The sequence below is a fragment of the Equus asinus genome, chromosome 10, assembly GCF_041296235.1.
Source record: "Equus asinus isolate D_3611 breed Donkey chromosome 10, EquAss-T2T_v2, whole genome shotgun sequence".
NCBI classification, from domain to species: domain Eukaryota; kingdom Metazoa; phylum Chordata; class Mammalia; order Perissodactyla; family Equidae; genus Equus; species Equus asinus.
In genome coordinates, this window is record NC_091799.1 from 44,470,718 (window position 1) to 45,047,433 (window position 576,716).

The 576,716-nt window shown below is 45.4% G+C and overlaps 8 protein-coding genes, 3 long non-coding RNA genes and 4 pseudogenes across 24 annotated transcripts; 6 read left to right on the top strand and 9 right to left on the bottom strand.

Moving 5' to 3' along the window:
• Positions 1–13,588: 13,588 nt before the first annotated feature.
• LOC106842921 (large ribosomal subunit protein eL21-like) lies at positions 13,589–14,126 on the bottom strand (annotated as a pseudogene).
• Positions 14,127–31,633: 17,507 nt separating this feature from the next.
• LOC139046367 (uncharacterized) lies at positions 31,634–34,817 on the bottom strand. Its single transcript, XR_011506336.1, has 2 exons — positions 34,698–34,817; positions 31,634–34,567 (listed from the first exon to the last, which is right to left on the bottom strand). It is a non-coding gene; the product is annotated as an uncharacterized lncRNA (long non-coding RNA).
• Positions 34,818–34,909: 92 nt separating this feature from the next.
• On the top strand, positions 34,910–76,073 carry LOC123289377 (uncharacterized). 3 transcript variants are annotated; one of them, XR_011506334.1, is made up of 7 exons: positions 34,910–36,238; positions 50,672–50,776; positions 57,104–61,618; positions 62,089–62,155; positions 63,839–64,261; positions 64,800–64,953; positions 70,423–76,073. It is a non-coding gene; the product is annotated as an uncharacterized lncRNA (long non-coding RNA). The 3 variants fall into 3 exon arrangements; XR_011506333.1 differs by having other exon boundaries at positions 35,394–36,238; positions 50,672–50,769; XR_011506335.1 differs by having other exon boundaries at positions 35,394–36,238; positions 50,672–50,769; positions 64,800–64,948.
• Positions 38,944–50,610, bottom strand: LOC139046481 (small ribosomal subunit protein uS14-like; annotated as a pseudogene).
• Positions 76,074–126,398: 50,325 nt separating the features above from the next.
• XPA (XPA, DNA damage recognition and repair factor) lies at positions 126,399–148,322 on the top strand. Of its 4 annotated transcripts, XR_006533308.2 has the most exons (8): positions 126,409–126,654; positions 131,414–131,524; positions 133,547–133,652; positions 136,499–136,664; positions 137,675–137,792; positions 138,870–138,955; positions 140,584–140,825; positions 147,050–148,322. XR_006533308.2 is itself a non-coding variant. In XM_044779168.2 (7 exons), the coding sequence occupies exons 1-6, from the start codon at positions 126,480–126,482 to the stop codon at positions 140,797–140,799; spliced, it is 738 nt and encodes a 245-aa protein (XP_044635103.1). In that variant the 5' UTR covers positions 126,418–126,479; the 3' UTR covers positions 140,800–140,825; positions 147,050–148,322. The 4 variants fall into 4 exon arrangements, 2 of the variants coding, with proteins under 2 accessions (XP_014715236.1, XP_044635103.1); XR_001401067.3 differs by lacking the exon at positions 138,870–138,955 and having other exon boundaries at positions 126,418–126,654; XM_044779168.2 differs by lacking the exon at positions 138,870–138,955 and having other exon boundaries at positions 126,418–126,654; positions 140,738–140,825.
• Positions 148,323–149,004: 682 nt separating this feature from the next.
• NCBP1 (nuclear cap binding protein subunit 1) lies at positions 149,005–197,379 on the bottom strand. 5 transcript variants are annotated; one of them, XM_070519148.1, is made up of 23 exons: positions 197,204–197,379; positions 180,646–180,734; positions 180,015–180,115; positions 177,997–178,153; positions 175,840–175,947; positions 175,370–175,491; positions 173,728–173,797; positions 173,046–173,169; positions 170,355–170,452; positions 169,551–169,614; positions 167,988–168,098; positions 167,149–167,213; positions 165,953–166,015; positions 165,634–165,708; positions 163,565–163,668; positions 160,933–161,055; positions 159,457–159,559; positions 158,605–158,698; positions 157,539–157,642; positions 155,518–155,632; positions 153,248–153,376; positions 152,509–152,622; positions 149,005–150,915 (listed from the first exon to the last, which is right to left on the bottom strand). In XM_070519148.1, the coding sequence occupies exons 5-23, from the start codon at positions 175,848–175,850 to the stop codon at positions 150,802–150,804; spliced, it is 1,803 nt and encodes a 600-aa protein (XP_070375249.1). In that variant the 5' UTR covers positions 175,851–175,947; positions 177,997–178,153; positions 180,015–180,115; positions 180,646–180,734; positions 197,204–197,379; the 3' UTR covers positions 149,005–150,801. The 5 variants fall into 5 exon arrangements, with proteins under 5 accessions (XP_070375249.1, XP_014715232.2, XP_070375250.1 ...); XM_014859746.3 differs by having other exon boundaries at positions 173,046–173,261; XM_070519149.1 differs by having other exon boundaries at positions 179,986–180,115.
• Positions 197,380–197,697: 318 nt separating this feature from the next.
• TSTD2 (thiosulfate sulfurtransferase like domain containing 2) lies at positions 197,698–221,046 on the top strand. Its single transcript, XM_014859747.3, has 10 exons — positions 197,698–197,835; positions 200,942–201,154; positions 205,084–205,397; positions 207,350–207,470; positions 211,614–211,739; positions 212,589–212,694; positions 215,914–216,032; positions 217,340–217,498; positions 218,082–218,220; positions 220,189–221,046. The coding sequence occupies exons 2-10, from the start codon at positions 200,990–200,992 to the stop codon at positions 220,524–220,526; spliced, it is 1,587 nt and encodes a 528-aa protein (XP_014715233.1). The 5' UTR covers positions 197,698–197,835; positions 200,942–200,989; the 3' UTR covers positions 220,527–221,046.
• A 654-nt stretch (positions 221,047–221,700) lies between these two features.
• TMOD1 (tropomodulin 1) lies at positions 221,701–304,020 on the bottom strand. 4 transcript variants are annotated; one of them, XM_044779166.2, is made up of 11 exons: positions 303,864–304,020; positions 283,559–283,727; positions 264,389–264,545; positions 257,672–257,791; positions 249,156–249,245; positions 248,101–248,231; positions 246,324–246,431; positions 245,606–245,638; positions 241,483–241,626; positions 228,887–229,031; positions 221,701–223,279 (listed from the first exon to the last, which is right to left on the bottom strand). In XM_044779166.2, the coding sequence occupies exons 2-11, from the start codon at positions 283,676–283,678 to the stop codon at positions 223,215–223,217; spliced, it is 1,113 nt and encodes a 370-aa protein (XP_044635101.1). In that variant the 5' UTR covers positions 283,679–283,727; positions 303,864–304,020; the 3' UTR covers positions 221,701–223,214. The 4 variants fall into 4 exon arrangements, with proteins under 4 accessions (XP_044635101.1, XP_014715234.1, XP_070375251.1 ...); XM_014859748.3 differs by lacking the exon at positions 245,606–245,638; XM_044779167.2 differs by lacking the exons at positions 221,701–223,279; positions 228,887–229,031 and adding an exon at positions 235,799–235,978.
• Positions 304,021–307,655: 3,635 nt separating this feature from the next.
• TDRD7 (tudor domain containing 7) lies at positions 307,656–398,259 on the bottom strand. 2 transcript variants are annotated; one of them, XM_044779171.2, is made up of 17 exons: positions 398,109–398,259; positions 382,870–383,082; positions 380,186–380,327; positions 379,033–379,246; positions 369,075–369,148; positions 366,566–366,783; positions 339,268–339,854; positions 335,698–335,884; positions 330,407–330,518; positions 327,888–328,090; positions 326,757–326,891; positions 325,222–325,308; positions 319,320–319,454; positions 317,662–317,772; positions 315,266–315,768; positions 311,070–311,230; positions 307,656–308,118 (listed from the first exon to the last, which is right to left on the bottom strand). In XM_044779171.2, exons 2-17 carry the CDS (start codon positions 383,074–383,076, stop codon positions 307,898–307,900), a joined length of 3,297 nt encoding a protein of 1,098 aa, XP_044635106.1. In that variant the 5' UTR covers positions 383,077–383,082; positions 398,109–398,259; the 3' UTR covers positions 307,656–307,897. The 2 variants fall into 2 exon arrangements, with proteins under 2 accessions (XP_044635106.1, XP_070375246.1); XM_070519145.1 differs by lacking the exons at positions 379,033–379,246; positions 382,870–383,082; positions 398,109–398,259 and having other exon boundaries at positions 380,186–380,313.
• A 25,672-nt stretch (positions 398,260–423,931) lies between these two features.
• On the bottom strand, positions 423,932–465,312 carry LOC106829140 (coiled-coil domain-containing protein 180). The gene is given in 19 exon segments (XM_070519666.1): positions 423,932–424,383; positions 425,554–425,652; positions 426,919–427,035; positions 427,226–427,370; positions 428,015–428,161; positions 429,166–429,194; positions 429,196–429,347; positions 430,874–431,079; positions 434,571–434,800; positions 436,013–436,434; positions 436,564–436,603; positions 438,366–438,492; positions 451,587–451,654; positions 451,780–451,890; positions 451,986–452,114; positions 453,104–453,213; positions 454,698–454,827; positions 463,913–464,002; positions 465,241–465,312. Coding segments are annotated over 19 exon segments (2,631 nt in total). The 3' UTR covers positions 423,932–424,176.
• A 37,687-nt stretch (positions 465,313–502,999) lies between these two features.
• On the top strand, positions 503,000–533,091 carry LOC106833684 (spermatogenesis-associated protein 31A6-like). The gene is made up of 8 exons (XM_070519667.1): positions 503,000–503,185; positions 504,343–504,349; positions 504,575–504,635; positions 504,911–504,977; positions 505,257–505,376; positions 505,959–506,954; positions 532,203–532,452; positions 532,799–533,091. The coding sequence occupies exons 1-8, from the start codon at positions 503,000–503,002 to the stop codon at positions 533,089–533,091; spliced, it is 1,980 nt and encodes a 659-aa protein (XP_070375768.1).
• Positions 533,092–533,144: 53 nt separating this feature from the next.
• On the top strand, positions 533,145–534,889 carry LOC123289161 (uncharacterized). Its single transcript, XR_011506337.1, has 3 exons — positions 533,145–533,300; positions 533,460–533,606; positions 533,951–534,889. It is a non-coding gene; the product is annotated as an uncharacterized lncRNA (long non-coding RNA).
• Positions 534,890–549,283: 14,394 nt separating this feature from the next.
• On the bottom strand, positions 549,284–550,116 carry LOC106833652 (olfactory receptor 13C7-like; annotated as a pseudogene).
• An 11,734-nt stretch (positions 550,117–561,850) lies between these two features.
• LOC106833702 (olfactory receptor 13C7-like) lies at positions 561,851–562,810 on the bottom strand. Its single transcript, XM_014845019.3, has one exon. It carries the CDS (start codon positions 562,808–562,810, stop codon positions 561,851–561,853), a length of 960 nt encoding a protein of 319 aa, XP_014700505.3.
• A 10,009-nt stretch (positions 562,811–572,819) lies between these two features.
• Positions 572,820–573,777, top strand: LOC106833709 (olfactory receptor 13C7-like; annotated as a pseudogene).
• Positions 573,778–576,716: the final 2,939 nt, after the last annotated feature.

The following is a 576,716-nucleotide window of genomic DNA, read 5'->3' on the forward strand; positions in this document are numbered from 1 at the left end:
GCCTCCTCGCCCCGCAGCTCCGTCCCGGCGCCCCCGGCAGGGGCGCAGGGTGGTGATGGGGGAATGGCTAGAGCTTGGCACGGTGCCTCAGCCGGTCCCCTGACGACGACCCTAGCCCAGCTGGCTGGTTGCTCAGCGCCCGATGCCGAGGCCGGTGATGGCGCTGGGAGCTGGAAGACACTTCTCGCCGCCGTCCCCGCCCCGCCGCAGGCGCAGGCGGCCCAGCTCTCCTCTGGCCTTTTTCCTTCGGGCTTTTCTGGGTCTCTTTCTCTGTCTTGGGTCCTAAGAGTGTCTCTCTTGGTCTCACTGACCGTCTTTTGGCCTCTGTGTACCGATAGGACTGCACGTGTCCTCCCTCCCTCTCTGGGACGATCTCCCCAGAGTCCCTCCTGACGATAGCCCGCCGTGGGATGTGAGGGAACGGCACCCTCCAGCTAGGGCCTGGCTGCCCTACCAGCCTATTTCCTCCTGGAGGATGGAGTGGACAGTGGTAAGGCCAGGACAGACAGACCTCGGCACAGGAGGATGCTGGAGCAGGTGGGAGTCGTGATCCTCCGCCTTTCTGCGCAAGCGCCTCTCAGGGCCCTCCGCTCCCTCTGCTCTGCGGAGCCTGGCCCTGGGAGGGGACGCAGGTTCCAGCTGTGCCGGCCTTCGGGACACGTTGAAGGCTCCAAACAGTCCTTGCCAGCAGGGTTTTCCTGCTGTCTGTCTCCGTACAAACGGGGCCACTTTGCTGATCAGACGGCCGCATGGCTCCCCGTCACGCACCGGCGAGGTGGGGCGCACTTTCCCTGGGCGGCAGTTCAGGGCCCTCCCTGCACAGTGCAGACGCCCCCACCCCTCCCTACTGCCCTGGTCTTCCCTGCGCCCGGCTCCGGAGGACTCCCCGCCAAGCCATCTGTTCCAGCGTAAGTTTATGTCCTCAGCCCGGAAAAGCTGCCCCTCCCGGCCCAGCTCAAGTGTCCTCTTCTGGGCTGTCCTCTCTGACCGGCCTGAGGAGGTCACACACTCCATCCTTGGGCCTGCCCCAACATGTTGGGATTTTGGCATTTGTCACACGTTTTGTGGTGTAAATTATTTGGTTATATGACTGTCCCTCTTCTTCTCTGGGAGCTCCTTGGTGGCAGGAAGTGTCGCTTTCTGTCATCAGCACAGGGCCTGGCACAAGGCACAATGTGGCCCTGCTGTGAGAGGCAGCTGCTTAGAGTCACCCACTCCCGGGTCTGTTTCAGTCTCTGCCTCTTCCTAGCTGAGTGACCTTTGGCTGCTTAGCCACCCGGAGCCTCAACTTTTCAATCTATAAAATGGGAATGATACTAATGTCATAAGAGAGTTGAAGGTTAGTAATATTAACTGCAGACACACATGTACCTCTTCTATGTGCATATTCTTCAGTCCTGAAGCTGTCCATGTGCTCACCACTCGGTGGGGTGAGACTCCAGGGGCCATGGGGCTGCTTAGGGCACTGAGCTTGCTCTCCTGATGTGGGTTTGGACATAATTCAGGAGTAGGGAAGAGGTGAGAGACTAGTGCTGGAGTCTCTTCACGGGGCCTCACCCTGGGTGGATGGTATATGTGGCTTTCTGTCTTCTCTGAGCCCTGGCCAGGCCAAACTGGCCCCAGGTGGTAGGACCAAAGGGATTGTGGGAATTTAGTTCTGGGTCGGTGGAATAACGCCATGCCATCACCGTTGTGAAGCCTGGATGTGTGCAAGGGTTGTGGGGATGGAGAGAAGTGAGAGGGAGGAGAGGAAAGAGCTCTCAGGGAATCTGCCTTGAGGGGTGGGTACCTCGGTAGTCCCCAGCTCTCTGACCACAGCTCTCCCTTACTGGCCTAGTTTATGTAAAGCAGGGGCCCAGTAATTAACTATTGAAGGAACCGTATTAACGCCCTCTGATGCCTCTGCAGGCTCCCGGCACTTCCTTTTTCAAAGATCTAACTCTCTCACAGACCACCGACTATTGCCTGTATCTGGTTCGTGGAACTGCCTCTGATTTTGGGGGCATTTGCTGGCCAGAGATGATTGACATCGGCTTTACCTGATGAATGACTAAGACCAAGCTCAGGTAAGCAGCTTCGCCTCCTTCTCCGGGTTCGCTTTGCTGCTCGCCTCTTCCTCCTCCTCCCTTGGGAACTGAGTTTCCAGAATCTGTCATTTATGGTATTGATAGAACCTAACCAGACTAACAGTGATGGAAGATTTCCACCAAGGGTCCTTCACAACCCCCACCCCCCACCCCAGCTCTGTTCAGCACTTTATCAGTGACTTAGAAGAAGACACAGAAGACAGGCTGATTGGGCTTGTGACTGACCACACTGAGGTGCTGATGCTGGTGGCTGACAGACGCAAGACTCAGAATAATCGCCAGCTTGGGAGACTCAGCCAAAACCAACAAGAAGACATTTAAAAAACTGTTATGAAAACATCGTAACATTACAGGAGACAAAACAGGAAAAAAAAAAAGAGTCAGCCATACGCCAATTACCTATCATTCATCTATTGGGCTTTCTGTGTTCTATTTTTTTTCTCCTTTGTGTTCTTACACATTTATATGTCTGTTTACATGGGTCTAACTGTTCTGTCGGCTCCGCACACAGGGCATTTGCATTATTCTGTGTGCATAACTACAGGGTGCTCCTTACTTCCTATTTTTCATCTGTGATTGTGAATGAAATGGTCTGGTATTGGTTTAACTCTTTCATGGTAGCTGGGCAATTAGGTAACTTCTAGTATCTTTGATCTGGGTGATGCTGCTCTGAGTGTGTTTGTATAAAGAGCTTTTTATTTCTTTTGAAATATCCTTAAGACAAAGCCCTAAGAATGAGATTTATGGGGCTGCAAACATTTTTATGGTTCTTTCTTTCTGTTTTTTTTGCAGGGAAAGATTTGCCTTGAGCTAACATCTATTGCCAATCTTCCTGGGGTTTTTGGTTTGTTTTTCTTTTCCTCCCCAAAGCCCCAGTGAATGGTTATATATCCTAGTTGTAAGTTCTTCTAATTCTTTTTATTTATTTATTTACTTATTTTTGAGGAAGATTAGCCTTGAGCTAACATCTACTGCCAATCCTCCTCTTTTTGCTGAGGAAGACTGGCCCTGAGCTAACATCCAGGCCCATCTTCCTCTACTTTATATGTGGGACGCCTACGACAGCATGGCCTTGCCAAGCTGCTCCATGTCCACAGCCGGGATCTGAACCGGCGAACCCTGGGCTGTCAAAGCGGAATGTGTGCACTTAACCACTGCACCATGGGGCGGGCCCCCTTCTAGTTCTTTTCAGTGAGCCACCACCACAGCATGGCAACTGACAGACAGGGGGTGTGGTTCTGTGACCAGAAAACGAACCTGGGCCGCTGAAGCAGTGAGCTCTGAACTTTACCCACTAGGCTGTCAGAGCTGGCCCTATGCTTGTTAATATAGTGCTACCAAATTGTTTCCAAAGACATCTTGCAATGCACCATAATCAAGATAATTAACATATCTATCACCCCTAAAAGTTTCTCATACCTCTTGTGATTGATCCCCCCCACAGTCCATAGGCAATCACTGATCTACTTATGTCAGTATAAACTAGTTTGCATTTTATACAATTTTATATAAATGGAATAATATAGTGTATAGTTTTTCGTCTGACTGCTTTCACTCAGCATAGCTGTTTTGTTGCTCATCCATGTTGTGATAGCAATAGTCAGTTTCTCTTTTTGCTAAGTAGCATTGCGTTATATGGATGCATCGCAGTTGTCCATTCACTTGGTGGACATTCGGGTTGTTTCATTTTGGCTATTTGCAAAGCTGCTATGAAGAGTTGTGGACAAGCCTTTTGTGGACATATGTTTTCCTTTCTCTTAGGTACACACCTAAGAGAGGACTGTCTGGGTCAGATGGTAAGTGTATGTTTAAATTTTTAAGAAACTGCCAAACTGTTTTCACAAGGTAGCTGTATTTCTTTCATTTCCACTAACAGTCCATGAGCGTTCCAATTGCTCTGCCTCCTCACCAACACTTGATGGGTTCAGTCTAATTTTACCCTTTTTAATGAGTGTATAGTGGTCACTCACTGTGGCTTTAATTTGCATTTCCCTCATGACTAATAATATATTTGTTATCACCCCAAAATTAGTGGCTTAAAATAACCAACATTTATTATCCCACAGTCTCTAAGCGTCAGGAATCCGAGTGGAGCTTAGCTGGTGTGGCTGGCAGCATTGGCCCATCCGAGCTTGAGGCCGCTTTGGAGTAGTGCCGGATACGGGAAAACTGGAGAGAAGAAGGAATAAGAGAGCAGAGGGCTGGAAAAGGGGACAGAAGGAAAGACGAGTTAAGGGACTGGAAAGAATCAGTGTTTGGAAGAAGGCGGTTGTTGCTAAACCACTTTTCAGGCTGTACTTCTGCTGGATGGAGGAGCTTCAATCGTCTTGATCAATGAGCCTGTATCAGGCTTTGAACAGGAGCTATAGATATGTTAGTTCATTTACTCAATCCTGCAACAGTCCCACCTCCCAGATTTAGAAACTGAGATCTGAAAAGTTAAGACTTGGCCAAGACCATATACCTGAGATGGCTTTCCTCCCCCAGAGCCTGTGACCTTTCACGATGGTACCCGAGTATATTCCTGTGTTACTCTGCTTCCGACTCTGCCTCACAGCATCCTTTGCCTCCTGGGTCCATGAGACGTCTTCTAGGAAGTTCTAGTGGACAGTAAGAAAGACAAATCCTCTGGTCTCCCTGGTCTCCCTGGTCTCTAGTTATGGCAGCCTGCGTTCTCTTTGAAGACTGAGCTGTGTTACGGAACTCCCTCCTCCCCCGACTCTAACAGGCTTAGTGGCCTCTGTGAGGTCTGCCTCAATCAGTGAAAGGACAGTAGGTCTCTGCTTCTGGCTGCCTCCGTGAATGATTTCTGCCCCGTAGTGGAAGAGTCACTGGTGGCTCGGCCTGAGATGTCCTCTACCTGGTCAGCATCCTCTGATGTAACACCCCTAGACACAGTGAATCTTGGATATGAAGCTGCTTCGAGTTTGAGCTTCACGTAGTGAGTGGTTTGGGCAGGTCCACTGTCCCTCCAGCCTCAGTTCCTTCAGCTGTTGAACTGAGGAGGAAGAGGTGGCTGAATTAGTGGTTCTTTCTCCATGGAAGTGAAGACTGACAAGTATGCTCCAGTCCGTAGGAGCTCTAGGCATTGTCTATGGATTAAATAGTTTGTCCGTCTTGCGTATATACACATGACTACATTTCAAATGTGTGTAAAGCTGTGTGAGAAATAAAATGCAAATTCATTTAAAGATGCTGCTGAAGCTTTGGTCATTTTTTGGACATAAAATTTCTCAATGTTTACTAAAAAGTATATATGTGCCATACATGTATGTGTGCGTATTGCAAGAACTGTGGAATTTATAGCTGTTCAAAAAGTATCCTCACACTCAAAATGATTGACAAGCACTAAGAGATTCCCCACAGCCTCTCTAGCATAATGGAGTAATGGTAAAAATATTTAACAGCCAGTATGTTGTTCAATGAGTATGAAGCGACAGTAATACAAGATGAATGGGTTGTAGTGACCTGCTGGAGGACATAGTGCCTGAGGTTAACAGTACGGTGTTGTGCACTTAAAAATTTGTTGAGAGGGTGGATCTCATGTTAAATGTCCTTACCACACACGCATAGAAAGCAAAGGGGCACAAGGAAACTTTTGCAGGTGTTAGATATGTATATTACCTTGGTTGTGGTGATGGTATCACCAGTGTATGCCTACGTCCAACTCCTCAAATGTATGCAGCTATAAAAACATCTGTTATGCCTCAATAAAGCTTAAAAAAACCCAAACAGTACGGCAGGGGTATGGACCAATCAGAATATATGCACTGGGGGGCTGAGTGGTTAAGTTGTCGTGCTCCGCTTCAGAGGCCCAGCGTTTCACCAGTTCGAATGCTGGGGCGGACATGGCACTGCTCATCAGGCCACGCTGAGGTGGCGTCCCACATGCGACAACTAGAAGGACCCACAACTAAAAAAAAAAAAAAGTATACACTGGAACAGGGACCCAGTCGGAATGGAAACCTGCTAGGACAGCACCCCCTCCCTGCTGTGCCAGGCTTTAACCCTTTAGTTGCAGGATCTTGGGGCCTTCTATGGAGTCCTAGGGGAAGGGTTGAGACCATCGGCACAGCTAGTGGCATGGTGGGGTGGGGGTGGGGACTTAGGCAGTGGCTGTTTATCTACCGGCGTGACAGTGAGTATCTCAGCATCTCAACGTTCAGAGATTGTGGGTGGGTTATCCTCCAGCTGCTGCCCGGAGATGGCATGTGACGCCTGGGTATGGGCGTGGACTCTGGCCTCCTGCACAGCTGACTCTCCATGGCCACAAGCCCACCTGGCCTCAGTGCACTGCACCCTTCTGTCCCAAATTTGACTTTAAAATGCTGCACTTGCCAGGCAGTTTTCCATCCAGGTGGTAAATCTGGTTTTGGTTGAATGAGTTCATCTCCTCCCTGCGTGGGTACCAGGGAGCCGCGTAAAGGAAAGGAGGCCAAATTTGGGGTCAGGAGAAGGTTCCGGGTTCACATCTTAGCTCTGCTGCTTTTCCCCTATAAGCCCCCTGGGCAAGCCACTTCGTCCCTGTGACTTCAGCTTTGTGCTTAGTAAATGGGATAGGGATGGCTGTCTTGTCCCCCTTGCAGGGCCGTACTGAGGCTTAAATGAGGGAAAGGAGGGGAAGTGCTTTGTACGCTGTGAAGTACTGTGCACGCATGAGCGAGTGTCTGTTCCGTAGACTGGAGGGTCTGACTGTTGGGAATGCTGCTTGTCTGCTTCTGATTGAATGGGGAGCAACAGTTCCACTTATTAGAAGTTCCCTGACTGTCCTCCAATGTGACCATAATATAACTTCAGCTTTTTAGAGGGGGAGGGTGGGCTGCAGACAATGTGATCTTTCTTTTCCCTTAGCTCTACAAAACCAGAGCTGACATGGGCTGCTAGAGAGTACCTAATTCACCCCCTCATTTTATAAATGGGGTCCCTGAGGTCCAGAGCGGGCCAGTGAGTGGCCCAAGGCCATAGAGTGAGTGAGTGGGGAGGCCAGAGCCAGGTCTTCTGATGCCCAGCGCTTCTCATCACAACACGTGATGTATCTCTTGGCAGACCATTCATTCATATTTCACTCATTCAGCAGCATTTACTGAGTCCTTAGGGAATGCTGGTCTCTTACTATTTTTGGGGTAGACAAGTCGGGTGCAATTCTGCTCTCAAGTTGCTCATGACACTGAGCAGAAAAATGTTCTTTCAGAGTCCCGAGAGGGGACCAGATAAAGCGTTATCGATCCAGGTCTGGCAACCTCCTTTGGGGGTGGGGGTGGTCTTTGAGAACAGTCCAAAAGTGTGGTGATGGAGCTCAGCGATGCTGACCTAGCGCCAGTGCACAGCCAAGCACCCTCGCCTGCCTGTCTCATTCAGTTGTCACCAGCACCTCATACTGCAGATGGGGACGTTGAGGCCCTGAGAAGGGAAGGGCCGCGACTAGGGTCACAGAGCTGGAAAGCGCCAAAGCCACTTTGATTGAAAACAGGGTGTGATGCCAGGGTGTTGTGAACTGGCTCAGTTTAGGTAGAAAGAGCATGGGTTTAGGTGCTGAGGAGACCTGGGTTCACATCCCAGCTCTGCCGTTTCCCAGTGCTGTGACTTTGGGCAGGTTATCCTTTTGGAGACTATTTTTTCATGAGTGAAATAGAGATAACAGGGTGCTTACTTTCTAGGGCTCCCGTGCAGGTGAAATCAGTGCGTTAGGGTGGAGCCCCTAGCTAGTGCCTGGCATGCTGTGGGCACTCCCTGCATGTTCCTTTGCTGCCCCTACCAGCCCCTGGTGTGGGCAGCTTGGTCAGTAACTGAGGGGCCAAGTACACCTGGCTCTCTGCACCTGCGTTCCGTGCTTTCACGGGAAAGGCCTGGAAGGTTTTCCTCTGTATATAGCCGAACAGTAATAAGCGTAGTGGAAGGTGAAGTTTGCTGAAGGCTCAGGCCTGAGAGTTGGGGCCCGCTTCCCTAAAGCCTTCTCTTGCACTCTCTCTGTCATGGGTGGGGCCTAGTCACAGCTCCTGAAGGCCCAGTTTGGATGCCCAGCATTGCCGCCATGCCTGACTGCACAGGGTGTCAGTTCTGCCTTGTTCCTGCTGCATTCCGGCTTCGTATGTCAGCACCTCATGAAAATCTCCTAGGTACCGGCTTTGAATAGCCCCTTGGCTGCCTGGGAATGAAGAGGCTGGCTCTTTTTTGCCTGTCAAATCATTCGCTTTGTCTGTCTACGGGCAGGTAAGCTGGGTCCCCTTACATAAAACCGACCGGGCCATCACTGTCAGGGCTGATTCTGTCCAGCTTAGGCTGAACAAACACATTCAGACCCACCAGCCAAGGCCGAGGCCATGCAGTGGCAGGAGCTGCCATTCTTAGGGAGCAGTTTGATGACAGGCTCTGAGCAGCTGCCTGGCACTCCAGTGGGGAAGGTGCTGAGCTCTGACTTGCCTCTCCCAGGCACAGCAAATCCTCCTTTCTTAGCTGAGTCACACCTTCCAGAGGACTCCCACTTCCACTCCTGCACCCGCTGGGCATGGAATACAGGGAGTGGGCAAAATGAAAGGAGAGGGAGACCCTGGTGTACGAAGAGGCCTGAGTGTATACAGAGACCCGGGAACCCGCTGGATTTCTTCTTCTGTGTTAACTGCTGGGAGACCGGGGACAAAGTCAGTCAATTATTGGAGGCAGTAATTAACTCGTCCCAATTGCCCAGTAACATCTTCTGTTCCTTTTGATTGGTTCTCATCTTAGCCTTTAATCAATCTTTCTTTAATGTATTTTTTTATTGTGTAGAATACACATAACATACAATTTACCATTAGTGACATCTAGTACATTCACGATGCTGGCAACCATTGCCAGTGTTGAGTTACAGAACCTTTTCCTCACCGCAGAGAAAACTGCTTCCCCGTGATGCAGTCACTCCCCATTCTTTAACTTTTAAGAATCACGGATATCCTTGTGAGGGGAGTAGGGGGTATGGATTCTAAATAAAAATAATAAAAGAATAGACAGCTTGTAAATTTCATTGCATTAGCTACACACATGTACGTTTTATTTTATTTTTCCGCGTTCACTTTTGTTTCGTTCTCTTCTTTGTCAAATTAGGGATTGAGTTATGGCTCGTTTCTGATTTGGCTGTGTCATTCCAACTTCCCTCCTTTTTTCTCCCTCCTTGTTTCCCTCCTCCCTCTTCCTTTCCTTCAGATCTTCAGATCTGCTGTCTATTCTAACCTACTTATCATCTATTTATTTATCAATCATCTATCTATCAAAAATCTATTTATGAATCATCTATCTGTGTATCATCTATCTTTCTACTGTCCATCCCCCTGTCTTTGCTTCTCTCTGTAAATCTAGATCATTGGCTCTTAGCCTTTCCCTTTACAATCACCTGGTAAGGTTCTAGAATCTGCCTAGAGATGCCTGGGCCCCCATCTCACTTATTTAAAGTTCTCCCCGGTGTTCTGATGCATGGTGAAGGTTAAGATACACTTACCTAGATTAATGTCTCTCATACTTAACCTTCTGCAGAAACTTCTTATCTCAGTTCTGGTCTTCATATGGTCTATGTTTTACACAAATGGCCATTTACTACACATAATGCTCTATAATCTGTCTTTTAACAATACGTATAAGCAACTTTCTATGTACTTAAATGTTTTTCAAGAGCATCATCTTAAAGGCTGCCTAGTGTTCTATTAACAAATACGTGTTACAATTATTTAATCAGTCTCCTGTTGGGATTTTGATTAGGATTGTATTGAACCTATAAATGAATTAGGAAAATTTTATGTATATTTGATATATAATCTAAAAAATTGAAATTTTTAACATATACAAAAATAAATAATATGTTGTACCCCCAGCTACCCATTGCCCAGCTCTGACGACCAACAGTGCTACTCGTTTCTGTCCCATCCACGTCCCCATCTTCCCCTAGTATCATATTATTTTGAAACAAATCCCAGACATCATATAAATTCACCTGTAAGTATTTCAGTATATATCTCTAAAAGGTAACAAACTCCAATACCATTGCTATATCCCTCCTGCCAAAATTAACATTAATTCCTTAGTATTGTCAAGCACAACTTGATGGCTTGTTAAAAGTGAAGGTTCAGATTTCCAATTGTCTCATTAATGTGTTTATTTTATTCTTACATTTTGTTTGGGATTAAAATTTTTTTTATTGTGGTAAGAACCCTTGGAATTGGTTTGACTGGTCTTAAGTCTCATTTAATATATAAATTCCGACTCCATCTTTTGTTTTTTTCCTTGGAATTTATTTGTTGAAGAAACTGCATTGGTCTTACAGAGTTTTCCACATTCTGGGTTGTATTTTTTCAGTGTAGTTTAACACATTTCTCTGTTTTCTGTATTTCCCAGACATTGGTGACTAGGGCTAAAAGTTTATAATGATATTAAGCCTTCCAATTCATGAACATGGTCTATTTATCATTTTGATTTGGGTTTTCCTTAATGTCTATCAATAAAGTTTTCTATTTTTCTCCACAAAGGTCTTGCACGTGTTATTAAAATTATTTCTAAAACTTTGCCTTTTTTTGGTAAAACTGGAAATGATAACTGTTCTCCCCCCAACTTTATTGAGATATAATTGACATATAACATTGTGTGAGTTGAAGGTGCACAATGTGATGATTTGATACACATATATATTGCAAAATGTTTACACAATAAAGTTAGGTAACACACCCTTCACCTCACATAATTACTATTTGTTGTGGTGGTGGTGGTGGTGAGAACATTTAAGATCTACTCTTTCGACAGTATAGTATTGTTACCTGTAGTCACCATGCTGTCATTAGATCTCCAGGACTTAGTCCTCTTATAACTGGCAGTTTATACTCTTTGACCAACCTCTCCTCATTTTCCTCACTGTGCAGCCCCTGGAAATCACCAGTCTACTCTCTGTTTCCATGAGTTTGACCTTTTTAGATTCCCCATATGAGTGAGATCATACAGTACTTGTCTTTCTCTGCCTGACTTAAAAAATGTTAGCTGTTCTTAAATTGCATTTTCTGCTTGTTCGTGGCTGATGGATACAAATACAGCTGACTTTTTTTTTTTTACATTGATTTTGTATCCAGCAACTAGTTAAACTCTCTTAAAAATCTAATAATTTATCCTAAACTTCTTTAGCTTTTCAACATAGATAATCATATAATCTTTGAGTAATCACACTTCTGTTTCTTCTTTTCAAATATATATATATATAAATAAATATATATATATAAATAAATATATATATATATATATAACTTTTTTGTCTTTTTAACCCTATTTCTTTCAATATAATGATGAATGGAAGTGATGATACGAGGCATCCTTGTTTTGAACTCTATTTCAAAAGAATGTTTTGCTCTTTCACAATTAAATATTAAATATTATATTTTGCTGCAGTTTTGGGGTATACTTACCAGGTTAAGAAGTTTCCCTCTATACCTGGATTTTAGGAAATGTTGTCATAAGTTGGATGTTGATTTTTCAAATGTCTTTTCTCCATCTATTGAGATAACCAAATTCTTTAATCCGTTAATGTTAATCTGATTTTTAAAAATGTTAAACCACCTTGCATTTTGGGGATAAGCCTTAACTGGAACATAATGTGTTGTCATTTTTATATGTTGCTGGCTTTGATTTGCTAATATTTTGTTTGGAAGTGTTGCATCTAGCTCATCTATAAGGTTGGTCTGAATTATCCTTTCTTTTAATGTTATTTTCAAATTTTCGTATCAAATTATAGTATAATCAAAATAATTGGGGAATAGTTTCTTATTTTCTATTAGAATTATTTTTTTCTTAAATATGTGATAGAATTTGCTATTTAGATCTTCTGGGTTTGTTGTTTCCTTTGTAGAAATATTTTCAACACTTAATTCAATGTATTTGATAATAGGACTACTCGGTTTTATATTTCTTCTTAAGTCAGTTTTTTCAAAATTAATAGATTTTATTTTCTGGAGAAGTGTTAGGCTCACAGCGAAACTGAGTGGAAAGTACAGAGAGTTATACAAACTCCCTGCAGCCCCTCGTCCATCCTCCCCCACCATCTCCATCCCTTGCCGGATGTACATTTGTTACAGTTGTTGAACCAACATTGACACATCATTACCAACCAAGTCTATAGTTTACATTAGGGATCATTCTTCGTGTTTACTTTCTATGGGTTTTGACAAATGTGTAAGGACACGTATTCATCATGATAGTATATAGAATAGTTTCACTGCTCTAAAAATCCCCGGCGCTCTACCTATTTATGCCTCCCCCCCCCCCAAGATCCTGGCAACTATCTTTTTATTGGCACTCATCTTTGTACTGTCTCCATAGTTTGTCTTTTCCAGAATGTCGTATAGTTGGAATCGTACAGTATGGCGTCTTTTCAGATTGGCTTCATTCACTTAGTAATATGAATTTAAGGTTCCTCCATGTCTTTTCATGGCCTAATGGCTCATTTCCTTTTAGCACTGAATGACATTCAATTCTATGGAGATACTACAGTTTATTTATCCATTCACCTATTAAAGGACATCTTGGTTGCTTCCAGGTTTGGTGATTATGAATAAAGTTACTATAAACATTTGTGTGCAGGTTATGTGGACATAAGTTTTCAACTCTTTGGGGTAAATGCCAAGGAGCATGACTGCTAGATCCTATTGTAAGAGCATGGTTAGTTTTATAAGAAACTACCAAACTATCTTCTAAAGCGGGTGTACCATTTTGCATTCCCACCAGCAATGAGTAAAAGTTTCTGTTGCCCTGCATCCTTGCTAGAATTTGGTATTGTCAGTGTCCTGGCTTTTCACCATTCTAATAGTTGTGTAATGGTATCTCACTGTTGTTTTAATTTGCAATTCCCTAATGATGTATCATATCACTTGCCATCTGTATATCTTTTCATGGTGAGGTGTCTGTTTAGATCATTTGCCCATTTTAAAAATTGGATTTTATTATTGTTGAGTTTTCAGAGTTCTTTGTATATTTTGGATAACAGTCTGTTATCAAATATGTCTTTTGCAAATATTTTATCCTAGTCTGTGGCTTGTCTTCTCATTTTCTTGACAGTGTCTTTCACAGAACAGAAGTTTTTAATTTTAATGCAGTCCATCCAATTTATTAATTTTTTCTTTCATGGATCATGTCTTTGATGTTGTATCTAAAAAGTCACTGCCAAACCCCGGGTCGTCTAGATGTTCTGTGTTCTCCTCTGGGATTTTATAATTTTGCATTTTATACTTTGGTCTGTGATGCATTTTGAGTTAACGTTTGTAAAGGGTGTAGAGTCTGTGTCTAAATTCTTTTTTGCATGTGGATAAACAGTTATTTGGGCATCATTTGTTGAAGAGACTATTCTTTCTCCGTTGAATTGCCTTTGCTCCTTCGCCAAAGATCATTTCATTATTTGGATGGGTCTATTTCTGGGCTCTCCATTGTTCCCTTTGTTTTGTTGGTTTGTTTGTTTTGCCAATAACACATTGTCTTGATTACTATGGCTTTATAATGAATCCTTTTTTTTTTTTTTTTTTTTTTTACAGCGCAGAGGTCTTTTATTTTCTTTCACCTATCATGCCATGAATTCATAGGGAATGGGTTCCAGCAGCTCAGGCTCCTTTCCATTGGTTGTCACAAAGTGTGCTTCTCTGGGTGGAGCAGGCTGGCGCTTCAGTTGAAACCAAGTACCCTTCTCTTTGGCTTCCTTCTTTTTCTGATCACTTTCCTTCACACGTTTCAGGAAGCTATCCCGGCTCTTAGAGTGCTTAATATGCTCAATACGTACATTAATTCTTTTGGCAAGAATCTTGCCCTTTACCTGTTTGTTTACAACAATGCCAATAGCATGCTGGGTAACATTGTACATTCTTCCAGTTTTGCCATGGTAACATTTGTGGGGCATTCCTTTTTGAACAGTGCCCATTCCCTTGATGTCTACAATATCACCTTTCTTGTAGATTCACATGTATGTGGCCAAAGGAACAACTCCATGTTTTCTAAACGGCCTAGAGAACATATAGCGGTGCCTCTCCTCTTTCCCTTTGTGTTGGTCATTTTGGCGAATTACTGGAAGATGGCGGCGCTGGCCGAAAAGGCTATAATGAATCTTGAAGTTGAACGCTGTCAGTCCTGTGAATTTGTTCTCCTTCATTCTTGTGTTGGCTAATCTGGATCTTTTGCTTCTCCATATAAACTTTAGAATCAGTTTGTCGATATCCACAAAATAAATTGCTGGGATTTTGATTGGGATTGTGTTGAATCTACAGATCAAGTTGGGAAGAACTGATATCTTAATAATATTGATTCTTCCTAACCATGAAATAGATTATCTCTCCATTTATTTAGCTCTTCTTTCATTTCTTTTGTTTTATAATTTTCCTTATATAGATCTTGTATGTATTTTGTTAGATTTATACCTAAGTATTTTTTTTAGTGTTAATGTAAATGGTATTGTATTTTAATTTCAAATTCCAATTGTCCATTGCTGGTATATAGGCAAACAATTGACTTTTGTATGTTAACCTTGTATCCTGCAACCTTGCTATAATTGCTTATCAGTTCAAGGAGTTTTTTTTGTCAGTTCTTTGGGATTTTATACAGAGGCAATCATGTCATCTGTGAACTAAAGTAGTTTTATTTCTTCCTTCCCAATCTGTATACCTTTATTTCCTTTTCTTGTCTTATAGCATTAGCTGAGCCTTCCTGCTATTGATTTCTAGTTTGAATGCCATTGTGGCCTGAGAGCATACATTATATGATTTTTATTCTTTTAAATTTGTTAAGATGTGTTTTATGGTTCAGAAGGTGGTCTATCTTGGTAATTATTCCATATGAGTTGAGAAAAATATGTATTCTGCTATTGTTGGGTCAACTATTCTATAAATGCTTAGTTATTTTTATGGCCTTGTATTCATATTTTTAAGATTTTTTATTTCTTGATATATAATTATTCTGATAATTCTAATGGCTTAAGTCCACAGGGGTTTTGTTTGTTTGTTTGTTTGTTTGCTGAGGAAGATTCACCCTGAGCTAACATCCATGCCAATATTCCTCTATTTTTTAGTATGTGGGCCTCCAGCACAGCATGGCTGCTGACAGAGTGGTGTAGGTCTGGGAGCTGAACCTGGGCTGCCAAAGTGGAGTGCGCCAAACTCAACAATTAGGCCACTGGGGCTGGCCCAAGTCTGCAGTTTTTGCAGTTCTGATCTGCCATCTTGTTTTTGTGTGCATTACATTTCTGACTGTGAGATATTAATTTTTATTATAACTTTATCTTTGGAAATTCATTGGGCTTTATATCTTTTCCCTGTTTCTTTCTTATACTAAGTAGAACTACTCTCCCAAGGTTCTCTGTTTCCTTCCTATGTGAAAGTCAACTGGGTCTTATGTAAAGTTATAGATTTACCACAGTTTTTACTTTCAAAATTCTGCGTATGTTACTTTACCATCTTTCACATTACTTTTGCAGATAGAAGTTTGAAGCTAGATTGAATTTTGTTCTTTTGTGTTAACTTTTATCTGTCTGTGGAGATTTTTTCTTTTTATTACTTAGGGTTCTGCTTTCCAGAAAATGTTTAAATGGAGCCTCTTTTATTAATTTAACACAGGAAATTATAAGGCGTTTTAATTCTCACGTAGGTCATTTTTTCATCTCTGGAAATTTCTCTTTTATGGCTTTATTATAGCTTATTTTATTTATTCTAATCTCTTAAGGAAGACCAATTAAGTTATATTGGCTTATGCTAGTTTTTCCTCTACATCTATCATTTTGTCTTTCTCTAGTTTAGTCTCTTTTTTCTTTTCAATTGCAGTCTGAGACAGCAGTTTCAATTTTTGGCATCATTAAAAAGCAGTTTGTAAAGGACTACGATAATCCGTCATTCCCCTGTTGTTGGATATTGTCAGTGTCCTGCCTGTGTCACCTCAGCATTTACCTCTGCATGCTGGAGGCTGCTTACTGTGAACATCTGTGACTCCCCTCTTAGCCCACGTGTGGTGCAACATGGAAGTTCCAAGAAGTTAAGGCTCCCAGAAACCACATCAAAGGATGACAGATGGGAGTTGGTGGGTAAATACCTTAGCTTCCTCACTCACTGGGTAGGATGATCTGAGGTGTGGTCTACACTATTGCCCAGAGTTCCCCAGTGGGACTGAGTCCCAGTTGCCTGTGGTGGAAACCTCCTCTATGCCTCACCCTTTATAGAATTTCTCTGCTTCCCTGACCCACTTCCTGACTTCTCGACTGGTGCTTCCTGGGATCACTTCTAAAATAAACTACTTGCATGCACAGCCCTGCCTCAGGGGCTGCTTCTGGGGACATTTCAGTTGTTTCCAATTTTTGTTATTATAAACAATGTGTTGATGAATATATTTGTATATGAGTCTTTGTCTTCGTCTTTCACAATTTCTTCCAGAAGAAAAAAATCTTTTTTTATAGATTCCCAGAAATGGAATTACTAGACCGTAGGGCATAAATATTTTAAGTCTGTAATAGATTTTGCCAAATTTCCGGTAGGTTTTGGACAGGAATTGGATAGCAACCAGTTCATAGCTGAACTCTCTAGACCAGAGTGTTGATGATGGCTCTGTTCTTCCTGCTTGTTCATATCCTTATAATCACAAAGGATATGGGCAAGGTAGTCTTTTGTGGAGTGAGAGGAGTGAATGCTGGCTGTTTGATTTTGTTAGGCTAGCCTCACATACCGGTCTTATTCAAATGCGTCTACTCTTACTTTGAATTTATAAACCCTTAGACTCTGCCATCCTGCCACGGACACTAACCTTACCCGTAGCCCTACTCATGCTCACGCTATTTATTTTATTTATGCAGTTAATCCAAGGTCCTTTCAATGATGCTCAATTTGGTAAGTACTGTTCCCTTCTGGAATCGGATATGAACAGACCTGTTTGATGTACTAGAAAGCATGTTGAGCCAGGACCATGGGTTCAAGGTTTGTAATTTTGGATTCATCTCCTTTCCTCTCTCAGTTTCACATACAGTTGATGAAAAGGAGGCTTGGAGAGAGGCAGTGACTTGCCACGATCAAACAAGAGGTTAATATGGAGCTGGGTTCAGAATCTAGTCCCTTTGAGACCCTACGACTCACAACAAAACAAACAAACAAAAAACCTTTTGGGCGGCCATGATGAATCTTCCTTGCTCTTTGTCCTTGCCCACCTTTGCTAGCTCAAGCAGATGTTTAATCTGCTACAAAGTTCCAGCGCCATCCTTCAAGATCAGGGCTCTTCCCATCTCTCTGGGCTCCTCCTCCACCGTACCTCCTTGCTTGCCCTTTTTTCCAAACATCTCTCTGGCTTTTCTTGTACCTGGTCCTGACCTGCCCTCACTTCTCTCCCCCAGCCTTTAACCGGTTACTCCTCATGTGCCACCTCTTCAGGTAAGCTGTCCCCTTCCTGTAACTGGTGATTGATTTGTCTGTTTTCTGGACTAGATCAGAGGCTCCTTGATGCCAGGAATGGGTCTGGGTGGCCACTGTGCCCCCAGCACTTACGTACGGCAGTGCCTGGCCCAAAGCAGGTGCTGAGTAAATATCTGCTAAATGGACAGAGAACTGAATGAATGAAAACGAATGGAGGGCATTTGTTGATTGCCTTGAATAAGGATTTGTTTGAAGATCAGCAGTCAAGTTATTTTAAAACCCATCCCCACAGAGAGCTAGGGAAATGAAACAAGAATGACAGGCAAAATGGCTTCTAAAAATACCAAAGCCTCAGGATCTTATTTTTCACACCTGGCTTGACCAGTTTTGTTTATTCAGAGTTTTCTTTTTTCCATGTAAATCATGTTTCCTGATATCAATCTGGCTTTGACTCTATGTCTTCCTGTCTTTTGTTAAAATGAAAAAAAAAATGCTGTGGTTAGTGAGCGCCTGGATTTGACACACTGCTATTATTAACAGCTACTGTTTACTAGAGCTTCTTGCGTCCAGGGTTGCGCTGAGGACCTGACATCTGATATCTAATTAAATCCTCGCTGGGCAGTCCTATTCCCCCATTTTGCAGGTGAAGAAACAAGTCCAGAGAGGGTGACTCATTCAGAGTCACCCAGGAAATGAGCAGTGAAGCCAGGATTTGAACCTGCATGGGATCCTTTCGTACTGCAATTCTCGTCTCCTCAGCCTGCAAAGTGGTTCCACATCCATCATCTCCATGGCTCTTTGAAGCCGCTCAATGAGAGAAGAGGGCAGGGGTCACTAATTCTGCTTCACATGTGTGGAAAGTGAGGGAGTTCATGGCAAACTTAGGACTGCAACCCCGTCCAGCAGACTCCTCCCTTAGCCCTTGCCAGGGTTACCCATTCGTTCATTCTTTCACCAAGGCTTTTCCAGGCTTTTTGCACCCTGCACTGAAAGCCTCATCAAACTGAACAAATCACGCTCCCCGGTCTGGTAAAGGAGCTTCGCGTTGACCTCGCCAGCTCTCTGGCATGCTTTCTCGGCTGCGTGCCGTGTCTCCAGAGATTCTTCCACCTGCTGCCCTTCAGAAATTCTGTCATTGGCATCCTGTTTCTTATCCTTACAAACATTTTTAAATGATTATTCAAATAATGTTGAATAATATTGCTAATATTGTACCTATCACCCTACTAGTAGCCTGAACTTTCAGTTTCCGTTCTCCATGAATACTACTTTGCTCGTAGAGTTGATTTTGCTGGAAGATAGTACAACAAAGTGATTAAGAGCTTGGACTTTGGGGTCAGCCATAGACCCCCTGGGTTTGAGTCGTGCGTGTACGTCTTGCCAACTGTGAGACCTTGAGCATGGTACTTAACCTCCTCAAACCTCCATTTCCTTATCTGTAAAAGTGGGATTATAACACCTAACTCAAAGAATTGTAAGAATTAGGTGGGATCATGTTTATAAAGTGCTTAGCATGCAATATATGTCCCTAATTATAGCTGGGTCAGAGTGTATGCACATTTCTGTGACCTACTTTCTCTGCTTAACTGCATTTCATAGAAGTTTTCTATCTTGTTACTCATTGCTCCTATTTTGAATGGCTACAGCATGTTTCATCAAGCATCATTATAATTAACTTAGTCATTTCCTTACTGTGTGATATTTAGGTTATTTCTGGGTTTTCTCTAGTATAAATAATGCTGTGATTAATGTTTTGGAACATAAAATAATTTTTAAAAATAGTAACACAAATTTGGCCCAACATATTTCTGTCTCAACTCTGTGTAAAAGCTTGTGATAAATACTCTGGATACAGAGATGGCTCAGACCTGGTCCCTTCCTTCAGGGAGCTCACGGTCTTGAGTAGAGAGAAGATTTGAACATACCTGTCGCTTATATAAGGCAGGAAGTACTCAGTGCTTTCAGAGAGGGATGGGTTACAAATGCCTGAAGTGAAGGGGAGCAATTAGTGTGGCGGAAGTACCTGTGAACTTGAAAGCTCCATGAAAGTCCCTCATCCATTCAGACTGCATCCAGCAGGCTAGGCACCCCGTGTGCCGCGCTGCATCCTGCCCTCAGGAGCTCACACACTGTTGGCAGGCTAAAGCAGGACTCTAATCCAGGTAGGAAGGCCGCAGAGAGATGGACAGCGATTCTCAGAGGCAGGAGAACCGGTGCCAGCAGCCCACCGGGAGGTGGAGGAAGGCTTCTGAGGGCAGGGCCTTGCCCTGGGCTCTGGTGGATGAGGAAGATGCGGTCTCGCGGCAATTTACAGGTAAAAGGAGCCTCCGACAGGAGCCTTCTGGGATGGAGCATGCCAGGATTGACGCCAGCTCGTTTCATTGCTGGGTTGCAGTTGTTATGAGTTCAAGTCCTGGTAGAGGAGGAGGGCGTTTTGCCTCCAGGGGACCTAAAACGGCTCCTAATGGTGAGCAATGAGCATCTGCGGGCTCCCAGGTCACTTTCACTCACCAAACCATGACAAAACCCGAGAGCCAATGACTGCAGCACTCCCTGGGTACCAGGAATACTGCTTAAAAAACTAGTGTATTTTGGTAAAAACCCATAAACATAAAACTTACCACCTTAACCATTTTTAAGTGTACAATCCAGTAGCGTTAAGTGTGCTCACCTTGCTGTGCGAGGTATCTCCAGAACTTTTTCATCTTGCAATACTGAAACTCCATATCCACTAAACAACAACGCGTCATTTCCCCCTCCTCCTAGCCCCCGGCACCCACCGTGCCACTTTCTGTCTCTATGAGTTTGATTTCTCTAGGTATCTCATAGAAGTAGAATCATATGGGATTTGTCTGTCTGTGCTTGTTTATTTCACTTAACATAATGTCTTCAAGGTTCATCCATGTTGTAACATGTGTCAGGATTCCCTTCCTTTCTACCAGGCATACTTCGCAACTTACGTACATTACTTTATGCGTGTTAAATCATGTCATCCTCACAACAACCCTATGAGGTAGGTACCAGTCTCACCTTCCCAGCGCTGAAGATGGGGATATCGGGGCATAACAAGACTCAAGGACTCCCGGCTGGTGTGGAGCCAGGACTCAAACCCGGTCAGCCTGGCTCTTGAATCCATCCTCTTAACCACTCCACTATGTTGCCTCTCTGACTTGTTGCACCGAGGACCACATGGGTAATCAGAGATCAGTTTATCTCAACAGAAAAGATGCCTGTGTCACCAACGTCTTATTAAAGGGAAAAGAGCCTTGAGTAGGAGTCAGAAGCTTGAGATGTGCCTCAGGTTTCTCCTCTTGATGCTCTGTGACTATGAACAAGCTTCTTCCCCACCTCTGCAGGGGCTCAGTTTCCCCAACTGTAAAATGAGGAGACTGGGCAAGATCATTTGTCCTGTGAGGTGTTCTTAGGCAAATAAATTTGGGAAACCTGCTAAGGTTAAATATGTTTCCCTTTAAAAGAAAAAGAAGTGGTTATGGCGATGGTAAATAAATGAATAATTACTGAGTAGATGCAGTTTTCTTTGAGAAAATCTTCCAGAGCATGAAGCGAGAGGAGAAGAGGAGAGGAATTAAATAAGGCAGTTTTAGGGAGCAGGAAGGCGAAGCCCACACTTTTTCATCATGTGGAAGAGCACCTTGAGGGTAGGGTGCACGGGCGGCTCCCCTCTGAGTCTTCAATAGTCTTGCAACTTCCTTTGTATGGCTGGCACCCAGGAAATATTTGAATGTGCCTGGACAGCTGTGTCCAGCTAATCTGGAGGCATCCCTGATTTATGCACCTTCTTCTCTAGGTGGGGCTGCCGCAGTGGCCCCCTGCCGCAGTATTCACAGGAAGGTGGAGCTGGCGGGAGGGTAACTCATGTGTGTTGAGGACCTTTCATGAGCTAGGTGTGCTGCTACACAGTTATTTATTTGTTTAGAGTAACAGCTTTATTGGGATATTGTTCACATATCACATAATTCACCCATTTAAGGTACACAACTCAATCATTTTTAGTATATTCACAGAGTTGTGCAACCATCACCACAATCAATTTTAGAACATTTTTATCACTCCCCAAAGCTCCGTACCTATTAGTAGTCTCTGCCCACTCCTCCCCAAGCTCATCCTCTTCCTGCCCTGCCCCAGGCTTAAACAACAATTAATCTACTTTCTGTCTCTATAGATTTGCCTGTTCTGGACATTTCATATAAATGGAGTCATACAATAGGTGGCCTTTGTGAATGGTGCCTTTCACTTAGCATAATGTAATGTTTTCAGGGTGAATCCATGTTGTGGCATCAATCAGCACTTAATTCCTTTTTAGGCTAAACAATATCCTTTTGTAGGGATATACCATGTTTTATCGCTCCATTTATCAGTTGATGGCCGTTTGGGTTGTTTCCACTTTTTTTGGCTAATTTGAATAATGCTGCCATGAACATTCGTGTACAAGTTTTCGTGTAGACATGTTTTTTTTTTATCTTGGGTGTACACCTAGGAGTGGAATTGCTGGATCACGTGGTAACTCTTGGTTATCATTTGAGAAAATGCCAGACTGTCTTCCAAAGTGGCTGCGCCATTTTACATTGCCACCAGCAGTGCATGAGGGTCCCAATTCTTCCACATTCTCACCAACAAGTGTGCGGTGGGTTGAAAGGGGTTCCCCAAAAGACATGGCCACGTGCTAATCCCTGAAACTGGCGAATGTGATCTTCTTTGGAAAAAATGTCTGCAGATGGGATTAATTTAAGGATCTTGAGATGAGGTCATCCTGGATTAGCCGGTAGGCCCTAAATCCAATGACAAATGTCCTTGTGAGAAACAAGCAGAGAAGAGGCGAAGGCCACGTGAAGATGAAGGTGGAGACTGGAGTGCGCAGCCACAAGCCAAGGAGTGCAGCAGCTACCAGAAGAGGCAAGGACTGGATTCAAATTCCCCCAAAGCCTCCGGAGGGAGGGCGCCCCTGCCAAGACCTTGACTTTGACTTCTGGCTTCCAGAACTGTGAGACAATAAATTCTTACTGTTCTAAGCCACCCATTTTGTGGCCATTTGTTATGGCAGCCCTAGGAAAGTAATACTTGTTATTATTTGTCTTTTTGATTATAGCTGTATTATAGCCATTCTAGTGGATGTGAGATAGTAAGTACCAGGCATTTTTAACTCATTACCCCATTGGATCCTCACAAAGGCCCCAGGAACTAGGTGGTATAGCCCTTATTTTAACCTTGAGGAAACTAGAGCTCAGAGAGGTAAGTGGATTTGCCCAAGGTCACACAGCTGCTGAGTTGCAGAGCTGGGAGTGGTAGTCTCTCAGTTCAGGGTTTTCTCTGATGGTCTCCCCTTCCTTCTTAACTCTGGCCTCCTAAAGAGCTGACCTTCTCTTGTTTCCTGGACCTTGGGACCATCCAAGGAAGTCGACTGGTTAACATCCACCCCAAAGAACAAAATAGTGGACTCTGGCTTTAGGCAACTTCTCTCTTCTTTATCATTAACTGTCTTATTAGAAATTCTTATTGTATGAAATAGCTTTGAGAATGATTAAGAAACCTCATGGAAATTTAACCACATTTTTAAGGCCTCACAAAAGTACACCTCTTTTTATGTGATGTGCTAACCACCTCTCATGAAACTGAGCGTCCACCTATTAGGTAATCAAATCACCAGGACGGGAAACAAAACACAACATACGAACAATCTAATCATAGGTTAGAATGGGTTAGAGTCCTATGACCTGGGACGTACTTTTCAAACCCTTCACCCCAGCGACAATGACACTCTCCACACCATCCCTGTCAAATGGAATCCCATTTCTACTTATACGCCTGTGGTGATGGGGCGCTCACTTCTTTGGGTAAACTCCAACCTTCCAGCCCCTCTCAGAGTATGGGGCTAGGCCATGACACACGACTCCAGAGGTGACCTAATAGAGGTGGGATGCAAAATCCTGTCATATATATGTCCTCAGTGCTGATGGCCCCAGAATCTTTGTCCCGTATTTTCTTCTCACCTTTGCCTCCACCCCTGAGGAAGTGTTAGTTCCAGGTCTTGGCTCCAGATTTCAGCCAGCAGGCTGAGGCGCTAACATGACATCATGGGTTTGAGCCCATGAGGCTGAGGTTGCCTAACCGTTGTCCTTCAACACTCCTGCAAATCAGTGCTCCTGGTCATCAGAGGCTCTGGTGATAAAATGGGGCTGCTTCTGGCCTAGGGACAGGAGCCACATGGGATTGAGGGTTTGACTTAGGTCCATTATACTTGCCCTGGTGGCCATCTTAAACGGTCGGTGTCCACTCTACCTTCCCGACACACTCTGATCTTGACCCTCCTCTCCATCCCTCCCGTCAGTCACTGGACTATTGCAACCATCTTCTTCCTGGTCTCCTGCCTCCAGCCTCTGCCCGTCCAGCCCACCCCCGACAGCAGCATCAGAGGGACTTTGCTAAAGCATGGCCCTGATTTTGGTACTTCCCTCCTCAAAAACCTGCAATGACTCCTCATTGCCTTCATAACAAAGTTTCAACGGTAAGCCCGGCATTCAAAGCTATCCTTGATCTGGTTCTTTCATCTCTCTCCAAACTCATTTCCTTCTTTCCCCTTCACACATCCTTTACTCCAACCAAACATAACTACTCTGTCTTCCCCAGTGCACCCCTTGCCTTTGCTCTTACTGTTCCTTCTGCCTGGAATGCCCTCTCACAGCGTCTCATGGACTGAAATCTTTCTGCTCTTCACACGTTGGCTCAGATGTCGTCCCTCTGCCCTTTCTTTTTTCTCCCTGCTGGAAGTCATCTCTGTTGCATCCTGTGGCCATCCTAGATTTCCTCACCTGCAGGGCAGGGGCTGCTGCAACACACATCTCGCGGGCTGGGGCTTGGGGGGCGGTCACTTCACAGTCTATGAGATTGCTTTCCCTTAGAGCTGTGCAGTAAAAACAACCTGCGCAGCCCGACACCGTCACTCTGGGCAGGGCCACTTTATCCACTGGGGGCCAGAGGCACAATCTTATGAGCTTTTCAAGAGCTTGCAAAAAATATACACTGTTATTGGCTCCAAAACTTAAAAAGAAAACTGCAAATCTGAAATTAATCAGAAGTTCTAAAGAAAAATTACTAAAATTTTCTACTTTACAATAAAACATTTTTATAGTAAGAATGTTTACACTAAAAATTGTTTTTACGGTAAAAATTTTAAACTTTTAACTGGTGGGATGCAGCTTCCAAAGAAAGAGTGATAAAGGTTGGTGATGATGATGGTGATGGTGATGATGGTGATGATGATGGTGATGATAGGTAGTATTTATTGAGTGCTTACATGTACTAGGCAGTATTCTAAGTGCATTACACATTTTTGACTAATTTAGCCCCTTCAGCAGCCTTATGAGGTTGTGCTATTATCCCCATTTCAGAGATGACGAAACTGAGGTATAGCCTCTGAATGTTTTAAAATGGCCTTGCTTGCCTGCACATCCTCTAATCCTAGAGCCAGGCCATGGATGACTCAGTGTTACGTCCAGCTCAGAGTGCGGGATGGGATAGGTACTCAGGGGCTGTCAGATGGAGAGACGAATGAATAATTGGGCTGAAGGTCCTCCACAGCATCTTAGATGTGCGATGTACATCTTCATGGATGGATTCCCTCCTACCTTAGAGTTTTTTTGTTCTTATCTCCATTGCTAGGCTCTCTGTTAATTCAACCACTTCAGGTGGTAAGAAACGAGTTTACGTTATTGCTTTGCTAATGGACAATTGTAAAGATTCATAGGAAAGGGAAACAGAAGCAGAAAACTTCTTAACAGTCACAGAGCAAGACGCATGGAGACCTGGAGCATCAATTCATATACAGCAGGTCTACTGATTGTCTTGCAGAAGTGGGCACCTGAGGTTTCCAACCTAGATATTGTGTGCAAATAGTGAGTAACAGAGAACTGGGGTGGCTATATTATTATCAGACAAAAGAGATTTTAAAAAATATTTTCATTTATTTATTTTCGACAAAGAAAAATTGTGAATATTTAAGGTGTACAACGTGATGTTTTGATATATGTATACATTATGAAATAATTACCACAATCAAACTAGTTAACATATCCATCATCTTCCGTAGTTACTTTTTTTTTTGTGTGTGTGTGGTGAGAACACTTGGGACCCACTCTCTTAGGAAATTTCAAGTATATAATACAGTATTATTAGCTACAGTCACCATACTGTTCATTAGTTCCAGAACTTTCTCATCTTATAACTGAAAGTTTGTACCCTTTGATCAATATCTCTCTTGCCCCCATTCCCCAGCCTCTGTAACCACCATTCTACTCTCTGTTATTATGAGTTCTACTTTTTTGGTTCTTTTTGTTTTTTAGATTCCACATATAAGCGAGATCATGCCATTTTTGTCTTTCTGTGTCTGACTTATTTCATTTAGCATAATGTTCTTCAGGTTTATCCATGTTGTTGCAAATGGAAGGAGTTCCTTCTTTTTTTACAGGCTGAATAATATTCCTGTGTGTGTGTGTGTGTGTGTGTGTATCTATCTATCACATTTTCTTTACTCATTCATCCATCAATGGACACTAAGTTTCTCTCCATACCTTGGCTGTAGTAAATAATGCTTCAATGAACATGGGGGTGCAAATAATCTCCTCGAGACAGTGATTTTATTTCCTTCAGATATATACTCAGAAGTGGGATTGCTGGATTGTATGATCGTTCTATATTTAATTTTTTGAGGAACCTCCATACTGTTTTCCATAGTGGCTGCACCATTTTACATTCCCACCAACAGTGCATGGGGTTCTCTTTTCTCCACATCCTCGCCAACACTTGTTATCTTTTGACTTTTTGACAGTAAGCATCCTAATGGGTGTGAGGCAATATCTCATTGCGGTTTTGATTTGCATTTCCCTAATGGCTAGTAATGTTGAGCATCTTTTCACATGCCTGTTGGCCATTGATATGTCTCTTTGGAAGAATATCTATTCAGGTCCTTTGCCCATTATTTTTTTTAAAGATTTTATTTTTTCCTTTTCTTTTCTCCCCAAAGCCCCCCAGTACATAGTTGTATATTCTTCGTTGTGGGTCCTTCTAGTTGTGGCATGTGGGACGCTGCCTCAGCGTGGTTTGATGAGCAGTGCCATGTCCGCGCCCAGGATTCGAATCAACGAAACACTGGGCCGCCTGCAGCGGAGTGTGCGAACTCAACCACTCGGCCACGGGGCCAGCCCCACCTTTTTTTTTTTTTTAAAGATTTTCCTTTGCCCATTTTTTAAATTGGGCTATTTGGTTTTTTGCTATTGAGTTCTATGAGTTCTTTATATATCTTGGATATTAATGCCTTATCAGATATATGGTTTGCAAATATTTTCTCCTGTTCGGTAGACAGCCTTTTTATCTTGCTGATGGTTTCCTTTGCTGTACAAAAACCTACTAGTTTGATATATCCCATTTGTTTATTTTTCCTTTTGTTGCCTGTGCTTTTCGAGACAAAATAGATTTCAAGTCCAAAGGGATACAAGAGACAAAGAAGGCCAATATAGATTGATAAAAATTTCAACCCATCAATAAGTATTAAATTATCTAACAATGATAAACACATACACATCTGAAAATAGAGTCCCAAAATATATGAAGCAAAAATGGACTTAAGGGAGAGATTGACAGTTGAACTGTACTGGATGGCGACTAGTTGTATCTGGAGTGTCGTTCTCCAACCAGTTCGGGCAATTCAGGGCTGAAGGAGAGCTAATTGCAGAGCCGTGAGTCACCGAGGCTTTCAGAGCCGGGCTGAAGGCGGAATAAGGGCAAATTGGACATAAATGGGCAGGATGCTGCAGCACACCTCTGGAGTGGAGGGCGTGACAGCTCAACTGGTGTACAATCACAGGTGTAAAAACAGCTTGTCATATTCACAACATGGGCAGTGGGCATGGAGATCCGTGCCTCGTCCGCAGCAGCTTGGGGGTTGACTGGAATTTCTTGGGTGGCGAGCTGCCCTCATATTGGAAGGGCCTCTGGTCTCCGTGTGAGAGTCCTCAGCACCTTACTGAGCACCTACCAGGTGCTGGGCTCCAGTGGGGTGCCAGGGACATGAAATGAATGAGGTAAGGAGTGAAGCAGTGAGGCATGACACAACGTGTTACAACACGAACGAACCTCCAGAAAGAATTATGCTAAGTGAAAGAAGCCAGACACAAAAGACCACATATGATTCCATTTAGATGAACTGTCCAGAAGAAGCAAATCCATGGAAACAGAAGGCAGATTAGTGGTTGTCTCGGGCTGGGGCTGGCAACGGGGAGTGATGGGCATGAGGGATCTTCAAAAAAGCTTTAAGAAAAATCATGAGGTCCCTGCCTCTTCTTTGGGACTGCGGACCTTCTTCAGGAAGAGGAACTTGTAGGACACACGTTTGACCTTGAGGTGGAGCCAGCATGTATCAGACACAGGGCTAGGCACTTGAGGGGAGGTCGGGGGAGGGGAGGGAGATGTGTGGTTGACCCATTTTTACTTTGGGAAGCAGTGTGTCCACTTTGTGCACACAGCTGCACATTCTGTATCCCCCACAAGCAAAAGGTTATGCCTGGCCCAGCAGGGGACCACCGGGACCCTGCAGGTGTCTGCTCTGATCAGTCCGTGCTATCCCAGTGGTTTCTCAATTGTCGGCCATGGTGCTCCCACCACACCCAGTCTTAGCACACTGAGGCCTAGAGGAGGAAAGGGCTGTGACCCTGGTTCAGAAAGCAAATGGGTGGATTTAAAACCAGGTTTCCAGCACTCCAAGCTCCTGCTTCTTCCCCGCAGGTCTCTCGGGGCTCCTGCAGCAGGCTCTTGAGGAGGACGCTGGGAGGACCCACGCTGACCCCGAGGTGTGGTCTTTCTCTTCTTAGATGGCGGAAATCTGGACTTGAGGTCCAGCTCTGACACTGGGGGAAAGATCATGTTCCCTCTCTTGGGGACCAAGGGTCTGTGTTTGCACAAAGGTGGCATGGGACAGGTGAGCTCCTGAGCATCGATCTACTCTGAATAAAGGCCTCACTCTAGGGAGTTCGATAGTTCCAACCTGCCCAGGAGCCTGGGACACCCCAGCCCCTGGGCCAGTGCCTGGAGGTGAGTCACAGGGAAAGAGAAGATAATTCCATTATGGAAGGGGGCCACCCACTGGCCCTTTATTATCCAGCATAATAGTAAAGTAATTGCCTCCACTTATCCTGTGCCTAGTATGAACCAGACACTGTGGTAGGTGCTTCCCATGCTTTATCCCACTTAATCCTCACAGAAGCAGGCAAAAGGTAGGTGGTATTATTTGTATTTTACAAAAGAGGAAACTGAGGCTCAGAGAGGTGAGGCAACCTAGTATGTACTCCCTGCCCACATCGGCCTGTTGAAATCCTACTCCTGGCTCGAGACCCATCTCTGGCACCTGCAGCTCTCCTTGGAGCCATCTCAATGCCTCCATATCTGCCTGCCTCTCACAGCACTTTGGCTGAGGACGGTGGATCTTTGAGTCTGTGTCAGTCGCCCCACTAGGTTGGGAGCCCCTGGAGGGCAGGAAGCTGGCCCGGCTGACTGGGCTCTCTCTCCCCAGGCATGGCCAGGCCTTCTGGGAATGTAGGTTGGATTGGCCCCCCATTTACAAATGGGGTCAAGACCTACAGGTAACAACAAGAAGGAAGAATACAAGGGCGGCAACGGTAAAAGTCAGTCATAATCCTCATGCCCACTCTATGAAGTGGGGATAATGATGCCCATCAACAAACAGGACGGAAGCCGTCTCAGAGAGCTCGAGTAACTTGATCAAGGTCACTCAGCCAGCAAGTGGAGGACCTGGATGCAGCCCCCGGCCCGTCTGATTCCAAAGTCCATGTTCTTTTCAAGGTTCCAGGGAAGTTGCCCATGGTTCAGTCTTTTGATTCCTCCTTTAGAATTTCTGCCATATCCACAAACCACCCATGAGTTTATTTAATCACTATTTTTCCTTTAAATCAACTCACTTTTTAAAAATATAACTTATTCTAAAAAGAAACTTTAGCTGGAGAGCCAGTATCATTTGCCATAATTAATTAAGTTAATTAACTATTATAACAACTCAGTTCCCCCCAGTGCCACCTTTGGTGCTGTGCATATGTGCTCTGGGGAATCCACGTCACACACGCCCCACGTGTTTCACACTGTCCCCGTGAGATTTTCAATCTCTTGTTTACTGTCCATCTTGTCACGTGGTGCTGAGTCCTGGAGATTGAACACTGGAAGGGACGTTGGAGAGGTTCGTCACATCCCTGAGTCTGAGAGAGCTTGGGGCTTGCACGTGTAAATCAGTGCTCATGTGGCCCAGGTCCCACAGGGGCTTTTCACTGCTCACATTTCATTGGCCAGAACTAGTCACGTGGTGCTACCTTACTGCGTGGGGGCAGGAAGTGTAGACCCCCATGGAAGGAAAGATGAGCCAAATAATGGTAAGCATTAGTAACATCTCCTACACATCATTCCTCACACCATTCCTACGGGGGGGGAGGGCTGCTAAATATTCTCTCTCTTCTATATAACGAGGGAACTGAAGCCCAGAGGGGTTAAGTTGACTAAAGTCACACAGATGGAAAATGGAGCCAGGAATTGGACCCAGGACCCTGGCTCCAGAGTTCATGTGTAAAACCCAATTAGAGTGCCTAACATATAGTCAGCAATCTGTTTTAGTTTTTGTGTGTGTGAGGAAGATTGGCCCTAAGCTAACATGTGTTGCCAATCTTCCTCTTTTTCCTCCCCCAAGCCTCAGTCTGTGGTTGTGCATCCTATCTGCATTAGTTTCCTATGGCTGCTGAAAGAAACCACCACAGACTCGGTGGCTTAAAACCACACAAATTTATTCTCTTACAGCTCTCGAGGGCAGAAGTCCCAAATCAGGTCCACTGGGCTCAATTTAAGGAGTTGGCATGGCTGTTCCTTCGGGGGGCTCTACGGGAGAATCCATTTCCTTTCCTCTCCTAGCTTCTGGAGGCGGCCTACACTCCTTGGCTCATGGCCCCTTCCTAGAATGCTTCTAACTTCTTGCTTCCATCACCACTTCTCCTTCTCTGTAGTCAAATCTCCCCCTGCCTCTCTCTTATGAGGATACTTATGATTACATTTAGGTCCTACCCAGATAATCCAGGATCATTTCCCTATCTCAAGATCTTAATTTAATCACACCTGCAAAGACTCTGCCACACAAAGTAATACTCTCAGGGATTAGGACGTGGACATCTATGGGGGCCGTTATTCAGCCTGCCATACTATCCATGGGGCTCCCATCATCTGGATTCTGGTTGTCTTTGCTCCGTCCCTTTCTTGGGGCCTGGAGCACTTTATACCTTGCAGGATGGCAATTCGTCATGGTTTATTTCTTCTACTGGAATTCAGGCTCCCTGAGGGCAGGGATTGGGGCTGATTCACCTTCCTTTCTTCCAAGTTGGGCGCATACAAATAACATATAATTGTGGCAGTGATTGTATTGTGGAAGCTAAAAATTTCCCTTGAGGGCATCAGAAACAGCTGCAGCAAAGGAGGAGCCTGTGAATGGTGGTGCCCCAGTGAACCACCTTTTGCGAGGATGAAGAGGGGTGGCCAGTTGTCCCCCAGGGCTCACCACTGCTTTGGCCTGTGCCACTGCCGAGTGTCCACAGGTTGAGGAGGTGAGAGCCAAGGGAAAGTTGGCTGTCTTCTCACTGACACCTTAACTCACTGACTCTTCAGCAAATGCTTAGTGACTCTCTCTACACATCGGCACCATCTTCGGTGGAGGCAGCCATGGCCGGAGCCTCTTTTTGGTGCCACGTGGAAAGACTTCGGGTCACATGCGTATGTGCCTTGGCAAATTCCCAGTCAATAAGGTGGGACAGAAAGAGGCTCAGGATACCTGGGCTCAAGTCCTAACTTTGCTGCTCCCTTGGACAAGTCACACTCTCAGAGTGTCCACACAAACCTAAGATATTGCGTTGAGCACATTATTCAACTGTAATTATATACGGTTTCTGCACTCGCCGTCCACACCACAAGTTCCCTGAGCAGAGGACAGTGTCTATGTCATCTTTGTTTTCCCATTCACTATCTCACCACCCGGTGCATCATAAATTCTTGGTAATGGTAATAATAGTATAGTAATGATGATGGTAAAGGATCTCTGTTTATGGAGAACTAACCGTGTGCCAAATACTGTTTTATGTACTTTCATGTTGTAACTCATGTAATCCTTGTAACAATTCTATGAATTTACTAGTATTATTACCCACACTCTACAGATGAGAAATCTGAGGCACAGACAGTTAAAGTAACTTGCCCAAAGTCACACAGTTAGTAAGTAGCAGAGTCAGGGTTTAAACTCAGATCCTCTGTCCACAGTTCACAGTGTAAACCACTCTGAACAACATGGTTTGTCTGAAGAATGGAACAAACGTGAAATGAGGACCTCCAAGGTCTCCTTAGCTCTGACTTCCTGTGAGTCTGAAAAATGCCTGTTAGCAGCCTGTAAAAAGGGACAGCTGCTCTGGCGTGGCCATGTAGACCAGGAAAACAGGTCCACCCTGGTACAAGGCGGGGTCTACTGAGAGTGGGAATTTGAATCTTGGCTGTGACACTATAGCTGTGACCTTGAGAAAGTTATTTAACCTCCTTGAATCTCACAGGGCAAAAGGACAGTAATACCTTAATTTCAGGGCTATTGAGAGGATAAAATAAATAGATAAAAATAAAGGAGAATATCTTATAGGAAAGTGCTTGGCAGAGAAAGCTCTCTACAGAAAACACTGGGTTTTGGAATCCAATCGTTAACAGAGTTCAATATTCTTTAGAAGAGAGGCTGGTGGGGCTCTCCTGCAGGTCACCTTCTCAGGGATGGGATGACGGATCCCCTCGGCAAACAGTTAAGTGAACCAGGGCTGTCTGCTTTCTGGATGCATGGACTTTGAATGGAAAACCAGCAGGTTGCCTCTGTGCTTGTGTGTGAGTGTAGGGAGTCTTGGGGTCAACTGCCGGGATGGGGTGGGAACATACACTGGAAGGAGCAGGGAGCAGGGAGTGAGGAAACACGCTCGAATTCCGGCTCTGCCATTACCTTCCTGTGTGATCCGGCAGGTTTGGCAAGTCACCACTCATCTTTGAGTTTCCGGTTCTCCGAATCCAAGATGAGGGGGTGGAATTTGAAGATCTCCAAGGCCTCGCTGAATACTACCAGTCTAGACATTCCCAAGCCAAGTCCTTCAATGAATGAAAATTCCTCCAGTATCCATTTCTACTGAAAGAGCAACTGTTTCTCCCCACCTCCCACTGGCATTGCTGCGTTTTACGAGGGCACAGGTGAGAGGCATCTTGTCCTGGCGTTGAAGACCCTCCCCTCCAAGAGGCCCAACTATCTCAGCCAGGTTAGCTCAGGCCCGTGGATAAAAACGCCCAGTCAACAAACATTTATTTTATTTTTTAAAAACCCACATAATTAGAGAGCAAACACAGGATTATGGGAGAAAACACAATGAACAACCAACCAAAAAATTAAAATCTCCCATAATCCCATCACCTAGAGATGATAACTATTAACGTTTTGGCATATGTCCTATTTTTTCTATGTGAATTTTAATTTAAAAAATTACATTTTCACAGTATATACCTAACATTTTGCAACTTGTTTTTCCCACCTAACATTATATTGTGAATAACTTTCCCTTATATTCCGTATTACCCTGTGTTTTTAATGGCTGCAAAGTATTCCATTGTGTGGGTGCAATATTTACTTCGCCAAACCCTTATTGGACTTTTTGGTTGTTTCCATTTTTCACTCTGATGAATATCAGTGTTCTTAAATATTCAAGTACATCTTTGAGGTTTTCTTAAATTTCTCAAAAGAGGAATTGCTAGGTTGAAGGATATAGACATATTAAAAGATTCTGACACACATTTACTTTTGCTTTCTAGAAAGTTTGCATCAAAACCTTCACCATGAGATAGGAGTTCACGTATTCCCACTTTAAGAGCAAACAGGAGGGGTGCCTAAGTTAGGCAGGGGTTGGGGAGGCCAGGGAAAGCTATGCAAAGGAAGTGTCTAGGTGGAGATCTGTAGGACAAGGCGGAGTGAGCCAAGCAAGAGGGAATGCAAGCGTTCCAGAGGGAACAGCATGTGAGAAGGCCCAGACGCAAGGCACTCTGAGAAGAGAAATGAGTTCCACATGGTTAGAGTTTGGAGGGCTGGGAAGTAACATGAGGAGTGAGGCAAGATTAGTATTTTAGGAAGGTTATTTTGGTTTTAGCACAGAGAACGGATTGGAGGGGGTAAGACCGGAGAGAGAGTGACAAGTTAGGATGCTGTTGCTGTCCCCCAAGTGAGCAATACGGCAATGGCCAAGACTGGGACAGTGACAGAGGGAATGGAAAAGACAGACTGAAGGGACATGAAAGAGGGAAAATGATTTGACTTAGTGGTTGTTTGGATAGCAGGGGGATGGGAGAGAGGGAAGCCTTGAGAAGGCTCTCAGCTTTCTCTCCGACCTGCGGAGGATGGAGAACCGGGATGTAGCCCTAAGGTTTTGTGATAGAAGATGGCATGTTCAGCTTAGGAGGTGTTAAATGTGAGGTTCCTGTGGGACCCATGTGAGTGGAGGTGTCCTGTAAATATTGGGACCCATAGAAGAGAGATCTGGGCTGCACGCGCTCCTGGACCCTGAAGGCTTAGAGAGGACACAGTCGCCGAGTCACCCCTCATTAAGGAACAGAGGGACGCCTAAAAGAGAACCCCAGGGCGCACCAACTCCTAAGGGATGTGTAAGGCTTGCAAAGACTGTGAGGTAGAAGAAAACCCGGAGTCCCTGTTGTCATGGAAGCCAAAAGAAAGGAGTTTTTCAAGGACAGTGGTTGGCAGAGTCTGACACAGGTGGCTCACTCACACTTTCTCAAGCGCCATCTTATTTAAACCTCCCAACAGTTAGTGAGGTGGGGACCTTCATCATCCAATTGCAGAAGACGAAACTGAAGACCAGAGAGGGAAGGCAAATTTCCCACGGTCATTCAGCAAGTCAGTTGCAGACAAAACTTGAACCCGGGTCTTGATTGGCAGCGTGTGGGCCAGGCAGGAGAGCCTAGCACATGGAATTTTAGCGTGAGCTCCTGGGGTGGGTAACAGAGAAACAATTAACGGCTACCAGTCACCGTGTACCTCATGTGTGCCTGGCACCGCTCTAGGCCTCACCTGCATTATTCCTAATCCTCACAACCACCAGGAGAGGGAGTGACTTACTCCAAGCGCAGAGGAGCCTGGGGGCAGAAGCGAAGCGACTTGTCCCACATCACACACTCTGGCAGGTGGCAGGGCCGGGCTGGGAACCCAGGTGCTCCCTATCCCCAGCGACGACGGCGCGGTCACGGGCTGCTCCTTCTCGAAGAGGGGGGCGGCGTCTCCAGCGGGAACACCCGGCGGCGCCCCGGAACCCCCGCCCGCCCCTCGCCCCCGCGCGCATGCCTGGCCGCTGAGGCGTGAGAGCCGCCGCCCGCGGCCTCCCTCCCGCGCGCCTTGCACAACCGCCCAGATAAGTGCTGCGTCTCTGGGCAATTATCGCCCTCTCGCCGCCGCCGGGGCTGGCCGGGCAGGAGGCCAGAGGCCAAGGGACTCGCAGCCACCCAAGGAGAGCGGTACCCGCCGGTGGGGCCAGCCACCAGCGCGGCGCGCGATTGCGTAACGCCGGGACGCGGGGACCGGAAGGCGGGAGGCGGCGCGGCGCGATGACGTCACGCGAGCGGCCCCGCCCCCGCGCCGGGCGGACCTGCGGGAGAAGGCTGGGCGGCCGGCCGTGTGCTGCAGGAGGCTGCTGCTGGGACGTTTGCATGCCCGCTTCTTCCCTTTATTCCCTTCTTCATCTCTTTTATTTCCCTTTCATTCCTCCCATTCTTTCCTTCTCCCTCCTCTTTCCCTTCCTCTTTCCTTCCTTTTCCCTCCCCCTTTCCTTTCTTTCTTCCCTCCCTACATCCTTCTCTTCCTTTCTTTGCTTCTCTCCCTTCCTCCATCTCTTCGTCTTTCCCTCCCTCCTTCTTTCTCCCACTTTCCTTCCTCTCTCCTCTCTTTTCTCCCTCCGTTCTCCTTCTTTCCCTTTTAAATTTTTCCCTTAAAAAATTGTTTTTAAACTGTTTTGAACTGTGGTACAAAACATAAAATTTATCATCTTAACCATTTTTGTTTTTAAAGATTTGCTGTGAGCTAACATCTGTTGCCAGTATTCTTTTTAAATTCTTCCTCTTCTCCGCAAAGCCCCCCAGTACATAGTTGTATCTTCTAGTTGTGAGTGCCTCTGGTTGTGGCATGTGGGACGCCGCCTCAAGCGTTGCCTGATGAGCCGTGCCATGTCCGCGCCCAGGATCCCAACTAGCAAAACCCCCTGGATGGGAAAGCGGAGCACGAACCCAAACACTTGCCCGTAGGCTGGCCCCCCATCTGAACCATTTTTGAGCATATGGTTCCGTGGTGTTGAGTACATTCACATTGTTGTCAGCCATCTCCAGAACTCTTCATCCTGCAGAACAGAAACTCTAGCCCTGTTGAATAAAGACAACCATTTCCCCCTCCTCCCAGCCTCTCTTAACCACGTTCTACTCTTTTTTTCTTCATTCTTCCTTTTGCCTTTTTGTGCCTTTCTCCCTTTTCCTTTATCTCTCCTTTTTCTTCCCCTCCCTCTTTCCGTCTTTCTCTTCTTAAAAGCCTGATGGCCCCGATTCACCCTTGCCAGCCCTCCACAGCCTCTGCCAGGGGCTGGGCCAGAGGCCTGTCAGCCAGGGCTGTGAGCGCGGGTGAGTCACCGTTCCTCCCTGGCTGTCAGGGCTGGTGGGCGGCCCCTGGAAGCCTCGCCAGGCTTGTCGCTGGTAGGCAAACATGTCCAGCAAGGAACTCTGGCCAGGAAGAGTTAATTAGAGAGAGGCCCTGACTCCAGCAGAGTCTCAGGGTCAGGCTGCAAGCCCCTCTCTCCCCGGGGCCTTCCCCAACCCTGGGGCCCCGCTTCTAGACAGTGCAAGGCAGCCGTGATGATGGTGATGATAACTTGGACTGACACAAATCTTTACAGTTTACAAAGCATTTTCAGAGACATGATCTCATTCTTGTTCTCACAACAATCCTGGGAGGTAAGCCTTATTATTCCCGTTTCACAGGTGAGGAAACTGAGCCTCTTTCCTCAGAACAGCGAAGGGATTTGCTGTGGCCAGGGAGCTGGTAAGCGGCAGAGTTGGCAAGGTGGAGACCCAGATTTGTATCGCGAAAGCAGAAAAAGCGGCTAGGTCAGAGTAAAACGTCTCTAAAAAAATTCGATGCTCCCTCTTCTGTGTTATCCCAGCACCTTGTTTAGACTTCTTGAGTTCAGGCCCCACCTGAAGGGTTTCCTCAACCCCTGGGCCTGGGGGGGGCGGGCGGGTACTGGATGAGCGAACGGTGGAGGTGTTTGGTGGTATGCTTAGCAAGGGTGAAAGAGCTGATTTCTGGGCAGCTAAGAGACTTTGAAAAGTCCAATAGAGTAGCCACCCAGCTGTCCCTGGGTTATCTGGAATTTTGGCTTGCCATTCAGGGAACACCTTGAGACAATAGAGGGCTTCTAAGTGTGTGGGTGGAGTTGAGTTCTCCTTTTTCTGGGGAGAACGTCTGGCTCACCGACAGTTCACGTCCTTTGAGTACGTTCTGTTTCAATTCCTTTCTCATGTGTTGGTGTGGAAATAATTTTTAGTGTCATGGGTAATTGTGGTAGATTACTAATGTTCACCAATATCCAATTCTCCACTTCTTGGTGCGTGGAGGCCTATGCTCCTCTGTCCCCTTGAAGCCAAGCTTGCTCACGTGGCTATGTTTGGCTACTACATGTGCTTAGAAGTGGTGTTTGTCACCTGTGGGCTGGAGCATGGACCGGCAGGTGCTTGACTTTTTAGTTCTCTCTTTCCCAGCTGCATTGACCAAGGAGGCCACATTCCAAGATGCTGGAGCTTTCTTGGCCTGGGTCTGGGGAGACTCCCAGGAACATAACCCACTCTCAACTGTTAGAGATGTTTAGAGTGAGCCACCAATAAACCTTGGTGATAGTGAACCACCGGATTTGGGCTCTTGGTTACTGTAGCTTAATCCAGCCTGTTCTGACCAATACAGTAATTAATAGAGCAATCGATACAACACACTGAATGCTTAGTCAACTTTTAAAACATAACTTGCACCTTTTGGAACAAGATTTAAATTTTTTTAAGACAAAACAATTTATAACTGTGTGATCTAGTGGAAAATATACGTTTGATTTACATTTTCTTCTCTAAGCATCTCTTGCCGCATATACTTCAAAAAATGTTTTTAAAAGCTTCATTGAGATCTAATGACACAGAGTAAACTCCACATATTTAAAGCATACGATTTGATAAGTTTTGGCATATATATATATATGTATGTAACTGTGAAATGATTGCCACCATCTTAAGGGATAGTGTAGATATCCGTTACCCACAGAAGTTGCCTTGTGTCCTTTTGAAACTCCTTTCTCCTGTCTCTTCTCGTCAAGCCCTTCCCATCACCTAGTCAACAGGCAACCACCCATCTGCTTTTGTCAGTGTAGCTTAAGTTGCATTTCCTAAGATTTTATATAATGGAATCATAGAGTAGGTACTCATCTTTTTCGGCTTCTTATCACTCGGTATAATTCTTTTGAGATTCTTCCAGATCGTTGCATGTGTTGGTAACTCATTCTTTTTGTATTGTATTCCACTGTTTGGATATACCACAATTCTTTTTAACCATTCCTCTCTTGATAGACTTTGCTTGTTTCCAATGTTTGGCTATTACAGTAAAATGACTATGAACATTTGTGTACAAGTCTTTCTGTGGACATGTACTTTCCTTTCTCTTGGGATACCTAGGAGAGGAATGGCTGGACCGTATGGTAGCTGGTACGTTGAACTTTTTAAGAAACCACCAACTGTTTTCCAAAGTGATTGTAACACGCATTCCTACCAGTGATATGGTGGAGAATTCTAGTTCTTCCACGTCCTTGGCAACACTTGGTATGGTTAGTTCTTTAGCCTTTTTAATTTTAATCATCTTAACGGGCGTGCAGTGTATCTTATTGTGGTTTTTAAAAATTGTGAGAAAATACGCAAAACATGAAATTCGCCATTTTAAAAAGTGTGCAATTCAGCAGCATTTAGTCTATTCTCAATATTATCAACCATCACCACTATAATTGCAGAATATTTTATCACCCCAAAAGGAAACCCTATACCCATTAAGAAGTCACTCCCTATTCCCTGCTCCCATCCTCTGGCAACCCCTAGTCTGTTTTCTGTCTCTATAGATTTGCCTATTCTGGACATTTCATAATGGAATGTGGAGTAGGAAGTGGAATCACACAACATGTAGTCCTTTATGACTGGCTCCTTCCACTTACGTTTTTGAGGTTTATCATGTAGCCTGTATCAATACTTCCTTCCTTTTTGTGTCTGAATCATGTTCCTTTGTGTGTGTACACATTTTGTTTATCCGTTCATCAGTTGATGGACATTTGGGTTGTTTCTGCCTTTTGGGTATTGTGAATAGTGCTGCTATGAGCATCCGCATATAGGTTTTAAAAAGTTATTTTATTATGGTAAGAACACTTAATAGCAGATCTACTCTCTTAGAGTTTTAAGTATACGATACATTATTGTTGACTACACCTACTGTGTCTAGGTTTTTGTTTGAACATTTCTTTTCAGTTATTTTGGGTATATACCTAGGAGTGGAATTACTGGATCATATGGTAATTTTATGTTTAATCTTTTGAGGAACCTCCAAACTGTTTTCTACAGTGGCTACACCATTTTACATTCCCACCAGCAAGGCAGCAGGGTTCCAATTTCTCCATATCCTTGCAAACGTTTGTCAGTGTCCACTTTTTGGATCATAGCCACCCTAATGGATGTGAAGTGGTATATCTCGTTGTGTTGCCTTTGTTTTTGAAAGATAATTTCACTGTGTGGAGAATTCTAGGTTGCTAGTGTTTTCTATGATATGTTAGAGATTTTGCTCTGTCTTCCAGCTTGCATTGCTTTCAGCAACAAACTGCTATCATCTTTATCTTTTTTCCTCTGTATATAATGTGTCTCTTTCTCAGACTGCTTTCAAGGTTTTCTCTTTATCATTTGTTTTGAGCAGTTTGATTATGATGCACCTGGTGTAGTTTTGTTCATGTTTCTTCTATTTGGAATTCATTGGGCTTCTTGGATCTATGCACTTATAGTTTTCAACATAATTGGAAAAATTTTGACCGTTATTTTTAAAAAATTATTTATTGAGAAATAATTTTCATATCATATAGGTAACTCATCTAAAGTGTACAATTAAATGTATATTATTATAGACGTGAACGTGCGCATGCATCCCCGCCATCAATTCTAGAGCATTTTTATCAGGCCAATGAGAAACCCTGCTCTTTTCAGCTTCCAGCTTTCAACCTCACTTCCCTATCACTAATCTACTTTTTGTCTCTATAGATTTGCCTGTTTTAGATATTTCATATAAATGGAATCATACAATATGTGGTCCTTGGCCACTATTTCTTTAAATACTTTTTTCTGTCCCCTCTTCCTTTTCTCTCCTTCAGGAACTCTCATTTGTTTTAAAGTTATTTTGAAAACTGTACTTTACTGTCAGTATAATTGATTTCTTTGTAATCCTTTATATTTGATTTTATGCATTTAAATACATTATTCTAAGATGTCCATGGGCTTCACTAGACTGCTAGGGGGGTCCTTGGTACAAATATCCCTGGAAATATTCTATAAATAGAACATACCTATTCTAGACAGTGTTGTAGATGGGTGTTTTTCAAAGACAGCTATTCCTTAGGATATTAATAGATGCTGCAATAGAGGCAGTCTTTGCTCAAATAAGACTCAGTGTTGGGGAACACTGAACGAAACAGCATTTGACATCTTTTTCTGTTGGGTTTCTCAGAGCCTTTTATTTGCTAAAATGCTTTGTGTATATCTGAGATACGATGTGCAATATTTTTCAAATCCAGTGTAGCACATAGTACACACTTAAAAAATTTGTTATTAAAAAAACCCTCTATGGGCCGGCCCAGTGGCATAGCGGTTAAGTTCTCATGTTCTACTTCGGTGGCCCGGGGTTCGCCGGTTCAGATCCCGGGTGTGGACATGGCACCGCTTGGCAAGCCATGCTGAGGCAGGCATTCCACATATAAAGTAGAGGAAGATGGGCATGGATATTAGCTCAGGGCCAGGCTTCCTCAGCAAAAAGAGGAGGATTGGCAGCAGATGTTAGCTCAGGGCTAATCTTCCTAAAAAAAAAAAACAAAACAACTCTCTAATAATATCTAGTTCAATGAACTCTACAAATTCTCCAAAACATAAATTCCCTAAAAAAGGGCCAAAAATACTTTTAAATTATGTATAAGTGTTTCTCAAACTAAGACTAATAGTCCAATGGACCCATTTAAAGGGACGAAAATCTCTGGACTCCCCAATGATGACTTAAATATATTTTAGCTTAATGCATTTTAAATATCTACAGATATAAAACTAGGTATAACTGCCTCATAAATAATAAAACCAAAACAAATTTACAAACAAATACAATACAACAGAACCCGTCAACGTCCAAGCTAGTGCATTTAGCGTGATGGATCTTTCCTTGATGACACTAAATGGCTATTTGAACGTCACTGCGGGGGGCCTATTAAGGGGAAGGTGCTTTTGAACCCATTACGCCTTTGCTGCTGTGTGCGTGGGATGACTCGGTGCTCCCACAGCGCTCCTCCATCAGAACTTCCAAAAGCTGGCTTCTTGCCGGGTTGTGATAGCTTTTCAGCTTCAGTTCTCGCCTTGAGATTAGGTCTGCCTCTCTTTTCTCATTAACTATTACAATTCAAGTACTACTGCTTGGTCCCATCCCATCACAAAAGTGCAAACATGGGGACCGTGATGGTTAATTTTGTGTGTCAACTTGACTGGACCACAGGGTACCCAGATACTTGGTCAGACATTATTCTGGTGTTTCTGTGAGGGTGTCTTTGGTTGAGATTAACATTTAAGTTGATGGACTGAGTAAAGCAGATTGCCCTCCCTAATATGGGTGGGCCTTATCCAATCAGTTGAAGGCCTGAATAGAATTAAAAAGGAAGATCATTCCGTAAGTAAGAAATTCTTCTTACCTGACTGCCTTCCAACTGGGACATCAGCTTTTTTTCTGAATCTTGAGCCTGTCAGGCTTCAGACTGGAACTACAGCATCGGCTCTCCAGGTTCTCAGGCCTTCGGACTTGGACTGGAGCTAAGCCACCATCTCTGCTCAGTCTCCAGCTTGCTGGCTCACCCTGCAGATTTCTGGAGAACTCTGACTAATACAGGCACTGACATCATGTGGCAATAGGGATAAAGCATAATTTTCTAGTATAAGTATATCCAATGCAGTATCTGGGATATGTTTATACTAGAAAAGTATTTGTTGTTGATCTGAAATTCAGTTTAACTGTGAGTCTTGAATTTTTCTGGTAAGCCTACCTGTAGATGACACAGAATCTGATTTTATTATTTGTTAAGATTCTTATCAAGATGGAAAAACTAAAATCCTCCCTGAAAGCTTGAGGTCGGTCTCTGGACCCCAACTGAGTAGCCACCCTGGTGTTTACGTGAATGGCGCTCGTGGGGAGTGATGTGGGAGCCCGCCCGCCACACTGCTGCACCAGCCAGGGCTAAGTGGCAGGCTCTGTGTAGCTTGTGCTGCAGCCTGCCATAGCACTGTGCCACCAGAGAGGAAAGGTGGCCCTAAGGATCCAGTGTCGGGGCGGATGGCTCCTCCCCAGAAGCCTTCATGGTAAACACCAATGCCGGCAGTTCCTTGAGGGGCTCACTCAGTGGTTTCTGTACTGCTTGCTGGGACAAAAGAGACTTGTTGCCCACCAGCCAGACGCCTTCTGTCTCAAGTCCATCTTTCCCCGGATCCCCTCAGACTAGAGTGCCTTGCACGCCTGTTTACCTCAGTCATCTCCAAAACCCCACGCTCCTCAGGTCGATGGGACTCTAATCCCTGTGCTGCTCTGAACAGTCTCTAATCTGACTCAATTTCCACTCCTTCGGGCACTCCCAAGCTCTTCCTCTGTGGGTTTGGGGACTCGTGGCCATTGATTACACTCTCTCCAGTGTCCTTAGCCTCTTCTCGGAGGGCTCCCTTCCCTTTCTGCACCAAATGAGAGCAGGATGTCTCCCCATGAAGCTGTTTCTTCTGCAGCCCTTTCAAGTGGAGGGCGTCTTTCCTCCTAAACGCTGGAACCTGAGGGCATGGAGGTGCTGTGGTGGGTTTCGTGGGGCAGGTTAAGTAGGACCTCCTTGTTTTCTATTGTTGATTCTAAATCCATTCCTTCTTCCTCTTTCTTCAAAACTCCACTCCTTTGAAGTTCACACTAATGCACTCTTTACCCTCATTCCTTAGTGTCTTTAGCACTGACACACTGTCTGCGTGACTATCCTTTTTCCTGACACCATCCCTGGTGACTTCAACATCCATGTGGATGAGCCATGCAACATGTTGGCCTCTCAATTCCATCTTTTTCTTTGATCTTCTCCTCTTTAATCTCCTCCTTTGATTTATCCCACCCCAGCCACCTATTCCCTTTGTCTTATGCATGACCATATCATTACCAAAAATGTAGGCATCCTGTTCTCTGACTGTCGTCTCCTCTCATTCCGGCACCCTGGGGGCAATATTTCCACACCACCTCATCAAGACGTCCAACACATTGACCCTCCCACTTGTTCACTGTCTGTCACTTCCCTCATATTCTCACTTCCTTCCTTAACCAGCTTATTTCTGTGGTTCATTATGATAGCTACTCTTCTCAAACAGGCCCAATCCCCTTATTCTACTCTACTTCCTTTATATTTGCTCTCTGCAAAAGCCTATATATCTGCCTACTCCATACCTGAACTCAACAGGGAAACATCATGGGAGAAAAACACAAACCTAGACCAACTGGTCTCGCTTTAAATTCATGACCACAGATCTCAAGTGAGCACTCAATCTTGTTAAGCAATCCTACCACCCTTCTCCCGGTGTTCACTTCCTGCTCCCCAACACAATTTTTTCACAGCTTTACCTCCTTCCTCCCCATCTCATTGGGAGGGCCTCTCAGGAGGTGCCGTTCACTCCACGTCCCTCTGCCATCTTCATCCTATGACTTCATTGAAAAGATGGAAGTGGTTAGGCAGGAACACCCTTCTCCTCCCTCCACACCTCCAGTTCGTCTGAATTTCTGCTCCTGTTTCCTGCCTGCCTTCATACTGCCGCAGATGAAGTACCCTGCTTTTACCAAAAGATACCACTTTCACTTGTGAGCTGGATCCTCTGGCCTCTTGTTTTTTCAATTCTCCCATCTCTGCTATACCCCCAGTTTCTTTCTGTTCACTCAGGTCACTCCCAACAAAATGCAGACCTCTTCCATCATCCCACTGCTGCCAGAGCCTTGCCTTTCCCCCAGACCTTCCTGCAGCTGATGTCCTGTTTCCCTACTGTCCTCCACAGCAGCATCTCTGCTTCCTCACCTTCTATTCTCTGCTTGGGCTTCTCTTCCCTCCAGTCCTCTGGGACTGGCTTTCATGAGGTCACCAATGACCTCCAGTGGTCACTTCTCTGTCCTTACTTGATGTCTCAGCAGCATTTGATACAGCTGAGCACTCCCTTCTTGAACTACTTTTTTCACTTGGCTTCTGGAATGTCATATGCTTTTGGCTGCCCATTTGTGGTCTACTTGGCTGGGGGCCTCATTTGCTGCTTGACTTCTGAATGTCAGAGTGCTGGAAGTTTGGCCGTAGATCCTCTTTTCTAGCTACTTCTTCTCTGCTTTTGATCTCCTCTGGCCCAAAGCTTTGAATACACTCTATGCAGCAGTGCCTCCCAAAACTCTATCTCCAGCTCTGTCTTCATCTTGGATCTTGACTCATAAGCATCCAGTCTCGTATTGAGTACTTTCACTTGCATGTCTAATAGGTGTCTCAGACTTAACTTGTCCCAAATCAAACTCTTGGTTTGTCCCATCTTCAAACTCTCCCTCAGCCTTCCCTATTCCAGTTAATAGTCCCCATTCACACAGATTATCAGGCCTAAAATCTTGGCTATATCTTTGATTTCTTGATTTCTCCCACCCCTTATACCCAAGTCCTGTTAAATGTCCCTCTAGAACTAATCAAGGATCTGAAACTTCTCTGCATCATCACTGTTACTACCTTAGTCCCAGCCATCATCGACTCACATGGATTACTGTGGTCTAATGAGGCCTTTTCACATGTGAATTTCTCCCTAACTGGTGTTACCTCCGCAGTCTCATGCCTGTCCCTGTGGCAGACATGACCAGTCAATCAGCACACTTTTTCCTAATGAACATGGTCAGGTTTCCACAATCCTTTGCAACTTCAGGCAGACATAATTAATTCCTCTGAGCTAGCAGAGAGGATGAAATCCATTTGTTATTCCAGCTGGGCTGTGGTCTAATTTGCTTTATAGTAGAATTGTGTCTGTAGCCTGGCTTTGGGAGGTGGGAAGTAGTTGGCTAAGATAAGGTGATGATATGAATTTAGATCTATTTCTTCTGTTCCCTGATCTCAAGTACTGACATCAGTTCTTTGGCAGGACCCCTGAGCTGGTGGCTGGGCTGTGTCAGGAGGAAGCTTCAGTGCTGGGTGTTGCTGGTCAATTGGAGTGGCCTAGAGTGAATCATGGTGTGTGTGTGCAGTCTGGTGGAGGAGCGTTGAACATTTAAACATTTCTTTTGGGCCTTCAAGTGGGTAAGGCCGTGAAAGTCATGATTCCTGACCTCAAGGAGAAGCTTTTGGAGATGGAATTTTTAGAAGCAAGCAAGGGAGTAGACATTGAAAAGGAAACCTGGTGTCTTTGTGTATACAGATTGTGTACACGAGGGAGATTCACTCCCTTGCTGGGGCAGGTTTGGGGTGAAGATGGTGAGCGTGGATTTGGATATGTTGAGATTGAGGTATCTGTTGGGTGTATGCTGGTCTAAAGCCCAGGGAAAGGCTTGGACTGGGATTAGAGATTTGGAGGTCATCAACATCCACCCAGTGGTGGAAGGTGTGGTGGAGGAAGAGATCATTCAGTAGATATGGGCATGATGAAGTCGTGATCCTTGCTGATAGCTTGGAGCTCTGAGCTTCATGAGACTGACATGCGTCTGTGTGGCCAAAACTAAGTCACTGATTGTTATTCCCAGTGGGAATCAATAATCATTGATGTGACCCAAAGTAAGTGAATTCGTAAATGAATGAACGAGCAAATCACTACTATATAGCAGCAAGTCCAAGGTCTTCAGTCTCAGCCAGGGTCTTAGTGTCACTTGCCAATCCTTTTACTCATCCTTCCACTTCTTTTAATGACTCTTCATACCCCATTTTTAGTTTCCCACATCCCTCTCTGTATGTCCTACTTCATGGAGCAATTGAGACCATCACATGTGCCCTTCCCTTGTCTTCCCACTTTCCTACCCTCAAATCCAGCATCACTCCCTTTATCTCATTCTGAGAACAGCCCTCATTCTTTTCAAGGCCAATCTGTCCACCTGTGCTCTGGACCTCATGCATGCCCTCCAGATCTCTCCAGGACCTTGTTATAGCAGTTATCTTTTTTCTTTCCTGTATCCGCCTTTCAAGTGGTTTACCAATCTTATCCAAAGTTCTTCAAAGAATGGTCTATACTCACCATTCCTGCTTCCTCACTGACTATTCACTCCTCAACCCCCGTGCTCTGCCTTCTGCCCCCCACCTTAGATTTCTCTAGGAACACCATGAACCCCTACTAGCCAAACCCATTAGAAGCTTTTCAGGCCTTCTCTGACTCTTTGCTGCATTGACAGTGGAGGAGTCTCTCCTTCTGGTACGATTCCTTTGGTACACACAACACTGAATTTTCCTTATTCTACTCTTGTCTCCTTTGTGGGCTCCTCTTCTGTCCTTTCCTTAAATGGTAGTGTTCTTCAGGATCCATCTTTGTCTTACAGCTCTTGCTACTCTATAGACTTTCTTTGAGCAATCCCAACCACTCCTGTGGTTTGTGCTACTGCCTTTGGGCTGAGGAGGCATATGGGGGTACCATCACAAGAACACCCAGTGGCTTCAGATTGAATTAGGAGAGCAATTCTGAATTCTGTGCTTAAGTGATGAGGGATCTGGATTCAAAGCAACTCTGGTTAATGTTTCTTCCCCATTGCTTTGTGGATTAGATCCTATTGCAGCATTTTGTCATTTGTTTCCACACCTGTTAAAGATATCCACCTAATAATGACCTGTAATCCTTTACAGTCTTGGGATTCCTTTCCCCCTTTTCCCAGTTGATACATAGGATTTTTGTAATTTAGGAGTATTTATCTGCTCTGTTTATTATGGACATGGGGCAGGATACCAAGACACCAGGCTGATTGTTGCACACTCCTGAGGGCTCACAATGTGAAAGTAGAGGATTGCCCAGGACTAATGTCTTTGAATTAGGGATGCAGCTGAGATCTTCTCAGCCTCACCATCTCTTATTCCAGCTGCTGCCACAGTTGCTAGCTTTGTGTGGACACCAACTTCATATAGGCTCAGCCTGACAGTGTCTTATCCAGGCCCATGTTGCATATCTCTCTCCTTCCACCCAGGGGCTTTCTTATCGACTCTCCTGTAAGACCCATATGATGGCCATACATGCATAACTCAGAAATATGGGGAGAATTAACATTCCAGGGGAGAAACTTCCACCACTGAGAAGAGAACTGGTGGATAAATTCTTCCCCTTTGCCCCCTGAAGACAGTCCTGAGACTAGGGTGGACAGACATCCTGGTTTACCTGGGACTCCCTGGTTTTAGCTCTAAAAGCCTCATGTCCTGGGAAATCCCTCAGTCCTGCAAAAACCAGGACAGTTGGTCACCTACCTGAGATGCACATTGCATGGGGACGTGTCCATGAGCTTGAATAACAGGTGCAGCCAGCAGTGCCCATCTCCATAACATATGCCTGTACTGGCCCTCTTTCCTTCCTGCTTCACTGCCCTTGTCCCTCACTCCTGCTCCCTGATAAAAAAGTAGCTCGTAAGTCCCCTGACACTTGCTCTGCTTTCTGAGGAACCCAGGTTAACTCAAAGGAGTAGCCTGCCTCCTACTCTGATGGCACTCTGGAATTATTGCAAGGAGGGAGTTTCTCTGAAATCCACATGAGTTTTATTTGAGCCTACGCAAGTTCTCATCTTCCAACCATGTGAGCTGTGTCCCTGATGGCGCTTTGCTCTCCCCCACCAGCTGCACTTTCTCGCCCAGTAACGCTGCGCCCCGTGTACTTCCCTGTACATGCAGTGCCGCCTCAGACTCTGGACTCTGCTCATGCCTGGAATTGCCCTCCCCACCTTCTTGTGAGCAACTCCTACTCGTTCTTCCTGACCCAGCTCAGACAATGCCTCCCGCAGAGCCTGCCAACCCTCCTGGCCGAGCCTGGGGCGAGCACCCTCCTCCCTACCCAGTGCGTATAGATCTACAGCCTCTTTTCCATATTGTTCCCTATTCTATCTGTTCACTCACTACGTCGTGAGCTCCCGGAAGGCAGGGCTCTTATCCCGTTCAACACCGTACCCCAGCACTTGTCATACTCCCTGCGCATGCAGATTGGTTGAATGAATGAGTGAATTTTCACAGTAACGCTGTGGGGTCAGTTGTGGTGGCATGATTTCCATTTAAAAGATGATACAGTGGAGGATTAGAGAAGGGAAGATGTGGGAGGTTAGAGGCCGAGCCAGGCCATGGGCTTTTTCCATGGTCCCAGTTGTCTCCGTAGACAGAATGTTCCTGGCTTTTCCAAGCACTGTAAGCAGAGGACAGCCAGGGACTCAGAAGTACGCACAGTGAGACTCCCAAGGGGCCTTCTAGCGCGGTCCTTACCCAGCTTCCCCCGTGCTTGGAAGGCAAGCCCCTGGCCCACGGCGACCCTCACAGCTGCTCTGCAGGGCTGCTGGAGCCCTGCCTGCTCTGGTTTTCAGCTCTCCCTTTGTTTTGATCTTGGAAATGCCCTTACTTTCCTGCGACATTTCCTACACATTTAAAATGACTAAAACAATGTTTATCCAGCATTCCTAGGTGCTTTGTTCAGGTTATTAGTCTGTCACTTTGCCAGTTGCCCTTCCTCCTGGTTTAACCTTCATCTCCTCCTCCACTCCCGCTCCATCTTGGTGTGGTATCTCCACAGGTCAAGGGTAATTGTGTAGAGAAACCTAAAGGGGTGCCTCTCTTGGCCCTAGAGTTGCTGCTGAAGCCACTATGGAAAGGATTGATCCTGAGGCTGAAAGATTTATAGCTGGGGCTTTCCAAACCTGGGAGGGTGCTGTGCAGCATCCCACGAGAGAGTGTGGGCAGGTATGGACAGGAAAGCTTCACCCCAGCTGGAGTCCTCTTTCCAAGGCCAGCCCCAGTCCTTTGGCTCTCTGCTGCCTGCACAATGAAGTCCACTCTCCTCGGCCTGACCTTATGGCCTTTTGCCACCTGGCCCCATTGACCTCTCCAGCCTCACCTCCGCCTTCAACCAACCACATGATCCACGTTCTATTACTCGGACACGGCCCATCTTTCATGCCTCCAGACTTTGCCTCATGCTGTCTCTCTATCCCCGGGTACCCTTTTCCCAATGTTGTGCCCCTCAGATCTTGCCTATTCTCCAAGGGTCAGGTCCAGTATCACCTCCCAAGAAGGTGGGGTGAGGGCACTCTTCCTGTCCTCCAGCCCCCATAGCCCATCTGTGGCCCTTCTTGTGGCCCTGCTGACCATCCTTACTGTGGCTGGGGTCCACGTCTGTACCATCCTGGGGGAAGCCCCCTTTGGCTTAACCCACTCCTGCCAATGCTCAGCACAGCACCTTGCCCATGGAAGGTGATCAGTACATTTGTGTAGAATGATGAGAACAGGTCGTGGGGGCCTGGCTGCCACAGGGAGGTGTGGGAGCCTACCAAAGCAGCATTCTCCCAGTCGCTGGGAGATGACCATCTCATGGTGGCCCTGAACTTGATGGAAGGTGACCACTGCAGCTGCTCTCCATTTTCTCATGCAGCACTGGGGCTGAGGGCTCAGAGGCAATGGAGGGAGCACAGCTTTGCTCTGAATGAAGGCGAGGTTAAGGCTTTTACCTTCTGAGTCCTGGGAGGAGACGAGATGCCACCTCCTGAAAGATCGTTAGCCACTGTCACTCCAGGCCCAGACGAGGCAGTTTTCCCCGAGAGGCGCCTCTCATAGCTCCTCTGAATGTGGGAGCAAATGATTGGGAGGTCAGTTGATGGCGGAGGAATTTTCGAGAGTAATTTTGAGTATGCGGAGTTTTTGCCTTATATGCTGTATTTGGCCCCCAACTCCCGTGTCAGGTATGTCTCCACCTTAGCACGAGCTCCTCGTGTACGGCTTGGCAAGAAATGCTTGATGTATAAATGAATGACCCCTCAAACATTAGAGTTAGGGCTCTTAATGAGCATTAGATCCAATCCACATTTTATGGAGAAATAAATAATAGTAATAACCATTTATTGAGAGCTGACTCTTGCTAGGACCCATGCTGAGCACATGACATGTGTTATCTGATTTTATCCTTTCAACAACAACGTGAGCTGGAAGTTATCATCCCTACTTTTTTCTTTTAAGATTAGAAAATATGTCTGTGTACAAAGAGCTTGCCTTGTCTCTTTCATCAGGTAGGTGTCTTGGATAATTCATTCACGGAGGATCACTTAGTCCAACTTGATGAAGCCTGTATCCTTCAAGTACTGACAGAAACTGGCAGCACATACTGAGGCCATATTTCCGGATCAGACAGGGCCAGTTTGAGCAGATGCAGCAAGAGAAGAAGTCTGGCTAAGTTTTTGTGGGTGTCTCCAGTAGAGCTGCTGGTGACCCGTCTTGCTTTCAGGGGTGCAGTGAGGTGAAAGGTCGCAGAACTGGTGCCTTGCAGAACCAGCTGTGTCCTGGGTCCACTGGCTGACCCTATGCTATCCTGCTTCTCATTGCTTCTGGAGGATAGAGACCCACAGAAAGGCAGAACGTGGCCTGGGGCCCCAGCCCCTCAGGCAGGACGGCCACTTTATCCAGAGGCGCCTTCCTTCCTGGGCCTTCCAAGACACCTGGCTGCAAGGACACCATGAAGAGGGGAAAAGAATTTCAAGAGCATTCTAAGAGCCGCCTCCGTTCTCTTGCCGTGCAGGGAAGGAGCATGTACTCAAAGACCCGGCCAGGAAGAAAGATTTGATCTCCCGGCAGGATCCACTTCCCATGGCGACGCCTTCTTGAGTCGAAGCTCTGGTATGAAGTAAGACTTGTTTAAAGCAGTTAAAAGCAGCAATCCCCATTGTGTGGCATGGTGACAGTATAATCCTCCTTAATAATTTCGTTCCCTTTCCAAACCCCCCTCCATTATGCATCCTTAAAATGTGACTTCAGACGCCTCTGTAGGTTTCTAGTCCTGTAAGTGCAGGGGGATTTGGTGAGGTAAAAACTGTCTTTCTTGCACTCAAATCACTCAGAGACGCATCGCTAGAAACAACTCTCCCCAGTTTTTTTTTGGCTAGGGTTTTATGTTTTTTAAAATGAAAATTTGAATTATACACAAAAAGTAAAGATATTAGTATAACAAACCTTCACATCCGCATCACCTAGCTTCAATAGTATCAATATATGGCCAATCTTGCTTCCTCTATACCCTATCCACTCCTACCCCCTTACCACTGGATGATTTTTTTTCTGGTTTTTCTCCCCAAATCCCCCCAATACCTAGTTGTATATTTTAGTTGTGGGTCCTTCTAGTTGTGGCATGTGGGACGCCGCCTCAACGTGGCCTGACGAGCAGTGCCATGTTGGCCCCCAGGATCCAAACCAGTGAAACCCTGGGCCGCCACAGTGGACCGTGGGAACATAACCACTCGGCAACAGGACGGGCCCCATCCACTGGATGATTTTGAAAGAAATCTCAGTTGCTTCTGGGATACGTGTATCTTTTATCTCGAAAAGATAAAGGCTCTTTAAAAAAATTATCTACAATATCCTATCACACCTAAAAATTAACAATAATTTCTTAATATCATCAAATATCCAGTCAGTGTTCAAAAAAATATACATATATATATATCTCAGAATCCAGAGGTAGTCTACACATTGAATTTGGTTGATATATCTCCTAAGTCTCTTTTTAATCAGTAGGTTCCTCTTCTTCCTCTATTTTAAAAAATATATATATTTTGAAGAAACTTGGTTTTTTGGTCCTGTGGTTTTGCATGTTTTGGGTTTTGCTGATTACATTCTGGGGGGGGGGGGCATTTACCGTGCTCCTCTGGTCCCTGGGGTGAAATCTAGAAGTGCTATCAGTTTCAGGTTTGATTTGGGGGCAGGAAGGTTTCCGCGTTGGTGCTCTGTGTCCTTCTTGGTGGCACTTAATGCCAGGCTTTCTCTTGTCTTGGCTTCTTACGAAGATACTAATCAGTGGGCTGAGGTGTTTTCAGCCTGATCTGTCCGTTGTAACGTTCCTCACTGGCCTCGTGCCTGTTGGTTTTAGCAATCATTGATGATCGTTGCCTGACGCTATTATTTTATCAGGGATTTCAAAATGGTGGTGTTCTAGTTCTGATGTTCCCTCTCCATTTATTAGCTGTGATTCTATAAAGAAGAGCTTGATCTCCTCAACTATTTGGTTGCTCTGAAGTATAGTTCACAAAGGAGAGGCAGGATAAATGCTTGATTCTTTACCTTCATTTCCCTGTTTCTGGAATGGTGAGTTTATTCTCAAGCCTCCTCCAAGAGTGGTGCCCTGGTTATGCACTCTGCATATTAGTTACCCCCAAACGTAGTGGCTTCAAACAACAACCATTTTATTATGTCCCGCAGTGGGTCAGGAATTTCAGCTACAATTAGCTGGTTAATTCTTCTGCTCCCTATGGCACTGACTGGGGTCGCTTGGGGGTATTCAGCTTGCAGATGGGCTAGTCTGGAGGACCCGAGACAGTATTGCTCACATGTGTGATGCCTTCGTGGGAATGGCTGTGAGGCTGAGCTTTCCTGGACTGTCGACCAGTGAGCCTACATGTGCCTTCTCCAGGATGGCAGTCACAGGGCTTCTTACGTGGTGGCCCAGGGCTCTCAGAGAGTGTGCCCAGAGGACCAGGTAGAAGTTGGAAAGTTTTTTCTGACCTAGCTTCAGAAGGCAAGCAGCATCGCTTCTGCCATATTCGATAGTTACAAGTGAGTCCCGGGACTGGTCCAGGGGTGAGGAGAGGGTACTACACAAGCACCTGAATACTGGGAGGCACAGTTCACTGAGACTCTCTTACAGTTGCATGGAGCATGGGGTCAAAGGCCCTCCCAGCCTCTTTGAATGCGCTTGACTCCTTCTCCCCAGAGATCTGGCCATCCTCTTAATTTTGTCAGGGAGGTAGCTTTGGAGACACAGCCTTGCTCCAGGCGTCCACAGTCTCCTTCAAGGCCAGCAGAGTGTGGACAGCCCCATCGTGAGCAGAGTCAACAGTGAGTTACCAAGCTCCTGCAATGATAGAGTGCCCCTTGCCACCTCCTGCCAAGCCCCTGCCGCATGGTATGTCGTGGGCTCTGGCTTGTCTGAACACCTTCCTTGGGAACATCTTGGGGAATTTGACCTTGACTTGCTGGAAGACTGGAGCAAGGGTCTGTTCTGAGAGCTTGGCCCTCCCCTGCTCACGAAGAAGCCATTCAGCAGGACTAAGGGTGCCATGGGCGCATGCGCATAACAACTGCTTTTAATGGCTAGGGAATATTCCATATGGTGGATGCAACATGCTTTACCAAACCGTTTCTCCACTGGTGTAGTTGTTTGCACTTTTTGATTATTTATGGGTAATACTGTATGTTTTTGTGCACAAAGCCTTTTTAATTTGTTAAATTCTTCCCTTAAGATAGATTTCCAAGAGTACAATTATTGGTTCTTGATGGATCTTATCAATTTGCTTTCCAAAGAAGTGAACAATTTATATTCCAACAGTAGTGGGTGTGCCTACTGGCTTTTCTGGAACCTCAATAGCATTGGGAGTTATCATTTTAAAATGTTTTTGCTAATTTCGTAGGTGTAAAGCTGAACTTAAGCTTGCTTTGAATTTCTTCTGTTTCATATTCTATTCTGTCAGTTCTTTCCTCTTATACCAAAATTATAAAGGGTTAATTTGTTTAATTTGTACCAACCTGGTATTAGTTACTCAAGTGACAGGTTATTTCTAGTAATGCCTCCAATACAATTTGTATCAAAGATGTTCTCTTAACCATTTTTTAAAATCAAAACATTTAACTTCTAAATCTTCTCAGAGACAAGCAGCAGCAGCACTTTTCTTTTTTCTTCTTTCTTTCTTTCTTTCTTTTTGGTGAGGAAGATTGGCCCTGAGCTAACATCTGTTGCCAATCTTCCTCTTTCGTTTTTCCTCCCCAAAGCCCCAGTACATAGCTGTATATCCTAGTTGTAAGTCCTTCTAGTTCTTCTATGTGGGATGCCACCACAGCATGGCTTGATGAGCAGTGTGTAGGTCTGTGCCCAGGATCTGAACTGGCGAACCCTGGGCTGAAGTGGAGTGTGCGAACTCAGCCACTACGCTACCAGGCTAACCCCAGCAACAGTTTTCTTCTTGAATTCTGTACCTACAGGAAATTCACAAGTAGAAGCAATACCTACTTATATCTGAAATAACCCAGAGGAAATACCCAAAAACAAAAAAAAAAACCCCAAACATTTAGAAATAACCCCTTACATGTATAAAACAACTTAGAGGTTATAGCTTTCACATTTATTATCTCATTTGACTTTTATATTCAACCCTGGAGGTAGACTGGGAGAATTATTATGACCATTTCACAGATGAGAACATTGAGGTTCAGAGAAGTTAGGTACATAGTGACCCAACTAGTTAGGGGCAGATCTGAGTAGAATCCAGGCTTTCTGACTCCAAGTGAGTTTGTTCTTGCATTTACTTAAAAAGTCGTTAGTGGTAACTTATCACATCTCAGGCCATAGGCTAGGGGCTGGGGATGCAGTCCTGAATAAGACCCTGCCGTCTTGGAGTGCATAGCCTAATAGAAGAGAAGAACACTTACCATATAGACTAGCACAGGAGACCTGAACGACCCAGAGAACAGACACTCAGCCCAGCCTGCAGGGGCAGGAATTAAGGCAGGCTTCCTAAAGGGGATCAAGATTAAAGTGAACTCCAAGTATGAGCTACCCAGGCTATGAGGGAGGGGCCAGATTGATCTAGGCCAAGGGAAGTGATCGATTCTTCCAGAGGTGAGGGTGTGTGTGGAGGTAGACCTGACGAGCCTTGGTTGGATGTGAGAGGCGAGAGAGAGGGATCCGTTGAAGGTGATGCTGGGGTTCCTGGCCTGAGCAACTGAGGATGGGGGTGTCACTTAGTGAGAAGAGGAATAGAGGAGCTAAGAGCAGGTTTGAGGTGACGCATGCACACATGTGTGTGTAATGATTGTCAAGCTCTGAAAATCCTAGATAAATAAGCACCTTTCCTTTTCCTAGAGAACTCTATATGTAAATCATCCGAGGAGGTTTCCCAGAGGAGGTGTTGCAAATGTGGAGAAGGCAAGAGGAGAAGGAGAAGGGTGTAAGGGAGCTGGTGAGGTCTGTTTGTGGAGGCGCAGGCTGTGAGTGGGGGTTCTCTTGGAGCTGGAGAGGTTGGCAAGGGGCTGAGAGGTATGGACGTCATCTCGTTGATGATGGGCTAGGATTCTAGAAATCCTTCTTCAGTCACTAGAACGTAGCTGCATCCACTCGAATGTCAGGTACCCAGGGGCAGATCACTGAATAGTGTCTGGCGCATAGTAGGCACTCAGGAAATATTTACTGAATGAATGAGTGGTTGGTGATATTGAAGTTTTTGCCTTATCTTCCATTTTGTTGGGGATTTCTCAACACCATCTATTTCTTTCGATTATATACATTTCACAATAAGGCTTAACATAAAATTTATATACCAAGTTGAAAGCAGATTTTATTCACATATTTGATCTTTTTAAAATTAATCATGAATAATTTATTTTTTAGGAGAAAAAGCAATGTGTAAATGGTTTTTTTGGTCCTACAAATTTTCCCCATAGCTGTGGAATATTATTGAAAGAATTGAAAAGTACGTGGACCATTTTTGAAAATATGAATATATTTTCATATTCATGCTGTTTTCATTATCATTAAAAAGTTGGGAAAGATAAAATAACTAAACTTCAAAAATCTGAAGAAATTTTCGATATTTCTAGACTACATTTTGTCTTGGAACAAGCAATCTAAAAGCTTGGTGGATTTAGCAAGTGTTTTCAAACGTCATCACTGTTGGGGTGACGAATAATACTTAACAACCAGCCAAAAGTTATCAAATGTCAGGGGTGGGAGATTCCTTTGACTTCTGGTCCATCCTTTCATTGTACAGGTGAGAAACTGGGGCCCAGAGAGGAAAAGGGACTTCTTCAAGATCACACAGCAAGTTAGAGGAAGAGCCAAGAATAGCATCCAGATGTTTGACTCTTAGTCTAGCACCTTCTCTGTTGTTCCATGCTGTGGTGGCTGTTGTTTTTATTGATCTAGAACCCCTTCACCCACTTCAGGAAACAGACTTCATTCCTCTGGCCCCAGAGGTGGGCGTGTGGCTCAGGCCAGGCCAATCATTGTGTAGTACTTCACTCTCTCTGGTCTTAGTCACTGGTTCAAGGGATGAGCATGTGACCCAAGCTTGACCAATCAGAATCTTTCTCTGGGATTTGTGATAGTGGGTTTGGGAAAGAAGAGGACCTTTTCTTCTCTGGTTCTGAAGCTGTGTAGATATGAGCTTGGGGTATGATTGGGGTGGCTAGTCCTGTGTTACATGAAAAGAATGAGAACAAAAAGAAGACAGAGAGAAAGGAGAAGTGGTGCAGATGGGAGTCGAATTACTTATTCTAGTCGCCAAGGTGTGTCCATCCTGGAGGTTTTTTAGCTCTTTTTCTTTTTCTTTAAAGCAATGATAATATCCTTCCAATAACCACTTTGTTTTTTCTTTGCTTAAGCAAGTTGGACTTGGGTTTCTGTCCTTTGCAGCCAAAGAGGCTAGCTCAGGATTTCTCAATAGCGGTGGCATTGACATTTTGGACCAGAGAATTCTTTGTTGGGAGGGGCTGTTCTATGCACTGTAGGATGTTTAGCGGCAGCCCTGGCCTCTACCCACTAGATGCTGGTAGCACCCACCCCAAATGTGACAACCAAAAATGTCTCCAGACATTGCCAGATGTCCTCTCGGGGTTGGGGCAAAATTGCCCCTGGTTAAGAACCCCTGGTCTAGTCTAATGCTGGTGACTCTTAGTTTTTAAAAAAGGATAGGAAAAACTGAAATTCGATGAGATAGAGTACTTTTTTCAAGGTGGCAAAGACGAGACTATCAAACCACACAAAAAGGATCCAGGAAGTGATGCTACAAAGAGATGTTGGGGCATGCAGATGTTGGCGCTCGTAGCCGTTGGAATAGTGCCCAACTCCACGGAATGATTTGGGATTTTCCCCATGATACAGGCGGCAGCCCTCTCCCTGAGAATTCTCACGCGTCTCACAAGATGCTGAGACAAAGCAATGCCAATTCGTTTATTTCTGTTGTTTCAGATCTTTTTGGTGAATGCCTTGGAGGTTTGGGTTCAGTGGACTTTGACTGTGTGTCTCCAGAAAGCTCAGCACATGCCTCCTGAAGCAGATATCCAGCCGGCTGAAGCTTGCTGCCGTGGAACCAATCGTGAGACCGTTGCACAGTGGTGTCTGCGTGAGATCAGTGCAATACCGTGAAGAGTCCGCTTGATTTGGGGGAAGTGCTCGCACAGCAGTCAAGAGGTCTAGATGTGAGCCTGACTCTGCCACTAAAGCTGTGTGACATTGTCTAAGTGTCTGCCTCTCTCTGGGGCTCGATTTCTTTCTCTGTGTAGTGAGGGTGGGGTCAGACAAATGCTGAGGAGCTTTCTAGCACTGACCTTCAATGATTCTTGTAGGCAGACACTGTGACACATGTGTCTTGGCTCCCGTATCCCCAACCCAGGACCTGGTGTAGCACCAGAAACAAAATAGGTACTAAGCAAATGCTTATTAGATGCACAGCTAAAGGAATTGCTCAGGAGATAAATGACAATAACACCCCAGCTCCCACAGATGCATAGCATTGAAGGGATCAACACATCATTTAAGGAAAGTTTTTATTTTTATCAGAGTTATAGATAGTTTAAAGAGTCACATAACTCCATAAGATTGACAATGATAAGCCCTTGAGTTTGTGCCACAATCTACATTTCAGAAAACACCTTCACCCAATCATGAACAGCAGATGTGGCTGGAGCATATTATGCTTTGGTAACAGGTTAAGGAATGGAAGCCCGGAGAGGGAAAGTGACCCGCCTCAGGTCACCCAGCAAGTACCTGGAGGAGCAGAGCCTTTAATGCAGCCCAGCATTTTCTCAGCTTGTGTCTGGAAACGTTTTTTTTAGTCCAAACTGGTCAATGGTAGAGTGTGCTCTAAAGGTTAGGGGCTCCTGGGACGTGGCTCGCTTTTAGTAGACTGGAATCCATCGCCTCTGTGCAAAGCAGGGCTCAGCAACTGGCAGGACTGAGTGCGGTTGGCAGCCATCCGAGGCCTCAGTGTGAAAGGCGAGAATGTCTCCACACCCTGTAATCCCACAAATAGGGTCTCTGTTTTTTGAGATTCCTGAACAGTGTTACACAAACCTCCAGGGGCTTAAACTTGACACCCAGGCAGGTGAGCAGGGCAGGCGGGTAATCTCCTCCCGCGGCCTGGTCCCACCTCCCTCGCTGGGAGAGGGCAGGATCGCCCTAATCCCCACGAGGCGGATCTCTTCTTGCTCCTCTTGGGAACCAGAAGAGAAGGAACAACAATTGCCGCAGGCCTGAAGTAAAATCGTTCTTTTTTTGCAGAAGTGAACTCTAGGTGGTAGAAAGGAAGCTGCATTCAGAAACATTCAGAACAGTCCCTGTGCGGTTAGGACTGTGCAGAGGGCCCCTTTGACACATGGCTGAGGGGGTCCATTAAGACTGACCCCATAGCCCCCGGAGGTAGGAGGATGCCTGTGTCCCCAGCTGCTTTTCCCAGAAACAAGGCAGGGAGGGCTTGTCTCCCTGTCCCCTTGGGGCAGCCCTGCCAAGGGAGAGGGGTGTGATGTTCTCTCTGCAGCCCCCACACGTTCCCGACCCTCTTCCTCAGCCCTGACCTCCAGCTTCCCGCAGCGCTGCGAGGCCCGAGGCCTCATACTTTGCGGTCACACACACACCTCCGGAGCAGCACCAGGAGGGCCTCAGTGGTGGCTGTGGGGATGGACAGACTGCCTGCCGTGGGACCCACATCCAGAGCACCCTGGAGCAGGGGTGTGGGGCCTGGGGGCGGGGCAAGCAGCCTGGCCTAGGAAGGCAAACAGGGATGTGAGCGAGGCCCCCAGCTGTTCCCCTACCCTGCAGTCCGTGCTTTCATTTGGCTTGAGAAGAGCTGCTATAGAGGCCACAGAGCCGGGGAGGTAGAAGAAATCTTCCCGGCATCTCATTTGAGAGAGAAGAATGCGAGCCTTAGGGAGGTTGAGGGCGCTGCCCCGGCCGTCCAGCAGATTGGTGCCAGAGTTGCAGATTGGTGCCAGAGTTGCTAGTAGCAACAGTACTAATTGGGTGCTTACTGTATGCCAAGCCAGGAGTAAAATGCTCTGCATCCATGAACTCATTTGATCATCCCAACAGCTTTGTGAGGCGGGTACCAGGGTTTCTCCTGTTTTCAAGATAAGCAAACGGAAGCCGGAGTGGTGAAGTACTTTGCCAAAGCCATGGGGCCAGAAAGAGGCAGCTCCAGGACTGGAACCGGGCCTCCCTGCCACCAAAGCCCGTGCTCGTGAACTCGAGTGAGACGTCAGGGACACGAGGCTTTGGGTAGAAAGTGGAGGACTGCATTTCCCTCTGTTGTGGTGTCCATGCGTCACTCTACATTAATTCAAGGAGGAATTTGGGAGACTCTGGAGGCCTTGGGTCCCGGCCTCCTGCCTGACTTGCCGTGTGACTTGGGACCAGTATGTCCCTTCCTCTCTGCCCCTCAGTTTCTTCATCTTGGGGCAATGTGGCGAAAGTGCTTTCTCTGCCACAAACAGGGATGGTCACGTGTTGTGGACATGTTGCCGTCCAGCCCTTGGTGGCAGAGGGGGGAAGGGGCACCAGAGCAGATTCCGGCAGTCGCACAGGGCCTGGCCCCCAGGAGGCTGGGCCACGTCTGGCCCACCAGCCTGGCAGGCACAAAACCTCAGCTTGTGTTTGACTTGGCTTCTTGCTCCTTGTTTAGTCTGCAGAGCAGGGAGCTTATCCTGCCGCCTTTGTCCCAGGCCATTAGCACACATGTAATCCCTGGGGGCTTACTGCTGGCTGCTGCCTCTAGGAATTTGGGGAGGGCCACGGAGGGAGCCCAGCTCTCCCAGCCCCCATCAGGGCAGCCTCAGCTGAGAGCCCATGGCATTGTGTGCCCTGGTCTGCGATTCTGGCTGTGTGACCTTGGGTCAGCCTCTCCCCCTCTCTGGGCCTCTGTCCACCTGTGCACAGAGAGAGCTGGCTCAGATGCCCTTGAAGGGACTTCAACTCCATGAGGATCAGAAATAACATTCCTATGTGGTGTCTCCCCGTCGAGGCCTCCCCCTTCCCTCTACTGCCCCCTCCCCCAATCCTGAAGCAATTTGTAGTGTGTCTAGATTTTTACTGATCCCATCCCTGCCTTGAGCCTGGAGCCAATCCCGCTCTCATTCACCCTCCTGCTTGTAAAGTGGGGATAATAATCCTGATAACTTGCCCTGCTGCTCTGGGGCTTAACTAACCGGTGGTTATTCAGGCCTGGAGAAACACGGTGCACTGTTCCCTTTTAGGACAGTTTTCCTCCTCTGAGTTCCTGCTGCTGTCTGCACAATCTCAGAGAGTTAGCTGGGACCCCCAAGAGTCTTGACTTCCAACATCCCCACTGTACAGCTGGAGAAACTGAGGCCCGGGGGGGAAGGAGTAGCCTATGACTGTGCACTTGTTTTGCAGCAGAGAGGGGACCAGAACTCAGGGCTCTCGCCTTCTCTCCGGTGCTCCTCCACATGCACAGCGGTCGTGGTCCAGGTCCTGTGCTGGGATGGAAGATGCACCAAAGGCTCCTGCACCCTGGGCCTGGGTCGTGGGCTCCACAGCTTGGTGTCAGGGAACAAAACTGGGCTTCAGCCAGATCTGGGTGCCAGTCTTGGTGTCTTGGCTTACTAGCTGAGTGACCTTGGGCATGTCACCCCTGCTGCCCGCTTAATTGTCAGTTTCTTCATCTGCAAATGGGGATAATGACACCGTCCTCAAAGGTGGCTGTGGGGATTGGCCCAGAGCAGGTATTCAGGAAACAGTAAGTATTATGTGATTATTATGTTGTTTTTATTGACTGCTGCTTGGAAGCCCATCAGGAGAGCTGTTAAGCAACCCATTGGGAGCAGACACTCCCTGAGCACTCCTGTGGCTACCCTGGCAGGGCCCCCATGTTCAGCACTCCCTCATCCCTTCCCGGGTCAGCAGGGAGGTGTCAGTACCCCGTTTCACAGTCACACGTGGAGGCTCAGAGAACTGTGTTTGCCCAGGAGTGAGAGGACTGCATTCTTAGTCTCTTCTCTTTCCTTGCCAGCTCTCACTTCCCCTCACCCTTTATTTCCTGTCCATTCCCCTCTCTCTTTTCTGGAGAGAAGTATGGGTGACGCCTGGCTCCCCACAGGAGCAGCCTGTGCTGTCACAGCTCCTCACGCCCACCCCCATTAGCACATCTGAGCTCACGTGGATGTCAGGCGTTTGCTGGGGGCCACGCAGGGGTGCAGGAAGCTGTTGGTCTGACAAGGCTCAGCGTGGGAGGGCAAGACTATGAAACACAGCTGCCTCAGCCCTGGGTATGGTCTCTCCATAATGCTATTGATGATAATATTGGTATTAGCTTCAGTTGCTGAAAACTTGCCAAGTGCCACGCACAGTGCTAAACATTCATTTCTTCACTGCAGCCTTTGGGCCTCTGCACCCATGCTACTAGCTCCATTTTACACATGAAGAAATGGAGGTTCAGAGAGGCGAAGTGACTTGCTCCAGGTCACACAGCTGGTAAGCGGCTGAGATTTAAGCCCAAGTCTTTGGCCCCTAAGGCCTGTGTACATAACCAGATTCTATATAATCTGAGCTCCACCCTCCCTGGGGCTTGGGAGCCGGGGACTGACCCTGGCCCACACCTGGGTTCTCCCTGATCACATCATCCTCCAGATTCCTCCAATTGTCCTCTCAGCTGGGGTGACAGACATGCATATAGGCAGTCTATTTGTCTGTGAAATGGGAGTAATAATGACCGCCTTGCAGATGGTATTGAAGATGAAATATAAACAGAGCACTTGTCAAGTTGCCTGGCAGATGGTGAACACATACTCACTGGCAGTGGTTATTATTATTGACATGTCCTTGGCCTCCTATGGGGTCCATGGAATAAGGCGGTTCATGTGCTAACAGGAGAGGGAAGACAGAGGGGGTTGTGTGCTCACAGGGCAGAGCATCCTGTGTCTGATGACCTGTTTTGGCTGCAGCCAGGAGAAGAGCAAGCTGAGGTGCCTGGTCCCTGTCTGTGAGCGGCTGCCCCGGCAGAGAGAGCAGGTGCAGTCTGTGGGCCCTGAGGGCAGAGCCGGTGGGTGGGGGGAGAGCTGCAGGAGGGAGGCTGGTTTCCAAATGCCCAGGGAAGGAGAGGGCTCCCTGAGCGGGGCCGAGCTCCCTCAAACCGGAGGTGGATGAGCAGAGGCTGCAAGCTGGCAGACGGCACTGGTGCAGAGGGCATTTGAGTGGCTGTATCCCATGACTTCTAAGGTTTCAGGACAGGGAAGTTACAAGAAGGTTGATCTTTTCTTTTTTTTTTTTTTAAAGATTGGCACCTGAGCTAACATCTGTGCCCATCTTTTTTTTCTTCTCCTCTCCAAAGCCCCCCAGTACCTAGTTGTAGATTCTAGTGGTAGGTCTTTCTGGTTGTGCTATGTGGGACGCCACCTCAGCATGGCCTGATGAGCGGTGCCATGTCTGCCCCTAGGATCCGAACTGGTGAAACCCTGGGCCTGTGAAGCAGAGCATGTGAACATAACCATGCGGCCACAGGGCCGGCCCCAGGAAGGTTGATTTTGACCCAACATAAGCAAGAGTTTTCTAGCAGAGCTCTCTAGAGATGCATTGCACTGCTCCAGAGAATGGTAGTGAGGTTCACATCATAGGGGGCGTTTAAGCAGAAACTGGATAAACACTGGACAGGAATGTTGTTGAAGTGATTAGTGCATCAGATGGGAGTTTGGATTAGATGACCCTTTAGTGAGAGGTGACATGGCCCTGGAAGAAAAGAACGGACCAGCGTCTAACCTGAGATCTGATCCAGGCTCCAACATTTGCCAGCTGGATGACCTCGGCCAAAAGTCTTCCCCTCTCTGAGCTTTGATTTCCTCATCCGTAAAATGGAAATTATAATCTCCATCCTGCTTACCTTCCAGGACTGTAGTGAGGGGGATAGGCAGAGGGGGGTGGACAAAGATTGGTAGAGAGGAAGGAGAAAGGAGGATGTGTCTGTCTCTGTGCTGGGTGCTGGACGGAGAAAGGAGTTTGAAGCAGACGGTTTGCCCCTCTCAGAGCTGCAGCAATAGTTTGAGTCTCTGGAACATTGCTGTCCACTAGAACTTCCTGCAGTGATGGAAATGTTCCATATTTGCACTGTCTGTTCAGTAACCACTAGCTACAAGTGGCTGTTGAACCCTTGAAAAGCGGCTAGTGTAACTGAGGAACTAAACTTTATTGAATTAGTTTACATGTAAGTAGCAGCGTGTGGCTGGGCCTACCATCTTGGACAACTGAGCTCGAGAGAAGGCAGCAGGAGCCTGCCTCTGCCCCACTGTCCCTGGCCTTGTTTCCTAAGCACATGCTGCGGCCCTGCACTGGCTGGACCCTGAGAGCTCACTGAGAGAGACACCACATGGTCCCTGCCCCTGAAGAGCCCGCAGCTCCCTCTGGGAGATGGACAGATGCCATGTGGATAGGAATTACAACCCACGATGAGGCACACAGCTCGACAGCTGTGAGGGAGTGGAAGGAGGGAGCCACTCACCCAGTTGGGGCTCCCGAGGCTGCTCATGAAGGATGAAGTGGGGCCTTCTGGGAAGGAAAAGCCTCCCGGATAAGGGAATAGCGTAGGCAAAGGCTTGAAGGTGAAAAAGAGCTCAGAATGTTTAGAGAGTGAAGATTGGCGTGAGGATGGAGGAGGCCAGTGGCAGGAATCAAATCCCAGCTTCCCTTCTCCATTCATCCAAGGAATGCCACTGAGCTGACTGCAGAGGCCATCAGAGGCGGGCGTGTCCAAGCTGCCCAGCGCCATTCAGGACAAGTGAAGGTGATGGCTTTGGGGGTCCCCTCCCCCCTTACTCACGGAGTCTTGTCTCCCTGCCTTGCCTCACGGAAGGGCTCAGGGCTCTGACCTTGTGCTTTGGCAGAATCCCTGAGAATCCTCCCTCTGAGAGCACACTCTTCTCGTCTTCAGCCTTCCCACTTGCTCCTGACTCAGGCTGCAGTATCTCTGGGCTGGGCTGTCTCCTGTTCCACAGGTCCTGGGCTGATAGCCAGACTGACTTCCTGACTGGCATTCCTGCCTCCAGCCCCAGCTCACTGCAGTCCACCCCCACATCAGCCGGAGAGCCTTCCTCAAAGTGACTAGAAGAGCACACATCGACACTGAAGGTTGGTTCTGGGCAGGGGGTGTGCCTGTCTCACTGACCACCATCATCTTGCAGGAACTTGTGGGAGAAAACATCCTCCTGAGGATCTGGTGTGGCCCACCTTAAGGAAAGCTGCAGCCAGAGTAGGCGTTGGAGGTAGTGTCGCACCTGTTGTTGGCGGCCTGCCCAGTGCCCTCTCCCCTTTTGCTCCCTCCTAACGGAAGCCTAATGTGATTGAGGTAGTCCCATCAAACATGCACATCACAGCCATCTGCTTCTGGGGGACTCTGACCACCCCCAACTTCAGGGATGAGCCTGATTGGTCTAAGGAAAATTCCATTTCACTTGCCATTGGCCCTGCACCAACTCATTGGTTGAGGAAAGGCATGAGATCCCATTTTGGCCAATGAAGCCCAGGAGGTACCTGATGGAGACTTCGGAGAGAGTTTCCTTGCCTTACCCCCAAGAAAGATGCAGTAACAGCTGGTTCCTCGGCTTCCTCGGGCTGATGATGTCCCATGGATGTGATGTCTGAAATCTTGTGGTCGTCTTGTTTCTAGGTAGAGTGGGGAGCTTGGAAGAACCTGGAAGACACCATTGCACCCTGATTCAACACACCCTGAGGGCCGTCCCACTCTAGACTTTCTGCATTGTGAGATAATACACTTCTGTTATTCACAGCTGAAAGCTTCTTGGCCCATACAGAGAGGTGAGGTGCGTTGGTCAGGACTTTTTTGGTTTCAAGTGATAGAAACTCAATTCAACCAGATTGAGCAAAAAAGGGGACACGATTCTGCTTTGTATAGGGATGTAAGGTGGGTCTCCATGCGGGCAGAGGAATCTGCAGATTATGTGGATTTAGAAAAATGTTTTTCTTCTGGTAGTCTAGAGCCTATACTGGCTTTGAGAATTATTGTTTAGCTTTGGAAAATTGTGTGCGTGTGTGTGTTGTGTGTGTGTGTGTGTTTCAAGCATTACCATTTCCAAGGCTGTGGGAGGAATGAGTAGGTGTTTCCGTCTTGCATCGGTGGAGACACGTCGATGAGGACCATCCTTTGAGTCTAGCCCAGGCTGGGCCAGGCTGTTCTGGGAGGCCCACATGGGTATGTAGACTCGTCCTGTGGGGAGATACTGCCAAAGGTTTCCTGTGTCCTGTCGATCGCCTCGACTCTGGGTTAGTCCATCCCTGCAATCAAGGTTGAGCTTTTCCTAACTGGTGGAGGTTCCCCTGGTGAAGGACTGACTAAGGGGTTCCTCTCTCAGAGAAGGAAAAGGCAAGTGGTCTTTCAGACAAGAAACACAAGGGGACCCCCGTGGAGGGTTGACATTTCTTTGTTTTGGCCTCCCGGAAGAGTTCTATTTGGAGTCTGGCTTTATGGCTGCATTTCCATTGTCCTCTCGGACCTTCAATAGAGGCTGGTAGACATATGTAGCCTTGTGGGTGGGTTGTAGGGTGTTGAGGATGGGATGGGGGTGGGAGGGTGCCCTTTACGACAGCTCCCACATGGTGAGGCCCGGCAGTGGTGGCTACATCTATGGCAGATGACGAGAGCAAAGCAAATGGAAGCCCAGCAAGGAACTGAGAGTGCTGGGCAATTGAGACCCTTCGAAATCCATTCCTTAGCCCCCAGTAGGCCTCCAAATATTTTCCTTTTAGATCCTAATGTCAGGGTTAGGGTGGGACTTGAGGGTCGCCCAAGATTTAAGAAGGCACACCTCCCCATCCAATGGCTCCTCTGTCCTCTGGGTCCTTCCAATGCCACCCCCTGGGGATGGGGCCCCACTTGCCCCGTGGGGTTTGAGCTGGGGCCCCAGGTGCCGACAGCCTGAGGTATCTGTCCTCTGCAAGGAGCAGTCACGCCTGTTCCCTCCTCCCTTGTGCTGGAGGCTTAGGGACTTAGTGCAGCTGTTGAGAATAAAGCTATTTAAGTGGTGAGCATTATATTTTGATCCACAAACCTGTCTGTTTCCAAAACTCCCTTGTAGACACCATCAAGCAGAGCCTGGCAGGTTTTTTGCTTTTCCTCCAAAAGGCTGCTAAAATGCTTGGTTATATATGATACAAGAAGCTGTTTTCTTTTGTGCTGTTGGGTTCTGCTCTAACCCTCTCCACTGAGGCCACCAGCTTGCAAGCTTTCTGGATGCAAGAGGAGGGGGCTGTTCCTGGACCCGCTTGCCTTAGCCTGGCATTCAAGGCTGTTTTTCATGAATTAGTCCAAACTGGCCTTCTCAGACTTAGCTCCAGCTACTCCCCAGCACATAACGCTATTTTTTTAAAAAGCCACAATGTCTCTATTTTTAAATCCAGAGACCCGCAATTCCCCTCCCCCTCACTCTTCTCTTCCCTCTGCCTGAAATACCCTTCCTTGCCTTCCTATCCCAATCTTCCCTCTACATGTCCCAAGTATATGTAGCTTTTAAAGCCAAGAGCAGATGCTACTTGCACCACAGAGCCTTGTCAGAGCAGGGCAGGAAGTCATCAGAGAGACCTACATTCAAATCTCAGCTCCGTCACTATTAACCACGTGACTTCAGACAAGTGGCTTCATCCCCTGAACTTCGTTTTTCTTGTCTGAAAAGCAGAGACAATAACTGTCACCTCTCAGAGCTGCTGAGAGGGGAGGACACAATGGAGATAAAGTGCTGGCACATAGTAGGTGGTTACTGACAGGGCTTCTCTCTCTTTGCCTCCTGTGAGAGGGGTTTGCTCGAGGGCATATTGGCCCACAAGCTGCCAGGCTCCCTCCACGCTCTGCCTCAAAGGATTGTGGCCACATATGCCTCGGGCAGCCGGGGGTACTTGGCCTTCTCTTTCCTGGGTGGGAGCCTTAGGACCCACATGCTGGCCCTTCGGCCCCTGAGGGCTGACTCGAGACTCGCTCGGCTTTCCTTCACCACACCCTGTCTCCGGGCCCTGGGTAGAAATAAGGTTGCTGGCCACAGGCTGTGCAGGTTCTTAGGAGGGAGTGATCTCATCCAGCTTGGGAAGGCTTCCTGGAGGACCTCGGTGGTGAAGATGCATCAGCTGGAGTGAACCCTGTAAGCAAAGGCTAGGAAAGCTTGGGGCCTGTTTGGGAAAAGGCAGGGAGTTGACTGTGGCTGGAATGTTGAGCGTGTGATGGGAAATGGTGAGAGATGAGGCTGGCAGGTCAGGGTGGTGCCAGATCATGGGGGAACTGGAGGTATGACTTTACCCTAAAGACAGAGGGAGCCACTGCACGTGTTTGTGCAGTGGAGTGGCGGTGTTCAGAATGTGTTTCGGAGGAGTCCCTGGAGGCAGCATGGAGGGTGGGTCGGAGGAAGTGAGACTCAATGCTGGAGCTTTGTGCACTGGTCAGGAGCCGGAGAAGAGGGGCTTAGCAGATGCAGATTTCAGAAGGCGGGATGGAGCGAGGGTGTCCCCCTAAGGGCACGGATCCTTCTGTGCCTGTCTTTCCCTCTGGGCTTGCCAGTTTCCCAGCCTCTCCTCTGAGAAGAAGGGGTAGGCTTGTTCCTCTCTATTCTGGGCCCCCCTTGGCCCCACTCACAGCTTTGGCAGCTCCTTCACTGGTATTGTTAACCCTTTCTATACTGAACGCAACTTTCCCACTTTAATCCTGTCTGAAGTAGCAGTAGCCTCCTAACAGGTCTGTCTGCCTCCACTCTCACCGCACACTCTAACTCCACGCAGCAGCCAGAGGGATCCTGTGAAAATACATGTCAAATAATGTCACCTCTCTGCTCAGAGCTCCTCATTCACCCGGAGTAAGAGCCGAGTTCTTCCTGTGGCCCTCTGTGCTCTGAGTCCCTCCCTGGCATCTCCCTGGAGTCCTCCACTCCTACTCTCCCACCCCAGCTTCCTGACAGACCTTCCTACACGCCTGGCCTTCTCCTGCCACAGGGACTTTGCACCTGCTGGTCCTGCTGCCTGAAACACTTCCCCATGGATGGCTTTGACTCCTTCGCCTCCTTCATGTATTTGCCCAGATGTCACTTTTGTGGTGAAGCCTTCTCTGACCATCCTGTTTAAAGTTATAACTGGTCCCCTTCTCACTTGCCTCCCGATCCCCCTTCCTTCCCTTATTCTTTCCATACACGTCACCTTCTAATATAATGCACAGTTGTCTAATTCGTTATGTTTATTTTCTGTCTCCCTCTCCTAGAAAGCAATCTCCAGGAGGACAGGGAATTTCGTCTGTTTAGTGTTCTGATGTATCCTCCAGCGCCCAGAACAGTGCCCTCATAGTAGGCACTCAGTAAATATTTGTAGGGTGAATGACTGAACGAATGAGCGTGAGTGATCTCTGACTGCCTCTGAGTCAGGACAGCCACTGAGAGCTGTCCCTGGTGCTGCCCTGGCCCGGTCTCTCGCGGCAGCTCTGCGCTGACCTCAGCTTGCCTGGTCACTCTCGGCTCCTCTGGCCTCTGTTCTTACTCACTCCTCAGCTGCTGAGTCAGCGAGTGAGAGGCCCATGAGGAAGCCACAAGATGTTAAATGAGGGGTTCAAGGCCCTGTGAACTCGGCTCTCAAGGGCCCTCAGGATCAAGTCCAGACTCCTTGGCATGTGTTACAAGCCTCCTGCCTCCCTCTTCAGCCGATCCTTGTACCTCCTTCTCCTGCTGTCTCTGCTCCTGGCCTCTTTCTCTTCCTTGAACAGTGTGTTCTGTTCTGTTCCTTGGCCGCCTGTGGCTCCAGATTCCATGCTGTCCCTTCCCCTGACTTCTGGTCTGCCCAGCTCTCCATCAGCCTTCAGGTTTTATCTCAAAGGTCACTTTTTTCTGAAAGGCCTTGCTTGATTCCCAGATATGCTCCACACTCCCATGGGGCTCTGGCCCCCTCCTTTGGCGACAGTTATTATGTTTGTAATTATTCTTCATTGCTTCCCTCCCCACGAGACTGTGAGGCCGTGAGGGAGGTCTCCAGGTCTGTTTTGCTCCCCTCTCTGTCTTTGGAGCCTAGCACGATGCCTGGCCCATAAAGATGGTTCAGTAAGTTATTGATTAAGGAAAGGCTGAAGAGGAAGAGGGAAGCCATAGGAGGCAGTTCAGAAGGAACATAAGCTCTGAACCCAAATGACCTGGGTTCCAATCCCAGCTCTGTCACTCACAGTGTGTGACCATGGGTAAGTCACCACCCCTTTCTGAGCCTCCATTTCTCATCTCTAAAATATAGATAGTAATATGGCTGCACCAGGGTCGTTGGAATAATTACACGTGATACTGAGCAGACACTTGGTACTTGGAAGGCGCTGAGTAAATGGCATCTACGTTAACGGTGTAATTGTGAACTAGTAATCATCTCCCCCTGTTCACCTTCTGCCTGCTAAGTCCTTCCAAGCCACTCATCTTATTTCATCTTTAGAGTAGCTCTTGGAGATTAGAGAGGTTAGAGAGGTTAAGCAAGTTGCTCGAGGTCACCCAGCATCGTAGGGCTAGGCTGAGCTTGAGCCAGGCAGCACCACTCTGGAGTCCCTCTCCTGGGGCCTTGCCACTCTCTGTTTGCACTTTGGCTACTCGGGTACAAATCTTACTAGATTGCAAAGGGCAAACATCGTGTCCAATTCACTACAGCCTCCCCGGTTCCCAGTGCAGAGGCTGGCGGAGAGCAGGCAGTGGCGAATGTTGAGTAAATAAGCACACAGTTTATCTGTGATTCTCAGCTGGCCCGGCTCCCTCTGGCTGCTCAGTTCAGAGCAGGACCCCCTGACGATCCCTCACTGGCCCCTCTTGGTGGAGATAAAGGCAGCGTGCCCTTGAAGGAAATAGCCATGGGCATCACTGGAGTGTGTCCCTGGCTCCACTAAGAGACAAAGTCAAGTGTCCCCTGGAGCCCTGGCCACCTCTCTTTCTCAGCCCCTGCTTGGGCATCCACTCACCTGTGACTGCTGGGTCAGGAGCTGTGCTGGAGAGGGCGTTGTGTGCAGCCAGGCGCCCTGGGGCCCCATGCTGGCTCTGCCCAGGGGCTCTGGAGCTTGAATGCCATCCCTGAGCCCTCAGGCAGCAGGTGGGCAGCCAGGCCAGCCTCCTGGGAGACACCCCAGCCTCGCCCCTTCGGGCACATGGAATGCTAGGCCTGGAGACTCTTCTCCTAGTCACTCTCTGGCGGAATTGGATTTATCGGGAGTCTGAGGACCTGGGGTATTTCTTTCATTTTGTTAGTCCTGAGTACTCCTTGCCTAATATCTGTTTCCTTTTGAATCTAAGGTACATAGAAGGATGAGAAGAGCTCAAAGGAAAGACTTGGAGAACCCGGATTTTGTCCCAGCTTTGTTCCCACTGTGGTGCACCCCCGGGCAAGATGCTGCCTCTCACTGGCACTTAGCTCCCGAGGTTGAGAGAAATATTGCTGGGAGCCAAGCGCCAGGACCCCCCTTCCTTTCCAATCATAGATAAACTGGTGGCCCAGGAGGACATAAGGACCACTGGAGTCCGTGTCAGCAGACTTCTGTGACCTTTGACAAGCTGCCTAACCTCACTGAGACTTGGTTTTCCCATCCAGGAAATGGGGATAATGTATACCTTCTGGACCATGTCCTAGGCTGTTGGGGCCTCTGGAGATTTCATAAATGTCAAAGTGCCCCTAAGAGTGTCAGGGAGGTGAGGGTGATCCCAGCCTCAACTATCTACATTTTAAATCATGAATCAGCTGGTGTTTCTTGGGCCCCTGCCACGTGCCCACACGGCATCGAAGCTGAGACGCACAGGGATACATCCAAGGACTTCGGGCTTCAGGTTTCTGGGCCTTTTTCTTTCTAAAAATCCCAAATATCACGATTCTTAGATGTCATTGCTGTAACCTCCTGAATGTTTCCCGAGGACCGAGAGAAGTCAAAGAACGGAAGGAGAGGATGTGAAACGAGGCAGAGGGCAGAGTAGGCCGTCACTGGGGGCCCACTGTGTGCCGGGTACTGTGCACGTGTGACGTCCTTCAGTCCTCAAGATGATTCCCAGAAGACTGGAGTCGGTAGCCCAGGCCACAGACAAGGAAACTGAGGCTCAGCGAGGGAAGCAGCACATGGGGCAGACCCTGTGGATCCCGGCTCTGAAGCCTTGGTGGGTTGATTGCCTTGTTCATCCCTCCTTTCCTTTATTCCACAAATGTTTCTCATGCTGACATCCAAGTGGGGAGATTTGGTTTTTGTCTGAGCCGCAGTTTTTGCCTCCTCCTTGCTGAGCCCCTCAAGCTGCCTGGGTCACTCCCCTGGCTCGAGGAGACGCATCAGTGATCGACCTGGGGCCGGCTCGCTGAGCCTGGCAGCACCAGGAAGTGAGGGAGTGGGCTGTTGGCTGGGACCCAGCAAGGAAAGGGAGTGTGGAGGGAGGGCAGACTTTGCCCTCACCCTCCATCACATCGCTCTCCAGTTCTCAAGAGCCTTGCTAACGTAATCAAGGGATTTGTAAGCAGGAAGGGCTTCTACTTAGAAGTGGGGAGATTTTTGTGGTGAGGAAAAGTCTGGGTGTCAGTGTGTCCTCGCCCAGGAGGGGGCAGCGTGTGTAGCGGGAAGCACGCCAGGCTCAGAGCCAAGAGACCTGGGTTTAGTCCCAGTTCAAAGACGTATTGGCTGTGTGACCTTGGACAAGTCAATTCATCTCTCGGAGCCCACTGTCCCGAGTGTAGAGGCCCTGATGTGTGGTGCTGACATAGTTCCACATAGAAAGACTTGGATTGTGTGGCACAGAGAGAGGGCTCCACAAGTGTTAGCGTGAGTGGGGTGGAAGGTCCACGCGGCGGCCGTCGCACGAGGGAAGGCTGGATGTCAAAGCTCTCCACAAAGGGGCAGGCCCCTTGCTTATAAATGGCAAGAGATCATTACAATTTACCTTGTCAGAGCCTCAGCTCCACTTTGGGATCAGATTAAAATGATCTCTGAAGGTTTGTTGGCAGCAACTTTTGTGTCACCCATTCATACTCGTCCAGGGTGTAAGGACCTGTAGAGACCTTGTCGGCCCAGGGTCGTGAATTCGAATGATAACGACGATGATGATAATAATATGAATGAACGTCTATGAGCACTTATTATGCTGGACACTGTGGTAGGCACCATATGAACGTTTTCTCATTTTTTGCCACATCGTCCCCGTGAAGTGGGCATTGACATGATTCCCGTTTTCAGGGGAGGAAGCTGAGAAACAGAGGAAAGAAGCAGCTTGCTGTATTGGGCTCAACAGGAAACAAACAACCTGGTTGCTTCCAATAGAGACTTTACTGAAAGGACTGCTTACAGGGAGCAACAGGGTTAAGGGGATAAATGAGATGTTGAGAGACCCAGAGGCTAGCCACAGTGGGAAGGGGCAAAGGGAGGGCATGGGGTTACCCGTGCCCAGAGAGGGCTGGGACTGTAGGGGAGGGTTGCCCAGCACGAGCCATGGTCTTGGATGGCTACAGCTACTGCCAGACAGTAGGTGCCCAAGCAGTGGGGGAGCACGATGGGAGCACATGGTTGTCCCTCTCTCCTCTCACCCTCTGACCTCACGCCAGTGTCTACTGCAACCAAACCCACCCGGAAGCCAGGCAGCGAGGGAAGCTGGGAAGTGCAGTCTGCGGGGTCAGTGTCTCAGGACGCGGAGCAGGACAGGAAAGGGTGGAGATAGGATGGAGGGAAAGGAAGGGGCACAATGGAAAACAACCAGCACATTTGCCGGGAGTCACTCCACTAATAAGATGCAAAACTTGGTCTGAATGCTCACCAGGACCTGGCAGGTCACCTAAGGAGGTAAGAAGGACGGAGCGGGGGGTTGGGGGGAGGAATGTAGTGAGCAGGTCACCAACGCCCCTTCCAAAGACTCCTGCTGCTACTCAGTCCAGCCCATTGTCGCCATCTGGGAAGACAGACCCATTGTGACCACACCTCCCAGTTTTTAAAGAGAAGCTGAAAACATGGATTTCAGTATAATGCCTTCCATTCTTAACTCTTGGCAAATGCTTCCAGCTTAAAATCATACTGGTGAATGGATAAAGAAGCTGTGGTACATCTATACAATGGAATATTATTCAGCGATGAAGAGGAATGAACTATCAAGCCATGACAAGACATGGGGGAACCTTAAATGTATACAGCTAAGTGAAAGGAGCCAGTCTGAAAAGCCTCCATCCTGTGTGATTCCAAGTATATGACATTCTAGAAAAGGCAAAACTGTAGAAGCAAAGATCAGTGGTTGCCAGGGGTTTAGGGGAGAGGGGAAAGTAGGAATAGGTGAAACAGGATTTTTAGGGCGATGAAACTATTCTTAAGCTGCTATACATGACATGCATCTGTCACAACCCATAGAGTTGTGCAACACAAGGAGTGAGCCCCAACATAAATTGTGGGCTTTAATTAGTAATAACGTATTACGTGGGCTCATCAATTGCAGTGAATGTGCCATACTAATGCAAGATGTTAATATTAAGGGAAACGTTTGGGTTGCACGTAGGAGAGGGAGCATATGGGAACTCTTTCCACTCAATTTTCTGTAAACCTAAAGCTGCTCTACCAATAAGGGCTATTAATTTTCTTAAAAACATACTGAAGTGCCCTGTGGGCCCAATGCAACACATGCCTGCTAGCTCCAGCTCCCAGTGTGTGACTTCTGGTCTGATCCAGCACGTCGTTCCTGCAGGTGGGAAAACTGAAGACCAGAGAAGGGAAGGGGCCCTGCCAGTCTGCAAAGTGAAAGCAAAGCGTCCCCTTTCAGGATGCAGGGGTCTTCCCAAGAAAGGCACAGGCCCTCCGGGTAGGGCTGCTGCCTGTGAGACAGGAGGCAGCTGAGGGCAGGGGCCAGTGGAGTGCTTCGGGTCTGGCCGGGCTGGCTGGGCTGAGATGCCCCAGCAGGTTGTGAGAGCTCAGACGCTCTCAGTGCCCGTGTTTGTTTAGCCAGAGACCAGGCTCCCTCCCGACTTGGCCTGCATCAGACTCACTGAGTTGGATGCAGAAATGAGTGGACACTTGTGACCCTCGTATGTGCCTTCGAGCAGGACAAGACTCAAAGGACAGGAGCTGCCATCTGCAGGGCCCATGCCTGGAGTTCAGGGGCTGTGGTGTTATGACAGCATCAGACATTTGAGGAGTGTGAGACAATTTTTCTGAGCCCCTTAATAACCTTTCTGTCCTCTAACTCTTCCCTTCCCACCAGGGCTCTGAAGCAGTAGGACAGAGGTTGTTATTCTGGTTTTATAGACGAGTAACTGAGATGGAGGGGAAAGTGTGTGCCTTACACTGACACAGCCAGTGAGTGGCAGAGCTGGGGTTTGAATCCAGGCCTTCTTTTAAATATTAAAAATTATGTTTGGCTAAAGACAAAAAGAACTGTTTATAAACACCATACTCCAGTTGGTAAGTGTATTTCTCATAGGAGTAGGGATTAGCATTCTGAAACTATACGTGTGAGAGGGTTGAACAAATAAGTAAATAAACTGTAGATAATGGGAGCCACGTTTCTAAGTCCTGAGAAGGAATTCACATGTGAGCATGAAGGAAAGACTAGAATGACTCTGTGGGGGTGGTTTGGAGTTTCAGGTGTCAGTATGAATTCATGTCTGTTCTAATATATATACAGATAGATACAGAAACAAATATAGAAATGTGTGTATACATGGGTTAGTATTTCCTGTATTTCCTTATTCTGTCTGCTGAGAGAGCCTGGAAGCAGTGACACCCTTGTCACAATGAGCACGCTCAGAGTCCAGACTTTGGTTCCTAAACACCACTTTCCAATGAAAGGAGCCAGGGCTCCCGGAGAAATGACAGGTTCCAGGACTGAGTCAGGGAAAATACAAGATGATGCTAAAGACCAAAGTAGTGCCAGAAAGTAAGGAAGTGTTTAAAAAAAAAGATGGTGTGTGTCAAAAGGACATAAGAGTCAACCTGAAAGAGCTTCCTGTGGCTACAGTAAATCCATATAATACTGGGTTATAACCCAAAGGAAAAAAAATAAATATCCATGAATCCATTTCAATATAAATAAGTAAGTAAGAAGAGCCAAATCTTCCTTATGGAAGAATTCCAAATAATAAATATAGAAAGAATGAGAGACATAGAAACCACTTAGAACACCATTTATTATGATAAAATTGGTGGTCAAAACTTTAAGGAAAAACAAGATATTTGTATAGCCTCAAAGGAACTCTCTCCAAATGTGGTGGTTTTAACATATGTCCACAGGTCTTTGCTATTCCTTCCCTAGGAGGTGGAGCTTAATTCTTCACCCGTTGAACTCTGTGTGTAGTGTAGGCTGAACTCAGTCATTCTCTTCTCTGAGCAGATTATGGAAAAGGAAAAATAGTACCATTATAGTGGAGAAACCTGGCAGACACCACCTTACCCAGTCATCAGATTTAACATCCCCAGTGATAATCATTTCTCTCATGCCCCTGATGTGATGCGATGAGAAAGGAACTTCAGGTCCATGATACTCCTCCTGCAAATTCATTAGTTCTGTCATGTCGTGAGAAGACATCAGACAAATCCGAGCTGAGGACATTCTACAAAATACCTGAGCGGTACTGTTAAAAAATGTCAAGGTCGTGGAAAAAAAGAAAAACAGAAACTGTTACAGATTGGCGGTAGGGCGACATGACTAAATTTAATATGTGACTGTGTATTGGATTTTGGAACACAAAAGGACATGAGTGGAAAAACTGGTGACATCTCAGTGAAGTCTGTAGTTTAGTTAACAGTTTTGTGCCAATGTTGATTTCTTAGTTTTGATAATTGTACAATAGTTACACAAGATGTTAATGTCAAGGGAAGCTGGGTGAAGGATGAATGAGAACTCTCTGTTCTATCTTTTGCAAATCTTCTGTAAATTGAAAAGTTTGCCAAAATAAAAAGTTACAAAATAAAATAAATTATATTTGTTGCACAAAGAAGTTGACAGCCACCACCAAGGACGTCTCAAAGCTAATGAGAATTTGCCCCTGCTTTGTAGTTCTAACACTACAACTGTCAAAATGAAGGCTCAGACCTAGTTTGTGTTACATTATTGCACGCTGATTTTTCTAACAACCAGGAGGGTGATGTCAGATACTTACTGCAATGCCCATTGCGCACACGAGGAAACTGAGACACAGATAACAGCACCCACCTTCTCATTGAACACATGGCGGGGACTCCAGCCCAGAAAAGGGGAAGGGTTTGTCCCTGGTCACATAGCAGGTGAGGGAGCCAGTCCAGGACTAGAACTTCTGGCTCCCCATTCTTAAAACTATCTCGGCTGCTGTTTCAGGGCAGCTGCAGACAAAGCTTCAATTTGGACTACTTGGAGGCAAAGGAAAGCACGGGAGAGTAGTTCTCATCTTGCCCCCACCCCCTTCTCGCCTTTGAGTTAAGTAATAAAGCTGAAAAGATCCTTCAACAAACAAATCCCTCCTCATTATAGAATCCATGGGCTCTTAGGAAACCTGAAAGGCAAGCTCCTTAGGAGGGAGGGCTGTTCGTACACGCCTGTCCAGGTGCCCTCTTCCCTGTTCACTCCCAGGAAGGCAGAATGTCTGCTCCGGGAGCAGCAGCTCAGTGGGCATTCCGGCTCCCAGACCCTCATGGTGGGACAGGCTAGGAGTGGTGGCAGCTGTAGGCTTCCGGGAAGGCGTGTTGGCCAAGGCACGCTCTACGCTTCTCTACTCCAAAGTTGGATTCATTCTCGATGTTGGAAAATGCTCCAGAGTGTTCATCGTTGATGGAAAAGGCATTTGTGGAGTCAGGCCCATGTGGGCCATCAGATGAAGATTGTCCCCAGGCCAGAGGATGAGTCCAGAAAAGATGAGCCCCTGTTGCTTCAAACAAAAAGTGAATCCTCATTGTCCTTTTTAAACTATGAGAAAACTGGATTAGTAAGAAATGATTTTGCTCCTGAAATTGGGGCCAGGAACTCTGGGCAAAGTTTGGCTGTACCAAGAGGTGGAATTGCCTTAGAAAAAGAAAATGTTTGCTTAAGTCGTAGAAAGGCAGAGAAAAGACCCCACTTGGGCATCTTATTTGCGAGATGGAGAATGTTTTCTCCATTTGCATAAACAAAATATTAAAGCTTTTTGTTCAAGAAACCTATATCTCAGGGGAAAGGAATGCAATCATTCCAGTAATTAACAATTCCCCCAAGAAGTGTGGTTTGCATCATGCGTGGTCTTCTCATTTTGATCCTCTTGGTTCCTGGAAAATGCAATGTTTTTTCTCCAGTGCCCCATGGAGGAGAGAAGGTATTGAAAAGAAGACTTCACACACCCATGATGTCAGAGTCCAAAGTTTCAACTTTTAGCTGATCAGCTTTTAAGATTAGAAAATACAGTATGGTTTGGGGGACGGTTCTGCACATTGCTGTCACGTCAACCTGGGCTTGAATCCTGCTCCTGCTTGGTTGCTGTGTCACTGACCTTCGGAGAACTGGTTAACCTCTCTGTGTCTCTGGGTTCTCCTCTTTAACTTGGAAAATAACTCCTATTTCCTGGCGTTGTTGGAAAGCCCCGCAGCGTCCATCACGCAGGAGGCGCTCAGAGGACGAGCTCGCTGAGAACCCCTTAGCGATCCTCTCTCTAATTCACTCTTCTGTAGCCTCGTTTTCCAGGAAGAGGTCTTGATCGATGGTTCCTTTTTATTTCTCTCAGATAAACAAGAACTGCTTTCTTCCTGCTCTTTTTTTTCTGTTTTTTTAAACTGCCACAAGGAGCTATGGGAAAGTTAGTTTTCACGGAAGCTTTCAACACATTCAGCAAATCAACGGGCACTTTCTCCTCAGAGCGCGCTAATCACAGTGCGGCTCTCTCTACCTCTCCTTTGTAGCAGTGGCCACCTTTTTAATTGGCTAGTTAATTGTGAAATAAATTGCTTAATGATGGTGTGTCTTATGAGAATGTAAGCTTTACGAAGGGAGGGTGAGTGGGGGCAGTGTCTGTCATGATTATTGCCATGTCGCTCCTACTAGGTGCTGGCTGGTGTGTGCAAGTGCGTGTGTCTAATAAGTATTTGCATGAATAAATGAATTAGTGGATGACTAAACCTTGGAACCAAACCAGCCAACAGAAGGAAGGTCTTTCTACAGCGGGAGAGAAATAGCTCACATAATATTGTGGAAGGTGACAACGCACTGGCTTTTACTTAAGCTTTGACTCAGTTGTGGACGGCGTTTTAGTCGTAAACCGTGAGGGGTGACCACAGGCGCATCACCAGCACTGACGGCTTCAAATCTCAATTCTGTCACTGTCGAGCTGTGTGACTTTAGACAAGCAACTCCTTTTATACCTCTGAGCCTCCACTTTTCCAGCTGTAAAATGGAAAATAATATTTATCTCAGGGCTTTGCTCTGAGCATTACAGAAGGTGTAAGTCGTGCTTTACCATGGTACCTGGCACGTAGCATGTGTCTGACAAAGACAGCGCCTTCGAGAGGTGCAGGGGAGTGGTTAAGGTCACAGCGTGTGGTCTTGGAGTGCCTGGGTTCAAATCCTGATTCTATTAGTTATTAGCTCTATGATTTTGCACAGTTACTTAACCTCTTTATACCATGTTTTGTCTCATTTATAGAATGGGGATGATAATCATCCTCATAATTATTATCATACGTCATAAATATAAGTAAATTTACAATAATAAAAGTTACTGATTTAATAATAACAAATTTAATAAGAAGAATAAACTTAATGAATAAATAATAATTGTAAATAATAATAACCTACCTTTTATAGTCACTTGAGATTTAAATAAGTTAATATAGGCAAAATGCTTACAGCAGTGTTTGGGAGGGGTGTGTGTGTGTGTACACACACATAAAAATTAAGCATAATATAAGTGTTGCTGTTATTCTTCGAAGGCAAATGTTTATCCTTTGAGGGTATAGTCATTTTCAGAAGCAGCCAAAAATTAATCTCAGCCATGTAAATGATCAAGCTGAGAAATAGAGTTTTTGGTAAAAACCAAATGTCTTATTTATTCATTCACTTAGTATTTCTTTAGCCCTAAATGTCAGGAGCTAGGAAAAGAGGCATGAATTGGACACTCTTTGCTCTCAAGGCATCTCTGGCCAGGCTAAGGAGACAGACACATGTGTCAGCAACTTCAAGAAAACACAGACAGAGCCTGGGAGCAGGAGGCAGGAGGCTTGAATTCTAGTTCCAGCTGTGCTGTGAACTTGCTGTGTGGCCTTGGATGAGTCCCTTTCCCTCTCTGGGCCTTTGTTTTGGAGGAGTTAAATTTGATGTGATCTGTGGAACCGTCCTGCTTTGTGGTCCTCAGATCTTCTGATTTTTTTCAATAAGATGGTGCTTCTTCCAGCAGTTTCCATCTCCCGAAACCTGTGCGGCCTCTACAGGAAGGTGTGTGAATTCCACCTGCTGAGAAGTTTCCCAGCTGCCAGCGCACCCGCCTGCCTTGAATAAAGGCCCTTCTGGGCCCTGAGGAGGGGGTCAGAGACCCGCTGCCTCCCCTCATTGGCGGTGAGAAGGCGGAGCCCTTGCGGCTGTGTGGCCTCGGGAGCCGGAGCCGTGTGTACAGGGCGGAGGCTCCAGGGCCTTCGGCTCCTCCCGCCCGCTCTCAGGTTGTTGGGAAGATAGGAACTGATGTTTTCTAGTCAGCATCTTGCAGACTGCGCTCCGTGTGGCATGTTGATAGGATTCAATAAAACGAAAGTGGTGGTGAGGAGGGGTTGTTCCAGCCTCAGACAAGTGGGAAATATTTAGTTAAATTTAAAGAATCCTCAGGCTGTTGAATATGTGAGTGCATCTTGAATTTCCTCCAGGCGCAGTGTAGTAGACAGACAAAGACAGCTCACGAAGTGGCTAAGAGCAGAGGCTCTGCTCCTTTCTAGCTGTGTGACCATAGGGAAGCTCACTGGCCTCTCTGAGCTGCGGTTTCCCCGTTTGTAGTCCGGAGAAAAGTGGGCGTTACCGTTGTGTTGCCCGGGGCTCTTCTGTGGAGAAAGTCACAGGCATCTCTCAGGCTGCTGGGGTTCCGGGCGCGCAGTGTGAAGCGCTGACTGAGCTGCTGTTCTGAGCGCTGCCCTGCCTTGTCGCCCTGCAGCTGGAAGGCTCCTGAGAGCCTCTGCCCGCCTCTGCGTCCAGCTGCACTGACCGTGGCCTCAAGTGTGCTAGGGGCGGGGGCTGGGCACCACGCACAGGGCCCTGCAAACTCGGGCGAGCCCAGGGAAGGATGAGGGGCAGGCGCAGCAGGAGCAGGGGCGTCTGAGGGGCTGGAGGCGACGAGGCTGGAGAGGTGGCCTCGGGAAGGCTGCGGGAGGCCCCAGGCCAGAGGGAGGGATCTGGGCTTTCCCCGGCGGTGACAGGGAGTTGTGCTGGAGGCGTCTGAGCACAGCACAGCTCCTCCTGCTCTGCGGTGTCACAGCCTCTCTGCGCGGAACCTCTGGGGCGTCTTTCCTGGGGGCAGCAGCGGGAGTAGCGAGCAGCGTGTTGGACCAGGAGGCAGGAGACGTGGGGGAGGGCGTTGGCCCCACTCAGCCCTGGGCGCCTGGGACATGCCGCTTTGCCTCTCTGTGTCAACGTGCACCTCTGTCAAACAGGAGCAGTCGACCTTCCCAACAGCCTGACCCTAGGGCTGCAGTGAGGGTGCAGGGAGATGAAGGTCTCAACGAGCACCTGAGACCCCACTGTGTGCAGGCCCTGCGTCCAGGCCTGGGGAAGACAGATGGACGACACCGATGCCTGCCCTGGAGGGCACAGGGGCTGGTTCCCTACAGCCGGGTAAGCACTGTAGTCAAGTCAGCCCCGTGAGAGGGCCCTTCGCCTAGTGCGGGCGGGAAGGCTGAGAGGAGGGAGGTGTTCAGAAAGTTTCCCCGGCGGGGTGATGCCTCAGCTGAGTCCTGAGGCCCCTGGTAGTTAGTGGATGAAGAAGGAAGAAATGAGGTTCCAGGCAGAGGGAACAGCCTGAGCAAAGGTATGGAGAAATGAAATGCCACAGTCTACATGGGCAACTAAGTAGCAAGTGGTATTATTAAGACATTAAATTTGAGGTATGTAAAGAACTGAATGGGCACTGCTGGTGGGAACAATGCTAGCACTTAAACAGAGAGCATGGTTAAAGCTAAAGAAGTGAAGCTCTAATTGGAGAATTTCAAGGATTAGCCAGAGTAAAGCTTTTTTCGTCTCCCCTGAAATTGTCCCAGGGTCCCGTTGGTGTCTGTGTTTTAGGTTACATCAGTGGTGTTGGGCAGACTGTAGGCCTTGAATGCCAGGCTGAGGGGTTTGCTCTGTAGCCTGCAGACTAATGGAAGAATTAAGCATAAAAGCCAAGGGATTTAGAATGGAATCCTTGGCATTCTCTGCATGTGCGGGGCTGGCTAGGTAAGGAGGTTCCCAGAAGAAAAACAGAGAGACCTTTGCCCTCCTCCTGCACTTAGGCAAAAAGCAGAATTAGGGTGAGGTGGGCTGGGCCATCTGCCTCTTGGGCCTGCCCTTGGGCTTCAGCATCCCCTCTGCCATGGTGTGGGGGGCTTAAGGCCTACTGCTTGGAAGGCTAGGCAGCAAGCCCCCCCCATCCCCGCTCTCCCCCATCCCCCTGGCTTTGGGGGCTGCTGCATGAAAATAAACCTGAGCCGAGGAATTAGTCCTGTTGTTACGCAGAGAAAGGAGCCTGGCTGTACCTCCCAGGAGTTCACCCTGGCCAGCCTGCCGCCAGTTGGGGGGGGTCTCTCGGCCCACCCCTCAGGGCCCGGGAGCCTCTGAGCTCACAGTTGAAACTTCCCATCGTGAGGCCCCTGAGGGGGCAGAGAAGAGAGGGCTGGACCCCTAACTCGCTGTGTGACCTTGGACAAGTGCATCCGCCTCTTTGAGCCTGGTTTCCTCATTTCCAGGATGATGGGAGCATTAAATGAGACAATGTGTGGGGAGGGCCTTTGCGGCAGCAGAAGTATCTTTATTAAAAGAGGCAGAAGGGGAGAGCGCAAGAGCATGGCAACGACTGGAAATGCGAGTGCTGCCTTGTTGTTAGATGATCTTAAACTACTGCAAACTTTTACTGCAGAATCAGGGTATTTTGGTTTTTAACTTTATCTCTTACCAGCACATACTGAAATATTTATGGAAAAAACTACATAATATTTGAGATATGCTTCAAAATAAAGAAAGAGTGGTGTGGGTAGAGATGAAACAAGATTGGCCAAGAGCTGATCAATAAAGCTGGGTGACAGGTGTGTGGGATTTGTGAACTATTCTGTCTACGCTTCTATATGTTTAAGCTTCCCATGGTAAAAAGTTAAATTAAAGAGCAGGGCATTTAGTGTCAGACTGACCTGTCTTCACCACTTAATAGCTGTGTGACCTGGGGAAGTCACTTCACCTCTCTGAATCTCTCTACTCACCTGCTAATGAGTATGCTAATAATGGTGCCCATTTCGTAGGGTTTCCACAGGACCACACGTGATAATGCATGTAAGATGCTTACCCCAGGATATGATTCCCTCCCCCCCGGAGATCTTCGTCAAACAGCATCTGTCACCCCTGCCCTGCTGGCTGCAGCCAGACTCTCTGGGCCAGGGCCTCTCTCCTCAGGTGGAGGATGACGATCAGGCCCCAGATCTTCCTCGAGCGGTTGCTGAGCAGGCAGCATGCTGGGGCTCTTCTGGGGAAATGAAGGCAGCTAATGCCGTGTCCCCAGCCGCCCTCCTTCCCGTCTGGGAGGAAGGGGAATGCACTTGGATTGGACATCTTCTCTACACCAACCACCAGGCTTTACAACCACTCTGGGAGGTCAAGCTTTCACTCAGAGAGCTCAGAGAGGTTAAGAAACTTGCAAGTGGTTGCACAGCTAGTGAGTGAAGAGAAAAGAGGGAGGAGGGAAGAAACAGGGAGAGGGGATAGGGATAGAGGGAGGTGACTCCAGAGGAATGGTGAGGAGGCTGGAATGGGTGAAAGAAGAGGAAGAGGATGAATTAGGGAGAAAGAGGGACCAAAGGGCATGGGGTGGGGAGAAAGCACGAGTGGGGAGCAGCAGCATCCAGTCTTCTCGTCTCCTCCTAGTCCCTCAGGTGACAAAACATCTCCAAGCCCCTCAGCCACTGGTGATAAGGATGAGAGACGGGAAGGTCAAAGCCATTTCCCTGGGGGTCCCGTCCTTTCCCAGCATCCAGAGGCCGGTCAGCACTGAAGGGCGGACAGCGCCCTGGCCACGCCCGGACTGGGCCCCGGCATTGCCCTCTCTCTGCGAGGTGCCGGGTCCGAGCCCCACAACCCCATCCTCAACTCCTCTCCTTTAGGCGACTGTTCGCAGCTACCTCGGGACCTGACCTAAAGGACCAGGAAGGGGGCTGCGGCGGGGCGTGATCTCTCGTGGGGCAGGGCCCGACACGTGGCGGGACATCTTTCACCAGCCAGCCCTGGGCAGGTACCAGGGGCTTCCCGAGACACGTGAGAGGAGGGCCCTCCTGACAAAGGCTCAGTGTGCCTGGAGAGGTAGGACAGACGGGCAGGAAAGCCTCGTAGAACAATGGGAGGCATTTGGCCTAAGAGCCAGCGTGCCTGGAAACCTGTTCTTGGAGCCTCACTGAAACCCAGCCCTGCCACTCACCAGCTGTGTGACCTTGGCACAGTCTCTTCACTTCTCTGGGCCTCAGTTGGTTTCCACATCTGTAAAATGCAGATTACATTGTCTGCCCTGCCTGGCTCTCAGGAACTGTTTGAGTACATACAGGACGATAGCTGTAAAAGCACTTTGTGAACTCTGGCGCCTCGGGTCCATGTGAGCGCTCATTCCCGGGTGCCGGCCGGTGTGGTCAGGATGCTGAACTGTGCGTCTCTGTCAGGCTGTAGTTTTTATCCAGGGATTGCACAAGAAACCTCCACAGGAGGACAGCTCCTTGATCTTCCCTAAGTCACTGTTGACGTTTGATCTCTTGCTTTGTTCAGTGTGTGAAGACACATTTGCTCAGTTATTCTTAGAATAGAACACGAGGGAAAGATGTGTGTTTCTTGAAGAATAGTTGTGGTTTCTTTTGATCAGAAAATGATAATTATGTAATCCATCCTGATTCTCTTTTAGCCTCAGCTACCAGGAAGCTCAGAGTAAAACTTAAGCTCATTAATAACAATGTAAGTGGTTATTATATAATTTTATTCCTCTCCTGTTTACTTGATCTTAATTTTTCTATTGCTGTTATTGGGTGAGTGGATGCCAAGCTGATCCAGAGACAAGAACCAGGCTACATGCCTGAAACGCTCCATTCTGGCCATCGAGACCAACACTGGCCAACCGGGAAGCAGAACATGCTTTACCGTCGTGTTAGTTTCCTGGGCTGCTCTAACAAAGTACCACAAACTCAGAGACTTAAAACTACAGAAATGTTATTCTCTTATAGTTCTGGAGGCCAGAAGTCCCAAATCAAGGTGTCAGCATGGCTGACTCCCTCTGGAGGCCCTGGGGGAGACCTCGCTCCTTGCTTCTTCCAGCTTCTGGTGGCTGCCAGCATTCCTTTGCTTGTGGCTGCATTTCTCCAATCTGTGCCTCTGTCTTCACAGCACCTTTTCCTCTGTGTTTTCTCCTCTTCTGTCTGTGTCAGAGCTCCCTCGGCTTTCTCTTACGAGGATACACGTGATGCCTCCAGGGCCTACCTGGATGATCCAGGATGAGCACCTCCTCTCAAGATCCTTGACTTAGTCACATATTTTGCCATTTAAAGTGATATTCACTAGTTCCAGAAGTTAGGACATGGACATATCTTTGGGGCCACCATGGAGCCCACCACACCACCCGGGAACCCTAGACTCATAGAATTGTCCGCTGTCTCTCATTCATGATATAACCTAGCGGTTAGGGGCAAAAGCACTGGGCTCTGACTCCTGGGTGCCTGTCCCAGCTCTGTCATTTGCTGTGGACCTCGGGAAAATTCCTTAATCTCTTAGCACCTCAGTTTTCTTGCCTGGAAGATCGAGGATAGTATCTCCCTGGTAGGGTTGTAATGAGGATTAAACAAAATACTCTGTAAAAACATGTAATATGGCACCTGGCATGTAGTAAACACTCAATAATGTCAGCTATTATTAGAGATGGTGGCTCTAGGAGGCACCCACAAATTCTTCAATATTCTTCCCTTCAAGAGGTGGGGCTTAATTCTCCTCCTCTTGAATATTGCCTGGACCTAGTGCCTCACTTCTAATGAATGGAATAAAGCAGAAGTGACCAAGTGTGATTTCGAAGACTAGGTCATGAAAGATGCTACGGCTTGCTGCTTGCTCTCTCTCTCATCGCTCACTCTGGGGAGCCAGCTTTCATGTCATAAGGACCACGTGGCAAGGAGCTGAGGTGTCTAGCCACTAGCCAGCAGTGAGGGAATTTGGAAAAGGATCCTCCAGCCCCAGTCAGGCCTTTGAATGCTGCAGCTCTGGCCAAACCTTCACTGCAATCTCATGAGAGACTCTGAGCCAGACTACCCAGCTTAGTTGCACTTGGATCTCTGACCGACAGAAACTGAGATGATGAATGTTGTTTTAAGCCACTAAGCTTTGGGGTAACTTGTCACACAGTATCAGATAACTAATAAATTAGCTATTATTATTTATCTTAAGACATTATCTGTTGCATGCCCAGCAAGGGGGATTGCTGGATGGCAGAGTACCTGCCCTCAAGGAGCGTTCAGTCTAATGGGGATTGGAGGGGGAACGGAATGTGGAACCCCATTTGCAGGAGAGTGTGGGACAGTGCCAATGGAACAGAGCATGGACGAGGTCGACAGCTGCTTTACTAAGACGCCATTCTGTAGAGGGGCTGCTGATCTCGCCGGGACAGTGCAGAGCACCAGAAGACAGGCTGAAGTTCAGGTGATCCAACCAGCCTGGGGGCCTGCGGATAACAGCAGCTGGAGAGACTTTATGAAGGAACAGCCTCAGTCATTCTTTAAAACTACAAACTAGAACTAAATATACACCTATCCTATGATCTAGCAATTTGAATATGAACCCAAGAGAAATGTAGTTCACCAAAAGACAAGCACAAGAACGTTCACAGCAGCATTATTCATAATATCCCGGAACTGGAGACAATCCAATGTCCATAAATTGTGATATAGTCACACAATGGAACACTTCTCAGCAATAGCAAAGCGCAATCTACTATATGTGCAAGAACATGCGTGAGACTCAGAAACATTGTGCTTAACCAAAGAAGCCAGACACAGAGGACTGTCCGTGCATATACCAAGATCAAGATATGGGACCTTTCCAGTACTTTACTGTATGCACTTTATACCGCCATTTAAAAAAATTTAAGATAAACGGGACCACTAAAAAAGGAATGAAGCACACTATTAAATAAGAATTACATATATTTATCTATATTCATTTATGCATGAGTGTCTATTTAGCATACTACGAATCGACGACTCTCACATAAACGTCCCCCTCCTTGTTGGAGGGTCTCATTGGCTTAGCTCTGTGGCTAAGGCAGCAATTCCTGATCGGCACATGCTGGAGTGCCACAAGGGTCTATCAGTTTCAGCTACAGTAATTCCAGATGTGGTTGGAAGATTGAGCTGGAGGGATTTGGGGATTGAGGGCAGCTGGGGTACAACTCACTGTGAGTGAGAAATAAGCACAAGTAGCAAGGGTCACCTTGACAGAGGGTCACACAGGAACTCTGCTCTGTGGGTAGGTGAGGCAACATAGCCCGAGTAGCCGTCAGTTCTATTAAAGGATGTCACCAGCTGAGGGGCAGGCAAGTACATCCTGCATACCTGGGAGTACAGTATAATCACGCCTCCAGAGACCCTACTACTTGAGGGCGTGTCCAATCCCCAAAGATCAAGGACCACTCGATTTAGGAAGGGCCTCCGTTCAGGGGCATCAGGGTCTGTCTTGTCCCAAGTCCACACATCTTCCTCTGGACTCTTGTGCCACCTGCAGGAGGGCGATACTCTCTTGTCTCTTGGCCTTTATTAACATTTGGAGAACATATTTAAGCTTGTCTTGTGACATCACTCAAAGTTTGTGACAAATGCACGCCTTTGTTAATTTGTTCCTGGGGAGGCCTGTCTTCTCTGTTCGCTCTTCGAGACCCCAGCACCCTGCTGTGTCCACCCGGGGACGGCTTTCCTCCTCTGACGTGAGCAGCCTGCTCTGAATGTCTGTTTTCTGCAGCGATGTGACAGTGGTGAGAGTCATCATCTGTTTCTTTGATTGGAAGAATAATTTCCTAGTTGGAATCCAAGCTGAGAAAGAATTCTCCTTTGAACAAAAACATGGAAAAGGTAGTATCTTTTGTACAGCACTGTTGACCATTCTTCCTGGCTGCTGCAGGTCAACACTGGGCCACTTTACCATTTCTTGACTGATGTCACATAGCCAACACTTGACAATGGAACCCCAGGTACAGAGGTGGGACAAAAGGATGTATGGTCCCTTCTGCCTGGGACCAGGGAAGATGAGGTGGTCAGGACTCTTTTGGTTGCCAATGACAGATATTCTAATCAAGTTAGGCCGAGAGGCGGCATCACTCAGTTCACGCAAGCAAACCGTGGGCTGCACAAACCGTTTGGCAGCTTCATGATGGCTTGTAGTCTGGGCTCGTCTTCCCAGCTTTGTCAACAGAAGGGACAGGGTTCTTTACTCCCAGCTCCAATTTAAAAATTCTAGGGAAGAACTCTGGCTCGTGTTGGGTCAGACGCCTGACCTTTGGACCAATCACTGTGACCCAGGAGATGAGGTGCTACGATTGATCCAGCTTACTCACCCCTGTGGCTGCAGGAGGGAGCTTGATTGAGAGAGAGAAAGGACGGTGATGTTACCAGAATAAGGGGGAAATATGTACCAGGAAGACAAAATGAGAGTTTTTCACCACAGAAAACTTCCAAAAGTGTGGTACTTTGCAAAAGAGCCGTAATTACCTGGCATGCTCCTCTGACTGCCTTTGCAGTGTGACTTTGCTGCTCTTCCAGGCTCTGCCCTTGAATCTGGGCTTGGTCACATGCCTTGCTTTGGCCCGTGGACGTCTGCAAATGTGATGTAAGCAGAGGTTTCACAGGCACTTGCACACTGGGACTTGCCCTCTCTCTTGCTGCCGGGAACCTGAGGCCACCATGAAACAAGTTCCAGCTGGCCTCCTGGAGGATGAGATCACGTCAAGAGAGACTCTGGCCACCCCAGCTGTCCCTGGCATCCCAGCTGAGGCCCCGCACATGTGAGTGAGGCCACCCCAGACCATCTGGCCCCAGCCGAGCCAGCCTGGACCCGAAGAACCAGCCAACCAATCCACAGGCTTATGAGAAATAATTGCATTTTTTTATGTTAAGCCACTGTGTTTTGGGGTGTTTATGAAACAACAGCTAACTGATTTAGAGAGGACGTTGTAATTAGTAAGACCCTAACTTGGCTAGACGTCTGAGGAAGAGGTGGTGGTCAGGGCAACCATCCTGGCAGAAGAGACAGAAGCAACAAAGGCACAGAGGCAGGAGCCAGCGTGGCCTCTGGACACACGAAGGTCTGGATTTGCCTGGAGCACAGGGATAGAGTTGGGAAGTGATGGAAAATATAGCTAACGAGGAGGTAGGGGCTAGATCAGAAGAAGCCTTCCATACCAGGTTAAGGAATTTCCATTTATCCTGAGGTCTATGGGGAAGCCATGGGACGCTTGTAATCATGAAGAGACAGGATTAGATTTGTATCCTTAAAAATACCACAGCTCTCATCACTGGGGTGTTTACTGTGATCCAGGCGCTTTAAGAAGGCATGGCAGAAAGAGCACGCTGGCTGCACGGTGGAGAGTGGATCGGAGGCAGCCAGAAGGCAGCAGGCAGACCAGCGAGGGGGCTGCTGCAGGGAACTGGGGGAGAGAGGATGGAAGCCCATCCATGGTGGCGGTGGGCACAGGGATGGCAGGGGAGGGGCGGATGAGAGAGGCTGCAGGAGGCAGCACCGCCTAGTGACTACATCGGGGAGTGAGGAAGGAGGCGGAGTCTGGCACGACTCTTGAGGGTCTGGCTTAGGTGACGGTGGGCATTTTGGAATCCCTGGCACTGAGGATTCCCAGCTCCCAAGAGCTGAAGGGGCTTCGAGACCATCGAACCCCATTCTTCCTACTCCACTTGCCGCTGATGATTCCCAAGCTGATTTTAGGTGGTCCAGGGACAAGCCATTTTTTTATGGTTGGGAAATTATTTTTATTGTATTAAGAACTACTAGCAAATAGACCCATGATTTCACAGACATTATTGCTTAGCAAAGGATTAAATAAAATATTTCAATTTAAAAAGCAAGTTGATTAAAAAAAACAAAACATTGTCAGTAATGGTACAGATGTACACAGCTACGGCTGAAACCATGGATGAGTGAGGGTCAGGGGCCTTCTGCACCACCTGGAGCACAGATCTCCACCGGATCCCAGATAGTGAGCGCCCATCTCTTCAAGTGGCCCAGGTGGGACTGACCTGCTGCGGAGCCTGGCTGTCCAGTCAGATCGGGCCCATGAGCCCTTGGGATCTGACAAGGATATCTCTGTCTTAGGGTCGCCTTCAGCCAGATGTAGCCTGTCCAGCTCGATGATTAGACAGTGGCTGTAACGAGGCAGGGAAAATGGACAAGCCCGGGCCCCGGAGGCCTTCAGGAGCCTGTGGTTCAGGGAGATGAACTTGTCCTCACCCGCCTGCCCGCCCGCCCGCCCGCCCGCCTGCCTGCCTTTTGTGCAGACCTCTGCATTGTCCCAAGAAAAGACTCCTGCACGCAACTTCATGTGTGGATGATAGGGCCCTTGTCATGGGAGGCACCGTAAGGCGCCCCTGGGAGGACTGAGCCACTGTGCAGGTAAATGGCAGGGCTGGGCACCGAGGAGGCTGTCCCCGTGAGGGTGCAGCCTCTGGCTTGGCAGACGGGCGGGTTCGCGCTGCAGCCCAGCAGCCCGCCCCAGCCACGGGGAGACAGATTCCCGCTGGGACACGGCCTTTCCCAACGGGCTGGGCCTCCCTTTGTGTGAGTCCCCAGCTCAATGCGCTAATCCTGCAGACCTGCCCAGCAGAGGGGGCGGGCAGGAGCGTGCTTGGCTTCCTGTCTTGCTGAATGACTTGAATGGGCACAGGGCCTGCTCTTAATCCCCCAGCAGCTGACTGTCCCTGCAGGGGGCAGAGAAACAGGGAGGGGAAGACAGCAGCCCTCTGGTCTCCTCTCCAGGCAGGAGCCTGGTGGGGCCCTGCCCGGCACAGTTCCACCCACCGTTCAAGGGCAGGACGCGGGACCAGCAATGGGACTACTGCCTGGTGCCCTCTTGGAGTCCTCCGCACTCCTCCCAGCACCGTCCTTGTCCAGAGTTGGGTGTGCTGGGGTTACAGGCAGGAAGCCAATGGTGGAGGAGAAGAGCTTCGAGACCCCAGCACCTCAGAACTGGAAGCAGGAGCTGGCCCTGTGGCCGAGTGGTTAAGTCTGCGCACTCGGCTTTGGTGGCTCAGGGTTTCACCGGTTCGGATCCTGGGCATGGACATGGCACTGCTCATCAGGCCATGCTGAGGTGGCACCCCACAAAGCACAGCCAGAAGGACCTACAACTAGAATCTACTACTATGTACTGGGGGGCTTTGGGGAGAAGAAGAAAAAAAAGATGGGCAACAGATGTTACCTCAGGCGCCAATCTTTAAAAAAAGAAAACAAACTGGAAGCAAACTTAGGGATTCCATTCTCCTCTGCCATTTGACAGATGGTGAAACTGAGGCCCACCTGGGTCAGGCCATGTCTAAGGTCACATGAGTAAGTGGCAGGCGTAAAATAACAGAGCCAAAGGCCCCTGACTTCAGTAGGCCGGCACTGTTTCCCGCACTGTTTCCCGGAACACCCCCAACTACTGGGAGACATTTCGTGCTCCTGACAAAACGGGTCATGAGGCTGGGCACACGGGGCAGCACCGCCCGCACACCAGGCAGCAGAGGCCCGAGAAGTCCCGCAGAGCGGAAGCTCGGTCCACGTGGAGGCAGCTCTTCCAGGCTCTCTTGGCAGGGTGGCTCTTCTGCACAGGCCACCTTTTCTCCAGTGGAAGCAGTACTCTGACCACATGGTCTGGAGATCCGCCCTGCTCCCTGCCGTCAGCTTTCCAGAGGTGACTACGAGGATGATGGGGACATCTCTGGTAACCTCCGTGGAGTCCGTCCCACATGGGGCCTGTACAATGGGAGAGATCTCTCTTTAGATTCAGAGCCACTGATGTTTACTGAGCATCTCTCGTTACCAGGTGCTTTCCACCTCAGCTGTCTCTGCCAGCCTCCCAGGGCCCTGACGGATGAGTAATAGAACCTCGACCTTACAGTCGTGGAAACTGACGCAGACGGTACTGAGTAATTCGCTTACAGTCACACAGCCAACAAACAGTGAAACTGGGTTTCAAGCCGTGGTCTGCCTAGCCTTAACCCCAGTGCCCTTGCTCGTCTGCCATGTCCCCTCTCCCCTTCACACAGTCTGATAATAAGAATCAAAAAACATCCAATGGGAAATAAAGGAAAAAGGCCTGGTTCATGCCCCATTCCACTCCTAATGCATGGCGACCTTGGACAAGACCTTGTCCTCCCAGGTCTCACCCCCTCCCCCTTACAATGGGAGGGTTAGACAAGGTGCCCAGTCCCTGTGGGTCTCCTGCTCGGCATTCCATGACTCCATGTCTCTGGTCCTCAGACTCAGACATAGGTCATCCTGGGGGGTCAGTCCAGGAATGGGGTGACATGAGGCTGGGCTCATGTGTGGTGCAGGGAGAGACTAGTACCTGCCTGAGAGGGCAGGGCATGTGCCGACTCACTCCTGGCACATTGTCAGAGCCATGGGAAACTGCCACCCAGGGCTCAGGGATGGAGCCAGCTTTGCATGGTGCTGGCTCTTGGAAGCATGACCTGTGACACCCTCACAGGTGATGACCTCCTTAATGGGTGGTGGAGAAACTTGCAGGACTGGTGAGGGTGGGTGCCAGGGAAGGGAAAGGCAGGCAGTAAGAGGGCACTGAGGCGTTCCAGATTGACTTGGATTTACTTTTTATAGGGTGTTTTTGTCACTATTTAGCTGACTGGCCCACCCTCTTTTTTTAAAAAGAAGATGGTTGTCTTAGTTTGGGTTACCCTAGAAGCAGATTCTAAGACAAAGATTCAAGTGCAAGTAGTTTATTTCGCAGGGGATCCCAGGAAATGCTGCCAGGGAGCGTGCACGTAAAGCAGGGGAGGAAAAGGACGCAACGAAGGGCATATCAAGCACATGGTGCCTGTGGCCAACTGGAGCTTGATCATGCTGGGGCTCCTGGGAGCCCGTGTGGTGCATGTGCACAGCCTGGCGGTAACCTACCTGAGGGGTGAGGCAGCTGGAGCATGCACCCCAACTCGCATCAACCACTGGGTGAGGACCGCTTCCGGGGAGGGGCTGTTAATTCCCTGCGTCTGGCCTGAGCTGGGAATGACCAGCGGGGAGAGCTCCCAGGCAGAGCGGCCGGAGCTGAGGGCTTGTGGCCCGGCCCTGAGTGTCTGCCACAGAGGGCTGGTGAGGCAGAAGCTGAAATCTCTATGCCTGGCAAGGGTCTGAGAGCCTCCAAAGGTTCGGGGGTGTCGGAGGAAGGTTAAGTCCCTGGCTGTTTTGGAGCCTCAGGGTTCTCATCCAGCTGAAGGAGTGGAATCCTTGCCTGCCTGTCGCACACGGGGCCAAACCGTAAATTATAAACAGATGATGAGTGTATACCCACCTCTCGCCAGTCTGTTCCTCTCATCTGCCTGTCCCAAGTACCACATACTGGTTCTCATCCACTTCACCTAGGATCGTGAGCATTTTGGTCATCTCAGCACCTGTAGCCCCCTCCTGACCGTCCTGGCCAGGGGCTCATCCCCCTGAGAAGGGGAAAGGACTTTAGGCTGAGAAATGAAGATTTTTAGATTCAACAGGAAGCAGAATGACGTGGTCCTGGGAATCAAGAGGCCTGGATTAAAATCTCAGCTGATTCATTCATGCACCTATTATTTATTGATGACCGACCATACCCACGGGCTGAGGTGCTTGATGAAGAAGACAGTTCACAAAGGAGCTCTGTGTCCTTGGGTAGGCAGGCCCCTTGCCCTCTCTTGGCTTGAGTCTCCCCACCGGTGAAGTGGGCTATTTTGTTCCTGAGGTCCCTTCCAGCACTGTCCGTTTTTTGCTCTAAGTACGGTGCCCCCAACCTTCTTGAGGTCTGCAGCTTGGAGTCAGTAGAGGAACCGGAGGCCAGGGTCCCGCTACGTCTGGAGATGCCGGGCGGCGCAGGGAAAGATCTGTGCTGGGCCTTCCTGGGAGCCTGCCATCGTGCTTGGGCTTCCTCTGCCGTGAGCTCTGCGTAAGCTGTGCAAACAGTGGCTGAGGATGGCGGATTTGGGCAGCATTAAGCTGTATTAAGTTGAGCTGTTTCTGCAAAGAGTACGTTTTAGGATAAACATGGCACCAAAGGCACGCTAAGAGAATGTAGTACTTGTGAGAAGTGGCTTCATGCCATCCCCAGCACCTAGCACGGAGAACGGTTCCCCTACTCCACCCACTGCTGGACTCTGGGAAGAGAAGATTGTACAGCATCCCGAGGGTTTCTTCTAGGCACACATCCCTGGACGCCCTAGGCACATGACCCTGGCTGAGCCAATCAGAGGACACCGTCCTCCTGGCTGCTGTGATTGGTCCAGGGATGATCATGTGACCCAAGTCAGGCAAATTAGAGTCCTTTCTTGGGATTCTTTTCTGCTGATGGGGAAGACTCTTCTCCTGATGAGTGATGAAGATGTGAACTGAGACCTGTGGGGAGCCGTGTCCTCACCTAAAGAGAAGCCTCTCTGGCAGGACGGAAGGAAGCCAACCTAGAAATGAGAAGCTGAGAAGAAAGTGTCTTGGTACCTGAGTCCCTGGCCCCAGACCTCCCTGAAGCCAGCTCCACCCTTGCCCTTCTTGGCTACTTAAAACAATAAAATGCCTTTTTTTTTTTTTTTTACTTAATCCTTTTTTATTAAGAAATAGAACGTCCTCACTTGAGTTTTATTTCTATCACCCCAAACCAAGAGAATCCTAAATGAGACCAACATCTTCCATTTATTGGGCTTACTCTGGGCCAGGAGCTCCTCACTGCACTGCCCGACATAATCCTGCACGCAGCCACGTGGGCCCTGATCGTTATGCTCACGGTACAGACGAGCAAGCTGAGACGCAGAGCATTGAGGGACTTACCTAAGAAGTGGCCAAGCAGAGATTCAAATACAGCTCTGCCTGACACCAAAAGCTGTGCGCTTAACCCTTTGCTGCAGAGCTCATCCACAGCTTACGCCCGAGGTCTCTCCAGTTCTCTCTCTCCAGGCGGCCACTCAGAACAGACACAGCTCCCGTGACTTGACCTCTTGTGTCTTGTCTTCTCATGCTGCATTCAATGGAAAATAAAATCACTCCCCTAAGTAGTTTTTCAATAATGAAGTCTTAGGATGGCTCTTATCAGCTTAGCAGGTTAGAGTCCGTCTCCATGTTTGAGCTCGCCTCATGCCTTCACCAAGCTGAGCGAATGCTTTTTGTTAACACCTTTTGGTGATCCTATCAAATCCTAGCTTTAAGACCCGCACCCAATGTGGTTCTCTCCAAGGGCTCAGACAGGTCTGATAGATTTCTGGGTCCTTACAGCCCTCAGGGCCTCCAGCTCTCTGCCACAAGCCGCGTGTGTCCAGGCACAGACGGCGGGGACGCTGATGCCGGCACTGGGGGAGAGCCGTGCAGAGAGCCCCCCTGTAGCAGCGAGAGCTTGAGTTTCCCTCACTAAAAGCCCCGGGGGGAGCTGTAGAGATGGCTGTGGGCAGGAAGCCGGGGTAGGTAGCTGCCCTTCCCTCCAACAGCAGAGGGTTCCCCAAAGCCAGGGCAGACTGCAGGGGGCAAGGGAGGGCTCCAGGCTGGCCGGGGCGCTGGCAGTGAATATGTCCCTCCCCGCCTACTCTGCTTCCTAGAGAAAAAGAAGAGGAACCACTCTTATCGAGCATTTCTGTATGTGCAGACGCTCATAATTACTCAGTGGAATAGGCTGTGTGGTCACCCCGCCTGACAGGTGGGGAAGCTGAGGCACAAAGCGAGTAAATGACAAGTCTGAGGCAACGTGATGCAACCAGCAAGTGGCAGAACCGAAATTTGAACCTAGGTGGTCAGGTTCAGAGTCCGTTCTATTAACCACCTCACTGTGTCATCTTCCTTTTGAGTCACGACTCAGGGTATTCTCTGCAGCTAAACCATTCCAGATGCGAGGGGGCCACAGCAGACAGCACGCCTCTGCGGTTCAAATCACCAATTTTGTACTAAGATAAAACTAAAGTAAATTTATCCGATCTTGTTTAAAGTTAGCCCACATAGCTTATTTTATTATTTAAAAAAGGCAAAAGGGGCCAGCCCAGTGGCCGAGTGGTTAAGGTCATGCGCTCTGCTTTGGTGGCCTGGGGTTTTGCCAGTTTGGATCCTGGGCACGGACCTGGCACCGCTCATCAGGCCATGCTGAGGTGGCGTCCCACATGCCACAACAAGAAGGACCCACAACTAAAATATACAACTATGTACTTGGGGGATTTGGGGAGAAGAAGAAAAAAAGAAAAGAAAAAAAAGGAAAAAAAAATCGGCAACAGATGTTAGCGCAGGTGCCAATCTTAAAAAAAAAAAAAAGATTGCTAAAAAAAAGGCAAAAAAGTCCCATTCTCTGTCATTCATGTGGGCAGATTGGATGAGCATTATCTCAGCAGGGTCTTCCCAGTACTTTACAGTTTGCAAAGCCGACTTCAATGTCTCTGAACTCAGAGGATCCTCTGACAAGGCGAAGAGAATTGTCCCCCATTTTACTGATAAGAAAACTGGGGCCAGAGAGGGGAAAACACTTGCTGAGTGTGTGTGTGTGTTAGAGGGTGTGTGTATCCATGCATGTGTATGTTTGTTTCTGTGTGCGTGCGCAAGAGGGCCGTGAGTGCTTGCCCAGGCCCGGATCCCACCTGTGAGAGGAGATGCCGGCTGCGATGCTTGGCGGGGAGCGTTCCGGCCCACTGCCCGTGTATGGAGTCACTCAGACTTAGCTAAGTACACACCAGCCAGGAGTCTGCGGTGCAGCAGCTGAAATCAGTGGGCAGCACAAAAATGTAGGTGTGCTCCTGCCCCACTCCCCACCCCTCCCTCCCCTTCCCACAGGGTGGAACTGCCTGGAACAGGCTCGGCCCAGCCAACGAGTCTGCACACGAAGCATCCAGGAGCAATCACAGGGAAGCTCTGTGGTACGTGTGGAAACATGCAACCTGATACACACACATGCATGTACACACGTGCACGCAGCTGGTTTCTAGGAGGTATACTCAGGAAAGGTGTGGGGCTCTGGTCTGGCTCAGCGTCTGAGTCTTTGGTGACCTCTGCCTCTTCCCTCCTCTGAGCTTCACTCTCATGATGATGTCTCCCTCCCCAGGCTGGTACAAGTACCCAAAGAAGATGGCAGGATCCAAGAACTCTGGATCTGAAGGAGCGCAGCAAGGCAATTAGCCTAATGCGTGCATTTCACAGACAGGGATGCTGAGACCCAGAGAGGACAAGGAATTGCTCAGATCACAGAGCAAGTGAGGCACAGATTGGCTAAAACGCAGGCCTCCTGACTCCCAGGACCTGCCAAGCTCAAGGCTTGGCCTTGAAGAGAGCCAAGAGCTGCCCAAGGTAAGTTCTTACTCTTGCGTCTGAACGTCCACGTGGATGTGATTTTGAGACCAAAATACTTTGTAAACACCTCTTATTAACATAAATTCACATGTACTCTGGTGGGGAGAGGAGTTTGTCCTTTTTGTGAAATATTGGCTCAGGTAGGCATACAAAAGACTTCATGATCTCAGTTTGTTTGACGTATTTGGTTTGCTTTATGCCTAGAAGTTCACACTAAGCTCATGCGTATCTCCTGGGCTCCTCATTGACCCTGTATCAATCCAGCTTTCCCTAAAAGGTAAACTCCAACGTAGATGGAGGGGCAGGGGAGCCAGGTTTCAGGGCCACTTGCGGTGTTTGTCCAATCCCCAACCCTCCTCTTGCCCTTCTGTAAACTGCCGGGCCGGCACCCACCCAGGGCGTCCTCCCTGCCGGTGCCTGCCTCGGCCCTGGGCCCGCCCCAAACTCCACTTGCTCGCCCAGACTCTCCCTTGGCCCTCTCTGTGGTAGCTCTCCGTATAGACCGCCCCCCTGTCTGGCAGATTGGGTGCTCGGCGTGGGCAGGAACCCACACCCCAGTGCTCCTTACAGGACCCAGCCCACAGTCACTGCGCAGGAAATGTGTGTCCAGTGCAACGTTTCCATTGAACTTGGAGTTCAGGCCTGCCGGTCACAGGAGGAAGGAAGAACCTAAAGACAGTAGGTAAAGCATCGGGAAAGCCAACAGTCCTTCCTCCTTGCCTCCGCTTCTGCCGCCCACCCTATGTCACGTTCCAGACAATGTGACGGGACTTCCTGGGTGAGCGAGATTCTCCTAATAATAATCACATCCATTTATTCAGCACATACCACGTCCCAGGCACTTCCTGTATGTTAGCCCTAATCCTAGCATCAGCTCGAACCCCCTTCTCAAGACTGGGACCCGAGGTTCAGAAACCTCCATTTATTCGCTTAAGGAGAGGAGCTAGGATTTGACCTTAGGTCTGTCTGATTCCAAAGGCCACACTCGCTCTCCAGTGATACAGGCCATTTCTGAACACTGACACTCTCAGGAGGCTTGGGACTAGGGTGTCACCCTCTGCAGGGCCTTCTTCTTATTGTCCAGGTCGGGAGAATGGGGTTCTTCCCCGATCTTGCCTCCTTCTGGGCCCTCTCTCCTTCCCTCACCTCAGTTTGCCCGTGAGTCAACGAGGAAAGGGGCCAGATCCGCCCAAACTTGCTGGTAGTTCTGAGAAACCATCCACATTCTTTTCTTGGGGTTTAGGAGTGAGGACAAGGAGGAAGCGGGCAGGGGGAGGACCCTGGGGTTCTCAGTGGGGGGCAGGAGAGGACTCAGGCCGCCTGGGTTGGTGATCATTCAACTCGCTGGTCCACAGCCATGGAAACGTGGAATCCAGGACGGTCTCCTCACCTCACTGAGCAGCAGAGTCACCTGGGGACCCTTGCTCACGTGCAGATTCCTGGGTCCTGCTCCTGGAGGGACCAAGGTGACAGTTTGGGGCAGGGACAGGACTGTGCATTTTAACAAGTTCTCCAGATGATTCTGAGGCAGAAGTTTAGGAGCCTCTGTCTGAGAGATCTGGGGTCTAGGATGCTTCTATGTGCGAACACTAGAGGCCAGAAGAGCTGACGCAGGGGCAATGCTGCTGTGAGGTAGAGCCCCTGGGCCATGTGATAGAGTCATACACGACGAGATACTTTTATATCTTATCTTGATCCAAACAAGATTTAAAGCAGTATAAGAAAAAATACACTCAGAATCCCAAAATTAAAAGTCAATTAGTACTTTCAGATAAACCCCTCACAGAAATGTATATGTGTGTATTAAAAGATGTTTACAAGAATGTTCATAGCAGAATTGTTTATAATAGCCATACACTGGTAACAGCCTGTCTTTCAACAGAAGAATGGATAAATAAATTGCAATATACTTGTGCAATGAGCTACTATGCCTCAGTGAAAATGGAATAAACGATTGCTACACTCAAAAACACAGATTAATCTTACAGATATAATGTAAAGGGAAAGAAGTTAGACATAAAAGAATACATATTGTATGGTTCCATTTATAAGATTTCAAAAATTTACGAATGGAAAAATTAATCATGATACCTCTGAGGGGTATTGATGGGGAGGGGGCAAGAAGAAGTCTTGTGTGGTCTGGTAGTGTTCTATATGTTGATCCATATGGTGGAGATACAGGTATTTATATTTGTGAAAATTCATCAAGCTGTACACTTAATCTGTATGTACTTTACCTTTTTTTTTTTTTTGTGGGGGATGAAGATTAGCCCTGAACTAACATCCACTGCTAACCCTCCTCTTTTTGCTGAGGAAGACTGGCCCTGAGCTAACATCTGTGCCCATTTTCCTCAACTTTATATGTGGGATGCCTGCCACAGCATGGCTTGACAAGCAGTACGAAGATCCACACCCAGGATCTGAACTGGCAAACCCCAGGCTGGTGAAGTGGAACGTGTGAACTTAACCACTGTGCCACTGCACTGGCCCCTGTATGCACTTTACTGAGTGTGTATTATACTTCAATTTGTGAAAAAAAGTAAGCAGTGGAAATCTCCATGAACTTCAAAACACTGCCATTAAGCAAACTGTATTTATCGACCAGAATGCAAAGTATTTAGAATTCAGTTATTGAAAGACAGCTTCCCTTCACAAATCCATACACCTGGAAGCAAAAACACTCGTAAATAATTCTTGGCTTAAAGAGAAATTCAAATGGAAATTACATATTTAGAACTGTATGATTATGAGAGCACCATTTTTTTTTTTTTTGAGGAAGATTAGCCCTGAGCTAACATCTGCTGCCAATCCTCCTCTTTTTGCTGAGGAAGACTGGCCCTCAGCTAACATCCATGCCCATCTTTCTCTGCTGTATACGTGGGATGCCTGCCATAGCATGGCTTTTGCCAAATGGTGCCATGTCTGCACTGGGATCTGAACTGGCGATCCCTGGGCCACCGAGAAGCAGGACTTGCACACTTAAGCGCTGCATCACCGGGCTGGCCTGAGAGCACCATTTCTTAGTTCCTGGTACCTGGGTACTTAATAGTATTTGTTGAATGTGTGGATATCAGATCTATGAGATGTTGCCAAAGCAGTATTCAGAGGGAAATTTATAGCTTTGGCTGTTCTCACTAATAAAGAGAAAAATTTAAAAATAAGGAGTGAGATCACTGAACTTTCAGTCTAAGGGGCTAGAAAAAGAATAAAATAAAGCCAGAGAAAGTAGAAAGATGAAACTGATGAAGTTAAAATTAGAAATTATTGAAATAGAAACAACCAAATTAAGCAAAAAAAAAAAAAAAACAGTACAGATATCAACAGAACAAAAAGTCAGTTCTTTGAAAAACTGATAAAGTAGACTGGCTTTAGGAATAATTAAGAAAAAACAGAAACAACATCAAGAACAAAAATATGGGCAGGGGTTGAAGGAGAAATTTGACTACAGACACAGAGATTTAAAAATATACAAGAAAAGTTAAGTAGTGAGGAAACCATGGCAAAAGGAAAGCAAGGACAGGCATGCACAGTGAAGGGCAGAGGGCTTCTTGGAGTTTGCTTTCTCACCAGGATTCAAAGTAAGGGCAGGATCAGGCAGAGAAACAATTCAATCGAGCTGTGCTGTGTCTTCGAAGGGCAGAAGCACAGGTTCCGCACTGGGTGAGCAGGGCCCTCTGAAGACATCTCGGCCTGCCGGGACCTCCCAGCCCTGCCCCAACCTCACCTTCTCGGGCTTGTCTCCTCTTTGACCTTCAGGGCTGGCACTGTGTGAGGAGATCTCTGGGCTCTCCCAGTTCTGGCTGTCCTCCCTCTGAGATGCTTTGAATGGACAGGGTCCCCTCTCTCCGACAGCCCCAAGCCGTTTCCTCCTGGAGGCGTCAGCTCAGCACAACCTCCAGCCAGGCTCACTCACCGGGTGGTCGGGAGCCGCCCGTGCAGAGCCTCCTCCTTCCTCCTGAAGCTGTTTGAGCCAGGGACTGGGGCCAGAGGAATCCAGGGCAGAGAGGATGCTGGTCGCAGGGAATAGCAGTGTCTCCTACCATGTCACTCTGCTATTGAACCCATTTTATGATCCCTGCTGTACACTCTCTACCCACTGCTGCCCGGTCTCTTCCTGCCTGAGTCCTTACCGGTGGTGTGTTGGTCAGTGTTTAACAAAGGCTCTCCTAAAGAAACATGTGTGCATATATATCTGCATATACGTTTATTATACATTTTCCTGATATAAAGAATGTGTAGAATACAATTTACAAATAACAGTGCACAATACTCTTTATTCTAAATTCCACACGCCTTTAACGTCAGTGCTGCTATTCCTCATAAAATCCACTGTCAGCTTTTATAATCTATCTCCAGCGATAGCGTTACAGAATCAAACTATGAACAAGTGCTTGGTTACTACAGGGTCCAGCAAGGAAATCACTCGTCATGGAGTGAAGTTCTTTCGTGAGTGTGACAGGTACTTTCATTTACACTAGTGAGTAAGACAAATTTGAAATAATGAAGAGATATAATGGAATGTCCCTTATTCATCAGTGACAAAGATAACTTTTTTGCTGAATCACATAATAATTTTCAAGTACTAGAAGAATTTCTTCATATTTTGGTGCTATTCATAATATAAAAAACTGTAGGCATGATGGACTTTTAAATTTAATCTGTATTACTAACATTTTCTCCATCACTTTTTAAAGTCCAGAGTCTAAACTCTAGATAATCAACAAAACATTAAACCGAGTTCCGATTTGTAGCATTTGCCCATTTCCATGGTGTAAATACTTCCACCATTGCCAGTTTCAAGTTACGGACTTGAATGATGTCACTGAACTCGGAGTTGGGAAGAAATGCACGATAGCACATCATTATACAGTATCCCCACCATACAGACACAACAGAGGTAAACAACCTCAAGGGCATAGATAATAGTGAAATAAAGTAAAATAATTAAGATGGGAGATGTTTTGAGTATTATCTTTGTTTCAACTACTATTTATCAATTTGTAAGTTTACATATTTTATTTTTAATAATGGTTATGTCTAAGCACCAGCATGCGAGATTCCTGAAAATTTAGGAGTCAGCTCTCATGAGCTGGCACAAACTGGCTCAAGCATGCCACAGGTCCTGACCGTGCTTCAAGGTACAAATGCCACTTCTTCCTTGATGCCTTCCCTGATCACCTCAGGCAGAGGCCCCTCTCTCTCCCATGTGCTCTGTGAGGGCGGGCCGCGGGTCTGATCTGCAGCTGTCCCTCACGGCCTGTCATGGAGTAGGCTCCATTGCTTAGTAAGCATGTGCCAAAACCACGTATGCAGCCAGCCCTCCCCACCCCGGCCCCGGAGACCTTCTATGGCCCGACTTTCCTGGTGCGTGGGCACCAGCTCCTCCACTCTGCCTCTTCAGGTATCCCTGCAGGACACATGGGAAGTGTAGGGACAGGTTCTCAACAGCAGGGGCAGCCACTTGGCCTCAGTTTCCCTACGTGTAAAGTGCTAAGGAAGTAAGGGAGGGAAAGAAGCCAAGCACAGTGCCGTTCCTTCCAGTCTCTTCTTAGGCACGTAGTCGTGGGCAGTTGTATTCAGTCTGTACATGCAATTTAGTGTCTTCTGGTTTCTCACGTAATATCATAAGCAATTTTCCATTGTCCTGTATGGTTTTCAAATTTTCCACTACGAGTGGATACAGAACGCCGTATTTTATTTAATTAAAATTCACTTTACCTTTCCTTTATTTTGAGACATTTACATAGTTTTGGTTTTCTGGAACCAATTTTATCTCGTCTTCACCAGCATCAAGTGTTTTCCTTTCAGAAAATACATGCTAATTTAAACATCATGGACTTTACTATTGTTGAAGGTGCTTTTGTTTTCATTCCTGGTGCTATTGGACATTTTTCTGTCCACTTTTCTACTAGGTTTCCCTGCTCTCTTAAACAGAGAGCACAGATCATAAAGCAGCTTGATTCTTGGTGTCTTTACCGACACCAGAGTGTCCTGGAATGTGTAGGCATTTGACCCCAGACTATGGTTTTGAGCGAATACGGCCGTCATTTATGCTCTTCTGGACATTTCTCCTGTCAGGCTGGTAGAGATTGCTTTTTGCTGGGGTCAGTGGGCCAACTTCTTGAGTCTTTGCTTCTGCTCCGAGGAGGCAGACACAGTAAGGAAGCTGGTCAGGGCTGCCTAGAAGAAAACGCACTGGCCTCAGAGCCTGGCTGCTCCTCTGCAAGGAAGGTGCGTGGGTTCCCATCACCTGGTCCAGCTGCCCAGAGGCCTTCCGAGGTGATATGCTAACTCTTGGCTGGTGTCTGGGTGTTTGAGGGTGTTGCATCAGTGATCCTGAGAAAGGAGAGCGACTGCATTTGGCTTCGTAAAGATCACGCTGGTAGAAGAGAGGTGGATAAGCAGGCCTTCACGTGTGCGTTGAGCTCGACACTTTACGAAGCCCTCTAGACACGTCACAGACCCTCGCAGTACTGTGATGGGGTAGGATGGCTTTACCACTTTGTGAACAAGGATGCTCAGACCCGACAAGATTGTACATCTTGCCTGAGACCCCTCAGCCAGCGTGTGGCAGGGCCGGCCATGAAGCTGGGGCGCCGGACCGTTGCTCTCTAGCTAGATGCGAGGTCTGCGTGACTCGAGCTCCTGTGTGTCTGGTTCCTTCACATGTTCGCTCATGTTCAGAATACAGGATGTGGGGAAACTGCCTTTAATAAATAGAGGAGAAACAAGTGGATGAGCTCACAAGGCCTTTTGTTTGGGGTGGTGCCTGTTTATCTAACTGACTCTGCCCGAGTCACTAATAACGTCTTTGCAGCCAGGAGACAGGCCACCCTGTATCTGAGACATAGGCGTCTTCTTTGGAGTTCGTAAAGTCATGATTCAATCCATCCTGGTGCCTTGTGTTGGACAAATTCAAGAAGAAAGGGGTGACTATTGGGAGGGGCCACTAATGCCATCCTGAGGACATCCCCGGGGACTCTGGGACTTCCGAAGGCAGGGGTGTCTCTAGGATTCTGTGGCACGTGAAGGATTCCCTACAGGTGGCCATCCATAGAAAAGGCGTTAGACCCAGTGTAGTGAGCAGCCCAGCATGGAAGAGGGTGTATGGGCTTTGGACAGACAAATGGACTTCACCCATGTAGACCAGGGCTGGAAACTTGACTGCCACCTGTGCCACCCTGGGCAAGTCACTCAACCTCTCTGGGCCCCGTCTCCATGTATCTAACTGAGGTGCCTCCCAAAGGCCTGTCCTGTGTGGGACACTGGTTGTCACTCTATTTCTTTTGTGTTGAACGTCTAGCCTTCCTTGGGCTGATGCTGTCAATTGGATCCCTTTACCATTCTGAGCCCACCTACGGCCAGCATCTGCATCTCTTTGTCAGAGGACAGACCTCAGGGCTGCTGGAGTCTGCTTTCTTGCACACAGGAAGCTGGAAGTCCTGGGAGATCGCCCCACTCCCATCTCTCGGGTAACTGATGGGTAGGTGAGGTATAAATACTCCAGCTCTCTTGCCCCTGACCAGGACGACGCTGCGCTGTGACTCTCACCAGAGAGCCCTTGCGGGCTGAGCCATACTTTCCTCAGGGCGGCTTGCTTGATGAGATACCCTTGCGGGCTCCTTCCCTTTCCCACCCTGCTTGCCCACCTCCTCCCCAGTTTGCCTGGGAGCACTCCCAGTAGGTCACTTCCCCACAAATCCTCCTCCCAAGCAGGGTCGCCTCTGGGGAACCCGAGTTAACCCGCAGCCACAGAGATGCTGCTGCCTGGGCTGTTAGATGGAACCGACGCAGGCTCCCAGGCTCCCGGCCCTTCTCTGCCACTCATGTAAAAAGGAAACTGCTAAAAATTTAACCTTGCAATAAAGCATGGAGCAAATATTTTTTTAAAAGTTCTTGAAAGAAACCACTTACCTTTGTAGCATTTTAAAGGTATTTTCATATATATGGTTTCATTTGAGCCGCGTTACATTGCTTAATAATAAGAAATTATGATCTCCTTTCTCAGATGAGGAAATTGAGGCCCAAATTGACAAGGCGATTTGCCTACAGCTACCCAGGCGCACGTGGCAGAACCAGGGCTGGGAGCTCAAGTTTCCTGAGACCTGGGTCAGCGCTGGTCTGTGGCACAGGCCATTGTTTTGATAATATGGTTGATGGCGATGAAGTGTTTTCAGTGCGTTTTTATTAGTGTTTGTTAACATATTTGTTAATCCTTTTGTGATGTTCTAAGAGCTGGCCCACTCCATTATTCTTAAGAAGAAAAAAACTTTAAAGTAATTTTTCCTATTATGAAAATATACATTCTCATCATATAAAATCTAGGATAAACAGAAAAAAGAGCAATATGAAAAACACTCTCATAATCCCAACAGAGTTTCTTCTAGTTTTCCAGCATTTTCCTCTAATCCTTTCTTTTTTCTAGGCATAGTTATTTCTTTGTGTGTTAAATGCTTAAATAATTATTCTTAATTAGTGCCTATAATCATTGATGCGCAATCATCTTTATTGACCTGTAAGTGCCACTTTCTTTTTTTCTAATCTCCATTCTTTTCTTTTACAAGATGAGCTTGGTACATCTTGCAATGCTGGAAAGAAAGGCAGTGCTTAAAAAAATGCTGGGGCATGTCAGAAGGACACGGGCATCAGCTCGGGGAGGCTCGAGCCAAATCTGGGATAATTTGGGCATCAAAATAACTAAGAATATTAAAAAAAAATAAACCGTTGGAAAAATAGGAGCCTATGAACCTGTACTGGTAATAAATAGATCAATAATAAGTGGATGAATACATAGGGAAGAGGAAACGGCTCTTGGTTCCAGGAAAATGCCAACCAAGAAATGCAAAGGGAGTTGAGGGCTAAGTTGAGGAAGGTGATCATTTTCAACCCTCAGGGTGAGGCTTGGTTTGAATAAGGATCCTTGTGCTGAAGGAGCTCTTCAAGCTGAAGTGGAAGGATGCGAACTGGTAACATGAAAACATATGAAAGGATAAAACGCTCTGGCAAAATAAGTGTGTGGTCCCCACGAGAGCTCTCTAGTTATTACTTCATCCTAGACCATCTAATTTGTTTTAAGTGAAAACTGATCGATCCCTTTAGATCCTATGTTTATTTATTGATGTATGTATTTACTTTCCGTGTCTCTAGGTACGAGAGGGGGAAAGCAGTGTTGGGCGTCTTTAGCCGTTGTAGAGTGAGGCCGTCAAATCTCCTTTCTGCCCGTTCCTGCTAATTCGAATACCACTTTCCCCACACAGTGTAAACAGCCTTGTTTCTCCAGATGGTACATTCTGTTGTCTTATTTTTAATGACAGACAAAAAGAAAGAAGACGTTTCGTTTTGGATCGTGGCAAACATGTATTAGAAACCTCCCAAGTTGTTTTTCAGTTTCATACAATTTGGAAAGAATAAAGTCCCAGTCAGGGAGACAAATATTTGAGAGTTATGTGTGGGTTTAAAGAATGTTTACCCAGTCCAGGTAAGAAGCGTTTGCTGCTCAAAGGTCCCCGTGCCCTGTCCCCATCACCATGTCGCCCTGCTGAAGGTCAGCGGCCTATGCAGAAGGCTAATTCTCTGCATTCCTGACCAAGGGGCACAGAGGGGCAAGTGGAGCCGCTCCTGTCACAAGCCGTCGGTGGTCAGCAGGGGAGTAGGACCGGAGGCCCATAGCTGCAGGGGCAGTTCAAGCCCATACCCTTCCTTCAAGGGCCGAAAAGCAGAGGCTTGGGGCCTGCATCCATTTTGGACAGAACTTTAGAAAAAGAAACTCGGGTACACCAAGGTCTAGCCATCGTTAAGATGAGTGAGCTCAGATGACATTTACACGGAATATTATGCTTTGTCTCAGACATCTCATCAGCCTGCTAAAGAGAAAAGAGGTCTCTCCTAAAGGCTGAGCTCCAGCCCCAGCTCCGCCACTCACTCGTTGGGTAATCTTGGGCAGGTGACTGCCTGTGCTGGGTCCCGATTTCCTCAACTGTAAAATGAGGGACAGAGCAGGCAGCGTCAAAGTCGGTCCCTGAGTCTTCCTCCGTAACCCACATGACGACTCTGGGCTAGGTAGGAAAAAGAGCATTATCCCCAGTTTACAGACAAAGAAACTGAGGCTCACGGAGCGGAAGAGTCCCGGTCAAAGCTGCAGCGTAAACAAGTGGGTTTAAATTCCCTAACTCCTGCTTTCTCTCTATTACATTGAAGAACCAATTGCATAGTTGCCATCGGAATTTTTGTACTGGAGACAAAAGGCATTGCAGGTGGAGGAACAGTGTGGCCGAAGGCCGGGAGTCCTGTCCGCCGCCCAGGCACGTCTTCTTCCCCCTCATGCTCACTACATCTCTTTAAAAAATTGGCTTGTTGGGGTGGCCCAGTGGCGCAGTGGTTAAGTGCGCACATCCCACTTCGGTGGCCTGGGGTTCTCTGGTTCGGATCCCAGGAGTGGACATGGCACCGCTTGGCACGCCATGCTGTGGTAGGCATCCCACATATAAAGTAGAGGAAGATGGGCATGGATGTTAGCTTTGGGCCACTCTTCCTCAGCAAAAAGAGGAGCATTGGAAGCAGATGTTAGCTCAGGGCTAATCTTCCTCAAAAAAAAAAAAAATTGGCTTGTTGATGTTATGTAACCTTTGTTTTCCATCAACACCAAAGAAGATACCACAGACAGACAGTGAGAAACAGCTCCAGCATGACAAGAACCAGCCATCTCTCTGGTCAGGTCAGCCAAAGACGCGCTGGCTGCCTCCAGGTGGGGAAATGCTGAGCTGAGAAGTGGCCCTAGGGGGCCGGGTGAGCAGCAGCGTTGGTTCACAAGATGGGAGCTCCCTCTGCAGCCTCATACCTGCCTTTGCTGCGAGCTGCACCCGCGCCGTCTCTGTGAACCCTCACAGCAGGCCAAGGGGTGGGAAACATCATCATCAGCCCCCTCTGCAGACAAGAAACCTCAGAGGTTGGGGAGCTGGCCCAGAGAGACTCCCAGTTCTGGGGCTGGAACGGGGTTGGAATTTGAACCAGGTCTCTCTGTCTGCAAGGATAAGGTCTCTCTTCATTACCCCATGACCGCATGCTACCCTCCACATTATTTGGGGATTATCTGCAAAATTCTGTAGTCACACACACACACACACACACACACACTCACACAAGATTAAATGGCCATTTAAAGCCAGTAACAGTGGATGCCTCAGGGGAGGAAAACTGGTGGCTGTGGGCCTGGAAAGGAGGGGGATTTCCTTTTCAGCGTGGACGCTTTACCCTCTAAAATTGTGACCCACGTGCGTGTATCACCAATTCAAGTGAGTTAACTGCATTTAACAACAGGTGACCTACTATATTCGTTTCCCGTGGCTGTTGTGACAAATTACCACAGCCTTGGTGGCTTAAAACAAAATTTCTTCACAGCTCTGGAGGCCAGAAGTCTGAAATCAAGGTGTTGCAGGGCCGCACTCCTTCCTGAGGCTCTGGGGAGAAGCCGTTGGGGCCTCTTCCAGGTTCTGGGGGCCTCACGCGCTCCCTGACTGTCGCTACATCACTCCAGTTGCTGTGGTCCCATTGCTCCTTCCTTGTCTCCTCTGGGTGTCTCTCAGAAGGATACATGTGATTGCATGCGGGCTACCCGAATGATCCAGGATAAGTTCCTCCTCTCAAGATCCTTAACTTATTCATGTCTTTTGCTATATAAGGTAATATTCGGTCCTTTGCTATACAAGGTCATATTCACAGGTAGCAGAGATCAGGATGTGGACATATCTTTTTGGGGGCCGCCATTCGACCTACTTCCCTAGGAATCAGCAGGTGAATCTCCACCCTTTCCTGTCAGATGTTGTTTCTCCCTGTATCTGTCTAGATAGGACACTGGTGTCTAAACACAGCAGTTGTAGATTTGAAGCTCGTCTAGAGTGTTGGTGCAGCCTTCTTGGAAAGGTGTATGCACAAGCTTGGGAGTTAGCCTGGTGGGTTCTAATCCCAGCTCTTCCCACCTGGGAGGCCTTTAGGAAACCAACATGCCCGTTTTGCCAGATTAATATTCCTAAAGTACAATTCCAATGATGTTACATCTCTTCCTTCAGGCCTTTAGTGGCTCCCCAGTACCCACCAAAAGAACTACACAGCCTTTGCCTTGGCATTCAAGGCCTCCTGATGACTCCCCTGCTCAGGCCTCATGTCAGGCATGTTCATCTCACGATACTATGGAGCGGCCCCGCTCTTTCCTACTTCCTTGCCTCTGTCATGCTCTTACCTTGCCCAGAATTCCTTTCCTCCTCATCTCCACGCTGAAACCCTTCTCATTCTTCAAGACCCAATCAAATGCCACCTCCTCCACACGTCTTTCCTTGTCTCTTCATCTGGACAGAACCTCCCTTTCCGTTGCTCCTTTGGCCCGGTGCATCTCCCGCACTGTCCAGACGCTGGCTTGGCGTGTGGTACACGCCTCTGCACTGGCCTCGTCCCCCTAGTGAACAGCGGCTCCTTGTGGGCAGGAAAGTTGCATCCGACACGCGGTCAGAGCTGGGAACCAGCCCTGCCATAGGACAGCCTTCAAGGCCGCTGGTTAGGTTGAATTTATGTAAAAATAATAGAAACTATACTAGAAAGACCCTCAGTGGTTGTGTGTTTAAAATCCTTCATTTTACAGATGAGGAAACTGAGGCCCAGACTGGGGAACTACACGTCTTCCAGCCAGTGTTTCTGGGAAACTTGAGGGATTAGCATGAAAGATTGCGAGGCTTCATCTGGGGCCCCTCAGCCTCCGGCTCAGGAAACTACGCTTATTTGTAACGATGTCAGATGACAAAGGGCATGCATTTCACGGTGGAGTTTATCTGTTTTAAAGAACAAATACGAACCGTTTGGCTCCCTTGTCATTGTTTTCTGGCTGTCACCAGCAAATTCCCAAGACCCCGGTCTACACATGGCCTGGTGAGAATGCTCCTTTATCTTCACTCTAGTCTTTAAAAAAAACCTTTCCTTATTCGGATTGAAACCTAAACTCCCCTCCAGCTTCGATGTTTGGGAGCTATTTTTGAGAGTCCTGCTTTCCCGGGGAAAATGCAGGTGCGCGAAGGGAAGCTGCCTGCACAGTGCATCCGCCCGGTTCTGCAAAACCTCAGAGAGGCACACCAGTCTTCGTTGTCACGTCTTTGTCGTCAGGCGGGGTGTGTGAGAAGGGTGAAGCCGAACGGCAGCCCAGAACACCTGTGGCCATTATGCGGCCTGCAGCCACCTCCCAGCGCCGCGTGCTTTTCATTCTGAACGGGCGGCGTCCGGCAGCCACAGATGAAAGCCCAGCAACCGCGGACCAAGAACGAGGGCTCAGACGAGCCGGCTGAGGAATTAGAAGGATTTTGTCATAAGCCCTTTCACTCTGTGGGATTGAAATATCTTCCACTTCCACACGGCCAAGGACGGCTGGACTTTTGTTTGACATTTTAACCGGCGTTTTGTGCCTCTCTGAAAGCAGGGGTGCAGGTCTGCCCAGAGAGGTGGAGGCCGGAGGCGTGGGCCCGGAGATGGGGCTGGGCTTCCGCAGCACCGGGTACCAGCTGAAACGGCTCTTGGCCAAATCACTTGAGCCTCCTGAGTCTCGACGCCTCATCTGCACGAGGCTCTCAGCAGGACCACATTCTACGACGTACCTTACCATGAGTTTAAACTGCAAGGCGCCGTGCAATTGTCCAGATTATCGCGCCTGGGAGAAAAGGAGACGCAAATGTGGTGGTGGAGGGAAGATCATTTATCTCGATTTTCTCCATAACATAAAGGGAGACTGCACCATCCCTCCTAACCTTGGTCCTTTGACTTAAGTCTGACGACGGAAGGGATGGTCTCAGCACCTAGGGTTGGAGGAGCTTGCAGGAGGACCCAAGCGGACTTAGCTATGGGACAGGGTGCCGCTGGGGCCAACACGCTACCTCCCTGGGCTCAGGGTCATTCTCTGAGACAGCCCTGTGTCTCTCTGTCCTCCACTAGGAGCATCTCAGCCACTCCTCCTGGACCCCAGATAACGAAACCACCACCATCTCAGTCACTCCTTCCGGACCCCCACCTCTTGGAAGGCAGAGTCTTATCTTAACCCGTTTTCTTGTTTATACATTCATCGAATGTGAAAACAAGTGCTAACACTCTTGCTATCATGTTGAATCAATAAAGCGAGAGAGAACATTACAAAGGGGGATTTCAGTTGTGAAAAAACTATATGTATAGAAGAAAGGACTTGATGAAAATGTCAATAGTGGTTGTATTTGAGAGAACAGATAATGGACTTTTTTCTGCTTTTCTATATTTTCTAAAGTGCTCATAAATTATTCTTGTACTAAAAAAAGATTGTATTCAGAAATATTTTCATGCCCCAGAGGGAAAATCTATTTATATATTTTCATAAAAACTACATAGGCAACTGCAATAAATATTGATGATGATATAATACTGAAAATTTTGAGAATAAGATATTTTATGAATATTAACAGAGATACCAAATCCGAGTCACTCAATAAATGCAATACAGATGAAAATATATTACAGCAAAATTTTTAAAACTCTTACTTACAGTACTATTTACAATAAATTTCTTAAAAATTAAATACAATAAAAATATGTGTGATCAAAAAAGCATTCAGTCTCTGAAATAGTACACTTATAACAAGGAATGTTTGATGAACTTAAAAGCACAGCACAAATGCAAAAGAATTTGGGCAGCCTCTTGGGGTTTGCTGTAATAGAATTTAACTTGCATTTATTTAGGCTCAAAAACATTGTCAGCCTTGCTCAAAGTCATAAATTGGAATTCACGGAGGAATGTCTTAGTGTTTTCAAATATTGCAGTTGTTACTGGTAAACACATGTCTGGAAATGTGTGTTCTATAGCAGCAGTATGCAAGTGAGGTTCCCTGGAACCATCGTTTGGCAAGAGTCTTGGATGTTACCTGAGAACAGGGTTCAGTAGTTGGAGACCTTAGGTGAACCCTAGAGTAAAAGTATTCAACAGGAAACTGATCCTTGCACAACTTCTTGGAGCCTCAAACATACTAATTTTCATTGTGACTCTCTGAGAGGGGTGTGCAATATGTAGCATTTGCTTAAAGCATTTGACCAGAAAATCTTTTTTCATCCTCCACAAAGGACACTTCACATCAGGGTATACTGTGTCACAGGCATGCAAAGCCTTTATCTTTTCAATTTTTATTTTTGAGTGCACGAAGCAGAGAGTTTGTCCGTGTCTCTTGTCACAAAAGCGCACATATAATTCACAATAAACCATTTGACAAGTCGTGTTACATCTAACCGAAGCCCTGTTCCCACCGTCAGGTTGAGCCTCATTCCGAGTCGTTCCCTTGCAGAAGCTCGGCTCTGATGAGACGCTGGAAGAGCAGAAGGGACCCGTGAGCTTCATCACAGGCTCCCTGCTTTCACCTCCTTTATAAAACAGCTTAGGAACGACACGCAACCCTGCAGCTCATCCCTCCCGCCCCCCAGCACCCAGACACACACCCTGTGCTGGCATGCGAAGCGTGCTTAGAAAGGGGAAGAAAAACCCAAACCACAAAACCCCACATTCCTTTTGAGGGCTGTATGTGTACACACCCTGGACCTTTGACCCTCTTTCCTTGCTGAACAGGGGTTTTCGAGGCTTTGAGTCAGGAGTCCTAGCTGTTGTGATGCGGCTTTATCGTGTCTCAGCCTTATGATTTCAGCGTTTACCCTCCTGGGGTCTCTGCTTCTTCATCTGTAACATGGAGCTAATAAGCCTGGGTCCTGTCTAACCTCCCAGGATAAAGGAGAGTAAAAATGCTATCAAGAGTTGGAAATGTGAGGCTTGGTTACACCATTACAAGAGGAAACAGTCCACTTTCCATTTCTGAGGCAGTGGGGAGAGTGAGAAAATCAGGGGACAGGCCAGAAAACCTCATAAACGTTCCCCAGAGACGCCCAAACTTGCCTCAGCCTCCGCCAGGCCATTCACCACCCATCCAGCCAATCCTTGTCTTCTCACCAAACACAGGGCTGCCACACACTCTAAAGACAACGAAAGACAGGATGCATGAAGCACATGCGTGCAGAATACCATCCACAGCCTTCTTATTCCAATTCTGATAAAATGTTCATACCATGGTAGAATGCATTCAAATGAGCACTTTTTAAAAAAATCACATGCCAAAAAGAAAAAAGGTATTTGGTTAGAAGTATCTGAAATGGCCATAAAAACTTCTGAAGAAAAGTTTCCAATAGCAACTCGCCACACCTCTGAAGACTGACAACAGAGGCCAGAATCTGCGAAAAATTGCCATTCATTATAAGGCAGACAGAACTGGATTAAAAGGTCCACCAAACGGCAGAAAGAGTAGGAAGACTTGGCCTTGAATAATGTAGATTCCAAGTGGCTGTTTACAGTTTTTAATTGCAAAAAGAAAAAACATAAAGGTACTAAAAGAAAGCAAGCAAAATATATGATTATTTCTATAATTTAGAATGGTGAAAGCCTTTCTAAGAGTGACTCAAAGACAGAAACCATAAAGAAAAACATTGCTTTATTTTACAAGGTAAAGTTTTCAAATCTTATGTATTAAAAAACCATAAACACCTCATATATTGCTAGTGGGATTTTAAACGGTGCAGCCACTTTGGTCAACAGTCCAGCAGTTCCTCAAAATGTTAAACATGGAGTTACCATATGATCCAGAAATTCCTCTCCTGGGTCTATACCCGGAGAAATGAAAATATATATCTGCACAAAGACTTGTACGCGAAGGTTCATAGCAGCATTAGTCCTAACAGCCAAAAAGTAGAAACAACCCACATGTCTACCAACTGATGAGCGGGTTAAAAAATTCTGGTATATCCATACAATGGAATATTATTTAGTCATAAAATGGAATGAAGTAGTGACACATGCTACAACAGGAATAAGCCCTGAAAACATCATGCTGAGTGAAAAAAGCGAGTCACGAGAGACCACACATTATACGGGTATTTCTTGTATGTTCATGCATTTATATGCCATGTTCAGAATAGGCGACTCTTATTGGTCTGTCCAGAATAGAAATAGAAACAGATTAGTGGTACCCAGAGATAGGGTCTGGGGGAATGAGGAATGACTACTAATGAGTTCAAGGTTTCTTTCTGGGGTGACGGAAATGTTCTGTAATTAGATGATGGCGATGGTTTCATAACACTGTGAATAGACTGAAAACCACTAAATTGTGTACTCTAAAAGAGCGAATTTTATAGTAGTGAATTATTTCCCAGTAAAGCTATTATTTAAGAAACCGTAATAGCTGTTATTAAAAAAAGTAAGTTAAATGGCAAAGCTAATGACAAATGAAAACAATAGTAACATTTCACAGAGATGGTTAATATCTGTAATACCCAGGAGTTCTTATATAAAAATTTGAAAATAAACAGGCCATTTAAAAAATTGGCAAAAGCCAAGATATGCATTTCATAGGAAAAACAGCACAAATGTTTATGCTCATTTGGAAAATTTGAACTTACTGTGATTAACAGACCTGCTGCTTGATATTATCATTGAGTGTGTTAATAACGAGGCTCGTATTTCACTGTGTCATATTCTGAGAAAGTATCCTCAAGCTTTATCAGAGCACCAGTGTGTCTATGGCACAAAAAGAGCTAGGAATGCCTGAACTACAGGAAACAGGTGAAATAAAGACGGAATATCCGTATAATGAGATGCTATGTAGCCATTAACATTGACTTTGTAGGTTAGAATGTAGAGCAATTGGAACTCTCATACACCGCAGGAGAGAGAGAAAATCGGTGCAACCATTTTGGAGACTATTTGCTTTTCTCTGCTAATGCTGAACATATGCACAGCCTCTGACCTAGCGACTCCGCTCCTAAGCATACATGCGCAGAAATGTAAACATTCGTCTGCCAAAAGACATCTAAAGAATGTTCATAGCCGTGATAATAGCCAAAACCTGGAAACAACCCACATGTCTATCAACTGTAGAATGGATAAATAAATTGTGATATATTTATACAGAGGAATACTAAAGGCAAAAAGTATGAATGAATTGTTGCTATATGCAACAACGTGAAGTAATCTCATTCATGTGCTGTTGAATGACAGAATATAGACATAAGAATAAATACAGTATAAATGTTTCAAAAACCAGGCAAAACTCATTTGAAATTAGAAAGTAGAAATCAGGATAGTGGTTATTTTTTGGGGAGAGGAGACAGTCACGAAGAGAGGGTCCAAAATGTTTTTTGGGACGCTGGTAACGATCTCTTATTTATAGTGATACTGGATATAAAAGTAGATTCAATTTGTGAAAACACTTTGACCTTTATACTCACAAGTTTTGCAAGGTTCTGTTTTTATGTTCTACTTCAATCAAAAGTCTGCTTAAAAATTACATTGTAGAAAAATTTTAATGACATGGAAAGACATTCGTGTTGTCACATTATATTAAAAAGACACGTTGATACAGGTGCAAATTGTGTGATACAGGTGCAAATTGTGTGTGGAGCGCGCTACTATTTTTTCCCTTAAGGGTCACCACACATATATGCTTGTAAATGCAGAAGACATCTCTGGGAAATATACAAGTAAGTGATGGAGTGATTGCTTCTGGAAAGGGGGACAGGCAGAAAGATTTATTTTTTGCTTAATGCCCTTTTGTACCTTTTGAAGTTTTAACTATGTACCTATATTGCCAATTCGATGGATAAATGAATTAATGATAATGCAGATTACAAATATGAAATATAATTTCATATATAATTTCATATTTGTGAAAACAAAGGTCTGGCACTACCAATATCAAAATGATAACCAGATTTACCTCTGGGTAATGGGATTATGGACGATTTTTATTTGTTTTTCTAAAACACATCTGTATTTTCTTAGTCTTCTAGTGTGAACACGTAATTCTTCTGAGAATGAGAAGAATCATTAAACTTTTTAATGCAATTCATTTTTGACCAATGTCACTGGAGTATAATCTGCATGTGGTAAAGTGCACTGATTTTTTAAGAGCGGAATGCAGAGTTTTACAAATGTACGTTCCTACACCCCTGTCATCCCACTCAATCAAGAAGTGGAATGTCTTCATCCCCCGGAAAGTCCCTCCTTGGTCCTTTGCAGGCAACCTCTTCCTCTCCTAAGAAAGCAGCTATTGATCTAATTCCCATCACCATAGCGTGGTTTTGTCCGCTCTAGGAGTTAATAGAAATGAGATTATATAGCATGTACTCTGTGTCTGTCCTCTTTCCCTAACGTAATCCTCTTGAGATTGATTTATGTTTTGTGTGTATCAGTAATTCATTATAATTTTTTTTTTTTTTTAATGACGGGTAACATCTTAAGCGCTTGAGGCTTTCAGATCCGTACAGCGGGACACCGTCCGCGAGGAAATCAGGTCTCTCCCCGCATGTCGGCTGCAGGCGGAGGGAGCTCCCAGCCTCACATCCTGGAAGGAGAAACAACAGCACCTCCCCTCTCCCCCGCTGGATCCCGGCCTGCCCCCACCCCCGCGCGTTGGCGGCAGCGCCAGTCTCAGGGGAGAGCCACCCTGCTCGTTGCCATTGTTCTGCGAGTGACAGCCTCCGGGGCAAATGGAAAGCCGTCAACCTGAGGGCTGTCAACTGCAGACAAGAATTCCTTTCTTTGTCAGACTGGGTGGTCTCCGTGGCTTCGGCATCAACCTGCACAAAAGATGATAAGCATCGTGTGCGCTGGCAGAAAAACATCGCCGCCACCCAGCGACTCTCAGCGCGCTCCTTTGTAAGGCTGGGATTAGCCCGTACGTGGCTTCCCTTGACTGTGTGTAAATCCTCAAATCGCAGCCCCAGCGAGGGCATCCAGAGGTCGTTTAGTCCATTTCCCCGATCCCGACCCCCACAGCCTGCATGTTTCACAAAATGTATTATTTGTCCCAGAATCTTCATAACAAGCAGCTGGAAGGTCCTTTTGAGGTCACCTAGTGAGAGCCTCTCGGGCTTCAAGGGCGGGTGGGGGGCGGTGGAGGGGCGGCTCCAGACACAGGTAGGGACTTCTCTAAGGTCACACAGCACAAGGACAAGAACCCGAGTCCTGGATAGCCTTCCTCTTTGGGGTGCTCTTTCCATTACTCCAAGCGGCTTCTGTTAGTAAGTGACCCCTCCCCCAAGAATACAATGTAAAGTAACTTCTAACTTTCCAATAAAAAAGGAGCGTGTGTGAGCAGACCTCCGTCCTTGGTGAGTCTCCCGCAGCCCTCGTCTAAAGGCTTTCTCGCGCCCGCGGCCGGGACGCTGGGCTGTTTCCTTTTTCGGGGTAGTTTGGCGCCCTCTACCGGTTACCAGTTACAGCAACGTCCCCCGCCCCTTCCCTGGCGCCTGCTGTGCTGGACCTCCGACCGCGCCGTTTCTAATTTCGCATCCAAGGAACGTGCCTGTAGAGCGAGCAGTTTTATTCCTACTTTATAGATGAGGAAATCGAGGCTTATACAGATTAGATAATCTGCCCAAAGTGGCTGAGCCTGGATTCAAACCCAGCCCTATGGAAGTTTCTTCCACGCACGCCTCTGCGTCCACGCCGCTTGTCCCACTCCTGACGCTATGCAGCATTTTTTCCCTTAAAACGACTTATCCATTCAAAATACACCGTGGAGCGGATGTTAATGGCCGTGTTTAACACTATAGGGAGGCCGAGGCTGGGACATCAGTGACTTGCCCAGGGCCACAGGTCCAGTAAACCCCGTGCTCCTGCTCGTCGCGCCAGGCTGCTGCCCAGAAGGACAGCCGCACACGAGGCCGGGTATGGCCTTCTTCCCGGGGCAGCCTTCATCCGGGAAAGGAGTTGGGAGGCTGCAGTGTTCCCAGCCAGGAGACCTCCGTCTATGTTAGGCTCTTTGTGGGAAGGAGGCCGCAAGGGACTCAGAGATAAAGAAAACACATTTTCTGCTCATGGGGCACTCACATCATGATCACGTCTGGATTCAACAGATGCTGTGCAACTGAGCCTGGTCTGTGTGTGTGTGTGTGAAGGAGTGAATGAGTGAATGCATGCATGAATGAATGGAGTGGCCTAGAGACTAGGGTTAGGACTAATGGCAGAGGCCGTGCGGGTCAGGGGTGGTTGGGCCGGCTACTACGCAGAGATTGACTTCGTTCTAATTTGAAGAGTCCGTTCCATCGATGAGAGCAGCCCACAGAGGGAGCCGACTGCTTCCTGGGCGTGAGCTCCAATCCTGGGAATATGCGGGCAGAGTTAAGAAGACCACAGCAGAGATGGTGCAGAGCGATTCCAAGCCTGCATGATGTCTTCTAAACACCAGCAACAACATTTCGAAATTGGAAGATTTCACAGAAGGACCCAGAGTTTTAGCTCCTCTTTAACAAAGTGGGAGGCTTGGCCTCCCGGGCCTGCTGCAGCCCTGTAACAGTGGCCCCCTCAGTTCACGATTGTTGCCCCAGCAGCGAGGATGACCAACAATGTCATTTCTCATTGCACGTGTGCTGTTGTGTTTCTTGTTGTAAAAACGAAAACAAAACCAATTTTCTTATCAGGTCTTTGTCAAAAAAGGAAAAACAGAAGACTAGTAATTTGTTTTAAGAAAAATAGGGCACAAGATATTTATCTGAGGAACTGAAGAAATTTCTATGCATTTAAAAGGCAACCACCCAACTTGCTTCACGTTCATTACCAGTTTGGACCCCACGACAACCTGAATTCGCTACCTTATAGAGTCTTTCATGCCGTTTTGTCCCTGCGGTGTGGACCTTGGATCAGACTCTCACCCAGCTGCCACTTTTGTCTTCAACTCCCAAGAGGTGAGGGGCCACTGGAGCAGGCCGTGAGTGTAGTCCTGGGTCTGGTGGTCCGAGGTGAGGAGAAGTCTTGCCCAGTGAGACCACCATGAGTCTCCAGCCAAGAGACATCGTCAAGGCCGGGTGGGCCACATCTATGCCCTCTGCTCAGGGAAGCCCTTTGGAGATGTGGCGCCTTGACGATGAACCTTCTGACTTGGCCTCCCCTCCAGCACTTTCTTCCTATAATAGGGTTTCTTGCCCTTCCCTTCCCATCCTAGCCACAGGAATGACTCTATGATTCCCTGGGTGTTGTCCAAAAGTGGGCACAAGCTCCAGCTGAGTTTTGAGTAGCTCAAAACAGTGGGACAAACATCTCTCTCAGTTCAGACTCTGCTTTTGTCCCTGTCACCTCAGATCACATATCTCTTTTCATCAGTGATGTTACATGTTGGTTCTTACTGAGTCTTTGAGACATCAAGGCCTTCAGATTGTTTTCTCATGAACCTTTCTCAAGACAGTTTTACTCCTACCTAAACTGAGAATCATAGACATTGAAGGTTGAACACAGTCCTGGAGGTCATCTAATGTCACCTCACACATGCAGAAAGAGACCACTTCATCAAACCCCAGACAGAATTTTTGAGCTGAAATGGGGAAGTCCACATTGATCACACTTAATTTTATATTTGACCCATAGCTCCATTCCTCCAAGAATGGATCTTGATTTTGTAAAAAAAGAAAACCCAAAACGCATTAATCATCCTTTCCAGTTTAATGTCATTCATAAGTTTTATTAGGGCAATTTCTATATTTTCAGGTATGTTGGTATCACATATTAGATATTCTGTTTATCAAGGTAATTCATGATCATTGTAGAACACTTAGAAAATACAGTAGGCATAAAGAAAACAATTAAAAACCCTGGAATATCCAGCATATGTAAAGAACACTTAAAACTCAATAATAAAAAGGCAAATAATCCAATTTAAAAATGGGCAAAGGACTTGAACAGACATTCCTCCAAAGGAGATGTACAAATGGCCAATATGCATATAAAAACATACTCAGTATCATTAATCTTTAAGGAAATGCAAATCAAAACCACAATGAGATACCACTCACATCCACTAGGATGGCCATGATAAAAAAGAAGGTAGTAAGTAGTGGCAAAAATGTGGAGAAATTGAAATCCTCCTATATTGCTGGTAGGAATATGAAATAGTGCAGTCACTTGCAAAACAGTCGGCAGTTCCTCAGCATATTGAATACAGACTCATATGTGACTCAGAATTCCACTCCTAGGTATATAGTCAAGAGAAATGATAACATATATCTACACAAAAACTTGTACATGGATGTTCATAGTATCATTATTCGTAATAGTCAAAAAGTGGAAACAAGTCAATGTTTACCTATTGATGAATGGACAAATAAAATGTGATATATTCATACATGGACTGTTATTTGGCAATTAAAAAAATTAAATATTGATACATGTATCAACATAGATAAACCTTGAAAACATTATGCTAAGTAAAAGAAGCCAGACACAAGAGGCCACATATTGTATGATTTCATTTATATGAAATGTCTAGAACAGTCATATCCATGGAGACAGAAAGCAGGTTAATGGTTGCCTAGGGCTGAGAGAATTTGAGCGGATGTGGGGAGTGAATGCTAATGGGTATGGGGTTTGTTTCTGGGGTGATGAGAATGTTCCACAGTAGATTGTGGTGATGGTTGCACAAGTCTGTGAATATACTGAAAGTGACTGAATTGTACACTTTAAATGGGTGAACTACATGGTATGTGAATGAAATCTCCAGAAAGCTGGGAGACACTGCCTTTCACGAGTGCTTTGTAGAACCTCTCTGAGCTGTCCTCTCCACGACTAACGGTGGAGGCAGTGTCTACCAGCAGCATTGGCTGCATAGGTGTCCACTCTGGGCCAGCTCCTCGGATGGTCCCTGGATGCAAAGGGGTTCTGCCTCAAGAAGTTGAAGTGTGTCTTGTATCAGCCAGGGGAAAGAAGGCAGGTGCATGATTATAATGCAAGACAGAAGGCTGGAAGATGGGGGTGGGGGAAGGTGGGGGTGGAGGGTAAGGGAGAGGCTTCAGAGGAGGCAAGAGGTTACTTCCAGCTGAAGCCTTCCAGCTGAAAAGGCTTCAAGGAGAGGAGAATAGTAGCCTTTCAGGTAAGATTGTGACAGATGGTGATGGATGCGGGCCAGGAAGAGTCTAGATTAGGCTTTACCCTCCTTGAGAGGAGGACCATGACGAATTCATTGCTATATTCCTGGTCATCAGCACAGGATCTGGCTTGGAACAGGGGGTCGTAAAGTTGCTGAATGAATGAATATGTAAATGAAAGAATGAGTGAGTGTATGAACAAAAGAATTGCAGGGAGAGAAAACAGCATGAACAGAACCGAGAAGCAGAGAGATGCAGGACTGCTCTAGAAAATGCAAACTTGTCCAGTTTAGCTAAAGCATAAAGTTCAATTCATGGAGGATTCACGGTAAGAAAGTCCCCCCAAAGGGCTACTGGAACCGGGTGATGGGGACTTTGAATTACCTATAGACTTGGAGTCATGTGATTTTTGAGCAGAGGAGTGGCATGGTCAAAGCTGTATTTTAAAAAATGAAGCTGTAAGGCCAAGAGGAAGGTGGATCAGACAGGGTCAGCCTGGAGGCTGGGAGACCAGTTTAGAGGCTGTTCAGGCAAAAGATGGTAGGAGCTAAACTAGGCCAGTAGTAGCGGGACCAGAGAAGGGACGGGGGCCAGAGAAACTTAGCCAATTTCCAAGCATTATAAAAATTGTAAAAAACAAGTGCCTCTGGTGATAAATAGTTCACATATTCGACAGAACTATAACAATTAGGGGAAGCACTTGCCAATAAAATAAAGTGGTTTGTGGTTTGAAGCTGCAACCATACTTGTCATAAAAATAATTGAAAGGGAAACCCCAGTTGGGGGTAGTAAGAAAACAGGAAACCACAAGCCTCTAACGCCATTATGTGGATTGGAGTTCATCCTCGTAATGGATGAACTCTGGACCACATTCATCCTCCCTCGGCCCAACCCAAGTGGGCAACAGTAAGTCTGGGCCGGGCATCAGGCAGAGAAGGCTCTGTGTGTCTCACGGCACTTGGTCAGCCACGTGGGGTATTGCAAGGACCTGGGGTCTGAGCCCAGCTCAGCACTAACTCGGGCAGGACAAGCAGAAGTGGAGGAAGTAAGAAGAACTGGTCTAATTTAGAGATTTACAGTTTGGTGGTTGAGAATGTTGATACTGGGGCTGGGCTGTGCCTGGCTGAACCCAGCTCTGTCGCTTCTTAGCTTATGACCTTGAACGAGTTACTTAACATCTCTGTGCCTTGGTTGTCTCATCTATGAACTGAGACTAGTGAATATATTTATTGAGTAGTTATGAAAAGTAGATTAATTAATAAATTTAAAATAGTAAGCGCCATAAAAGTGTTTACTGCTGTTATTATTGTTATCATCATTTACTGCAATGCATAATGGCCAAAGCTAGCCAACAAAGGCATGGGCTGTTCTGAAGCAGAGTACTCCCTGTCACCACAGGCGTAAGAGCAGAGCTGAGGTGTTGTAGGGTTTAGCTTGGGACCCTGAGTTTTCAGTGCTAGTGAGACGTCCAACTAGGCTTATTCAATATTATTCATTCTATTTATTTAATTCCACAAACATTTACTGAGCAGTTACTGTGTACCAGATATTGTGCTAGGTTCTGGAGATACTGGGATAAATCCGACGGTCTCAGCTCTCAAGGACCTGATAATCTAGTAAGGACAGCAGGTAGGTATCATCTCTGGTGAGGAAGTGCCACAAAATCAGCACAGATGAGGTTCATAAGCAGCCAGAGGAGGGAGTCAGGGCAGGATTCCTGGAAGAGGCAGTAAGAAGCAAGGTCCCCTGGGCTATATTCAGGGTCTGTGGAATGCAGAGTAGGGAAGCTCTGCTCTTGCTGGTCTGTGAGTGACAGAGGATTTTGGCATCCAGTGCTGTTAGCCATTTTTCCTGGGCCCTGTCCTTGGTTGAATCATTTGGGACCTCCCACTCCCTATTGCTTCTGGAAAGAAACTTCTTGTGAGTCTTTAAGATGTTTTCTAAATCCTTTTGCACACAGATTTTACTGACCAAGAGTCCAATATGTTTTTGCCTCAATCGCTTTATCTTTTGCTTCAGGGAGGTTGAAATCTAAGTTTCTCCCGAAGGAGGGTCAGTCACAGCCAAGAGAGCCTGCATTTCCTGGATTACTAAAGCAATGCGGCTTACGTCAACAGCAGCCGGCTAACTTCTGTGTGCTTGCATCCTAGACAGTTCCCTGTGTGGCATGCTCCTTTCCGCAGATGTTCTCCTGATGGGAATTCATGCCAACGATGCTCCAAGCGGCCACATTCAGGGGTAAAGCCCCAGGGAATCAGGGGAAACATAAAAATAAAAAAGGAAGCCACACACATGTACTGTTTACTCAGTAATAAAGACAAATGTGTTCACATCCTCTCATCGCGGGCAGCAATGCTCTTAGAGAGGAGGCCGTGTCAGGCAACGCTGCCAAGTTCCTCGTTCCCCTTCCTGGCTTCCATTCTTACCTGCCTGCTCTTTCTCAGGCTCTGCTCGGGGCTTCCAATTCTTTCTGTGCTTTGTTAATTACCCTTCTTTCAGCCGGGATCACAGTTGGTCTGAGAGATGAGAGAGGTACAAAGCAAGAGGAGAGATGTGGTCATAGGTTTTTCCCGAGACTGAATCGGGAGAGGCAAGAACGCCTCCACTGGTCTATTCTCCTGGCCTGCTTTCCTTTTGTGCCCCCACCAAGGTGACTCACGCTGCTGCGATCCGGGCAGGTCCTACAGCCTCTGTCGCTGTGTGGGATGTACAGATTGGGGCACGCACTCTTCCTTTCCCTAAAGGAGGAGTCTCTTTTCAGCTTGGTTGAGGCGTCAGCTAACAATTCAGACCCAGTAACTCGAAACTCACTAACAAAGGTCAGGAAGCCAAAAAGAGGGAGTTACCGGTAAAAGGAAACCGGACAGGTTATCAAGAGTTACAAAATACCAGCATCTCAGCTATGGTCCACGGCCTTCAGTATTCAAGCTTGCAGTGCTTTGTTGGGGAGGAGGTTCTAGGGGCGAATTAGGGAGAATTGTTACCTTGTCCTCCAGAAATATTGCAGAGCCTCAGAGACTCTTAGAGGTGCGTAGAGTCTAGAGGGGTCGTGTAGGGTGCTGGCTCTCAGAGTTTGCTGCCCATTAGAACTATGGTGGGGGCGGGGGATGGGTAGGAGGGTGCTCTACAAAATCCTGATGCCCAGATTCCCCCCCTGACCAATGCCGTCAGAATCTCTGGGCGTGGAGTCTAAGCATCAGTGTTATTTAAACTCCCCAGATGCTTCCAATGTGCAGCCAAATTTGAGAACCTGTGAGCTGGACCCTTACTATTCAAAGTGTGGTTGCTGGAGCTGCAGCCCCACCAGGGAGCTTGTTAGAAATGCACCTCCTTTGGTCCCATCATAGACCTCCTGAATCAGAAAGTGCATTTCAACAAGATCACCGGGTGACTCCAATGTGCAGTTTGAGATGCAGTTACTTTTCCGCAACTACCCGGAGGAGTTGTGTAGTGGGTGTCCCCTTTAAAAGGGGCCCCCACACTCTAGTTTGCTGGAGTCCCACACCTGGCCAGGTGTATATTAACTTCCATTACCCGCCTGGGCCCAGTCATAACGTGGATTGTTTTAAAATGTATTATAAAACAAAGTTTGCCATTAGTAACATGTAATATATTCATAATGTTGTGCAGCTATCACCACTATCTAGTTCCAGAACATTTTCACTACCCCGAAAGGAAACCCCACGCTTATTCAACAGTCACTCCCCGGTCCCCTGTCCCCTCAGCTCCTGGCAACCACTATCGGCTGTCACTGTGAGTTTGCTTATTCTGAATGTTTCACGTAGAAAGAATGCATAGCGTTTTCAAGGTTCCCCCCTGTTGTAGCCTGTACAGTGCTTTCTTCCTTTCATGGCTCGTAGTATTCCTTCGCATGGATATACCACATTGTTTATGTGTTCATCATTTGACGGCTATCTGTGTAGTTTCAATCTTTTGGTTATTGTGAATAGTACTGCTATGAACATTTGCCTGCAAGTTTTTGTTTGAACACCTGTTTCCAATTCTTTTGGGTATATACCCAGGAGTGGAATTGCTGACTCATATGGTAATTCTATGCTTAACTTTTTGAAGAATAGACAAACTGTTTTCTAAAGCAGCAGCATTTTACATTCCTATTAGCAACGTATGTGGCTTCCAATTTCTCCACATCCTTGCCAACACTTGTATTTGTTTTTTTTCTTAATTCTAGTCATCCTAAAGGATGTGAACTGGTGTCTCACTGTGATTTTGAAATGCATTTCCCTAACGACAAGTGGCGAATATCTTTTCATGCACTAGCTAGCCATTTGCCTATCTTCTTTAGAAAAATGTCTATTTAACTCCTTTGCTCATTTAAAAACTGGGTTATTTACCTTTTTGTTATTGAGTTATAAGAGCTCTTTATATGTTCTGGATACTAGCCTCTTTTTAGATATATGATTTGCAAGTACTTTCTTCCATTCTGTGAGTTGTCTTTTCACTTTCTTGATAGCGTTCTTTGATGCACAAAAGTTTTAAATTTTGATGAAGTCAAATTTATCTGATTTTTTGTTTTGTTGCTTGTGCTTTTGGTGTTATACGGAATTTGAGATTTTACCACCTAGACAAGATCAATGGATAGGGAGAAAGAAGGATCTGAGGAGAAAGGGAATAGTGATGGCTTGAGGTCTCTATCTCCAGTGCAAACAGAAGATCTGAGCATTTACCTGCTTTACATAAGCTTCTTCAGCTTACATATATACATATATATACACATATATATACACATATATATGTATATATTAGTGGAATATTTCTGAAGATTAGCTGAATATTAGTGGAAAGCTTCAGTGTGCCAGGTTGTTCTAAAAACTAGTCCTAAATGGTATATGTAGTAATTAGAACTTAACGTTTTCTGGTTTCAATTAAATTTTATTTGCAATAAAGAAAAAAACATACATTTTTGGAAAAGCATGCAATGTTTCTTTTCCTCCATTTGCCACTCTTTTGGGAAGTCAGAATTGGACCAAATCCAAATCCATTGTCTATTGGGTGGCAGGTCATCCACACTGAAAGAATATTCCATGGACAAGATAGCCAAGCTCACTCATACCAGCCTTGGTACCAGGTGCTGTATTTGCCTGAGGCCACACAGCAAGACTTGAACCCAGATGTTCTCATTTCAAATCTAAGTCTCTGTCCCCCAGGCCATGCGTCTAAAGTCAAGTTGGATCATCATCTAGTGGTCTCTCTTGATTGGAACTACTATTACTACTAGCTGGCATCATTTTCGGAAGTTTTCTATGTGCCAGGCATTGTGCTGAAAGTCTTTACATCTAACTTTCCCAACGACCCTGGAAGTGATTCCGTAATTATCTTCATTTTACTACTGAACACACTGAACTCAGGTTAAATAACTTGTTCAAGGTCACGCAGATGCTAAGTGTCAGACTAGGACTTAACCCAGGTTGACTCCAAAGCTCATATTCTGAACCACCAAGCGAAACTATTATTTTAAAGATGACCAAGTCCTGAAAAACTATCTCTGCACCGACCCTCGTCCCAAGTGTCAAGCAGGCAGGTATTCCCGGCCCTGACGCGTGCGCAGACTCCACCTACCGCCCCTCCCTTCCTCCTGTCCTCCTCAAATTGCGCAGGCGCGCTCCCCCTCCGAGGCTGCTGGGTGGAGCCGGCGCGGAGGCGGGGCCGGCGTCGGGCGGGGCCGTGGGGAATCGCGTCAGTGCGCCACTGCGCGTGCGCGGGGCCGGAGCCCTGGTCCTCAGAGGAGGCCGGCGATGGCGGCGGCCGGGGGTGCTTCGCCGGAGCCAGCGGCTGCGGAGCAGCCGGCGGAGCTGCCTGCCTCGGTGCGGGCGAGCATCGAGCGGAAGCGGCAGCGGGCGCTGATGCTGCGCCAGGCCCGGCTGGCGGCCCGGCCCTACCCGGGGGCGGCGGCGGCTGCGGCTACCGGAGGTTTGGGCCCTGGGCGGCGCCTGCCGCTTCCCTCTCCTGCGGGCCCGTGCCGCGTCGCGGCTGTGGCATCTGCGCGCGGACCTTCTCGTCGTCCCAGGGGGGAATGTGCTCCGCGGGCCTTGTGGAAGCGGGCTGTCCAAGAGCCCGGGCGATTCCGCGTAGACCCAGGCCTCCCGGCCCCGGGCCGGCCTCCCTCCCCCGGGCGGTCCCTGTGGTCCCCTGCGTGGGGATGCAGCGCCCTCGCCGCCGGGAGGTGCTGGGCAGTGCCGGCCGGCGCCTCAGCCTGCCTTCCGGTTCTTTTCCCGCAGCGCCCCACCAGCCCCAGGGTGGCCCTTGTACACAGCTCGTGGACTTGTGACTCGTTCAGTAGTAATCCTGCCTCTGCTCCCTCGCCGTGCATTCAGCAGGCGGCGATTGAGTGCATATTCCGTGCTGGCACAGTGCTTGCTCGTGCTGGGCGTCCCGAGGAGCAGCCGGACGTTAGCTACGGCCTTCGTGGGCTGACAGTAGCACCTGGTGTGCTTCACATTTTTCAGATTAGCTAGTTTGATTCTCAGAGCTAACGTGGAAAATAATTAGGGCAGAGTTGCATATCCGTGTGTCACTGCGGTGGTAATTGAGGACCGGAAAAGGAAGGGGGTTTGCTCAGGTTCATCCCAGCAAGTGCACAGGCTCATCGTGGCCAGAACTCAGGTCATTGACATTGGGTTCACGGCCTTTCCTTGCCCCCGGCTACCTCTGCTGTACTGGCATCTCTCACCCTTGGGAAGAAAGGCTTTTATTCTTGTGTCTGGATCCTCTTGTCTGAATTTCATCTTTCCCTTCTCTCAGGGCAGCTCTTAGCTGCCTGTCTGTCATGTATTTGTGTACGTACGTATGCGTATATGTATCTACCTATCATGAAATTCTCCGCTGGGGTCAAGCAGTAATCTCCCTGGAGTACCTAAAATATCGTTAGGTTGACACGCAGTTCTTCAGGATTGCCTCTACGACTTGAAGCACATGTGTTCCTAAAGCTGTATCTTATACTGTGTGAATAGTTGAGCACGGTTCAGAGCTGTGCATGCGCTACCCCTTTTCGTCAGCCAGAAGTAGGGCAGCGTGAGAAGAGTCTGAGGCTGGCTGCATGTCTTTATACTCATACTGACACTGATTCTGCAAGTTCCAGCCACCTTTTTTTTTTTAAAGATTGGCCCTGAGCTAACATCTGTTTCCAATCTTTTTATTTTCTTCTCCCAAAGCCCCCCAGTACATAGTTTTATATTCTAGTTCTGAGTGCCTCTGGTTGTGCCATTTGGGACGCCACCTCAGCATGGCCTGATGAGCGGTGCCACGTCTGCGCCCGGGATCCGAACCGATGAAACCCTGGACTGCGGAAGTGGAACATGCAAACTTAACTATGCGGCCACGGGGCAGCCCCTCCAGCCACTTTTACTGGTTCTCATCTTTTCTGCTTTCTAGTGGTTTTCTTTTTGTTCCTGTCTCAATTTGAGGCATTCTGGAGTCAGGACTGAAAATTGTTTGTTTGCATTGATTAATTCATATTCATGCTTCCATAATGGTTTCTAGATCTGTACTAAATGGCTGTGGAACAGGGGTGCAAAGTAGAGCATAAACTGGTATTAAACTTCTGATCATGGAAAGCAAGGTAGATTGAATGTTCTGTAAGATTTCTTAGGCAGTTACCCAAGAACTGAACCGTGTTGTAGCATTGCATATGCCTGCTGTCTTTGAGAGTTAGGTGGGTGCTGAGATTTTTATCTTTGCAGTACTTTTATTTCAATGTACTGTATAATTTTCATGTTCTGTGTGTGCTGTGACATTTGCCGTGCAAAAGACTGAGAAGAACCTGCTTAGAATGTGGTGCTAAGGGCCTGGGGAAACATAGCAGCAGACAGAAATTGGGCTTTGTTTTTGGCATGATTTAGCATTGTTCAGGATCCTGCTCAAGTTATAGCCTTGACTGCACCAGCTTCTCTTTTTTTCTTGCTGAGGAGGATTAGCCCTGAGCTAACATCTGTGCCAACCTTCCTCTACTTTATATGTGGGTCACTGCCACAAGGCAGCTGACGAGTGGTGTAGGTCCACACCTGGGAACCACACCTGGGAACCAAACCTGTGAACTTAGGCTGCCAAAGTGTAGCACGCCAAACTTAACCACTAGGCCACAGGGCCAGCCCCTCCAGCTTCCCTCTTAATTCTCATTGCCCTCACAGTCATTCCGGTCATCTGCTACACTATTCGTGAAGTCAATATTCTGGTAGATTCGTCTCTTTCTATCCATCCAGTGGCTATTCATGGAATGCCTAACTGTTTCTTAGAACTAGAGATAAAATCACTGTCTATTGGCGGGATAGAGAGAGATGAGCAGGCAATAGAGGATAGAGTATGAGAACTGCTGTTGACAGTAGAAACAGGCATCTTATCTAATCCCTTTATTTAACAGAGGAAGAAATTGAGGCCAGAGAATGGGAGTAACTTAAGCAAGATGATACATATTAAATTTCTTATAAATTATAAAATGACTTATAACATGCATTAACATGTAAAATGCACTCGTCTGAATTTTACCTCTGTAAATGCTCATGTGAACACCACTGCGATCAACATAGACACATTTTCAGAACGTTAGAAGGTTCCATAATGGCACTTCCTAGTCAGCTTCCCACACTCAGAAGTTCCTACCGTTCTGACCGTTTGGTTAAGATTATCTCCTTTGAACTTCCTGTCAATGGAATCGTGCAATGTCTGGCTGCTTCTGCTCGACGTGATATATAAGAGATTCATCCACGTTGTTGCACGTGGTGGTAGTTTGTTTATCTGTAATATTCTTTCATATTGTTAGACCACAGTTTTTCCATTTTCTCTTTGATGGCTATTTGAGTTTGCAGTTTGGGGCCATTATGAAGAAGACCTTTGCGAGCATTCTTGTGTATGTCTTTTGGTGGACATGTGCACTCATCTCTATTGTGTATATGCCTAGAGATGGAGTCGCTGGGTCGTAGGGGAGGTGTGTGTTTAGCTTTAGTAGATATTGCCACACAGTGATTGTAGCAGTTTAAAATCTCACCAGCAACGTATGAGAGTTCCGGTACTCCACACCCTCACCATTTGAAATTGTCAGTCTTTTTTATTTTGGGTATTCTGGTAGGAGTGTAGTGATACTTCATTATGGTTGTAAGTTGTATTTTCCCAATGACTAATGATGGTGAGAACTTTTTCATGCCCTTACTGGCTATTTGGATATCCTCATTTGTGAAATCCCTATTCAGATCTTTTGCCTGTTTTTTTTTTTTTTTAATGTTGGGTTGTCTTTCACTGATATATAGGATTTCATTACATATTCTGGGTATAGTCCTTTGTCAGATAGACATGTTGCAAATAGCTTCTCCCAGTTTGCATCCTGTCTTTTCACTTTCATAATGGTGTCTTGTGATGAACAGAAGTTCTTATTTAATCAAGGACAGTTTAGCAATTTTTTCTCTTATGGTTAGTACTTTTTGTGTCCTGTTTAAGAAATTTTTGGCTACCTGAAGTTCTTGAACTTATTCTCCTATGTTTTCTTCTAGAAGCTATATTGTTTTAACTTTCACATTCAAGACTATGATCCATTTAAAATTTTTTTGTCTATATTATATGAAGTAAGGTCAAAGTTCATTTATTGAAAAGACCGTCTTTTTCTCACTGTTTTGTAGTGGCACCTTTGTCATAAATCCCAGCACTATTTATTGAAAAGATTATCTTTTTCCCATTGAATTGCCTTGGAGCCTTTGCTATAAATTAAATGACCAAATATGTGTAGGTCTATTTCAGGACTCTTTCTTCTATTCCATTGGTCTCTTTGTGTCAGTTCCACAGTGTCTTTAATTGCTGAAGCTTTACAGTAAATCTTTAAATCTGGCAGTGTAAATCCTCCAATTTTGTTCTTCAAGGTTATCTTGGCTGTTCTACATTCTTTGTATTTACATATACATGTTAGAATCAGCTTTTCTGCTCCTACCTCACCCCCCTCCCTACCGACCCCCACAACTGTTGGGGTTTTGACTGGGATCACATTGAATCTTTAGATAAATTTGGGAGAATTGACATCTTTACAATATCGAGGCTTCCAGTCTGTACCTGGTGTACTTCTCCATTTATTTAAGTCTTTGATTTCTCTTAGTGGTGTTTTCAGTGTGGAGGTTTTACACCTCTCTTCCTAGGTGTTATTTCTTAATTTTAATTGTAGCTTCTTGTGGCCATCCTACATACGTAATCACATGATCTGTGGCTAAAGACCCTTTTACTTCTTCCCCGCATTTATGCCTGTTGTTTTCTTGCCATGTTACACTAGCTGGGACCTTCAGTGTAACGTTGGATAGAAATGGTAATAGTGCACATCCTTGTCTTGTTTGATATATATGAAATTTGAACAGAGTTCCTGTTTATGCACAAGGGAACATATGGGCTCACCTAGTTCAATTGTTGACCACTTTTTTTTGTTAATGATGCTTTATTTCACCCATTCGTTTTTGTTTGTTTGCTTTTTCCTTCTTCTTCTCTCCTAAGCCCCCCGGTACATAGTTGTATATTTTAGTTGTGAGTGCTTCTGGTTGTGGTATGTGGGATGCCGCTTCATCATGGCCTGATGAGTGGTGCCATGTCCGTGCCCGGATCTGAACTGGCAAAACCCCAGGCTGCTGAAGCGGAGCGCGAGAACTTAACCACTGGGCCATGGGGCCAGCCCCAGTTGTTGACCACTTTTACTTACTTTTTGTAGGTGTGGCTAATGTAAAAGCAGCTCCAAAGATAATTGACACAGGAGGAGGCTTCATTCTGGAAGAGGAAGAAGAAGAAGAACATACAATTGAAAAAGTCGTTCATCAACCAGGTAAAGTGTGTTTTCGGAAAATTAGTATCTAGATTGATCATTTTGAGTGACACGCATAATTCTTTGCAAGGTGATGTTAAATAATGCCACACTTATTTTAGTCAGTGAGCAGATTAGTTTTATAAGAGTGATAAAGTTTGGCAGCTTTGCTAGCAGATTAAAAATTAAACAGATTAGGCAATGATTAATTTAACTTGTGGTTTGTGTACTTAGGTTGACGCTCTCTGTTGTTTTATAATGGCCAGGGACAGCCAATATATTGACTGATAGAATAAACACTCAAAATCATTTTGATAGGTTGAAATGAGGGGCTAGAACCCAAGAGATAAAATTTAGAACATTCTTTTATTTACATTTGGAGGAAAAAGTGGTTTACAAAGTATAAGATAGGGAGACCTGGCATAAAAAGAATATAATATTATTTAAGGTTAAAGTTTTGGTAAATCACTTAGACATATATATTCTCTGGGTGAGGATACTTTCACACTCTTTGAAAAAGATGGTTTTATTTGATTGTAAGTTTTATAGCCAATAGTGTAATATAACAGCTTAAAAAACCCACTCCAGTTTCAGCCGCAGCACCGGAAGTGTTGTGTATTCATCAAGGTTGGCAATAGTCCTGTTCTATTCTGTGTGTGTCTAAACTGTTGTTTTCAGAAGCTGACACTTGAAGGACTAAAATATTTTTCAGTTTGGGTGCCATATTTTAAGAGGAATATGGACATGGACAAGTGTACAGGCCCAAAACAAGGTTGTCAAAATGGACATCTTGAAATTGACATGTGAGGAACAGTTGTCAAAGCCGGTCAGATTTAACTTGAGAACACTTCCAGCTGCCTGCTAATGCAAGAGTCATCGACCTAAACACTGGCTAGGAGAACTTCAGACTTACTGAGAGAGCCAGTTGTGTAGGATCAAGATCTTTAGCGAGGTATTTGAAGTCCTTAAAAAAAATCTAGCTTTGCCCTACCTGGAGTAGTTTCTTTGCTGGTGTTGAGGATGTGTAGCTAAGGACAGTCTCTCCTCTCCAGAAGTTTACAACCCAGTGGCTGAGACAGATGAAGAGGAGGAAGCTATTGGCTCTGTTGGTAGTCGATGGGACAGAGGGAGAGAAAAAGTTTCCCATTTGAAAGTGCATTCTGTCTTTTCTCTCCTCTACTGTTGCCTTGTTCTTTACTGCTTTTTTCTGTGTTATGTGTTAGTGCCTGTCTCCCCTGTCTGTGAACACCTGGGACTAATCTCCCTCATACTCTCAGCAGTGCTGTGGTAGGCCGAATAACGGCCCCCAAACATGTCCACATCCTAATCAGCCTGGAACCCGTGAATATCTTACCTTACATAGTCAAAGGGACTTTGCAGATATGATTAAGCTTAAAGACGTAGAGATGGGGAGATACTCTGGATTATCTAGGCGGGCCCAGTGTAATCACAAGGATCCTTAAAAGTAGAAGAGAGAGGCAGAAGGTGGGGGGGATGTATTATGGAAGAAGCCAGAGTGATGTGAGAAGCTGCTGTTGCTGGCTTTGAAGCTGGAGAAAGGAAGTCATGAGTCAGGGGTTGCAGGCAGCCCCCAGAAGCTGGAAATGGCAAGGTCATAGATTTTCCCCTAGAACCTCCAGAAGGGAGGCGGCCCTGCCGACACTTGACTTTAGCCCCCTGAGACCTGTGTCACACTTACAAAGTGGGACCTGTAAGATAATAAACTTGTGTTATTCTAGCCACTAAACTGGTGGCAATTTGTTACGGCAGCAAAACAAGTCTAACACAAGCACCTTAATGTGGTTTGTGTTCAAGTACTTGATGAGTTGGTAGTTTTTTTCCTTTATATTACTTCCTTTTTCTTTTTTCCTCTTAAAAAATGTTTTTAGATAAATATAAGATTAGTTAATCACAGTTTTGTCTTTTATGTAAGTGTATTTGTGTCAGGCATAAAATACCTGCCAGTAAGCTAATAAAATAGAGAAAACTGTATTGTTCTGGTGCCGAAAAGGAAACGTAAAGACTTGCTCTTCCTTCCTTCAGGACCCGTTATGGAGTTTGATTATACGATATGTGAAGAATGTGGTAAAGAGTTTATGGATTCTTACCTGATGAACCACTTTGATTTGGCAACTTGTGACAACTGCAGGTACTTCTTTTATTTCAGACAATGTTCTCAATTGCTCAAGTTTAATGTTTGCATATAGGTTTAGGGCAAAACAATAATTCGATGCATTTGGGTTTAACATTTTCTTAGTAATTATGATTTTTGTCTTGGGAGTTTCCTAAAATTTCTGTGGTTTTTATTTGCGAAAGAAATAACAGGAAGCCTGTGCATATCAAAGTTATGATAGGCCACATTAATAGGAAGGATGCCCCTGCCTCTGCCATAGTCCTTTCCTTTCTGCTGGCCTGGGTTGGTTGGTTGGTTGGTTGGTTTGTTTTTACCACCTCTCAGTAGCAGGTTCCTAACCCTGCCCTTCCTCCAGCCCCTGAGGATCTCCCTGTTTCTGACTTACTCCTGTGTGTGTTGACACCTTGGTCAGAGGACTGGGGCCTTCAGTGAGAGGAGGGGGTGAAAGCTGTCCAGCTACTCCTCTGGGATTCCCCAAACGCTTCTTTCCCTTCATTTTTCACTCTCCTGAACAGGCAGGGAAGAGAATAAATGAGGGAAAAATCACATTCTTCTGTCATTCTTTTTCTTCTTCACCTAGACTTTATCTTCTTTTTATATCACCCCAGAATAATCCTTCTCACTCCACGTGGTTCTCCTGTCCCTACTGTTTACCTCAGCCAAGTCCTGTGTTGGGGTCTTTCACACCTCAGATCCTCTCTTGGATTCTTACCTAGCCCTCTTATCTGTTCCCTGTTTCCACTTCTTGTACCTCGAGGCCTAGATCAACTCCTCACCTGCCTGGAGGACCTGCCATTTCAGAGTTCCTGCTGCAGACATTGGGGGCATCACCATCGACTTGTTGCTGAGTAGGATCTTTAGAAGATAGAATGGGAGATGTCTCTGGTCTCCTGATCAGATCTGTAACTGGAAATGCTCTGGCACCCATTGGAATTATAAATCATCAACTCTATTCCCATCAACACACAATGTCATTGATGTACACAGTAGTTGAGGTCCACAGTATTCTTGTTCTCCTTAAAGTACAGATAGCTTTTGGGAACTGAATTTCCACATATAATCTTTTTTCCATGAGAAAATGGAAGCAACTGATGTATCAATTTAAAGAAAGTTGTGTAGTGGTCTGGAAAAAATATACTTCTTAAATTTAAACATAATTAGGAACACAGCCCTCCATTCTGTTTCCTTTTGACATCTTCAAAGATTATAATTTAGGTACAGTGTAGTTTACCTGTCCCCTCTTTTAGTTTATACTTCCAAATTATTTAGCTTTCTTAAAGTTATTCCCAATTTTAAGTCTCTTCTCCCTGCACTATACCTCCTCTTCAGTATTCACCATTTCAGTAAAGGCCAAGTTCATTCATTGGCTGTTTCTCTTCTATCCCATGTTTAATTCCAGGTCCGTTTGTCTGTTCAAATCATATCCTAAACCCATCCACTTTTCACGCTGTGTCCCGCTGCTTACCACCTCACACTAGCCCACCATCAGCTCCTGCCTGGACCACCAGAGTAGTAGTCTTCTAACTGGTCTCCTCCCCCTACTTTTGCACCGTTAGTCTCTCCTGCATATAGCATTTTACTCAAAACTCTCTAATAATGGTTTCTAATCCATTTAGAATAAAGTTGTCTTCATCATTGCTTACAAGGCCTCTGCTTGTCTCTGACTTTACTTCCCATCACTCCTCACCATCCCTTAAAGCGTTCTAGTCACACTGGCCCTCTAGCTGTGAGCTCCAGTTCCAAAGCACACTCCTGCCCTCAAGTCTTGGCACTTGCTGTTCTCTCTGCTAGGAATGTTCTTTCTCAGCTATTCAGAATGTGCTCTGGCTTCTTAAGGGCCCCACACAAATGTCCCCTCATCAGTGGCCGTCTCTGATTACCCAGTCTATCTGAGAAATTTTTTTTTTTAAAGCTTTTTTTCTTTTTTTCTTTTAAAGACTGGCACCTGAGCTAACAACCGTTGCCAATCTTTTTTTTTTTTTTTCCTGCTTTATCTCCCCAAACCCCCCCGTACATAGTTGTATATCTTAGTTGTGGGTCCTTCCAGTTGTGGCATGTGGGACGCCGCCTCAGCGTGACCTGACGAGCAGTGCCATGTCCGTGCCCAGGATCCGAACCCTGGGCCGCCGCAGCGGAGCGTGCAAACTTAACCACTCGGCCACGGGGCCGGCCCCTATCTGAGAATTTCTATTCCTTTACCATGCTTTTATTCCTTTATAGCACTTTTATCTGTCATTATGTTTACTTATTGGCTGTCTTCTAACTAGAATGTAAGCTTCATGAAAACAGGCTTTGTTTTATTCTTTGTTGTATTCCTAGTGCCTTGAACAGTAGCTGGCATGTAGATGGAAAACAAATGAATGAGGAGAACTATGTAATTTACTGTGTCTCCATTTTTGCCTTGGGTTCGAAAAAGCTTAGAGCCACCTGGAAATTTGCTGTGTTGGGGCAGTTGGACCTTGCGTATTTATATTCCTTATATCCTGCCCATCCTGATTTTCTGCTTTAATTTATATTTTCTTACTCACTGAGTCTTAGTTCTCATTTATATTTGCTGTACTCTTATAAGTCCTTTCAAATCCTTTATGAAAAGAGGGACTTTAAATAAGTAGAGAAGAAATTCTTCAAATGTGAAATGACGTGGATCTTCTGCTGATATAACTTCTCAGAATAAGTAAAAGAGAAAGTATTTTTTGTTAGAATTTTTGTGCTGCAAATTTGACTAGAATAGGCAGGAAGAGTTGTCAGAAAAGTATTTTATATGTTCCTTTTGGCATGCATGCCCCTAGGTTGTTGGGCTATTTGAAAACTTAGTTTATTTGAAATAACTAACTTATATAATGGGCTTAATTTGTTTTCAGAGATGCTGATGATAAACATAAGCTTATAACTAAAACAGAAGCAAAACAAGAATACCTTCTGAAAGACTGTGATTTAGAAAAAAGAGAACCAGCTCTTAAATTTATTGTGAAGAAGAATCCTCATCATTCACAGTGGGGTGATATGAAACTCTACTTAAAATTACAGGTCTCTAACAAGTTATATTCAGTCATTTTAAACTCTGGGTCAGGTGAAGTTTTAAAAATGAACTCATTATAATTAGTTTTCGCTTACAGAGAGTAAAAAGCTCCCTTTCATTTTGTTGTTTTACATGAGTCATAGTCACACATAATGACATTTAGTAATATGTTTTCTTATTTTGCTTTTTGGTGTGGCACTTTGGAGCAAATATGGCACCATTGGGTGATGTTAGTACAGTTCAGAAACTAAGAGAGCTTGGAGTAAGAGTCGGTCCTCGTTTCCCTGCACATCCATCCACTCTCCAAAGAAAATCTAAAAAACAAGTTGAAGAATTTCACAAATGCCTAAAATCTCACTCCACCTGGGAAATACTCATCTGGAACCCTGTCGAGTGCCCGTGTAACTCTAGTGTGTCTCTGAGCAGATCTCAACCCCTCTTGCTGCAGTTGTGTTATAGGTGTGCTGAGTGTTACCCCCTGAGCGCCTCGGGCGGCCGGAGTGCTCAGGATGCTGCTGAGTCACAAGCAGCCTCCTGTGTCTAGCCCAGAATGGTACACATAATATTCTTTTTGCGCCATTACATAAAAAATATTGGGAGGCATTGCTTTAGAGCACAGTTTGAATTAGAATATATGAGAAAGTACTAGTATCTTCAGATAAAATTAAGAAGCCACATTGTAAAATCAAACACATACTGAATTTCATTAAATATAAGATGCTATCAATTAGAAGATTCATGTGAAAACAATGAATCAGAGAAACAGTTACAGTCAGAGGACAGCTTTCCTCTTTACAATCAAATTCAGCATACATTTCCTGATGGTTTCATAGGTTTGCATAGAGGGATTATTAGAGTTGGTTCTTATCAATATTTAAAATCTTTTAAATTTCAAATATTTATAAAATTGCACTTGAATTAGATCATTCTTTGGTGCCTGTGGAATTAATAATTATAACTTTATAATATTTTACAACTCTGAATCACAACTAATTTAAACATGGATTCTGTGTTGTAGATTGTGAAAAGGTCTCTTGAAGTTTGGGGTAGTCAGGAAGCATTAGAAGAAGCAAAGGAAGTTCGACAGGAAAACCGAGAAAAAATGAAACAGAAGAAGTTTGACAAAAAAGTAAAAGGTAAGAGGCTACATTAATGTGATGGACTGTGTTTTACTGCTGAAAGCCTTTAGCTAAGTTCTTCCTGTTTAAAGATAGGATGTCATCAATAGATTGGAATTTTTTTTTCATAGATTGAGGAAAAAAAGACTTAGGTTTGCTCTCAGTAGGTTGGTGTTTGAGCTGTCAGTGCAAACCTCACGGTACTGCAATTCTAAGAGGCATGTAAGCGCTCATCCTAAAGTGCATCATAGTTTTATATAGGAACAATGGTAGGATCAGGGATGGATCCCTGGTCAAGGATTTGGCATCAGTTCAATCTTAAATAGGACCAATAATGTTATAAAAAGCAAAGATATCCACCAGCAAACCTCTCCAATTGCTTAAAATGAAAAAATCATGCCTAAGTCTTAGTCATCTAATTTAGCAGTTAGAAGAAACCTTCTAGTGTCAGCTAGTCTAATCACTTTTATTTTATATATGAATAAAAGACAAAGAAAGGTAGAGTGACTCGTTACATAGATAGTTATGAGAGAGTTGGCACTGGAACCAGCCTTTCGTGTCTGAAAGTCTGCAAGGTACATTCCTCCTTCTGTCCATACCTCTGTCTATCCACGTGACTATCATTCCTTTGTCCATGTGTCTCTGTATTTATTCGTCTGTGCATCCATCCACGTGCGCCTATGTGCGTAAGTCTGTCCATTCATCCACCCATCCATCAACACATCCACTAATTCCTGAGTGTCAGCTATGTTCCAGGCACTGTGCGAACATCAGTGCTGGAGTCGTAGCTTGTCAGAAGAGAAGGACTGGTACACTTAAAGTCATAATAGCGTGTAGTAAGTATTGTGATAGTGATGGACACAGGGCGCTGCAGGAGCACAAAGAGCACTTTTTCCTATATCACAGAATCCCTAAAAAGAGTCTTAAAAAGTAGGCATGGGTGTTTTTCATAAAGTAACTGTAGAGTGCCAGTGTGGTGTAAAGTCTATGTAGGTAGCACCTATTTTATGCATATACAGGGTTCTACATATACTAAATGGATCCATTTAAAAAGAGTGTCTTAACCATAATAAATACTTTCACTTATGTTTTTAGGATTTAGAAGAGGTTTTGGAGGGTGAAAGAAGATAGCTCAGATGTCTTAACGAATGAAAAACCAAAAAAAAAAAGGAAAATTGAGTGTAAGCCTGCCTTGTTTCTTCTTTGTGAGGGGATTTCCCCCTCTTTTCATTACTAAGAGTAATTCAGGTGCAGTGAAGAAAAGTTAGAAAACTACAAAGAACTTCTACTCTATGATTCTACTGTAGAGACAATCGATAGTAACATTTTAATGTCTGGTTTTTCAGTTCTTTTCTATGGACAGACCCTTTAGAAATATTTTTTATAAAAATGGAAGTACTGTTGGACATTTTTGAAGGTTATCAAGACAAGCCTGTGATAAACATCTTTATAGGCATCCTTATATAAGTTAGAGTTACTTAAGATATCAATGCCTAACTCAGAGGGTAGGCACACTTTATGTGGAGAGGTTTCCTATAGCAAACTATGCCATAGAAGAGCGTTTCATTGAAGAGTCTTTCCAAAGTGAGCCACTGCTGCACTGCTGCCTTCAAAAATTCTTGCAAGAACCACCTGAGAGGATTTGGAAAGACTTCATTGGAATTTGGTCCTTTTCTTTCCTCTTTTTGTTGTTCTACCCCAGCCCTTCCGCTCTTCCAACATCAAGGAGAGCCTTGAAGGATAAAGTAACAAAAAGCATCTTAAGGGTGTGAGAGAAGAGGGCATATTTAGAGGGTCATTCCCTATGAGCCTAGGGTTTCATTAGCCTCAGCTGGCCTGCCCCACCTCAGTACTTCCCCTCTCTGCCGCCGTAAACCACTTTCCTGGTGGTGGTGTGATACACACACAAATACATGGATAAAAGAACTAGAAACTTGTACCTGCAAAGTGAGGAAACATTTCAAGAAGGAAGGCTATCTGTAATTTTTTATTAGATAGTATTTCTGTAGTTTGGTCAAGACGTCATCTGAAGGTGACTAAATTCCTATGACTTGACTAACCATAAAAGATTATGGCATCTGTTTTATGCTTTTTTCTTTAAAAATTCTATTAAGGGAATATAGATGAAATGTTAGTATGAGTAAAATGTTTCTTTTAAGATTTACACAATTTTTATAGGTATTTTAAAAGAAATATAAACTCAGATATAATTGGCTGTTCTCACTCTACTGTCATGCATCACTTAACGACAGGGATACGTTCTGAGAAATGTGTCGTTAGGCAATTTCATTGTTGCGTGAACCTCAAAGCCTGCACTTACACAAACCTAGATGCTATGGCCTACTGCACACCTCAGCTCTGTGCTACTGATCTTACGGGACCACCAGTGTACATGCGCTTGGTTGTTGACCAAAATGTCGTTATGCGGCACGTGACTGCATTAAATTGCTGCTATTAATCACGAGTTAAGCTACTATAGATTTTCCTCATCCTTGAGGAATTCAAATTTACTCTGAATTTTTTTCTCAGAACTTTTTTTGGAATTTTTTCCACAAGACTGGTTTCTTTAAGTTCATTTCTTGTTGGGATGAAGCATGTCTTTTGAGGAAATTTTTCCCGGTGGTTACATGAGTGGTATATTTTCTAAGTCCCTACAAATTTAAGAATGTTTTTCTGTTTCTTCTGCATGTGAAAACCTGAGTTCTCTCTCAGTTGTATAGACATTACTCCATTGTCTTCTGGTGTGTAATGTGCGAGGTCAAAGCGATGCCTTCTTTAATTATGGCTTCTTCTCGTTGATTTACTTTAGAGGTTGGTGGATATGCTCCTGTCCTCCTGAATAGGCCACAAAGGGCTGAGAGTGGAGGAGACACTGTAGAGAGTAGAAACAAGGAGCTTACTATGCAGTTTGCCCAGAAGGCTCAGGACAGAGGGCAGTAAAAGCAAGTCTAAACGTTTTTTAGTTGAAAAGAAATTGGAACCTGGTTCCTCTTGGTCTTCTGATTTTGATCCACAAAGAAGCTGACACAAAGTTTACTTCTTTATGGAAAGGTAAGAGATTACATTTACCTGCTTTTAGAATATGATCTACTTTAGCAATTTGAGAAAGAATTGATCTTACTATAGAAGAAAATTATCAATAGTGTAAGATATAAAAATATAGACAAGGTGAAAGACAAGAAAGAACTTTCTTGTCAGCAAATTCAAATTGTTCTAGAGCTCTTAGATCCCAGAAGGCAGAAGTAGAGATGACGGCATCGCTGCTGCCCGGTTTACCTGGAGTTCAAAAAATGCACTATGTGTTGGCTTTGATATTGGATGGGAACTTTCCATAGTGCAAATACACAGAACGTCTTGGGTTTGCATGCCTCCTTTCCACAAATAAGGTGGAGATAGGGTTTTTCTTTAAAAGTTATAGGGTAGTCCCCCATATCCAGTGGAAGTCTGAAACCAAGGATAGTACTGAACCCTATCTATACGACGTTTTCTTCCTACACATATATACCATGATAAAGTTTAATTTATAAATTAGGCACGGTAAGAAAGTAACAATAACTGATAATACAATAGAACAATTATAACAGTATTCTGTAATAAAATTTACATGAATGTGGTCTCTCTCTCAAAGTATCTTACTGCATTGTACTCACCCTTCTTGTGATGATGTGAGATGATACAGTGCCTAGGTGATGAGATGAAGTGGGCGGAATGATGTAGGCATCGTGACGTAGCTTTAGGCTACTCTTGACCTTCTGAGGAGATGTCAAGGAGGATGATCCAGCTATGATGATGTCGGTGGTTGAATGTCAAGAGCAGACACTGTTGATGGTTGGGGATCCAACAAAGGGTGATTCACGTCCTGGGAGGGATGGAGGGCCACGGTGCATGAGATTGCATCCTGCTACTCAGCAGCACACAATTTAAAACTTAGAGTTTATTTCTGGAATTTTCCATTTAATATTTTTGGACTGCACTTGACCACTGGTAACTGAAACTGCAGAAATTAAAACCCAGATAAGGGGGAACTACCGTACTCAGCTTTCTCTTAGTACTGGTAGAGGTTTAGCCTTCTAAAAAAACGGAAAATTAATCTTCATTGTTTGTTACTCTGCACTTTTCCCACCAAAAGAAGTGGGTAAGAAAATCCTATTTTGGGGGCCCTTCTGAGTTTGTGGACATTTCACGTCCTGGGCCTGTGGTTGTATTTATGACTGTTTTCAGGCTTCTCTCGGAGAGTGTGAAGGACAGCTTCCTGTTGCTCTGCTTCAGTTTATGGAGGACAAAGTCAGAGCAAAGCATCACGTGTTCCTTTGTCATTTCCTTGTGACTTTTCCTGTGTCACACTGCCCGCCCTCCCATCAGGTATTTAGGGGCATCTGGTCTCCCTCAGCTAGTTCTCTGATAAGTTTACCTCATGAGCAGCATTGGGCTTCTGTGAATATAGGCTGCCTCTTTTGCAAAATGAAGATATTAAGCCAAATAAAGTGCAAGTTTTAGAGGGTATAAAATAAATTTTTCACTGAAACACAAGGATTTACGGGAAATTTTTTTTTTTAATTCTTAACTTCTTTGGGTAAAAGGTATAAGCAGTCTCTAAAGATATCGTTAGCAAGACTGGTTGCCATGAACATTGTTACAAATTTCCAGGAGAGGCAGTCCCCAGCTTTCCGGGTTGTGAAATTCTCGGCCAGTGGGGCTCGGAGGATGTAACACGGTGGCCAACTCTTTGGCTCTCTGGCTTCAGTCAGGCTTTCAGGGCCGCTTGGCTCCACCCTCCCAGCCCAGGGCTTCCTCAGCTCTCCAGGGCCTGTCACCCTTTCTTCCACTCCTCTGAAGTCTCTGACCTTTCTGCCTTCCTCTTCTCATTCTTAGCAGTAGGTAGTTGACCTCTACTTTACAGAGTTTTAAGTGCTTAAATGAAGTAATGTGAAAAACTTTTTAATCTTTATTTAAACAAATTTGTGATTTCACCAGATGTTGACATTTTGCCAGTTTGCTTTTCTCTCATTCATACACACGTTTTGCTGAAGCATTTAAAGTTAACATTGCAAACATTGTGATTCTTATCAATACTTCATGGTCTCTCCTAAAAACAATGGCATTCTTTTACATAACTAAAAGACGACGACACTCGATAAATTTAACATTCCTGTAATGCTGTTATCTAGTATATAATCTATATTTATCTTTCCCCACTTGTTCCAGTGTCCTTTATTAGTTGTTGGATCCAGGGGCCAGTCAAGGATGATGCGTATCTTGTCTCTTTTTCTTTAGCCTTTTTATCTTTCATGATGTTGGCATTTTTGAAGAGTCCAGGCCACCTGTTTTGCGGGACATCCTTCCGTTTGGATTTATTAGCAGCTTTTTTCCTCACGATTAGATTCAGGTCAGACATCTGTGGTAGGAATACTTGCTGGTGGCGTGTCCGAGTGCGTCACGTCAGAAGACACAGGTGTCAGTTCTCCTCTGAGAGACAGTCCATTTGACTGCTTCATTAAGGCCGTGTCCGCCACATTTCTCCGTCGTAAAGGAACCCTCTTCCCTTTGTAATAAGATGTCTGTGGGGCGACGCGGACACAACGTGAACATCTCATTTCTTAAGTTTCACCCAGTGGTTTTAGCACACCAGGGTGATTCTTGCCTGAGTCACTTCTTATTGGGGTGGATTAAATGGCGATTTCCTGTTTCTGTTATTCTTTCTACAATTATTTGGCTTCTTTTGGAAAGAAGTTCCTTTTTTAGTACCATCTGGATTCATGGCTTCTACACAAATCACTTACAGTCCATTCCTGTCATTATTCATTTTGATGCTCAAATTGTCCCAAATTTGGCCAGTTGAAGCCCCTTCAAACTTGCTCCTGTCTTTTTTAAGTTTTTATTTGGAAATAATTTCAAATTTACATAAAATTGCAAGGATGAGAATAGTACAAAGGACACTCATATATCCTCTACTCAGATTTACTTAACACTTTCTGCTGTTTGCATTCTTTCTCTCTATATACGCACACACGCATTTTTTTCTGGACTGTTTAAGAGTAGGTTGCATACATCATCACCTTTGCCCCTAAATACTACAGTGTATATTTCCTAAGAATAGGAATATTCTCTTACAAAACCGAAGTAGAGTACTCATCTTTTTATCTAATCTGTCATCCATATTTTAGTTTTGTTAGTTGATTCAGTAATCCCCTGTATAGTTTTTCATTCTAGTACAGGATCCAGTTCAGAATCAGGTATTGGCTCTAGGTACCAAGTCTTTCTGAATTTCTTTCTTCTGGAATATTTTCACAGCCGTTATCTTTTATGACGTAGACATTTTTGAAGAAGTCTCTTTCCTTCCTCTGCCCTGCCTTTTTAGAAGTGTTTTTTCATTTGGGGCTTTTCTGATGTTTCCTGATGGTTGGGTTCAGGTTATGCATTTCAGGCCGGGGATGGTACATAATTGATGTGTCTCAGGGCATCACATCTGGAGGCGTACGATGTCCATCTGCCCTCAATGGTGATGTTATTGTTTTTGATTTGATAAGCGAAAAAAAATTGTAAGACCATGCACATATCTTGCTTCTCGTTAACACTTCTCCCTAGATTTAGCCTCCATCTGTGGGTGGTTCTTGTCTGAACCAGTCTTTAGTATGATGGTTGCAAAACTTGTTTTCTAACTTCAGTGTTCCCTCTGCATTTAACCTTTGGGAAGTCAGCGTTCTTCAATATCCTTTTCCCCCATTTGTTTAGTATTGGTGTGCATGAATTCATTCCTGTTCTTCTCAATGGCTTTTGGTTCATTTCTGTCCTTAATTATTTTGGCACTCAACTTGCCTCATATTTGGGCCAACAGGAATTTCTTCAAGCTACCTCTGACGGCTTTTTGACATGTCATTCATTGAGCACTCCTTTCTGCTTTCTAGCACAAACACACGTTTGTCTATATTTTTGTCTTCATATATATATATATATATATATATATGTAAATTAAAACCTTGAGTTCACACTGATATACCCAGTTCTAACCCCAAATTTTAGGGTTTCTTCTAGTTTTCTCCCTTTCCTTATTTGTAACTCTCTTCCCTGACAGAAACCTGATTCCCATGATGTTTAGTGTAGTTATGTGCTGAGTGCCCCTGGATGCGACTGATTTCCCATCAGGTCGCTGCCTCCTCTGCAGGGACACCCTCTTTACCCTTCTTGGGCTCCCCCTGCCTACCACGGGTGCCTGCTTTATTATGGCTTTAGGACTGGATTGTTCAGGAAGGGAAAGAAGGGCAAGAAAATGACAAACATCAGTGTTTTTAATAATTCCTTTCTAGCACAAGTTTTTCCAGGAGTGTCTAAAATAGTAAAGATTTGGCTTTACTCTTGACTAACTGAAGGATGGGAAGAAAAAGAGATAAAGTCTGTACAAAACCTATGTTCATTTATGACCAGCTATGGCTAGTGAGCTAGATTTTTTAGAGCATTCTTTTAGTGTTAAGAAAATAATTTTCTTCTCTCTCTTGCTAAGTTTGCATAATGCTCACATTCGGCAGCGGTTAGCTTAGCAGTGACTGAGATGCAGTCAGATTTTGAGAGATGTTCTCAGTGGGGCAGTTGTGGTCAGGATACCTTACATCTGAACAAAATTGAAAAGTAGGTATTAGAACTCAAACAGGAGACATCTTCCTGTCATTATCTGAAACCATGAGGCATCTGTGCAGTTCTGGTCAGCATATCATTTATGGCTTATTTAGAACATGTCCTAAGGTAAAATAAAACAATAAAAGGCATTCCAGATATGTCTAGAAAAATTAGAGTTCTTCAGAATACGAGAGGCTATAGGAATAAAGACTAGAGTTTGGATAAACGTCATTTTCCCCCTAGGTTGGAAACTGTCTAGAGGTGTACACATGAAAATAAAAGATAAAGTGCTTTTCGTACTGGAGGGATGAACAGGCAGCACGCTCAGTGACTAAGAACAGGGACCTGAGCTCCACTGTGCCTGTGACACCAACTGCTTGACCTTAGGCACAACTTAAGTAACTTCTGTGCCTTAGCTTTCTCGCCTGTCACTGTACTTATCTCAGAGTTGTGAGGATTAACTGTGTTTATATACAAAGTGCTTAGTACAGTGCCTGACACATACCCTAGTGTGTGTGTTTATCCTCTTGATGTAATACAGGCTGAAAATACAAAGACTCAAGCAGCATTTGGTACTACTTATCATAGATCTAAAATGGATAAAAGAAAACGTGTGATTACTTGGTATACATTGATTTTTATGGTTGAGATTATAGAAGTAATTGTCATACTCTCCCTTAGGTAGTCAAAGACAGTGCTGGGCTCCATGGATCACTGGTCAGAATAGAAAAATGTAAATAATTAGTGTTGCTTTTTACTCAAACTAGAAACTGAGAAGTTATTAGCTTGTTAATTTCCAATTAACACTAAGGATTTGGTTTCTTCAGATAATATGCAATGTGAAGTTTTAAAATGTGATTACTCAGTTGCTTTTCAAAGCATCCAACATAATTCTCTTCTTTGTAAGATGCTATTTTAACATGATGTAGTGGGAAAAGTTCTAAACATTGGAAATGAATGGCCTGGGTTCACATGCTATTTCTGCTCAGTTTCCCTTCCTACAAAATAAAAGGAAGTAAAATAAAACTCTGGTTCTTTCCAGCTCTTAGTAGTAGGTGAGTCTTATATTTAGGTTGTGCCTTGCAATAATCATTAGCACCCCCTCTCCTAGAAGAGTGCTCCCATTTTATAGGATAAGGAATAGACTTAAGGGCAGTTGCACAAGCACTTTTTCTAAGATGAAACATCAGTACAGTAAGAGTTCTTGGCTTTCTAGTTTTCTTGCAAGCAAAGCTTTACTTGCCTCTTGTAGAAGTACTTCCTGACTTATTTGGAACTTAAAAATGCTCCTTGTCCTCAGTCATCCAGCTGACTCCCCTCTCCTCCTGTGGCATCCCGTTTTCCATGGTCAGCTGCTGGAACAAACCCTGTTCTTTTACTCATCTGAACTTGGCTTTTCGCTGTCCCTCTAACTCACATACCCGATATTTCTGAATCCCCCATTTCACACGACTTCAACAATTGGCATGAATGATGTCACAGGCCAAACTGGTAAGGTAAGAAAGTACGCTCGCCAAGTATGTAAAATCAGTTTTGATTTGTTATAAAATTAAGGTATAAACCATATTTGGTTTAAACACACAACACACACAGCTGAAAGGCTGATGGATTTTTGGATTCAGCCGAATAGCACCACTGAAACTGGCTTTTATTTTTTTTCTTAGAATTACGGCGAGCAGTCAGAAGCAGTGTGTGGAAAAGGGAAACAGTTGCTCATCAACATGAGTACGGACCAGAAGAAAACATAGAAGATGACATGTATCGGAAGACTTGTACTGTGTGTGGCCATGAACTGACATATGAGAAAATGTGACTTTTACTTAAGCGATCTGTTTTACAGTGTTTTGTATTTAAATAAGGGAAGTTTAGATTGGTCCTGTTCAAAGTTAACCAAAATGTAACATGTCCATAGATGAATGAAACCCTTGTATAAATAATGCTTCAGTAATATCTATGTGGTGGCTTGGGAGCAAGTTTAAGTCTGGCAGGTCAGGTGTGGATAAAATACTGGGTCTGTGATCGTTTTTTTTCTACAACAGGGATGGGAGCTGAGTGGTAGACTGGGTTCAAAAGTGTTAGGTCAGAGCCAAAGTTGAGAACTAAGAAACCAAGGCAAACCCTACACTGAGGCAGGAGGAAGAGCTTGTAATCAAGGCAAAAGCTGGCTGAACTGGATTCTCACCCCAAGAACCAACAGGGATGGTGGCAGACCACTGCACCCCAGGGGCTGGGCCAGGTCTCCAAGTCAGGGAGCTACTGCTGGGACAAATCCTGACCAACAGTAGGACTAAACAATGAGCTGTGGGAGCCTGACCCTAACATTAATGTCTAGATAGCTCTCTTCAAAGACGGATTCAAGTGGAAACCAGCTATACTGTTTGTGGATCAAAGGTGCTGACGGTAAGTTTATCATAACCTGCTGTCGTTTCCTGAGCACTTACCTTGTGCCAGGCGAGCACTGTGCTGAGTGCCTTCCAGGTATTCTCATTTAATCCTGGGAGGGAGGGCCACTCGCTTCTGTGCTTATTTAGCACTTCTAAAGGAAGTGAGAACCTACAACCTGACATCATCCAGACATCTGGATCAAATTGAGCTAGCCAAATTTTCCCCATCTTGTCAAAAGGATCACAAGGTAGTCACAGCTAGTAAGAGGATTTGATCCCATGAGCTTGATTATAGGGTCTATGCATTTTTTTTGGACAAAAACAAATTCAAGTTAAAGTGGATATTTTCAAGTTGTTCTTTGACATGACTTATCCTACTGCTACAAATAGAAGAAAGAGGAAGTGTACACATTTTTCTTTCTAGATCGATCAGCTCTTGGAGTTTATGCTTGAAGAAAGGTGAACGTCAAAACAAGTCAAACCCAAATAGGCTTGAGACTATAATTACTAATTGTTCTCTGTAGGAGTATTCAATACAGAAATGCTTAATCGATTTATCGTGTGTTGGTTTATTTAATGTGCTATGCTCAATACTGCAGCTCAGTAAAAACTGATCGGAATGGGCAGCAACACCTTCCTGGGACAAAAAAAGCTTCCAGCTTGGTGATAACAGAGTAACTAGGGGTTCAGCTGCTGACAACAGCATTACTGCACTGGGAGATAACAAGCCCTTGAGCCACATAGATCTAGGTTCAAATTCCACTTCCTAGCTGTGGACCTTGGGTGAGTTACTCCATGGGCCTGTTTCATCTGTCAGATGTGCATAATAATCCATTTCTCAAAGGACTGTTGTGAGAATTAAGTACGGTGAATTTGTAGCATCTGGCATGTAACAGCCACTCGATAGCATGTTATCATCCAGATCACTATAGTTACAGACTTGCCTAGCTGACATATGCTTCTCTTCACTCTTCACCGTCATCAATTTGAGACAGTCCTGGTATCCAGATAGCACTGACAGCCAAATCTGCTCTACGCTCTTTCCTCATCCTTCATTTTCAGGTATAATTACAGATTAGTAAGTTATACAAATCACTACTAAATACTTTCCAGGAAAAGCAAGCAAACTTATCTTCATATGAACTGCTGTCTGAAGAATTCCTGGAAGGGAGATTTAGGATCAAGGAAAACAAAGTATATGTTCACTTTGACAAAAGCAAGTTAAATGGCATCAGTACTGTTTAAGAGAATATAGCTTTATTGTAAGGTATGATGTACAGTGACATGCCATTCTTTTGTCTGTGTGAGCTTCATTAGTGGGAACTCAACTGCTGAATGTTTGCTCTTGCACCTCTATTTCTTTGACATTCCACCTCTAGTTCAGTTTTCCCTTATACCTCGCTGTCAGACTGGGACAAGGCAGGGTCACATCTGTGAACAGTCGTTAGAAGCAACCATTTACACATGAAGAGAAGATCCAAGAGAAGGGAAGTGAAAACCTAGAAATTCTTCTAGGATTTGGATCAAGTGTAACTAGCCAAACTTTGCAATACATTGTGAAAGATTACAAAGTTTAGAGTCAAAGTTACTAAAGCCTTAACTGGTTAGCCTTTGGCTTCTTGAGGACAGGAGCCATTTCTAACTAATTACATAGTTTGTGGGAAAGAGACACAATAAACAAAAGAATATTTAGCCAAGAACCTGGGTGACTAGTCCCCTTTCTGCTAGTAACTTGTCATGCAACCTTAACCTTGTGAATAATTACTTCTTGGCTTAAATGGTATGGTATTTAAAAATCTATTCCCATCTATCGAGTAGACTATATTCTGCAGCCACTAAATGTACAGTAAACCAGAGACCACATATCAATATGGGAAATGCTGAATGCATTATAAACTTAGGATGTGTTAAGTTCAAAAAAGATACTTATGTTATACAAATGCACAAAAACACCACCAGTTGTGGGATTACTGGTAAACTTGTTTTCTAAAGTTTAATGGAAAAAGTCTAAAACTGCTAGAAATTTGGAATGTCAGATAATCCCTTATACCTGTATATTATCTTACAATGTACTCTCATTTATTATCTTAGTTATGCCTCAACACCATATAGGAAACAGGCTCAAGAATTAGTAGTTACTTGGACCAGCTTCCAGAGAAACAAAATCCAAACCTACATCCAATTCCAAATGTAGTTTTGGCCAATCTAGCTACTTCTGGTTCCACTTTAACATGTAACTCACTATGTGACCTTGGACAAATGTGTCTCAGAGGCTAGAGGCAATGACCAGGTGCTCTAAGATAATGGTTCCCAAACTCATCTGCACACTGGAATCAACTGGGGAGTCTTAAGAACTACCCATCATGTCTGTCCCCTGCCATCAAGGACTGTAGTTTAATTAGAAAAATAACTTTAAATTTAGATTCCCAGGTGATTTATGTTCAGACAAATTTGGGAACTGCTATTCTAAATAGTAACACTCTTATAATAACAAGTAGTGTTAAAATACTACACTTAAAAATATTTTGAAGAGAAAATTTCAAATGGAGGTAAGTACACCTTCAGTAAGAAATCACCAACTTTAAAGTAGACTGAGATGATAAATCATGAAATACCAAAGTTTACAAAACATATTTTTAGTTTTATTTCAGCCATGTTAGGTTACCCATGAGCTGTGAAGAGCTATGCTACTTGATAAGAAACCCATCAGTTCTATTTACTACTTTGTAAGCTTGACCTCTAGTGTTTCACAAACCTCAAATCAGTTATCTTTTGTGCCTTAAGGAGAAAAAATAGCAATCAGAAAAGTTGTATCTGTCACATATATAGTACATCCTATGGTCACTGTCACATTATTGTCATTAGGGAATATTTGCTAAAGGTAATCAAAGCCATATTCTTTACTGTCCTCCCCGTTTCCTTTGATAAGTGAAAGGATGCTACAAGCAAGCAAGCATTCAAACCATCAAAAATAAGACAAGTTATTTTGAGATTTAAAAAAAAATCTTGACATGAGGGGAAAACAACAACCCTTAGGCCTGCAGGGCACAGAACTGCTGGAACACAGCCAGGATATGAGGGTCTAACTCAGCAGTGAAGAGCAGGTTCTCCAGGGTCACCATGTACTGCTGGATTATCTGGTGATGCTGCGGACACAGAAAACGGGTGTTTAGGTCAGGGAAAATCTCATAAGCAATCCTGCAGAGCACTTCCCTCAGCAGCCCTCCCACGCTGTGGAGTAGGGGAATAGGGCTCTGCTGATAGGGATAATGGGCCCCTGAAAAGCTCCAACGTGAAGACAACGTAGAGGGAAATGAGAAAAAAAGGATGTTTCTTAATATCAATAACTTTTAAAACTCCCATTCTGACCAGCTTCCATGTAAACGCAGTTAGTGCTGTGAGGCAGTGGCCGCAGTGTCTGGTGCTACTACGGTTACAGACTAGGTTCAGCGGGGTCCCCCCCTCATCAGGACAGAGCACAGTATCACTTTTTAAAAGTCGCCTAGATAGGGACTGACCCAGGAGACTGGAAAAAAGACAGGGAAGGTCCCATGTTACAAATAAGAACAGCAAGATTGCTACTGCTCAGGTTAAAACCACAGTCTGTGAAACATAAAAAAAATATTTTGGAATCCTTTCCTTATTTTGGTTAGAACACAGCTCTTAGCAAAAGAAAAAAAATTTTAACAGATCATTGGCTAATTCTCTATTAAGTATTCCACAAAATGAGAAAACCAAACCTCATTTTTGTTTATCTTTTAAAAATAAATAGCTCATCTGTCATGAAAATCAGTGACTTGTTGAGCCTAAATGGAAAAAAAAGTCAGGAAATGAAATAATCTTTGTGTGCCTATATAACTTGAATATACTCAGAGATCCCTATAGGACTAGGGGCTGTTAAAGCTTTTTAATTGGCAATAAGTAAAACATCTAGAGAGAATTTTTATTTGGAGGTTTAAAGAACTTCTTTTCCCCCCCTTTTAGGACTCTGCTTTAATCACTCTTTTCTAGAACAAATGAGGATGGGGTGTTAGTATCTGAAGATACTAGTTCCACTCTTCTACAAATCTTTAACTTCAATCTAGCATAGAGTAGGTATTACATTTTGCTTTCTGGTTTTTTTTTTTTTTTTTTTTTTTGAGGAAGATTAGCCCTGAGCTAACATCCACGACCAATCCTCCTCTTTTGGCTGAGGAAGACTGGCCCTGAGCTGCCATCCATGCCTATCTTCCTCTACTTTATATGTGGGACGCCTGCCACAGCACGGCTTGATGAGTGGTGTGTAGGTCGACGCCCAGGATCCAAACTGGCAAACCCTGGGCCACTGAAGCAGAGCAGGTAAACTTAACCGCTGTGCCACTGGGCTGGTCCCTGCATTTTGCTTTCTATAAAGACCTCGGGGAACTTAACCTTGTTTCTGAGGGCATTTTTTATCATCTGAACGTTAGATTTAAACTGGACCTTTATAAGTTGAATTACTGCTCCCTTAGCATCTTTTTCTCTATATTTTGTATTACAGCTAGGATCTCTAGCAAAGAGAATGGCAATTAGGAGTCTAAGTGATACAGAACCAATTTAAGCCTAAATATTCTGATGAGCAACAGTGGGAGCGAATGGACATGAATTAAAGGGCTTACAGGTACTACACAACTTCCTGACAAACTTGACGATTTTTTAAGAAGGAAAATCCTTATAGCTGAGAACACTGATGTTTACTATCTAATGAGTTTCCCACAAACCTGTAAGAAAATCTGCTGGAGCCTCTCTACACAGTTCTTGTACCACGGTGTTAACACGCTGGTCCCGTCGCTTTCACATCGCACTAAGTGCTCGGTCAAGATCATGATAAAGCGCTGGAAAGGGGGTATGAAGTTAGAGGTGTTAGAGGGAGAATTCTTATATTTCGGAAACAGTCACATTGTTGACGAAGAGACGTCAAAGGTATTGCTTGTTCTACCCTTTCTGTGAGGCATGTATTCCAAACTCTCATAATTCAATAAATATTGTCAGTCTAGAAAGGTAAGCCAGCAATAACAGTACATCCTTTCTGGCAATACATGAAGACCTTTAATGTCTAGATTACTTATGCTGGTAATTTTTCTTGTTAGCATCTATTCTAAGGACATAATCAGAAATGCTAACAAGAATCTCTGCACAAGAATGTTTATCAGGAAGGGAAACAAAGCAGCTAAATGATCAACATTTGGGAATGATGAAATGTGAGAGGCATACTTAACAAAAGCATGCCCAGGATTTTAACGCATGGAGAAACGCTCACGCAAGAATGCTAAGTAAACGACACAGAACGTGGAGGCACATGTGGTTACCTCCAAGTAGCGAACTTTCAGTTCCTTTAAGTTTTTCTATTTTTAAACTTTTATAAGTGAGTATGTATTAACTTTTATGATTAAAAACATTTTTTAAAACTAAAGAAATGTATTGTTTCTTTTTACATATCAACGTCCTAAGCCAAGATACCTGGAATATGACAAGGAAGAGGTTCTTCTGTTCACTCTGAGCAGATTCCACCTTCTCCTGCAGTCTTTCTATTTGTTCCTCAAGAGCCCCATCTTTTCTGTCACTGCTTCTGTCATCATCATCACTTCGCTACGGAATGCCAAGGAACAGAAGAAAAATGCCATGAGAATTCCAGTGCATTATATCCCATCGAGCAAGGAGAGGCTTTCACTGTGTCTGTCCAACGGGACCTGCAGACTTGTGAAAGGGTCCTGCTGCCCCCCGCACACCCAGAAGTCCTGAGGAGTGTGCCCAGGCTGGGCCAATTCAGTGGCACGTGTCCTGGAGAGTGGCAGTGGAGCGTTTGCTATACAGCAGAACTGAGTGAGGGCTTTTACTAGCCTGTTCAGGGAGGAAATGTGTTCCATTTTTCCACCATTCAGACGAAAACAGCTTTAAGCGCCATGGAAAACGTACAGCGGACTCTTGTTATTCCCCATCGTGCTGTCTTGTGACGTGGCCATGAACCCTGAGTGAGGGAACAGTGGACCAGCGCTCCAGGGGAAATACAGGGTCAGGCTCCTGGGAGCCTCCCGTCACAACATTTCTGTCAACTGATGAAACAGAACCTTGTTTACGTGTTTCTGTTTAAAGATATCTAATACATATCTTACAAATAATTAATTATACACAGTGTTTCTCTATCCTGAAGCACTAGCTGAGAAGGATTTAACGTTCTCCCGAGCCTGAGGAACCTGGCTGTAAATTTCTTTGGCTTTCAGCCTCACAAGAATGCTATCCACTGGGCTTAGTTTTAATCGGTCAGCATCTCATGAAGCCACAAGTTTCGCTGCTCTTCCACAGCTTCGTCACATACTACAGATGCTACTTTAGTACTGGATGGAGCAGCCTCCCATTACCTCCCCCTTTTTCTCTGCATGACCTTGTTGATTCGTGAACACTGAACTCGGGGCCACCAGCACTGTAACTCCTGCCTGAACGAAGCGTAGTTAACACGTGTTCTTCCCATCAGGCACAGCATGGTGGTCTTGTGCTTACGAACACTAGACAGCACTTCAGCCCTCCGCCTGGGCGGCCATTTTAAACTGTGAAATCACAACAAAAAGCCCAGCACAAAATATGAAAATGAAAAGCATGAACATGGAACACGTGCCACTGAGCACACCATGAGAAGGATGCTTCTTACAGAATGCGAACTGAAACAGGAAAGCAGAGTGTTGCCTTGTTGGACCTCCACGGGGGACGAGCCCACTGTGCAACTCAAACTCCCACTGTTCTGGGTATATGTGTGAATGACTGGGAAAGCACTATGAGCGGTGATTTTGAGGTTACAAATAAATTTTAGTGAGTAGGTGAGTCTGCAAAAATAGACCCTGCAGGGTGGCCCTGTGGCCTAGTGGTTAAGTTCGGTGCACTCTGCTTTGGCAGCCTGGGTTTGTGGGTTTGGATCCTCGGCTTGGAACTACATCACTCGTCAGCCACACTGTGGCAGTGACCCACATATAAAGTAGAGGAAGAGTGGCAACAGATGTTAGCTCAGGGCCAATGTTCCTCAGCAAACAAAACAAAAATCCTGCAAATAATGAGGTTGGATAGCATATTCTTATAACTCTGCTATTCTTTTTTTTTGTTCTTTTGTGAGTGTGTGTTTATATACATGCATGCATATATGTACGTATACATGGAGACTAGCACTCGAACCTGCTATAGGTTCATTTAAGTCACTGAACTTGTTTTCACCTCCCGCTCTGGTAAATATGCATAACACTGGAATATCCTGACGTGAAGAAAGCAGTATTATCACGTTAAATCACAGAATACATCCAGCTCACTGCTTCCAAAATGGCTAAAATACTACACTTCTTACTCACATGAGAAGTCTTTTGTAAACCTGGGAATGACTGCCCGTCCCGCCCCCAGTACAGGGGAAGTGGTAAACACGGACAGTTTTCTCCCTGTTCCCCTCCTATGCCAGAAACACAAGGGTCTCCTGCCCTTCTCCTTCCTTTCGGGAAGGGCAAACAGGAAGCTGGTCCAGAGATGGTGAGCTATGGAGAAGGAAGTCTGTGGCTTTCTGAACAGGTTCACCACGCAGCATAACAGCAGAGCACCAGACCTCCAGGCCCTTCCTCTTCCTCCGCATCTACAAACAGCTCTGCGTAGTCTGCCCGCAGAAAAAGTAAGTTCCCATCACAGTAATGAACTTCGAATATTCTCAAGAGTTTCTCGTATACTTTCTTTGAGCATTTACCAACTGACACAAGACTTACTCGTTTGTGTTGCCTTGCAAGTTTTTCTTTAGCTTCTTCTAGCTCTTTCTGGATCTTCAGAACGTGTTTGTTCATCTTACGAATTGTGGAGTGCAGGATTTCCCAAACAAACAATCTTAAAGTAATATGGCATTTGGTTACTGTGTGTTAAACTATGTTTACAGAAAAATAAGACCTCTCAACTTTTCTAAGCTACTCATTTTTAAGGTCTGATATAGCCTTCCACTCTTTAGGCAGATTTAGTCACGTTTCTCTAGCAACACTTACAAATTTTCTTGTTTTGTAAATTGTGCATCATCTATCCCCACCATTAGACTCAGATGACCTTCCTGAAGGCAGTACTGGGTCCTTTTCTTATTATTTCCATCCCCTACTAGACACACGTAGAAGGTATGTGTACATATTCATTTAAATGAAATAGCAAACCAGAAAAAACACTAACATTAGGATCAAAAATACGTTTTCTCTCTTCTAAATTTAAACAGTCAGTATTGGAATTTTCCTGAAACAGAAACCTAATCTGAGGCGCATTTCACAAGCTTTACACTGTTTAACCAGCACACAGCCAATTCTCTTGGAATATTTAAGAAACTCATAAGTTGATGATAGCTATCAACTGCTGGGCTTTTAAGAATGAGATAAATATTGTATGTCAGCTGTCTTATTGGCAAATTGCTCAAGTACCACGATCACCTTGCAGGTGCTTTAAAATGTATGTTGCATAAATGGTTTATCTATTTTTCGAAGTGGCTTCTTAACTACTTTTCTGTCTATAAACTGGGACTCCTAACCCCAGGATATAGCACAGAAGAGTATTTCCTTCTACAAATTTTGGCTTGGATGATGACAGTTTAAGTGGAAGATAATAAAACAACGTGTTCATAAAACTCAAAGTCTGGAATGTTAGCAGACAGGATGAAAGAGTGGAGCACTTGAACTCTGGAAGGGGTGGCCAGGGAAGGCTTTGCAGAGCGATGAGTGCTTGAGTGTGGCGTTAAAGAACAGATGGAGCTCTGCGCAACGTATGGACTCAAGAATGCCTGTCTTTGAATCCTGCCTCTGCACTTAGTTGTGTCACTTTATGTAAGCACCCTGCAACACCCTCCTATTTTGTAAAATGTGGACGATAACGTAACCCCCTCCATGGTGTTGTTGTGAGGATTAAATAAGTTGCAAATGAAAATCACTTGAGATAATGAGTAACACATACTTGGATGGTCAGTTTTCTGAGAGTTTGCCAATCTGAGAATGTCTTTCTGTTGCCTTCATGTGTGAATGCCAACCAGGCTGGTACAGTAACCTTAGCTCACACCCTTTCACCCTAAGGATTCAGTTTCAGATCAGTGTCCTCTGCCAATAATAGATACAATGAAGAGGATAAGGGTTGTGATGAATTCTTATGTCTTTGCAAGTAATTTTTCGTTTGTCTCCTGCTTTGTGTCAACTCCTGCTGTCCCAGGCCTGATCAATTACAAAGCCTGTGGACTCAACTTCATGACTAAGAAGGAAGCTTCAGGAAAAATCTTTCCTTTAGGGGGAATGGGTCTAGAATGAATCTTCTGCAGTAAATCTAGGACTTTTATGAGTGAGGTGAGACCTTCCTCCCCAACAGGCACCCAATTGCCTGCCAGGCTTTCCTCAATCCCTCCATAATGTGCACTGAGTCTGCGGTGACTCTGGCTCCTCCCAGTTCCTGGTGTGCATTCCAGGCCCTCGGTGGAGCTGGAACTCTTCCCTGCAGCCCACTGTTTAGCTGAGACCCTGACACACAGCCTGATCTTCTCTCCCAACCTCTCTCCCTTTAGCAGCATTTCTACTTGACTGGTTGAGTCCTGATGCAATTTACATCTGTGTACCGAAGAGACGCTGTGACCTGACTGGCTGTATGTATTTCCATTGCCCAGGAATCTTTGCCAAGTCTAATCCTACCACATTGGACCAGAATTTGGAGCTCATGTATAAGAGACCACATGTAAACCAATTCTTAGAGAATACAAACTTTGTAAAATAATCCATATTACCTAGTAAAGTCACGAGACAGTTCTGAAGAGAAAATCCAAGTTGCTACTGCAGCACAGTCAACAATCTGTGTCCGAATCATCTTATCTACCAGTACAGCAATCATCTACAAGGAGAAAGAAGAATCACTAAGGCAAATTACACTTACACGGAGGCTACAACAATCCCACTGCTACAAAAGTGAAACAGGAGGGCTGTGAAATTCATTCTCAGTGGCTATGGAACTGATCAATGTGACCAGTGGGTCTTAAGATTTATTCTGCCCTCTGCTTGCCTCTGATACTTATTCTAAGAATACTGTAACACCAATAAAGATTGACTGAGCAAAAAGAACTCTGAATGGTAACACGATTTTTTAAAATTTTAGATAGTACATATAAAAACAATTTCCTTTGAATCCTAAAATTTAAAAATACAAGAATGTTTTATCATGAAAAAGTCTCAAATATATTCTGAAATGTATTTTAATTCCTCTTTATAACACGATATGAAAACAGTATATTGAGGTTTGAGAAATCTGGAGCTTGTTTCTAGAAACTGGATAGACTAGATAAATATTTCCTACCCAAGTAATAGAATCTTCCAAGAACAGGCATTCATACTAAGTATTTAAAATGTGTTGAGATATTATAGTCCAAAATCAAATCCTAACACATTTTTTTTTTGAGGAAGATTAGCCCTGAGCTAACATCTGCTGCCAATCCTCCTCTTTTTGCTGAGGAAGACTGGCCCTGAGCTAACAGTCATGCCCATCTTCCTCTACTTTATATGTGGGATGCCTGCCACAGTGTGGCTTGCTAAGTGGTGCCCAGGACCTGAAGCAGCAAATCCCGGGCTGCTGAAGTGGAATGTGCAAACTTAACTGCTGGGCCACCAGGCTGGCCCCAACACTTGCTTTTTAAAGAATGAATCAAACATCATTATTTCCATTGCACTAAAAGAATTATAGATTTTAAAACCATTCTATAGGCAGAGTCAAATTTCATGTTTTACAAACTTAAAACAGTAGTATTAATTGCCTTATTTTTATACCTATACAATCAACAGGTCCAATTAAACAGTTTTTACCTGTGGATGGTTCCTCCAGACCTCAAACATGACTCTCAGAACATGTAACTTTCCTTCATCACTTTCAGCCAGGGTTTTGAAGACTTCATGAAACCTTTTGATGGGGGGGGGGGGGGGGGGAAATACCACAAACTTATTCTTGACACATTTTAATGTTTTCAAACCCTTTTCAATTTACATGCAATATATAAAAGTACAATAACCAAATGTTAACCATTTGATCAGGAATTTTTAGTTTGTGTGGAATTTGTCACAAAATCTTGAGATTTACAATTGACTATTATGAGTCCAGGACTACAGTTTACTGTGTATCTGAGAATAAGTGAGGACTAAGGGACCGCCTCTAAACACACGTGAGGTATTCTGACTGTGGGACCTTCTGTGGGAACCCTGTAGGTGGTGGACAGGAATATCTATTTGCTCGTCCTTCCTTTGGACTATCTGATGAGTCAGAAGGCTCAGTCTTGAGACGCCAACTTTTGGGTGGCTCCCCAAAATGTCAGCTCTTATTTCTGCTTACCTTCCTTTAGGAAGACGCTTAGACAGGCTGGGAGCTTCTTGACTGTATATATGACTGTCCTATGGACCCAGGTTTTTCACTAGTTTCTCTAAAGGTCTATATGAAAAAATGTACATTCCACGTACATATGTAAACTGTACGCACAGACTGACAGGAGCCATAGGAAAGGGATTTTTAGCTACTACAAACCAAAACCCATTGTATCATATTATGTGATGATATTATTAAGATCTTCAGATCCAACAATTTTAGGAAAAAATTACTACACCATTGGTATTCACCAAGCAAAGTTCCAAACCCTCAAGAAAGGGTGTGTGCTCTGTTGTACTTACTTTGCAAGAGCACTGAAGGAGTGGCTGAACGATTTGGCTGCCAAGTGCAGCAGAGTCTGTACAAAGACCTCTATTTTCAACGGGTTAAAGCTGAACCCTTCATCTGAAAAATATTACACAGTAAGATAATTAGAAAAATGTAAGTATAACAATTCCTTGGTCCCTCACTTGGAATGCTAAACAGATGGCATGTTCACATCCAAATACGAAGTCAGACTTTCATGTAACATCTTTGAATACCAATGGACAATAAAAGACCATCACTAATTTCAAATACTCAAAATATAAAAAATCAAGCATAATCTTAATTCTTAGTTTTTTGGGACTGTTTCTCTAATTCTCCAATATAATCCATTTCTTTTACAAATACCACAAACTTCCTTGTTCATATCTCTCTATATGGTGGCAAGATAATGAATATATTAATACAAAAAAATACAGTAAACTCAAGTCTATGTCTAAAATGTCTGACAATGTTTAAATTTAATATCATCATTTTTATTTATGTTTTCTAAATATATTTTCTCTAACAGAATACAAGTTTCTTAGAAAAATCCAAACAAAATCCCAGTAATAAATAATCCAAAGACTATTAAAGTTTTATTTTAAGTCATTTTTCTATGCACATGTCCTTATGTACGAATTTAACAAAAAAAATTCCCCCCCCAAATGATTATCCACTTGTCACAATAGACTTTTCATCTGTTTTACTGATTTTTCTTTTTGTGCCTTGTCTCTTTTGTGTTCACACTGCTGTAGTTACTGTAGTTTTCACAAGATATGTTTTAATATGTGATAAGGCAAGTCCCTCTCATCACCTTTTGCCTTATCCATTTATTGATTACAGAAAACTTATAAAAACTGCCAATTTTCCCACTCTTGCCCAGAAAAGAACCTACAGATTTTGGTTGGAATTACATGATACATACTCAGCGTATGTTAAACATTATGATTTTAATAGCTTAATTTGGAGAAGACATCCAAATTTATAGTACATCAAGGCTTCCCGTTCAGGAGCCTCTCTAAAGGGAAAGCAGGGCACGTTTAAAAATTTTTGACGGCAGCCCCAGTTTGGATCCCAGGTGCAGAGCTACACCACTTGTCTGTCAGAGGCCATGCTGTGGTGCCACATCAAAAAGGAAAAAAAGAGGAAGATTGGCAACAGATGTTGGCTCAGCTCAGGGCGAATCTTCCTCAGCCAAAAAAAAAATCTTTGAATGATAACAGCGTATTTTACTTTGTAGTTAGTTTATATACTTAATGTCAGCTATTTCACAGGGATGTTAGGATCTCTTTTTACATAAGGGAGAAAATACCAGGGTTCTAGAGACAACTGATAGGCTGAACAGGCCAAAAGAATACATTGCTTTATAAGTATCCAATGAGATTTAAGATGAACTCATGTTGCCAGAGTTATGTTTATGCTTTAACCTGGCCTATACATAATTCCACTCAAGAAATATTAAATTGCCTTACCGTCATCATCATCCTGGTTAGGATTTGGCACATCTTTCAGAATGCTGAAGATTTCATCATTGGTTGCTTTACTTTTAAAGGCAACAGCTAAACAGAGAGCAACTGAATGTCCAGGAAGAGAATCTAACCACAGAATGGGGGGGGGGAGATCAAGTTTTAAGACTATTTTTTTTTCAAACAATTCAATAACTGACAACCTTAAAAAGTTCTTTTCTTTCAAAATAGAATACTCTTTATCCAAGATCAATAATTAAGCTGTATAAAGATAGCCACATGTGAAAGTTTAATAAGGCATAAGACATAATTCTCACTTCAATACTTCCTTAAGAACACACAGCTAATTGAAATTCGGGGGGTGGGGGGGGAGCAGGGCAGCAGTGCTGGTCTTCCTCAGGGACGGAGGGGAAATGTGGATACAGTTACAATTGTCCTTCCACAGTCCTCTAATCCCTAGGCCTCCTCTATAAGCTGAAAAGCTGAGAATCAATGTATTTCTCTTTCATTCTTGCCAATGCCCCCTTCTTCTTCCTTTTCCCTGAGACAGTGGAAATTGAATTTCAGCAAGGTGTAGGCTGCCAAGTTAACACAGGTTTTTTTTTTGCTTTTCTCTTTTGCTGAGTTCATATAGTTGAATCTACACAAGCAAGATGCTCATGTGCTGTGAGTCCATGTGTTTACTATTGGTTAATATCTGTCGAGTTCTTAGTGTATAAAATTTGTGCTAGTACATACTGTAAGGCATCACCAGAGCAATCAGAAATCTACTTTTACTGTAAGGGAGCCAAGGAGGTAACAAATAAAAAGGCAATGGTAACAGAGAATATGAGTTACTAAGCACCTGGAATGAATAAAGTCAATTACAACAGGTCACATGTGCTGTGTGCTTTCCCTTGAAAGTGGGAGAAAAGACAAGTGAGGAAAAAAGGAATCCCCTGCCACTGAGGAGTCTACATTCTAGCTGGTGAACCAAGACATTCACATAAGGAGCAGCCAAAGAAAACACAAAACTGGCTTGAAAGGTTAAAAAGTACTGACAGCAGTGGAGCTTGGGCTAGACCTTGGAGAGAGAACAAGAACAGGAGACAGAAAGGGCTTTCCAGACCAGGCTAATGGCACAAACGAAGGTAAACCAAGAACTAGGAGCACGGAAAAAATAAAAAGGAAGTGGGTTTGGCTGGAGTAGAGGTCCACTTGGGAAGAACTGAAAAATAACTAAGCAGGAACAATGTTAGGATGGCTTTCAATGTCAGGCTGAGTTGTTTCTACGGGAAAAAAGAAAGCTCAATGTTCAACAAAAGTCTGAGCTCTTTGCTATCAAAGACTGTATCTTATGATTCTCGGATCCAGTACAAGGCAGAACTCAAACCTTGGCAATTACAAGTGCCACAACAAGCTTTGCTCTTGCAGGAAAGCATGTGGTTAAGAGTGTGGCTGTGGGGCTGGCCTGGTGGCATAGTGGTTAAGTGCGCATGTTCTGCTTTGGCAGCCCGGGGTTTGCCGGTTCGGATCCCAGGCGCGGACACGGCACTGCTTGGCAAAAGCCATGCTGTGCTAGGTGTCCCACATATAAAGTAGAGGAAAACAGGCATGGATGTTAGCTCAAGGCCAATCTTCCTCAGCGAAAAGAGGAGGATTGGCAGCAGTTAGCTCAGGGCTAATCTTCCTCAAAAGTGCTCAGTTAATATGCTTGGATTTGAATCTGGGCTCTACCACTCAGAAGCATCTCACTGTGGCTTTACCTCTTTGAGGCCATTTCCTCATTGTAAAATTAGTGTAAGAAACACTCCTCTCTCAGAGTTGTTTTAAGGATTAAGTGATATAATAATACAGGAAATGGACTTAGCAATGGGACCAACTGAGTTTATTTCAAGGAAAACAGGTGTAGTCTGAGGTGTAGGTGAAGAATTGGGGTGCAATATGAGAATGCAAGAGAGAGGATTGAGTTTCAGCATGCAAAGGACTGCTACACAACATGAAATGGAAGGCTCATGGAGGAGCTGTGTTCAGTGCCATCTGAACAGACCAACTTGGAAAAACTCCACACCTAACCCTCTACCAGTGATCACCAAGGTACAACACCTGAGCTTCATTAAACGTAAAGCACAAAACTGTGTATCAAATTACGGTCCCTCCGATTTATAGTGCAATCTCAGAAATGACATAACCAAAAAGTAAGAAAACCGTAGTTAAGAATTTACCTCTAGAGGCATTCTGCCGGTCAAAATTTAGTCTATGTGCACCCCTTGTTCCCACAACTGAATTGATATCAGGTCAGTTATTAATTCAAGGAATCTCCATCGCCATGACAATTATACATGTTCATTTTAATAAGTTTTGGCTAGAAATTCATCTTGTCATACTTAGCAGCATATTTAAAATAAAGTCATGGATCCAACATTATTAAAAGAGAAAAATTTACAAGCCAGTGATAACTGAATAGATCACAAAGAACCTTCAAAATAACAAAAGGGCAAATAAAACAATAGTGGCTAGTGACAGATCACCTTTCAAAGAGAAAATATAAACCCAAGAAAAGAAAAAGTTCACTTTCTCCACCTCAAATAACTGACTTCAGAGAATACTTGCATGTATTTTTTAAAGACAGAGGGATTTCTTTTATTTTATTACTTACTGCTACTTTCATCTCCATACTTGTAAATGCAGGTTGGGTTTGCAGGACATAGAGCTGAGAAGGTAGGAGGAACAATATCTAATATACGCTGATGGTAAGACAACCTACAATACAAATAAGAGCCTCAGAAAATATTTATCAGTTCCATTCTTTGGTATATCCAACTCACCCAGAAAGTCACAATCTCCAACACCCTAGACTCAGCTGACAACCAAGAAGTAAAAGTTCCGGGGAAACAAGTCCTTTAAGCTTTTGTCTACGCCAGCACACCAAAACTCAGGCCTTCTTCAAAACTTACTGGTTTGCAGTGAGGTGTGGGCCAGTGGGTGGCCTGGTGGCCAAAGATGTGGGGTGACGATGGTGGGGTGGGGTGGAGCGGAGTCTGCATGGTTGAGAGACTGGTTTTACTGTAGCAAATAAATACATGTCGAGGCTAATGGAGTCAAGTCTCTTACTACCTCAAAAGGTATTTATAAATCCTGGCAAAAGGGAAGGCTAAAAAAATGAGATGCTGGCTTGGAATTGGAGGGATACACACACCTAGCTGGATGTACAAATAGTTAGAGATATGTGTGTGTGCACACACAAATATATTCATTACCTTTGTCCATAGCAACAAACATATCAAGTGTCCAGATGTTGGTTCCTAAATACCATACACCACTACTAGAAACTCAGGCTCTTTAATAAATAGATGATTCCAGGGGAGGGGCAAGGAAACACAAGATGAGCCTGGAACATCTTCTTTCAGAAATAAGGAAATGGAAATGTTCAATAAATGGAGGGTGGCATTAAAAAAGAAAAGAAGAAAAAAAAGAAGACACAAGGGGCTCCCAAAGGACAAATCAGGGACAATCTGGCCATCAAAATAAATAATGACAGTAACAGATTATAACCTACTGAACGAAACAGAAATCCATTAGTCCCTACTGATCTATAAACTCAGGAATAAATAAATAAAAGGGTCAAAAAGGAAAGCTCTTTATTACAGTGAAACAGCAACTAATAAACGTAGAAAGAATAATGGAAAAAGAGAAGCATCCTTGGCAGTCAACATAGTGGTGGCAGACAGGAGTAGGAGTTGTCAGTGGAGGTTTGATGAAGAATACAATATGAGTGAAACCTCACAATGTCTCCCACAAAATATTAATCAATTACAAGGGAAAAATGGTGAATTCCAGGGAGGGAAGGTGGCAGACACTGACATGAGCAGGTGATCAAGGGTAACGTCTCCAGTGCTGGGACGCATGTGCCTCCTGATGTGATGCCCTGAGAAGAGCACCAACAAGGCAAGAACTGAGTCTAGTCATGAGGACACGTCAGGGCAACCCAAGAAAGTAAGGCCCAGATTCTTTAAAACTGACAAGGACACGAAAGACAGAGAAAGAATAATAACTGTTCAAGATTGAAGAATCTAAAGAGAATGGGACAATTAAATGCTACACATGTTCCTGAATAGGATTCTGGACCAGAAAGGAAAAAGACATTGTTGGGATGGTTGGCAAAATGTCAGCAGCATGTGTGGACTGCATGGTAGTATTACTATACCAGAGCTGATGTCCTGTTTTGGAGGGTGGTATGCTGGTCATGCAGGAGAGTGTCTTTGTTTTGGGGAAATATACAATGGACTGTTAAAGGATGATGGGATGTCATACCGGAGGCTTGTTTTCAAAGGGTTGAGAAAAAGACCAATGAAATGGGTGTATTCATGCTGAGAGGGAAAAAGGAGTGAGCGTGAGCACAAACATGGTGAAATGCTGACAACCAGGGAATCTAGATGATCAGGATACAGAGTTCTTTGCACTATTTTGGCACCTTTCCTGAAATGTGAAATTATTTCAAAGTATATTTGACAAAAAAACCTTGTTGGTTTAATTCACATGAATTCAGATGGCACAACTGCTTACTTTTTTCAGCCTAAATCTTGACTAAAAACTAAAAGGGTAGAGAGGCAGGTATTTGGATTTTAAAAATGACCTTCTGGACACAAATCACAAATGCAGAGAAGAAAAAAATCCCGCCCTAGAAATTAAGAGAACCAAGCTAAAGAGAAAACACAAAGACCTTACCTCATACATTTTTCTAGAACTTCTCTTACAAACTTTGGTTTGGGACTTTCAGGATCTTGAGTAAGACAATCTGACCTGATGAGGAAATGCGGTTTTAGAAGTTCTTACCCATAATCTGTACTTATACCTAACTTGTACTTAGCTACAAATGGTTTTCCTTCCAACTAAATTATTTCATTTATATATAAAAATATCAAAAATAAACTAAATACTTCAGACCATAAAGAATACTGCTTTTAAGTTATAGTTTTAAATATGAACAGTTTTTAAATTATGGTGGACTACAGAGAAGAGAAAGATAAAACACAACACCACTTACCAATCTTCCCAGCTCCAACGAAACTGGAAGTTACTTAGATGATGGGAAAACCAATTAATAAACCTATACAGAGAATTGGGAGATGGGAACAGAAAAGGACAAACGATTGCAATTTATAATAGGATTTATACAATATAACATATATTAGGATTTATACAATATAATATATAATAGGATTTATACAATCCTTCAGACAAATAAAACCCTATTTTATGGAGTAAATGAAAAGCACATCCCCTTACTCACAGCTGTATCTTTTCCTGTCACTTACCCTTTTCTCTGCAAATCCTCTAACTCATCTTCTACTTCAAAAACTAACAGTCTCCCATCTCATTCCTTCTAATAGCGCTATCCATTTTAAGTGAATAACAGATACAATTTGAGTGCCTGTTTTCTGCTAGGCACCACATAAATGTTTACACAATTTAATTCTCATAATAACTCCTGGGGAATGTATTATTTTCCCCATTTAATTGACAATGAAACAGAAACAAACAAAAAAAGATTAAATTGCAGATACATTTTATAAACGGCAGAGCCAAAGCATAGCCTCTCATCGTCACACCATGCCCTTTTCACCATAAACAATAAGACACCATCGAAGAGGTAGGAAAGAATATCAGCTAACAAAGGTGGGACATAGACCTCACCCAAAAGAAGACAGTGAGCATGCAATTCCCACAGCCATACAAATCCAATAAGGTCTTTTGTACAAACTGAGTCTTGAAACTGTAGTTATGTAGAAGCTAATTATTTTAGAAGCAGATGCTATCTATATATAAATAAAAATACATACATAATATATATTTAAATATATAAATATACAGTTTTAGACTCTGCTTTTACATAGGGGCTAGCCTAAAGCCTATTTTAAAAGGCTTTACAGAGGAAATTACAGAGGATTAAGATTCCAGAGGAAAAGGTATAACTATACCAAAGCACCAAACAAGTAAATAATACAATTAAAGAAAACTTCAGGATGGTATCATTTCATACTAAAAGTTAAGACTAGAAAGCGTAATGTAACATTACAACAAGTATGATTTTATTACTATAACAAAGGATTATTTTGGGGAGGCAAGAAAGAAAGATCAACTTGGAAATTCTTAAGGCAAATGTTTTGCTGATCAAATTCTATTAAGTACAGGGAGTAGAAGCTGCTAACAATCAGTATAGCGATAGGGCAGTTACTATACCTGTCTACGCAGGTAGTATTCATCGTGTCCAAACGCATGTATAACATTTCCGTTGCCTGTGCAAGCTGTGAATTTGAGGATAAGGAAAACTATTCTCCACCTTCCTTCAAAATAAGTTGTGATAGGAAAAGAAAAACATTTCCTAGAAGTCTGCATAATGACTAATAATGTTGAGCATCTTTTCATGTAATCTTTTTTTTAACAGCTTTGAAGTATCAATGATGTACAATAAATCTGACCTGGATACACCCATGAATCAAGATAATGAACATCTGTATCACCTCCAAAATTTCCCCATGCTCTTTTGTAATCCAGTCTCCCTTCTCCCCTTCCTCATCTATGTCTCCAAGCAAATACTGGTCTGCTGTCACTAGATTACTTTGCACTTTCTAGAATTTTTTGTAAATGGAATCATGTAGTATGAATTCTTATTTGTTTGGCACCTTTTACTCAGCATAACTATCTTACAGTTCATTCATGTCGTTGCCTGCATCAAAAACTTGTTCCTTTTTATTACTGAGTCGCATTGTATAGATACAATGAAATTTATTTATCCATTCATGTATTGATGGATATTAAGATTGCTGCCAGTTTTTGGTTATTACAAATAAAGTTTCTATGAACATTAATGCCTAATCTTTGGAGGGACACATGCTTTCATTTCCCTTGGATAAATACCTAAGAGTGGAATGGCTGAACTGTTTGGTACATGTAATGTTTAAATTTTAAAGAAATGTCATCCTGTTTTCATGAAGTGATTTAAACCACAAGCAGAAATATTTAATAATCTTTTAAAGCCAGACCAAAGAGAGTACGTTTAAAAACAAAGGAAAGGATACAACTTGGGGTAGAGAGCCAGGCTGAAGTTTGCACAGTTCAATGAGAAGTGTTGTGTACATCACATCAATGTGAGGGGGTGCTGGAAGTTGAAACAGCTCTGCAAAAATCACCTACAAAGGAATCATGAGTCAGAACACAATTCAACAGCTATCTATGCACTTCTGCTATTAGAAAGACCTCAACATTCTAAAGGTAAACTAACTCCATGGCACTCACAGGGAAAAAAAAATTACTTTTTAATCTTTAAAATTACACTCTGTAAAACATGAAGATCTATAATTGAATACTGCAATGAACATTTCTCCTCTTTATAACTCAATCAAATAAGAATATGCAAAAATCAATGCTTATCCCAGAGAACAGTACAATCAAATTCCAACTTTGGAAGTATCAGAATTGGTTGAGGGAGGGACAGTTTACTGAGGGACTCAAAGATCCATCAGTTTCATTCCCATAAGTAGGAAAAACTCTGATTAGACTCTGAGGATGGGAACAGAGATAATCAAGTCATTCCACATGGCTACTTGAAACTGGTGCCCAGAAATCTTTTTGGTAGCCCAAGACTTCTTTGCCATGCCTCTCGTTTAGAAACCGGTTTCCATTCTCCCTATATAATTTGCGGACCACCTTCCTAGAATTCTAAAGCCTGGTCTGCATTCTTCCTCTCATCCCTATCTCCCACACTTCTGTACTTCATTCTGATGAATTTCCACACATTTTGCACATTTAAAAATATGGCTTATTCTATGCATTTCAACTGACATGTCAATGAATCAAGTTCACAGCCTAAACATACTCTCAAGTTCTGTAAAGACAGGTGAGATGCAGTACTTTTAAGAAAGTACACATTGCAGTATGAATAAAAAGTAAATCTTAAATAATACATCGTAACCCTGCTCACTTACATAAGTGTTTTAACATAAAGGAATAATGTAATTGATAGTTTGACCCACGTGTCAAGTGAAAATACTGTTTCTAGGGACATAAATCTCTACAAGGTGTTCAACAATGATACTAATATCATCCTTTGTATGACTTAATATGGAATTTAAAGCATTATCTATTCTCCCTACTTCCAAAACAACTGGCTCTTCTGATTTCTAAGAATAAATAAGGACTCATATTTATCCCTACCTTGTGATACAGAGAATAATATACTATGTACATATTATGTTAATATTATATATTTGTTAGGTTATCTGCCTAAAGTGTTACAATACTTCAAAGTACTTAAGCCACTTACACATATGTCAAGCGGACAATGTATTGACAGAACTAGAAGTAACCTGCATTATCCATGATAACCATCCATGAGTGAAGACATACTATATAAATAATTTACAAGCAACTCAAAATTCCATTTGGCTATTGATCTCAACCTCCTCTTTTCTCCTTACTAACATGGCTAAAAGAGCACTAAAACTGAGAGCAATCTGTTCAGTCCTCTGTTAATTTTCAGTACCTAACAAGTGGCAAGAAAAAAAAAGCTAAGAGTAGATTACACTTTAAAGTTAACAGAAAGCTTCTGAAACTTAGAAACAAGCTCCATGTGGAATGCTTACCTCAACTATGTGGTAGTTCAATGGGATCTTGTTCTTCCCTGGATAGCTCACTAGCTGTGCAGCACTATAAAAAATGTAATTTAAGTTTAATAAGTATACAAAGATGTACGAAAAATCAAATAAGCAGTTTCGATAGCAGTGCGTTTAGATAGAAGGAAAGGTTCTTTTCTGAAATATTCTAGATTTGTTACTTCACTTAACTATAGCACGAATTATTTTGTCTACCACAAAGAAGCTCTTTAATGCATCCAAAACTCCTGAAAGATCAAACGGAGTGTAAGTAACAATACTCAGAAAGCATGTTTAGATCTATTAACTCAAAACGTTTTAACAGGGTAGACTCTTCCCCCAATACTATATTCCTTTCCACCTTAAAATCTAAACCAAAACTTTCCAAGGTTTAAGAAAATATTAAAAATAAACTTTTCCAAAGCTTGATGTCTAAATGCTAGAAAACAGAACAACATCATTAGTATTCATTTATTCCCATAATATTCATACCAAAAATAGCTTGCCATTCAAGTTAATCTGTCCATAGCATACAGCAAACATTCACACACAAAAAGCTGGCGTCACACGCACATTACCATAAAGCACTATAGTACTATGAACACCCAGAAAAGTACCATTGAGGGTGAAGGGCCTTGAGAAAGCAAAGCAAGTGTTTTCTGAGATTGGTCATAGCAAGACAGGACATCAGGAAGAGAGGAAGATCTCTTACACTCAACATACACTTTGTTCTTACCGCATTTTGAAAATTGCTACTTTTTCTCCTCCCTGAAAGCACCATGGGAAGAAGCTTACCAAGTCTTCCTTTCCTTCCAGTGTGACTTTATGATGCAGTGAAGGTTCTCCTCTATTACGAATCTTTCCACTGAATGACTCCCCGGCATTACAGGACCCTGGGAAGAAACCCAATGCATATACTACACATCTAGAAAAAATATTTCCTTTCATTTATGCAACAAATATTTGAGAGCTTATTACATTCCAAACACTAGACTGGATGCTGGGAATCTAAGTTCAGAAGTTATGAAAGCTCTATATTCAGCAAATTTCATTGTTGTGCCCACTTCTATGTACCACAGCCTGAGTGTCGGCCGCAGTGTTTCCTCCACCACATCTGACGCTATACCACCACCTTCTACCTCCATTCTTCTAGGAAACAAAATCATTTTTGTATATTATTAGCCCTATACAGTTTTTTCTTAAACCATGAGAGTAGATTACTTCCATAACAAACATTAAGAGAGGGAAAACTTTATTTCAAACACCATATATGTTTATCACGTATGCACTGAAAGATATCCATACCATATTGTTTTTAAAAAGGTTAAAAACATTACCTACGTGATATTGTTTAATTTTTTTAAAAGTATATGCATAGCAAACAAGTCCAGAGAGTTATTTTTATGTACTTATTTATTTACTATTGTAGACTCTTAATGGTAACTTTTACTTTAATCTTCTCTATAATTTCTAATTTTTTTAGATAAACATTTTTTTCAAAAGCCAGAACAAAAGAAATCAAATCCCCTTCATTTTGAGGGGAACAGATATTTTGTATATTAATGCTCTTCTGGCCAAGGATGACGGGCACTTTACAGAGGCAACACCAATTAATATAAACAGCCAGGGAGAAACAAATTTTGAGGTCCCCTTCTAGTTCCCCTTATACTAAGAAAAACCTAAACACAAACATTCTAGCAATCTTAAACATAAATTAGGCTTTCAATTAGATATACCTAATTAGACCATTACATAATGACTAAAAGCATTTCATTATATATGGAATATAGGAAAGTGGGCAGCAAGTTGATTATTTTGTATATATAACTGATTATCTAACAACTTTTTACTCTGAGATAGATTACATGCATAGGCTAGCCCTGGTGGCCTAGTGGTTAAGTTCAGTGTACTCTGCTTCGGTGGCTCAGGTTCAGTTCCTGGGCACAGACCTACACTGCTTTGTCAGTGGCCATGCTGTGCTGGTGGCCCACATACTAAAAAAATAAATAAATAAAGATTGTATACTAAATTTTCACAGGTCATAAGCAATTTACAGTAGGACAGAAAACAGAAGATAGGAGGAAAAATACCCTCAAATCTAACCATAAGTGGTAATACTGGTTCTCATGCCAGAGGTTCTCAACTGAGGGCAATTTTGCCTTCAGGGGACATCTGGCAATCTCTGGAGACATTTTTCACTGTCACAACTCACATTTAGCCTCTAGATTCTACTGGCCATTGGCATCTAGAGGGTAGAGGACAAGGATGCTGCTAATAACAACATACAGGACAGTTCCCCACAACAAAGAACTCTCCAGTCCAAAACGTCAGTTATGCTGGGGCTGAGAAACTGTTCTACGCTGACTGGGATGTACTAAGCAACAGGTGTGGTACTTTAGCCAGGCGAGCTTCTATTCAGAACCAAGCCAGTCATCACCATGCTTGCTGCTTGGCTATTAAAGTTAAGACAGTTATTCAAATGCAAAGGTATAAAAAAATTAAAGCATAGTCAAAATGTAAATTTTATACCAGGTGTTAATATCAAAATTATACATTTTCTTAATTGCTAAAATATAACGGCTTCATACAAGTTGACTTCATAATAAAGAATACTTATATTTAAAACTATAAAGCCAGCTTATACTAATCTTAGGTGATATTTTTTTGAAGAAGATTAGCCCTGAGCTAACACCTGCTGCTAATCCTCCTCTTTTTGCTGAGGAAGACTGGTCCTGAGCTGACAACTGTGCCCATCTTCCTCTACTTTATATGTGGGAGGCCTGCCACAGCATGGCTTGACAAATGGTGCGTAGGTCCACACCCGGGATCTGAACCAGCTGCCGAACCGGAAGGTGCAAACTTAACCGCTGTGCCACTGGGCTGGCCCCTAATCTTTGGGGATTTTAAATTAAAAACACTGCGTAATTTTTAAAAAACTAATGATATAATATGAATAAGACAAGCTGTGAGGGTTAGAGAGAGATGGACAATCTCTAAAACTGGGCATTTTTCTTGAAAGATAACCTTATTAAAAATAATCGCTGAAATTATTGAGCACTCATCATGTGTCACATACTGTTCTATGCCTTTTACGTGTATTAACAATTTAATCTCATTATGACTTTATGAAGTACACACTATTATTATCCCCTTAGGAAACTAGGCAGAGAGGTAAATAACTCACCCAAGATCACACACCTAGGATCTGACTAAGCCAGGATTAATACCCAAACCAATCTGGCTCTCAAACCTACACTCTTAAACTGCACACTGTGCTGTCTTAATCTATTTACACATGCTAAATATAATTTCTTGCATAATGAGGTGATACCATTCAGGGAATTAAATTGCTAACTTCACTGCCATTGACCCTCAGATAATAAACAGTAAAAACTAGCATGTATCACAGGCAAAATTCACACAAGATTAAACCAGAGTATAACGGCACAAAGGCCCTCGCACAGGAACTTCCAGTTGGTCTCGTACCTCGGGATCATCCGTGTAATCAAACATTCTGAAGATGACCCTCGGCATCGGGTACACGGAGTCCTCGGTGTGGGGAGGTGGTGTAAACGGGGGCAGATTGTGCTGCAGGGCTTCACACAGGATGCTGTCAAAGGCAAGATAAGGTCTGAGGATGTGCCGCTCCTGCCAGCGATCCTTTTTCAATTTCTGAATCTGGGCCCACAGGCAATCTAAATACTAAAGACAGATTAATTTTTAATAATTAATATATATTTGGAGACTAGAAGAAATAACATTTTGCCTAGACAAAACAAAAAATCAGTACCTTCTAAAATACAGGATACAAAAGTAAGCCAACTTGCAATTAAATGTAGTACAGAGGAATGGTGCTAAGTTGTTGTCTTAATTACTTTATCAAGCCTGTCTGAGGCTGCTACCTCTTACATTTTTCAAATTTGGCATTTAAATAAAAAATGTCAACTCTATGATATCTGGACTCCCACAGAATGGGCGATGTTTCAATTACATTCTAACATTTATTAAAAATCCACTATATGCCCAGGGCTATGAGGAGCTGGACCCTGACATGTAACGTGGAAACCTAGCGAAGGTATACAAATGGAATGATTTGAGTACGTCACAGAGATAAGAATCTACATAGAGCTGGCTGTGCTTGTATCACAAGAGACTGAAATCAATTTACCTCTTCTTGTGGATGTGGTTTCTCAGCAGTCCATACTTGTAACATGGGCACATGAGTCTTTTGGCGTCTTCTAAAGATAATAAAGAAAATCCACATTTAGGTTTTCAAAAACATGAAAAGATATCTGGTTGTTTTCATAATTAATAAAATGCAAATTAAAGCAGTGAAATAACTTTTACCTATCAGATTGGCAGACATCAAAATTTTTGATGATATACTACATTGCCAAAATGTGGGCAAATATGCAGTTTCAAACATTGCTAGCAGAGGGGCTAACTAATATAATTTAGTCTCTTTAGGAGAGATAAGAAGGAGTATAATCTCCTTGGAAGGCAATGTGACTAAATCTATGAAAGTTAAAATTGTTAAAACACTTCAACCCAGCAATGCCATTTCTAAAAATTCATATCCCCTACAAATTTATTTGCATGTGTTCATAAAGAAACATGTACAAGGATATTCACTAAAGCATTGTTTATAATAGCAAAAGAATGGAAACACCTAAATGCCTACCAACAGGGGTCTAGTTAAAGAAACTATGGTATATTAAAGGAGTGGAATACCATAGCTGTCAAAAAGAACAAGGCAGAGCCATATACTCTCATGCAACAAATCCAAGTTATCCTAAGGAAAAAACAAAGTGAAGACCATTGTCCTTACTGTGTACTACCATTTGTATAAAAAAGGGGAAGGACATATACTCAAATGCTGGGATATTCACACTATTATTTTTATTCTTTTGCAAACATCTACCTTTTTTTAACAAACCCAGTACAACTTTCAAAATTATAAAAAAATTTAAAAAATCTGTCATTCAAAGGCAGCTTAACATAAGGAAAAAGATTTTTATCTTTATACCTCTTTTAGCTTTATTTGTAACCAACTAAGTAGATATTAGCAATACCCAAAGAAGTACCTATTAATAGATCTAAAATGAAACTTATAATAAAATTATTCTGATTACCATGCTGCTGGATAATTAAGTGTAAGTTTGCTAACAAGGCCACCATTATCTAATAAACCAAGCTTTTAACATCGGCTTAAAGAAGTGGGTAATGGGAAAATATGGGATTATTTTAACTGAAATGTGTCATATTACTCAAGAAGTGTAAGCTGGGTGGCTGGTTAAGGATCACTGTTTCAAGGACTCAGTTTAGGATTAATTTAGATAAAATAAATATATTGTACGTGCTAGGGCAGTGGTTCTCCACCCACGGAACATATTAATAAGACAGATGTCCAAACCTCTCGCTCAAATATCGGGATTCAATTGGTCCAGGGGTTGGGGTTGGAGCACGTTTAAGTGCCACAGGGGACTCTTATGCACACTAATATTTGACAATCATTGTGTTAAGACGTTTTACGCCTTTGCAAACATACAAAAGCAGCTTAAAACAAGCTATGTTACCAACTCCTTTGTACTGGGAAAGTCAGCAAGTCTATTTGATTACTCCGAGGCCTCAGTAAGTTGCAACAGTAGGGGAATGAGATTACCTAGAGAACGCCTTAGGGAACTCTACAGCTTATTTTTGAGAAATAAAACTCAAATGGTATTACTAATAGATAGAATAGAACACATTTATGATATCAGTAAGATATCCTTTACCTAAACAACAAAGAGAACTACGAGCTGTGCCCTTACTTAAGATAGCTTTCAGTGTTGGCAAAGATGCGGTCCATCTCTGCATCTTTCTTTTCGTACAACTCCTTTCCAACCCAGGGCAAAGATGACAGAAATGCATACACGTACCAATCCCGTCGCACCTAAAGAATTTTTAAAAAGGTAAATTTAAAGTAAATGTTAGTTAATTCTCATTCATATTGTATTTATTCTTGAATGAAATCCTACAGAAGCTACAACAGGACTTAAGCAAGACATCTGGCTCATTCAGAGTATTTCTAGATAAATTATTTTTAATCTTACATACAGAATCATTTGAGTTAACATACAGATGTCACAAGAACCCACCTGTATGCAGCTGACTTAACTTTTAGGTATTAATTTATAGCATGATAATCTGATGTTATCTTTTGTTTTTTATTAGTAAAGAGTTACCAGTGAAAAATTCCTGGTACTCTATGGACAGGGTTCAGTATAAAGGACTTTCTTACCTGAGGCACATCTTCTTCCTGAGTTACACTTACAAAATTTTCAAACATAGCAACCATCGACGGGGCCGCAATGACGTGACAATTCACCAGATCAGATAAGAAGCGGACCTGTTCGGGACAATAATTTCTATTAAATCTAAATCTCCTTGATAATAATTAAAAACACACAATCTTGTTGAAATCACAGGTCTAGCCCACTGGCTGTTTTTTGCATGGCCTGCAAACTAAGAATGTTTTTTAGATATTTAAATGCTTGAAAAAAATCCAAAATATTTTATGATTCATACAAATTATATGAAATTAAATTTCAGTGTTCGCAAATAAACTTTTACTGGAACACAGCCATGCTCCTCTGTTTACATATTGTCTATGGCTGCTTTTGTGCTGCAACAGCAGAACGGAGTAGTTGTGACAGAGACCATATGAAGGCAGGAAGCTGTGGATTTACAGGTTTCCATTCTATGCTACACTAAGAGCCAAGACTGTAATATTCTAGCTACTTCAACCTCTAAGTTTCTTTTCTGTTTGGCTGTGAGAAAATTTTCACTATAGAAACGGAACTATAGAAATGGAAATTTCTGACCAGATATTTATTACGTGTCTTTTGTGTGCCACTGCTAAGCACTACTAAAAATTACCTGTCAAATGGGAGCTCATAGTCTCGTGGGATAAGCATAATCTCAATCCAAAGGGATGAGTCCTATACTAAAAGGCAAATCACAAGTGCTCTAGGAACAGTGACCAAGGGAGTGGGGGAAAGCATCATAACGCAGCTAACGCTTGGGCTAGGTCATAAAGGATGAGTAAAGTGCTCCTCAAGGGGAGAGCAAGGAGAGTATTCTAGGCAGAGGGGTTCAAAGACAAGGTGTGTTCAGGGATCTGCAAATAATTTTGATATAGCTGGAGGGTGTACAGGAGGCAAGGATGGAGAAAGAGACTGGGGAAACCATGAAAGATCAGGTTAAGGAGTCTGGACTTAATCTCATAGCCTGATGAGTGTCCGAACTACTCAGTAAAAAAGAACTGGATCACATACCTCTGAAACATGTACATGTATTTATAATATACACTGGCCCAGTGAAGTCTATGTATTACGTATTATTAAGGCTTAATTCCATTTCCATTTAAGATAAATAAGAGTTCTAATATTTACTTCCTGCAACCTAATGAATCATCTTGTGCACCAGGCTTTTAAGACCATCCACCATAGACAACAGAAAGGAACTGAGGTTTTTACTCTCTAGCCAACAATAGCACAGCCTAGTTATCAAAAGACCACTCTGGTGCCACTGTAGAAGATCAAGTAAAAAGCAGACAATCTGGATGCAAAAGATCAGTTAAGAGGCTGTTAAGACATGAGGAGGAAGGCTATGCTAGAGGCCCTGGAGCCAGAGGAGAAGGGACGGACTGGAGAGAAATGTAGGAGGTAGAAGCGAGAGGGCTTGGGGACTGCTTACAGTTTGAAGGGGCAAAGGGAAGACAAAAATTCATGCTCAGGTTTCTAGATGGATTATCCAGTGGACAGCAGCCACTGTGTGTGGGCTGGGGAGAGGACAGAAGGAAAGAAGGTAAAAATAATGCATTAATTTAGGGACTTTCCGGCAAGATATCTTAGGGCTATCCAGGTAGTATTTGAAACACAGGTCTCGAGCTCAGGAGAAAGGCTGAAGCAGGAGATACAGATTATAGATTTGAAGGGGAGGGGGTCATCAAAATAAAGGTGGTTTATGAAAATAGGAGAGAGAATGAGAAAGCTTCAGGGAGAGTATTTAAAGAAAAGTGAAGCAGTGACAGAATCCTGGGAAATACAAAAATTTAAGGGGCAAAGGAAGATGACCCAGTAAAAGGAGCCTGAGGAATAGAAGGTAGGTGGCAGCAGGAGATCCAGGAAAAAATGGTGCTCCAGAAACCAGGAGCTAAGAAAGGAGTGCACAGAATCACATGCTACAGGAAGGTCAATGAGGATTTAGTGTGAAAAGAAGCCGCTGGACTTGGTAATGAGCTGTGGTACCTTTAATGAGAATGCTTTCAAAACAGCAGCTGTTGTGGTGAATGCAGAACTGTATTTCAAGAGAAAGGATAAATTATTTGGTTGTAGCTCACCTCTCCTCTCCATTCCAACACTGTCATAATATACCAAAAAAAAAAATAACTTACCAAATACACAGCTTCATTATAATTGTTTGCTTTCAATGATTCTTTAAGTTGACGAATCATGGCTTCTACAAATTCTCCACCAAAGTTGTAATTCCTGGCGTTCAGCAGTCCAACTAACGTTGTATAAATGGTCAACTTCTCAGGTAACAGCCGTGCACTGATTTGAGAACCCAGTACAACAAGAAAACCCCAAAACAGCAGCATTATGTTAAGTTGCTGAATTTTAGACTATATAAGCCTATCATTTTATTAACTTCGGAACAGGATTACTTTTAGCTATGTTTTCAAAACAACTTCAGATAAGGCATAAATATTGAGAGGAATTACAGACATGGCCCTGGCAACTTTTCATTTTAATTCTAGTTAGTTAATCCAAGAGTTAAGAAAGTAAAATATTCTAATTGTGTAGTTATCAAATTAACATAAATATAACTAATGCTACACTAGTTTTTCTTCCAATGTGTTTAGTGGAATCAAATGGCAGTTCTAAAGAAAATGGTTTCCAAGGTAAAATATCTGGGAACTGCTGGGTGAAACAAGTTTCATTCCTGCAGGATCATTAAGGGGGAGCTGCAGCATGCAGCAAGTCTAAACATAGCTAACCATTCGTCAAGGGATCAGAATTCCACTTTGAGAAACAGTATTCTAAGTTGCTTAGAAAAAGCTCAGAACCAAAGCCAATTTCAACGAAGTTCCTAACAGTTAAACTGTTGAGTCTTTAACATGGTACTCTGATACAGTAAGGTTTCTTTATATCCCAGTTTGCTTACTACAAGTGTGCTGATTTTCATTAAACTTATTTGAAAAGGAAGAGGATTACAGAAATAAACCTTTGGAAAAAGCAAATGTTACTTCCTAAATTATGCAGCCTTTAGAAATCAGCTCAAAAAGAAAAGCAAATAGGAACTCATCATCATTCAGATTCTCTTACACTGTGTTTTCCCAGGGTACCTAGCAGGGGTGTTAGGAACAATTCAGGTTTTAAAAACTACTTGCAGTAATAGTACCATGCCCCCCACCTCCCAAAAAGCCATGGTGCCCATCAGAGTTGAAGCATAAATCTACTCCATTCTAACAAATGCTTTCACAACAGAAGGCCTCTTATGGATAACTTTAGCAAAATGACTTTTCTTAGTAGTTTCTTAGTCTAAGGACATGTCTTCCTGAATATTAACTGGATTCCTTTGAAAAACTGTAACTCAAATTATTTGTATTTTAGGAGGGGTTAAAGTGAAATCCACAGACAGTTTCAATTTGTATGTACATTTTAAATTTAAAAAATGAGCTGTAAGCATTAAAAACGTAACTGAAATGACAACTTAAGAGTGATCGTCATAATTTAAAAATATCTTACAGTTTATAATTTCATCTAAAGTACAAAGGCCCCTTTATCCAGAAGTCATAGCTACTTCCTTGCAAGGCATACAATTCAGACTGATCAATGTCTATCTGAGAGATGAGAAAGTCTGAATAATTCCACCATCAGAGAGACCCTCATGACTTCACGTGAGACTTTTCCCACTTTAATTTCCTCACAAATTAAATGCTGATACTTGTTCTAGCTAACCTAACTCAGAGAAAGATTACTCCTATTAATAACTTCAAAAGCGTCTTTGGTCTTCCAAGAAGGGCTATTACTCAAGTGACCAGTTCTCAAATTTGTCTGGCACTACTGGTTAAAAATATAAATTAAACTCTATTATATATATTTAAACGACATGCTTAAAAGAAAATCTCTGAATGTGGAAAGTGTCTACTGTCTCACTTAGAAATAGTCAACTCAAATGATTATAAGGTTCCAAGAAACAAAACATAAGGAAAATGCTGTTTTAGTCTTATTTATACTCTAAGAAAAAGAGTTCACCAAAGGGCCAAAGGTCATTTCATTTGTACAAATTTCCTGATAGAAGGAAAGCTAAGAACATTCAGAACATACACGCATCTTTTGAACATTCCCAAAGCATTTAAGAGTAGATAATACATTATCACCTGGATTCATAAATCTTTTGCATACATACACTGTACAAAGAAGCCTTAAGATCTTGCTCTTGTAGTTAGGAAGATCAGCTTCCAGAACACCAGCCAAGCCTTCTAGGTTGCTCTCCAAAGAGCAGGCACTCTGTAGAGGACAGCATGTTAAATATGTGTCAAGTACTCATCCATTATTGAATTAAAATATTCTAGGTGAGCATTAAAAAAGTGCAAGTCTTATATGCATAAATCAATTTGGGTATTGTTCTTCAGAAATCAATGAATGAATGAGATTTTAAAAGTAAGCAGTCTAAGACAGAGTAAGCATTAGAAATGGGAGGATACCACGGGCTCTATTCTCTCTAACTAATGCACTCACCATGACTGGGCAAACTACCTCAAGTATCCAGAATTGGTTTGATCCTTCATTATAAATTGAGAGGACTATTTCCTAAGGTTTCTTCCAAGACTCATACTCTAGGAAAACTACTAAAAACATTTAACTCTCAATTATCTGCATCCCAAGGGTTTTAATACGCATTTACTTTGGGATACAGATGCATGACAACACAAGCTTTGCTTAAAACTTAGATCATCAAGTTTTCAGCTGCAGAAATTCGACAAGCACAGTCAACTACAACCCTAAGCCCATCAGTCTGTACCTATTTTGGTGCATACCTTTTCTCCTACTTTGCATATTAAAGATTCCAAATGATCTTCAGTTTCATTTGCATCAGAAGTTTTTCTCCTTTTGTGAGGCTGTCCCCCTGTTTCAACAATGTAAAAAAATTAACATTACATGATGAATGTGCTATCACAAATTTTATTTAACTTTTTTAATGCTACACTCCCTTTTCTACCAGAAGCCCTACTTTTTACACACAGTAGCTCTCAACTGACCCTCCACTCCTCAGACAAGCCTAGATTAAGCAAGTCTTCATACCTAGGGACACTATAATAACTCCAGAAGGCATTACTGATGTTAAATTTTGTGTGGATAGTGCCCCGGGGAGCTACGCAATGCAGCAGCACTGTCCATCTCTGTGGATAGGCAGGAACGGTGCCCACAATTTGCCAACCACTAGCAGTTAGAACACTGCAATTCTCTTGTACTTCTACTCCCATTCTCTAAACATGAGTTGTTTACTGATCCTCAGTTGCTGTTCTTAAAACCTCAGTGCCAGGAGTACTCATTATTCTAATAATGAAAATTATTTTGTAAACTGATGAAACATGGGTGCAAAACCAAGCTGAATGTTTTGGCAAAACCTTCATTAGGAAAAAGAAAAAGCTTTTGTATTAGGTATAAAGAGGAAAACTTCAAAAGATGGGAAAGGGAGCACAAAACATTAGGATTCCTCACTAGCTTTACAGGTGACCGGGCTCTTAAGTCTTCAGTTAACAGTTTTGGTTCTATAGACCACACAGCACTAGGGTATAGTTCATCCCAAACAATGACAGTTACAATCGGCAGACATATACTCAGAAAAGTCCTGGGCACTACATCAAAATTGGCGGGGAATGATTCCCTGCCTTAACTGGCTCTTGATTCCCTACTTTAACCACTGATCCTATTATGTTAAAAAACCATATCACTCAAACAAGCTTAAAAGAAAGATCTACCATTCTGAAATCATTACTGATCATCTATCCGTCCTTTTGGTTGCTAAAGAATTCAACTTGAATGAGGCTGTGCTACAAATCAACCTTAGGCACTGGACTATCTACTGTTCACTCTTGCTGTTAATGATCTCTTACCATTTTGTTTAAAACCTTAACACATGCACCTTACATCCTTTTGTGGAATAACATAAGGCTTAAAAAATTTTAAATAACAGTGCTAAGTATGGAACGTGATGCTGTTGCTATACACAATGTTGGCTAGTCTCCCAATATAATTCAATTTTTTACTTCTACCAACTAATTATTAGGATGGCATGTGGACAAGGAAACGAAAATCTGCAGTTAGATACAGGGTTACTCAGGAGCCAAGTTATAGATAACTTCAACCTTCTCCAGACTTGTACAGCCAAAGGAACTGAATGATTTTTATAGTTCATAATCACTTACTTGCCACTGGAACATTTGGCTTGAACCGTATGATGATTCTCATAGAACACAGCACTTGGCTATTCTAAGCTTGAGGTGTTAAAAGTCTCCAATGATTGAAATGATCTTCAGGTACCACTTGAACTTAAGCTGAATAAAACCAATCTACTACTATTCAGATAGCACCAGACGGAAGTATTATAAAAGGTCACAGGGCAAAGCACTGTGTGCTTTGATTCTGTACCACTTAGTTATCATTATGATCTGGCTTAACCAATAAATATAGTGTTGAATGCATAATGCCATAAGAAATACAACAGGCACACAGCATGACAGCTGAGATGTATTCCTGGTGCTATCTGCCCACGTAAAGTCGTGGACATGTGTGGCATAGTGGGATGAGTGACCCTGATTCTCAAGTATACATGACATCTGAGTCACAGGATCTATAAAGGTTCCCCCACCTGAAGAGCCAACTTTCACACAGAGGTCTTCTATTTCCAGGACTCATTCACTGAAAAAAGCTGCATATTTGATGCAACGTTTATAGAAGCTGTCAGCCAGGACATTAAAATAGCCTTTCTCCTGGAGGGGTGGTTCTCAACCAGGGGAGATTTTGCCGCCCAGGGGCCAAGTGGCAATCTCTGATGACACTTTAGTTGTCATAACTTGGGGAGTGCTATGGCATATAGTGGGCAGAGGCCAGGGATCCTGCTAAACCTACTACATTGCATAGGGCAACTCCCACAACAAAGAATCACCCAGCCCAAAATGTCAGTGATGCTGACGTCGACAAACTTCTAGAAAGCAGAACATACTAACAGTGTTCTTCAGAACCAGATTCGGGTAAGGTTGGGAGAATGCAGACGCTGGAAAACAAGCTAAATGAGAGCAGTTATCTTTTTTTTTTTTGGTCTTTTTTTAAACCTTAACTAGTTCCCTTCTTTTTGGCCCATCTACTTTGCCAAATCTTTATCCCATATCCCACCTCCACACCCTCCCTAAATTAACTATCCAGCTGGCTTGTTCCCAAATCAGTTCGAAATCATTCTCCAGTCTTCCAAGTAACCCTCCCAGGCTTTCTTGTAAGCTTGAAAAGGATAAAATAATGCCGTGGGAAGAGAAAGTAGCATTTCTGAAGAAAAACTAGAAAATACAAGCACACAGCCCTATCTCTGAACTGTAACACCTCCTTTCTCTCTTCTTTCCGTTTTCACTATATGGCAGGACAAGTTCTGTTTGGAGAATGGGAGGAGGCAAAAAGCATTAAGAAGTAAGAGATGCCCCCACTCTCACCTGATATTCGAGAGAATATGAAGGAGGGGGAAACTACACACCCAGTCTGAATTCATGGATGGTAACAGGATATTGAACCCAAGAGAACTGGGCAAGAGCATGGAGAGGTAAAATAAAATACCTTAATTAAGAATTCTTGGCATAGTCGCGGCAGGATTTCAGAGACACCCACCGGAGGCCACCTGGAATCTACAATGAACCGGCATTCGGTACCAATAAGGGCCCACTGAGCCCCCCGGATCACTGCATTCTTCAGGTGACCTTGGTGAGTTCTCCTGAAACCCGGACCTCCTTATTTTAAGTTGACGGTCCAAGAGTTTATATGAGCTGGGTAAGGTCTTAAGACTAGAGGTTTTGAGGGGTACCGGTACAGTTCCTAGGTGGAGAAAAACCTAGAGAGAATTCCTAAGCCTCAGGGGCTTAGAGGAGCTTGAAGTGAGCTGGGTTGGTTGTCCTTTTAATTTGGCTTTGAATTGGAAAGAGTTGTGTTTATAGAGTCTGAACAAACTGCTTGATAGAGAAATGAGAGACTGAATGTCTTCAGCTCTGAAGAAAAGGGACACTTGCTCTTCCCGGCCTTTACCAAAAGGCACCCTTAGGTGACTAAGGACCTCAGCGGGAGTGTCAGAGGATCAATCCTCGCGACGGGCAGCAGTCCCATAGGGAACTCCACTCTCATTCATGGTAATTAATTACAGGCTCGTCCGGGGACGCGCACATAAGGGCTGGTCACCCGCGCTTCCGAGCCCCATGTTGGTTTTAGACTGCCGGAGGAAAAACCGAGGCACGTAAGAGAGTGTTTACGACCTTTCTATAGGGAGTAACACTCACAAGCAGCACACTTCTGACCCACTACACTGTCCTCAGAAGTTGTTCAGACTTTATTAAAAAAAGAAAAAACAGACAAGCAAAAAGGAAATGGGAAAACCATGCTTTTAAAGCCGGCCAGCTCCCGGTATGGACAACCTCCCAATGGGACTCAAGCTGGTTTCCTGAATGGAAGCAGTACTTGCAAGTATCTAACAAAATGGGAAGGATTAACTAAGAATGACTTAAGTGGCCAAAGTGGGGAACGTTCGATATCTCAAAGCTACTGTATTTGCGCGCACAAATAGAAAGAGCAGGCTCTAAAACTAAAGCAAAAGAATGGGAAGCTTATTATGACTGGCATTTAGAGGCTTCAAAACGTAATAATGATAAAGTGAATTGTTTACAGGAGACTAACCGTAAATTGGCAGAGACTGTATCTGAATTTAAAAAAAGGATAAGAAGTCAGAAACGGTCCCAACCCGCTTATCCCTTCCATCTCCTCTGCAGTTGCCTTTGGAATCTCAGAGCTCATCTCCTTCTTCTTTTCTAAAGAGCTCTATTCCATTGACTTAAAGTAAGCGCTTACAAAAGGTTTTTCTGAATAGAACTAACCCAAATGTCTTCATCTCTCTTAGAGTTACAATGGCCATTTTTGCCTCCTTTTGAGCTTTGCAACCGGGAAACAAAGAAATCTTTAAGGAGTAAAAGGCTCCACCCCTGGGAGCCCCAACTTTGGGTTTCTGGGCCTGATCACCCCAGCAACCCTAAGTGGGGTGCCCTCTCTTGACAGTTGACTCATTGAGTATTTTAGTCACCTACTTAGTCAGTTATAAGGGTAGGAGACCTGTGATTTATTCTGTGAACTGTCCTGCTGGGGTTGTGTGCCCAGCATGGGAACTGTTGTGTGACTCTTATCTTGATAACCCTCTGGAAGAGGCCATGAGCGCGAGGTCTGATCTCTTCTCTTCTTTTCTTTGTCTGTTTTGCTCATCATCTCTTCTGTTGTCACCAAGTTGAGTTTAAGTTCAGGCTGGACCTGACCGGAACCTGGACCTCCTGTAAATCGAAAACTTGGGTTTGTCTGTGCCTTTGTGATGCAGTTGGACAGGTAGATCAACCTGGAATGTAATTTGAGTTAAAACCCAGTTTCTGAGAAATCAAAAGTTTTGGCTTAAAGTAAGTGCTTACATAAATTCTAAATGTAGTAGAAATTAACCCAGTGTCTTTCAAAGTTAACGTGATGTGAATTAACCTTTGGTAAATGAAAGCTTGGTTAAGTTTGTTGGTTTGATTGAAAATAGTCTTGTTGTCAGAGTTGTTGGTATTTGCATACGATGCAGTCATGCAGCCTGGGTTTACTAGTCAAATAAGTTCATGCTGTCTGTTAGAAATTCGTCAGCAAAATAATAGCTTTAAATGAGGACCAGTTTTGTCTCATGTCTCATGAGGTTTTCATAGGTAATCTGAACATAAGTGTTGGAAACAAACGGTTTAAATACATGAAAGTGGGTACAATCACTGTTTTATGGTCTGTATACTTGGAAAAAACACCTCCGAAATTCTTTTGGTAACAATCTTGAGTTTTGCCAAGTTAAGTTAAATGATAAAAATCTGAGTATCTGGGTAATTTTTGGATTGGATAGAACAAACGTTGCTAAACATCTAAGTTTATCTGCTTTTGGTTTTGATTGCAGAGATGCTAAAGTCTATGGGTCTTTTACTGTAAAGTGATGTGTTCCTAGAAATTATGAAGTGTTTAGAATGCTGATATAAAAGACAATTTGTAATTGCTTACCTTTTAGTGTTTACTAGGGTCTGTTAATGGTTAAAAGTTCTAATGAACATATGTAATTAAAGTTATTGGAAATTAAGGAAAACAGCTCTGTATTCAAGGAAAGTTAAAATGTATGTTTTCAGTAAAAAGGGTATAAACAATGGAAATATTTTGTTTGGTTGGTTAAGAAAGATAAATTTGTCCTAATGTACTAGAAGGGAAGAAAGAAAGCATGGGACAAATTCTGAAGGCAAAAAGAAAGTTGTAGAAGGTATGTGAAGGAGAAATTCTGAAAGTAGTTTTATGTCAGGTGAAGTAGACTAAGATTAAAGTAAATCCAATTAAACAAATGAGTTTTAATGTTAAAAAACAAAACTGCTAACAGAGATTAAGATCAAGAACCAGTTATACAGGACTGAATGAACTGAGGATGATTATAATTTTTACGACTTTTGTTTGAAATATTGTTTTTGATGTGTTGTTTTGTTTTCTCAGATTTAAGGAAATCTTTTCTCTTATGCTAACCATGTCTTATAGCAATCAGTGAAATTATACCTTTGTGAGCAAAACTGAAACATTTATCTTTTTCTCCCGACCTGATCCCTCCAGAATTTGGAAACCCTTTGTGAGTGAGTATGGTTATTTCATGGCAATATAGTTATTTGCATAAGTTCACTAAGAATCTGTTCTCCTTGTAACAGGACACATTTGTTATCTTACCAAAACTTTGACTGGAATGTCATGTTTGAGAGAAAGATACAGACTCAGATATGACAATACTGCCTTTGAGGAATAAGGTTGACTTTCTGGAAATAAAGCCACTTGGAAATATGGGCCTGGTACCTTGCTTTACAGAGAGAGATTCCAGCAATCTTACCTGGTAAGTAAGGAAGCTTGCTTATCTGGCAGGTGCGATGAACCTCGAAATATTTTGGAGAATCTCAAGAAAGGAGAGAAATTCACCCAAATCTAAGGTAGTGCAGGCAAGGCCTGATGGCACAAATCCTTGGCTTGGCTTTTCTGGCCTCGAGAAGTCTTTAAAGTTCAATCTGAGATTCCTCATAAAAAAATTCCAGCAAAAGCAGATTTAAGAGCCTATATGATCAATTGCTATTCTTGCTGCACTTATGTAAATAATTGGGCCAAGTTTCTTGAAACTAAACTTATTTTGCAAACCAATTAGTCTTAATTTGACTATCTTTGGTAAAAATGAGGGTGATTTTGGAGAGAATTATGTTTCAGTAAAAAAAAAAACTATAATGCACATTTGTGGATGTTGGAACCTAGTTCTGTTAATTGTCTTTGAGGTTTTTTTTTTTTCCTACCTGTGAACTGAACTGGATCCTGAATTCTTCTACTGAAATATCTGGTTACAAATCTCCAAACTAATGTTTTCAATTTTTCCCTCATTTTTATTTGGAATCATTGAGAATTGATCATGCTCTTTTTCCTGAAACCTTGCAAACTGAAGCTGAACAACTTGATAGAAACTTAAGAGAGATTCCTATCTGTTGCTGTGTAAGCTGTAAGCCACTCAAAAAGATACCTGAATGCCCAATGACATCATCAGACATTTCAAGCTGCAAAAAGATGCTTTGACTCTGACATCTAGAAGTCTTCTTGACTGCCTGCCCCCTGGATGCAGGAACTAATTTATAATTTGCTCCAACCATTAACCTTGTTACCTTGCTTCCAACATCACAAGGGAGAGAAGACCACGACTACATTCTATTGTTTAATTTGGTTTACAAATGAGTCTTACTTAAGTGTAGGTGAGGATGTTACACTGTCTGGCCTCAAGAATGCCTGCTACTTTCTGTTAACTCTGCTAACCCAGTAAGATTTCCTTCTACAGGCTCAAGAAATTGCCACAGAACAACAGAAACAGATGTGGCAGTCAAAAGGGGGAATTTTTGACACCCCTTCGCAGATGTGGTTCGGGCCCAATAAGAAACCCACTCCATGGGTCACAAGGGCACTTTCCCTTCCTAAGGGACCCTTTGAGGTATGACAATAGGACTTTGTCTAAACGCCACCATCTCAAGGATAAACATATCTTGTAATGATCTGTATGTTCTCACATTGTTTTGAGGCCTTTCCTTGCAGAAGAGCAACGGCTTTAACAGTAGGTAATTACTATTAGAATAATTCCTGTTTGAGGAATTCCTCGCGAGTTACGCAGTGACTGGGGAACTCAAATCTGTTTGTAATGTTTGGCCAATGTTGCAGCATTTCCACTGTGCTTACCATCCTCGATCCTCAGGACTGGTAAAACGAACGGCACAACTAGAACTTAATTGGCAAGCTTTCAGAAGCATTTACTCTCTCACGGCCAAAAGCTCTTCTGCTAGTGCTCCTTAATCTTCTATCTACTTTTTGTAAACATCGGCTGTCTCCTTTTTAAATAATACAACAGCCTATGCAATTAAATGAAGAAATATATAAACCAGGTTTGCTTAAGGGATGTATTACATGTTTTCATGGTCTTATTGTGGTGCTTAAAAGAAATGAAAGATTTGTAGCTGATTCTTTCACAGAGAAGTCCCAGAACTTAAGGATCATGGACTGTAACCTGAAGAATTTATTTATTGAGAGAGACATCAAATAAGACTCTCTGCAGCCCTGTTGGAAAGGACAATACCAGGAGGAGAAGAAGACGACATCTGTTGTAGACAGCTGTCCCAAGACTCCGGACCAGGCCTGTATTCCCAACCTTATAGCTCCTCATTTAAACCTTTGTTATGCTTAAACTGTATACCTATTTTATAATTGTTTGGAATGCTATCATACTTAAAGTGATTAATTTGGAACAGACTGGTCTTGAAGGCCAGGAATTTATCGAGTGACTCCTAATGGAACTCAATGGTTATGTGGAACAAATCTTTGGCCTTGGCTACTGCCTGGATGGCTAAAACATTGCACCCCGAGTTTCCTTTAAAAGCAGGGAAGGAGTCAGGCTGAGTTAAAACCTGTCGCCAATCTCCTTCTCTTTAAGGCCGGATGGGCTTGTTCAGTGCTCCACTGGTATGGCTATATTTGCAGCCATATTTGCTCCTTCTTTGGAGCTAACAGATGTCATTATTACATATGGAAGATCTGACTAAATTTACTCAAGAAGCCCTTAACGATAGTCAAGCAGGAATAGTCTCATTAAATACTGAAATGCCTTTAATGAGAAGGGCTGTCCTTCAAAACAGAATGGCTTTAGAGATTCTTACTGCATCCCAAGGTGGTACATAGACAATCATTCAGACTGAATGCTGTGCTTTTATACGTCATGAATCTTCCAATGTGTTATCTCTGCTAAAACATATGAAGAAGCAAGTGGATGCCTTATGCGATCCGACACCCAGTCTTGAGTTGTTTGGTTAGCTCCCTTCCGGTATCAGTTCCCTTTTCCAATCTAGATTGGAATTCCTATTTTTACTACTTCTTGGAATTCTTGTACTAGTCATAATATTCAAACTAATTGTTGTTTTCTTTACTCAGTGTTGTAAGAGTAGCATACAAACTAGAGTAATGATTGCTCGACGGCTTGAGATGGTTGATCTGTCTTATAACCCTAGACAAATTTCCTTTTCTGCTAGAGACTATGACTAAGAATGCATTTCAGACTAATCCTTTCAAAAATGCTGTTATTATCGTTACTGTGCTTGTTCTATAATCATATACAATGTAAATGCAAGGTGTCATAGAAAAGCGCATATGCAATGTTTGTGCAACAATCTAAATTAATTACATAACATATGAAATGCTTCCTCTGTTAATAAATATACTTCCATGCTTGTCCACTATTTCCCCCCAACGTGGACGACTAGGCAAATAAATGAAATAAAAGCCTAGCACCGAGGGACATGATGGACCCAGGGCAGGCAGCAACCACCCTGGCGCCGAGGGACAATATTTTGATCATCAATGCTTTCTATCGAAAGATTAGAGATCAAAAGGGGGAAATGACAAATAAAAATGGCAAGCAATAGGATATATTGGAGTATATGAGGAAGCCATTTGGTAAAACCTAATTCGGCGTGACTTTTTTTTTCAAAAGGGCCTGACTGTGGCTATTGAGCTCGCATTGCATATCTGCTTAGACATTTCCTATGGCCAGAACAAAGGCCCTTGAAATAAAGGTGCAACTTCTCCCACGTTAGCATTTCCTTAGGGATAAGCATTTTTCCTTAGGCTAGGAACTGATTGCTGCACTCACCTCCCAGCTCACCTGTGACCACCCAGCTGGAGACAACAGACTGCCACCCTGCTGTGTTCACTGAGACAGAAGACCTACCTGCTATTTCCATCAATCGCTGTGCCGACAGAGCAGTCTCGAGCAGTCTCGCGACTATTGTAAAAGGGACATTTCAATCCTATGTGAAACATCCTCTTTGAGGGTATATAACCACCCTTATACCCCCACTTCTTTGGAGTGCTCTGTTCCTTTGTGGAAAGACTCTCCCGGGTTATAATCCTCGGATTTAAGCTCAGAATAAACTCACCCAAATTTTCATTTATAGATTGGATATGGATTATTTTCGTCGACAGAATAAAATTTTGGGAATTAGCTGAATATTTTCACATACCCTCCAGAAAACTTATCTATGGTAGCTCCCAAAGCAAGAACAAATTTTATATTAAAATGTAACTACGTAGAAGCTTTACAGTGTAAATTTAAGTTACATATTGCCACTTCATTCTGACACCCTTGGCTAGTACAGAAGAGAGAAGCAGGTCTCTATTAAAACCCATCTGAAAGGATCTCAATACACCAAATTATTTCCCCTGTAGGGTGATCCTAATTTTATATAGATGCACTGTACTACATCTTATAACCTTATTTAGGATTACATGTACTGTAAGCAACTTTAGACCCACAAAATGGAAAACAAAAGCCAACCCTGTGAAAGAGAAAGTAAAGTAACAAAAACCAACAGGGGAAAAAGGGAAAAGTAAATACCTGGATCCAGCAGATTTAAAGGAGAGATAACTATCACCTCCTGAAACAAACTACACTTTTTCTCAGAATAACAAATTTCTTCACTTCTATTCGTTTTATTTTTTCTACAGTTAAGTAAAAAAACCAGGCACAGTCTAAAAGATAAGGACCTAATTCTAAGTCCCTTAAAAGGGGCTAATATGGGTTTTTGGCCAAGATTACAGACAATCTAAATACTTAAAGAACAAAACAATGTATTGAACAGCTATTGTATGCAAATCCCATAACTGAAAAGCTTCAGGGGCGCTTTTAAAGAGAGGCTAAGAAATGAGTTAGATGTGGTGGTGTCCCAGGATCCTTACACTCGGCTATAAATTGCCCTCCAGATGAACTTCACTGGTACAGTCTCCAGCTTGTCTCTCTGGATCCTGGATCCTCTAGTGGCAACAGAGAGATGCAATTTTAAAATGGCCCTCTCTAAGCCGATCCTCTGCTCCCTGTCTGATCTGATCTCCCACAACTCTCCCCCATCTCACTCGGCTCCAGCAACACTAGCCCCTTGCTGTTCTAGGATCACAACAGGAATGCTCCAGCCTCCAGGCCTTTGCACTCTTAGACCACTGCTTTCCCCAGACAGCCATCTGGCTTGCTCCCTTACCTCCTGCAGGCCTCCGATGAGATGCCATTCTCAGTGAGGCCTTCCCTGACCAACCAATAAACAGCAACTCCTCCCCCACAGCAGGCTCTACCTTTTACCTAGTATTATTTTTCTTCATACCATTATCACATTTGACTTGATTTTCTGTCTGTAAAAGGGAGGCTCCATCTTTATACTGTCCACTGCTGTACTGTCAGTAGTCAGGACAGTGCCTGGCATGGTTAAATATTTGTTGTATAAACGATGCTTATCTAGTCAAGCATATGGAAAGTCATGGCAGTCACTGACTCATAAGAGCTGACAATAATTCAGAGATGCTCAGATGTATCTATTTAATTCCGACTACAATAATTCAGCCTATTTTAAAATAGGCTTTTAAAATATTTAAGCTTCTAATATTTCTAAATTTTTTTTTGGTGAGGAAGATTTGCTCTGAGCTAACATCTGTTGCCAATCTTCTCTTTTTTTTTTACTTGAGAAAGATTCACCCTGAGCTAAAATCTGCACCAATCTTCCTCTATTTTGTATGTGGGTTCTGCCACAGCCAGGCTTGACAAGTGGAGTAGGTCCGCTCCCGGGACCCAAACTTGCGGACCCAGGCCACCGAAGTGGAATGCACGAGACTTAACCACTACACCACGGGGCTGGCCCCTAAGCTTCTAATATTTCTAAATTTAAAAAAATTAGTAGATGTTTAACTAAAAGGAAAGTATCTAAAAAATATTTGATTCAGATCACTATTTAGGCTAAACCCTAGTTGATCATTACTAATTATAGCAATTTATAAAAGTTCCAGATTTGGTGTAGTATTCAAGAGGAACTATAAACTTCCACTACTAAATTATTCACCATAGTAAACTTTGATTAATGGACTCTTTATTTTACTTCTTTTTGTCTTATTTATTCTGAGGTTCCTGCAGGAAGACCCAAGTGGACAGTGACTTAGCTGCCAGCTAGTATTAAAAGAAGCTAACTCCCAAGAAAGCTATGCCAGCATCTCAATAACCAAAGCAAAAGTATTCACATCCAATTCTTCAGGCTGTCCTCTGGAAACACTTTTCCCCCTTTAGAGATGCCCTAGAAGGGAGCAGAAGAAGAAAGAGTGGAGAAACGAAAGCATGAGAAAAGCTAAGAAGATGGGAGGAACTTTAAAAGCTCAAGTTCTCTAAACCCCAAGTGATGACTTCAAGCACATGAATGTTTGATTAATCAAATTCAAAGCACATGAAAATTGTGTTTTCTGTGCCCTGTACATAGATTATACAAAAAGCTGCCTGTGTTAAAAAAACCCTAAGCATGCAGCATGGTAACACCTGTGTAGTAAAGAGAACTCTCCCGACCCCCAGCCCCCAGACTCACTTTCCCTGGTGTCTGGGCACTGCTAGCTGTGTCTCCATGTCAATCACAGACACGCTTCGCTTTATAGGGCTTCGCTTTATTGTGCTTCCCAGATATCGTTTTTTAAAAATTTTACAGAACGGAAGGTGTGTGGCAATCAAGCAGGTCTATCAGTGCCTTTTCCCAACAGCATTTGCTCACTTCATGTCTGTGTGTCACATTTTGGTAGTTCTTGCAATACTTCAAAATTTTCATTATTATTATATGTTATGGTGATCTGTGATCAGTGACTTTTGATGTTACTTTGTAATTGTTTTGGGGCGTCATGAACCATGACCACATAAGACGGCGAACTTAATTGACAAATGTGCGTGTTCTGACTGCTCCACTGGCTGGCCATTTCCCATCTCTCTTCCTCTCCTCAGGCTTCCTTATTCTCTGAGACACAACAATGTTGAAATTAGGCCAATTAATAACCCTACAATGACCTCTAAGTGTTCAAGTGAAAGGAAGAGTTGCATGACTCTCTCTTTTTTTTAAGGTTGGCCCTGAGCTAACATCTATTGCCAATCTTTTTTTATTTTCCCTTCTTTTTCTTCCCAAAGCCCCCCAATACATAGCTGTATATTCTAGTTGTAGGTCCTTCTAGTTCTGCTATGTGGGATGCCAGCCTCAGCATGGCTTGATGAGCGGTACCAGGTCCGCACCCAGGATCTGAACGGGCAAAACCCTGGGTTGCTGAAGCGGAGTGTGTGAACCTAACCACTCGGCCACAGGGCCGGCCCCCCAACTCTCACTTTAAATCAAAAGCTAGAAATGGGGCCAGCCCTGTGGCCGAGTGGTTAAGTTCCCAGGCTCCACTTCAGCGGCCCATGGTTTTGCTGGTTCGAATCCTGGGTGAGGACATGGCGCCGCTCATCAAGCCATGCTGAGGCGGCATCTCACATGCCACAACTAGAAGGACCCACAGCTAAAAATACAGCACTATGTACCAGGGGGCTTTGGGGAGAAAAAGAAAAAAATAAAATCTTAAAAAAAAAAAAAGCTAGAAATGATTAAAGCTTAGCGAGGCAGGCATGTCGAAAGCTGAGACAGGTTGAAAGCTAGGCCCCTTGGCACCAGCCAAGTTATGAATGAAAGGAAAAGTTCCTGAGGGAAATTAAAAGTGCTACACGAATGATAAGAAGGCAAAACAGCTTTATTGCTGATATGGATAAAGTTTTAGTGGTGTGGACAGAAGATCAAACCAGCCACAACACTCCCTTAAACCAAAGCCTAATCCAGAGCAAGGCCCTAACTCTCTTCAATTCTGTGAAGGCTGTGAGCGGAGAGGAAGCTGCAGAAGAAAAGCGTGAAGCCAGCAGAGGTTGGTTCACAAGGTTTAAGGGAAGACGCTGTCTGCCAAATACAAAAGTGCACGGTGAAGCAGCACGTGCTGATGTAGAAGCTGTGGCAAGTTATCCAGAGGATCTAGCGAAGATAACTAATGAAGGCAGCTACACTACACAGCAGATTTTCAACGCAGACAAAACAGCCTTATAGTGGAAGATGCCATCTAGGACTTTCATACCTAGAGAGAAGTCAATGCCTGGCTTCAAAGGACAGGCTGACTCTCTCGTTAGGGGCTAATGCAGCTGGTGACTTTTAAGTTGAAACCAATGCTCATTTACTATTGTGAAGATCCTAGGGCCCTGAAGAATGATGCTAAATCTACTCTACTGTGCTCTATAAATGGAACAACAAGGCCCAGATGACAGCACATCTGTTTACGACACGGTTTACTGAATATTTTAAGCCCACTGCTGAGACATACTACTTAGAAAAAAAGATTCCATTCCAAATATTAGTGCTCAATGACATGGCACCTGGTCACCCAAGAGCTCTGATGGAGATGGACAATGAGATTAATGTTGTTTTCATGCCTGCTAATACAACATCCATTCTGTAGTCCATGGATCAAGGAGTAATTTCAACTTGCAAGTCTTATTATTTAAAAAATACATTTTGTAAGGCTATAGCTGCCATAGATAGTGATTCCTCAGATGGATCTGGGAAAAGTAAACTGAAAAATCTCTGGAAAGGATTCATTATTCTAGATGCTATTAAGAACATTCACGATTCATGGGAAGATATCAAAATAGCAACATTAACGGGATCCCAACCCTCACGGATGACTTTGAGGGGTTCAAGACTTCAGTGGAGGAGGTAACTGCAGATGTGGTGGAAAGAGCAACAGAATTAGAGTTAGAAGTGGAGCCTGAAGATGTGACTGAATTGCTGCAATCTCAGGATAAAACTTGAATGGATGAAGAGTTGCTTCTTATGGATGAGCAAAGAAAGTGGTTTCTTGAGATGGAATCTACTCCTGGAGAAGACACTGTGAAAATTGTTGAAATGACAACAAAGGATTTAGAATATTACATCAACTTAATTGCTAAAGCGAGGTTTGAGAAGACTCCAATTTTGAAAGAAGTTCTTCTGTAGGTAAAATGCTATCAAACAGCATCATATCCTACAGAGAAATCATTCGTGAAAGAAAGAGTCAATCGATGTGGCAAACTTCATTGTTGTCCTATTTTAAGGAACTGCCACAGCCACCCTAACCTTCACCAACCAGCACCCTGATCAGTCAGCAGTCGCCAACATTGAGGCAACACCCTCCACCAGCAAAAAGATTATGACCCGTTGAAGGCTCAAATGATGGTTAGCATTTTTTAGCAATAAAGCATTTTTTAATTATGGTATGTACTTTTTAAAAAAGATATAATGCTATTGCACACTTAATGGACTACACTATAGTGTAAATATAACTTTTTATATGCACTTGGAAATAAAAAAGTTCGTGCGACTTGCTTTACTGCAGTGGCCTGGAACTGACCGCACAATATCTCCAAGGTACGCCTGTCCACTAAAACTCTACAACCCTAGGTGTCAGATGAGAAGGCTGGGCTAGAATATCCTACCAAGCCATACCCAAGCAGAAATGTGATGTTTCATTGTTAAAACGAAATACATGTGATTCTGCCTCTACCCACAACTGCCCCAATATTCAAGGAGAGAAAAAGGTTAGTGGAGAAAATTAATTCAATTAAAAATTTTTGTTCCATATTTTTTCTTACATTGTTGACATCTGCTAATGTTTATCACCTCTTAAGCATGAACAGATGATAGAATAAACATCATTACACACTAAGGATTGAAGAGATGCTATAACCTGGGCAAGATAACCAAGTGAATGGTAGAGTCTTGCTTTGAACTTAAACCCTCTGATTCCAAAGTCTGGCTTCTTAACCAGTACACTATACTCTTTTCAAAGAACAATAGACTAAAATATTAATACACAATTACTCCTAGTTTCTTTTTCTTGTGGACGTGTGTTCTTGACTTATTTTTGTAACGTATCTTTTTTATTTTTAACCAGCAAAATTATTCCTGGTTTTTATGACGGCAACACCATGGGGACATGAGATCAACCTTCCAAATGGACATGGGAACCCCTGATCTAAACTAAGAGTTCTCGGGGGTCGGCCTGGCGCAGCGGTTAAGTTTGCACAATCCGCTTTGGCGGCCCGGGGTTCGTCGGTTCGGATCCCAGGTATGGACACGGCACCGCTTGACAAGCTATGCTGTGGCAGGCGTCCCACATATAAAGTAGTGGAAGATGGGCATAGATGTTAACTCAGGGTCAGTCTTCCTCAGCAAAAAGAGGAGGATTGGCGGCAGATGTTAGCTCAGGACTAATCTTCCTCAAAAAAATTAATTAAAAAAAAAAGGAATTGTAAACTAAGAGCTCTCCAGTTAGTTTTCCAGCACTCTTTCTTACACGAGGGAAATACGCTTACGGCCAGTTCAAAATCGAACATAACAACATGCACCTGTCTATTAGTGACCTCTTGGGCGTGGATAAGAGCTTTCTTTCCCTGCAGCTTGAAAGAAGGCAGGTCAGCGAGTGACCGGCACAGGAGCAGAGCGCAGATTACGATTCGTCAGATCTCTCAGTCCCGGCTTTGTTCCTCTCCTCCAGGCAGTTTGAGGGTCAAAACGAGACACCGGTACTAGTGGGTCCCTGTCGCTGTCCCTAAGAGGCGGCCACACAGACACCGGTGTACCTTCCTGCTTGGACCAAATCCTAGTCCTTAGAGACCAGGGAGCCACCAGGCCTCCTTTCGGCCGACGACTAAAGGAGCTGGGGCGGGGGGAAGCAGGGGCTTTCCGGGGGTCGCCGGGCCACTGCCGCTGTGCCACCCTCCTTCCCTCGGCGGCGTCCGAAGGCTCCCGGGGGAAGGGCTTCCCGTCCCTTCGCTAGAGACCCGAAGACCAAGGAAGCCAATTCTCGGCCCCACCTGGGTGCGGCCTTGGCGGGAGGGCCAGGGACACTCACCGTCGTTCTCGTCGCTGTGCCGCCGCCGCGACATGCCGCACGCCGGAGCGCTGCCGAGCCGAGACACCGGGCGGGAAGCGCCGCAGGAACCGTTGGGCCGCCGGCCGGCGCGAGGACACCGGCGAGGTGCGCGGAGTGGCCGGCGCGCAGGCGCACTGGCTCGCGGCGGCTCCCGGAAGCGCAAGGAGCAGAGGCGGCCGGGTGGGCTCGGCGGGCTGGGATCCCGCAGGGCCGGCGTCCGGGGGCTCACCGGGCCAAGGGCGTCTGATGCCCGCACGCAACCACCCCCTCGGGCTTCCTCCGCCTGTCGGCTGCTTCCTTCTCCCGCCTTTCGCTCTAAGTCCTTCCGGGGCCAGGGCCCGCAGGCCGCGAGCCACGCTTGGGGGCGGTGGTCTAGGAGGGACGCTCCAGTCCCCGCCTCAATTTCAGACCCTCCTTCGGGGCCTCGCGGTGCTTTTCCCGGCGGCCCTTTCGCCAGCGTCCTCGAGGACTTCCGGAGCGAGGTGACGTCGGAGCGTCCCTTCTACGTAAACGCCAGGCGGGGCCCGGGGTTCGAGGGCGGAGAGCGGAGACGATTGCTGGGAGGCGACGGTTTGGCGAAGAAAGATCTCACACGGGAGCGGGACTGGCGGGTACGTGCTCATCTTTCTCCCACTTTCGGGCCTTCGCCTTCTCAGGCGAGCGGGGCGGAGAGGTTGGGTCCGCCCGGCGCGCGGGTGGGGCCGGGCCGGGAGGCGGCGCCTCGCGAGGCGCCCCTGGTACGGCGGGACCCGGCCGGCGTGAGCGCGCTGCCCCGGGGTACCCCCTGGCCGTGGTCGTCCCTCTCACCCCTCCGAGCTGTTTGGGAAGGAACAGTGGTGGTTTTAGTAATGTTTTCAGGGGTTGTTGGGTATCTGTGTACGCGTATGTGGGCATCCCCTGCCCCGACGTCTCTGATGAGCCCCACACCTGCCTCTGAAATTTCACAGGTCTAGAGTGGAACGCTTGTTTCACTCCTCTGGCCTAACTATTCCTCCTTCAGTCTTATCCCTTTCAGTCAGTGGCACCATCCATCCGATTGCTTAATCCACAAATGTAGGTAGGAGTCATTCTTGGCTTCTCCTTTTCCTTCATTTCTTACATAACTATCTGTAACCCCTGCCGGCTTTGCTTTCAAAACATATCCAGAATCAGACCACCTTAGTCCGTGCTTACAGCTCCCTAATGACTTTCCATTGCAAATGCCGTACCCTGACATACAGGGTTCTGCTCTCCCATCAGTGTACTCCAACCGCTCTTTCTTCCTTTTCTTCCAGTAAGTCAAGCTTGTTCCCACTTTAGGAATTTATAGTCACTTTCCTTTAGCCTGAAGATCTCTGCTCCTAGATCTGCATGGATGGCTCCTTGGCATTGAGGTCTCAGCTCAAACATCAGGCCCCGTAGTGAGGCATTCCCTGGCTACCCAATCACGGTTTTATTTCATTCAACAAATATTGTATTTATTATCATTTAGCACCTCTTGTGTGTTGGATAGTGTTCTAGATGCTGAGGATGCAGAAGTGAACAGAAGAAAATCCCCTGCTTTCTTGGTGCTGATGACCCATTCAGGAATGGATGTCCACACAGTGCAATCAGAGGGAGTGAGCAAAGGGAGAGTAGTAGAAACTATTGGAGAGGTGCAGGAGGGGCTTTGTAAGGACTTTGGGCTTTATATGAGTAAGTTGAGAAGTTTTTGGAGAGTGATCTGACTTATTTTCTAATAGTTATCTCTCTGGCTGCTACAGGAGGAGGGCAGTTAGGCTGTTGCAGTAATTCAGCCAAGAAATGTTGGTGGCTTGAACCAAGTTGGTAGTGCAAGTGGTGCAAAGTGGTCTGATCTGATTGTATTTCAAAAGCAAAGTTGATAGGACTTTCTGAGGCATTGGGTGATAGTGTGAAAGAACAGGGAGTCAAGAAGAATCCCCACATGTTTTGTCTGAGTAACAGGAAGAATAGAATTGTTGTGTACTGAGGTCAGGAAAACGGGAAGAGCAAGTTAAGCGTTTGGTTTTGAACAGCCTCGCAGCTCTCTGGCTGCAGCTATCCAGTAGACAGTTGGATATGAGAATTTGGAATTCAGGGAGGAGGTCCAGCTGGAGATATAAATTTGGAGTCATTTAGTGTATAGTAAACAAATTTCCCTTTATTTGTCATTGTTTCTCCTTTTTCTTTTTTCATGGACGTTTCAAATATTTACGGAAGTAGAGAAAATTCTATAATTGTATGTATTTTATCAACCAGCTTCAGCAATTACCAACTAATGGCCAGTCTAGTTTCACCTATTTTCTCTCCCCTTGCCCAGTTATTCTGAAGGAAATGGAGTTGTTCAGTCTTTGGGACTAGATGAGAGCACGCAGAGGGTGAGTGCACACGGAGCGATCCACCAGTTAGTGGTTGGGGCAAGGAGGAGGGTGCCCAGCAAAGGGAACCAAGAAGCAGCTCTCATCCCTGGTATCTGCATGGTTTTTGTTTACTTACTTGTGTCTGTGTTCTCTTCCTAGAATATAAGCTTCAAGAGAGCAGAGACCCTAACTGTTTCTTGAAGGCCTGCCTCTGCAGCACTATTCTCTGTGCCAGGCACTTGGCAAAGTTTTTGCAAATAATAGCTAAGAATATATAAATAGAGTGAGAACTGAAAGTGGATTTAGAGTGAGGGGAGGTCATTTTGGGGTGGGGGTAAAGGCACATGTGGAGACCCTGAGGCAGGAGAGAGCATGGCTTGTTTGTGGAACTAGGCGAAGTCCAGTGTGGCCAGAGACGCAGACGTGAGGGAGCATGTCGGCTGAGATGAGCTGAGAGTGGTAGAGGAACTATGTATGTGCCAAACACTGGACCTATTCCTTTCTGTCCTCACTCCCATAAGGTAGGTACTGTCACCCCCATTTTACACATTTGGGCGTTAGAACTCAGAGAAGTTAAGTATCTTGCCCAAGTTCACATACTTGCTCCTAGCTGCACCCCTTCTAAAGCTGGTGCTTTTCCTAAGTGTCAGGTTGCCTCTTTCTGTTTGTCACTGTAACATTTGCTTTATAAAAGAAACAATGCAGTCTGTTGGTTATAGTGTCGATTTGACAAGGTTTGGCCACAGTAGCAATTTGTGTATTTCTTCTGGCTTATTAACCTAGGGCTCTCTTGGTAGTTATTTCTTCTAAGGAAGGCGATTTGCACAGCTCAAAACTTAGGGGACAAAAAAGAACAATGTGTTTATAATTGAAGGTATTGGCACACAGCTTGGTTGATTTGGGTTGGACCTGGTGCTTTTTTGTATCATTTACTGTAAATGTTTGCATGGCTTGCCCCCCATTCAGGTTTCTGTTCAAATGCTACTGCCTTGGAAAGACTTTACCCACCATCTGTGTTTTAAAGAGCCCCTTCATCACTGTCTCCTTACCCTGCTTATTTGTCTTCAAAGCCCTTTTTATCATCTGCCTTTTTTTAGTCTATTTATTTATTTGTTTACCTTCTGTCTCTCCCCACTGGAGTGTGGACTCTAAGAAAGCAGAAGCTTTTTGTTTTTCATTCACTGCTATATCCAATGTCTAGAACAGTGCCTGACATAGAGGTTGGTGCTAAATAAATACTTAGTGAATGAACGAGTGAATGAATGGATCCCTTGGGCTCCTGGGCCCATGCTCGTTTGCATGATTGATTAGCTTCAAGTTTACTTCAAGTCATAATTAAAGACTTGGACATTGTTTTTTCCCCTCACTTACTTCCTAGGAGATATTTAACTGAAAGGAATCCGCCCCACTGCCGCAGCCACACCAGATGCCTTCTTCCAACTCATCAGACCAAGAAGATGACCTGGAGGCCTGTGTTTTAAGATTTTCAGACCTGGATTTAAAAGAGACAGGTCTTATCAATCCCAGTAGCAGTCTCAAAGCAGAGTTAGATGGCAGTACAAAGAAGAAATACTCATTTGCCAAGAAAAAGGTAAAGTTGCTGTTGCTGTTTCAGGATCATGTGTGTATAATTAATGCAGATACATCCAGAAGTAGCTCATCAGGGTTATCCTGCAGGGAGCGGAGGGCTAGTGAGACACTACGCTGCTGCCATGCTCCAGGTAAGGTCTAGTCAGGACCATTAACCAGTGATCTTCATTCAGTGCCAGGCAAAGGAGACTCATAGGCCAGGTGCGGCTCTGGAAGGTGTATGGTGGAGTGCTTGAGGGCAGATCCTGGACAGATGGGCTGGGTCACTCTCCCCGCCTAGGGTTATGGAGGACTCCTAGGAACCCAGGAGACTTAGTCAGAAAGAGAACAGACAGGCAGCAGGACAGCTGCCATCTAAGGACTCCTGATCTGGTCCAGCTGGCTGGGCTCTGTTGGTTGAGAGAGGGGACAGAGCAGCGCAGAATGCTGCAGGCTTGCTGAGGAGAGTCGGGGCGGTGTTGATGCTGCTCTTGCATGCCGTTTATTCCTTTTTCAGAGAACAGTGATTAAACCCCCTCCTCCTGCTCGAGCACAGAGGAAGGAAAATGATTAACTGAGGAGATGCAATTGAGACTTAGTTTTCTTAGTCCAGTCTTTGTCCCTCTTTTCCAAAGTTATATTTTCTTGGCTCCATGTCGGTGAAGATTAGATGTCTCTGCTTATAATTTCCTATCCACCACCCCTCTGCTCTCATCTCGTACAGATTTCCTTGAAAGTGAAACCCAAGGGTACAGAAAGGTTTTGAAAAACAGTATTTTGCAGTAATTTCAAATTTAGAGAAAAGTTGCCGGAATTATACAGAGGACTCCTACATCCCCTTTGCCCAGAGGCGCCATTTGTGTTTCACCAATTGTCCCACATGGCTTTTATAGATCCACTCTAGGGTCACAGATTACATTTAGTTGTCATGTCTGTTATATCTTCTTCAGGGTGGAACACTTTCTCATTTGTGTTCCCTGAAATCATGACCATGACATTTTTGGAGATTACAGTGAGTTATTTTGTAGAATATCCCTTAGTTTGATTTTTACTCACCTTTCCTTATGATTAGATACAGGTTAGTGTTTTATTAACAAGACTGTCCCACAAGGGATGCTGTGTTCATCTGGCTGTATTCTATCAGGTGGTTCACAGTGGCGCTTTGTCCCGTTACTGGTGATGTTAATTTTGGTTACTTGATTGAGGAAGTGTCTATTAGATTTCTCTGCTATAAAATTATTCTTTTTTCTCTTTTAATTAGTATTTTGGGGGAAAATACTTTGAGACTGCATAAATACCCTATTTCCTATCCACCCTTCATCTGCTAGTTTTAGATCCATTGATGTTTCTTTGCTGAATTGATTATTACTGTGATAGTTGCTAAATGGTGATTTTCTGATTGCTTCAGTCCTTCTAGATTTACTACTTGTCATTCTGCTGTAAGGAAGAGCTTTCTTTGCTCCTGATTTATTTGTATCGGTGTGGACTCAAGGATTCTGTTTTTTCGATGGGTTATAATCCATTACTGTCATTATTTGTTTTGATGCTTAGATCATCTCAGATTTGTCTGGGAGCCCCTTCAAACTAGTATCTATGTCCTTTTGACATACCCCCATCAATTCTTTGAGCATTTCCTTACTTTCTGACTCAACAAGATGTTCAAGGAGCCCTGGTTCCTTCTGGTGGAGAATTGTGAAAAACCAAAACCTGGGGGCTAGGTGAGCTTATTGCTATTAAGGTGTTGCTTCTCCCAGGCCCTGTGTTGGACAGAGCTAGGAAAATATATAGATGAATACATATACATCTGTATTACCATACACATACTTCTGTGTCAATAGAAATCAAACCATGAGTTCACACCAGTATCTTCAGTTCCATTCAGCGTCACAAGATTCACTGTAACTCTCCCTTCTCCATATGTATAACTCCCCTATAATGAAGTTTGGTGAAGAGCCTAATTCCCGTTAGTCCCAATATATTTACTTATTCCCCTATATGCAGTCACTTTCCCCACCCTGCCAAGCTGCCTCCCCTACCCGGGGCTGCCTTCCCCACATAGGTTTCACCCACCTCTGAGCTGCCTTCCTGGCTGCGGCCTGCCTCTCTCTCAAACAGACCCCACATGGGCACTAACTGCTGCTGGGTCCTCAGTGCCTTGTTCAGGAGGCCCTAAATTAAGACCAGTGCCAGGCCATGTCTGCACTGGGCCTTCTGTTTTGTTCAGGCTCGCCTGATGGCTTTTTGACAAAGGAAGAAAGGAGGAAGGAAGGAAAGAAATTCAGATTTTAAATAGTATTTCTTTACGGACTGTGAATTTTTAACGCCTCAATGATAATGGGGCCTTGGATGCATAGGCCTTACATTTACATATAAACTAACAATTGTAGTAATTATTCATCACAATAATTGTCAATTGAAATAACCTGTATAATGACCAGCCCGTTACTGGTAAAAGTAAAACTTGTAAAACTCCTGAGTACCAGCAGTTAAAGGACAAGATTTGAAGTTTGAAGTTTAATATAAAGAAGCACTTAAGTTGACATATACATGCCATCTCCTCTTCTTTTTTGTCTATCTGGAAGGATTAATTGCAAGGGATGCTAAAAAATGCCTTCCAGGGTAATTTCAGGCTACCCCATTCTGCTTCTTCAGTCTGAGACAGTTCAGATACTTTTGTGTCCAGACTGAGATAAGTCCAAGAGTAATGCTCTGTAACTTTAATCGTTATTCTTCGGAGTGCCCACTTTTGGATGCTTTACAGTAGTCTTTAGATACATTTAAAAAATTATTTAAAAAAATTATATATGTGAATGTGTGTATGTAAATACCTCCCTTCCTGTTAGACCAGAAGGGGACAATCCTTGAGAGGCTAATAATCATGGATCCCATTTAACTTCTATTTATACTCAAAAAAAGGGATAAACAAAGTTGAAAAACAAATGACAAGCTGGGAAACAAATTGGTGATAACTATGATCAACAAAAGGTCACTAAAACCACTTACAAATCAGTAAGAAGATAAATTAAGTCCGCAGTAGAAAAATAGGCAACAGATGTGAACAAGTAAGTTAGAAAAGAACAAATAGAATCAATATGAAAAAATATTCAACCTTACTACTAATCAAAAACATGCAAATAAAAAAAATATTTCATTTGCCTTTTATTTGGGTTAACATCAAAAATATTGACAGTAAAACATTAAACACTGGTGAAACTCGATGCTGCGTTTAAATGGCAGCCTCATGCGTTGTTGGTGAGCGTATAAATTGGTCCCATTTTTCTGGTAGTCACTATTTATCATAGTTTAAAATTTCATGCTTCTTCACCCCAAAATTTTTCTTCTAGATATTTATACTAAGTAGATGGTTAAAAAAGTATAAAAAGATATATGCGTGGAATGCTCATTCAACATTGCTTATAATTGCAAATGTTGGAAACAACGTCCATTAGTTGGGAATGGTTAAGAGAATTATGATACAACCATAATTTTCTATTTAATTGTTTTTTATAATAAACACAAATCATTTTTATAAAAACAGTAAAATTATTTTCCAAAGAACAAATTAAAACATTTTGGTACGTTTCTTTCCAGAGTTTTTCAATGTATTTTTGATTGTAGTTGAGATTACATTGTATAAGCAAATTTTATCCAATTTTTTTTTCATTTAACATTATATCCTAAATATTTCCCTATGTAATTTATAACTGGCTGCTTAATATTCCATAGTAAGTATACTCCATAATTTCCTTGACCTTTCCTTTTTGGAAATGACTGATAAGGTTGTTTGTTGTGTTTTACTGATATTTGCCCAAAGTTCAAATCCTTTCCTTAAGAACAATCCCTAAGCAAACCAGAAACCCCTAAGGAAAGACAAAGTAAGGAATTTTACTGAGACTCTTAGGCTTAAACCCAAGGTTATTTAACAGTGACATATTTGAAATATAATTGTAGGCGTTTGCCCTGTTTGTCAAAACCAAAGAAGTTCCAGCACCTCTTTTTGAATGTAAAGAAAAATGGTGGAAATGCTGTCAGCAACTCTTTATGGACCAGACCAGCATCCATAGACATGTGGCAACACAACATGCTGATGAGATTTGCCACCAGACTGCTTCTATTTTAAAGCAGCTGGCTATGACATTGAGCACCTCGAAGAGTCTTAAATCTGCAGACGAAAGGAACCCTCTAAAAGAGTACCTTACTCATGACCATGAAGTATCTGCATGGCTCCCTGATGTAAGCTGTTTTAGCCCTGATGAGCTGATAAGGTAAGAATTTCTTTCTGTACTTTTGGTTTAATTTTTTAAATGTTTTTCCAGCCAGAATCTACTACCTATCCACTAAAATGGCAAGATCCTTAAGGCACGGAATTTCTCTAGGGGCCTAAGGTAGGCTGGTAAACATGTACTAGGGATAAGAGAAGACCACAGCCTGTGTCGTAGCATATACCCACGCAGCTGGCAGTGTTCGCCAGGTTTCTTGCAAGCCATCCTACTTCTCACCTTCTCTAGGGAGAGGTAAAGAACAGAAAATTGTATTATTTTCAAAGAGAAATCAGAAACTTTAATGATTCCTCTACCCTGAATAATGTCAGAGCTAAAAAAGGGCTTTTGTCATCAGATGTGGTTTTCTGAGCTGAATGTGTTTTAGAAAGAATGTTAACTTTTAGAATTGAGGGGTAAGATTAAAAATTTAGAGTCTACCTTTGAAAAACTCACCAAGTCATAACAGAATTCTAGAGGAGAGATTACTGATCTTGAGCAATTCCTGAACTAGTTGGTGAAAAGAAAATGTCCAAATTTGATACACTTTTGTCACTAGTATTCAGTGCCAGATTCCCCTTGTTAATCAGAAAGAAGAGGAGGAAGTTAGAGAATTGAACTTGGAGTCAGTCTTGAGCTAGTCACTAAAATTCTTTGTACCTCGTTTCCTCACTTCTAAAATTGGAATAGTAACGCCTCTTCTGCCTCCCTCACGGTGTCGCTGTAGGAATTATGTAAGTGACAATGGGAGGAGCGCTTGTGAACCATAAAGTGCTGTACACAATGTGGCCTCTTCATTTCTCTATGGCCCTGCACCTCAAGGAATGTGCTTTCCGGTTAGAGAAACAGAGAAAAGGATGCATGAAATCATTAGCAGATGATACCAGACAGGCTCTGTAATTATCGGTTAAATTGTATGGTTCAGATAATAATTTGTTACAGGAGTTTAGAGAAAGGAAAATAGGTAGGCTCTAAAATAGACAAGAAGGTTTCAGAGGAGACTAGACCCTGAAATATAATGAGGGTATTGATGAGAGAGTCAGATTCTAGACCGGGATGGGACCGTAATTATCCACCATAGCATTCTCTAACATAAATTCTGTGCATCACTAGTTCTGAAGGATGCTGTCAGGATTGAAAAGAGGCACTAAAGACAAATAAGTTTGGGAAGCACTGTGTTAAAATGTTCTTTATTGCAGGACTTCTCAGAGCCTTCAATAGATAAGGGGCTTTCACTGACTCTCAAGAGGGAGATGTTGTCTGCAGGATTTCTCAAATGTGATTTCATAGAACGGCCTCAGAGCACACTTTGGGAAATGCAGTTTATTTCAGTTCTCCACTTTTACAGATGAGGAGATCAAGGCTCAGAGATAAGAGACCCACCTAGGTCGCCCAACAAGTTAGTATGAGACGACACAGTGCAGTAGAAAGAGCATGGGTTCTGGTGTCAGAAGACTGGTGTTCGAGTCCTGACTGTCACTTTGTAGCTGTGTCACCTGGAGGAATGGGCCTCAGTGTACTTAGCTGTAAAGTAGGGGTAATAATAAGGTGTCTCATAGGTAAGAGGATTACGTGAAAAAATGGAAGTGAAGCCTTTATGTAGGGCTAGAGATTCAAACAGCTACTGGCTTATCTTAGAAGATAAGCCAGAACGGACTCGAATTACCAGGTTTCCTGTAAAATGGGGTTGTTAATACCTGTCTCATGGATATGATTAAATGAGGAAATCGAAGTAAACTCAGTTTTTGTTAAGTAAGAAGTTCAGTGCAGATGTCTTTAGAGCAAATACAGACGGGAGCTGTGTCTCTAAGCAGGAGGAGGACACTGGTAGGAGCAAAGGTAGGCATGAGTTGCTCCATCTCGGCCTTCGCTCCGACACTGCCTGGGTGTGCGTTATGAAGTGTGGCTTCCTTATGCCAGGGCCTTGAATGCGCTCTCCCTCTGGTTTCTGTTTACAGTGGCCAGGGCGGGGAGGAAGGAGAGGTGCTACTGTATTACTGCTACTGTGACCTGGAGGATCCCCGTTGGATCTGTGCCTGGCAGACAGCTCTGTGTCAGCACCTGCACCTCACAGGCAAGGTAACACCTTCTCCCACACCCCATCCTTCACGGGGCTCCGCTTGCCTCCAGCCTGGATTGCAGAGGCTGTGCTCGTCACAAAAGGATTCACTGTTGGGTTCTTAGAAATTAGCAAAATCCCGCCAGGCATTTAAGTAGACTCCTAAACAGCTCTTAATTTGGCGGCATAGACCAGGGGTCAGCAAACTTTTTCTACAAGAGCCAAATAGTGACTATTTTAGGGTTTGCACAAAAAACTACTCAACCTTGCTGTTGTAATATGAAAAAACCCATAGACAATATGTAGGAGAATGGGTATGGTCATGTTTCAGTAAAACTGTATGCAAAAACAGGCATAATCTGCTGACCCCTGGCGTAGGGAAATGTTCTTGGTGTATTAACTGGGAAGACATTTTACACAACTGTATACACAGGTGTGATGCCAAGTTGCTTCTTAAATTTTTCTAGAACATGCCAGGGTCTTTTACCATTTCATGGTATTGACATGTGCTATTTCCTTTCCCTTTAGAATGGTTTTTCCCTGGATCTTTACATAGCTTATTCCTCGCTTCAGATCTCTGCCCAAATGTTATCTCCTCAGAACGCTAATCTGAAGTAGTCCTCTCTCAAAACATTATCGCCTTCTGTCCCCTTTTGCTCAAAGAATTTACTACTACCTGAAAGTATAATCTGTTTGTTATATTTATCTGCCTTGTAGAATGGAAGCTTCATGAGGACAGGAAGTTTGTTTTAATTAATTGATGTATTGTCAATGCTAGGACAGGGCTTAGTACATAACAGACAGTAAATATTTGGAGAGTGTTGAATAAAGGAATGAGTGTATTTTTGTAGCAAAACTGCAAGTGTATGTTTATAAAGATGGAGGATAGTAGATAGCAAAATGTTAATCATGATTATTGCTACATGATAGGATTATCAATGGTTTTTCTTTTCCTGTTTTTATTTCTTTGTAATATCCTCAATAATGTATGTGTATATATATATATATATATACACACACATATATGTGTATATTGTATATTTTTAAAAATTTAAATCAGAAGAAAGTGTGCTAGGTTCCCTCTGTGATCCCCTCTGGTTGTGACACTGTACTATCTTACACCTGTTCTTTCTCACGGTGTCCCAGGTTTTAATGCCCTGAGGCAATGATTTAATCAGTCTGTGATACTCTCCACACCCATGTCTTCTAGCAGACAGTGACTGAAAGCTTCATTTACCTCATTCAGTTCATCACCAGGTTGCCCCATTTCTACCTCCATTCACTCTGTCCTCCACATCCACCACCTGCTACCAAGCCCTCTCCTGCCTAGTCCATTTCAGTAGTTCCAAACTACTCTCCATTCTTCCATCCGTGCCCGCCATTCAGTCCATTCTCCACACAGCAGGCAGAGTGATCTTAAAAGGTAAATAAAATCCTGTCACTCCCCCGTCAGAATCTTTCACTGGCTCTCCAGTGCATTTAGAGTAAATGCAATTCTTTAACATGCCCTTCAGCTCCGGCGCGATTCGGCCCCTTCCTAGCTTTTTCACTTATCTGAGGCCATTCTCCCCTCGTACTCCAGCAACATGGTCTTTCAGTTTCTTGGAGCCCACAAAGTGTTTTTGTGTCTTTGGGCCTTTTTACAAGGAAACTCTCTTCAAGGAACTCCCACACCCACTCGATTTCTCCTGTCTAATTTTACTCAATTTTCAGTTCTCAATTTTAATGACACTTCCTCAAAGAGACCTTTCCTGACCTTCAGTCTAAATTCCTTTTTTCTGATACACTCTCTCATAGCATCTTGTCCTTATTTTTCATAGTACTTGTCAGTATGTAACTTCGATCTTCATATCTGTGACCTTCCTTAGTCTGTAAGCTCCGAGACGTCAAGAACTCTATCTCTTTACAAGCACAATTCCTCGCGCATAGGAAAAAGAAATTAGTAAACATTTGTGGAATGAATACATTTATCATCATCTATATTTAGAGAATACCGAAAGACGGATGTTCTCCAGTAAAGCTGAATGTACAAAATATGAAATCAACCTCTTTCCTTGTTTTAGGGCAGATTTTTATTCTTGGCCCAGCCCAAGAGGTGAGCTAGCAGTGAGGGTCCCTACCCACATGGTGGTAGCACCTGCCTGGATCTTAGGTCTGAATTCTTAGGCTTCAAGGATACATGCCCAGTTTACTGAGGCAGTTTTCTGTTGGTGGGAGATTTGGCAGAATACTGGCATTTAGATAGGGAAGGAAGTGAAGTTGAAAATTCTGGAATTATGGAAAGAAGCTTCTGATTCCTATTGCTATCCATATCCTTATTGCCTCAAGAAATTTGAGAGGACGCATTGGAGGCTTTGGAAAGGAAAAATCACAAGATTCCGAGGCAGTAAGATCTGGTTTTGAATCTCAGATCTACCATCTACCAAATCTGTGCATTGGGCAAGTTACTTGATTTCTCTGAGCTTCTGTTTCCTTTTCTGTCAAATGGGGATTATACATATCACAATATGTACCTTTCAGGACTGGAATGTAAAACTCCCGTGTCACAGTAGGTACTCACTGGATGCTGAGGATTGCTCTTCATCTCTGAGGTGGAAGGCCTTACACCCCACGGAGCCGCTTTGCCGCTTTCTGTTGAAGAATCCTAGGGATTGAAAGTCTAACACATAATTAGAGATTGCTCTGCCCCAGCTATATAGGGGGTAGATGTGCTTGTCTTTTATTTGGGTTTTGAGATTAAAATAACATAGGAAAGAATCTACTAGCCTACCCCAAAGACAGTTACATAGAAGTATGTATGTCTTCATTATATCTGCCACAGTCAGAAACAGTTTTAGGGTCAATATCCTGACCCTTTGACTAGTTCAACTCTATTTTTCTATGTAGTCCCTTAAAAAAACATAAGTTGGTAGTGGGTATGGTAGCCTGTACAGCAGAGATGGCATACACTTCCTACTCCCCTCTCCCGTGCCCAGGACAGACTTCCCTAGCCTGCAGCACTCTTTCTCAAAGAGCCTGGATGTGGTCCAGAGTCATCATGGTGGAGCTCTGGATAGCCACTACTGGGTAGTTGGCATTGGCTTATGAAATGAATCCCATTTATCTCCATGCCCTAAAGAACTGAATCACTGAGGTAAGAAATGAAGTATTTTCTCTGGGTCCTGGAAAACAGCATTCTTTAAAATTTTTCAAATTCTAGTTTATTGGTAGGTACCATTGTTAGATAAACAGTACTAACAATGTAGGACCTCGAATTAAGTTACCTCTCTTTCCAGAGATATTTTACCACAGTGTTGTACCTTCTCTCTAGTACTTTTCTCTAGAGAGCTCAGCTGCCTCTAATGATTATCCATCTTTAAAGCCATCCAGAGGATTTTGTAGTACCGAAGCTACTAACTTTGCAGGGCCCCAGAGCATTGCCTCTTAAGGCAGGGCCTTCACCCAGGCTCTCATGTCCCTTAACCAGTGAAGCATTTCAAAGGGAATACAGGGTTTGAGAAGCCAAGAAGCCTTAGATGTGGATACATGTTCATTTGTTCAACAAATAGATATTGAGTGCCTGCTTTATGGCGGGCACTGTCTGTGCACTGGTGAACAAAACACATACACTTGTCCTGGAACCTGTATTTCAATGGGTGAGTCTGCTTTCCCCCAAACATTGCAGAGATGGACTCACATGCTTTCCTAGCCCTCAGCCTTGCTCAGTGCTTTTGGACTGGCAAGATCTCCTCAGCAGTGTTTTTCATTGTTGGTTCTCTTTTAACCCCGTTTTATCAAGATGAGGAAATTGAGGTTCAGAGAAGTAAATTAATTGTCTCAAGGCCACATGGAAAGTAAGTGGCAAAGCTGAATCTTGATCCTAGATCTGCTGACCTAGACTTAAGCTCAAAATTCATTTCTTTGGCCATTTGACAACTATAATTCCATGGCATTTCATTCATTCCATTCTCTTGTTCAGCACACATTGAGTACCTCGTCTGAACTGTGGGAGGTGCCATTTTAGAAGACTGTGTTTTTGTGTGGTGACACTTGGGGGTCCACAGCAGCATCTCTGCTTTTCTTATTAAACTTGTTGACACACAGGAACCTGTTCTGCCCTGGGAGGATCTAAATGAAGTTAAGAATAGGCTGCATTCCCTTTCTCTCACCATTTTGTGTCTCAGGTTCGAATTGCTACAGAAGGAATAAACGGGACAGTTGGTGGAAGCAAATTGGCCACCAGACTCTATGTGGAAGTCATGCTTTCCTGCCCATGGTTTAAGGATTATCTATGTAAGGATGATTTTAAGGTAAGAGAAATTGAAAATAAAAAGGATTTAAAGCCGTCTCCTTCTGCGCAGTACCTCTTCCCGCTTTAGGTTATGAAGAGGAGATCAACGTAGAGAAATAACCAGTGCCAGAAAACAGCCTCTCCCCAGCGGGCTACGAGGCAGGGCGATAGAAGGAGCATGCTCGTTCCAGTTCTTCCACTAAGTCTCTGTGTGATCTTGGGCAAGGTGGTGCCCTCTCTGGACCTCAGTGTCCCTTCTTATAGAATAAGGATATTACAGCTTACACAAACTAAACTCCAAATCTTAAACATGTTGGCTCATTTGAGAGACCACCTGGCTATTTCAGGGGATCACTACTTTTAGTGAACCTGGAATTACAAGCTGAGTCCTTCACACCACACGGGGAATAAAGGTGTTGCTCTGATAGCTGAGCGGCTTTGTCTGAGTGGCTTTATGCTTTACCATAATAGGTGATCACGGCGGTGGGAAATACCTTGCTAGCATTCGTGCTGGTGATGATAGGAGAAGAGAGGTCACAGAACAAAAGCTGAGATGAATCTTACATGTTGAAATTGCTCAGTGGTATTTCAGTTTTATAGTTAAATGCTTATTGCTATAGAAACATCTTTTCAATTTAACAGTTTTGCACGTGGTAGATACACAATAAATATTTATTAATGTTGAATTATCTGGAACATTCCAGATAATCCCTTTCCCCACTGAAACTCTGGTTTCTAATGTGAGGTTTCTTAAGAATTCAGATATCGTATTATTATTATAAAACAGACATGATTCTTATATTTGGCACTTGTCTTATATCTGGAGATGGGAGAGAAAGACTGTTTTGTTCTGTTTCTCATTGGCCAGACCAGCAAAGGAGGAGCTTGCTGTTTTCCAGAACTGCGTGTTGGTGTATTTGAAGAAATCGTGCCCATGGGCATCAGTCCCAATAAGATCTCCTACAGGACGCCTGGTATGCTTGCTTTCAGAAGAAAAATTTTGCTCTTCTTCACAGGGTTAAAACTTAATATAGAGATAAATGTGAAAGTTGGACACCCTGATCAGCAGGAGCTGTGATGAATCCTCTTTAAAATAGCTGTGGAGTGGCTAATGCTTGGCTCCATTCAGTGCTTAAACTGATTCTTCTCTTTGGTGCCACGGTAATTAAAGACTCATCTCTTTGAATGACTGTCTTCGTTAATCTTCTTGATGATGGTTTGGCAAGAAGTTGTTTTCTCTTTCCAAAGATAGCAATTTGGGAAGAGTAATTATTACTTGTAAATAGTTCATCAACTGAATAGAATACACAGGCTTTTGGCTACAGGAAGCAAGTGGCTTTCAACCCCAAAGCACTTCTTTGCAAGTGCTCTAGAATGTTCTCTTTCCCTCTTCCTCTTGATACCGTAGATGGTTGGAAGACATTTATTTGGTGGGGTTTTTTGTTTTTGTCTTACTTTTACTATGAAAATTTTCAAACATTAAAAAAAGTAGAGAAAATAGTATAGCGAACTCCCATGTACCACTATCGCAGCCTCAGCAGTTACTAATTCATGGCCAGCTTTCATGTGTACCCCGCCCCTTCCCCATCCTGGGGCATTTTGAGGGGAATCACAATGTCATGTCATTTCATTCATAAATATTTTAGTAAATATCTCTAAAAGATAAAGATTTTTAAAAAATAACCATAAAATCATTATCACATCTAAAACATTTTCAGCAATAATTCCTTAATATTATCAAATGTCTAGTCAGTACTTAAAATTCCCAGTTATCTCATAATTTTTTAAGTTTGTTTCCATTAGGATTCAAGTAAGGTCTACTCGTGGTTGATCACTATGTCTCTCTAAGTCTCTTTAATCGATGGATTCGCCTTTTTTTTCCTTTGCAGCATGTTTTTTGAAGGAACTGGGTCATTCTCCCAGTCTGGATAATGCTGATTGCATCTTCATGGGATATTCCTCTTTCCTCTGTGTTTCCTATCAATTGGTAGTTAGGTTTAGAGTAGTGCTGTCTAACAGAAATAGAATTTGAGCCACATATAGAATTTTACATTTTCTAGTAGCCACATTTAAGAAAGTAAAAGGAGGGGCCAGCCCCGTGGCTTAGTGGTTAAGTTTGCATGCTCTGCTTCGCCGGCCCAGGGTTTTGCCGGTTCGAATCCTGGGTGTGGACATGGCATCGCTCATGAGGCCATGCTGAGGCAGCGTCCCACATGCCACAACTAGAAGGACCCACAACTAAAAATAGACAGCTATGTACTGGGGGGCTTTGGGGAGAAAAAGGAAAAATAAAATCTTAAAAAAAGTAAAAGGAAACAAGTGAAATTAATTTTAATAATATGCCTTATTTAATACAATGTAGCCAAAATATTACTTCAACATATAATCAATATAAAAAATTATTGTTATTTATTTTACCTTTTTCTCGCATGCTGTCCTTGAAATCTTGTATCTGTGTCACACTTATAGCACCTCTCAAGCCACATCTCAAGTGCCCATTCACCACATGTGGCGAGTGGTGACCATATAGACATTCAGATCTAGAGACTTGATCAGATTCAGGTTTGGTTTCCTTTTTCCTTTTCTTTCGGTTTTTTTTTTCCCCAAGACTACTTCATAGGTAGTATTGTCCTCTTTCATCAGGAAGCGCAAAGGTCTGGCTGTCTCTGTGTTCACTTTTTAATATGTAAATATTTGAAAGAAGGCTAAAAGTTAAGCCAGAGGGAAATGGGAGGAAGATACTAGCATGTGGGAAGAGAGACTCATGCACTAAGGAGAGGAGCGCCAGAAAGGGCTGTGTCTGCATAGTGTCCGTACCTTCGCAGGAGGCAGGATGACTACAGACAGCTCTTCCTTGGTGCTTCAGGACATAGCTCAGGGCGTTAGGGGAGAGCAGGCTCCAGGCAGTGCTGTGCCGCTTTCCTTTGAGCCAGGTTGTTTGAAGCACCTCTTTTAAACATGTGCATGTGAGTCACTGTCCTGTCGGGCCTTTGCAGGGCCAGTAGAGAGCCGCAGTGATAGCAGCAGCGGGAAGCAGTGGGAACAGGTTTCCCCGCGGCTCCCTGTAGGTAGAAGTCTTAGCAGATTCCCAAGCTTCTCATCATGGTTTTGAACCTCCCTTTCACCCCACTGTTTGGTGACCATGTAATTATGTGACAGTAACATAAAATCTGGCCTGGTCACATTCTCCCTACAATCCTTGGTTAGGCAGGTCAGAATCCTGATTCCTTGGCCATGCTCGGGGCCTCTAGCCCCCTCTAGGAACCCAGCAGTTTCACATGGTTGTGGGATTCATCCTTAAGTGGAAGGAGGCTCCTTTGGTGCCATCAGACTCTCATGAGTGGTGACTGAAGTCACCATAGCCCCCGCCCATGAGGTGTGGTTACTCCAGATTCACTGAAAGTTACTCACAATCTACTGAGATGTCTGGACCCCCAAAGATACAGCATATTTCTGTCCTGGAGAGTTGAGGAGACAAAGGGCCCCACCAGACAGGTTCTCACCTTTTAGTTTCCTTGTATTTTACTTCTTTTCTTCCTCTCCTTTCTCTCCTCTATCTTCTAGCTTTTTCATCCTTTTCTCTCTCTTGCTCTTCTTCCTCATATATCCTTCCTGCTATCAACCTCCCACCCTTTTCTCTTTTACTTGTGCACACAAACTTAGACACATTCTTCTTACCCTTTTGTATTTTTAAAAAACATATTCCAACTTTATTCCACAAATTTGTGCTCACAGCTGCCTGTGCCAAGGTTCTTAGCCTTGAACTTGGCTCAAGCTTTGTATAGAACAGTTTACAAAGCCTTTGGTCAAACACATACACACCCAGGCTTCTTCATGTACGATGAAAATGCGATACTGGCTGTAAAAAGGAGCAGCAAACTCATATGGCAATTTAGATTCCAGCTGTCTGGCTTTTATCACTGGGTTAGACCGAGTATGAGGATGCAAAATTCTTTGACTAATTATTTCTAAACTGCCAGGTCTCCATAATGCTTATCTTTGGAGGAAGGAAAGTGAGGATGTCTGGAATTACTAAATTATTTCATCATGATCATCAGATGTTATTTTCAGACATCATTGCAATTATGAAGAGGAAAGGTTCGGGTGCACAAAATCAAAGCAGCATGTAAGTCATCAGGCTGGGCCAGTCATGATTAGGTTTTGTTTTAACAAATTTTTTGGTTTGGTTTTAGGAACCCATTTATCCCCAGGTGAATTTCATAAAGAAGTAGAGAAGTTTTTATCTCAGGCAAATCCAGAAGAAAGTGATACTATACTACTGGACTGCAGAAACTTCTATGAAAGCAAAATAGTGAGTAAGAACCAGAATTGAGTTCAGCGAAATGGTAGGGCTCCCCCTTCCCACAGCGTGGCATGTCCCCAAGGGGCTGCTGTGTGTGCCCACCTGTGGCCAAAGCACAGGCCTTCCTCCCACTGCCAGGAGCTTCAGAGAGAACCCAAGCCTTTGAACTCAGGATCTGGTGAGAAAGTCTACAAAAATATGCATTAAAGATATCTTGAGGAGATAAATGAATCAACAAGCTTTTAGTATCATCTACATAGATCATCAGATTATTTTGGAATAAACATTAAGTAATATGAAGGCATTTGTTGAAAAGCTAAGTATTTTAAAAGACGTTATTTTGAAGGAAAAAAATACCATTTAGCAATAGACTTCTTTAGATGTGAAAATAAAATTATTTCACAGCAAAATGTACCTGAAAGTATAGAAGACAATCATCACATCATGAACAGTAATAAGAAAAACTGATGTTGATTGATAAATTTCCAGTTAATAATATTGAGACTTTTTTTTATCCATCTATCACATTTATAGAGTTTCTCCTTTGTGTCAAGCAATGTACTGGTCTCTGGGGGAATTCCGTGGTGAACTACAACACCAAAAAAAGGTTTCTTCCTTTACAGAGTCTTGTTCAGTAAGAACAGTCCTCTTTGTAAAATTTGTTGCTTGATAATCCAATCAGGTTTTTCCTCATAACCTGAAATTTAAGGAAGAATAACACTGACAGAAAGTTGTATAGTTATTTCTCAATCCTCTGTAACTCTAGCTTTCTGAGGCTCTTTAATTTTATATATATGAAAATATATTTCATATATTTATATTTATAAATATATAAAACATTTATAAATATTATTTATAAATTTATATATTTTGAATAAAGATATATAAAATGTGTTTTATATAAAATCACATTGCAATACCCAAAGGCAGAGTAAAATTGGCCCAGTGAGAGTCTCTGAGAAAAATGCTATTTTGTGAACTTGTTTATGGTAATTTTCACCTCAATTAAAAAAAAAAGATATCTTGACACATAGTGTGCTTTTGGGCTCCCATGTGTCAAGGGTCTTGTGAAGTGTGCTTTGGGCAGCCTCTCCATTTCCCCTGAGGACTCTGGGAAGGTGTCCCACAGCCCACAAGCCTCGTTCGAAGTTCCACGTCTTGAAGTTGAGGGTCAGAGTGTGGGATGAGAACAGCAACTAGCAAGTGCTTCCTTGCCAAGGGCTTGGGGGGCAGAGTGTTTGACACAGAAAGAACCTTTGTCCTTCCCACGTATGTTTTTCTGACCGTTTTCCTTCTGCTTTCCTTCTATATTGTAGGGACGATTCCAGGGCTGCTTAGCCCCAGACATCAGGAAGTTCAGTTACTTCCCTAGCTACGTTGACAAAAACCTGGAACTTTTCAGAGAGAAGAGAGTGCTGATGTACTGCACTGGGGGCATCCGCTGTGAGCGGGGTTCAGCCTACCTCAAAGCCAAGGTGGGTCCCCCGCTCTGGGGCACTGCAGGCATGGAGGGGAAGGGAGCTCCACCCAGCAGTGTGTGGAGCTTCCCAGCTTCCCCTTCTCCCCTGCTCCCATGCCAGCCAGCCAGGGATTTATTTTCCCCTTGTATGGTTCCAGCACAGAGTTTGTAAGTACAAAATCTGAAGATCTTAAATCTCAAGATGTGCAAAGCACTTAATAGTCTTAGAGACTCATCAAGTAGAAAAGGGAAAGATTAGTTAACATCGCCCTTTTCTTAATCCTTTTGCTTGATCCTGAGAAGAGCAAATTCAGTAACATTGCATGTCTCAACAGGTGTCTTCCTATATTTAGGGGGCAGCAAAAATAGTTGGGCTTTGCAGGATCTAGAGAGTGAAGGCCGGACTGCTGTCATCACCCATCCCCCTAGTAGGCAAGATGTGGCCAGTTGGTTCCTGGGCCCCTTGTTCAGCAATTTCTGAGTCCCGCAGGGGAGCCAGGAGCCCTGCTTCTCATCCCTCACCTCGCACCACTCCTCTGTGGAGCTTCGTACTGGCCTCGCTTGTCTCCTCAAATTTCCTGTCATTTTTCCACACATAGGGAGTGTGCAAGGAAGTGTTCCAGCTCAAGGGTGGCATCCACAAGTACCTGGAAGAGTTTCCTGACGGTTTTTACAAAGGGAAATTGTTTGTTTTTGATGAGCGTTACGCCTTGTCCTACAACAGTGACATCGTGTCAGGTAGGTCAGCACAGGCCCAGAACCTAAACACAGGATCAGGAACACACTCTGCATTAACCATTCTGGAGGCAGGCCAGTACTGATTACCTGAAGGATAAAACAGGGAAAAGAAGTATGTGGTACCACCATTTCCCAGCAGAGCTGGAGATGCAGCCGTGGACCAGAGACAAGCCTGGACCAGGAGTCAGGAGGCATGCACTGGGATCCTGGCTTCTCCATTACTAGTTAGGAAGGGCTTGCTCTGTTTTGATCTCGCTTCCTCTGTCCACCTGCTAGGAGTTGAACTAATAGGTCAAATCAGGGGTCTTAACCTGAAGTCAGTATATAGAATTCAGGGGTTCTGTGAATTTGGATGGGAAAATAATTCTATCTTTGTTTTCATAACCCTTCACTAAATGTAGCACTTCCTTCAATTAATGAGGGTAAGCAACAGATCAGTAGTAGCAGACGTGACTTTATCATCAATAGAAATCACAACGTTCTTACATGTTATGGTTGCTGCGGATCTCACAATAGCGTTTCTGTTCATCGTCGCTTCAAAGTGGAAATGGTTATTAGGCCCACCACTAGGTCTTGTTATTTAATGTGTTAATAAATATCTTACTACATCACAGATTTTTAAAAATGTTTTGATATTTTGTATTCCTATATAATTAGTCTCCTTTGTACTCCTATGTACTTTATTTTGTGCATTTTAAAAATATTTTTCTAAGACAGAGTCCCTGTTCTTCACTAGAATGCCAGATAAATCCATAGCACAAATAAAAGAACCCCTAGTTCAGATGGTTTCTAGATACATGTGGTCTGCACTTTTGAGTGGTAGGTGGGGCATCCCAAGGTGGGAGCTGAACGTAGGGCCAAGGCCGGCGGCAGGGGTGGCCAGGAAGGGGTGAGCACGGGAAGCAGTGGTTGGACTATCGTTTTGAGTCCACACTACCATGGTACCAGATGAGGGCAGTCAGTGAAACATGATGGAAATAATCCTTAAGAAAAATGGCTCCTGCCCCTGGATGGCACAGTTTTGGACAGGAAAGGTCACAGGCAGACAACCATAGTGGCTGTTGTATTTTCTAGAACTCCTGTGACCAGGGACTGAGATAATAAGATTTGAGTTTGATTGTCTTCTCCCGTTTTTTCTTGATCTTATTCATGTTAACAGTCTTGTATTTGTGTCTTTTATTGAAAGCTACTTCACATCTATTTTGGAGCTAGTTGGAGTATAAATTATACATAAGTAGAAAGAGAGGATTTGAGAAATGTTACTGAGGAAATGTTGGCAGGACTTGATGGGTACCTGAATGAGTGAGAGGAGAGAGAAGGCCCAACGGTAGCTTAGATAACTAGGTAAGGAGACTTGAAGACTGCTGAGGTCATCGATGGTTACAGGAAGCCAGCAGGGAAAAACGGGCCGAGTAGGTAAATAAGGTGAGTTGTAGAAACCAGGTGGTCAAGGTCCACCAGCACCAGCAGGAGGAGCTCGGGCCCGGGGAAGAGGGGCGCAGACTGCAGCAGTTATTGTAGCTGCAGGACCGTCTGCACTCAGGTGTGTCGTCTCACTGAAAAAGGCAGTGATCTAAAGGAAAAGACCATTGCAAAGGGGGTAGTTGAAGAGCTCTGGAATAGTTAATGGAAGAGAGAAAGAAACATTACTACCTGTTTTCTAAATGGAAAAAAAGAAAAAAGGGTCAGTGAATGCTGGAATCAGGAAGACAATTTCCAGAAGCAACCTCCCCGCAAAAAAGTGGGGGTGAGAGCATTTTTTGTTAGAAGACAGAAGATTTACTATTTAGAAACCTTCCCGAGGCCCAGTAGAATATATGAGATTCTGGCGAGCTCAGCGTTATATTTAGGAACTGGAGAAGTGCCTGTCTGCACATGCATGTGTGTATATGTGTGTCTGTAACTGGGGTTTTTCTTTATTCCCCAAAATGTGTGTATCTATAACTAGAACTCTTCTTTCTTCCCCAGAATGTTCATACTGTGAAGCCCCATGGGACCAGTATAAACTGTGCTCAACTCCCCAATGCCGCCAGCTCGTCTTGACCTGCCCTGACTGCCAAGGACAAGGATTGACAGCCTGTTGTGTCACATGTCAAGACAAAGGAGGCAGGCTGGCTTCAAGCCCCACCCAGAACAGCTTTAAAGAGGAATGTGAGTGTACAGCCCGACGGCCACGCATACCCAGCGAACTTTCACAGCAGGCGCGACTCCCTCTGAGCCCAGAGCCAAGGCCTGATGTGGGTGAGAGTGGGCCGGGCTTGTGTGAGCGGCACCATCAGCATTTCCCCAGGCCTTCACAAAGCTAGGTATGGGGTGACTGTGTGCTGGAGAACATCAAGGCTGCAGCAACAGAGAAATGGGGAACTTTAATGCTGGCCAGTGCCACCATGGCAAACAGGTCACCATATTGGCCACCTATACTTCACAGGTGGAGGCAAGAAGGAGTTGGGTACTGACCACTGACTTGAGACATTATGACTCAAAAGATGCTAGAGCACAGAAAAAGGTGAGCTGTGTGGGATCCCAAAGCTGCTAAGGGATAGAACCTTGAGCCTGGAGACCATGTCAGTCATGCCCTTTCTGTCCCATGCAGCAGGGCTGGTAGTAGTCATTTTTCTTGTCAGCACACCTGTCCATCCTGGTGGCAAAGGGTGAAAACCATGGCCCTGGAAGCGGTCTCCCCAGACCCAAGCTACTTAGGTCATCTGCCATTCACCTTACCCTCATCTCTTCCCTGCTAGCCGGAGAGCACAGATCAGGATCTGCAGACTAAGGCCTGTGGCTCACCTCCTGCTTTTATAAATAAAGTTTTATTGGAATAGCTACTCATTCATTTACATATGATCTGCAGCAGAATTTAGTAGTTACAACAGGGACTGCAAAGCCTAAAATACTTACTATCTGGCCCTTTATAGAAAAAATTTACCACCCTCTGGTCTAGATCAACAGCTCATCTGATAGAACAGATGGTCTTAAAGATGCAGCCTGCCTTCATTTTTTTGTTGATATGATTTCTGTAAGAGATTTTCCCTTAATAGTCTCTGCTTTCCCCCAACACCTACACTCTGAGCTTTCAAGTACAGTCATGAGCCGCATAATGACATTTCGGTAGTGTTGGACCGCATATATGACGGTGGTCCCATAAGATTAGTACCATATGGCCTAGGTGTGCGGTAGGCTGTACCATCTGGGTCTGTGTAAGGACACTCTATGGTGTTCCCACAACGACAACATTGCCTAACGGTGCATTTCTCAGAATGTATCCTGGTTGTTAAGCAACGCATGACTGTTTTCTCTTGAGAGATTCAAATTAGCTGGAGGACACTGACATTTGGGAATAGTTTTTAGATGAGCATCTCAGAATACAAGACACATTCTGAATGAGGTCATTCAGCACTGCCATAGTGGTTTCCCAGCCTTCTGGCCAACGTCAGGCGCATGTCCCTGTCACACAGGTCCCAAGAAACACATACGCAGCCATTCATAGACCAACAGATTTAATATTAGATTGCAGTTTCCAGTGATGCAGAATACAGCTGCAGTCGTGGTTCAAGGAGAAGCTGAGTCGGGATGGCTGTCCCTGCAGAATGGTGCTGCTCCTGGGCCCATGTGCAGCCTCAGTAGACACTCTTGCATGGTGGTGGGGCCCTGGCTCCACCTCTCGTTACCCTGTACTGCCCAGGTCATTACAGTTCAGTGTGCAAGACTTTCCATTTCATCAAAAGCCTCTGCTCGGTGCTCTGTAGCCTCGTCTGTGCTCATCGGCTCTTTGGCCTGTCCTTTATCATAAGATTTGCCGAGTCACTTATGAAGATAATTCCCCAAGCAACAGAAATACTAGTTTAACTGGCACTGTGGTATATTAAAAGGCACAAGGGCATTGTGGCTTAACGTTTTTGCCAGATCCTAAGAGAACCACATGATGTTAAAGGGATCCAGCAGAAACACCAAAATTACATTTTCAGAATAATTATCTAGGGATGGTTTGGCCAGGGTTTCCTAATGCTTTCATGTCTGGATTTTCTTCACCATGGGCCTTCAGAGGCTTAATTTACAGGCATGAGATCAGCAGTGTCTTGTCTAGTAAGTGATGCAAAAGGTAGTTGAGGTCTATAAGCATAGCCATGGTGGACTAGAAATTTCTCTCTCTAGTGTTTTACCTCACATAAGCCGTTGGCCCACTGTGCAATACAGAAAGGTGTTTTCAAGTATTTGGCCATAGGTTTTCACATCTATCATAAGGTTGGCATTCAATAAAGAAAAAATTCTGACTCCAGTGTGTAAATAAATCCCAGATATTCATAAAGAACACTCAGGGAAATGTTTGTTGCCTGGGATTGGTAAAGAAAGGACGGTTTTTGAAATTTGAAATTTCACCATTGGCTTTTTCTACCATTTTCTCATATCCGGCAAAAGGAACCTCATGTTCCTTGATTCCAGGCAGAGCTCTGTGGCTTCAGTCTGTCTGTCTTTCTTGAGGGAAAAAATTGTGTTCTTGATCCAGTAATCAATTTGGCAGCTTTTATCTTGAGGTTCTTAAAATTTAAAAGAGGGTTAATAAAGAATGATCATCTGTTTGCTGAGTAGCTAAGATCAAATGTGTAATAAAATATTTTATAATCTTCTAAACCATGCGGAAGAGCGTGCTGCTTGCCGTGTGTTACACGCTGTGCGTGCACCTGAAACACCACACAGCGAGGCCACCGACACTGGGCTCCCGGGCTTGAGTCACTGCTGCCACAGCATCGTCCTCAGTGAGATCTGCCGGTTCGGGGCTTCTTAGTTTTTAAATAATAACCAGACTGAACTTCTGTGACTAAAGAAAAACTTCACATTAACCATAGTTTATAAAATTTTCAACTACAACCACTAGTTAACCTAAAACCTTAGTGCATAAAGATTTTGTGCCGGCGTTTTGCCTTCTGGTTCCCACGGCAGAGCACAGATGATGGGTAGAGCGGTCCAGTTCCGAGGCGTGGGCCACTCCGCCACACCTAGACGCCGCTCCGGCACTTGGGAATGATGGGCCCGGTCAGGTCCGCGAGCCGCCTCTTCCTCACTGGAAAGGAACGAGAGAAGGCGTAAGCCACTTGTCCCCGGGCGCGGGGCCACGCTGGCTCTGGGGCAGCGCCGTGAAGCGGCTCGCTCCCTTTCTGGTTAGGAAAGTCTGAAGTCTGTTGTTTTTAAAGGACAGTTGGTCAGTGTTCCTGAGGAGGGTCTGTGACAGCGTGGACTCGTTCATAATTGCTTCTAAGTCGCTGGCCACACAGGTATAAAACCTGCTTCATCCAGCTGCACAGCCTGCCTTTGTGTGCAGAGCCCCTGCACTTGAAGATCCTTCCTCTAGGGTCTTAACCTGCTGGAAGCGTGTCCCCCGCTCTTTCTCAGAGCTCCTGGCCTGCCTCCTGCCTATGTAAACAACTTTCCACCCTGAAGATGACCCTGCGTTGTCTGTCCCCTACAGTTAACCCTGATGCTTTCCCAGGGGCAAGATGATACAAGCTCAAACACTGTTCACAGAACAAAGTAGCTAAAGGCCGTAAAGAGGAAGGCACCAGCTGGGAGGCTGCAGGCTGGAGTCATTCGCTTATGGGATGACTGAGGATGTGGGGAGTCCCTTTGTTATAACAAGCAGGAGTGTTGTGAAACGAATTGTAGCATCTGCAGATGAAGACCAAGCAGCAAGCTAGATGAGCCACAAGAAAAAGAAAGGTCAGAGAAGTCTGTAGAGCCAATAGGTGGCAGTCAAGGAGGCTGCTGGTGTGGCCGAGAGAAGGCTGTTGCCCAGAGGAAGAGTCTGTCTATACCTAGGGATCGTCCAGTTCCCGAGCTGAGCCGGGAGACCTCAGATCAGCGCATAGGAGCTGCAACAAGAACCGAAGTGGCTTGTGCGTGGCCCTGAGCACACAAAGCAGAACCACCAGAAGGTGTGTTACTTGGGATGTGGCTGGGAGCTGGGGGCTAGGAACGTGGGGGCACACAGGTCGCCCAGTCTGGGGCCTAGAGTTGAGCTGTGCAAGCGTTCCCAGCCAGACAGCCCTCATTCTGCCCCTTTTACACTCGACACCTAGTAGACCCCTGCTGTGATTCTGAATGTCAGTGTTGTCATTCCTACGTTGTAGATGACGAAAGAACAGCAGAGGGTGCATTTCCCGCTCAGAGCAATAAAGCCGGTACCAGACAGAGCCAAGGTTTGTGACTCATCTTGAGCCTCAGCCCAGCGCCTCCCTCAGTACAGTCAGCCCCGTCTATGTAGGGTTTACGTAGCCACATCTCTCATCTGATTCTCACAAGGAGGAGTAGCTCCTTTCCCCTGGAGAAGCAAAGAACCAGGGTCCCTGAGAGATAGGGGCAGAACCAGGACTGGAACCTGAGTCACTCAATGGGAGGCACTCAAGCTACTAATATGGCAAGAGGATGGCTTGTGGGGTGTCAAGAGGTGAGTCTGGCAGGGCCTCACTGAGAGGGGAAGCAGAGCGCACAGACTCTGGGGCTGGACTGCAGTTCAAATCCCACTGATGCCGCGGACTGCGGGTGCCTTGACCTGCTCCTCTTGGCCTCGGCTTCCTTACTCTAGAATGGGGGTCATAATAACAGCAGCTGTTAATAATAACCCCGGTGCTGGGAGCCTCACAGGAGTCAGTAGAATGGGAGGTGTTTAGAGCAGGGCCTGGCACACGGTGGGCACCAGGGAAGTGTCAGCTCTGATTAGTAAGGGACTCGTGAGCCACGTCAAGGAGTTTAACCCCAGAGCAGTGAGAGCCCAGAGAAGGTTCTAAGTGAAAGCACTGTGTGAGCCACCCGCCCTGGAGGAGCTGGGCCAAGGCAGTTGCAGGATGCCAGGCGACTGTGATGAGTGCTTGACATGAGGCCGGCAGTGCGCCAGTGAGGAGGCCACTGGCTGGGGTGGGGCCACCAGAGAGAGGCCCAGGTTTCCGGCTTGAGTGGCTGTGAGGAAGGTAGTGCCCTGTCCTGAGATGGTTTTGGGGGAAGATGAAGAAACTGACGGGCTGTGCTGGGTCTGCGGTGCTTGATGGAAAGTGCTTCCTTGACCATACAGTGAAACAGTGACTCCCAGGAAGGGACGTTTTCTGCGTTTAAACACGTTACTCCCCCTCCCCACCCCACCCCTACACATACAGCTGTCTTAACTTGGAGGCTGCAATTCAGATTTCATTAAGTGGGAGAGCTTCAGTGGCAGATTTACAGGACCTGAAAGCCAGGCTTAGCCTGGCTCTCAGCTATAAATAGTGGGGAGATAGGAGTCATGCAAGGTATCACCGTGGGAAAACGTAGATGGCGATACACGGCTCCTCCCTGACACCCACCACGCCTTGGTGCCCTGCTCTCTCCCACAGACCACTGTCCAGAGCCTGGTGCACAGGGTGGGAAGGACCAAAGGCACGCCAGTCAGGATGGGCCCCAGGCAGACACCTGTCTGCAGAGGCACTGGCTGACCCATGGCCTTGGGGACTAAATGTCCCCCAAGGAGGAGCCCACCCGCCTCGCAGTCAGCAAAGCCCAGGCACCGCCGAGGCCTGGCCAGGAGCCAGGACAGAGGCAGGTCACTGGAGAGGCCTGCTCCCTTCTGCTCAGTGCTCCCTGTGCCGGGGCTGCACAGCCGACACCGCTAACAACCACAGCGGATGGCCAGGGCCGGCAGCAGGCTTTATGATGAAAACATTCGGCTGGAAAATAGGGAAGCCTGTCTGCTTCATCGGAGTGTTGAGAGCAGGGTGAAAATACTCTGTCGAAAAGAAAACCGAGATTTCTCTTTTGCAGGAGGAAGCTGAAGCACTATCAGAATCAGAAGGGTTTCTTTTACAAAAATTAGCCGTTGGGCACAAATTTGTTTTTAGAGCCGGAAATCCTACTTCACCAACTAGCACTCTGAATGTTGTGTATAATCACTTAGACAATTCTGCTCTAATTCCTTCTGTGGGATGCCCCAAGGGAGCAGCTGCACACAGTCCCCTGGGTAACCCAGAGGCCCATTTTCATTTCCTGTCATCCTTGTGCAGGAAACTGTCATGGTCCCATTTCCCACCTGCTCTCATCACCAAACTCCTGAGCTTGGTGTTAAAGGCCTTTGGCTCACAGCTTCCCCACATGTACCCAGCCCCAGTCTTGTGAACACCCCGTACAGCTGTCGATTGTCCTGCCTTTGCTCCTGCTGTTCCCTCTGCGTGGCATGCCCTTCCCTCCCTTCTCTGAGAGCTCCTATTTTTCCTTCTAGGTCTAACCCCATATGACAGTTCCTCAGTCCTTTTAGACCTTTCTGTCTCACCTATCCTGCCTCCTGGCTCCTACCGCCCTGCCTTTGCCTGTGCTAGGACCCCAACCTCCTGACCTCCCCCACAACCTTGCTCTTCCTTCCAAGGCTGGCTGAAGGCCCACTCCAGCTTTGCTTAAAGGCCTCTGTCCTCACAGATCGCTTCCTCTGTTCTGATACGTCGGTAGGCATTCTTGAATTTTTCAGCATGTCTTTAAGTCTTTCTTCCCTTAAAAGGTTGTAAAGGTTCTTGAGTCAGGGAATTATCCTTTCTGCTACCCTTTTTGTCACCTAGCACAGTGCTGGGCATGTGAAAGTTGCTTCAGAAGTGCTTGCTGTGATTAACAACTGGAGTGACTTGACAGAGCCGCTGCCTCAAAGGGCAGCCCGGGCTTCAGCTTCTCCGTACGGGGACTGGAGGGATGGGCCTGAAGTTCCTTCCAGCTCGGGCTTCTCAGGGCCTGCCATAACCTCAGCAGGTCATTGGTGATAGGAGTCAGGCCTGGATTTGGGAATCACAGGTTCTCAGGACTGGGAGAGTCCTCAAGAGCCATTTTCTCCAACCTCCAGCTGATTCCATTGTCCCTCCCTGTAGCACCCCTGACCTCTGGTCATCTGGAACCTCTGTTCCCAGAAAAAAGACCTCCAGACCATCTCGCCAATGGAAGGCAAAAGCTGGGTTAGCTCTGAGATAGGCGCTAAGGGGCACACAGAAGCTTAGTCTAAGCTAGGAGAAGAAACCGTGAGGCTGCTGCATAGCAGAGCGGAACTCAAGGCTTGTAAGTGCTGGTGCTGAGGCCAGATCGCAGCTGGACCGGCAGAGCTTCGGTTGCTGGCCTTCAGTGCAGAATCACCTCTGTCACACCATCATAATTAGGATTCTTAGTTACTTGGGTTTGCTCTTATTTTATTTCAAATAAGGGCGCTTCAGATAAATCAGGACACCGGGCATGTTTTTGTTTGTTTGTTTGTTTTATGGACTTTTCTAGACCTGCGGCTCTAGAAAAAAGCAGCATCTGGAGAGAGCAATGAATGAACAGCCTCTGGGCTGTGATATCCCTAAGAGCAGACATCTGTATCTGCAACACAGGCCTTTGACAAATGTTGGTTGAATTGAGTAACTCAATCTAAAGAGTGTGTGTGTGTGTGCACGCGTGTGTGCATATGGCTCCATGGTTACCTACGCACAGGCTCCGTGTATATCTACCTTGTGCATGCACACCACACACTCATCTCCATTCATCCAGGCCTTCCGCGCAGTAACCAGGCCTCTCATCTATCAGCTAGACAGGGACACACCTGCACTTTGAGATGGACTTTAGTATGAAGCTCTTTGCATTTTATTCAGTGTTAGAAGCAAACAAACAAAAAACCCCGTGTAGAACAGGTTTGAATTTGATGAGAAACTCACTGAAGACATTGTCCTTTAGAAAACTGTTATTTCAAAATTCAATCTCAGAAAGCAGCTTTTTTTTTTTTAAACTCATTATGCTTCCTTCTCTTCTGTATGAGAATAATGTAACTTGATTTGTCTTCCTCCTGCCTTTGTTCTAGGAAATTCATGGCTAAATATAATGATCAATTATGTTACCATAGACCTACTCCTTTTCTTGTTTTTGTCCTATTTTCCTATAGCCTTATCAGACATACTCCTTTTTGGACACTCTAGCAAGTTCTTTTAGTAGCCAGCAGGAATACGCATAATCAGTAACCGCACCTAGAGCCTCAGAACCATTGGCGCCTGGAAGTCAGTCTATGACTGATGTCACGTTTCATTCACCTGAACTGTGTACCTGTTCGGAGTATGCTCATGAGAAAGATCGTGACATTTTCTTTCATTTTCTTTCTAGAAAAACATAAAGTACGCCTTTAACTGAGATTAAATTAATGTGACCTGTTTCACTTCACTGTGAAGTTGACATTTTCAACTTTTACCTTAAAAGCCATATGGAGTCTCCCAGACTTGGGGTTTGGGTCCTAGCGCTGGTTGGTGGCTTTGGGATCTGTGGCTAGAGTCAGCTTGTGATCTGGAGAGGACTCAGAGTTCAGAGGAGGGGCTTCAGAAGAGGACAGAGCCGGGGTGAGCTGTGCCCCGCCACATCTCATTTCACTCAGCTAACCCACTGAAGGTGTGCTCCGGGCGGCCCTGTGCTGAGCTGAGCTTTGCTGTGGGTGGGGGAGTGGGCTCAGCCTCAGCTCCTGCAGACAGGGTGCTCACAGCCTGGGGAGGAGATGAGGGGCCAACACGGGCAACAAGGAAATGTGGTCCCTGTGCGAATCAGGAGTCGGCTCGAAGAGCACTCCTGTGGAGCAGGCCTGGTGGAATTTTCCCTGCCACCCCAGGACAGGTGGGAAGGATGGCAGGCAGGTGGGAGGGAGCCCGTTCGCACTCACCAAGGTCGTTGTTGTTCATCATTGCGTTGGACGCCCGCAGCCGGGGCCCCTGCTGGGTGAAGTGGTAGCCGAATTTGAGAAGCGTTGCGTTTTTTTCCAACATACTCACGATCTCCATTTCCACTTTGTTGCCCAGGGGCTGGCTCTTTGATCAAGAAAAGAACAATAATCACCACTCCTTCCACTCGTGCAGGACCTAAACCTCTGTACACCCAGAAACCCTGAGTGGTGGGCGGGATCTTAACGCCCCCTCCCAGAGCAGGGAAATGCAAGTTTGGAGAAGGTGAAGGGTCACACAGACAGGAGTGAATGAGCTGGGATTCAAATCCGGGGCTGCTGGATGCCAAGAACAGATCTTTCCACTGCCCCACAGCAGCCTTCCTAGAATATCTGGACAGGAAGGACCTTCAATCCATCGAGTCTCAAAGAGATTTAAAAATCCTACCACCCAGGCTACACCCCATACTGATCACATCAGACTCGCTGGGAGTGAGACTCAGGTGCCTGCAGTTTTAAAACTCTCCAGGTGATTCCAGTGTACAGCCAGGCTTGATAACCTGTCATGTAAACTAACTCTTCAATTCACCAGTGAAGAAACTGAGGCCCAGAGAGGGCAAAGGACGTGCCCGAGGTCACACAGTAGGTTGGGAATGCCAGACTTAGCTTCCTAAAACTACTCGGATCATGTCAGCTCCTATCCCAAAACTTACAGTGAGTCTCCTGACAAAGATAAAAAGAAAAGGAAAACCCACAGCAGACAGTGTTGGGAAGGATGTGATGAGAATGTTCTCAGTCTCGTTTATAATAGTGAGAAAAAGGGAAACAACCTAAACATTGACCAAAAGGGAGTTGCTCAAAAGAGTGCCAGTTCAGCCTCACAATACAACACAGGTGGCTGCGAAACGATGATGCAGATCTTTGGTTGCAGGCCTGGAAAGACGGCCATGAAATGAGACTGAGTAGAGAAAAAGCCTAGTTACAAAGCAGGTCATGTTTATGTAAAGTTGCCTCCATTTTCCATACACACATATCCGCACTGAAAAGGCCTGGGAGTGTACGGCGGTGGCGGGACCTAGGAACTTTGTTTCCTTCTTTATATCGTATTGTTTGAGTTTTCTGTTGCCATAAGCTAATGAAAGATAGACATAATCTCAAAGAGGTTTGAAAAGACAGAGAAGGCAAGCACCCATCATTCTTAATGGCTAAAGACTTCCCCCCTCAGAACAGGAGCGAGACAAGGATGTTAGTTGTCACCAGCATTGTCCTGGAGGCCCAATTCAGGATAACTGAGCAAGACAAAGAAGTGCAAGCCATCCACATTGGAAAGGAGGAAGCAAAACTATTGCTATTTGCAGATGACACAATACTGAATCTAGAAAATCCTGAGGAATCCACAAAAAACTATTAGAGCTAATAAATGATTTCAGCAAGATTGCAAGGTATAAAAGTCAATATACAAAACTCAGCTGTATTTCTATATACTAGTAACAAACAATCCAAAAATAAGATTAAGAAAATAATTCCATTTACAATAACACAAAAAATACCTAGGAATAAATTTAATAAAGGAAGTAAAGACTTGTACAGTGAAACCTACAAGACAGCATTGTCCATTAAAGAAGACCTAATAAAAGTAAAAACATCCCGTATTCATGGATGAGAAGACAATATTGCTAAGATGGCAATACTCCCGAATGGATCTAAAGAAGACGAAAACAGAAACACGCGCTCCTCCGCGGCCCCCCACGGCCAACAGCTGCCGCTGGATATGAAGAGCTTACTGTGTCTTGTGCCCACCTTGGAGGCTCTCGGATCATTCCCTCAACAACCCCACAGGATAAGCCTGCCTCTTCCCCAGCCTGGCCCTCCAGGCCCTGCACCGTTTAGTCCTCTCCGTCCTTCCCTCTCTCAGTCCTTACTCATCTGTTTACCCCGGGAGTAACATGGTACCTGGTGCAGGCGGAGAGCTCCTTCCAAAGGCTCACGTGCCCTCCTGCCTCCACGTGGAATGCCCCTACCCTCCTGTACCCACTGGTTGATGCACCCCTGATGCTTTAATACCCATTGCAAATGCCCCCTCCTTACCGAGACCCTTCCTCATTCCCCACACCTGGAAACGATCTTTCCCCCTCTCCACCCTCTAGTGGCGCATTGTCTGTTCCTCTCTACTCCTGGCTCGGTCCATCTGCCTTATTGGGTCACCTGCCTCCATATCTGTCTCTCCAACAGACCTGGGTTGTTCCGTGCACCAGCCACTAGCCACACACATGGGGCTCTTTAACTTAAAAAGTTTTTAAATTGAGGTATAATTGACATATAGCATTATATTTCAGGTGTACAACATAATGATTGGATATTTGTATACATTGTGAAATGATCACCACAGTAAGTCTGGTTAACATCCGTCACCATACAGAGTTGCAAAAAAATTGTTTTTCTTGTGATGAAGACTTTTAAGATTTACTCTCTTAGCAACTTTCAAATTGCAATACAGTATTATTAACTATAGTCGCCATGCTGTACCTCACATTCTCATGACTTATTTATTTTATAACTGAAAGTTTGTATCTTTTGACCCCATTTGCTCATTTCACCCACCCCTCACCCCCACCTCTGGCAACGACCAATCTGTTTTCTGTCTTTACAAGCTTGGTTTTTTTTGTTTTGTTTTTTTCAGATTCCACATACAGGTGAGATCATACGGTATTTATCTTTTTCTGTCTGACTTATTTCACTTAGCATAATGCCCTCAAAGGCCATTCACGTTGTCACAAATGGCAAGATTTCATTCTTTTTTTATGGCTGAATAATATTCCTGAATATGGCTGTATAATATAATAATAATTATATATATACACCACATCTTCTTTATCCATTCACCCATCGATGGACACTTAGGTTGCTTCCAGGTCTTGGCTGTTGTAAATAACGTTGCAATGAACAAAGGGGTGCAGATATCTTTTCAAATTAGTGTTTTCGTTTTCTTCAGATAACTACCTAGCAGTGGAATTGCTGGATCATCTGGTATTTCTATTTTTAATTTTTTGAGAAATGTCCATACTGTTTTCCATAGTGGCTGCACCAATTTACATTCCCACCAACTGTGCACGAGGGTTCCCTTTTCTCCACATCCTCACCAATCCTTGTTATTTCTCGTCTTTTTGATAACAGCCATTCTAACAGGTGTGAAGTGATATCTCCTTGTGGCTGATCTGCATTTTCCCGACGATTAGTGATGCTGAGCATCTTTTCATGTGCCTGTTGGCCGTCTGTATGTCTTCTTTGGACAAATGTCTACTTATCCTCTGCCCATTTTTTAATTGAATTGTTTGGGTTTTTTAAACTTTAAATAATTAAAATTAAATAAAACTGAAAATTGAGTTCCTCAGTTGCACTGGCCACATTTCAAGTGTATAATAGCCACTGGCTAGTGGCTACCACATTGGTCAGCGCAGCTATAGACCATTTCCGTCACTGCAGAAAGCTCTGTTGAGCCCTTGGATAGCACATCAGACCCAGTGCCTCTAGGTCAAAGTCAAGGAAAGAACTGAATGGAGGAAACGGGAGCATGTTTGGTGCACAGCAACACGGGAGGGGTGGGAAGACAGCACCCAGCATCCAAAAGGACAAGCCTGGAACTGCAGGTGGGACTGCTGCTGGTGAACTCCTCCCAGGTACTCTTGAGTTCACCAGAGCTCATCTGAGTTCAGACAGGGCTGGGAATGCCCACTGAGGCAGGCAGAGGGACGCTGGTGACACACCACCAGCCCATCTGGCTAGGCTCCTGAAAGTGCTGGGAAGAGCTCAGGCCTGTCCTCAGAGGACTCAGCACAGCCCTGGGCTCTGGCTGACTTGGCTGGGCAGACGGTACAGAGACCATGTGAGGCCCCAAGAAGGATCTGGCAGGTCCCCCATCCACCCCTCTTAGCAAGAAGCTTGACCTCTCCTTGAGGTCACTCGCTGGGAAAGCTCTGCTGGAACTCAGGGCGGATCAGCATCAGAAAGCACCTGTCTCTTCTGAGCGGAGGGGCTGCCAACGACTGCGAGGCTGCTTCTGCAAAGCTGACACTTCACGCTGCTCAGTCAGGGTACAACGACCCCAGGGCAAACTGCCCCCTTTTAACCTCCCTACATCCTGGGAGGGGGCAAGGCAGGCAGAAACTGGCTCCTCCATCTTAGAGATGAATCCTGAGCCCGTGTAGAGATGGAAGCTGGACTATGCTCCCTCCACTAATGACACAGCCAAGGCTTGACCCTGACCTGGGGCCGGAAGACCTTCAGAGGACCCGCTAGGCCCACATTCTCACACGAGCGTCCAGCGTCCCTGAGATACATGCAGATGAGTCCGGGTGTGTGCGAGAGGATACAGGGTTCTATTAGACAATTGTGGCCAGGCTTCCTGGTGTGTTAATCTTGGACCCAAACCATTATTTTTACATTAAAGAGTAAAATAGAAAAAGTGCATACATCTTAAGTTGCTTCATCCTTGCTCATGCTCAGGCCCTGCCTTTCTCTAGGGACTCTGGGACCAGAAGGCCTCAATCACTTCACAGACGGGAGACGAGGCCGTGAGGACAGAGTCAGGACTAAAACTCTGGTCTCTGACTTGTTTTCAAATACTTATTATTTAGTGATTACTGTGTGCCAGGCAATGTCATAAGCAGTTTACGTAAGCGAGCTCATTTTCTCCTCCCCAGAAACCAATGCGATGTGTACTGTTATTACAACTTTCATCTTACAGGCAAGGAAGTGAAGAACAGAAGTATGGAGAACTTTTCCCCAAATCACTGAGCTGGTCAGCTGCAGGCGTCTGCTCTGGAGTCTGTGCTGGCTCTCGCCTCACTTGGCTGCCTCGGGGAGAGCTCAGAGGGCAGGAGGAGGGCTGTGGAGAGCAGTTCCCCGGGCGGACAGAGTTGGGCCCAGCGTGGAGGATCGCGACCTAACCACTGACAGAGTCGCACATGGAGGGACTGCCTGGCGAGGTGGTAGACAGCCCGCCCCTGGAGGCGTGCAAACAGGGCGGACTGTGTCTTGTGAGGGTCTCCTAGATGTCACCACGAATGGGGAAGGCTGGGGCTCCGTGACCTTAAGGCCTGTGGGGCCTGTGTTCGTGAGTCTATGAATAGCTTGCTTGGATGGCATAAAAAATCAGGAGACGACCTCACCAGTGGGTGAAGGCAACTAGGAGCCCCGTGGGGAGAGACCAGGACTGGCAACAACAGACTCTGGGAGACGGGGTCACGGGAGAACTCTTGCCCTCTTCAGATTTGCTTAAGAATTAAATAAATCACTTGTGAATAAATATAATCACATTGTTAAAAATTAGAATAATACTAAAGCAGATTGAGTAAAATGAAGGCAGACCTTCATCTCATTTATCCCCAATCCTACCCCCTTCCCACAGAGGTAACCCCCATGGCCAATGGGGTTTGTTCCTATGGATTTTTTCTATGAAGTACATAACAAAAATATATAGATTTTTCTTATTTTTGATTTTTTTCTTTAAATGGATTCATACTCTACTTATTGTTGTGCAACTTGCCTTTTCATTTACTATTTTCTGGAGGTCTTCCTCACCAGTCCCTGGAGAACCAGCTCCCATAACAGGGCTGCCCTGGTGTAGACGGACATTTAGCTTGCTTCCATCTTTCCTGGTTACAAACACTGCGGCACCGGGATCCGCAGGGGACAGAGGAGTGTTCTTTCAGGTTGGACATGAGCGATAGAATTGCTGGGTTGAAAGACAGGCACATTTTGAATTAAAATCATGACCGTTGTGCTGTCACAAATGATAAAAACGCTGAGGTGCCCTTCAGCAGTGTATGACAGCTCTTGTGTCCTCACCCCTTGACCGTGACCACGTATTATCAATCTGACGAGAAGATGATCAGATCCACTATGTAATGAAGTGGCCAACTAACGACTCGGGTGGAATCGAGCTGTGACCTGGAGCTGGCGGCTCTGAGACCCCCATGCTGGCCAGAGGCACCATGGGCATCAAGCAGCTCACTTTGTACTTCTGATGGGGCCAATCGTGGCCTTTTCTATATAATCCAGAAGATATGGACAACTGGGAATACTTGGAAAAACAACAGAAAGGAGCCCTGGGAATTCTCTAGTCCAACTTGAGCCCCAAACCCTGGCAGGTATTAAAACTCCCTCCATATCACAGCTGCCAAATCATTCTGTTCTCTCACACCCCCTCAGTGTGGGAGTGCACCACCCTCTCAGGCAGCCTGGTCCATCCTTGGGGAGCCCTGCTGGTGAGAAAGGTCTTTCTGGCTAAACTGCAGCAACAGAAAATAATATAGATGGTTGTCACTCTGGTGATTTTAAAATATGTCTGCAAATTGTTTGATACTCCTCCCTTCAAAAGGTAGCGCTAATTCCCCTCCCATGAGTGTGGTTGTGCATAGTGACTCACGTCTAACAGACAGACATGGCAGAAAGGACATAAAAAGCATTTGTGGCTTTCTTCTTTCTCTGCCTTGTGTCACTGGCTCTGGGAGAAGTTAGCCGCCATATAGCAAGGACACTCAAGCAGCCCCATGGAGAGATCCACATGGCAGGGGGCTGAGACCTCTTGCCAACAGCCATGGAGGGAGCCGTCTCAGAAGCAGTTCCTCCAGCCCTGGTCAGCCCTTCAGACTGCGCCTTGACACAGTATCATCCGGGATCTTGGGCTAGAACCACACAGCCAAACTGCTCCCGGACTCCTTACTCTCAGAAACTGGGAGCTAATACATGTTCATTGTTGTTTTAAGCTGCTAAGTGTTGGGGAGTAATTTGTCACACAGCTATAGGTAACTGATACACTCACAATGTTGAGCTAAAAAAGCCAGACACAAAAGAGCAGATGCACGTGACGCCATTTATATGAAGTTTAAGAACAGGCAAGACTCATCTATGGTGATGGAAATCAGGATATGATTGTATTTGGAGGGTATTTATTGGGAGGGGGACGAGGGAGCCTGCTGGGGTGCTGGAAATGTTCTAGATCTTGATCTTGGTGATGATCCAGGTGTATAGATGTGTGTCAGTCCATTGAGCTGTCCCCTTAAGATGGATTTGCTTCACTGCCTGTAAGTTGCACTTCAATAACAGGAAACATAAGGGAGGATTGGAGGGAGGGAAAAAGCTGTTCCGGGTGTGAGCTAGACTCTCAGAGGTCAGCCCTCCCCACCTCACCCTTCCACCACCAAGCAATCGAAACGTCACCTCCCCGTTGAGAGAAGACCAATGCCAGGTACCGATTAAGGGATCAACACATCAAACCCTCCCACAACCCTATCAGGTGAGCATGAGTCTTATTGCCATTTTAGAGGTGAGAAAACTGAGGCCCGGCTCCATGAAGGGCCTTTCCCCCGTTACACAGTGGGAATACGGCGGAGCTGGGGCTTGGCTGGGACTGGATCCCTTGTTTGACTTCAAGGGTCAGAGACTTGAAGACAGGCCATCCCTGAGTTGGTCTGTCTCCTGTCTGGGACGGCCTCCAGGGGACCTGACACCTGTGAGGTGGGTGTGGTCACAAATACTTATTCTGATCCATTCTGATCGGCACAGGAAGAGGCTTAATCTACATCATATCTTTTTCTCTCTCGTCCACTGACTTCACCTCATTTTTCCCTGAGAAGCGAGGTCAGTGGAAGTACACAATTGGCCTTTAGTGGAAGCGACAGTGATGTATGCCTGCCCTCTCACGGAAGCTGACTATTTCCAGGCTGAATTACTTCAATATGCCACAGGGCTACAGACACAAACGTTATGCACGGACCAAGAGCTGCTGCTTAGAAGCTAAATGGATAAGGAACAAAACAGAGAGCATGATTGATCAAAAGTCTTGCTCTCTGGGTTTTCAAGAGTGTGTTTTCCTGATATCTTGCAAAATCAAAAATCATGTTCAGCCTGATTAGAAAACAAACGTTAGGAGCGAGCCCTGATGGCCCAGTGGTAAAGTTCAGTGTGCTCCGCCGCTGCGGCAGCCCGGGTTCGTTTCCTGGGCGCAGAACCACACCACCCATCTGTCAGCAGCCAAGAGGTGGTGCCGGCTCACATACAAGAACTAGAAGGACCTACAACTAGAATGTACAACCATGTGCTGGGGCTTTGGGGAGGGAAAAAAAAGAGGTAGATTGGCAACAGACGTTAGCTCAGGGCAAATCTTTCCCAGCAAAAGAAAAAAAAAGCTAGCCAGCTGCCGTGAGCGTGTAATCTAAAATGAAGGGAGTGTTGCCCTGCGTGAAAGCCTTTGGGATCCTACCCCAGCGTAGCTTTTGTTTTCTTTCTAAACTAATGTCTACTAGGAAAATAATCCCACCTGGAAAAACGAGAAAACATAATTCACTTCCTTTAGCTTCTCTTCAAAATATTAAGCACATCCTCACTGTCAAATACTGGAATGAAACAGAAGAAATCCAGCCAGTGTCCACCAGACCTTGCACCACCACTGGGCTACGGCCTGCTTGGGATGGACGGGGCCTGCAGGCACCCCGTCTGTCTGCCTGCTCCCTGGGGCATCCATTATATCCGTCCATAAATGCAACTCTCTGAAAGCCAGGACGCCTCAGCTCCAACCCAGCTCTGGCGCTTGATCTGTGATCTCGGGCGCGTGCCATCCCTTCTCTGACCCTCAGTTTCCCCACCTGTGAAAGGCGGGGGGACTGGACGTTTTCTCAGCACCCTCAGCTCTCGATCAGGGTCCCCTGCCCCCTCCCACCTTCCCTGCCATCTCGGGGCAACTTCAGGTGACAACAGAACATTGCTTGGAGATAAAGAGAAACTGATTGAGTAAACAAACAGCCCCGAGTCCTGGTTACCAAATTTGTGTCCAGAGCCAGCCTGCGAGGCTCCGAGGCTCTGTGTGGAGCCTGGTAGAGCTCCTCAAGGCCCTTTCTTTGGCCGTATAAGGAAGAAGGAAGACAGACGCCCACTGACACGGGTTCCAGGCGCGAGGGCTGAGGAGAGCGCTGTGGCCTCTGAAGCCCTCGCTGACTAACCAAGAACGAAGAATAAATCAGATGCCACTCACCACCTCCTCTTTGTCACCTTCCCCAGAGCCCAGGGCTGGGCACCCAAAGAGAGGGAGTGGGCTGTGCTCAAGCCTTGGGGACGCACTGTGAGAGGTGCAGGTGGCCGTCCCCTGAGCCTGGGCGGGCAGCCCCCCTCCCCAGCCCTGCCTCAGCCCTGCCCCCTGCCCCCGCCAGGCCCTGTCCAGTCCCCACACCCCAGGCACGCAGGAGCATCCCCACAGCCCCCTGCTCCTGGGGTCATAGCCCCCCGCTGGTCTCCCTGATGCCCTCTCCATGCCACCAATCCTCTCCCAGCCAGCCAGGAGCCATCTTCCCAGAGCACAACTCTGATTGGTGCAGACAACAGCCACAGCCCACCTTCCCTCAGCCTGCCCACTCGGAGCCCTTTGGCCTCCCAATTCCCCTCTCTGGCTTTCCCCTGGGGGTACCATTAGTCCAGTCTGGATGGGCTCCACGGCTTTCTCCTCTCCTTCTTTGTTCACGTGGTTGCCTGCACTTGGGATGCCTCGGCCTCCACTTCACCCTGTGAGACGCTGTCCAGCCTATGGGTTTATCTCAAGCTCCACCACCTCCAAGAAGCCCTCCCTGATGGCTGCTCCCAGCCGAGATAGCTCTCTTCAGTGGATCTCATGGTCGCTGTCTGCGGCTTGCTGGAGCACCTGTTCAATGGTCATTTCTACCCTTGTCTGTCTTCCCATCCAGTGTGGAATTCCTGGAGGGCAGAGCCGGAGCCTCATTCACACACAGCGCCCAGCACGGCCGTGGCTGCAGCCGGCACTTGCCAGACACTGAAACGAACCAAAAGAGGCTCCTGGGCTGGGCAGGGGGTGGCCCGTGCTCTGTCCTCACCCCAAGGGCAGGGAGAGCTGGGAGAAGCCAAGCGAGGCCCACGGGCAGCTCAGGCAGGCTCCGCGTGTGGGCTCGGGCCTTCTTCTGCCACTTGCCCTCTGCGAGAGCTGGGGCAGGGGCCTCAGTTTCCTCAGCCACAGTGCGGCGGGGGGAGGGGTGGGGTGTGTCCCCCACCGATAGAGTCTCTGTGAGCACTGAATGAGACAACAGATACCCGGTCCCGGCTCAGGGAATGAACTCCTGGAGGAAAGCGTGGGTTCCCTCCCCCACCTCGGGTTGGTCATACAAGCAAACAACTTCAGGATTCACGTCTGCTCTCTCCTTGGAAGCAGAGATTCCTATTATCCCCATTTTACAAGTCAGGAACCTGAGGCTCAGGGAAGTGATTGTTCTGACCCCAGGGTGTTCAGCAAGGGTGAGGGTGATAGTCAGCACTGGCTCCATCTCTGGGCTCCGGGGGGACAGTGAGGGGGAGCGGGCAGCTCGCTCCCTGTCAGCTGCCAGCACAATGACCTGGGGCCAGTGCTCTGGGTCGTCCTTGGCCAATATTCTGCCCCGGGAGTCAGGTTTCAGCTGACTATGGGTAGAGCCTCACTCCCTGCCCGGCCAGGCTTGCAGTCACATGACCAGCCAATCCCAGGGCCTCGCCCAGGGCTTCTGCCCAGCCTGCTGTCTGCCTTTGTTCCATTAGCTGTGCCCCTTCTGCCTCCAATAAAGCAGGGTCAGCAATGGCCAATGGACACGGCATAAAGGGTGGGGTGGGGAGGGGCTGGGAATGGGTGATGCGGCAGCAAGGCCACTGGCATGTGAGAGATGCAAGGGGTCCCATGTAGCAAATTCACATGACAGGGCTGCTGCAGGCTAATGTGGCCTCTTTATATGAAATAGAAAAAAGTACCCTCTCTGGGTGAACAAAGCTCCACACCGAGGCTTGGAGAGTGAAATGTGGGTTAGATTTTGCCCCTGCCACCTCATTGTGCAGTGAACAACACGTACAACCATCCAGGGCAGCCCTGCTTACCAAGCAACACTGTAGGGCCAAGTTATGAGCTGGGCACTGGGATATGGAGATGACTCAGACTCAGCACCAGCTTCTGAGAATCTCACAGGGAAGCCAAGGTGCTAGGAGAACAAAGAGAGGGAGCACCTAACTCTCTCTAGGGGAGGCTTAGAGGAGCTATGGCACGCTGATGGGAGAAGGCAGCCGTATGCTGGTTCTCAAAAAAAAAAGGTTGGATTTGTAGTGTTTGCCAATGTCCATAGTGTAGGTACTGCCACTAGGGGAGATTTCAAGGTACCAAGATTCCATCACTGAAGGGGAGCTGGGAAGAGATGGGCACAGTCAGCTGGTTCTAGAACACCACTGGGGAGGGAGAAGCCTCAGCAGAATCCAGAGGAAGAGGAGGCTTTCTCAGGCAGAGAAGGGAGCAGACGCGGGGGGGGGGAGGTTCTGGAAGAGAGAAAAGTAAGAGCAGGGACGTAGAGGCAGGAAAGTAAGTAGGGAGCACGTTGTGAAGAGCTTTGAAGGGGTTGGGATTGGGAAGGGACTGCTGACGTCTTCTGGAGGCTGGTGATGCTTTAGTTCTTGACCTGGACAGGGACCCCACGCCTGGTGTGACGCGTTAAGCTGCACATTTAAGTTTTATGCACTTTGCTGTAGGTTTGTAATCTTTTACAATAAAGATAAAAGGTGCAGATAATCTCAACCAGAGATAACCACTGTTTTACAATTTTGTTATATTTCCTGCCTTTTCCCCCTTGCACATATTTATATAACCATTCAGCAAAAATTCTCATGTAGGGAAAAAAACCAAGTTCCCAACCCACAAACCATAAAGAAGAAGGCATTTTAACCTCGGAAGCAACGTGGTATAGAAGGAGTGTGGGTTTGGGGGTCAGAAAGGCCAGGATTCAAATGCGACCTCCTAAAGTGCTGAATGGTGACCCTGAGAAAGCTGCACGTCTCAGCCTCGCTGAGCCCTTCCCCCTTCTGTAAACTGAGACAGACGACACCCACATCCCGCAGGCCTGTGGGGAAGGTCAGAGAGGATGTGTGTAAGGTGCGCAGCACTGAGCCTGGCCCACAGTACACCCTCAACATGTGTAACACGCAAGATATTTTACACACAGGATGTCATTATTAGCATCATCTTAGAAAGTCAGAACTGAATGAGTTGCCCTGAAAATAAATGGCCGAGCCACAGATGTTCTAGAGAAACGATAACCCCATAAGGATAAAGACAAACTAGAGTTTTCCCAGGGAATCACCTTGATGGTAAAGAGACTCAAAAGCCCAGTGAGGGGTGGAGGGTGAGTGAAGAAAATGGGGATAGTTAGCCTACTTTCTAAGATCTGTGCCCCAGACGTGTCCCAACAAACAGGGCTTATAGGAAGCTGATTTCTACGGGCTATGAGGAAGGCTATTCTCACTAAGAATGGAAGGGGTCATCTTGGTAAGGAGTGAGCTCCCCATCACTAGGGGTGTACAAGCAGAAGCTGGAAGAGCGCTTGGTGGGGATGATGAAGAAGGAAGGAGAGCACGGCGGAAGGCGTGCACGGGATGGTCTTCGAGGTGCCTTAGAGCTGGGCTCCGGAGCTTTGACGTAACCCGCAGCACCTGCTCTGTCCGGCAGCACCCGCTCCGCGCTGCCGCACGCGGGGAAGTGCAGGATGGCGAGCGGCAGGAAGGGAAGGACACGCACAGGCCCCTGCCCTCACCTGGTTATCGATTTTCAGCTCCACCAGAGCAGTGTTGTACGGAAGAGCTTCCACCAGGCGCAGGATCCCGGCTCCGGAAATGAAGTTGGATTCCACGTTCAGCGTCTTCAACACCTTGTTCACCTTGAGCATCTCAGCAAGGGCCTTGAACCACAGGAGAAAAGTGGGGGCACCCATGAGTCACCCTGAACAAGGCGAGGCCCTCTTGGTCAAAGCTAAAACACTAAGGAGCCTTGCCGGGAGCCGGAGGCCCCTGTGCACATGCTGCTTGAGCCAGGGAGCAGGCGAGACAATTGCCGCAGCTTCCTTCACCAGGCACAACTCTGTGTCTCTCCTCCCCTCCAACCTGCCATGGCTCCCGAACCCCAACCGGAGATTCCATGCTTCTCGGCTGGCATCCAAAGCCTCTAGGCCCTGGCTCTCCTCCCTGCTCGACCTCAGCTCTCATGGCTCCTGTACTCTCAGCTTCTGTGCATGCCCGGGGCTCTCCCACAGCTTGCCCTGTGCTCATCCTGTCCCTACCACCTGGAACGCCCTTTCCTGTCTGCTTCACTCGTCCAAACCCTGCCCGTCCTTCAAGGCCATTCTCAAGGGCCTTTACTGATATCCCCAGCTAGCTGTGGCCTGCCCTCTTGAATTTATCCGTAACCTCCCTCGTGGAACTTGTATTCCTCTGTGTAGAGTTGTTTCTATACTGGTGTTGTCTCTGCCATCAGACTGTATGCTCTTGGTGGGATGAAAATGCGCCTTACTCATGCCATGGTGCCCTTAGTGCTCAGCACCTAGTAGGTCCCTGTCGCTGTTCCCTGAGTGACTAGCAGAGCCCAAACTCCCTATGCTCTCTCCACTTGTCTCTTCAGTTTCCCCGCTGGAATTCCGTGGAGTAGTCATTCTCTTTGTCTGAGCAGAAGAGAGCAAAGAGAGAAGCCTGGGACGCCGCTCCCCCGGGGAAGGGGCCAGGGCAAGGGGAGGCGACAAGCTCAGGTGGCCCCCAGCACGTTTTGGAGGAATTCAGCCAAGGGGTGTAGATGACAATCAGAGCCTCTGAAGGAAATGAGGTGATTAGCAGTTGATGGAAACAATGCGTCATGGAGGAAAGGAGACACCAGCAGCTGATGGGCCCCGGAGGTGTAATCCAGGGGTCCTGGTTGTCTGAAACGAGGCTTTGAGCCAGGAACGCCCTTCCTGCCACCCTTCTCTGCTTGCTGAAACCTTTGCGAGGCTCTGCTCCCAGGAAGCCTTGCTTGTTGAAATTGTCACTCCCTCCTCAGCTCCCCGACTTGTGTACCTCCAGGATGGCACGTCAGCCTTCTCTGTGACCCTGCATAGGTGGGACCCTCCTGATGGGAGGGACCCAGTGTGCCCTCTCCACAGCATCCCTCTTGCTCCTCAGGAAAGGCCTGGCCTGGTCTGACAGAATATGTAACAACCAGTCGGCAAGTGCACCAGGCCAATCCAAGTGGACACACCGGTGCCTGGGCAGGTCCTGGAGGCACGGCCGTGCCAGGTGTCAACTTTGTTTGCTGAATCAGAATGGGGGGGGGGGCCGGAAAAGAGCTGGGGCAGGCAGTGGGGCATTTACAGAGCTCTGGCAGCCTTATTTACCAACCGTCCCAGAAGCATTTCAGTATTCGACAAAGGGTATACTGGTGTGAATGGGCTGACATCAGCTGTTAGCCTGGCACAGAGTCAATGCCCCGTAAACATTTGCAGAGCTAAGCTGAGTACCAGCATGGATGTGTTTGGTTTCTGGTTCATGATATAACAGTGTACAGGGCATTGGCTTTGCCAGCCATGTCTCCATGGGCAAACTCAGGATCAACTGGTGATCTCCTGAGTTCCAAAAGTTCCCCACTGGCAGCAATGAGAGACTATGAACTATTTCTATCACTTAAAATACATCAGAGGAAATTGTCCTACCTATTTAAAAAACCAGAAATGAATTGGTTTTTATTAAATAGACTTCAAAACAAGAAAAGTTATCATGGATAAAGAAGGGCATTACATAATGATAAAGATGAAATGATACACAATTCTCCAAGAAGATATAACAATCCTTAATGTGTATGTGCCTAACAACAAAGCGTCAAACTATGTGAGGCAAAAACTGACAGAACTGCAAGGAGAAATAAGTGAATCTACTACAAGAGTTGGGAACTTCAACACCCTCCAGCAGGTTGAAAATCAGTAAGGACATAATTGAACTCAACAGCACCATCAATCAACTGGATATAATTGACATCTGTAGATTATTTAATCCAACAACAGCAGAATACACATTCTTCTTAAGTTCACATGGAACGGTCACCAAGATAGACCACATTCTGGGCCATGAAACACACCTTAACAAATTTAAAAGAAGAGAAATCATACAATGCCTGCTCTCATATCACAATGGACTTAAACTAGAAATCAGTAATGGAATGATAAGTGTGTGCATAAATCCCAAAATATATGGAGATTAAACAACAGACTTCCAAATAACATATGGGGCAAAGAAGAAATCTCAAGAGAAATGAAAAAGTATTTTGAACTAAACGAAGAATGAAAACATAACATCAAAATTTGTGGGATCCAGCAAAAGCAGTGCTTAGAAGGAAATTTATAGCATTTAATGCATATATTAGAAAAGAAGAAAGATCTAAAATCAGTAAGCTAAGATTTTATCGTAGGAAACTAGAAAAAGAAGAGCAAATTAAATTCAAAGTGAGCAGAAGAAAATACATAATAACAATTAGAGCAGAAATCAATGAAATAGAAAATAGGAAATCAATAGAGAAAATCAATGAAATCAAAAGCTAGTTCATTGAAAAGACCAATAAAATCAATAAGCCACTAGTCAGGCTAACTAAAAAAAAGAGAGAGGGCACAAGTTACTAATATCAGAAATGAAAGAGGGGACATCACTACAGATCCCATGGAAATTAAAAGGATAATAAAGGAATACTATGAACAACTCTATGCCAACAAATTTGATAACCTAGATGAAATGGACCAATTTTTTGAGAGATACGATTTGCCAAAGCTCACATAAGAAGAAATAGACAACCTGAATAGGCCTTTATCTATTGAAGAAATTGAATCAACCATTAGTGACCTTCCAAAACAGAAAGCCCCAGGCCCAGATGGGATCACTGGTGAATTCTACAAAACATGTAAGGAGGAAATTACACCAATTCTCTACAATCTCTTCATAGGATAGAAGCAGAAGGAAAATTCCTAACTCATTCTAGGAGGCCAGCATTATCCCAATACCCAAACCAGGCAAAGACATTACAAAAAAAGAAAACTACAGACCAAAATCTTTCATGAACATAGATGCACAAATCCTCAAAAAAATAGCAAATTAAATCCAACACTGTAAAAAAGAATTATACACCATGACCAAGTGGGATTTATCATGGGTATGAAAGGCTGGTTCAACATTTGGAAATCAATTAATGTGATCCATCACATCAACACACTAAAAAAGAAAAATCACATGATCAAACATGTAGATGCAGAAAAAGCATCTGACAAATCCAACATCCACTCATGATGAAAACTCTCAGTAAACTAGGAACAGAGGAGAATTTCCTCAACTGGAAAAAGAATAGCTACAAAAACCTTGCAGTTAACATCATACTTAATGGAAAGAAACTCAAACCTTTATTACCAAGATCAACTACCAGGCAAGGACACCCCCCTCACCACTCCTCAACATCATGACAGGACTTCTAGCTAGTGTGATAAGATAAGAAAAGGAAATAAGGGTACACAGATTAGAAGGGAAGAAATAAAACTGTCTTTGTTTGCAGATGACATAATCGTCTATGTGGAAAATTCAAAAGAATCTACAAAAAACCTTCCTGGAATTAATAAGTGATTATGGCAAGATTGCAAGATACAAAATTAATATACGAAAGTCAATTGTCTTCCTTTATATCATCAATGAACAAGTGGAATTTGAAATTAAAAACACTATCATTGACATTAGCACCCCAAAAATGAAATTATTAGGTATAAAGCTAACAAAATATGTACAAGATCTATATGAGGAAAACTACCAAATTCCGATGAACGAAATCAAAGAAGAACTAAGCAAATGGAGAGATAGTCCATGTTCATGCATAAGAAGACTCACCATTGTCAAGATGTCAGTTCTTCCCATCTTGATCTACAAGATTCAATGTAATCTCAATCAAAACCCCAGTTATTTTATGGATATCAACAAACTGATTGCTACCATCTGGTTACCTAATTCAGTGCTGGGCACAGACAGACTCTTAGTAAATACATGCTGAATGTTTGAAAAAAAAAAAAGAAATGATGGCTACTTTATAATAAGTACAATGTAATTTGATCAGCAATATCTTTAAGACATGGGTAAAAAACAAATAAAATTGCTCTTCGGGACCCACTGATGAAGACAATGATTTTAGATATAGAGAAACAGAGGCCCAGGGAGGGGCAGGTCCTTATCCAAATGTGACGTGCTGTGCGGAGAGAGAGCCAGCTTTAGGGTCAACGTGACTTGCATTTCATTCTCAGCTCCATCTCTTGCTTGCTGTGCAAATTTGGACAAAGCAAGCTGGCTGACCTCCCTGCACCCCAGGTTCTTTAACTGAAAAGTGGGGAGAACTGCACCCCTGGGATCAGGGTGGTGGTGGAGAGTCACTAGGATAATGTACAGAGGGCCCTTCTGTCCACGTCCTCTCCTGGCTCCTAGCCCAGTGCCTTCACTACACCACTCAAGGCTCCTTGTTCATCACTGGGATATGGCCGGTCCTGAGGCCACAAGCACCAACATTTCTGTTGCTACGTCCCCCACTCTCAATGCAGTGGAACAGAAAGGTACATACAAATGCCACAGGGTCATTGCTCCGTGTCCCCACGATGCTGAACTTCTTCACGTACGAGTTGTCCTTCAGAGCTTCTGCGTATGCCTTGAGGGTGGCTATGGGGATATTCTGCAGAGAAAGCAGGCAGGGACGGGGGCAGGTTAGGCGGACGGATGGGGGGAACTGTCTCACACACGCAGCCTGATTCCTGCGAGTCTCTGACCAAAAGCTGAATGGGCAAAGGCTTCCAGCTCTGCCCCAAACGGCTGAGATTTGGGGAGAACTTTCTGGTAAACAGATTGAGAAAATCCCTGACAATTTCAGATAGGACCTGCAAGTCTCTCTTTGTATACGCGGAGGCTGGAGAAGGAAAAAGTCAAGGCAGAGGATGCAGAGGTGTATGGGGGGCTTGGCCTCCGCCCCAGCCACTGGCAACGTTTCTGACTCGCCCTGTTACTCTGGGGAAATCTCTTCCCCTCTCTGGGCATGTTTCTGAAAAACTGAGGTAGGGGGTTGCACTCGATGACCTCTAAGAGACATCTGTCCCAGGGGGGGTCTCAGCTCCACTGCGCGTCAGAGGCCCCTGGGAAACTTTTACAGAATGCTGATGCTTGGCCTGCCCCAGACCCATAAAATCAGCATCTCTGGGGGCAGGTCTGGGCACTGGCATGTATATTTTAATCTTCTCAGGTGAAATCCACCGATCTAGTCCAAGTGTGTCATGTGCCGAGGAGAAACTGAGGCCTGGAGAGGGCTGAGCCCTTGCCTAAAGCCCCAGGGAGAATGCGCAGGGCCGTGGCCAGGTTCCACACCCAGGCCAGTCCAGGCCGGTATGCACTGCTAGCGTGCACGGTGCTGAATTGTGCCCGTGTCCTCCACTGGGCATGCGGCAGACAATGCAGGCCCCGAGAGAGAAGCTGGCTGTGTTTTCACGGCTCTCTCATTTCAGAGCGTCACTTTAGCTCCCCTCGGGAGCAGATCCCCGGGAGGCCAGGGAGGAGAACACTACAGGCACAGGTTTCCAATCTGATTGTGCCCAGGGGCTGGCAGCCATGTAAAAGAAAGCAGAGAAGAGAGGAAAGAGGAGCTGGGGAGCGAGGGGCCCGCTTCTTGTCTTACCCCCACACCCTCCCGGAACTAATCCCGCTGGCCTCTGGGCTGAGCAGGTGGGCAGGCAGCTGGGCCTGCTTCTGAATTGCTCCTGCAGCCTGTCCAGGGTGGGACTGCCTGTCCATCTGTCCCTCTCTGCCCTTGGTGGTCACACAGGAAACATCCAGAGAGATATGGGCCAGTGGCTTGGAACATGTCTTTGGACATTTGGGCCAACATCTCCCTTCCAGGGCCACAGAATGAGGCTGAATACGTGCATGATACAGCAGCAACGCTGGTCTGGGGTGGGCCCCTCCCACGCGCCCGCAAGCCTGGTGGGCACTGGGCTTTTCCAGCCTTGAGACCCCGAGCAGCCATGTGTGTCTGACTCATGATTTTATCTTGGAGAAGCTCTCAGTGTTTTGAATAACATGGCAGGTTTCCAGAGTCGAAGCTGGGTTGGCCCGGGGTGAACATCTGGGCCCGATGTCAGTCCTCCGATAGAAACCAGGACTCTGGGATGCGCTGGTTTACACTGTCCGCCCCTCTTAAAGGTTTTGCCCCTATTCCTGGTCCAGAAGCACCCAGAGCCCGAGCAGGACCCTGTTCTCTCTGCACAGCCAAGCCTGCGCTGTCCGCGTCTGGGTGACACAGGGCCTGGCCTGGCTTTCCCCGCCCCACAGGTGAAGTGAAATAACACGGACTTTACCCGGATGTTGTTGAGGTTAACCTCTTCAAGTTTCGGGTCGTTGTTCTTTACCCGCTCCAGCGTTTCCTCTACGTCTGTTGAATTTGGCTCCTCGTCCGGCACAGGCTTGTACTGTGTAGGTTTGATCACACCTAAAATGGCAGACAAAAGGGAGGTGGCTCACAGAGGGGGACGGCTTTCCCTCAACACAAGAACGCCGGGAGGCAGTGGCGGCAGAGGTCAGGGACCGTGAAGCTGCGCGTGGCAGGGGTTCCCGGGGGGCGATGCTTGGGGAGACCCTGTGCGGGGGCCAGCCCCCTGTGGCTCTGTCTTTGACGTCCTGCGAGACTGGCGAATTACTCAGTGAGCTCTGAACCTCTGTGGCCTCATTTGTAGAGCGTGAGCAGTCCTTTCACCTGTGCTCAGTGGGCTCTTGGAGGATAAAATGGCCCCTGTGAGATGCATACGGCTTCTAGAGGGACAGGCCATGAGTCTTTTGGCACCCTCGTTTCTCTCTGGGGCCAAAACACCAGCTGGGAACAATGCAGTGGAGCAATTAAGACAATGCAATATTGGCACAGGAAAGGACAAGGAGACTCGTGGAACAGAGGAAGGACCCAGAGACAGACCCATGTGGGCACGTGGAAATTATGATCAAGGTGGAGTCCCAAACCAGTGGCTAAAGGATGAACTATGCAGAGGATGGCGTTGGGACAATGGGATAGCCATTAAATCATGAAAGTTCACTCTCATCTCACACCACACATAAACATGAACTCCAGGTGGGTTAACAAGTTGAATCTAAGAAGTAAACCTCAAAAACTTTCAGAATAAAATGTAGGAGGATATTTTTATAATATTGGGGTGGAGGCCTTCGTAAACAAGACACACAACCCAGGAGAGTGACAGAGAAAGGTGGGTAGATTTGGCTACATAATATTTAAAACTTCTGCAATGAGTGAGAGAGCATGGGTGGGTGGGAGAAGCAAGACAGGTGAGGACAGCTCTCCCTTCCAAGGGGCCCCGCTGGGGCAGAGGAGGGGTGCTGAAGCCGGCAGGCCGGGCCGCGTACTCACTGTTGAGTCCCTCCTTGTTCACGATGGAGCTGCTCCCCAGGGCCTGGTAGTACTGCTGGTTGCTCATGAGCGTGTGCATGCCCAGGATAGCTGCGGGCACAGGGGAAGGACAGGGGCTTGCCTCTCAGACGCAAGAGGCTTCTGGGTGCTAATGTGCTGCACCCTAGGAATTTTTGCTCACAGAAATGGCAAGAAACTTGCATGAAAACTTAAACTTTATTTGATTGTTACTCTCATGTCTATTTACATGACTCTCTAATCTCTACACCCAGCCTCGGCTTCTCTAGTCCCCAGCCTCAAGTTCCTAGCTGTCCCCTGATGTCCCACTGGCATGTCCAACCCCATTTGGCCAAAACAGAACTTGTCTTTCCTGGCAACAGCCTGTTCCTTAGGATCACCTTCCATCTTGTCATCCTGCCTGTCCCTCAGGGTAGAACCCCAGTCACATGGCAGCCCCCTGAATCCCCACCCTTCCATATAGTGTCTCTCATCTGTGCCACCTTCCACTCCATCACCTCAGTCCTGGTTGAGGCCCTGTCATTTCTCAGCTGCATTATCACAGCTGTGCAATCACTGGTGTCCTGGTCCCAGTCTCTTCCTACCCTCCCATCCCCCAGCATTCAGCACAGAGCATCCAGAAAGATCTTTCTGGAAATGCAAATCTGACCACATCATCCCCATGCTGTCATCCTTTTGTCCATTCATTTGTTATTTATTGAGTGTTGGCATTACGTGCCCAGCTCCAGGGGGACAGCAGAGAACAGGAAAGACAGAGTCCCTGCCCATGTACCTTACGTAGGGAGAGACGCTAGGCAGGTACCTACGCAATTAAAAACAGAAGCACAGAGTCGGGTCAGTGTTGGAAAGGAAAAGTTCGGTGTGTTCCAGGAGACTAGGACAGAGGGACTCGGGATGGGAGGAATGAGCAAGTGTTGGCCAAGTTAAGAAAAAGGAGGTAGAACGTTCTGGGCAGAGGGAATGGCGGGTGGGAAAGCCCTCGCTCAGAGAGCCGAAGGCCAGGGAGGGAGGGGCGGCGGAGGAGGGACAGAGATGAATTGGACACGCGGTGGACGGCAGCATCCCCACTCTCTGAGCACCTGCTGCAGGCCAGAGGACACTCTGTAATCAGTGATTCCGTCAGGTTGCCCTTTGGAACCACAGGGGAATCTCTGGAACTCTGATGCCCAGGCCGACCCCAGACCAACTAAACCACAACCTCGGCCCAGGCATCTGCCTTTTGTAAAGCTCCCCAGGTAGTTTCAATGGGCCGGTAAGGTTGAGAGGCTGACGCTCACCCCTGAGTCCTCACGACAGACCATTGCAGCAGATTTTATTCAAATGGGAAAGTTGGATCCTGCAGGGACGTCTAGGATGAGGCGGGGAGTTTGGGTGTCTTTTTCTGGGTGCTGCCTGGGAAGCCACTGAGGCCTTAGCAGGGACTGAGATGGTGTCACTCGAGTTCTGTGACTGTTACTCTGGCTGTGTCTGGAGATGTGACCACAGAAGGGAGGGAAGGACATGGGGGCACTGAGGCTGTTTCAGCCATCCAGGTGGGAGGGCGGTGGCTTGTGACCCCAGAGCCTGGCTTCACTGGCCTCCTGGAGCTGGCCCTGCTTCAACAGCCTTGTCCCTCACCCACAGCCTTTCTGTTCCAGTAACACAAACGGCCGCTGCTCAGTACATTCTCCTGCCTCCGCCAATGCCATCCCCATGCTGGCGATGCTCTCTTCATTTGCAGTGCCCGCTGCTGAAGTGCCCCCAGTAGGATTGCTAGAATTAGCAAATAAAAATACAGAACACCCAGCTAAATTGGAATTTCAGATAAACAATGAATAATGTTTTAGTATATAATGTTTTAGTCCCATTCAGTATTTGGGGCCTACTTACATTAAAAACTTATCCACTGTTTACCTGAAATTCAAATCCAACAGACCATCCTGTATTTGACCTAACAACTCTACCTCCCATTCTTCAAGACCTTCTCCCCCAGGGAGTCCTCCTGGATTCCTTCCCATCTCTGCGGGACACTTCCCGCAGCACCTGGTATCCTTTTCGCAGCACATGTCTACACAGCCATAGAGACATCTGAGTGCATGTGTACTTGCTCCGCGGGACTGTAGGCTTCTGGAGGGCAGGGAAGAATGTTCTCTCTCTTCTACCTCTTCTAGCGTATGGCATTTGGTAAATACTCACTGATTTTTTAAAATTCCCCAAGCCATTTCATTAGACATGATTTCTAGTTAGAGAGACAACATGACAGCCCTTAGTGAAGAGTCAGGAGACCCAGCTTCCAGTCCTGACTATGCCCCGGATGCTGTGTGACCTTGGGCAAGTCCCCTCCCCTCTCTGGGCTTCAGCATCCTCTGTACAATAAAGGGTGAGACAAGATCATTGGTTCTCGATCATGGCTGCACATACAAATCCCCTGGGAGCTTTCAGAAATATCCGATCCAAATCTCCGGAGAGATATTTTTAATCTCCTTGGATGATTTTGATGCTCACTGGGGTTTGAGAACCACAAGGCGAGATCATCTCCAAGACCCTTTTGCGTCTCATATTCTCAGAGTCTTCTCCACTAAAATTAGACCCGCCTGCTCACTGCTCAGGGGAACGGGCAGGGAGAGAGCCAGCTGAATTTTTCCAAGCTCTTGGTGACTTTAATTCAGGCTGCTCTAAGCGGGCAGTGGGAGCTGAGGGCTGAGGCAGCGCCAGGTGAATCCGACGGCTGCCAGTCACGTCTGCAGCTGGCTCTTCGAGCTCCCGTGCAGGGAGCAGCTCCTGGTGGTTCTGGGCTGCTGCTGGGGTTCTAGGTTTGGGAAACAGTTTGGAAAGGTTGCTGGGGATCATAGGGAAGATGTAACCTCATACGGCTGGCTGGTGTCACTTAGAGTGTATGAAGAGGTGGAAAACGGAAAATGCATTTTGTGCTCTGATGATAGCTTCCCATCATGGTCCAGAAATGGGGGCAGAGGCAGGAAGCTTACAAGGAAGCGCCAGGGGACAGAGGAAGGAGACCAGGGCCCAGCCTGGGCCTTGGCACTAACTGCTGGTGACCCTGCCCAGGTCATTTCCGCTTTCAGGGCCTCGGTTTTCTCGCCTGTAAACTGGAGTGTGCCTGAAGGCTGGCTCTCGCCGTTACATAGGACTGAGTCACACGACACCTGGTCTGCTGATCCTGTCGGATTCTTACAACTAGCATCCAGGGCAGGTGTTGCCGACCCCGCTTTCCCAGCAGGCTCAAGACTGAATGGTTTCTCAAAGACCCTCGGGCGAGGACCCGCCTGGCTTCTAAATCAGCATTTCCAGCCACTCCTGCACACGCTAGGTCACCAGCAGTTCTAAAGTTCAAAGATTGCCCTCAATGTTGGAATTCTAAGGCCAGATGGCATATATTCTAGGAGGTAATACATGTCAACAGCAGCCCTAAGAAGAAAAAAATCCTTTTGCAGTTCAGAGGAAATTCGGGTTCCAAGAAGGAAAGGAGGAGGGAAGGGAGGGAGGCGGGGTCGGGGGCAAGCTGAACCTCCCCTGCTGAGGAATAGCTTGGGGGCTCGGGAGGCATCCTGCACGGCACCAAGAGTGAGTGATGGAGGAAGACAGCACACCCACAGCGCCTGCTGCTTCATTCTTTGTAGATATTGGCAAGGCTGAATTTAGCACTGAGGAACATGATTTTTTAAAAAAAAACTCTAGATCTTCCTCAAAACTCAAAAAAGAACTATTTTTGAACTCTGCAAAAGAACATCGAGTTCTCCTTCCTGTCTCTGGCTTGGCAGGGCTCACTCAGTTCTTCATTCCACTCAGGATGTAGAGAGAGCGGCCGCATCTGCGGCTTTGCCAGCGGCCAGCCGCCGGCCTCGCTCTGGGCAACGGCCGGCTGGAGGGCGTCATCCTGCAGCTTAGGAATGGGTGGGAGGAGCTGGCTCCAGCCCAGGACTACAGGGCAGTTGATTGGCTCCAAGATAAGCCACACCCTGCCTCTTGTAGAAGGGAACAGGTGCCTAAGGACACAAAAGTGCACCAGAAGCAGTTGGGGGGGGCGGGGAGCAGTCTGGCTAGGCCTGCCTCCGATAGGCACAGAGCTAGGGGTGCCAACTGCCCCTGGGGGTGGCCTGGGGGTTGGCCCTTTTGAAGGGTTTGTCTCCTACCCTGATTCCTTGTTGGGTCCTGCCCCACCGGAAGGGTCCCTAGAGGTGAGCCAGGATCACATCCCTGACTGGGGAGGGGAGGCATTAAGAATGCCAAGTGCTTGCAGTGACTCCCAGTGGCCTCCAGGCTACACCCAAGGCCACATGCCAAGAACTTAGCACTGTCAGGGCCTGTGCATTCTGCTCATCACCCTGCGGTGACGCTTCTCATGGACAAGTTTCTGGTCTGTCCTCCTCATTGCATTCTGGGCCCCCCAAGGGCAAGGGCTGGATCCGGTTCATCCTAGAACATGGCAGGAGTTCAACAATGCACACTGACTCCATGAGCGAATGAATGAACACAGGAATGATGCACAAACAAGAAAACGAATGAACAAATGGGGGTTCATGAGCCTTGCCTTACTCAGGTCACCCCTGAGTCAGTGTGACGCATCTGCTGGGTGTCCTCCTACAGGTTCTGTCATCACCAGACATCAAGCTTGCGGCACGCGCCTGCGAAGCAAGCAGCTCAGAGGGGCACCTGTTCTCCAGCCAGGAGCTGCTCCAGCTGTGTCCCCGCCTGGGGCACTGTCCCCCAAGTTCAACTAACCAGACCCCTCTCTGGCCCCCCGTCCTTGTTTCCTTATGAGACTCTCTGTCACCTGTCATAGGGACCTCAGTCTGTGTTTAATGTCGGCTCCGCGCGGGCAGGAGCAGGGTGCGGGGACTCTTTCCTTCTGATGCCTTCCTTCCCCAGGGCTGGTGTCCACAGCCTGGCACGCAGTTGGGGTGCCCTGGCTGAGTGGTGTTGATGTGTGAATGGGTGAACAAAGAAAGGTGGAGTAATGGCAGCGCTCCGCCTGGGAGTCAAGTCTCAGACTGCAGAGGACCTGCAGACCTCGTGCCCTCCTCTTCCCACCTCTTTCTTTAACGAGTCATCCACACTCCTGGCTCCGGCCACGCCCTCATCCAGAAAGGCTCCGAAGCCCCTCTCCCCACCACTGTGTGGTGGGCTTGTCCCACTCAGTGCTCCAGCAAGATGTCCCACCTCCATCTCTTGCAGCATCTTTGAAATGGACTCAGGGCAGAGCAGCTCTCCTTGCAGCCACCCAGCTCTGTTTTCTGGTGCCTCAGGTTAGAACGCCTGGCACCACCTCGGCATTTGGGCCTCTGACCCAGCACTGGGAACAGCTGGTCTCTCGGAGGAGCCACATCTCAGACGCAGTCCCCCTGCTCCACCTCAGCTCTTGGCCTTACCTGGGGTCTGCCTCCTACGTCCCCCATGCTCCCAGCACTACCACCTCTCTGCCCAAACCCTTGCTTTCACCCATCCTCCCCAAGACTCTCCTAGGCTCAGGTGTCAATGTCTTAATCGAGAGCCTTTCCTAATGTGGCCCAACCCTCCCCAGCCGGCTGGGAGACATGGCCCAGCACCTGCTCTTACCACCCTCTGTGTCCACGTCCCCCACCCAGGATGCTTTACTGAGGCTCCACTGCCAGTGGGCCCTAGAACGAAGCTGCCTGGGTTCAGACCCCGTGGGCAAGACCTTTAACCTCACCGTGCCTACTTTCTCCATCTGTCAAATGGGGACAATAACATTTACTTCTTAGGACTGTTGTGAGCAATAAATGCACCAAGGTATTGGGAGAAACACAGCACCTGGGACATAGTTGGCCAACAAATATTCAGTCTCTCCTTCCCAGAGACACTGTCACCTTTCAAATGGCTGATGTACAGTGGCAGGTGCCCGAGGTCAGCAGTTAACATTGGTGTCGACTTACAGCTCTCCCTGTTCTTTCTGGACATCGGAAGGGTATGGTATCATGAACAGATATTAATAATTAGTCACGCCAACGAAAATAAAGAGAAATGGTTTTAAGAAATCAACACAGAAACGTAGCGCAATATTGCAGTTCTATTTTGGCACGGGAACTGGTGGTTCTGAACAGGGGCGTTATCTGATAATCCCTCTGCGCTGCCCAGTGAGGGGAGTGGCGTCCCGGAGGGGGCTCAGGGAAGGACCAGGATAAAAACAGCTCCAGGGTGAGTCAGTGTGGAGATGCTGGACCACGGGGTCACTCACCGCCTCCTTGCTGCACAGGTTAACCGGAAGTCAAGGGGACCCCAGCAGGGAAGTGGTTGGGTCGAAATATATGAGCATAATGTGGGATCTAGCATGACCTGTGTGGCTTCTGACGAAACAAATCGTGCACTGCAAAGCACACTGATTAAGTTCCCCGGGTTCAGTGTTCACTTTCCAACTGGGTGAAACACTCACTGCCTGTGTGCTTCACAGCGGGAGTGAAAACCTTTCTCTCTCAGCCCTGACACCTCTCAAGCCACTGTCCTTTGTCCTTTCCCCAATTTTCCACTTCCGGAGGAAAGGGTTGTTTGGACTCAGAGTCTACACATCCGCTCTCCCCATTCACTCCTCGGGTCCCTGCGGCCCCGCTTTGACCACCGGCACACAGCGTCACCCCTTGTGCGTCCTTGAGTCTTCTCACTGCCCCTCCCCCACGGTCCCACGACAGCTGACAGCCACTCTCCCCGCCCCCCCACGAAGGCTTCAGGACTCATGTACAACACCCACGAGAAGCAGGAGGATGGGAGGAGGCAGAAGATAGCTGCAGCCGCCGCGTCCCCAGCACTGGTGGCCTCACACACCTCTGAGCGTCCCGGCCAGCCCTGAACCCTCATTCTGTCTCCCTAGCTTTTGCATTAGGTTCTGCCCATCTTGATTTGGCCTTTGATTCCCAGCCCGTTTGCGGCAAACTGACCCCCAGGGTGACCATTGCCCCATTGCCACTCCTCACCTCTCACAGGCTTCTACCCCGGCCAGGGCACTTGCCCCCAGAGCCCCAGGCCCTCACTCCTGTCATGTCCTCTCCCGGAAACTGATATGTTCTAATGCTGACGATGCCCTCGTCTCTATGTTAATGATGCCACAAGGGCTCCAGCGTGGACCCCTCGCAGAACTCAAGACTTTGAGGTACAGCTGTCCCCGCCTGCATGGCCCACAGGCACCTCAAACTCCAAACATCCCAATCTGAACTCAGTATTTTCCTTAACCCTGCTCCTCCCCCACTGTTAGGGGCTGAAGTGCGTCCCTCCAAAATGCATATCTGGAGTCTGAATCAGCAATACCTTAGAACTTATAAGTGTATTTGGAGATGAGGTCTTTAAAGAGGTGATTAAGTTACAATGGGGCTGCTAGGGTGGGCCTCAACCCCCTCTGTCTCTATAAGAAGAGGAGATTACGACACACAAGGGACACTGAGGAGGGGGAGGGCAAAGAGGGACACAGTGAGATGTGGTCACCTCTAAGCCAAGGAGAGAGGGCTCAGAAGAAACCAAATGTGCTGACACCTTGATCTTGGACTTCTACCCTCCAGAACTGTGAGAAAACTTCCGTTGTTTCAGCCCCTAGCCTGTGGTGTTTTGTTATGGCAGCCAGAACAGAAGGATACACCCGCCTTTATCAGTGGCACCAACATCCACTTAGTCTCTGAAGCCAGAAATCTGGAACCTTCCTTGACTCCTGCCCTGACCTCACTGTCATAGCCAGAGAGTCACAGTCGACCCCACCTTTCCTTTCCGGCTCCCACTCTCCCCCTCCCACCTCCTGTCACATCTGGGTGAGGGCTCATAGCCCCCAGGTCTGCAGAATAAAATGGCCCACCCCCCGCACCCCGCCCCCAGCCCTGGTCCTGGGAGCCTGTAGGACGGTGGGCACACAGGGCATCTGCTGTGGCCAGAGCCTGACCCGGGGGGGCGGGAGGGGACAGAACACAGGGCACGTGGGGCAGAGACTAGACTGTAATAAGGAGACGGGGCGGGTGGCGAAGGGCTCCGCGTTTCAGGTCACCTTCTGGAATTTTAGGGGCTGTTTGGGAAGGTCGTATGGAAACACACATGAAGATGGAGAGTGGTGCACAAACATGAGCTATGTGGTGATGGCCTCAAAGCTCGGTTCTCTGAGCTGTGAAAGCTGTGAAATCACATGACTGCCCGAGCCCTTTGTGAGCCTCTCAAGCCCCGGAGGCCGGGCCCTGTCTGTGCCGCTCTCGCTCTCCTCCCGGGCGGCTTGGGCAGGGCTGGGTGCAGTGGCTGCTAAAGGGCCCTGCTGGCCTCCCTGGGATGCTTCTGCATCCCTCTGGATGGGGTCTTGTGGCAACAACAGATGGCTCCTGGGGTGATGGGTGTGGGTGGTTTTATCTCTATTTTCCTCGTTTTAGTTTTTGATAATGGATTTCTATTCCTATATTCTTGGTCTCGTCTAGTCCTTGTTAGAAACAGAGAGGGTGTTTATGTTGAAATAAACAATCCAAGGCTCCCTGCAGATGTGGATCAAACCTTTCTGGAGGACATGAGGAAGCTTCTGGAATTACCTGCGATGTCACAGAGTTCCGCATCTGAGGCGTTTGCCAAGGCCTCCTCCAGCTCCGGCTCCAGCGTCACACTCTCCAGCACCGGATCCATCGGCTTCTGCTTGGGAACCCAGACTTTTCCTGTAAACACACGAGTGTCGTTACAGGGCGGCGGCTGCGCTGGGGCACCTCTGGCGAGGTCCCGAGGGATGGTCCCAGAACCCTGTGCATCCCTTGATGTTCCTCCCCCTGGGGACCCAGTGACGAACTTCCCCAAAGTACAAAGCCTCCAACAAAGCACCTTTCACATTTGAAAACAACGACTTTGTAACTTGGTCAGACTAGACTGCTTGCTATTGGAGACACTGGGCATTAAACAACCTGTCAGTCGAAAAAGATAACGAAAGAAAAATATAATAGAATGCCAGGGCCTGGGAAGCCCTAAACCGATGGTTCTGATATGAGAGAAGAATTTAGAAACATTTCTAAACAAAATAAATAAAATACACTCAGATTATTAAAAGAGAAATAGGAAGCAAAAATATATCCTTGCCTCATGGGACATTTTATTTTTAAAGTGTCAGACTCATAATGGAACAAGGGAGCAAAGAGGCACCTACAAGGTCACCACCATGATCACCAGTGGGGACTGCTGAGGAAATCACGGGGCATCCACACCAAGGGGTTCCAGGAGTTACTATAAAGGATGGCAGAGATCTCCACTTACCAAGAAGGAAAATGCCAAGACAAAACGTTGTATGAAAAAGCAAGTTTACAAAATAGCACAAGCAATTTAATTCCATGTATATGGAATTCCATTTACTTATTTATTTATTCATGCAACAGATATTTATTGAGTGCTTCCTGTGTGCCAGGCATCTTTCTAGAGGCTGAGGAATAGCAGTGACCAATTTACAATTTAGCAAAAGGAGGCAGACAATACGCAAGCCCGCAAGGCTATCAGACGGTATTAAGCAACATGGAGGAAAATAAAGCACAGCAAAAGACTAGGAAGCTCCCAGACTAGGGCGCTGCTATTTTGGGTGGGGTGGTCAGGGAACCTCACTGTGATGATGGCCTATGAGCTGGGACCTGACAGATGAGGACATGAGCCCCTAAGGTCATCAGCTGAGAAGGCCAGCTTTCACTCCTGCCATCAACACCGTACTGAAAGTTCCAGCCAGAGTAAATGGACAAGACAGAGAAATAAACAGCATCCAGACTGGAGAGGAAGAAGTAACATTATCCCTGTGGGCAGAAGACGTGATCTTATATGTAGAAAACCCTAAAAAATTCCACAAAAAACTGTTGGATCTAGTAAGCGAATTCAGCAACGTTGCAGGGTACACATCAACATATAAAAATAAGTGGTGTTTCTGTACCAGCAATAACAATCTGAAAGGAAAATTAGGAAAACAATTTCACCTACAATAGCATCGAAAAGAATAAAATACATAGAAATAAATTTAATCAAGGAAGTGAAAGACTTGTGTATGGAACACTATGAAACATTGTTGAAAGAAACTAAAGGAACCTAAATAGACAGAAAGCATCCCGAGTTCATGGACTGGAAGACAATATCCAGATGGCAAAGCTGCCCAAAGCAGTCTGCGGACTCAGGGCAACCCTCATCCGAGTTCCAGTGGCCATCTTTTGCAGAAATGGAAAAGCCAATCCCCATATTTGCATGGAATTGCAAGGGGCCCTGAATAGCCAAAACAATGCTGATAAAAAAGCAAAGCTGGAGGATTCAGACTTCCTGATTTCAAAAATTACCGCAAAGTGAAACGGTGTGGCACTGACATAAGGGTAGATACATAAACAATGGGATAGAATTGAGAGTCCAGAAATAAACTCAGACATCTCTGGTAAATTGATTTTTGACAAGGGAGCCAAGTCCGTTGAATTGGGAAAGAACAGTTTCTTCAAGAAGTGGTGCTGGGACAACTGGACATCCACATGCAGAAGGGTGGACCCCTATCTCACACCATATACAAAAACGAAATGAAAATGGATCAATGACTTAAATATAATCACAGCTAAAAGTATAAAACTCATAGAAGAAAACATAGGTGTAAATCTTCCTGACCTGCGATTTGGCAATATATTCTTAGATATGACAACAAAAGAACAAGAAACAAAAGAAGAAATAGATCAATTGGACTTCATCAAAATTTAAATCTTTTGTGCATCAAAGGACATAATCAAGAAAGTGAAAAGACAACATACAGAATTAGAGAAGATATTCACAAATCATATATTTGATAGGGTCTACTCTCCAGGATATGTAAAGAACTTTTACAACTCAACAACAAAAAGAAAACAACCCAATTTAAAAATTAACAAGGGCCTCATAGACATTTCTCCAAAGAGGATATACAGCAAGCACCTGAGAAGATGCTCAGCATCATTGGTCGTTAGGGAAATGCAAATCAAAACCACCATGAGACACCACTTCACACCCATGAGGATGGCTATAATCAAGACCAAAAACCAAAATGGAAAACAGCAAGTGCTGACAAGGATGTGGAGAAACTGGAAGTCTTGTATATTGCTGGTGAGAATGTAAAATGGTGCAGCCTCTTTGGAAAACAATTTCACAGTTCCTCAAAAAATTAAACAGAATTACCATATGATCCAACAATGCCACTCCTAGGTATACACCCAAGATAATTGAAAACAGGGACTCAAACGGATAATTGCATATGAATGTTCACAGCAGCACTAATCACAACAGCCAAAAAGTGGAAACAACTGACCATCAGCGGATGAATGGATAACAAATTGCAGAATATTATTCAATCATAAAAGGGAATGAACGAGTCTCGAAAACAATACACTAAGTGAAAGAAGCCAGACACACAAGGTCACATATTATATGATTTAATTTATAGGAAATATCCGGAATAGATAAATCCCGAGAAACAGATTGATAGTTGCCAGGAGCTGGGGGCTGGGAGGAACAGGGAGTGACGGCTTATGGGGTATGGGGTTTTATTTGGGACTGATGCAAATGTTCTGGGTCTAGACAGAAATGGTGGCTGCACAACATTGTAGATGTACTGGATGCCACTGAATTGTTCACTTTAAAATGGTTAAATTTATGTTATGTGAATTTCACCTCCATTAAAAAAAAACCCAGTTCACTTTGTCTATTGCTTGTGAATAGCCTGAAGGGGGTGAGGATGGAAGCTGGGAGGTGGTTAGGAGGCTCCTGCCATGGTCCAGCGAGCGAGGATGGTGACTGGGACCAGGGCTGTAATGGCGAGGCGGGGAGGGCTGGGAAGTGCAGAGGGAAATGTCCGGAAGGATAGTCACTAAGATGGGATCAGTGCCCAGCTCTCAGCGGAGGGAATTGCTTTGAATTACAGTCTTGCACCACATAACATTTCGGTCAACGACGAACCGCATAAATACAGTGGTCCTGTAAGATCGCTACCATGGAGCCTAGGTGGGCAGGAGGCTGTGCCATCTAGGTTTGTAAGTACACTCTATGATGTTCGCACAACAACGAAATCGCCTCAGGACGCATTTCTTAGAACATATCCCATTGTTAAGCAATGCATGAAGGTACTTTTGTTTTATTGTTTAAATTGTTTACAGCAAAGGTCAATTACCTATATGAGCAGAACATACAAGAAAATCACCTAGGGGAAAATGTATCATAACCTCCACCAGAGGTGGATCTGGAAAAGGGCAAAACAAACAAAGACAACAAAATGGGTAAAAGGAAAATCAACTGTGAAGATGACTGCTGCGATGACCGGGATGAACATTCTATAAGCATTTAAGATCTATGGTTGATTACACCCCTGTGGCAGGAGCCTCAGTGAGGTGGTGACTGTAAGTCACTACAAGAGGGATTTGGACTTCTTCTCTTCCTTCATCCTACTAGTTGGAATATGGATGTGATGGCTGAAGCTTCAGCAGCCAGACGGACCATGAGGACAAGGACATATTGCAGGGATGGCAGAATAAAAAACTGGAAAGGATCTTGATTCCTAATGCCAGGGAAGATGCTCTACCAGCCCTGTAATGCCTAACATGCAGTTCTTCTAAAAGAAAGAAAATTAAACTTCCATCTTGATGAAGTCTCTCTTATTTTAATTTTTTTCCCAGCACATGCAGTCAAATCTAATTCTAATAAAAATGTCCTGCATGGAGCTTTATTCTGATCCCCGCCCCACCCACGCACTGAATGAGAATGAATGAAGGTCCAAATTCCTCAGGACTTTGCACCAGTTTATGGCTCCTACCACATTCTGTGGGGTCTTTCGGGGACTGGAGTGCTGCTTCCTCTCGCCCCAGGCTGGCTCTAGGCCCAGTGTGGGGTAGATGCTCAGTGAACGGGCCCGAGTCTGCCTGTTAGAGCAGGAAGCTCTCCTTCTCCACGCTCTCTGCTGAGACCCCACTGACTTGACCTATAAGGACTCCAAGGATCATCACGTAAATACTTCGTGATGAGGATGCTGCTGGTGGTGACGACGACGTTGGTGAACCTGTTAGGCTTGTCCTTAGGTATATGTAGAATAACCTCTGGCTACGCTCCCCGGGTCAGCCCAGTTCTCCAGGAAGGCAGGCAGGCTCTGGGCCAGGCCAGCATTCCGTGGAGGGGCAGCAGGATGGTCTCTGTACCACCCAGATTCCCTTCCCCACCCCCACCCCATCTCCAGCTCTGCCCGCCGTGGTCCAGACCGGGGAGTGGACACCGGCAACGGCTCACCAGCTGTCTACTCAGGTCCGTTGCTGACTCTCTCACAGCCTCGGACCCCCCATTTTTCAAATGTGCAGGTGGGACAATGGGAGTTTCAAGGCCCTATGAAGTCCAGAGATCCTGTTATCTTCATCTGCTGCCGGGAAATTGCTCCCCTTGGCACAAGCGCTTGGCTTCAAAATGCCTCCCACCCACACTCACCACCGGGCGCATCCAGCCCTTATGGTCACCCCCTCCCCTGCCACCCCTCCAAGGCGCCTGGGCCACACCGTCCTTCCCAATTCCTGCCCCCTGGGCTGCCCTGACTTCTGCGTTTTTGGTAAAATCTGGACTGAGCTCCAGTCCCAGGGTCTGGGGTGGCTCCGAGTCCTCCCATCATGTCCACCCCTGCTGGCCTTCCCCTCATTATTTATCAAGCAGCTCCTCTGTGCAGGGCAGTGAGCTAACCCAACATGGAGAGAAAAGCCACAGACATGGACCCCCGGCTCACCACCCTTATGTTCTTGGGGTGGGGAGAACAGAAGAGACCGGAAATAAACAATCACGCAACTAGTTAATTACAATTAATGCTTTCATTCAACAAACATTTATTGGGGGCCTGTCATGGGCTGGGGCTTACTAGGTGCGGGGACATAGTGATGAACAGGACAGACGTGGTCCAGGTGCTCATGGGCCCAAGTTCTAAGGAAGCAGCCACAAGATTCATTACACATTTATTTAGTTTTCATTCATTCATTCATTCAACAACCCTCCACGGAGCCCCACTGTACCCAGGCCGGGTGCTGGGGTGCTGTGTGAGCAACAGCAGCCCGAGTGCCCTCAGGGAGCTCCCAGGCCACTGGGAGAGACAAGGGAAGTAGAGAGAGAGTGATAAGGTGGGGGTCGCTGCGAGGGACACACAGGCTCCGGAGCTAGAGAATGAGGAGGGGCCGTTGCAGGGCCTGCCCGTCCTCACAGAGCAGACACAACACGGGGGCCTCCCTGAAGGAGGAGCCCGCACGGCGGACACGGAGCGGATAAGAACAGCTACCACTCCGCATTCGCTGCGGGCAGCACTGTCCTGAGAGCTTCATATCTATCTCAACTCACTCCTCTGAACCATCTCATGGGGCTGGTAGTATTAGCCTCATCACCCTCCTTTTACAGATGAGGAAATGGAGGCACAGCAGGGTTAAAAATTTACCCAAGAGCACACAGCTGGTAAGTGGTAGGGTCAGGATTGTGACCAAGTACATCCAGCTCCAGGCTGTGTTTCTAGCCATTATCCCACCCACAGGGGAGGAAGAGGCAGCCATGAAGACAGCATGGAGCCAGAGAGCAGGACCAGCATTCCAGGTGGAGGGAATACGTGCAAAGGTCCTGAGGTAGAAAAGAGCTTGGGATGTTTGAGGAACAGAAGGAGGCCTGTGGGGAGCAGTGCCGTGAGCAGGGGTGGGCACAGAGGAGAGGACAGTAGGATGGTCTGGAATGCAGAGGGAAGACCTGGAAGGGTTCGATGGTCAGGGAGTGCCGCTCTGTTCCCTGGAGCGTTCTAGACAGCTCACCCTAGGGCAGGCAGAGTCTTGGAGGGCCAGATGAAGGCTGGGATGCTGCAGGTGGCCGAGAGGAACTTTTGGGAAGAGCAGGCACAGCGAGGGCAGAGATGGGGCACCTCCTGTTCCACGTTCGCACGGACAGGCCTTATTTAGAGCTCGTGTCCCGAGCTCATGACTAATAGCTCCCTCTCCCACTTTCCAAAGTGTCTACATTTGCATGAAAAATAGTCAGGACACTCTGATAAAGGGAATTCAGGGGAAACTCTGGCTGGTCTGGGTGGATATAGCTCCTTCCTTGGTTTACCCAAAAACTCCACCGTATCTACATCATGCGCCGATGCTCATGGAGTTGGGTTTGTGTTTTTGGCCAGGCAGGGATGAGGGCAAGGAGGCCCATTCACATCTGGCCCAACACAGGGCCTGGCATACAGTTGGCACTCAGCGATGCATGGGGAGTGACATATTCAAAAGAGCGACATTGTTCGGTACCTCGCTTTTCCCCTGTGTAGGGGACCAGATCTTCTCGGTCCTTAAACTCCTTTGCTTGCTTTTCCAAGTGATCCAAGAGCTCTTCCCTTTTAAAGGGGCCCGTGGGCGCCTTGGTGGTCTGATCCTTCTGCCTCAGGCCTGCGGGCAGCAGTGCATTCTACAGTGAAGGGTGTGGGGGCCGGTGAGACAGACAGAGAGAGAGAAAGAGAGAGAGAGAGCAGTCAGATGCTGAAGACTCGTATTTCCCCAGAAACTCATCACTGAACACCGGGGACCTCAGAGCTCAATGAATCAATCTAAGTTGATCCTTTAGATGTATGGAGCCTGACACCTACACAAGGGAGGGGCAGGGACCTGCCCAAGGTCACACGGCAGACAGACGAGGGGCAGAGCCAGGCTAGGACTCAGGTCTCTTATTGTCCAGTGTTTCCCAGCCTCTAACCTTCTTCTGAAGGCGAGGGGGCTAGGGGTCAGCTGACACGGGGCCGAGGACAGAGGGGAGCTCCAAGAGCGTCTGTTGAGTGACGGAGAGGATTAAGTTGGCGTTCGGGTGCATGAGGATACTTACAGTGCTGTGTATAAAGAGGCTGGGGAGAGAAGCAGCCCAGGGGGCTCGAGTGAGGCCCCTGGATGCAGAATCTGGCAGGAAGAGGCAGACCCAGAAAACAAGCTGGGCAAGGCTGGGCAGAACGCGAGGCAGGCAAGGTGGGCGCGGCGGGCGAGGAGGGCCTGAATTCAGGCCGTGGCCCCGGACGCCCTACCAGCTGCCTGCTCCTCCTGACAGTCCATGCTCGGGCCAGGCTGGTTGTTAAATATTTTGAACGTTGCCCATGGAGATAAGTCTCTCAAGAAAGATAGCATCAACCAATCGTGTTCTCTTCCTCAAACATGGGCAGGCTTCTGGGTGCGGGCTCATTACTACAGCAGATTCCTAATTCAGGCGGGGCTGAGTTGCATGGGCTTCTCTGTGACTCAGGCCCCGCACCTTAGAGAGCCAAGGAGGGTTATGGTTGCAAGGATGCTTAGAGCTCATCCCCTGCACACACCCTTCCTTCAAGGGGAGAGTGGGGCCCAGAACAAGGGAAGACTTGCCCAAGGAGTTTCAGGGGCAGATCTAGAACAATAACCGGGTCTTTCTTCGGATTTGCGGAAGGAGGGCAACCCTCATTTCTAATGGTTGTTCCTGCCCCCTTGTGCGGAGAGGCAGCGAGGGACACCTGGAAGGCAGGCATGAGCAGAACCTCACCTCGCTTCTTGCTGCACCCCCAAATCGGCCAAGCTACGGAGCCATTCCATCTCTGATCCTTATACTATCGAAACACACATCGTCAGTTATGCGCACACACTCTCCAAACCCGTTCCCGTGAGGCCCGTCTGCAAGGGGTGATATCAGCGTGCGAAGACAGCCTGTGCCTGGCACGGGAGGGAAAGACCACTGCGCAGCCACAGTACGGGTTTTACAGGCTGTCTCACCACGGCTAACGCCACAGTGCTGTTCCAGTAGGAGCAGTGGCTGTGAGGTCTGGAGACCAGAGTGTGACCCCGACTATGAGAGAGCCGAAGGTGAGCTGGGCCTGTGCATAGGACATAAGGGGCTCGGGGAGTGGCACAGGTGGATGTGGAGATGGACTCAGGCAACCAGTGAGCAGGGACATTCAGGAGCTAGAGCATGTTCTGAGAGGAAGGCCAGTAGGCAGAGAATCAAGCTGTGACTGACTTGGGGGTGAGCATCAAGAACAGAAGTGATGCCACAGACATCCCAGTTTTCCTCCAGCAGCAGTCCTCAGACACTGCCCACCGTGACCCGCAGGATGGACGATGCTCCCAGGTGAGCCATGCCTCTGTGGGCATGTCCAGGGTGAGATGGGATGTCCTGTGGCCAGCTGTGGGTGTCCACTCCTCCTCTCCCACGGCAGGGCATTTACTGTGACACAACTGAATGAAAGAACAACCTGACTGTCCCCTAAGCATCCATCCGTGATTACCTATAATGAGCCAGCCAAGACAACTGTTGAGCCCCGTCAGGCTCACTCCCTGACTTGGAGGAGCGAGGAATCCAGCTGCATGGTCTTGTGCAAGGCACCTAATCTCATTGTGTGTCAAGTTTCTACGGCTGTAAAATGTGAATAATGAAAGCCGCTCTCTCAGAATTGTTGCGAAAATTAAATTAGTTAAGGCAGGAAGAGTGCTCAGCATGGGCCAAGCCCTCGCAAATTACATATTATCACTGTTCTATAATCAGATGAAACACATTTCAACAGGAGATTGGCTCCCCAAATATGTCTGTTGAACAGAGATGTCTTGTCCAAATTTATCTCAAAATTCAAAAAGTGAAAACATACAAACACAAAAAATGAGTGAAGGACGAAAGCAAGTGTTTTCCTGATGATCTCCAGCAGCGACGGCCTGATAGGTTTCTGTCTCTGTAAAGGGCTTTGATGGCAGTCAGGCGCTGGCACATTCTGGCCTCGGAGAGGCTCAGCATTGTGACAGGAGAAGCCCACGAGGTGGTAACTGAGAGGAAAAGGGTTTGCAGACTCACGTCTCTTTTCGAATACATCTGACAGAGGCCACTGATTGAGTTGAAGGAGAGTTTTTCAACCTCGGCACCATTGACATCTGGGGCTGCTCTGTGCACTGCAGGCCACGTAGCAGCATCTCTGTCCCCCACCTGACGGTGCCATAGTTCCCCCTCCCCACATTGTGACAACCAAAATTGTCTCCCCATAGTGCCAGGCGTCCCCTGGGGGACAAAACTGGCCCTGATTGAGAACCAGTGTCTTAAAGTGAAGCCCACGTCATTGTAATGGGGGAATACAGATGTTTTCAATGTATTTAAAAAATATTGCTTATACAGCATGTTAAAATATGGTGTCATTTATCTTGACTGAAATCAGTTGACTTTAAAAAACATCAAAGGCCTTTTCTAATAATTCGTAGCTTGTCAGATTTTTTAAGTAAATGTTGAGAATATCAGTCTGATTAGGAGTTAAAGTTTATTTGTTCCATTAAATAGTACCTTTGGTGAAACAATATCATTTTCAATTAAAACCAATGACACTTGCATATTTTTTAAACTTATGATTATTTATCATTTTAACTTGTTTTTCAAAGATGGCATGTGACCTCACATGGTATACAAAAATTAACTCATAATGGAACAAAGACCGACATGTAAGAGCTAGGACTATAAAGCTTTTACAAGAAAACATTAGGCATAAATCTCTTGATCCTGGATGAGGCAATGGTTTCTTAGATATACTACGAAAACAATAAGCAACAAAAGAAAAAAGTAGATAGATTGGACTTTATCAAAATTAAAAATGTTTGTGCTTCAAAGGACACTATCAAGAAAGTGAAAAGACAACCCGCGGAGCGCGAGAAAATTTTTGCAAGTCATATATCTGATAAGGGTCTAGTATGCAGAAGACATAGAGACCTCTTAAAACTCAAAATACAAGACAAATAACCCAATTTAAAAATGGGCAAAGGATCTGAATAGACATTTCTCCAAAGAAGACATGAAAACATCCAATCCACATGTGAAAAGATGCTCAACATCATTAGCCATCAGGGAAACGTAAATCAAACCCTGGAATGAGATGCTGCTGCGCACTCGCTAGGACGGCTACGATAGAAAAGACAGATGATAACAAGCGTCAGCGAGAACGTGGAGAAATTGGAACTTTCATCCACTGCAGATGGGAATGTAAAATGTGCGGCCCCTTTGGAAAACAGTCTGGCAATTTCTCAAAAGCTTAAGCAAAGAGTTATCACACGATGCCGCGATTCCACTCCTAGGTGTATGCTCAAGAGAAATGAAAGCATATGTCCACACAAAAGCGTATGCATGAACGTTCATGTATGCATGAACGTTCATAGTAGAATTATTCATGGTAGCCAAAAAGTGGAAACCACTCAAATATCCATGAAATGATGAATGGATAAATAAAATGTGGTGTATCCATACAACAGAACACTACTTGGCAATAAAAAGAAATGAACTGCTGACGCGTGCTACAACATAGATGAAACCTTGAACACATCACGCTAAGTGAAAGAAGCCAGTCACAAAGGACTACAGTGTCTGATTCCATTTACAGGAAATGTCCAGAATAGTCAAATGCACAGGGACGGAAAGTAGATTAGTGGTTGCCTGGTACTGGGGATGTTGGGGAGTGAGTGACAGCTAATGGATACAGGTTTCTCTTTTGAGATGATGAAAATGTTCCAAAATTGATTGTGATGATGGTTGTATAACTCTGTGAATATACTAAAAAAAACTGTATTATTCACTTTATTTATTTTTTAAAGATTGGCACCTGAGCTAATGACTGTTGCCAATCTTCATTTCTTTTTTCTCCCCAAAGCCCCCAGTACATAGTTGGATATTTTAGTTGTGGGTCCTTCCAGTTGTGGCATGTGGGATGCCGCCTCAGCATGGCCTGATGGGCGGTGCCATGTCCACGCCCAGGATCCGAACCGGTGAAACCCTGGGCCACTGAAGCAGAGCGTGTGAACTAAACCACTTGGCCACAGGGCCGGCCCCATATTATTCACTTTAAATGGGTGAATTTTATGGTACGTGAATTATATCTTTAAAAAGCTGTTATTAAAAAATGGCATATGTTATCTAAGGAAAAATTTTATAAATGGCTAAGGCAATAACTAAACTAAATGATCGTGGACTGCTGAGATCAGAAGACTCTTTGTGTGCCCGTGGCCGACAGTGACACTGAGGTTGGCCAGGCTAGAGCTGGCCAAATTTAAAATGGTGTCCTGTGTTACCATGCGATGTGCCTTACTATGTAAAGTAGGCGTGGAGAGGGCAGGCGGGTAAGAAAATACTGTCTCGGATCTCTCATGACTCTTGGAACCTAAAACGGACTCTCAGAGCCAGGCTGTCCAATAGGCGAGGAAAAGAATTCCCACAACCACTCTGTTGTCGGCTCTGACCAGGGGAGTATTTGGCTAACACATGTGTGGAGAAATGCATCTTTCATTCCTTTACTCCTTATTCACTCAACAAGCATGCATGGAGTGAGTATTACGTGTGCAGGCAGTGTGCTAGGAGGTGGGGCCAGGACCCCACAAAGAGCTCTCTAACTTGGAGCAGCCGGGAGGTGGGAGGTAAATGGGGGAGGCAGGGCACGGTGAGAGGACAGTCTCAACCACAGCGTGCGCACAGTGAGGTATTGTTCCAGCTCGAAGTTTAATCAAGAGCCTGAAGGGGCGTCTACTTTACTGAACAGCAAAGAATAGTCCGCAACTAGCTCTGCTCTGCCCGGAGAGGCTGCGCACTCCACGCGCCTGTGGGTAACGGGGACCATGCAGCCTTTACGGAATTTAAGTCTCACCCTGCTACCCGTAAAGTCGGCACAGGGTAAAGGAGCTGCGCGAGTGCTTTCTTAACCCTTAGCTCCAGGGGAAGCTTCCGTGTGGCTCCTCCCGGACAGACACCAGCTCTGCGTTAGGGGCTCTGCATTCACATGCATGCGTCACACGTCCCTCTTCACTCCAAAGACAGGCTGGCGGTGGGTGAGCGCCGCTTTGGGAGGCAGGCCTCTGAGCGTGTCTTCAGGTCCTCGCTTACCATTGGAAATTTACTCGTGTGAGGAGGGCGCTGACTAAGCCTGGGTGAGCGCCTCGTCCTCTCCCCACAGGAAAGCTAGTGTTGGATTTACGGAGGGGGAATTTCTAGACGCTCTCTGATCTCAGCCTAAAATTACAGCTGTTATTACTCAGGAGTGGCGGGACTGTGGCACGCGGGAGCTTTCCATGCCTCCCTACTCCCCGGCTCCAGCGAATTACTGCCGGCTAAGAATGTGGGCGGCATCATTAGATCTGCTCATCTTCATGAGAAATCTCTTGATTTTTAAATAGTGACACATGATCCAAACATTTTAAAAACAATGTTCAGGCCAAATAATACACATCTGCAGGCCAGGCCCAGCCCTCTGGCTGCCATTTTCCCCTTCTGATCTATAAGGTTCCCGTCAGACTAAAATTCCAGGTAGAGAAAAACAGGACATTCTTTTTTTTGTTCCACAAATATTTTCCGACTGTCTTGCCTATATCAAGCTCTGGGCTGGAGGAAAAAAGAGGTCTCTACGTGGGTTTCTAATTTAGGAGTTTTTTAAATTTTAAAAACACAATTAAAAGTTTAATACATTCTTGGAAATAGTAAGGCAAAAAATGAGGCAATCTCTTTCTGTAGTTCCCAACTTGTGGTTTTTTAAACGGTGACTTCCCTTTAAACGTTGTAAAATTAAAACTTGGGTGTGCAGCTTGACAGGTTAACATCTCAGTCTAATGGTCCACATTCTGGAGTCCAGTTGTCCCAAGGACACTGGAAACTTCGACAGATCCTCAGCAATGCTGCTAGGAACTCTAACACCCTGCAGACAGGTGCCAGCAGAGCCAAATGTCAAGTATCTGCACCACTGGCTGTAGATAGTCAGGGCCACGTCCCGGCCAGAACCATTGCGGCTTGTTCCGATGCGCACAGATACACGACACGTGCACACACAGGCAAAACACATGCACACACGCACACACAGACATGACACACACACACACAATGTATTAAAAGGATCATAGGGCCGGCCCCATGGCCGACTGGTTAAGTTCGTGCGCTCCGCTTTGGCAGCCCAGGGTTTCGCCGGTTTGGATCCTGGGCACAGACATGGCACCGCTCATCAGGCCATGCTGAGGCAGCATCCCACATGCCACAACTATAAGAACCCACAACTAAAATATACAACTATGTACTGGGGGCATTTGGGGAGAAAACAAGCAATTAAAAAAAATTAAAAAAAGGATCGTAGACTCCTGGCAGCTCATAGCTGCAAAGCCCTAAAAGACCCTCTGGACCAATTCTTTCATTTTCAGTTGGGGAAACTGAGGCATAGAAAACTGAAGTCACTTGCCCAAAGTCACACAGCTTGTTAGCCACATGGCCAGGAAGCCTGAGCTCATGTCCGGATGACACTGTGTGTAACTAGCGCGCTCACGGATGGGCAGCACTGTCTCCAGACTGGTGGCTAATCATATCTAAAACGTCCCTTAACCTGATTCTTCACAATGACAAACAGCAAGCAATTTTATCACTTTTCTCAAATAAATCAGCTCTGCCTAAGAGCAAAGGGATGAAACGTGCCCCTAGGCCTGGGCTCCAGGAGTCCTGGTTCCTGTTCTGTGACTGAACCACACACAGCTCCTTAGAAGAGGACAGGCCATGGAGGACAGCCTCTTTGTTGGAAATTGGGGGAGCTGAGGGCCAGGTGGGGGGCCTGGGCTGAGGTCACACGCTGGACCCACAGCCGGGACTCTTGACTTCCAAGCCATGGAAAACTTCCCATCCCCCCGACCGCCTTCCTCCAGGAACAGATGCTGGAAACCAGATGTGGCAGCATCCGAGAGCCGGCTTTCCTCTCCCGGCTTTAGAAGGCTGGAGCCGACCTCCCTCTCAGACTAGCCTCAGTTTAAAGGTGGAGAAACTGAGGCCCAGAGGCGTGGAGTTACCTTCTGGGGTAAGAGTGAAACCCAGGAGGCTTCACTTCTCAGAACTCCGCGGGCTCCTCTCCCTCTCACGCCCCAGACGCCCACCCCCCTCCCTCCTTCCTCCACATCAGCCAGGCCGAACGTTTTATAAGCCAGTCAGTCACCCTTTTACCTTTTACAAGGTATTTGACCCCCCAAAAATGTTTTCCACGTGGCCTTGAGGGTACTTTCGAGTTATCCGCCAGGTCTGTTTCCCCTGTGTAAAGTGCAGCCCCAAGTCCCTTAGGGCCCGTCCATACATAGAGCTCTGCCTCTGCATTCCGGACCACCAGCTTCCGGATCCCACCAGGAATCACCCAGCGGGGCTTCAACAGAGCTTTCTTGTCACCTGGGTGTGGCCTTAACCTGAGAGTGTGGCCGGGGCAGAGGGCGCCACCCCACTCATGCCCGTCACAGAAGGGACAAGCAGGGCCCAAACCTCTAAGAGCCCCTCTCCCTCCAAACCTCCCCCAAGCCCAGCACATGCCCTCTTGGAATCCTCTCTTCTCTCTCTCCAGGAACATCCAGGCCTCTGCTCGGCCGCCCTGGCCTCGCTGTAGGATTGGCAAAACCCGACGGCTGCTACTTCCCTAGTCGGCTTATAGCGCATGAGTGCTGGCATGCGGCCCCTGACAGTAATTGTGGTGGGACCTTCTGCTCACAACGGCACCCTTTCTCTCTGGCGTTCACGGCACGAGGTGGGCCAAGCCTTCCCCTCCTGGAGTCCTAATCCTCCTTTCCCGCCTCACACGCGGGCGAGTGCTCTGTGTTTCCTGCTGTGCCAGGTGCTGGGCATCCTGAGACCATCAATGTGTGATAGTGCTCCCCTGGGGCTCACAGCTGGATGGGAGACGCACGCTCAAGTGTGAGCAGCTTCCTTAGCCCTGGCTTCTTGGAGGAGGTAGGCACCGGGCTGAGTGTGTCCCAGGGGACCAGGCAGGAAACAGCAGGTGAAGGGGGAGGTGAGGGGTGTTCCAGGGGACGGAAGGTGCAGCACAGACAAGGCCACAGCAGAACCAGGGGCACGGCCGGCTGGGGGAGGAGTCTGGGCGAGTCTGAAGCTGCAGGGTTCTGAAACGTCTCCGTCCCATGGGCGCCCCCCTCATTCAAGCCATTGTGCCTCTTGCTGGGATCCTCGGAGCAGCCTCCTGGCTGGCCTGCCTGCCTCGGGCTCTCCACCTCACTCCCTTCTCCTCCCATCAGCCAGAGAGACCTTGCTATCACGCACTGACAACACACTCACAGCAGCATAGCCCTCCACCGACCCACAGCATCAGGACCAAATTCCTCAGACAGGCAGGCAGAGCTCTTCCTGGTTTGACCCCAACCTACTCCAGCCTCCTGATCCTCTTCCCATCTTCAAGTATGCCATGTTCCAGCCACTCCAGGCTACTCACATTCCACACCGGCGCCCTGCCCTCACACTGCCGGGCCGTGCTCGGCCGTGCCCTCCGCCTGGAATGCCCTCCCTCCTCTCTCTGGCATCCATCTTTCAAAGCCCTTCCCCTGGGCACCCCGTCCAGCCTTCTCAGTGCTCCCCCCACTGACCTGGCGGCTCTCTTGCCAAACTCCCCTGGGCACCTTGCCACTTCTTAGATAATGCTCATCCTAATTTGTCTTGGAGCACATTTACGCCATCTCTCTCTCCCCGAGGAGACTGAGTGCCCCTCAGGAGCCAGCTGGGATGTTTCTCAGTTGCCTCTGAGTCCCCAGGGCCAAGGACTGGGCACTAAGAAAATGTGCTCTGAACTGTCCAGAATCCCAGCACTGGTGCTCCAGCTGGGAAAAGGATGGCAAGACTGGCACACCCTTCAGGTCAACGTCACACCTGCTGCCCCAGGCTGTTTGTTGGGCCAGCCAACTGCTGCCCCCAGCAGGTTTGGAGAGGGGACACATTAGGAAAGGTGCCAGAGTTGGGGTGCCCACGATGGGACTGGGGTCCCCTGACAGGGGTTTTGAGAAATGTCCCAGAGTAAGACCTCTGTAATGTTTCCTTTGGGGGCCTGGGCTTGGTAAAATTCCTACCTACTTCTCTCCCTCCCCCTCAGGGCTTTCAGCAGAGCAGAACATCAGGCCATCAAACTGGCAAACCCATGGTGACCAACTTCAAATTGTCCCCACTGTCATGTCTCCCGTTCTGGAGTGTGAAAAGCACTCCACTCTTTCAGCTGAGCACATGGCCACTCAGACAAAAGACGGCATTTCCCAGCCTCCCTTGCAGCTAGTTTGAGCCAGGGTAATTAAGCCCCAGTCAATGACAGGAGAAGCGTCCAGGGGCAACTTCCGGCACTTAAATAAGGCACTTAAATATTCAAGTGCTTAAAGGCACTTGAATAAGGGCTTTTCACCTTTTCTTTTTTTCCCCTCCCTCTATTCTGATGCAGCTATCACGGCCACCACCTTGGACCAGGAAGATGAGGGCTACAGCCCAGGGATGGCAGGAAGATGAACTGCATGGACTCTGGGACTCTGGGAAGGCTGGGGAGCTGAGCTCCACAGCAGCCCTAGATTGCCACCTCGGGACTTTTACTTGAGGGATGAACAAACCACGGCTTAAGGCATGTTGTTTTGAGTTTCTACCATTTGCTGCCAAGGTGCATCCTAACTGATGACCTGGGTTCTCATCCCAGGGCTGTGGGGCCACATGGAGGGCACTGGTGCTTTCTTACTTTGGAGCCCCTTTCTGCAAAATGAAGGTCAAAAGCCCTTTTAGCGTGAAACCTCAGAATAAAGCTATGAACTCCATATAGAAGCACTTTATTGATTTCAGTTTTGTCACCATAGGGCATAATTGTTCACTTCCATTCAACTGAACAGACACTGCATTATGGGGACACTCTGTCAGGGCAGCTGCATCTGATTGTGTAAGTGTGCACTGCACAACTCCAAGGGCATTATTTGCTCTCTGGTTTATGTGAACAGTGGCTCCTGGAGTTGTGCTGTGCACAACTTGTACAATTGTACCTGGCTGCCCTATATCTGTGGCCATACAATGTGGCTCAAGAAGCCTAGATATTAGCGGGCACATCATATATTCAAGTTCAACAAACATTTATTAAGCACCTGCTGTGTGCCAGGCACTGGGCAAGGTGCTTTTCATATATCTAATTATATTTACACATATGTGTGTATACATATATATATACACACACCCAGAAACAAAAGCCTGTCATATGGACAGGCTGGGGTTGCAAACTGGGAGGCCGACAGTCTCATCAAATGTCCAACGTGGTTTGTTTGGTCTGTTGTGTTTGAATGAGCCACCAACGTTTTAAAATAGGGACATAGAAATGCACATAAAAATTCATATTTCCAGGGTCCCGCCTGGTGGTACAGCAGTTAATTTCACACTTTCTGCTTCGGTGGCCTGGGGCTCACCAGTTCAAATCCTGGTGCAGACCTATGCACTGCTTGTCAAGCCATGCTGTGGTAGGAGTCCCACATATAAAGTAGAGGAAGATGGGCATGGATGCTAGCTCAGGGCCAGTCTTCCTCAGCAAAAAGAGAGGAGTGGCAGCAGGTGTTAGCTCAGGGCTAATCTTCCTCAAAAAAAAAAAAATTCAGATTTCCAGCATCTCTTAAAATGTTAGGTGAAGTGGCAGCGTTGGGCCTGCACTTTCACAGTGGCAACAATTGGTAGAGCTGAACAGCAAGTGCCCTTTAGTCAAACAAACACAAACTCTCTTGCTTGCCTCAGTCCCCACCACTCCCTACTGTCACATAGAGGTCAAGAAACAGCCACTATTCATCATTGGCTCTGTGCTTGCTTTTCTTCCTGGAGGGTTAAGTGGTAAATAAGACCTTTCTCATGTGACATCTCTTTCGAGAGTGGGAAAGGAAAAGATGCACCGGGATGGCTCTGGGCCTCGAGAAACCAGCCCACCTCCCTCCTTCATCGAGGTTACCGCCTGACACTGGGTGCACGGCCGCTGCCTCCAGAGTAGAGAGCGAGCTCTAGAAGGGGAGAGACGGGGAAGAAGCTGGGGGGTGGGAAGGCAGGGTTTAAACTTTATCTATAGCGATTTGTTTTTCTTTTTAAGGGCGATCTGGATCAAATAAGGCAAAATTTTTCCCTTTGTTAAATCTGGATGATGGGAACATAGGCATATTCTGACCTCTGCTATATGTTTACCATGTTTCCTATTAAAAATGTCAGAATCGAAAAGGAAACTGCTCAGCGTCCTCAGTGGGGCGGCGCCGAGCGGGGGGCTGGGGGGAGGGTCAGGAAGGCGGCCCACGGAGCGGGGGCGGCTGGGCCTCGAAGACTGGGAGGCTCTGACTCGAGGAGTGGAGGGCGCTGGGTCCAGGTCTCCAGGGAAGCGGCAAGCAGGGGCAGGGAGGAGGGGCCGAGCTGAAAGAGGGCATTCTGGGGAGGCTGGGGAGGGGTGTGGGGAGGGGCTCATGGGGTGGGGTGGGGACACCCTGACACCTGGCCGCCCTCGCCCTCGCCCTCGCCCTCGCCCTCGCCCCCCAGGCCCACCCTCGGCTCTGCGCGGACCGGCAGTGTTTCTAAGGATGCGGGCCTATTTTTAGAGCAGAGATTTATTTCTTTCCATTTCAACTGTTTACTTCTGTCCCGGGCTTGCGAATCTGCCGGTTTGTGTTACAGGAGAACCACGCCCCGTGGACCGAACCTGGCGGCCTCCTGCTTGCAGCACACCATCTGGGGTGTGAGTAGGGAGGGTCTGACGATTCTGTGGAGTCTGGTGGGAAGCCATGCCGTGTGACAGCAAGTCCCAGGTTCTCGTCCTGGGTCTGCGGCTGACTTGCTGTGTGACCCTGAACAAGTCCTTTCCCTTTTCCGGGCTTCAGAGTTTTTGTTGTTTTGATTTTTCACCACTAAAGTGGTGGTAACAATACTTACCTCAAAGCGTTGGAACAACACGCGCGGGGACCCGTCAATCAGGATTTCTCCGCCCACGCCAAGTCTGTACGCACAGGGGCCAGGGGTGGGGGGGGGGGGTTCACCGCGGCTCAGGGTCCTTCCAGCTCTGAGATCCCACAGTTCCAGGTTTTCCCCTCCATCGTTTCTTCCTGCAGGTCATGGCTCCTTGTTGTCAGAACTCTTGACACATTCTGGGCCAAGAGGGGCAGGTCTGCCTGGATTTTGTCCATCACCTACTAGCTGTGGGACTCTGGGGACCCGTCTCCTTTCCTTGGAACAGCTTTAACCCTGGCCTGTGGGGATCGGACCCATAGGGGCCTGTGGAGATTGTATGAGACGCTGCCCACAGAGCACGGCATGGCGCCTGGCATGCAGGAAGACCTGAGGAGGGGGTAAGATGATGATGATGATGATGACGACCGCAGGCCGTGCAGGGGGCCTGTGGTTTCCCATCGTTGTTTCTGTGGTTATAAGGTGACACATTCCCACGATCAGACTTCAAAATCAACTCTTTGGCCCCAATTTCTTTATAAGGTTGGGATTATTTCTACCATCTTCTCTCCCGCAAATATTTTGGTCCTTTTACTGAGACATTTAAAAAAATATTCTTCCTTTTCCCCAAAGCCTCATTAACAAGTGACATTTAGAGGTTCAGTTGTGTTGGTGGCTTCTTTCTTTTTAAGGTTAGTATTTATGGTGAAAATAACATAACTTCAAAGGAAACCAAATTGGAAAGATCAATTTGCTGGGTATTCCCACTCGGTACTCTGACTTCCCTGCCAGGCCCCGTCACACACAGGCTCCCAGGAGGTGACAGCTAACAGCAGGCTCCTGGCTCACGACTGTTTGGCTGGAATCCCGGCACCACCCGGCCTGCGTCCTGGGCTGGTTACTTCTTTTCTCTCAGCCTCAGTTTCCCATTTTTAAAATGAGGCTGAGGGGCTCGCCCGGTGGCGCAGTGGTTAAGTGCACACGTTCCACTTTGGTGGCCTGGGGTTCACCGGTTTGGATCCCAGGTGCAGACATGGCACCGTTTGTCAAGCCATGCTGTGGTAGGCGTCTCACATATAAAGTAGAGGAAGATGGGCATGGATGTTAGCTCAGGGCCAGTCTTCCCCAGCAAAAAGAGGAGGATTGGCAGTAGTTAGCTCAGGGTTCATCTTCCTCAAAAAAAAGTAAAAAAATAAAAAAGAATGAAACAGGGCTGATAACCAACGCTCTCGGAGGACTAAACGAGACACTCCAGCAGGGCTGTGCCCGTGGCCCACCCGGGCAATGTTAACCCTCTACTGATCCTACAAGAACTTGTACACGGTCCCCTGCGCAGGCCGCAGGGGACGCATCATTCTCCGACGTCTCGGATGTTGCCCATTGTCCCCACCGCCTGTACAAAAGCCGTCTGAACGCAGGAATTGGCTCAGCTTCAGAGCAGCATCCACTTAACTCCAGAGACGAGAAGGGCAGCTCCTCTCGGGAGTCAGTCAACAGTGGATACTTTTAGCACAGGGAGCATTCCTCTCCCGCGGGAGGCCAAGGCCAGCAACCTCATGATAAGCTCGAGTTTTCCAGGCCGCAGAGGGAGAGAGAGACAGTTCCGGGGACTTTTCTTTTTAATGCGCACAAGTTTGGACTCTTGTGCTGCAGACAGAGCTGCCTTTCCACTCTCCTGCTGTCCCGGGTCACATGACACGGGGCTCAACAGCTGCCTCACTGGAAAGGTGAGCCCCCGAGAGGGACAGCTGCATTCAGGTGACAAGGCCGCCAGGAACTGCTCCTAAAATCATGGATGCGTAGTGCTGGTGGGGGGTGTCCGAGGGCATCTGGGCTGACTGCGTCCACTTTACAGACAGAAACTGGATTCCAAGGAGGGACAGGCAGCAGCCTCAGTCGGGAGCAGAGCGAGGACCGAACAAGGACTGCTGCGCCACAGCTGTTTCCAGGAGGACAGGAGGATGACTGTGCACAAAGCAGGGCACACCTGTGGCTCCCACCACCTTCCTGAAGACGCCAGTGAAGCCTCAGAGCCACGTGGCTAGGACGGGACCTCTTAGAACCAGGTCCCGGCTCTGCCACTGCCTCGTTGTGGGACCTGGGACAAGTTACTTGACCTCCCGGTTGTCATCTGTATAATGGGGGTGATAACAGGGCCTGCCTCACAGGATTATGATGAGGGGTGAATGAATTAATATTTTCAAAGTGCTTAAAACAGTGTCTACACATAGAAAATGGCGTATGAGAGCTTGTTAAACAAAAATTACAAAAGGAGGCGTGCAGAGTATGACAGAGGGAGCAGGGGACCCGAGTTCTGGCCTGGCTCTGTTTGGACGTGTGACCTAGAGCAAGTGCCTTCCCCACGCTGGGTGCAGTTTGGGCTCTGGAAGGGGGAGAGTTGGACACCGGCGGGTCTCTGTGTCCCCTCCCGGCCACCCTGTCACGGTGTGCATACCTTGGCCTCTCCCTGCGCTGGGATTTCAGAACACGGGCCAAGGGCGGGTGAATTCGAGCTGGAATGTTTGTGCTCTTAGAAAGAAGGGAGGCCCACCAGGCCCTTTCAAAACCTTCGTATGACTTGCAAATCAGGTAACAGAGACATCTCAGTGAAGGGGCCAATTGTGTGGTGGGGACAAAAACCCCACTGGCCTCCGTTATCTCCTATCCTCTCTCTGATTTCTCTTTTCTTTTCCTTGAACTTAGAGAGAAAGGAGTCTTTGAAAATGTCCATTTTGAAACCACAATGGAACAAGAATCCCAGGTCTCGGATTGCCCACCTTGCTCCCCAGTCCAAACGCACGTCCGCCTCGTCCTGCCAGAGTGGGAGGCGCACACACGTTGGAGCCTGTTTGAGATCTGAGTCTCTGCACCTGCTCCCGTGAGGCTGCGCAAGTCAGTCAGCTCCCTGCTTCTCCATCCCTCCGCGGACACAAGCGCACCTTCTCCTTAATCACCTGTGAGCAGGGCCCCGGGGTGCTGCTGGGTGAGAGGTGCAGGGGCCCTGGGAATCTGCTGCTGGGCCAGGTGCCCTGACAGCTGCGGTGGGGGCGCTGTGGGAGCTCTTTGCCCATTTAGAAATGAAACAAGCTCCCACCCTGGGTTCCGACAGGGCTCCGCCATCAGCCCCTCCCCACTCCCGGGTCGGATGCTTGGCTCTGACCTGTCACCACCCACCCAATTTGCAGCCACAGCCTAATTTAAATTCATTCCCACCTGGCAGCTCAGAGCAGCTCAACAGCCCAAAGGCCAGAGGCAGCGGGCCCCGGGGGTCTGCCCTGGGAACGGGAGACTGTGCAGTATGTGCACTATGGCAGAAGGGCTGCGGAGAGGCCCGGGGCCCTCCCTCATCTTCGGGAAGGGCTCTCCCAGCCCTGGCCGGGCAGGATGACGGGCTCCTGTGTGAGCCCCTTCTACCTCTCACTGGCTCCCCGGAACCTCCTCCCGGCCATCTGTCCTCAGTCGGCAAGCCCCCCGAGTCACTGCACGTCGAGGGCCCCTGGACCTACTGAGAAAAGTCCGAACTCTTCAGCCCGCCTTGCCCCCCGCCTGTCCCCATTATCTGCTCCAAACCCCTTTCCAGCTCCTCTAACCCTGCACAGACACCACACGATGTCCCGGCCCCAGTTACCTTCCAGGCACGAGACTTTGCTGATGGCCTCCATTCGGCCAAGAATCCTTTGTTTTTATTCTTGGCTTAGAAAACCTCAGGGCCCAGTTCCACTCTCACCTGCTCTGGGAAGCCTGCCACCAGTAAGGATTCACCCTGTCCCTGCGCTCCTGTCGGCCCCTTTAGGAAGGAGTCGGTCAGGCCTGCTGCCCCTCGGACCGAGCATCTGGCGGGCAGAGTGCCAGCAGGCTGCCCTGTTGGTGGCAGCGCAGGGCCTGTGCTGGCAGGGAACGGAGCATGTCTGTGGGATTGACTAGAAGTAGCTACATGCCCCTGTTGTTCTCACTCTTTAAAGCTGTTTGTTCTTGTAATTCTGCGCGACAGTGATCCAGGATAGAATTAGAACAGGATAATGTTGCAGCGAAAGGCTGGGAGCTTGATCGTTTCTTGCCTATGTCACTTATTTTTACTGAAACCCAGGCTACCGGGGAGCAACCCAAGGTCCTCCCACCAGCGCTGCCTTCTCATCCACCTGAGCAGCCTCATTGCGGGGGCAGGGGGAAGTGGTGAACAGCAAGATGAGGACACACTGCTGGAGGGATTTGTCATTCTATGGGGCCTAGGACCTGGGACCCCAGTCGAGGATTCTGGGTTATCTAGAAAGAAGCCATTTAATTGCATCTGGAGATAAGATCAGGTTATAAGCTCATGGAAGCTCAGCCCTGAAAGGGACCAACCAATGCCATCATTTCATGACCTAGGGAAGGACAGCAACTGGCCCAGGGTCACATGGAGTGGAAGGGACAGGGCCAAGGCTGAACTGGACCTCTGACCTCTAGTCCTGCATTTTTTCCTGCTAACCTCCTCTCCCTCTGCATGAGCTACAATCACTCAAAGGCTAGCGAAATGGTAGAGCTATGTTCCTTTCTTTACGGATGACTGTTAAACTAGAGTTGAGCAACGATAGGTCAAAAAAAAAGTGTGAAATGTTCCATTTTTAATTAAATAATATATCAAATGGAAAATTCACTGAATTCACTGACATTCATTACCTACCTTCTCTGTGCTGGGCATTGACCTGGGTACCTGGGATATAGATATAGGATGAAGGCCCCGTCTAGTAGGACCCAGGAGTCCCGCCCTCAGCCCTGCTAACGGCTCCAGAGTGGCTGGCCAACCACAGACGTGACCAGGGAGCCTCCTGCCTCTTGATGCTGTGGTCCTGACTGCAGAGGCAAATTCTGAGCATTAAACATACTTATTAAACGTGCCAACTAGGAGATGCAATGATAAAAACATCAAACAGGTGAAAGGGATCCTTCTGGTCCTTTATTTCTCAGTTAATTCATTCCATGACACATTGGCCACCCTCTGAAGCAGCTGGCAGGGTGGAGTGGGCGATTCCCTGCAGGGCTGGGGCACGTTCTCGAGGGGGCTGTGTCTGCTCTGAACCAGTGTCCAGTAGACGGTGCTGCTTCCCCCATAGCCAGGACTCACAGTTCCAGGATTCAAAGGTGGAAGTGGGAGTGGCACCACCCACTATTACCCGTCATGACCCACGGGCAAAATGTTCACTTCCTGTTCCTGTTACCTTATGCTCTGCTGGCCTAGAGGTCTTAGTTCCAGAGGAAGGAATGCTTCCACCAGGAGACATAGCAATGATTCCATTGGACTGGAAGTTAAGACTGCCACCCAGCCACTTTGGGCTCCTCATGCCTCTGAATCAATGGGCAGAGAAGGTATTTCTGTCCTGAGTGGGGTGATTGATCCTGATTACCAAGGGGAAACTGGACTGTTGCTGCGCAGTGGAGGTGAGAAGGCGTGTGTCTGCAATATAAGAGAGTCCTCAGGGCTTTCTCAGTGTCACCGTGCCCTGCGATTAATGTCAATGGAAAACTACAAGAACCCAGTCCAGCAGGACTACTGACTCAGTGGCCCAGGCCCTTCCAGAACAAAGGTGTAGCTCGTCCTACCTGGGAAAACACCACAACCAGCTGAGATGCTGCTGGGGGCAAAGGGAATACAGACTGGGTAGATGTAAATATCACTATGGCCATGGGACCAGTCAGAGAAACAAGGACTGTAACTGTCGCAGAGTATTTCCTCCTTATTTTGTTGTGAATATGTTTGTGTGTATGTGTGTATTAAGCAAATATCTTTGTTTTCTTCTCCTATTCTCCTATCATGTAACATAAGATATATTGATTTTATATCATAGTATTTATTGTTAATTTTACCTTGTAGTCCTTAAGTTACGGGATATCAAGGAGAAGAGTGAACATCGCTCAAGGACTCTGCCTCCTCTTCTGGAAGGTGGTACATGGGGTAGTTGTGTCATGTTAGCAGAATTATGACCTTGTTATTGTCTTTACAGGGAGATAAGTGTGGTTTAAGGAGATCTGTATGGGTGCCAAGTTGACAAAGAGTGTTGTGATGGTTAATACCGTATGTTAACTTGACAGGGCCACGGGTGCCTAGACATTTGGTTAAACATCATTCTGGGTGTGTCTGTGAGGGTGTTTCTAGACGAGAACAACATTTGAATTGATAGACTGACTAAAGCAGATTGCCTCCCCTGAGGAGGGTGGGCCCCATCCGATCAGTTGAAGGTCTGAATAGAGCAGAAAAAGCTGACCTCCCACCAGCAGGAGCGAATTTCCTTCTGCCTGACTGCTTGAGCTCGGACATTGGTTTTCCTCCTGCCTTTGGACTCATATTGAAACATCGGCTCTTCCTGGGTCTTGAGGCTGCCAGCCTGGGCGACCGAGACTACACCATTGGCTCTCTTTCTTTGGACTCAGGCTTGAACGACACTACCAGCTCTGCTGGGTCCAGCTTGCCCACTGCAGATCTCGGGGCTTGTTGGCCTCTATGATCATGTGAGCCAACTCCTTATAACAAATCTCTTTTTATATGTATATATATCCTATTGTTTCTCTAGAGAACCCTGACTAATACAACACACACACACATATACACACAGACACACACACACACCCCCCTCCAAAGGCAATGTTATGCCAATGTCATTGCCAAAAAAGGAAAGAGGAAGGGGTAGCTTCCGAAGTCGGCACCTGCCCCTCCCCCAGGTGGCGATGGTGCTGCCTGCACTGTGACAGCGTGCTCGCCTGTAGTGCCTACTCACGTCAGGGTCCAACTCATCCAGCTCATTTTCCAGGGTCCTGAGCTCTTCCTCACTTAGGGCTCCGAGGATCTCGTCTTCATCCAGGTCGCGGTATTTCTCTAGTTCTCGTCGGTACGACATCGTAGAAGAACCTGCCTTTGTCTTCTGAGTTTCTGTACTGATCTCTGACCTACCAGAAAGAGAAAAATCTTAGAAAGACCCTTCTCGGATTTGCTCTCTCAGAGCAAATAGATGCTGCCACTCCCACGGTGGCCCGAGCACGTTTTATAAGTGGTCTGGATACTAATTACTGTAGCGGAACACTGCACTACGTTGGACTAATTCTCTAATAAAACTGCGCAAGGTGAAGTCCCGAGGGCAGGCGAGTTAATGAATGTGATGGGCGGTGTTGGCACGGCCATTAAGCACGAGTAATAGGTGGTTATAAACGGCTTATGAGGGCCTGAACCTATTTTATTCTTGAAGTAGTTTAAATAATTTTCTGTACCACCCTGTGCCCTTCACCCATACCCGGAAGGAAAACACGAATGCTGGAAAGCCTGCCCAGGCTGACCTGAGAAGAGGGGGAGCACCAACGGTTAACGGAGCCTGTGCTGCCTGCAGGCCCCTCCCTACAACGTCGCCTTCCATCCTCACACAAAGCAGCCCCCAGCACTGGCTGACTTTCACCACCCGCTGCCCAGCCCCAGGTGAAGCGCCTCACACGGGTATCCTAATTCAAGCCCTGGGGCAGGTGTTTGCTGTTAGCCCCATTTTGCCAATGAGGACGCTGAGCTTGGGGGGGTTGAGTGACTCCAGCAAACCACACGGCCAGGAAGTGGCCGCTGGCACCCAGGTCTGCTGGCGCTCTGAGTGCACTGGCTCTGGCCGTTGTATCCCAGCGCCTCTTTCACAGGATCAGCTCCTGTCACGGCCAGAGCAGGCTGCCTCGTCCAGACCCTCCTCTCCCGCCTGAGGGAGCCGGCTGGCCCGGGGGGGTCCAGGTCTGCCACCGCCCAGGCTGCTCTCCTTGGCTAGAGAAGGCTACTGCTCATTTCCCACGTCACAGATGACACGGAGGCCCTGTGTTTGGGTCCCGTGTCTGCTACTTCCCATAACCATGACATTCTCACACCTCTGAACTCATCTGATCCTGACACCACACCCTGTAAGTTGAGTCGTTCAACTAAAACTATTTTCTCAATGAAGAAACTGAGGGACGGCCTAGGGCTTGACTCAGGACCCCTGTTCGGACCCCAGCTGCTTCGCCTCACACCTCACTGCCTCTCATGCAGCCTGGGAGACACGACAGGGCCTTACGCCCTTCTGCCTTCCAGCTTGGCCGGATCCATCTGATAACATGACGAGCCCGGCTCATGTCACCTCCTGTGAAGCCTCAGTGTCCCCTCACTCAGCAAAGGTCATCACGACCATAGCACTGGGTCCACACCGCTCCACGCAGCTCACGTGTCTGTCTCCATGGCTTCCCCATGGGCAGGGCCTGGTTTACTTCCTCCTGCTCTCCCCAGGGCCCAACTCAGGACTGTACACACAGCAGGAAGTTTCGTGCTGAAATGAACCCAACTCCAGTCCTCTGCCTGCCTTGGTTGGTCTAGACAGAAAGCCTTGAGGAGAGGCTGGGCCCCTTTCCTCTTAGAAAATGTCAGCTTGCTGCAGAAGCTCCAGCATCTCCGTATTTGAGTCTGTTCCCACCTGTCCTTCAACCTACGTGAGTTAGCCGTCCGCCCTCCTTTCTGAAGCTGGCGGGCTAAAAGGTGAGGCAGCAGTGGAGGGCTTCCTTAGATGGTGCGGATGGAACGTGGCACTGCACACTGAACTGGTGTTACACGTAGAATTCCGTCCCCCCTCCCAAAGTCTTATGTTGAAGTTCTAACCCCCGGCACCACATTGTAAGAGCGAATGTGACATTACTTGGAAATAGGGTCTTTGCAGGCATAATTGGTTAAGTATACGTGAGGTCACACTGGAGGGGGGTGGGCTCCTAATGCAACATGACCGGTGTCCTTAGGAAAAGGGGAAATTTGGACAGACACACCCACAGGAAGTACACCACGTGAAGATGAAGGCAGAGATGGGGGGATGCTTTTACAAGCCAAGGAACCCCAAAGATTGCCAGCAAACCACCAAGAGCCGGGGGAGAGGCCTGGAACAGATCCTCACGGCCTCAGAAGGAAGCAACGCTGCCGACACCTCATCTTGGACTTCCAGCCTCCAGAATGTAGGGGCAACACCTTTCTGCTGTGAAAGCCGTTCTGTTTGTGGCACGTTGTCACGGCGGCCCCTGAATACAATTGGTGTCACCTTCTGCACAGCGTTTTGCCTTTTTAGACCCCCATGCAAACAAACAAAACCATGGTTCATCTGTGAAGTGACAGATGGAATCTTCCAGAATAGAGAAAAATGAAAACTGGGAAGAGATAACCAACTAATCAATCAAAAAGCTGGAATTGGTTGTTAATTAAAAACAACTAAAACAATTAAAAAGAAGCTAAAGCCAAGTTCACTTAGCTAACAGCAAAAGCCTGCATTTCAGAAAACTGAGCTGAGCGTTCTTAATGTAAGTTTGTGCATGTGTGGGCACGTTTGTGGAGAAATCCAGCACGTGACAGCTGGCTTGATAAGAAGGGACTTGCTTTCCAAATACAGAAAGCCGTGGTGCCATCCTTTCCTCTAAGAACAGCTCAGCTTGGCCTCACACCTTCCTCTGACCAGACCCCGAGAATGCAACGTCCAGACCACAAACAGGCCCCTCTTTGATTCATTTCTATTTACTTCCAAAGAAGCACACCAGCTGACAATGCTCCGGGATAGACCAAAAAACTTTCCTGAAGCCCTCAGAGGACAGCCGAATTTGGCTTTTCCTGAGTGGAGCCAGGAGAGGATCTTTGGTCTCATCCTGGGGCCAAGAGGGACCCGATCGAAGGGCTCAGAAGCTTCCAGAAGCAACTCGCAGAGACTCCAGGACCACCTCTGAACCAGCCTCTCTTATGTGGGCTGCAAAACACGCTGTTGGTGCTCACTCGGTTTTGAGTCACAGGCCTCTGGGCTCCAGGCCTCCTCAAAAATGTCGGCATGCTTCCACACACTGAATGTTTCCAAGAGGGGCAGGTTACAAGCAGAAGTTTTCAGTCCTTTTGACCATAAAACCATGTCTCTGAGAAAGTGCTCCTGGAATTGGAACCTCATGAAACAAGTCTGGGACAAACAGCCTCAGATTCACCTCTGGGTCACATGAGGGAGCCGCTCAGAACCACACAGGAAGGGACACAGGGACGGGACCAGCTGGGACAGTCTCAGGCCCCTGGGAGCTTCCCATGCTTGTTGTCTTTGCCACGTAACTTATTTATGGGAGAAAGGATGAGCCAGGATGAGGGAGCCAGGGAGAGAGGCATCCATGTCAGAGCCGGCTTGGGAAAAAGGAGCAAGAAGAGAGAGGCAGGTGGCAGCTATGGGGCCTGCTGCAGCAGGGATGGGGCTGGGGTGGCAGGCCACCTCCAGAGCTGCCACCCTGAGGGGGCAGTCATTAAATTCCCTAAAGAAGTCTCCCTCTTAGCACGCCCAGGAAAGGCACTGTACCAATTACACACTGCAAGGTGCTGTTGAATTAAAAAGTCCTATTTCAGGGATTTAAAAGGCCCTTTTTAATGTCAAGTGTCCTGTGAATATTATGGGGTGATGAGGCATTACATTAAATAAGCTGAGAGGAACGGAGAACTCCTAAGGTAAACTATGAAGCTGTCAGCTCCAAGCCGCACTCAGCCACTTGGCTCCCAGGATGGTTTCCCTCCAGCAAGATTCTCCTCCCATGGGGCGACCTGCGGGGACTGGAGGTGGGGGCACGGGGTGGGAGGAGGATGAAAACCGTGCGTTAACAGGGCCCCTGCAAGCCCGGCCTTCAAGTACCGCGTGGAAGAGATGGTATTGTGTAACTGTTCATAAAAGGCCTCCGTTTCTTAATAAAAGAGGCGTCACACATGGACACAGGCCTGAGAGTCTTAAGACTCCGGTTGGAGCGTGGGCTGTGGCGGTCACTCCCTGGGTGAGGCTTGCCGAGCGCCTCCGCTCCTCCAGGCCTCCATCCTCTCACCTGTGCAACGAGCACAAGTGGGCCAGGGAATTCTGCTGGTGACCCAGCCCTCCTGGAGACATCTGAGAAGTGGATCACAGGGCTGGTCTTTAAACCGTGCCCAGGGGAGATCTCAGGCTCTGGACAGTTCCTGGGGGCCCCTGCAGGGGCTTCAGGACGAGAGGCTAGGTGAGGAGCTCCCCCTGGTTTTGCTGGTTTATTTGAGCTTCCGTGGAAGACTTCCTTTGAAGGAAGGATTCAGCCGCGAAAAGAGAAAGTTGAGAATCACTGGACGGGGTTTCTCCTTCTGTACAGTGAGAGGGTCACGGGACTCGCCCCAAAGGGTGTTTCGAGGATGAAGTGGTGACAAGCAGCTGAGGTGACAGCCTGGGCTGGGGCGTGGTCCACACAGGCTCCACAGACGGGAGCCACGAGCGTGAGGCTGCTGCTGTGGTCGCAGCCTCTCCCCTTGCCGCTCCCCAGACACTGTCGTCAGACTGAACTTCCCTCAGATAAGGACCCATGTCTTATTTGTCTTCATGTCCCCTCTGCCTGCTGAAGCTGCTGGCAGGGAATGGGCACATTCGGGTTTGGGTCTAGTGTCTTTAGAACTTTGGGCAGGCCCCTTTTCTTCTCAGATCCTCTGTTTTCCCATCTTTAAAATGGAAAGATCAGACCAGGTCTGGGAGGGCCGGGACCCCAAGAGGGGAGTGACAGGCAGGGAGGGGTGAGGAAGCTGCCCGGACTCCCAGCATGGCTGCACCTCTGTCACCTGCTTTATAAACTGGGTCCTGAGTAAGAGTTGGTAGAAAAATAAAAGGGCAGCTCAATAAATTTAAAACACGTTTAAAACCCTAAGTCTCCCAAATCTGGTGTGTATATTACACCAAGAGCATGTCCGGCCTCCCTGCTCCTCAGCGGCAGGAGCCTTCAGCCGCGGCTCAATATGAAAAACAGGATTTACAAGCCGTGTCAGGAAGTAAAAGTAGGCAGGTTGGACAGTGGGTCCAAAAATGAAAGGGTCAAGGGCTGAGGCCATCCATCAGGAAACGTCAGAAATGAAAGCTCCGAGCCGGGGAAGCTCCTGGAGGACCAAATGTGCTTTTAAATCTTTCACAGGAAGTGGGTCCCTCCACTTCTGCTAATGGCTTCTCCAGCATCCGCCCCCCGCCCCCGGGGACACTCAGGGAGGAGGGGCCGGGCGGCATCTTAATTTATGACTGTACCCCCCGAGGTCAGGAGGAGGTGAGTCACAGCTCAAAGGAATATTTTCCAGTTCTGCCATCTCCTTATGGCAGCCACAGGGAACGTCTTGATCACGGCGAAGAGATGCTGATTTATGAACAAAGCTGATTCCTCACCCCACCCCGTCTTTGTCCTTCTCTTTGGCTAAAGGGATTTTAGGCCATGATGCCTCATCAGTGAAGCCTGCACCTCTTCCCTTGGCTTTAGGGACACAGAATGCCTGAGATGTCCCCCTTTCCTCCCTAGAGAGCTGTCTCCCCCCTGCCCTCCTTCAAGGGGCACCTCTGGGGACAGCCATGCTTTACATCATGTGACAACCCCTTCAGCTGATTGGACAAAGTGGCTGCCTGGCTCAAGGGCAGCCAACTGATTGGCTATTCGATGACCTATGAGGCGCTTGGGAAAAAACAAAAAGATGATGGGCGAATGAGTTCCTTTATTTCATGGCGTTAGTACTAATTTCCTGGGGCTGCCCTAACAAAGTGCCGCAAACTGAGGGGCTTAAACCACAGGAATTTATTGTCTCAGTTCAGGAGGCTAGAAGCCCAAAGTCTAGTGTCAGCAGGGATGGCTCCTTCCTAGGGCTCTATGGGAAAATCTGTTCCAGGCCCCTGTCTCCACTCTGGGAGCTCAGGGGTTCCAAGTTGGGAGCTGGCAGCCTTCCCATTCTGTACATGTCTGTGTCCAAAGGTCCCCTTTATATAAGGACACCAGTCATACTGGATAGGGCCTGCCCTATGACCTTGTCTTAACTTGATCATCTGCAAAGACCCTCTTTCCAAATAAAGTCACATTCACAGGTACACCTTTTGGGGGGATACAATTCAACCCCTGGCAGCACTGGACTGGGACATAAGGGACAATGAGGCAAGTGGCAGGGGAAGCTGGGGTGAAGAGAGGTGACCATGAGGAGCAGGTGGAAGCTGAGGCCATGAGGGAAGAGATGTTAGGGCGAGCCAGAGTCCTCAGAGGATGGGGACTTCACGGGGCTGGGAGGGAGATGGCGGACACTGTGTCCCCGTCCCCTCAGGCCTGGATGGCTCTGGCTCATGTTGCATTCAATGAGGCCCCTATCCCCCCACAGTCCTTGCGAGGCCCACCCCTCGCCCCACGCTCCCTCACCTTGAATGAGGCCCTGCTCCTTGCAGCTCAACAAGAGTGAGAGCTCAGGCTCTGGCTGCCCTCCTTCCTTTCCGGCCCCTCCTTCTGAGTCTCCTTGATGGCTATTCTTCTGGGCCCACCTCTTCTCCCAGGCTCTGCCCTCTTCTCACGCTCCCCCTGGGGATTCTCCTCTTCTCCCAAGTGGGGTATGTTACAGCTGAGGACTCTCCAATGGTCTCCCTGCAGCCCAGGCTCCCTGTGGGCACATCTCCTGGGGTCCCTCAGGCTGAACACGCCCAACCCCATGCGTGGGCCCCTTCACCACCACTGCCAACTCCTCACTCGGGCGACTGCGCCTCCGCTGCCCGTCAGCACGCAGGCCAGACTCGCGGGGCCATCCTGAGCTCTCCCTCTACCACCCTGCCCAGCTCTGGTCCGTCACACCTGTCAGTCCTCTCTCTCTTTCTCTTTTATTTAATTTTTTGAACGTTATAGTTTTCAAAAAATTTTGGTAAAATACTCATAACATAAAATTTACCATTTTAACCTGTTTAAGTGTCCAGTTCAATGGCATTAAGTACATTCACATTGCTGGGCATCCACCACCACCAGCTATCTCCAGGACTTGCTCGTCTTCCCCAACTGAAACTCCGGACCGGCTGAGCACTAACTCCCATCCCCACGTCCCGCCTCTGGCAGCCGCCCTTCTGCTTTCTGTCTCTGAGTCTCACAGCCCCGGGGACCTCAGCTAGTGGATCATACTGTATTTGTCCTTTTGTGACCAGACTCCCATCTCTTCAACATCCTTTGTGTCTGTCCCTACTCTCCCTTTTCACGGTCTTGCCTTTTTAAAATCTCTTTTCACATCAGCCTCCCAACCCGTCTCCCAGCCTCCGTTCTCCCACCTTCTTGTCCCCACTCAACTCAGACTCCAAATGATCTTTGTGAAAACCACTTCTGACGCTGCTTCTGAGCCGAAGAACCTCCCACAGCCCCATGATGCCAGACAGACAGCAGACTCCGCAGCCTGGGGGGAGGCCCTCGGAGACCTGGTGGCCTCTGTGCCTCCCTAGCTTCTCATTCCACCACAGGCCTTCCCCCTCCAGCAGTTCCAGACCACTCGTCCCCGACCACCCCTGAAATTTCCGTCTCTGGGCTGTGCTCAAGCTGTTTCCTCAGCCTGAAGTGCCTCTCCCACCTCCACACCCTCAGAAGTCCTCCTAAGTCCTCGGAGCACAGCCCCTTCACGGTCCCCCAGCCTCCTTAATGGGGTCCCATGGCCTCTCTCTTCCCCCAGCCTTGGGAGCAGCCCTGTGAGAGTGCGCTTCCCTGCCCGGGGAGGAGTCCGTGGCTCCCACACCCCTTGGCCCCCTGGCTGGGCTGCAGGAGGGCAGCAACCCCGTGGGACCAGCCGCCCACCTCAGTGGCCCTGGCCTGGCTCAGCGTACACGTGTGCCTGAGGTCACAGTGAAGTGTCATCAGGGAAACAGACCCTGGGGGCAGGGTGGACAACCAAATTCTATCCCCGGCCAGGAAAGTCAACCGATCCTTGGCTGGGGCCAGAAGGCGAGGTAGAGTGTGGAAGGGGCAGACAAGTGGGCAGTGGAAGTTTTGGGGGGCTTAACTTCCCTGATGTTAGATTTTAGAACGGGGTCATAAAATGTGACGCAGTAATTATAGCAAGAGCCACTCCATGTGCAGAGACCTTTGCAGTTTATAAACAACGACCACGCTCATGCTCCCTCAGGGCAAGAAGGGAGTGTGCCTTGGCGTGCTGTCCCTGTGATGGGATCCAGACAGATGAGCGCAGAGGAGGAGAGACGGAGAGGGAGAGAGCTGGGGGGGCAGAGGCCTGAATCCCCTGCAGGCTCCTTCCCCAGAGAGCCCCTGCAGACGGCCCAGGCTCTCACCCTGGCCTCCTGGAAGATTCTCCCAGGCAGGACCGGCTACAGAACTTGCCAGGTCCACAAAATAGAACTTTGGAGTCTCTTGTTCAAAAATAAGAAAAAGCACCATTAAAGGTACCAAGATGTAAAGTTTTTTCTTTCTCTCATGGTCTCTTTCTTGATCTGTCGTAGTGTTTTCTTTTTTATTATTTAATGTCGTGATCGCACAGGTGCTTGCAACTCAAAGCATGCACGCCAAGTCTACTGGCTGCCAGCTTCCCTCCCCTGCCAGATGTGGGACAGACGCGACCCCAGATGTCAAGCCAGGCATCTCTCCTTTCAGCAGCAGGCAGGAGACAGGAGATCCCAAGGGCATTGCAACCTCTGTGCCAGGTCCATGGGCACCTGGATCAGCAATGGCTGGGAGGCTTGCCCTGCAGAGTTGCCAGCTGAGCACCAGGGCAGAGAGCTCCAGCGGCAGCTGGGCTGGGGTGGGAGGTGGAGTCTGGTGGCAGCTGGAGGTGCCAGGAGGCGAGGCAGCTGGGGTCTAAGAACCCATCTCAGGAAGCAGAGAGGCAGCAGGAGGTGGGACTTGCGTGGGATGAGGCTCCAAGCCCTGCTGCATGCTCCCCTGTCCATGAGACTTCACTTAAAAATATACACCCTAAGATAAAATTCCGAATTTCTAGAAACTGATTGCAGAGCATTCGGCCAAGCATAGGGTCCTTCTGAGAGAAGAACAACCACACAACCTGCAACCTGTTCCCAGCCTCCTTCCCAGGACACACACTCTGAAGGCCCCGGCCAGATGCAGCCTTGTGGGATGCAAGGATGGTCCTTTTCCTCCCTAGTATCTTCCAACCCATTGGAATCTCTGGTCTCTGGGGTCTACAGGAAGCTGGGGCCAATGGCAGAAGGAGCACTGGGATGGGAGTCAGGGGACCTGGTTACAAATCCTGACTTTGGTGGAGGAATTGCCAGGTGACCTTGAGCAAGTTGCTGTACCTCTCTGGATCTCAGTTTCCATAATCTAATTCACTGGGTGAGTATTTATTGAGCACTCCCTATGTGCAGGGTGTGGTGGGCCTTTGTGGAAGAAACAGAAATTAGTGAGACAGTCCTTAACCTCAGGAAGCTTATAATTAAGTTGGGAGGATCAGACTCACACAGAGGTCCCTGGGGTGGTGTCACACACATGGTCTCTTCCTCCACCATCGGGGGGACAAGCTGGGCCGTTAGCCCCACTTTACACATGAGGTCTTGTCTCAGGTCAGCCTGGTGAGAGGCGAAAGATTGGACTAGGGGTTGCGCGGACCTGGGCAAAACCCCTGCCTGGCTCTAACGGGCTGGGCAGCCTCAGGTACGTCACTTAGTGCCTCTGAGGTGAATGGATTCATCTGGAAAATGAGAGCATAACACATGGCTCTCAGGGGTGCTGTGAAGGGGAATGAGACAAAGGAGGTGCCGTTCAGATTGCTGGGTCCTCCCCTCTCCTCAGTCCCACGACGCTCCAGCCCACAGGCCAACCCTACAAATGCTGGATGGGTGGACACGCTTGAGCAGCCATAAGAAAGATTTGGGGGTTCTCAAGTGGCTGTCCACCCAACGTATGTCAACAGTGTGAGGCGTTGGCCCCAAAAGTTATGATGCGACCTCAGCTGCATTGAGAACAGTGCAGCAGCCAAAGCAAGGGGTTGACAGCCTTGCTCGGCTCTGTACTGGAGCTCAACATGGGCCTCCCCCTTCACTGGGGGTGGGGGGGGGATTTTTCTCTTCTTTAGTAAGACATAGGTTATACACAGTCAAGTGCGCAAGTCTAACGAGTACAGCTCACTGAATTTTCCCATATGTCTACATCTATGTAAATACCACTCAGATGAAGATATAGGACATCTCCAGCCCACCACAAGGCTCTCCTGTACACTGCCCCCGACTCCATCTCCCTCAAAGGTCACTACTACTCTGACTTTTAAAACCACAGATTGGCTTTGACTGGTTTTGAACACCATGCAAATGAAAACATACAGTGAGTGTGTTCTTGCGTCTGGCTTCTTTCACTCAACATTACATCTGTGAGATTCACCCATGTTGTGTGTTAGCAGCAGTCCCTTCTTTTTCACTGATGTGTAATATTCCATTATATGAATTAGACTATAATTCATTTATTTACTCTACTGTTAGTGGACGATTTAAGTTATTTCCAGTATTTGATAATTATAAATAGTGCTATGAATGTCTTTTGGTAGAAATAATCACTTATTTCTCTTGGGCATGTGCCCTGCAGTAGAATTGGTGGTCATAGAGTAGGCATACATTTAGTTTCAGTAGATACTGAAGTTTTCCAAAGTAATTGTACTTTTTACACCCCAGCAGCAATCTGTGAGAGTTCCAGTTGCTCCACATCCTTGTCAACTCTTGGTATCGTCAGTACTTTTCATTTTAGCCATTATGGCATTTGGGTAGTGGTAGCTCATTGTGCATTTCCCTGATCACTAGTGATGCTGAGCACAGTTCTGACGCCCATCGGCCATGTGGGTGGCCTCTTCTGTGAACTGGGCCTCTCTCTCGAGTGGTGCTGAGTCCTGAGAAGGGGAGCACAGTGTCACATGAAGAATAGTTGAAGGACCAGGAACATGTCACACTCTGCAAACCTCTAATGGGCTGACCTGGGGATGAAGAAACAGAAGTGTTTCTGCCAGAGGGCAGAAGACGTCAATATACTGAGACTGTCAGGGTGTAGATTTCCCATAAGCACAAGGAACTTTCTAACAATAAAAAAATGCCCAAGGAGGCACTAGGCTGATTCAGGAGGTGGTGAGCACCTGTCACAGCCGTCATGTGAGCAGATATGACTGAGTCCTAGGTGAGGTCTCCTGGAGAAGGTTGACATCTCAACTGAGAGTGGTTGCTGGGAGTTGACAGATGAGATTTAAGGCCCGTCAAGGATGGATTCTATTATGAAAGACATGTTTGGGGCCACTGAGTACAGAGGATGGGGACTCAGAGACCAGCTATCTTTAAAAGACTTGTTTTCTGGCCTGTTCACGTTTATTTTTCCCTGGCTGACCTCATTGTCTTAGTCATATGGGAAAGCACCTTCTGAGAGAAGCAGGGAAACTGAACACAGCATTCGACTGCATCACTCTCTGCAGTTGCCAAGCACTCCATCCCAGGACACACTGAGCCTCGAAGGTCCACAGGTCAAAGTTGTCAAACGTCTTAAATTAGAAAGGCGCGTGTGCGTGTGCCTGCATGCACCAGGGTGTGTTTTCATTTTGCATCTCCTGAGGTCATCATGGTGTTTGAGTCACCACACAAATCACTGTGAGCAGCAGGGTTCCAGGAAAAGACTATGAAACCATCTTCCCATCCCAGCTGCCCTACAAACCATGCCACACTCCGCTCTGTGGCTCCTTCTCCCTGGCTCTTGGCAACTGCCATGAGCTCTCACCAGCCTCTGCCTCTTCCAGGCCATCTTTCTCCACACCTGAAAAGGGCTGAGAAGGGTTCCAGCCCCCCAAATACCTTAGTGCAAATGGGAGAGGCCTGCAGAGAGGCCTCTGCCAACAGAGGCATCGTCTTATTGCACCCTCCACACCCAAGACTCAAAGCTGCTCGATGGCAGCTCCTCTGTCTCTCACGGTCCAACACGAAGCCCCTCACCTCTCACGTGAGAAGGCAGTTTTGTTGAACGAATGAATGAATGTCTACTATTATTACAGATGGTCCCCAATTTATAATGGTTTGATTTATGATTTTTCAACTTTATGATGGTGCGAAAGTCATGTGCATTCAGTAGAAACTGCACTTCCGGTTTTGAATTTTGATCTTTTCCTGGGCGAGCCACATGTGGTGTGATCCTCTCCAGTGATGCTGGGCAGCGACAGCTCCCAGTCACCACGCGGTCACGAGGGTGAGCAGCCGACACACTGACACCCATTCTGCACCCAGGCAGCCATTCTGTTTGTCACTCTCAGTTCAGTATTCAATAAATTACATGAGATACTCAACACTTCATTATAAACTAGCCTTCGTGTTAGACGATTTGCCCGACTGTGGGCTAATGTCAGTGTTCGGAGCACATTTAAGGGAGGCTGGGTTAAGCCAGGATGTTTAGTAGCTTACACGTATGTAGGAAAAGGAAAGGAACAGGAAATTTACATAAAAATACAAATGGTTAATAAGCCTATGAACAGATAAGGATATTCACTCATAATTATAGAAAAGCAGATTGAGAAATGAGACATGAGTTCTCATCTATCAGAGGAACAGAGATGAAAACGTCTGAGCACTCCTGGGGCTCACAGGTTGTAGAGACCTGCGTCCTCGCTGGGAGCAGAAGGGCGCCTCGGCGCACCCTCTTCCAGGGTCAGTTAAGCCATATCCATCCGAGCGTACACAGCCTTTGATTCAGCAATTCCACTTCTAGGAATTTATCCTACCAGCTTACTCACTCAATTACACAGATATATGTGCAAATTATCTGATTATTATCTATATTAGCAAAAAACTGGAAACCACCTTAAAGTTCCTCAAAAGGGCATTGAGTAAATAAAGTGTAGACATACAATAGAATACTATTAACACCATCCTCGAGGCTGTTATTGCCCATTATATCACTGTACCTTGTTATACTATATATAATTATATAATACGTAATGTATAATAACGCAAGCATTATTCTGTACGCACTGCATACCAGGCACGGCGCTAAGCTCTTTACATGGATTGTTTCATGCAATCTCAATAACTCTGCGAAGTAGGTACTTTCTATTCCCGTTCTACAGATGAAGAAACTGAAGTGCAGGAATCTGACTGTCCGTTCGCAGGGCTGCCGTCACAAATGACCACAAACTGGATGGCTTACAACAACACAAACATATTCGATTGCAGTTCAGAAGGCCAGAAATTGGAAATCAAGGTGTCGGCAGGCTTGGTTCCTCTTGGAGGCCCTGAGGGAGAAAGATGGGCCACGCCTCTCTCCTAGCAAAGCTAGGAATGCTTGGCACTCCTTGGCTTGTATCTGCACCCCTCTGATCTCTGACTCCACCGTCACAAGGTCTTCTTCCCTGTCCATGGCCTCTCTTCTTGTCATAAGGACACCAATCTTTGGATTCAGGGTCCACCCTAATCCAGTGTGACCTCATCTTAATGAATCACAACTTCAAAGATCCTATTTCCAGAGAACATTCACATTCTGAGATTCCAGGCGGACAGGACTTTTGGGGAAACACGATCTAACCTAGTAAGTGTCCAGGGTCACAAAGCTATTAAGCAGTAGAGACGGGATCTGAATCCAGGCAGGCAACCTGAGTGTACTCATTATCACTCCTCCAGGCTGCCTTCCCATAACAGCTCACCCGACTCTACGCTAACAAGGTCCCAGGAACTGTCTAAGCATTTTACATATAATAACTTCTTTAGTCCCCATGACGACCCCACTTTATAGATGTTCCCCATCTACTAAGGCACAAGGGAGTTAAAAGTTACCTGAGCGTACAAGCCAATAACTGGCAGGCCTTAGATTTGAACCCAGGGAGGTGGTCGCCAAAGTCCATGCTCTCAACTGCTACACTAAATGCCTTCCATCCGGTGTCCCATCCTGGCAAAATACTCTGAGAGTAACAGCTAAAAAAACAATTCTATCTCCTGAAAGACTGGTGTTCTTTTTTCTTGGACATGAAGTGTTCTCCAATTCATCTTGTCTCCCTTTCCCCTTGGCTGTCACGATTCCTCCCAGAGCTGACTTGAGTGTCCAAATACAGCTGCCGTCTTCAGCCAGGACGCTGGCATAATTTTCTCCCCTTTTTCTGTGCTGGGCATTCATCTTCTGGGCTCTTGAAGGGCCTCAGGGGGATCCATGCACCCACTGAGACACTATGCAAACTGTCATGTGTATGGATATGCTCATTTTCTTGGAGCAAGGGTCCAGATTCCCAAGGATTTTCAGGATCCTAATTTTCAACTGCTCTGCTCTTTCTTTGTTTCTTTTCTTAGTTAATTGTCTGTGCGGGTTTGTTTTAAGCCATCTCAAACCCCTGTAATGGTGTAAGTGGAACGCAGTATAAAAACCATAAACAAACGCACGGGATGCTGCCATCCAGTCTGACTTTTTACATCTTCCCGGGTTTGTGTGGAGGAAGGCCGTCCTCAGGGCCCCTTTCTCCCTTCTCTTCTGAGCGGTTTTGAGGCAGGCCTCCAGGTTTCCACCCAGCCCGGGCCGGGCACTCATCCTGGGCTCAGATACTGACCTTGTCAGCCACGTGCACTGAAAAAGACAATCAGACACAGGAGCTGGAGCTCCTCAGGGGAGGCTCTAGGCTGGCCAGGAACGGGGCAGTTTGACTTGAAAGCCCTGTCTGGGCTTAAAGTTCTCCAGAACATAAGGGAGAAGGTGGGAAAGCGGAGGAAGGTGGAAATAACCCACTGCCACGAGGCCTGCCCCTTCCAGCACCAGGCAGTTTCTGGGGCCTTGTCCTGTTGTCCACCGTGCTCCGGCCACGTGCCCCACCGCATGCCCCGCCCCCAATCACGTGTCCCATCGCTAGTCTCCATCACCAGTGCATCCTGTTCTTGGAGCCTTGCCCACATGCTGCACCCCAGTATCCTCCATCGTGTTCTTCAAGCCCCTGTCATGTGCCCCATAAAAAGAAGACCAGAAAGAGCCTTTGAGTCAGGGTTTAAATGAATTCATTTGTAGATTTTAATGAAAACACTATTTTTTTAAGCAATGGCCAACAGAAAACTGAGATAACTAGTACTCATCTGGTGCTTAAAGTACGGTGGTCTGTGTATTTAGGATGAGCATCACATTTTTATGTGTTTATTAGAGCTTATTAGGAATTATTAAGCTTATTGGGGCTTATAGAAACAAGGAGCTTATTAGAAATTCAGGCTCTCAGGTCCCTCCCAGGCCTACTGAGCCTGAATCTGCATTTTTAATAAGGTCCCGAGATGCAAATGTTAGAGTAGCGTTGTACGGAATACAAGGACTCCCGCCTCGCAGGTCCACAGAGCCTGGAGAGCACCTTGGTTGTTCGGGAACGCACACTCCAGGGGATGACCTGGACCAATCCCTACTGGGGTTCCCTGTCCTCTCTACAAAAAGGAGGTAATCATACCTGCCCTTCCTCCCTCACAGGCGTACTGTGAGTTTCAAACGAGATCATGGGTTCATTCTGTTTACCGTGATGGGGCTGACAGGGCTGTGGAGTCGCTGGGGAGCAGATCACGTGTGGTCTCTGCCCTTGTGGAGCTGGTGTATGGTGGCATGGGGACACGTTACAGATCTGGTTGATGTGTGACTGTCATGGTTATCACAGGGCTTTCCTCTCCTTAATCTTTTACTCATTCATTCATTCATTCAGTGGTCAGTCGTTTATTAAAATATAAATACTTGCACTACACCAAGAGGTGAGCTCCAAGCTGGACACTGTGGAAGGAGAAATAAATGAGCCATCAACTGTCCTCAAGGAGCTCTCAGCGTAGCCAGAGATAAGGACATGATTCCATTTCGAACACACCATGCCTGGTTCTCTGAGGTCCATGCAGGGGGCTGTGGGAGCTCAGGTGAGGCAGCGAAGAGCTTTGATTTAAAGGATGGTTACAAGTTCGCCACGTTGAGAAGGGAGAGAGGAACAGCAGGGGCAAAGGCAGGGAGGCACAAAGGCACTATGACAGAAGGTAAGGAGAGTTGGGGGGACTGCTAGGAGGTGGTCTTGGAGAAGTGGGTTGGGCCAGATCTTAGGTGGTCTTGGTGTTCCCTGCTAAGGAATCCAGTATGAAATAGGGAATCCTGAAGGGAGGGGAATAACAGGGTCATAGCTACATTTCATAAAGATCTTTTAACAGCAGCATGGAAGAAGAGAAGACTTGAGGCAGAAACACTTTGAAGAGGCTCTGACATGAGCTCAGAGGAGGATGCAAAGTCCTCCATTGGGGTAGTGACTGCGGAATAGAAATGAACAGAAGAGATACGAAGGAAGGTAGAATTGACTGGACTCTTGACCGAATGAACGGGGTGGCAAAGGGAAGGGAGGTTTCTGGCTTGGTGCCCGGGTGGATGGTGTTACTGTTAACCAAGATGGGGACACAGAGGAGGACTGGGTGGTGAGCCTGGGCCTGTCGGGTGTGAAGTGCCTTTGGGATGCCCTGTGGGCTTTGTCCAATTGGCAGGAGTCGTCGATGCCTAGAGCTGAGCAGGGCGGTCCAGGCTGGATGCACGAATTTGGGAGTTGTGAATTTATAAGGGGTGGTTGGAGTCATGGGAGTAAATGGGATTGTAGGAGGGTATGTGGTGAAAAGAGAGTAGGGTTGTTGAGAGTGGCACCAACATTTAAGGATGGGCAGAAGAGATGAGTCCACGAAGGAGGCTGAGTGAGGCCAAGGCACCTCTCCCTCCCTGGGTTCCCAGGGGCATGGAGAGCAAACCTCATCACCCACCAGAATCACCTCCAGGAACGGCCCTGGGGTCACAGCCCTAGAAGTCCCAGAGTGAGTGGTGGCTCAGGCTGGGGACTGAGGAGAACTGAGACAGGGACACGGGCTGAGCTGGCCTCCGGCTCTCTCCCACTTTCCTCTCATGCACAGAGATGTCCAGCCCTTTGACACAGCTGTTTCTCTCGGAGAGAAAAACAAAAGGATTTAAGAAAAGGAGCAACAAAAGAAATGCTTTCGTTCGCTTAGTTTTTCAGATCAGACAGGACCCAGCGCCTCCTTCCGTGAAGCAAGCCTCCCAGCCTGTCCTGGGCTGACTCCAGTGAGCTCACTCTTCCTTATCACGAAGAGCAGAGAGAGTCAGATCCTATCGTGATGAACCGAAGGAGGATTTTACAAAACAAAAGAGAGGAAATGGCCCAGAATTATGCTATGTGATTCATATTTTTCCATAGAGACAAGCCTGTGGCTTTAAACTGATAATGGCTCCTAGCAGCCAAATAATCGATCTATTTGGTGTTCTGCCTTTAAGTGAGAAGGGAACTGGCCTGTTTAGAAATGTTGGCAGCCTGGCTGGTCCATTAGTAAGACTGAAAAATCAAAACATTGACTGGAAAAGGCCATTATGACTGGGCTCAGTGAGAGTCATCAATAGATGATGTCACTTCAGAAACAAGCAAGCCAAGGTCACGAGGCCCTTGGGCAGAGGCAAACTACCCTGCATGGCCCTTCACTACCCCTTTGCAGATGCTGCCAAGGGGACACTCGAGTCTGAGCCAGGATTGGCTTCAGTTTACCCTTTCTTTGCTCGGCCTGATTCTAGAGGAATGTGATTCTAGAGCAGTCAGCAGGTCATCAAGGAGGGCCCTCAGTCCTCCTGTGTGCACCCCCCAGGGGCTCCTGTCATCCTCCTCACCAGCCCTCCCCCCTCTCTTCTCACACTCCTCATCCCAGAAACACCTGCCTCCTTTCTGGGCCCCGCCTCCAGCTCCTACCACCTTCCTTCTCCCTTCCTTTCTCATCCCAGCTTGCAGAAGAGTTGTAGGCTCTGGCTCCATGGCTTCAGCTCCCATCAGCTTCTGCCTCTCCCCCTCACTAAACCTAATGACACCACTGCGGGTACCAAGCGCTGGGCTAAGGGCTTTCCCTGCATCTTCTCACTCAGTCCCCACAGCATCTTCTATGAAACGGGGCTATTTTATCCTCATTGTACAGAGGGGGAAACCGAGGCTCAGTCAGACAGGCTGGGTCACTGGTCCCGGTAAGGCAGTGGCAGATCCCATTTTTGGACCCTCTGCAATACTCTGGTTAAAGTCGCCCGAGACCACCTGCCAAGCCTGGAGTCCGCTTCCCAGTCCTCATGGCCACAGTCTCTCCACAGCAAACAGCACGGCACTGCTGGCCTCTCTCCTCCCTTGGCCCTTGGGAAGCCCCTTTCTCCCACTCTCGCCCTCCCCTACACAGGGGCTTCCCCTGCATGTCGTGCCTTCACTTTTCTCATGCTAGAATGTCTTCCGAGGGAAACTCGGAGCCCTCTGGACTCCAGGTCCACTGGAGACCATCTTGCCCTTCCCCTCACAGCTCAAGGTCACTCTAAGGGGGTGACGGAGCTAGGGCTGGAGGCAGGGGTCCTAACCTCCAGGCCAGTCCACCTCCTGCTACTCAGAGCTCCAGGACACGCTCCCTGTTGTCAGCTGTCGTGCAGGCAGCAGCCCTCCCGGAGGAGGGAGCAGGTGTGAGACTCTGATAAGGTGGGGTGGAGGCTATTTTTAGAGGACACTGGCTTTCCACTCCGGCTGGGAGGAACTCAAGGGCCAAGACCATCTACATGTGTCTTTGCAAGCCTGGCTCATTCAAGAGAGTTAATATACTGAAGTGACAGGGTTCTGTGCTTTCACTCTCTGCATATTTGTGACGTGGCTCGAATTAATGAGAACCTTACTATTTGTCTCCATTTTCCCTTACTTCTATCTATGAGGCCTTGCGATGGCTTTAGAGAAAGCATAGAGTAATAGAAAGTAAAGTAGAAACAAAAATGAAACTTCAGGACGAGGGTGCTATGGTCTGAGCCGCGAAAGTCCTGGACAGCAGCAGATCAGAGAAGCGGGGACATTGGTGGGGTGCCCACAGATCCCCAAGACCTGCCTGAGCAGCAGGAAGTGTCAGGAGAGAGATGAGAAAGCTGGTGGGGACTACAGACCTCCTGGGGTTTCCAACAGCTGTGACCTTGAGCAGGGGGTTCTGGGACCCTTCATGGAGAACAAAATGGCTGTCACCACTGAGAGAAAGATAGAGATTTTCCGGGTACTCCGGCTGAGGGGCCAGAACCTGAGTTAGGGTCTGGTTTTGTAATTTGGATGCGGAAAGGGGTGGGCCAGGTCATCTCTAAGAATCTGGGAGGGCGAAGGTCAAGGCCAAGTGCAGGGTCGGTAATAGCAGGAGGGCTCCGAGGTCGCATCATAGGCACTGTATAGATGGGGAAACTGAGGCCAGGGAGCAGCTGGACTGGAGCCTCTGGCCCAGCCTAGTTCATTGGGTCTAAAGCTGTTTGAGTCACATGCTACTTTACGAAAGCGATGGCTGCTCCGGAGAGAGATGCCCATAATTACCGGGGGTCGCGCCTCCTGGGGGTGCACGGCCTAGGCTATCCCGAGGGGCCTAGTAGGTCCGAGCAGGACCCCTGAGTCAGAGCGCTCGCCAGTCTCGGGTTTCCAGCACGCCTCGCGATGTGCGCGGCTGTGCCCCCAGCGTCCCGGGCCCGGAGCCGGGAACAGGTGAGGGGAGCGCCGGCGGTCAAAGCGCGCCCTGCTGCTCTCTCGGCCGGCTCCTAGCTCCATCGCCAGAACCAAACCCCACCCTACAAACGGGGAAACCGAGGCCTGGAGAAGGAAGGGGGCTTGCCATGTCCATCATGTGAGTTGGGGACAGCGAGAGGGCTCCTGCCTACAGGCTCTTTCTCGCTCCACCTCGGCGCGAAACGCGTGTATGGTGGTGCTTTAAACCTCGCCATCTCCCGTGGTTTGGGAAACTTTTCCTGCTACCAACAGGCGCAGCCCGAACCCGGGTTCCACGTCCACACGAGCGCGTCCGCCCCTACTCCCACCCCGGTCTCTCCGCAGCGGGAGGGAGGCCGCGCCTCCGTGACGGGCTCGGGCGGGCACCTGCACCAGCCGAGCGCCCGGGGGCGCGGAGCCCCGCTGCGCTGGGGTCGAGCAGGCGGCGGGGGCGCCCTCTCCGCCAGGACCCCGGCCCTCGGCGATGCTCTTCGAGGGCCCCCAGGTCCTTCCGTTTACAGACGCGGCGCCGGGGTCCAGAGAGGAGGGCGCCCTGGCCACGGCCACGCGCGCGGGGCGGCACGGACCGGAACGCCGGGCTCCGGACCCCGACACCCGGGCTCCCCAGCCCCGGAGGCAACCCGAGGCGGCGGCTATTTATAGAGGGAGCCACGCTCAGTCCCTCTTGGCGGCGGCGGCGACAGCTGAATATTTTGCCCAGATATGGCTGGGGCCCGGCGCGGGGGCAGGGAGCCCCGAGAGCGCGAGGGGGACCCTTGGCCTGGTGGGGGGCTTACCGGGCCGTGGAGCTGCGGGGCGGGCGCGGGCGGCCGGCGGACGGGCGCGGGCGGCGGCGGGCGAGCGGAGCGCGGGGCTGGATGAGCTCCCGGGCGGCCGCGGGCGGGCGGGCGGGCGCTGTGGGCTCCGGGGGTGGGAGCCAGGGGCGGGTCCGGCTCCGCGCTGTCACCGCGCCCCGCCCCGCCTGCCGCCCGCCGCCCGCGCCCTCCTTACCTCTCCCTCCACTCGGGGGCGCCGGGGCGCAGCGCGCCGTCCCCTGCCGGGGAGCGACACCCACTGGGGGAGCGCCGGGCCGGGGCCGGGCCGCCCCGAAGCCTGGCTCCGCGGCCAAGTGAGCGCGGGTCGCCCGTAGTCTGATTCTCGGTGTCTCCACTTGTACCAGGAGGAGTTTGAGCGACGGTAGAGTTATCTGGGAAAGGGTGGACGGATGTTCATACCTGCGGGGTCTGGGATGTAAGAATCGGTAGGACCTTGGATGCAGCAAAGCCAGCCAACCTGCTGCTGCGCCTTTACTTTCCCTCTCTGATTGAAGCCACGGCCCGTCCGTCGCAGCAGCAGCCCAGCTGGGTCTGGTTTGAGCCGAAGCTTTAACAGCGATCAGCTTGTGAACACGTAGTTGCAAGAGTTGAATGCATTCTCTCTATACTAAGAGAGAAGAGAGTGTCCAAAATAATGACTTAAAATAACCACGAGAAAGTCCCACTTTCTTAAAAGGCTAATATGTTTTCCAGAACAAACGATTTAAACCCAAACAGAAACTTAAGTGTTTTAATTTTAAAAATGGCTCATAAAAAGGACGTTGGACAGAAGGTAAGGTCTCTTTGGATTATTATGGGAAAGATTCTGGTGGGGCAGACTCTAATAATATCAACTCTTCTTAATCCTAGTGTACAGATTACCAACAGGAAACACTCGATTTTGTTTTTGTTGTTTTTTTTAAATTTTGTTTTCCACGAAAATGTATTCTTAGATTACAAAACCCTCCTAGGTGTAAGAGAATGCTCTTTTCAAAGGGTATGTGCCATATATTTTTAAATAAAGCAATGATTTAATATATCAGACTATTTATTTTAAACACTTGGGGAATCAAACATTTAAGAAAAGTACATACAACATAAGTGTGCAGGTTCAAGAATTTTTATCATGAGTACACCTGTTGGAACTACAACTCAGTCAAGAAACAACACTGCCAACAGTTGAGGAGTGACCTTGCCCTCTGGTTATGGCTCCCTCCTAAAGACGGTCATTTTGACTCTCATGGTAATGACCTCTTGCTTGCCTCTCTCCTCCGTAGTTTGTTTTCAATTCTTCAGACAACTCCGTGTCATGAGGCTAGTCCGTGTTGTTTCATGTGGCTGTATTTGGTTTACTCCCATTGGTGTGGAGGTTTCCATTGAATGAATATACCACAGTTTTAAAAAAATCTGTTTTACTCTTAATGGACATTTCGGTTGTTTCTAGGTTTCAGCTACTAGAAATAGTGCTACTGTGAACATTCTTTACCAGTATCCTCCTGCACAAGTGCACACATCTTCAACAACTCTTGGAATTAAAAAAAAAGCAAACCTTTTTGCCCTTCTGGTGCCTGAGTCGTGGTGTCTCATTGAGGTTTGAATCTGCATGTCCCTCTGTCCTAATGGGTTGAGCACCTTTGCGTGGTTATTGGCCAGATGCTTTTGCTCTTTGGTGAAGTGTTTGTTCAGATGTGTTGCCCATTTTGCTTCTGGAGAGTCTTTTGTTTATCAGGTATATTCGGTCTATTTTCCCGCCATATATATATTCCTCCCCTCTGTGCTGTGCCTTTCACCTTCATCATGTCTTCTGACGGGCTGGTGTTCATTTACTCTATCGAGTATATGCATCTTTTTCTTTGTTAGCACTTTGTGTGTCCTGTTTAAGACATCTTTCCTACTCGTGTAGTATACAGGCATTATTGTCCTATGCTATCTTCCTACATCAACCTTTCATGTTTAAGCTTTCAATCCACCTGGACTTGACTTTTGAAAATGTCATGAGGTCGGGGTCAAGTTTCATTTGTCCGTCTGTCAAACTGTCTGAGCACCAAATTAATTTTTCAGTTATATCAACAACACAATTAATTAATTTATTTTAAAAAGTAATGAAAACATTTCTAAAGTCAGTGAAATAGAAACCACCTCTTCCTTATCTGTAGGCAATTTAAGGATTTTTGTTGTTTTTTGCTAGGGAAAGAAAGCATTATAAAAAAATATTTACACTACTTTATTTCACTTAAACATTTATGTGTCAGGATATTTTTATCATAAATGATTATTTAAATCACTGGCATAAGCATTCCTGAATTTTGGATCACTTTAATTATAAATATTAAAATACATTTTAAAAAGCTATAATTTCAATGTTTTACATGAAAAAATTAAAACATCTGGTCTTTACCTTCTTTCTATTCTCACTTTTCCTAGATTTTCTCAAATACAAATAATGACTTTAAGAATTTTTATCTCTAGCCTGGTCTTCTCTCCTGAAATCCACTCCATATTTCAATAGTTTATGCAAATCTTCAGACTCTATTAGTGTAAACTCAGTATGCTTCCCAACCAAAAACTGAGCAAGGGTCATCACGCTAGCTCTCAGACGTTAAGACCTGGCTTTACTTGGACACCTCCTTTTGCCTATCTTCTGTATCTAAGATGTCAGTTATAATAATTCTAATTAAAAACTTCAAAAAGGCTTTATTATTTTTTCTTTGTTCCTACTGCTCCACTCTTAAAGAGTCCAGGGCCTCCCCACCTCATCTTTGGATCCCTGCTAAGGCCCCCAACCTATCCCTCTGTCAATCCATCTTGCCCATCAATTAGCAAACACATAAAGGGTGCCTGATATGTGCAAGATGTCATTCTGTCTGTTGGGGAGGACGCAGACAGTGGGGCGCTGGAGTCCACTGTACAGGCTCACAAGAGCTACTTGGGTGCATCTCTTCCCAACTCGACATTCAGAGATGTCACATTGTTGTAACTCAACAAGAGTCGGAATATTCACATATTGGGAATTGTCAGATACTACAAATCAAGGCTCACTCCCCCACCACACCCACCAGAACCAGTTGTCAAACATTTACCAGTACAACACCAGCTAGAGAGATGACTAAGACCTCTCCCTCCCTCAAGGAGCTCACAATCTAGTTGGGGTGATTGGTGCAGAGGCAACCAGTTATATACTATAAAGCTCAGTGAGATCTGGGCACCAAGAGAGGCATACTCAAAGTACAGAGGAGCAGGACGAGCACCAGGGAAGGCTTCACCATCAGTCCAGGAGGTGAGGGAGGATACTGACAGACAAACATGGTGGGTGGAGAATGATTTGCAGGCTGAGGAAATACAACAAGCAGAGTGTGGAGGGGAGCGAGTCTTGCTTTAGAATATCAGCAGTCCTGGACGCACATGTCTGGGTTTCAAGAACCACATAAGGGTCCAGGGTGGCTGGTGCAGGGAGGGTGGACAGTGAAGTTGGGTAGGGAGACTGTGGAGGGCTGGGTGTTCCGCCTGGACTCTGGGCGACGAGAAGCCACTGAAGATTTGTGGTGAGGGGCATGCTGGTTGCCCGGGCTGCTCCTCCAGCAGCGCCTCTAGCACTGCTGACGTGTTCAAGACTCAGGATAGTCTTCCCATGGTTTGGGACCACCTGCTCTGGGACACACCACACTACCACTCGATCTAACGGGAGAAGAACTCAGCGCCACAAAGAAGGGAACACGAGTAGAAAGGGAAACTTCATCTTAAGATCATAAAGCCTACAAATTATAAGGTAGTCGGTTTTTATATTGATAAACATTTTTATTCTAATATTATAGTAATAATTCAAGTGCAATTTTCTTGAAAAGTCAACTCTGTTAAAACAAAACTTGTTAAATATCTTTCATCAAACATAAGCATTTTCTTTTCAATCCCCCACAGCAGTCAGAGCCATGTAGCAGAGATAAGATTTTTTTAAAGCCTACTACATTTTGTTATTGCTAAACAATCTGAATTAGTTGTTAAGGTCTCAGAAGCCGTGATTAATTAACTTTTGAAAGCTCTGCCAGATACTCCGACATAAAATCATGAATCCAGACATCCGTGTCTGGCAGCGACGTGTCCACCAAGTAGACCACCAGCTTCCGGTCCCAAGGGTTAGCGTTCTCTACAACCGTCTGCACCAGCGCCACCAGAGGCTTCTTCTCCACATGATTTCGAAACACCATCGAAGCCTCCTCGGACCACTGGTTGCACTTCACCCCTGTGAGAAAGAGGAGGAGGAGCGAGGGCTCAGATGAGCTTGTCTTGGATCTATTATAACGGAAAACGATTTAGTCTTTTCCAAAGTAGCTTAAACATACCAGGCTAGACTTGCCTAACGGAAAAACAGTTGCTGAACAATCTTACAACAGTCCAGGTTATAGCTTCTCTATTCTGAACGGGCTTACTTCTGCAACCCTTTACCTACAGACACAGGTTTCATCTGAGATTCAATGCTGTGTTATAAAATGAACTTAGAAAAACCACTGCCCATTTCCCCACATAAAGTATATGCAGATTTAAACTGATAATAGGGATAACTAGGGGGAATAAAATATTACTATATGTCATTGGACATTTATTTTACAGATTTTTTTCCCCTCATGAACCAGATATAGTAAAAAAAAAAAAAAAAAGAATTAATGTACTTACAGCATACTAATTTTTCAAATTTATATACAACATCATGGTAAAAGCACTGGGCTGAAAGTCTGGAGACTCAGTTACTATTCCCAACTCCTCCTCTCTCAAGTGCTGTGAGCTTGGGCACTGCAGTTCTCTCTCAGGGCTTACCGTAAAATAAACTCGTGGGACCAAATGAATTTTAAGTCCTAGTCATTTCTAAATCCCCATGACTTTCAAACTTGAGAACTCGAGTTAAGAATTTAAATTAGATTTTACAACAAAATTGAGACAAAAATAGGTATTTTCCAAGAAATACTACTAAACTAAAATAATTTAAGTCCATATACACTACATTAGATAAACTATAAATTATGCCCCACAGTGACCAAAGTCTGGGAGTTTCGCATATAATTTAAAAGACCTGTTATGTATATAGTGAGTGGGCTAAGTTCTCTGATTATTAAGAATTTCCCACAAGGGGCCGGCCCAGTGGTGTAGTGGTTAAGTTCCTGCATTCTGCTTTGGCAGCCCAGGATTCAGGGGTTCAGCTCCTGGGGGCAGACCTGCACACTGCTCATCAAGCCATGCTGAGATGGTGCCCCACATACAAAATAGAGGAAGACTGGCACAGATGTTAGCTCAGCGACAATCGACCCCAAGCAAAAAGAGGAAGATTGGCATGAGATATTAGCTCAGGGCCAATCTTTCTCACCAAAAAAAAAGAATCTCCCACAAGAGAAGCCTTGCGTAGTCTCTAAGCCGCTGTCTCCTGATCTGTGTCATAGTGATAGTAACAGCAGCTAAACCTCCTAGTGTGGGGTGGTGGAGTCCCTTGCACATAGTGAGCACCAGTGAATGACAGCCATGATGCTGGTGGTGGGGATGATGGTGCCAGGCACCCATTCCTCACAGAGACTCCTCCTCTGGGCAGTTTGATTGTCATGTTTAACAAAATGTGTTGTTACCAAAACCTGAATATTAAAAAATAAAAATTAAAAAATCTAACCATTAAATCTGAAGAAACCATTTAGAGTTTTGAGTTCAAAGCAGATGAATGGAAGCCATGCCATGTGCAAAATGCCATTTTTGGTTCATATCCAAGTACCATGGGAGTTTCCTTTGAATTCTAGTAGGAGGCATAAAGAAACTGGCAAATACTTCAAAATAAGGAAATATCTATCTCTCCAATAAAAGCTAGGCAATAATTAAAAGAAGAATCTAGGGGCCGGCTCTGTGGCCGAGCGGTCAAGTCTACGTGCTCCGCTGTGGTGGCCCAGGTTTTTGCCAGTTCAGATCCTGGGCGTGGACATGGCACTGCTCATCAGGCCACGCTGAGGCAGCGTCCCACATGACACAACTAGAAGGATGTGCAACTAAGATATACAACTATGTACGGGGGGGATTTGGGGAGATAAAACAGAAAAAAAAAAAGGTTGGCAACAGTTGTTAGCTCAGGTGCCAATCTTTAAAAAAAAAAAAAAAACCTACATATATAGTTTCCCTCATTTCTGAGATCAAATCACTTCTGCCACTGTGCTACTGTGCTAAATGTATGGACTGCGCGAGGGTGAGGAATCAGGGAGGCACCACATGGTCCAAACTCCCCACAGCCCAGCGTGGCGGGGCACAGAGAGCCCGGGTGACTGGAGGTGTCTGTGCCCCTCAGCCCTTTTGGCCACCACACCCTCTGCTCATGCTGACAGGCCTCTGGGTGGAGCTGCCTCTAACTGCTGGTGCTCCCTGCTGGTAGAGTGCACACAGAGGAGCCGCCAACGTTTACACCACTTCCACAAAAGATACAACGAAATCTCAACAGACTACACTATGGAAGTGCCACTGCACAGCCGTTAGCTCAGCTCCTCCGACTGTAACCACTGTCGACAGGCTGGTGTGACCGTGGTGACGTGCCGTTGGCTGCAACGCAACTGGAAACTCACTTGGCCACGAAAATGGTCTATGACCCAGGAATGTTTTATAATCGTGAAAATCCATTATGTAAACGTATTATAATTTATGCAGTAAATTATGAAATATTAATTGTGCAATGTTCTCTTGTTGGTTTTTTAGGTTGTTTCACTGTTTGTTTTAGCTAGTATACATAGCTGCAGGTTCTTTTCTTAATACCACAACCAAAGTGTAGACAACCTAAAAGTTCAACAATAGGGAACGTGATTAAACAGAATATTTTGCAGCTATTAAAAATCATTATCAAGACCATCAAACAACCAGCCAAAAAGTAATGAGGGAAAAAAAATGCTTAATGAAGAAAGCAGAATGCGATTTTGTACCAGTACTAAGATCACAGCTTTAGAAATATACTCATACGTGAAACCAAAAAGAGAAATATGGAAAAACAGAAACAGGAGATATAGTGGGAGGGCATGACTGTGAGCGATCATTAAGATTATTTCTAATATGGTTGAGAAGTTGTGCAAAAAAGAAAGAAGCGAACTCAACAGGCCAATGATTTGGTACTCCCTAAGTACCCAGGACAAAATGACAATATAAACTACGTTGTGACATGAGTTCCGATTCCACAGAAGTTACCTGCTAGCTGAGCCGTGACCGCTTGGAAGGGCAGCTTCCGGAACATGTCCACCAGGGGTTGCACTTTTCTTATGTTAACTAATTCGTGCTTTCCGTAGTCCAGCTCATACACGGACACCAGTCCATTGGTCAGGATTCCTTTTAAAAGCACCCTGTGCCACCTAAACGTGCATTGAATTAAAAAGGAAGAAAAAACACACAAGAATCAACACCTGCTTTCAGGGAAACATTTTATCATAAAAAGAAAAGTCAGTCTGAACGATGTTTATCAAAATATAAACCTATACTGTCGTGGAAGTTTTTTAAAGAGATTCCTTCTTTTTTCCCCAAAGGTTACTATCCTCTGCTTTGCCACCAGCTCATTTGATGGAATTTGTTCACTCAACACCCTTTCACAGGCCTTATGGAGCTAGTAAAGGAGAATGACACACGATCTGCCAACCATCACTAAGCAGAATGAAACAAAGGCCACGGAAGATGATCAGGACAAGGCTAGTGGATCCCTTCACTCTGACGGGGAGAGAGTGGATGGCCACTTGTTTGGGACAGGTACATGTGAGGAAGGTGGAAGGAGTGAGACAAGCAGGACCAGGCCAGGCTGAAGACACACATGAGACAAAAAGCAGAGACAACTTTACAGGGTATGGTGGTTGGAGCAGAGCAAGCAAATCTATGTAGCTACGAGTTGGAATGCGTGGAGGAATGGAAGAGAAAGTCAGACTGGGAAGGTAGGAAAAGATTACAGAAAGTTCTGGATGCAAAGTTGACAATGTTAATTATGCCAAGTAAGGAGGTTAAAAAACTAAATAAAACAAAACACAAAATCCAATTCACCAACTAAAATAAAGAACCTGGAAATGGTAGGAGAATACGGGGAAAGAAGAGCATGGTTTCAGATCTGGAGTTCAAGGTGCAAGAAAGAAATTCACACGAATATACTTTCCCTCTCTGAGCCTACATCATGACCATTAAACTGAGGAAAACCTAGACTTCAAAGTTCAGGTGTGAAGGACCACTTTAAAGTCTTGCTTACATGATTAAAGACTATTATTACACTAAGGAAAGGAGGATTGTCATAATGTCTAAAAAGGAAGCGTCTCTGCTCCTAAATGGTGAGCCCTCTGAAACAGGTTTATCAGCCACAAGCCCAGTGGAACAGCAGGCCCTTCGCTGCAACACACTCCTGGGCTGGGGCTGGCCAGATGGGACTAATGCTCCAGCCAAGGCTACTAACAGAGACAGCGTGTAAGAAGCCCACACAGCTGCTACAGGGTGAACCATCACAGGAAAGCTGCAAAGAGGCCAACCTTAAACGCTGTATGTGAGTGGAGGCTCCTGGGGGCACTCCAGAAACCTTCAGATAAGGCCAAAGTGCAGCAAGCAATAACATATGGATCGCAGAGACAAGGGGGACACGAAAAGGTAGCCAAAGTACATGAGCTTTGGGGGCCAAACGGACCTGAGCTGGAGTCCCACCTGGGGCATTTTTCAGTTGTGTCACCCTGGGCTCTTTAACCTCTCTGAGCTGCAGTTATCTCACACGTAATATTTAATTTTAACTTACTTGCAGAAATAATACATACACAGCATGTGTTGCTTAATGATGGGGACACGTTGTGAGAAGTGCGCCATTAGGTGATTTCATCGTTGTGTGAACATCACAGAGCACACTTACACAGACCTAGACAGTATAACCTACTGCACACCTAGGCCCTATGGTGCTGATTTATGGGACCACCGCTGAATATACGGTCTGTCACTGAACAAAACGTCATTATGTGGTGCATGACTGTAAAGCGCCTAGCACATAACTTTGGCATATAATAGGCACTTGGCAAATGGTAGCTATCATCATTATTACTGTAATTATTAAAATGAAGATAAGCTGTGTAAATAAGAACTTCAGATAAACTGAAGAGAAATTTTCATATGTGGAAATGGCAATTTGGTGCAGGTTGCTAATTTGTCTAAGTGCAAAAGGAGATGAAAACATTTGGTTTCCAACGATATCACTGTTTCTAAATTGTACAGGGCAAACGATGGTAGTCTGTACTTTTAGTCTATAAATAAGAGGTACAGAGCAGTGAGGAGAGCCATCAGAAAACTCATGGGTGGTGCTTCTATTTAGCTTTCAATTTTCAAAACTTATAGCTTAAAGACAGGCTTCCATTTTGATTAGATTACCAATTTCAGTGCACATGTGAATCCCCTGGAGAGTTTGTTAAAAACACAGACTCTAGGGTTCTATTCCCAGGGATTCTGATCCAGGATGCCGGGGGTGAGGTAGGAGAATCTGCACTTTTCATAGGTTTTCCAGGTTATTCTGAAGCTGAGATGGATTTGAAAACCACTGTAATCAAAGTGTATCTGAAACTCCAAAGTCTTAACTCACCGCATTTGGGAACAAGGCTTAGTAAATAGTCTGGGTTGTAAACAAGACAGAAGCTCTAAACACTTTACACTGATTCAGTTCATAAAGTTAAAAAAATATCAGATAATCTGTTCTTATACATAAGACATCCCTTGATAATCTGGGGACAAATTAACTGGTTAAAACCCAAGAGTCTTGGGGCAAAACTGTTCCACCCGTGGAGGGGGGTGGACTCTGAAGTCCCACACTACAGGTCTCCTGTTTATGGGTTCTCCAACCCGACACAACCCTTGCCTCTAAGTAGAACCTCCCCATCACTAATCATCATTAATCTGCCCCTCAGATAAGAGTTAACATTAGTTGGATTTTAACTGTGATTAAATTATCCTGCAAAGAATTCTGATGAGGCAAATTTACACAAATAATGTTCCCATATGGACTTAAACCCATTTATGCTTCCAGTTGTAAATGACACAACATAGTAAAAATGTTTTTTTGAAGATGAAAAGCTTACGACTTTTAAAGTTGAATGCTTTTCAGAATGAGAGGTATTATATTTTTCATTTTTAAGAGCTGAAAATTAATTTTTTTCTCCCATGAAAATAACAAAATTTTATAAACGCCTAGGCTTGCTATCTTAAGAAAGAATGAAAGCATTTTATAGAAGAAATAAGCAGTTTGACCTTTTAAACTGAGTTTTGGGGGGTGTGTATGTGTGTTTTGTGTGTGCTGGGCGGGAGTGGGGAGACAGTTCTTTGTGTTCAGCATCATCAAATCAACTTGTCCATTTCTCCTAAGAAAGCTGGCCAAGGGGACAGGACAGGGGCGGCTGTGCCATCTCCTGGGGCTCCCGTGGAAGGAGTGTAGAGTGTAGTGTGTAGTGCTTGGGCTTCACTGGGTGGAACCAGCACATAGTGAGGGGGCTTCAGGAAGGAGGGCGTGGATCCAAATGTGAAACCGTGAGAAAACAGACGGCAGTGCTAAACAAATGTAAGGCATTACGGTTCTCACTGTCCAAAGGCAAAGAGCTGTGAAATACACTCTACTGCCCCTTACGAAAGGTGGCGCAAGCTCTCCAGGAAGCACGTGACAGCACAGAGCAAGAACCCCGCACTCTTTAAACAAGTAATTTCTCCTCTAGGAATCTATCCCGAAAATAAAGAATCAGAGATGCAAACAAAGATTTACGCTCAACTGTATTTATAATAGTGAAAAATCTAGGAGGAGAAAACCTACATGACAAAGGAGCATGATAAGTAAATGATGATTTCTCTATATGATTCAGCCATTAAAAATGTTTATGAAGAAATTTTATCACATGGAAAATTGTTCACAGGATTATGTTAGGTGAAAAAAAGAGGTACAAAATTATAATACTAATACACCAATTGTAATAAGTATGTATAGAAAAAAACTAGAAGAAACACATAAGTAGTTTAACAAGGGTTATGTTGGTTGGCTGATTTTAATTTCTTATACTTTTTTGTATTTTCCAGATTTCCTAAAATAAATATTTTGAAAATTAAAAAGTCATTAAACCTTATTTTCTGCACAAAATAATTTGTTTCTAATAGAAAACCAGAAAAAGCCTTCTTAACCTTCACTTTAGATGTAACCAGGTTTTAGCAGGAATACGGTCCACTAGAGTTCCAGATGAGCGACATCATTGTAAACATTAGGAAACTGCACATTCATTAGTCTCAATCCACATTCGAAATCCCCACTCGCGCAGTTCCCAGTCCCCCTGCAGGGCCTAAGCCCTCTTGGTTATCATTCTACATATTTTTCTTAGGAGTAGAATAAAATGCTTTGTCCAAGGACCTACTTATTTTCCACTTTTGCAGCATACACTTGGTCTTTTTCCACCGCTATGTGGCGCTCCTCAGACACACTGTAATATAGAATCATCTCTTCCATCAGAACTTCCAACTTATGTATCTCTTGCCATGGCTGGATGACAAAGTAGCCTGGGTGACAGGCCACAGGCACGTACACATCCATGTGTTCCCCTGGCTTTGACAAGTGGATAGGAGGTGGCAGGTCCTCCATGGAGAAAGAGCTGGTGTGGTCCATCACAGACTTTTTGAAGACATCTGTGAGGCTCTTTCTGAAATTCTCTCCAGTGTTGCCTGAAATGGGGGTGTTCCCGCTCTTGCTGTTGGGAGAACTACCTCCGCTGGATATGGCACTCAAAAACACATCCTTCTGATGCTTCCACAAGTCTGCATTTGTAATCTGACGGTTAATGCTGCGATGAGGATCAGGGAAGTTCTTAGGAGTAAATAAATAAACATATGCGATCCCTCTGGTTTCATCCACTTTTGTAACCTTCGGAAAACAGACAAAAAACAATTCAAGAAATCCAAGTTCACAGTGAATTCTGAGAGGCAGTTATAATATTAGCCTTAAATATTAAAACACAGTATTTTTCAAAGAAAACCCGACTTGCTAACATGCATTTTATTTAAGGTAAGATGAATTATCTATCACAGCTGTAGCAATGAATGGGCTCTTAAGTCAAAATAGTCTAGAAACCAGCAGCAAGCTTATGGAAATGAAAAATTTACTAACTTATATAGACTCTTGAGAATAACTTATGCTAGAGGTCATTATCATTGAGAGAAAGTGATTCTATATATCATGATTAACACTTTTTTCTATTAATGACATTTTAAAACACTCAAGGTAGAAAGACTAGTATGATGAATCCCCATGTGTTCCTCACTCAGCTTCAACAATAAGAAATAACGACAACGGCAGAAGGTCCTCTAAGCATCTGGCTAAGGCTGCTGCTCTCTCAGACAGGGAGGGAAAGAAGCAGTGTGACATTCACCATACCCTCCTGACCTGTGGTCCAAATTCCTTGTTTGGTCCTAATGTACGCCCTCACCCCTCACCCTCTCCCCGAGTTACATGGGAAGAGAGGGACCGGGGGAGAAAAGGAGGAAGAAAGCTCTACTGAATAGGCCAAAATTACAGTTTTGCACCTTTTGCCTAGGAGACCTGTGACTACCTAGCTACTGCTGCTCTTGCTGCCAGAGGGGTGAGTGTGTGTATGGAGCACCACACGTTGATAACCAGGACTGCACGGCTGTGTGTCCCAAAGGGCTGGTGATTGTTAATTCTTCTCATCAGCTCCTCTGGTTTATCTTAGGAATGCCAAAAAAAAAAAAAAGACGCATCTACCTTTTGTCAAATAGGGCTGGGAATGAAAGGCAGGAGCGCAGGCTTGAAGACAGGGCGACACCAGCGAGGCAAGCCTTCTACAGGAAGTGACTTTTTAAATTTTTTTCTAGCGAGGAGAATCTATTTAAATTCATCCTTTGGAGTGCTAATGAAGTACTGATTGCTAATTCATTTTGATATTTCCTATACAGAAGTACCATTTCAAAAAAAATCAACCATTAAAAAATATTTTTGTTGAGTATCCAATACCCTGGCTTTAGGCGCTTACAAAGTACATGAGAAAACAATATTCATTATCATGTGGCAACTGAGGAATATAAACTGGTATGTAATTGTGTAATTGTGTATTATAAAGCTAGAGGAGGATGAAGATAGGAAAATCAGTGTGAGCCAGAATAATTTAGAGAACTTCATGAAGATATTTCTCAAGGACATTTAATTGTTAAATGTTTATATAAAATAATACTATTTGCATCACTTAAAACAGAAATATCATCTCACATTCCTATTCTTGGAAATATGAGCAATGCTTTTGATATGAAGATGCAAAAGCGCAGAAAAAGAAATGAGCTAGTGAAATAAACAGTTTAAATAAACTTTAGGAAAAGAGGCAAAAATCAAGATTATAAGCAAATGATTTGTTTATAATCAATTCTACTTTAGAAAGAAAAAGAAACAGGGGACTTATTTAAATGGTCTTTAGAAAAATTTATCAAGAGACATATGGTCCCTCTGTTGGAGACTTAATTCCTTATCATGGAGCAAAATAGGAGCAGAGAATCATCTCTGCTACCTTATTAATAATGGAAAAATTACATTTAAAATAATACTGGAGATACAGTATAAATTCTTAAATCAAAACTAAACCAAGAAATATCTTATAGCTACACATATAACCAACCTCTTGACTATAAAAAGGTGTCAGACATTAAAGCATCAGTTTATAGTAAGATAAAACTCCTTCAAAAAACCAAATGAGCCCTTCCGGCTGACAGCTCCCTTTCTAAAGGTATCAAGAGCCATAAGATAACTAACCTTAATGCTACAGTCCGAGCAATTCAAAACAGAATCTCTCAACCAAAGCACAGCATCTGGTGTCCACATGCCAATAGACTGTGGGATATCTGCTAAGCAGCACTTTATAGCCTGAAAAGAAAACATGATGTAAAAACAAACTCACCGTCTTAAAATAGGTACTTATGGAATAATGTTGATATTATTTTCCTACAAGTCAGATGTTGCCAAGATAGAAAGCATGCAACAGCTAATAATGACAATCACAGCTCTCAGCTGGAACATCTGCTATGTTCCTGGCTCTCTTTACATTACTACCATTGTCTCTACTTATCTATTACAAGCCAGGGCTTATACCAGGCACTTCATGTACCTCTCCCCCTACAATACTTCTGCATGACAGGCCAATGTTGTGACCCCATTTTACAGGTGGTGAAAGAGACGCAGAGAGACTTATTTGTGTAAGATTGAAGACAGGATCGGGACTGATATCTGGGTCTTCCCTCGGAGTCCAACTAGACAAAAATGAAGTGTCATTTGGATGAACTCTGAGTCCTGTCCCAAACATCTTTTTGGAGGCTTAGTGCTTCATTCAGCATTTCCTGAGCACCTGTGGCTGCTGGGCACTTGTGCTCACCTTCTGAAGGAGGTTGTAATGAGAATTAAGGAGGGCAAGAAAGCCTGAAATCCATAGGCACCTAAAAGCCTCATTTTCCCTGGTGCTTCTTACCTCCCACCATCACGGCACAACCTTTTGTACAACGGCTACAACAGAGAGTAAAAGTGACCTCAGGGATGCCCTTCAGTCTTATGGAGCCTCTGAATTGACAGAGGCAATTTTGTGAAGGGGAAAAAAACCCACTTCCAGGATTCCTGGATTCCTTCTCCCCTCTGTGCCTGGCTTGAACACAAGTTAAACAGCTTCTCTGTAACAGTCATTTTAGAAAAGGCTGGAGTGAGAGAAATCATAAAAAGCCATGCTAATCACCGTCAAGTACTTTTTATTCACTGAGTTTTGATGGTGTAAGATATCCTCTAGCAAATATAAGTCACATGGCCTTTTGAAATTACAGAATGTTGAACAATTTTATTTTAAAAAAAAAAAACTGATTTCTGTACAAAATCCTTTACGGCTCCTAAAGGTAGGAAATAATTCTTAACAAATTTAATTAAGTCAAAATAATTCAAAATTCTTATCATCTGATTTTTTTTTACCAGTAGAGAAAGGATAGACTGAAGTTAATCTTTTTACTAAAATCTATGGGAAAAGATCACAAAAGAAAATGATTAAATATAAACACATTTCTGAAGACAATAGTTACCTAAATAAACTGAGAACTCTGGGAGAAAATATTTACATAGAATATCCTAAACCTGTGTAGAAGTCAGCACTGGCATCTAAGTACTAAGGCGGAACCTGGACACACAGCCTAATGACCATACACACTTAAATCACACATTTATCAACCAACGTTCTGTAAGTTTGACTGGTCTTGTCTAAGTGGGCCAAATTTTACGTCCGAAAACCAGTGAACAACCACATATGGACCACTTCCAATTCTGTTACAACCTCAGACCTGGGTCATTATCAAGATCACAACTGAGAGGGCGTCTCAACATGACTGTGAGTGCCTGCACGCCTCCTCCAGGAAAGCCCTCCGGCCCGTAGCGCCCAGTACCTGAGGTGGGATCACGATCATCTCTTGCAGAAACCGAGGGGGAATCTCCCTGAGCTCGGATACCTTTACAGATGCCACGGTGCCGGAGTCCAGGAACTGAACGTCAAGAGCCCGGCTGCTGTGAACGTTCGTGATCTGCAATGAGACACGTGTTGGCTAATTTACTGGCACACCCCAAAGGCCCACACGCTTCTGTGCAATTACATTTGTACAACTCCAAATTGCATATAAAAGCAATACAGACTATCAGTGTTAATTTTATCTTATTTTAAAATGTACTTTCTGCCAAATAAGTATTCTTTCAGAATAGAACTGATTTCAACATCTAGTTGTTAATTCATTTAATCAGTAAAAACCACTAAACTAATAATAATCAGTAAAATTAATAAATATAGTAATATCTACTAGGTTCTCAATTCTAGGACACTATTGATATACAACAATTTTACACACTATTATATATTGTTGATTATAAGGTGCAGTGTGTTTTCCAAAATAATAAAATGTGAGGAAAGAAACTATTGTGTCTTAGCAATGAGGAAATGAAGAATAGAGAGAACTCAGAGACAGAATTTTACTAGTAGTAGGTAAATACTACATATTTCTAAGTCATAACATATTTTGGTATTTTATAGTTTCACCAGAAAACCCAATGATAATTTTTATCATTTGTCCTATAACTAAAAAATTGAAACTCAGAAAGTCATAGAGAAGTAAAATAAGCTCAAATTAATAATTCAAAAATTGAGAAATTACACACTGAGTCAAAGCAATTACCTATCTGTGATCAAATGGCAACACTGAAATATAAGATTCCGGGTGCATCTCTAAATGCCCGTAACTTCTCTTACTAAGTCATTACGATATTTGCCATCATTGACTATAGTGACATTGGCCAAATAGAGCCCGCTGGGACAGTCACCTGGGCAGGAACATCATGCCTATAACTGCATGAACTGCCACCTTAAGAATGATTGGTGGGGCTTTCAGTGTGGTGACTGTCAGGGAGAACTTGACCTCTCTTGGCAGAGAAGTCAGATATACCAAAAGTAAGCCTTTTCCTACTGCCCCAGAGAATGCTTTATTAAATTTTATAAATTTTTTAAGTCTCTTAACACATGATAAACACAAACAGTACTATGGGGCAATATTTTAAAATGTATTTATTTATTCAAACATATATATGGAACATATATATTGGTATGGATGGTATATTTTATTATAATTATTTTTGTGTGCGCAAGAGGAAGATTTGCCTTGAGGTAACATCTGTTGCCAATCCTCCTCTTTTTTCTTTTTGTTTGAGGAAGATTAGCCCTGAGCTAACATCTGTGCCAATCTTCCTCTACTTTTATGTGGGACGCCTCCACAGCATGGCTTATGAGTGGAGTAAATCCACACCCAGGATCCGAACCCGAGAATCCGAACTTTCAGCCACTTGGCCACGGGGCTGGCCCCTGGATGGTATATTTTGAATGCTTATTATATCCAGGCATAACTGGGCCACAGGGACATACTTCCCCATCTCAGACAGCTCCTGGTCTCTTGAGAGACAACACAAATCTATAATCATAAGACAATGTAGTAGGGGCAATAATCAAGTTATGCACAGGGCACTATGAGAACATGGAGGATGGGCACCCGACCTAGCCAGGAAGGAGATGTTAGGGCAAGCTTTCAGGAGGAGGGAATGCCTGGAATTGGGACTTTGCTTTAAAATTTACTTTTTTTCCTATTTTAGTAAAATGCCTCTATTATAGAAAATTTAGATACTTAAAAGAATGATATAAACATCACTTGTAATCTACTATAGATTACAATTATCCTTTTAGTCTTTTATCCATGCATTTACAAAAAGTTAGATTTACAAAAATTAGAACATACTTGTATATACTATAACATAATTGACTATTTTTCACTCAGTGTCTCATAAAACTGTTCTATGTCATTAGTCTCTTATGGCACTTTAATGTTACAGCAGTCTATCATATAGCTATATTGTCACTTATCTAACAAACTCTTTGGCTAGATCACTTAAATTGTGTAAATTTGTGTTCCTTTAAGAAATAATCATATTTATTGGACATTTGTATTTATTTTTTCACAAACTGGAATTTCATAAATTTATATTTAGATATAAGATCTTTCAGATCTGGACCGTGAATGATGAATGGGAGCAAAGCAGGCTGGCAGCAGTCTAGTTAGAGGCTAATTGGAACATTCCAAATAGAGGGAGAGGATGGGCAAAGACCACATATTTCTCACACGTGGGGTCTACAAGCATTTTGGTTGTGTTGGAGCATTTTGCTGGTTGGAGAGGCGAGGCAAGAGATGAGGCCAGGAGACGGCCAAAGGCAAGGACTGGGATGGCCAGACAGTATGTCTTAAAGGATTTGGACACTACCTGTAGATAAGAAGAAACGAGCATCAAGTCTTAAGCAGAAGAATGAGATGGTCAGCCTTATAAGAGGCCATGTGTTGTTGGTGGTAAGACTGGGTGAGGGTTTTGGAGTCAGACAGATTTGGTTTTAAACATCAGCTCTCCTACTTTCTAGCTGAATAACTTTCCTCATCAGTAAGATGGGGGATAAGAGGATTTTGTGAAGATTAAATAAGATCAGTCATGTTTAAAAAAACATTTAGTGTCTGGGAAACAGTAAGTCTCAGTAAAATGTGACATATTATTATTTGCATTTTGGCTTGCTCACTCAAGTGGTATGGAGCTCCACTGGAAGAAGACAAGAGTGAAGGCAGGGGAACCCCCTGGCATGGTACTGCAGTGATCTCGGCAAGAAACGACAAAAGACACAAAATAGGCAGGGTTTGGTGACTGGCTGCACCAGGGACTGAAGAAGATGAAGGAGTCAAAGATAACTCTAAAGGAACAGCTTGAATGCTTGAATGGCTGCATGAATGGAGGCACCCAAAATACAGACATAGGAAGAAGACAAGAACGGCAGAAGATGATTCTGGTTTCAGACATGTAGAGCTTGAGTGGTTCATGAGATGGACAATTAGGCTGGCTTTTTGCCCAAATATGAAGCTTTTCAAGGGCTGGAAAATAAATTTGGGGGACATCAAAGGCAAGATGATAACTGAAACTATGAGATGGGATTGCCTAGAAGGATGCAGAGGCTGAGAAGAGTGGTAAGCCGGGATAGGACTCGGGGATGCTGACGTTGACACTTTAGAGGTGGGGGTAGGGGTGAGGTTTGAGTGAAAAATAAGAGAAGAAATCATTAGAACATCATAAGGAAAATTAGGAGGATGTGATAATGTGGTAGCCTAATAAGAAAATTTCCAGTGTCAACACTGTCAGATGCAGCAAGCAGGTCTGGTAAGATAAGACCTAGAAGATAGTAACTGGATCGTGCAGTTAAGGTTCGGTTGCAAGAACAGGCTCTCTGGTGAGTGCAGGCAGAAGCCAACCAGCAGTGGCTGAGGACTGACCAGAAGGTGGTGTAGAAAGAGAATGCAGACCACTCAGGACGTGTTTGGGAGGCAAGAGGGGGTGTGACGGCCACTGAACCGAGTTGGCTGCACGTACGGAATAAGGTCAGGATGTACAGGCAGTAAATAAAGCTTACATAAGTTACAACGTCAAGAACACATGTATCCTTTTTCCTTGCGTAACTTTCTAGGCATCACTAAGAGAATGAACACTTCTGCTACCTCAAAGGTAGACAATACACAATTTGATAGTAATAAAAATAATGCCAGAGGGCCGGCCCGGAGGCACAGTGGTTAAGTGCGCACGTTCCGCTTCGGCGGCCTGGGGTTCGCAGGTTCGGATCCCATGTGCGGACACGGCACCACTTGGCACGCTATGCTGTGGTAGGCGTCCCACATATAAAGTACAGGAAGATGGGCACGGATGTTAGCTCAGGGCCAGCCTTCCTCAGCAAAAAGAGGAGGATTGGCAGATGTTAGCTCAGGGCTAGTCTTCCTCAAAAAAAAAAAAAATGCTAGATATTTATCTAAAGTATTTGTGTATATACTGAAAAGGTATTTTTGCCCAAAAGGCATAACCTGATTCCACACATGAAGAAACTCAAGTTGAGAGATAATCTACAAAATATTGCTACTCTTCAAAAGGCCAAGGATAACAACGACAGACGGAGCAACTGCCAGGTTCAAGGAAACTAAAAAGATATGACAACTACGTACAACTCGGGATCCTAGACCAGAAAAAGGACATTTGCAGGACAATCTGGGAAATGTCAGTAAGTTCTGCAGATTGCTTAACAGTATTGTATCAGTGTTTATTTCCTGGTTTTGATAATGGTTATGCCAGATGTTAACAATTGGAGACAGTGGGTAAAGAGTATATGAGAACTCTTTGAACTATTTTTGCAACTTTCTAAAAGCCTGATATTATTTCAAAAAAGGTCAAAAAAACTAAGTATTTGTGCATTTATATATATAATACACTAAATAGCACAGAGCTTTAAAATTCAAATAATGCTGTGTTCCTTCTTAATGAGTCCTGTTTTTGAAGTTTACAGTTAGCACACAACTCTTGGTCACGTAACCCCAGATCTCAGCCTTCTGACACACATTCACATTAATGACAATAATTACTTCAAAATTGCTGCTTTCATTAAAGTAGACATGACCAAGTTTTCCTTAAAGGAAAATCAGTATAATTAAGTTATTGAAATGTTGCCGGGAAGTATTTAAAAATCAATAAAGCAACGGTTCTTACTTTCTTAGGGTTGGTTTCTTTGAATCTCATGAAAATTATGGATACTTCCCCCCCAAAATACAATACACAAATGCAAATAATATTTGCATATAATTCCAGGGGCTTCAAGAATCCCCCTGAAAGCAGAGGTCCTTGAATCTAAATTAAGTACCTCTGTAACAAAGGAAAAACAGGAAAAGAAAGTCTGGCCCAAATTTGCAATTTTAGCAATTGGGCAAACAAGATACTACAAAAAGGAGGAAAGAAAAACGAAAGAAACATGACCCACAAAAATCCAAAACCCACCTTTGAAAAACATATAGAAATATATGATAACATATAACAAATCTCCTTTCAAATTCATAATCGAGCTTGCAAGAAAATGAGACAAATGTTAGAGAGTGGAAATAGAGGAGTCTGTGAACACTGAAGCCAAAGCCATCCTGGCAGGAGGGAAGGAGGATCCGAGGCCCCCCAGGAAGCTGGAACGCGCACAGGGCCACACCCTCAACAGATGGGGGACTCTGGAGAGCACAAGGGAGTATCTAGGGAAGCTGAGGATATGCATTCCCTATACCCAGAAATTCCACCCCGACATAGGTACTCTGGGAGACTGCACAGGAAGTTCAGGGGAGCACCGTTCCTAACAAAAAAATCAGAGACAATCTAAACATCCATCATGAGGAGAACGGAGGGATATCGTTGGCACAGTCGCACATTGTTACATCTCCCAGCAGTGAAAACAACGAACAAGCTGCACACATCAGCATGATGAACCTCATACACATAAAGAACGAAAAAGGATGCTTCAGAAGCATTAACACAGTTTACTATTTACACACATTTTTAAAATATTTGTCCATTTCGTTATACTTCACTTATTTTTTACTATAAATATTCTATATACATATGCATTTCTATATTTCCACTATCTATATATCAAAATATATAGATAGCAAAAGTGTGTGTGTATAGATACAAATATAGTGAAAGTATAAAGACATGAATAGGAATGAGAAACACCAAACTCAGCTGGCAGCTCCCCGAGGGAGGAGGAGAAAGGGGATGCAGACGGGGAGGGCCAACCAGACTGGTCATGATTTATTTCTCAAACTGGTGAGGAGCATGCGGGTGCTTATTCCATTTTCAAAAAAACTTGTTCGTATGTCTGACGTTTCGTAATAAGTTTAAAAAAAAAGGTCAAGTGACTGACTTTACCTCTACTCGGAGCCATTTTCCTTTGCAATGGAAGAGACAGATTTTCCCACAGAAGGGTAATGAAACGAAGTACTCGGAGGTCATGTGCTACAAAACAGAGATGCAGGACACTTTTATTACTCCTAGCAAAGGGCACATTGCCACACCATTAGCAAAACATCACCAGGGCACGGGCCGACTGCTTCCCTGTCTGTAGTCAGACTTCCCGCAAGGAGTGCGCTGCCGCGGACGCAGCACATGTACAGGGGGCTGTAGAACTTCTGCCTGGTTTCTTACACATTTGTTGGTGGCAGTCATCTACTCTCCTTCCTTGCACATGGCTCATAAATCAGCCTTGTTAAAATGCCTACAAATGTTAGCATGGAGGTCAGTATGATTCATCCAGGCTCTGGCGCCATCAGGTAAACACGAAAAGGGAGGATAAATCTGACAAAGAGGAGAACAGCCTGGATGAAAGTGAGGAGGCTGCCCGGCTGTCCATGAGGTCTCTTCTTTTCATCTTTTAACATTTAGATTCAAAGATAAGATTCTAATTCTAAAACAAAAGAAATGTTATCAACACAAATATGGTCATCAGTGCCAGTGATACTGCAGTAGCTTGAAGCTGGGGACCTGCCATGGTCTCTCTCGTTAGGAGGAATGTTTGTACTCTCCCCAAAGGCAATGTCTCCACTCAGGCACCAGGGCACCAGGGCCTATCAAGAGTGCTTTTCACCACCACAGGTTGTAAGCACATGCATGCATTTGAGTCACCGGAGCCAGCCTCTGATGAATTAGGTACCTGCCCTCCAGAAGCCTACCCTCTGGTGAGGCAAACAAATACCCAAAGAGCTCCAACACAACCCTGCCTGCGAGTGCCCCGAGGCGCTCGGTGTGCTTGCAGGTTAGAGGAAAGGGTTCACTTACAGGGGCAGGGGTCAGGGCTGAAAACCATAGCATATTCTGGATTACGATGATCATGTCCTAATGAAGGTAAGGAAATCACCTCAGAACCTTAAAAAAAAAACCCAAACCTCTACATATCCTGATTCAGAAAAGAATCCTAGAATCAAAGGGCAGGAGCTTATTAATAAATTTAAACTGCAGAACCACATTTGCTGAGGTGGTACGTTTTCAGGCACCATAAGGAGCTCAGGCAGTGGTGCCTTAGAAGTTTATTCTCCTCCTAAATTCCCTGGTTTCATCTGTGCCCAAGGCAGAGGAGCCAGCTGGCTCTAGCAGACAGTGACAGGCAGCTGCCCTGCAGGATCATCAAATGCAGCTTGTAAATAACAAACCTACCAGGTGTTGAGACTTACCACGTGCCAGGCACTGTGCTGGGCAGTCTTGCGCCTAGTCCTCATGACAATGCTATGGGTTCACACTATTATTATCCTCATTTTACAGTGCGGAAACCGGTGTGTGTTTTTTTAATTCTGAGTCTGGGGCTCTTACCCAACTATTCTAGAGATCCTACCGCACACTTACGCAATTTAGTGACCACTCTTGTTTCCAACTTCAGGACTAATCTTAGAGGGGATGACGCTGTGCCATACCTTGCAGTGGAAGTAGTCCTCTATCTTATGCAGAAGGTCGTTAAGCTTGTTCAGACCCTTACATGGCACCTGGCAGTAGAGTGTGCCATCAGAGCAAATGTTTGCCACTCTGACATTCGTGTACATGGCATCAACCTGGAACAAAGGACACACCAAGGATGCTTGAGAATAGAGCACAGCTCTGCCCTACCTCAGGGGGAGCTACCCAAATATCTCATTAAAAGTCTCTGCAATTTAAAATCTTCTAAGTAAGCTGGAAGATAAGACAGAATGAAATTCCTAACTTTAATGTGAAAAACTAATTTGGATACCTCTCCTTCCAAATGGCGTATCTGATATCATTTGTATCACGTACAATGTAGACATTTTGCATACATTAACTTATTACCACTTTCCATTGTCCGAAAGGCTAAGAACATCTTTAACTTTGGTTTATTTTCTTTCCATTAATTTAGAAAAATTATTATTACATAAAACATATTTTTCAACATTAACAGAAATGAAAATAGAAAACTCTCACAAAATTCATCCCATTATCAACCTACTTTCTAATCTATGTCCACAGGCCACATAAATTTTAGTAATGTTTAAAAACTGAAATCAAAGTAAAGGTTTAATTTTAGCCATTTTTTGTCAAATCATAATATAAAGACAACTCACTGCTGTTCTATTTATTAAATATTTTCCCAGTGTTGCTATGAAGGCTTTAAAATGATCATTTTTAACATCTCATCCTATTCTTTAGAGTGGCTGTTCTATAATTTATTTAAAGGTTTCCTTCTTTGCAGACATCTATGTTCTTCACATTTAAAAAATTTTAGAGCTAGTAATTTAATAAACATCTCCATTGATCTATCTTTCCCTTCTTTTGTATTATCCTTCTCTATTATCTTTGCAAAACAATTTCACATAAAATGAAAATAAGCTCACTTATAAATGGAAAATAAAAATCTAAATCCTAGTCGTTACTATTTGTTCTGGCATTTTCCCTCCCTTCCAGTCCCCTTTCTTTTTTCCTCAATAGTATGTAATCTGTCTCTATCTAGTGTTAGCCTAAAACTTATGACATTCTTTTCTAACTTTCTTTCCCATGATATGTGTAACAGATCACGACAGTGGTCACAGTGGCACCTGAAGGTGAGCCTCTAGCGATTTGTCACATATGGCCTTCAAGCAGGTGGCGTTGATATTGATATCATCTTCTCCTGAGGTATCGTACAGAACAACAAGTGGAACGTCAGCTTTTTCAAGTATTTCCACTGCAAAGATCTTTCCACAAGTTAAAGATTCAACCACCTTCACTAAACCAGGATCATCGCTTAGAACTTCCAATCCTGAAAAATAATGAATATTTTAAGTTCAACTTAATTAGCAGAATCATTTCAAGATGGATAGATTGAGTTTGTTTTGGCTACTTATTACAATTATGAATTACTAAAATACTTAAATTTTATAGGGAAGCTTTGTTTTTAAAATCTTCTTTACATTACCCACCCTTAAATTTTAAAATATATATTATACTGTGAATGCCCTTTCAAATGATTTACACTGAGGGAGGCAATCTTAAAACAAGAAGAAAAGTTGATGATCAATCAGAATTTCTACCTTAGGAGAAACAGCGTTCATTTTATATACAACACATACTTAAAACAAAAAGACTAATACGGTGGTCCCCCCTTATCTGTGGGCGATACCTTTCTGTATGTACTATGTTTTTTCCTATACATACATATCTACGATAAAGTTTAAATTATAAATCAGGCACATTAAGAAATTAACAACAATAATAAAACAATTCTAACAATACACTGTAATAAAAATTATTGTAGATCTTAGCAACTTCGGCATTTTTTTCTTTCCTGATTGAGAACTTTCACCTTTTCACTTAAAGGAAGCACTATTACAGCTTCTCTTTGGCATATCCGAATTTCCAGCGTCACTCCTCTTGTGCTTTGGGGCCATTACTAAGTAAACCAAGGGTGACTGGAACACAAGCACTGCGATACTGCGGCAGTCGATCTGATAACGGAGACTGCTACTAAGTGACTAACGGGAGGGCAGCGTATACAGTGTGGATCCGCTGGACAAAGGAGTGATTCACATCTCGGGTGCCAACGGAGCAGGATGATGCAAGATTTCATCACGCTACCCAGGACGGCATGCAATTTAAAGCCTATGAATTATTTCTGGAATTTTCCATTTAATATTTTTGGACTGCAGCTGACTCGGGGTAAGTGAAACTGTGGAAAGTGAAACTGCAGATAACGGGAAACTGCACATATAAGAAGCTATCAATCAATCATGTCTGCCAATAGTGTATTTGTGACGGTCTTCCTAAAAATATATCCTTGACTTTTTTCATTTTCTAATTAAATATACACAATTATTTCTTTCTTATAAAATGAACACACATTTATTGGAAATTTGGACAACCACTTTTTCTTTCTTTTTAAGTAGACTATGATGACCCAGAGGATACTAAAGAACTTTCTGATTTATCAAAGAAAGATTAAATAGTGTTTAACATATAATGGCTATTAGATGAATTTTATTGTAGTCTAATTCCTCTTTAAATTCTCTGAAAGTGATAATTCCATGTATCATATATATGACAACTGTAAGTTAATCTATTAAACTAATTAAAACTGGCTCATAATTTCCCCAATGGTACTATCATGTCTATTCTATATCTTTCCCCTTTAAATCCACAGTCAAAAGTTCACAGACTGCCTCTGAGCTGCCTTTCTCTTGCTCTTGTTCTGTTCTCCAGGCACATAACTTTATAGCTTTTATCAAACCTTTCATTTCAGCAACCTAAATCTTGTCCTATGCTCTTGTTATATTCTTTTCAAAACTAACTCCCACAGGTTTGGCTTTTAAAAATACTTGAGATTTATCTCACAGACAGAGCCAAACCGAGTTCCTCTGACATGAAGACTTCTCCTTGCTGGGCAGGAGGTATTTCTCTGCAGGGTTAATTTTCATGACAGAATTTTGACCGTCTTCTGAACTTAGTTCAGGCTCCCTTGGCATGATGCAGACACACTGCAATGTCTTATCTCATCACTAACATGGCCACTGCATCCTCCATACTTTCAGGTGACCCCTACAATTTCACTCTCACACTGCCCATTCCTCTGTGCTTCCCTGAGGAGGAAACAAAAGAACAGCGATACATTGACTGTGCCAGAGGCTGCACAGGACCTATGGCCAAACTCGTGTTGGGCGCACAAGGGTGTGTTACTTGCAAAGAGCAGCACCCACAGAGTCCATGTCAGGGCGAAAAAGCTGAGAGTCACTTCACAACAGGTCAAACACCATGATTTAAACTGATCAAATCCCACGACACGGGGCCTCTAGCAGTTGTCGCTAGGGCAGTCAGAACAACAAAAAAACCCCTTTAAAATGGCCAATAGACATTTTTGTAATGAAGTATATGTTATTTATAACAAAAAATATAATAAAAACATTGTAACATTTTTATAATGATCACATCTTATAAAGACCACATTAAACATGAATTTATTTACACCTTTCAAGAAATAACACAACGCCTTGAGATACTGAGTACATTTTACAACTTAACCACTCAAAAGTACAATGCTAATAACATATTCAGATGGAGAGAGCTTTAACAAAGTTCCTCTTACCTGCTAGCTTACACTTTGTAGCTTGGAATGGGAGTGAACAGAACTTTGGGTTCAATTTGTATGCTTTGCTCTTTTCAACATTTTCACTAAAACCATAGTCAACATAGCATACCTAATGATAATAAAAACAACAATTTTAGGTTCAAAAAAAATTCTTTATCTTTACTTCTTAAAAAGTCACTTGATGCATTTATTGCCTCCACTTTACTCCATAATCAGCATGTTAAGTGGCACCGCACTGCCTGGAAAATGCCAGGGGAGGTAGCTCTGACTTCGTCCGGAAAAGAATGGCTGGGGCTGCAGCCAGGGAGCCAGGGCTCCAGACCTTCCAGGCCCACTCGTCTGCTGTGCCTCTGCCAGTGGCCTTGCTGTTGCCAGCTTCTCGGCACCACAGCCATCTGGTTCTGCCAGCCCTGGCTGTCCCCACCCTTTCACTGGTATCATAACACCTGCATCACCTTAGTCTTTCTTGATTTACACACTTCCACTAAGCATCTGCATCCCCGGGCAGCAGTACTCGTTTGCAGAGAGGGCACCACTCTGGTGGCATTGGTTAGATTCTAAACCCCCAAAGCAGCTTTTGTAAGGGCCTGCTCTCAGGTATTATGCTTCTAGGGACCGAGATGCTTTCTGTCGATGACAACAATGCCATGGCTGGATAACATGGAACTGTACACTGTAAAAACAGATACTTCTGTTTTTTTTAGGGATATGAAGCTGGATTAGTCTTCGTCTAGCTTAGCCAAAGGCCCCAAATCTGTGGGACAGCGTTCTGTGTTTGCAGAAACCTGCACGACACTTCTTCACCATTAGCACAGAACATTAAGAGCCTGGATAGTATTTTTACAACATTAATAAAAACTTCTGTTGAAAATGACCATATAAACAAAGCCTTTTTTTGGACAAAAATAAAGTCTAGAAACAGTAAACTGCAGTTTAGAGTGATAAGTAGGAATCTGAGGGAGAGTGCTGAAAACCTCCCATGCTTCCCTAACTAAAGCAGATGACGCTTATTACAAAACCAGGGCAAAGACAGACCAAGTAAGAAAGAGTTTTACTTTCTGCAGGAAAATAAAGTCCACGGCTTCTCAGTACCTAGATTGTGGTACTAAACATACAAAACAAAAATTCTCCCCAGCAGGGAGTCTAAGCAATAAGAAGACCAGAGAGACCACTAACGCCTCTCCCTGACCACCTGATAACCGGGCCTGTGGGGCCTGCTTGTCCCACACTGGAAGGACCGTCCCTCAGTCTGTCACTTGACCCAAGGCTCCCCTAGGCCTAGGTCTACAGCAGGTCCCCGCATCAGGCAGCCAGCCATGGAGGGCACAGGCTCGTCTCTCCAGTTCCAAATTAGCACTTGTTCTTCCTTCTCATAGGCCTCAGGATTCAGGCAGCTTTTGTTTCCTTTAATATCTGTCACCATCTACATCTTGGATTCTGCTCTTCCTAGACCTAAAACGGAGATAACACGGTCTGACGACAGGACATAATACGTGAAATCATGATTCCAGGAAATTCAGAATGTATTCCTAGTACCAACAGACTAAAGAATAACTGCTCTAACATCTTCAAAGGGTTTCTGTAATGTTTGGAGCTTGTTTTCTTTTCTTTCCTTCCTTTCTGAGTCATGATACCATATATTAGTATGGCAGCTGCAGTTTATAGAACATTCGCCCACGGACTGCCCACTATGACTCTCACCACACTTTGCCCTGTGTCCTTTGCACTGTGAGGGCTGAGTAGAGTTTCCCTCTCTAATACCCTGGGATCGGCACAAGCAGGCTCATAATCCTGGCAGCGGGCCCCAGTCCATTCCTGGTTCTCTGGCACCATCAAGTGGCCACAGGTCTCAGAGAGCCACCTGAGTGTCCAGCAGCAGACATCCCTGGGATGTGGGTCTGGGTAAAGTCAAACTGCCACCAGCCTCTGGGGGTGACCGCACATTCCTGCTTCTCATCCTCACCAAGGTCCATGGAAAGCAAGGAGGGAAACAGTACTTGCTATCAGGCATAGCAGAGTTCAAGAAAAACAGACTTACTGAGGAGCTGGGGTTTCCCCAGATAAAGAGAGAAATTCCTCTCTGTCTGGTTCACAGAGATGTAGAAAACAAGATCAGGCCAGAATTGCCACAACTACTGCTGTCTTATGAGCTTACTACTGTACAATGTACAAAGCGACCCTTTTTATTCCTCATACCAGCCCACAGCTCTCAGCAGTAAGGACACAGCTGGTTGCTTTATGGTCACTTTCTCGTCCTGGCTTCCATGACACTGCCCTCTTGGTTTTCCTTCTTTGCCCATCCTTACAGTCTTCTTTGCTCCTCTCATGCCCACCACCTGAATGCTGAAGTGTTTCAGAGCCTGGTTCCAGGTCCCCTTCCCTTCTCTGTGGGGGTTCTTTCTCTGGGTGATCTTATCTAGTCCCAAGACTTCAAGTAGCACCAACATGCTGAGGCCCCCCAACCTGATACCTCTCCAGTTCTGACTTCTCCCTGAGCTCCAAGTTCATCCCTGTGAAATCTGATAGTTATTCTCAAACCTAACAGGTCCTACAAAATTCTCCACTCTCCCATATCCTGGTTCTTCTCCCTGACTGCCCAATTTCAACAAATGGCACCACCACCCACCCTGTTGCTCAAGTCCCGCGTCCAGCAGTCATGCTGAACCTTCTCTTCTCTAACCTGCCACATCCAGCGAGTTAGTGTCCTGTCAGTTCTACTTCCAAACACATCCCGAATCTGTCCTATTACCTCTGTCTCCACTACTGCCACCCTAATTTAGGTCACACATTGCTGGCTATTGTAAGAGCCAACTAACCGGTCTTACTTTCTGTTTTGCCCCACTACAATCCACTCCCACAGAGATGCCGGAACAATCTCTGAAGCCAATAAACCAGATCACACCTCCCTGCTTCTCCCTTCCTTCACAATCATTTCCTACCCAAGCACCCTGTTATTTCCTCCACCGCACTTAAACTGTTCTGTTTATTTACTGTACACTTGTTCATTATTGGTCTTTTTTCACTAGAACATAAGCTTCTTGAAAACAAGGACTTGCAGTTTTGTCCCCTGTCCTAGAACAATGAAAAAAAAATGCATGAAAAGCATATTAGGCAGATACTAGAAGGATGACAGTATCTGATTTTATAGGTAAGGACTCAGAGAAGTTGAATAACTTTTCCAAGGCCACACAGCTAGAAATGGCAGAGCTGGTTCTCAAACTAAGGTCTAACTGACTCCAGAGCTTAAACTCCTTTTAAAGCAGAGGTCAGGAAGGAAGGAGGCCCAAGTGATTTTTGCCCTACAGATTTCAGACTGAGAGAGATCCTCATGGAACGTATGCATTATTCATTGCAAACACTGTTGCACTGTTAACGTGTCACTAGGTTTGTGTATGGTTCTTCTCTTCGTAACCAATCTCTACGCCGTCAAATATAGCTAAGTATTTTCGAACTTCCTAAGGGCAGGGAAACGGTCAGTAGACAGAAGTTTCTCTAGGAACACTGGGACAGTTATTCTCTATCAACTAGAGGCCACTCAGGTTTCTCACGGCGTGGAAAGCAGAGATGGGGCCACTCTGACTGGGGTCCTGATCCCTGGGACTTCCCACCCCCTGCTGTGCTAAGGATTCTGAGGTGTGCTAACTCTCCCCACTGCCCCCAGTGCCGTCTCTCTTCCTGGCATCCCGACCTTCCACCGAGGGGCGCTCTGGCTTTGGTTCTGTTACTCTTTCCCAACTAGTCATTCCTACACACACACACCTGTGTCAAAGGCTGACCCCTCTGTGCTTTTCTTTCTCAGAGGAGGTTCCAGTGAGGACGAGGTCTCTCGATTGAAGTGTTTGCACATATGTGATGTCCCCAGGAAAGGGAATTCCGGATACAGATAAAGGAAAACTAAGGAGAGTCTTTGGGGACCAAGATCTCAGATCTCAAATCATTTAGTCCAATGCCTTTGCTCTACTGGCCCAGGGGAACGGAGGGACTTGACCAAAGGCAGACAACCAGTAACAGGCCGAGTCCGACAAGCTGCTAATCACACTGTGCTCTCCACCAGTCTGCTTATCAACTTGGTCCTTAGCTTTTTCCTGACGTTTTTCAAACATTACCCAAGTATAATTTATATTGAACAAAAAAATGCCCATTTAAAGTATAGTTTGATGGGTTTCGACAAATGTGGATACCTACACAATCACCACCATAATCAAGATAACAGACTGTATCTCCCACTCCAAAAAGTTCCTCTTGCCCCTTTAAATTAAGCCCCCTCCACGCCCTGTCCTAGGCAACCACTGATCTGATTTCTGTCAGGACCGATGAATTTTACCTGTTCTTAGGCATCATTTACATGGAATCATTCAGTATAACTCTTTTGAGTCCGTCTTCTTTCACTTGTGTAGTCTGTAAGTTTCATCCATGTGACTGTGTTTTAAGTATCTCTTTCCTTTTTACTGTTGAGTAGTATTCCATTATCTGGATAAACTACAATTTGTTTATACATTCACCTGTTGGTGAACATTTGGGTTGTTTCCAGTTTGGGACTATTAATAATAAAGCTGCTGCAAACACATGTATACAAACCTTTCTGGGGACCTATGTTTTCTCTTATGTAAATACTTAAGGGTCATATTGTAAGTATTTAACTTTTACAAGAAACTGTCAAACTGTTTTCCAATTTTCAGATTTTTAAGGTCAGGTCAAATTGCTTAAAAGATGTGTCTGTAGACTTAGTTAAGGAATTTCCTAAATTTCTCTGTGAATGGCAAAGGGTGCCTGGGTGGTTAGGGTGAGCTTACTTCTAGAGAGGGTCAAGTCCTCTCCTAGAGAACAAACTGGGTAAGAAACAGCAAGCATCCCTTTCTGACCTCCTGACACGGCTTCAGGGCAGGGGCTCTCCCCAGCTGGCCGCTGAAGAAGAGAGAGGAAGGATGTTGTCTCCTCTGAGCTGCAGCGCTTCCCTCACTCTGCAGGGCTGACTTTGCTAAGAAGCCCACAGAGCTCTGATTAGTATTTAGTATGGATCCCCGAATAAAGGGCTCTCCCTGATTATGTCACAGGTTATGGAGACTCCCATGGAGAAGAACTTCTTTTTCTTTTTTTTTAACTAAAACTCTGAGATAATTACCATCGACTTAAAAGTTGACATGGATAATCTTTGATAGATACTATCCTCTCAACTTCTAGAGAAAACTAAATACAGTTAGAAAGGACAAAATATTAGAAGCAATGTTTTCATTTGAAAAATAATGTGCTTGTCTTCATAATGCTATGACAAAGTAAACAGTGCTTGCCTTTATTTTGTTCTCTTCCATTGAGATGATCTGAGCCCGTAACCAAGCATCCTCCTCAGCATTTACGGCCAGCAGCTGCCCAACATGCACAGTCTGGACTGGTGTGACCTTGGGGTTCTTACTGTAATACTCCTTCATTTCATCTTCCATTAATTCCTGAGCAACAGAATAGTCTTTGCCCACATACCTGAAATAGTGCAAGGAAGAGAATACAAATGAAGCAACCTAGCCGGAGGAAGTCTACAGGAAGTCATGAATTCCTCTGTGACTGCTGCCATCTTAGGTCCAGTCTCAGGTTTGCTTACACCAGCAGGGAGGAGAACATGTATTTAGTGAATGCTTCTGTCTCGAAAAAGGGAAATACGATATTGTGGAGCTCATGCAAAAACAAGACCAAGGTCCAACACTACACGCGGCAGAGCAAATGCTCAATAGCAACCAGAGAACGAGAGGATATAACAGCAAGCAGTCAGGGAGCTTTCCAGGAGGAGGAGGCTGAGAAAAGACTCCAGGGAAGGGCAGAACGGAAGATATGCACTGGAAAGTGTAGACACCGATGGAGGCCAGATAAGCAAGAGTCGACTTCAGATTCTGACTAAGGCTGCTGGAGATCTTTGTAGATCAGTGAGAAGAGAAGCTAGCTGGTAGTTTTGCCCTAACTAAGGCTGGGTGTGAACAAGGTTCAAGCTCTAAAAACCAATGAAGTTTTAGTAGAGAAAAACAAAGCGTTAAACACACTAAACACAATCACGTGACAACCCATCCCCCCAACTTACTGAATAAACGTGAAAAAATCACAACAATTGAGTCTGATACCTTTAAAAGAGATGACATGTTCTAGCTGAATACTTCTTAAATTGTTTACTTTCTGAGAAGTATTTTTTTCAGGATATGCTCCCATCCCCTTCTACAATTTTCTGCTATTGACACCTGCAGTCACCTTGTCCCAGTTCATGGTATCAAAACATACTATTTTCCTTTCTGCCACAAATAGGTTGTTGTTTTCTTGTCCTTTAATCCTCAGAGACAATTCCATCGAAGACCTCCTTCCAGGATGTAAAACCTGGCAAGTAAGTTTGGCTCCTGTAACAGCCTATGTCTCAGCCATAGGATGAAGACTTGAAGCTGGAAGGCTATGCCAGAACAGCACCAGAATCACCTGGCAGGGAGATGGGGGATATGCCACAACAACATTGTTCTAGCTGTCACCTGCGGCCCAAGTGGTCCTATATAATGAAACTATTCCTTTAGGAGTGTTTGCATGTATTCTTGGTAACTATCAGCAGGGCAGAAGACACCATGGGCAACCTATTTGTTATTAGAGGAAAAGACGCTTTTAAAAGTCCTACACAAGATGAAGAGAATACCTCTTTTGAGGCAATGGCTATTTTAAAATCAAATATGACATGCCTATTATTCATCCCAGAAACAGCTGTAGAAGCCTTGTCATACTCTATCATTTAAGTTTATTGAACTTTACAAATGTTAAGGTGCTGCCTGGAATGCAGGTGTACTCCTGGCTCTGAAGTCTCCTAGGAGATCTCCCACTCTGCCCAAGTGCCCATCTCCTAGGACGTGGAGTCTGGTGGGGCCTCCTTGCAGCGCTGCTACAGCCCTGGGAGCTCACCTGGCAGAGGCCTGGGCTGCAGCCCATGGTTGGGTAGTCTATGTAGAACAGGCTCCTGCTAGGGAGGAGGAAAGTGGTGGGAAGCAGCATGAAATCTGCAGGCAGCTTCTGCTCTTTGCAGAGAAGGATGGCTACATGGCTTGGGTCAGGTAGGGAGTTTGATGTTTCAGTGGTATGACTGGGTAATGGCAAGAATGAGGTCATACATTGCCCCCAGATCACCTGAGCTAGTGGGCACAGAATGAAATGTAGATCAGTTTAGGTATGCAATAAATACAAAGCTTTACAAAGTTAATTTTTGAGACTAGAGACAACAGATTCCCATACTTGACCTGAGGGTTCTGCCACAGCACCTCTCCAGGCCCTCTATGAGTCACAGGCCTAGCTTCCAGAGCCTACTGCCTGCCTGGGTGAAGACATGGGTTTAGAACAGGGCTCAGCCCAGCTGGGATCTGCTAAGTCTTCAGGGCAGTGGGGGGACGCCAATGACCTAGGGTCAACCTGATGGCAGACATTACCCACCATGCTTGCTGGTTGCCAGCCACTCTGCGGAACATGTAGAATGCTGACTCCAGGATTCAAATTTATTTTATTTTCACTGGAAACAGTGACCTAAATAATCTGAGGACCCTGGACCCAATCATCCTGGAACAGACTTGGAATCCTCCTACTGAAGTCCTGCAACAGACCCAGAGTCCTGCCAATCTTTGGTGAAAACATCAGAAATCACATGATGATCCAGCTCAGGGTTGGGTGATTTTCTCTGACAATGGCACCAACAACTATTGGTAATGGACACCAAAGGATTCAGCCAAGGAGGAAATATAGATTTTCTTTATAATGTCAAATGGTAAAAGTTAGCAATGTGCTCCTCAACATCTTTCCTTTATCTCAATTTATTACTGAACCACAGTGGGACCCCTAACTTTCAGCCACCTAGTTATATTTTCAGGCCATACCACATCCTAGAGTAAAAGCTTTACAAATTTATTACCCCTGTATAAAACAAGACCTCTCTAAAGCTTCTGTGCATTCTTCCAGTTCAAGGATCCCAAGATACTTGAATCTCACTTCATTATCCTCTCAGACTTAGTTTGTTCAGATGGAAGCACTTTGATATTTTTGATCTATTCTTTCAGTGGAGGACTTTGATTATTTTTTGTGGTCTTTCTTTGGGCCTTCTCAGCTCAGCTATGATTCTTGGGAGGAATAATAGCCCACACACCATAGGAACATTTGGGTTCCAGGATGCTGAATTCTGCTTCAGGCTTTTTCTGTTCTGTCCAGCCACAGCCATACCCTGGGCTGGTGCCTCCAGAGATCCAGCTACGCCGGTTCCCATTCTTTATCCTGAGTCAGAAAGTGCAAATTACAGTTTTTCAATATTTTCTGTATATTCTATATTTTCTCCAAAAGTCCATGTCAAGTGCCTGGAGCTGGACTGTTTTTTGGAATCCAGTTATCATTAGCCTCTTAGGCAACGACACTTCCTCTCAGGCAATGATATCAAAAGGCTCAACTAACCAGAGGGCTAATCTGATGCATTATACTAGGAAGGTGGTGCTGAGCTATTTTGATTTTTAAGAAATACTACATAGTCGCAGATTAAATAGTATAACCTACCCAGTGGGCAACTTGCTTTTTCTATGGACTAACTATTGCCTTTGACATATATAGTTACTATTATGCTTTTGACACAGGTTTTTTTTCACATTCAGACCATATTATCATTTCAGTTTTTAAAACTGTTAGTCATCTTTTCTCACATGAACAGTTGTATATTTTGAACATTTAACAAATATTAAGAACTTTATTGCTTTACTTCATCAAAACTCTATAGAACTGAAATATATTATTGTTCCTCAACCCCCAGCCACCATATGAAGAACAGCCAAATGACAACAGTACCCCAGGATCCTAAAGAATTAGAAAATAAAACTTGCCTGATGACCACTTCATTTGTGTTGCTCAGTTCAACCACCAATACAGATGGAGAGGCCTCAGATGGAATGACTAATGGAGGAACTGTTACATTCTCAATAAAGGTATCAACAATTTTGGCAATGTTTTCTTCTATCTGCAAATATTCTTGTTCAATCATAGACTTGATATCACAATTGCCATGCGCTTGCCCTGCATCCTTTTGGATTTCATCAGTGGGTAATGGAAGTTTAGCATAGAGAATGGCCTTCTGGGGATTTCCAGAAATGTAGTCTATGGTGCATACATCAGAAAGTGAGGCAAGATTTTTTAAGGCATCCTCAGGGAATTTCACTTTGTACGTGTCCTCAAATGCTTTTGGGAGTGCACTGGCCCAAAGACCACTTGAGTATTTCATCAGCAGCTCCGCAACTTTCTCTTTAAAGTCTCGTGGCATAGCTGTTGGACAGCCTTTTAATGGTGGTACTTGTTTTGGAGCAGGTAGTGGAGATGGAGGCACTTTTTCAGCATTCAGTTCACTTCTCAAAAGCTGCTTTCTCTTAGCTGGATAAAGAAGTAAATCTTGACCACCACTGCAAGGTTTTTCCACCTGCAATTTTTAAATAAAGCAAATGACAGATATTTCAATGGCTATAAACAACCCGAAAATGCATTAATACATTTTAAATCTGAGAGTAACACTGTTTTCAAATGAATCAAGAGAACACAAAAATGTACATTTTACTTTTCTCGATTACTAAGACTTTAATACATTGCCTTCACCTGCAAATAACATCGTAAGCCACATTTCAGAAATAAACAATGAAATAAAATAGCACTAATCTCCCTTGTGAAGCACCTGGCCTCCAACCACCCTAGGAAATCATGAGTGTTTCTGCCCTGTACACCACACATCTCATTTAGTTCTCTCTGCCAAATCCACAGCAACAGCTTACAAACCTGACTGAATACAAGGTGGAATGAAACTGTGAAAAGGTACAAGAACTGTCAGGAAGAAACCACTGGGAAGAAAGCTAGGAAATATTTAGACAAGACCAAGGTGCCATCTCTCTTCTTCCTGCAATATCCTGAGAAAACTCTCAGCTTTTCATTATTTAGAAAAAGACACTCCAGGGGGCTGGCCCCGTGGCCGAGCGGTTGGGTTCGTGCGCTCCGCTGCAGGCGGCCCAGTGTTTCGTTGGTTCGAATCCTGGGCGCGGACATGACACTGCTCGTCAAACCACGCTGGGGCAGCGTCCCACATGCCACAACTAGATGGACACACAGCGAAGAATATACAGCTATGTACCGGGGGGCTTTGGGGAGAAAAAGGAAAAAATAAAATCTTTAAAAAAAAAAAAAAAGAAAAAGACACTCCAGAGGTAAAGTCTGGTTTTCACAACCACCACAGTGGAAAGTTAGCTGAAAGTGCTGCCCCAACAATGAACAAGGGTTAGAAACATCTGGCATTTGTAAGTCATCCAATCTCTAACTTTATTTGCATAATAGTCCTGAGAGGCACGGCTTGATGGCATCTCTTTATCTAAAAGAAACTGATGCGATGCATGGTACCATTTTTCCCAAGTTCTAAGCCTATCCACTCCTGGGGCAGCTACTAGACCAGAGCTCTGCTGACTAGAGGCTGTAGCCCAACGCAGCTCGCCACCTGCTTTTGCATGAGCTAAAAATGATTTTCATATGGTTGAAAAAATTCAAAAGAATTACTTCATGACATGAAAATTATACGAAATTCGGTGTACATGAAGTTGTACTGGAACACAGCCGTGCTCATTTGCTCACATATTGTGCATGGCTGCTTTCGCACTACAGTGGCAGAGTCAAGTATCTGTGCCAGACTGTGGGTGACAGTCACAAAGCTCTTGGCCCACGAAGCCTAAAATATTTACTATCTGGCCCTTTACAAAAAAAGTTTCTCAACCTCTGATTAGACAGAAATAGTATTCACAGCGCTTTGAAGTGTTTCTATTTTGTCAGATTCCTATTCAGCTATTTCTTAGTTGTGATTTAAGTCCATAGGAGGGTATTCCAGACCACTAAGGTAGTAATACAAGCTTACAAGAAGTACCTCATCCCTCAAGAAAAATGGAATAATAAAGCGTGCTTGATGGGTAGCTTATTAGTAAACAACATTGACTTCATTTACCTCATTTTCTATGCTAAGGAAGAGAGAACATAAATAGGTATATATAAAGAAGGTTTTGTCTTGTTACTACAGAAGAGCTTTAGTAAGTCAAAAGACATAGACAATTTAATATTAAAATAGATTCCTTTGGGCCCGCCTGCTGGCATAGTGGTTAAGTTTGTGCATTCTGCTTGGGTGGCTGGGGTTCACAGGTTCAGATCCCAGGCAAAGACCTACACCTTGCTCATCAAACCAGGCTGTGACGGCGCCCCACGTACAAACAGAGGAAGACTGGCAGAGATGTTAGCTGAGGACCAATCTTCCTCACCAAAAACAAACAAAAGACAAAAGAAAATCAAGTTCCAGTACATCTGTACAATGCCATGCTGTGAGTGTGTGTGTGTTTGAAATGAGGTAAATGTTGATGTTGAACTGTTTCATGAAACTAGAAAAAAATAAAGTTGCAGATCTCCCTTAAAAAAATAACATAAAACAGATTGCTTTCAGCCTGACTATAGATTCTAGATGATACATAAGAGGAGAATGAATATTAACATAAGTATAAAACATTAGGTTTTCCTCCTCATATTCTTCTGCCAATGTGTGTTTACATTTTGAGATGTGGGGAAAATTCCACGCCTGAAACACCTAAAGTACCAATGAAAGTAGAGGCAATCTAGCCCATGGGTAGCATCTGCAGGCATTCCCTGTATAACTGGTGGACTCCTGTTGACACCTTGTGACACTCTGGATGGTATGTTATATGACACTCACAATTCGTGTTCCTAATTTTAAGCTTCAGGGACACAAATATTTGGAATACTCCTCATTCTGCTCTCGACAGTTAGTCCACCTCTCTGGAGACTCATGTTTTTAAATCTGGAATCTTAAAACACCAATCCCCACTGTGCTTTAAGACACTTAATAAGATACAAGAATACAGATTGGATACCCAGAGGTTTGAGAAACATACTTTTGAGCAAATGGAAAAATAAAACAGAATTCTGTTTATATATGAGTTGTTCACCCATCATACAGAATCCCAATTAGTGTAATTTTAGATTTACACATGGCAGTCCTCCATATCCAAAGTCAGCTGAGCCTCCTGGGCCCATCTTAACACTCTTCTTTAGTCTTCATCTAACAACATCTTCTCAACTCTTTGCAAGACCTCCTCTGAAGTGGACGGCAGAGGCTAATTTCAGTGGAATGTAGTCTGTATTATTTACCTAAAATAACTCCCACAAGCTCCATGCCCTAACTGTCCACATGATTTCTTCCGACCCAAAAGAGGATAAGAAGGGATCTCCAGTTTTACAATCCCTTTCTTTCCAACAAGTAAACTGGGAATATGGGATACTTTATGCTTGTTTAACAGTCTCCCCCATTCCCAGTCCCAAAGCTTCCATTCTCATCTGTGCTTTAGATGCAATCGGGACCAACCACCTAACAATGCACTTTATCAAACCTCTGAACATGACTAGCACGTTGTTTCTCTAACTAGGGATTATTATCTTTAATAGGAGTCCTGAACATGAGGTCCACCTAATGTGAATTTGTTCAGGGCAAGTGCAGAATTCCCATTTTTCTGGCCTTAATTCCAGCATAATGCTTAAAGATCATCTGGAAGTAGTAAAGCTTCCAGGGCTGTGTCTGCAGTATTTAAGTCAAGCTTTGCCAGTGGGTTTATAAAGTAGATTTTCGACCAATAAACCTGAGTTTATCAAAAGTCCAAACAATGGCCAAATAATCATCTGAACTAGAAGACAGATTTGTTTTCTCAGCAGCTTTATTTCACTTTTACTGTTAAAGTAGATAACTTCCCCCATTCCCAATTCCCAAATGATTAGTTCCTTGAATTGTAGGCACTTCCCAATTTTTACTGGATTCTTCTTGATGCTAAGAGGTTTGGTTATGTGCCTAAATTCCACTTTGTTCTCTAGTGATTTGGCCTCTTTAAATTCAAATTAGCATTTACTAAGATTAAACATAGGCCTGACTTTAGGAATTGAACCTGACACTAACCAGAGTTGATTCAGATGTCCTTCAACATGTTAGACAAATATTCATGGATAAATTTAGTGATACGGAAAATATACCTGATCCACATACTTTAATCAATTTTTGAAGAATGGCCAAAGGGTTACTCAATTCAAAGGAAAAAATCATGAAACTCATATTGTTTAGAGTTAAAAATATAATTTAAAAGAAATACAATTTTTCAAACAAACTGTTGTAAAATTTTCATATGAGTGAAAATTTTCTTTTCCAAGGCATTCTAATGTGATCACCATCTGTCCTCCACAAAGTGAGTCTTGTCTTTTTAAAATTTTCTGGTAAATGGGCTCAGGAAAGAGACCGACTACTATATCTATCCCCAGCCTATGAGAATCTCCCAAAGGTAAGGAATTGCTGCAGTTTGGGTTACAGCTTGCTGTCTGTTCTTCACTGAGCTCTGGTGCATCCGACCAGTTTTACATGTTGATCTCCTGTAGAACAGCTGTTTTCTGGTGTTCACAAATGAGCAAGGTAGGTCAACGGCTACTTGAAACATGGCTTCTATTATTTCCTTAGTGTGATAATCAGCTGCTCATCATTTCAGTTGGATCTGTCAACCGCTTTTAGAGCTTCTAGTTCCTTTAGTCCACCTGATTCAAGTACATGCCTGACAAGAGGGTCAAAAGGCTTCCTGTTCAATAGGAGAAGACTCAGGATTGTAACCCTGCCCTTTTCCTTCATCTTTTATTTCTTTTGTGGCTCTACCTTTTTTCTTTGGTTTTGGATATCCACCCAAAAAATCACCAGTCCAATGTCTGGGAACTGGCATGACCTGGAACCCATATATTTGCATACGGACCCTCCCCTTCACCTCCCAACTGGAGAGACAGGTAGGTAACATAAAAGATTAACTCCCTACACCATGGAGTTCAAGCTATCTCCTTTGGCGATCATCAGAAGATTCTGGTATCTAATATGCCTTAAACTTTCTATCCCCACAAGCTCATTATGTTTAGCTTGATTTCTGCCTTACGTGGAATCACAACTTGAATGAGAGACTTCTCTCACCCCCTCTAGGGTTCTGTAAATTTGGAGTAGACACATTAGGTTTGGTAGATGTGAGATGCAAGGATTTAAAACATCAACTTCTTCAGGATGCCTGTATTGTTCACACAAATAAAATTCTTCATCCCATATGCCTAGAAACTTTCTTCTCCTTAATTCTAAGAGGTCTTTACTTCTTCCTTTCTAACTTACCTGTGCTGTAAACTTAAAAGTTCTTGAAGGCAAACTCCTTTGAGTATACGAAGGCTACCCTGCTAACTCTGTAGCGTGGGTTACTGAGGTAAACTTACTGTCTCTTACGGAATTAGAATTTTCTTTGGGATTCTATCACAGAATTGGCATTGTCCAATTAAATCAAAGTAGTTATATGGGTCTCAGCCAGCCACAGTTTTGTTTCCACTGCGTAGTGGTTCTTTGTGTTGAAGCTTTAAATTAAGCTCTAAATTTCACTTTATATGGTCACCACCCAATACAAACCTGAGAGAGTACAATAAAATCACATTTACCTGGAGACTTGCTTTCTAGCACTCCAAGCATTAACAAAGGTTTTAAACTAAAAAACAAACCAATTTAGACAGAGGACGTTAACATTATGGCAGAGTGAGTTGTTTGCTTTGTCTCTCCCTCTAATTTTACAACCAGTGGGACAGCCAGTGACCAAAAAATGACTCCCTGCACAGCACACTAGAATGCCTGAGATCCATGCATTTACACATCTGAGGGTATGTGGACTGGACTTTCAGGAGGCAGTGGAACTAGGGGAGTAGTCTCTTCCCTCTCCCCTAGTAGCAGGGATCCAAAATGCAGATCCTCACACCAGTGTGCAAGCCAGAGACCATAGGCTGTAAGGGCAAACATGGCTCTTGTGGCTTGGTCCCTGCCCCGCCACCGAGTGGTGGCAGGTGGTGCACACATCCTGAGGCTTCAGGACACAGAAAAGCAGGTGATCCAGCCCCTTCCTCATCCCCTAGCAGTGGCTGGTCTTTTAAGAAGTAAGGACTACATCCAAGGTGTGAATTTCCCTGGCACGGGTGGGATGCCCTGATCTAAGGTAGACTACCGGCATGCACCACTGCTGGTGACCAGAGGCTGTGGCCCCTACTCTCCCTCAGTGGTGGTGGGTGGTGCACACATCCTGAGGCTTTTGGACACGTAACAGTGCCAGTGACCCAGCCCCCTCCTTCTTCCCTGGCAGTGGCACTGGTCTCTCTGGCAGGAGCAGGGTGCCCTGACCTGAGGTCTCAAAAAGCACACTAGCAGGTGCCAGTGACCAGAGACTGCAGGGCCAGCAAGAACACTTGTGGCTTAGCTTCTATTTCTCCCCTAGCAGTGACAGGAGGCACCTGCAACCTAAGGCTGCAGAACCACAGCAGACTCTGAGACCCAGCCCCAAGGGACAGTGCCCCTGACACTGGCTCTACCAGCAGTGAGGTCTGTATACAAGAACCTGGGCCCTCGACAGCAACAGTGACACCTGTGAATCCAGTGTCCCTGACAGTGGTGCTACCAGCACCCCCAGATAACCCAGGAGGAGCAGCACAGGTGGTGCATGGGGCAGCAGTACCCAAGCCTATGGAGACTCCACAGAGAGCAAGTGGGGGAACACAAAACCAAGGCGACCCTGGAAACATGCAGACTCATGGCAACACCTGAGTCTGCAGTGACAATGAAAGCAGCAAGGCACTAGCAACCTCAGAGGCATAAGCAGTACAAGGAGGGCACTGATGATGCCTCTGGCAGAGGCAATGGAGGGTGGAGAGCACAGGCTCTCAAATACAACCAGAAGCAGCTTAGAACCAAAGTAACCAAAGCCATACCCAAACAAGAAAGGTGGTCACTACTACAAATGTGCCAACAGAGGATCAATTCATGAAGCACCATGACAACTCTCCAGAAACAAAATTTGAAGTCACAGAAGATTACAATCTGACTGACAGAGAATTAAAAATAGCTGTCATAAAGAAACTCAAAACGTCACAAGAAAACTCAGATATGAAGAACACAATTAATGAGATAAAGAAGAATGTAGAAATCATAAAAAATAGAGCAAACTTTATGGAGGAGATAATCAGTGAACTCAAAAATAGAAACCTAGAAATGACTCAGGTCAAGGAGAAGAGAGACAAGATTAAAAAACATGAATGAACTCCTTGAGAAAGATCTGACTCAATTAGGAAACTAACATAAGGATTATAGGTATCCCAGAGGGAGAAAGTTAGATGAAAGGAGCAGAGAGCTGGTTCAAAAAAATAATAGCTGAGAACTTCCCAAACCTGGGGAAAGAACTGGACATGGAAGTACACAAAGCTAACATAACTCCTATTTATCTCAATGAAAAAAATCTTCTTAAAGGGATGTAATATTAAAACTGTCAAAAGTCAATGACAAAGAAAACATATTAAAGGCAGCAAGGCAGAAGAAAATAATCCACAAAGAACCCCCATCAGGCTTTCAATAGATTTCTCAGCAGAAACCTTACAGGCTAGGAGAGAGTGGAATGATAAATTCAAAATACTCAAAGACTATTACCCAAAAATACTTCTCCAGCAAAATTATCCTTCAGATATGACAGAAAAACAAAAGCTTTCCCAGACAAACAAAAGCTGAGGGAGTTCAACACCACTAGATCTGCCTTATGAGAAATGATGAAGGGAGCCCTCCTACCTGAAACAGAAAGGAGAAAGTTTACAAAGCTTTGAGGAAGGAGATAAACAGACAGACAGACAGAAAATGGCAGCTCTATATCAGAACAGGTTAGCAAACAATTATAAAATGAAGGATAAAGGGAAAGAAAAATTCAAAAATAACTATAAACACTTCACTTTGGTCACAAAGACAACACAAAAAAATAATTTGTGACAACAACAACATAGAAGGGGAAGAGGGAAGGGATGAAACCTGCATAGGCTAGTGGAGATAAGAGACTCTCAGAAAAGAGACTATCTCATCCATGAGATTCTTTAAACAAAGCTCACAGTAACCACAAAACAAAAAATCAGAGCAGAGCCACAAATCATAAATAAAGAGAAAACCAAGAAAAACCATCACAGAAAATCACCAAACTGAAATGGCAGACAGAAATATAAGGGAAAAGATACAGTGGAAATATAGAACTAGAAAACAAAAGATAAAATAGCAGTATTAAGCCCTCATATTATCAGTCAACACTCTAAATGTAAATGGATTGAATTCACCAATCAAAAGACACAGTATGGCTGGCTGGATTAAAAAGTAAGACCCAACAATATGCTGCCTCCAGGAAACCCATCACAATTCTAAACACAAACTTAGGCTTAGAGTGAAGGGATGGAAGATGATACTCCAGGCAAATGGCAAACAAAAGAAAGCAGGTCTAGACATACTTATATGAGACAAAGCAGACTTCAAGATAAAAAAGATAATGAGAGACAAAGATGGCCACTATATAATGATAAAAGGGACATTCCACCGAGAAGACATAACACGTTAATATATATGCACTTAACGCAGGAGCAGCAAAGGATATAAAGCAACAATTAACAGACCTAAAGGGAGAAATTGACAGCAACACAATAATAGCAGGGGACCTAAACACCTGACTTATATCAATGGACAAATCATCCAGACAGAAAGTCAACAAGGAAACAGTGGCCGTAAATGAAACACTAGACCAGATGGACTTAACATACATATAAAACATTCCATACAAAAACAGCAGAATACACATCCTTCTCAAGTGCCCATGGAAAATTCACAAAGACAGACCAAATATTGGGAAACAAAGAAAGCCTCAGTAAGTTACAGAAGATTGATACCATATCAAGCATTTTTTCTGACCACAATGCTATGAAAGTAGAAATCAACTACAAGAAAAAAGCTGAGGAAGTCTCAATGATGTGGAGACTAAGCAACATGCTACTGAAAAACTATTGGATCAACGAAGAAATCAAAGGAGAAATAAGAAAATACCTAGAGACAAATGAAAATGAAAACACAACATACCAAAATTATGGCATGCAGCAAAAACAGTACTAAGAGGGAAATTTATAGCAATACAGGCCTACCTAAAGAAACAAGAAAAACTCAAATAAACAAGTTTTCCCTATACCTAAAAGAACTAGAAAAAGAAGAACAAATAGAGCCCAAAGTCAGTAGAAGGAAGGAAATAAAAATCAAAGCAGAAATAAACAGAATAGAGACTGAAAAAACAATAGAAAGGATCAATGAAACTAAGAGCTGGTTCTTTGAGAAGATAAACAAAACTGACAAACCTTTAGCCAGACACACTAAGAAAAAAAGAGAGAAGACTCAAATAAATAAAATCAGAAATGAAAGAGGAGAAATTACAAGTGACACCACAGAAATACAAAGAATAAGAGGATACTATGAAAAGCTATACACCAAAAAACTGGATAACCTAGAAGAAATGAATAAATTCTTATAATCATACAACCTCCCAAAACTGAATCAAAAAGAAATAGAGAATCTGAATAGACCAACCACAAGCAAAGAGATTGAAAAGATTTAAAAATTCATTTGAATTGAAATGAATTTTTTTGAATTTTGTTTTTGAAAAAAACAAAAGTCCAGGACCATGCAGATTCTCTAGTGAACTTTAATAAACATTCAAAGATGATTTAATTCCTATCCTTCTCAAACTATTTTGAAAAATTGAAGAGGACAGGATGCTTCCCAACTCATTTTATGATGCCAAAATCACCCTGATATCAAAATCAGCCAAGGACAACACAAAAAAGGAAAATTACAGGTCAGTGTTGCTTATGAACATAGATGCAAAAATCCTCACCAAAATATTAGCAAATCAAACACAACAATACATTAAAAGGATCATACACCATGATCAAGTAGGATTTATTACAGGAATGCAGGGATGGTTCAAAATCCACAAGTCAATCAACATGATACACCACATTAACAAAATGAGGAATAAAAACCACCCGATCGTCTCAATAGATGGAAAGAAAGCATTTGACAGGATCCAAATCCATTTATGATAAAAACTCTCAGTAAAATGGGTATAGAAGAAAGTACCTCAACATAATCAAGGCCATATATGACAAACTCACTGCCAACATCATACTCAATGAAGAAAAACTGAAAGCCATTCCTTTGAGAACAGGAAAAAGACAGGGATGCCTACTCTCATCACTCTTATTTAACACAATACTGGAAGTTTTAGCAAGAGCAATAGGACATGAAAAAGAAAGAAAAGGTATGCAAATTGGTAAGGAAGAAGTGAAACTCACTATGGCAGATGACATGACTCTATATTTAGAAAACCCTAAAGAATCCACCAAAAAACTACTAGAAATAATAAAAAAATACGGTAAAGTTGCAGGGTACAAAATCAACATACAAAAATCAGTCACATTTCTATATGCTAATAACGAACTAGCAGAAAAAGAAGTCAAGAATACAATCCCATTTACAATCACAACAAAAAGAATAACATATCTAGGAATAAATTTAACCATGGAGGTGAAAGACCTATACACTGAAAACTATAAAACATTACTGAAAGAAACTGAAGAAGAGAAAAAGAAATGGAAAGATATTCCATGTTTATGGATTAGAAGAATAAACATAGTTAAATGGTCCATATGACCTAAAGCAGCCTACAGATTCAATGCAATCCCAATCAGAATCCCAATGACATTCTTCACCAAAATAGTACAAAGATCCTAAAATATATATGGAACAACAAAAGACCCCAAACAGGCAAACAGTCCTGAGAAAAAAGAACAAAGTTGGAGGCATCACACTCCCTGAATTCAAATTATATACAAAGCTATGGTAATCAAAAGAACATGGTACTGGCAGAAAAACAGACAAACAGATCAATGGAACAGAACTGAGAGCCCAGAAATAAAACTACACATCTACTAACAGCTAATCTTTGACAAAGGAGTCAAGAATGTACAAGGGAGAAAGGAAAGTTTCTTCAATAAACGGTGTTGGGAAAACGGGACAGCCACATGTAAAAGAATGAAAGTAGACTATTATCTTATACCATACACAAAAATTAACTCAAAATGGATTAAAGACTTGAACATAAGATCTGAAACCATAAAACTCTTAGAAGAAATTATAGGCAGTACACTCTTTGATATCAGTCTTAGAAGGATCTTTTCCAATACCATGTCTACTCAGGCAAAGGAAACAAAAAAATTAACAAATGGGACTATTATCAGATTAAAAACCTTCGGCAAAGCAAAGGAAATCATCAACAAAACGAAAAGACAACCCACCAACTGGGAGAAAATATTTGCAAATCATATATCTGACAAGGGGTTAATCTCCAATAAAGAACTCATTCAACTCAACAACAAAAAAAGAACAACTCAATAAAAGAATGGGCAGAGGATATAAAGACACATTTTTCCAAAGAAGATATACAGATTGCCAACAGGCACATGAAAAGATCTTCAACATCATTAATTAGGGAAATGCAAATAAAAACTATAATGAGATATCACCTCACACCTGTCAGAATGGCTATAATTAACAAGACAGGAAATAACAAGTATTGGAAAGGATGCAGAGAAAAGGGAACCACATACACTGCTGGTGGGAATGCAAACTGGTGAGGCCAATATGGAAAATAGTGTGGAGATTTCTTTAAAAATTAAAAACAGAAACAACATATGATTCAGCTATCTCACTACTGGGTATTTATCCAAAGAATATAAAAGCAACAATTCAAATAGATTTATAGATCCCTATGTTCACCACAGCATTAAGTTCCCGTCACGGATCAATGGATAAAGAAGATGTGGTATATATATATGCACACACACAATGGAATATGACTCACCTACAAAAAAAGGACAAAATCGTCCTATTTGCAACAACATGGATAAGCCTTGGGGGTGTTATGTTAAGCAGAATAAGTCAGACAGAGAAAGACAAATATTGTTATGATTTCACTCATGTGGAAGATAAACACACAGATAAGGAGAAGATTAGTGGTTACCAGAGGAAAAAGGGGTCAGGGGAGGGCAAAAAGGGGTAAAGGGGCACATGTGTATGGTGATGGATAAAAACTAGACAATTGGTGGTGAATATGATGCAATCTATACAGAAACCGAAATATAATAATGTACACCCGAAATTTACACCATGTTAAAAGCCAATATGATCTCACTAAGATAACAAAAAACAACAACAGACAGAGGCATGGTGTGCCCACTCTGGTATGTAGAATAAAGAAGAAATCTTGAACTTGAAATAAAAGTCACTTTCAGAAAAATAAAAAAAACAGGAAAAAAAATATAAAAACTCCAGCATTGAATAAGGACCCCTGGATAGCAACAATGAAAACATCAAAGAGCTACTGACCAGAAGCTTGCACACTATGATCAGCCAGTTCACAGAAAAAGATTGGTTGATGGCCTCCTTCAGAGCTCACTCTTTTTGTGCTAAAGCTGGGAAGTGCTGGAAAAGTTAAGACAATTGAGAAGGAGATTAGGAAAGGGTCCCCAATGGCATCACTGGGCCTGAGTGAAGACAAACTGATAGCTTCAGATCTGCAGCCTGTAAGGGAAGCAGGTGGGCCATATACTGCACGCAGGAAATACACTGAGAGGAGCTAAGCCTGTTCAACTCAGTGTACCATACCACCTACATCCGCCACTCTCTTTGCAGCAGTTCACTGATGTTAGTGATGCTAAGCCCAAGATATTCAGAAAGGTTATACCTTTTTAGTCATTTCTGTTTAAGAAAGTACAAGTGTTTGTCACACATTCCACAGAGATTTAATCAAAGGTAAAGGTAAAAAGTTCCTTGTAGAGGGGAACCCCTGACTGTTTACAAACTATCTACCCAGAGAAATTCTTTTTCCACCATCTTGGATGAACAGTCTTATAGACTATATATATTTCAAGGCTAATACTCCCTTTTCCTAGTAAGGGCTTTTCACTGATGCTGACTGCAACTATTTATATTAGGTTAAACTTCATTTTCCTTCAGTGTGGCCCAAGGTTAGGCCCATGCTCACAGGTTCCTTCGGGAAGACAATGGAGTCTGTTCCTGGTTAAACAGGTGCAGAGCCTTTGGGGATGTCTTGGCAGGCAGCTGTGGCTTTCACTCTGCATCCTAGGCTGGGTAGGTACTGCAGATATACTCTCATTATCTTTGGCAGGGGATTGTTCCTCTGAGATAGCAGAGACTCACTTCATCTTGGAATTTCAGTTCTTTGACTTTACCCATCCACTGCTCCTTATTTTTTCTCAAGTTAAACCTTGGCTCTTCCCTCTTTAGCTTTCCCTCTGTTTTCACCGAGATAAGTTCCATCATGGAGCTTGCTGGGCATGTCTCTGGTATACCAGTGGGTTTTTTAACTTGCTTTCATCTAAGCTGGGCTGCTTCTCAAAAAATAAGAGCTGCCTTTTCCCAAACACCTCCTTTGCTTCTGATCCTATACTGGCAGCTGCTTTTTATAGTTTGTGTCATTTAATTCTAACAACTCTATTAGATGGGTACAAACAGTCACATTTTAGAGCAGAGTGAAGCCCTGAGAGGATGATTTGTAAGCTGAAAATAATATAGCTGAGAAATGATAAGGCAAAACTCTAACTCCAGGGCCAAAACTCTTCCTACTGCACTACAGGGCCCTATGGGTGGTTTCTGTTTCAGCTTCCAGACAGCAACATCATATTACTCCTCAGCTTCTCTATTCTGATTTCACAGTGTTATTCTCTCTTTCTCCTATTCAGATGTTCACTGAAATTAAATTTAAAAATTGTTCCAATGTGTTCATTGCATATTTCCTGTTGGTGGAAACTTAGAAATGAAATTGGATTCCAATTAGATATCATGGCTATACTTCCAAGTCCTCAGTTTACTTTTCATCACTGCCTCTCCTGGCACTGCCATATACAGAGATTGTATCCATACCACTAAGCCTGAGGATACACCAGTGCTCTTTGATTGATGTTCACTTCCCTAGAAATCCAAATGGTTTGTTTTTAACCCAGAAACATCTGGGCTTTAAAAAAAGGCAATTCATTTTGCATGGGCTGACAGGTGCTTTATTGTCTTATACAACTAATTACCACAATTAAAGTTAAGACAAATTCCTGAACATCCAAAAATATAAAAACATATCTCTAGGTAAGTGGCAGAACTGCTGTTGCTTCCTTTAACAGAAAGTGCTATACTAATGCACTTCAGACCTTTAAGAAGTTTTAAAAGTCTGAGGGGAAGATTGATGTCAGTATCCTGGTGGAGTGAGCTGTTCCCTTAGTCTCTCCCCACTAAGATACAATGAAAACGACATTCACTAAGCAACAGAGGACATCCACACAGCACAACAGGATGTCTGACAGATCCGTGCAGCCACACATTTGAAGGTGGAGGCACTATCCCTAGGAAGCAGTGGAAGGAGGCAAGCGGATCTCCTCCTCCTTGCTAGCAGTACTGATTTATGGCATGGGACCTCACACAGTGGCTGGCGCATGACTCTGAGAGGAGATGGGGTAACAAGCAGCCCTCCATGGGAACACTCTCGCTCTTGGAGTTGCTTCCCAGTCTTCAAGAACACCCCAACTGAGGTGGCTCAGACACCATGTGGGAACACCCACCAAGACAAACAGCCCAGGCAGGTCACCAGTGAGTGCAGAGCAGGATCACGTGTGTGCAAGAAAGCACCCCTCCCTGCCTGGCACACCAACTTGGCTGGTTGGCCAGGGCAGCAGATCTGTACCAGAGTGCCTGTGCCTGCGTGTTTGCAGTGGAAGCCAGTGGGCAAACACAGAGAGCCCAACATGCACAACTTCCAGCGGACACAATGGGTTCAGAAAACACAGCTCTTGCCCACCTGCAAGTGGTGGTAGGTGGCATCTGTGACTACATGCTACCACTATGTGCCAGCACAGGTCCACTCCATCAAACACCATGAAGAAATATATTAACACCCCAGAGTAAAAGGAAAATGACAAGTCACAAGAAACCAATCCTGAAGTTACAGAAATTTACAACCTAAATGACAGAGAATTCAAAATAGTTGTCATAAAGAAACGAGGTACAAGAAAGTTCAGAAAGACAGTTCAATGAGCTCAGGAATAAAATTAATGAGAAGAAGGAATTCTTCACAAAAGAGATTGAAACTAAAAAAGAAACAAACAGAAATGCTTGAGATGAACACAATGAATGAGATAAAAAAAACTAGAATCCTTAAAAAACAGAGCTGACACTATGGAATACAGAATTAGTAATTTAGAGGACAGAAATATAAAATGCTTCAGGTGGAGGAGGACAGAAAACTAACACTAAAAAGAAATGAAGAAATCCTATGAGAAATATCCAACTCAACTATGAATTGCAACATAAGAATTATAGGTATTCAAAAGGGAGAAGAGAGGGAGAAAGGATCAGAGAGCCTGTTCAAAGAAATAACAGTTGGGAACTTCCCAAACCTGGGGGAGGAACTGGAATTACAAGTAAATGAAGCCAATATAAATCCTAATTGCATCAATGCAAAAAGACTTTCCCCAAGGCATATATTAGTAAAACTGGCAAAAGTCAATGACAAAGAAAAAATATTAAGGGAAGCAAGGCAGAAGAAAGTAACCTACAAAGGAACCCCTAGCAGGATCATAGCAGATTTCTCAGCAGAAACCTTATAGGCTAGGAGAGAATGGACTGATATAGTCAAAATTCTGAAAGACAAAAACTTTTAGCCAAGAATATCCATCTAGCAAAACTATCCTTCAGATATGATGGAGAAATAAAAACTTTCCCAGACAAACCAAAGCTGAGGCAGTTCATCACCACAAGATCTCCCCTACAAGAAACAATCAAGAAGGCAGCCATAACTGAAACAAAAAGGAAAAGGTTTACAAAGCTTTGAGCAAGGAGATAAATAGAAAGACAAAATCAGAAAACTGCAGCTGTCTATCAGAACAGGCTAGCAAACACTTAATTATAACATTAAAGATAAAGGGAAGGAAAGCATCAAAATAACTATAATCAACTCATTTTTTTTTTTTAAAGATTTTTTATTTTTTCCTTTTTCTCCCCAAAGCCCCCCGGTACATAGTTGTGCATTCTTCGTTGTGGGTTCCTCTAGTTGTGGCATGTGGGACGCTGCCTCAGCGTGGTCTGACGAGCAGTGCCATGTCCGCGCCCAGGATTCGAACTGACGAAACACTGGGCCGCCTGCAGCGGAGCGCGCGAACTTAACCACTCGGCCACGGGGCCAGCCCTATAATCAACTCATTTTAATCACAAACCCACAACACAAAAGAGAATAATTTGTGATAACAATAACTCAGAAGGGGAAGAGGGAAGGAATGGAACCTGCTTAGGCTAATGGAGATAAGAGGCTATCAGAAAACGGACCATCTCAACTATGAGATCTTTTATAAAACTTCATGGTAGTAGTTAGCCAAAAAATCAGAACAGAGACACAGATGATAAATAAAGAGAAAACTGAGAAGACCATCATAGACTATCACCAAACCGAAATGGCAGTCAGAAATACATGGGAAAAGAAACAAGGGAAATACAGAACAACTGGAAAACAAGAGATAAAATGGCAGTATTAAGCCCCCATATATCAATGATCACTCTAAATGTAAATGGATTGAATTCTCCAATCAAAAGACACAGAGTGGCTGGACAGATTAAAAAACAAAACCCAACAACATGCTGCCTCCAGGAAACACACCTCAGCTCTAAAGACAAACACAGGTTCAGAGTGAAGGGATGGAAGATGATACTCCAAGAAAATGGCAAACAAAAGAAAGCAGGTGTTGCCATACTTGTATCAGACAAAGGAGACTTCAAGATAAAAAAGGCAATGAGTGACAAAGGGGTAGTATATAACGATAAAAGGGATATTCCACCAACAGGACATAACACTTATGAATATACAGGCACCTAACACAGGAGCACCAAAGTACACAGAGCAACTATTAAAAGACCTAATTTGGGACAAATTAACATATAAGAGTAACACAATAATAGTAGGGGACCTCAACACCCCACTTACACCAATGGATAGATCATCCAGACAGAAAGTCAACAAGGAAATAGTAGAGTTAAACAAAAAATTAGACCAGATGGACTTAAGAGCTATATATAGAACATGTCATCCAAAAACAGCAGAATACACATTCTTCTCAAGTGCATATGGAACATTCTCAAAGATAGACCATATGTTGGGAAACAAGGCAAGGCTCAATAAATTTGAGATTGAAATCATATCAAGCATCTTTTCTGACCATAATGCTATGAAACTGCAAATCAACTACAAGAAAAAAAGTGGGGAAAGTCACGAATATATGGAGACTAAACAACCTGCTACGGAACAACCAATGGATCAATGAAGAAATCAAAGGATAAATAAAAAAATATCTGGAGACAAATGAAAATGAAAATACATCATACCAACTCGTATGGCATGCAGCAAAAGGGGTCCTAAGAGGGAAATTCATAGCAATACGAGCCCACCTCAACAAACAAAAAAATCTCAAATAAGTAATCTTAAACTATACCTAACAGAACTAGAAAAGGAAGAACAAACACAGCCTAAAGTCAGCAGAAGGAGGGAAATAACAAAAATTAGAGCAGAAAAAAAAGAAATTGAAACAAACCAAAAAACCCCAAAACAGATGCAGGGATGGTTCAACATGCGCAAATCTATCAACGTGATGCACCACATTAACAAAATGAAGAATAAAAATCACATGATCATCTCAATAGATGCAGAGAAAGCATTTGACAAGATACAGCATCCATTTATGATAAAAACTCTAAATAAAATGGGTATAGAAGGAAAATACCTCAACATAATAAAGGCCATATATGCCAAACCCACAGCAAATATCATTCTCAATGGAGAAAAACTGAAAGCTATCCCTCTAAGAACAGGAACCAGACAAGGATGCCCACTGTCACCACTCTTATTTAACATAGTATTGGAAGTCCTAGCCAGAGCAATCAGGTAAGAAAAAGAAATAAAAGGGATCCACATTGGAAAAGAAGAAGTGAAACTGTCATTCTTTGCAGACGACATGATTTTATATCTAGAAAACCCTAAAGAGTCCACTAAAAAACTTTTAGAAATAATAAAGGAATACAGTCAAGTTGTGGGATACAAAATCAATGTACAAAAATTGGTTGCGTTTCTATACACTAACACCAAAGGAGCAGAAAGAGAAATCAAGAATACCATCCCATTTACAATTGCAACAAAAAGAATAAAATACCTAGGAATAAACTTAACGAAAGAGGTGAAAGATCTGTACACTGAAAACTATAAAGTATTGTTGAAAGAAATTGAAGACGACACAAAGAAATGGAAAGATATTCCGTGCTCTTGGATTGGAAGAATTAACATTGTTAAAATGTCCATACTTCCTAAAGCAATCTATAGATTCAATGCAATCCCTATCAAAGTTCCAACAACAGTTTTTACAGAAATAGAACAAAGAATCCTAAAATTTATATGGAACAACAAAAGACCCCAAATAGCCAAAGGATTCTTGAGAAAAAAGAACAAAGCTGGAGGTATCACACTCCCCAATTTTAAATTATACTACAAAGCCATAGTAACCAAAACAGCATGGTACTGGCACAAAAACAGACAGACAGATCAATGGATCAAAATTGAGAGCCCAGAAGTAAACCCAGACGTTTATGGACAGCTAATATTCAACAAAGGAGCCAAGAGCATACGATGGAGAAAGGAGAGTCTCTTCAATAAATGGTGTTGGGAAAACTGGACAGCCACATGCAAAGAACGAAAGTAGACCATTCCCTTACACCATGCACAAAAATTAACTCAAAATGGATTAAAGACTTGAATGTAAGACCCAAAACCATGAGACTTCTAGAAGAAAACATAGGCAGTACGCTCTATGACATTGGTCTGAGCAGCATATTTTCAAATCCCATGTCTGACTGGGCAAGGGAAATGAAAGAAAAAATGAACAAATGGGACTACATCAAACTAAAAAGCTTCTGCACAGCAAAGGAAACCATCAACAAAACGAAAAGACAACCTAACAACTGGGAGAAGATATTGGCAAACCACATATCAGATAAGGGGTTAATATCCAAAATATACAAAGAACTCATACAGCTCAACAACAATCCAATTAGAAAATGGGCAAAAGATCTGAACAGAGATTTCTCCAAAGAAGATATACAGATGGCCAACAGGCATATGAAAAGATGTTCAACATCCTTAACTATCAGGGAAAGGCAAATCAAAACTACAATGAGTTATCACCTCACTCCAGTCAGAATGGCTATAATTAACAAGACAGGAAACAACAAATGTTGGAGAGGGTGTGGAGAGAAGGGAACCCTTGTTCACTGCTGGTGGCAGTGCAAACTGGTGCAGCCACTGTGGAAAGCAGTATGGAGTATCCTCAGAAAATTAAGCATAGATCTACCATATGATCCAGCTATTCCACTGCTGGGTATTTATCCAAAGAACTTGAAAACACAAAGGCATAAAGATACTTGCACCCCGATGTTCATTGCGGCATTATACACAATAGCCAAGACTTGGAAGCAACCTAGTGCCCATCAAGGGACGAATGGATAGAGAAGATGTGGTATTTATACACGATGGACTACTACTCAGCCATAAGAAATGACGAAATCTGGCCATTTGTGACAACATGGATGGACCTTGAGGGTATTATGCTGAGTGAAATAAGTCAGAGGGAGAAAGTCAAATACCATATGATCTCACTCATAAGTAGAAGATAAAAACGACAAAAAAAACACACAACACATAGCACTGGAGACTGGACTGGTGGTTACCATTGGGGAAGGGGGGAGGGGGAGGGCAAAAGGGGTGATTAGGGTCACATGTGAGGGGATGCACTATAATTAGTGTTTGGGTGGTGAACATGATGTAATGTATACAGAATTCGAAATATGATGTACATATGAAAAAAATAAAAATTAAAAAAAAGAAAAGAAAAAATATATATTATGTCAAATGTAGAAATTAAAGAGATACTTATGAAGATTAAAAAAAAACACCCCAAAACAGTAGAGAGGATCAATGAAACTAAGAGCTGGTTCTTTGAGAAGAAAAAAAAAAAGTGACAAACTCTTAGCCAGACTCACTAAAAAAAAAAAAAAAGGCTCAAATAAAATTAGAAATGGAAGAGGAGAAATTACAACAGATACCAGAGAAATACAAAAGATTATAAGAGAATACTATGAAAAACCATATGCGAACAAATTGGACAACCGAGAAAAAGAGGATAAATTCTTAGATTCATACAACCTCCCAAAACTGAATCAAGAAGAAACAGAGAATCTGAATAGACCAATCACAATCAAAGAGGTTGCAACAATAATCAAAAACCTTCTAAAACATAAAAGTTCAGGACCAGATGCCTTCTCTGGAGAAATTGAACAAACATTCAAAGAAGATTTATTACCTATCTTTTTCAAACTACTCCAGAAAGTTGAAGAAGATGGAATGCTTCCTAACTCATTCTATGAGACCAAAATCACCCTGATCCCAAAGCCAGACAAGGACAACACAAAGAAGGAAAATTACAGGCCAATATTGCTGATGAACATAGATGCAAAAATCCTCAACAAAATATTGGCAAACCTAAAACAGCAACAAATTAAAAGGACCATACACCATGATCAAGTGGGATTTATACCAGGGACACAGGGATGGTTCAGCATCCGCAAATCAGTCGATGTGATACAGCACATTAACAAAATGAGGAACAAAAATCAGATGATTGTCTCAATAGATGCAGAGAAAGTGATCCAACATCCATTTATGATAAAACTCTCAATAAAATGGGTATAGAAGAAAAGTACCTCAACATAATCAAGGCCATATATGACAAACCCACAGCCAACATCATATTCAATGGGGAAAAACTGAAAGCCATCCCTTTGAAAACAGGAACAAGACAAGGGTGTCCACTCTTATTCAACATAGTACTGGAGTTTTTGGCCAGGGCAACTAGGCAAGAAAAAGAAATAAAAGGAATCCAAATAGAAAATGAAGAAGTGAAACTCTTGCTGTTTGCAGATGACATGATTTTATACACAGAAAACCCTAAAGAATCCATTGGAAAACTACTAGAAATAATCAACAACTACAGCAAAGTTACAGGGTACAAAATCAACTTAAAGAAATGAGTTGCATTTCTATACTCTAATAGCGAACTAACAGAAAGAGAACTCAAGAACACAATCCCACTTACAACCACAACAAAAAGAATAAAATAAATAAATTTAACCAAGGAGGTGAAAGACTTAAAAAATGAAAATTATAAGACACTATTGAAAGAAATCAATGACGATATAAAGAAATGGAAAGATATTCCATGCACATGGATTGGAAGAACAAACATAGTTAAAATGTCCATACTACCTAAAGTAATCTATAGATTCAACGCAAACCCAATGACATTCTTCACGGAATTAGAGTAAAAAATCTTAAAATTCATATGGGGCAACCCAAGACCCCGAGTAGCTAAAGCCCAATCCTGAGAAAAAAGAACAAAGCTGGAGGCATCACAATCCCTGACCTCAAAATATATTATAAAGCTACAGTAACCAAAACAGCATGGTATTGGTACAAAAACAGACACACAGATCAATGGAACAGAACTGAAAGCCCAGAAATACAATCACATGTCTACGGACAGCTAATCTTCGACAAAGGTGCCAAGAACATACAACAGAGAAAGGAGAGCCTCTACAATAAACGGTGCTGGGAAAACTGGACAGCCACATGCAAAAGAATGAAAGTAGACCATTATCTTACATCATACAAAAAAACTAACTCAAAATGGATTAAAGACTTGAAGGTAAGCTGTAAAATCATTAAACAGAAGGAAATACAGGCAGTAAACTCTTTGACATCAGTCTTAGAAGGATCTTTTCGAATACCATGTCTACTCAGGCAAGGGAAACAAAAGAAAATATAAACAAGTGGGACTTCATCAGACTAAAGAGCTTTGGCAAAGCAAAGGAAACCAGGAACAAAACAAAGATGGCTCACCAACTGGGAGAAAATATTTGCAAATCATGTATCTGACAAGGGGTTAATCTCCAACATATACAAAGAACTCACACAACTCAACAACAAAAAAACAAACAACTCAATCAAAAAATGGGCAGAGACTATGAACAGACATTTTTACAAAGAAGATATACAGATGCCAATAGGCACAGGAAAAGACGTTCAACATCACTAATCATCAGGGAAATGCAAATCAAAACTACACTTAGGTATCACCTCACACTCGTCATCAGAATGGCTATAATCACCAAGACAAAAAATAACAAATGTTAGAGAGGATGTGGAGAAGAGGGAACCCTCATACACTGCTGCTGGGAATGCAAACTAGTGCAGCCACTATGGAAAACAGTATGGAGATTCCTCAAAAAATTAAAAATGGAAATACCATACGACCTAGCTATCGCACTACTGGGTATTTACCCAAAGAACTGGAAATAAGCAATTCAGAGAGACTTATGCACCTCTATGTTCACTGCAGCATTATTCACAATAGCCAAGACAAGGAAGCAACTCTAGTGTCCACCAACTGATGAACGGATAAAGATGTGGTGTATACATACAATGGGATACTACTCAGCCATAAAAAAATGACAAAATCATCCCATTTGCAACAAGATGGATGGACCCTGCGGGTATTACGTTTAGTGAAATAAGCCAGACAAAGAAAAACAAACACCACATGACTGCACTCATATGTGGAAGATAAACAAACACATGGACAAAGACAACAGATTAGCAGTTACCAGAGGGGAAGGGGGTTGGAAGGTGGGCAAAAGGGGTAAAAGGATGGATAAAATTAGACTACTGGTGGTGAGCACAATGCAGTCTATATAAAAACTGATAATAATGTATGCTTGAAATTTCACAATGTTATAAAACATTATGACCTCAATTAAAAAAATAAGGTAATTGAGTACTCTACAACTTAAAGCAGAGTGATTTCTAATGGGTGGAAAATGATGTAAAATACAAATTAACAGTAAAGCTTTTAAAAGCATGAATAATTAGTGCAATTCAGCATTTTTTCTCATTAACATTTTATGTTCTCATTCACAGAACGTTCTGTTCTGTGATTAAGGGCTGGTGTGCCTCCAGCCCAACTCAACATGTTTCCCCTGCTGTCCTGAAGTTGCCTCCCAATGCTCCTACCCCGGGTCTTTGAGGCTCCTGGCAGAAATTCTTCTCAGCTGAGTGCATCTAGTCCTGCCTGGCTATAAAACAAGCCCCCCAGCTCTCTAGGCAGCTTCAGATAAAGCACTAAAGACAGATATTCTGGCTCATGTAGAAATGCAGAGATTTCTCTCTCCACATGTTTCAGAGACTGGAGAATTTCGACAAAACTTCCTGGTGTTCACCAATCATTGTTACAAGATTGGGAACTTTCCTAGGAAGCAAAGTCAGCCAGAAGCTCTGGATTCTGGGTGCTGTTGTGGCAGGGACCTGCTAAGCTTCTACCAAATGATGAGTCCTCAATTAAGTAACCTGGCCTCTGCTTGCCTCATGAGTTTCTTCTTGAGCCACTCTCTTTTTATCGAATTTCTTTCAGTTTCCTGAAAAAGCCACGTTTTTCTGTCTCAGGGCTTTGGCACAAGCTGCTTCTGTGTCTGAGGTGCCTTTTCCCTCAATCGACTCCTTTGGCTAACTTACTTCAACTCATCTGCCAAGTTTTAGTGTAACAATCACCTCCTCTGAGCAGCTTTTCTCAACTCATCAGACTCAGTCTGGCCCTCCTATTTATCTGTTTCCTATGCAGCCTCATAACAATCGAAAGCTTATCACTATTTACTCGATGTTTATTTTCCCCACTTGGGTAGTAAGTTCCACAAGGGCAAGAACCATGTCTGTCTTGTTTACTGTTACCCCTAGCACCCAGGTCAGTGGCTGGCTCAGGGAAGCATTTTATAAATACTGGGCCCAATGGGCATTCTTAGATTCCAGTATCCTTGGTCTACAGGCTTACCATCACGGGCTGTTTGCCTTTCCAAACAGCTTCTGTACAATTTCCATTTCCCTCACAAGTTGCCTAGGAACACTATGAACAGTTCATCGTCATTAATATGACTTTATATTCTCTTTAGCTTTCCTAACTCTCGGTCCACATTTTGTGGTTGGGGAGATCCAAAAGGTTAAGAACAACAGATTCAAAGTATCCTTCTGCCTGCATTAAAATGTCATGCAACATCCTTGTGAAGCGGCTTGTAGCAGGTAGCTGATTAGAGCCTCCACGAAGGTAAAATTTCCGAGCTGCTATTTGGTCCCTGAAGCTGACACTGCCCATTCTGACATTCCAATGGAAATCCCTGCAAGTGGTTATCTCCGGGAGATAGGACGATAGGTGATTTTTATTTCTTTTATAACTTTATTTTTCACTCTTTTTTATATAGAATGTTTTACATGATTGAGGGAGAAACCATTTTTTTTTTTAAAGAAAGAAATACACTGCACTTGGATTTCTTTTTCAGCTACACAAGCAGCCATACACAGAGATACGCATTACCAAGTCTGTCTTACCCTAACTATGCTGCAGTGTTTGAGACTGTCTGACTCCGCTTGCAGCAGTATCAGCCCTGGGCACGCTATCAGTGTTTCTGCTTTTCAGCAAAGAAAAGCAAGAAGTAAGAAGAAAGGGAAAATAACCATGGTGTAACTGTTGAAAACTCTCTAAAAATAACCATGGTCTAACTGTTGAAAACTGTTTACCAGTAGGCTGTTAAAACATATTCAGAGGTTATTAAAATTTTTTTTTTGAAAAACATCAATACATGTTAATAAGATTGGCAGTTTTCGGCAACCTGGACACAATGCTTCACTAAGCAAATTCTCATACCTAAGAATTAATAGCGATTGCATCTAAACATTCTTATCCAAAGTTGAGAGAAACAGCATATAGATAAGAAAGCTATTATTATATTTTTGCTTTATGTTCCAGCTTCACTGCCCGGACAGAAAATAATCATGCAACTAAGATGAATTTGAGCAACCAGAAAATAAAAAGTCAGTTGTTTCAGCACCTGAAATTTAGTGGAAAACCACTCATTTTAGGTAAAGTTTTAACACCAAAGAGATAGGTATTCTCTCACCTACAATCTTAGCAAGAGAAATCTGGGGGCTTTGCAGACACGTAAAGTAGCAAGGTTGAAACTTTCTCCCCCAAAAAAGCCATAAATTCAGCTACACAAATACTAGTAATTACCATGGAGTATAAAATATTAAAGTAACCAGAGACATAATACATTAAGAAGAATCTGTGAAGTTAATTTTTAAAATATTTACTCCAAAGATGATTTCTTCATCAAAGCTTAATAGTGAGTTATATGTGTATCTTGATGATAAAAAAGAGCTCTACGTTCACTGAAGATAAGTTATTAGTTCATGAATGTCTACAGATTCAAAAAATAAAAGAACCATATGCATTCCAAGAAGGAGCTCCAGGCCCTGAACCTTCAAATTGGCAGCCTGGCGAAACCTCGGAAGGCCCCTCGAGTTAGGGAAGTGTGAGGGGTTCATCCTCGACATCAACACTGCTAAATCCGCATCGAGAGAGAAAACCCTTCCCAGAAAGGAGTAAAAACGGAATGAACCGAATAGCAACCTTAGAAATTCCCATTATAAGAACCCCACATTCCACATAAATCAGAGCTAACATTCTTATGATTAATAAGCATTGCTGACTTTATACGTAGGGGAAGAGCCATATTCCCAGAGTTGGATATTTCTTCTTCTTTTCCCACTTCACACCGTATAATCTAACATCACATAGCCCTAGATGTTCTCAGCACCTGAGGCAGTGACTGGTACCTACGGGTGCAGAGTGAATGATGTATAAATAAATCGGATGGAGGGATGAATCAGTGACTCTTGTCTGGAAAGTCCATGGGACTCAAGTGGGTATCAGTGGCCTGGAGGAAAAAGTGCTTACAAAAATACAAACTGTCTCAGGGCTAGCCTGGTGGCATAGTGGTTAAGTTCACGCACTCCACTTCAGCGACCCAGGGTTAGCTGGTCTGGATCCCAGGCACGGACCTACACACAACTCATCAGGCCATGCTGTGGTGGCATCCAACATATAAAATAGAGGAAGATTGGCACAGACGTTAGCTCAAGGACAATCTTCCTCAAGCAAAAAGAGGAAGATTGGCACAGATGTCAGTTTAGGGCCACTTTTCGTTCACCAAAAAAAAAAAAAAAAAAAGCTGGCCTAAAGAGGGAGTGGCTTGTACTTTGCCCAACAGGGTTGGGGGCCAAAACATACATTAAAGAAATAAAAGACCTCTATGAAACAATAATTGTCATGCATATTTAATTCTACAAGCTGAGAAGCACCAAGAGCTGCTAATGCTACCATTTAAAACATAACTATTTAAAATAGTGATGTTGTTGAATATATTCTATGTAAATAAAAACATTAAGAAACATCTAAAAGTTGGTTACTTTGGTTGAAGAATCTAGTTGTCTCTATCTCTAGCTGAACTAAGATTTCTAACAAAGTATTCTGATCCATCATTTTATTATAATAAGAGACTCTCAAGTAGGAACAGGTATGGAAATTGATGTCAGCTCACTTTTCAATTTTGTTCTCCAAAGGAGTTTGTAAAAATTTTAAATCTGAACCCTATGTTAATTTTAAAACAAGAATCAGGCACTCTATAAATAATTAGGCAAAATAACTTTGTTCAGCTGAATGTCTTTAAAAATGCTCAGGGAGAAGCACATAAAATTTGAGGTTAAAAAAAAAAAGAGCTTCATTACTAGTAAGTTCAACTTGTTAAAATGGCAAAGCTATCAGCAGCTGTTGGTAGCAGTTTACTACAAAATGGTATATATATTATCACATATTAAATGCATTTAAACAGTAATTTAAAACAAAATATATAAAAACAGCAATTACAACACACACAGCCCTCAACCTTGACATACTTCTCCTATAAATAAGAACCAATATGTGTTAATCTTAGAGAGAAGATTAATGGAGCAATACTACATAAAGTGCTTCGTGCTCCTTGGATAAAGGGTGATATGACTAATAACTCAAAATCTGAAAGTGGGGCAGGAAGGAGGCAGCAGGAGGAAGGAACAAGGAGAAACGTACCGTGCAAATATGAGGCCAGTGTTCAAACTGCTGTAAAATTCCTTGATTAAGTTCTTCTTTATATAACTCTTTGTAAAAATGTGGAAGCTTAGATATCCAAATACCATTGTTATGCTTGTTTAGTATTTCCTTTATGCGGTTTTGAACCTCATCCATTTTATAAGTGTAAGAGGCAGGAGGCGTGACATTTGGTTTTTCAACAGTCTGATTTAAATTATCTTTAAATTAAAAAAATGATAGAATTAACCAAAATGCTTAACATTTTAGGTCATCCCCATTACCCAGTGTTAGTCTTTAGGCTTCGTTATACTTCAGGCTTGCCAGGGTCAAAGGACTTAGAACGAGCAGGATTAGGCAAAGCAGGACCATGACAGCTTCAGTCTAAGTTTTAACCCTGAAATAACCAGCAGGGTCAACAGGCACCACAGAGGAAATATGGTCCCTTTACTTTGAAAGGGTGCTTCATAGTTTAAACATCAGGATGATCTTGCTTCTTAAATAATAATGAAACGTATTATTTAATCAATCATTTTCTAACTGCAACAAAGAAAAGCTAAATTTTAGACAATAATGGCATATATACAATGCCGAATTTGAAGCTATATTCCACAGAGCATAAGGATAATGCCTTAATAGTAAGACTGAAGAACATTTTACAGAAAACAAAAAATAGTTCAGGTTTTAAGGTATATCAATTTTCCACTTTACTAAGGAGAAAAAAATAATAATTTAGCAATACACAGTTCAAAAATTGATCCACCTACAATAATCATCCTAGTCTTGGTTTATAAACATAAATAAAATGTTTGGTGCCCACAGATTAATGATTTGTTTTTATCTCCCCAATCCAAATCATTTATCTTTCATAAGTGAATATTTGTAAAGTTTTGGCTAGCTCTCTTACTCACTTCTATTTTGTATCTAAATCTCAGAATGCCTGAGTTAACACCCTAAGACAATAAAGAAACTTGAGCGTCTACTATAACTGACAGTTCTGGTATTGAAAAAACTATGAAATTCATTCCAAACTTTTTCTGAATCTCAATGGGATACAGATCGGAGTATATTAAAATATATGTGCATATTTTAATCAGATAGTATTTCCACTGGTATTCAACGATTTTCCTTTGATTTTAAGCTGGCTGGTAGAGACACACAGGCTGGTGTGGGGATGCTGGCCCCTCAGGATGCCAGGAAGCCAAAGGGTGAGCTTCCTTGAGGATGGCTGGATGCTGACTCTGCTTCACCTGCCACGGGGAATGAGACCTGGCCTTGCCAAGGCTTAGTTTGGCTCAGAGAACAGAAGGGTCCAGGATGTCCATATATGTTTGCTATTAAAGGCATGGCTAATTTATTTAAGTTCTTCCCAAATAATGATATAAAAGGGTAGGCAAAAAGAAAAGACGAGTTTCTCAGAATTGGCCAGACCTTCCCTTAAAGAGAGAGTGTCAGCAGTTGACCTTGCATAGTCCTTGCACGTGTACCTGCTCTGTGGGGCCACTGGAGTCACCTAAGCTTCTGTACCTTTTGTTAAACAAATAAAGGAAGTCATCTAGGCTGCCAGCAGGTAGGAGAGGTTGTGTAGGAGAGGTGGTGCGTAAGTGTGTGCATCTCAGCTGCCAGGGGAATGGCAACCCTCCTGAAACAAGTCCTCTTGGTTGTGTGGAAAATCTTAATTTAAAAGGATCTACGACCTCTAAAGGGTACACAACTTTACTGAGAAGTCATGTTTCAGAAACTGCATAGGTAAAAGTAACTGATATAAACAAAAATCACATTGTTCAATTAGTTCCATTAGAAATACCAGAGATACATTCTTATGGAAAAAATGATTTCAACTCAAAGAATCATACTTAAAGAACAAATCACTTAAAATCATATTTAAATTTCATGCAACATAAGCACTAATTCTGAAAACACTGTATCCCTCAGTGTCGGGCTATGAGCAGGGGGTTTACCCTTTGGTTGGAGATGAGATGAGATGATGAGTGGATGCATTTCTAATCTTCAGATTCTTTGACTTTATTATGTCTCTTACTATTTTCTTAACAGCCCCTTTGGATTTTATAACCTGATGAATCATTTATATTCATATTTAGATGCTTACTAGTCATTGCATACAGTTTAGGGTCCCAGCTTTCAAATAGTGGAGTATCTGAAACTATTTTAGGAGTTGAAGTCCCATATTTATGTACTTTAAATCATACCCTCTAATGAGTGAGAGGGTGACAAGGGGCACAAGTATCTCTGCAAGTGACACATGGGAGTAAAACACAAGAGGTGTGGCATGAGGGAGGCCTCAAGCCAGGGGATAATGACATCCTTGGAGGTATTATTTTCTCTTTAGTTGCATTCGAAATTTAAAGAAATCAGTAAAGATGAGGAGACATATACACCAGGTAGGAGAAGTTGAGAGCAATGTCAAAGGCCATCAGCAGACATTTTTTCTTAGGGTTCTGAGGCTCCAGAAGCCAAAACGTATCATGAAGATTATGTTTAGAAAACATACCACTCATTTCCTTAGTACAGGTTCTTGAGAGATGCATCTGAAAAGGTGGTGGAAGGGATGCCTTTGGGCTAAACCTACGGTATATATAAAAAAGCCAATTAAAATTCAAATAGTAAAGTCTATACCAAGTTTTAAACACTGTACTTTTCATTTAAAGTCTCTGTGGCACTGAACAGCAAAATAAGTCATTAAAATATTTCAAAACGAGCAAAAATGAAAACGATACCTGGTCAGCTTTCATGTTTCATATTCAACCAGAGAAAAGTATAATAAAGCTAAATTTAAACTAGGACTTTAAAGAACTTGGAATTCAGATTTCCAATTAATCACCTTTAAGGGACTAGCAATACAAAACAAAGAAAACCATGCAAAGAATAAACAGTTGAACATAATGAAATTTTGGAATATAACTAAAAACTGAAGGACTTGCATCACTAGATATTGAAATGCATTATAAAATTACAACATTTAAAATAGTTGGACAGATAAGTAAAATGGTAGAGAGTTTAGAAACACTCAATTTACATTGTAACTTTGCACATGATAAAACAGCACTTCAAACCAGAGAGGAGATTGCTCAAATAAGTACTTAGAAAAGAAGAAATAGATCCTCACCAAAAGAATCTTTTATAGGAATTATATTGGGTATATGTAGGAAGATTTTTCCAAATATGAGGACAAAGAAATAAACCACACACACACACACAGAAGTCCTTTGTGTTCATGTCTGTCTCTCTCACTAGACTCCAAGTGTCTTAATTACCTGTGTTCCCAGTGCCCAGGGCAGTGCTTAGTATACGAAGGGAGAGTGAATGTTGTAAGAATGAAGAGGAGGATTGAATGAATCAATGACTATGTCTTGCCCAGCAGTGGGTGGGGGACTAGAGTGGGTGACAGTGACACAGCACACACATTTCCCAATTTTTGGATGGCATGGAATACTCTAAAAATTAGATCAATTCTTTGAAATGAGGCACACCTCCTTATAATATTTTAATTTTAAAAGAAATGATTAGATTGTAGGCTACCAATAACAGTTTCTTTAGTATATGATGCTACACAATTATAAGGGGATCACATTTGTGGATAATGCATCTGGGAAATAACAGAAGATGCCAAAATCATATCCACCTCCTCCTGTTGCTGAACTGGTAGAGAGACAGCACTCCCTTCCCTTGAACCAGAGCCCTAAAAATGTAAACTGAAACCTTCTCCTGCTTTGAGTCAGCTTTGAGGGCTCTAGTAGAAGCAGAGGGTTGTGAGCGAAGGGCGAGAGTACAGGAGACAACGGCAGAGACTGCTATTGGTAGGTCTAACGGACAGGAAAGCAAACAGTCAACACAGCAAAAGAAAGATATTCAAGGGAAACCACAGGGACACACGAAAAGCAAACACAGTAATATGACTATGAGCTCCAACCAATTTTATAACAATAAGTATAAAAGACTTATTTTGTTTCTTAAAAGACAAATGCTTAAACTGGTCCCCCCAAAAACCCCAAATCTAAACATATGCCATCTATTAGAGACATGTTCTTATCCCGCAAATATTTATTTGGGACCTACTGTGTGCCAGGCATTGTGTCCGACAGTAATGATCAATGATAAGCAAAAAAACACACCCCTACTCTCACAGACTACACACGTTGTTGAGAAAGCTGACTGTGGTGAGCAGCTGTTAGACGGCCTCAGTGATCCTTGCCTCCTGGCATCCACAGCCTGTGTAATCCCCTCCCCTCGAGTAACTTGTTTCTAGCCCAGCAAACACTTCAAGGTTGAGGGCACTACAAGTAAGTAGGCTACAAAAGGCTTTAATTTCCATTTTGCTAGCATAATCTCTCCCTTGCCGGCTTTGACGAAGCAAGTGGCCATGTTTGGGAGGACTATGTGGCAAGAAATGGAAGGTGGTCTTTGGCCAAGAGCCAGACAGAACTAAGGAACAACTCAAAAGGAATCAAAGCAGAGGACCTAGCTAAGCGGTGCCTAGACTCCTGACCCACAGAAGCTAGGAGATAATAAATATGTGTTGTCAGCTAAACTTGTGGTAATCTGGTACACAGCAATAGAGAATTAATGCACTGACAAAATCTCTAAATAAGAACAAAGTCTACTAAGTGCTCTGTGAGGAGCAGCAGGTGTAATAACAGCATTGATAGAACCAACAAACCAAATTAGGAGGTAGAGAGAGGAGAAAGGAGAGAGTAAAGGTTATTGACACTTGTAATCAATGATTCCAAATGGACAGCCCAGAAACTGAGTCAAATATTTACAACAATTTATACGGGTAAAGATAGCATTTCAAAACCAGCAGAGAAAGAAAGGATTATGAAATAACTGATATTAGGACATCTGGCTAACCAGAAAAAGATTCCTACTCTCACACTGTACAACAAAATAAATTCTGGATGAATTAAAGATCAAATGTATAAAATGAAACCAGAAAAATTCTAAAAGACAGAAGACATATTATGTAATATTGAGGTAGAAACGCTTTTCTAAGCATAATACCTAAAGGCAGAAAGGAAGAGATTGATAAATGTAACTATATAAAATCTTAAAGTTTCTGACATCAAAAATGCCATAATTAAACTAACTGAGGAAATACTGCCAAAATATTAAAGACAAAGGGTCAACATCCTTAGTTTATACATCACTGTCACAAATTAGGAAGAAAAACAACAGAAAAATTGTGCAAAGGACAAAGACGTTCTATTTATAGAAGAACTATAAATGGGCTAAAAAAATAACAAAAGTATAACTTCCATAAGAATTAAAATAAAAGAAATAGAAATTAAAACACAGGTACATTTTTTCACCTTTTAGAGTATCAAATAAAAAATTGATGCCCAATGTTGGCACGGACACAGGTAAATGATCACTCCCATATGCTTCTAGAAGAATATAAGTGGTACAATCTGTTTAGAGCACAAATTAGTAGTCTTAGTGTGTATACCCTTTTACCCAGATGTTCTATTTCTACCAATTTATTCTAAGAAACTAGTTGTGAATATATGTAAGGATTGTTCTACAAATATGTTCCTTGTAGAATTGCTTACAATAGTGGAAATCATTCAAATTCAACAATAGGTGATGGGACAATGGACTACCCTGACAGTAAAAACGATAATGCATTGCTATTTTTAATTTTTTGAGAAATCTCTATACTGTTTTCCACAGTGGTTGCACCAGTATGCATTCCCACCAGCAGTGGATGAGGGTTCCCTTTTCTCCACATCCTCATCAGCATTTGTTATTTCTTATCTTGTTAATTATAGCCATTCTGGCGGGTGTAAGGTGATATCTCATTGCAGTTTTGATTTGTATTTCCCTAATAATTAGTGATGTTGAACATCTCATGTGCCTGTTGGCCATCTGTATATCTTCTTTGGAAAAATGTCTGTTCACATTATCTGCCCATTTTTTGATTGAGTTGTTCTTTTTCGTTGTTGAATTGTATGAGTTCTTTATATATTTTGGAAATTAACCTTGTCAGATATATGATTTGCAAATACTTCCTCCCAGTTGGTGCGTTGTCTTTTCATTTTGTTCATGGTTTCCTTTGCCCTGCAGAAGCTTTTTAGTCTGATGTAGTCCCATTTGTTATTTTTTCTTTTGTTTCCTTTGCCTGAGTAGACACGTTATTCCATATGATCCAGTTATCCCACTACTGGGTATTGATCTAAAGAACATGAGATCAACAATTCAAAGAGATTTATGCATCCCCATGTTCGTCACAGTATTATTCACAATAACCAAGATAAGGAAGCAACCCAAGTGTCCATCAATGGATGAATGGATAAAGAAGGTGTGGTATATATGTACAATGGAATACTACTCGGCGATATAAAAAAGACAAAATTGTGACAACATAGATGGACCTTGAGGGTATTATGCTAAGTGAAATAAGCCAGACAGAGAAAGACAAACACCATATGATTTCACTCATATATTGAAGATAAACAGATAAAGAAAACAGACTGGTAGTTACCAGAGGGGAAGGGGGTAGGCGGAGGGGGAAAGCCACACGTGTATGGTGATGGATAAAAACTAGACTAGTGGTGGTGAGCACGACGCAGTCTATGCAGAAACTGAAATATAATAACGCACACCTGACATTTACACAATGTTATAAGCCAATATGACCTCAATAAAATAATTTTTTAAAAATGATAATGTAGAAGTGTACTTAATGATATGGAAAATGTTCACAATATATTGCCTTTTAAAACAGGTTATAAAATAGTGACATATAGCGTGACCCAATTTGTATTTTTAAAAACTTATATACACATAAATAAAAATAATAGATATTTTAAAATGTTTACTTTTATGTCTGGATTAGAGGCAATTTTTTTCTTCCTTTTACTTTCTTATACTTTGCAAATTTTTTATACCGTACAAATAGTACTGTTGTAATCAGAACAAAGCGATAAATATATTTTAGAAAATGCTTCCCACAAATATGTAGTACATAAGTTTTAAACAGACTGAGAGATCAACAATAAATTTATATTCATTTACTTTAGCTTAATACTTGAAAGACGCCCTTTCAGTCATGTGCCTGTTGGCTAAAGCCAGTCACTCCTGTGCAAAGTGTATGATCTTACTCACTACAACAAACATAATAATTTCTTCTCTTTTTCTAGGCCTAGTAGGGGAACCTCGGCCTCCAGCACCACACTCATCTATGTTTTATGTATAAATATATTAAATACCTCATTTAGTAATGTTATCACTGTAACAAAATATAATGGTCATGAATTATATTATTTTAAAGATAAACATTTCCTTCCCTGATATAAACCAGAGAAACCACAAATAAAACACATATCCTCACTCCTGACGCCTCTTTCTATTTTACTGAAGACACATGGTAAACCTAGATTGATACCTACAATAACAGAGAATATCAATTATGTTATTTTTCTAGAATCTTCCATGTTTTTAACTGGCAGACTTGAGTTCTTACCCAGAGTTCTTGAGAACGGGTTTCTGGGGCCCATGAATCTCCTGAATTAGAACACAAACATGTGTGTATATGTGCACACATTTTTCTGGGAAGATCACGTACAGCTTTCATAAGTTTCTCAAAAGATTTGGTTACCCCAAAAAGCTTAAGCTTATTATAGCTTTTACTACTTAATATTACTGCTTAATATTTCACAGGTAGAAACAGAATCTTTTTCTATTGATCTATTTTGATAAGAGTAACTTTTTTGATTTTATAACTAGAAAGCCTGCCCATAAGATTTGTCACCAGGGGGTATTTAGGTTTCTCTTAAAAGGTATCTTTCAACTTGCATTATGCTCTAAAAGGAGATTTGATGAAGAAGTTTTACAATATCTTTAATAGTCTGTTATTAAAATAGTCTGTAATATCATCCATATAAAGAAACGCAGCTGAAGACAGCTAGGTCTCTAGTTCTAGAATTATACAAGACATTCTACCATATGGAATTCAAAATTCTTGCTGTGAAAGGCAAAAGACACAAGCATTTATTACATTAATCCTCAAAGATCCTCAAAACTAAAAACATACATAAGGCTTTTACTATCAATTTTTTTTAAAGATTTTATTTTTTTTCCCTTTTTCTCCCCAAAGTCCCCCAGTACACAGTTGTACATTCTTTGTTGTGGGTCCTTCTAGTTGTGGCATGTGGGACGCTGCCTCAGCGTGGTTTGATGAGCAGTGCCATGTCCGCGCCCAGGATTCGAACCAACGAAACACTGGGCTGCCTGCAGCGGAGCGCGCGAACTTAACCACTCGGCCACGGGGCCAGCCCCTTACTATCAATTTTTTAATCTGAAATACTTATAAATTCACAGGAAGTTGCAAAAAATGTACATAGAGGTCCTGTGTCTCCTTCGCCTAGCTCCCTCCAATGGCAACACTTACACAGTACAGTATCAAAACCACGCAACTAATATTGGTACAATCCAGAGCTTATTCACATTTCACCAGTTTTACACGTGTGTGTGTGTGTGTGTGTAGCTCTGTGCAATTTGACCACACATATAAATGCATGTAACCACAACAATCAACATCCAGAACTGTCCCAGCACTTCGAGGCTCCTCCTTGCTGCCCCTTTGCAGCCACACCCATCCCCCTTAACCCCACCCCTAACTCTTGGCAACCATGTACCTGTCCTCCATTTCTATAACTTTGCCATTTCAAGAATGTTATATAAATAGAAATGTACTGTATGTCACCTTTTGATATTGGCTTCTTTCACTCGTCATAATTCCCTTGAGGTTCATCAAAGTTTTGTGTGTTATCAGTAGTTCTCTTTTTTATTACTGAGAAGTATTCTGTAGTATGGATGTTACAGTTTGTCGAACCATTCACCTAATAAAGGACGTCTGGGTTGTTTCTAGTTTTTGGCTATTATGAATAAAGTTACTATGAACATTTGTGTACAGGTTTTGTGTGAAAATAAGTTTTCATTTCTCTGGGTTGAATGCCCAGAAGTGCAAGTGCTGGGTCATAAGGTCACCGCATGTTCAGCTTTTTTTTTTAAAGAAACACCCAAACTGTTTTCCAGAGTGGCTGTTCAATTTTACATTTCTAACAGCAATGTAAGAGTGATCCAGTTTCTCTGCATCCTTGCCAGCATTCACTATTATCACTATTTTTTATTTTAGCCATTTTAATAGGTGTGGTACAGTGATATCTCATTGTACTTTTAATCGTCATTTCCTTAGTGACTAATGAAGTTGAACATCTTTTCACATGTTTTTGCATTTAAAGTAATCATTGCCATGTTAGGGCTTATGCCTGCCATTTTACTATTTGTTTTCTGTTTGTTCCTGTTTTTCCTTCCTCTATTTCTCTTTTCTTGCATTCTTGTGGGTTACTCAAACTTTTCTGAGACTTCCATTGTGATTTGTAGTGCTTTTTACTATATCACTTGGTATGGTTTTCCTATTTGTTGCTCTCTGCATTCCAATATCACACACAGTAACATCACGCTCTACTGCTTCCCAGTGTTTCACCACTTCAAGTGAAGTGCAGAAACCTTACTTTCACTCAGGTCTCCTTGCTTTCACCACTTTATAAATAGAATTGTCTTAAGTTCTTTCTCTACATACATTGAACACCACATAGATGGTGTTGTTATTTTTGCTTCAACCAAATATGATTTAAGAAACTCATGAGAAGGATAATCTATTATATTTACAACTTTTTCTTTCACCCTTTCTGCTCTTTTCTTTCTTAAATTTCAAGCCATCTTATATTAATTCTTTTCTGTTGAGAGAACTTCCTTTAGCTACTCTTTAAGAGTAGGTTGACTAGTGACAAATTCTCTTAGTTTTCCTTCGTCTGAAAACGTCTTTATTTCCCTTTCATTCCTGAAGTACATTTTTGTTGGATACAGAATTTGTGGTTGATAATTTTTTTCTTTCAGGAATAGAAAAATGTGCTGTTTTTCCTCCATGGTTGTGGATGAGAAATCCACTGTCATTAAAACCATGTTCCCCTATAGGTGAAGTGTCACTTCTCTCTGGCTGTTTTCAAGATTTTTTCTTTGCCTTTAGTTTTCAGAAGTTTAATTTTAATGATTTGTCTTGGTGTGGGTTTCTTTGGATTCATCCTCTGTGGAAATCTCTCAGCTTCCTAAATTTGTAGGTTCACGTCCTTAGCCAAATCTGGGAAGTTTTCAGCCATTACGACTTCAAATATTCTTTCAGCTCCACTCTTTCTCTTCTTATGAGATTCTGACAATACACATATTAGATCTTTTTGTCTCTTCCCCACAGGTCCCTAAGGTTCTGCTAGTTGTTTTTTTCCCATAGGCCCCTCAGGTTCTGCTAGTTGTTTTGTTTTGTTTGAAGTCTATTTACTCTGTTGTTCAGATTGGGTAATTTCTATTGTTCTATCATCAAGTTCACTTATTCTTTCCTCTGTCATATTTTTTCCTGTTATTGAGCCCATCTGGTGCATTCTTTATTTATTGTTGCATTTTTCAGTACTATAGTTTCCACTTGGTTCTTTTTTGTTTGTTCTCTTTCTTTGGTGAATTTTCTAATTTTTTACTTTTTCCAAAAGTATTTGCAATTGCTCACTGAAACATCTGTTAGGACAGCTGCCTTAAAATCCTTGTCAGATAATTCCAACATGTGATTCATCTTGGTGTTGGCATCTGTTGACTGTCTTTTTTCATTTAAGTTGTTATTTTCCTGGTTCTTAGTATGTGATTTTTTTTAATGTATACTGGACATTTGGACATAGTTAGGAGACTCTGGATCATATGCAAATTTCCTATTTTAGCAGGCAGTTATCCTGTTTAAGTTTAGCTCATAGCTCCTGGCCCACTTTTGTAGGCTGTGGTTGCAATGATAATTTAGTTTTCAGAGCCCTTACAGTGCTATTCTGTCTGGCACATTCACCTGTTGCTGTTGGGTCTACCGCTTGATCTCTGCAGGTGGTACCCACAGGAGCAGAATGCACTTCCTTGAGCCTGGTGCTGCTTGGTGTGGGGTGGAAGCACACTAGGCTCAGGTCAGAGAACATCACCTTGCACCAGTTCTTTGGGCTATTTGGTGCTGGCAGGGTCCCCATTCAATCCCTGTTGGTGCTGCCTGCAGGGATGGAACATACTAACCTGGGCCACCCACTGCTACTAGGTGAGAGGCAGGAGACATCAGACTACGGGGTAGAGAATGCTCCCCTGGACCCACAATCCAGCATGCCTGATTTTGCTGTCATTTTACAGATTCAGTCCAAAATGGGATCTTGAAGTTTAGGCAAGCAATCAGAGAAGACAATGGTACCTCAGTCACATACTGGACCCAACCAGTGCTTTGGGGCAAAATCCACGTTTTAACTATGTATTTTCTAGACCTTATCAAAACTGGAATATACTAACCATGAACAACATTAAATATATACCATTACGAAAAATATTTTAGAGTTACTTTATAAAAAATATCAAAATATAAAAAGTTGGTACTCTTTTACCTAGCTTTTTTAAAAAAAGTAATTCTTTCTGAATATTCTAGTACTGGGGGCAACTATCTTTTACACAAAACGGAACTTTTGAATACTGACTTAAAGGCATATGATATAACAAAATTTGTTTTGTAAAAGCACAAATAGGTTTGAAGAATGTGATACTGATTCTTCTATGTCCTGACTTGGCAAACCTTTTCTGTAAAGGAGCCAATTGTATATATTTCAGGTCTTGCAGGCCATACAGTCTCTGCATAACTACTCAACTCTGCAGTTGCTGTGCAAAAGCAACCACAGACAATACATAAATAAAGGGATGTGGCTGTGTGCCAATAAAACTTTATTTACAAAACACAGGCAATGGGCTGGATTTGGCCCATGGGTCACAGTTTGCTGACCTGAGTTACCTTATAAAACCACAAATTTAGAGCCAGAAAGGAACTCTGAAATCACCTAGTTTAACATTTTCATTGGACAAATGAGGAAACTACAGCCCCAAAAGACTAAATAATTTCACCTGGCTAGTGAAAGGCAGCACTCAAATTAAGACTTTAAGGTTGTGTTATTACTGCTGGTCCGGTATTCTGATGCCTGGATGTATCGTGCTATTGTATAATTATGGGTAAGGTTATCGGAGCATAGTGCAATGTGCAAATCAATGAGATTTTACTTAAAACTTACAAAACTCATTATAAGAAAGGCTTTCAGAAAAAGTTGTAAGTTATGCTGAAGTAGCATCTTAGAACAACCTGTGAGTGCCTTTAAAATGAATTTTATAAAGAGACATTGCCAATAATTCAGAGAAAATATAAAATGGAGATATAGTCAGAGAACGACATTCAGGCAGCCAGGAAAAGTGAACGTACTAGTAATGATGCATCTTTCTCCTACATGTGAACTTACATTAGACAAAACAGAAAGTATTTCCTTCTTAGCATGAACATACATATTTGACTTTTATTATCCTACGTTCACCAAACTTCTCTCAGCCAGACAAAGCCCAAATACCTGTTGTTGGCAGACATGGTCACATGCCTCTGCACTGGAGCGTCTTTGAATACATCACTTCCAACAGTTGTGTGTAATGTGTAGGGCGGCATTTCAGCATCAGACTTGACTCCAAGAGAGTTTCCTTTGTCTCTTAACAGTGTTGGATTAGGTTTTTTGCTGATAGAAAGATCTGAAGAAAATCCTGGTTGTCTGAGAGTTGCTTTTGGTTTTCCTATGAAGTTAGGCACACATAATGGAATTAATTAGCTTCCCCAAACCCTAGTTTCATTATGTCACTCCCCTATCCAGATGTTTTCTGTGGGTCTCTATTCTTGAACAGTCTGTAAGAACATGAGCAGGGTGCCACTAGAGGGTTGGGTGGTCAGCAGGGAAAGAGTAGATGGCAAGGATTTGGCAGATGAGGTTCTTCAAAACGCGGCTTCATCCGCCAGACTAGCCAGGAACCTTCCCTCTACTCACCGACTGACACTTCAGTGGCAGCCCCTCCTGCTCCTACAAATGCAGCGCACTCAGCAGTATCTCGGTCCTCCCGTCTCTTCCGCGTCACTTTAAATTCTTCCTGTTGTTTGAGTTCTGGGTTCAAGTCTCCCCTTCACCTTGAAGCCCTCCACTGCCATTCTCACTCACGATGATTGCTCCCTTGTCTAAAATGCTCACTGTGGCATTCAGGCATCTCCTCTTATATTACCATTACACTGTTTCTTGAGAATTTAGTTTTAGAGCTGATTAGAAGCTCCTCGAGATAAGTGTTCAGTAAACACTGGCTGAGTTGTCTATAACAACTTTATGTACTATATAATTCATGTTTTTCTGAAAATAAAGGATTTATACTAAAAGACATGATTTGCTAAATAGGACATTAAATCATAGGTTCTTGGTTCCACCAACATTCTGGATGGGGCTTTCCCCCAAATAACCCAAAAGAATAAAACCACATTTTGCCGTAATAAGTTTAATTAAAATCTACTCTGAGTTATTTCACACTGTTCGCTTAATTTCACATGGAAATACTAGCCTCAGGATTTCTCCCTTGACAGATGAATGTTAACAAATATAGGTGTTTATCACGAATATAAGCAATATTTCCATAATTCCATATAAGTGTATTCATAGACAGGCTTAAGAACTTTAGCAGGTGAAAAGACCCTACCTTCCAGAGGAAATGGCATGGTTTTCTTGACTCTCATCTGACAATTCACTTGCCGCCCAGTTTTCCTTTTAGAACTCCTCTGACGAGCCACAAGCTGAGCAATTCTTGCAGTTTCTGTGCAGGCCACGGCATAGCAGGTGATCTGTTCATGAGAGGAAGGTGAGAGGGAAGCACTTCTCAGATCCACTGGTGCCTAGAGGCTGACTTTTTTTTTTTTTGGAGGAAGATTAGCCCTGAGCTAACATCCATGCCCATCTTTCTCTACTTTATATGTGAGATGCCTGCCACAGCATGGCTTGATGAGCGGTGCCACGTCCACACCCGGGATCTGAAACGGCAGACCCTGGGCTGCTGAAGTGGAACGTGAGAACTTAACTGCTGTACCACCAAGCCGGACCCAAGAGGCTGATTTTTAAAAGTGGATCTTAGTGAGTTTACATGTTTCAAATCAAGCCGTATGCAAATATTCACGTCTCTCTCTCCTTGACAATGTTAGAGCAAAATTCTATTTTCTACAAGAGAAATCGAGCATAGTCTAGCACACTGAATCATGCTTCCCCAAACTGAAGATTTCATTTATTCCACAACAGGTATTTATTAAGCATCTCTGAAGTGCTAGGTGCTATGGGATTAACAAACGAACCAAAAGAAACCTGTGGTCTGCATATAGTATCTCATATAATCTGAGATATATTTGATTCCCATTTTATACGTGGGAAAACAGAGGTGCAGGAAAGTTAAGGAAACTTTCCTAAGTCACACAGCCAGGCTCTCTCTCTGAATCCAAAGCATGTACTTGTAGCCGCTATCTGTATCGCCTCTCAAAGGCCACTCAATCGTAGTCTTGCCACGGCACTGGCTTAGCTGGGTGACTTGGCGTGAATCAGTTTACCTGCCAAATCTCAGTATTCTCAGCTGTAAAAGAGGAGTGGGCCTAGATCTGGGGTTTTTAAGCTTCAGTGGAGCCACCGGATTCCATGGAGGTGGCTCGGGGCCCTTACAGAGGCAGGGCTGTGAGGGCAAGGCAGGGCAAGCGGAGCCTGGACCCTCTGGCACCTGCTTAAAACACAGCAGCTCAGCTTTTTACCTTTTAAAAAATGGGTATGAAATACAGGATATCTGAAAAAAGTATGCAGACTATCGGGACCGGGTGACCTCTAACGCCCCATTTAGTGTTAAAGCCTTTGATTCCAGGTTGAAATCAAGCACACGAAAGCAATAAGGCTTCACACCACAAGCCAAAGTATGTTCCCACTCTTTGGCCCAGTATATGTACTCCTGAAAATATATTACAGGAATATAATTCAAGAGAAGAAAAAGTAATATACCCAGATATTTGTAATAGGGGTTATTTTAATAGTCAAAACCTGGAAACATTAAAAATGTCCAAAATAGAGGAATAAAGAGTAAGTTGTAGCATAGTAACTATATGAAGCATTAATTTATTAATTCATTCAGACATTTGATCATTCACACTTTCACCACATATTTATTAAGCACCAGCTATCAGAGGTGAAAAAACAATCTCTCATCCTCAAGAAACTTATGAAGGAAAAAGAGAGGGTCTCAGAGACTAAATAGAAAACACCAGTCAAGTGTTACATTAGCTGTATGACAAGGTTCCAAGCAGACAGAAAGGAGGGCTTCAATCCATCTGGGAGAACCAAGGACGCTGCAGCAAGTCTTATTATTCATACAATATTTAATTCATTTACACCTGCTCCTTACAACAATGACTACAGAGCAGGTGAACTTCCCCTTGGACCACTCTCCTGATCCTGGTGCCCTTTTTCCTCCTCCACCCACCGCCTCCCCAATCCCCCACCAAACGGAGGAATGACTATCACAAGTTTTGGTGAGTAATACTCCACATCTGTTCTGAGTATTTACACATGTAGAAATGTACGCAGAAAAATGGCTGTTTCGGGGGTGGGTGCCTTTTTGTCTTCTGGACGGTGGTCTGTCCGTCTCTTTCCTACTGTGCACTGGGCAGACACCAAGGAGTGAAACTGCTGGGTCACAGGCATGTGCAACACAGGATTTATTTGCCACCAAACTGCCCATGTTATACATAAAATACTCTTCCAGAGAAACTAAAAGATTTACAACTGTAGAGAATTATGATCACATTGGTGTGAAGGTGAGAACAGGCTGAGACAGGAGGGACTAAAGACAAGGCGACAGGGAGAGCCCTTAATAATCAAAGGTGCTGAGTGATCAATTAGGGACTGAACTAGGGTCCAGATGGTAGGACTAGACAGCAGTCAGGTCAAACGGAGAGAATTTAAAAGTCTCTATTAGATTTGGAAATCAGGAGGTCATTGGTGACCCGGGCAGGACCAGCTGCAGCAGGTTCATAATGGATGGGTGTGACCTTTAGGCAGTTAAGGGCTCCAGTACGGTTATTTTGTTTGGACGTGGAGACTGGGTCAACTTTATCTTTAAAATACTTTATTTAATGTGGTTAAATCTGATTTTTACAATGGAAAGAACCTGAGGGATAAAACAAAAGACATCAGAATCTGGGTTGTGCTTTGGATGCTGTTCTCTCCATCAGCACCGATCTCAAACCATTTAGTTAGTACTTTTCGCTTGGACTTCTATCCTGGTTATGAGATTGGAAGTGCCAGACAGGCAACTAAGAATTGGTCTGACTCTTCTGACATGCACAATTACCTTCTTACCTCTCCAGATCTACTAGTCTCTATCCTGACAACTGCGGGCACGCTTCTCAGATACGCTTCTAGTGTAGGGTAGCCCAACTGCTTGAAGGGGATCCAGTCTCCAGTCAAGGACCTGTACTCTCCTTGGAGCCGGGGCAATGCTATTCCGTTCTTATGAGACTGTAGAACAGCTCGTAGCATTTTTGAAACCAGATCTGCTTCCAGCATCTTCACCTATAACAAGAAAGTAGAAGGTTACTATAACATGATTCATTAGGTTAGAATTCAAATAGATTGTCAGAATTTACACTTGTTAGATTATTCCATAAACTGTTACTGAGAACTTTCTGTGCTACTACAATAGAGGGAAGTAACTGCCATGGTAGAGAAAAGCTCAGAATACTGTGAGAACACGAGGGAAGTCAGAAAGGCACAGACCAGCCTGGGGAGGGAAGACATCAGGGAATGTTTCCCAGATGATGGGAGGCCTGAATGGAGTCCTGAAGCGGAAGGTAGAGACGGGGAGAGGCATCAGCCCCAAGTAAAGGGAACAGAGAGTTCAAAAGGCACAGAGGTGAGAGAGAAGTACACGGTTGGTTCAGAGAATTCCAGGCAGTTAAGTGGCTGGACATGACTGAAAGACAGCGATGGACAGATGGGAAGCAGCAGACCCAGAAGAGACTACTATATTATGCTAACATGTTTTCATTACTGACAAACATAATGTGGGGCCTTAGAGGGATTTTAAACAGGGGAATAAAGTGATCAACTCTGCATTTTAGAAAGATCACTCACCATTCAGTAGTGGGGAAGATAAATTGGAAGAAGAAAGATTAAGTTGTAAGAATACTGGCAAATGTGGGGGACCTGAAAACAGAGCCTTGGGAATAAACAAAGAAATCAATTTGAGAGGTAATTAGGAGGTGGAATCAACAGGAATTGATTAACTGGTGTGGGCAATGAGGGAGGTTCCCAAGTTTCTAGAAGCACAGTGGATACTAATGACCCCACTGAGTGGGGTAGAGGCAGGTTTCAAGAGAGGAAGAGAGTGAAGTCACTTTGGACAAATGGAGGCTGGGATGCTCGTAGGGCAGCCACGTAGATACAGTCACCAGCAACTCAGGTGAGAGGCCTGAGCTGGTTACAGATTTGATGCTCTTCAGCACATATGTGGTATTTGGTGTCCAAGGAGTCAAAAATAAGGTTAAGGATGGACCTCTGTGGAAAGCTGTCATTTAAGGGATGGGCAGAGAAAGAAGAACCTATAAAAGGAGAGGAAAAAGTGACCAGAGAGATAGCAGCAGAAAGGCAGAGTCGCTGTCATATAAGCAAAAAGAGGAAAGAACCAAGAAGAGAGGCACATCCAAAAGTGTCATACACAGCAGACAGGTCAAGTGAAAGAAACAATGAAAAGTGACTACTGAATACTGGTACCTAGGAAATCCATGGGGACCCTGGCTAAGGATTTTCATTGGTCAATAACAGGCGTTTTTCAAGATTACCCACTCATATTTTCTTTGCACTAATGGTAAACAGAACAGAGATACATTCAGAGAACGACATTCAAGCAGCTGGGAAAAGCGGACTTAGCCTTCCACTAAAAGAAGGAGAAAGGCCAGCCAGGGACACTTGTTAACTTTTCCTTCAGCAGTGCCACGCAACAGAACTGCCTGTGCCGATGGACACGTTTTATAACTGCACTGTCCAGCACGGGAGCCACTAGTCATATGTGGCCACTAAGCACTTGAAAGGGGGCCAGCATGACTGAGAAACTGAATTTTTAATTTAAATTAAACATGGCTAGTGGACACTATATTGGACAGCACAGAACTCTAGACAGTCTTGTTCCTTCTCTGGTTTGGAAAACAGAAAGGAGGAATAGCATACAATTCCAGCAATTTCCTCATTTGTCTCTTTTAAAAAGGAGACAAAATATCAGCTCATTTGTGGGTGCTCTTAATTATAAATGATACTCAAATGACAGCAAGGTTTAAATGCAAATAACCTAAGTATTCATTATGTACTTCCCTCTACTAACTATTAACTCTTCAAATTTTCACCAACAGCACCAACATGTAATTAATACTATTAATTAAACAGTAAATTAATTAAATAGTACATAGTTTAGGAAAGTCCTATACTAGGTCCATATTCTCATTCTTTCTATAGACAGACACACGGGCATGTGTATATATATATATATAAAATTATATATTCAAATCTTCATTTAGGTATAATTTACATACAATAAAATTCCCTCATCTTCTGTGTGGTGTATACTGACTTTTGAAAACTCTTTACACCCATGTAATCATCACCACAATCAAGATAGAGACATTTCCATCACCAAAGAAGTTCCTCATGCGGGGTGCATAAGATATGTAAAAGTAAAACGCACAACAATGACAGCACGAAGAATGAGAGAGAGGGACTGGAAGTTCTTAGACTATACATGAAGTAGTATAATATTATTTGAAAGGGGAATGCGATAAAGACATATATTGTAAACCTTATGGCAACCACTATAATTTTTTTAAAGAGGTATAACTAATACGTCAGTAGTAAAGATAAAACAGAATAAAAAATGAAATCAAAAGGCAAGTAAAATGGAATGAGGCATGGAAAACATCAACAACAAAGAACAGATAGGGCAATTAGAAAGCATCTAGCAAAATGGAGATTGAAAGCCAACCATACCAAAAATTACATTAAATGGAAATGTTCCTATATTCCACACGGATATAAAAGCAAGACTTACCTATATACTATTTACAAGAAACTTATTTTAAATATAACTACATAGGTGAAAAGTAAAAAGAAAAAGACGTGCCATGCAAATACATGACTATATTAATATCAGAACAAGGAACATTACCAGGGATAAAGAGGGATATTACATAATTAAGGAGTTAATTCATCAGGAAGACATATGAATCCTAAGTGTGACTGCATCTAACATCAGAGTTTGAAAACACATGAAGCAAAACCCAATGGAGCTGACAGAATACATAAACAGATTCACAATTATGGCTGGAGACTTCAAAGCTCCTTCCTCAGTAATTGGTAGAACTGGTAGACAAAAAATCAGTAAGGATATAGGAGAGCTGAACAACAGTATCAACCAAACTGACATAACTGATACTTATAGAACACTTTGCCCCAACCATAACAGACTATACATTCTTTTCAAGAGCACATGGGACATTCACCAAGATAGAATATATTCTGGGACTTAGAACAATCCTCAGCCAATTTAGAATAACTGAACTTATACAAAGAGTCTTCTGTGACCAGAACAAAATTAAACTGGGTATTAGTAACAGAAAGATGTGAACAATCCCCATGTATTAGCAAATTTAATGGCATACTTCTAAATAACCAAGGTCCAAAAAGGAAGGCCCCCTCCCTAAAAAATCAGAAAATAATTTTAAATAAATGAAAATACAATATATAAAAATTTGTTAATTCTGTAAAGCAATATTTAGAGGGAAATTACAATATTATATACTGATGTTGGAAAAGAAAGTTTCCAAATCAGTAATGTAATCTACTACCTTGAGAAAAAAGAGAGCAAATTAAACCAAAAGTAAGTAGAAGGAAGGAAGTAATAAAGATGAGAGCAAAATCAACACTGAAATGATGAAGTAGATATTATGTAATAGAAAAAAAATCATGAAACTAAAACTAGTTTTTCAAAAATATCAATAAAATTGATAAACTTCCAGGTAGATTAATCAAGGAAAAAAAGAGAACACACAAATTACTAATAATGGGATTGAAGAAGGGGCCATCAATACCGATCCTACAAACATTAAAAAGGGGTTATTATGACATCCCTCGTAAACATAAATGCAAAAATTTCCTAACAAACTATTAGCAAATCAAATCCAACAATATGTAAGACAGGTAACACATCACAATCAACTATGGTTTACTCTAAGAATACAAGGTTGGTTCAACATTCATGAGTCAGTCAACGTTAACTGACTCTATCAACAAACTAAATGAGAAAAACCACATGATATCAACAGGTGAAGAAAAGACATTTGACAAAGTTCAAAATCATTTAATGATAAAAATTCTCAGAAGGTAAGAATAGAAGGGAACCTCCTTAACCTGATAAAGAGCATCTGTGAAAAACCCACAGCTAACATCATATGTAACAGTGAAAGAGTGAATACTTTCTTCCTAAGACTGGGAACAGGGCAAGAATGTCTCCTCTCTTCACTCTTAGTCTTTATCACACTGGAGGTCCCAGCCAGCGCAATAAGGCTGGTTTCAAGACTTACTGTAAAAGCATATTAATCAAAATAGTGTAGTATTGTCAAAAGGACAGTCACATCAATGGAACAGAAATATAATCCAGAAATAGACTCACACATATATGGTCAACTGATTTTCAACAAAGATATCAAGGAAATTCAATGGAGAAAGTTCAACAAATAGTGCTGGAACACTACTCATCCACATGCAAAAAGTTAACCTCATTCCATACACAAAAATTAACTCAAAATGGATCATTTCAGTCCTAAATGAAAAAGCTAACAATGTAAAACTTCTAGAAAAAACAAAGGAGTAAATCTTTGTGACCTTGGGATAGGCAAAGACTTTTTAGAATCATAGAAGAAAAAACTGACAAATTGGATCTCATCAAAATTTAAAATTTCTGCTGTTCTAAAGACTGTTAAGAAAATAAAAAGACCAGCCACAGACTGAGAGAAAATATTTTCATAACACACCTGGTAGAGGCCTGGTAACCAGCATATCTAAAAACATTCAAAACTCAATAAGAAAACAAAGAGCCCAATTGAAAATGCGCAAAAGATCCAAACACATACTTCACTAGAGATGCAGATGGCAAAAAAAAAAACACATGAAAAGATGCTCAACAGCATTATTCATGAGGGAAATGCAAATTAAATCCACAAGGACATATCACTACACATCTATCAGAATAGCTTAAATTTTTTAAAAAGCTGACAGTATGAAGTGCTGACGAGAATGCAGAGCAACTGGAATTCTCAGACATTTCTGGTGGGCACGCAAAGTGGTACTCTGAAAAGTCATTCGGCAGTTTCTTAGGAACTAAATCATAGACTTATCATACAATCCAGCAAACCTGCTCCTAGGTAATTACTCCAGGGAAATATGACCTCTGTCCACAGAAAAACCTGTACTTGAAATGTTTAGAGTAGCTTTATTCCTAATTGCCCCCAAACTGGAAACAATCCAAATGTGTATCAACAGGTGAAGGAATAAACAAACGTGGTATACCCAACACAGCGGAGCACTACTCAGCAATAACAAGGAACAAAGTATTGATCCATAAATCCATGGGGATCACTCTCACATTATGCTCAGTGAAAGAAGCCAGACACAAAAGACTATATACTATATGATTCTGCTTATGTAACATTCTGGAAAAGGCACAACTATGGGCACAGAAATTAGATCAGTGGTTGCCAAGGGCTGGGAGTGTGGCAAGGGGATGACTATAGAGAGGGCACAAGGCAATCCTGGGCTGATGGAAATATCCTGTATCTTGATTGTGGTGACAGATATACTACATAGTTTGTCAAAATTCAAAGAACTGTAAATCAAAAAAGGGTGGCTTTTACTGTATGTAAAATATATCTTCAATAAAACTGGGAAAAAATGTTTCTTCGAGTTGTCTTCCTTTGCAGTCAACTCTTTCCCCCTCACACACTACTGTGTCCTGGCTCCTGGCAACCACCGATCTGCTTTCTGTCACTATAAATTAGTTTTGCCCAGTGTTCTTGAGTTTCGGCCATGTTATCACATTTATCAGCAGTTCATTCCTTTTTATGGAAGAGTAGTATTTCACTGTGTGGATATACCACAATTTGTTGGTCCATTCAAATGCTGATAGACATCCGGGTTGCTTCCAATTTGGAGGTATTATAAATAAAGCTGCTTTGAACAGTACAACTCTTTACGCAGACATATGTTTTTCTTTCTCTTTTGTAAATACTGAGAATTGGGTTTTCCAAAAATTTAATATCCATAATAATTCTGGAAAGAAAGCATCATTCTCATTCTATAGATGAGAAAACCAACGCTCACAGAAGTCAAATAAACCACATATCACAGGATGTATGGAAGCAAGATTTTAGTCCTGGTCTGTCTGACGCCAAAGCCCCCATTCTTTCTGTCATATCACTCTGCCTTCTGGTACTGAAAAAAAACAGAAACAAAAGGCAAACTCTGAAGAATTAACAACAGGAGACAAGACTGTCAAGAAAGACAGTAAGCAAGGTGAAGAGAAAGAAACAGGGATGTGAAATCAACAGTAGCCTCAGCCTACTTGCAGGGATGGTACGGATTCCGAGTCAGGGAAGCTGGAGACAGGCGCTCTACAGACTAAAGAGAAACTGCATGGCAGAGAAAGATGAAAGCGGTAGAGCGGGGGCACCTCCGTCACCCCTCACGTCCATCCACACTCTGAGTATGCCAGGGAGTGGGGAAGGACGACGGCTTGGGATCTGTACCTCAAGGCTGTCAGATGTTAAATCTGACATATGAGTTCTGGCTCTTAAGTAGTAAATTCCTGATTACAAGAGACGTACATGACTGAAAGGTCAAAGATCACTGAACTTTTACTGTAGTTATTTCCTCATGTAGGAAAAACCATAATGGAGGCTGGCCAAGTTTAATTTGCAAGAGGAGAAGCTAAAGGATCACTTACTAAACTCCCAGTGCCAGGACTCCCCAACTTTCTCTCTTTGACCTCCACCTTTCCCAGCTTCTTTCCCTCAAAACCCAGTCCCTCCCACTACTAATCCAGAGTTCTGAGACAAACTGGACTTTGCCTCTTTGTAGATTATCTGCACATCTGGGTGAGCCTTGGCTATGAATTATGTACACATTATGAGAAGATATGATGTCAGGTGGTCAGGACACTGTAGGAACAACCCACTTGGGTGAGAGCAGGCACCCAGGTCAGATAGACTGCTTAGGATATCCGGCTCCTCCCAAGCAGAACCACTTTCAATTCCCCTGCCAGAGTTTCAGTCTGAAGGACTCACACTTCACCTTGAGAAGGGAGTTTCTAAGGCCTCCTTCTTCCCTTCTTTTTGGAAAGAGCATCTGTTCCATTACTACCCCTCCACTGTGGTCTACTTTCCCCAGCTACATTATGGGGTGAACACGAATCACTAATTGATGGGGGGAATCTCTGATCAATGCATCTACTCACCAATGGAAATTCTACGACTAACACCTAACAGAACCCCAATATAATGCTGGTTTGAAAGGACAGGTCTAAGCTGATCTTAGAAGCTAATCAGAGGCGTTCTACAGGCCGCCCTATACGAAAGCCTTCTACTCCTTCCACCCTCACAATTCCAGGCCACTTTCTCTGAACTGTCCCCCTCTATCTTGCGAAGTTCTGCCCTGAACAGCTGCCAGCAGGGATCTTCCAAACAGAACACAACAATTTCTTTGGGGGCGTGGGGGCTCACACAACCACATACAAAACCTAGTTGCCACAGAGTATAGTAAAAGCTGGAAAGCTCTGCCCAATGCTTGCTTCCTTAAGCCCACCCTCTTTAAATGCATCGTCTTCTTTTGGGACCTCCTAGACTCTGCCAAGATCCAGTGGATGTCTTACGGCCTCTATCCTAATTATCCTACCCTTCTGCCGCAAGACTCTCAGATGTTTCATGCAGATACAAGGTACGTATTTACAGTGTGCAACTGACAGTAAAGTTCAATGAATACAACACCAGTGCTAGTCACTGTGGCACGGAAGTGCTCATCCTTAGTTTTCACTTTTCCCACCCTATCTAACCTCATGTTTGCCTGTCTTCCTTTCTTGGTAATTAGATGGTTTTTCCTAATTTAGACTTCCCAACCAGACCTGAGAAAGGCTCATGCCCCACTCACACCTCCTACTTTCACTTTTTCTTTCATGCACATATCATCATAGCTAAAACCCAAAGGCGGCGAACATTTCTGTCAATAGTAAAGCTGCTGACAACTAGTAGTTGATATGCTGATTTTGACTTGATTTGGAGGGAGAGACATGGTGATGCCTGTGGTTCCTCTTGCTCATGTCCCCAAGCTCAACATCACTGCGCAAAGAACACTTATTTTCCTGGGACAAATCCTTTCTCCTGAGCCTCGATCTCCTTATCTGTAAGGTGAAGGAGTTGGATATGAGTGGTCCACGACTCCCTACCACCAGCACCAAGTGATACCTGAAGATGCACAGGCTGACGCCCACGAGGCCTGCACTCCTCACCCCCTCCATGGTGATCGCCTCCGTCCACGCCACCAACATCTTTTCCCTGGATGGGGCAACTGCCTCCTAGCTGCTCTCTCTTCCACTTCCCCTCCTAGAGGCTATTCTCCCCGTAACAGCTGGAGTGACCCCTTTATATTATAATAATATAATATTCTTTTTTATTTCTATATCCATAATATAATATCTTTTCTTCTTTTTCTTCCAAAAGCCCCCCAGTACATAGTTGTGTATTTTAGTTGTGAGTGCCTCTCTAGTTGTTGTAATATCCTTTTATATCATAAATCCTATCACGTCATTCCTCTGCTCAAAACCCTCTAAGGGCTCCCTGTCTCACTCAGACAAAAGGCCAGAGTCTTCACAGGAGTCAAAAGTGCCCTACACGACCCGCAGCCCCCCCACTTCTTTGACCTCAATTCCTCCTTCCCTTCCTTTCTCTCGTTCCACTCCACCAGGCAGGCCGCCCTGCTTTTCCATGAACGGGCCTGGGCAGCCTCGCAGCAGGCTTTTGCACTTGCCCTTCCCTCTGTCTGGGAAGTCCCTGCCTGGGGTCCACGCGGCTCCCTGCCTCACCTCCTTCAGGTACTTGCTCAGATGTCAACTTCTCAGCAGGCCCTTCCCTGGCCACCCCACTCAAAATCAGAACTGGTATGCCAGCCGCCCAGTACTCGCTGTACCCCCTCTCTGCCTCATTTACTCCTGAGCACTTGTCACCACCCAATATTCTTTTCTTTAGTTTTCCCGTCTGTCTCCTCGCCTGGAATGTAAGCTGCACGAGAGCAGGGATTTGTAAGGTTTTGCTCACTGCTGAGTGCCTATGTCCATACAAGAGCTCAGTAAATACTGAAGGGGTGAATGAGAAATTCTCCAGCTAGTTAACACCACTCCTTTTCTCTCCTACTCACTAAAATATAGCACAAGGCATGTGAGCTATTAAAGGAATAATCTTTAATTTATTAAAAAATTATTTGCAAATTTTAGTTGTTGTTATAAACTGACCGCGACAGCCAACTGTACCACCAAGCTGTGGTCGAGAGCCATCAAGTGGATACCTTCTGGGCCTTTCCACTCCAAGCCAGCGTTCTCAGTGAGCAGGCCCAGGTCAGGGCCACGGCTTTCCTGCAGGAAGGCCATGCATCCCAAGGAGCAGCAGGCACCGCCTGAGCGCTGGAAGAGTCTCGGTGCACAGACACTGCTGGGCTTCACAGACACAAAGCGACGCTGAATTCCCAACAGCTTCCGGTGGTGAGACGCCACCAACCAACGGACAACAGAAACGCAACTGCTGGTGTGCGACGTTTCACAAAGTTTTTAAAAAGCTAAATACTATACTTGAGAGGACCGGGAAGCAATGCTTGAGCGCACAGCTGCAATCTGAATTAAGGCTTCCCCCTTCCCCTCCCGCCTTTTGAAAGGCTGCTATCTCACGGAATACTGTAATTCCCTACTTGCGAACAACTTTTTGGAGGGACTGTAAGACTGGGCCTCTCAAAGCTGCTGAGAAGCAGTTCAACGCAGTAAGACCTGGAAGGGCAAATGTGATTGTACACCTTGTTCAGAAACATGTCTTATGCTCAGACTTGTCCATTCCTTCCAGTCTGCTGTGCACTTTCCATGTTAGCAATATCGCTTTAGGCACGGAACAAAAAGAAAGTTACAGCTAAAGCTTCAAAAATCATCACTGTTTTCTAATCTACTATGTTGCTTTAAAATGCTCTAAATTTTGATTCCTTGGTTATGGCATTTTTTGAGATTTTCTGAAGATGGCAATTACACTCAAGAACTTTTGTAGAAAGTATATAAGAATACTTTCCTCTAACTACAGAAATCAAGTTTAGTATCTTCGATGTCATCCATTAGAAGCACGAAAGGAAGTTTATCATGGGAATTTCAACTATGAGTGTCTCAATGGCGAACCTGTAGGCATTCTCCCCCCAAAAAACTAAGTTTGGAAGTTTCTCAAAAATGGCTCCCCATATTTCTTAAGTTACCATTTTGATCTTCCAACTCTCTTCCCTCTTATTTCTACTCTCTAAAAGTGTTATGATAAATATATTTAGAGTTTAACAGAACTCAAACTACTCGTAGTTTGAGAATTTTATGCAGGCGCTGCTGACCTTATATAAGTTAGGTTAGGTTGGGAGACAGGAGGTTGGCCATCTCTGTTTTAGACCACAGGTTCTCAGGTTAAAATTCTGAAGTGTTTCCTAGACAATATGGGGGCTGTTGAGCTGAATAAGAATCCTAAACAGCAGAGTAACACGGAGGTGGGTCTGGGGAATTATTTAATCAGAGTAGTTTTGATTTTGAAAACTGACCAAGGTCAGCCAGCAAAGACCTTAGTCCCGGAGGAAGAAACTGGCCACCACGGATCACAGCAAATGGCACCTGAATTTCACCTCCTCCCCTCTCACTCTTTCTCCTCCTCCTTTCCTTGCCTCTCTTTCCGAATGACAAGTGTTAAAAGTAGAGTTATATGTGTTTACCACAATACTTGGCATTCAGTAATTAGTTAATAACCATTTTCCTAGAAGCATGGCATGGAAGGGAAACTACTTAGGAATATATGCATTAAGTGGGGAAGAGTACAATGATATAAGCATTGGAATATTGGAGAAATTTTTAGTACAGCATTAAATTTGAAATATCAGAACTTTCCCAGATTTTCTTACTTGCCTCCTTAACATACTTACCAAATGGCAAGCTTGGTAAGAAAGCTACTGGATCTCCTCCAAGATCCCTCACCTAACTAGCAGGCAAAAAGTCACTCGCTGCTTTGGCAAAGGGTCTTGCAGCAGAGTCCCTGCTGGACTGCAAGCCTGCCATGTCCCCGGCCCCTGCCTGGCTTAAGAAAGCAGCACAGGATGGTGGGCCCCACCTCAGAGTGGGGCGCTGAGACAAGCACCGAATACTAGTGGGCACCTTCAGACCAACTCCTCCCAACTCTTCACTTTAAAATGAGAAATTGAAGCCCAGGGTAAACATCCCAGGCCTCACGTATTTTTATGGCGAGAACCACAAGAAGCCCAGTCTTCTGGCTCCCAAACTTAGGGCTTCCTTTCAGACAGCTGCTCCAGAAGTAGAGCACTGGCTTCTGAAAGTGAGTGTGACTCAGGGAACACGGACAGCAACCCTGGGGCAGGCTGATCGACTAGCCTTTAAAGTGGCGTGAAACAGGGATCTGGCACAGTTCGATTTAAGGGTGTGGCATCCAAATCCAAAAGAACTGCCAACTGTTGCAAAAATTCAGTGGTGGCAATTGACATCTCTCTTTATCCTCTCATTCTGTCCCTTTTCTCTTTGCTACGCAGTTAATCAGGAGTGCTCCAAAGTGCCAGCAACGTACAAGAAATGGGGCAAGGAGGAGGGGGAAGTAAGGACAACCTTTAGGAAAGTAAGACAAAGAATTTAAATAGCTTAAAATCACTCTCACCTTCAAAACTGCAGTATTTTGGAAATTCACGGCTTTTCTCCTTACCGCCTGAAAGTGGCCCTGAGAAAGTCTTACTCCAAAGAACCTCCTCTGGTGCACCCTAGACACCTGCCTTTACCACTGACTGCTCCCCTCCGGCTCAGTCACATGCAGGCTATCTGCTTCCTATAGCTTGAGTCTCCCCACTACTGGTGCCCGAAGACCTGTAGCCGAGCTGGTCTGGCTCTCATCTACGCTTTCTCTTCTCTCAACTATTTCCAACTGTACTATTTGGCTCCTCTTCCTCAGTGTATTTTTCATGTCAGAAACCTGAGCTGTATGGATGAATGGATAAAAATGTGGTGTATATAGATACAATGGAATACTGCTCAGACATAAAAAAAGATGAAATTATCTCATATGTGACAACATGGGTGGGCCTTGTCAGTATTATGCTAAGCAAAAATAAGCCAGACAGAGAAAGACAAACACCGTATGATTTCACTCATAAGTGGAAGATAAACAAACACACAGATAAAAGAGAAGGTTGGTGGTTACCAGAGGGGTTGGGGGTGGAGGGAGGGCGAAAGGGGTAAAGGGGCACATGCGTATGCTGATGGATGGAAACTAGACTTTGGGTGATGAACACGATGCAGCACAACGCAGTCTATACAGAAGCTGAAATATAATGATGAAATTTACACAATTTTATAAACCAATGTGACCTCCATAAAATTAAAAAAAAGTGTCTCAAAAAAAGAAAGAAATATGAATTGTAGAGTGGCACTAAACCCCAAAATAAATCTGAAGAATTATTAGGGTAAATTGAAATCACCAAGTATTCTCTTCCTTTCTTCAGTCAGCTAGTCAATTTTTAGTGTCTCATCAGGCATATACTTCTGGTAACTGGCGGCCCATCTCCTTGAGGACACTATTTTAGCAACAAGTCAGGCCCCTAAAGTGCAGAATGTCTGCGCTGAAAAGATTTTAGACATCAGCTAGCCTATCTCAAACCCTCCATCTTACAAATCAATAAACTGAGCCTAAGAGAAGGAAGGTTTTTGTCAAGACCCTTCCAGTCCATTTCTCATCCTGCAACACTTTAACATGCTATCTTTTCTTTCCAATTAAAGTCTACTTGTTACCACCTGAATTACTCCTTCACCAATTATTTGTAAAAGGAAAGACCATAATCAATGCCCTCAGGTGGTAATATACTTCCTTAGGCTTTCTTTAGGGAGCAATTTTCTTTTTACTTAATTTCAAACTCCAAATTATGTGTGCATTACTAACTATGTACTGTGAATGTATAAGTAAGGGCTTTCCGTAAATCCACATACTAGAGAAAAGACTCTGAGATGATAAGAGTGGCTTAGGAGTCCAGGTCTTAATTCTAGTTCTGCTACTAATTACCTATGACCTTTTGAGCAAGTCACTTCAGTTTCTTTTTTCACATGGAAGATAAGGAGGGTGGACAAGAGGTGTGTTTCTCAACTTTCCTTGGAGTCCATCAAGTTCTGAAATGGGGTCCAAAGATCTAATGGAAACCATGAGTCTGCTTCCTCCGGACAAAGCTGCACAGCTAAAATACTGAGTTTGCTTTGGGGTCACACTGGGTATCTTGTGCTGATCAGAAGCTCTAACTGGCACATACGTACACCTTCAGCTAAAAACAGCAACATAAATTACTTTTAAATAGTTTGTTTGAAAAACCAAATTAACAAAAAAAACAACCATTTGGCCCAATGGAGAAATAATGAAAAGAAAGCAGCTTTCAACAGCACAATTGTGGGAACAGGAGGAGGAGAAAGTAGGTTTTGCTTGGAGAAAGTAAAATCAATTCACATAAATATGAAATTAGATTTCACTCAAAGGAGCAAGCAACTTCTGTCCTTCCTGTGTTTGTCTGCTGACGCTGGAAGTGCCCAGATGCACAGCACTCACTCTGTGTCCTCCCAGCTCCTGGAGACAGCACTCGATCCAACAGAGGAGGCACTTAGACTCGGATTATCAAGTATTTTTCCTTTACATTCATATTAAGTCTCCAACTAGATTACACTGCACAGACAACGTAAAGAGAGGTCCTTTAAGGAGTTTAAATCTCTTAGTACAAAATACAACAGTTCACTTGGCCAATACTCAAAAGGGCATTAGCAGGGATTACATTTCATTTCCAATCTACAGGGACGGAAATCATAAGGTTCCGCCCGCTGCTGCCTCACAGTCTCACTGTTTCACCCGCAAAGAGGGAGGCTGTGCGACGGCAAAGGGCCCTGGACTCGGGCAAGGAGATGTGGGTTCCAAACCAGCTGGCCCCAGGAGCAAGTCCCTGCACCCAGCACAGTACTTTGCATGCAGCTGATGCTCAATGAAGGTCAGTTGGCTGGCACTGTGACAATTTCCACCATGAGCCAATTCATATTATATAGAGAACTTAAAGATGTATCCCTCCAAGAAACTGAAATCCAATTATGTGAAATATGGGAAGTTCGGTGGAAGGAAGAGAGTTAACATTTCCTGACTCTTATTATAAGCCAAAGGATTTAGAGCAGTTATTTCACAAAAGCCTTGCAGAGTAAGTGAAATATTTCCATTTGATACAGAGAAAACCAGACTCAAAGAAAGTACTACGTAATTCGTTCAAGATCACGCTATTAGTAAGAGGAGAAGCTCAGATTCCAACTCAGGTCTGCAAAGCCCACACCATTTGCAGAAGGCAACACTACAGGTGGAGGCGGCCCACGATGAGCTGGGGACTTGGGTCGAAGTTTCACTTCTGTCACTAAGTTGTTGCATACTAAGCAGAACACCTTTCTGCAATTTTCACACCCGCACATGGAGGGGTGAGAGAGGCCCAGGTCAGCGGTTTGTTGTTTTGTTTTGCAGGGCTGTTATCAGAATCCTTTTGGGGCAGGACTTTTTCCAACACAGGCGCTTCCCTCTCCTGCGCTCTGAAACTACTTGGGAGTGGGGTCCTCCGTTACTAAAGGAAATGTTGACACCCCTCAAGTGGGTCGGAGCAGAAACGCGGGGCGGGCTTCAAGCCCCTCCCATCAGGTTGCGGCTGAGACCCTGACCTGTCGGGGGGATCCCGGCGAAAGCCAAGAGACGGTTCACTCGCGGATTCACGTTTCGCCCCGGCCTGGCGCTCTCCGGCCGCCCAGCGGTCTGGGAGGAAGGGCTGGACCTGCGCCCGAGGACTCGAGCGCCTGCGGGCCGCCCGTAACGAGAGGCCGCGCCGCACGGACCGCAAAGAGCGCATCAAGCAGCGCGCGAGCTCCAGGAGCCGGGCTCGGGCGGGGCGGCGCGCCGGTCCCGGAACCACTTCCCGGTCAGCGCCGCCGCCGCACGGCCCTCGCGGAGCTCCCGGCGGCCGCGCGTCTGTCTGGCTCCGGGGACGCCCGGCGGATGGCCCCGCAGCGGCGAAAGCACAGACCTCTGGAACCCAGGCCCCGAGCCGGCCGGGAGCCCGGCCGCGGCCGCAGGGCAGAGGCCCCGGCCGCTCGAGTCCCGCCGGCCTGCTCGCCGAGCCTAGTCCCACGCCGGCCGCACCTGTCGCGCCCGCGGCGGGGCCCCTGCGCTCACCTCGCTCCGGGGGCCCCCGGCCCGTCCCCGCGCCTCCGGGCCCAGCTCCTACCGCCGTCCCCGCCAGGGCCGCCACCGCGGCCGCCGCCCACTTTCGGTTTCCCGGCACTGCCCGACCGCCGCCGCCGCGGCTCGGGAATCACCTCAGGCCCCGCCCCGCCCCGCGCGCCCCGCCCCGCCCCGCTCCGCCCCGCCCCGCTCCGCCCCGCCCTGCGGGCAGCCGGCCTCGGCTCTGCGCACGCGCGGGTCCCCGGCCGCGGCGGCCCTCGCCGCCGTCCGCGCGTGGGAAGGGAAACCGACGCCGCCTAGCGGTTTCTGCGCGTGCCCACGCACGGGCCGACGGCGGAAGACGCAGCGGGGCGCGCAGGATGCCTCCCCGTGGGCGCCGCGAGGGCGGGCGGGCCTGGGGTCGCGCTGACGCCCTCGGGCTGGTGGCTTCTCCCGCCCGCGGACGCTTCGTTCCGCTCCCGCTCCTTCTGCAGTTCTGGAACAGTCACTTTTTGTTCTCCTGGACGTCTGCCTCCTGGTCCGCTCATTTACTTTAGGTCTTTTCTCAAGCGTCATCCTTTCAAGGTGGTGGCCCCGCTCAGACGCGTCAGCCCCCTCCCCTGGCGTTCCCGTCTCCGTCTCAGCTGCACCCTCCTTAGCGCCCGTGCAGCGCGCCACGTGCGTGCCTCTCACTCACCTCATTGACTGCCGTCCTCCCCGAAGTCCAGCTCCATGAGCGCACGGATCTTTGTTCTAGTCCCTAATCTGTTCCCAGAGCCTAGGACAGTGCCTGGCAGGTGATGAGCGTGCCATAAATACTTGTAAGTCACTCATTATAAAATTGTTGAACACCTAATATTTATTCAGTAATTTATTCTGCACATTAATTCTACCAATATTTGTTGAGCGTCTGCTTTGTATTCCTTAAGCCAACACTGAACCCTTCTCTGCATCCATCCCGTGTGCATTGACTGAGGGCCTGCTGTTTGTTCAACCAGCTTTTTTTTACAGCTTTATTAAGGTATAATCGACATACTATAAACTGCACATTTAAAATGTACAATTTAAGTTATGACATGTGAGTAGAGCTGTGAAACTATCAGTGCTATAAAAATTAACATCTCCACCGCCCCAGGGAGCTTCCTCGTACCCATCTGTAACCCTCCCTCTTGTGCCTCCCGGTCCCTTGCTCCCTCACCCGCTGATCTGCTTTCTGTCGTTGTAAATTAGTTTGCTTTTTCGTGAATTTTATGTAAATGGCGTCATGCAGTATGTGCCGTCTTTCACTCAAGGTGTCTGTTGGATTCGTCCATGTCGTGTGTACTGGTGGTCCATGGCTTTTTATTGCTGAGCAGTATTCCGTGGTATGGATGTGCTAAACCTACCATAGGACCCAGCGATTCCATTCCCATGGTCTCCCCAGAGAAGTGCAAGCACGTGTCCACACGAAGACCTGGACAGGAATATTCACAGCAGCTTTCTTTGTCACAGCCAAAAATGGAAGCAACATGAATGTTCTTGGGGGGGGGGGGTGAATCAAACAGTATATATTGAACCCCTGCCATTAAATAACACACTTTCATGGAGTGCCTGCTATGTTAAGGCACACGCCTGTGCTTGAGGGCTGTTGATTCCAGGAAAGGCTGTAGTGGGCAGTGAAAAGGTGGACTCGGAGCAGATCATGGAAGGCCCGCAGCCCGTGCTCAGGAGTTCGGGCTCTTCCCCAAAGGCAATGGGAACTGTTCAGAGTCTTCTTTGAACGCTGTTCTCTTTTGCACTCCCGCGTCTCGTCCCTGGTTGAGTCTGCCCAGATGTCTCTCCCTGGGCTTCTCTGCATCCCTGCTGCTGTGTTTCAGACTATTTCAGATCTCTTTCTCCCTTCTCTCCCCTCGAGTCTGCTCCAACGCTGCAGCGGATTTAATAGCCCTAGAATACAGCGAGACCCGGTTTGGACTCGCAGTGCTCGTAACACCCTCTGGCTCCATGTTTAAGATGGGAAAGATAAACAAAGCAGCTCCCAGTTGAAAGAGCGCCAGTCGAAGTAGGAAATTAGGGAAAAACTCCAGAGTCCAACATGCAAAATAAATCAGAAAACAATGGGAGTTGATCCCAAGTCTGAGATCCTTTAACCTTGCAAAGGGATTCCAGGGTTGGGCTGTCCTATATATAAAGAAAAACGATGCTCTGCAGCTAGGTTTTTCAAAGCTAGCTTTATTGATGAATAGTTTACATATAACACATCTTTTAAATGTATGGTTTGATGAATTTTGACAAGTGGATTCAATCACGTGTCCACCACCACAGTCAAGATATACAAGTAGTTTATCATTCCAAAATGTCCCCTGTGCCCTTTTATAGTCCATTTCCTCCCCCTACCTCCAGCCCCCGGGGGCCACTGATCTGATTTCTGTCCATTGCTTTGCGTTTTCCAGAATGTCATAGAAATGGAATTATACAGTATGTTGTCTTTTGGGTCCGGCTTCTTTCACTTAGCATGATGCTTTTCAGAGTCAGCCATGTTGTTGTGTCTATCAGTGGTCTATTTCTTTTTGTTGCCAACATATGTATGGCTATGTCACAATTTGTTTATCCATTTGCATTTGGTACCCGTTTGTGTGGTTTCCATTTGGGGCTATTATGAATAAAGCTGCTATAAACAGTCACATGCAGGGCTTTGTGTGGTTGTATGTTGTTCTTGTGTAAAGATTTAGGAGTAGAATTGCTGGTTGTAGGATAGGAGCTTGTCCACACTTAGACTTTTTTTGACAGAAAACTGTCAAACTGCTTTCTAAAGTGGCTGCACCATTTTGGACTCCCTTGCAATGTATGAGAGGTCTGGTTTCTCCAAATCCTCTCTAATACTTGGTGTTGTCAGTCTTTCTAATTTCAGCCATTCCAGGGGCTATCTGGAGATATCATGTTGAGGTTTAATTTGCGTTTCCCCATGACTAATGATGTTGAGCATCTTTTCACGTGCTTGTTGGTCCTTCATATGTGTTCTTGGGTGAAGTGTCCTTTCTACAGGTAGGTTTTTGGCTAAGATGTATCAGGAGGGTCTCAGAAATCCCTGGGTAGCTGACATAGCAAGGACAGGTTAGGAAGTTGTGTTTGTTGTCTTTGGGAATGGTCCAAGACTCAAGGGAGTTCGAGAATCAACCTCCATGACCTGGATGTAATTGGATTTCGGGGGAATTAAGGGACATCAGGGATGACACAAATTGGTTTCTCTTTAGACACAATGCTTCTTACCTCTTTTGGGGGAAGGAGGTCAGACTATGTGAAAACAACACATAAATACCAAGTTTGGCATACAAATTCTGAGAAGATTTTGGGGTTCCTGAAGCTCCACTGTGAACTGTGCTAAAGCTGCCTTAGACGGAGGCATATTCCTGAGGCCAAAGAGCAGAGTTTTCAGAACAGACGAGACTCAGGTGGAAGGCATTCTCTCTCCCCAACCCCAGCTCATCTTTGGACGACAGGGTGGGGGCAGGAGCATCTGGGTCTCTCTTTCAGGAGAGGCAGGCACGTTTCCCATCCCCTAGGGCTGTCGAGAGGGCCTCAGTGCTCTGCTCAGGTGGCTTTCGGGGGAGGCAAGGTGGATGGGGGATCAGGAACAGCTGGCCAGGAGGCAGCAGCCTGGCAGGGACTCTGTGCCTGCCCAGATCCTTCACAGGAGAGAGGTTCCCGCAGAAAGGGAGTGCCAATCAAGGCCCAGGTGTGAGGAAGGAAGATGGGTCTGTTGCCAGCTCATCCTGGGCTGAGGAAGGTGGAAGTATTTCCAGTGTGAAACCTCCGTGTACAGCCCTTCATGCATTTTCGTCCACACCTGGGGAGCCCGCGTGTTTGGAGAGAGCCACACTGGACGCACCGAAAGCCCTGTACGAGGCAGGCGGGACCAAAGCTACTGGCTGAGGTGGACCTCTGTCCCTCCCTTCTCTCAGTTCAGCAAGCGCCATTTGGACTGAAGGGGAGACGGCAACCACATTCCAAGAACACATCTGGAGCTCGCTTTGTTTTCATCTCACCCGATGGGCTTTTTGGTGTTTTTGATGCAGCCCAAGAAAGAGACAGTCCTCGTCCTCCCTCTCAGAGCCTCTCCCGTAGGCAGCTTTGCAAACATCTCCTCCACCCTCCACATTTCAGAGAGGGAATTTTAGAGACCTTCTAGCTCGCATCCCACTTCCTGTCTGAACTCGTCTGTTTCTTCTCTACATTGTCTCCAAAAATAAAACCAAAACCCAAACTCTCCTTTCTGTCACTTTGTGAACCAGCAAATGAGCCGCAGGGGCTTGGTTGGGGCATTATTCAGTGTTTTGAGTAATTCCTCTCCCGGGACGTCTTCCTTGCCGCCCACCTGAAAGCAGTTGCTCCTTCGGCTGAGCTCCTAGCGCACCTGATTTGTTCCTCAACAGTGTTCACAGAGGAGAGGACTGTGGGAAGTAATTCTGTCTCATCTCCCTTGTGAACAACCTGAAAAGAGTTTAGATCTTATTCATCTTTTTCTCCGAGTTATTTAATTGCAAATAATTTTAGCAATAATAATTGTACTCCTTTTTGAAGCCAAACAATAACATGTTCAAATGGATGTACGTGGACGAAACCCAGCCTCTTTGGTGCTTTCTGCTTCCATGAGGTCAGGAAGACAGATCCATGACAAGAGGAATCTGTGGACGGATCTGCTTTTGGTTAATCGTTAACATCATGGTCACTCCCTCTCCCATCAGCTATGGCCTCACAACAAGTGCAGAGAAATTTCTAGACAATTGCATTGTTTTAACTGAGTAAGGAGAAACAAAACAAGACAAAGAACAGCAGGGAGAGCTGGCCGGAGCCCTGCTGAATCCAGGCCGCGTACAGCTGAGGATGTGCTGACGGAGCAAAACGCCCTAATCTGCCCACAAAGGCCTCCAAGGTGAGTCAGCTGAAAGGGGCTAATCCCCGGGAGGGGCTGACCCCCAAAGCTGCAGAGGCCACACAGCCACAGGACGCTGGAGAACAGGGGACAACGAAGGCTTAAAGCGACGTCGTGTAGAGAAAGGTTGTAGAACCGACAGCGGAGGGTCTTGGCTAAGAGAGCGCCTCCGCCCCATCTCGAGCTGTGGGCCGTTCACACAGCTCAGCCTTGGCCAAGGCCCAGATAGAAGGGTGATCCACAGGGTGTAGATACCGAGTTGTCGGCTGGCTCAGGCGCCCAGTCGTGGGGCGGGGCGTGGAGGTGGGGTAACTAATACTTGAAGCAGGGCAACCGACTACAGTATTACTGAGTCTGTAACAGGCAATAAACCAGCTGGTGCAAAAGCTCTACTGCACTAGATGCTGGGGTGAGGAAGGGAGGAGGCGGTGGGAAGAAACCACAGAAGTACATAGGAGGTGCAAGGTGTAGGTTAGTGGACCCTGAAATCAAAGACAGACAGTGTCCAAAAGGTGTGGGTTCAGATGCAAAGTGTACTGTTCAGGGAGGATCACTGCCCCTTAGTTGTTTGGCCTTGGATAAATCATTTGGGGATTGATCTTTTGTTAAATAGGAGCCCTTCGGTCTGATTCTAGGCTTGAGTTCCCTTACGTGGCAAAGTTAACCCATTGAGTAGCAACAGAGCTTCCTCGGGAGCTGTCTGTGGGCGGGTCTGGATGCTTGTTGTCCTGCCATGTACAGAACAGCTCCCCACATCAGAGAAATTTCCTTGGTCCCAACCAGCATGGGAGTACTTAGCCAGTCACTCATGTAGATGACAAACCTCTGCTTTACATATAAACACAAATACCTTTTTCAAGTTTTACTGTACAGTGAATGTTCTGGGTTATTTATCTGTGAATTTCACTTCAGGAGAGTAAATACAACTATTGTTACAAAAGAGGGGTGCTGGGTCAGACAGGGCTGAGTGTTGCTTCTAGAAATCCCCCAACAGCTAATCCCACCCAGAGGGAAGCTGAGCAGGCCGTTCCTGTTTAGCCCAACAGACACGGGGTGGAAACACGTACTTGTCTGTATGAGAATTCCGCATCACCGATTACCAACTTGCCTGATTTTCGCGGGCACGCACAGCCAGGTGAGGAAATTAAAACCACTCTTTATGGGTTCTTCCTGGAGTTCACTTAGCCCAAAGTCAGATCTCCTGCTATAAGTGGAAGAGATGGTCTTCCTCCCGGTTCTCTTCTCGCCCCTCATACTTAGTCTTTTTCATTTAAAACTGGAGCCCTTGCTCTCAGCAACTTCCTTAAAACAGGATGTTTTATATTTGCACCTAGAAAATTATAACACCTGGGGGCTAGCTGTTGCGTAGGAAGGAGCCAGCACACTGCTGGTCAGGGTGAGCCACTGGGGGAGATTTCCTTGAGGAAAGTGGTTCCTAATCTGAGAGCGATACGACAGGTCAGCACTAACACAGCACTTCCCTCCCTTTGTACAGTACGTGTCCCTGAAAATGAGTTTGAAGGTTGAGCTATAAACGCACTTTTAAATATCACTGTACTTATGGGCACTCTATTTACAAAGTAGATTTTTATACTATACTATATTATATACTATATGTCGTATATATATAATCCCTAATCATGATTACTGCAGTGTTCCAGTGCTTGGCACATACAGGCTTGTAGTAAATATTTATTCAATGAATGAATAAATGAGGGAAGGACTCAAGTCCATCCTCTTTCTACAATGCCAAGCTGCCTCTTTGGCTACCTGATGAATGAAATATGGGACTTAAGAAGCAAATCAAGGAAAATGTATAAAAAGCATAAAGACAGAGTAAAACTTCTTTCCCCTTTCAAAACCTCTATGGGGAGCCATGGACCTATATAATATAGGATAGCAAACAGCTTGCACCAAACCAGGTACCAATTTGTGGGCTGACGATTGTTCAGAAAGCGCCTTGGTCTTCACTTTGTGACTCTCTGTCCATAGACTCTTGATTTTCAGACAGATCTCCAAAAGTTTCCTACCAGTTCTTTCCGTTTCCTTGTCTGCATCCTTTCCTTCCTGGTGAAGCTGGACGAGCAGTCTGTTCACCTCCAAGCCTGGGGGATCCTGGGAGGGAAGGTGGATGGCAGGCTGGAGGAGTGTGACCTGCTGTTTTGCCAGATGCCTGTTGTCATCAACAGGCCAACAACTAGACAGAGAGCCCGTCTGGATTATTTCCAATCGCTCCTCTGCGTGGCCCACTCTGTATCAGTGGAGAACTTCCCTTGTGAGAGAGCCCTGGGCGTATTGGGCAGGCAGCTCTGAGTGTCAAAAATGCCGTTTTGATGTAAGAGCCCCCCCTCTGGCGTGTCTACCATGGGCTCTAGTTCTACCTGCGGGTTAAAGAGAAGGAGTGGAATCCTCACTATGGAGGGAGGCTTGTTTGACAATTGGAGAATACTGTCGCAACCTTCCTAATGTCTTCTCTTGGCAAAATGTCACACTTCACTCCTCTAAGCGAGCTTTAATCAAAGTCTTTCTTGAAAGTGGCTCCCAGAACAAAGTTCTAAATTCCAGTTGGTCATTTCCTTGCAAATAAACAAGACCCATTGAGAAGTTATTTGTAACTCAGTCAGACAATGGCTGGATGTTCTAAATAGCAGAATTAGTGACTGTTTGGTCCGGATCTTTCCCTGGGGTTATTTGGAGCCTATACTGCTAAAGTCGAGAAAAGCACGGCTGTGCGATTCCCAGTGACCCTCTCTCAATCCTGATCTTGTAGTGTCTGGGACGGCCAATGGTCCTTGTTTGAAACTCCAAGGCTTGTGGCCAGGCATTATTGCATGTTGCAGAAACCCTATTGCTGGGAAGCCGATTGGACAGCTTGTGTGCAATGTTCACAACATCCGCAGCAGCCTATTTAGGACTGAGGTACTGACAAGATAGAGGAGAAGCAGAGTCCAGGCCAGTGTTGGGCAAACTGCTGTCCTTGGATTTACTCTCAGGGGTCTGAGAGTTCACAACAAGAATGTAAAACATTTGCATTTTCGTTTAGGTGATCATCTAAATAAGCACGGCCGCATTTTGCATCTTCTTGATGACAACTTTATAACAAAGTATCGCCATGCTAGTTCAGCGCTGGAATTTGCTTTTATGTTTCTGATGGCAAAGCTCCACATATTTACCTAAAGTGGTAGCATTTACATTTTAATATTCTGGCAAGTGTGTCTGGCATTTAGTGTATACTAATGTCAAAATTATAATATTATCTCAGAAACTGACTTTTTGTTTATGATGAAATATTTTATCAGGGATTAAGAGAAAATCTCCTCTTTGCAGAGATAATTCATAATTGAAGCGATATTCACAGAAAAAGTCCTATACTTTTAAGGTGATTTAATCTATTAAATACCATCATAAATATATCATAAAATGACACACTGCAAGAGAAGAACACACAAATTTATCATGGGCTAATGGTAGAGGCATAATTAATATGTTTTTAAAAAAGAATTAATACATTAATGATGCATTTACACCAAATGAAGCTCAAATAGTGACTTGGCATAAAGTATAAATGAGCATTTTATAGTAGCCAGAACAGAAAAATGGTGAGAAAATTAAGTAACCGCATGGCCCTATGATAATATGAGCACAAACAGTTCAAATGAGCACTGAATAGTAGTAAATCTCTGCTCAGTTTTGCCAGTGGCTGTATCACACAGCTTCTGTCCTCCATGAGTCAACTGTGAACAGTTAACTAACAGGAAGTAGGTGTTAAACAGTCAGTGAAGAACTTGTAATGGCATTTTTTCCAATGCCGTATTTTGGGGTGTGTTATGACATTGATCAATTCATAAAAATAATACATGAGTTGTCAAAAAGAGTATTCTTGTTCAAGGAGAAAAATAATAAAAGTTGTGATGACAGTGACTCAAATGATGGTTCACCAAGAAGAAAATCAAATCAGGCCAACTGTAAGTGAAAATGCAGATAACTTTGATTATTTTGTAGATTTATTTTTTTAACAAACTATTACTCCTGTGGTTCAATTTTCTGGCTTATCCTCAGCCCTCTGAGGATTGTTGTATTGACACACATGTGTCCAGTGGATCTCTATCCCATTTCCCACGTTGTTTTCTTGTTAGCATATCATTTCCTAAAGGTACCCACTTGTTTACTTGTTTACTGGTTGTCCCAATCCCCCAGTGCAAGCCAGGAGAGGGCAGGAACTTTGTCCATTCTTGTACAAGGCTGAGCCCTCAGGACATAGAGTACACAGTAAATAATAAATGCTTGTTGAGTGAAATTTAATTTGTAAACTTATTTTGCTTCTTAGGGTTGTATGAGGGACATTCACATAGGGCTTTTTGTGGGTACACATTTGAGTAATAAGATAAAAACAAGTTAAGCCTTTCATACCAACACTTGTACATGAATGTCCATAGCAGCATTATCCATAATAGGCAAAAAGAGCAAACAAACCAGATGTACACCATCTGATGCATGGATAAACAAGAAGTGGTATATCTGTACAGTGGAAGATCATCAGCCACAAAAAGTGATGAGAGGGCCATCATGGAAGGTGGTAGAGGAGGAAGCTCCAGGAGTCTGTCCCTCCACCTGAACAACCAGGGAACTGGCAGGAACCATCTGAAGTCACTATTGTGGAGCTCTGGAGTCCAATCCAACACTTGCAGCATGCAGCAGAGAGCTTGAGGAGGAGGCTGACAAATTTTGGTGAATTGGAGCAAATTTCTCCTTGTATAGCTGAAATCCCCCAACCTCCATCCCTGTGACAGGCAGCCTTAGGAATGGTGATCAATGTACCTGGTGTGACTTGCTGGAGCCAGAATGGGCACTAAGGACCTTGTCCTCTGAATAGTGGGTCACGTGTTCTGAGTGCTGACTGCCCGATCACTGCTTTTGATTACTGAAGGGCCAGCACAGAGGTTGGCAGCCATTGTTTCAACCCCATGGCTGACATGTTGTCCAGGGGATTTAAAGAGCAGTACCTTCTGCCTTTCATGAGCCAAATATTTAAGAATCTTTGTCAGGTCACTGGCTGACTGCAGAGACAGTGGAACAGAAACTTCAGTGACCACACACAATAAGGAATGCACACTTTGCAAAAGTAGTTTGTAAAAGTCATAAGTGGAAGGCTCCAGTTCTCAGAATGTAAGACTCAGAAATCCCTGAGGAGTGGGAGAGTTAGATTTACAGTTACTACAGCACAGTACTTAAAATGTCCAGTCCTCAACGGAGAATTACAACATGTACAGAGAAATAGGAATGTATGACCCATTCACAGGAAAAAACGAATTTGACAGAATTCATTTCCAAGAAACTCCAGATATTGGAATTACTAGTCAAAGATGTTAAATCAACTGTCTTAAGTCTGTTCAGTGAGGTAAAGGATGGACAAAGAATTGAAAGAAATCAGGAAAATGATATATTAACAAAGTGAGAATATTAATAAAGAGATAGAAATTATAAAAAGAGAATGAAACTGAAATTCTAGAGCTAAAATGTATAATAAGTGAAATGAAAAACTCATTTGAGGGGTCAATAGCAGATTCGAGCAGACAGAATAAAGGATCAGTGAACTTGAAGACAGGATAATTGAAATTATTCAGTCTGAGGAACAGAAGAAAAAAAGAATGAGGAAAAGTGAGCAGAGCCTAAGAGACCTGTGGGACACCATTCAAGTGGATCAGTATACATTATTAGCATTTCAGAAGGAGAAGAGAGAGAGAGAAATGGGCAGAAAGAATATTTGAAGAATAATGGCTGAACACTTTCCAAATTTGATGAAAGTCATCTATAGATCCAAAAAGCTCAACAAATTCCAACTAGTATAAATTCAAAGAGCTCCACACTTAGACAAATTATAATCAAACTGTCAAAAGCCAAGGACGGAGAGGGAATCTTGCAGGCAGGAAGACAGAAGTGATTCATCACATACAAGGGCTCCTCAACAAGACTAACAGCTGATTTCTCACGAGAAATCATGGAGGCCAGAAGGCAGTGGGATCATGTATTTAAAATGCTGAAAGAAAAAACTCAAGCAAGAATTCTCTATCTAGCAAAACTATGTTTCAAAAATGAAGGAGAAATTAAGACATTTCCAGATAAACAAAAGCTGAGGAAGTTTTTGCCAGTAGACTTGCTCTACAAGAGATTCTAAAGGGTGTCCTTCAGATTGAAATGAGAGAACACTAGATGGAAGCCATACGAAGAAATAAAGATTTCTGGTAAAGGTCACTACGTGAGTTAATATAACAACCAATAGTAGTGTATTTTTGGTTTGTAGCTCTTCTTTTTTTTTTCCTACTTGCTTTAAAAGGCAAATACATGAAAAATAATCATAAATCTATGTAGATGGGCACACAATGTAAAAGGTGTAATTTGTGATGACAACAACATAAAGGTGGGGGGGGGGAACGGAATGAGCTGTACAGGAGGAGAGTTTTGTATGCTGTTGAAACTAAGTTGGTATCAATTCAAAGCAGATTGTTACAAGTTTAGGATGCCCAGCCCTTTGAGCAGCTCCAGGCTCTGGTTGTGGATGACAGGCAACACAGACTTGTACATGATCACCATGTCACACAGGCTCACTCTGAGGTAGCCTGCAGGTGGAGGGAGCTGGGGCTCACTCAAGGGCCTTCATGTTCTAGCCCCACATACCCCTCCCTGCAGTCCACCCTTTAAGCTCCCCACCCAAAGGCCTTGCAGTCTCGTGCCTTGGCACATTTACTTATGCTTTTTATTCTGCCTGGCATAACTTCGTCTTTCTTCCTGTTGACCTACTCAGCCTGCCAGGTCTAGTTCAAATATCAACTCCTCTGGCAAGCAATTGTGCCCTGCCCTGGGAGTGGATAGTCACTTCCTCCTCTGAGTCACTACCACCCTTGGCATATGGCCCTGTGGGCTCAGGACAGATGATGTCTTATCTGAGCATGTGTTTCTCCTTTCATAATGAAGGTCCCTCAAGGGCAGTGGCTAGGGCTGCCTCTGACTCACCTTTTTCCTCCCTACCCACATCCAGGACTATGCAGGTGCTCAAGGTATGTGTGTTGAATTGAATGGGTCAGGAAATGGCATTAACCCCACAGAATATATGCTATTAGCCAGTCAGAGTACCTTGCTATTGCCACCTGAGATTTTTTTAAAAAAAGAGATCTAACAAATAGGTATAATATCTTTACGAGGAAAACTACAACTCTGATGAAAGAAACCATAGAAGAGCTGAATAAATGGATATATTTCATGTTCATGGATAGGAAGACTCAATATTGTCAAGATGTCAGTTCTTCCCAACTTGATCTGTAGATACAATGCAATCCCAATAAGGATCCCAGCATGTTATTTTGTGAATATCAACAAACTTATTCTAAAGTTTATATGGAAAGGCAGAAAACCCAGAGCAGCTAACACAATATTGAAAGAGAAGAAGAAACTTAGAGCACTAACACTACCTGACTTTATGACACTGTAAAGATACAGTAATCAAGACAGTGTGGTACTGGTGGGAGAATAGACAATGGATCAGTGGAACAGAATAGGGAGTCCAGAAATAGACCTACACAAATGTAGTCAACTGATCCTTAGCGAAGGAGCAAAGGCAATTTATTGGAGAAAAGATACTTTTCAATAAATGGTGTGGAACAGCTGGACATCCACATGCAAAAAAATGAACCTCAATACAGACCTTTCCCAAAAATTAACTCAGAATGGTTCACAGGCCTAGACGTAAAATGCAAAACATAAAACTCCTAGAAGATAACAAAGAAGAAAATCTAGGTGACCGTGGGTTTGTCAGCAACTTTTTAGATAAAACACCAAAAGCATGATCCATGAAAAAACAATTTATAAGTTGAACTTCATTGAAATTAAAAATTTCTGCTCTGCAAAAGATATTGTCAGGAAATGAAAAGAAAAGCCACAGACTAGGAGAAAATATTTGTAAAACACATATCTGATAAAGGACTGATGTCCAAAATACAGAAAGAACTCTTCAAACTCACCACTAAGGAAACAAGCAATTAATCATCCAATTTAAAAATGGGCAAAAGATCTGAACAGACACCTTAGCAAAGAAGATATAAAGATGGCAAACAAGCATATCCAAAACATGCAAAGAACTTGTAAAACTCAACAATATCTCAGCAAACAAGGTCTCACAAGCAAAGCAAATTCTCACAAACTCAAGAAACAAAAACTCAAACAAACAATTAAAAAATGAGCAATAGATCTGAACAGATATCTCATCAAAGAAGATAAGCAGATGGCATAAGTATATGAAAAGATGTTCAACATCACATGTCATCAGGGAATTGCAAGTTAAAACAACAGTAGATACCACCACACACCTACTAGAAGGGCTAAATGCCGAGAGCTGACAATATCAAATGCTGGTGAGGGTGTCGGACAACATTGCTGGTGGGAATGCAAAAACGGTCTAGCCACTTTGGAAGACAGTTTGGCAGTTTCTTACAAAGCTAAACATAGTCCTAACATATGATCCAGCAATTGTTTTCCCAGATATTTACCCAATAAGAGTTGAAAACTTATGTTTACACAATTACCTGCACACAAATATTTATTTATTTATTCATAATTGCCCCAAACTGGAAGCAAACAAGATGTCCTTCAATAGGTGAATGGATAAACAAACTGTGGTCCATCCATACAATGGAATATTATTCAGCGATATAAGAAATGAACTATCCAACTACAAAAAGACAAGAAGGAACTTTAAATACATGTTGCTAAGTGAAAGAAGCCAGCATGAAAAGGCCACGAACTGTATGGTTTTCAACTATTTGACATTCTGGAAAGGGCACAACTATGGAGAGAGTAAAAGATCAGCAGCTGTCGGTGGTTCGGGGGGGAGAGGAAAGCCGCGGTGGAGCACGGGATTCTAGGGGGGCAAAACTGTTCTGTATGACACTGTCTCGGTGGAGAAACAACACCACGCATTTGTCACAACTCATAGAACTGTGTAACACAAAGAGGGAAGCTCGATGTAAACTACGGGCTTTAGTTGTTAATAACATACCTCCATTCATCCATAAATGTTAACAAAGGAGCCACACTATCGCAAGATGTTAAAAATAGAGGAAACTTGAGGCGGGGGGAGAGAATATATGGGAACTCTGTACTATCTGCTCAATTTTTCTATAAAACCTAAAACTGCTCTCAAATATGAAGTCTATTGAGTATTTAAAATAGTAAATGAGATAATATTGGAGGAAAAACATACAGCACAGAAATCAATTCTAGTTTAGCCACTTTTACTCTTAGTTTGCTGAAATTATTTTTTATCAGGATCGATTATTTTTTATATAAATCATTTGATCTCAGGTGCATATCATACTTTACTGACTATACATTCTACTGGTGTAAATTTGAAGGATTATTATTTCTACCAAGTCACTTTTCTGGGGTCAAATTATGCATATCAAAGTGCTTTCAAATATATTTTTCTTCCATTAATTTATGTCAGTGATACATTTTACCGTGAGCAGTTTTAACCACTATCAATTTTATTTTATGTGGATTATTTTTACTAGCATAGTCACCATGAGGGTCAAAAATCGGGTCAACGCACTCTACTCTTTGATTTACAGAGATAATTTTGACTCAGCTTTTTAGGAACATGCTGCTTGCTTAAAAGTCTTCACGACCCCTACCCCTACCCGACTCCATTTATGAAATAGAAAAGGATTTGCTCAGATCTACTCACAAGGTACAAGCAGATGAAAGCCTACACAGTGGTTCCAATAATTCTGCTGGGAACTAAAAGCAGAGGTCCCACTCATATATGGTGGTTTGGAACCAAGACTTTGTTTTCTCTGTGAATGAACAAAACTAAGAAAAGAGGGGCTGTGGTTGGCAAACAAATGCTCTGCGCTTCTGAAAATAACCCTGTCTCCTCCTCTTGGTCTTGGAGTTCTGGTAGAGAAAGAGCACTGGTGGTTTCCACGGTTTTCATTCTCCCTTTGCTTAAAAACAGAGACAGTTTTAATCAGGGCAACAATTCACCCAGCTGAAAGACTAGAGTTCCTAACCTCTCTTGCATCTAAGAATGACCAGACGAAGTTCAGGCCAGTGACGTGTGACCAGTCCCATGGTATGGGACTTTGGGGAGGCTGGTCAGATGGAATCCACACAGCTGGCAGGGCCCCCTTTGCCCTCATTCTTTTCTCCTGCTGCCATCTGAAATGCAGATGTGGTGGCTGGTCCAGGCCAGAGCCCCAGCAGCCAGCCTGGACCAGGGACAGCCTTGATGATGGAAACCACATACCAAGATGCTGGAGCAGAAGGACAGATGGTCTGTGATCTTCCGCGATGAGCAGTCCAGGATTAGCATGGACTGCCTGCCTCTAGGGTTCGTTTTTATGAGAAAGATGTAAGTCTCTCTTGTTTACGCCACCATTATTTGGCGTTTTCTAATATACATAGCCAAATCTAATCCTAACCAAAGTATGAGCTTCATTGAATCACTTTGTGACCTTGGACAAGACAGATCCCTTCTCTGGGACATGGCCCCTTGTGCACAGTGGCTGAGGCCGATGTGGAGGTGGCTTGTATGACTCTGAGATCTGGTGCTTTTGCCTGGCTGACATCCATGCCCTCTTCTCTTGGGAAAAGCACATGAGTTTTTCTTTGGGGAACTGCCCCTTCCCTACCCTGAGTCCTAGTGGTTAAGTAAGACTGACACCACTTCCCGGGTCTCGTGGTGAACATGCGACCAAGCCCCCAGCAGCTGTGGGGCTCACAGAGCTGGTTGCAGGAGACGAACCTTGTGTGCAGAGCCACTGGTACATTGCACATGTGCACACAGCAATGTGAGTGCTCACGTATATGCACTCTTCTTGGGCCTCCCACAGGGCCCCTCGTGTGCACCTGGCCATGGACACTGTGATGCATGGGGTCCCCCAGGGCCCACCTGGGTTGGTCCCTCGCACTGCCTTGTAAGCCTGAAGGTCCTGCTCCTTTGCTCATCTGGGACTTGGAAAGCCACTGCCTTGAGGTCACCCAAATAGAGGTGCCGGTTTTGTTTCGTGGTGCTCCTGCCTGGGCTGCAGTGCTGCTTCTGGCCACCAGGGGGCAGGCAGCCTCCAGAGTCAGCGGGGGCCACGCAGCTTTCTTTGCTGGAGCAGTTGGAGCAGGAAGGGTCATGCAGAGGTCGTCCTGGCTGCCCCCTCCTCAGAACCAACTTGTGCCTCCTGTTACTAGCGTCCATCTCCACAGACTGAGCTGATCAGAGTCAGGAAAAGGGGTTCTAAGATCCTCCCGTGTATTCACTCACCAGCTGTGCGCCGAGCACTCACCTGAGCCAGATGCCCTGGCGGGCCAAGTGCGGTGCTGAAAATGACTGAGTGGCCCCTGCCTGCTAGGAGCTCACAGTCTGGAGGGGAGGTGGACGAAAGCAGGAAAGCAAAGCCAGGAGAAAGAAAAGAGCAGGTGCTGTACCTAAAATAAAGCCAGGGGCTGTGAGGCACGGCTGGCGGTCACTGGACAGGAGGGTCTGAAAGGCCTCCCTGAGGTGACATTTGCTGGGACCAGAATGATAAGCCTGCATAAGTCTGGGAACAGTGTGTCAGGAGAAGGCCCCACTGGTGCAGGGACTGGCAGGCCAAAGTGAGTCTGGCCAGAGGAGGTTAGAAAGGTGGCTGCATGGCTGGGGGAGCCTGGGAGGAGAGAGAAGGGCAGGGAGCAGGAGGGCAGGATCAGATCCTGGGGCCTGGTAGACCGTGTTGGTTATCTGTTCCTCTCTGACAACACTGCCCCGCAATTTAGCACCTTTATAAAATTACAAATATTAAATATTTCACAATTTGTGTGGGCCAGGAGTCTGGGCACAGCTTAGCTGGGTGCCTCTGCCTCGAGGTCTCTCTGAAGCTGGGGCTGCATCTCAACTGAGGCTCGACTGTGGGAGCATCTGCTCCCAAGCTCACTCACGCGGGTATTGTCAGGATCCAGTCTGGACTTAGAGGCCGACTTCCTGTCTGTCTGTTGGCCCAGGCACTCCCTCAGTCCTCTCCTCTGGGGGCCTCTATATAGGGCAGCTCAAAGCATGGGTGCTTGCTTCCCCAGATCCAGAGACATGACAGAGAGTGAGAGAGAGAGAGAGAAGCTAACCAAGCAGGGCCTCACTGGGTACAGTGGCCAGGAGAGTGGGGTTTGCGTCCCCAGTGGACAGGTGAGGGAACTGGGCTCAGAGGTCACAAGGCAGTGAGGGGCTGGCCCAGACCTCCCAATTCTGCGGCTCCTTCTGCTCCCTGGCACTGCCGCTGTTTGTAGGCTCTGTCCGGGCTGTGGTGGGCCTGTCCCAGTCTTTACATCCCCCTCAGAGTCAAGGAGGGCCCAGAAGGCAGGTACCAAAGCACCTCTAAGATGGGCAGCAGGGAGCTGGGCTGGGGTCAAAGGGGCACAGGCCAGGAGACAGGCCAGGGAACAGAAGATGGGACAGGCCAGGGTCAAGTCAGAAAACAGGCCAGGGACAGGCTAGGGGACAGGCGATACAGGGCGGGACATAGGTGAGGAGGACGGGATGTGCCTGGTGTCGGGGAGAGAGGCCAGGAGGGAGGCTAAGGTCTCCCAGAGCAACTATGCAGGTGCCTCCTGGGCCCCTGGCATCTGTGCACGGGGTTCCACGTCCCCTGGTGGGGAGGCTGAGCCAGCCGAGGGCAGAGAAAGAGGCAGGAGACTGGGCAAAGCCCAGAGCCTTCGGACCAGGCTGACTTGGCTTTAACCTCAGCTCTGCTGTTTACTGGCCATGAGAGATCTTGGTGCCTCAGTTTCCCCTCTGGAGCATGGGGGAGTCATAGGCCTGTCTCCTGAGGCTCCTGATGAATCGAGGTTTGCCCACAAGCCCCCGGCTCACACTAAGGGTAGTTAGCAGATGATTCCTACCCCGTTCTCAAGGTCTGGCCACATGACATGGTGACCCCACTGCTGCCAGCTGCTTTGAGCTGGGCCAGGCTCTCAGATTATGTCACTAGGTGCCCTCCTCACCGAGCTGCTCCTGCCACTGCAGGCCTGCTTCCTCCAGCCTCCCGTACCCACCAGGGCCTTGCCCAGATGAAGGAGGTGGAGAGTGACTGGCTACAGGCTGTCCCGTGTCCAGGTCTGCGTCCTGCTCTCTGTGCACGCTGCCCAGTGCCTGGCAGGAGGGTGTGAGAGGTGCAGAGACTCTGGGGGTGGCAGAGGGGAGTGGTAGCACCCCTCGTTTTGCTGGGTGCTTTCCTACTTACTCCGTACCTCCAGGTGGAGTTTCGGGGGCAGGCGCACCAACGGGGCAGCCAGAGCTGGGCAGGAACCATGGCTGCGTCACTCTCCCGCTGAGTGACTTCGGAGACTTCTTCATTTCATTTCTCTGAGATTTGGTTTCCTGATCTACAAAGTAGGTGACTGCCACCCCTCCCGGCAGGACAGGATTAGATTGTGCCCCTGCAGAGCACGCTGCAAGCTGGAAGGGCCCTGCAGACGTGACTTGCTGCGCTGAGGAAGGAGGGCGGTGCGGCAGAGCGGTGCAGCCGAGTCCTGCCCTTGGATTCGGGAAACCTGGGGTGCTGACGCTGCTGGTGCTGCGCTCATACCCCCTTGGCCCATCCGTGTTCAGCTGCGGCTGGGGAGCTGGGCTCCAGCAGGCCAAGAGCATCCCCTTCCAACCCCTCCTGCCTGAGGGCTCTCTCTGGCACCTCAGGAGGTTCCTGTCCGGCAAGCTGGCACAAGCGGGCAGAGTGGGAGTGTTAACGCCAGGGGCACAGATGTTAGCTCAGGGACCTTTGCACACACTGAGTTCTCTCCAGAGAACACTGCTAACTTTCCTCTTGGTCATATTTGTTCCTGCTCTTCCTCACATCCCGGCTTGGTGGCAATTCCTGCTCACCTCGTTCCAATCTCTCAGAGTGGCCCTCAGCCCTACAGCGCTCCCCACAGGGGGACTTGGGATTGATTTGTGTGACTGGCTGATTGATCTCCACCTCTCCCTGCAGATGGTAAAGTCCACCAGGACACAGACTGTGGGCGTGTGCTTTTGCTCACCCTGGAATCCCCAGCCCCAGAGCAGGGCTTGCATCGATCAGCGCCTCAGTACTGGGTGAAAGAAGGAATGATTTCTTACAGTGTTAATCAGACGAGCAGGACTTCCTGTAGGACTGGACATCCCCCTTCTGGTACCCCTGGCCTTTAGGCTGACTGTGTGCACACCTGGGCTTTACTAAACAAATTTGCCCGGATCCAGTGGGTAGTCCTGTCTAGGTTAGGTCAGCCATCTCAATAGTGAGAGTGAGATGAGGCACAGACGTATTAGAACTGTATGCAGCTGAGGACACTTACTTTTCCACAATGTCAGTAAAGTGACACAGTGACTGCTGTATACACACATCATTGTCGGCCAATTTCTAAATATATGTGTATAGGTCACTCGATCTGTCATTTTAAAATTCATTCATCATAATGAAGAAAATTAGAAATATACTGAAAAACAAGAAGGAAAAATGAATACAAACATTTTATTTTATTTCCTTTTGCTGATTTTAAAATCGGTTTGGAATTAGGTTCATGAGTGTTTTGCAGTCTGCTCACTGGTAAGTGTCCCCACATCACAATACCGTTTTAAATGGCTGTGTGACACCATTGGGTATGTAGGCACCACGGTTTACAATCCCCTAGTTTTGGACCTTTAGGTTTTTTCTCATTTTTAGCTGTGATGAAAAGTATTGTGTGGTATATTTTTGTGTAAGTCTTTTCTTCTTGATAGGATGATTTCCTCGGGAAAGAGATCTGAGGAGTTGCACAAAAGGCATAATCCTATGGCTTTCACTCTACCTTCCCAAAATGCTTTCTGGAAAGACAGTTTGCTGTTGACCTTGACAAAAACGGTCTCCTTGACCAAGCATTGGACAGCTCCTTTGTATGCTTTCACTATACCTTCCCAAACGATCTTCCACTGTGGGATCCATGCCACTGGCATGATCTTACCAAGGATAATTTGGAACCCCATTGGTTTCTTTGGAAAACTTAAGATCTCCCAAACTGGCTCAGGTAAGACCTCTCCCTTCCCGTTGCCTCTGCTCCTCCTTACTCCTCCTTCTACCTTCGGTCTAGCCTTCAGTCCCCTTGATCCTTCGATATGTGTGCTCTTCCATCTCTTTTTCAATCCTTCCAGACCGTCGCCCTCCCACTCCAGCCCTCAGCTCCCTGCAGTCACTTGGACTTCAGGCCTCCTGTCCCCATCCAGGCTCTCAAGGAACTGAGGAACTGATGAAAGCAGCTGCCTGAGGCTGAACAGGAAAAAGGGCTACTTGGAAACAGGCTGGATGTTTTATCCACTCTAACGCACTCCAGAATTCAAAAGCTCTTACTGAGTGTACTTATTATCATGTCAATATAATTACTTACATGAGCTCAATAAGAATCTGTCCTCCTTGTAAGGGGACATAATTGGAAACTTCGATACATAACCAAGGCTTTGACTGGAATGTCATAAGGAGAACGATGCAGAGAATCAGATTTGACCAAAGAGTTTTAAGGAACTAAAGTTGACTTGATGGAACCAATACTTACAAAGCCCTCTTGGGAAAACCAGTCTGATACCTGGCTTACAGGGTTCCCAGCCTCACAGGTGAGTGAGGAAGGCCACTTCCTGGCAGGCCCAGGAACCGTAGGATATAGTGGGGACCTCAAGAAGAGAGGGATTCACCCAAATCTACAGGTATCACCAGTGAATCTGGCTTGGGGTCCCAGCCTCAGGAGGCTTTTAAAAGTCCAATCTGAGATTCCTTATGAAAAGTTCCAGCAACACAAACTTAAAAAGGTCTGTGTGGTCAATTACCATTCTTGCTGCACTTATGTAAACAATCAGGCCAAATCTAAGGAGACCAGACATTTTGTAAACAAGAATCAGAAAGAAGGGGTGACAGAAATTTTACATTTCAATGGAAAACCAGAGCACCCTCTTGTGGGATAACAGATTCTACCCCTATTCCTTGTCTTTGAGGTTTTGTTACCCACCTGTGAACTGGACAGGATCTTGCCAGCTTACACATTCTGTCAATCCTTGCCAAATTCTCAATTCTTCTAGTTTCCTTCAATATCTGGCTGCAAGTCTTCAAATTGACGTTTCCAGTTTTTCTCCCGTCCTCCTGACTTGATCCCACTGAGAACTAAAACTTGACTATGCAGATCCTTATTGGGACATTAGGCTGCTTTGTGGCTGGCTTTTCCCCCAGATCTAAAGAAGCCCTGCAAGCTGAGCTGGACGAAGGGCAACCTGAATGCCTGGAGCTGCTGCTGTGTGGGCCACTCATGATGCTTCAGGCCCAACATCTGGAAATCTTGACTGGCTGCCATGCCACCATGTCTCAACAGATGGTTCAGCTTGTCCTTAATGAAGAAAAGGCGACTGAAGGGGAAATGAACTTACATTGTTCAAAGGAAGGAAGAATGTCTCTTCCTTCCTTGAACAGGAAGAGGACTGACAAATTGCTAAGAAAACCTTGAGAGCTCAGGAGGGTCAGGGAAGAGGGGACAGAGACTTAAGAGGACTGACAGAGACTGTCTCCTTGACCAAACTTTAGACAGGCTCCTCTGAGCCTGCTTTTTGACTAGGCCTCTTCGCTGGGCACTGTCTGGCCTGCTGGGTCCTATTTTAGCAAGAATCCTGCTAAGTCAGTTTAGAGACAGTCCTCTGCCCTTGATGTCTGCTCACCCTGGCCTGCCTGCAGCAAGAATTCTACAACCCCTGAACCTTCTTTCTATCCACTGCCCCCTCCGTCTGCACGTTGGCTGTAGACCCCGCTTGTCCTTGTTGTATTTGGAGTTGAGCCCCATCTCTCTCTCCTATTATGACAGTCTTGACACCTATTGCAATAGTCCCATAGAAAGTCTTCCTTACTGTTTGAACAAGTGCCAGAATAATGTTTTCTTTATCACCTCCCATGTGCAGTGCCTGGGAGGGACCCTCTCCACCCTCCCTTGATAAACTGGGATCTTCCACTAAAACCTATTGATATACTGGTGAGTCTCCGGTGAAATATGGAAGAGACCTGTCTACTTTCATTTCTTTGCATTCCAATGAGAGTGTTTCCCCCATGTGTCTGTTCTAATTTTATTTCCTCCTTCGGGTATGATCTCTTCAAATTCTCCCCTCTTCCCTGACCCTCCTGAGCTCTCAAGGTTTCCTTAGCAATTTGCTGGGGGATGGGAGAGGCAGCCAGTTTTTAAAGGCCTTTTCTCATGTCGGCCTGTTTACCGCTGTTGTTTCCTGGCTGGTTGTTATCTAACTTTTAATCGCACTTTAACCCAGAGGAGTTTAAAAATTTATTTGCCGACATTTTCCATGTTTCCCTTGTGATTTTATCCAGGGCTTATCGGTGTGGCAATCCTGTATTGCTCAAAGGATGCCAGCAGGTGACTCGCTGGCTCCTCTCTGCAGCTCTGAGAGGAGGGGTCTCTTCTCCCCACTGTGCAGAGGGGAAGACTGAGGCCTGGGGAGAAGTTGCTTAGCCAGATTCCATGTAGGGGTAAAACATGACTGGTCTGATTCTATTCCTGAGGAATAACCACTGTGCCATGCCAGGAAAGTCTTCCCTTTTCAGAGACTCAATAAATGTTTGAGTTTTTGGGTTCAGCCTATGATTTTTTTTTTAATCACAAAAACCTGTGGTGCTTCCATACCATGGATTACTGCTCAGTCACACAAAAGAAGGAACTATTGATACACGTGGCAACTCGGATGGCTCTCAGGGGCATTACGTGGAGTGCAAAAAGCCACTCTGAAAAGATCGTATACTGTATGAGACCAGCTATCCGACATTCTTGAAGTGACGCAGTTATAGGGTGGAAGACTAGTTAGTGGTTGCTCAGGGTTAGGGATGGTGAGGGAGACGGGGTGGGCGTGGCTGTGAAGGGGACTCGGGGGTGGAGGAACGGTTCTGTTTCCTGATTGTGGTGACAGTTACAAAAATCAAAACCTGTGATCAAATGACAGAACTATAAAAAGGGGAGAGAGTCAGGTTTCAATGACGAAGAGTGTCTTTTGGAGCATGGGACGAGGGAGCGTCCACCTGCTGACTTATATGCAACTAGGGCCGCCTGATGCAAAAGCCGCCCTTCTCTGCACGGTGCACAGAACCCCAGAGGCGAGAGCCGTGGACAAGACGACTGGTGAGTGGGGGCGCTGTGACAGTGGGCTTCCTGACTGAGGGACGGGGCCCATGGTAGACCTCAACCTTCTGGGAGGGCTTTCAGTTGAAGTTGACATTTTGCTTGTTTGCTGAGATGTAGGCATATTAAGTGGAAGAGATTTTGTTTTAATCACTGAAATTAAAGTAAAGGAAAAGAGGAATGGGGGAGGGGGAAGCAGGAAAAAATTGCAAAAAACCCCCAAACCTCAAAGCGGCACGCTGCCCTGCTGCCACAAAATGCTTAGCTTGGAAAATGTGAAAAGTTGGTGAAAATGTGTCTCAACCAATTTAGGTGAAATGGGTGGAGACAAACTGACTTTGACCCTTGCCTGTCCCCTCCCAACCCCTCCTTCTCTGCCCCCACTTCTTATTTTCCCCTCAGCTGAGTCAGGTTGAACCGCCCCCAACAGAGACAACAGGTAAAATGGAGTTAATGGACAAAGGCGTTGTCACTTACTCAGCCGGAGGAGGTGGCTTGTCCCCGAGCACCTGGTACTTTCTGTCTGTCTGGTTGGGCTTGGAGTACCGAGCGATGCTGGGGAACAAAGGTGGGTCAGTGCTCTGGAGGCTGGGGACAGACACAGGCAGGTCTGAGCCTGTGGGAGCCCTCCCTGGGTTGCTAGAGGTGCTGGGCCTGCCGTGGGGCAACTTGACTCCCGGGTCTGGGGCCGAGCCCTTCGAGATGCCCCCCTGCTCCTCGACAGCCCTGAAGACAACCTTGCCACGGGATGAAGCCTTTACACTAAACCCACCCAAGGCCACTGAGGGGGCAAGGGGCCAGGAATCTGTATCCTTGCTTCCCTGTCGTGAGGACCCAAAGAAAACACGGCGAGCCACCCGTAGGGCTGCCAGTTTTTCAAATAAAAATACAACACGCCCAGTTAAACTTGAATTTCACAAAGGCAATGAGCAATTTTTAGTCTTAAGTATGTCCCATGCAATATTTGGGACATACTTGTACTAAAAATATTATGTGTTGTTTATCTGAAATTCACATTTAACTGGGCATCCTGAAGTTTTATCCGGCAGTCCTAGCAACAGGGACTTCAGTCTGTAACCGCTGAGAGACTGAATCTGCAAGTGGACAAGGGCTGGACCACAGATGAATACAGAACTCTGACCCATAGCCTGCAGCAATCGCCCAGGAAGCGAGCTCCTTATTACAGTAAACAGCTCGGGAAGCCAGCCTGCCAGAAGGCAGACTTGCAGGAAGCCAGATTGTCACCTCTAGTGAAGGTCCGGAAAGCTGAACAATAACTCCTGTAACAATCAGCCCCAAATGGCCAAGACTTGATTAAGCACTGACAGCTTCCCTCAGTGTTGTCCCTGCTTCCAACTGAGGACCAACCAGAGAAGGCCGAATAGGTGCCCTAAACAGTCACGTAGATGCCTTTGCCGGCTGGCCTGCCTCCAGCCTCCCCAGGCCGACAGCCTCCACGCAGGGCACACCTGGAGCCTTCCTTTTCTCCCCCGGACGGCTTTCCCACTCCTCTGCCTGCCTTTGAGGCTCTGCTGAAATGCAGGTGCTGGTGGCTGCCTCCCTTGCGGGAGCAAGCTCTGAAGAAATAGCCTTTGCCTTTCTCATTTGGTTGGCGGTGTTCATTTCCACACTGCAGATGGCTCTGTGTTCAAAAAGACCTTCTGGAGGTTTACAAAGCAGGAATTTCCTCACTGCCACTTCCTCAAAACCAGGAATTAAGCCATGTCACCGAGGCCCCACAGAGGACCCAGAAAGTCCGCTCAGCCATGTGGCTTCTGTCATCCACCTTCTGTAACATCAGAGTCAGGGGTCAATCAAGGCCCACACTCACTGAGCTATGAGTCTAATGACACCATAGGGCACAGTGGGCAGAGAAATGGCCAGGATGCAGAGGCCCAGGACTCCTCCTGTGGCTCCGTGATGCCACTCAAGAAAAAGCATCTCCAATGTGCCTGTTTCTGACCAGGACGATGTGTGTGGGGAGGTAGCTGGGCTCGGCTCCACCAGCTGTCACCATGGAAAACCACTGAACTCAGACAGGTCCTCACGGTGGACGCCCGTGTGAGCTGAGTCAGCCGGCAGATCTGACCAAAGCCAGCGTCAGAGCCGGGCCCTCACTGGGTCCCTTGGAGTCTCAGAGCTGTGAGCACAGGCTGTGCGTTCTGAGGACAGAATCCGGTAAAGCAACAAGGTGGTCTCTGGCCTCCATTTAGGGGCACGGGTAGGGGCCTGGGAAGGGGAGATCCTGGGCAGCCTAGCATCCCTACCTCCTTGCTGAGGTGGCACTGGCACTGGACAAGGCCTTCACGGAATCTTCTCCCCAGTTCCAGTGTCGCTTCAAGCCCTTGGGTGACAATCACGCAGAAGAAGAGCAGAGGACCCGAGGTGAGGAGGGAAGTGGGAGGCGCTATGGGGACCAGGAGGCCTCGACCAGACCAGGGGGTGGGAGAAGGCCCGGGGGGAAGTGATGTCGGCGGGGGGGGGGGGGGGGTGCGGTGCAGAGACATAAAGAGGCCGCGGAGGGTGGACAGCACAGGCTGCGGTGTAGGTCCAGTTAAAGGGTTTGATTTTACCCTCAGGGCAGGAGAGTGACACAGTTAGGCTGGCCTTTTCCAGAGTTAGGTCTGGCTGCAGCTCAGGGAATGGATCATGGAGAGAAGTGACAGGATAAGGGCAGCCAGGTGGGCAAGAGATAGGATGGGGGGGTGGGCTTGGACGAGGCAGTGGGGGTGGGGTGGACAGAGGCCAGTGGCTGCTCACGGGTGCAGGTGAGCAGTAAGAGGCTGAGAGGTGGGGCTGTGGATGGGTGAGGTGAGCTGAGGGTCCCAATGGGGGTGAGGAGTTGGTGCCAAGAGGTAAGGGGGTCTCCTAAGAGACCAGGGCAGGGAAGTGGCCCATCTGGGATTTGAACTCAGATCTGGCTCCACAGCCTGTGGCTGTTCCAAGGCATCCCAGTAGGCCTGATGTCCAGCAGGGGCCTGGGAGCCCCCTCTTCCCTCAGGCTCTGCTGAGCCCCGTGGGTCTCCTAGGAGCCCAGACCAAACAGCTCCCCCACCCTTCCCCACCGCCCCATCCCCTCCTTACAGTGAAGACCACTTGAGTCACAGACACTGTGTCCAGCCTGCAGTTGAGGTACCGAATCCTCTGGCTCAGTTTTTCTTTCCAAGTTTGGACAAACCCAAGGAGGTCTTCCATGGTCACCATCTGGCAGAACACGGAGGAGAAAGCTCCAGGAAGCAGGCTGCGGGAGGGCAGGCTGGTTCCATCTGCACCACAGGGACGGGGGCTGCCTGGTCAGAACATCTCTTGGTTCGATGGGGGCTCCTCACTTGCAGGGAGGGCCCTGGGGGAGGGGGACACTGGGCTGGCTCTCGGGCAGCTGCTCTGGGACAGCGGATCCTTCACTGACGGGGCACCAGGAGTGCTATGTGATGGGGACACAGAACATTTCCAGGGGTCTCTTCTAGCTCCAGCACTCTACGTTTAGAAGGAAATGTTTGGTCCAAGATGGCAAGTGTGTAGGAGTGAAATGGCCACAGCGTTTCTTGGGGCTGATCTGGCCATCCCCATGACAATGCACATACACTGCCCCCCGCCCCGGCCCCCGAGCAGCAGTCCCACAGACCGTGCCCCACAGGCGCTCAGGGAAGCAGCCGAGAGGACGTTCATCTTCATACATGCCACTTAACAGTCCTCACACACTGTTCCCTGAGGGGCTCGCTGACCTGGTAGATGACCCAGCCAGGAGGCGCGTCGGCCTCTAGTGTTTCCTTCATCTCCACTGCACTCTGAGTCCCGCCCATCCCCTGCCACTCAGCTCTGGAAGTGGAACATGCCCTGCTGGCACCTTGTCCAGGCACTATTCTCTCCGCCTCAGTCTCGACATCCTGCCTCGCTCCACCTCCCTCCCTGCCTTTCTGCCCCCAGCAGCAGGAGGCCCTCCTCAGTGTGGCACTGAGCACACAGCCCTGTTCACACCGTCCCTGGTCCCCACGGCCTTCACCCTGCATCCAATGATCGAGGCCAGTCACGATCACTGCTCTGCAGAGGTGGCCCAGCAGCGTCCTCCAGTGGCACAGGACCGCCTGCCCACCCGGGCTCATGTCCCCACCTGGCCAGGAGGCTGTGCAAGCCCCCAGAGCCTGCCCCACACCCTGGCACCACCAGGAGAGGGCAGGAGGGAGCTGGGAGGCAAGGAAACGTGGGAGAGCAAACGTTTCTGCTCCGGAGGGGCGGGGCTGTCCCGAAAGGGCCTGCGGAAAGGGTCACAGCAGACTAACTTCGTTTCCCTGCCCCCCAGGGGAGGTGTACAGACATCTGCACGGAAATACGGTCCCGAGGGCCCTCATAGCTGAGCACCCACTGAGCACTTACTGTCTTCTCTCCCCTTGAGTTTCGACACATTTCCACCTGGCTCTGAAGCTGTTCCAGAGAAGAATTTAATCCATCTGATTGCGAATTGGATTTTGCCACCTAGAAAGAACAGAGGTTCTAATATTTGTTTCCAGAATACTTATTTTGATCAAGAGAATGTTCAGCAAAACATATTATCTGAGAGATGGATTAAGTACTGGAAAAATGACATCGGGGGGAAAATATACAATTTTATCGGAAACTAGACCAAGGCAAAATTAAAAGTCTTTTTTTATTTTTTTTTGCCGTCAAATAGATGAGGTTTAAACGTAAGATTAGCGGCCCACAGTCCTGGTGAGGAGTTAGGAGGACATGCTCAGGCCCTGCTGGTGAGGGGATGTCTGTAGAAGCCACCTAGAAAGCACAAAGAGCCTCAAAATGTTCACGCCCTAAGCCGACAATTCCAGCTCTGGGACATCTCCTACAGCCATAATCAGTCTCCTGTGCATGCGTATTTACCACCCCATTGGTATAATAATAAGTGACATCCACCAAATCATCCTCCAAAAAGGGATGGCTACGTGAAAACGTCAACATTTCCAGGAGAGGGAAGCCATCGGTTTGGTGTTTTTGAAGAATCTTTAAAGATTATCCAGCTTGAAAAATTGTACAAAGAGCCCCCTTCCCCAGTGCCCACTGCCATGACTGTCATTTCAGTGCCAGGAGCCCGGCTGGCCTGGCCCTGCTCACCCGCCCAGCTGCCTCTCCAACCTCACGGCTCCCCACTTTCCCTCGCTCCAGCTCTCTCCTCTCGGCTCTGCCCCAGCAGGATTTTGCATGATCTCTCAGGACATTGCTCCCTCCCCTCCTGCCTGGCTGGCTCCTACTTCCCCATCCAGCCTTGGGAAGCACCACTTTCCCAGCCCAGGTTCAGTCCTCTCCCCTCCGCCCCACACACCTCACATGGCCCTCTTCCCCTTTTGTGGCCCAGGTGGCCTGTTCATGGCGAAGGCCGTAAGTTCTGGTGTCAGTCAGACCTGGCTTCACACTGTGGCTCCATTGTGGAGGAGCTCTGTGTTCTCGCCCAAGCCACTAAATTACTCTGCTTCAGTTTCTTTCTCTCTAAAACGGGGATAAAAACAGTACTTGCTTCACACAGCCTTGTAAGGACTAACACAGCTAATCAAAATAAGTCAGGTAGCAGGGTGCATGGTGCATAATAACTCAGTGAGTGTCAGAGGCTACTACGATTTAACCTCTGTCGTCCTGGCTGGAGTGCAGGTCCCACCCGCAGAGCCCACACCGGGATCCCAGCACCTTGGACAGTGCCTGGTGCGCAGCTGTGTGCAATAAACATCTCCCAGAGGAAGAACAAATCCGTCCTACCTCGCACTGGATGTTCACCTGCAGATTTGTGAGCAAACACTGGATTTTCTCTAAGAGAATAAGGTCCGCAGACAGGTTATGGAATTTACTGTCAAACTTATTGATGACATCATTGGCCTGTAAAGGAATATAAGAAATAAAGGAGGGGGGCTCAATTTGGAACTTTCGGGCTTTGGAAGCAGAGGGGAAGGCTCAATTAACGGTTGGAGAGGGGTCTTGACTGGCCCATCAGACGATGAGCCAGGCGCCTGCCTTGTACCTGGGGGCCCTGGGAGCCTGGCTGGAGGGCGGGGCCGGGCTCACTCACCTGGTCCAGGTACTCGCTCTCCATCTTCTCCATGTTGATCATGATTAAGCTTTCAACAAACTCTATCCGGGCAGTTTCCTTCTCCAGTCGATGACACAGTGAGTCAATTTCTTCAGAAGAAATGTTGCTTCCCTCTGAAAACAATCTGAAAATAATTTAGAAGAAATAAAAGCCATGGATCAGACGTGAAACTTTCCACTTATCTCAAATAGTGTGGTTGACAAGGCTTTAGATTAAGTGTTCAAGATCATGGTAAAATGAATGCAGGTAGTTCAAGGAAAGAAGCAGGGAAACAGCCCAAATATCCATCGATGGATTAATGGATAAGCAAAATGCAGTATATACACACAATAGAATATTATTCAGCCTTAAGAAGGAATGAAATGCTGACACATGCTACAACCTGGATGAACCTTGAAGATGTTATGCGAAGTGAAAGAAGACAGACACAAAAGGACAAATATTGCATGATTCACTTATACGAGGTGCCTACTGTAGTCAAATTCATAGAGACGGAAAGTAGAATGGTGGCTTCCAGGGGCTGGGGGATAAGAGAATGGGGAGTTAGTGTTTAAGGGGTTCGGAGTTTCAGTTCGTGAAGATGAAAAAGTTGTGGAAATGGTGATGGTGATGGTAGCACAACCATGTGAATGTACTTAATGCCACTGAACTGGACACCAAAAATGGTTAAAATGGACAACTTTATGTTATGTATATTTTGTCACAATAAGAAATTAAGGGGGAAACAAGACCACCCTCAGGAGAGAAAGCCCGGATGCTGGCTCTCACCTGCAGTGCTTGATGAACTCAATGTTGGTGTAGCAGAGCTTGCCCAGGCTCTCCTCCAAGTACTGGCGGAAGCTGCGCAGGGACACCTGGATGACATCAACGTGGCTGAGCAGCTCCTGGTGCAGTGTGCTGCTGAGGGTGACCAGCCTAGGGGACACGGGAGGACAGAGGGGTAACCTGGATGTGAGCCAGCAGCTTGGGAGGCTGCTGGAGCTCCACATGCTGTGCCCAGCTGTGGGGCCACCAGGACCACTGCCCATCTTGTCTGGGTAGAAAAAGGGGCATTAGAAGGAAGATCAAAATGCCAGTATGCACAAGACACAATGTAGAACTCTCAGTGTGCTGGATCGAAGGGCGCCCCTCTCCTCTCTGGCATTGCCACCAAACTGGTAAGAGTCCCCCGGTCCTACTGGTTCTCCTCAGCTCCAGCACGCTTTCTCTCTCTAACTCCCAGCAACGCGGCTCCTGTGCACTGCAAGTTTCCTCTTTATATCCGAGTCCATTCTAACCAGCTGCCTCTTGTGCATCTGACTGCTGTGCAGACACCTGTGAGGGCTCCCCCCCCCCCCGCCCCCGTCACCTGACTGAGGCCTCTCTGGGCACCCGAGAGTCTCCATCCTATCCTGAACAGCCTCCCTGGAACCCCTTGCTCTGCCCGAGCACATCCCCACCTCCAGCCGAGCTTGGCCAGGGCTCCTTCTCTGATGGGAGAATTCTGCCCCCTCCCCACCTTCCTCCACCCCAGGCCCAGAGACCTCCTGCAAGAAGCTCCTCCTGATTTCCCCTGATGGAAGTGGCCTTTCTCACCATGGACATTTGGGGGCACGTCGTTTGCACCCCTGCACTCTGAGCATGTGCACAGTTTTCCGTTTGGCTGCTCACCCACCACCAGTCCCCAGTGCCCAGCCCCAGGCCCCAGCCGCAGCCCCCAGTTTCAGCTCCAGCCCCCAGCCCCCAGCCCCAGCCCCCAGCCAGATGTCTCACATGGTTTGACTCTGACTCTTGTGAAGAGGTGATCTGAAAAAAGAAGGTTGCTGCGGGGCCTGGAAAACCTTCCTCTTATCCCCAGGGAGAGACCACTCCTTGGAGAGCAGCCACCTGGCGGGGATTCTAGGGCCCGAGGCCGGGGTGGAGGCTCCCAGGGCCCTCACCTCTGGCTCTGTGTGGCGTTCAAGAAGACCTTGCTCCACGTCGTAAATCTTGCGGTGGAAGTTTCTGCTCCTCACATTTTCCTCTTCTTGGAACTGCTGGAACATCAGCCTCTCCTTCTTCAGCGCCTCGACCACCCCAGCACAGTGGCTGTCCAGCAGCTCTTGATGGAGCAGGAGCTCCGCTGGAAAAGGACGAGGGGAGCTGAGGCCCTCTGGGATCCCGAGTCACCTCAGGACATTCCTTTCCTGGCTGTGATGACTGCCTCTCCCAGGCCAGCCGCAGAGCAGGGGCCATGCAGGTCAAGGTTCTCATCCTGAGCCCTCATCAGGGCTTGGCCTGGGAATGGGTCCAGATCTCAGAGAGGCCAATCTGAGACTGCCCCAGGGTCTCAAAGTGCCAGGCTGTGAGCAGGGAGGTCCCTGCCTGCAGCAGACAGGAATAGAGCCTGCAAGATGGAGAGTCTTGGGGAGCAAGTGGGGAGCAGGCAGATGGGTGGAGGTTGTTGGGGAGCGAGGGGTCTCAGAAAGAACGTCTGGGAGAAAACAACCAGCACAAAACTCGGTAGTTGGGTTTGCCCCTTTATATCAGTGGGTATTCATTTCCAATGAGCCTGAATTCCGCCGGACTTCTCAGTAAAAAGAACCGGGACTGGGCTTCAGGAGCTCCATCCTAGTCCTTCAGAGCCAGCAGACAGCCCCAGAGCACCTGCCCCACCTCCCTATTGCCTGCAGTGGTGAAAGTGCTATGGTCCCAGCTCTGCCAAGAATGAAGTGTGTGGCTCTGGGACGGTGTTTCTCTGGCCTCAGTTTCCACATTGTGCATTGGGCCAGAGATCCAGGGAAGGGGACGGAAACCAGCTTCAGGAGCATCTTTATTTGTATTTATATTTAATGCGCACATTTTCCAGATGAAGACAGTGAGGTTCCAAAGTCACACAGATCTCCCACGGCCATGGTTCTGGGACTCTGGGCCAGGCTGTCTGACTCCACAGCTCCATCACTGCCCCAGGCAGCGGGAGGCTGGGTGGGACCACGCGGAGGCTCTGAGAGCTCTAACGGTCTGTGATGGAGCTCGAAGTGTGACACGTGTGAAAGCCCGACAGGGGCCATGGAAGGATCCAACTAAAAGTGTGCCCCCCATTAAGTTCCTAGGAGAGAAATGGCACCTCTTTTTGAGTGCTCTAAGCTGAAAATAATGGCTACCACTTTTGGAGGCTGTGGCTTATACCAGGTGCTCAGGATTCCTCACTGCACCATTTCAAGGAGAGTCAATTCCCCCACTGACATCGCTTCTGCAGGTGAGGGAGGGGTCAGAGGAGAAGTCAGGTGACCTGCCACAGTCACAGCTAGAGAGCTTGCGTCTGACGGCTGACTTCTGAGCTACAGACTGGCCTCTGGAGCATCCGCCGTGCAGGTATGGATCCAACAGATGTGTGAGTGGATCTGGGATCCACACAGCTAAAATAGGGCAATACTCTTCTTTTCAGCATCTAACACCCTCTTTTTAAAAAACAATTTTAAAAATTTCAGACTAGGATTCTGAGTACTACTTTCTCTGCCAGCCTGGGAGGTGTGAACCCTCACACACATCTTTCACAGTGTGATGACAACATGCTAAATGTTTGGTGCAAACTTTAATGAACTTGGAGCTGTGGTGGCACAGACACGGGATGTGGGGCAGGGTGGCCTCCCCAGGCAGGATCTCTACCTGCGCTCACGTTGTGGATGTCCTTTTCAACATGCTGGGCTCTTGGCTGGTGCAGGTGCAGACGCAGCTCCAGTTCTGAATCCAGCTCATCAATCTTGGTGGCCACAATGACCCGGGCATTGAGGACACATTGGTCAAACCACTTCTCTAGGTGCTCAAAAAAGCCAGCTCGAAGTCTGAGAGACAGATCAGCAAGGGTCAGCCCTGCCAGCAATCACGACCAGGGAGGATCTTTCCATACTGACACATAAAATGCTTCCCCCTTTCACTCCTTCTTCTTTATTTTACTTCCCAATTACTCTGTATTTCCTTGTCTGGGTGGACCATCACTCATTTATCCAGACTCCTGCTGGAGGACACTGGGTGGTTTCCAATCATTTGTTACAAAGAAGGCTGCAGTGAACACCCTTGTACATATGCCAAGTGTGGAAGCACTTCTACAGGATAAATTCCCTGAAGTGGAACTGTTGAATCAAAGGCTAAAACTCATGTGCGGTTCCTGAAGATGTGGCCAAACTGCTTCCATCGCAAGGCAACAACTCGAACTCACATCCGCAATGAATCATAGCTCCTATTTCTCCAAAGCCTCAGAGTGTATTGTCAAACTTTTGAATCTGACAATTTTGTCATGTTATGACTGAGACTTAGCATATTTTTATGTGTTTAAGACTATTTAATTTCTTCTTCTGGCACTATCCATTAATATCTTTTGCCTATTTCTCTATTGTGTAGCTGCTTTTTTTCTTACCAATCTCTTTATATAGGAGCTCTTCATATATTGGGAACACGAGGTCCTTTGACTGTGATATGAGTTGCAAATACTTTTCCCAGTTTATCACTTCTTTTAAAAAAATTATGTACTGTTAGGATGGCTACATATTGTTAAGATGTCACTTCTCCCCAAATTTATCTATAGATTCAATGCAATAACAATAAAAAAAAAACACTCAGCAGATGTCTGCTGATGGAAACTGACAAGCTGATTTCAAATTTATGTAGAAATTCAAAGGGCCAAGAATAATCAGGACAGTCTTGGAGAAGAAAAGTTGGTGGACTTACACTACCAAATGTTGAGACTTAGTATAAAGTGACAGTGACCAAGCAGGGTGAGGTGGTGGTGCAAGGACAGACACAGAGAGAAATAGAAAAGAGGCCCAGCAGAGCAGTAGGGAGAGGAGAGTCCTCGCAAATGGCCTGGGGTCAACTGGTTATCCACAAGGGAAAGAAATGAATCTGACTCCTATCTCGTGCATAAACAAAAACAAATTCCAGGTGGATTTTACGTCTAAATGTGGAAGTTTAAAACAATAATGTTTGTAGTAGATAACACAGCAGGATATTTTCATGACCTAGGGGGAAGCAAAGTTTTCTTAGATAAGATAGAAAGTACACTAACCCTAATTAAGAAAATTGATGAATAGGACCTTATTACAAATAAGAATATCTGTTCATCAAAAGATACTTTTAAGAAAGTAAAAAAGGCAAGCACAGAGTGGGATGAACGTTTTGCCATGTATTTACCTAAGAAAACCTCATATCTAGGATAGGTAACTAATTCGCATAAAGTAATCAGAAAAAGGGTAGACAGTCTGCCAGAAAAACATGGGCAAAAGATTGGATTAGGCATCACAGAAAGATAACCAACTGGCCAGCAAGTATATGAAAAGGTGCACAACACCATTACTCATTGTGAAAATGCAACTTAAAACCACAATGAAACACTGCTACATATACACCAGAATGGCTAAAATATAAACCGCTGACAATACCAAGTGTTGGTGAGGATGTGGAGCAACTGGAACTCTCACATGCTGTTTTAAACTGTTCAAACAAAACCACTTTTGGAAACTCTTTGGTAGAATCTTTTGGTTGTATCTCCTCAAGATGGACACACATATAATTCTATGTCCCAACAATTCCACTCCTAGTTACATATCTAACTAACAGAAATGTACTAATAGAAATGTATACATATGTTTGCCAAAGAACTTGTCCAGGAATGTTCAGAGCAGCATTGTTGGCATATTCCCAGAAGGGAAACAACCTGAATGTGCATCAGTAGTAGAATGCATAAATAAAGTGGGCTGTATTTTCTCTAATGAAATACTATACAGAAATAAAAATGAGCTACAGCCACATTTAAAAATATAAATGAATCTTACAAATATAATGAAAGATGCCTGACATAAAAGAGTACATTCTATAATATTCTACTTAAATAAACTTCAAAAACAAGCAAAACTAACTCAGAAGTTAGAATATTTGTTATCCTTGGGGAAGAGGGGGCAGTGACGTGGGCTGGGTACATGGGGGGCTCCTGGAGAGTTGCTAAGGTCTGTGTCTTGTGGATACTGGTTACCAGGTGTGTTCCCTTTGGATAATTCATTGAGTGATACACTCAAGATTTCAATGCTTTTCGGTATCTGTGCTATCCTTCAACACGCAAATTCAATCAGTTGAACACAGAACTACTTTTCTAGCTAGTCCCAAGGCCAGATGGCACAGTGTTTCTTTCAAGACTCTGGAGTTACAGGGTCTAGATTCATATCCTGGATCTAACCACTTCCTATCTCAGAGGTCTTATCTACGTTACTAACTCTCTGAGCTTTGGTTTCTCCATCTGCAAAATGGATGAACTATGGTACCCCTCTCACAGTTACTGAAGGGATTGAATCCTCTCAGTAAATGTTAGCTCTTGGGTGGTCCTGGCTTTTCTTTGTTCTATGGGCAGCGGAGAAGATGGACAATGGCCTGTAGAAGAGGAGGGAGAAGGATGAGGTTCAATCAAGAGACATTTTCAAAGTGAGATGATAGTGACGTGAAGGAAAAGAGTCCAAAGGCCTGACTTTACTCCTTCACTCCGCGCTCATGGGAGGTAGACTAACCAGGTGATCTCTAGCTGGTTAGCCCTAGCTATGACACTGTAGAGTCAGGAGGGCAATGGAATTGCTATCCCAAGGCCACATTTCCACCTTTGGTCCAAATTCAAGCACAAAGGCCCAGAAACTTGGGAGTTAGGGGAGGTAAATTCTCACTGGTTGAATTACGGGTCCTTTCTATATTCTTCACCATACTTTTTTCAATTTTTAATTTTCTGCAATAAATGTGTTACATAATCAGAGCTGAATACCATACTGATATATTCATACCTGTGATTAATATCTATATAATTAAAAGAAAAAAAAGAAGAAACCCCAGCTGGCCCTCATGGCCTAGTGGTTAAAGTTCAGCACTCATCACTCCAGTGGCCTGGGTTTGCTTGTGGGTCGCGGAACCACACCATCCATCTGTCATTTGCCATGCTGTGGTGGTGGCTCACTTAGAAGAACTAGAATTACTTACAACTAGGATATACAACTATGTACTGGGGCATTGGGCAGGGGAAAAAAAAGGAAGAAACCCTAAAATTACAGGTGTGCCAGGATCTAGAACCCAGAAACATCTTGCAGGGAGCGTACAATTTCTTATGTACGAGGCCCAAGCCAGCAAGGCATCCTGGGCCAGGCGGACGGGGTTACTGTGACTGAAAATAATCCCTGGACATTTGTTCTTTTTTATGGTGCATCTCATCTCTACCCTCAGTTACCTACAAGCTTTCTTTTTCCAGCTGAAATGAGTCCAATCTTTTGTTGCAATGTTTCACCTTGTTAATAAAACACAGGATAAGAGCACTCATATAGAAGAGGTTTCCACTCACTGTTTCTTAATTTCTGAAACCAGCCTGGATGGAATGATCACTTTTTCCAGGAACTTGGCATTGGAAGTGTGGTTGATGAGAACGGCAGAAAGGTTGGACTGGGGCCTCTTGCAACTCTCTTCTTCTTGTTCCAGGGGTAGGAAGACAAAATAAGTGTTTCCACTGGAGGTTGTGAAGGACTCCATGTTCTCACGGGAGACCTCCCCCAGACTCTCTTCCCGGACTTCGGCCTGAGCAGAAAATAAGACTTTAGACTTGACATCATCAAACAGACCCAGCGGTCCCAACCACAGGTTTCTTGATATCAGAGGTTGTAAACCTGTGGGCCGAATCTTGCCTATAACTGTCTTTTGCCCATTTAGTGCTTTTAAATTGGGAAGTTTTAAACTGGGATTTCTGGTTTCTCTTAAAAATCAGAAAATCTGGCAATTCTGAGCCTACATTCCCACATGGCATTGTTGGCTGGAGCTGAGTAATGGCTGCACAGTTTCCATACACTGAATGTTGGTGTCTCTTCAAAATCCATAGCCCCAGTGTGTTGGTATTTAGAGGCGGGGCCTTTGCTAGGCAATTAGGTCATGAAGGCAGAGCCCTTAGGAATGGGATTAGTGCTCTTACAAAAGGGACCCCAGAGAGCTCCCTTCCCCCTTCCATCCTGTGAGGACATAGCAAGAAGATGGCCGTCTATGAACTAGGAAGTGGGCCCTCACCAGACGCCGAATCTGCTGGCACCCTGATCTCGGACTTCCAGCCTCCAGAACCGTGAGAAGTAAATTTCTGTTGTTTTTGAGCCACCCGGTCTGTGGCATTTTGTTGCAGCAGCCCAAATGGACTAAGACAATCGTCTGCACCACTTGTCACTGTTTTACACTTGGTCCCCAGTCCTCTTTTCTATCACATGCCTGTGGGCACTTGAGTTGGTGGCAGAGAAGTCTCCCATGTCAGTTCTTCCACAGCAATACAGGGAAAAAGACTTTTGCAATTCATGAGTATGGAATTCAAGCTACTGTTGTGTGAGTTTGTGTCTTGAGGACAAGATTTATTAATACATGAGTCACTTCCCTGCATTCTAAGCAGAGCTCATAAATGGATCTTTTGTGTCACACAACCCGAGAATGGTCAGAGAGAAGGAACGGAGAGGCTGAGTTGATCCATACAATAAAGAGGAGCTGGGAAAGAGCGCGGACCAGGAAGGACAAGGAAGGCCAGCTGGGGGATGACTTCAGAGCAGGGCGCAGGATGGGATGTGGGGAGAGGAAGGTGAATCTTAAAAGCACTGCTATGAGAGAAGAACTGGATCTCTGCTGACAAGAATAAACGATGTGCATACGTCTGTGACTCTTTACATGCAGCCCAGTGGGGACTGCAGCTTGTGTCAGGGTTCACACAGTCAACACAGCACGCTTTCCCCGCACCCAGGGATGAACCCATTGCTGGCCTACCTCATCCACAGATGAACTCTCGCGCTCTTCCTTTTCCTCCGACTCGTCCTCTTCCTCCTCCCTCGCCCTTTCCTCCTCCACCCTGTCCTCCTCCTCCTCCTCCTCCTCTTCTTGAACCATCCCATTTTCCAGGTTCAGGGAGGGCTTTAGGGAGCTGTCTCTTTCAAGCTGCATTTCTTCCAGTCCCAGAGGAGAGTCCTCTCTGGACTCATGCATCTCGTCGCTCAGGACAGACTCTTCGTGCTGGCTCGCTGCCACCTCTTCAGCTGTGGAGGACTCGACTTCTTGATCTTCTTCGTCTTCCATCTCTTCTGCTGGCCTGGGGGAACTTGTCCCTCCACTGGCGCTTTTCCTGCTTTTGCTCATTTCTACTTTAGCCCTTTGTTTTCTCCTTCTCTCCTGGAAGCCCTTCTCATGTGCTTCTGTTGATGACGAACCCCAAAGCACAAGGAAAAGCAGGTTAGCAATGGAACCCAGACGGGGCCTCCCCAGCCCACCAGTGCACAAGAGTGAAATCAGGGAGAAGCAGACCTGAATTGTGAAGGTGTTACCTGGTTCCCTGACCTTGAAGATGACTTCCCCACCCAAGTCCTACAAGGAGACACACGGACTCTGAGTGAGCAGTGCTGCCTTCCTGCAGAGTGCTGCTCCTAAGGGCACCTCTTCTTTTAGGTAAAAGGACCCGCCCTTCCCCTTTGGCATCTTACATGGGCCTTGATCTTTATTTCACTGGGGTGATCACTGTTCCTAATCCAGGGAATCAGTGTTCCTTAATCCCAAGAAGACTAGCAAACCCTTTCATCACATAGTGGGCGTTGACAGAATAAGATCTCATTCTGGCACATTTTGGGTAGGGATGTGGGGCAAAGAGCAAGAAAGTGTAATTTGAGGGATACAAACAAAGCGGCAGGAATCTGCTGCACCCAGTGCTGGATGCGAACATACGGAATGAACACGATTTACATGATCCGGAAGCCCCCTTGTTAACCCTACAAATTCCCTGTTTCACAGGCTCTGGGTGAAACTGTGGGTGTAGTGTGTCATGGATAACAGCATGGGCTGTGGAGTTTGCGGGTCTGAGTTCGAATCCCAGCTCCTTACAAGCTGGGTGACCTTGGGCAAGCCCTTTAAACCCTGTGGGGCTCAGTGTCCTCCCTTGTGACGAGGAGATCACAACAACGTTGATCCTTTAACCCAGGCAACCAGACTGAACTCAAAGGGCAGATGGCAGCTCACCCTCCTACAGCCTGGGCTCTGCCTCCACCCAGGTGCCGTGGGGAGCGTTTACCAGCCACTGGAACAGGGATCCCTGCCGAGGGGAGGGATTCGCTGAGGAGTCAGGTACCCCACATACATAGGAAACCCTCACCCAGGTTCCGCCTCCACCCAGGTGCCACGGGGAGCATCTACCAGCCACTGGAACAGAGATCCCTGCTGAGCGGAGGGATTCTGTGAGGAGCCGGGGACCCCACATACATAGGAAACCCTCACCCAGGTTCAGCATCACCCACAAGCATTTTCAGCTCTGCCCATGAGGACTCTGGCTGGGTGTGTGGGAAAGAGCCAAACTCTGGGAGAGTCAGACCAGGACACTCCAGGTAGTCATGCATTTACCCAGGGAGCACTCACTGGGTCTGAATTTTGTGCAAGACACTGTGCTAAGGACAACTGAAGTTGAATAAAAGTAAGGCATGCTTGACCTTCAGGAAACACCTTCCATGGGGGCTGTGAACTCCTGCATTTGACAACAACCAACGTACAAGCTGGTTCAGAGAGGAGAGGTGACAGGGCACGTGAGAGGAGGGGTCAACTGAGAGGATGGACACTTGTCACTGGTAGGGACTGGAAGTATGGGCGAGTTTGGGATGTGTGGAGACAGAAGGATCCCAGCAGAGGAGCAGGATGAGGAGGGGCAGGGGCAGGAGGCATATGCAGGGAGAGCGGGGAGTTTGCTGAAGCAGGAGAGTCAGGTGGGAACCAATGTGGGGGTCTCTGGGGTCCTGGAGGGACTGTGGATTGGACCTGGTAGGGGCTGCAGAGTCGGGGAGGGGCTTTTGAGCAGGAGAGCGGCTAGGTCAGAGCTGTATTTGAGGTGTTATGTGGCAATGGTGGGTTGGATGAATGCAGCTCATTGTTATAACTCCATTCAAGCCTTGAGGCCTGAACTGAGCCCCTCAACCTCTTTTCATCTGAGGAAGAGACAGCTTCCAGCTTCTCACTCCTCGATATCCTGATGGATCCTAACTCCACAGGGTAGAGAAGGCATTCAACGTTGCGGCAGATCAGAACTAGACGTCTCCCTCTCCCCTTGCTTCTCGGTGGGTGGCTGGGTTTTGGGTTTCCCTCTCCATACCTGCTCAAAGATTTCACGAACATAGAAATGTTGGCTGAGGGTGGAGCTGTAGGAGTTGAGCTCTTTCAGTATGATCACTGCGCACTCCATCACTTCCTTTGTCAGGAGGACGTGAAAACATTCATACCTGGGAGGTAGGCAGGGGAGACCACTGTCTAAGGGGGCTCTGCTGAGCGTGGGAGACCCCAGGCAAGAGCCGCACCCCCGACCCCTGGAGGTGGGCTGGAATCTGCATTTAGCTCTGCACAGAGCTGCTGTGTACATTTCTTTTCACAACAGTCCTTGGTTTGTTTTGCTATTTTTCTCATCATACAAAGAACACATACTCTTTGTAGAACATTTAGAAAACACACATGAGAGAATTTTCTGCTCGTTGTAACATGGGCTCCCATTTCCTGTCCACCCTCCTACCCTGTCCTTGGACTTTACCTCCATCACCCCGTCAGACCCTCCGATGCCCCAAGGCCCAGGCTTCTACCTGTGTCCTAGGTAAGAAGACCAAGGTGCAGGGGTTCCTTATTTGCCTCAAGTTATACTTTTGAATCTAAGCGCTGCAGTCAACCGGCAGTGCAATTCCATGTCTGCAAAGGGTCCTTACAGAATCAGCTGTACGAAGGCACAAAGATACAAGATAGTTCACAGAGAACTGTTTTTAATATGGAGAAATTGAAACCAATCTTAGAAAGCTAATCAATCAGGGGATGGTAAGTCAGTATGAAGCATCCATATTAATGAGTTCTACATGGTCATCTAAAAATGGAAATCTATCTGCCGTTGTAGAACAATTTGCATAGTCCGATCCAACCTTTTTTTAAAAAACACTATATATGTGTACACATCCACATATATAAATGTATTTGTCCATAAAAAGGAAGAGTTGGGCAGGAATGAGGGAACATTTCTACGCTTGCATTAACTTTTTTTTCTTTAAGAAAGGGCATGTACGTTTTAAAATTTAAAAATGTGGAGGGAGGGCCCATGCTCTTGGCCTCTGAACTACACGGCCTTGAAACCTCCTTCCACGTACATTTCAGATCAAAGTTCTCCCCAGAAGCTTCTATGCTGCAAAGGACCCAACGTCCTCCAAAGTTAGAGGCAATATTTGCATCTTGAGCTTGCTGGGCAACCCCTGGGCTGCTGAGCAGGCCGCCTCTGACCTTGAATATGGATTCTAGGCCATCCTTCTGTTTTTTGGGGTCTGGTCTGCCTACCTGCATTTCATATTCTCCAGAAAATCTTTGGCCTTTTCCAGGTGAAGCTTCAGTGTTTCCTCATGGCTTTGCTGCCTCAGTTGGTCCAAGAGCTTGTCAAGGTGGGCCTCCTGGGCCTGGCAGTCCCCCACAACAGGAGGACGCAGACGTGAGTTACCAGAGCTGACAGGTGTAAGTGACGCGCAGAGACCCTGCCCCTGGAGCTGAGGTGCAGGTACCGGGCAAGCCCAGGACTCCCCTCTACCAAGGGCACCAAGTGTGCCACCCCCTGACTCTCACTGCTCCGGGCCTCCGGGCTCTTCTCTCTGCCTGCAATGTTCTTCTCTGTCTACTTTACATCTCCGGAGACCCGGCTCAGATGGGACTCCTCAGGGACACATCCCTTACACCCACCCGCCCTGGGCAGGCCCTGCCACACCTTCCCGTGGCACCTGCTCCTTGTCCTCCTTCGCACCAGTCACACTGAAATCAGATGCTGAGCTTGCCCCCTCCACTCCCTGGACTGTGTGGAGGCAGGTGGGTGGGGGCCCAGCTCATCTCCTGTGGGGGCAGGGTGACTGCCAGAGGCAGATGCTCCAGAGCCCCGAGTCTGTCTGCCACTCATGCACACTCTCTTACAGACACGTTTGGATCCAGGGACCCCTCACAGAGCCCGGGTCTGACTCAGGCAGATTTCTCCTACTCCCATCCGGCCCCATGACCGAGGTGAGCCTCAATTTCCCCACCTGTTCGAGTTTTACAGCTTGAGGTTTTACCTTTGAGTCTAGGATACATTTGGGGTTAATTTTTGTTTATGGTGTGAAGTACTGATCAAAGTTCTTGGGTTTTTTTTTGCATCTGAATGCTGGCTGAGTTCACAGGCCACCAGGCAGAGTCATTGGGCTGCTGACAGTCTGGCTGCAGCCCCTCCCTAATCCCCTGTGGGGGCTACCTGGGTGCTGGAGGCCACACCTGGTTCTCCAGGCTGTGCTTCTGCCGCTGCTGCTCCATCCTCTTCTCGAGCTCCAGCTCCTGCACCGACAGCATGCTCTGATGTGCCTCCCACAGCTGCACGGCCTCCTGGAAGTAGCTGAAGAGGTCTGCGCTCTGCTGCTCTGTCTGCTTGGCCAGGGCCTCGAAGCATTTCTGCAGAGGCAGAACCCAGAGAAGGGGCCTGAGAGCCGTCTGGCCCAGGGCGAAGAGGAGGGCCCCACTCACGGGGCTCCCTCGCCAGCCAGTGGAGGCCTCATGTCTCCAAGGACTGGCTGTCACTGCCTGGGCACCATCCCTCAAGATCATCTTCTCAGCCACACCTCAGCTCATGGCCTTCCCACCTCTGGGGCAGCATTTCTAGTCTGCTCAGGGCCATGCCTTCAGTCTGGCTGACTCTGAAGTCACATTTTGGGACCTGTCTCATGTCCACTGGAGTCACTGAGAGGAGTGTGGGGCCTAGAAGAAAGAAGGACCAACCCTAGGCTTCAGCCTGGCATGCAGGTGGCCATACCATCTCGGCCTGGGGCATCTTTCCTTCTTTGGAGCTCCTGACGTTCAGCGTCTGAGCCAAACACCACCCTCTGCTGTTAAATCCTCACCTCTCCCCTTTTATCTACGTGTTTTATGCTCTCATGGGGTCGGGGTTGGCGAACTTGACCTGTGGGCTAAATGTGGCCCTCTGCCCTTTTTGGTTTGGCCCTGCCTACTGAGCACAGATTTTACATTTTTAAATGGCTAAAAAAAAAAGGAAGAAGATACAGTAGTCCCCCCTTATCCTCAGTTTCACTTCCTGCGGTTTCAGTTACCCACAGTCAACCATGGTCCGAAATTATTAAATGGAAAGTTCCAGAAATAAACAACTCATAAGTTTTAAACTGCACACCATTCTGAGCAGCATGATGAAATCCCACGCCCTCCCGCTCCGTCCCTCCTGGGAAGTACATCATCCCTTGGTCCAGCGCAGCGGAGTCACGCGAATATGCTACCTGCCACCCGCCACCTGTGGGTTAGTCACTCAGCAGCCATCTCTGTTATCAGATTGACTGTCGTGGTATCGCAGTGCTTGTGTTCAAGTCACCCTTAGTTTACTTAATAATGACGCCAAAGTGCAAGAGGAGTGACGCAAAGCGCAAGAGGAGAGGAAATTCAGATACGCCAAAGAGAAGCCGTAAAGCGCTTCCTTTAAGTAAAAAGGTGAAAATTCTCTACATAATAAGGAAAGAAAAAAACTCAGACTCAGCAAGGGCTCGGGGAGCACTCACGGCCCGAGACTGCTCACGTGGACTCCTGCTCAGACCGGTGTCAGCGTGTGGCCGGGGAGTCAGGGGTGAGCCTGGAGTGCCTGGCACAGAGGGACTGCTCCAGAGGGGCTGGCCATGATGAGGGAGATGAACGCACTAGTGACAGGAAAGTTGGAGGCACCCGGACTCCCATTCTCCTCATAGCCCAGTGCCAGGGTGACGCCTGCCCTGCTGCCCAGCTGTGTGGGTCCCCGGCTACGCATATCCAGGCCTTCCAGCTCCTCCTCCACCTTGCTCTGGAGCGCTCCCACCATCTGCAAGAAGGACGGGCTCACCAGGCTCTCTGCCTCCTCCTCCGTGAAGGCTTTCCAGTCCAGTAGCTGCTTCTGGAGAGGGACAAGGCAGAGGCTGGCTTAGGGCTGGTGGGGCTTCACCTCAGGGCCTGGTGCTGCCCCCTGAGATCTGCCTCCCACCCATCCCTGAGAGCCTCAGAGGAAACCCTCACAGCAGCCGAGAGGGTCCAGCTTTGTGGTGCATCCACTGTGTCCAGCTGCTGTGTGCTGCCCCCTTGTCTCACTGAATCCCCCAGCAGTGTTCTCATTAGCCCCGTTTGACAAGTAAGGAAACCCAGGCTCAGAGAAGTGAAGGGACTTGCTGGAGGCCACACACCTGGCAAGTGGTGGGGCCCGGATCTGAACTCAGAGCGCTCCCACTGCAGAGCCTACAGCATAAACCGCCATCCTAGACGGTCTCGGGGCTGCTGTCAGTCAGACAGGGCTCCCCTTCCCTGTAACTGTGAGTTACGCCAACTGGAAAGCGGGCTCTCTTTATTAGTAAAGCCTTGGTTTATGCACCAACATCTCACATAAACCAACCTCCCCCAAATTAAAGACGTGTCTACAGCTGTGTACTTCCAGTGCTGCCCAACAGGAGGACCAGGTGCCCTGGGTCAGGCTTCCTGCGCCCCTGGGTACGGGACGACCTCAGCACCGTCCCCGCCTGTGCCCCACAAAGGGCAGCGAGGCCGGCTCAGGTGGCAGCACAGGGGGAGCCCGGGCAGCGCAGGAGGGGCGGGGAGCCCGGGGCGGGGTCCTGGGGAGGCCCCCGGGCGGAGGTTTCCCTCCCCTCCGTCCGGGCTCTACCGCTGAGGTCTGACGCCCCCCAAGAGCTGACCGAGAGGCTCAGGGCAAATGGCAGCCCCCGGCCTTCTGCAAACGTGGTCGTCTCGTCCCCAGGCGGGGCCGGCCCCCAAGTCCGAGAACATCCTAGGTCCCTGGGAGCGCGAGCCCGCGGCTGGCACAACCTGCGCCCCAGAGCCCGGCGGGGCGGAGCCGGCCGAGGGCCGAGGGCGGAGCGCGGGCCGCCGAGTCCCCGACTCCCTCGGCCAGGGCGCGGGTCAAACTGTCCCCAGAAGGGTTAGGCTTCTCTGGGTTTTTCATCTGAACAAGGAGCTGGGGAGTGGGCAGTTTGACACAATGTTTCCTTGCGCCCCAGAAAACCAGGCACTGCCGTCGAGGGGTTTGGGAGTGAACTCGTGGTCTCGGCGCGAACAGAGGCGGCAGCGAGGGAGAAGGGGGTCGGGGCGGGGGGGGCGGGGGGGGAGCCCTAAAGAACCCCCATGACAAGACTTCCTCTGAGCAAATAATGTCAAGTGCTGTGAGTGAAACAGAGTCAAGGGGAAGTCTGAGGTGATCAGAGAGTGTATACCTTCCTCTGTGGGATCAGGGAAGGCTTCCTGGAGGAGGCCACGTGGGGCTACCACCCGAGGGATGGGTGGGAATAGCTGAGGAGGAGAGGGTATGGGCAGAGGGACAGCCTCAGGATGCCCAGGGGCCAGTAGGGCCAGGGCACGTGAGGAAGGAGAGGATCCAGGCTGGAGAGGAGCAGGGGCAGGCCAGGGAGGGGATACCAGGCCGCTGCCCTTTGACCCTCTTCTCCGGCCGCCAGGAGGGACACCCACCTTGCACTTCTGCACGTGGGCCAGACACTCCTGCCACGTCTTCTCATACTGCAGGCGGACACGCATCATACAGTCCCACCCCCACCCTTCCGGCGAAGTCGCTGTGATGGACGCCCCGGGGGTGTCTGTGCTTCCCTCCTGTGCCCCTCTGATTGTCCCCCTCTAACCTCATCACTCCCAGCTCAGCACCTTCCACTGGGTCCCCAGTGCCCTCAGGATAAAGTGCAACCTCCTCCACATGGCCACGCGGCCGGCACAGCCTGGCCCTGGGCATCTTCCGGCCTCCCTGCCACCTTCTCCTTTCCCCGAAGGCCCAGCTGTTTTGCCTCTGAGCCTCCCCATGTGCTGGTCTTCCTGCTTGAACAGCTCCCCTGACCCCTGGGCTTGGCTAACTCTTACTTGCCTTGCCGCTTTCAGCTGGATGATCACTTCGTTGGCAAGGTCTTGTGTGACCCTTAACCTGTGTCCCCAAATACATGCGGGTCACCTGCCCGCTCCCGCTGTAACGTCCTGCATGGTCTGACTTCTGCTCCAGCCTGGAAGCACCCAAGGGGCGATCCTCCCTGCTGGTTACCAGGGCCCAGTGCCACACCTGGCCCTAGGGGGTACCTGGTGAATGGCAGCCACTGCTATTATTTAGGGTCTCGGGGCTCTTGCCCCGGATATTATAATATAATATAACTGTAATACCTTTGGAATGATAAACCTGAGAGCCCTGGAGCAATGGTGAGTACTACTAACTGAGGTACTCAGCTCAAGTCCAGCCGTGACACTTCACTAGCTATGTGACCTTGGGCAGGGTACTTCACCTCTCTGTGCTTCCGAGTCCTTCTCTATCACAGGGGGACAATGACACCACTGACCTCACCAGGTTGCTGTGAGCCTCAAAGGAGATGGAAATATTATATACCTTCTAGAGCAAGGCTTGGAAAACTTTTTCTATAAAGGGCTAGATAGCAAATATTTCCAGCTTTGCAGGCCATAATGTCTCTGTCGCCACTCCTCATTTCTGCTGTTGTAAAGCAGAAGCAGCCAGAAACAACATGTAACAAATGAGCATAGCCATGTTCCAGTGTAACTAACTTGCAAACAGGCATTGGCCCAGGGACAGGAGTTTGAGAACCCTTGACTTACAGCATTTTTAAACACTACCATTTATTACTGAGCACTCTCCGTGAAAGCCAGGCACTGAATTATGCCTGGATCGCAGGATTGCATGTAATTCTCACATGAACCCCACAGGGTAGCTACCCTTATTGTTCCTCTTGAAATCCCTATTGTATGGAGGAGGAGTTTGAGGCCACGAGAAGCTGAGACTTCCCCAAGGTCGCAGAGCTGGGACAGCACAGAGCTGGGCGTCACACCCACCTCTCCCTGACTGTAAGACTTTAACCTCACATGCCCAGGGCCTGGCCCCTCACCTGTCCTCACAAAGGGTCATTGGAACTGTCCCTCTGGCTCCATGCTGGGTCAAGAGTCAGGGGTCAGAGTGTGTGGCTGGCAGGGCTGGGCAATGACTGCGAGGTGGTGGGAGGGAGGAGGAGCTCTGCCAGGCCGAGTCCTGGAGGGTGGATGTGAACCCCCTGGGCTCACTCTCCGTCTACATGCCTCCCTGCTTCCCCAGGACAGCCTTGCCACCCACTCCCGCGTTCACAAGAGACGCTCACGTAATCGGCTGACTGGCTGCTGGCGCTGCTACAAAGCTCCCACGGGAACAGAGCTGGAGAGACCTGAATGGGAGCCCCAGACCTCACTCACCGAGGTGCTTGTTCAGGGAGTTGAGAGAGGAACGCCATTCGGCCAGCTGAGCTCTGCTGTAGCCGGGAGGCAGAAGGTCACTGGGGAGGGAAGATGTGACAAGTCACCAAGCTTGAATAACCGTTCACTACCCGAACTGGCAGCACCTTCGAGGAACACGGCTCCAGAGTCGTATCGACCCAAATACCGAAGATACACAGTGACTCGCTGGGGGTTTCCTGGTGCTGAAAACATGCCCCATGGAAAGGCCTATTTAATATCCCTGAGTCTGTTACTTAGGAAATAAAACTGAATTTTTCTCAAGGGAAAAAACAAACGGTTCACGTCACGACCAAGGAAACCCCTTCTGGGAACCCAATCTGAGAAAACAATATAAAACGCATATGAAGTTTATGCATTAAGTCGGTCACTTAGCACTGTTTATAAACACACACACGAAATACATAAACAACCTCATATCCAACAATAGGGAATTGTCTAAATAAACTACACAGTGTGGCAGATGGAAAACGGTCACGCATCATTAGCTCCTCCCACTGCGAGGTGGGGTCTGTTTCTCATCCCCGGATCTGGGCTTGGCTGTGACACTGGCCTTGGCTGATGGGACATCAGCAACGTGACCCAGCGGAGGCTCGGAGGGGCTCAGGCATCCCGTTCACCCTGGTTTGCCGCCGGGAGCTCTTCTGCCGCCCCCGTGCCTGTGAGCCGGGTGAGCTCCTGGAGGCTGAGAGCGAGTGCAGAGAAGCCCCAGCTGTCCCAGACCCGGCTCCAGACGGGGGAGTGAGGCCGTCCTGGGCTACCCAGCCCCAGCCAAGCCCGCCCAGACCAGGGGCACTGCCCAGCTGGCCCACAGAATCAGGAGAAACAGGAAGTGTTGTTTAAGCCCCCATGTTTTGGGTGGTGTTTAAGGATGTAGAAAGATCTGTAAGGCTAGGGGGACTGTGTAGTTTATTATCCAAACCAGGGCGTTTTTGACAGTGAAAGTGCAGGGACTATTAATGATTATGCCAGGACAAGACGTGCACCCCAGGATGGTCTTGGGCACCCTACTTATGGCGGGACAGTAAAGAGCAACACTGTGTAGTACTAAATGCAGTGTGGTATCCTGGACCAGGTCCTGGAACAGGAAAAGGACATTAGTGGAAAAACTGGTAAAATCAGAAAAAGTCTGATATTTAGTTAATGGGAATGCATCAAAGTTACCTTCTTAGTTTTGACAAATGTCCAGTGATAATGGAAGATCACAACTTTAGAGGAAATTGGGTGAGGGGTATACAGGAATTCTTTGTGCTATTTTTGTAATTTTTCTGTAAATCTAACATAACTCCAAAATACAAATTGTATTTTTAAAATTTATTTTAAAATTATATGCATTTATACTTGTTGGGTCCGAGAAAATCAACAGGGATTCTCCCCGGCCTTTGGATAACTCCCTCTTGGGCCCTGAGAATCTTAGCAAGACTCCCCAGCCCTCTGCCACCATCGCCCACAAGCCTGCAGCAGGGCCTGTGCACGAGCAGAAGCAAGGCCCCCACTGGTCCAGGGCTCTGGGCTTTCCGGAGGAGGGACTCCCTGTGATCCCACGTGGGGCAGTTCCTGGGACAGCTCCTGGGCTTGGTTAGAAGGCTCCCTGGCTGCCTGACAGGTCCAGAAGAAATAGGTGGGTGTCTACACAGTGTGTTTTGTGACGCTGTCAAGACCTCCTTGCACAAACAAACCACAAACGCAAAGCTTCATCTTGACGCTCATGGGAATTCTATGATCGAGGCTTTGCAACTTGACCTTTAAGTTGCACGTTCAAGCCTTGTGTTCACAGTACGCGCTTCTGGACGCTGGAATTGTGCCCTGACCTCACCCTTTACGTACTCCCACGTAAGGAGCTGCTGGGTCCTGTAAACTTGCACTCATGCCTCTGATTTCACAGAGCCGCCCCACCTTTCTCCAGGCCAGCACACCTCACCCACCAGCTCCACACTCTGTCTGCACACACTGCCACCGCACGGTGTCTCCCAGCTGTGGTCGGAGCGTCGATGCCTGCATTTTCCCCCTGTGTTTAGCCCTGTCTCTCCCTCCATCAGGCAGGTAGCCAGCCAGCCCCACGTTCACAGCCTGGGCAGGGGGTGTGGTGGGGCAGAAAAGACAGCAGCCTAGAAATCTCTCTGGCTTTTGTTTTCAAAGTCTAAGTTCTTAGGAGAGCCTAGAGCATTGGTAAGGAGAAGGCGATTGTGGGAGTGGGCTGAGAGCCATGGGGAGGAGAACAATCCTGGGGACCAGGGCTTTCTCCTTGTCAATAGAAAGGGGCTGGGGGGGGAGGTGTGAACAGAACAGGATGGCGGGTGCCTGGCAGTGGCAGCTGGGTCCTGCTTCCTGGTGGCATCACGGGAGCAGCTGCAAGACCCAGTAGGGAAACGCTGCCTGGGCATGAGCACGCAGGCTCTCAGAGCAGCCTCCTCAAGAGTCCCGAGTCCAGCTGCTTGGAGGCAGCAGAAGTTGCCCAGAGGCACCTGGATGGACCAAACACTGACGACCAGACTCCTACCACCAGCCCCAGCGTCCAGTGAGACTCCATAACTTTCCCTCAATGGATGGGGCCCCAAGAAAGACAAACAGGGGCTCAGAGTCAGAAATGAGTGGAGTTACAGAAAACAACAAAAGTACTTTTCCTGGTGCTGAGATTTTTATCCACCTTGCTAATTTTACGCCTGCATGAAAACGTGGCTGCACACGGGGCAGGAGGCACTCACCCTGGGGGAGACCCTGTGGAGCTCTAATTGTCATTTGTATCCTAGGAGAACTTAGGCTCTGTGGTGGGGGGACAAGAAGAACCTGCACCCCAGGGTTACCAGGGTGGGAGGGGCCAGCGAGGGGCACAGGAAGAGGAGGAGTATCTCCCAGCACAGGAAGCATCTCCGCCTTGCAGGACCACGCAGGCTCCATCCTGCTGCTCAGAGCGGATGCTACAGGGTCCCCAGGCAGTGGGCTTCCAGGATCTAGAACATTTAGTGTGGCCCCTGCCAAAGAGCTTATTATGGGATCAGAGCCAGGTGGCCCCAGGTCTGAGGGGAATGTCCAGAGCCTCTAACAGGTCCCCTGTCTGACGGCAGCCGCCTCCTCACTGACCTCCAGCCTCCAGCCTCAGACCCTTCTAACACACCCTGCAAACTGCACAGCTGAGGGAGCCACTCTGCTGCCCTCAGGAGGAAGTCCCATCCCTCTTCCAATCCCCCCACCTCGCCCCTTGCCATTGCCTCCTTCCAAGTTTGGCACAGTCACACTAACCTTCTTTCTGTAGCAAATGTGTCACGTTCTTTGTTGTCATTGGGGCTGTAATATAGGCCCAGGTGGTCAGTCTAGGACCAGAGAACCAGAACATGGGCCCAGGTGGTCAGCCCAGGACCAGAGAACCGGGAGATGGCCTGGTCTGGGGGACACATCAGGAGAAAGGTCAGTGCTGAGAACTGTGCCACCCTCAGGCCCCCCCCCCCAAGGTGCCCTCGCCTGTGAGCCCTCCCACCGTACCAGATGGCGCAGAGATGCTCCAGCCGCTTGCGCTGCAGGGCCTCCTGGTTCTTCAGCATGCTCTCCAGCTCGTTCTTCACGGCTGGAGGAGCCTGGATCCTCTCACTGGCCATGAACTCACTGGTGTCCACACACGGTGGCGCCATGGAGAGGAGAGGAGGGAAAGGACAGGTAGGAGACAAGGGGTGAGACCCATGGTAAGAATGTTCAGAACCCCAGCACCCTCACACCACTCCCAGCCCTTCCTCCCCATCCTGGGCCTCTGGGACACAGAGGAAAGGAGGGAAGGGAGGGAGGGAGGGAGGGAGGGAGAAGTGGGGAGAGAAGAAGTGAGGGACTGCCAGTGAGGCTCTGGCACTAAGAGCAGGTGTGGGTCCTGACTGCCACCTGTGGCTCTGTGACCTTGGGCAAGTCACTCTCCTCCTCTGAAGCTCAGTTTCCTCTTCTGTAATGGAGCTAATGATAGTACCTTCCTCATCTGGTCCCTGTGAGGACCCAGCAAGACGGTACAAGCAAAACCCTTAGCGCCATAACTGGCTTGTGGGAAATGCCCAGTAAATGTCGGCTCCTGCCATCGCTGTGGATGATTACTGACGTTCGTAACAACCCCCCAGGTCCAGACCCAGACCCAGCACTTTCCATACAGCATCCTCTGGGTCATCACGGAAACCCATCACTGGTCCCTTACGGTACCCCTTTTACACTGGGAGAGAAAGGCTCCGAATGTTCAAGCGCTTGATCAAGGCCACAGGGAAAGCAGAGGTGGGGCCAGGTCCCGGCACACTTTCCTTCATCCCCAGTGTCAGACTCTGGCGCTCTCCATCCAGAAATGCAGATGCACAGGTGGGCCTCCCACCCGCAGACCCACAGCGCAGATGGACACTCTTTAGTGTCCTCAGACATCTTGGCCCAAGGCATCCCTTTCGCTAAAGAAAGTCTTACTTGTTGGCCAAAAGTTCCAGGACCCTTGTGTCAGTATTAACAAAAGTGCCCCCTGGCGGGGGAAGCGTGGGGCCCTCTCTTGGCATCCCTCCCATGGGTGGAAGTTGCTCCCAGAGGAAGAGGAGTACCCACGCCTGAGGGATGACTGTGCTCCTCGGCCCAGTAACTCAGGGCTACAGTGTTATGGCTCTCAGTGTTTAACTGGTTTTTTAAAAATAAATAAATTTGCTCCAAAAGCGGAGTGTTCATGCCATCAGGGACCAGCCACATATGGCTGTGATGAGAACCAGGACCCAATTACCAAATGAGGCTAAAGCTAGAACTTTCTTTGGCTGTCCTCCCAGTGGTCATCTCCTGGGCAGCCTTGGCATGGCAGTGGAGACAGTTCTTCATTATGTGGTACTGTTCTGCCATTTAGCATCCCCCCCCCCCTTAAATGAAAGCAGCCTCTCCCACGCCCCTAGGGACTAGAGCAGCCCCAAATGCCACCACACACTTCCCAAAGCCCTGCAGGCACAGCTCTGGGACAGGGCTGAGAATAGCCAAGCTTAGGGGGTAGAAATTCCAGTAACACTTTTCATTGGAACCTGAGGTTTGATGCCAGCTGTGCTTCTTAGCTGGTGGGGCCTTAGCAGGTATTTCCCAAACCTCCAATTCTGCAGCCATAAGACAAAGACAATGCTGTTTACAGCAGAGGGATTTTGTGAAATGAAATGAGATAAAGACACATGGAGCAAACAGCAACTGTCAGTTGTCACAACGGGTGAAATAAGCATAGGAACATCAACCAACCACACATAACAAGACACTGACTAACTCTGGTCCCTGAGTGGATCAAATGGATAGAAGTCAGTGACTCTAGCTTGTCTCAAGCTTAGAGCTCCCACTGCTGAGCCCTCTTTTCTCATCCTCCCAACAAGTCCTGGCCCCTGAGTATCATGGTCTCCACTTCGGGGACAGGGAGTTCCAGGTGCAGGGCTGAGTTAGCTCAGGAGGCTTCCTGCCTGGGCAGAGAAGAGGGAGTCTGTGCTCACTCCCTGTCCGTGCTCTGTCCAGGAGCCCAAGGCACACACCTGGGCTGGAGCCCAGCTGTGGTGCTGAACGCGGGACCCCCTTTCACTCCGTGTGCTGCCAGGAGGCCCACGGTCTGACAAGCCCAACTTTCCACACAGGACCTGGAAGTCCATGCAAGCAAAACGCGCCTCTGAGGAGCCAAAAGCAGCATCCTTTCACGCGACAGAGGAGTCAGGCTTAACTCTGACTTTGGAGACATCACAAACAACCTTGAATTTCTTGGTTTTTATCCCAAAGAAAGCAGCTGGGGGAGGCTAGGGTGTGGACAGGGAAGTAGTGGGGACAGAGCTAGGGGGCAGGCATGGTTCAGCAACAGGTACTGACAGGCAGCAGAAAAACAGACAAACAGACCAGGCGGAGCTGACTTATGAGGGTGCAAACTGCCCTGAGTCCGCGACAGCTGCAAGACGATGCAGGTGGAAAGCTCATCATTCCTGAGTCACCAGCCTCTGGGGCGTCTTGGGGTCCAGGCTCCCTCTCCCGTGGGCTGATCCACTGCACATGAAAACTACTCACCATGGCTTCTTTATTTATCAGCCTGTACATATTGGGCTGCATGAGACAGGAAGTTTTCTCTATGATTTCCACGTATTTCTTCAACACGCTTTTTAGCTAGAAATAAGAAGGCACCATAGTGAGTGACTCACTCTTTTCCTGGAGAACTAAAAGGAGACACATGAGGCCTCACAAATCGCACAAGTGAAAATCACCAACAGCCCATCTGCAGGCCGACTTGCCTTGTCTGCTCGGGAGAACTCAAGTGAGAGCAGGGTCTCATCCAGCTTCTTAATCCCCTGCTTCTGGAGGAGGAACTTCTTGGCCACCTGATCCCACAGCTCCAACAGGGTCTGTGTGAGAAGTCTGGGTCAGGCTGGGAGAACGGATGGCAGGGAGAGAAGGAGCAGGACCCAGTGGGGCAGGCCCGGCCATGAGGGGCCCCTACTTGGATGGTGTAGTCTTCGAGGTTGTCGTCGTTTTCCACCTTTCTGAAGAGGCTGTTGATGTCTTTGTCAGATTCAGCCAGCTGTTTAAGAAGAAGCGCTCCTGGCTCCAAGATGAGAGGTTCCATTTCCTAAAACAGGCCAGGAGGGCGACAGCTGTGGTATGAACACTGCCGGGGCAGGAGGGAGCCCCCTTGTACGAGGAAGTGCGAACCGTGGTCCTGTCTCAGAAATAATAATAATTATTATTTAAGATGAACTAATTAGTTCACAACTGGAGCACACAGGCAGCCACCACTTTGGGCACATGCCATGCGCCGGGCGCTTGACTCTCTGCTGAGCCCTCGTCCTCAGACGCACTCGGTCCTAATCACAGCCTGTGATGTAGGTGCTGGCATTAGGCCTGGCCCAAGGTTGAGGCTCTACAAATATTCGTTAAAGAAGTGGCCAACGAAAGAATTCCAAGTTTACTTCAGAAGAGGAGACGGAGGCTCTGTTAGGCCACGTGACCAAAGCAACAGAGCTCATGGGAGAAAGCAGAGTGCACATCCAGCTGGGAGGGCTCGGGACAGTTAGAGCTGGCAGGGGGTGCCTCCTTGGCGCTGTGAGTCCAGAGCCCACTCCGGGAATCTAGGGGAGCAACATGCGTCAGAGAAGACCCTGGAGAAAGCCGTGAGTGCATGCTGGGGCTCAGGGAGGACCCTGAAGGGCAAAAAAGGGTCTCATTTAGGGACATTCCAGGGACCATTGGGGTTGGAGATGAGGTCTCTGGAGAGAAACAGGGAGGCAAGTGAGGGTGGTGCCTCAGGGCCAGGCCGTTTGGCCCCTCACGAGTAGGACTGAGCAGGGAGATCAGAGGCTGGGCTTTGGCATCACATCCAGAGCCCAGCTCCCACTTGGCCCCTTACGTGCCAAGTCAGGCAGGACTTTCTCAGCCTCACCTGTAAAACAGGGGTGGTAACAGGGCTATGCTCCTAACAGGCACTCATAACAAGCCACTCAAACATGGCTACGACGGTTCTGTCTACACCCTGGTGAGCCACTGGACCTCCAGTGCAGTGACGAGCCCACCTTCAGAATGGCCCAGGAACAGAAGGGGAGAGAGGAGGAGGATTCTCACCATGCCAATCCGAGCGATCTCCTCCTTGAAGCTCCCCACAGTGCTCTGCCAGCCCTTCCTCTTATGGTCTCTTCGCCCCTGAAGGGTGATGGTGCTGGTCCTCTCAGGAACTGGGGGAGAACAACAGAGGTGAGGAGGGTGTCCTCGAGCTCCAGGGCGACAGGGGAGCCCCTGGGAAAAGGCAGCACAGGCAGAAAGTGCCTTGGTTCAGGAGATGGACCCCCAAAGCGGGCCAGCAGTGTCAGGGGCTTAAGGAAAAAGAGAAAAGATGAAGGTGATCCATAAATGCCACAGGGAACGAAGTCTCACATATACAGTTAAATGCTGGAAAAAGGTTCCGAAATGCTAATATATAGAATGGGACCATTTGTGGTTTTTTAAGTCTTGTAGAAGCAAATACCTGCGCAAATAAGAATAACCAACACTCACACAGCACTGACCGTGTACCAGGTGCTGTTCTAGCTCCATCCCTCCTCAGGATGGGCCCGGAGGCAGCTTCTGTGCTCAGGCCCTTTTTACAAGTGAGGACACTCAGGCATGGGGCCTGAGGAGCAAAGGCAGTCAGTGGCTGAGAGGGCTGTGGACGTGGGCCCTCTGCTCGAGGGTCTGTGATCTCTCCCTGTGCTCTGACGTCCCCTGAATCTCTGTGAGAAGCTGGGGGGGGGCACTCCAGGGAGGAGAAGGGGTGCTATTGTGGAGGGGAGTTATCACTTTCTGCTTACCTCCTTCCTTTGTTTTTCTACAGTTAGCATGTATTATTTGTAATCATAAAGAAAAAGAGTCTCCGTACTGGCATCAGAGCAAACCAGGACAATGTACGGTGAAGGAAGAAAATATAGACTGAGAAATCCAATGAAAAAAATTCACAGTCAGGTAAATCCTTTACCAACTGGTTTTGATCAGTAAATGACAACAGTGCATGCAGCCCCTTCCTCCTCTTCCAATTCCCTGCAAAGGAGAGAAGGCTCAGGAAGAAGGAGGAGAGAAGGCACAGGGGAGAAGGGTGAGGGGAGAAGGTCGAGGGGAGAAGGCTGAGGGGAGGAGGTCCCGAGGAGAAGGTCCAGGGCAGAAGGCCGATGGGAGAAGGCCAATGGGTGATGGCTGAGGGGAGAAGGTTCAGTGGAGACGGCTGAGGGCAGACTGTTCAGGGCAGAAGGCCGAGGTGAGATGGTCAAGTGCAGGAGTTCCAGGGGTGAAGGCCAAGGGGACAAGGTCCAGGGGGAGAAGTTCCAGGGGAGAGGTTCCAGGGGAGAAGGCTGAAGGGAGAAAGTCCAGGAGAGAAGGTCCCGCGGATTAGATCCAGGGGAGAAGGACAAGGCGATAAGGCCGATGGGCCAAAGCTGAGCGAGAAAGCCGAGGGGAGAAGGCTCCATGGTGAAGGCTGAGGGGAAGCGCAGGGGAGAAGGTCCCAGGGAGATGTCCTGGCAAAAAGGGTGAGTGGATAAGGCCAAGGGGAGAGGGTTCCCTATGTGGCTGAGCATAGGGACACAGTGGGAGCCTCAGCTGCTCCTACATCAGACCTCCCAGATTGTGTCCCCAGGGCTCAGTTTCTGGCCCAGCCCAGGCCTGCCCTCATGGCTGAATGGAGGCTCACCGATGGCGTCCATGAGGCCCCGGACTTCTCGGGCAGCAATGGTGCTCTCACTCTCTAGAGATTTTTCCTTCTTGTTTTTTTCCTTTTCCCTGAGGCACACACAGAGGAAAACAATAAACCTCCAGCCCCCTCACTCCCCCAGGGCAGCTCTGGCACAGGGGGAGTCTCCAGAGGGACCCTGGGCATTGGCAATAGCCCAGCCCACCTGATTCCTGAGAGCCCCCAGGCTATGGCTGTCTCTCAACCAACACTGCCCAGGTGTCTGCTGCCAGCAGATACTATGGTCCCTAGAGGAGAACCCGGGGCTGCCTCAGGGAGCTTGCTTCTGCTCTGGCGGCAAACCAAGTGTGGATGTGAGCAGGAGCCATTTTCCCCATGTGGAAACTGAGGACCAGAAGGGGCGTGAGCAGCCCGGGAAAGCCAGACCAGTGCTAAGCATTCGGTATGCTCCTTATTTGCTCCTTCAGCCACCCATCCTATGAGGCAGCTGGGGTCACCCCATTGTCTAGGACAGGGGAAGGGGGCTTGGAGAAGTCACAGTACAAAGCAGAGTAGGGCCTCCCAGACCCACACGTGATGCCAAGGTGCACGGTCCATGGGGTTTGGGTGTGGAAGGAGAGAGTTGGGATCCCAAACTATCTCAGCAGGGAGGACCAGGGTGGGTGAGCATGAGCGTAGCTTTGGAGGAAAAATCCCTGAATGCACCATCTGCAGAGCAAGCACCGCAGAAACGCAGCAGTTCTCAGAGACGCCTGCCATTCCTGGGGGCCCCCAGGCGCGCAGCCCTTTCCAGACATGTTCTTATGTAGTGCTCGCTGCAGACCTGGCAGCAAGGAAGACCGCAGGGCCCGGGCTGCAGTTGATGGGCCCAGGCTGGCTCTCCAGACATGGGGCTTCAGCCTTGTCAACCAAATGTCCCTGGACTAAGAGGCAGTCCCACTGGAGCCCAGGTGCCCGGACCACGGGAGCTGCTGTCGGCTCTGGCTTCTCGGCCACTTGCTCTGGGGACATGGGGGCTTGGCTTATGCTAGTGGTGATCCATCCCTGCCCTGGGCTCCTCTTCTTCCACCCAGAGGCCCCACCCTGCTTGAATTAATGCGCAAGTTGACTGCCTTTGGCTGGCCAAGTTCAAGAGGGGACAAGGTACCCCAGAGAGACACCGATGCTGATTAGTGACCTTAGTCATTTTGAGGGTGGCAGGGCCTGGCAGGTTACAAACACATCTGTGTTCCTGCCACAGGCCATAGGGAGCTATGTTCTGGATCTGTGTCCAGCACAGAGCTGGCCTTGTCTGTCTGTCCCAGGAAGCCAGCACAGCACAATGCCAGAACCCTCCATGAGAAGTGCCTTTCCCAAAACACTGTGCTGTGGGTGCCAAGAGCTCCTGGCTGATGCTGTCCCAGATGCTAAACCCTGGGGAAGAGGGGACTCTCGGGAGGCACAGAGAGATGTCGGTAGACCAGGGGCCTGAATGAGAACAGGTCAGCTGAGAGGAGGCTGGGACTCTTGTGGGAGCCAGAGCCACAGTCAGGCTGTGAGACCGTCCTCCTGGGCAGTGGGGTAGCATGGACAGGCCCCAGCTGTCCATGCCTCTGGATCCCTGCATTGGGCATCAGGGACATGGACTGGAGAACGCTGACCTCCAGTCTGGGCTAGGGTGGCCAGTGGGTTTTCCCACCTGTAGGTAGTTAAGGGCACTGAAGGTCAGAGTCTCAGGGGAGCTTTCCCTGGGAAAAGTCAAAGGGCAGGGCAGGGCAGAGACCTTTACCCAGCATGGGATCAATCCCTGCCCCAAAGGAGGAGGAAGGGTGGGAAAAGCAGGCAGAGGAGGACTGACTCCCCATCCCAGAGTCCTGGACCAGAGAGGGGTTCCTGGCTTGTGTGGGATGTGCAGAGCTGAAGGGAAGCCCAGCTCCAGCTACATTCTCCCAGGCGCTCCGAAGGATGGGACCCCTCATTTTTCTTTCCTTTCCTTTTTCCCCACTTGAGGAGTCTGAGCTCAGGGAGCTGAAATGGCATGCTCAGGAGTCTCAAGTTCAACTTCTAAACTTGGAAGTCAGAAGGAACTCCTCATCTCTCTGCCCCACCCCATCTGCCCCATCTCAGGGAAGGGTGCCTCCGCTCTGCACCTGAGCGCTCAGACCAGAGACCCAGGACCCTCAGGAGCCCTCTCCTCCCACCTAATCTGTCACCCAGTCCCGTGGCTTCTGCCTCCAAAATACACCTGAACTCCTCACTCTCCCTCTGCAGCCCCCAAGCTCACATGGACTGCGGTGGCCTCCTTGCTGGCCTCCCTGCCTCCATGCAGCTCCCACATCCCACACACAGCAGCCTGAAGGCCTTGAAAGCGCGGATCAGCTGTTCACTTCAATAAAGTCTGAAATACTGCCTGTGGCCTGCAAGCCTCTCCTCGCCTCATCTGCCGCCCCTCTCCCCAAGCCCACCGACTCTTCAGCCTTCTGGGAGTGGACCAAGCCTGTCCCGCCTCTGAGCCTCGCCCCATGCTTCCTTTCCCTCATCCTCTGGTCTCAGCTGAGGCCCCTCCTCAGAGAGCTTCCCTGACTTCTGTCCCACCGCCCCGCCCTTTGCATCAGAGCCTTTCCATCTTTGCGGGGATGTGCTTATTTATTTACTGTCAAGGCCTCAAGTTCCAGGAGGGTGGGATCCCCTGCCCGGTGCTGGCCCTAGGTGCTCAGTCAATAGCCACTGGTGGGGAGGGGAGGACGGGAGGGAGAAGCAGACGATCCTGTGTGGTCCTGCATGGTCAGTGTATGACCTCCCTCTTTCAGGGGAGGACACTGGGACTTCATTCCTACCTGGCACTCAGCTTGTGTGAGCTCTTTCTGAGTTTTTGAAGACTCTGATGCACCCCCAGTGTGTGGGGATATGGCCTCGACAGTAGGACCTACCTGTAGAGAACAGGGTTTTCCGTGACCCAGTCACTGGGTAGGCTGTGCACCCACTTCCACTGCTGAGGAGAGATCATCTCCCCTTCTGGAATATCCACCTTCTTTATTATTCCCCCACATGCCCAGCTGGGTGAGCAGTGTAGGATAGGTTGCCAAGAGACCAAAGAAAAGACCTGGAGACGGTGAACGAGACATATGGGTTTACTGGGGAGTTACTTACAGGGAAGGTCCAGTGGTGGCCGGCTGGACAGCAATGTGCACCCGCTACCACCCCCTGAGAGAAGCTTGCTTAAGTAGGCAGAGGAACAAAGGCTGTGTGCTTGCCACGGGGGACTGTCCTTGTATGACCTGCATTCCAAGGACCTGAGCACCCCTGCCCCAGAGCGCCTCTGTGTTCCCTCTGACCACGAGGGTCTTGGTGCTAACTCTCCCACGAGAAAGCAGCTGGGGTGGCCAAGCCCAGGAATGTTATCATCATGAGTGCTAGCATGCAGCCCAGACAAGGAGCCTCAAGGACACATGGTTTTAAAGGGGAATGCTGGCTAGTGCCCCTACACTCCACCCACCATGTGTCAGAATGGCCCTTACAATCTCATCGCACCAGTCTTCTGCAGTTCCCCTTGAGCCGGACACAGAGAGGAGCACTGTAGCCAGAAACTACAACAGCAATAGAAAGCATAACATGAAAATAAAAGAAGTAGTAAAAAAGCAAGGACAGCAAAGAAAACATGTCACAGGTGGAGGGGAGTAGGAATGGGAAAGTGGGCGGCACTCCTCCGCTCTCATGGGGCTCTCCAGTCAGAGGCGTTGGCAGCTTGGAGATGCCATGGTAACCCTGCCGTTGAAGGCACGCAGCTCGCTGCATGCCCAGCAGGTGGAGCGGTTTTGTATGCCAGCACCAGTGTGTGTCCATGCAGTGGTAAGGCTGGCTGACATTGTCCTAAGGATGAAAAGGAAGATGTTTAGAGGGGACTAGAACAGGGAGGTCATGACCATCCAACAAGGCACACCAGAGGGAAAGGATGAAAGTGCCTTGGGGAATTGGAGGTGTTACTGTGATATTCTGTTAGGTTTTTTAAATTAATTTTTGTATTGAGGTTATAATAGTTTACAAAATTGTGAAATTTCAGTTGTACATTATTATTTGTCAGTCACCATATAGGTGCGCCCCTTCATCCTTTGTGCCCACCCCCAACTTTCCTTCCCCCTGGTAACCACTAAACAGTTCTCTTTGTCTGTGTGTTTATCTTCCACATATGAGTGAAATCATATAGTGTTTGTCTTTGGCTTATTTTGCTTAACATAATACCCTTCAGGTCCATCCATGTTGTTGACTTTGTCTTTTTTATGGCTGAGTAGTGTTCCATTGTATATATATAGACCACATCTTCTTTATCCAATCATCAGTGGATGGGCACTTGGGTTGCTTCCACGTCTTGGCTATCGTGAATAATGCTGCAATTAACACAGGGGGGCATAAGTCTCTTTGTATCGTTGATTTTGAGTTCTTTGGATAAATATCCAGTAGTGGGATAGCTGGGTCTTATGGTAATTCTATTTTTAATTTTCTGAGAAATGACCATACTGTTTTCCACAATGGCTGCACCAGTTTGCATTCTCACCAGCAGTGTATGAGGGTTCCCTTTCCTCCACAACCTCTCCGACATTTGTTATGTTTTGTCTCGGTGATTATAGCCATTCTAACAGGTGTAAGGTGATATCTTAGTGTAGTTTTGATTTGCATTCCCCTGATGATTAGTGATGTTGAGCATCTTTTCATGTGCCTATTGGCCATCTGTATGTGATATCTTGTTTTAAGCCTGTCCCCTAAGGGGTTAAGAGACAGGGGCCCCACCTCTTAGTCCCAGGGCCAAGTGGCCATGTGGGTCCCAGTAGGGAGTTCTGTGGCGGAGGGAAAAGCAAGTTGTTCTGAGTGCCCATCTGTGGTTGTAGTTTCTTTCTTTGATTAGCCCTTGTCTGTAGATGTCACATCAGGTCCTTGTGTCAACATCTGGTATGTACTGGGTTGAGTGCATCTCATGATCATTTAGTTGATATATTGCAGTTGCCAGGTATCTTGTCTAGTGGGCTAGGGTCCTGTCTTCCGTCCTCAATTGTTGTTTCAGCAAGCCATTCATTTGTTCCACCAGCTCCATGGTCATGGGGCAGTTTGGCAGGTGAAAATGCAAAGGTATGTCGATTTGATCAGCCCACGCCTGTACCTGGTGGCCAGTAAAATGCATACCTTGGTCACCGTTGATGTCCATGGGAACACTGTAGGCAGCACAGAGGTGTCCCCAGGCCTCTCATGGTGGTCTTCTGTGTGGCCCTCTTGCTGGGATATGTCTGTAGCAGTCCTGTAGCTGTGTCCGCACTAGTTAGGGCATGCCTACAGCCATCAGAAAGAGGCAACAGCCCTGTGGAGTCCATCTGCCGGCATTGAGCAGGCTGGTTGCTTCTGGCAATTTGGCCTGTGTCCTGAGGAATGGCCCAGGGTCTCTGTAAGGAATAAGAAGGGCACACCTGACAGACCTGCACCGTAGTAGCATAGCGCAGCGGGAGGCCCCAGTCCTTGGCGACAGCCCACAGGGTCCTTTGTCCTTTGTGTCCGGTCTTCCTGTGTAGCCACCCTGCCACTCTTTTGGCTGGCACTTCTTCCAGGAGACAAATCTGAGCTGACTCATCTGCTTGTTGGTTTCCTGGTGGTGTTGTCACCTGGTGTGCAGACACATGGTACACTGTTATTGTCATTCCCAAGACCTGCTGCCAGATGTCATCCCAGAGCTCTGCCCCTGACAATGGGTGACCATTAATAGTCCACTTTTGTCATGCCCATTAGGCCATCCACAGGGTGAGCCCTGTATAGACTACCTGACTGTCCATGCACAGACATATTGGACCGGGCTCACAAGTCAACACCATCCAGGTGGCCCTCAGTTCAGCCCGTTGACTACTGTATCCAGAGCCAGGGTCCAACCACATGCTGCTGGTTGAAGGCTGGATGGTCCCCGCTGTCCACTGGGGGAGGTGGTTACCCCTTGCGGAGCCATCCGTCTACCAGGCCCCTGCTGGGATTGGTCCTCCTCCTTCCTGTACATTTGGCAGGGTTTCAGGCATGGGCACCTCATCTAACGGGCTTGTTTCTTCTGTGGTGTGTGTTACTGGCCCCAGGAGGGCATGTAGTTCTGCACTGAGGGGACTACTGGTGAGGGTCCCTCGGTGTTGTAAGTATGCACGCCACTTTGCCAATGTCTGTGTTTGGGCTGTTCCTGAGTGGGGCTTTTGGAAAGCATCCCTCAGCCACCTTGCAATGGGCAGATGACCGGCAGGGAATGGGTTATGGGCTCCACCTGCTGGAGGACGAGGTAAGCAGCACACAATTGTTCCAGGGCGCTATACTGGTTTTCAGCCCCTTTCCACAATTGGGACCAGAAGCCGAGGGGCACGGGTTTATTGCTTTGCCTCTGCCAGAGACCCCATCTGAACCCCTCTGGGTGACTGGAAACATCCAGTTCACACAGCTGTCCTTGTGTTAAAACACCCAAGGGCTGGATTTGTTTTACTGTCATTTAGGCTTGGGAGAAGGCCTCCTGCTTGGTGGTCCCCTAGTCCCAGATGATACCCTTTGGCACCAACTTTTAAAGAGGATGGACAGCCTGTGTCTTATCTATAACAGTAGCAGGAACCGCTTTTGTCTTACCCGACCAGATAACACCAAGTGTTCGACAGATAACCCAGACCCTTGTACTTTATTGTCGTTTACTACCCATTCTCGTTGGCATAGGTGGGCAGCAAGGGAGAGAGACGCTTCTTGAAGGTCTGAAAAAGACTCAGAGGTTAATATGACACCATCAATGTAATGAAACAAGGTAACCTCAGGGGGTTTTGTCCACCGGGCGGTGCTCCAGAAGCATGGCAGCAGAGTGAGGTGAGAAGTGATGGAAGTCATTGTGCTCATTTTCACCCCTGACAGCAAAATGCTCCTGTGGACCAGTACATTGTTATTTCCTCTTGTGGCTTCTGGTCCCGTGATACCTGAACCACCTGCACAGCGCTGCAGGCATGGGTCAAGGTCCTTTGGCCCTCCGTCCGGTCGAGGGGGCTAGGGCGTTCCCAGGCTGTCACTGTGGGCACTGTTAAAGCCACCAGAACAGTGTTTGGCTGTTTATCACTTTTTTCCCCTGAGGGGTGCTTGCCGCTCCCTGGGGCCATGGCAGCTGCACTGCAGACACTCTCTGAGCTTTGCTCAACCTCAGTCGTGTCACCAGAGAGCAGGGAGGGGCAGGGAGTCACGGCCACCTGCTGCTCAGGACTCAGCGTCCCGCTTCACTCAGCCTCCCTGCCAGCGCTGGGGTGCTGGACCACGCACTCACCGTGCTCTTCCTGTCCCCCACAGGCACTTTCCGCCCAAGGCCTGACGAGTCCCTGGCCTGCCCTCCCTCCGGTGCACACACTGGAGCCAGCGGCTCTGCCTGTGACTGCTTTACTCTTGATATTGAAACTCATTTATTTTAATCTCAACCAACTTGACCATACACCAAACTCCTCAGGATTTTACTTCCACAAACCTTCTGTCACTTGTTTTTAAAATTCAGAATTTTTTCCACGCCTTCTTCTCTTTTTATTCTTTTGTAGTAGCTTAGGACAAATTTATCTTTCTTAAAAAAACAAACAAAAATATCTCTGTTCTTTATACCTTTTTTACTGAAAACATACATTTTACTTGCCTTGTTTAGAGACTTTTTAGAAATATGTGTTTTCTCATAGAAAATTCCTCAGCGGGTACAAAACATATTTATCAATAAACTCAAGCATCTTTTACTTTCTTGGAAATAAGAAACCAGAGGCAGACAAATCTATGTTTAGTAATCAATTTCTAATATTTTATCTTGTTTGGTAAATGACCTAGATACTCAATGAATCTTGATCATTTAACTTAATTTACCAAAACTCTAAAGTTTCAAGTTACCAAAAAGATTTTGGAAGCTGTTTTTCAAGCATCTATACCATAAAACATAATTATTGTACCTGAAAACTCTTACCCATTTTTACCTAAATCATTTGTTCCCAACAATTATGTTTAGATTACTCACAAAAACTTTGTGTGACATAAAAGCAATTAGCCATCATCTTGGTTTTTTTTAAGTACATACACCATAACACGTAATTATTTTAAAAGTCCCCCCCAAATTGTTATCTTTTTCACATCTATTTAGTTCACCTGTTCCCCAATTCCACCAGTTCTGCAGCAGTGTAATCTCTCATGGTGGATGCATGTTCCCAACGGGTGGAGGCAGGTCCCTGGGATCCACCCCCGAGGGAGGGGCTGTTCAGACCTCTATCTTCTCATCAGATTCCCGGAGGTGTGTTGACAGAGCCTCGGTAGTTTTGGCTTCAACCAGCCATGTGTTCCTTTCTAATTTTAATTTCTCTTGTAGCTGTCTCACCTTTGCCTTAGCTTCCATTTCAGCTAGTCTTGCTAAGTGAACAGCGGCAAGGAGGGGCCATCCCACCACAGCAGTTACCTCCCAGGCTTCTGGTTTCTTTCTCTCAACATTTATCATGCCCAGGACTTCTCCTGCCTTCATTGCCAGCCATTCTACAGTGGGGAGGGGCTACTCCACAGCTGTAGCAATGGCCTGGGCTTCTCTCATGCCCAGGACTTTCCCCTAGGCCCTTCGGCATTTTGGGGGCACCCCTGTACTCACACAGTGGGCCCCATCCATCAAGGATGGTGACAACTGGCCCCCACAGGGAGGACACCAGCCAACCCAGTATTACCCCTACGGATTTCTCCTTCCCATCCCCGAAAGTCTCAGCACTCACTCAGTTTTCTTTGGTCTCCTGGCTGGCTCACCAAGTGTTCCGCCACACACCCAGCTGGGTGAGCAGTGTGGGATAGGTTGCTGAGAGACCAAAGAAAAGACTCAGAGACAGCAAATGAGACATATGGGTTTATTGGGAGTTACTTACAGGATAGGTCCAGTGGCGGCTGGCTGGACAGACAATGTGCACCCACTGCTGCCCTCTGAGAGGAGCTGGCTTAAGTATGCAGAGGAACAAAGGCTGAGTGCTTGCCAAGGGGACTGTTCCTGCGTGACCTGCATTCTAAGGACCAGAACCCCCCAGCCCTGGAGGGCCTCGGGGTTTCCTCAGACTTCGAGAGTCTTGGTGCTATCTCTCCCACGAGAAAGCAACTGGGTTAGCCAAGCCCAGGGCTGTTACCACCATGAGTGTTGGCATGTAGCCCAGACAAGGAGCCTCAGGGACACACAGTTTAGAGGGCATGTAAGCTAGTGCCCCTACATTCATCAAGGGCTTCCTGCCATTCTTCGGGGTCATGGAACACTCCAGAGCCCACTTCCTGGTGGCCGCCAGGGAGCGGACCAGCTGCACCTGAATCCACGGAAGATGTGGGTTGGGGGGGGTCAGAGCTGCAGGCTCCCTGCACCCTGAGGCTGACTGTGCAGTCTCAGAAGGTCACGTGGGGACCACGAGCAGGAAGGCGCTTTGCAGGGAGGCCTTCAACCCCAGGGCACACCCCCTGCGGGAGGGCTCTCCAGCCCAGAACAGTCATTCAGCTGCTCCCAGGAAGGCATCTTTTAAGAAATTTTAATGAAGACCAAGATGCTCATTCAGGCATTTTTTATAATCACAAGGAATTGTAAAAATGGAACTGTCCAATAACAGGGGACTGGTTGAGTAAACATGGTATGTCCCTTCAGTGGAATGTCAGGCATTTACTAAAAATGAGGCTTGGGAAGGATTTTTTTAGGACTTGGGAAAATGCTTATGATATGATATACCATCAAGCATATCAATTAAAAGCATAGAATAGAAATTATAACTAAAATTATACAGTATGAGCTCAAAATTTAAAATGTATAGAAAAACGACTGGAAGAAAATCTGCCAAATGTTAAGCATGGTGTGTTGCTTCCAGGAAGCAGGATCACGTGAGTAATCAGTTTCTTTGGTCTCTTTATGCTTTTATAATTTCCAAGCCTTCTACAGAGAGCACTATTTAGGGCTCAAAGTAGGAAGGAAAGTCCCTTTTAAATAAGCAGCACGGAATTTCAAAGGAAGGGTTTGAGTGTGTGTTTCTTTTAAGACATAATTTTGTCTGTGTAGTTCTTTATAGACAACAAGGCCATTCCAACAACCTATATGGTTGTCAAGAGGGCGTCACTTTAATACATTACGGGAAGTCCCAGGCAGCCACCAAATGTGGAGAAGTACATGAACGCCCAGTGACACAAGATACTGTTAACAGGGGAAAAGCAGGTTTCAAAACACTAGTATAGAATCAAACTCGGTTTTAAATAGAAAAATTAGAAATGCCTTAATGCATCGGAAAAAGACCCAGGGCATCCAATGGTTAATTCCGGCTATTTCTGAGTAATTTTAATTTAATTTAATTTAAAATTTTAATTTAAATTGTCTAACTTTCAAGAATAGACATTCTAATTTTGTATTCCTACATTTTAAGAACCAGTAAGAATTATTTTTAAAATCAAAGCAATTTCAAAGCCCTATTTCATTAGATTCCCAGGTAAGGGGCCTTCAGAGGGAGGGAAGTTTGGGGAGCAGAGGGAAGCGGGAAGCAGAAAGAGGGGGACAGAGGGGCAGGCCTACCTCAGCCTCGAAGATCTGCTGGTAGACATTCCCGCTGGGGACCTGAGTCACCTTCCCCACTGAGGACACCATGGCCGCCGGCTGGACGCCCCTGCCGGGAAGCCGTTGTCCAGGAATCATGTCTGGGTTTGGTCTCTATTGTGACCTGGAGGTTGAGAAACCAGGCTGAGACCCTCTGCTCGGGGCGCCTCTCTGGCCTCAGGGGTTTTTTTTTAAACAAAAAGCAAAACAACGGAGAGGGCGAAGAAGCGAAAAAGAAACAAACCTGAAGCAAGAACCGAACTCCTGGAGAAGCGGGCTCTGCCAGCCGCGCAGGGCGCACGCAGATCCGAGAGAGACTTTGGGGTGAACAACAATAAATGGTTATTGTTTTGTGCTTCACTCTCCCAGGCTCTTCTGGGAAAAGCCGACCCGCCCAAGGTGTCAGCTGGGGGGATTTCGACCCGGCCTTGGACCCCCAATCTGACGCGGAACACGATTCAAGAACGCCCCCAACCCATGCCCCTGGAGCAGACACGGTGTGTGTCGGGGTGGGGGGGGGGAGGGGCGGGGAGGGAGGGAGAAGACTGACTGTAGCCACGCTAATTAGGCACCTAGTGTGTGCTAAGAAGACCTGGCAAGTTCCTCTCGTGCGCCCTCTCCCCCAGCCCACCAAGGAGCGGGACAGCCGCTGGACATCCCATCGAAGCCCCGTCAAGCTCAGGGAGGCCCTGCGCGCAGGGGACCGCCTGGGCCCGCACCTGCCGAAAGCACCACGCAAGGCACCCAAGGCCTGTCCAGCCTCAACTGCAACAGGACACACTTGGTCTCCAAGGCAACTCGAGGGGAGGGAGCCCCGCGGCCCCGCCCTCGCTTCCTTCCCGCGGAGGGAGGGGAGCTGCCCTTGGCAACCGGGGCGCCCCGTGTCGGGAGTGGAGCAGCGAAACTCCTAGTCAACCCTTTACCGGTGCAGTTTCTCCTCTCTGCAAGGGGATACGTCAGGAGTCAGGAACGTCCAGAGCAACGCACTAAATATTCTGAAAACTAGGAGGGGACAGGGGATGTAGCTCTGAGCCACTGTGGTCGAGAAAATCCATCCTGTCTTTGCCTGGGTTAAAACCAACCTCTGCTGGAAGTAGCACAGAGTAGTGCCTGGCTGTAGAAAGAAGCAGACAGCGTCTCTAAAAGAGGCCAAATCTTCCTCAGATGAAATAGCAAAACAAACCAAGGACTGTTGTGAAGAGAAATGTACACAGCAGCTCTGTGCAGAGCTAAATGCAGATTCCAGCCCACCTCCAGGGGTCGGGGGTGCGGCTCTTGCCTGGGGTCTCCCACGCTCAGCAGAGCCCCCTTAGACAGTGGTCTCCCCTGCCTACCTCCCAGGTATGAATGTTTTCACGTCCTCCTGACAAAGGAAGTGATGGAGTGCGCAGTGATCATACTGAAAGAGCTCAACTCCTACAGCTCCACCCTCAGCCAACATTTCTATGTTCGTGAAATCTTTGAGCAGGTATGGAGAGGGAAACCCAAAACCCAGCCACCCACCGAGAAGCAAGGGGAGAGGGAGACGTCTAGTTCTGATCTGCCGCAACGTTGAATGCCTTCTCTACCCTGTGGAGTTAGGATCCATCAGGATATCGAGGAGTGAGAAGCTGGAAGCTGTCTCTTCCTCAGATGAAAAGAGGTTGAGGGGCTCAGTTCAGGCCTCAAGGCTTGAATGGAGTTATAACAATGAGCTGCATTCATCCAACCCACCATTGCCACATAACACCTCAAATACAGCTCTGACCTAGCCGCTCTCCTGCTCAAAAGCCCCTCCCCGACTCTGCAGCCCCTACCAGGTCCAATCCACAGTCCCTCCAGGACCCCAGAGACCCCCACTTGGTTCCCACCTGACTCTCCTGCTTCAGCAAACTCCCCGCTCTCCCTGCATATGCCTCCTGCCCCTGCCCCTCCTCATCCTGCTCCTCTGCTGGGATCCTTCTGTCTCCACACATCCCAAACTCGCCCATACTTCCAGTCCCTACCAGTGACAAGTGTCCCATCCTCTCAGTTGACCCCTCCTCTCACGTGCCTGTCACCTCTCCTCTCTGAACCAGCTTGTACGTTGGTTGTTGTCAAATGCAGGAGTTCACAGCCCCCATGGAAGGTGTTTCCTGAAGGTCAAGTATGCCTGACTAACTTTTATTCAACTTCAGTTGTCCTTAGCACAGTGTCTTGCACAAAATTCAGACCCAGTGAGTGCTCCCTGGTAAATGCGTGAATACCTGGAGTGTCCTGGTCTGACTCTCCCAGAGTTTGGCTCTTTCCCACACATCCAGCCAGAGTCCTCATGGGCAGAGCTGAAAATGCTTGTGGGTGACACTGAACCTGGCCGAGGCTTTCCCACATATGTGGGGTCTCTGGCTCCTCAGAGAATCCCTCCGCTTGGCAGGGGTCCCTGTTCCAGTGGCTGGTAAATGCTCCCCATGGCACCTGGGTGGAGGCGGAACCTGGGTGAGGGTTTCCTATGTATGTGGGGTACCTGACTCCTCAGCGAATCCCTCCCCTCAGCAGGGGTCCCTGTTCCAGTGGCTGGTAAACGCTCCCTATGACAGCTTCCTCCAGGAAGTGATCATTCTGTCCAGACTAGATTCAGAGATTAAGATACGGTGATTAGAAAACCCTGTTATTCTCCTTCTTTGGTCCTGGGTTTTATTAACAAGGTGAAATATTGTAACGAAAGATTGGACTAATTTTATCTGGAAAAAGAGAAAGTGTAGATAACTGAGGGAAAATACAAAAAAAAAAAAAAAAAAAAGGAAATGTCCAGGAATTATTTGCAGTCACTGATACGTTTGTCTTGCCCCAGGATGCCCTGCTGGCTTGGCCCTTGTACATCAGAAACAGTGTTTTCCCTGCCCAGATGCTTGGTGGGTTCTCGTTTCTGGCACATCTATAATTTTGGAAGTTTTTAAAAAAAAATATCGATATAAATATGTAGGCATGGATACATCATGCATGATGTTTTGTTCTGAGTAAGCGACACACTTATTATATAAAATAGCAATAAAATTCAACTAAGAAAATAAAAATAGCCCATAATCTCACCACTGAGAATTTACCTCCCTTAACTCCCAAGTTTCTGAGTCTTTGTGTTTGAGTTTTGATAAAACACAAAACTTTGTTTTTGGCTTTTGCATGACATTTGCATTGCCTTCCCAACTCCAGAATGTTATAGCTGGAAAGACTAACCAGCTAGAGATCACCTGGTCAGTCAACCTCTCGTGTTAGAGATGGGCAGGAGTTGAGAGATGGGAAATGAAAGGCATGAAGCCAAGCCTTTGAACTCTTTTCCCTTCACCTCAACATCGTATCTTCCCCCTCAGTCTTCATCTTGAAAATGTCTCTTGACTTGACCCTCATCCTTTTCCTTCCTCTTCCACAGGCTGTCATCCATCTTCTACCCCAAGAGCTAACATTTACTGAGAGGATTCAATCCCCTCAGTAACTATGAGAGGGGTACCACAGTTCATCCATTTTACAGATGGAGAAACTGAAGCTCAGACAGTTAGTAACGTGGACAAGACCTCTGAGATAGGACGTGGTTAGATCCAGGATGTGAATCTAGACCCTGCAATTCCAGAGTCTGGAACCAAACACTATGCCATCTGGCCTTGGGACTAACCAGGAAAAAAGTTCTGGATCCAACTGATTGGATTTGCATGTTGAAAGATAGCATACACACCAAAAGGTATGGAAATCATGAGTGTATCGCTCAGTGAATTATCCAAAGGGAACACACCTGGTAACCAGTACCCATAAGAAATAGAACATTACTAACTCTCCAGGAGCCCCCCTTTGGACCCATCCCACTCCACTGCCCTCTCTTTTCCAAGGATAACAAATATTCTAACCTCTGAATTGGTTTTGCTTATTTTTGAATTTTATTTAAATGGAATCATACAGAATGTACTCTTTTATGTCAGTCATCTTTCATTATATTTGTAAGATTCATTTATATTTTTGAATGTGACTGTAGTTCATTTTTATTTCTGTATAGCATCTCATTATAAAAAAATATATAACCCATTTTATTTGTCCTTTCTATTATTGATGCACATTTGGGTTGTTTCTAGTTTAGAGAATTACCAAATAATGCTCCTCTGAACATTCTTTTGCATGGTGAACATATCTAGGCATTTCTATTGGGTATTTACCTAAGAGTGGAATTTTTGCATCATGGAGTACATGTAAGTCCTTCTTTAGGAGATACTACCAGAGTTTTTGAACGTGGCTGTAGGAGTTTACACTCAGAGCAGTGTGTAGGAGTTCCAGTTGCGCCACATCCTCACCAACACTTGGTATTGTCAGTGGTTTTTAGTTTAGCTATTCTGGCGTAGGTGTAGTGGTGTTTCATTGTGGCTTTAATTTTTATTTTCCTGATGGGTGACGATGTTGTGCACCTTCTCATATACTAAATGGCCGTTTGGTTATCTTTCTGTGAAACGCCTAGTCAATTTTTTGCCCTTTTTTCTATTATCCTTATTGCTTCTGTTTTTCTGTTATCTCTCTTCTCTTATTAATTCACGCACGTTAGTTGCATACCCTATATGAAGCTTTTTCCAGGCAAATATACGAGTGTTTATTCCCATTCTGCGTTTGCCTTCTTACTCCCTTGAAGGTGGCTTTGGATGAAGAGAAGTCCTTAATTTTAATAAGATCCAATTTATTAATTTTTGTCTTTATGGTTAGTATAATTTGTGTCCTATCTAAGAAATCTTTGCCTGCCTCAAGTCATGAAAATATTCTCCTTTGTTGTCTACTACAAATTTTATTGTTTTAAACATCCACATTTAGATTTAAAATCCACCTCTCGAATTGATTTTTGTTTATGATGTGAGGTAGGAGTCAAGATTAATTTCTTTCCCATGTGGATAACCCTCTCTCCCTTTACCTTTGATCAAATCAGTTATCAATGTGTTCCTAAATTTCTCTAATTCTATTTCCATGTTATCGAATAGACTCATTATCATTCTTGCTGCCATCATTTCAGTTTAAACCCTCTACCTCTTGCCTGGAATATTATAGTAGCCTTCTAATTGGTCCTAACCTCTCCTCCTACCCTCTGTCACCTTTTCCCCCAAACAAACTAAGAATAACTTCCTACCCATCCTTGAAGGTCCACTTTGTCTCCTAGTAGTGTGGTGTCACTTCCTTTAGGCACCTCTAGCACTTTGTCCCTATTCTTCTCTGAGTTATGATATTAAGTAGCTTAAGTGGGGAGACTGTGTTCTCCAGGCTTCTATTTCCTATGATGAGCAGTTAGTGCCTTGCAAATAGTGCTGTTCAATAAGCCTTGATTATAATGGATTGAGAGCCAAGCTAAATGAACTCTCTGTTTACTTAGAACAAGCATTCCTCAGCTGAATTGCACAAGACCCTTCAGCTAGGAAATAGCAGACCAGATTTGCAATGTGCCATGTCCTTTTAGGCTATTAAGATCCTGAAGAAGTTTCTCTGTTTTTGTTGGATACTTACTACTTTCTCTCGCAAATTTGAATTGTCATTTTATCTTCATTATGAAATTATAGGTGGCTTGAGAGCAGAATCATTGTCTAATTCTACTTTGCATCTTTTAGAATACCTAGAACTGAGATGATAAAAGAACAGACTTGACATGTAAATGGAGAAAGATTTCAAGGAATATGGATGTGAGGGAAGAGGGAATCAATAATAAATTGGCCAGGTAAATATGTCTTAATAGGTTTTAAGTAGACATTTGGTATCATTAAGATAATAGTTATTCCTAAGTTAATTTATACATGTGATGATCCCAATTAAAATGCCAACAATTTTAGGTCTTCATTTTTGTTTTGGGGAGTGGTGTGGTGCTTTAGTCAAGCCAGTTCTAAAGTTCACATGGAAAAATAAACAAATGAGAAAAGTTAGTAGAACTCTGAATAAAAGAACAATAAAGAGAGGCAACTCCTACCAGGTGGTAAAAATTCACATCCCTTCCACGTGCAAAATTCACTCATCCCATCCTCACACACCCCAAAGCCTCAGCCTATTCCAGCGTCAACTCTTGAGTCCAAAATCTCATCTATATCATCAACCCAAAAAGTCCCAAATCTCATCACCTCGATCATCTAAATCAGGCATGGGTGAGACTCTGGATATGGCCAAGCCCAGGAGAACTTTCTTTCTAACTATGCACCTGTGAAGCTAAACAACTTGTCTCCTTCTGGAATGGAACGGTGGGTCAGGTACAGGATAGACATGCCCATTTCCATAGTGGGAAACTGGAAGGAATAAAGGGGTCATCAAGCAAGTCCAAAGCCAGCAGGGCAAATCCTGTTAGGTTTCCAGGCTGGGAATCCCCTGAGGCTTGATGCCCTCTCCTCTGGGCTCTGGGTGGTGGTCCTGTTGGCCCCTGGTCCTGAGCCTGTCTCTCTGGCCTCTGCCTCTATGTCCACAGCTCTGTCTTCGGAGATGTTCTTCCTTTTTCTTGAATGGCAGCCCATGTTTGTAGTTCAATCAGCCCACTTCCTGCTTGGAGAATCCCAGAAGTTTGATAGCCTTCTTTTCATTCTTCCTGTCTCTGTCCCTTCTGTCTGAGCTGGCAGTGTTTTTCCTCTGATGTAACATTCTCAAAAAGCTCATTGGTCTTTTGTGTATGTCAAGCGAACCCACACCTTTAGACAAAGGGTTCTTCACAGGTCCTTCCTGCAAAACCCCATCTCTCTCTCCCTGGCTTCTGCTGAGATGGCTGAGTGGACCCATGAGTCACCTATCTAATCTCTTCAGTAACAGGGTGTGCAGGTGCATCCTTGGCCCTCTCTCCCAAGCACACTTCCCAACAGTGAATTTCCTCATCTTTTCATCCTTTGTATCTGGATTGGCTTGGAACCTTTCAAATCATGAAGTGCTGGTCCCTTTTTGCCTGGCAGTTTCTTCCTCAATTTATTTCCTCATGCATTTTACTATAAGCAGAAAGGAGCTTTGCTTGGAAATCTCCTCAGCTAAATATCCAGGTTCATCATTTGTGAGTTCTGTTTTCAACGAACAAAAGACACAATTCAGCCAAGTTTTCTGCCCCTTTATAACAAAGATTAGCTTCTCCAATTTCCAGTAATATGTTCCTCATTTCCTTTTAAGGCCTCACCAGAAGCACCTTTAACATTCATATTTCTGCTAAGGTTCTGTTTAGCAAGAACAGCATATTTATGATGAGAAATCTTCTCTACATGCTTCTCACTTCTGAGTTCTCACCAGAATCACCTTTAACATCCGTATTTCTACCTTCTCATGAAAGACAATCTAGGCCTTTCCTATTGCCAACCTCAAAACTCTTCCAGCCTTTCATTACTCAATTCTGAAGCCACCCCCACATTTTTAGGTATCTGTTGTAGTGGCACCCCAATTCCCAGTACCAGAATCTGCATCAGTTTCCTGGAGCTGCCGTAAGAAATTATCACAAGCTTGGTGGCTTAAAACAACAGAAATGTATTCTCTCCACAGTTTTGGACGCCAGAAGTCAAAACTCAAGGCTTTGGCAGGGTTAAGGCAGGGACAGTCCCTCTGGAAGCTCTGAGATAATCATCTGTTCCATCCTCTCTCCTAGTTTCTGGTGGTTGCCAGCAGGCCTTGGCGTTTCTTGGCTTGTAGATGCATCGCTCCAATCTCTGCCTCCATCTTCACCTGGCATTCTCCCTTGTGTCTCGGTGCGTGTTCCCTTCTGCTTCTTATAAGGATAGTCTCATTTGATTTAGAGCCCACACTAATCTAATGGGATCTCATCTCGATCCTTACCTTAATTACATCTGCAAAGACCCTGTTGCCAAATAAGGTCACATTCTGAGGTTCTGGGAGAGCATGAATTTTGGGGGGATACTACTCAACCCACTAGGTAATTATACTTCAAGAAAACTAGTACTAAAAACAAACAGACAGAACTTGTCCCAAGCTTGCCCATGAAAGATAGTATTAAGGCATTTTTCTCCTGCTGAAATTTTCTGAGTAAGCTCATCGAGCCTGTTCTGGCCTATTTTAAAGTCATGTTATCCACTCAGTGATTGAAACTAATCCTTCTTTTCTGTCAAGTAAATTAGAATTTTTGTCCCCTTATGCTCCCAGTATTGAATTTTCTTTTTGAATTGGCTGACTTCTAAAGTAACTTCACAATTTGTTTTGGTACTTTGAACATATAGATGCTGTTTCATACATCAGGGCTTATGGTTCCTGAGGGGTTTCTATGATTTTCCCAGGAACCTTAGCAGGAAGTTTCGTTCATATTTTACACCATATTTCCTGTTGTTTCCTAGACTCCAGCTCGTTTGACCAGTCTGTTGCACTTTCATTGATGTATCCACCCTGATTTCTCCTCTGTCAGTCTCTCTGTGGAGACAGGATGACTGGCCACTGCTTCTCACTTCCACAGTGCTGGTGTGACTGGACCACTCACCACAGCAGACTTTGGCTTTTCCTGCCTGCTTCTCCTCGGATTCGTCAGTTATGAAAATGTTCACCTTATGGTAGACTTTATTATGGAGTCTAACATAACAGGTGTGGCCTCAGTAAAGCTGTTAAAGAAAACTGTTCATGAAATAAGCAGCTAAATGGTTTTTAAAAATACTTTCAATATCATAGGTTGCATCTTACATTATTGCTACCTGACTGTTACCAATGTTAACATTGCTGTGGTGGTTGTTTTCTGATACAAGGTCAGTTTTAAGAGACTTTTTATGATCAAGGGTATATAAGCAACTTTGGGGACCAAGTGCTTTCACTCTCTCTTTTAGCATTTTATCTGGCCATGTACATACACATACCAAAATGCGGTCACAGATGTTATATAACGCACCAATCTGCTTCCAAATTCAGAGTTCTGTTCTTTTATCCCATAAAAGGACTATTTCCGTCTCGTCCAGAGCCAAGAGTTACCTGATAATATACATTACCATGAATGCAGCATCTACGTGGAAATCCCTGAAGATGAAGGTTGAAATAAAGCATCCTAATCCCATGAAAGCAGTATCAACGATGTCTGATTCATGAACAAAGAATGTGTGCAGTCAATTTTGATGGAAGCTGGGAGAAGACATGAAACCGAATGCAACTGATGGAGCAGCAAATGAAATAAAACATAGCAATGTAATATAACTGCTAGTAGGATCCTGATCTATAATATTTGTAGATCAAATATATATAGAGAGAATTATTAAAAAAAAGTGAGTGATTTTCGTTAAGTTTTGTTTTTGAGCTGGTAGAGGAGTTGTTAGGAAGACTCCTATGATTCTGTCATGGAGGCGCCATTCCCACCATGTGGGGCCCACCTTTGTCTTTTCATGTGAGAGAAAAAATAAACCTCTAATAAAAAAATGCCTTAATTCTTTTGAGGGTACTGTTTCTTGCAGTTGAATGCAGTTTCTAGTTAATTCACTCCCATTCTCCCTTCCCTTCCAAGAATAGTTCTTAAACTTACATAGTAGTTACTGAAAATCTCAATGTAATTTTGCTATTCTTATTTTAGGGGGTGAGGAAGATTGGCCCTGAGATAACATCTGTTGCCAACCTTTCTCTTTTTGCTTGAGGAAGATTGGCCCTGAGCTAACATCTGTTCCAGTCTTCCTTTATTTTGCATGTGGGACACCACCACAGCATGGCTCGACCAGTGGTGTAGGTCTAAGCCCGCGACCCAAACCCCTGAACCTCAGGCCATGGAAGTGGAGTGCGAAAACTCAACCACTATGCCACCAGTCTGGCCCCTATTATTGTTCTTGAGATATGTATAGATAAAACCAGTCAACATTATATTGTATAATTGTGTGGTGATGAAATGCAATTTCATTTAAAATAGCCATAGGAAATCATATATTCTATATTCTCCTATAAAACATTAATAAAATAAGTTCCACGTAATTGAAAGTAAAAATACATATATAAAAAACTAAATATTCATTGGGGGTGGGGGATGGAAGAAACGGATAAACTTTTTTCTTAATTTAAATAAATTGAATAAAAAAAGAAAGAGGAAGATTTCCTTAAAATTGTTTATTCCTGTAACTTTTAAATAGCTTTAGTTGTGCTAAATTAGAATATTTAAAAAACTTGGGAGTGTCTTGGTTAAAGTGCTTTTTGTGTGATTGTAAATAAGTATCCATTTGCTTTTGATTTCCACATATTGGCAGGTGTGAATTCATTAACTGCGGAAATGCTTCTGACCAGGCACCGTCTGAAAATGTTCAAGGAGGAGCCACAGTTCCCACGAAAAAGGACTTTCCCAGCAACAGCCTTCATGCTGATTCTTCACAGGACAATCACTGTGTTGGTTTTTTTCCCATTATGTGCAGTGATATAATTTCAGTTGGAAAGAAATTTTGCAATAACGGTGATGATACACTCGAATACCCATGACTGAAACAGCAACACTGTGTGGAAATATGTTTCACAATTGAAAGGCTACGCTGTTTGCTTTTTTTCTCTGTATTGTCACAGCATGGAGCAGAAGGACATTTCAGCGCGTTTGGCCAAATTCTTTACAGTGGAACCATGAATGAAATTCTTTTTAGAATAGTCAGATCACTTAAAATATGGACACATACCACAGCTTGCAGGAAGAACGTGCATCAGCTTGAACAACTGTACCAATTAGTGTAAGTGAAGGAGCACGGGGCAAAACTGTAGAGGATGAAAGCTCAGATTTCTTTTTTCTGCCTTTCTCAACCCCCCAAATAGACTTTAATGCACAAAAAACCTTTCTGTGGATAAAGGGGATTACCACATAATGACAAAAGGTTCAGTTAACCAGGAGATCCAACAATGAACACGCATGCATCTAATATTGTCTCAAAATATGTAAGGCAAAAATTAACAGAACTATAGGACAAATAAGGATACCTAAAAAGTGCGGGGCAGGGGGTAAACCCCAAATTCTGACAAGTCTAACTGAAATACAGCAGGAAAGAATTGCTCTCAGAAAAGAAAAGGTTTTGAAAGCCAAAAAGGAAAACTTATAAAAGGATGCAGAGAAGGTGGCACAGTAGCGGTGTAAGGCCAAGGGATGACAAGGAAGAATAGAAGAGTATTAGCAAGGGACACCTCTACCGAGAAGAGGATGGACTTTAGGACGTGCACAGTGCAAACATCTTTAAGGGACTGCAGGGAATTGATCCAGGATAGAGAGAGTGTCATGCAGGCTGTCTTACCTAAATGCGCTCAGTAAAGGTCAAGATCCAAATCCAGGGCAGGAGAGGCAGTCCTTCCCAAGAGAATGCCGCCAGCAGGAGGAAACTCAGCAACACACGCTCTCTGAGTGATTCAAACAAAAGAGCTGGAATTAGTTGACTAGGATTATGCAGGACAAAGAACAGACAGAGGTAAGTGAAGAGGCTTATGACCCTTAGAATTATAAGAATGAGGACGAGCAAAATTCTATCTCGGGAAGTAAGACTTTCTGAAAGAAGGGAAACATGAAAGTCTACAAATATGTAAAAAAAAAAATAAAACACACAGCTGGAAAAAAGTAAAATACATAGAAAATACAATGGTAAAAGGAGTGAAGTGAGAACAATGACAATTTGAGTATTTATAAGAAATTATGTTCAATATTTGTGGAAATTTAGTCAGCATCAAATTCTTAAGAAATTCTGAAACTGTTAGGGAAAAACTCTCTAAAAAATTTATTTCATTGAACAAACATTATTGAGGTTGTACTGTATATGTCTAGCTTAGTTTTGAGTACACATCAACGAGTAAGACTGCCTCTCTGTCTAAGACGGAAGTCAGATATGTCAACACTTCAGGACAATAAAATATTTCACACTCTGTGGAAATAACAGATTATGCCAGTGAGGAGAGGTAAGGTGATGCTGCGATACGAAAACTCCAAAAATCTTAGTAGTTAAACAGCAAAAGTTATTTCTTATTCACATCCTACGTCAAATGCAGGTTGGCAAGGGTAGGGAGGCAAGACTTCATTCAGCTAAGAAAAAAAAGATTTGATGTCCGGTGATTTTTTTATGTTATCTGTCACTGAGAAGGTGGCATTTGTCTAAAAATAATTCTCTGAGAGCTGTGTCCTCCGCTGTATGAAGCCCTGTAACATTCGATAGCAGTAAAGAAAAGCATATGCCTCAACATGAAATTGGCTTGAATATTGAAGTGAAGGGAGCACAGCTGAAGTTTTAAACTGAAAGTGAACACCTTCCACCTACTAGAGGAGGGTGGGCACGACGGACATTTACTATAATTAGAATCTCGGTATTAGAAATATGTCAGGTAATGATCTTTCAAACAAAGTTACAGAAACCGAACTTGAATGTGCTAAAACAAACAAAAAGAGATTGTTTTCTCTTTTCTCTGCTTCCCTCTGCGAGTGTGCCTTATCCTTATCCCTCTGGGTGGGGTGGCTCTCTTGTTCCTTCAGTGAAGGTGGCCTCCTAGGTTCATGTGTTCAGTTCGGGAGGTGAAGCAAAGATGGGAGTGGGGACACGAGGCATTTGAGCCCCATTTCGAATTCCTAGGGAAGAACTGTGGTCATTCCCCCTTGTGTCAGACACTCATCCCTGGGGATGTGTCTGCTCAGAAGGTGGCACCTTCCGTGGAGAGCAGGTGGATGGAAGGGGCTGCAGAGAGTGAACAGGAAACACAGATGAACCGGAGGTGGCGGGGGGTGAGTTTCTCCCAAAATGAAGACACTGAGCAGATGGGACAATAAATGTCCAGGAAAAACAAAAAACAAAACACCAAGACAGTACCACGCCCGGAAGAGAGGGTGAGTTACGTGTATGTGTCCTTCCAGAGTTAGTCTGCAGGCCGGTTTCTTGGAAGGCTCCTTGCAACAGGCCTGTGGGCCGAGAGCAGCAGTTACAGGATGTCGTTAGATCCAGGGTCTCCTCTTCTCTCCCAGAAGAGCTTTAGACCTAAGCTCCCCAGTGCTTCTGACGTGAGCAGGAAGTGGACACCTCCCCATATCCATCTCCTCCTCTTGCTCCTAAATGCGCACATTGGCTGGAATTTTGCCTATCGCCACTGTGTAGTGTATGTTCTTGTTGCTTTAACTTTCTTAATTTTTTATATTTGGAGTATATTTTCTTGTCTCAGAAAGAAAAAAACAGAAAGAAGATTTGCAGCCACTTGGGGATTTTCTTGTCTGCACCCAACATCATCGTGGCTTATTCTGAAATCTGAGGAACGTGATGATTTCCAGCCTTTGTCTAACAAGGAGCTAAGTAACTGCAATGAAACAAAATTCTAGCTATTCAGCACTAATTTTCTTGTTAAAATTTTTTTTTTCAAAAATTTGGCTTTATTGGTGTTTTCTTACTGCTTTACACCACTCTAGCAGAGAACGACTCCACTAACAAATGAAAAGAAGCAAGCAGAAAGCTTGGAAAAGGCACTTGGGAGTACATGAAGAAAAGCAAAATATTTGCATTATTGGTGGAGTTTTTCCCATTTTGGTTTTCACATTCAATATTTATTTTATTTTATTTTTCCTTTGCTCAGGAAGATTCGCCCTGAGCTAACATCTGTGGCCAATCTTCCTCTATTTTGCATATGCCACAGCATGGCTGACAAGTGGTGTAGGTCCGCACTTGGGAATCGAACCCAGGCTACAGCAGTGGAATGCACTAATCTTAACCACTAAGCCACCTGCCAGCCCTACGTTCACTATTTAAAGTATGCTCCTTCCAGATGGAAGGGTAGCAAACTGCAATAATTTCACCAGCTAATTTACAAATGTAAAATGTTAATTAAAATTTGAGGCTCTCAAAGTTTCTAATTAGCCTGTAAAATTCATCCTGCCATTGGGATTTCAGTTTTTATTCTCTTTTTCTGGTTGTATCTCTAATTATACACTGTAAGCTACAAGGATTTCTTGTTTTTTAAAGATGGGCACCTGAGCTAACATCTGTTGCCAATCTTGTTTTTTTCCTTCTTCTCCTCAAAGCCCCCCAGTGCATAGTTGTATATTCTAGTTGTAGGTCCTTCTGGCTCTGCTATGTGGGACGCTGTCTCAGCATGGCTTGATGAGTAGTGCTAGGCCTGTGCCCAGGATCCGAACCATGAAACCCTGGGCCACTGAAGCGGAGTGCTTGAACTTAACCACTCAGCCATGGAGCCAGCCCCTAAAAGGGTTTTTATATATACATATTTCATGAGAGCATTATAAAAGAAAACCACCAAAGTTTAAAAAATATAAGTGGCTTCCTAAGATTCAGTTGATGAAAATACTAAGTAGTTTGGTTTTGCTATGAAGTGAAAACTTCTAATAGAAATGACTGAGCTTTTCTGGATTAGAATTTAGGGAGAATAACTTCAAATATTGACAAAGTCTAGCTAAATCATGGACATAATTCCTTCTGTAGGTGATGATTTCATATCTTCTTCATATTCATTTTTTATCTAAATGGCACAAGAATATGGAAAAAAGGAAGGGTTATTACTCCATTTTTGAGTATACATACAAGATTGGTGTCTTAGGATAATAATCTTGCATAGTAGTTAAGAAGTTGAAATCATGACAAAGAAGAAACAGAAATCAAGTGAACAGCAATACTAATGGTTGCCATTGATTGACTAGCTCCCATATTCCAAGTTTAAGCTCTGCTTCTTACAGCATCCCTGAGGGTTACTATTTTACTTTATTTATATATATATATATATATATATATCAATAAATCTGGTTTATGATGTATCTTTATATACCACAGTCACTCAATTTAAGTGTACAATTCAATGATTTCTAGTAAATTTGTAGTATTGTGCCATTATTGCCACAATCCTATTTTAGAAACTTTCCATCACACACAAAGATCCCTCAGTCCCCGTGGAGTCCCTCTTCTTTCCCACTCCAACCCTAAGTGATGCCTGATGTACTTTCTGTCTCTACACATTTGCCTTTATGCACATTTCATATAAATGGGATTTAACAATCTGTGTCTTTTAAAACAATTACTTAGCATAGTATATTTGAAGTTCATCTATGTTGTAGCATGGATGGGCATTTGGATTATTTCTATTTTTTGGCTACTATAAATCATGCTGCTACAAACATTCATGTAAAAGTCTTTGTACACACAAATATTTTCATTTCTCTTGGGTGGATACTTAAGAAAGTAGTTACTGGATCAAATAATAAATTTATGTTTTAATTTTCAAATAAGTGACAGATTGTTTTCCACATGGTTGCATCATTTTATATTCCCATGAGCAATGAATGAGGGTTCCAGTTTCTCCCTATCCTCTCCAGCACTTGTCATTGTCCATCTTTTTTGTTATAATCATCCTAGTGATTGTGAAGTGGCATCTCTTTGTGATTTTGATTTGTTTTTCTCTGATGAGAATCATGTCATGTGCTCGTTGGCCATTCCTATATATATCTTCTTTGATGAGAGGTCTACTCAGAACTTTTGCTTATTTTTTCTTGCACTTTCGTCTTCAGGTAATTGAGTTGTAAGCTTTTAAAATATATTTTGGATACAAATCATTTATTATATATATGTTTTGAAAATTTTTTTCTCCAAAGCTGTGGTTTGTTTTTTCATTTATTAACGGTGTCTTTCGAAGTTCAATATGTTTGAATTTTGACGAAGACCAATTCATCTTTATTTACTTACTTGTGCTTTGGGTGTTGTCTCTAAGACTTTGCCTTACCCAAGGTCACTACTGTACTTCATTTTGACTAGAGAGGAGATTGAGGCTTGGAGAGGCCAAGGAGACACTTAAGTGCGGGAATGTGTTCACATGCAGGATGTTGTCCCTACACCACCCTTCCTCTCCACTCACTGCTACCCGTGTAGCATTCAAGTGAGCTCAGAGAGGATGTCTGGTACCTACCAGGCCCGCGTTTCTCCAAGCTCAAAGGGTTTCACAGGCAGCAGAGCCTTTTGAGTGACTGAAGTACAGGCAGCAGGAACAGATGTTTCTCCCCAGAAAACTCTTCAAGCCTCTTCTGTATACCTTTGGGCTGAACGTAAGAAGTAAAAATACCTAGAATATAACTTTTTGCTAGGGAGTTTGAATGAAATAAGGCAACTCTACTTTTAGAGCATGAACTCGTTGGCCAATCCCATCTACCGTTCACTGAGCCACGGTCCTCACTGGGGAGGGAGAAACCTCGTCTTGACATCCGAGTGTCAAGCGGGCCCTGTGGGTTTGTGAAGCGTGTGGTCCATGCTGCGTACTGATGAGACGATATTCTATGTGAATTTGTCAAAAGTAACCATTTTACTTCTGCCAAATTAGTATTGAAATTTCCACTATGTACTCAAACTTGAAAGACAGTTTTCATAAGCAAATATATGTATAAGTAAGTTTGTGATGATCATTTAAAAACCCTAAAATAAAGGCTTTTTTAAAAATTTTAAGATCTATGAAAGTATACATTTAAGTACAAAATTGGTCTCTAACCTTTTAAAAATCTTCTATAGAAAAAAATTCTGTAGGCAAAAGAGGGAACAAATTATTAAATTTGAAGTGATAAAAAATTTCAACTGCATTACCCAAATTAGAAAAATTGACTATTGTGATATGCCAATAACGAAGGCGTATGCTGGTTTAATGCCAAAAGTAACCAGAGTAATTTTATGAAGAATAAATTGTGGAGACTGGCTCATTTTCTGAATTTAGAAAGCATTTCAAAAATGTTCTTATGGTAAGAAGGCTCTAAAATGACCCCTGATGACAATTCCCACCCTTGTTTAATTCTCTTCTCCTTAATTATGGGCTAGACATACTGGCTTGCTTCCAGTAAATAGCATATAACAGAAGCATATATAGAGAAATCACTTCCAAGATTAGGTGACAAAATGACTGTGACCTCCACCTTGCTCTCCCTCTCTTGCTCACTTGAGGAAGAAGCTGGCTGCCATGTTGTGAGATGCCCTATGGACAGGCCCACATGGTAATGCCCTGGTGTCTCTTGCCAACAGCCGGCAAGGACCTGGGGCTGGGGAGTGTCAATCATTGGCCTTGGGGAGTGGTCGCATCTCTCAAGGGATCCTCATCAATGAGAATTTTCAAAGCTATGGAAAAGTATAAATATTTTTTAAATCAACGTGACTTTTGCAGAAACTAAATATTCAAATTGAGCAGAGATTGGTCAAACCAGGAGGGGCTGAGATCATTTTAGGTATCCCTCTGTTATCCAAGCACGTTACAGGTACAGGCTAGTGAGAAAACGCCATCAGCAGCCACTGCTGCTGCACTATCCTCTGTGGGGGTGAGGGAGCTGACGCCGCCACGACAACATCAGACCGTCCCTGGCATTTTCTTCACTTGAGGGCTGCACTGAAGAACCAAGAATATCTTGTTCATTCAGACTGCCCATTCTTAATTCTTGATGTTCTATTAGAATTAAGGGGTTTATTTTATATTCTTGCAACCAGGGGTAGCATAGCAAAGGATGCAATTCAAACTCAAGCAAATAAAGGGAGCAAAATTTCTGATAACTTAGCTGTCTTTAGCTATGTTATCATGAGTGAGTCTCAGGGCTAGGTATGGAAGGCTTAACAGTAATGAAGGTGGAAATAAACAGGGAATCTGATAGAGCAGCGCTGCTCCAAGTGTAGTCTGACGTCCTGCAGCGCCAGCAGCATCTTTTGTTAGAAAAGCAAATTCCCCGCCCCAGCCCTAAACGACTAGAGCAGAATCTCTGGGGCCGGGGCTCCCCACTGATTCTTATGTCCTCTAAAGTTCGAGAAACACTGCTCTGAGGCGACTGTTTTGAAAATGTGGCCTCGTCCTAGAGCCAAGAGGGTCTAAAAATTGATACCAAAATGTAATATGCAATTCTATGTTCTTAGTTTTTACATACTGCTGAGGATTAGATATTAGTAAACCAAACTGGACTAATTAATTATTATTCATAATTTTGTATTCACCTAAGATCAGTTATTAGAGTTTACTGATGAAACCAATTTCACCATGTATTTTAGAAATCTGGTTGCAAAATTCCTGCACTAGAAAATAGTTGAAAATTCCACATTTTTTCAAGAATGACACTTGGTTATCAGTGAATCATCAGTATACATCTTGGGGCTGGTGAAAGGTGGTGTTGATTGAGAGGCCAGATTTGGAGGGAAGAATTCAGCCTTAGAAGGCATAGCTAGACAATGAGGTCATGCATCTAGCAGAAAAAACAGGAAATCAGGTTTTTAAAATATTTTCTTATCACATCATTAAGAAAGATTTTCTGAAAGGAGAGATTGAAAGAGTGTAGATGGGAGGTTTACAGCTCATGTATTTTTCTTTTTTTTTTTTTTACAGTGAGTTCAATACCGTTTATAACAACCCATTCCTCTATGATTAGGTGTGACCAAAATATCATTTCTTTGCCCCTGCTGAGAGAAGTGGTACTGTCTGGGAGTTTTCCTGGTCCCAGGTTTTAGAGGATTTGAGGCGGGAAGGAAGGAGAATGAGGGTTGGCACATCCCCCGCTGAGTTCAAGGACCTGGAGCCTTGTGAGGAGCACAGCGGGGGCACGAGGGGCAATTCTGATGGTTCAGAACTCGGTGAAGACTGTGTGAGGAGTTCCTGGAAAGAAAGCGGACAGATGAAACAAATTTGCCCTTCTGCCTCCCACGAGGTTGAGTCCCTCTGAAATATTCTTCACGTTACTGACACCATTTGGAGGGTTTTTTTTTGTTTTTAATCTGTGCAGCAAGAGCAACTTTTCCCATCAAATTGAAATGTGAACTGAGAAAATAAGTAAAGGAGGAGGGATTAGGCGGGCAGGGGATCTGCACAGATTGATCTGCCCAGGCTCAGCCCCACCTGCCCACCTTACTATCTTTCAATTCAGTCATGAAGGCATTTCCATGGCCTCTGAGGCAGAGGCTCCATATCTTCTAACCTGGGCGTTTTGCTCTCCCCTCCAACTCAAGACATCTTTAGTCCCTCTCTCTCTTCCCCTCGTATTTCAGTCCTCCCTGTGTTATGGTCAGAGACTCCCCTTTCCCCTGGATTTCTAGAATGGAAACATCTGGCTCCTTCCTCATACTCATCCCCTTTGCTCCAATGTCCTAAATATGGTGGCTGTGTTTATCCTTAACTCACCGTTCCAGGTTCACCACAGACGCAGAGGCGGTGGAGGAGGACGTCAGGAGGAGCTCCGCGAGAACAGGCCTGAGGAAGTGCTGCTCCGTTGACGAAGGAGGCCTCAGGTAACACTTCAGAGAAGAACCTCTGGAAAGGGCCATTCGAGGCCCTGCTTCCTGCCTCCTCCTCAGCTTTTCTTCCAGCTTCCACCTGCCTCCTCCTTGAAGAGTCTTCTGCCTCAAACCAACCTTGCTGCTGAACTTACTCTCATCATCTACTGCTTTTATAGTATCTAGACTCACTTTTATTTCCAATACCGATCTCTTGCCTCTTCCTTATTTCCAATAGTTAGAACAGTTTCCTTCAATTTAGAATCCCTTTAAATGCTGATGTCTAGCTCCTGAAACCTGCTATGTTCTAGCCTACCTCTGTTTATTCAAATGTGTGCCTCCTGCTTCCACACACAGCATTCCCACCATAGACAGGGAGGCCCCCGTCCCTCGCTCCTCTGTGCTCTTTGTGCCCGCCACGTGTCTGCTCACATTATTCTCCAATGTGAAATGTTGTCCCTCCTTTTTTATATTTATGTAATTCCTACACATGCTTAAAAGCCAGTGATTTATTTTCTAGTCTTTAAAGTCTCTCCATTGACTTTAAAGTTGAATCCTTCTTTCTCCCAAATTTGTTCTGCATTTCTAGTGAATTCAAAGTGGTTTGAGATACCTGAGGTTGCAAGCCATGACTTGTGTTCATTTGCTATTGGTCGTTGGACTATCAACAAATGATATATTGCTGATTGAGCTAGCAACACTTAGAAGATATATTATATAATATTTTTTAGTATCTGATAAATAGAAATTGCCCTCAAAATATGTGTTAAGTCTTGAATAAGAGGTGTTGGGGGTGCAGAATAAACCTGTTTTTACTCAGAGTAAATATTCCTGTCTTAAAATTCTTTGTGAAAAACAAGTACTATTTGGGTCACATCCTCTTGGGATTGGCAAAGTGCTAGAATTTTATAGGGGAGGGTGAGTTCCCTGAGTTTCCCCTTTTTCCCTCTAATATTCCAGACTTGGTGCTATAGAAGTCAGCATTCATAAATGCCAGTTGGTGCAGGAAAAAAAAAATCCCAATAAAAGCCCAGTCTCTCCACTAAAGGACCAGAAACGGGGAGGCCTAAAGAGACAGAAAACTTTTAAACAGCAGCTGCTCTTCTCCAGCCAAACACCACAGAAGAGCTGCTGCCCTGTCCCCAATTCCGTCAGCAAAAGCGAGTGGGAGCCCAGACTTCCACCCTCACTAGACTGTAATGAGGCAACCCAACACTGAACCCCCCAACCCCTGAGGGTCAGAGAAGGCTTGAGAAGGAGCCAGGATAGTCATCCTGACCAGGTGGTAACGCAGGTGGAAATGAGTGACCCTCCGGCAGTGTCCCTGAGGACCACAGAGGCCCTGGACTTCTGCATCCACCCAGCAGGAACAAAGCACCCTGACCCCTCCCTGCTGAGGTGGTTTCAGAGTTAGGACTCCCGCCACCATCCAGAGGTAATGAGGTTCCCTGGTGGTGTCAGGGTAGGCCACATGGGGAGCAGGAACACAGCGTTCCTGCCCTTCCCATCAGGGTGGAATCAATGAAGGCCCAGTGGGGCCAGGACTCTCAACCCCGCTGAGCAGTAACTAGCAGCTCCTGGCCCCCAGGTGTCAACAGAAACAAAACCGAGACCTGGAGACCAAGACCTGGACTCCCACTCCCACCGGACAGTAATGAGGTGGCTTGCTCTTCCCTTGCTGGATTGGTGTCAGAAGAGGCCATTTAAACAGAAGGTTTAAATAAGATGCAAAGTCTCACAACATAATACCCAAAACACCCAGGTTTTTACTGAAAATCATTCATCATAATAAGAACCAAGACAATCACAACATATATGAGAAAACACATTCAATGGATGCCAACACCAAGATGTCAGAGACACTGGAATTATCTGATTCCAACATTCTTGCATAGCATTGATAAGTCATAGCAAAATCAAGGGACGTGATTTATTTACAGCAAGAGCAATCAGTAAGTAGGAAATGAGAGGAGACAAAAGCACTGCAGATCTTGCTGAACTGTCTTAATTTGCTAAAATCTTTACATTGTTTTCAAATAGCTTTGTAGACTCTTGCATCAAGAATATGAAATTTAAGGTTGTAGGGAATCCAACAGGCCCACTGCATTCTGGAATAAATTGTAAGGATTTTCGCCTGGGATGTCAGCCACCGCAGTCCAGGGTTTGGGGAGGATTGTTAGTTTACCATCTTGTGGATTTGAGTAAATGACGTAGAGGCGTGCAATGATTGTGGAAATTGCATCCTGGACCTTTGAGTAAGCTTCATAAACAAGAGCGTTAGTCACAAAGAACAAGGCGATATGACACACAGTGTGTGAGATTCTCATGGGTCCCGAACCTCTTCAGACAGGGCTGTACAGTGAAGAGGAAGGAACAGCACCGAGTCAGGAGGATGCTGATTCTGGTCCTGGCTCCATGCCTGACTGAAAGGGAATCGCCTGATCTCTCTGACCATCAGTTTCTTCATCCGGTGTGTGAGGTGGGGCATGTCAGTGCCAGCTGTAAAATGCTATCATTCTGATTATTCTATATAAATACCCACACTCCTCATAGTTTTCCTACAAAAAGGAACATGTTATACATGCACATATTCAGGATTATTTTAACTATCCTAGCAAAACAATCTGTACATACAAAAATCATATTTAAATTTCTCTGAGCAGAGTTATGCATCTTAATTTTTATTCCTTTCAATAGTGTGTATTTCATCTCTCAAAAGTTCCTTTCTGGCCACTGCACAGATGCCCGGGGTTGGTAACCCAGGGAGCCACTGGTCTGAAGTCACACACATTTGATCGTACGTGTCAGTGCCTCTCAGCTGCTGTGGATGCAGAGCTTCTGTGTCTTTGTGAGGGTCACCTGATTCTAAGAGGCCCTGCAGTGGCACACCAGGGACAGGTGTGGTCACGTCATGGCGTGAGATCATATCTATGGAAACGACCACAGTCCCACTCAAAAACAAAGACGCAAGCGGCGTGTTGAAGAAACGGAATTCTATATTGTGTTCTAGGTTAGAAACTGTCAGAAGTGCCTTTATCTGAATCTAGCTTGGTGTAAGCAGGGCGGCAGGTAGGTGACTGAGAACCACTGCTGCAAGAGCTAGAAGGCTCACTGAGGTTGTGAAGATGTTGTGAAACAAAGTTTTGGCTGTGGTGTACAAAGCAGCCATGTGAGTGTGCTGTCTGAGCCCTATGCAGCACTTTCTAGCAGACAGGTTCACTTTTTGTTGTTGTTATTGCTCTATTCCGTTTTCCTAATTGTTTGTTGACATTATTATTTTGCCTTATCTTTTAAAAATTGCAAAATAATGTGTGTGAGTTACATAGAAGATGTAAGGAACAAAACCAAATGAACTGCTGTGTAACCACTCTGCCTAAGAAAGAAAACTTAGGGGGCCAGCCCAGTGGCATAGTGGTTAAGTTCGCGCACTCTGCTTTGGCAGCCCAGGTGTTTGTAGGTTTGGATCCTGGGTGTGGACCTACATACCACTCATCAAGCCATGCTGTGGCAGCAACCCACATACAAAGTAGAGGAAAATTGGAACAGATGTTAGCTCAGGGATAATCTTCCTCAAGCAAAAAGAGGAAGACTGGGGGCTGGCCTGGTGGCATAGTGGTTAAGTTCGCATGCTCTGCTTCAGTAGCCTGGTGTTCATGGCTTTGGATCCCTAGTGCAGACCTACACACCATTCATCAAGCCATGCTGTGGCAGCATCCCACATATTAAACAGAGGAAGACTGGTACAGATGTTAGCTCAGGGTCAATCTTCCTCACCAAAAAGAAGAAAGAAAGGAAAGACAGAAAGAGAGGAAAGAAAGAAAGAGAGAGAGAAAGAAAGAGAGAGAGAAAGAGGAAGAGAGAGAGAGGGAAAGAGAGAGAGGGAGAGAGAGAAAGAAAGAAAGAAGGAAAGAAAGAAAAATTACCCATATCTTTGAAGGCCTCAATTGATCCTTCTCTAGTCCCATCCTGTTCATTATTTCCATTATTTTTCTTTACAGTTCTACTGATAAGAATATACTGTGTAGGGGAGGAAGACAATTCCTCTACCCTCTAAGTCCTTCTGGCTGGTCTACGAATTAAATTGACATGAGACAGAATAAAAGGAGAAAATCAAACAAAGCTTTATAATATGTATACATGGGAGAAACCCAGGAAAACTGAGCAACTTGTCAGAATGGCTGAGGTTGTCACTTTAAATACCATCTTCAGCTAAAGACAAAGGAGGGTGTCGTGGGTGGGGGAGTCAGTTATGGGAGATTACCAGAAAAAGCACAGTAAACAAGAGTAAGGTTATTATGCAGATTTGAGTCCTTGCCTTCCACATTGATAAAAGTTTCTAGAGACAAGGTCATCCTCCTCTTCCTGGTACAGAGAGGGAGACACCTTTACAGATGGAGATTTCCCTTAGAAATGTAAATGTCTCTTATAACTTCTACTTGGTTTTCAGAGCTTCTCCCCTGACAGCAGTTTCTTAAAAGTAACCAGCCCAAAATAATCCTCATGCCAAAGAGACACATCCGGGGTAGCAGATTCTGTCCCATACAACTGCCAAATAAGACATTGCTTTGATCTGCATATTTTTGAACTTTAAATAAATGGACTATACTGTGTATATTCTGCAATTTGTTTTGCTCAATATCGTTTATTATATTCATTCTTACAAGAGTTTCACTGTGACCTATTATCATTGCTTTATTGTATCCCATCATAAATCTATATCAAGCAAATGTATCCATTCTGGTTGATTGGATTGGGGTCCCCCCCATGTCTGATATTACAATAGACACAGCTATGAATATTCTGAGATAGGTTTTCTGGATACGGGGCTGAAACATCTCTAGAGTATATACAGTGGAATTGCCGTGTCAAAAGGTTTACACATCTTCACATTTACTGAGTTATGATGAACTGTTTTCCAAACAGGTTGTATCAATTTACATCCTATGAGCCACGAAAAGATTCAGGGGCTCCGTGTCATCACTCACAGTTAACAGTGTCACCCTCTTTAAATGTGTCCAATTTGGTGGTTGGGAAACGGTATCTCATTGTGTTTTACTTTGCATGTCCATAATTACTAAGGCAGCAAACAAAGAAAGGTAATTTTAGTCAGGAAGAAATGCCGTGAAAAACAGGCCAAGGAGGAAACCATGGGAAGGGGCTCCTTCAGACAAAGTATCGGGAGAGGTCTCTCCCAGCGGAGGAGTGTTTGTGCCGAGACAGGATGCGGCAGGCCAGGCGGTGAGCTGGGGGCGCTGCAGGCAGAGGGAGTGGTTTCTGGCTCCTGGAAGAGGCAAAACACTGTTTCCTTTTAAGTACTGAAACCAAGTATTGTTAGTTGATGAGTTAGAGAGCCGTCCAGAAGGTTCTCAGCTAGGTTGGGAGACTTAAATAGATGGTGTTGGAGAGGAAGCAGTGCTTTGGGTTGAAAAGGGGGTGTGTAAGGAGCCATACATGGTGCCTATTTATTCTCTCAATTAGGATCTGAATTATTTTGCATTATAAGAAAAGGACAATCACATGTAAAAAAAAAATCTAAATCCTTGAGAAGAATTAACCAGCCATGAATCATTTTAATCAGCAAACATTTTAAGCTTAAAAGAACAATTAAGATTTTTCTAGGTTTTTGGAATTTGCACAATTCTGATCTATTGAATTTAAGATCCGTGTGGTTTTGCAGGACAATGCCCTGCCTGTGGCACATCCAGATGAGGCACTTGCAGCCCTTTGGAGTTGCCTCCTCTTATCCCCAAGTTTTATGATGTGTAGTCTCAGTAGGTCATTCATCTTCTGGAGTGAAGAAGAATCCTTGCTTTTCTGTCTCGAATGTTAAGCTGAGTTGAGCGTCACCATTCATTCCAGAAAAATGACCCACTTGCTATAGAACAATGGAGCCTAGAAGACCCCAAGGGGAAACTTCCTTCTTTTTCTTAGTGGGCCATTTCGAGTTCTCTGGGAAGTAGGGCCAAGATGAAATCAGACGTGCAAGTGATTCGTCAGGAGAATGCCTGTGGAAGATAAAGAAGGGCTGGAGCAGGAGTGGGAGGGGAGAGCGTTTGAACTGCGATGCACGTTTGACACCTGAGAAAGGAGACAGGGAAGGAAAGAGGATTGTGGAAGAAAAGCCTCAGACTTCTGTGCAGCGCTGGGAACGTCTCGGCTAGGCCGGTGGGGAGCTCCAGCGCAGATGCTGCCAGCTAGGGAAACCCCGCACTGGGCAGGGCGGGCCCTGCTCCATCGTCCAGGCACTGGCTGGGAGCAGCCTGGGGAGAGCACGGCCTCAGCACGCAGGCTGCGGAGGGTCCCAAAGGCCCCAGAGATGCAGCAGCTGGAGGCTGTCACTTTTCCACAACCCCCATAATAGGCTCTTTTGAAGGGAGAGCTGAAAAGTGTACCTCCCTAGCTGCCTCACTTAGAAATATAAATCTATTAAATTTGCTATATCAAGATGCTTGCAGTCTTCAATGTCTGCTTAAGGATGGAATATGATGAATAGATCTGGGCTTCTAATCAACCTGTTGACCCATCAATTATGATGTTTAAGAACATCTCACTGGTTTTCCTAATGATATTGAAAGGAAATATAAAATTATTTGTCTAGCTCAAGGAATTATTTTAAAGGACTTTGTTTGTAAGCAAGTTAAAAACTCCACAATAGTTTGTAAAATTTACGAGTGACACCAATATAGAGCATGTGTTAGTATTCTGTAGTCTCTGATTTCTATGTGCTGTAACTCCGGTGGTTCTGTTTTGTGTTTCTATCCTCAGGCACTGTTAGTTGGTTTACTATGCATAGAGTTTCTTCTGCATGAAAACATACTAATTATTTGGAGACTTCACACACAATGATTGCTGTCCGTGACCACTCCTGGGTCTCTAGAACGTTCTGTGCCTAGTGAAGGTGAAACCAGCCCTCCTTCAAGGTTTCTTACGTGATGTTCAGACCTCTCAGACTTGTTTGCTTCACTGACTTTATTCCTATTAACACCGCATCCCATTAAAGCAGAAAACACAGCAATTAGATCCAGATAAAGAGGCCAAGAGACTGGTTGTTCATGCCTCCCTTTGTTTCTACCATTCAGTTTACCTAATTTACAAAAGGAACAGGGGTAACCACAGTGAGCCTTCTGGGAAGAGAATAACTTTCCGATTGGACATCAGTGTTCTGCTCTCCTGACAGCCTCACCCCCCAGGCCCCTGACTTGTGCCTATGCACCTTTGGCCTTGAGTGGCTCTCACTGACCACCTGACTTCTCTTGCTCCTGTCAAGACCCTGAACCCCCTTAGTGGAAGCAAAGAGCATTCAGTGACAGCTGCAGAAATACCCACCGAAAATGGAACCCAACTCACTAAGCTGTTAGAAGACTTAGTACAAACCGAAGAATTAGCTGTTCTCAAAGTCAAAGCTCACACTAGAAGCCAGGCCTCCTGAAGCCAAGGAAACCCCTGGATGGACAAATATGCTAAGAGAGCCACTTCCCAAGGAAACTCTTCCTCTCCCACCCACACACTTCGCCTTGCCCGACCTTCTTTAGAGACAGAAACTCTACTTACTGACCCTGAGGCACAGTGACCGTTAACACCTGAGGCTGAAAACGCTCACCGGAAACAAGCTGGATGTTTTGCCACGCAGATGGGTTTTGGAGACACCCAGGTGGCCTCTTGGTCTCTCCTTGGTCCCTCGCCCAAAATGTAGTCCACAGCCTCCATAAGATTACACATCAGGGCAAGGAAATCGTGCAGATCTCCTCCACAAATATCCCTGGGGCAGGATGAGAACTAGCGCTTTGATGCCACCCGGGTGGTTTTGTATTTCTGTGCTTTTGTCTGACCCGTGGCTGACGTTTTACGACTGAAGTGTCTGTCTGCATGTCTTCGTGCCTGTGCGTGTGTGATATTTGCCTACCTTCAGCTGGTATTATGAAGTCAGACTATAAAAGTCCTTAAAGGGACTTCTGTTCCAATTGGTTTAAAGATAAATAAAGACTTACACAAATTGAATGCTTCTAAAATTCCCAGAAATTAAGGAAATTGAACTTCCAATATTTTCAAAAGGTATTCTTATAGAAACTAACCCAAAGGTTTTTAAAATTTGTGTTTATATTATTTAGGTAAATCTTTGGCAAACGAGACTAGCTTAATATTGCTGGTTTAATAAAAACATGTCAATGTCAAGTATAACAGAGGCAGACGTTTTCATTCTATTGCGTATGTTCTTCCTAAACTTATGAAGCTTTTCTGATCGAATAAAGTAGCATTGTGTCTGCCAGATGTTTCAGATTCTGGAAAATGTAAATTTGTGTTTAACCACACTGAGTCATTATCCAGACCAAACTTATTTCAACAGTACTTATGATTTATAGAATAAGATAGTTTCAAAGCTCTTTAGGTAACTTAAAACCTTAGGCTTATGCTAAATTGGGTTAATCAATAGATGTTCATTAGGCACCTAGACTATTATAAATAAGATAACATACTGAACATTAATTACTAAGCATACTTTTAAGTTTGTATGCTTTTTGCCTCTAATTTTTACATGGTACAGAGAGGCTACGGTCTCTTTACTTACTATAACATTTTTTATTAATATTTCTCTTTTTCATTTCTGGCATCCTTCTTTTAAGATGCCTGACCTCAGGGATTCTAGAACAACTGATCTTTTTCGCTGCCTCTCAACAGAAAGTTCAAATGATTTTGCAGGAATGACACCAAACAAGCGTCCTCAGGAGATGATTCCTTACAGCCCGCTTTGCCCCCTCAGAGGTTTACAATTGCCTCTGAGTTGTTCAGCAGTGAACGAGATTCCTTGGTCTTGAGCAAAACCGGGGTCTGACAGTGTTGAATTTACCTGTGTCCTGTGATCCCACAAAATCGCAAGTTAAGAAATCACCCCATCCTTCTGCTTTCTGAAATTCCTCCTCCCTTTGTGTTCCCAGGTACAGCCTACTGCAAAGGACCCGCCTTCCCCGTGTGGCTTAGAGACGTTTTGTCTGTGCTTTCTCAGGACTCCCCTGACACCTGTAGAGGGCTCCCTTGTCTACCTGTAACCAGGAAAGACACCAGCCTTTCCCCTTTTGCCTAAACCTGCTAATAAGGCCAGGCACTGACCTCTCAACTTCCCTTTCTTTGTCTCAAGAATAATTAGCTGAGCTTAGAACTGTTTGTCCTTCTGAAACCAGCCAGACGCAGAGAAAAACCTTCCTGTTCCTCCAACTGATGGAGACTCCCCCTAGCTGCAGGACAGTCCCAACTGTAAATCAGCCCCCCTGTAACTTTCTACTCCTCCCTGTGAAAGCCTAAGGCAAAACCACCAGCCGAGACACTCGGATCTTTGGGTCTGGGGTGCTCTTCTTATTGCGAAAGCTGGAATAAAATCAGTCTCCTTACTTGTCTCGGGGGTACATGATGTCAACACGACTTACCATTGAGGATGTTATCCTGATCCCCGGGCTTGGGAGGTGCCTGCCAGTTTTCTCCACTGGAAAGTTATGATTTTTCTCTCTCAGATCTCTATTAGTTGGAAGCTAATCACTGAGTCCAGCACACACTCGAGGGGAGGGGCACTACACTCCACGTCCTGGAGGCGGGGTATCTATATCTGTATCTCCATATATATTATTTATAATTTTTATGCAATTTATTTTTATGGTCAATAGTTTATTTATATTAGTATGGACTCATGGATATTTATGTTATTCTTTGGGTTATAATCCAGTACTTGGCATTTGTTTTGTTGCTCAATTTGTTCAAATTTTCTAGTGCAATCTTTTTGGGGGCTCATAACTTATTCAGTCTGTCTGTTCTAAGTACACAAGTGCTGTGTTCCTGTTTGCCCCTGTGGGTGCCTGTCTCTGGAGTTCATGTTGGTTGTTCATCCTGTACCCTCGGTTCTCTGATGGGTTCGAGAAAAGCTGTTAATCTCCAGCAATGCTCTTTCCAGCTCTCTACGTCTCTGAAGCCAGTTGTCAAACTTTTGATATCTGTCAGAAACACCTTTCCATTTATTCATAAAAATGCCTCAGAAAAACCCCTGGTAAAACATGATCCAAGAGCTCACATGAGAATAGCAGACGTACACTTACAAGATAATTTCCGACTCACTGGTTCTATGTCCTTTGAAGTCTTTGGATCCAGGCTGGTGCCATTAAAGAAAACAAAAATAGAGAGATTATTTCTTTGTGTTATTTCCATTCTTTTTCTTTGCATTGCTTCCATTTGTCTCTCACTTGACAGAACCTATAACACACACGAAGACCACGACTCTTGGCTTGTTTTATATCCACCTTGTCAATCATGCTTTTTTGCCTTACAGCAATACGCTTACTCCCTGCTTTGTCCTTAGTGAGAACACAGAAAATTACCCGAAAAAAGAAAACTCATATTATAAAGGGTAGAAAACAAGCAGGAGGAATGATCATGTAACATCCCCGTCAACCAGCCCCATGCAAGGGTACCATGGTCAATAATGATGGCAATGAATATACGAAGGTTTATCAAGTGGGCACACCTCCCCGGATCTGAGAAAGAAATGCAACATGCATTTAGGACTCGAATATTTTAAAGGTTGAAACAGGTCAGACAGAGTAAACCTAATACCATATCACAGATCTGAGCAATTACCTGAGGAAAAACCCGTTACTTAATGCACCTGTTAGATGCTGAGGACGTGGTATGGAAATGTACCATCATGTGGTAAAACACTATCAAAATGTATTCTGACAGGTGACCAGTGACATTTAAACTGTAGAAAGCTCTTTTCCTCTGGTTTCCAGAGAACATTAATTAGAAAAAGATCCACACTTATGGAGCATATCGCGTGAATGAACTAGATGACCTATCGGTCACCTGAATTAGTAAAAAACTCACGGTTGCTGAGGACTCAAATTATCTGTCTAAGACCTTGGGTGTGTTCTCCCTAAACTTACAAAGGTTTTCTGATTGAATAAACTAGCATTGTGTCTGCCAGATGTTTCAGATTATGAAACATATAAATTCGTGTTTAACCAAACTGAATCATTATTCAGAGAACTTAAGTTTTTCAATTGAATATTAGCACAACATTAAATGATGACACCAGAAACACTAGACTTGGAAATGGAAGCAATAAAATCCGCTATATATTAATGGCCTTCCCACTGCTTCTCCAGATCCTGCTGAAATAAGTAATAATTCCATAGGAGAGAAAAGGGAATCTTTCCAAAACTTGCCTTAATGTCTGAGCAGGAGACACTTTCTATACTTATGTTTTCTTTTATTACAGAGATAGAAATCACCATCTAAGTCAGGGGAATAATCCAATGTACTGTTGCTGATTTGGGGGAATGGGGGCTTTATTCAATACCAGGTGTTTCTCTCTACTTTATACACTATTCTAGTTGGATTCGCTTTTTGGAAGTTTTCTTAACGATTTACATTTTAAAACACACGTCCTCACCAAACTTTCTCTGAAGTAGGCCAGCCACTTCAGCGAACACGCGTGAGAGTGAGTCATGTAAGTCCCTGCCCTGAGAAGCTGGCTGTGAGGGCCGGGCAGCCCCAGATCTCGTGTGCAGGAGAGGCTGAAACCAGGACTCACTGATCCCAGCCATCGGTCCTACTCTAAGGTCGCCATTTGGAGGAATGGGCCCCCCACTGGCCTGCAAATTCAGGAAGGCAGTTTCTTCTTTGTAGGCAGCCCAGGCCTGGGGGATGAGCCCACCGGGCAGTCAGCAGAGCTGTCTCCTCCTCGGAGCACCTATTGGCCACCAGAGTGGCATTCCTTTAGCTTCTGCTTTCCTTAGCGGTACGGTGAGGTCCCACGCTGTGTCTGAGAGAAATACCAACAACCAGCATCCCCGGTAAAGCCCTGACCCGAGGCCCATGTGCTTACCTCTTCCCCGGGAAATGGCGACTCACATGCAGTCATCACCAGAGTCTTCAGGGAACCAGCCTGTCGTGGGGTGTCTTTAAAAAGAGGCCTAAGGTCTTCCTAAGAAACGGACATGGATGCCTAGAACAAGTATCCCACAGGATTTGGTTACAGCGTTTGTTAAATATAAGAAAGCCAAATTAGGATTGTCAAGAATATGATGCAATAGGAAAAGAAGTCATTTAAGTTATTGAATTGTACCAAGTTATTTTTCTGCCTCTGCTAAGGCGATCATTGGATTTTTCTCCTTTATTCCGTTAATGTGATGTGTAACAATGATTGACTTCTTTGAATGTGAAAACAGCCTTGCCTTCATGAAATAAACTCTCTTTAATAGTTTTTGTGTCTATTCCCATTTCCCTAGGAATTTTGTTTCTTTATTTGTAGCAGTGGTGGCTTTCTCTGATCCTCTTTCATTCCTTCCACCTTGCTGGAATTTACCACGTGTTACAATGCAGACATCAGCACTGAGCTTCATGGCAGAGAATGCTGAGACCAAAGAAACGGGCACCGTGGAAGACTGGGGGGGAGGTCATGGCATCGCTGTTAATGAGACCAGGAACGTTCCATTTCAAGAAAAGCTACAGTCTCCCTCATGAGCATAGATGCACAATTCATAAACAAAATACAGCACAGTGAAGATGGGGGGTGGTTTGTGATACCAAAGTGAGCACATACGTTGTTTTCAGATCCAGTGACAATCCATATCATTTGCAGCTCACAAATGAGGAAAGGTAGTAGGATATTTCCTCAAAATAGTCCTCTATTATAAGGGTAGAGGCTAAGTTTTCTATTTGTTGGCATATTAGTAAATACATGATGGTTCCTTTTTGTTTTCCCTTCTTTCCTCCATAGTCCCATGTTGCTATTCTAGGCATATTTTAGTGCCCATTATCTACTTATCAGCTTACTGGAAGGCCATCTTTATGGTATAAAGACAATCAGGTCAAAATTGTGTTGAGCTGTGTGGTGTAAAGAACACAGGAGTGGGGCTGGCTCTGTGGCCGAGTGGTTAAGTTAGCGTGCTCCGCTTTGGTGGCCTGGGGTTCACCAGTTCAGATCCTGAGCATGGACCTATGCACCGCTCATCAAGCCATGCTGTGGTGGCATCTCACATAGAAAGCTAGAATAACCTACAACTAGGATATACATCTATGTACCGGGGCTTTGGGGAGAAAAAAAAAAAAGAGGAAGATTTGCAACAGATGTTAGCTCAGGGCCAATCTTAAAAGAAAAGAACAGAGGACTAAGAGTGATGAGACTTTGTGATAGGCCTACCTCTGCCACAAACTAGACATATGACCTTGGGCAAGTCAGCTGGCTCAAACCCTACCTAGGCCTTGCCTAGAATAGGGATGACTGGGCCCACAGAATCTCATGCTTCCTCCATGTTGCTTGAACTTGCCCTAAATAGTTCCTGCTGTCCAGAAATTTGCTGTTAGGAGAAAAGTCAGACATATCCATAGACGATTCTGCTCCCAAGCAAATGTTAAGTGGTTTAATGGAAGTAGAATGATGTGTGTGGGGAAATTCACTTTGCAGGGTTCTCTGAGATTCTCTTAAAGAGGGTTTTTATGGAACTGGACTCTGCATCAGGGTTAAGATGTTACAGAACTGTTGGGAAGGTGCAAAGAGAAGGAAAACCTTGATCAAAACAGTAAAGCAGAGTTGAAATGCGTAGAATCTTCAGAAGTGATGAGAGTACAAACTGTTCTGGCGAGAAGTGACACACTGGGAATTTGCTAGTAAGGATGCCTGGACAAAATGCAGAACTGTGGACTGACCCATTGCTAATGTAATTCTATTTTCAGGCATGTTTGAGATGCTCTTTTTTGCATCAGATCCCACAGATATACATTATTTATGCCACACTTGAATTATTAAACTATTCGATGGTCAGTATTTTAAATGGAACCATGCCTGACAACTCATAAATGAAGTGCTATATAAGTGTTTTTAAATACAAAGTAAACAAAATAACTTCCCAGTATGCCCATTACCTTGCTTGACGTGCTTCTATGTGTTTCTTATTTGGTCCCTACATCATTTGATTATATGAAACAATAGCAGAGCAGACCTGAATTTCAGTCCAAGCTCCAGAAAAAATCTTTGTTTGACTTGTTAAGAATAAAGTGGTTTTATCTGTTGGTAAAGACATTAAACATGATTCTGGTGACTGCTAAAAGAATTAACTATGCAGCAAATTATTTTGTGATCAAAAATATGCACAAAGTAGAATTAAATTTATCAGCTTAAAGTAATAAGAACTTATACAAGACCTCTTGAAATAAACAAGATTATCTTCTAGTCAAGTACAAGACTATTATTTCATAATTTATGTGTGCATTGTATAATTGTATAATAACTATAAAATTGGATATCCAGGCACTTATGTGTACCAAAGTGTTCAGAGAATCAATAATTTGTACTCAGGAAATGACACCTCTGTTCTTCCAGTGGATTTCTAGGGGAGCAGCCATGCATGGTGACGGCTCCTTTCTTGCCCACCGAATCCACGCTCCTGGCACTCTCCTACCAGCCCACATTCCCCCACTTACCTTCTTCCCATAGAAATTAGGAAAGGAGAATGAGCAGGAACTTCACAAAGGCTGATGATCAAAATGTGCTGTGAAATGTAACCAAGGTCTCTAATGAGATAGACACATATGAGAAGGCTGTGAGGCTGACGGTGTGTTAATTTCTTGTGTATGCAATGTGAGGGTTACTTGCAGGAACTCAAACTTCATAATGTGAAATGTCTGCGTGGGTATATTTGTTTGTCCTATGTACTTAAGGATGATCAAAGAATATAGAAAAAAAAAAGCTAAACTGCCAAATAGAAATTCCCTCTCCTTTTCTGAGGCTGTTTTTCTTTCCCTTCCTTCCCAGCAGTGGAAACATGTGGGAGAGCAAAGCTGTGACTCAAGGCCACACCAGAGCCCAGGAAAATTTCCAAGACCCTAGAGATGCCCAAGGATCAGGGGCTTGTTAAGTCAGGAAGAAGGGTCTTACTAGCACTGTGAGGGTTAGCAATGAACTATAGTAAAATCTAGACTGTCAAGAGCAAGGAAGCCAGGAGAAGGCCCCCAGGTCTGCCCGCCTAGGGTGAGATGCAGAGCTCTCCCAAAGAGGGCGTCACCAACTGCAACAGCCCCTGGGGATCTATTATGGGCCCAGCAGTGTGGGGAGGCGTGGGTGGCTTAGGAAGGACCTTAGGTCCATTTTTCACCTGCAGCAGCGATGGAGGAGGGGCTGACACAGGGCAGAGTCGCAGTCTTGTAGTAGATGCATGGGACGAGCAGGTGGATGGACAGCAGTTAAGATTTGTGTCAGCAAAGTCAAGTCTGTAATGGAGACGTATATCGATAAAAACACGCACACGGAAAATCACGCGGTTCTCGTTTCTCCAGAAAATGGAGCACAGGTTTTGAAGAGGCACGGGTCCTGAGATAAATCTTTTGCCTAAATGTGGAGCTAATGTGGCCAGCTCGCTCTGCTCTCCAGTTCCTGTTCTCTCACACAGAGATCTCCTATTGGCACAGCAGCGGCCTGGTGGGAGTCTGTGTTAGGAAAACTCAGTCTTTCTTCCCTTCTGAGTTGGGAAAAATCCAGTTCTCCACCCACTGCGTGTCTTCTTTACTTTTACACAGAACACTCCACTTCTGACACTTCCAGTCACCAAATGCATGGGTTTTTTTTTTTCCCTCATGCCAAGAAATTCTCCATGACATGAGCTGGTGTCTTACAAGTTAGTTCTGACACGATTTACCTGGAGATAGTGTCAGCTTCCACAGGTTAAGGGCTCAGTCCCATAAGACTGCTCCCACCCACTTCAGATGCCAATCACAAGTAGTAGGTCCCCAGGTGGCCCACAACTTCTGTCTGACTTGGCTACAAATTGGAGGTTTCCATGACCCCCTCCTCAGGTTCCATTAATTTGCTAGAGTGGCTCACAGAATTCAGGGAAACATTTACTTATGTTTACTAGTTTATTAAAGGATATGATAAGGATACAGATGAACATCCAGATGAAGAGACACATGGGGTGAAGTCTGGGACGATCCCAAGCACAGGAGCTTCTGTCTCCATAGTGTAGGATGTGTCATTTTCCCAGAGCATGGACATGTTCACCCACCTGGAAGCTCCTTGAACCCCATACTTTTCAGATTTTTATGGAGGCTTCCTCACATAGGCATGATCAATCATTAACTCCATTTTCTAACTTCCTTCTCAAGAGAATGGGGGACAGGGCTGAAAATTCCAAGCTTCTATCACGGCTTGGTCCTTCCAGTGACCAGCCCTCATCCAGGAGTCCACCTAGAGCCACCCCATTAGAACAAAAGACACTCCTATCACCCAGGAAATTCCAAGGGTTTCAGGAGCCCTCTGTCAGGAGGGGTCAAAAAACAAATATTAGAACAAAAGATGCTTCTAGTGCTCTTATCACTAAGGGAATTACCAGAGTGTCAGGAGTTCTGCGTCAGGAACTGGAGGCAGGGACCAATATATCTCTTATCTCACAAAGTCATGTTGGAAGGTGGTTCCTTGCACACCCAAGTCTGATTTTCTAGGTCAAGATGACACCCACATCTTAGTCACAAGTCTCCCTGTAAATGAAACAGAAAGCAGGACCCCTCCTCCCATGCTCCTCACTGACCCTAGTTGTCCAGATTGGGACCCTCCATGGTCCCCAAGTACCCTAGCTATTCACCCTGGGGACTGTCATGCCCCACTGACAATATCCTAAAGGGTGAAGAGACTAGACAGATAGAAGCAACGGGAGACGTCAAAGATGTGCTCTTGAACACGTGCATTCATGACAGTATAGGCAAATGAACTCAAATGCTCTCATTCCCATTAAAGCTATATGAAACTCTATGGCAAAGAGAATATACATTGTTTCCAAGTCTGTATTTAAAGTATTATGAAAAAATTAACCATGTAGTGGTGAAAAAGTATAATCCCGGGGCCGGCCCTCTGGCCAAATGGTTAAAGTTCTGCACACTCAGCTTCAATGGCCTGGGGTTCACAGGTTCAGATCCTGGGTGCAGACCTGCTCCACTCATCAGCCATGCTGTGGAAGCATCCCACATACAAAGTAGAGAAAGACTGGCACGGACAGTAGCTCAGGGCTAATCTTTCTCAACCAAAAAAAGAGGAGGATTGACAACGGATGTTAGTTCAGGGCAAATTTTCCTCACACACACATAAAAAGACATACAATCCCTAAGTGGATCCCCACTTCCCAGTGACAAGAGGGGTGTCCAATGATGTCACATGGGAATTGCCTATAGGACTCAAAGTGCCCTCTCTATAAGGTACGGGTAAGACATGAGGCTACAGGGGAGTCTCGAGGGGGCAAGAGGGAGAAGGCAAGGGGGGATGCCAAGAAAAAGAATATGTTCAGAACACATTCGGGTTATCAGAAACTCTGCTTAAGACTAGACTCAAACCCAAGGCCTTGCTCTCCTAGTCACAATCTCCACTCTAAAGATCAGGACTTCAGCTCACCTAACCCATGCCTGACTTCAGGGTGTGCAACACACGCTTCTAAATTCCGGAAAATGAGGCTGTCTAGTTTGGGCAGAGTAAGAAGAAATGGGGTCAAGATAACACATAACAGATTTAAAGAAAATGAGGAAATACTTAATTGTTGGATTTAAAATTAACGAATTAGTCTGTCAAAAGGTGTGTGCATATGTGTGTATTTATGTATATCTGTGTATGTGCGCGCGTGTGTGCATGTATGTATGCATGTGTGTGTGTGTACACGTCCCATAAATCTTTGTGAAGCTTTTATAACTTCAGAAGTATAAATGCTACTAACATAAACATATTATTTGGAGGTTTAATTATTTATATTTTTATTATGCTTAGCTTTATGAATTTTTAATAAATCATTAGTTTGAATTTTTGTGTCATTCGTTCTGAGTGGAGCTGGCAAAACTCAATGGAAACAATAACAACTTAAATAGTCAATATTAAATAAGTATAAAATAAAGTTCTACTTCTGGGTTAACAAAAGTGAAAAACTTACGTGGGAAAAATGGAGTTGAGATTTGCGACAACATGGATGAAATGGGAGGGCGTTATGCTAAACGAACTAAGCCACACAGGGAAAGACAAATAATGCGTGGTACCACTTATATGTGGAATCTGAAAAAAAGACAAACTCATGGGAAGAGTAGAAAAGTGATTTTCAGGGGCTGGGGGTAGGGGAAATAGGGAGAGACTGTAAAAGGGCGCAAACTTCCAGCTATAAATGAAGAAGATGAGGATCTAACGTATAACATGCTGACTACACTTGACAACACTGTATTGTGCAACTGAGATGTGCTAAAAACTGGAATCAAGGGCAGGGGAGATTCTGAGAGTACAGATCCCTGGGAAATAGCCAAAATTCTTCAGAGAACTTCAGACTTTCAAAGAGTATGAATCAGTGGGTTCAAGCCAAGATCTCCAAGAGATACAAGGAATCAAGTATTGAGGTCCAGGTGGAATGAATAGGAAATTGACTAAGGTCTAGAAAGCCCAGGAGGGTGGAGTTGCTAGACTAGATAGTGGGGGAAAGGCTGTGGTCCAGCCTGCTCCTCTTCTGTCCCCTCGTCTCCCACTCTCAGGAGCCCTTTGTGACAAGGTCACAGCTCTGTGATGTGGGCTTGAGGCTCTAGTCCCCACGCCACTCCCAGTGCTCAGTTGCCTGTGGGAAGCAGTGCAATTCAGAGGATGGATTCAGACGATGGAGAATCCTCTCTTTTCTCTGAAAAGCATTATTGATATCTGGCTGAGCTCCAGTTCCACTTCCTGGGCAATTGCTATCATCCTCACTGTCCTATGTGGACTAGGGTTCTTCTTCATGTTACTTGCCTACCTCCAGAGTAATCCATCCTTACTACCAGCTAGGAAACATGGAAGCATCAAGAAGGTAAGGAACCCTTGGCAAAGACTCAAGAGAATATGATTCTCTCTTTTTATTCTTATTTTCACTTTTATGAATCAACAGGAGAGACTCCTGGGATGGGAAAGAATAGAACATCTGTTCTCAGGAAAGAAGAGAACATCATCCTTCCAGGGTCAAGCCAGGCTGGGCAGGGGTCAGAGTGGGGACTAGGGTTTCCATCCAAAGACCTCAGACCAGGAGTCCAGGTGTGCTACAGGGCTCCAGGGCAAAGTCCCAAACTCAGTGACCAGTGGCCGAGGACTGGATACTAAGAGTCCACTCTCTGTGGAAGGACAGACCCCTGAGCACGGGTTCACCAGCTGCCTTCCCACGGCAGGTGTCTCGGGCTGATCTGAGCCCCTGAGAGACTGAGCAGGGGCTGGAGTGGGGCTCCGGCCTCGGGAAGCAGAGTCCTACCTGACGAAGCTCAGATATGTACCCGTAGGTCAGTGAATGTGAGTTTCTTGAGCTGAGGAACAGTGACGGAAGAAATCCACGGTGGGTCTCACATAGAAATACCTTCTCTGTGTTCTTCAAAGAAGGGAAACAGAGAATATTTCTACCCACTTTAAAAATGAGTACAAGGAAAGGAAAAACGCAGTGCTCCATCAGTTAAGTGTAGAAAGTCACATTGTTCATGAACACTGAGCGTCTGCGGCTTGTCTAGAGAGAGGAGAGTGAGAACTGGGTCCCAGCCCCTCGTCTTTTCTCGTGCCTCAGCGTCAAGTGGAGCCGAGGGGGAGGAGCAGCAGGACTAGGAAGAAAAGTGGGGCTTTGAGAGGTAAGTGTCTGCCACTCAGCCCTGCGCCCCGAGAGCCAGCCTCCATCTCTCCTGTCCCTGAGGCCTAGCTCCATGGTCTCCGAGGACAACAGTGGTAGGACTTTCCTGTTTCTCTCAGGAAACAGAGCCCTTGAGGAGGCTCCTGGGAAGGAGATCAGAACCCAGATACTTCCCAGATTCTGTGCTAGGAATGAAGCCACGAGGGGCCTGGAAATGGGCGGTGCCCGGCAGGGACCTGTGGGCTGTAGTGGACTAATAGTGGCTGGATTGGGGGTGGGACCTCCAGGTCTGATCACGGACAAGCTGTTTAACTGGGGTCAGATTCCTCCATGAGGTGACCCCTACCCTTTCTCCTCCACAGGGCGGTGGTGAGGGCCGTATGGGGCAATGGATGTGGAAGCACTTTCTAAATGACAAAGTGCTCCCGAGCATGAGCCTGGCTGTCCCTGTCAGAGATCACGTGGCCTTGGACACTAATCTTGGGCTCCAGAGTCTCACCTCCCCACAGTCTCCCTAAAGGGCCTTTGCAGTCAGCCCCCTGTGAGACCCCAGGGCCCCGCTTCACTACCCTGACCCAGTCTCCTGAATTCTAGCTTGCAGAGACTGCCTGAAAGAGCTAGAGGAGGCTCGGGGCCTCGTTTTACTGGTGCAAAGGTAAGGAAGCTTCCCCTTCTCTCCGGGGTCGTCCTTCCTCCCAGAGCCTATGATATGACCCCGCGGTGCCAGCGGCCTGGGGCTGACCTGGGAGGGGGAGCCCTGGGGACGGGGTGTGGCTAAAGCCCTGGGGTGAGGGACAGCAGGAGCATTGTGAGGTCAGTGTGGGGGCTGTGGAGGGCCATGGGCCACAGGTGCCCACCCCCACCCAACGTGCCTGGCCCTCCTTGGCCCGTCTGGTCCTGGCTGCAGCTTGTGCCTCCTGTTTCCTGCAGCCACCTGGACAGACTCCATGACAAGGGTGGCTTTCATCAGCTCTCACGTCAAGACCTCCCTGGCAAGGTGGGCAAAGCAGCGTCTGCTGGAGCCCACCAGCCACGTGGGGAGCAGATGGAAGATGCTGCTCCTGCCATGTCCCTGTCCGCTTCCCCGGCTCCTCTGACCAAGCGCCCTCTAACTCTGGCCTGCACCCTGTCAGCAGAACCTCAGGAAGACCAGTCTGACTTGCCAAGAATCCCACTGGGCACCGTTGCCAAGAGCTCACCTCCAGGTAACTCCGGTTTGGCATCTCCCATCTCAGGCCTTGTCCATACAAGTTGTCCCATTTTGTTCCTCTCCCAGTGGTGGAAGGTTATCCAGGCCTTGCTCTTCCCCACCTCATCACAGCCCGAGTGCCAGCAAGAGCGCCTGTCCCACCACCCACTGGAGGACTCACCCTGGGGAGCCCTCACCGACAGGCAGGTAGAGGCTGGTAGCCCCTCATTTGTCAACCCTGACGTCCAGAAGATGCTGAATATACTGATCACCAAAAGAGTCGAACTTGTTATTTGGAATAAGAAAGAAAACGATGGGGCATTTGCGAAACACATGAGCTCAGACTTCCACCTGAACTCTTCAGGGAATATGTGGAAAGCACCAGGAGCCGAGCAGGACACCACAAGCCCCCACCCCTTCTGGACCATGAAAGACAAACCAGAGCAGCTGCCCAGTCCTCGGCAGCTGTCCTATCCCAAAGTCTTGGGGGACCATTTACAGCAGAAATGCAGCCAGCTCTACTGGGGTCTGCCCTCTCTGCACAGTGAGTCTCTGGTGGCTACCATCTTGGTCTCTAGGAGGTCTTCTCAACTACAGGCTTCCTCTGTTTCATTCAATGGCATCTCTCATTGCTTTCCAGTTCCAGTCTGGCCTAAAATATCTTCAAGGCTTTCCCAGGCCCCACCCTTGCCCCACTCTGGGGCCCAACCCCAACCTCTGGCTCAGACTCAGACCCAGAACCATCTCCCATCCTCTCTCCCAATCCAACCACCTTCTTCTCCACCCCAGATGGGGACCTGTGGGGTATCTTTCCCTGCATTCCAGAATGAGGCACAATCTTTGATCCCAACTAAAATACATCTGGAATTTTCCCTGTTGCAGAAGCAACTGGAAAGGGAGAGGGCTTTACCCTCTGTGGTAAAACGATCTGAAGAAGTCTTTTGCCAACTCATTCCCAACCTTCCCCAAGATAGTGGGGCCTCCCACACCCACAAGTCAGTTTCCACCCTTCCTGGGGACTTTATCAGCTCTAATCTCCAAAAGCAACATCTTCAAAAGAGGCTCATCACAGATGAACACCACAGTGTCCTGCCCCAAGGGATCCAAGTGTCTCTGGAACTGATGCGGCTTCAGGAAGAATTCCTAGTGGCTTATCAGGCACAGGGCAAGCAGGCGCCCTCACGGCCCTCTGCATTTGCAGACAAAGGCAGCAAGGACACACAGAAAATGGGGTCTAGGCACCCTAGAAAGTCCCATGGGCAGGGTCAAGTAAAGTTACAACTAGGAAAGGACTTTAGCAAGGGTCTGGGGCAATGTCTGCAGAGGATTCCGGAAGATCTCTCCAGGGGCTCTGCCAGCTTCCCAGTGAAGGTTCTGGGAATGAACTCCGAGGAGTCAGAAAAACACTTGCTGAGGCCCTCGAAGAGTGACTCTGGAAATTGCTTACCCAGAGGCCCAGATGAGAAACATCTAGAAAAAGTCTTGGAAGTCCATTTGGGCAGGAAGTCAATACAGATCAAGGAGGGTTTGATCCCTGTGAGTGTGCGTCGATCCTGGCTTGCTGCCAACTATGCATTTCCCAAGTCCCACACTCACACGGAAACCGGAAATCCAGCATCCTTGAAGGGTCAGGAACCCGCTGTGAACACCTCCTGCGGGCATTCCATCCTCAGTCCACACACTCGACAGGTGCTGGAAGCACATATTACAAAGCTTCGAGTGCTCCATAAGTGGGGTCTACCCCTCAAGGTCCTCAAGCCCATAAAACTCCTTAAGTTGAAAAAGGTTCAACCCTCGCCCCTTCCACGGTCGGCCTTCCCTCTGTCAGCTGCCTGTGCATCTGGGGCCCACTCAAAAGCTAGCTTCACCACGTTCTCGGGAAAATCTCTTCAGCCCCATCCAAGAGAGAAATTGATGGAAGAGTCAGTTTCCACCCTGGCGAGTCCCCTCCCTGCCCCGTCCCCTGTGCGTGAAGAAATCCAGGAGGCCCTGGGTGGGACCCCACCTGGTGATGGGCCCTCAGAGGCCCCTCTTGCTGGACAGGAGGGCAGGCCGCCTCCTCAGTCTCTCACATACAGCTCTGTGGGCAGAAACTGGCACAGTGAGCCTGTGATGGGGGCCGAGAAAGGCAGGCTGGGGCCGAGTCCCAGTTCAGCCATGGCCAGGGGGGAGCCAAGGGAGGGGAGCGGGCGCCAGGCCTCGCGAGACCCCTGCCGTAGTTCCAGTTCCCAGAGGGAACACACCAGTGAGGACACACCAGCTTCCCAGGTGCCATATGACCTCATACCTAGTGGAAAGACCAGCCAGGGGCAGCAGCAGCCCAGGATACCAAAAGCTAAGGACCCACGTAAGAGCCAGAGCAAGATATTTGTCCCAACTGATGAGAGGAATGACTACAGGAGGCCCAAACCAGGAGAGCGTGAAGAAAGGTTTGCAGGACTGAGGGCTTCCCAAGCCAGTGAGATGAGCCGCCCCTCCCAAGTCAGGGGAACAGGAGACACCACTGGGAGCAAATGCCTCCAGCTCCTGCTGGAGAAGGGACACTCCAGCCACTTCAGAAAAGAGATGCAGCACTTTCTGGAGCATCTTGACCCCAGTCAAAAAGACAAAGGACTAGAAGATCTCCCTCCAAAGGGCGAGCCTGCGTCAGCCACTGCCCAGAGCCCTGGACCAGTCACAAGCTCTGTTAAGGACGGCGGGGCTGGTGAAGCGCAGATGATCGCGACATCTGTTGGACAGATCCTGGCAGAGACACTGAGGCTTCACCAAGGACTTTGCGGCTCAGAGAAATGGCAGCACAAAGAATTCCAGGCCCCCGGAAGTGGGCATTCCCGCTACCAGGGGGCTTTCTCCTCCCCAGAGCAGAGAAGAGTGATGACAAATACAGTTTACAGTCACAAAGCCACCTCTGGGGTCCACGGCTGTCCTAACAAGAGCAGGTGGACCAGAGAGAGGGATGGCAAGTGGGTTTCCACCTAGGGAGCCTGGGTCCCCAGCCAGACCCTCCCAGCACGGGCCGAATGTGGCAGGTGCCTCAGCCCACCATTACCCAACATGCTGTCCTTGAGAGTGTGCTTCTCATGCCTTTCCTGTTAGGGAAACTTTCTGCCAATAAAAAATGTAGTTTATGCAGAGAAAATCCGGTTAGGAATTTCCTAAGGTTGGCACATTTTCTCTATGCAAATGGCTTCTTCCTCCAATTTTTATTGTTTCTCAAAATACTTCTTTCCTCACAAGAGGTGGCAGCCTCTGTCTGTGTCCTGCTGGGTGGAAGGGAAGGGCTCTGGGTCTGCTCTTCCTGAGTGCCTGCTTTGGCTTCCAGAAGGGTTGCGGCCATGGAGAGAGGCTGGCTGCAGCGTGGCATACCCACCCCCACCCCCATTCCCTCATTGCACCTTAAGTTTCCATAACTCCATCATTACAGAAACAAGCGAAAGCATCCAGAACTTGTCAAGATGAGCAAAAAGACCCCACTCCAGGAGCAGGCTCAGCCTGTCCTTTCCTGCTTTCTCCCTACCTTGAACACGTGCAGCTGTGGGGCAGAGGTTGCCAGAGGCTGAAATTCCCCTCAGGCTCCAGGAAGTGTTGGAGACAAGTTCACGTGTCACAGAGCGGGGAGGGGACTTTGGGGGCAGTGCTGGCCCTGAGTCCAGAGGTGGGAGAAATCTTGGCCCCCGGATCTCATGGTGGGAATAGATGATGCCTTCCCCGGGAGCCTTCTCTCCCTGATGAATCTGGGATTGAGATGGGCCGGGGAACCCTCGTAGCTCAGCGTCAGCCTCCCTCTGCCCATCTCACCCTCTGGAGCAGCAGCAAGGGTGAGGATGGCGCTCCCAGCTCTCAGGGTGTGCAGTGGGGAGCATGGAGGCTGCTGAGGGCCAATCCAGCCCTACTGGAGAGGAGAGAAGGGCTCTGCTCTTGGGCACCCGCCTTCCCTTCCTCGGGAATGGAGCAGAGCCATGACTGTGTGGCGGTCACTATCTGACCGTGGGACACTGTGCACCTAGAGCAGGATGTGGGGGAAGGAGGCAAAGTGGCAGACGTGCCTATAAATGGTGCAGTGAGCCAGGTGCCCCTGCACCTACAGATCTCATCACCATCTACAGGCCCAGAAGGGAGGAGAAGTTAGGGGCTCAGTGGCTCTTCGTGGCCCCCCCCACCCCCAGGGTCTCCACCCCACTCCAGCTCCCGCAGCCCAGAACCAGAGAAGGCACGTGTAGCCCCTACACAGAAGGCCGCGTTCACAGAAGCAGCAAAGCCTTCAAGCAGGGAAGGTTAACTTCTTCACGGTACATTTATAAACTTGCGAAGGACTGGGGACCTCAGGACTCACAGTCTGTGACCTTTACTTACATGTGTGGTCCCAGGATGGTTCCCAGGCGACAGGTGGTACTTCAAGGGCCAAGGGATTGGCCTGGGGTCACGTAGCAAGTCTTGCCTGGCTCCCAGTCTTGCTTACCCCAGAGCCTGGAGAAGAGGCCGTCAGACAGGATTTGTCACATAATGGGCTGGAAGTGACCTGTCCAGAATGAGGGTGCAGTCCAGGAGTGGTCCACTGTGCACTCTGCTCCCAGCCCAGCTTTCGTCCTCCCCAGGCCCCTGTCCACACAGGAAAGCTGGGACACAGGAGCACTTTCTCTAGAGTGATTCTGTGCTTTGTGCCACATGCAGGGCACAGAGTGGGCCCAGCTCCAGGGGGCCACTTCTGTGGTGGAGAGTCCTGCTCCAGGAGGTGCCCCGATCCAGATGTCAGCAGAATGGGCTCTGCCCCCCATGTCTGTCAGAACCCAACATGTGGGACTGGGACCCGGGGTGGAGGGGTGGAGTGGGCACAGGCCTGCGCGTGCTGCAGTTTCTCCCTGGAGCCAGGTCCTGCCTCTGGGCCCTCACCATGTGCACAGTAGGGAACATCCTGCTGAAAGTGAAGTGATTTTTAATTTACAGATAAAAGGCTCTCTACATGACATTCAGGATAATTACAAGTTTGGCTGTGAAATCGATTTATGTTTAAAACAGTTCTCACAATGATTTCAATAAACAGGCATTCTAGAACAAAACGTGGAGGGCAGCAGTTATGTGATGACTTCTCAACACTCCAAGGGGTAAAGACTTTCTCCGAATAGGCAAACAAACAAACAGAAGTAGCCAGACTACAAGGTTAACCCTGAGAGAGTCCCCTTTTAGATTACAATATTATTTTCAGTTTCATACACTTTATATTGAACCCCTACAGGAAGAAATTTCTGAAAGTGTTCCCAAATACATACAGCTACACTTTCTGTGGTGCTCACACATGGGCACAGTAGGGAACATCCAGATCCGGATGATCCAGGGCTTCATAACTGCCACAGCCTCTCTGAGGCCGGTCAGTCGTCATCATTCCGGGAGCAGGATCAGTCTGTGTAATTGCGCCCCTGGCCATGTGGATGGCTGCATTTCCAAACAGGCGCCAGTCTCCTTGCTCAGGTCTCGGTGGTGCCCTCCCTGGCCTGTGCCGGGCTGGCGTCCATGCGCTCTGGGAACCAGAAGAGCCCTTTCCCCAGGGACCCACACTCTGTGCTCTCCACAGCCGCATCCCACCACAGAGCCATGGCAGTGCTGATGAAGCTAACCTCCACTATAACCTATATAGTGTAGCTATAACCTAGTGCCATGCCAGAAACAGCAGACGAGGGAGCAGAACTCCCTAACATCCTTCGTAGCAAACGTGGGTGACACAGCCCTCTGGTTCTGAACACTTTCATGCTCTCGAATTTCTCACCCTCAGCCACTGCAATGATGTCTGCAGTCCTTCCTCCCTCCTGAGTCCAGATGCTGGACTCACAACCACCTGCTCCCTGTGGTGTCACAATCTCCCATTTGTTTCCAGGGACCACTTCAACCAGACAGACCTCTCTCAGTGCACTGATCACCCAGAAACTTCAGAAGCAAGACCGCCTTCCTTCCTTTTTGTTCCTGCCATAATTTCACTCTGGTGACATTTTCCCTGCCTATTCCGAAGGTCAATAAATATTTCGTAGAGTGTGTTGACTTATTTTGCAGAGTGTGCTGTCAAAAACTTTCCACCCACCAGGTCTGAGACTTGGGCAAATCACCAGTGCCTCCAAACTTTGTTTCCTCGACCCGGAAAAGGGGGATCCGCGTTAACGGTGTGGCAGGGAAGGGGAATCGAGTTAAATGGTGACACTTTGCAGAGCAAGTATGGAGTGATTTTGCTATTATCATTCTTAGTTTTTCGCATTAGTAGTTATCAAGTTAGCTTTTATTTGTTAAATAAAGTACACACTGGTTATTTTTTATAAAATTAAGCAAAATTTCCTAGCACAAAAGCTAGTGTTTTATATATATTAGAAATTTAAAATCCTCTTTGAGAAAATTGAATATTCTTTCAAGTAATTTTCAAACCACTTTTTGCCGCACGGTGGTTAGTGGGTCTCTCTTAGCTTACTGCCGTCCCACAGCTCTTGCTTCTTTCACTTTGAACAAGCTGGACATGTCGGTACTTCCAAACCAGCTGTTCTCTTCCATGCCTGTTCACACTGGCCTCTGGCTGCTGGCCCCCCAGCCCTCGGGTGGAATCCGGGGTCCTCTGGTTATCTCCAGTAACCAGAGGAGGTCTGATTTCAGTAATTAATCACGCAGTGCAGGCTAACAGACGCGATGTTGCATTTCAACGGAGAGCTTCTCTCCTCCAGGGGAACAGGCTGACTTAGCCTGGGCTGCGGCTGTGGGAGCCCGTGGGGACACGTGGACTTCTCCGTTGGCACATGTGCTGCTTCCTCGTCTTCCCGTCCTGTCCTCTACCCTCGCCTGCTCACCCAGCTTACTGACCTTGAATTCTGACCTCTCATCGCCCAGCAGAAGAAGGGGGAAGGGGGATTAAAAGAGCAAGTGATGCTCACACGACCGGCTGCACTGCTGCAAGCCCACAGTGGCGCCGCCTGAACTTGGGGGGTTCAGAGTGGACTTTCTCTCGTGGCCATTTTGCGCCATTTCAGGGGCCCTGCACCTGCAGTTCCTCGTCGTGGGCAAGCACTCGTCTGGTGGGCCCCACAGTTCCCCCATCACGGGGCAGTACTCCTGCTGTACCTTCTCCTCCCCTCTCAGTGCAGCTCCCTCTCAAGCTAGGCCACCTTCAGTCAGCGCGGACACCTTCAATCTGAGGCTGGGAGAGCACTTCTCCCAAATGCAGCGCCCCCTACCGTGTGCCAGAACTTCAGCCCGCCCCTTCCCCTATGTCTCCAGAATGGTCATACAGTTCTGCCGCGCGTTCCCCAAATGTCAGGGGACACTGGCAGGTTCTCAAAGTTGCTTCCTGGATGCCCCCTGTGGGGACAGGTGTCGGGGTATATCCACATCCCTATAAACTCTCTGTAAAAACTCCTCCTCCCTCCCCACCTCTGGGCCTTCCTCCAGTCCCTGCAGGGCTGCAGGGGGCGCTAGGGCCTCCTTTCCTGGTTCAGGAACCACAACCCCAAGCCTCCCCCCCGCCACAAGCCCCCGCCCCCGGGCTGGTGCTAGGCCTTTGAGCTGTTGGAAAGGGATCTGAATTTATAAGAGTTTTCATTTTCGGTTAACTTTGTGACCAACTTTCACAGTTCATCTGAAAGAGCATTTCTTGTTTCAGGAGAAAGAATTGAGATATAAGCCTACAAAATGTTATATAATTTGGAATTTAGGGATTTAGGCTTGACTATTATTTATTTATGCAGTATTACCTTTAAAGATATTTGCCCATTTTTCTTTCTTCTTTACAAAAAAATGTTACGAATTAGCTGTGAAAATGCCAATATTGGGGGTGTTCACTTGTGTATTCATTTTTATGTTAAAAATCTCAATTTTGACATAGCAAAGGAGAAAGTGACTTCCTTGGGGAAAAAAAATCAGCCTTAAGGACAAACTAGGTTGAAGCATTTAGATTTGAGGATCACCTGACCTTTCCCAGATGTTTCCCATGGGCGATGACAAGCTCTGAAAGGGTAGGAGCAGAAACAAATTGAGAACTAGAAGCCAAATCATTGAAGTCAAGAGCACCTGACGAGCGTGTGACGCTCCCACACGCTGGCGAGTGGGAAGGACTCCTGTGTGGAGAGCGCTGCTGGAGGCGCTTCAGAGAAACCAGCAGGAGGTCAGGGAATCTCTGGAAGTGAGGCTGGCCCCCAGGGGCCTCTCACGCAGCGCAGGCGCTTTAAGGCTGAGAGGTGAGCAGATCTTGCAGGGAGATCCCGGAGAAGAGGCAGAGAGCCACCCGCGCCAGCTGTCACTGCTCCAGTGCGTGGCCATGTTTCCCTTCAGATAATAAATGTCATCAAGTTTGGTCACACGGGTATTAAATCACATTCAAGCACCTGTTTACCTGCAGGTGAGTTCCTCGACATTGTGGGCCAGACATTTGCGGACACGGGTCCAGGGGTGGTATTGCACGATGAACTCTTTTCTGAGTGACTATGCAATGGTGAAAGTTCACCCAAAAGAGAGGCTAGGAAAACAAATTTTCTACTAACTTCCTAGCAGAGAAAGCATCCAGAGCTATATTTACTTTGGGACAAAACTATGTATTTGTTTAAAAAGAATTTTCACAAAAGAGCAGTGACTGGAGGAAACAGTACATCTGGGCCTGGCTGTAATATTCCTCCCTCACAATTTTGACATGCACTCCCAGGCCTGTGTGGCTGCTGCTGTCCTGGTCCCCAGGCTGTGGCCTGTCAGGCTCAGGGCAACCCAGAGAGCCCAGATGGACACAAGAGATCATCTGCAGCTGAGAGGTGTTTACTTTGTTAACTAGCTCTGTTTCATAGGACACAGTTCATACACTCCATAGTCACGTTTATCACTGCTTTTTACAATCTCAAAGTAGGTGTGGATAACCAATGTTGAAATCATCCTATTTGAATAACAAACTACGTGATTTTTTCCTGTAACAGTGGTCTTAGTTTTATAGCCAACTGAGTCTGATCAGAGGTCACAGGGGCCCAAGGATGAAGCAATGACAGCTGGTGGCTAATGTTTCACCTTAAGGACCCAAGCCCCTAAGCTTGGTAGGGTGCAGAGGTGGCTCCTCATAGATTCCAGCCATCTCGCAGACTCAGAATTTAAGATCATCTCATCCAGCGTGAGGGAGCCCTGAAAGGAGAGTGAGCTGAGCGCAGAGTTGACAGCAATGCACCATCGCCAATGCCCTCTTGATTACACCCTCCTGCTGACAATTGCCCCATCCAAAAATGACGCAAAAGTACAATCGTTTTTTGAAAGCAGAAAGAGGATTGAATACGCTTATTCAAGTCTACTATAACTTGAAAACTGTCTCTAATGCAAAAAAATAAACATTCTAATATTTTCATTCATTCTCTTTGGTCTGAATCTTCCATTTTATGACCACCTTCTAGTGGGCAGGCCACGCTAATTCAGCAATGCTGGGTCGTGTACAACATCTTTCAAAGTGGATGATAAAGAATACTGTTTCATAAAAAGATTCTGCAGCCAAAGAAGTTGGAAGTTTGGGTTAAAAAAGCAAAGAGCTTGTGGTCATTCTTTCATTGTGTGTGTGTGGAAAGTCTCAGAGACTTTACTATGCTGCAAGGAGGACATATAAGTCAGAATATTTCCCAAATCTGTGAAAGTTTCAAAACTTGTCTTTGTTTTTTCATGAAAAAATTTCAGGAACTTTGAGGTCACAGTTTAAGAAAGGTTTGAAAATTTCTAAGGAAGACAACAAATACTATTATACACTAAACTAAATGAGGCTTAAGTCAAAATTAAATGGAAGGATCTTCCAGTGTTTTTTGGTGACATGAAGTAGACCCAACTAAATTTACATTTTAATGAGTATCAAATGCTTTTCTCCTCAGTAACAAGATGTAAGTGATCGATCTCTATTTGGGGAAACTCAGAAAAAAGTCATTTCCATGCCCTAGTGTCAGTCTCAAGTTTTTGGTGAAGGAGAAAGTATCCAGTATGTTGCCAGGAATAAAGTATATTAAAAATTTTTAAAATTTTTTTCAGAGCAGTTTAATATTCATAGCAAAACTGAGGAGAAAGTACCCACATACCCTCTGCCCCTCACACACAGCCTCCTCTACTATCAACACCCCCTCCAGAGTGGTATGTTTGTTACAGTTGATGAACCTATATGGACACACTGTCACCCAGAGTCCAGAGTTTATGTTACAGTTCACTCTGGGTGTTGTACATTCTGTGAGTTTGGACAAATGTATAATGACATATATCCATCACTGTGGTATCTTACAGAGTAGTTTCACTGCCCTAAAAATCCTCTGTGCTTCACCTATTTATCCCTCCCTCCCCTGCAACCCTAGCAACCACTGATCTCTTTACGGTCTCCAGAGTTTTGCCTTTTCCAGAATGTCATATATTTGGAATCATATAGTATGTAGCCTTTCAGATAGGCTTCTTTCACTTAGTAATATGTACTTACGGCTCTTCCATGTCTTTTCATGGCTTGATAGCTCATTTCTTTTTAGGAATGAATAATATTCCATTGTCTGGATGTACCACAGTTTATTTACCATTTGCCTACTGAAAGATATCTCGGTTGCTTTCAATTTTTGGCAATTATGAATAAAGCTACTACAAACATCTGTGTGTAGGTTTTGGTGTAGATGAGTTTTCAACTCCTCCCTGTCAATACCAAGGAGAGATTGCTGGATTATAAGGTAAGAGTATGTCTAGTTTTGTAGGAAACTGACAAATCATTTCCAAAGTCAATGTACCATTTTGCATTCCCACCAGCAATGAATGAGAGTTCCTGTTGCTCCATCACCAGCATCTGATGCTGTCAGTGTTCTGGATTTTGGCCATCCTAATAGGTGTGTAGTGGTATCCCACTGTTGTTTTAATTTGCAATTCTCTAATGACGTACAACGGTGAGAATCTTTTCATGTGCTTATTTGCCATTTGTATACCTTCATTGATGCACTATCTGTTCAGGTTTTTTGCTCATTTTTAAATTGGGTTGCTTGTTTTCTTATTGTTGAGTTCTTTGCATATTTTGGTTAACAGTCCTTTATCGATATGTCTTTTACAAATATTTTCTAACAGTCTGTAGCTTGTCTTCTCATTCACTTCACATTTTCTTTTGTAGAGCAGAAGTTTTTAACTTTAATGAACTCCAGCTTATGATTATTTCTTTTGTGGATTGTGCCTTTGGTGTTGTATCTAAAAAGTAATCACAATGCCCAGGGTCATTCACGTTTTCTCCTCTGTTATCTTCTAGTTTTATAGTTTGACTTTTACATTTAGGTCTATGATCTACTTCAAGTTAATTTTTGTGAAGAGGTAAGGTCTGTGCCCAGATTCACTTTTTTGCATGTGTATGTCCAGTTGTTCCAGCACCATTTGTTGAAAAGACAATCTTTGTTCATTGTATTGCCTTTACTCCTTTGTCAAAGATCAATTGACTACATTTATGTGTGTCTTTCTTAACTCTCTATTGTTTCATTGATCTATTTGTCTGTTCTTTTATCAATACCACACTGTCTTGATTACCACAGCTTTATAGTAAATCTTGACGTAACGAGATGTCAGTCCTGCCACTTTGTTCTCCTCCTTCAATATTGTGTTGACTATCTGGCTCTTTTGTCTCTCCATATAAACTTTCAAATAAGTCTATTGATATCCACAAAACAACTTGGCATTTTGATTGGGATTGGGTTGAATCTACAGGTAAAGTTGGGAAGAACTGACACTGACGATATTGAGTCTTCCTATCCATGAATATGGAGTATTTCTCCATTTATGTAGTTCTTGTTTGATTTCATTCATCAGAATTTGTAGTTTTCCTCATACAGATTTTATACATATTTTGTTAGATTTATACCTATTTTTTTTTTTTTTGGTGCTAATGTAAATAGTATTGGGTTTTAATTTCAAATTCTACTTGTTTATTGCTGGCATATAGGAAAACAATTAACTTTTGTAATAAATTGTAATTTTAAAAGTACTGAAATTACTTTAGAGAAATTCTCACTTTCTGTGGATTAATTTAAACAGCTTAACCTGAAGAGAAGCTGAGTCCCTGTGTCAGCAGTGACATGTCCCCATTGTCATCATTACTCCATCACCACAATGCCATTGGGCTGAATGCTCAAGACAGAGAACCACGAAAAGTGGCTTCTGCCCTTATAATTCATAGTCCCAAAGTTTCAAACTATTAATTTTCATTTATTGTCTACTTTGCATAGGTAATAAGTTCTGATGTGTTTCCAAAATATAGAAAGAATAGGAAAAATATTTACTAACTATAGTACCAGAATTGATGGTAAGACATTTACATATTTCCTGAAAAGAATTCTCATTCTTTATGGTTGTAAGAAAAACATCATTAGAGAGAAGGTAAGAGAAGTTACAGAATTAAAAATCTAAAGAGAGAAAGTAGGGAGGAACACAGAAAAACGTTTCCACCAGCAGAATAAGCGTCCAATCTTTCTCTCTGCAGCGTTCTCTCTTTCTCTAATACACACACATGAACACACTACAATTTGAGGAACTGCTATGTGTCGGGCACTGAGGTGAAACTGGGGATACAGTGGTGATTTAAAACAAATAATTTTCTACTTCCATGAAGCATATAGTCCAGGGTAAAAAGCAGACACAGAATAAATAACCCCACAGCCATAAAACTGCAGCTACAAATAATGACCCTAACCATGAGGTTAAGCAAAGCTATTTCAGATTCTTTCATGCTGAGACATCAACTTGTTTTCTCTCAACCCTCAGAAAAGTATGTCACAGGTAAAGGCCTGGATTAATCCTAGTCTGTTGGGGAGATAGAGGAAACCGCTCAAAGCCCCACATCTAAAATTGTGTAGTTTAGAAGGCCAAGAACAAAAGTGGGAAGAAAGTCAATCCAGAACTTCAACCCAGGATCTCTCTCTCTGCGGTGGCTGCAATAACCTCCTAATCAATCACCCTGCATCCACTCTCATTTCCCTGGTCTGTCCACAGAGCCGTCAAAGTGATGCCCTCAAATGTGAGCCTGGCTGTGCCACCCCTACTCATCTCGTCCAGTGATCCATCTGACTATAATAACTCCAGTTCTTCCCTGTGCTCAAAGTCCTGCGTGGTCTGGCCCCAAGGCCTCTTGCGGCCTCATTCTCACCTTCCTCCCCTCACTCACTGCATTGTAGCCATGCTGGGCTCTGCACTCTTCCTCAAACACCCTGGATACTACCCTTGCCCTGAAATGTTGCCCTTGGAAAGTTCTCCTCACCCACAGCACATGCCTCCAATGCCCGCCTCAGTGGGGTCTCCTGAGTACCACCCAAAACAGCTTCCCGTCTCTGTTGTCCTTGCTAGCACACATTCCTGCCTGACACAATATTATACATGGTATTTACGTGTTCACAGTGTGCCCTTCCTCATGAAGCCCAGCTATTCTGGGCTGACACCCCACCACCCACAGGCCATCTCCTGTCTCCATCGCTTCTTCCCCACTTCTGGGTCCTTGGAAGTTGCGGGGACCATATGCTGATTGCCCAGGGAACCCAGGTTAGAGCCCAGAGCCTCCCACAGGGCCCCAGCCTCTGGACAGGGGCATGTCTGACTGTTGGCCATCCATGTGCAGCATAGAGTGGCTAGCCAGGCAAGCACCTGGGACGTGGATGGGATGTGGGACCATGGTTGGTGGGACAGGAATAGGGGGTGGGGAGCCTTGGGTAGATCCAGGGTCTGACAGAGTCCAGGTCATCCCAGTTGGGTCAGCCCCTGCCCTGAAGTCTTAGACACATCCCCGAGAGCATATAGTCTTGATGCCCCTTGGGCCCCGGCCCTGAAGGTCCAGGCAGGGCCATGTCCAGACTGCTTCCTGCATGCCCTGGCACCTGCTCCACCTGGGGTCAGCAAATGGGACAGCAGATACACTGACAAAGATTCTCTCCTTGCCTAAACTTTGGTCAGCCTCTCCTGAGCAATCTTTTAAATGAGGCCCAGCCTTGGGCTCCCATGTCCTTCCTTGTAGAGTTCAATTCTAGCAAGAATCCTGCCAATCAGTTTAGCCAGAATCCTCCATCCTTGATATTTGATCACGCTCGATATCTGATTAGGTTCCTTATCCTCCATCATCCCCCAGGTGACATCTGATCACCCCAGCCTGCCTTCAGCAAGAATCCTGTTAGGTTGCTTTACCCAGAATCTCCCTTATCCCTGATGAATCCTGTTAGTGATTTTCCATCCACTGACCCCCACCTTGCTCCTTGCCTGTAAATCTCCACTTTTCCTTATTGTATTCAAAGTGGAGCCTGATTTCTCTCCTCCACTACAAAACCCCATTGTAGCAGCCTCCCTGAATAAAGTCAGCCTTACAAGTCTCATGAATAATCTTTTCTTCAATACCCCAGGGTCCAAGCACAGGCTTTCTCCCCTTGTCAGAAGGCCAGCTCAGTCCTAAGTCGAATTCATTTGTGTGTCGTTCTCTTTCTGGTCACATTGTTCTTTCCACAGGCACTAAGATCACTATCACTCAGTTGGAGAGCTAGCCACAACCCCAGGAGAGGGGGAGCTCCTGCCACATCATTCTTACCTGGCACCACAGCCAAGACAGGCACTTGTTCAGAATCATTCTGTGGGAGAGGGTTTGGTTTCATTGGTTGTTTTCCTAGTTGACCCTACAGAGCTCCTGGTTTCTTAAGGGGTTTTTGATAGACTCCTGCAACCTAGGCAATGAATAGAGCATTTCTTCATCCTACTCATTATTATCATTTCATGTTGAATTTTGGTTTGAAATTATTGTTTATCATTATAGGAATCTAATGTCTTCAAATATTCATTCTCAAGGACCCCTGTTAACCCTTCTCTAGAGAAATGCCAATCTGTTCCAACCATTGTTTTCTCCTTCGTTTCCTCAGTGTCCTCCCCAGACTCTGTCCTTGCCTCTTGGGTCACGGTCAGTGATGTCTCTACCTGTGTTGTCCTGAGTGTGTGACTCTGGCTCAAGGGTTCTGCTGGCCCAGCCCCACAACCGTGCTGAGCTGGGCCTCTAAGTTTAGGAGCACCTGAGGTCCCAGCTGCAGAGGCGTCTGATCAGGCTCAGAGGCATCAAGCAGATCAGCACAACATACTAAAATTTGTAACTACCATCAGCAGTCTCCATTAAACGTGTGCCCCTATTAAACAAGTATTCCCTTGGAAAGAATTTCAAAGTCATCGCACAACATATGCTGACCTTCAAAGTGAAGGAAACATCAAAGTAAGGCACTGGGCATGGATGTTAGTTGTGAGATAGATTAACTGCATAGATACTTTAAATCAGGACGACTGCTTTACTGATATTGAGAACACCTATCATGTGACTGCAATTCTATTCTGCAGGTTATTCTTTTGGTGTTTAGCAACCAAACTATATGCATGGTTTAACATCTAGACTTAATAATAGTAAACATCCAAAGGCATGTGCAGTATCTTTATATTTAATGTCAAAAATAAATGCTGTACATATTCTTATTTCTGCCTCACCATCATTTCTACTATAAAAAAGGGTAAAGTCAGTTTCCATGGCATTACTACCAACTATAATGAAGTTCAGACAATCGGTCAAGAACTGACTTGACAAAATGCCATCAGAATCATACGGCATGAGATGGTCCCTTTGTGTCTCCCCTTCAATATGGAATGAGTAAAACCTCCATAATTCAAAACTTCCTTTATCCAACACACCAGGGCACCAGAGAGATCCACACACCAGTGCACACAAAAGTGGGTGGATTGGAGCACAGAGAGGAGGTGAACCAGAGAAAGAGTGGAGGTGGTGCCCATGATCCTGGCCCCAAGCCATGGTGGCTAAGCCAGCTGCCTGCAGCCCCAGAGAACCCGGCGTGCACATGACTCCAGCCTCCTCACCACATCAGCACCTGCAGCCACAGGGGAGAGGACAACAACAGAGACAGAGCCCCACACTCCCCACCCCTGACCATGGCTCAGAGCCCAGTAACAGCAGCAGAGGCACATACACAACTCCAACCTCCCAACCACAGCAGTGCCTGCAGCCACAGGGAACCGGACAGCAGAAGAAGTGGAGCCCAACAGTCCCGAAACCCTAGCTATGGGTCAGAACCCAGTAGCAGCAGTAGAGGCACACACACAACTCTGACCTCTCAACCATAGCATCATCTGTGGCCACAGGGAAACAGGAAACAGCAAAACCAGTGCCCTGCAAACCCGATACCCTGGTTGTGGCTCAGAACCCAGTAGCAGCAGCAGAGGTGATGCACATGACATAGGACTCCCAACCTCAGGGAGCTGCGGCCACAAGGAATCTGGCAACAGTGCAGGCACTGCGCCCACAAACCCGACCCTCTCCCCATTCTCCTCCTCCCCTCACCACTGCAGTGGTGCTTGTGACCCCAGAACCTGGACATGGTGGAGGCGCCCACCATTCCTGTGCCCCTGGTGGCAAAGCCAGAGATAACAGCAACAATGGCAACAGCAAGGCATCAGTGACCCCAGAGGTGCAGGTGGCAACAACAAGGGCACTGGTGACATCCTAGTAGAGGCAGTGCAGCGGGGAAGTGCGGAGCAAGAGGTAGTTCTGGAGGGAAAAACCAAAAACCGGTGTTACAGCCCCACCTTCTTAAAAACAAAAGAAAGGCCTCAAACTACACACTGACTGAATAGAATCAAAGCAAACAAAGCTATAACTAAATAACAAACACATTGCTACAGCAAATGTGCCAACAGAGGAATACCTCATCAAGCACCACAAAAGAACACTGAAAATAAAGATTCTCCAGAAATCAAACTTGAAGTCACGGAGGATTATGATCTAATTGATAACAAATGCAAAATAGCTGTTATGAAGAAACTCAATGAGCTACAAGAAAACTCAGAAAAACAGTTCAATGAGCTCAGGAATAAAATGAATGAAGAGAAGAAATGCTTTAACAAAAAGACTGAAACTCTAAAAAAGAACCAAAGAGAAATTTTTGAGCTGAAAACTCAATGAATGAGATGGAGAATGCATTAGAAAGCATTAGAAATAGAACAGACCATATGGAAGAGAGAATTAGTGAGCTTGAAGATAGACACCTAGAATTAATTCAAGTAGAAGGGAGAACTAACATTTAAAAAGAACAAATTCTACAAGAACTATTCAATTCCATTAGAAAGGGCAACATAAGAATAATGGGTATCTCAGAAAGAGATACAAGAGAGAGAAAAAGAGTAAGAGATTATTTAAAGAAATAATAGCTTAGAATTTTCCACACCTGAGGAAGGAACTGGATATACTAACCCATGAAGCTAATAAAACATCCAGTTACCTCAATGTAAAAACACCTTCTCCAAGAAACATGATAATAAAGTTGTCAAAAGTCAATGACAAGACAGAATATTAAAGACAGCTGGGGGAAAAAAATAACCTGTAAGGAACTCCCATTAGATATCAGCACATTTCTCAGCAGAAACTCTATAGCCCAGGAGAGAGTAGAATGATATATTCAAAATATTCAAAGATAAAAGCCATCAGCCAAGAATACTCTACCCAGCGAAACTATCCTTCAGATACGAAGGAGAAATAAAGGCTTTCCCAGAAAAACAAAAGCTCAAGGAGTTCATTGCCACTACACCTGCCTTACAAGAAATGTTGAAAGGAGCTCTTTTACCTGAAACAAAAAGGCAAAGGTACACAAAACTTTGAGCAAGGTGATAAAGTGACAAGACACAATTAGAAAATTGCAACTCTCTATCAGAATAGGTTGGGAAACAACTATAATATAAAGGTTAAATAAAAGAAAGCCATTCCAATTTGGTAATGATTTCACAACAAAAATGGGATAATCTGCAACGTCAAAAACATAGAAAGGGAGGAGGTAAAGGGACAGAACTTACATAGATAAATGAAGGTAACAAGCTATCAACAGAAAAAGGACTATTTTATCTATGAGACCTTATATACAAACCTCATGGAAACCACAAAACAAAACTTCAGAGCAGAGACAAAACACATAAAAAAGAGGAAACAGAAAGACATCACAGAAAAACACCAAACTGAAATGGCAGACAGAAACACAAGGAAAAAGAAACAACAGAGATACAGAGCAACCAGAAAGCAAAAGACAAACTGGCAGTACTAATTACTCATGTATCAATAGCCATCCTAAAGGTAAATGAATTGAATTCACCAATCGAAAGACAAAGAGTGGCTGAATAGATTAAAAAACTAGATGCTGCCTCCAGGAGATTCATCTCAGCTTTAAAACCAAACACAGTCTCAAAGTGAAGGGATGGAAAGTGATACTCCAAGCAAACAGCAAACAAAAGAAAGGGGTGTGATCATACTTACATCAGATAAATTAGATTTCAAGCCCAAATGATAACAAGAGATCACAAAGATGAACATTACATAATGATAAAGGGGACAATCCATCAAAAAGATTTAACATTTATTAATATGTTAATAAGTTATGCACCTATCATGGAAGCACCAAAATATATAAACCAACTAACACACCTAAAGACAGAAATTAATAGTAACACAATAGTAGTAGAGGAATTTAATACTCTGCTTACACCAAGGGATAGATCATCTAGACAGAAAGTCAACAAGGAAACGTCAGCCTTAAAGGAAACATCAGATTGGGTAGAGTTAATAGATATATATAGAACATTGCATCCAAAAGCAACAGAATAAACATTCTTCTCAAGTGCACATGGAACTTTCTCAAGAACAGACCATATGTTAGGACGCAAAACACTCTCAACAAATTGAAGAAGACTGAAATAAGACCAAGTATCTTTCAAATCACAATGGTACGAAACTAGAAATCAACTAAAAGAAGAAAGACGGAAATGTCACAAACACGTTGAGACTAAACAACATGCTACTAAACAACTACTGGAGAAAGAAGAAATCAAAGGAGAAATCAAAAAATAGCTGTAGACAAATGAAAATTTTTTTAAAAAGCCCCAAATCTATGGAATGCAGCAAAAGCAGTACTAAGAAGGAAGCTTACAGTAATACAAGTCTGCCTCAAAATACCCAGAAAAATATCAAATAAACAATCTAACACTACAACTAAAAGAACTAGAAAAAGAGGAACAAAGCCCAAAATTAGTAGAAGCAAGAGAATAATAAAAATCACAGTGAAAATAAATGAAACAGAGACTAAAAAACAACAGAAAGCATCAATGAAACTAAGAGCTTGTTCAACTGACAAACCTTTTAACTAGATTCACTGAGGAAAAAAAGAAAAGGCTCAAATAAATAAAATCAGGAAAAAAGAGAAATTACAGAGGATAAGAAAGGATTAAGACAATAATACAAAAAGCTATATGCCAACAAATTAGATAATCTGGAAAAAATGGATAAAAATTCTTCCAAAGCTGAAAACGGAAGAGAATATGAATAGACCAATCACTAATGAACATATCAAAACAGTAATCAAAAACCTCCCAAAAGACAAAGGCCAGGACCAGATGGCTTCCCTGGTGAATTCTACCAAACATTCAAAGAAGACTTAATATCTACCCTTCTCAAACTCTTCCAGAAAATTGAAGAGGAGAGGATGCTTCCTAACTCATTCTACAAGGCCAACAAAACCCTGGTACCAAAGCCAGACAAGGGCAACGAACAAAAAAAGCAAATTACAGGTCAATATCACTGATGAAGGTAGATGCAAAAATCCTCAACAAAATACTAGCAAATCGAATACAACAATACATTTAAAAGATCATACACCATGATCAAGTGGGATTTATTCCAGGGATGCAAGGATGGTTCAACATCTGCAAATCAATCAATGTAGTATACCACATTAACAAAACGGAGAAAAAAAATGACATAATCATCTCAACAGATGCAGAGAAAGCATTTAACAACATCCAGCATCCATTTATGGTAAAAACTCTCAAAAAAATGCGTATAGAAGGAAAGCACCTCAATATAATCAAGGCCATATATCACAAACCCACAGCCAACATCATACTCAATGGGGAAAAATTGAAAGCCATCCCTCTGAGATCAGGAACAAGACAAGTGTGCCTACTCTCACCACTCTTATTCAACATAGTACTAGAGGTTTTGGCCAGAGCAATTAGGCAAGAAAAAGGAATAAAAGAAATCCAAATAGGCATGCAGTGAAACTCTGTTTGCAGAAGACATGATTTTATACATAGAAAACCCTAAAGAATCCATCAGAAAACTATTAGAAATGATCAACAACTACAGTAAAGTTGCAGGGTACAAAATCAATTTACAAAATTCAGTTGCATTTCTATACTCAAATAATGAACTAATAGAAAGAGAACTCAAGAACACAATCCCAAGTACAATCGCAGCAAAAATAATAAAATATCTAGGAGTAAATTGAACCAAGGAGGTGTAAGACCTATACAATGAAAACTCTAAGACATTACTGAAGGAAACTGATGATGACATAAAGAAATAGAAAGATATTCCATGCTCACTGCCTGTAAGAATAAACATAGTTAAAATGTCCACACTACCTAAAGCAATCTACAGATTCAATGCAATCCCAATCAGAATCCCGATGATTCTTCACGGAAATAGAACAAAGAACCTAAAATTCATATGGTGCTACCAAAGACCCCGAATAGCTAAAGCAATCCTGAGAAAAAAAGAACAAAGTTGGAGGAATCACAATCACTGACTTCAAAATATACTACAAAGCTACAGTAATCAAAATAGCACGGTACTGGTACAAAAATAAGCACACAGATCAATGGAACAGAATTGAAAGCCCAGAAACAAAACCACACAGCCATGGACAGCTAATCTCTGAAAAAGGTGCTAAGAACGTACAATGGAGAAAGGAAAGTCTCTTCAATAAATGGTGTTGGGAAAACTGGACAGCCACATGCAAAAGAATGAAAGTAGACCATTATCTTACACGACGTATAAAAATAAACTCAAAATGGATCAAAGACATGAAGGTAAAACTTGAAACCATAAAACTTCTAGAATAAAATATAGGGAGTACACTCTTTGACATCAAACTTAAAAGGATCTTTTTGAATACCATGTCTTCTCGGACAAGAAAACAAAAGAAAAAACAAGTGGAACTTCATCAGACTAAAGAGCTTCTGCAAGGCAAAGTAAACCAGGATCAAAATGAAAAGACAACTCACCAACTGGCAGAAAATACTTGCAAATCATATATCCAACAAATGGTTAATCTCCATAATATACAAAGAACTCACACAAATGAACAATTAAACAACAAACAACCCAATCAAAAAATGGGCAGAGGGGCCAGCCTGGTGGCACGCAGCAGTTATGTTCACGTGGTCCACTTCAGCTGCCTGGGGTTCTCCAGTTTGGATCCTGGGCACGACCTATGCATGGTTTATCAAGCCATGCTGTGGCAGGTGCCCCACATATAAAAGAGAGAAAGATGGGCATAGATTTTAGCTCAGGGCCAATCTCCCTCAGCAAAAAGAGGAGGACGGGCGGTGGATGTTAGCTCAGGGCTTATCTTCTTCAAACAAAACAAAACAAAACTGGAAACTGTTTCTCCATAAAACAATGACAGGGTTTATGGTATTTTTGGCATACTACTGTAGTTTGGTTTCATAAAAGACTATTGTGGAGCTAGCTTTCTAGTACTATTTCTATGGGAAAAGGTGTCAAAGTTCTGAACATCTGACTTAAAATTTCTGAAGAACATATAAAAATTTCACTAAGTTTCCAAACAAAAGAAACAAAGCTCCTTGCTTGTAAGGCTGTAGTTACTTTCTGAGAAGCTCTAATTCGAGAGAGAGCCCAATCACTCGCCAGGCTTCTCTCAACACTCCTTATCCTCTGCCATGCCACACCACGTTACCCCCATTTCTAAGATTCTGTTATGTCCCCAGCCTAATTACAATGGGGAGAGCAGTCAGGGAAGAGAAAAAAAAAAGGCATTCTTGTGTGATATTGATGTGGTCTTTTAAAGTGCTGTGGAAGCTGCCACTTTCTACTACCCTCTAACACAAAGGTCACATGGGCAGAAAATCCAGCTGATCGTGAGCAGAGATAACTCAGGAGGACATATGGTCCCAATAAACACAGGCTTAGCAAAGAGTCAACAATCAGGCAGACAAGAGGCTGAGATGGGCCTAGGGATTTTTCAAAAAGAGTCTGGGAGCAAAAGGCTATTCAGAACAGAAACATAAAATGTGTTATAATTAAAACCCCAATAACAATGGAAGGTTTTATTTAAAATACAAATAAAAGCCTATTTTTTTTCCTATTTAATGGTGAAGGTAAAATTTATAGTGGAGTGACTCTTAAAGTGAAAAATTTTTAAATTGTTAATTTTTTTATTAAGAAACCCCAAAATTTTGAATATAAGAAAAATGATCTAGACTCCCACTGTCCTGCCAGAACCTGTGTTGACCTTTTGACATATCTCCTTCTAGTCTTTCCAAAAGCCTTCTGATATTCCCGACAAAATGGGGTGGAAGAGGGGAGCCTGAAGTGTTCTGTAACAATCCCTTCCCCTCCCAACCAAGCAGCCCCTGTAAGAACACAGTCCTCCCAGGAGAGGACTACCGCGCTCCGAGGACAGCCGATGCTCCACCCCATTCTCCACACTCTACTCTTCACCTTAGCCATCAGGATAGGGGGACGCATTTTCTTCCTCTGAAACAACAAAAACTCATTAGAATCTTTAACACTGCATATTTTCCACGAAATAAATGTCTACAAATAGACATCAATTCATATGCCTTTGTTAAGAATTAGGGGAGGGATTCAAATGCAATTACTGTGGCAATCAAAGGTCTGGGTCTCCTTTACAATCATCAAAATGGATTAATTGGGCCATTCAACTATTAGAGTGGAAAAAAACTCTCTGAGGCCTAATGTTTTATACAAGAGAAGACAACGAATGCCAGAAATGTTTTGTTTTTATAATTTGATTCTAATCTAATTTCATGTTCTTCAAGAAAAATAGTTTAAAACTGCTTATTCTCCTAAAATGGAATTGAACATGTACAGATCAACTGATTCAAAATAAAACTTGATATTGACATGATGGAAATAAAAAGCACAGGTGTTATCCTCATTAAAGATGTGTCATATTTTGCATTCTTATTCCAAGAGTCTGTAATTATAAAATTAATAAAAACCAAAAACTGATTACTAAAGGCCATGAATGTCGGGTTTAAGACGGTATCAGTGTAACCTAGAAATATGCGAGCAGAATGATCCAATAATTAGAAACATCAAGGTCTGGCTGCTGGTTTGGGCCACATGTAAGCAGCAAAGACAGGCAAGTAAGCAGGAAGCACCCGCTCCAGCCACAAGGGAAAAACACAACTTAGACCAACCAGCATTTAAAAAAACAAATACACACCCTAATCGAAAACTAAAATAGTCATTGAAATACAGCATTTTTGAAGTTACAAGGGATTTTGCCACAGAAGCTTCCCAAAAGCTATATTCAATTTGGTTAATGAAAAGCCATTCTCGTTTTCTTTTCTAAAGAAAATAAAGATTCCCTCTAATCAGTCTTCCTCAAGAATTACTAAAACAGAATATATATACACACACATATATATCCTATACTATTGAGAAGGAAAAAACCAATCTGAGGTGACACTGGAATAAGGTCATTCTAAATAAGAAAAGATGTTAATAGAGAATCTGATCTTACTTTTAATCAAAGTTTTATTTTTAAAACAGCCTGGAAATTGACATTCACTTTAAAAACATTTAAATGACAACTGCATTAACTTACAAATGCATTCTTGCAATTGTCACATATCCCTTTAAACACATACGTGTTTGTGCACATACAAATAAAAGATACCATCGGCCAAGGAAGAGCCAAACAGTAAAATGATCATCCACCTACTCACCCCCTGGATTCAACATTGCTAACACCCTGTCAAACTGCTTTCTCTCCCTAGACAGATACATATTCTGGTTTTTTCTGAATCATTTACATATTACAGATACCCTTCTCCATTGCTTGCCGCATACTGCACTGCAGCAACAGCCAACTATATTCATTGGATCCTATCACCAATATGATTGCCCGATCAATTTTTCTAATAGACTTTTCATGATGTCACTCTTCTAATCAAGCGCCTACGATGGCTTCCTGCTATTCCAATTCTAGATTTTCCCAGTCTTCTTCTCACCTTCCCTTCCCTGACTTTCCATTATTTTGCGACAAGGAAAGCCTGCGTTTACCTTGAACACAGCCTTCTGCCTCAAGTGCCCTCTTCCTGCTGACCTAAATCCCGAACATCTTTCAAAGCTAAAATCCCATCTCAACTCTTAGGAAGCCTTTCTTCGCCAACAACCCCAAGCCATGTTGTTTTTGTTATTAAAGGCCCTACTATTCCAGTCACAACTGGAAACTAACACTTAACTCTTCTCTAATCACTTCATGTCTGTACTTAGACGGTATCCCCAGATTGACTACCAACTTTTTGTACCCATTTAGCACTGTGCTCAGCTCAAAAAATTTTATTCATTGGTTAATAAGTAATAATTTCCTAGTTATACAACGCCTTGTTACAAAAAAAGGAAAAAAGTGTTATGGCTCTCAGTGAACCACTTCAGTACCACATTTCGTATGGTGACCAGCCCACAACTCAGCGAACATCATGAGCTTTGGGCCTAGGTCTAAAGATGCACTGGACTCAGTCACATACTCGGGCACAGAGCTGTGCAGCCAGTGGTGTTGGGCTCTGCAGCTAAAAGGTTAAGACGAGTTGGGACTGGGGAAGCTGAGTTTTATGGTGGTGCAGAAACCGTGAGCTGAAAGAGCAAGCTGTTGGTGGAGAGAGATGCACAGAGAGAAATTACAGGTAGAGAGAGACTGCCTCTAAGAGTAGGCTTGGTTCCTGGCAGCTTTCCAGTTCCCACAGCAGTCCCGGAGTCGTGCTGTGCTGAATTTCCTACCCTGGGCTCCAGGCGCTTCCCTGTTAGATGCTACATAACTGGCCCCCTAATCCTGACCTACCTTGGTTTCTGTTCCTTTGGGGGTCACAAAAAGCTCAACCCAGACATTCATCATTATGAAATAACTAAAGCAGACGACTCTCCAGATCCTCCTCTCAGATGCTAATAACCAGTACTCTTGGATAATTCCCTTCTCCACTCCACGCTGCAGGCCTCCCATCTACAGAACAAGACACGGAAGGATGGATGAATGGCTCCCAGTGGTACAGTCCACGGTCAGGATGTTTCCCTCAATACCACACTTTTCTTGTAGTACAAGCGTCCCTCGTATTATGTGCTATATACTTGCCTAAATCATATGATTTCTCCTGAAATATATTCTTCAGATTTACAATATAAATGGATATGTACTAATATAAGCACATAATATTAGTAATGTAGATATTATACATTTTTTGGTGACATTTAATGTCTGAATTTCCCACTAAACCATAAACTCCATGAAAGCAGGACCATGTCTGTTTTTGCTCACCACTTTATATCTAGTGCCTATCACAGGGTCGGGCACTACTAACAGCTTAACAAATGCGTGCTCAATGGATTACTGACAGGTATAAAATTTAGCTTAATAAGCAATGGTCCTGGGGCAGTTATTCCTAAGACCCATCTTAAACATAAAAATGGAACTTCTGATTCTCTTCCTGGCTCAGCTGCCCCCTCAGCCCTGTCCCTGCCCCAACCCCAACCCCAATCTGCTCCTCCCCATCCTCTCAACCTCAGTAAACGGTATCATTTTTTACTAAATTACTCAAAGTAAAAATCTATGAGTAATCCTTAATCCCTCCTTCTCTCCACTTTCCACATGCAACCCGTCTACAACATATCTTGAGTCTCTCCTCTTCTATCTCCACCCCTTTACTGTCACCATTCTTTCCTGCTTCCACCGCTGCACCCTGCTTTTACTCCCACCCCACGACAATTTTCTTCTTTCAGTAGCCAGAGCCATCTAAAATACAAATCAAATCACACATCTCTTGCTTAAAAGTCCATTGGTTTCTATCTGCACTCGGAATAAAACCTAGAATCCTCACGTGGCTTTTTGCAAGGCTCAGCACCATCCACCCTAGCCCACCCTCTCGTGTGCCGTGCTGCAACCACACGACCTTCTGCTCCTTCTTGCCTTAGTGCCTGCACACCTCCTGGTCCCCAGCCCTGCCTCTCCTAAGGACAGCACCTTCACAAGTCTTCAGGTCTCCATTCTGAACCTTACCTTCTCCATCACTTCTCTTGCCATCACTATGTAAAGAACCCCTGCCCCTCTACTCTCACAATTCTCAATGTTGTCATCTGGTTTCCATCATAGCATACTTATTCCTACCAGAAATCATTTTATTTATCTGTTGATCGTCTCTCTCCCCTCCACCAGACTGTAAGCTCCTTGAGAGCAGCAACCCCGCACCTACAGCGGCGCCGGACATATAATCAGCACTCAAGAAGGAGTTTCTTGAATAAACAAACCTCTGTAGTATCTGTTTTGCTCTTTTAAACCACATTTATAACATATAAAAGCCACCTGCTTGACGTCGTCTCACTTCTTCTAGACACAGCACATGGTGCAAAGTACGATTAATGAAAGACTGCTTAAATCTAGGGACATAAAAGGAACTTTTAGCGGCACACCAGAATAGACTGTTGGATCTGGTCTATCGCCAATCCCAGCGCTTTCTACAGTGTGCGCCAAGAGACTTCTTTGGGAAGAGAACCTGCTTCTTATTACTTTCCTCCAGATAGGCGCTTGCTCGTACTAACTTAAAATTCATTACATCCTTTTTCAGGATGCTAGGCTCACTATTACACGATTCCTCAAATGCCAACTTACTGAAACCTAGCCCGTAGTGTTACACCTTCACCTCTCCTGTACCATTACAAGACATCTTGAATAGAAACAGAGCTACTATCAGGTGCCATGACACACGGATCCCGAGATCACAGCATAAGGTCCCACCCCACCCTCCAGAGGGAACATCAGAAGCGTTGGGAGATCACTCACTCTTCCTCCCACCCGAGGGGGACGTCATCTCTCCCTCTGCACCCACAGCCTTTCACCTCCTCTGGCCCCTTCTGCCTTGAACTCGAGCCGCTTGCGTCCTGCTGTGCCCGCCTCCCAGGCGAAGAGCTCCCAGTGGGCAGGAGCCCGCGCCGCCGAGAGCCCAGCACGCGGAGAACGAGCCCCGCCTCCGGGCCGCCGAGAGCAGGGGCGCCGGCCTCCACCGCCTCCTGCCGTCTGGGACCCGGCGCTGTCTGGGGCGCGGCACTCGGGAGGCGGCGCCCAGCCCATGGTCGGTCCAGTCCTGGTGCGGCCCGGGCGGCGGCCGCGCGTCCGCAACCCCACGCGCCCTCGCGACGGTCGGGGCGAAGGCGCGTCACGCGCTCCGGACAGAGGTCTGAGCGGGGAGGCCGAGCGCCGGCGGGGACCCTGCCCGGAGGCGACAGCGCGAGGCCTCGGACGCGGGCGCCGCTCGCACTCCGGCAGACGGTGGGGCGGCGGACGCGAGGGTGGAGCTGTCCTCGCCCGGCCCGCCCAGCATGCCCCGCCCGCTGGGACCTCCGGACGCGGGGTCACCCCGCGGGGCCGGCCCGGGGGTCGCGCGCACCCCCGGCCCCTGCCCGCGCCATCTTGGAGCGCTGAGGCGGCCGCTGCGGCCGTCGCTCAATCGCAGTTCCCGGGCCAGGCCCCGTGCCCCCTCCGCGACCCCCTCCACAGCCAGGAGCCGCAGCAGCAGCACACCTCGCGGGAAGCTCCGCACGGCAGCCACGTCCTGCCCGCGCTCCGGAGCCGAGGAACACCCGCGCCAGCCGGCCACCGCCACTGCCAACGAGCCCCGCCCCGGCCCTGGGGCCTGCGGTGATTGGGCGCCGCTGCCCGCGAGCCCCGCCCCGGCCCCTGGGCCTGCGGTGATTGGGCGCCGCTGCCCGCGAGCCCCGCCCGGTCCCAGATCTGCGATGATTGGCCACCGCTGCCCGCGAGCCCGGCCCCCGTGCGAGGGTCGGCGGTGATTGGCCGCTGCGCGCGGGTTCCGCCCCTCAGCGGGACCGAGCTTACTGAACCTGCTCCAGGCGCGGCCGTGCCCGGACTCAGGCTCTCCGTGAAGGCCTGGTGTGTGGGGCCTTCTGCAGCCCGGTCCCGCAGCCAGCATTCTCCAAGAGGGGACTCAGAGGATGGCCCAGCTGCAAGGGCCCTTAGAGCGCCTCTGCCACCTCGCGAGGTTTGCAGATGCCGTCACTGGGGCTCAGAGAGGGGACCGACCTAGCCAAGCTCACACTGCAAGTTCGCCTGAGGACTAGCTTGTGGTCCAAGGCTCAACCAGAGGGACTTCTTCCTTTCACATACCCGCAATGATCCTCTTACTATCCTTTCTGCCCAGACGCTGCCTCACACCCAAAGAAGGCGTGTCGCCCGGACAGCTGGGCCTCCCCTAAAATCTGAGGAGCTCTGCCGCAGACATCGTCCCCTGACAAGGGCCCGAGGCATGGATTCGCCACCGAGAGATATGGAGATCCTTGAACGTCAGGTTGAGTTTAGACTTTAAGAGCCAGTTTGGGGGTGGGGCCCCACTCCTCCCCTTACTCCGCAGCTACTGCGGGGAAGGTTTGAGAGGGTCCGCAGGCTGGCAAAGCTCACTCTCTCTCTCTCTCCCTCCCCCTCCCCTTGTCTGTCTCTGCTCTTGAATTAATACCGTTTTTCTCTCCCCTCCCTTTTTAAAAAAGCACCACCATGGTTAAATTTTTCAAATTCCTTAATATCGTTAAATATCCACTAAGTGTTTACATTTTCCTTATTGTCTCATAATTTCCTTTTACAGTTTTTCAAGTTACAACCAAAGTCCATGTCCTGAAGTTGATTTCTTTCTTTCAGGTCTCTTTCTATCTATTCTCTGTGTTTTAAGTTTGCAAGAGGAAAACAGCATAAATTATGATAATCTTTGTAAACATCTGCTCTGAAGACAGCTCTCTGGCTCAGACTCTCTCGCAGGTCCCCGCTTTTCCTTCAGGATGCAATGATGTGCGGTTATTTAACATGGTGTCAGAGGTTCTCAGCGATTGGACCCAACCACGTTCTCCAGCTTCCTCTCCACGCCCTCCCTGCGCCCCTGCCACCATCCTGTCAGATCCTTTTACCTTCTCCCAGACCTCCCAGCTGCTTTCACCCCCTGTCACAACACGTGTCTCTGCCCAGAACCCCCCAGTTCCTGTGGGAACCGGTCTCAGCTGAGGGAACGGATGGTTGCTCTGGGCCCAGCTGTGCCCTGGAAGCGCTGAGCAGGAAATGGGCTCTGCGTAAGATCAGCACATCTCCCTTTACCTGGGACTGCCCTGGACTTAAACCTGAAAGTCCCATGTCCCAGGAGCTTCCTTAGTACCAGGCAAAATGGAACACAGTCTCCTTAGCTCTCTGCACCTCAGAAAATGTCATAAGGGAAGCCTGCAGGGGGCTTCCATATGGAAAAATAGGGTCACACAGGTAATAGCTACCACTCCCAAGGTAATGCAATAGGTGAGCTGATTGCGATCTTGGCTTTATACATCCTATGAGTTTTGACTAGTGTAAATGACATGTATACACCGTTATTATTTTTACATGTGGCTATTAGGAAACTTAAAATTACACATGTGATTCCCTTTGGGGCTCCCGTTATATTTCTATTCTACCTACTGGTGTGATTATCTTTTATTCTAGACAAAGGCTAATGCTTAGAGATCAGTATGGCACTTTAAAAATGTTTCTCACCAATGATTTTGTCCTGAGTGCAAAGGAATCTTTCCGTATTTTAGATAAACAAGACCCATTGTACTTTGATTTGTGTTTATCTGGTATCATTTCTCTATCATTTTACTTTTAGCTTATTTCTTTATATTTAAAGTAGGTTTCTTTTTTCTATTTTTTAATTTATTTTTTAATTGAGATCACATTGGTTTATAACATTATATATATATTCAGGTATACATCATTATATTTCAACTTCTATATAGACTACACCGTGTTCACCACCAAAAGTCTAGTTTCCATCTGTCACCATACAAATCTTCCCTTTTATCCTTTTCACCCAACCGCCTTTCACCTCTCATAACCACCAATCTGTTCTCTGTATCTATGTGTTTGTTGTTGTTGGTTTGTCTTCCACACATGAGTGAAATCATATCGTGTTTGGCTTTCTCTGTCTAACTTACTTCCCTTAGCATAGTACCCTCAAGGTCCACCCACATTGTCACAAATGGCACGATTTTGTCTTTTTTATGGCTTAGTAGTATTCCACTGTGTATATAGACCACATCTTCTTTATCCATTCATCCATTAATGGGCATTTAGATTGTTTCCAAGTCTTGGCTATTGTGAATAATGCTGCAATGAACATAGGGATGCATATATCTTTTTGAATTAGTATTTTCTCTTCTTTGGATAAATACCCAGCAGTTGAAAGGCTGGATGATGTGGTAGTTCTGTTCTTAATTTTTTGAAGAATTTCCATACTGTTTTCTATAACACCTGCATCAGTTTGCATTCCATGAGCACTGTATGAGGATTCTCTTTTCTCTACATCCTCTCCAACACTTGTTATTTCCTGTCTTTTATCTGATGGGTGTGAAGTGATATCTCATTGTACTTTTGATTTGCATTTCCGTAATACTTAGTGATGTTGAGCATCTTTTCATGTACCTGTTGGCCATCTGCATATCTTCTTTGGAAAAATGTCTATTCAGATCCTCTGCCCATTTTTTAATTGAGTTGTTTGTTTCTTTGTTGTTGAGTTTTATGAATTCTTTATATATTTTAGATATTAACCGCTTATTGGATGTATGAATTCCAACTAGCTCATCTCAATTGGTAGGTTGTTGTTTTATTTTGTTGATGGGTTCCTTTGCCATGTAAGGTAGATTTCTTGTAGAAATCGTATAGTTGGTTGCTTTGTTTTTTGTTTTTTAATCTAATCTGAGACTATCTGTCTTTTAACTGGAGTGTTTAAACCACTCAGATTTGATATGGTTATCGACATGGTTGAGTTTAAATCTACTGTCTTGCTGTTTGTTTTCTCTTTGCTCCATTTGTTCTTTTTTCCATTTTCTACTTTTCCTCTTCTCCTACCTTCTTTTGGAGTAATGGAGCACTATTTTCATGATTTCGTTTTCTCTCCTCTGTTGGCTTATTGGCTCTACTTCTTTGTTTTACTTTTCAGTAGATACTCTAGGGTGCTTAGCATACATTTTAACTTATTACAACCTACCTTCAAATAATAGTTATTGCTTCATGTAAAATGTAAGAACATGGAAACAGTATCCTTCCACTTTCCCCTCCCATCTTTCGTGCTAATGTTGTCATACATTTGCTTCTACACACTGTTACTATTTTGCTTTAAATAGTCAATTATTTTTTAAAAGATTATGAAAAGAGATTATACAGTGTCTTTTATATTTACCCACGCCTTAAGCATTTCTGATCCTCTTCATTCCTTTATGTAGATCCAGATTTTTCCCTGGCATCATTTTTCTACTGCCTGAAGTCCTTCCTTTATTTAACTTTTCTTATAATGCCAGTCTACTGGCAATAAATGCTCTCAACTTTTGTTTGTCTGAAAACAGTTTTATTTTGTCTTCACTTTTGAAAGAAATTTTCCTGGATATAGAGTTCTAGGTTGACTTATTTTTTCCTTTTCAACACTTAAACTATGTCATTCAGTTGTCTTCTGGCTTGGATAATTTATGACAAAAAGTCTTCTATAATTCTCATCTACTTTTCTCTGGATAACGTGTCTTTTCCCCTCTGTCTGCTTAAAGTTTTTTGGGTTTTGTTTTTAAACCACTGGTTTACAGCAATTTGATTAGAGTGTGCTTTGTGTGGTCTTTCTGCGTTCCTCCTGTTTGGGGTATGTTGAGCTTCTGGGACCTGTGGGGCTGTGTTTCCTTTCCATCAGATTTGGAAATATTTTGGGTACTAATTCCTCAAAGATTTTTCTGCCTCTTCCGACCTCTACTTTTGAGATTCTAACTAAATGTAGTTAGATTAGTCACCAAGTCTCTGTTCTTTTTTTTTTTTTTTCTAGCTCTTTTCCTCTTGTTTCATTTTGGATGGTTTCTATTGCTACATATTCAGGTTCACTCTTCTTTCCTCTGCAGTATTTCATCTGCTCTTAATCCTTTCCAGTGTATTTTCATTTCAGGTATATTTTTCATCTATAGAAATTCCCTTTATGTCTTTTTTTTTTAAACATATGCTTTTTGGTGAGGAATATTGGCCCTGAGCTAACATCTGTTGCCAATCTTCCTCCTATTGTTTTTTTCTCCCCAAAGCCTCAGTACAAAGTTGTATATCTTAGTTGTAAGTCATTCTAGTTCTTCTGTGTGGGATGCCACCACAGCATGGCTTGATGACTGGTGTGTAGGTCCATGCCCAGGAGGCAAACTGGCAAACACCAGGCCACCAAAGTGGAGCATGAGAACTTAACGACTTGGCCACAGGGCCAGTCCCCCTTTGTGTCTTTTTAATCTTAATTTCTCTCCTCATTATATTCATGTTTTCCTTTATATTCTTATGCATATTTATAATAGCTAATTTAATCTCCTTGTCTAATTCTGTTGTCTCTGTCATTTTCATATGCTTCTATTGATTTATTTTTCTCCTGATTATGAGTCATATTTTCCTGCTTCTTTCCATGCTGGGCAAATTTTGATTGTGTGCCATACTTGTGAATTTTACTTTTGAGTGCTAACTTTTTTTGTGGGTGTGTATTCTTTCCAAGAATGTTAGGCTTTGTTCTTCCATGCAATTACTTGTGGATCTGCTGGGATTACCCATTTGTTTATTCAATATGACCATATTTTCCTTTAAGAACTTTAATATGTGTATAACAAGTGTGTTAAAGTCCTTGTCTGCTAAAGCCAACATCTGGGTAATCTAGGTGATGATTTCTATTGACTGTTTTTAATTTAGGTAATTGGTTACATTTTCCCATTTTATCACATGTCTAGTAAAGTTCCACTTTTTGCTGAACCTAGAACATGCTCCTTACATATGGCATGGTCCCCACTCCCAAGGCATGGCTGTCACTTCAGCAGAAACATGGAACTGTGGAAACTATAAAAATAGAACCAAATGGAAATACTAGGTCTTTAAGAAAAGTACAATATGTGGATTAAAAATTCAACACACTGGAAATGGCAGAAGAAAGAAACATTGAATTTGAAACTAGATCAACAAATATTGTCCAATCTAAAGAACAGGGGGAAAAAAGATTGAAAGAAAATGAACAGATCTTCAGTGACTTGTGGGACCATATCGAGAGGTCTTATGTATGTGTAATTGGAGTCCCAGAAGGAGAGGAGAAAGAATAGGACAGAAAAAAATTGAAAGATATAGCTGAAATTCCCCAAATTTGGTGAAAAACATCAATTTTCAGATCCAAAAAGCTTAGTGTATCCCAAGTAGGATAAGTACAAAGAAAACTTCAACCTAGACACATAGTAGTCAAACTGTTGGAAATTAAAGATAAAGAGAAAACCTTGAAATAAGCCAGAGAAAAATGACAGATTAAATATAGGAAAATAATGAGACAGGTGAGAGCTAACGCTCATCAGACACAATGGAGGCTACTTTTACCCAGCCCCACTGCTACCACCCTGTCATCTCTTGCCTGGAATATTGCAATAGCTTCCAAACTGGACTCTTTTCTTTCACCCTTTACTCCCTAGGGTCTATTTCCAACAGTGCAATTACTGTGATCCTTTCAAAATGTAAGCGGTTTCTGTCATTCTTCTCCTCAGAACTCTCAGTAAGTCTTCCCATCTCATTCAGAGAAAAAGGTAAATGTATTCCAATGGTTCTCAAGGTCTTTTATCCTTGCCTCCTCTTATTTCTCTGATCTCATTTCCTACTATCTGTGTCTCGTTCAGCAGCTCCAGCCTCTCTTGCTCTGTATCTTTCCTTAATTGCTCCATGTACCTCCTGCCTCAGGACCCTTGCCTTTGTCATCCCTTCTGCCTGGAATTCTCTTCTCCCAGACAGTGGTACAACTCTCTTTCTTCCTTTTCAGGTCTTAACTCAAATGGCCTTCCCCCATTACCGTACTTAAAATTACAGCCCAACCCAACCCCCGCATGCCCTCTTTCACACTTTATTCTTTCAAGAGCCGCTATCACCTTCTAACCTCTTATATACATAGTTTACTTTCCTGCTGTTGTTCATTATCTGTCTCCCTGCCCCATGAGGGGAGGGATTTTTCTCTAAGACTATCTTCATTTCTTAATTGCTTCCTGCAATAGAATCTGGATCTCTCTGAGGAAGAGAAACTTTTTGATTAAGAGCATGGCAAGTTTTGTTGATTTTAATTAACTAGGACCCCATGCATTGTGTCTAGGTATTTATGCATAATAAATTTTTGAAGTTAATCTTTAATGGAAATAATTTTTCTGGCTTTATTTAGCCTTAACACGTTTTACTGTGGTGATTGACCTATTTTGATAAGGAAGAGGTTCATTTTGAGTTCTTTAATGAGGACTTTGTGGTATCTGGTTTCATATGTATGTAATGAGCCAATTTTTTGAAATATTAATTTCTATATTTTTTATTCCCAGTAATTCCTTCCCCAGAATTAAAACATGAGGGTAAGGCATTCATTTCTTTGGGGATGATCATTAGACTAGGAAAGCAGACAAAGAGGACAATTCCTAGCTTTTGGTTAGATGAATAAATGAAAAGCAATAAGATATATTGGAGTATTTGAGGAAGCCATTTGGTTTAAAACAAATTTGACCTGACTTTGTTTTTCCAAAAGGTCCTAGCCTGGCCTATTGAGCATGCATTGTATATCTGCTTTAAACATTTACAATGTCCCAAAGACAAGAATGATGCTCTTAAAGGTACGATGTATCTCCCCCCACAGCATTTCCTTAAGGATAAGCATCTCTTCCTAGAAGCTAAGGATTAATTACTGACCTGCTGTGCTCACCTCGTTACCACTGATCTGCTGTGCCAGCAAGCGATCTTGTGACTATTGTAAAAGGAACATTCCTATCATATGTGATGTATGCTCTTTGTCCCAAGACAGTATATAACCACTCTGCACACCCCACTTCTTCAGTTCCCTTCCTTCCCCGGGGAAGGAACCCCTTGGGCTACAGTCCTCAGACCTGACTCATAATAAACTCACCCCAAATTTTGATTTATAGATTGATTATGGATTCTTTGTGTCGACAGGTTTTAAAAATAGACATTTGAAATTCTAAACAGAGACAGTCGCTTTGAGAGAAAAAGCTTTTGAGATATCAGAACCTAAACTGAAAGGCTAAGGGCATAAAATATTTGCATAAGCAATAGGCATGGAAGAATACTGTGATACATTCAGTAGGATGTAGTCCCTCCTACCCCCGTCAGTCCCCCCAAATTTGACTCACTCTGATAGGGGAGGAGGAGTTAGAGTCCCTTGTGGGGGATGCAGTGGGGTGGGATGCAGAACCCTAGAAAGACTTGAGAATATGCACTAAGAGGGGATCTGAGCCTCACTTTCCATGGAGCTCGGGGAAGTGACACACCTCATAAAATGGCCCTGCGCTCAGCGTGACGTAAGTGCAGAGTAGAAATGGCCGCAAGTGAGTCCTGCTCCTTGCTCCCGCCTAGAGCGCCACGGAGAGGAGCTGGATGCTTTCCGTGCCCTGCAACAGGGGCAAGGCAGGAGCTGAGAGAGAGCCGAGAGCCCGAAGAGGCCTCAAGATCAGAATGCAGCGGCTATAGCTGCTGTTTGCATGGTCTATCCAACTGTGTCGATGCAAAATAATCCATAACCAATATATAAATCAAAATTAGGGTGAGTTTCTTCTGAGCCAGATCTGAGGACTGTATAGCCTGGGAAAGTTATTTCACAAAGGATTGAAGTGCTCCAAGGAAGTCGGGATTGACAGAGTGGTTATATACCATCAAAGAGCATGTATTACATATGATTGGAATGTCTCTTTTACAATAGTCACTAGACTGCTTTGCTGGCACAGGATTTCACACAGCAGTTGATGAACACAGCAGGTAGCAGGTCTGTGGTCTCCAGCCGGGTGGCCACAGGGTGAGCGCAGCAGGCTAGCAATGAATCCTTAGTTTAAAGAGAGATGCTTGTCCTTAAGGAAATGCCAATATGGGTGAAGTTAAATCCTTATCTTTAAGGATATTGTTCTTGTCTTTGGGACATAGCAAATGCTTAAAGCAGATATACAATACATGCTCAATGGCCACGTCAGGCTCTTTTAGAAAAGACAAGTTCAAACTGAATTAGTTTTATACCAAATGGCTTCATCATATACTCCAATATATCTTATTGCTTGTCATTTATTTGTCAACTGGATACCAGATGGGAATGCAGATGTGAACAGGCTTTGATGATGACAGCTGAGGCCCAGTTGTCCTGCCTTCTTCCCCAGTCACAATGGATGGCTTCGGCTCTATGCATTTCTCTCAAAACTAGGGAGGGGGGTTGGGGAGAGGCCTTGACTAAACTGAGATCCACTGAACCGACTGGAGTTAAGTTTCAGTCATTCAGAAGGAAGGGGCTCACAGAGACAACTAGCTGTCCATCAGAGATCTGTGCTGCCCTCCTAGAAGGTGTTGCTTGGAATCAACTGCTCAGCCAGAGAAAGCATTCTCTAACTGCTGTCAGTAGTAGGTCTGCTGTCTCGGTGAACACAGCAGGGTGGTAGGTCTGTTGTCTCAAGCTGGGTGGTTACAGGTGAGCTGGGTGGTCAAAGGTGAGCACAGCAATCAGTTCCTAGCCTAAGGAAAGATGCTTATCCCTAAGGAAATGCCAATGTGGGGGGGAAGTTGTGCCTTTATCTTAAGGCCATTTGTTCTTGCCATAGTAAATGTTTAAAGCAGATATACAATGTATTTTAGGGAACAGACTCTGCCATTCTGGTGAGTTACCCAGTTTTCCTGAGTCTCTTCAATGTATACGTGTGACAAATAGAAATGGCAAGCAATAGGATATATTGGAGTATATGAGGAAGCCATTTGGTGTAAACCTAATTCAGCCTGACTTTGTTTTTTCCAAAAGGGCCTGACCATGGCTGTTGAGCACGCATTGCATATCTTCCTCCCCTGCAATGTGTAGGGACAGGGGGTATATGGGAAGTCTCTGTACCTTCTGCTCAATTTTGCTATGAACCTAAAACTGCTCTAAAAAACAAAGTTTATTAATTAAAAAAATGCCAGTTAGATATTAAAAATCAGAAAAAATATTGATTCACTAATAAGATTGGATAACTGCTCAAATTCCTTATCATAAGTGTAAAGTCAGAGAAGTAGCACCCCAAATATATGGTTAATCCTAGTACCATTTACAATGTGACATTATTACCGTGTGACCAGTTACATGTTCACTTGTTGTTGTGCAATTGGCTATGACACCATGATGAGAACATGCACCAAGCAGATGATTCTGAGCCTCGCCCAGCACTAACGAGCACAGAGCACAGGTGTACTCCCTGGTACAATTTTATGTGAGCAGGTGTGCATAGGCTTGGATTAAAGAAAAGATCAGCGCAGAACTACGCTTTTTCTAATCAAGGGCACATTTAAGGAAGATAAAATAAATGCACAGAATGGCAGGAAAAAATTTATTATGAGGTCTATCCAGAAGGGAGTCAACTCAACAGGATACGTCGTAATGTGGTAGTAGTCTCTAGTGTGTCAAAAATCAAAATGTAACAAGTTTGCATGTGTCTGTTGTCTTACTACATATTAAAAGTTATTTAGAACATATATATATAAAAGAAATAAATCAAATACTCGTGGAACCTGACAAACCTCCATTTGATTCTTGTTTGATCAAACTATATTATTCAAGAGTTTGGTACAACGTATGTTTGAACATGTCTGTTTTAATTCTGATACCCTCTTTCTCTTTCAAATAACAAATCACACTCTCTTCCACAGCTGGAATAAATATGTCATTCTGTTCTTTTTTAGCTTCTTGTAATCTTGATGGTGTCTTATGTTTAGTTCTAATCCATCTGAAGTTTATGACAGTGTATGGTGTGATGTATGGATCAAATGCCAACCTTCATTCAGTTAAATACTGTTACTGTCCCACTCTTTATTAAGAAGAGATTCCTTCTTCATGCTATTAATTTTGATCTGACATATGTGTGTTAAGTTCTTATAGTTGTAATTAATTTTCTGGTATCTCTGATACCATTGATTTTACAAAACTGTAAAAAACCAACGGGGTATAGTTCAGTAATTGTTACTTTGTAATAATTTCAAATCTGGTAGGAAAAATCTAACATTGTTACCTTCACAGAATCCTTGTATTGTTCAATTGTTTTTCACTAACAATTTATGTAGTTCAGTAAGTCTTTAGGGGGACTTAAAACCACTGAATAACTATGTTTCTAAACCTAAGTTTCTATCAGCCTTACCTCAGACATAATGAAATTCAAAATTTAGGAGTAGACCCCAAGAATATGCATACAAAGAAGTTCTTCTGTTTGTTATAATTTGAGAGCTTTCACCTTAGAAATCAAAGTCATTTTTATTGGAATTTTCCTTCCATGCCCCTCGTCAATCACTCTAACCTTCCTTGATACTCCCATAACACTCATAATGTTTTCTTGACTCAAGTCTGGAATTATGTTTGTTCCTGATGAATGTTCTCCCAAAGTTCTCCTTTTCTGAGCTCATATTACTGCTAATTGTTTTCTGGTTAATTTTTAGAAATACAATAATTGTGTTTTCTGCAAAATTTGACATATATTTCTTCCTCTGCTATATTTATGCCTCTTATTTTGTACTTGACCACATTTTTATATCTATTTGCACTTGACTGCACTTTAGAGCTATTTGAAGTGGGAATAACTGGTTTCTGGTCTGACATACCAGAAGCTTGGAAGTTGTCACTCTGTACTAACAAGTAAAAAGCTGAACAAGATGATAAATCAACAATTCTTCTTAGATCCCAAGAGAAGTGAGATCACAGGGCAAACTGCTGCCCCCTACATTGGAGAGACCAGACTGGGTTGCTGATGCTGGAGGACTTGGCACGTGGCAGGAGACTTCCACATGGGCGCTGCTTCCCTGCCTCTTCCTGCAGTTCCTGGCCCTGGTCCCGAGTCTTCTTGGGCAAGCTACTCAAAGTGTGGTCTGCAGAACAGCAGCATGGGCATCACTTGGGAACTTCTCAGAGATGCAGAATCTCGGATCCCACCTCAGGCTCTCTGAAACTGAATCTGCATTTTCACAACGTCCCCAGATGACTCCTGAGCACATAAGTTCCAGAAGCACTGATCTCAGGAGCTTGTAGAAATGTCTACCACATGGCGGGTTTGCAGCAGGCACAGGTAACCAGAGCCACAATCAGCCACCCAAGTTTCCTTCAAATAGTGCCCTCAGTGGCATTAGAAGTTTGGAGCCATCACTCTTGAACTATAGAGGGCATGAATGAGGGAGGCATCGGGGGGGGGGCACTACTCAATGAGCGGCAGGTTTTGGGTATGAGCCATGAATCCTCTCTGGGCTTTCCCCAGGTGTTTTCACATGCACTGTCTGCTGCAAGGGTTGGGGTGATACATTCTCATTTTACAGACAAAGAAATTGAGGCCCAGAGAGGGAAAGGAACTTAGCTAAGCACTCAGCACTGGAAAATGGAGTTGGAGTTGAAATTGGAGCCAGAATGGGAAGGCAGGTCTCTGGCTGTCTGGCCTGGACTGAGAGCACTCTTAGAAGGACAGGACAGGGTGGCTCAGCCCCAGTCTGTGCTAACCTGAGTGCCTGCCTACTCACCTCTCCCTCCTCCTCCACCCAGATGCTCTCTGAACAGCTATCTTGTCTTTTTGGGAGTGCTAGAAACAGTGGTTGTAATAACTCAGTTTGGAATGTTATGGCTTCCACAATACTCAGGGTCCTGAACTTAATCCCCAAGGGAACAAAGCATCAGGCTTAAATGGGAGCAAACAAGACCAGCCCTGGTTCCCTGGGAATCTTGATGGTCCCTGAGTCTACAGCCAGTACCAGCTGTGTGCCACCAACTCTCCAAAGAGCTTTCATCCCAACCTGTTGAGTTTTGCTCTTTTAGTGATAAGAACAAAGATTCACTTGCACAAGCTCAAGTAAATCTTTTCTCTTTTTTTTCCCTCTAAGTAAGAATTCATTCGGAAGGATTAGGGAAATTACATAGAATTCAAGAACAGAAGTCTTAATAGAGTTGTAGCTGATAGAGCCTGAACTATCTGTGCCTAGACTATAAGGAAATTCAAAAAAATATTTTGGGTGAAGGAAAAGGTTTAATAATCCTCAATCCCACCCCTCTTATTAACCATTAATAAGACTTGGTCTAACCACATAGTTAACACAGCAAGTCAGATGGGATGGAGACCACAAAACAAAGGTAAATGCAGAGACAGTGCAGAGAATGAGAGAGAAGCAGAGACACCAGAGGATTGCTGGGAAGATGGCAGCATAGGAGGACTCTGAACTTACTTCCTCCCATGGACACAACAAATTTACAACTACCTGTGGAACAATGACCTCTGAGAGAGGATTGGCAACTGGATAAAAAGAATCTCCACAACAAAGGACAACACTGACTGAAGTGGAAGAGGCAGAACTACTTCTCTGCTGAGGAAAAAACCAGGTTATAGCCATGGTGCTTCACAGACAGCAACGATTTTAAGGTTATTATATATGAACCTCACAGAAATGACAAACCAGAAACCTACAATAAATACACAAAAAATTAAGAGAAATGAGCCCAAACATAATGCTAAAGAAAGCCATAAAATCACAAGGGAAGAGAGCAAGAGAAGAAGAAAGGAACAGAAAAGAACTACTAAAATACCAAGAAAAAAAGTAACAAAATAGCAATAAGGACATACTTATCAATAGCTACTTAAAATGCTGATGAGCTAAATGCTATAATCAAAAGACATAAGGTGTCAGATTAGATAAAAAAAAGTCTCATATATATGCTGCATACAAGAGACACATTTCAGACCTAAAAACACTCACAAACTGAAAGTGAGTGGATGGAAAAAGATATTCATTGCAAATAACAATAAAAAGAATGCTGGGTTAGCAACACTTATGTCAGACAAAATAGACTTTAAAACAAAAACTGTAACAAGAGACAAAGAAGGGAACTACATAATGATAAAGAAAATGATCCAACAAGAGGATATAACACTTGCCAATATCTATGCACCCAACATAGGAGCACCTAAATATATGAAGCAGTTATTAAAAGACATAAAAGGTGGAATAGACAGTAACACAATAATAGTGGGGAACTTTAACACTCTGTTTACATTAATGGATAGATCATCCAAACAGAAGATCAATAAGGAAACATTGGCCTTAAATGACACATTAGACCAGATGGACTTAATAGATATATACAGAACATTCCATGCAAAAACTGCAGAATACACATTCTTTTCAAATGCACATGTAACATTTTCCAGGATAGATCATATATTAGGCCACAAAACAAGTCTCAATAAATTTAAGAAAATTGAAATAATACCAAACACCTTTTCTGATCACAACAGCATGAAACTAGAAATCCACTACAAGAAGAAAACTGGGAAACTCACAAATATGTGGAGATTAAACAAAAGCTACTGAACAACTATTGGGTCAACAAAGAAGTCAAATGAGAAATCAAAAAATACCTGGAGACAAATGTAAATGAAAATATGACATGTCAAAATTTGTGAGATACAGTAAAAGCAGTACTAAGAGGGAAGTTCATAGCAATATAGCCTACCTCAAGATATCTCAGACAATCTAAAAGTACACCTGAAGGAACTAGAAAAAGAACAAATAAAACCCAAAATCAGAAGAAAGAAGGAAATAACAAAAATAAATGAAATAGAGACTAAAAAACAATAGAAAAAAATCAGTGAAACTAAGAGCTGGTTCTTTGAAAAGATAAGCAAAATTGACAAACCTTTAGCTAGACTCACCAAGAAAAAAAGAGAGAAGGCTCAAATAAATAAAATTAGAAATAAAAGAGGAGAAAGGACAACAGATACTTCAGAAATACAAAGGATTATAAGAGAATACAACAAAAAGCTACATGCCAACAAAGGAGATGATCTAGTTAAGAAATGGATAAATTAACTTACAAACTAACCCACAGTAGGAGACGGACAGCAGGCCCAGAGAAAGGAGCTGGCAGGAGAAAGGAGCTGGCAGGGGCCTCCAGCAGCCGGCCCGCGGTCCCGCCCACTGTCTAGTCATTAGTTCTGTCATCAGTTCACTTGGTTTTTGTTTGTTTGCTTACTTGTTGCTTTGTTTGTTTGTTTGGTCTTTCAGTTTATGCCTGGAACCATCACACAAAGGGTTTGAGGTAATCCAAATATACATCCAAGGCCAAAAAATTAAAAATAAACAGGTGAGGAAATGGAGCAAAGGGAAATTAAAAGTAGAAAAATTATAAAATTACAAAGCTAGGGAGGGGTAAGATTCACCTCAAATGCAGACCATGGAGAGGCCTTCTCAGCCACAGAGTTGACATGAAACAACACACCCAGAGCAGGTTTGAAGTTAGGACAGAAACTCAGATGTACAAGAAACATTCTTGTATTTATTTTCACCAACCAAATTGTTTGACATTGAGCCCCCATCTGGTGAGGTTGATGGGAATATTCTGTCTCAATCAGTAAGAGGCATTCCACCCTCCTAGGGGTTTCCCAGAGTCAGGAAGCCTCACCCAGGGCCCAGAAAATGATGGACATTTGTTGGTTGCCCTCCCAGGATCTGTTGCCTCTCTACTCCTTTCTGAATGACTCCGGAGTTTCCTTTGTGCAGCAGCCACATGTGCGGGTGAGACTGACCCCATCTTCTGTGTCAGAGGAGCGCCCTGCTGGTCTAAGTCCATCTGCACAATCTTACCCCACCTGCCACTGGAATTGGTTTGTGGTTTGCATCCGTCTAGTCAGAGCAAACCTCAGGACACTTGTTCTCTGCTGTGGGAACCAGAGGTTTCTATCCCACAAGTGAATGGGAAACCTGCAGTCCCAGGGCTGGCAGCAGCCATCTTGTGACCATGAGGAGTCAGCCTGAGAACAAAGCTGACACACAGAAGAGTGAAGAGTGAAAAGAATCTCAGAGCAAAGGAGCTGGAGCCTGATTTACCATGCCTGAGGCTGGCCCTACTTGCGAATAAGTCCACGTTATTCTTGAATCAGGTTGAATAGAATTTTCTCTTTTGTGCAATTGAAGGTCTCCTGCCTGATACAGCCTCCAACCTCCACGCTGTTGTGGCTGCTCCTGACCACCTAGAAATCCAAACCCACAGATTCACAGCCCATCACATCTGCGCCATAACCAGTGGGGCCCAACTCTTACTAATGGCCAACGGTTGCTGTGGAATTGAGGATTATTATAACTCTTTGCCTTGCCCAAAACGTTTTTTGGATGTCCTTGTAGTTCGGGCACCCCCATGGGAGGGTTTGGAGGGTGTTAATGCCATGAGTCACATAGTTCCCATGGGAAGAAGGGATTGAGAGCTGCTGCCTCCCAGAGGTGCAATACTGCCGCGAACGTGATTGGAGCTGGGATACAGGCAGGAGAGTGCAAACATCTCTGTTTCCTCACAGGTAAGTCCCACTGTTCAAGGTAAGAGCCCTCTCTTCCTGGTGCTACAACCTGAGGAGAATTCTTGCCATGGTGCCATTGGGCAACGCACTGTGATGACATAGCTGATATTTTTCACCTTATTCTTACTGAACACAGGCCTCTGGGATAATACCAAAGCAAGTCCAGTAATCACCAGTTCTACATAGGGCCGAACACTACACTCCAAGAACCCAGCTCTACTAAAACCAGGTTCTGTGTTTGTCTGTTAATTTTGCACACATCAATGACTCTTCACAGGTACGCACCAGCTTCTGGTGAGGATCTAAGATTTTGCTAGCATAAAATAGCTATGATATGATGTCACTGTGGTTGTGCACAAAGCTAACAGTTAGCCAACATCTCTAGAAATGTGAAGGCTCTTTCCTTCTAGGTTCTTAGATAGAAGCTTCCATTGCCTATGGAATAATGGGGTGGGGTGGTGTGGGGAAAACCGGGTTAGTTTTTAGTCCTAGTCTCATGGTCCACAACATGCACCTTGGGAGAGTCCCTTCTCTACTCTAGGTTACTATTTTCCCATGAGAACAATGAGGAGTTTAGAAATCAGGTGTTCTGACAACTTGGGATTCTGTGACAGTCACTCAGTTAGGTGTTTCTGACGTACCATGGGTTCTTCACAGCAGCCTTCACATCCTTGTTCCTGAGGCTGTAGATGATGGAGTTGAGCATGGAGGTCAGCACTCCATATAAGACGGAGACGAGCTTGTCTGAAAGGTCCTGTTTGTCTGTCCCCAGTGGGCCCTTAGATTTGCACTTCCTGTACATGAAAAGGATGGTCCTTAGAAGATGACAATGACTGTGAGGTGGGCAGAGCAGGTGGAGAGAACCTTTTTCCTCCCCTCAGCTGAAGAGATCCTCAGGATGGTAGCAATGATGAACACATAAGAGACAAAAATGAACAGGACTGGGACCCCCGAGGAAGATCACATTGGCCACCCCTATACTGATCATACTGATGGAGATGTCAGCACATGCCAACTTCAAGACAGCCAGGATCTCATAGGTGAAGTGGTTGATGACGTTGTCCCCACAGAAGGGCAGTTGCATTGCCTGGGATGTCTGCACCACAATGTTGATGATATCAGCTACCCAGGAGCTGGCAGCTTTGCTCATGATGATGGGGTCTCTAAAGGAGTTGCAGATGTCACATAGCAATCAAATGCCATCATGCTCAGGAGCACACACTCTGTGGTTCCCATTGCAAAAGAGAGAAACATCTGTCTAAAACAGGCTGAGAAGGAGATGGTTTTCCCAGGGGTCAGGAAGCTGTTGGGAGTAAGGGGGACTGAGGAGGTTGTGTAGCAGATGTCCAGGAAGGAGAGGTTCCCCAGGAAGAAGTACATGGGCATGTGCTGGTGGGAGCCAAGGATGGTCACCAGAATGAGGACCCCATTGCCCAGCAGGATCATCAGGTACATTGACAGGATGAGCACAAAGAACGTTTTCCCTAGTTTTGGTTGGGCTGAGAGGCCCAGGAGAATGAAACCCACCGCCGGGAGGACCAATTGAACGTGTCCATGGTGCATCTGCTCTGTCACCCGCAGGAACTCAGAAGGTCAATCTCAACACTCTCTGACTCTGAAGTGCTGGCTTGCCAGTGAGAAATGCACTTTCTGCTGAGAGGAATACAGCTTTAACAGTGGATGGTCTCTCTGTGGTCCTAAGTAAAATGCAGGGGACTAGAAAAGAATCTACTTCGTGACCTCAAGCCACCTTGTGTACGTGAGACATTTGAAATGTCCCTGTGGTGATTTAATTTACCTGATCAGACATTCTCATTTCTACTGATGTGTATCCTGGACGGTGGACTCATCTTGCTAAACCCTGGTCACAAGAGTGAGACTAGGTTCTCGTCATATTCCCTCTCTTGGTGCAATGATCAGCCCTGAATCTTCAGCTCTTAGCAGACTTTCCTGTCTTCATGTTGCCCTCATAGAACCATCCTCTAACCTTCCGCTCACCCTCCTGCAATAGACCACCCAGGCCCAGGGCCGTCCTCTCATCCATGCCTTCATCCCATCCTGTCTTCCTCTCTGCATTCATCAGCCATCATGACTCACTCACACTTGGCTCTGAAAATCCACAGCCCTTCAGGGAAGGGTGCATTGGCTCCAGTGTAGGTCACAGTTCTGGGAAGGGGCACTGATGGGTTACTTTGGAAGGGCAAGGTGGACAGGGAAGGTCACTTGGGGAAGGTGACAGCCAATCAGGTTCTAGAAGGAGGCAGTGGGTTGCACTTGAGCAGATGTGTTGTGGAGGGTGGTTGCATTCAAAGGTACTTATCATCCCCCAGCTGTGGTGCTGTCCTGGTCAGTTTGGCCTGATGCTCTAGAAAGCCAGGCTGGGTTAACAGCCACCATCTCAGCCTCCAGAAATCCCCGTGGGCATCTCTGTCTCAGTCCCCTGGGTGGCTTCTCATGCCGCTGCCACTGAAGTCTAACTGATGCCTTATCTCTGACTTTGAAGACCTCAGCCTTGGAAAAGGGACTTCCAAACATCTAGTCCACCTGGACTTTTCTTTGTACACCCAAGCTGTAACTATCCAGTGTTTGCTTGATGCGTTCCAACAATGAAGGTCTCATTACCTCCTTAGGAAGCCTATTCTACCTTTATTCATCTTTTACCACCTGGAAATTCTGTCTCTTGGGCCAAATCTCTTTATATCCTCACCATTAGTTCTAGTTCTGCTCTCGAGGGACACATAGAGCATGTCACCCCTTTCTACCCCGTAATAGCTCATCAGAGATCTGAAGATAAAGCTTCTCTTAATTCTGCTCTTCTCTTGGGTCACCCAATAGGCTGAGTAAATCCAAATGTTTGCAATGGAATCCAGGCTTCAGGACTTTGTAAAGCTCCGCAGGGGGTTTCAATGTCCAGCAAAGATTGAGAACACGATCCTAACTTTATATTCTCAGATATTCCATTCTGCTGTTACCACCTTTTAAAAACAAACAAATGAGCAAACCAACAGAGAAACAAATGAAAAGCATTGTTTTCAGAGACTTTTGTGATCTCGCCCTGGACTTTTGCTTGATCAAAACCATTCCCAGGGGGCCGGCCCGGTGGCGCAGCGGTTAAGTGCGTACGTTCCGTTTCTCGGCGGCCCGGAGTTCACCTGTTCAGATCCCGGGTGCGAACACGGCTCCGCTTGGCCCACCATGCTGTGGTAGGCGTCCCACATATAAAGTAGAGGAAGATGGGCACGGATGTTAGCTCAGGGCCAGTCTTCCTCAGCAAAAAGAGGAGGACTGGCAGTAGTTAGCTCAGGGCTAATCTTCCTCAAAAAAGAAAAAAAAAAAAAAGCATTCCCAGAATAGCAATGCCCACTGACAGGTTTTGAGGACCAGCCATCCTCACCTTCCTTGTGTTTTTCTCAGGCCCTAAGTAGTCCGCCTCTCCTCTGCACATCCCAGGAAAGCTTGACGTGCTGGGGTGATCACTTCTGAAATAAATCCCCATCTTATTCCTCCACTCCTGAGCCTCCCTCTTCCCTGGGAACTTCTCCAGGTCTCTTCTGTCTCTCTTTCCATCCTCTCATTTCTCTTCCTTTTGCCCCCTCATGCATTTCAGTGAGTTGGTAGGGAGTAGGGGGCTCTCTGCTCTTTCCTCCAATGTCCCCAAGGTCTTTGGAGGATGGGCACCTCTGTCACAGCCCCTCTATGCCCTGGGTGATGCTCTGCTGACAGGGTCTGTGCTGGGCACATTTCTTTTTGCTGCACTGGGGAAAGTCAGTCTTGGGGTGAACACTTAGCAGAGGGACCCAGTTGGCTCCACTGCGTAGAGGAACCTGCAGTAGCTGGTGCTCTGGGGCTGGAGCTTTACCTCGGCCACATCTTTCTGCTGGGAACTTGTTTCTGACACTCCAGGGATTCTGATCATGTTTAGTCTCTTCCCTCCCCTTGGGGCAGGTGGGGCTAAGAACCCCTCTGCTCTGGTGGCACTTGCCCTGAGTCAGGCCCAGATCCCGTGTAACCCTAGTGCCAAGATCTGAAAATCTTACCTTTAAGTACGTTTCACTTTACTAGCAAGCCTCCATGACTAGACAGTAAGGGCCTCCTGCGTGTTTTGGCCAAGTTGAATGGTAGTTGAATGGCAGTTCTGCCTGGATCTTCTTACTCCCCATTCTCCATCAGTCCTCGCAAATGGCACTGGCTTGCTGCTGAGGTTGCTCCTGAGATTTCCCTGGCTCTTTTCTGGGGACCTTAAATCTCTGTGTTTCTAGGTGCTTCCATGTGATTTTTTCCTGGATCAGCATAAACCTGTTGACAGCACAGAGGGTTTTGGCAGTTGGTTTTATTTTACTCTGTGCCTAAAACCTTTACAAACTGCCTAGAAATCCGTCTCCTCCAAGCTCTGCTTTGTGGTCTGGCCCCTTCCCAGATTGCTCCAGGAGCACTTCCTGCGAGGAGTTCTGGGACTCTCCTGCCTTGTGCCAGCACACGATGCCCGTGCCATCAGCTCAGTCAGCAGATGCTTACTGAGCACCTCTTCTGTGCGAGGCATGATTCTAGGTGCTGAGGACTCAGAGATGAAAATCAGAGTTTCTGCTTCAGAGAGCTCAGGACTTAGGGGAAAACAGATGTGGTAATAAATCACTGCAAGAACTACGACAGCTACAACAACACTTGTAGAAGCGGCAGTAGTAGCTATTATTGATTGAGTACAAATTATATATCAGGCACCCTACTAATAATATTAATCTTATCTACTATCATTCTCACAACATTGTCAGGAGTAAAGAGCTCTTATTCCCACTCTCAGACGAAGAGAGTAAGTGCAGTAAAACACGCGTGTTTAAGGAGCTGAGGCAGATATCCTTAACCCACTGGTGACCTTTAAGTTGTGGGAAGCTCAGCCATGTTACCGACTGCGTTATCCTCTCGGCCCCTAGATGCAAAGGTCTGAAAGTGACTGAATGTCCATCTACCCCCGGCTTCTTCCATGCACAGACGGGATCTGCAGGGATGCTGTCTGGGGCCCCATGCCTCCGAGGTCAGAGTCCCTCTCTGACCCAGGGGTTAGATGTCATGAATCCCCTTGAGCAGCGCCTCTTCGACCCCAGGAAGGAAGCCACTGGTTTACTCTGTAAATGCAGTCATGGTTCCAACATTCCTCCTCTTGTGAGAATAAAGCCGAGGCACGCCTCCTCTGGGGTCACTTGAGCCAGGTAGTTTGATTTGGGAGGGCTTCATGTTTGAAAATGTTGTTCTCTCAGCGGCTGTGCAAAAGCAGTCATGGGAATAGTCACGGGGTGGATGCCACCTGCTTATGCAGGGCTTCCTAAAACATACAACACTGGCCGGTCTTCAGTTCTGGCTACCATTATGCTGACAGACAACTGTAGACCCGGCTTGGAAGGGGCCTTAGGGCCTAACCAGCCCAACCCCACTGCAAGGCACACGGGCCCACTCCGTCCTGGACCGTAGTCCTCTGGCCTCAGCTGGAAGACTTGAGCGAAGCAGACTCTCTACTTGCTGAGGAGGTTTGTGACATTTGAAGGTCGTTGCTATTGTTAGGGAATTCTGCCTTCTTGAACCTTCCAACAGGATCTGCCTTCTGCAGCCCCCAAGAGAAGTTAGTCCCTCTTCCCCAAGTCCTCCAAATATTCAGAAATATCTTGGTTTTGGCATTAAAATGATGGAGAACCAACCTTGTTACTCCTATAGCACCAAAAAAACATCATATAGTGAGCGGAATTGTCCACCATTCCTGAATAGTCTTGAGATGTCAGGATATTATGACCCACCAAGGGGGGCTATGGTGAATTTGGCACTTACTATGCCACTGAAGTCCCCTCTTTCTCCCCCTTTGGAGCCCTATTCCCCTGAACAATCAAATCCGTTCTTAGAAATGAGTTTGTGCTCATGACAATCTCGGTCCTTTTATCAAAACCTTCACCTACCTTCATCAGAAACATGATGCAAAAGAGTGATCACTGTCCTAAAGGGTGGGAAATAGTGACGCTGGATCTGGACCCCCCGGGGCAGGGAGGGGGGCTAAAGGTCCAGGCCTCCCCACCCCCACTTGCCTTGGTGCTCCAGGAACAATCTCCAAAGAACCAGCCGTTGCCTATAGAAAGTAATTTGTCTCAGTTTCTTTTGGGGACCTTTTTAGTCCCTGAAGTCATTTAAAGTTTGGAAAGCGAGTTGTATGCAGTTTAGACACTTTGTATTCTTCTGGGATAACATCCCCAAGATCCAATTATGCTGAAGGCATGGGAGGAGGTTTGCTGCCTGCTGCCTCCCTCCGTTTTATTTCCTCCTTCCGTCTCTTTGGTCAACATATTTCTATGGACACATTACCCAGAACCCATAAGCCTACTGCTGGTCAGCCATCCTCAGCTCACTCAGCCCCCAAGCCCTTTTCTACCAGCTGCTGACGAGCCGCATCCCAGCCTGTACTTTGTAGTGGTTTTCAGGGAGAGTTTGGTTTTAGGATACATCATTCCCCTAGTGATTAGATTCCCTGAAGCAATGCACTGTGTTCTTTCTGGATCTCAACTCTGCCTCCAGCAAGTCACTGTCCTTTCAGCTTCCTGTCCTCTGTGCTGGCCCAATTCCTCATCTGGGTCACTGGCTGGAGTGTAACAAAGGACAGGAATGGATACAGAGCCCTGAGGCATTTTGTGAGAGACCAGCTTTTGTGAACATTACTTTATTCAGGGCAGAGAGGGAGGCAGACATATGTAGAGAGGAGTAACACACTGGCACTCTCTTCAGGGCACTCGCCCTCTGTACTGGGAATGGTAAGGTAAAAGTTAATTACTGCTCTGCTTGAGCTGGGATATCCATCTTCTCCTGCCCTCAGACATCGGAGCTCCTGGTTCTTGGACCTTTGGACTTGGACTGAATTTTACCACCAGCTTTCCTGGTTCTCTAGCATGCAGACAGCAGACAGGGACTTCTTGGCCCCCATAACTTGTATCCAGTACAGAACATTCCACCCAAAAGCAGCAGAATATACATTCTTTTCAAGCGCACGTAGAACTTTCTCCAGGGTTGATCACGTGTTAGGTCACGAAACAAGTCTCATCAAATTTAAGTATGAATGGAACCGTGCCAGGTATCTTTTCTGACCACCAGGAATGGACTAGAAATCAACAGCAGAAAGAAACCTGGAAAATTCACAAATGTGTGGAAATTAAACAACACACTCATGAACAACCATTGAGTCAAAGACGAAATCAAAAAGAAAATTAGGAAATACTTGAGACAAACAAAAACAACACAATGTACCAAAACTGACGGGATGCAGCAAAAGCAGCACTGAGAGATGTGGGGGGACATTCGTTGTGTTGGGCAACAACTGAACCCTAATGATACTAGAAACAGGGTGTTTTAGCTAACTAAAGAAATATAAGGAACTTGGATGCTCTTGTGTTTTTTTGAGGAAGATTAGCCCTGAGCTAACTACTGCCAGTCCTCCTCTTTTTGCTGAGGAAGACTGGCCCTGAGCTAACATCCGTGCCCATCTTCCTCTACTTTATATGTGGGACGCCTACCACAGCATGGTGTGCCAAGCGGTGCCATGTCTGCACCCTGGATCCGAACTGGCGAACCCTGGGCCGCTGAGAAGCGGAACGTGCACACTTAACCGCTGCACCACTGGCCAGCCCCTTGGATGCTCTTTCAAGTGTATGTTTCTAAAATTTCATGGTGTAAGTGACGAATTCAGATAAAGTATAAGAGGAGAACTTTCTGAGTGTGAAAGACCAAAGGAAAAGATGGAAGAGCCTATGACTGTGATGTGAACTGTGTGGATTCTGCCTTAAGTGTGGACCACAGGGACAGGGAATCACATTCACCAACGGCGTGGCAGCGCCAAAGAAAAGGGGCATCTGGGATTGGGAGTAACAAACAAGACCGGTAACAAGTCCAGAATGAAGGATGGAGGATGATTGTGGGCCTTTCTGTAACAACGTTTGTGCAAATAGAGAAGGACTTTGGAGTTGGCTGGGTGAAGAAAAGGGGTGAAGAGAATGGCCTCTCATCAGAGACATTTTATTCTGACAGTTAACACTGACATGCTATGATAATGGTCTTACAAATCTGACTAATCAGAGCTAGACTAAAACTTCCTCAGATTACTTGGCCAAGGGTTACACAAATGTACTGGGGTAAAAAAAAAAGAAAGATGAATTTAAAATCTTTTTCTCAGTTAGAATAGTGGCTAATATGCAGTGTAATGCCAGTGGGCTGTTTTTGTGGAGAGAAAATACTGGAAGCATTTGAGACACTATTTTATCAGACTTGGTTGCTAGAAATTCTGCTCTGCTCATGTATTCCCTTCACAGCAGGAAGACAAAAGACATGGGAAATGACTGATTGGAATAAAAGTCTGTGTGTAGCAAATAACTGAGTTATGTTAGTAAATTGTTGGAGGCAGCTTAAATCAGGCAGTCATAGATCAATGCATTGTTATTAATCTTTTCCCATTCCAATTATAAAACCACACACAGACACGCATATGTGCACATACATATATACGCCATTCTTAAAAGAGATGCCATTTTCAATACCAAGATTTTTTCTGATACTGTAGGTAATATAATTATATTGGTAGGTAATGTGGATTCCAAACTTCTAATTTTTTCAATTTGAATAGGCTCTAAATATTCACACTTTATACAATTTTCACATCTATGATCCCTCTTTTGAAAATCAGTTTATATAGGAAAGCAAAGTTGATTTTTCACAGAACTTAGGAACAGCTGTATTCCAAAGTCTTGACAATAAAATATTTAAAACATATATGCAAACATTTTCTGTCAACTTCTATGGCTTTTGTCCTTATTTCATCTTATAGTCACACTTATTTTTCTTAGGACATAAAAACAGTGCTAACTACATCTATTTAGTTTATGACTGTAGTATATTTTTTATTTGTATTGAAATAACTGTCATATAAGCATGAAGAATAATACAATATGATATTTTTGTTAGGCTCCATTTTATTTGGTGTACTTAAAAAAAGTGTATTATTCAGAAAACCAAAACTTAGTTTTTCTATTTTCTTGTTTTTCATTAATATTATGTGATACAATTATACAATTTACTGTTTTATAATCAGTCACTTAAGATATTGTATTTTGAATGTCTGGGATATTATGTGTGATATAGAGGGCAGTAAAATAAAATAGGCACCACGCAGCCACAGATGGTGTACGGGAGTGGCTTATCCTTTGACCTGATGGATCAGGCTTGGAGTTCTCTTGGAGTATAACTCTGACTGTATGACCATGTAGAGCTGGTTCTTCATCTGGTCCACAAGGACAACCATGGAAGACTGTTGGATGTCTCCGAAGGCAGATGTATGACTTTTTTTTAGCATTTTTAGCATTGACATGCTGTGTGAGAAGACAATGAGGATGATATGAGTTGATCTTGGTGACTTGTTCTAGCTCCTAGTACTCACTGCTTCCTTTCCTAAAAGCTCCCAAACTGTCACAAACACCATAAAGCAGAAGAGAATGAAGAAATTATGTCTCCAAATTCTAAGTCTAGAGTTACTTCCCCCTACCCTATTTGCTTGGTCCTCCAATGATAGGGGACTGAGAGAAGAGAGAACAACTGTCCTGAAATAGGCACCATACAGACACAGATTGTGTACAGGGGCGGCTCATCCTCTGACCTGATGGATCAGCTTGGGGTTCTCACCATTCCAGGCTTACACAAGTGGACATAGAACAAGGGACTTACTGACCAACTGCCTGCTCTTAGCCAGAGATTCAATTTAAGTCCTTCTGATTGCACCAAGGTGATGAAGAACCAGATATTGATCACCCAAAGTGAAGTGGATGTTTATGAAACACTTGTTATGGTCATTCTCCTTCAATAGCTCTCATACTCTTCCATGAAGCCTTCCTAGGGATCAGTGTTGAGTTGTATTTTTCTCTGGTTGTACTTACATATGTCTAAGAGGAATGAACTTCTTTTTCACTGTATTCTTTTCTTAGTCTGCCGTGTTACAAGTACATCCCACGGGCCACCATGTGCCAGTGGGTGTACTTATGTGTCTGTCCCTCTTCCCAGCCCTTGGAAGGCAGGAGCTGTGATGGATTCTTCCCAGCTTTCTTTCATGACTCTGCACTAATAGGAGTTCTACGTAAGTAGGATAAATTTGTTTAGAACTTATGATTGGTTACCCAAACCATTAATTCTCCAGAAGCAAATATCTTGGGGATGAGGAGAGCCATAGACCCTCCATTTTTATCTTTACATGTCCCCCAGTTCTAATCCTGACACAAGTCACTTCTCCCAAGGTTGCTCCCTCCATTTACATCATCATCAGCTGCCTTTATTCCCTCAAAAATACCCAGGACTTTCTGACTTAGAATGGTTGTGTAAAAGGTGCCGATTTTCTTTTGCACAAACAGCACTGGACGTTATTTCCTTCTGAACACACCTGAAACTAGAGTTTATGTTATCTAGTATCAGTCACAGAAATGTTTCATGTCTTGTAAAAACAAGGTCTCTCTACTTGTTGGGTGTAATTTCAAATTGAACCTGTGCTCTTTATAAGGAGAGGAAAGGGGAGTGTATGCTGGGATTTATATGCATGGATGCAGTGTGAAAAGCATTAATTTTCACCAATGTCAGTCAATGAGATGTTTGCTTTAGTGCTCCACCTTTAATTTGAGTCAGAGTTGCTTCCCATCTACATCTGCTTCTTTCTGTCAACTGACTTCTTTCCCTTTTTCTCATTTCATATGTTTTCTTTAAGTTATAGTTTCTTCTGACTCACAATTTCTGTTGCATCGCGTCTCTAGTGAGCACATGGATATGGACTATCTATGTATGATAATCCCTTAGTTTCAGCTCATATTTCTACATGGTTAATTCTTCCCATGTTTCTTGCCTCAGATTCCCAAGGGACAATATGATTACTCTGACATATATTTGGGCCACATCAAATCAGAGGGTTAGAGAATGACAGTTTGATGGGTAATGGGTCTTAAATTCTTTTCATTTTCATAGTGTAACCCTTTCTCAAGAAGCATCCAAACATAACTTCTTGCTAGAAGGACAAGGACATTTACTCCCAGTTGATAGATGAAGCAACTGAGGCCCTGATAGGGGAAGGAGCTTGACCAAAGTCATAACACTAGTATATAATGCTAGAGGAAGAAATGAAAGGCAGATGTCTTGGCTATGCAGTCTTGGATAGGACTTCCTCTACTGGAACAAAGAATGGCAAATGAGTCAGTGTAGTCTATGGTGGCCTTGGTGGTGTGATAGAAGGAAAACGTATCTCACCTTCTTTCAACAGCTGTCCTGCCATATCAGGAGAGAGATAGAAGCAGTTGTTGTAGCAATTTAGTTTGGGATGGTTAATGGACCCTTGCTGTCTTTTCCTCCTTGTAATACTTAGAGTCCCCTCCATATAATACTCAGCATCCCCTGAATTAACCCTCAAAGGAATATTGCATCAGCCTTAATGGGGATGAAACAGGATCAACTCTGTTCTCCCCAGTGGGGTCCACCAAGAAGCCTGCTAGTTTCTGAACTTAGGGCCAAGACTGGTCATGAGCAGCTGCCTCTCAATGAACCCTCACCCCGATCTAGTTTAGTTTTGTTCTTTTGGTTATAAGACCCACCTAAGCTGGCTTGAGGAAAGTTTTATTGTTGTGGTGGTTCTAAATAAAGATGCATTTGGAGCAACTGGTGGAATCATATAAATCAAAGAGCAGGATTCTTAGCGGAGCAAGGCTAAAGGATTGTAGAGATGGAGAGTGTTCTTGATAGCAGGAAGCTCCAGGGAACTCAGAAGCAGAGTTTGTGCATTTACCTTCTGAATCTCCTCAATTAGTAAGAAAAACACTTTCTACATCTGTTTCTTTCTTTTCTCTCTTCTAATGGGCTTCATCTGCTAACTCATGGCTTTGCTTCCCACTCCACGACCATAACTTCAACCCTACCTCATGGATTCTTTGATGGATCATTTCTGATTTGGGTCTCACTAAACTGATGCAGTCTCTCTATTTCCCAATTCCAAATTCCTGAAAGACAAATATAATTAGCCCAGTTCATCCTTTTACTTCAGTCAGGCACATTACCTTCAAATCTATGGATTAACTCCTCAGGGGTCAGTTGCTCTGGTCCAGTGAATGATGGCCTGCAGGATTACTGAAATTCTCACTGGGCTGAAGGTGGGACTGTTCCCTTTAGAAGGGAATGTGGATATGGCAAGCTCTATGACATCTTTAGGATGTGACATGAGCTTGGCTCTATGGATATAACCATAACTAGCAAATTCTATGGTATCTCACTTCTTAATTTCTCAATCTACCTTTGATTTCAGCCACAGCTATGTGGACAGTTTATGCAGCCACAGATGGGAGGGAGTCCCTGGTACTGTGCCTCTTGTTAGTTCTGGGCTTGAGAATAATGTTTGCATTTGCTTCCTGACAATCTTTTTTGGGGTTTCATCACCATGCGGCACATTCCTGGAGTGTGTGCTACGTAACTACTATCCATATGCCAGGCTTGTTTCATGGACAGAACCTTGGGAGCTGCAGGTGCCCAGCCGTGCAGCACTCCACGACTGCTGCAGTGGGCTGGCACGTCTGCCTCTGCACTTCCCTGCAGCGACAATAGAGAGGAGAACATGATAAATGATGAGATTCTTAGTGTCCATTAGATCAAAACAGAGCAGCTGCTCAAGATAAGTCCCACTGTTTCTAATGCTAAGATTTGAGCGGAAGTCCTGCCACAGTGCTAAGGATCACTATTGTGTGTTGAAACAGATGACATTTTCCAATTTATCCCTAATCTGGTAGAGCAAAGGTCTCTGGGATGAGACCAAAGCAGAACAGAGCAAGCAGCAGTTCTACACAGGGAAAAACAATATACTCTAAGGTCCCAGGACCACTAACATTTCTGTTTGTTTGTTTGTCTCTTTTGAGCACATCTATAACTCTTTGGATAGCCATAAAATTCTGGTATCAGAGGATTCAAGGTTTGGGCAGCAAAACATAGCTATGATATGATACAGTGTGGTTCTGTGTGAAGCCAAGAAACTAAACAACAGTGCCAGAAACAAAAAGGCTCTTTCCAATGACAGCCCGAGGACTCCCCTGGGTTACTATTTCCCCACAAGTTCAATGAGGAGTTCAAAGGTCTTACATTCTGGCAGTCTGGGAATCTGTGATAGTCACTCAGTTAGGTGTTTCTGATGTATCAGCTTCTTCATAGCAGCCTTCACGTCCTTGTTCCTCAGGCTGTAGATGATGGTGTTGAGCATGGGGGTCACCACCCCATAGAAGAGGGAAATGAGTTTGTCTGAAAGGTCCTGTTTGTCTGCCCCCAGTGGGTCCTTGGCCTTAGACTTCCCGTACATGAAGAGGATGGTCCCATAGAAGACGACCACGACTGTGAGGTGGGCAGAGCAGGTGGAGAAGGCCTTTTTCCTCCCCTCAGCTGAGGGGATCCGCAGGATGGTAGCAATGATGAACATGTAGGAGACAAAAATGAACAGGACTGGGATTGCAAGGAAGATCACGTTGGCCACAACCATGCTGATCACATTGATGGAAATGTCAGCACAGGCCAACTTCAGGACAGCCAAGATCTCACAGGTGAAGTGGTTGATGATGTTGTCCCCACAGAACGGCAGCCTCATGGCCTGCAATGTTTGAACTACAGAGGTGGTGAGACCAGCTGCCCATGAGCTGATGGCCATGGGCACATAGGCAGCCTTGCTCATGATCACGGGGTATCTAAGGGGGTTGCAGATGGCCACATAGCAATCAAATGCCATCATGCTCAGGAGCACACACTCTGTGGCTCCCATGGCAAAAGAGAGAAACATCTGCACAGCACAGCCTGAGAAGGAGATGGTTTTCCTGGGGGTCAGAAAGCTGTTGAGAATGAGGGGGACAGAGGAGGTTGTGTAGCAGATGTCCAGGAAGGAGAGGTTCCCCAGGAAGAAGTACATGGGCATGTGCAGGTGGGAGTCAAGGGTGGTCACCAGCATGAGGACACCGTTGCCCAGCAGGACCACCAGGTACATCAGCAGGATGAGCACAAAGAACATTTTCTCCAGCCCTGGGTGGGCTGAGAGGCCCAGGAGAATGAACCCCACCATGGGGGAAGTCTGATTGGACCTGTCCATGGTGCATCTGCTCTGTCACCTGCAGGAGCTAGCTGAGGTCAACCTCCGCACTCTCTGACTCCAAAAGTGCCTGGGCAGCGGGCAAAACCCCCACCCTGCTGAGCAGCTGAAGAACAGCTCTGACGATTCAGTCGATCTATGGGATTCTAGGTAAATATATTGTGCTTATAGCCTATTCTTGTAGCCCCATTTTCCCCATATGTATCTTGTAGCATTAGCTGAAGTTTACTCTGTAGCAGTTTCTGTGCTTCATGTTTTCAATATTCCTTGAATTCTTGCATGTTCTAAACTGTTTAAAATATTTAACTTCTTCTTCCAGGAAGAATGAACGAGTTAATTTGGACTAACTCTCCTGCAGATGACAATTAGAAAAACTGGACAAACTATATAAAACATTTGTGTAATGCATTTGCAAGGTAATAAGACAACGAGGAATCATAGGGTCACAATTCTGGGAATAAGAGGGACTCAGAGAAGTAAGAGCAGCATTTGAAGGTAGGTTTCCACTGGGGCAGTTGCAGCTTCTGGAGGTGGCACTGAGAGTCCAAGAAGCACTACAGACAGCCTGGAGGTGGGCAGCAAGGCCACTGTGAAGGTGCCCCTAACCAAACCTCCTCCCTTTGGGAGGGGACCCCAAAGGCAGCGCCATAGGAATAAGAGTGAATCAGGAGGAAACACGCATTTCCAGGCGCTGGAGCTCAGCTTCAAGCCTTCTCAAGGCCCGAGATTGGATTGAGGCGGTCTCAGATTTTCCATGCTCTCCAATATCTAACAGAAGCAAACACAAATCCACTCTGAAGGAAGGTGACATCACCCCAGTCTGTAAATCATTTCTACAAATAATTTCGCAAATACGACATCTGGAACACATTAAAAAAGCATATGGCACACAGGAGTCAAGACAACATAAATGAAAAACAACAGGAACTCGAGCGTCCCTGTCCTCGGGGCAGGTGGGAGCCAAGGGCTCCTGTGCCCTGGCGTCACCTTCTGAGAGAATTAGCCGACTGCAGTGCCTAGGTCTTAGCAGCCTGTGATACTTTGGTACACTGGGGCAGCTCGTGCGCCGCTTGTGCACTGTGGCCACGTGGAAGGAGAGTTCTGGCTGAATATCCCCTCTTCACCCCCCACCTGCCTGCACCAGAGGTGCTGGCTTCTCTGAGACTCTGCACACAGTCCTGCTCTGCCAGCGCTACCTGCCGGGAAGCTTAAATCTCTCCTCAGACTTCTAAGTCTTCCCCGAACTGGGAGTTATTCTGGATCAGTAAAAAACTTGTTGGCAACCGTGAGGGTGTTGGGCATTCAGTTTCATTTGCTCTGTATCTGAAATTCTCGTCCCAGAGACCTATCTTTCAATAATCAGGCCTTCCTTGGTTGTGCAGGGCGCTTCCTGCTTGGGGAGCTCTGAGCCGCTCCTCTGCTGGTGCCCAGCATTAGAGCTGTTACCGAGTCAGTGCCGTCATAATTCAGGTCAGCTGGGCAGACATTTATTGAGCGTCTGCTCTGGGATGGGTATAATTCTAGGTGCTAGGAACACAGCAATGAGGGGCAGAGCCCCTGACTCAAAATCTAACGGGGTGGGGGAGGAGGGGTGGAAGGAGGAGGGGAGAATAATTATACAGACAAGTAATTACATCACCACCACCATCATCATCATCATCACCATCCCTATAATCGTTCTAATGCTAGTGAACACAGTCGTTAGGGTCTATTTGGCAATGCGCTCCCTTTCCAATGCAGAAAGCCCCTTCCTGCCCTTCTCACGATGCCCCCGCCTGGAGCTGACTCCCTGAGGGATGTGCGGTGCTGTGATGAGCCTCTTGGCCAGGCTCATTGCACTTTAAAGTAGTTCCCCTTTGATATTGAGCTGAAATCTGCTCCTTTGCAACTTGAATCCCTCCTCCCCAGACCCCCCTCCAAATATCCAGAAATAGCTTGGCCTCACCATGAAGATAAACAAGGATCAGTCTCCCCTTTTCTCCCAGGGCCTTAAAACAATCAATCCATCTCTTAGAAGCAAATGTACCATCCAGGAGTTGAGTACAAAGGCTGGTCAGTACTGAGAACCGCCCCCAGCTTAGGGATGGCTCAGGTGCCCGGCACACACAGCTGCCTGCGGTGTGTGTGCTGGAGCAGCCCCAGCGGGGTTGTCATTCTGTGTCAGCCAGCCCTCCAGCCTCTCCCAAGAACCTGGATCATGTGAAGAAAATTCACATGTCATCACCCTCCGTGTCATCACAACCAGAAACATGACTCGTTATTATTGCTGGACTTGGAATTCGTAACTTCAGAAGGAGAAAGGGCCCCCAGTTTTAACCGAGGAGGGAAAGCTGCAGGGGAAGACTATGAGCTGCGTGGTCCCGGGCAAGCCCTTTCCCCTCAGCACAAAGCGGGTGAGGCCAGAGATCTTGGAGACTCTTGCGGTTTGATGGGTCTACTTGACCCGTGAGAAGAACGTCGTACCAATGGAAGGGCTTCCTATCTCCCCTTCTCAAGACCCCATTCCATTCTAATCAAGTCTGATGGCAGAAATGTAGCTGTGACAACGAAAATTTTGGTATGATCAAAACCTGGACTTACCTGTATGAGAAACATGATGAGCAAGAATGATCCATTTCCTAAGGGTTGGGAAGAGGACACACATCAGAAATAGTGACCCTGAGTCTGAGGTGCCAGGAGGGTTCAGAATGTGACAGGTGAAGGGTCCAGCCGTCCTCTCCCCTCCACCTGCTTTGTGCGCTCAGGGCACAATCTCCGAGGGACTAGCCATCATCCTTAGAAGGTAATTTAAATCCCAGTTTATTCTTTGGGACTGTTTTAGTCCCTGAAGTCATTTAAAGTTTGGAAAGTGAGTGGTACTCAGTTTAGACACTGTATTCTTCTGGGATAACATCCTCAAGATCCAATTATGCAGAAGGCACTGGAGGAGGTTTGCCGCCTGCTGCCTCTCTTCTTCCCTCATGTTTTCCTCCCTCCCTCCCTCCCTCCCTCCTTGCCTTCCATCTCTGTGAACATCATAATCCCTTTAACAATCCAACAGCCTGCTGGTAAGTAACTCACTCAGAACACCAAGTCTTTTCTCCTGTGCCTTGCAAAGCCGCATCAAGCCAAGTCTGTGCTTATGCAGTGGTTTTGGGGGGTCTGAGTGAAAGACATACTCTCCCTCTAAATTTTCAACTCCTAGAATTAGGCCTCTTGAGGCAACCTGCTCTGCCTGCTCTCCGCCATCCCTCAGCCCTGCCTCCCCCTCCTCCCTCCCTCCCTCCCCCCCTCTCCCACCCAGGCCCTCCCTTCTTCTCCCTCCCCCCAACCCCAGCCCTCCATTGACCCCTCCCCCACTCCCCCCTCGGCCCTCATCTGCTTTCTTGTTTCTCGGTCCTTACTCGGCATCCGTATAAGTCATGGCCTACCAGCATCCTGTCATCTGTGCATATGCTCCTGGACTTCAGGGGAGTCATGACAGAATATGACCCAGAGCAGGGATGGGTGCAGAGAATGGGTATATTCCTTTATTCAGAAGTGGTGATTGAGTGTGTGCTGCAGAGAAGGCAGAAACATGCACCGTAACCATGGTCTCTGCCTTCCGGAGCGCACCCTCTCGAGGCAAGGGAGAGGCACATGAGAAGTTAACTACCACACAAGGCAGGAAGCCAGGACAGGGGAATGCCCACACTGTCATGAAAGCCCAGAGGGAGGCAGGGGCCAGACTGCTGGAGGAGGTGATCCTTGGTCCCTGGTGTGCTGGAGCTGCCTTACCAGTCGTGCACATCACCTCCCAACTGCCATTCAATGACTTCATACCACTGGATTGGCCATCGTGGGAGTGTTTACACCACAGAAATCAGAAAATGCTCCAGATCATGGCTTTTTTCAACCTGGAGATCCAGTTGTTAAACTCTACCAGCACACCACTGGAATGGATGAGCGTCAATTTGCCTGATGAAAGGGTGTGGGAATCATCCCAGCGAGGAGGGGATGCATGAACAGAGGGGTGGGGAGTGACCCGCAGAGCAGTGTGGCTGGAGCATAAGGGGCAGGTGCTGCTGATGGGGAGGAAGGCAGGGGCCAGATCTGTGCTGGTCTTTGGGGGCATCCTAAGGAGTCAGGACTTTCTCCTGTAGGGGATGAGGAGGCACTCAGGGGTTTTAAGTAAAAGTATGACATGATCGGATTTGCGTCTTAGGTTGATCCTTCTGGGCACACTGTGGAGGGAAGATTGTGGGCAGGGAGACAAGAACTGAAGAGATAGGGAAACATTTCCAGCAAGTGAAGATAAAAACTGGGGAAGTGATTGAGGGCTGATGAAGATGGGCGATTCAAGAAATGGTTGGTAGATACAAAATAGAACATTAGAGTTGGTTGTATATAGCAGGCAGGAAGCAGGGAGGAGTCAATATTTCTAGCTCAGATGATGGGTGGATGATGGTATACCACTGAAGTAGAGAATATTGACCTAGTTGCTGGTTTTAGAGGAGAAGGTGAATTCAATTTGGGACATGGTATGTTTGAGGAACATCTGCATAGAGGTGGGCGATGTCTGAGAAGGAGACTCATCGCTTCGAGAGAGTGGCTGGACCCCTGGAGACGCTGGCACTGCTGTGCTGTCTCTAGACACAGCTCTAAGTGGACTACCATGTGAGACTGTCAGAGGCCCCATGAAATGCAAATTCATGATATCGACTGGGTGTCCTTGACCTCTGCCCACAAGGGCCCATCCGCTCTGTTGTGAGAACTCCCTAAGAAAGTGGATCGTGAGGGTGGGAAGGAAGTTTCCTGCTTGCAGGAAACAGAGAAAGGCCCCAGAGACCAGTGACCTAGAGGTCAGCAGGGGTGTGGTCAAGGGTCAAAGATCAGAGGTTAGGGGAGAGCAGGGACAGAAAGAGGCGCCGACTCCAGAGCAGAGGAATTATAGGCAGCTGCTCAGATCAACCATTAAAATATACCCTCCCTCTTCTTAGATTCCTTAAAAGAAATAACTGGGATCCTAGTCGTAGAAAGGGTCTAAGTAGATCAATGCTTCTCAGACATTAGCACATCAGAGTCCTCTGGAGGCCTTGTTAAAACTCTGATTAAACACACGCACACAGACAGCACGCACGGAAGGCTGGGCTCCACCTCCCAAGATTCTGATTCTGCAGGTCCAGGGAGGGGCCTGGGAATCTGCATCACTAACTAGTCCCAGTGGGATGCCAACACTGCTCATCTGTCGGTCACACGTGAGGAGCACTGGGCTGACTTCTCACTAACGCAGGCAGGGGGCTCGGGGCATGGAGAGTTGAGATTTGCTGAAAATGTTTCTCCTGATTTCTCCTCACGGCCTGGAGAAGCCTCAGGCAGACCAGCCAAGGAATAGTTGGGTTTTAATTGGCCAAGACAAAGCTTTGTGTGTCAGAAATCTCCTTATTCCGTGTGTGTGAGTGTTTGTGTGTGTGTGAATGTGAGTCTGCCAAAGATGAGTGGAGTGACTGAGGGGGTGGTCTGAATCCCAGCAACCCCAGTGCTCCCTGGGGGCATCTGTTTACTGTGGCGCCCTGAGGACAATGTGGGCAGGACACCCAGCAGAATCCACAAGGTCTGTGACCAGATCCCTGGTCGGAAGATTCTGACCCTACTCAAAACACTGAGATTCTGCCAGGAATCCTGAGTAACAACACGTTCTCTGTGAAGGCAGAAAAGAGCCACCACCACGCTGAGATGAAAGCAGGCCTGGGATCAGGGGCGATGAGGTCAGAGAGACAGAACTTCCCTGAAGAGGGAAGGGCGGGGGCAGGAGGGGAGCTCTCTCCACAGAAGGGAAGGGGCCAGAGCTTTCCTCTTCATGGAGGGGAGCCCACTCCTGCAGCAAGCACTAAGTGGAGAAGCAGGTGTGTAATTTGTGACATGTGGATGCTGGATCATGTGAACAGTATCGCCCGATTCGCTGCTTCATTCCAGGAGCCTCGCTTACTGGACATACCCATGCTCTCCTTCTGAGGAGCTTCCTTACGTTGTTTCCACGCTCTGTACCGTGAGGCACCCTAGCCACAGGACTCATCTCACTGGACCAGGCGGACACCTGCCCCAGGGGCAGTCAGCATACGGGCTGTCTGGTGGCCTACACTGGATGATGACCAACTAACCCTCTTATATCTGTCCCTCAGAAGCTTAAACTTGAAACACTGGGACAGTGAGCAGCTGGTATAAGGAAGGAGAGGAAGGAAAAACCAGAGTAACACAAAGAGAGAAGGCAGTGAGAAGAAGCCTGACCTGTGACAGCTGAAGTTGAGTCACAGGGAGAAGAGTAGGTGGTAATTAGTTCCAGCTGGAGTAAGAGAAGCAAGGCCAGAGTGGTTGAGTCTCCAACATGGCAGAACCCGAGGTTGGGGCACATCAAGCTGTGCCGCAGGGGGGCCCGCAGGAGCCACTCAGACCATGATGGACATTCCAGTGCCTGTTCAGCCACGAGGCCCAACCATACCACTGTTCCTCCATGAACCCCACAACATTCCTAATCCTTGAGGAAATTCAAGCATGAAGGAAGGGGAGCCTCCTGGCATTTAGAGGACAGAGGTCAAAGATGCTAGTCATCATGAATACAAGGTACTATGGCCCAATGAAGGAGGGTCCCTCCACCTGCTCACGTCCAAGTAGCCCTCATACCTACCTCCTGTGGTTTCTGAGCACGCTAAATAAGACAAGATTTTGAAAACAGTTGTAAATTAGTGGAAACCCTTATTAATATTACCATGTCACCACTATCTCAAATGCAACAAACCCAAACGTCCAAAAACTCCTCAATCACAGAAACTATTTCTTAGTCATATCTGTATTCTTAATTTTCAGTAACCAGCCTGGAGCGGTGCACAAAAGATGTACAGAAACTGTACACTGAAATATCAGAAACAGCCCTGCAGCCACTGCACCCCCATCAGCCCAGACAGACTCTCCTCCTTCCTTTCTCCATGTCTTTCTTCTAGTTCTCAAGATCTGGTATTTTAGCCGTTGTTGATTCTTCTCTCTCCTGCATCTCCCATCCCAGAGCTAACTCTACATCCTATCATTTCTTCCTTCTAAATGTCTCCCAGGGCTGCTCACTCCTCCATCTCTGTTATTTTGTCCTGGGCTAGTTCTGCACACTCGTCCTGTACCCAGCCTCCTGGACAGCTTTGTGCCACTCTCAGTCATGCCTTAGTTTCCAGATAGTCTCACTCTGCTGGGCATTCTCTGGAGACAAAGACCCACTTCTGGTCATCATGTCCCCCACCCACCCCTACTCTTTGGTGCTTGGCACAAGTCCTGGCACATGAGACATGTTTGTAACATGGAGATTTTTCAGCATATTGGCAGGCTGGTAACAGAGAGGGAGAGAGAAAGAGAGAGAAAGAGAGTGAGCAAGTGCTGGGTGACCGAGTGGAGGGAGGAGATGCTCTGATGGCTGAGAATCTGTCCAGCCCGAAGTTCCCAGGAATATTTGATTCACTGATGCCCAGCTCTTCTTCTCTTCTAGGCTCTTTGAGTGTCAATGACAGAGCCTCTTAGGACCAACTGTTGTGCTCAAAGCCCAGGAGAACTCTGATTACCTGGCCAGAGAACGTCCTAAGATGAGATTTCCTTGTCGTGAGAGGAGAGCTTTGGATAGACCTCACAACATTGCCTAATTGGGTGTATGGGGTGAAGTCTAAACTCTGAACCTCTCGCCAAACTTTAAAGTGCTTCTGAGATAGGGCCTGGCCCCAAAGCAACCCAGCCCTAAATTCCTGTGAGAGTCATCATGGGACCCGCTGGAGAGCAGTGCGGAGCACAGAGAAGAGGGTGGTGAGCCTAGCAGCTGGGCACGGCTTGCCAGCCCACCCTGGACTGCAGCCTTCTCTGGGCTGGGGCTCCTGACTGAGCCTCAGCCTTGTGAGTCAGCCTTTGTCTCCTTGTCTCACTGAGCCCCAAGGTTAGGCAAGGTCACTATGAGCAGCTCTAGCTTCTGTGAGCTGTGAGCTGTGGCTGCACTTTGGACCCCTCTACACCAGGGTCACTTAGGGGTATCAGGAAGTCAGACAGCAAAAGAGTGTGTGCGCATGTTAAGAGTGTGTACCCACGTGTTGCCAGAGCAGCTCTGAGAGGTATGGCCCATATGACCTACTTGTTTATGGCTTGGTAGCAGCCAGATGGGCAGGTGACACCAGAGACTGTCATTTCTTGTGGCCCCTGTAAACTAGCAGCCTCCCCACTCCCCTGGCCTCTCTTCCTGCTTGCAAAAGACCCAGCCTGGATGGGACCCACACTGGGTAAGTGTTGGGTGACCTCTATGGCCAGCTCTTCACCAGCTGGGAGGGAAAGAAAGAGGCTGATGCAAAGAGGGCTGTGTAGGGAGGGGATTGGGGGAATGGAGCTGAGGGGCAAGGCAACTATTTCCAAAGCTCTGAAGGCTGCTGCTGTGGCAAGGGAGCAGGTCTGTTTTGCATGAGCCCCGGAGGCAGACTTAGGACCAATGGAGGAAGGGAAAAGTTAGAAAAAGGCAGATACCAGGTCCCTGAAGAGCTCTAAGAGTCCAGGCCTCCTGACAGCACTGGAGGCCGGGATTCCCCCGTGTTATTCAAAATGTTCAAGCAGAGGCAGAGAGATCACTGCCTGAAGAGAGGACTCTGTGACAGGCGAGGTAGAGGAGGGGACTGGGTTGGTTGATAGGTGAAGATTCTGCCAAACCTCAAATTCTGCACTCTCTGACACAAAAGGAGCCTTTCTCTAAAAATGATCCCCATCCCTTAACTCCTGATATCTCGAGATAACTTCTTTTGGACGTTGTATCATTATCAATCGGAATCACAATCTTCAGGCCCATGTGCAGTTCAAAAACCTCTCTTTTGACCTCAGGTTCTCCACCTCTAAACAGAGAGGTCAGTGATTCCCAAGACTGGTGTGTGTCAGAAGTACGTGGGGGAGCATTTACTTAAAAAACAAAACAAAACAAAAGGCTGATCCCCAAGACCATCTGCAAAGGTAGGGCCCAGAAATCGGCATTTTTAACCAGCCCTTGGGCAGCTATTAGACAGTCAGCGCCATGCTGTTTGGGGCCCCCTGCGGCTGGGCCTGATGACATCCGGTGTTCCTAATCTCCTTGGCAGTAAAACTGTGATGATCTACGGTGTGGCTTTGGATGTTCTGGGAGGCTGAGTAAGTTTACAGGCGATGACGTCTGCCAAGCATCTAAACGGCCCTGGATGGAGTGTGACTCAAGGCCCCACTCAGCCCAGGCTGGGGATGTCAGCTAGGAGTGGGCTCCAACCATCAGGTAAGATTTTACTCCTTGGGCCAAGTCCCCGAGCAGGTGCAGGCAGGTCAGGTGTGGTTACAGGAGGTGACACACAAGGCTGCCTTGCAGATCAGATTTCTGGGGACTTTTGGGGAGCACTCCACCTTACGGGCTCCAGAAATTCAATCTGGTCAGGTGATTCAGAGAAGAAGATCAAGATCAGATGAACTTATCACACTAACTAAACTCACATAACATGGAAAACTTTATGTTTTCAAGCCAGCACGTGCTCTCCCTATAAGATTATCTGTGTGGGAAGTCAAATTATAGCAGACACTTGCTGGGCAAGGAGGAGCTAGATACAGAGGACTCAGCCACATGAGCCTCATGGTCAGGGTCACTGAGCTGTGATAGCCTGTGGTCCCCAATTATATGACAGAGACAGACTTACTCAGAGGCCCCCGCTTCCCTGGAAAGTGCTGGAGACACACAGCATGTGGAGACATATGATTTTCCTTTGGGTATATTAATATTATTGATTAAGGAGAAATGTCCCTCATTTTATTAAGTTTCATTAGATTTCCAGTGTCTGCTCTTCATGCTTTTGACTGATATACAGCCTGCTTTCGATAACTTAGTTTTATAGTTGAATCTCATAGGGTCAGTTTATTTACAAGTGTAGGGACATCATACTGTGATCCCTATATACTGACCCAAGCAAGCCATCAAAAGACAAATACGATTTTCTACCTTCAGTATTTCAAGAGAGGAAAGAGAGAGGTTGAAATGGAAGTGGCCAACCAATCTGCTGTGACAGAATTTGTCTTGCTGGGCCTCTCTACCCACACAGAACTAGAAAAAATATTCTTTGTGCTTATCCTATTGAGGTACCTGGTGATCCTGCTGGGCAATTGGGTCCTCATCCTTGACTGCCGCCTACACATACCCATGTGCTTCTTCCTGGGGAACCTCTCCTTCCTGGACATCTGCTACACAACCTCCTCAGTCCCTCTGGTCCTGGATGGCTTCCTCACTCCCAGGAAAACCATCTCCTTCTCAGGCTATTCTGTGCAGCTGTTTCTCTCCTTTTCCATGGGAGCCACAGAGTGTATACTCCTGGGCTTGATGGCATTTGATCGCTATGTGGCCATTTGCAATCCCCTTAGATACCCCATGGTCATGAGCAAGACTGCCTATGTGACCATGGCTGCCAGCTCCTGGGTTTCTGGTGGAGCCAACTCCTTGGTGTTGATCTCTCTTGCAGTGCAATTACCCTTCTGGGGACAATGGCAGGGAACAATGTCATCAACCACTTCACCTGTGAGATCTTGTCAGTTCTATAGTTGGCCTGTGCAGACATCTGTATCAATGTGATCAGTATGGGGGTAGCCAATGTGATCTTCCTGGGGGGGTCCCTGTTCTGTTCATATTTGTCTCCTACATCTTCATCTTCACCACCATCCTGAGGATCCACTCAGCTGAGGGCTGGAGAAAGGCCTTGTCCACCTGCTCTGCCCACCTCACTGTGGTGGTCATCTTCTGTGGGACCATCCTATTTGTATATGGGAAGCCCAAATCAAAGGACTCCCTGGGGGCAGACAAACAGAACCTTTCAGACAAGCTCATTTCCCTCTTCTATGGACTTCTGATCCCTATGCTTAACCCCATCATCTATAGTCTGAGGAACAAGCAGGTTAAGACTGGTATGAGGAACCTGGTGGCTCAGAAATGCTTCACTCAGTGATAGTGGGATATGTCTCGTGACCCACACACTCTGATTCACTTGAGGATCTCAGTGCAAAGTAATGTGAGGTGAGGGGAAAATTGAGTTTAGAGCCATGCTACTCACAGAGTAGTCCATGGACCAGCAGTGTCAGCATTACCCGGGAGCTTACTGGACCAGCAGAATCTTGGAGTCTATTCTAGACCTACTGAAATGGAATCTGCATTTTAACAAGATCTCCCTGGTGATTCATATGCATGTTAAACTTTGAGAAGAAATCAGTTAAGGGTGTGTAGTGGATGCTGTGGTGGGTGTGCTGCCCAGACCCTACCGCACTCCACTTAGGGCTGAAGTTCTTGTTACGCTAGCTGCTGGGAGTGTTGGTGGCTGACAGCATTGGCTGAGTCTCACTTGCCCTTGGCCCAAGAGGGTTACATCACCCAAAGTCATATTCCCTTCTCAGAGGCAGCCTACTCCCAATGATTAGTCAGTGTCAATATAAAGGGCTGGTCCTCCTTGCTTCAAATGGGGACATCTCCAAAGGGCCATGCCAGCTTCAGAGCTTCCCCATGGCAGTTCATGTTCTCTCATGCCCAGTCCTGCTTCCTTCACCTCCACCCCACAGGTGTTGATCTTAAAAGCACTCCCCAGTAAATGTCCTGAGTGAAAATTTCCCCCTCAGAGTCGACTTCCTGGGAAACCCAACCTGCGACAGAGAACAACCATCAATCTCAGCACTGACGTGTGAAGTGTGTGTGTGTTACTGGTGTGTGTCCTTCCCAGTGTTTCCTGCACACTGACCCCCAAGGAAAGTAACTTGGTAAATTCCTTTTGTTCCGACAAAGAAAAATTATTCCCTAAAACAATTTGCTAAGTTAATTCCTTCATTTTCCACTTCTATAATGGATCTTAACTTATATTTACTCTACAAGTGTCTCTACTCTTAAGTGGAGAGTCAGCAGCACTGTTTCACCCTGGGCATGAGGGTCCAGCAGTCAGGTCTGTGGGGTTTTCTCCAGGGACAGAGATCTTTCAGGTCTGGAAAACCTGCTGGCTCTTAACTACAAAACTATAAAACAAAACAAAAATCCCTAAAAAAACCCTTAATACAGGTTTCTCCTGCTACCCAAAGTACAGTGTTCTATGAGTCCTTTTGTAAGCCGAAATGACGTAAAGTGAAGAAGCAATGACCATTAATTTATATGGGAAAAATTTTTGAGCATTCCCAGACCCAAAAAATAACCTGCTGAATCATACCAAATAACATATAAAGCCTAAATTAACCCTAACGTATAGTAAAAGCAGGATTGATATGATAAATACACAGCCTATATAAAGTAGAGATATTGTATGTACAGTATAGTGTCACTTACCAGAATCGGGAAGACAGCGAGCACGCTGGAAGGCTGAGAGTTGGTGGTGGTGGTGGTGGTGTTGGGGTCTTAGGCTGTCATTGGAAGTTGGGGTGGTGGGAAGTACAGGAGACTGGGGTGTTGGAGGGGGAGGAAGAGGGTCATCATTGACATCGCATTCTCGTCTGAATCCATCAAGGCAGGCAGGTCACTAACATCTACCCCTTCTTCTGTGTCTGCCTGCCTTGATGTCGACGGTCAAGTTTCCTTGTCTGCTGTGGCTGCCGTGCCTGAGATGGAAACCTTGATATACAACAGTAGACTTGACTGCTTAGCCTCTCTAACAGCTCATTGCAAAACAAATGCTGAATGCTATTTTCCCAAAAGCAAAAATTCTCTGGATTTCTTTCAGTTAGCGAAAACAGGTTCTAACGTAGGACTTTCATAAGGTGAAGTGGTGTAAAGGAAACTTTCAGATAGTGGGGGAAACCTGTAGTTGTTTATTTATATGCCTACAAAATGGAACAGTATGTCAATCTCGGTAATGGATAAATTTTCGTATTCATGCATCATTTTTTAAAACAATCTGCAGTAAGGTACTTTCACTTTGCAAGAACTTCTGAATTTTCGTGCTAATTGTTGAGAAATCATAGATTTATAAATTGAGTCACTTGTAAGCCAAAGAATTTTAATAACAGAAGAAGAAAAATCATTTCAAATTTACCACAAAATTATACTTAAAGTGGGATGTAGGTGCATTTTGACGTGATGTGGGGTAGAACCTCCAAAAGTAAGAGTTCCTAGGCCTTGGACAGCCTAGAGATGGACCTGATAGCACAGATATATTTGTCTGCAGTACCTAGAAAAGTAACCTGTTATTGAGTAACCGGTGCTCAATAAGACACTCAACTGTCTCTCCCCAATCACTTTTCAACTTTCTCTTACCCAGCGCCTGCCCTTGTGCTCAGAGAGATGTGGCCTGTGTGGCTGGTAGACTTCTACAGAGGGTCTAAGTAAGGGCTGGGATGGGTGAGACTTCCCTAAGAGAAAATCCAAAACATGCCAGTTTAGCCTGAAGCCTGAGGCAGTCTGTAGGCTGATTTATTTGCAGGTATTGAACCACCCCTGCATCCCTGGAATAAATCCCTCTCGAGCACAGTGTATGATCTTTTTTAATGTACTGCTGTATTCAGTTTGTCAATATTTTCTTGAGGATTTTCGCATCTATGTTAATCAGTAATATTGGCCTGTCGTTTTCCTTCTTTGTGTTGTCCTTGTCTGGCTTTGGTATCAGAGGTAGAATGTGTTAGTAAGTGTTCTGTCTTCCTCAATTTTGGGGAATAGTTTAAGAAGGATAGGTAATAATTCTTTGAATGTTTGGTAGAATTCCCTAGAGAAGCAGTGTGGTCCTGGACTTTCATTTTTTGGGAGGTTTTTGATTACTGTTTCCATGTCTTTACTTGTTAGGGCTCTATTCAGAGTATCTATTTCTTCTTGATTCAGTTTTGGCAAGTTGTAGGAGTCTAAGAATTTATCCATTTCTTCTAGATTGTCCAATTCATTGGCATGTAGTTTTTCATGGTATTCTCTTATAATCCTTTGTATTTT

Excerpts from the sequence above, each read along its gene's own strand:
- LOC106833684 (XM_070519667.1), top strand. The coding sequence starts at position 503,000 with ATGGAGAATCCTCTCTTTTCTCTGAAAAGCATTATTGATATCTGGCTG. Across the intron at positions 505,377-505,958 it reads GAGCCCTCACCGACAGGCAG|ATGGGGACCTGTGGGGTATC; the intron begins GTAGAGGCTGGT and ends TCTCCACCCCAG. Across the intron at positions 506,955-532,202 it reads AACTCCTTAAGTTGAAAAAG|GCGAAGAGCTCCCAGTGGGC; the intron begins GTTCAACCCTCG and ends CCCGCCTCCCAG.
- NCBP1 (XM_014859746.3), bottom strand. The coding sequence starts at position 197,237 with ATGTCGCGGCGGCGGCACAGCGACGAGAACGACG. Across the intron at positions 167,214-167,987 it reads CTGGCTCTCTACCCCAAGTT|CTTGCACAGGCAACGGAAAT; the intron begins GTATCCTTTCCT and ends TCAAATTCACAG. Across the intron at positions 165,709-165,952 it reads CGTTGGAGCTGGGAAGATTG|GTCAGATTGTCTTACTCAAG; the intron begins GTAAGTGGTGTT and ends TTTCCTCATCAG.
- XPA (XM_014859750.3), top strand. The coding sequence starts at position 126,480 with ATGGCGGCGGCCGGGGGTGCTTCGCCGGAGCCAGCGGCTGCGGAGCAG. Across the intron at positions 126,655-131,413 it reads GGCGGCTGCGGCTACCGGAG|GTGTGGCTAATGTAAAAGCA; the intron begins GTTTGGGCCCTG and ends TACTTTTTGTAG. Across the intron at positions 131,525-133,546 it reads AAAAGTCGTTCATCAACCAG|GACCCGTTATGGAGTTTGAT; the intron begins GTAAAGTGTGTT and ends TCCTTCCTTCAG.
- TSTD2 (XM_014859747.3), top strand. The coding sequence starts at position 200,990 with ATGCCTTCTTCCAACTCATCAGACCAAGAAGATGACCTGGAGGCCTGT. Across the intron at positions 207,471-211,613 it reads ACCTGCACCTCACAGGCAAG|GTTCGAATTGCTACAGAAGG; the intron begins GTAACACCTTCT and ends TTTGTGTCTCAG. Across the intron at positions 216,033-217,339 it reads ACTTCTATGAAAGCAAAATA|GGACGATTCCAGGGCTGCTT; the intron begins GTGAGTAAGAAC and ends TCTATATTGTAG.
- TMOD1 (XM_044779166.2), bottom strand. The coding sequence starts at position 283,678 with ATGTCGTACCGACGAGAACTAGAGAAATACCGCGACCTGGATGAAGAC. Across the intron at positions 245,639-246,323 it reads GCAATGACCCTGTGGCATTT|ATCAAGATGGGAAGAACTGA; the intron begins GTATGTACCTTT and ends TGAATCTTGTAG. Across the intron at positions 223,280-228,886 it reads GATGAACAACAACGACCTTG|TGAGGAAGAGGCGGCTCGCG; the intron begins GTGAGTGCGAAC and ends GTTCCTTTCCAG.
- LOC106833702 (XM_014845019.3), bottom strand. The coding sequence starts at position 562,810 with ATGGACAGGTCCAATCAGACTTCCCCCATGGTGGGGTTCATTCTCCTG.
- TDRD7 (XM_044779171.2), bottom strand. The coding sequence starts at position 383,076 with ATGCTGGAAGCAGATCTGGTTTCAAAAATGCTACGAGCTGTTCTACAG. Across the intron at positions 339,855-366,565 it reads ACTGGCCTCATATTTGCACG|GTGGAAAAACCTTGCAGTGG; the intron begins GTACGTTTCTCC and ends TAAAAATTGCAG. Across the intron at positions 325,309-326,756 it reads AGGACTACTTCCACTGCAAG|CACATGACCTCCGAGTACTT; the intron begins GTATGGCACAGC and ends TCTGTTTTGTAG.